The 494,696-nt window shown below is 36.7% G+C and overlaps 4 protein-coding genes, 1 long non-coding RNA gene and 1 pseudogene across 7 annotated transcripts; 3 read left to right on the top strand and 3 right to left on the bottom strand.

Annotated features, from left to right (window-relative positions):
* Positions 1 to 2,988: 2,988 nt before the first annotated feature.
* LOC105248935 lies at positions 2,989 to 6,566 on the bottom strand (annotated as a pseudogene).
* Positions 6,567 to 63,736: 57,170 nt separating this feature from the next.
* LOC105248927 (Krueppel-like factor 6) lies at positions 63,737 to 396,086 on the top strand. 3 transcript variants are annotated; one of them, XM_011254010.3, is made up of 7 exons: positions 175,432 to 175,671; positions 189,346 to 189,515; positions 374,512 to 374,682; positions 374,988 to 375,230; positions 375,778 to 375,989; positions 376,703 to 376,929; positions 392,291 to 396,086. In XM_011254010.3, the coding sequence occupies exons 3-7, from the start codon at positions 374,524 to 374,526 to the stop codon at positions 392,464 to 392,466; spliced, it is 1,017 nt and encodes a 338-aa protein (XP_011252312.1). In that variant the 5' UTR covers positions 175,432 to 175,671; positions 189,346 to 189,515; positions 374,512 to 374,523; the 3' UTR covers positions 392,467 to 396,086. The 3 variants fall into 3 exon arrangements, with proteins under 3 accessions (XP_011252310.1, XP_011252312.1, XP_011252311.1); XM_011254008.3 differs by lacking the exons at positions 175,432 to 175,671; positions 189,346 to 189,515 and adding an exon at positions 63,737 to 64,873; XM_011254009.3 differs by lacking the exons at positions 175,432 to 175,671; positions 189,346 to 189,515 and adding an exon at positions 347,406 to 347,463.
* Positions 396,087 to 441,242: 45,156 nt separating this feature from the next.
* LOC112639182 lies at positions 441,243 to 443,751 on the top strand. The gene is made up of 4 exons (XR_003123351.1): positions 441,243 to 441,477; positions 441,535 to 441,823; positions 441,911 to 441,964; positions 443,383 to 443,751. It is a non-coding gene; the product is annotated as an uncharacterized LOC112639182 (long non-coding RNA).
* A 6,696-nt stretch (positions 443,752 to 450,447) lies between these two features.
* LOC105248926 (protein G12) lies at positions 450,448 to 453,049 on the bottom strand. Its single transcript, XM_011254007.2, has 3 exons — positions 453,013 to 453,049; positions 452,258 to 452,391; positions 450,448 to 451,275 (listed from the first exon to the last, which is right to left on the bottom strand). The coding sequence occupies exons 1-3, from the start codon at positions 453,032 to 453,034 to the stop codon at positions 450,607 to 450,609; spliced, it is 825 nt and encodes a 274-aa protein (XP_011252309.2). The 5' UTR covers positions 453,035 to 453,049; the 3' UTR covers positions 450,448 to 450,606.
* Positions 453,050 to 453,720: 671 nt separating this feature from the next.
* LOC105248934 (rhoGEF domain-containing protein gxcI) lies at positions 453,721 to 456,560 on the top strand. Its single transcript, XM_020026789.2, has 2 exons — positions 453,721 to 453,774; positions 454,613 to 456,560. Exon 2 carries the CDS (start codon positions 454,613 to 454,615, stop codon positions 456,401 to 456,403), a length of 1,791 nt encoding a protein of 596 aa, XP_019882348.2. The 5' UTR covers positions 453,721 to 453,774; the 3' UTR covers positions 456,404 to 456,560.
* A 27,492-nt stretch (positions 456,561 to 484,052) lies between these two features.
* LOC105248925 lies at positions 484,053 to 489,826 on the bottom strand. The gene is made up of 3 exons (XM_011254006.3): positions 489,612 to 489,826; positions 485,329 to 485,880; positions 484,053 to 484,759 (listed from the first exon to the last, which is right to left on the bottom strand). Exons 1-3 carry the CDS (start codon positions 489,631 to 489,633, stop codon positions 484,659 to 484,661), a joined length of 675 nt encoding a protein of 224 aa, XP_011252308.1. The 5' UTR covers positions 489,634 to 489,826; the 3' UTR covers positions 484,053 to 484,658.
* Between the last annotated feature and the right edge of the window lie 4,870 nt (positions 489,827 to 494,696).

The raw sequence follows: 494,696 nt of genomic DNA, 5'->3' as shown, positions 1-494,696 counted from the left end.
GCGCGAATCGTTTAGAAACGCAACGATAGCACCGTGCAATGTAATTTCGGTGCATCATTCGCCTGTAGATACGCACCTATGGACGCTCGAAGATGCTAATAATCCGTTGCGTTTAAAGGACCTTTCGCGAAAGAAACGCAAGACGATGAAGATCCGAGAGTGCACGTTACCTGTCGTTAGTATACTAATCTATCGCTCGCGAAACAAGTCGCCAGGTTCTCGAACTAATTATTTGTGGTGCCTTCTTATATACGATGTGTGATATAAGAATAAGGAGAGTTCACGTTCTGTTTAAGCAATTTCTGCGCGGCATTTAAATAACTCAGCGATGCAGACAACTGGAGCAGCATTATATGTGTATATAATAATAAGTAGAGATTAAGTGCAAACCTATTCATACACATACACATTCTTGTGCTAACACATGTACATGTACAACGAAATACTACTTTTACGTATTGTTCTAACTCCCGGGGTTCTTATCGGCCCCTATGACGCTTGTGATCTTATTTACTCTTACTATACGATATTCCACCAAGGACTCTCGAAAGTATCGCGGAATAAATCGCGTGTCGTATTCGAGCCTCCATGGTGGTTCAGCGAGAAATTTTATGCCACGGTCACTTCGATAAAGAAAAAAAAACTCATATTTCGACCTTTTTCCTATCTTACATTTCCGTTTGTAACTCACGCCTTTCTTCCATTATCAATTGCCCCCTCCCCGCTCGTCGCTATTCTATCGAGGGCGGAGAAGAGACTATGAACGAAATTACACGGAAGGATGGACCTCCGAATCTTTAAGCTCGGTAATGGAACATTTACCGAGGACCCAAGGATCTCGAGACGAAATCCATCCCGACCATGCCTCGTGACTCAAAGAAAGAAATGTCCGATTTTATTTGTCCCCGCGCATTATAAATCCTCTTGACGTTGCGCCCATTCATAAAGCAAATCGCGGTTGATCTCAAACGCTTGATACAACTCAGTATAATCGCAGACAGCACGGATACAAAGGTAGCGTGTCGCAAACCGAAATCAGATGATAATAATTGCGATGACGATAACGACGAGAAAGACTGAGTACAGGGCATAAAATTTTGCGGCATAATAGTCAGTTTCTGTTCCTCGTTTATTTCTCGATATTTGCGAATCGGCTGCGGTGAATATTGTAATCTTGCCGTTAATCGGATGTAACAGCCACCGTTATAATGTGTTTGCGAGCAGCATTGCGCTATTGTGGCGGCAGTATCGAATTGTCATCTTCTTCATTTTCCCCCCTTCCCCGCAAGACGCAGCTGTTGTACATAAAAAATTAATTGAAACATGGTGCTCTGGATATGTATTTTTTACGAGAAGAAACGTTCCATTAATTCGTAAGCTATCACACATTGTAGCTCTAAAGACTATTAATATTTAACGTTCTCGCTGTATAAATATTACCATATATAATTTTACGTTTTTATGCGAAAGCAACATAATAATTACACACATTCGCGCGTCACCTGTAAGCGACGACGCTAGGTCGTTGTTAGTCTGACAATATTATCCTATACAAATGTGTACGAAATCATTACGATAATTACGGTAATTACATTTCTCAAGCTCGCTTACAATAAATAACATGTTGGAATTCATAATCGAAATGTCTCTATTTCTTTGTAAATTACCTTGTTTACCAACAAGATGTTACTACAATAAAACTATCAATTTTCCAGAAGCTTACATAGTTCAAAAAATAATTTAACTTTGTCTTTGGTAAAACTTGTGTGTTGCTAGAGTAACAAATAATAAGCTATTGCATAAAATCTTATTGTAAAATTTTTAAAAGGTATATTTAGAATTTAATTTATATATAAAGTTTCTTGTGTGTGTCTGAATGAATGCAGAAATTTTGTGATTTAGCTCTGTAATTAATATATAGTAAATTAATTTTTGTTAGTAAATTATTTTATTACAAATCATAGTCACAATCTTAGTATCATTATTAAAATAGTTCATTGAAAGAATTCTGAAATTATTGAATAATTGAATAATGTTTAATGATATATTAACTCTTTTTCATTATTTATTTTGCATCATTAATTTACAATTTACTTCCTCGATAGTCGGATTATTATTACCAGCAGCAGTTTGTCTACCATATCTTGAAAAGCTTGGTACAATATGGCTTTCACAGAATTTTTTTATAATCGGATATCTGAAAATTGTTATACGTTTATAATGATGCAGTCATTATTGTAATGTATTCATCAATTGTTATAATGGCTTTTCATTATCAATAGTAGCAAATATAGGAATTCCAAGATATTTCTCAATAATAGTAGATAATAAAATGAATACCATCAAATGGAAAATATTCAATCATATGTAGAAGTAATATTTCCAAGGAAATATCATAAAAGATTTAAAAAAATTTTATTATTCTTTAATATTGCAATTAATATTGCAATAAATTCACACACTTTTTCATTTATTTTTTTATTTTATAACAACATATTATATATCTTAAGTATATCAAAAAGAAATATAAATTTATTTAATGAATTTGCAATATAATTTTGTAATATAGTTTCGCTTTCTTTGTTTCTCTTCCCTTTTTTGATCTTTTTTCTGAACAACTATACATATATAATTAATGCCATAGTATATTTCCATAATTAATCAATTATATCTCTTATCCGTCTATTTATAAGATATTAAATAGACGGATAACATATATATATACATATAAATGATTTAAAGATAGTATACAAGACTTTATTTAATATCTTATAAATAGACGGATATCAATTTCGAAATTTTTTTTCTACCATCTAAGTTTTAGTCCAATAGAAGCTAAAAAAACAACGCTAAACGTGATGTATGTCTCTCTCCGTTATTTGTCATATTCAGTTATATCATTATCATAGATACGTGGAATCGAATAAAAAGTGCAAGAATATCTTTTCAGTTTCTTTCAGTTTTGTGCCGAACGACTTCTTTGGTGCTAACGTGTTGGTGTCCATCTATTTGATAATTTTGTTACACTTTTCGCTGATGCGTTTTCGATGAGCCTCCAGTATCTTTTCCTTGACCTTCTCTTCCTCGATCGTGCTCTTCATATTAAAGCAATATGATTCTAGGTTGTTCTTAGCTGCTATTCTTTCCCTTTATTTCTCGCTCTCGGCATGATATCTTTCCGCTTCGCTCACCATTCGTTCAATATCTCCTCTGCTGAGGCGTCCCTTGTCATTGATAATCGTTATTTGGTTCTTCTTATTCATTGATTTTTTCGTTGCGGAGACAATCAGTTGGCATCGATGTCAAATGTAACATAAGAACGAAAAAAATTTCATGGTAAAACTCACGACACCTCTCCTCCTCGCTCAGTCTCCCTCTTTCAACTATGCCGGCCGTTTGCCCTTTCGATTTCTTTCATTCTCCCCTTCGACTTCGTTCCGTTTGCCGACCGCCAGCATCCGGATGCTTATCCGAACAGTCTGACAATTCCAATAGAGCCCCTTCCGATTCGTACGCCGATGGCAACGGGCAGAAAGGAATCTCGAGACATGGGAGAATCGTCCTCTGCCTCCGCTTTTATCCTTTGAGCCGAGCTATACATTCTCTCTCTCGAGGATCCTTTTTTTCTCTCTTTTTCTTTTTTTTTATTACAAGACTCGCATCTTGGTACAGTTCATTCCGGAGCCTATTGCCCCGTAGGATTGTTTTCTTATCTCCGACGTCGATCGTCGGAAACGTTTATTAGCGGTTTGAGCCCTGAAGGCTCTCTCTTTTAATTACTGATCGGTGATCATTAAAGCAGTCAACTGCGGTAAAGAAGGCGCTGCAGCGAGTCTTGACAAGAAAGCAACTGTTCCTTTGAGGACAACAAAAAAAGTTGCGCCAATAGGAATAATTAAATTCGAGTCTTAAGCGCAATTAAATACCTAGTCATATATTATGTGTCTTGCTTATACTTGGTCATTAAAATTACAACAACTCTATACATATATAAGAAAATTGGAGGATTTATTGCAATATAACAATAAATATTCTTTAAATATCAAACTTTTTAAATTGATCGCCGCCACCGCCAGATGATGAACTTTAATAATCATTAAAAATAAAATATAAGAAGCATTGTAGTTTACTTTTAAATATTAAATATTATGAGTAATAATAGTTATATATGTTTTGTAAAATTTATTTAAAGAAATCCTGAGAGAATATATTCCAAAACAAACGAAGAATGTCGAACTTCGTCAACATAGCGGACGGAAATTAATTATTAAACAAATTTATTTAATTTTTTTGTAATTATTAAATTGTCAAGTTATACGCAATCTCCACTATGATAGATACCCATGAAGTAAGCACGGTGAAAATAATCTTTTTCATTTTTTTTCCTTTAATTTTCTTTAACTTTATTTTTTTCATAAACTGTCAAACTGTTCTCATGATTTGATAGTTGCAAATTACACGAATGGAGCGAGAACAAGCGCAATAGCTAATCAGCATCACGAAATGAAGAAGAGACTTTCGAATATCGATATAACATGCTTTTTTTTTAAAGAGCAATTGGAAAACAAATGAAAAAAATACTTTTATAAAAATTAAATCACAGAATACCTTCTTGCTTTTTATATTTTCCAGTATTTATATATTTTCAATTATTTCTAAATTACGATATTGTTTGATTTTACCATATTCGAAATTTATTTTGATCTCAGCCTTCGATCAGATATCCCTCGTGAGAGCCCGAACTTTCCTAAAAGATTATTATTTTTGGTCATTCCTTTTCTCTTTTCCCTTTTTCGCATAATCTTGTATCGGCACGTCCGACTGATTGTCAGAGTATGTGGTAAATATCTGCGTTTGTTTCGTCAGGATAGTCGTATTGCGTCTGATGAGAGTCGTCATTACATCACTGGCCGTTTCTAGACAAGCGATAGAGAAACTACGTCGAACAATAACAAATCTTGTATGGCCTCGGACTGATCATTATGTAAAATAGCAGCCTGTCACATCATAGACTACAGCTTCGTTCGGCCTTATGGATTTATTTAATTCCTTGTCGTTAAAGAAATCCTAAAGAAACGATCAAAAATTAAGTGTCATCGATTCTCGGAATTTTATCGAATAAAAATATATTTTGTTTCTCTACAGTTACGATGGAAATAACAGGAGTGTCTGTTGATTTTGTCATCTAGCTCATTAATGCTGTAACGAACACCTGGGGACTAGCCTCGTGTTTTCTTTGCGTGCCACCCCTACAACTTTTCTGCGTGTAACAGGAAAAGAGAATGGCAGTAGCGCATGGAAATTGAATCGAATTTTAATGTGTTTTGTCACCGAATATAAGCACTTGATATTATCTTGGCTTTCATCGCAGGACATTGAGTCAACAAATGTGTTAATTTGCCTGATTAAATGGGAAACTATTTTCAATACGTTATATCTATGAAATATCCGTGTCGATATGTCAAAATAAAGACAAGATAATGACATGAAAATTAACTTGTAGGAACTTTTGAACGTGGCATCTTTGTTGATTTATCGACAAAAACTATATCCCATATGGATCTTTGTCTTATTCATTTTAGCATCCCATAACACCTTTCCCACTGGGCTCCAGAGTGCTTTTAAAGAGATGTTGGTTTAATTCCTCGAAATGCGTGAGCGAGGTGTAAAAGTTGATGGCATCCAACAAAGCATCGATTTCGAGACTGGCCTGAGTAAAAAAAGGATAGTGTCCTCTTGGCAAGCTTGCAAGCAATTCTCGATTTGAACAGCTCGTTTATTCTTCATCAGATCTTTCTCGTATTTTCTCGCAAACTCTTGCGCAAAATGTGCGACAGACGGTTATCGAAATCTTCTCCGCCGAGATGAGTATCACCGGCTGTTGCTTTAACCTTTCAAAATATTATTGATAATAATAAAAAATAAATATTAAAGAGAGCAGAAAAAAAAAATCATAAAATGTTGTGTTAACTCAAAAACTTATATACTTGATGTAAATTATTTTTTAGATGAAGAAATGATAGTTATTACACATATATTGTTAATGTTAAATTATTGTAACATAAGCATTTTATATTAATAAGCAATTAATTGGAATTAAACAAAATATATAATTTTAATATTTCATTATTTAATATTTCATTGTTTTTTTTAATGTTTCATTGTTATTATTGTAAATATTTTATACAATATGCATTTATGACAATTATAAATCATAAAAAAATCATTTTGAAATATGTGGATTATTTTCTTATCCACATATCTGAACTGGGCACGCAAACTTCAAATATATCATTATCGATAGTCAGTATTGATACGTATTGACTGAAAGAACCGCTGCCGAGATCGAAGATCAGAACATTCTGTTTATCGTGACTCTTCTTTTTGTCAAGTCCATAAGGGATGGCGGCTGCGGTCAGCTCGTTAATGATCCTCGGGACATTCAGGGCGGCGATAGAGCCCGCGTCCTGACATTGAGAGTCATTGAAGTACGCCGGGACCACGACGTCCCTGATGGCCGTGCCCAAGTAAGCTTCCGTAGTTTCCTTCATCTTTGCCGAAATCATTGAGGAGATCTTTTCGGGGAAAAAAGATTTCACTTCGCCCTTGTAATAATACGCAACGAGTAATTAATGGAGCGGCGCGAAGATGAAAAACATTTACCCGGATGAAACTTATGAAGGAAGGAACGTGCTTAATCAGTTTAACCGACTCGATTTTCCACGCGTGGCAGGTATTTTTTTTTCTTTTTCATTAAACGTATATCAGATGGAGGGTTCCTTTTCTCTGCCATTTATTTACGTAATTAATTGTGCGCTCATTTTATGTTGTAGTCGGATTTTCGGTTTGATAATTTCAAATGGCTTCGTGTCCGATTGCTCGGATGGATCTTTAAATCATTTCTTTTTTCTTCCTTTAAATTATTTTATTAAATGTAAATTAAAACGTATTTATTGTTATTTTTATAAAATAAGAATTTTTTAATATAAATTAATTTAAAAAGATTGTCAGCCTTTTTATTGCGCTTTTTAAGATTAAACATTTTCTATTACAATATTGATCGAATAAATTGTGACAAGATATAGTCATCTAATCGGAGGCGAACGAATTCAACTAAGACAACCACTTTAAAAGGAAACGGTTGGCTATTATCAACATCATAAACAGGATCTGTTACGGCGTACTAGCCATATTCCAGGTCCGTATACGAGCAATAGTAGATTTCGAAACGGCTAGTCGATTTGGCGGCGCCGAAACGAGTGCGTTACCGACTTCAACGACAATTCCAGTGATTTCTTCTTCTTTCACTCTAACAATGGCGAAATATCGGAAATGCGAGGAGAAATAAAAGCAAAAATCGGATATATCGCTTTCGCCAGTAACATTGCCAAATCGCTTGATTTCGACACTGCCGTTAAAATTCCAACCGGAGTCTGTTGTCACGGTTACGCGCGATTAGTTTATCGAAATGTTCGTGCAATTTATGCAAAAGTCAGGAGGATTCCAATCGACGTGAATCTACAGTGGAACGACTGCGCGAACTCATCGAAAATTGTATTGATAGGCTATTTGATTTTTTGCTGCGTCACCAAGCATTCGATGTCTGCGAACACGACGTACGATTCCTCTGATCATTGGCGACGATCATCTCCATCTTGTCATGACGAAAGACCAGATCGATACTGATCGCCGATGCTGTCATTGCTGAACCGAACCTGAAATTTTGGGAGGCAGCGATATGGATTTGATCGTTGAATCGCAGTTCCGTTGTTTCGTAACATCCCCGGCGTTGTCTATTGTCCTGTCAATTTCGGGCCTTCGCCATTCCAAGCGTCATAATTACAGCAGTGAATTATGTAGAAACTGAAGGCCGATTACGCCAACATTAGCACTTATTATGATGTTACATTCATTTATATTGCACATAAGATATGCAGATTATTAAAAAAAATATTAATTACAGGAATACTAGTAAAATAATAAATAATTAAAAAATAAAATATATTCAATTACTTTATATACATATTATATGCATATTATACATATACATATAATATATATATATATATATATATATATATATATATATATATAGTTTTATATCATGTGTATATATATATATATATATATATATATATATATGCAGATACATATTTTTATATATACAAAATAGAATATACAGTAAAAAATCTCAATTATTAATTAAAAATAATATAAAAATTTTTAATCACTGTCTTTATGGTATAAATTCAGTTTTCTGATTCGATATTCGAGATATCGAATATTTAATACTTGAGACCATACATTAATTTTGTAACGCTACTATTATTATTATATTCAATTCCACACGTTAATTACCGACAATATTTTAATTATTAAACATTCAATTAACGATTAATATAGACACAGAGGATTGATTAAAATGTCGATTGCCGTATGGGCGATCAATTATAAGATATTTTATGTAGCAGGAAGTGGGGCGAAGTGATATAAAAATGCGAGCGGTTAATTGTATAACAATTTACATAATTTAAAATCCTGCTTCAAATGATAATTTTGAAAACGAACAGTAAATTGATGTGAATCATACATAAATTCGACACGTGACACGTTGACTCCCTCGCTATCATATAATCTGAAGAGGGTTGAGTGCGTTCGTGAATCGAATGACGAATGAAGGGCGGCAATCATACAGTCTATCCCTTTTATGATGTCATAATAAAGTTTCGATATCATTCAACTATTTTCTCCTACTCTTAGTAATGACAAGATCTTAGGACTTCTCTCTCATCTTCGTTATTGCTATAATTTCTACAACTTAATACGAGAGCAAAATAAAATCACGCTAAAATTGATATATATTAATTTCTCTGATATAAATATATTATACTATATAAATAATAGATTGCATTTTGCAAGATGCACTGTCTATTAAAAAAAGTCTATTAAAAAAAATTATCATAAATATAAAATTGAGTGAAATCTGTATGATAGTTTATATAGAATAAATCTTTGTGATATTTACTTATTAACAAATGTTACTTTTTGTTCATTTCAATTTTTTAAAAATTCTCTTATATCACAAGATTACAAATTCCAGTCCTGAATATTTCAGATAAGGAACTAATCATGACAAATTCAAAGATTAAAATTTAGCAAATTTTGGTAAAAGTGTTCCTTGTGAATATTAAAAACTATTTGAACACAAATGATAATATATTCTGCGCTCAGAAAAATTGGCATGACTTTGTTACTTCTTACCTTGAATGCTAAGACGAAGGACGATCGATTATCGCTTAACCGAGTTAATTCGGGGACGTGTATCGTGCTTACGTTCAGGATGCAAGTACATAGACACGTACGCCAAGGGGTCCGCCCTAAACTAGTATCGTTGCACGGTACAGAGGAGGTTTTAACGAGATACCGCCAAGACGATAAATTCAGCTACGTGGAAAACAATGAATGGTTTTATGGAGTGCGCTCTTAATAATTCGCTTACTCCGATGCAACGTCAGCATGTGAGACGCGAATGAAACGACACGAGAGATAAAAAGATCAAAAGAGAGAAGATGGATGTGTGGCATAAAAACAGCAAGCGAAAGTGTCTGATAAGTCTCGTCCCGGGAAGAATGCGAGGTACAGAGCGTCAGGAGCGACAGAGAGAGTCAAACCAAATATCGAGATTGAATCGAGGGGGTCCAGCTCTCGTAAATATGTCGTCAGGCCGGTAAACAAGGGGGCACGAAGCTTGTACAAACCGCATTTCCGTGTGGTACATAGTCACTGTGGAAGCGGAAGCGGTCGATGGCGGTCGTGGTCGGGATTTAAGTCCGGGAAATTTATCGTTCTGCGAGAAAACGGACAGAAACGACGAAAGAGATGATGTGGTGTATTGAACACTGCGTGTGTTGGTGAGAATAGAAGAAAATGCGGTGGAAGAATAGAGAAAAAGGGAAAAAAGCGATAGATTAAAAAGTGAGAAACCCTGGCGAATAATCCAAAACTAGTCGCCTCGAAACCTGTTCCTTTTTCCGATTTTTGGCCACGATTCAACGGCCGATTTCGCGAGTCTCTGCTTGCTTGTTGATTTCGTGATCTACTATGCCCATTTTCGAGTAAGTTTTCGCAAATAAAGGCTTTTGAACTAGCAATCATTAAATAATTTTTCAATACAATAGAACATAATATATTAGATATGTATATGCATGTGTGTAATTTGAGATTATTCTGCTCATTAATTATGTTCAAGCAAATCAGACATTTTATTATAGTTTGTTGGAGACTATTTAAAACTTTACAGCTAAAACAGTATACTTTTTTATAGAACAATTGTAAAGATAAAACATTCTAAAGTTTTCTTGTGTTGAATAATTCTTCCTGACAAATCAAAATATTATGGAAACCATAAAAGTCGCTTGTTCCGTAAGAAAATATTACATATAAATTGTATTTGAATAATATACATTTATGATTAATTAAGCAAATCACCAAAAGATTAAATATTAATAATATAAAAATAAAGAATATAACTATTTACTTTATAAATGTATGTCAAAGATATTAATCGAATTAGTAATTTTCGATTAAAAACTGGCACTATTAGAAGCAAAAAAATAACATGCATTTTCAAAAATAAATTGATCAAATATTGTTCAGCACGATAAGGAGCTTAGCAAATCGCGCGTTGTGTTCAATATGATGGTCGCGCGGGATCGAAGCGCGATATAAATTCTGAAACGCTTACAGTTATTGCAGATCCAATGTAATATCCACTCGAACATTGCAGGCGGTTTACGCGGTAATTCGCCGATGACAACGTCGCGATAAAATGAAATCGGTCTACGGCCTTTATAATGGACTTTTTCTTCTTTTCTTTTAGGCTTGCCGGGTCCGATAGTCGCAACCGTTACTGTCTCCTGCCGCGTTCTTCCTGAAGAAAATCGACCGGAAACTACGAATAAGATAAAGTGAATGCGACATGATTTTCCCAACACAAAACCGCAGATCCATTTCCAGTGCTCTATCCCATTTTCGGCGCCGTATTCTCCGAGGAAATGTAACTCGGTTCGCAAAATAAGCCGAGTTGACGTTACGTCTCACTTTATCGTGCATTCGAATCAAGTGTCGGCCTTTAAAACGACATATATGTGATAACATATCTAATACGATATTCATGAAATCCGATGTGGTCCTCAATGAGATGGCTCATGTTTTGAAACATGAACGAAAGCAACGAGCGTCTGCGCGAATTGAGCCCTTTTTTCTATCTCTCTAGATTTCTTTACGTTTTTCTTTTTTTCTGATTTTTTTAAATTAAAACATTACAAAGCGCGCGTTATTTAATTCCTTTTACAGATAATACAATCTGAGAAAAAAAAATATATATATATATATGTGTGTGTGTGTGTGTAATTAATTATAATATAATTATATTATATATATAAATATATTTAAATATATAATTATATATTTAAATATATATTACATATAATAGTGCAAGTCTATTGGCTTCTTTGATATATGTTATTAAGTAGAATATAATGTTCTCTCTCTATGCATGATTTTATATATAATTATATATATATGGGCAATTTTTCTTTTTCCTTCAAATTAAATTTAAAAAAACTAATGCAAAAGATATTCTTTATCCTTATATTTCTTTATCTTTAAATATTTGAACATCATAACTGTTGAAAAATAAAAAGATAACTAATTTTATTTAAATACTACTTGACATTTGTGTTAAAAAGGTTCCACATCCATATCTACAATATGACTTTATAATCTGTTATTAAAAGAATAACCGATAGTTTTAAAATAATCTGCATGTAAAAAAGAAAAGCACGATTGTTAAATATGTCCCGAATCATAACACAAAATCATACAAATACGCAATGTAAAATAATCTTGCTTTTAAATACAATATTTTAGCCGTTTTTAAAGTCGATAAAATATAATTATATAATTCTTAATGAATAATTATGCAACAATTATAAATTAATTATATACATATATAATATATTAAATAACATATTAAAAGTTAATAATATATTAAAGGTTATACGTTTTGTAAAATTTATTTAAAGGAATCTTGAATATATTCCAAAAGAAAGAAAACTTTCATTAACGTAACAAAAAGGTAGTTAAACAAATTTATTTAATTTTTTTACTATTATTGATTTGTCAAATTATATGCGATTTCCTCAATGACAGCTTTAAAGTAAGCATGGTGAGAATAATATTTTTCACTTTTCTTTCTTTAATTTTATTTTTTTCATAAACTGTCAAAAATCATGATTTGGCAGTTGCAAATAACACGAGTGAAGCAATCGCAACAAGTGTATAAAGCACAAACGCAATTAATCGGCATCACGGAAAAAAGAAATTCGCAAAGGATTCTAATTTAGCTATATTACAATGATTTAAATTACATCTTTAAGATAAAATTGTACTTGTGTATACTATTTAAAAAGGAATTTATCACTTGATAATCATGATTGATAACTATTTATTTATTTTGAGAAATACAGGATGCTGATGACTAAAATGTTTTAATGAGACGATCGATAAATTATTTATACGCATCTATGTGCGTGTGTGCCTTTTTATATGTCTACTTATTATATCATTGCGATATAATAAACATTTTAAATTAAACTATTTTAAAAAGCGAATACAGGTTTGACTTGTGTATGTATACATCACACACAGCGTATATCATGTCAGTTATTTCACGAGTATGACAATTGATCGATAAGTATCGCATTGCATTCAGGGAGTCTCTCTGACACCATTGTCTCTCTTTTTCTCCCTTTCTCTCTTAGTTCTTTACGAGTATATACACTTTGCACATATATCGTACTGAAAACGCATAATGCATTCATGTGTACCGATCGAAGCACGTATAAATTTCACCAGATATTGGTTACATTGTCAATAACATTATGCGAGAACGTAGAAAGGAAAACGACGAATAAAAATTAAAGCGAGCTCTTCAACAAAGTCGTAATGTATCATAAGAAAAAAAGGAGAGTCCTTGCTTTTGATCAAAGCTCCAGAAATCAAGAAAGCGATTAAGCTGCTGATAGTAATCCCGACTGTAAAACAAATTGCTTCATACACGCGCATAATTGTACATTCAACGAATCTGTTTCATTAAGTTCGTTCGCGAAATGAAAGTATAATGGCTGTCGTTTACAGACGCGCAGCTATCTGCCTGCACGCAATCCGGCCGCTATAGTTAATCGCTCTTGTGCAGGAGAGAGGCATTTATTATATTCCGTAAGCTTTGCGAATAAATTGAAGCTCATCAAGAGTCCGGGGACAGCAAAGTCCGCGCCGACTCCCTTATTAACTCGCTTCAGCAGTCATCTCGCGATAAATGAAAACACTGTCGGATATATCTGCCTGCACCGAGATTATGCGATGAACCGACGCTTTCGCTCTTCCCGCTCTCAAAGAAACTTTAATTTCTCGAGCGTAACGTGTGTGTTTCGAAGAAACATGTTCAGCGGTTCGGGACGGAAACGAGGTACCGTTAACGAGAGATGCGCCCGAATAAGTTCCAACTCCTTCTGGTGGTCGGGTTCTTGCGATCCGCGAGCGTATCGACGCGATGGCGTGGCACGGCACCCGAATCCTTGAGACGTGAGGAAGCATGCCGCGCCATTAATTTATGCATAGGGTGCCGATACTCGCGCGAGCACGTTCTTCGCGGCGGTGGCTTAATGGAGCATCGGTTATCGGCGAAATTTCCAATAAAGAGATTCGAGGCACTCCGCGTCCGCCTCGGGTGGATTCCTAAGGTGCTGAGCGCGACGTGCGCGCACGTATGTATCTTTCGGAGACAGTCTTTTACTCCGCGTACCGCCATCGGCCAGCGAGGATAATGTAATGCGCCAATAAAAATGCAAAGTGCGATGCTACTTTTGGAATTGCCGGGAGAGACTGTGCGGTCGCACATGCAGTTGAACAAGTCCGTGCACACGTATAAAACGGTATTTCCTACGAGCAGTCAGGAGAGAAGCTCAAAGCTGCGCATTTGGATTGAATCTTCGAGAGACGTTCGCGAGAGTGGCTCGGAAATAAGCATCGCACAAGTGTCACGAAAGTCTGCCCTATCACCTCGTCGCATTCATGGAAAATCAACGTAGACGAAAAAGACAGGTTAAGAATTTAAAAGATCGCAATAATGTATCAATTTCAACGACGAATAATAATAAATGAAATAAATTGTATCTTGTTAAATAATTAGAAAAAGAATTGTTCGAATGTGTCGGTCATATGTGCTCCAGTCGAAAAATTTGTTATAAATATTTATTCCACGTATTTTTATAATTTAAAGAGATATATATTTATTAAATGTTACTATATAAAAATTAAAAAGCGTATAAATCTTTAAATTTATAAGACAATGACACATAATTGTGATCAATCGATTTAACAATTTGCAAAAATTAAAGAGAATTTATTCATCGACTATGAGATTTGAATCGTCTACGCATTTTTATTTCCGCGGTAAAGACGAGGAATGAGAAAAGCAAGAGTCTAGACTGAAAGGGAGAAATTAAGGGATCGTAGTTGCATTCTCATCGAGTCGTCTGCGGCAGCCAGACTCATTAAATATGGTGAACAAGTGAACGCTGGCAATAGAATGTCCAACTGTCGGCTTTATATTCGCGATGCAAAAATGTCTCGGAGAGACATTATAAGCACAAAAGAATGCGATTAATATTACCTGTATACGCGTTTGCGGAGAGGCTGTCATACTTGTCAACTAACTATGCACGCACGATTGCGTCCTATCAACTCGCGCGGATCAGAAGCCGTGGCATAGCTGCATGAATTAAAGCAATTATCGGTCCTGGCGTTTCCTCGCCGCTCAGGAATTCGCGCGCGTTCCACTCTTACATTATTATTCCGCTATCATTCCGATATAACGAAGCACGCGCGAAGAAAAGCAAAAACGCCGCGATTAAGAGAACGACGCCGACGAGCGAGATTCTCGACAAGAAGATTCCCGAAGCGCGTCACCTACTCACGGCTGTTTGAGATGAATGCAAAATGGCGAGTTTTTTCATATTAACCGCGTTACTCATCTTACAATTAGTCTTTAATTAATGTCGATTGAAAGCGAAGATTCTGATTTAAAAATCACAAAACCGTACAAAAATATCGTGCCACGCTGAGAATTTCTTTTTTTGAAATAATCGTTTTCACTTTCAATCCTTCAGTGCACTAATTTTATTTATTTTATTTATAATGACGCATTAATAAAAATTATTAATTACTAAGAAAAGAAATAGCTTTTTATTTTTAAAGTAAAATCAAATGGCGCAAAGGAAATATATAAAAAATATAATAACAATATATATAATATTTAGGAACTTTTTCCCAAGTAAGGAAAGAGAAATTGAAATTTCTTTTCAAATACGCAAAATTACGCTTTAAAAATGCACTAACGATTCGCCGCAGAAACAAAAAAGTGGGATGCTGGTTATTCACCATTTGTTCAATACTGTTGCGAGAAATCATCGGGAACATTATTGCTGGCTTGCTTAGAAGGACCTCTTTAAGTTCATTCGCATCGCCTGATTACAGGATTATCCCGTCCTACCGTCTGCGCGGGACATGGGATTTATAACTTTAATGTCGGCAATAGAATAGCATTACCTCTCCTTTTTCTCTCTTTCCCTCCCGCCAGCGGGGTTAAACCGCACGCGTTTCTATCCGCGAAAATAATCGAGATTTATAAACCGTCGCGATTGCGGCGAGTTCCGACGAATGATGGAAAGTCAATCGTACCCAGAAGCCGCGAACGGTTTCTTCATACGCCGCAGAAAGCACGTACGTTTTATTTTTGCTCGATGCGATCGTCATACCAGGACCATAACGGAAAATGTAATCGCCCACTTATCATCAACCAATCGAGTTTTATATGCAGACGACAGGTTGCGATAGTCGACGCAATTGTACGATTAGAATGCGGTTCTACCTAATCGATCACCTAACAAAGTTGTCTATTTGCGTCGCTCATTAGATCGTTAAATCGCACCAAACAGGTCGTCTGATAATTTATTTCTATTTCAACTCGTTTCTCTTTAATAAACCGAAATAAAAATTGGAGCAAACCTATTCTTATTCGCGACAGATACAACCGTTAAATATTTATCGCAGTGTAAATTAGAATAAAATGAAACCACGGTGGATAAACCGAGAATAAACTTATCTCTCTCGCGATATAAAGTCGTCTCGTACACCTTTTCAAGCGACAATTGACAAACGACGATTAACGTACCGCATTGTGTCGCGTAATTAAAGGCCGCGGTACCATGCAAAGTAGCACAGTGCCCTTTACTACGTCGTAGCACCAATCTTCGCGTATCGCGGAATGGCTAAAGCGCAGCTGCGCTCGTCTTGAGCGATTCGAATTACGTTAATTAACGAGACGAAGTTACAAAGCGAAAGGAGAGTTTCCGCATCGAGACTCGCGGTAACAATTCGCGCCGCAGAAGCTGCCGCCGCCGCCAACTCGCGCGATTCTGTCCAGTTTCCGGGTATTGCCAACTTACATACGTACGCACCTATACGTACCTACGTAGAAATACGCGTAGAATTCGCATGATTCATCTCATTACAGAGAAACCAGATCCCCCGGCACAATGCGCCGCTGCTGCACGCGACAACTCGGCGAATGTAGCGTGTCTCCGCTTGTGCATATTCGTTCCTAATTAATTACATGCACCGTCTCTGCGACAAAGTACAGAGTACCTACCCACCCACCGAATCCGATAGAAGGATGCGTGCAAATCGACGGGAAATAATCAAGCCGCGCATACTTGATTCGCGTCGATCGAGTGTCATTAACGAGCGCTGATGAGGGACGGTTACCTTCGGTGGCCATCGTTCAATGGGAGAAGCGAAGATTACCCACATTACGCAGCTTCCGTTGCGCGACGCGATTCTTAACGAATGGTATTAATCGGATTATGAAATCTGTAATTATAAAAATTGCCGGAATGTGCGCGAGGAATGCAGACTGCGTGGAAGAGGATGCGGACAATTACAGACAAACTTGGCGTGAATAATGAGGAGGTGGAATGGCATTTTTGATATTATCTGCACAGAACGTTGTTTTAAAAAAATACCGCAATCTCCGTTGATCATAAAATATTACAATAGCTGTCACAGCCATTGTTTTTTTCTACCGTATATCGCGTGACTTGACTGACGTATGCTGCTTGTTTTCTCATTAGACAATATTAAGCGAATATACTGTAATTCGCTGTAACATAATTGTGCAAACATGCTAATTTATTATGTCAAATGAGTAGAAACGGATTCAAGGGATTCAAACAGGATTAGTGTAGATTTTGGAGATATGTGTACGATAACGCATGTGATGCATCTACCCGATCGGTTCAACAATTCGCCCATAAAGGGACTTCCATAATAGGCGAGTTGGCCGACGCTATTCTTGCACAGATACATTGATATGTCACGTCAAGCTATGTCCAATGTTATATGATTGCACGATAGAATATTATTATTACTTTCTCTCTGACATCGTTTTTAACCTCGTTATAAATATTTGCGATGATTTAAAATGTATACACAATAAAAAAGCTACGTTAAATATTAATTTTAAGTGTGTTTTTTTTACGGGTGCAAGTATTTTACTCTCTTTCGTTATACACTGTCGCATGTACACCGTGTCGCACAAGTATTTATCTTTTGAAATTAAATAGCGTGCACGTTGAAAGACAAAGCGGTCGCGGGAAAGAAGTTGCAAGCGTGCGTACGCGGAATGTATAATATGCAGAAATTGTATTTAAAGTTTCATATTTTCAGCGACGGGGGTCAACGGTGCAAATATCCCGCAAAGAAAGTGACCGCCGGTGAGGGCTCGTCACACAATTAAATATGCCCGGAAGAGACGGAGCATATTTTTGTCAATATTTATGCCGCGCTACGCGCGACGAAAAATGAGTCCGGCTCTTGAGGGAATATGGGAAAGAGCAGGGCGCAATGAGAGCAGTAAAAAGACGGATAAAGTTACTGTACAGCCACTGAAATAAATGTCACGAGTTAGTTACTGCCCCGTCAAGTGTACCGCACGTATTCGCACGTACACTTGCACAGTGATACGTATACAATGTTGTTCGGCACACGGGGAGCGAACTTAACATATCGCATTAATTCATCTTTTTCTTTACTTTCGCGTCTCTCTACCGCGTAATTTATATATCCATTCTTTATGCCGGCCTTTATACCTCGTGATTGCAAGACTTGTTTAATTGCATTTACATACATTTGCAATCAGCCGCATATATCAAGTATACTCTAACGGTACAACGCGATTAATAAATGACTTGAACAAAGAAAAAGTTCTAAAAAGTTATTGTTCAAAGAATTTGCAGCATAATGAGCTTCCATTGAATAGGAAGAAGATCATTATGGAATCCAATTTGCGTGATTATAATGCGATTCGATTATTATTTATCATCAATGCATCAATTATAAGCACAGCGACGACAAAATTGCAAAAATCTTTGCAACGCAATCCGAGACTCGCGATGTCTGTCGTATTGTTTCTCACTGCTTATTTTTATGCTCCTTCTATGTTCGCTGTCTGCGAACTTTCCGATGCATGTAATAATAAATATTGGTTTAATGTTGATAAAGCAACATTAAGCTCGAGCTCGCAGTCCCGGGTTTCTCGTTTTCCCTTCTTGTCCCGTCCCTTTTCCCACCCCTGCACATCTCGCTCTTCCTCATTTTGCGACAGCAGTTACAAGACTGTAAGCGGGATCGATACGAGTAGCGTAGTAGCGCGTTAACCGACTGCGTGGTCCTGTTAATGTCCTCCGGGCAATTAGCATAGTGCTCCTAATTAAAAACACTCCATGGCTTAACTCAGTGGTCGGACGGTGCACGTGCACTTTTATCCCCGACGAGAATAACGCTCTTTCCAAGTGCGAACACGGATTCGCAATTTTTTCTTTCTCGCGCAAAAGCTACGCACGTCGATGCATCGAATTATAAATATCAAATTTTTAAATAATATCTAAAGGAAGAAAATCATATAAAAATAGATTTAACACTGGCACATTATATATGTATTTTTTTGTCTTAAAGAAAAAGAGAAAAATTACTGGTCATTTTTATATAATAGAAAGATATCACAGTCTTGCCTGTTTTTCTCTTTTTCGTAATTCAACATGCAAGAAAATGCATACGTATAGATCTTTATATAGCTATGAGACGAATTTTCTCATTATACCGTATCATTGCGAATAATAGTAACGGGAGAGCGCGAAAAAAAGCCAAAGATTTCGCGCAACGAAATGAATTTATTCAGGCTGGAGCTAAAAATGAGTACATGAAAGCTGGGAAAAGTGACAGAGAGAAAAATCTCTCCGTAATTGCTAATCGCGCCGTTTCAATGCCGCGCGTGCGCGATTAAAGAACTTTCCGAGGGAAACGTTATTAAATTCTGAGAGGACCGACGTTCGCGCGGAGATATTCTCAAGATGAATCCCGACGAGCGACTTGGCAGTGACAGAAAGTTTTGCGCTCTCCTACTCCTTAAGAGGAGCAGATTATTATATCGTAGATTACTCCTGTTTAATGAAGCAATTTCAACGTGTTTAATTAACTCCACTTAAATATTCAGATCTGCAATTCCGTTAAAAATCTCTCTTTTTCTTCGCTTGATTATTATCACGATTCCTCTATTATTCCATCACACACATGCTGCGTTACTTATCTATAAATATGTATTATTTTCAAATATATATCCCGCGTATATATTATAGATTTGTTTACGTCGCTATTATACGATGTTGGCAATTAAAATATGTCGCCGTTAGTTTATACGATCGTAAATTAAACGTGTTTAGAGGTAGCGCAAGGAAAACATCATATCATTGCAATAAATATTTAAACGCGAGACGTTAAATAATCCATTCGTCGCGCGTTGACAGATTTCTTCCATCTAACGTTCGATCTAATCGATCATTTTAATTTTTTTTCGATTCGATTCCAAGGATAATTCCAAGTGATATGGCTTTTAGATTACATAATTCATGCAATAGCACACAAGAATCAATACGAGAGCATGCAAGAACCAATATTAACGATCTCCGAAATATGCTGGTAAATATTTGGCGACTATACCCGAGCCCCAGGTTGGCTCAAGGATATCATACGCATGCATATCGCATATATGCGCGTGTGTGTATGCAATATGCGCACGTGTGTTTATATCAGTTTGTTTGTGTACGCATCATGCGATCGGCTTTTGGCGCCTCTACGTCAGAACGGCGAACTGTCCACAGTCGATTTGAACCATATTACGCCAGAAGCGATTCACCAAGCTTCCAGCGTAATTGATTCGCATGGTTATGTCATTCTCGAGAAAATCGGAGCAATTCGAGCAAACATTCGTCGTTGTTTAGAAGCATTGGCATGAGTACAAATCTATTTGCTATTTCTTACATGTAATATTGCGGGATACAAACAGAGATATTAATTTGCAATTAATGTACCCATAATACAATGTTAGAAAAGAAATTGTCTGCGGTGGAAAATAGACCTGTCTTTTGAAAATTCCATAAAATTTACAGATATATAAGTGCGAAAGAAGGAAATAAAAATACGATTAGTATTTAATTAGAGAGATGCAAAAAATACTTCATTTAAAACCAAATAAATAATTGGCGAAAATTAAAAATAAAATTAAAATCTCATATATATAAACTCAGTTTTTTCGAAATGCATTAATTACTATGTAAGCTTTTCAACAAATAGTCAACTGATTTTTTAATCTATTAATATTTAATATATCGCAGAAAGATTTTATCCGATCCAAATTTAGTTTTGGTTCGTGTTTACGTCATTCAACGTATTTAAATGCGGTGGAAGAGCGGATGCAGATGTCAACGCATATCTGCGATATCGCTTTGACCAAAAGAGGAAACCGCGTTTCCGCGCCTGTGTGGAAATTCATGCTACACAAGAGAGACAAGTGATTTTGCTCGCATTGCAGAGATAAAAGAGTCAAAAGTAGTAGGCAAAGTCACTCGAAAAAAATAAAATCTATAAAATATGTAAATTTGGACCCATATTATCCGAACAAATCAACGATTGAAAGAAATTTTGCTAACACGTGCACGAAATTGAATCCCTTCGGCCACAAATCGTCGTACATGTGCCTGAATCGAGGGATACATGAATGAAACTACAGTTACGTAAATGCGAACCGCGATCGTGACGCTATGCATGTTGCGCAATCAAATTCTAAGAAGTGTGTCAGATCGTATGTACAATCAAGGGACGATTGTACAATCAGTTAACGATAGAAGAGAGAAAAAGAAGACGGAAGACGAAAAAGAAATCGTCTACGGATAAACCAGTGAGTAAGCGAAGAGCCGTGGGATAAAACGCGTCAATTTCTTTCTGACAGATGCCAGTCTTCTTCGCATATTCATTAATATTCCGCGTGTCTAATTTATCGCATGCATTGTAGATATCGCTTTATCGCACGAATATCTTATCGCCAACTACAAAGTTACGATAAGAAACTTTGCTTTCGGCATTTCAATTGTGTAAAATAATAATGCGTCTGTAAATTTTCGGAATGTTGAATCCGACTAAATATGTTTAGATAAGACAGAGAGAATTTAGAAAAAATTATCAGAATAACTTCCCTCAGTGGCTAGATAAACGTAGATATCTACTTACCTAATATCATGGTTGAGTCGAGCAATTAGCAATTATCTTCAGGGTGATCGCCTAATAGACCAGAATGTTATTGTTGGTAAACTGGCGAAGGATACTGCCGTTACTCCGTCTTTCCCCGATTACCATAAATGGTAATGGCGCACTTATTGGTGCGTAAGTGCCTAGTTATCTAGCTTTACTTGACGCATGCATTTGCGTACTAAAGAGATCTATACTCTCTTTACTTCTATGCGAATAATTTCTGCGAATATGAAAGTTTGTAATACGCATATTGTCTAATAAATATGTATATCTCCTTTTAAGTAGAAGGCTCTGTATAAACCTAATTAGAAACCAATATAAAATATATATTTCTAATTTTATGTATTATATAATAATTTTATAGATATAATACTATAAAATGAGCATGTCAGAATTATAACGATCTTTGTTTTTGAGGATCAGTGATATCGATCATTCACACGCCCCAATATTTCATTAAAGAATCGCGATCGATTGACAACCCATACGTCATCGCAGTCGTAAACGCGAGAAGGGTGCGAAGTACGAGCGGCTAATTAGTATTTCGACGTAAACGACGGGTGGATTCTCATTCGGATACCGTGTATCGTACGATCAGCGTGTCACAACGAATGCGAATTCGATCCGACGCCGGTTAACCCTACGCACATCCTAACGGACCTATTTGCAAATTGGTTTTCCGTCGACGTGGCCGAGTTGTGTCCTGGCGATAAACGCGGATACTCCGCTCTCGATGGATGAATGACGTGCGTTTGCTTGATTGGTACTGCGAGTATCGTATCGCGCTCCCGCGCGAAATGGAATTGATGAGGAAGACGACGACGTCCCGCGAATTTATTTTCCCGCGGTGGCGTCGACGGCGGCGTCGATGTCGCCATCATTCGACACGTAGTCAATGTTGTAATGTCGACGCCATCGAAAACGCACCAAAGTCACGTCTCCGAATGGTTGCCTCGTCTTGATTGCATTTGTTCCGCCAGCCGACTACCGATGTCGGGTCCTGAAGACTCGTAAAAGAGTTCCACCTGAAGAAAACGGTGTAATAAGCAGTAGAGCGTGACGGAGAGACGCGTCAACGAGCGGCGAGTCTAATGAGACTAGATGAAAATATATCGTAATTTGACAGCCGTTTATTATTTATGTCAGGTACATGAAATTATTTATAAAATTGGCATTTTCGACACGGATATGAAACCAAGAATGATGGAGAGAACTCTTACGTATCTGACGATTGCTTAATTTCTTTATTTTTATCCTCTGTTTTCACCTCATTTTTACAAATTCTTGCAATCCATTCGAAGAACTTACGACTGAACTTACTATTATATTGTATAGATTGTTATATAATTTTACAAGCTTGTCTTTCGTCTTGTCTTTATGGTCTATCGCGTAAGATTACTCGATATCCATCACTGCGTAGTGAATATAAATGTATGCGATTCAGCCTTGATTGTAGAAAAACGTACGAAAAGGAAATCAAACTTTATATAATCGCTAGGTATGTTTTATTTTGAATCATGATTAATGTATCATGGAATAATTCATTTTATATAACGATGTAAGGGCGATTATATGAAACCATGATCACGTAATTGAGAATTAAATTGACATATCCTTTTCTTCATAATAGCAAAAAAAATATGTATAATGTATTGCAAAAATATATTTTATATAACACATAAAAAATTCATTTGCACTATTAATAAAAAGTAATTTAATGAATAATTTATTTATGTGTGTGTGTGTGTCTGCTTATTGTTAGATTATTCACTAACATTTACATGATTTTATAACATGCCTCAGATATAAATGATAATAGTGTCCAAATCTTGTTAATTACATACATGATATTTAATGACATGTTTACGTAAATAATGACATGTTGTGCATTTACCATAAAGAGGACATACTAATTATAACTGAACATTCATAGCTCTCATTATTTTGCAATATGTAATTATATGCATAGACTGAATCATGGGAATCAAATAGTAATCGAGCCGTATCGTAAATGACGTTTAATCGTTGAAAAGTGTTAATACTTGATTGATTTCTTCTCGTGAAACAAAAAGAGGGAGAAGAGTGACTCGTCTTACTCATACCGGAAACATCAATGTCGATCGTATGATATTATGCGAGTTATGAATCATCACTGCAATAGCTATTACGAGAGTATTCTTTATGAACGGAATAACTCTAGGGCAATATAAAGATATAAAGATATTCATATCACGTTGAATTGATATTCATTCATCCAGTTTTTCGAAAACGTGCAAGATATCTTATCATGAAAAATTATACACGAAACACGTTTATAATCAATAAAAGAGATTATTGAAAATTATGTATTTCACTTATGTAATTGCTATGTTATTAAAATAGTTAAACACTCCAATATGTATGAAATTATTAAATTTACAACTCATGTTAAAAATCAAGTAAAATAATTAAAACTTTGAAATAAATAAATATACAGCAATGTGTAATAATTTACTAATGACAAAATTTATAAAATCGTTTCTTTCTTTCTTAAAGTTAGTAATTATTTTCAATTTTCTTTGCTGAGACCTAAAAAATAAACATTTATTTTTTATATTATAATTTTGGATATACATAATAATCATTATATTTAATAGCAAAAAAATTCTTTCGTTATATCATTTATTTCGTAACAATAAATATTATTTTATTTGCTTTTACAAAAGCGATAACAAATATATATCGAATTAGCTATTTAAATTGCTAATTAAATTATATAGATTAAATTTATTAATGGCATTTAAAGGAAATATTTAGACGGCAAATTTATTACAAAATTATTTAGGCGATTAAGATGAATTAATCATGAACGATGATGTCATTCATATTACCTAAAAAAAGCAAATAAACTCATCATCGTGCGCTATACTTCGTGAGATCCAAGATGTTACAACGAGTTATTCTTAGACACACTATACAGGTTTCTGTAGGTCATTCAGAAAATGCGTACCTAGTATGAATCAGCTTTACTACGGTCGCACGTGTTTTGTTATATAACAGTCTTCTCACCATTCAATGCGATATTATTCATTTTTTTCACGCTTATGAAATTATCACTTTACATATGTGCACGCAAGAAAACGAATCGACGAAGGCTTTTAAAGAGTGTTACATCTTAATACATTTTTTTATACGTTTTCATATAATTATCCTTGAATTTTGTAATAATTTGCGAATGAATTGTAACATCGGCAATAAAAACGAAAATTTTAACTAATAATTAAGTTATATAATGTTGTAATACCCGTCAAAGATTTAACTCGAGTGTATCCCATGATCAAACATTCCTCAGCGACAGTATAATCAACGTCTGTCCCTGGATCCCACACGTGATAATTCGCATAATGTACGGCCCCGATCTTTTTTTTTTCGTCGACGATTACGTAAGCGTGAATCGTTTTCGACCCCGACGAAACACGGTCGTAATTGCGAACAGCTCGCACGGCAAGAAAACATTTTCTCTCCGTATACCGGTGGTCTTAATGATAATGACCTGCGTATCGCGCCATGAGAGCGCTGTTATCATCACGGCGATTGTGTACATGTACACAATCGTTCTGTAACAGCTTCAACCTCTTTTTCCACCCTTGCCTCCTGTGTACCGCTTCTCCCAACAAGATACCTATTGCGTCACAATTGCATAGTAACGTTGCTAAATTGAAAGGTATTTGCTAAAAATATATCGTACTCCTTTCATACTCGAATTGAAACTAAAATTAGTATTGGCCTAATATAATCAAATTTTTCGATATAAAAATTGTAATAGACGCAAATATAAAATGGACATATTATTTAAATTAATAGACATATATTCTTTCAATTAATGTATAAAATGCATCTATGAAAATATATCTGATATAAAATATATCTATGAAACGTGAATGATTTTTTCGAAATACGCGTAGCATTCTGTTCGTTCACTCTAACGAGAATACGCAAGGTGGTGAAACATAGTGTTGTTGGAAAAATGTATGTCAATTTGCACATATCTCTTGGTACACGCAGCGTTACATGCATACCGCACACAGCTACATGCTCGTGCGCACATGGCAATGCAAACAATCATACGGTTAACTATCGCAAACTTTCGTGTCTTATCGTGCGACGGTTGACACGTACAAGCTAAGATTAAGTTGGCCGCTAGATGTTTCTTACAGCTCTCATAGAGAAGCACACCTGTGACCTACTGTTATTTCGCTGCGCAATTCTCTCTCGAGTGACCATTGTGTACTAATAATGTTTCGCAGATAATAGATCTGCAAATACAAACGCGCAATAATAATATACGCGTGGATATCAATTAAGAGAATCCCATTAAATTATCTATCGAATTAATGAACAATTCGATATACATAATTCATGGACAACGAGTGTTTAAAAAAATGCGACGTGTTTAAATATCATCGCGATTCGCAGTGTTTCGATTCGAATATGTTACGCACTCTACATGTTACGAATGCGTGAAATATTTCCCGCGTTCTCGCGCGCAATTTCGTTTTATTCTGTACTATGATTGCCATTTGTCGATGATAGGTATGTCGCGTACGCGTGTCAACTATGCGTATTAAGAATTTCAATATTATACATTGCAGTTATTTGCGAAGCGGATACAATAAACAAGATATATATATAAACGTATTTACTGCTCCGTCATAGTATGACTTCACTTGAGAGTAAATAATAAATGTTGATAGTTTAGAAAATTTATATGATGGATGGATGCGTATCCTCGTCGTGGAAAAAAATATTTCCTGCAAATTATTGAGAAAAGTATTTTTTTAATTTTCCTTTTAGCGAGCATTTGGTCCGTAAATATCTTACAATGTATATACGTGTGTGTGTAACGTGCAGCAATTACGAGTTATAATTCATCCCGATGTGTAGCCTCCGGCGAAATATTAACAGGCGAGTAAGAGTAACGCGAAATACATTAAATCGCGCTCACACATAACGGGATGGTATCATTTCTCGCTGTAAAAATGCGAAGCAGTTAGCTCGCGCTTATAAACGCAATCTGAGTCTATGTGCACGCGCGTGAATATTATACCTGTCTATATACATGATTTCCTATAATCGAAGTACGTGACTGTTGGCATAACCAGTCACTTGGATCTATTACATACACATTCGCGCGCGATGCGCAAAGCAATTTCTTTTCACGTCGCAGCGTTGCATGAACGAGAAAGAACTCGGGAAGAATAAAATCCCGATTAAAAATCGCGTCGAATTAAATCCGAATAGTCCCCTCGTCGTTTATGGCGCGGACGAGAACCGGACAAGAATACCGGCGTGGGTCGTCGTTAATAATCATACGCGAGATTGTGTGCGCCTGCCAGTCGACGACTCCTTATTTTTGGCTTCACCAATGCACTTTTTTCTGTCCCGACCGGACGAAGGCAGATAACGAGCTCCACGAGAGAAACGCATTCGCGCACAGTACCATCTTTGAAGGAGCTCGGGGAAGCCATGGTACATAAGCCTTGCTGCAGGCGAACCACAAATTATCGGCTACACGTGCGTGCACCGCGACCTCGCGCGCCACGAATTTTTGCGTCGTGCAAGCATCTCACGCGATACTGCGCTGCGATCCCTACGTCAATAACAACATTAGCATTCACGCCGAAATATGTAATAATTTATCCGGCGAAATTGCCGGTATAGATGTCGATAATAATTACGTATATTGTTCCCGATGTAACGTCCTTACGTTCATTGCGCCCCAAATACGCGCTCATCGAACGGAACGCGAAGGGTCAAAGGACTCCGGAACAGAGGGTCGCAAGAAATAGCGCAAGAGGCAGAAAATTGTGCGTCGTTTCTTAGCGAAACGAGCTCGATGCGCGCACAACGAGGAAACGCGAAGCAAATTATGAAATGTGTCGGTTGGGTCGCGAGAAAAATATTATAACTCTTTTCCCCGTCGTCTCTTCCTCCTCGACCCTATTGCGGTTGCACCGCGTGACTATGCGTACGTATGTTACCGTCTAAGATTACTCACCGGATGCTACGTGCGCCATGCTCGACACCGCCGATTGCGCAATTGCATCGTTCAGCGCATACATGCACGTGGTACGTGCGATGAAGTATATTCGCTCGAATATTCATTGTCGTCGTCGTCAACCGTCATCATCATCGTCGTCGTCGTCGTCGTTGTTGTTGTCGCGAGTTCTCGCGAGCGATCGTGACTCAATCACGAAGGCATGTATGGCTAATTGGTCGTTTGCATGAGAAAAAGCGGTTTCCGGTGGTGCCACACGGCCGTGCGAATCGAATCCAGCACTCGGTGAATGGAGACTAGCAAGGCCTTTCCCGATGGTATTAATATGCAATCATTTGTCAGACATCTTGAGAAATTAAGAGAGATAACGCGCGGCATGAGCGCTCGCTGCGAGAGGCGCAACGCGTAATTGCAGTGCTTTTCGTGCGCAATTTATGAGCGATGACACTCTGCGAATCGAAACGATGCCGCAGAAATTTCTCTCTCTTACTGCTTTAGAGAAGTTACTTTTTGATCTAGAGTTTCTATTGCACGGATTAGAGATTACGATATAAACATGTAACGCATATTTAATCATGAAACAACTAGTATGAAATTAATATTCTGTTGAGACTTGGAAGTAGAAAGAAGAAAATGTCATATATTCACATGTTAAACATTTGTTCCTTTATCTACGATACAACGGATATTGGATGTTCAAAGATTGATATTGACTTCAAAATATTAGTATGACTTGATTAAAGTTTAAAAAGTACAGTACATAAAAGTATAATATTATTTATATGATTAAGAGAATTTTACGAAAATTAATTTTTATTTAATAATATTTAATAATTTAATTTTTATTAAATATAATTGGCCGAAAAGGCTTAAAAATAGTATAGTCCAAATTTTATACTATTTTTAAAAGAAGATATAAGTAGAACAATAAATATTACCTAAAAAAGAGACCAATAATATTTTAATTACCGCATTTTTGTCGGCGAAACCAATTAGCATAATCTTCATAATATTTCGAGAAATTGTAAGCTAATAAAATAGTAATACAGCAGTAACTTAATCAAATAAAAGTGTCATACATTTTGCGAAAATTAAATTAGACGAAAATAATCTTGGCAATTTTAACAATCTTTTAGTTTTACGTGCACACATTGAATACATAATCAAAATAGCGCTAAATAGCGCATTGAAAATGTTTCACGAGCGCTCATGCGTGGACGACCTCGTACGAGATTTCGTGTTTCGAGATACACGACGTGAGATGGAAGCAGAGAAACGTAGGAAGTGAATAAAAGTGAATCCGAGTATATAAAGTTTCGATATATACGATGCGGGCTTCGTAAAGGTCACGGACGTAAATTTCGAAACACGTTATTCGCTTCCGCGATTATTCCATTATAGTTGAAGCGTAGGCGAGAGAGCTTAAGCGTATCGGAAATTGCAACAGGCATCGATTAATGTGCCTGTCTTGCTTATTGTTTGCATTCTTTCTTCAAGTTTATTGAGGATTATTGCCTCTCATCGATATTCATACACTAGTAACAAGTAATTTTAGTGCACTTTTATTTGCATTCGTGGGTGGATATGTTTTATTTTTGGATATGCAGATTAAAAAATGAAAATATCTGTATAAACAGAGATTTAAAGAAAAATATTATTCTTATAAAAATTAAGTATAGACAATTAATCATAATAAGTATGAATAATTTTCCGGAGAAACATCTCTAGTTTTATTACTATTGTTCACTCGAGTCAGTAATTGGAATTCTTGTAATATTTCAAGAGTCCAATTTTGCATATTGTAAATATGTTATATTGTAAACACCAATTATCATACTCTCATGAATATACATAGCAACTATCTTTACAAGTGTGTAACCACCAAGTATGAGCTCATCAAAATTAAATCGATTGCAACACCTGACCTAAGATTGCTTACTCCAAGGTTTCCAACTGACTTCCAACCGTATGCATGTTTTACCTCGCCATTCAGCCGAAGCTGCTTTCACGAATCACTTAGGCTGCATAAAGAGAGTTTCCTCGTCCCCGTCAGGTTTATTGTGCCCGTTTCATATTCACAACGTTATTATGTGACTAACATGTACTACCGCGACTTTCACGCATGAAATAATCACGAAGTCAAGCGACGCCTTGGTTGCGTAAACAGATACAATCTAGCACGTGACGTTCCGAATTTACCGGGCCAGGAGTAACGTGAGGGGACTGAGGGAGCGAAGGAGGTCGAGTGACCCGTGCGAGAAGAACGATGAATTCGGAGCAGTCGAAATCGTGAGGTGCAAATACCACTTGGTATATTCGTCGTGCAGAGGTTGCGAACGATTGCAAAACAGGAAAACACGTTACGCGTATGACGCTAATGTGATTTGCGGGACGCGATAGATGTGTGAGAAGAAGTGAAAGGGGGCCAGAGAGACGTATTGAGGGGATCGCAGGTAGCACGACAGAGAAACGAGACGGCGAATTCGCGCCATTGTGTCGTCCCGCTTACGGCTGACAATGAGAGAAACGTCGCAACGCAAAAAAGACGCGTGCGTAGGTGGCCTCTTAACGCAATGCCCAAATTTTCCAGTCGACTACTCCGTCAAAGACGTTGTATTGTCTCCAGGAGACGCAGCGACGCAGAAATGGCGAAAGCGAAGGAGACAGATGGCGGATTGCCGTGACTTTTGTATTTATAGTCAAGATATAATTAAAAATCGCCTCTTTTTACATTTATTTACTATAGCAAACAAAAAATAAATATATACAAAGTTGTCAAAATTTAATGAACATTAAATTATATTTATTACTTGCTATTTATAACAATATTCTGACCTGTTTTAGTTTTATAAATCGAGAATATTAATACTATTCGATTCGGAATAAACGAGTAAACGAACGGGATATTTAAATATGCAATACAATAACAAATAATTAAACTGCTAAATACGTTGAAGGATAAAAGTATCTGAAAAAATGATGCTTTTAACGAGAGATTTATTCGTCCATTATTCAACGTTTCAAGCGAGCTAACTCTTTCTATTCGCTATTACCTTTCAAATGTCGATATCCAGCCAATATTGTAAATAAATCATCGTGTCGATATGAATAGTAATTTATTGATACTTTATCCTCAGTATCTTGGTGGTATCAAAATAGGTATCTCTAATATAAGGCTTCCTTACGTGGAGATGCGGGCCGGTACAGTGCAAACCGTGCGCGCACGTGCGAGCGCTACGTTTTCGTCGTGTATATGTGTGTGTATATTATATGTATACGCACGTGTGTGTGTTCAGTTCGCGTATGCACGAGAGTCGACGTTAACCGACGACCGTTTCGATATACACGGCACGTACCGGCGATGTATCGCCTGATCGTGTTCCCAGCGCGACGAGGAAACTTTTCACAGCCCCGGAGCCCGGTGTACAACCGTCCTCTACCGAAAACGCTAGACGAAACGTTAGCGTGTAAGTACGTAACGGAATCTCGTGTTTTTCGTCGGGACACCCCGAGATTCCCTGGCTCCCTTCCCCGCAGATATCTCGTGGGATTAGGAAAGTTTTCGCCCGTTCATGCGGTTACTGTCAAAAAGGCCTCGAGGAGAAGCACGAAAAGGCATGAATAAAAGGACACGTCGAAATCAACTCGCGCTTCCGTTAAAATATCACCTATGACGTCTCCAACTTTTACTTGCTTTCCGTATTTACGCTGCGATGTTTGCAAATTAGTTTGTAACAATTTCTTTCGAGTTTCTTCTTTCCTCAACGATACTTGGAATAGTCGAATCTTACAGCTGTAATAATATTTCAGAAAAATTCGCGCAATTTATGTTCTGCTAAAAAAGCTAGGAGACTAATATTTTTATTATTTATTGCAGAATATATTACATCGTCATTCCTCGCTAAATATGTAATTAAACTTTAATATTTCTGCAAGATTCAATTTCCTAATCTATTTTGAAGGATCACTTTAAAGCTGAAAAGTCTACCATTCTCTTTTACGAATTAAAAATCAGCTCTCATGGAATTGACTTTATAAAAAATCGCAAGAGTGCCGGACAATTCAGAGTGCACTCAACGTGCCGTGTGAAGCACCTATCCGCACCAATGCTTAATTAACGCCGTTAACATGGACATCGCATACATCCGAGATGATTTTTAAATCTATATCGCTGTCGTGTCCAACTAGCGATGAATTTCATGCGAAATTTAAAACACGGTTTATACGAATGTAAACAGTTGCGATTAGATTTGACTCGCAAGTGCAGCGCTCTTTACACAAACTCGCGCAGTTTCAATTATATCTGTATGTTTTTTTTCTCTTTTTACATCGTCAAAAAATACATCGCATAAGATTCGGCGTGTGTGCGATATTTCGTCGGTCAGCCGGTGGTAGCGGCGGAGAGCCGAAACGCGTCCATTAATAAAACCGTTGGAAGTACACTTCTCTCCTCCTTACGGAGGCGATAACGATCGCCCGTATATTCCGGTCGCGATGAAAAATGGACGAGAGTGCAGACTGGTGCGTCTCGAAGCGGCCTCGGGAGGATTTGCGGGGGTGGAATCCAGCCGGCTCTCTCCTCGCGCGACGATATACGAGACGGGAGTGCGGAATCTGCCGGAACCGGAAAGCGTGTCATCGTCTGCATATCAACGAACGGCGCACCGCGAGGCGCGGGAAACGCGCGAGGGATGCGCTTTAATAGTGGCGCATTTCCAAGCAGCCGCGTCGGGGCCACGTGTGGGTGTCCGTGTGCACGTATATACGCGCGCGCGCACACGAAAACACCTGGAGACTCCTTCCTGAGATGCAGGAAGACGAAGAAGCCCGGCCGACAATCGCTCCGCTTCACGCTCGACTGGAGAGAGAGAGCGTCTTTTTTCACTTAACATGCAAGGTGTTCTTTGACGCGCGAAAGGTTGTCGATTCTTTCCGATGTTCCCGTTGCGACGTGGCGACTTAGCAATTCGAGCGTCTATTCGAACGAACGTCGTCGAGCCTTTATCGTCCATCGTGCTCCGATATTACAGGTGACGCTCGACGTGATGGCGCCGATCGATGCTCTTCGCGCCGCGCGACATATTCCCGTTTCTATTATTCCGTGAGTCACGATCGCGTGACTCAAAGACGCGGGATATCGCATGGTTCAAAGTAGCGTATTACGTATCGATGGCACGACTCGTCGCTAATATCGCGACGATATGTAGTGACACGTGAGGTGGTGGCTCTCCGGTAAGTGACGGAGGGAACGGAGGTACGCTCGCGTGTTATCGCTGTGTCTTTACGGGCCACTTCAAAGTGATTGCACCACGACGAAAGCCACGTACGTCACGACCTATTCTATCGCGCCCCCGACGGTTGGGTACATATATACGTACAATATATATCTACCGTATGTACGCAAAGTATGGCGAATGGGTCTCCTTCGTGCATGAATGACGGCATGTTGATTTTTATTGGAGTTCTCTCGCTCGCGCATTTGCTCCGCGGTCCTGTTCGCGCGGAGAGTGCACTCTGTCCATTGTTAAGTAGATTTATACGATGTACCGATGACTATCGGAAACCGCATCAGCGAAGCCCTACACTTATTGCCTCTCCATCTTCCTCTCTACCCCCCTTCAGCCCCGTTTCTTTCACCTCGCTCTTTTCGCGTCTCGCTCTCGTCCTTACGATTCGAGTTACGCTCTTGCATAAGCGTTTCTCGAGTACTACTTCTTCTTCTTTTGCTACTTTATAGCTCACATTGAGCGCGAATACTTTTAGCAAATTGTTCGATTCGATTCGACACCTTTGTCCCGAGTTATTCCGTCGTCACGAAAATTTCGCATGGATCGTGCGGAAAAATTCGCGTGAAAAATGGAGTAACATATGTCATTGTGATTGTCATAGTTAAGCAAAGCGCAATCTCTCAAAAAATTCCATTAAAAACAATTACATTCGCTTTTCTCTATATTTGCGCTTTTAGATAAATTAGTGCTAAATAATTCTTAAGAATAATAATAAATTGTACCGTTGAAAAATACGACGTGGATAAATTACTCACGCGAAGGGACCTTAAAAATTAATTTATCAATTTTACGAGAATTCCTCAAATCACCATTACCGCAGATTAGATGGACGATTTATGGCTGCGAAGAGCATAGAGCCGCGAGTGTATTATGACGCAGTAATTTCGGCCATTTACGATTTCTCCTGCGTACATTCGATTGTAACAAGAACTCTCCGCAGCTCTTTCCCTGCCTCTTTCTCCTTCGCTTATTCGTTGTGATGCTGCGTTCATCGCTCGCCGATATTTCGAAAGTAAACTTTTACGAAACTTCAACCGTAGAATCTAATAAGACTTTTCGAGCTGGCGTGAGAACTTTTCTCCTCGTTTCGTCGTAATAAAGACTGATCAATAGTGAATCTTATTTTTCAGTTCACTGTAGCTTTTCTAAACTTTCTTTAACGATCGGAAGCCACGAAATTATGATGCTGCGAATCTTTCTTTAAAAGTATATTATTTTTAAAAATCTAAGTAATTTGGGAGAATAACTGTTAATAATATTTGCTCCAATATGTTTCGTTATAATATAAGCGTACGTATCAACACAAGATATTATTCGCTGTCATCGTTAATGCATTTGAGAATTGCCAGACAATGTATAACCCTCGCTAATTCCGTCGTCGTTTATAACGATGCGAGGAAACACAAAAACATGAACGGGCGCCGTCAAGAAATGAGGCGTTTAATTCGTTCTCGCGTTCGCACGTGCCATGTACGAGCCATTAGCTTCAATCGCGCCTACCATTTTCTGAAGGATTCCATCTTCCCATAAAGAAGACGATCTTTTAATCCAAATTAATGCTTTCAGCGAAATTACGTGAAAACTCGTAATGCGCTTATCCTTTTTATGAGTTCGCAAACACTTTTTCGTCGTCTCTTTTGATTTATTTCGTCGATCAATAATTTTTTCGTCACGTTGTTTCTATATTTTCAAAAAATAAAAAAAGTCAAATAAATTATTTTCCTATTCAAATAAATTAATCAATTAATTCAATCAAATAAATTATTTTCTCATCTCTCTAGTAAGCATTGTTTAAACACTGCCATGCCGCTTCTTCGTCATCAGCTTTGAAAATTTAATATTTATTATATGTATAATTAAAAATTATTTTGTACTAAAAAGTTAGTTATTTTTGTTTGCGAAAGTGTCTAACATATACAGTTAAACATATTTAACAGAATTCGTGAAAAGTTTAATGCATGTATAATGTAGACGCGACTGGAATATTACGTGTACGAGGCATATATAAAATAATACGTGTGCGCACATGGATTCTAAATTCTGAACAAACCACAGAATCGATTTCAATAAAATTTAAACAACATATCACGTAACTGACATGGCCAGATCGTACGCGAGTTTGCAACTCACAAATAACATATTGTAACTCACAAATATACAGCAAAAGCTAAATTATAAACAACACGAATAAAGTTATATTAAATTTTTTACAATCTGATGTTATCACGTAGGAACTACTTTATGTTTTAATTATAACATCGAATTTTTTGTGTGTATATAAAAATCTGAGCGTTATACAGTCATCGATAAAACACTGCATTGATATCAATTTAATATATAAATATGTATATAGTTCTTTATCTAAAGTAATCCCGCAAATTTATAAATTATAAAAATTCATATTTTACATTAGAAAGAGATTATTTCGTGAAAAATAAAAATATGTTTAAAATGAATCACTAGAAAATTTCATGTAGTACGAATGCAATATGATCTGACGAAGCAAGAAAACAAGAATGACGCGTATCCTAACGCGTTACATTTTATCGTATCATTTTCAATTTTCGCACGTGCGGCACTAATAACTGCGCGCCTCAATTTCGTATCGACAATCATTCGACGGTGGTGAGAACGAGTTTCATTGTACGTCGTCGAATGACGAGATTTATCGCTCCCCAGGACGATGCGTGCACTCGTGTTAGGAATGCGAGTACGCACGATGCCATTTCCTTCGATCAAGGGACCATGCTTTCATCCAGCTCGTTCCGGAGATCGTTCGTTTGGTCTCGTCTCTAATGCCGGGGCAATGACCTTGCCGCATTTCGCCGTGCAAACTGCAATTCATTCGGCTCTCCCGTCCGATACGCGGTGTACGTACGACCGGAGAGATGCACCGTGGAGGTCTCTTGTGCAATCTGCAGTCGTTGCAGCGACCGTTCGAGAGCGAGCTCGACGCGGATCGGATTTAATCGCTTTAAAGATCGAGACCGTGCTTAAAGAGGATATGTCAGATTTGCTACGGTTATTCGTGAGCATGGTCGATTTGATCCTTTTGTATCCCCCAGATTTCGTGTCGCGCATTAACATTACGAGTAACGCGGAATTACGATAAATATAAAGAAGATTAAACTTGAAAACTTTGCTTCATCACACAATGTACATTACACGCGTCAATTATTTTCATCTACAAAGATGAAAATTTGTATTTATTAAAATTTTAATTGATTGTGAATTAAAATAAGAGCAGAATAAAATACATTTTCAATTCAACATCCCTCTCTTGCACACAAAAATGGTGCATTTAATCGATGAACAAAATTTCTTTTCTTATCAGTTAAATTGTTACAATTTATCGCTAACACAATGTATCATTGTAAGTAGTAAAAGGCGCAAGAATTATTCAACGTGGAGGAAAATTGAATTACGCCTTTTTTCGAGCGTTTGTAAAGTTTTACGGAGTGATCGACAATGCCGTTGTAAAGAACAGGCAATGCGCGATAAACTCGCTCCACAGAGCGCAAATCTAATTACTTTCGAAGCATTCGATTCGTCGAGGCTAAAGAACGCAGCCAATCTATTTCTGGTAATTGTAGATATATATACGTGTGCGCGCGCGCGTGCTCGCAGCAATGCCGTTGCTTGTAGAAATCGCAGTTTGATGAATGCGAATTCCACGCGATCGCGAGCAATTTCCGCATAGTAGCAAAACAGAGATTGTGATTCTGGCGTGAGTCATCTCGAGCATGCTACGCTATCGTAACTGCGACCGTAGCTCATTGAGCACGTTACTGTGGTGCTCGATGATTACATTCCAACGACTTAGGAAGTTTTTGTTATTGCGAATCTGGCGAGTATGATGGAGCGTGTGTACGTACGTGTACTGTGCACTCCCAGCGCGAACCGACGATGTTATGCTCTGAGAATGCGTTCATTCGAGTGAATATTAGAGCCGGATTAAGAGACAGAAGCGAAGAGAGAGGAAAAAGAGAAAAGAGAATAACATCCAGTAACGTTGATTTTTTTTGTCTCAGTAAACTAACGGACTTGATAATTTGGATGAAAGAATTTTTATTTAAAAGTGTCATTTCCGTTTCGAATATAAATCATAAAGCGGAAAGCATCATCGTTCTTTTTCAATTACAAGCATGATTTTTCCTCAAGGAACCTATAAATCATATTTTTTCTGAAAATTATTTATAAAGAGACTAAGAGATATAAATTATATAATATAATATCAGTCAGCATCATATTTTTTTTCATTATAGAGAAATAATAGAAAGATAAAATTAGTTGCAAAGAAACTTGGATTTGAGTTGCAAAATTCGGAATAAAAATCGTTCCAAACAAGTCGGAATAAATCGACTATGTGTATCCAATGAGACGGGAATAGAACATGAAGAGAATGAAGGGAATTGTCGGGAATCAGTCTCTCATAGGGGTCTGCGGGCGCGATTGCGACGGTTTCCTACTCTCCCTTAACGAACCTTTAATGCTCGCCGTAGTACGATGACAAAGGGTCCCACAATTTCGTGGCGCGGCGATCGAAAGTGACACCGAATTCCCCGGCATTTAACCCGCTGCGTTAACCTTTCTGAAACCGAAGCAATTGCAATCATTGTCGGGAACGGGAGCTTCAAGAGAGTAAGAGCACGGCGGTCGAGTGGCGAGGAGAGAGAAAAGAGAGAGAGCGGGGGAGGGATGAGTGATTCAGCGTTTAATTGGACATGTGCTTTTTTACCAGACCTTCCATTCTGACTGCGCCGAGTGTGGGTGCATCTGATCTGGGTGCTGGCGCGAAGAGACAAGAGAATGAGAGAAAAAGAGAGAGAGAGACAGAGAGAGAGAAGAGGCATTAAAGGCCTTGGATGAGAGAAGGGCTGAGAAAGGGACGGACACGTCACGTGCGACATTTGCCCTCGTATTCGCTCAGTGTTTCGTTCTACCTCCTTCGTAAAGCGTGCACACGCCGTCGGTATGCTTGTCACGTGGTACCCACGGAAGGTTAACAAATACGGTCAACGCTAATTGACTTTTTAACCGCTAATTAAGCCCTGCGGCATGCCGGATTGCGATAACGTTACATCCGAAAAAAAAATAACGAAAACTCGACGGTGGGCGTGTATTTTTAGGGCATGAAAATGTCTTTGCTAACCGGTCGAAGCTGGCCTCCTAATCCTCGGACACTTGTTGTCCGAGGTGATTCAAGACAAACAGATTGAACGGTGGCATTGTCTATAGAGTTTAACGGCTGACCGCTATAAGTTTGATCGCCAATGAAACTTCGATGTTTACTGCGGTTGTTATTTCAGAGTTCAATGATCTTGCAGCTTTGGTCTTAATCGCATAAGTCCTTGAAAAACGCGCGATTACTATCATATAGAATATATAGACTTTGCGCTGTGACTTTTCACGACATTCAATTAACCAAGAAATAAAAATTCTATAAAACGGAATATAAAATGGGGTGAAAATTTGTGACATGCTACATTTGTCTGTAAGCGTCTAAATTTGATAAATTTTATCTATTTTAAATTCTATTAATATCAAAAACATAAAAAATATTTATATCTTCTTATAAACATTTTAGAAAATTAATGGTAATATTTTCCCGTCATGAATAATAATTAATATTATAAATATTTTATACGAGAGAACTTTAGAAATATATATAATATATACCAATTATAAAAACGCGCGCGGACATTACCTTATCATTCGCGAATATCATTCGCGTTACCGAATCAGGATGATAAACGCGTTGGCTTCGCGCCATGCGACGTCGAGAGCTGAATTTCGGAAGTGCCACGTTATGAGAACTGCGCCGGTCAAGACTCGTTATCGTCGATATTATTGACATGTCACCAGCCGGGTACGTCCGTTTACATAAAAGCCAATGATAAATCGGTACTTTGGCGTGACGTACTTGAAAATGTGGGTTAACAATCGTGTCCATCTCGCTGAGAACACGCAATCCAAAGGCCCGTTATTTTCCCCCCCCCCCCCCCTTCAGACGGAAAAGGTTCACACGGTTTTTACTCGACCTCAAGGTCCCGGTATACGTCGAGCGGCACGAGCGTAGCAGGTGCGTCGCAATAATCCAGACTGACCTCGTTAACGAGTATCCGGACCTCTATGTACACTCTCACGTGTGCAGTCGGACAAGGCGAAGGAATTAGCGGTGCACGACAAAGCGGCATCGAGCGGAACAATTCCGTGCCCTCGCATTCGCGCTATTCGAGATATTTCCAAAAAGACAATGACGCGCATACCTGATGCGCGATTGTACGTGACGCTGAAATTACCGCGAAAGAGTTATTCATAATTCACAGTTGATCCCTTTAAAGCGCGGCACTTTGGTCTTCTCGTCGAGCTCTTTCTTGGGCATTTCCCGCGAGACATTATATGAATGCCGTTCAATTATAGAAAAGCTAATTTCGCGTAATTAAATATATAAACAATTATTCATTAATTTATAAAATTATTCCTAAAAAAAAAACAATCATAATCATATGTAACAAAATCACATACAGATTTAAAAAAATTTAAATTATCTTGTTAAGTAATTAAAATCATAATACAGTAAGCCTACTTTTCGATTTATATAATTGCATTAAAATACTGCAATCAAATATTCAAGTAATAGTTTCATAACATCATTACATGCACTTTTCCTCTAAAACTTGCAAAAAATTGATTAATTATCTATCTGAAAATAAGTAACATAACGTTAAAAAATATAGAGAGATTTATATAGTACTATAAAAAACCCCATTTGTCTTTAAAAATAATAAAAACTTGAATCACAGCTATTAATAATTAAGTTGTGCAAATCTGCAGATTGATGGCCCAAAAGCGATTACATCAGATTCTGCCTGTGTGGTTTCTTTATATGAATATCACGAATTTAAAACATTACACAAGCATCTATATTTTAAACTCGGCTATAATTCGTTCTTAATTGCCTTAATTCGGGTCATTGCATTCTACAGGCGGTCTGACTTCACTTAATTCCATCACTGCGCTTGGTACGTAACCGTATTTATATCTCTTGCTTACGCATCTAATTTTACGAATTATCGCTACACGGAAATCGCGATATTTTCTTATCATATATATATATATATATATATATATATATATATATATATATATATTATTATTATTATTAGAGAACATAAGAATTGAAAATACACACAAAGTCTAGCTACACTTATTTTCTTGGCGATTCAAGATATCACAACGGAATAGCAAATACTTATAAATTACCGTGGCTATCATGCGATAAATTTCAATTCGGATAAAAATATGTGTACTAATTTATCACGATCACATGCTTCTGCGCTGGTAGTCCATCACTGTTATCTCACCCGTAAAGAGAAAGTGTAAAAGAAGATTTTAAGGAAACTTTTCAGGAAAAGTAGCACGGTGAGATATCAGTTAAATAAAATAAATCCAACTCGAGAAAGCAATAGATATAGAAATTCGTTTCTCTTCTCTCGCATCTTGCTTGTCAGGATAACGGCTCTTGGAAACATCTAATTCAATGCAGAATAAGACAAAATAATCAGTAATACGATTCTATGTTATCTATGAATTCCGTGTACTCTTGAATTTGCTCCTAGAATCATAAGTTATAACTCGACAAATCTTCTTGTCGGCAAAAGGATGCCAGATTTGTATCTATCGCAATCTTCATCCTTGTCCTAATTCTATTTAATAAAACGAATTATCACATAATATCGAGACGACTTTATAAACACAAAAAGCAACGGGATAAAGATAAGTATCAAATGAATTTCGCATGCACATATGTATTTTGTTATCTATCTTGCGGAAGATACGCGCATGGTAGGAACTCAAGAAAGCGAGAAAGAGAGATGGAAAAGGAGAGAAGAAAGACATCCTAAAGCGCCGGAACACGAAACCGTAAAATACTTCGAATGGCCATGCCGTCGTGCGTCTCTTCTTCCGGTTCGTAAAGAAGGAAAAAAAATAAGCGGCTTGACCGGGGGTGCGCGGAGCGAGGGGACAAATCGCGAATGGCAAAGAGCGAGAAAAGAAGAAGATAACGTCGGGAGAATACAAAATTGACCGTAACATAAAGAAACGGAAGGTACGATGATGGCCTTTCGAGGAGGGGAACTCGCGATAACGTGCTTTGGATATAAGTACCGCACGCCCAACGCGCGTTCATCTTGCCGATGCAGGTGCACGTGAGCGTAAACGGAAGCAAAGACAACGAGAAACTCAGCATAAGTATAATAAATTTCCGACAACTCGGCATGAAAACATTACATTCTTCAAATTAAATATTTAATCGTAATTATATCCGAGTTCCCTCTCATCAACTAAAAGCCACGTAGATCCTGTAACTTTCATTTTACATCCGTGAAAGTGGAAAGCTCTCAAAGGAATATTAACCATGAAAAGCGTCGCGGAATGTCACGTCAGGCAAATGTTTTCGCACACTTCCATTAATACGCGGCTCGACATTCCATGCAGAAATCTCGAGTTTTCGTCGGGATGGGCCATTGCGCGTAGCCAACGACCGCGATTACGTCCGCGATCAATCCGACAGCGGCGGTTCGTTTCCCTTCTTCCAGGACCGAATTTAACGATGAGTTTCACGAGACGCTTCAAATGACGGTATCGCGGCGCTCGAGAAAAACTGTTCCTTCACCGGAATCATGCCGCGGAAGGCCGGCAATCTCAAGGCGTATAACCCCTGTTTTATAAAATTAGAACTCCGAGTGTCTCACGGGTATCATTCCCGATTCCCTTCCCCCTTCTCCTGCCGTAATCATCATTGTACGGCGGAGATAGGATCTTCCGTTAGAATTAGCGCGACGTAATCGCGGTCAGGACGTACGGCGATGGTCCCACGAGATCGCTCGAATAAAAAAAAGGATGTAATCTTGACCGCCTAAAGCGATGAGAGTCACTGTCGTGTCGTCCGGTAAAATCGCCGCTCGATCCAATGGGACCTTATTCCGGCATACGAAAAGAGAGGCGTGCACTCAGCCCGAATTTACGCGCGAGTGTTTACGGGGTAAGACGGCGCCAGGTTGCCACCCTTATGCGCATTAACGACGGTCTGAGAGATAGCGAGCGCGCCCCCTCGTCTTTGTAGACAATGGAAACGATACTACTGTCTCGACAACAATACTCGGGAGCCGTGCCGACGATGTCTCGGGCCTTGAAAAAGAAGGACGACGATAGTAGGAGCTAAACTATCGTCCAAGGGCGATCCTGAGATTTAGTGGAGGCATCTGCGCGATCCGCGAACGATTGTTCCGCAAAAATTCTGCGGCTTCGCGTTAATAGCCTATCGGAACCATCTCGAATCGTTGACTTTACTTGCGAATGTGAGAAACTAATTTATAAATTAAGGTTGTAATTGTATAAAAAAAACTCGCTTCAGAGAATGAAAGATGAAGAAAAAGATTTTCGAAGCCAAAAAGATTAATTTTTAACAATTTTGTCAATTAAATGTAATTAAAATATAAACTGCGAGAATGAGAAGACATTAAATCGAATGGATATTGTATTTAATTTATATATGCAAATGTTAAAAAAAAAACATAATTCAAGATTTATTAGAAAGAATAGAAAATTTATTGGAAAGTATGTGTGTTTCGGAATAAAATTACGAGTATTGCACGAGTACTTCTACATTGTTGTATGTACATAGCAACGATCCATGCTTAATTTCATATGCATGCCAGCTCGATATGCTCTACGACCAATAAGTAAGTCGGTACCAGTCGCGCGTCATCATACATCCTCCGTTCACCATAATCCATCGGATGGACTGCATAATTCATTCCGTCATTGGCAGGCCTCGGAGTCCGATGACTCGTTATATCGCGGCAAACGAACTACGGCGATCGAATGGTAATGGCCGTTTGTGCGCATACTTGGTGTTTGGCACATAATTCGCGTCATAGTCATCCGGGAATCGCTCAGATGCCTATAAATGCAGCCGATGAAATTCAATGAAATGTGAGCTTTCACCATGGATGAAAAATCCACGCATAGTTTACCAGAATTTAATTTTTATATGGGATTTAAAAAACTCTTTCATGTAAAGCAGCGTCTCTCTATATTTTTATTTTAGTGTTTTGACAAAAGAGATACGATATATTAATTACATAAAATTTATATAGACACACATATGCGAATTTTTAAAATGTAGAAATTTATACGAATTATATATACAATTTTTTTTAATGTTATTCAAGTTTAATTTTAATATTTTACTTGTCCACGGCAAGTTCGTAAAATTACACGATCAAAGTGTCAGCTGTACCAGGACCGAAAGCTACAATGTAAAAGATAACGGGCTTCGTGTGAATCAAAATTACGAGAGCATATTCGTCCTTTGACTGACGTTAATTCTATTTTCCGAGAAAATTGAAGCGAAGCGATAAAATCGCCCGCTATATATTTTAGGCCTTTCTTTCGTTCGAAGTCTTTGCTAATAGAAAACGTAAATTTTCATCTTGGAATTGCATTGAATTTACTTATAATATTACGTATTTCACAAAGAGAGATTTATCTCTCTTCTATATCTTTCTCTTTTATTTATTAATATAAATTTCAATTTATATATATCTGAGATATATCTTTTTTCATTATAATTCTATAAAATTTTTTTCTACGATCTAAATAAATTTAATCTATAAGTATCATCCTTCCATCTTTACTAGAACGTAATTTAAAATTTTTTTAATCGGTATAGTAATATATAATATATATTAAAAAGTGACGTAATTATGTGTAATATATAATAAATTATCAAAAAATGCAAAGGAAATGCCAAGTCTGCAAAATCTCTCACAAAAGACGTTTGTCTCGGTGTTTCTTTTTGCATTAGTTCACCAACTCTTCGCAAGTCCTGCGAATTTCCGTGAGTTCGCTCCGCGAATCATTCTTAGTAGGCACTTTGGACCTGCCGAAAGAAGCAGCACTAACGTTGAGCACCATTAGCCGCGTTCTAGGACCGGGTTGTGCAACCGTGGTCCTCCTCTTACCTAATGGTCGCTAATATATCATACTTTTTTCAGCTGTCACCTGTACGACATCCATTTTGCGAGAGCGTGGTTCGCGTCACTACCGCACGGTAGACTGGCATTTCATCTATCCACCGTCACTTTGCCGCCACGCAGTTACAGCTTCTTACAAGCGCTATCGTACCTGTTCCCTTCCCCATCTCTTCGTTCCCCTCATCTTCATTCCCGTCTCGTTCGTTTTTGTTTAGCGCGAAGGATTCTCAACTTTACAAACGTCGTAATTATATCGTCGTTTCTTTTTGTTTCAGGTTTATTGTCAGCAAATTAATCGCACGACAGATACAATTTTCTACGATGATAATTTTCTATGGCAGAATCGCAGACGCTTGTTTTACAAAGAATTAATTTTGTTGAAATAATTCATGAAGTTTAAAGGAATAAACTTGATCAATTATTAAATTTGAGTTTGAAAAAGTCTATTCAATATTTCAGAATTATATATTTAATATGCATGATGTGTATACACATTTTAATGGAGATTCTTTCTTTTTTAAAAAGTTATTATAATTTAATTTAGCATTGTACATTGTACAATATGATAATAAATAATATTCAAATCACCTTTGAATGGACACGATGCATTAAATAATCTAAACACATTTTTTATTTACTTAGGGTAACGTTTTAAGATACGAAGAGTTGCGTCGTAAACCTCTTGTATATTTGATATATATATATATATATATATATATATATATATATATATGCTGCAAATAAATGTACATGTGTGCATGTGTACGTGTTGCACTCGCGTTTGCATGAGGAAGAATTTGTGAATACATAAGAGATTACATGTGTGTACGCCCTTTATATATATATATACATATACATATATATATTATATGCATGTATGTACGTATGTATTGTGGGATTTAGCAACCACATATAAGTGGACGACGCGGCATCCTCGAGGGAGGCGCACTCAAGGATCGGAATGCTTTGCCACCCTCTTCGTGACCGCCCTCCATCTTCTCCACCCCAGTAGCAACATCTACCCAGAAAATCCAAACATTCTTTCGGGTTTATCAACTTTGTGTTTAATTCACGAGATTCCGCAGCGAGGACGATCGTAAAATCTAAGAGTTTGCGAAAGCGTGAAACCAGAAGTCGCATAAATTCCATTTTGTAAAGAATGAAACGCGACCAAAGAAATGCTTTTATGACACGACGTATATAGTTCAAGTAAGTGTTTATAATTTATATTTGATTCACATATCATGACGTCCCAATGAAAAATATTTCAACAAAAATACTTCACCAGTCTTTCACTCAAATCCAAACATATTTCATCCTAAAAGAATATAAAGAATATAAAGTAAAATTATAAACGCAACATTTTCTTTACTATTCTACTTATTGCAATAAGTGCATTATCACATTCCGATAGATTTGCCATGTTTTTATACAAGTTTTTTGAAAATGCGGGTATACGGGTTTGATGAAAACAAATTTTATTTATCTTGTGTGTTGAGCTGGATGGATAGCGCCAATTTGGTTCAACAACGACCTGCAATCCGGCTATACTCTGTCCAGCCTGCTCTACCCCGCTATTATCGGTTGAAAGTCAAACGAATTTCACGAACTTGGCAATTCGAGTTCCCTCTCTCCCTTTCTCTCTCGTCAAAGTCGACTCGGCGCGCGCCTTTGTGCGGCCACGTTCCGCTTTATCTGCGCCAACCAAACGGCCGTCTAGTCCGCAACTTACCGATTCCGACATTCTAATCTCGCCGGGATACCGGCGGCTAACATACTTTCCCGACCCGATAAAGACCGCATCCTCCGTCGAGATAAAGAGCCTCTGCCATCCGTCAGTTCGCGTTTCTCCGACGTTCCGGTGACGTCCGGGCTGAAAAACGTTTCACGCCCCAGATGTAAATCCCCGAGCAGATTTCAACGCGAGTTAGACTACCGCTCGCGGCAAACTTCACTCATGTCGGGACCCTTCGAACGTGGGATTCGCCCTTCATCGATCTTCGGCAGGCTTTATGAGCTTACACAGAGCAGCGGGGACGGGTGCGGGCCTGAAGTGGAGCGAAGTATACTTTTAAAAGCTCGCTGGGATACGGGGTAGGATGATTCGCTTACAGCACTTGGCATACTTTCAACATTGTCCCGACAAACTTCGTCGGAGTTGCAAGCGTTTTCTTTTCCACGAGCAAAATGCACTTGATTATCGGTGCATGCTATACACGAAAGTAAGAAGAGACCGGAAGAGTAGTGGATTTTACGGAGCTCCATATGAATAGAGATTGAGCGTAATTTCCTCGGTACGCGCAATTACTCGAATTTTATGCTTGATTCTCCGTGAATAGTATGCAACCAAGCTTATATTCTTATTTTATGTGAAGTCGAGGGATGGCAAGAAAGAGGGTACTTTAGAACCCGCACTAGATGAATCTTTATATTTGACGAAAAATCTTATACATCATTTAACATGAAATCGATGTAGAAATTTATAACAATAATCATAATAGTAAAATGTTGGATTATTAATCGTTTTTATAATAGGAGATATTTTTTAATGAAAAAGAAGAGGAAATGAAAGAGACCTTTTGTAGAAAGGCTGCCAGCTTGCAAATTCGTAAAAGATATTTTTACATCATTCTCCTGTCTTTCTTTAGCTTTACTTTCATCGATGCTGAAACTGCGAAAGTGAGTCAATAATTTAGCAAATATTGATCAAGTGTCCAAATACGCGCACGTTTCTCTTGTAAAACGCGGATAATGCGTTCTTAATTTGAATCACGTCGACCCTATTGACATGAAGTTAACGAGCAGTTTTCGTAATAACACGTGAGTCAGCGTTCTTAAAGACGTCGCGAGACAGGAGGGTACGACGAGTCATAGGTGACAACGGCCTCTCGAAAGCGGAGAGTCGCGTGTTTGTGACACGGTCGTTGTACGTGTACCGGGACGGGATTAATTGAGTACTCGGGGAGGCGGAGGAATGAACACGCGCACGGTTCATCGATTCTCGTCGGCTCTATGAGCTTATACGCGCGAGCGAGGGGCACGGTGGGTTAGATGAATGGACGGATAAAATGGATTTACACGAAACGGCGGAACATTTTTCAGGAGCTCATAAGAGCGAGCGGGAATCTCAAAGGTAGTGATAGGAAGGGTGCCGCGCGGAGTGCGGGGGAGGAGGGCGGAGATATCGACCGCGGCAAGTGACAGCCTCTCGAAAGTGGAAACCCTCGGCGCGCTTTTCCAACGACAAATGTGTGCTACCAGGATCAATTGAATGCTTCGGAGAACGCGGTCCTCCGAGGGCATAACGGGAAATCGATATTACCCTGCTCGATGCTCCCCCTTCTCCTTCCTCCCCCTCCCCTCCCAAAGCGCGACCCTTCGACGGCTTTGAGCGACCGCCGCAATTTTGTATCCGCGAACCTCGTCCGAGCATCTCGTCTCCCCTTTATCTCGTTCCCTGGCGATCGTGTTTCATCGTCGACAATTGTTGCAGAATCGGACAATCGGCAAATGATCAATTTAGCGAGACCGCGGATACATATCGCGATTCAATTGTGAAACAACATTTACGACGTAGCATCCCGCGTACTTATATTTCGCAAACTTTACGAGGAGTGAAAGAGACATCTCTCTCTTGGCGCGCCACCAAGAAAAATATTTCCGGAAAAAGCGTACATGTACAGCTTTTACGACGGCACGGAATATGGATGAATACTTTTTCACCGAAGTAAAGCCGTTTCTCTTCGACGGTGCAGTTAGAGATCGCGTCGCGATTTACGCGGGCGAAACAATCGCTCGCGGAAAATTACAATTCCTTCTTCTGTGCTTTCCCGGGTGGAAGTCGCGATTGGATAAATATGCGATCTTGCGGGGATATCGTATCCCGGGAGGGTTCTTGCACAGACTCGAGCGACGTTCGGCGCCACTTCTATTTTTAGGCTCTCCGATAGGGCCAATCGTGTCTTTCCTTGAAACACGTGTAGTCATTCCAGCCGATGTGACGCATTGCCAGGAAAAGGGCTATCATGAGGGCCGACTATTACAGAACACTCCTCCGCATGGTATCGATTCGTCTTTGTGTGTTTTTTTTCCCGTGAGGCACACTTCGCTCTCCCATATCACAGATCAGCAAGAAGTAGAAAAACAAACACATTCTGATCCTCTCATAAACCGAGTGGTTGATTGTGCATTTCTATTTTCTACCGTGATATTTTTGCAACGTTTGTTTTTCCATAAAGCAATTATTGTTGTTATAACTGTGTTTAATCCAAATTTTATATAAGATAAAAATATATACACACGCATACGCCCGTATACATACACACATATATGTACTTATACTATCTCATGATAAGACATTTTACTTTGAAACTCAGCAAAGTATACGATACGGAAAATAACATTTTGCGCTTTATTCTCCCGTATTCAGTTAGTTTCCATAAACCTGTTTAGCTCTTCCCATCGCTGCTTTGCCCGGAGTCAAATTCCTTGCACCAGGGGTCCAACAGGATTATCGTAATGGTTCGCCACGACCTTCGATCTCTAGTAGCTTTCCGCACCTGTGATGGTTTGCTCTCGGAATACACTCTAGAGGACTGCACGGATCTTATCGAACCGAGGACATTGTCAATTTGATCATAGCGGTTCAGCTGATAGGCAACCTGATTCCCTCTTTCTAGATCTCGAAATTGAATGAAGCTACAACAACCTATTTCTTTTTTTCTCAGATTAAATTATCATGTTTAAATTTTTTTCACAAAAAACACAGTGTCTTTTTATTTTCAATCTGTTATCCATTTAATTTGTTGTTTATACGTTATAGGGCAGATAGTCCGCGACAATATACAAGATGAAATCATCTAACTGCTTGAAAACTTTGGAAATTCTTTTCTAAATAGCCTCAAGTCATACACACAATATATCTGGAAAATTTTCCTTTTAGGAAATATTAAATTCTTGAAAATACAAAATAATTTTCCTACTTTGTCTAATCAAGAACAAAATATATATATATATATATATATATATATATATATATATATCAGTCTTATTATATATGTTATTTATATTTATGCTATTATATGCTACTTATATATATGCTCTATTATATATGTTCTATTTATATATCTATTACATACGTTCTACGTTCAAATAGATAAACATTAAGCGATAGCTTAAACCACTTATCGGCGAATACGCCGCCAGGCGAAATCGAGTGCCACTGTCATAAATTCCACGGCGGCAAACGCGAGGTAACTATTTATCTAGTTATCCGCTGGGTAAGTCACGTATAGTTCCGCCCTCGCCAGCTTCATTATCTTCGCGGGACACGTTTTCCCCTGATGCAACGAGATTGCCGGATGTGCAGGACGGTAGAGCAGAATGTGGTGGATGAGCGAGCGGAGGTCGGCTTCTTCCTCCAGTCGCGGATCGAGGGGACGAAGAAGCCAGGATGGATCCAAACTCGAGACCCCTCTTCCCGTCTCCCTCGTCGCCTACCTCGCCCTCCTCCCCCCCCCGTGGTCCGTTTGGTTTTCTTTCCTCTCCCTGCTTTCTTCCTCCATTTCTTCCTCGTTGCCGTCCAGTGTCTCCGGTTAACATCGCGAGTCACGTCGTGTCAGAAGGGTTTTGCGAGTCGGCGGATGACTGCCGGCGGGTGATATGTCGCTTTCTCGCGTGACGTCAGCCCCATCGCGAAAGAAAAAGGGCTGGTAGCGACGGTTATGGCACGAACGAAGAGGAAGAGAGAGAGAGAGAGAGAGAGAGAGAGAGAGAGAGAGATGTGGAGTAGATTCACCGTCGCGAGAAGCCCGCTTAGATGCTGCGCCAGAAGGGCTCAGCGTTACAAATGACTGCGATGCTATGCATACCCAAACAGATCAAGGACACGGCGGTGTGTGCAGGAAAGAGAGAAAAAAGAAAAAATATTTATTAAGTATGCATGTGAATTAGATTTCGCAGCGCAGACGTATATGAAACAAGAATGATATACGATAAAAATGATTTTGATACATCAAATGTGTGTGATTATTGTGTATATTATAGACATGTGATGTACTTAAAAAAGAATGAAAAAGAAAGAAGTATAAATAACAATATATTATTTGCTTATTAAAAAATACTGATATAAGTGAGAATAATATAACTATTTAGATTAGATATTATATTTGATATCGCGTATTTAGAATGTAAGGAAAGGATTTTTGATTTCACACGAGAGAGATATTTTCAAATTCCGTGCAGTTCCATGCTTTGACATTCAATGAAGAAGAGAATCGTGACTTTCTCTCTTTTTCCCGCGACAAATATCTATTGTTGACTAGATTTGTTCACTTCGTTCATAGTGTCACCCATTTGTATGCCATGATCGGAGAAAATCCCAAGTTGTGAATAAATACAAGCATCTATAAAACCATCATTGTGGAGATGTAGCGGTTCGAGAAATTTTCGTTTCCGCAATGGTAATGGCGCGTGCTTCCATTATTCTTAGCATTTTCTCTCATCTCGCTGGCGAGGAAAAGGGGAGATGATGCATGAACATTCCGCGGGTATTTACGACGCGAGAATCATTTGAATCAATATTTTCTTAAAAAGAATTTGGGTCGAGAATGTATTGTGCGTGTATGTATTCTCTTATTGCTAATCCTGTCAATGCTAAGGCTTGACGTATCGACTTGATTCTATAGATATTTTATATAGATATTTGTAGAATTTTTCAAATTATTAAATCAGTTATTTGTATGTATAACCAATTATAAGATATAAATTGCTCCTGAAAAATAGAATAATTAAAAAAATAAATTTAAATAAATATTTAAAAAAAATATCCTTTATTTCTACTCTTTTCTCTTTTCTTATTTTGTATTTGTTTTATTTAAAAAATAGTAAAATAGTACTAAATAATATTTCATAACTTACATTCCATTCATTATTTGTTGAAGAGATTTTTTATGTGCCATTTATATGATGTACCATCAAAATTCAAAATTATTCAATATCATTAACGCTTACTTATTATCTCACCCAATCGTAGATAGTGTCAAAAAGGTAATTCATAAGATGTATACATATAAAAAAGGAATTCTTAGTTCAAACATAAGACATAATTTTTCCATAATTGAATATGCTGAGAATAATAAAAGATTTTAATAAAAGATCATCATCGAGACACATTGCTACGTTTTTCCTGCTTAATCACGATATCGGTATCAAAGAAAGAAAGTGAGATTTCGCAAACGCGAGGAGCACTAGACAAGAAGACAAGGTAACCGAGCAGTCTAAGAACAGTGTCAGGGAAGAGACGTGGCACGAGAATGGCGGTAACCTTCGTGTCGCGGGGAGAACGCGGGTGGCGGAAAGGATGGGACACGATCGCGCGTTTGCATGCAAATGCCGAGCGGCGCGCGGTAAATGTTTCTGCGCGATAAAAGTCTTGTAGCGGCGCAGCAGCCATAGCGCGAATTTACGTGCTTTTTTGAGCGGCCGCCATCCCTTGCTCCCGACCTTTCACAGTCGACCCCCTCGCGTCCACCATCAGGATGAAGCTCGATGCGGCCGCGCACAAATGGCCGGGTATGTGTGAGCACGTGTACGTGTGTGCATGCAAGTATACGCGTAAGCGTATGTTGGAAGGGCCTATTACGCGAGGCACTTCGGTACGCCCGAATTATTAAGAGCCGCGCTAAGCCACACTTACCGCCCTCCATATCCCAACCGCCTTCCGAGAGCTGTCTGTTACATTATCAAGAACGAGCGCTGCTCCGAGACGCGCTCGCGAATCTTCGCTGCTCGTACGTTGTCGACCGTCACTCCACGTCATTGTCTCGATAACAATGCACCGCGGATATCCAACCGCAGTCTTGAATGTCTGGTTATGCCGGGTGACTTCGCGGCGCAGTTATACGTCGTCGCAATAACGTTTGAGACACAAACCGCGAGCAGCATTCCCTTAGCAGCTCTTCCGAAAATATCGAGGGAGAATATCAAATGATTCTCTCTGTTGATTCGGATTAGAAATAACGCGCGGGATGAGAGACGAGAGATTTTTCCTTCTCCTCGCACATTAAATATATTTCCGTCAATAATAAGAAAATTTCGTCTAAATTCGACTTGTTCCCCGCGAGCGACGATGGCGAGTTACGAAACAAATCACTGTCCTGCGCACCAACGTAGGTTTTAGCCGCTTCTGGCTAATTTCTCTCGCCGCGAAAATCCTAATTAATGAGGGCGAATTACGCTGCGCTGAGTTTGTTCCAGGCGCTTCGACGAGCTCCGAGGTATGAGGGGGTTGAAAAGCCGGTCGGAACGAGCGAGGAGGGAAAAGCGGTGATGGGTCGCTGCACCTTGGCAAGGGAAGGGAACAAGGGTGCGGTGCGATGGATGCCAACTAATCGGGTAATTTTTCCGGCATCAGTCGGTGAATATCAACGCCGCCGTTGAGCCCTCCCGCGGCGTTAAGAACGACAAACGATCGCCGATCCATCTGGCTCAATGTAACTCCGTTGAACGTCAGCCTTTCGTTCGTCGTCCTCTACCTCCCACTTGCCATCGTCGAATCCACTGCCTATTCGCCGGCGGTTCGAACCACCCTTTTCAGACCGGCTCAACGCTTGCCCGGAACCGACCCCACGAAGGATGTTTTTTAAGTGCCCAACATGCTCCAAGTAAACCGATTCGAATATACGTCGGACTGCTCGCTTTCAAACCACCCTTCAGCAATCCTCCGTATCGGAGTAATTTCTCGGTTATAAACGTGATACTTCAACTTCAAGGAAAATGCATTATTGCAACCTTAATTCCCAAATAAATTGCAGATAAATACTATTATTTATTAAAACTTATTTATTAAAACTTTTTTAAGTAAAATTATAAAGAAAGCATTAAAATTGTGCGTATATTATATGAGCCAGAGAATTTTCCTAATCTTTCAAATTTTTATAAACGAAATATTTATTTCACACAAGAATTTTATGATGTAAAGAGTTAATAAAAAACGAATAAAAAAGCGTGATGTTACTTGAATTTTTCGTCCATTTAAAAAGCTCGGTTATATTTTATCTTGTGCGTAAAGTTGCTAATTAATTAAGAGCTTTTTATTATGATCAGGCTAGTGTGAACGCGTTAGTGAACAAAGGAATGCGGTGAGATGTTGTAAAAAGCAATTATGTCGAGAATTCTTACACACTGCAAATGTACGTTAACATTTTATGAAACCGCGGATGGAAGCAACGGCTCCTGAGCAACCAGTAAAAATCGTGTCGCTAGAGAGAAGAATAACCGGCTATAGCGTGCGGTTAACCGGAAGCGGAAAAGGTCAAATCGCGTCGGTGAGCAAGCTCGTCTAGTCTGGGATGAGGCTGCGATAATTGGAACAAAGAGAGTTGGAAGGAATCCTCGTCCTCGGGGCGCTTTCTCCTCTCTGTCTTTCATTCCCTCACTTCCTCTCCGGTAGCGATAAAGTTTAACTCTTTCGAACTCTGTTAGCGGTGTACTCCTTCCGGTGTACGAAGAAAAATTCCCTTTATCTATTTCGCCATTTTTTTCGTCCCCTTTTCGTCCGTTCATCACACCACGTTGCAACGCTTTGTAATGCATTTGCGAAACTATAATACGTTTGACGAGTTACAAAAAGTTTACATCCAATGACGAATTAAGAAATTGTAACATCTTTACATGTTTGTAAAATTGTATGATAAATTTTTGACATTTGATTAGTCATTCACAATGATAAATTTTATATGATAAAATTATATGACAAATTTTTGATATTTAATTAGTCACTCATAATGATATGATAAATTTTATGTGACAAAATTGTATGACAAATTTTTCGTTGATTAGTCACTCGTAATGTTTTCAAAAATATTTATAGGAGAAATATTTTAAAATTCTATATAATATAAAATATTAGAGAGAGAATTATATTTTATATTATATAGAATTTTAAAATATTTCTCCTTTAACCTTTAGTTATCTTAAAAGTAATTTTTCCCCCCCACATTTATTAAAATTAACAAATTTCAATTTATTATGTTCCTTTTTTGATGATTTTTTCATAATGTTCATGATCATGTTCACGTAAAAAAGGAATTAATTCAAATTTCAAGTCGTTATATCTTTTTTTGATGAAAAGATTTAACATGATTATAAATATGATTCTTACAAAGAAAAAATATTAAGTAAATACATTTATATATATTTATGATGAAGGCATTGACAGAAATTATTAGAAATATTAATAGAATAATTGATATTATAATTTATATTTATATTAACTTCCGAACAAATTTTAAAAAATATATTACAATATTCGATCATTGTTGCAATAATCGTAAATATTTAAAGTTTAATGTCACTAAGAAAAAATTGCGTCCTTTTAATTTTAATTATCTAGAGCGTGTTCGGTTTTTTCTCCGAGCGATGAGTGATTCATCGTATGTCCAGTCACTCGATCATTAAACTGATCCTTCTTTCGCGATGCGTTGATAAGTGACAGTCATGCTACATGAATATCATTCAAATGTGCTCGTTGTCCGCATTACTAACTACATGTCAATCAGTACGTTTCGAAACATAAATATACATTGCGTGTCTAAGAGATGCTTGATTAATATAGTACTAATTAATGACGGGCAAAACAGTAGCGAGAAGTATGCCAAAAACTTCGCTCGATTAAGATTCGAGAGATATTAATGCATGTTAATCAGGTTGCACAGTCGCCTTTACAAAACCAAATGTGGAAAGAGTAACCTTGCAGCGTTTATTGCGAGAAAAGTATAAAAAACAAACTGAAAATTTCTGCACAAGTTCTTTATGCAAATTCCACACGGAAAGCGCGTTTTATACCATGAGACCACATCCTCATTAACGAACTGATTCTTGTTTTAACGTCACGCAAGAAGCGACGATTCCGTTTAAAAAGAATATTTGAGATGCGCGAAAAATCCTAACGCGCGAGTGTGACTCCCCATAAAACACAGCCCGCAGAGGAATCATCAAAAACTATTCGCGGCCGCTTGCGTTTTACAACCTTTTGCATAAAATATGAAGTCGCCGCGTGTAAAATATTATCGCGCACGTCCCTCTTCGAATAATATATTACAGTCGATATCAGCGTATCAATATTCACGCGGGTGCATATGATCCTCCCGTCCGATGTGTTTTCGATCGGCAGAGCAGTGCGGTTCCTCTCTCGATTCCCGCCGAGTACCATTATCCAGCGGCTTCCCATCGCACTCTCGACATGGTTCGATCACTGTTCGCGGAATATCCATTTTACATCAAATCAAATTAGTCTTTCATTTCTCTGCGTTTTTTCCTGATTTGACTTCTCTCTCTCCTTTTCTCCTTTTCGTACAAACAGCGACAGTGCAAACGCGAGTGAACTTGAAAAATCCAATGGCTGGATGTAACTCGAAATGAATAGCTCGACGTGATCACTGTTGTTTCAGCCGTAAATCGACGAACGTGAGGGTGTATATACGACGTAATGCCGGGATGTTGACGAAAGGGGCGGAAAATAAGGCGGAAGCGATAGCGCTCCATGTGGCTGGAAACTCGTTTCGTCCATTAAAGCGCGCTTTCTTGCCGGCTTGTTTTTCGCCTTCCTCGACGCGGCTCGATGCCGCTCGTGGCATTGAGATATACACGAAGAAAACACGCCGTGCGATACGTACGCCCTGGCGCGATGTCGACCCCGAAATACACTCGCAGCGACTCATCCTCGCAATTCACCCCCGACAAGAGCCTAAGTGAAATTTCGTGCCGCTGGGCGCGCTCCCTCTTCTCCTTCTACCGAGGCCTTTCAGTCTATACTCACCGGTCGTCTTTGCGGCGAGTCGAGATAAAAGACCCGGCGCCCGCTTCCTCCCATGCTTTGCACGCTATCCCGTGAGATATCTTATACCGGCGAGAAATTTCCGTGACCTTCTCTCTCCCTCTCTCGCGGGCGAAAAAAAGACTTGGCACGGGTTCTAACCGGTCGTGTTGGGGTTAAAGTAACGACGATCCTCCGCCACGGCCTAATATAAAGTTAATTCACTTTCGTGGCAGTAGCGCGTATCGTTGTATATGTCGTAAGGGGACGACGGGATTTGCTTATTCCCCAGGGTAACCGTAGCGTGGTGAACGCTATATTGAAGCTCGATGGAAAATAGCGAGAGAAAACATAAGAATAGTTTCGGAGCTCGCAGAGCAAAAACGCCGGACTGGGTCAGCGAGACAGGACGTCGAAATGCCAGAGAGCGCGGAAATAACTGATAAAACATCCGAATATTTCATTTGCCAGCGAACTAATGCGACGTTAGAAAAAAGATTCAGAACAAGTTTCGACTCTCCTAAATTAGATATGTTAACGATAGGGACTAAAAATAGTAAAATGCAATCCATTAGAATGCCAAGCACGATTTTCTTTTCATTATTACTTACGAATTATATCATCTTTTGTCTTTGCTAATAGATAGAAATGATTAGGAGGAACAAAAACACAGCGTATCGAACGAAGAACGAACGACAATTTCTTTCACAACAGCTCCAACATGGAATTAATCTTTCAACATCAATTTTATTTTTCAAATTGCATTAACTTTGCCGTAAATCTATTTTCTAAAATTTACAAAAATTAAGAATCTAATTAAAGTGCAATACTTTTCAAAGTTATATCATTTTTAAAATAAACAATTTATAATGATTAAATATTTTTGTTGTCGTGTAATCATGATATATCATCTATGATATTTATTATTTAATAGGTTTTTTTATTTTTGTTTATATTATGGACAAACGTGGATATATTTTTTTTCAGAAAGCAAATGGCCGAGTACAAGAATCGTGCATCGATCAAACCATAGGCGACTCCTTTCAAGGGTTGTTTGCTTTACCCTTAAACTTAACCCTCGCTTACAAAGATGAAGGATCGTAGAGAGTAGACGTGGGCGTAGTGTTGTTGGTCGAGAAACCGGGCACGTTTCGTGTGACGAAGGTTTTGATGGTATATATATAACGCGTGCCGCGACTCGAATAAGTGGGATAAAGATTCGACTTCAGAAATATCACTAATATATTACCTCGGCACCATATTTCAGTATTAAAGCGAATAGAAAAGATACGAGTATGTTTCTTTAAATATAACAACATATTGTACAACATGTTTGCCCGTTTTTGTAATTAGAATACACAGTAAACAGTCACATGTATTTTGATTTTAATGTAAAAATTACTGATTTTTGAAATTAAAATAATAAAGATATATTTTTGTGGTTTTTAAAAATTAATATCAGTATTCATTTAGAAAGAACATAACAAAGTGTTTTTACAAAGTGTACGTAATTTTATATTTTATTTTATGATTCTCTCTATTTCAACTTTAAACTAAGTTTGGATATCAATTAACTACTTAAAATTGTTATTTTTAATTCAACAAAACATACGTAAAATTGTAGAGAAATAATCATATTTAAACATAAGACAAACGTAATTCGAAATGAATATGAGAAATTTAATAAACAATCACTTTTAAATAATAATAATTGCATAGAAAAATAATAAAATATACCTCTAACATAAGTTTCTTGCACATAAAGATTCTATACAAAATTTCTTTTTAATATCGATAGAGAAAATATCATATATTTAAAGAAACAAAATTCAAATCTTTTAAAAGATACATCAAGAAATTTTGCATCTGTATTTTCAGATTTTTTATAAATCTGTAGAGTACGCTTCCTTTTTCATAAATACATATACAATATTATGTGGAAACTTACCTCAGCCAAGTGGTACTTTCCGGATTTGTTTCTTGACTTATTGCTCAAGCAGTCTGCCTTAGTCCGAGAAAAGGGATTCTCTCTCTCTTTCTTCTTCTTTTATAATTATTTCTCCAGATATGTTCCTGCAAACATATGATGCAAGAGAAGTTAGTTAATATGCTATAATAAATAGCACGTTTTGCATTCCGCCAATTCATTTTCTTGAATTTTATGGACTGTTAGTGTGGATCAAGAAACCTGAAGAAGTGCATTTTCATTTCAAAATGACATATAAAGACTTTTTCTTAAGATTTTATACATATGATTATTTATGATTGCTTAGAATACAATTTAATTTTTACTTTATTTTTCTAGAGCTTATTTTTCTGTCTTTCTAATATTTTAATTTACTTAATAAAATATCTAGAATAACATTTTACGGAATGATACACAAACTATTTATATTTCGCGATTTTATAATAATAATTATTAATAATAATTTTTCCCAAAATATTTTGTACATATCGACATTTAAATATTTGATAGATAATTAAATTGCCACAAAGTTTTTATTCATGAGAAAAATATTCCAAAAGAAAATGGATATAATAGATATAATGAATATATTATAATAGTCCGATGTAACTAAACATAATTAGATGTGAACAAATCTCTGATGACATATATAATTTTATAAATTAAAAGGAATATATAATTTTATACAACTATATATAGTAATATCTGAAATTTGGGGCAATATGATTTTATTTTTATATAATCATATTTGAATAGATCTGTTTTCAAATGTAGGTCTAGTCGAATATGATTATAAAAATAAGCTGGTGATATCGCACCAAATGTAGAATATTAAATATGATTATATACTTATATATGATTTTATAATAATTATATATGATCGTATATATAATTATAGAAGCCAATTTTTTTAAGAGAGATATATCACATATATAAAATAATATTATATTAATTATATATTCATACATTTAGAATATATCTAATGCAATTTCTCTCTTTCAAAAGCACTCAACACTTCATAAAAATAGCAATATTAACAAAATAAGTACAATCAAAATAAAGAAATATATATAATAGAATATCAATAACAATTTCAATAACTGATTTTATAATGAGAATCTTTTCGATATCCATACAAATTGTCATTTTAGAATTTATCGTTAATACATATCATGCATCATCTTATGGAATGTGTATCGTGGTCTCCCTTAATTTCGTCGAGATCCTCGCTTGTGGGAATATTTACACGTACGTTCGGAAAAGCTCTCAGTCAATCGCCCCATTCTGATATCGGCTAAGGAAAGAGGGTCCCTTAAATCGATGGCTTTGTCAAACTTACAGCGTCCAAATTCGTGGACATAAGGGGGCGCCACGATAATAGTGGTTTCCTTATGCGTGTCGGCATTTTTCATCACGCTTTACGCGCAGAAAGGTCTCTCTCAAGAATTAAGTTCCTAAGAACATTCTCTTCGATCTCCTTCATAAGAGGTAATAATATGTGCACACCGGTTTCACGAACCATTAAAGTGTATAAGATCGGCGCAAACATTAATCGGAAATATTTGAAGCGTTTCAAGCATCGAAGCGTGAATGAGGGTTATCAAATTGCAATCATTTTTATGATTCTATACAACATAACATTATTAAATAATACATTAAAAATGATATATGAATGACTTTTAAATTTGCAATCTTGTATTTTTTTAATATCGTATCTTCAATATTTTCTTCGTAATCATGATACTTTCTCTTGATCGTAAGAAATATCAAGAATCATTCTCGAAGGCTTAGATACGTCGTAGTCGTCGTCGTCTTTGCTGTGCGTCTTGTCGGTTTAATCTGTAGCGCAAATTTTCAGCACGACTTACCGGAATCATCTGGCGTGCACGATAGGATTACGAGATTAAGGATCTCTCCGTTAATAATAATAATCGCCGTCACTTCCGGCAATGACGGAGATGCGAGCGCAATGCAAGCGCTTTCGATATACTCCGCTCAGTTAATATCGCTTACTATTTCGCGAAATCGTCGACGTGACATTATCGAAAGAAACCCTAGACACCTAGACCACATAAGCGCCTATATACGGCCTCGTGCCATAAATTCCAGCTTCAAGGATGCGCGAATGCGCAGCGTGGCCAATGACGCCGCGTCGATGGTCGTTTGAAGAATAATAGTTGACACGAATAGTGGTACTACGAGCGCACATGTGCTGCGAACGTTTGTCGTAGCATTATGCAACCAAGATTACGTCATTCTTAGCGTTTCCTTTCTTGCGCTCTAGGCACGGATCGTCGAAACTGTTGGCGCAACTTGAAAAAGAAACGCGCACTAAATATCGACGATGTGGCCGTCTATTATTAGTAACCTTCATTTATAATATGCAGATAATGATAAAAGTATGAGGAGACTTATGCGTTACAGAAAAAACACAACAACGACACAAAAGTCTTGTTGAGCGAAATAGTTTCAACAAGGTATTTTGTATGTATCTGTACGAATATTATTGAACATCGTGACCAGTAATATGAATTTTCCAAAATTTAATCATCATTTGGAAATATCATTTTCGAAATATGCATTTTTTATAATTGCAAATATTATGAAATGACATTTATTATAGGCTGTAAATAATAATATCTCACAGCGATATTATTATTTAATTATTCAGAACAATATAAATACGATCGGGACTTATAAAGAATACATTATGCTAATTTTGCAATTAATATAACGCCACGTAAAGTATTATGTGATATTAAATAAAAATTGCTGCAGTGGCGGAATTTATAACGGAATTGAATGATATTAAGAGAAGCAACTTTTTGCGCCAATTTGCCGCACGCTCACGGTATTTTGTATTGGATTATCATATCGCTTTATTCCCGACTAAACTCGGATCAGTAAAGGGTTGAAACTCGTTTCATTCTGCTCAATTATTTACGTATGCTCGTAGCATTTCATGCTAGAAATGCAATACGGTTTACAAACATCGATCAACGTAATATAACGTTCTAAACTGAATAATTGAATTAATATGTTAATGGCCCCGATGACCAGTCGAGTCATTTTATTGGGACATGCGCAGCGTATTCGCACGTGTGGAAGAGAGAAAGAGAGAAAAAGAGAGGGAGAGGGAGAGCAAGATTTTGTGTCTAACAAACATCCCTGGTTTCGCAGCAAGAATCGACGTACTACTGTATCCCGTTACAAGAAAGCTTTTCGAACGTTGGGCTTGAGTCCAACTGCGGCCAGCATGTTTATGGTGCCAAGCGTCTTAACCTACTGAACGGCAAATGTATCCGAGAACGCAGCCGAAGTTGAGGGGTTACATGAGGTCAGGTTCCAACGCAGTGCTATATATTCTGCTCGCAATTTAACAGATAATATCTGCAGTACTCCCCCCCCCCAGACATGGAACAATTTCGAGATAAATGTTTGAGAAAGGATCTTCGTCTCCTTAAAATAATTTAGAATGTATATATGTTCGATATGTACGTGTGTATGCATTGCAATCTGTTAATTACAAATTTAAAAAAAATGATAAAAGTATCGCGTGTAATTTATTTCGATATTTCCATCTCACACGATTAAGATTCGCGAGATTAAAAAGCTTATTTGAAATTTTATAAAAAATTTGCTACTTTCAAAAATATCGTTAATAATATCATTGATCGAGACGACGCTATTGATCCCAAGTCATTGTTACGATCGAGACTCTTTCGATTGTACTTCATAGAACGATTGTGTAGTGCGACAGAAACGTCAAGCACGCAAACAAAGCAATTCGAGTACAATAACCGATTAAAAAAATATTTTTCGACTTGCGCGTTCAGCCTCCAACAAGCGATAGCTCGCTTGCGATAGCTCGAACGGAAACAAGGTACGGCGCCTGATAAGCGCGGTCAGTCTTCTAATTCCATTTGCCATAAACGTTGCTTACGTATCTAATCTGGCATTCCTCTGCGCTGTACTAGCGTCTACAGAAAGGCTTTAACGAACGCGCAAAATTCATGAATCATGTACGGCGACACAAGTCGTTCGTCTCTCTCTCTCTCTCTTTCTCTCTCTTGGTTCTCTTAGTTGACTCACGAGCGATTATTCATTTGCAAATAATTCTCTGCGTGTTCGTGTTCTCCGTGCTTGCGCATTTCTCGTAGTCGATTCATAGAACGAACACTGTTTCTCTCGTTTCTCAATGTTATGCAAACCTTTTCGGCCAGGATCAGCTTAGAAGAGAGATTTACAAAGTTGTTGTACGTGAAAAATAATAATTTATGTTTCATTCTCTTATGTATATCATCAAAAACCTATAAACGGTAATAAAAATCATATTAAAAAAGTGTGTTGCAAATAATAAATAAAATAAACGATAACCACACAGAATAAATGTTACACGCACTCGTATTAATAATAAGATTTGGTTATCTTTTACAAAATTTAAATTTAAAATTATGGAAATTTTATTGTTTCCACTTATTATGTAATAATAACTTTAATATATTACACGTTTGTGTAATATTAAACTATCCAGATTAATTAAAGAAAGATTTAATCAATAACAAAGTGATAGGTATAAATTTTAGTTTTGCAAAGTTATATTTTTCTGTGTGTGTTTTCGCATGTTATGTATTTATATTATAAAATTATAATATAAATTTTATAAAATATTTCTGAAATTGTTTTTATGTGCGTGATGTATAATATATTAATTGTAAATTATCTGCACATAAAGGTGAAACTAGAATCCTGAATGGTTGTGATTATGGTCGCGGTGTAAAAATAAGACAGACGCATAAATTAAAGACGACCTTTTCTTTATTATTGTTTGAATGGGAATCCGAAGCGCATTGTCTACATGCGTAATTCAAACGGAACGTAATATCAGTTGGCGAAGATAACGATAATGCCGTAATTGAAATAATGTCCGACTAATGCAATTGTTACGAAATCGTGCAATTAAAGAACAAATATAAAATATATTGCTGAATTTCTTGATTTTTTTCGCTAAAGAATCGTATCATAAAGAAAAAAATGTATAGAGTATATTTTTTTAGCGTATTATATATATTTTAATATTTTTAATTTATCTTATATAAGCCAACTTAACCTAATCTTCGCAATAAAATTATTTCAAGATCATCACATTGTTATCGTACGTTGCTTAAAATATCGAAATTAAATTAATCTATAACAAGTATCGAGAATTGTGCTTGTGTATGTGTGTATATTTTTCCCATGCAAAAACGATGCATATTTTCAAAACAAGAATAATTGGAATATTGGATCGCGAAAGACGCATCCAAATATATGATACAATATATGATACAAATCTCATTCGGTTCAATTAGTATTGAAAAAACACGAATTATCCGCAAATATCAATGTTATTGGAAATTTGCGTATTTTGAGATCTTACCGACAACATTGTACCGCTTGAAGCACGCACATTATACTAACAGATCATATTCATACATAGGTTATATCGAGTCAATTCTTTCTCTCGCTCACCATTAAACATTCAAGAATCAGTCGGTGTGCGATCTTTCCTACGAGGATCTACGGGATAGGTACGCGGGACGCGAGTCTTGTATAAATAAACTTTGTTTTTTTTTACTTCGCAGCGGAGCGTCCTCCTTCCTGCGCAAAACACACGAGCGGCGCAGCGTCGCGACGTCATCGAACGGTGCTGCCACGGCGTCGCGCGGCCGCCGACGGCGGTAGCGCGTCGCGCCGAATCGGGCGCGCTCGGCCGTCTTCGGCCGCGCTCGGATTATCTCGCGCTCGGCTACGGCGAGAGGATCGTCAGTTACTCTTCGGCGCTCGTGCAGAGGAGTCCGTACGCATACGATCAGGGGTTTCGCCGGTCCCTTACGGAATATAATCTCGTAAGTGTTATCCCGTGGTTCTTCTGATTCGGTGACGTGCAGTCCGGAGCGATCGTGCGTGCTATCGCGATCTCGTAGTGACCCGAGAGAGAGAGAGAGAGAGGGGGAGAAAGAGGAGAAGAGGGAGGCCGGCGTCCATCTCTCGGAGAGAGACAAGCCGGTACGTGTCGAAGCGACAGATAGAGGGAGAGAGAAGGAGAGACGGTCTCGCGTGTGTGTTTCCCGTTAGTGAATGCACGGGGTTGTTTCGGCGAAATATCGTACGGAGCCAGGACGCGACAACAAGGACGACGATCCTCGCCGGCATTTTGACGTTGCTTTTCCCGCGTTTCTCCACCTACCTTCGTGTGTGATGGATACTGTCGTAAGCGTAGCGTGCACGCGACGTCAGCAGACAGATCGTCGAGCCGCGCGAGTCATGTCGCCGTCGCAGTGAATTTTCATCTGGGTAGCGTGCTTCTCCCGGCGATGGTACAGCCTCGACAATAACGACGACAATCGACGACAGCGCAACTTTTTTCCTCGACTCTGTGCGCGCGCGAGAGAGGAGGAGAAAGAGGGAGCCATCTTTCAAACGCGTTGTGCGCGCGACTTCACGCCGGTGCGGAAATCGGCTCGCTCTCCTCGCGCGATCGGGACAGCCGTCGAAGCGAAGACGTTATCGTCCAGGGAGGGGGAAGACCTCTCACTCATGATACGCACGTGCGCTCGCCGCTACCTGCTGTATTTACGCGCGTACATGCGTGCCGAGTCGTCGTCGTGAGTAGCCGCGGAGTTCGCGGAGTGAATCGAGTTGATTTATCATCGTGTTGCGAGCGTTCGCGCCGGGGCTCGCCGTGTCAGTTTGTCACTTGTTGGTTGGTTGCTTGATTGGATTTGCTCTTTGCTGCTCGGCGCCCGGCCGCCGCTTGTCCACCTGCGAGAGGAGGCCGAAGCGGAGGGACCTTCGTAGTCGCGCGTAGCCATGGATACGCTCCTACCGAGCGGCAATATATTTCGAGAGCTGCAGGACATACACGACACCGGATATTTCTCGGCCCAGCCGTCGCTCGAGGATCACTGGCAACAGGTAAGAGTGCACGTATTTATCCTACTTATATCGAGGAATGTCGGTGGCTTTGTTGGTCCGTCATTTTTAAGAAATGTCCCATTGGAAATAATGCTGATGACGGATCGTATGTATTCTTAGATAAAAGTATATTTACGGCTATTGTTATTTGTGTTTTCAAATTATAAATTTGAAAATAAATATTAATTACGTTAATTAAAAAATTAATTTTCAAATGTACACTACTTGTGTCAATCGTATTCGGTCTGTTTCTAGAGATGTCAAGTGTACGAAGTAATTTGTAGTTGATCTTTTTTTACGCGCGCGTTGAAGGAAATTGATCTGACGTAATTTAAGCGTGTCGAATTAAGATGTTGCATGCAATAATACAGTGCCACGTGCCAACAATGTCACTAATGTGTCATAGAATACTGACATCCAGCCCTCGCTATTTGACCGTTGTCGAATGTTTCTGTTTATTACCCTCTTTAAGGGACAAAAGGACCGAGGGTTCGCAGGTATATTCACACTGTTCGCTCGTCATTCATTCACTAGCACCGGCCTTTAAACAGCCGGTCACTGGCGCCGGTTAGATTCGTTTGGGAGTAGTACGGTTGTGGTTAGTGATCTTTGACCTTCTCATTGCGGTCGGGGTCAAACGCTCGCGCGTGAAAGAACATTTACGTACGTGAAATGGAAATTGTCGCATCGATGCTCTAGCTCGTGAGATTTGCTAGTTGCAAAATTGTAGATGACGATGGATGACGGACGCGATGACCTGCGACCTTTGCGTTCTCTGTCAGGTGTTACATTTGTCAAAATGCGAAAATTTGCGAGCAAGAAATTGCAATAACGCAAGAATGATGAGATTCCTCGATGAAAATCCGTCCTTGCGACGCGATAAATTTCACATCGTCACGTATATGTTTATAATTAATATCTAAATTAAATTAAATTCCATGGGATATTAAATCGGTGGAAAATTAATCGAGGGATACAAAAGTTTGTCGTATTTTTATGCTGTCGCTTATGAAATAGTGTTTCCGATATTTTTTTTTCCTAAAAAGGAAATATACATTCTTTGGAATGTGTCGAGAATTTTAACGATGCGATAAATTGCTTCGTCATATATGTATATCTAATATCTACATTAAAATACAATCAAGAGATAAAATCAATGGAAAATCCATACAAAGTTTTTGTATCTTTCTATTGTTGTTTTTAAAATAGTCTCTCTGATATATTTTCTTGAAAGAAAAATACATATATTTTTACATATATTTTTAATTGTGAAATAATGTGTCGAGAATCTTATGCGACAAATTTGCATCGTCATATTAATTATACTAATTATAAACATATACATTTACTTTTTATAATTAATATCTAAATTGAAATTCAAAAGTAAAATAAAATAACACGGAAAATTAATCGAGGAATACAAAGTTTTTCGCATTTTTATATTTTGCTTATAAAGTATAATATTTCTGATATTTTTCTAAATAGAAAATATACATATACATTTTGGAAAAATATGTCAAAAATTTTGATGTGACAAATTTCGTATCGTCATCTATATAATGTATAATTAATATCTACATTAAAATTCAATTAAGGAAAATAAAATAAATGAGAAATTAATCGAGGAGCACAAAGTTTTCAAGTATCTTTCTATTGTCGCTTACAAAATAGCGTCTGATATTTTTGTCTGGAGTAGAAAATACACATACTTTTAATCGCGGAATAAAGTTGGAGAGCGTCTGAGCGTCCACTTGTTTCGTACATCGTCGGGAGTTCGCGGAACTCGCCTGATATCGATCGCGCTCGGCGTGCAGCGTATTTCCATCATTGAAAAAGCAGCTGGTTCGTCAAAATCGCTCGTCGACGACGTTCGTGATTTTCACGCACGCCCGAGTATTCGTCCCGATGCTTAATTGTCGCGTGCCGAGGATCATCTGACGGCCAATCGACCGTTAGAAAAATAAGAGGGACGTTACGTTTATACACATTGTCGGGGAGATTCACCGAGATATCGATTGCGCATCGTGCACGGCGTATTTCCGGAATTGAAAAAGCATCCGGTCCGTCGAAATCTAGTTGCCCACTCGGAGGCCGAGAGTAGAGTGCATTTTTTTTTTTTACCGCGCCACGCCAATGTGGTAATAGTATATCGCAAACGCTTTTTCAGATTCCGTTTCTCCGCGAAAAAATACGACCGACGTTCGTGATCCGTTTAACCCTTTTATTTGGCAGCGTTACCCTCGAACGGCATCGATTTGTATCGCTTATACAGAGCGAGCAAACGAGTTTCCTTTGTTCGTAATCCGATGAAATTATTTTCTAGATTCCGAGATTTTGGATAAAAATTCCAAGAATTATCTATCCATCGCAAAATTGAAATTAAGGAATTGCATTTTAATTTTAATTCAATTTCCTTATCCTGAAATTTACACTTCTCTTTAGAACGACAATTTATATGGGATCAAAGGCAATTTTAATTAAACATTTTTTTTAACTATTATATTTAATTCGATATACGCCGATACGAATATTTGCTGATATATACATTTTTTTACAGCTGTATAAATCGAACGTTGCAAAGCCTGTGTGGAAAATAATACAATTTTAATATAACCGACCGCGCACACGGTGGTCTTGAACGATTAATTTTGTTTGTAGCATGATGGAAATGCCAGAAAAAGTAAAATGTTGATAAATATCTTCTTTGCGTGTACCCCCTTTGTATAATTTGCATACTGCAGCGAGTCACAGCTCTCTCCCGGTTGCGAGCGAACAAGAGTGTATGCGCGTCGCAAAAAAATTTTGATCGATCGCTTGGCACGATCGTACATTCGACTCGCTCTCGCTCGATTACGATTGGCGAGTTGCCTAATTGAATGTCTCGAAGCTTTTCCAGCGGAAAACCGCTGGCGGATGAGGCGTTTCCCCTTGTTTGTCATTAATTACTTGATCGCTTGACCGAGTGCCGCTTATCACTGTCGGTCGCGAGCTCGTGTGAAAAAGCACGTATGGAAGATGCGGGACAGAGGGAGCGGGAGGGGGAGGAGGGCTAAAACAATACACACGACGCCCTCGATATTTCGCGTAACCGCGCGATCATGCGAGGCATATGGCATCGACGCGCGGGTGTCGAGCGTGCCCGATAATGCGATTTGACAGGTGCTTCGTCGCGCGTTTTTTTTCTTTTTTTTTTTTTTTGTATTTTCAACTTTACACGATCTCGTCCGTCAAACTGTTTCGACGTCGGTTTATATCTCTACAAACGCGACAAATCGGCCCGCAATCTCCCCCTCCGCCCCGTAACTAACTACGTTCCATGGGGAATGTAATTTGCAATTATTTCTCTTTTAGAGAATGCTCGCTAAACAAATATCGCTACAGGGAGATTACTGTATTTGTAGGTATATATTTGAAAATTAGGATAAACGATTATTTTGAATGACTTTTTGAATGGCTTTGTTTTTTATTATATTTTATATCGAGCAGTGATTTTCTCTTTCGTCAAAAATTTGGAGATCGTTATAAGTGTGTGAAAAATTTAAATATTTCAACCATCATTTTAAAAAATTTTTAACATTTATATCTAGAAATATGTAAAATGGTGAAATTCTATTTGCGTGACGAATATGTGCTCCTATTTCGCTAGTAAAATCGCCATAAATTTAATCACACAATTATTTATATTATTTATTTTTTCATTTCACGTTATTATTTAATTATTTAATTATTTTACATATAAATCCTTAATTGAGTTTTATCGGTTTATACTTGACAGCGATATGAGACTGTGTCTCTGGTGGCTTTTTTCACTTCTCAATATCGATTTGTCACCACAAAAAGGCTTGTAATTGCATACGATTGTTTTAAATGCATGCAGCAGTGCAGTTCGTATCGAATTTAACATTGCGGAAATTATTACTCAGCCTGAGAGACAGTTCTGTAGCTGCGGAAGATACGCCAACGCGCGTTTCCCCTGTCGTTACTGATATCATGGATTCCCCACGCGACGAGAACATTTATTCGCAGTAATCGTCGGAACCTACGCTTTTTTTACATGAATTTTTTATTTCTTTTTTCTTTGGAAAAAATACACATGCGGGAAAAATTTTCAGAAAATCTAATATTATCGCTGTTATCATTCGTGTTTCTCGTATTTTGTATTCGTATCAAAATGACAATTTTAAATATTTAGAAAAGATATATATAAAAAAAATGATATTTTATCAAATATTTTAAAATAAAAATATTTAAAAAGACAAGATTATAAAAATAAAAAATTGCGAGATTTATCTCGGAGTATTGGTTTTAATTATTAGAAAAAAAAGTGCAAAATTTGCGACGTTACGATCTTGTAATAAAACATTCAGTACAGATGACGGTACTGCGAGGATCACGTTGAAGCGGAGATTGTCGATATACATCGAAATTCAATATTTATATCATAATAGCGTTCGTGCCCGGCTCAGTACTCGATACGACTCTCTGTCATAGACAGATATGCCGTGAATTAAAATTTCCTCCTTTTTGAGAGAGGCACTATTTGCAATATCCCAGATTGGATTCCGGCGCCACTCGGCAAGTCGCGCCGATTGTTTTCCACGATTTGCGATTTACCGAGCCAAAAAGCGTATCCACTGCACGTCGATGAAAACCACGCGCTTCACCTTCGCCCCAAATAAATACGTTTACTGTTTATCGGAAGGCGCGCGTACGCGATATAATCGTCTTCGTAACGATCCGGTCGTGCAACTTTTGCATTTTACGACTAAAATACGTGCGAAAGCTTTAGTGTTCCTAGACAGAAACCGGTACCAACGTACATCGGCGCAATTTATATGCCACTGACGCTCGCGGCATTAGCGATATTTTTTTCCCCCCTTTTTATCTCCCTCCTCGTTCCTCCTTCCCCATTTCCCTCCATCCCGCGCCTTCTTTCGCACTCGACGAGTTAGCATCTTCACTTCTCGTATCGCATTACGACACACTTTACTCATGTGATACTTTACGGTCTTCGCACAGTATATATGTACACGTGTTTCACAATTCTTCCTGCGTATATTCTTTTCTAGTATCACGACGATCGATTATCAATCAATCGCAATTTATCTACAACTAATTATTTAACGTTTAAATGCTCCGATATCATTCAGTCAAGTCGTACATGTTATTTCACGTTTTCAATTTTTCCACATTTATGGAAATCAAACTAAATAATCGATTTATTTTTTCGACATTGACATTGGAAGCAATGACTTTTAACCGATTTTCACGAGTTAAAAATACATGACATTGATGTTTACTAATTTTACAAACATTAAACTTGCGCAACAATTAATAAATTCGACGCAGGTTTATTTCATTCAAAAAGATATATAAAGTTTCGAAATAATTTTCCCGATATTTCCGGTACAACGCTTGCCAGCGGAGCACACAATTTTATTTGAGCACCGAAAAATTAAAATAACGTGCCGGATTTGTTTTTATTCGTCGTTAGATTACCGAGTATTAATATTTTCCACGCCAAAGTGTGATATCGATTGATTTTTATTTAAAATTAAATACAAAGACTTCCGATCTCTTTAGCGATCTCGGGAGAGTAAATTAATAAAAATTAATTAAGTTTGATTTTGACGATAATAATAATTCTGAATGACATTTCATGTACGACTTGCCGACATTTAATCTTTATGGCATGGCAAGTTCTTGCATATTCCTTCGACAAGATGCACTTCAGGAAGTCGAGTGCATCGATTAGCACTAGTGCTTCGATCGGTGTTCGAGAAGAATGCAAAAGACTACGGCTGCCTTGAAACGAGCGAGCGAGTCGATCAAGTTTCAAAGTTTTTTGCTCTCTCTTCTTTCCTTCTCTTTGTATATAATTTATCTCTAATATAGGGTGTGAAATAATCATATTATTTTACATTGAAATATCTCGAATTGGTAGGAAGGAGAATTTACCCCTCAGCTGTATAAGTTTACTTAGTTTTAAAGACTTTAAAACTCTTATCATTGTAAGGATTTCGAAATTTAATACTGAGCAAAATCCATATTTGGGACATAAGTTGCCGTTTTTTTATAAATTTATAAATTATTCTCTTCAATTTTATTCGAATTTTCTCTTTTTTATCTTTATATTTTAAGGATGTTTTGTATGTACAATCTCAGTAAAAAGTAGCTGAAAATCAATATTGACGAATATCCACTTTTGGTGTATTTTGAGTATGAGAATTTGAATATGAGAAATTGTGTATTACAATTTGATCTTAGCTACAGTGCAGAGATGTCTTTTTTAATATTTATTGCGTTTTTATTGAAATATTCCAAATTTTGTTAATCGAAATGATTAACTTTTGGCAGAGAATTTCGCCTTGTGACAGATACATGGCTAACTTCATTGAATTATATTTAATATCTTTTTATCCACTTAGTACTTGGATAATATTATTTGACCAAATATTTCCTCTGTCTATCTAAACTTTTGCAAATTTTAAACAAATTCTGAATATTATTTCCATGTGTTTTTGTCATTTGAATCGACGTGGTTATACGTTTCCCATAAGAACACATGTTAATTCGGTGCAAATTAAAATCCTTATAATTTGTGAACACTTTAGTAAATCAATTTAAAAATTGTACTGAAGATTCTAAACATTTGTAAAGACATTCTGTACAATTTTTATTAAATTCTCAATATTTTGAAAATAGATACAAAACATCCTTAATGTATTTCCTATCTATTCGAATATGCGAATGTTCAAAGATATTTTCGAAGAGACTGACGTAACTCTTTTGTCTCCAATTGATACACGTATGGTTTCGCTTCTGGCTCTCGTCTTCCTTTCTCGCCTTTCTGTGTCTTGCGTTGCTCCCGCGTTTGCGCCGCGAATACAGGCGATGATGCAAAAAACAATAGTCCGCGTGTACAATAGGCCGCGATGTGAGTGATGCGAAAGAATGCCACATTCTGGTTCGCGTGGCATTGTTAACCTTGGAAACGATGCAATCTTCTCCTCGAACTTGTATATCTTCTCCATCGACGACACTTGCGTCAAATCTGCAGACTTGACACCTAGCGTCGATTGTCGATTCTGCAGTGTTGCTTCCGTCACGAGGCCAAGCATTGTAATAAATGTGTCATCGACCTGTGAAACAAATAGCTTCCATTTGAAATATTCCGTCATATTCTTTTCTCGATATATCATTTTTCAAATGCGATATCTTTGAGTGGTATTGAATAATCTGAATTCAATTGGGTCGACGTATCGATGTGGCTAATAAAAGTGATGCTTTATATACGCACTGAGAAAAAAATCTGGTTGTATTAATTAGAATTCTGGTAGATTCAATCAGTATGTCTGTTGGATAAAATAAATTATTTTAAGTTCAGTTTGTTAGAAATTAAACTGATAAGCAATGATGCAAGATGAGGATGCAGCTCAAACACACACAATCAGAGAGCTAGCGTCCTCTTTCTCGCACTGCTCGTAAGAGAAAAAAAATATACTTTGGATTTAATGTTAATACTAGTTCTTTATATACATTTCATGGCAAATATTGAATACGAGTAAAGTTAAGAGTGGCTCGCCGCCAGTGGCAAGCAAAGAAATTAATGTAACAAAAAATTTTATACATCCAACCAGAAAATATTAACTAAATTCTTATAGTAAAATCTATTAAATCTATTCTAGTTATAAAAAATCGAATTTTATCATGATAACTAGAAATTCTTGTTTGATTTAATCAAAATGCCTTCAATTATATACGTCTTGTTAATACGATCAAACGATTTTTCTCAGTGCGGACACAAAATCCTGCATAAAATTTTTTTAAAATTCTTGCTTTATTTCAAGGATGTTACGAAATTATACATATTGTCGATCAATATAATAATACACGCGCATAAACTATCAAATTTAATCTAAATAATTATTTTTGCTGCGCGAAATTAAAATTTAAAGAGCAATATTGGAAGGAAGGAAATGATTATTCTCATCGAAACGCGTGCGTGGAATGTTGTTGCGTCGTGGACACCAGTGGTAGTTGATAACTTTGCTCGTCCAATGCTCCCTTTCCCCTTTCGCGAATGTCGACAGCGGCAGGTCCGGTTGGAACGCGGCGACGACGGTTATTTCTGAGTTTCTGCTAGTGCGCTCACTGCCGAGGCATTCGCATTTTATGTATCACGTGTGTGCCAGAACAAGATCATCGTCGTCGTCGGCTTGGCCGTTTGCGCGATTCATCCGGGGAGCTGTACGCGCGACGCGTTCCCTCGTTCATCATAAGCGGTGAGAGGTCAGCTGGCGAGATGGATCTATTAACCCCACCATCATTTTACGAGCGGAGGTTGATGAGGAGATAATTTCGAATTCGCACGCGCGCAACCGGACGCGTCTTCCTCGGCTAGATTGCCGAGTATTTATCATTATCGGATACCGTAAAGCTTATCGTATAGCGTTATACCGCGCGGATAATCGAACCTCCATCTCGGGAATTTATTACCGTACATGTGTGCGGCTAATAAAAGTATCAGCGTAAAGCAGATATGTCGAACGATAGCCCGGGCTATCGTTGGACGGACAGATGGACCAGAACTAGACGAGAACGGCAGATAAGGCTCCCAGGAGGTGGGAGGGAGGATGCACGTACGTTTAATCTTGCGATCCGGGTCGCCGAGGTCGACGATAAAGTGCTAGAACCGGAAATGCGGGAAGGCGACCACGAGACAAGTACGCGTTTTCGTCGAGAAAGGCAGACAGAGGAAGATAGAGACAGAAAGAGAGAGAGAGAGAGAGAGAGAAAGGGATGGAAGAAACATCGGGAAAGCTGGGCGAAAAAGACGATACGAGGTGATCAAACCGGTCGTTCGGTTCCAAAGCCGCGCGATAGAGATTACGTGTTCTAAAGAGACGCAACCTGGTATGCCTCGAGAGAGGGAATCCATACCTTTCATTTCCAATTAAGATTTACTATCTCGTACGCACGCTATCACCATCGCGCGGTTCGAGGCGTCTTTCAATATTTTTGGATTGCGCGAGCACGAATTTGAACGCTTCTGTGAACGCTCTCGGAAAATTATCGCCGAGATATTTACAAACAAAACAATATATTTGAGACAACAAAGCATGACTTATCTAATGTATAATAATGTATTATACGCGAGTTTTGTGAGAGTTCATTTTAAACTTTCGAGATCCAACTCTTAACCTTCAACTTTTAATTCGATGTTCTGGAATTTTCACAATGTGTATTATTATACAAAAAGTAGCATAATACGTAGTTATAAAAATTATAACATTTCGTATGGAAGATAAAATTTTTAGAAATAATGAGAAAAGTTTTTACAGATAATTTCCTATAGAAATGACAAATTTCTCGCGCATAAAGATATTTCAAAGCTATTAAAGACTAAATATATTAGTTGGGTTAATTTGAGTATGCAAAACTTTGCGCTAATTCATCAAGACGATTAAATGTGACGTATGTTGCTCGATTCAAATATAATCCTATCGGACAACTATCGGATTTTCGATGTGTACCCTTCATCTTGGAGCGTGTCCCATTGATTTTGTCATCGGCGAAATTTAAATAGAAGCGGTGTTCGATGATGAAGAACTCGAGTGCAAACAGACGGTAGTTCTCCGTTAATAGTTGACCATTTCGATGGCGAAGGATTCGTCCAGCGGATAGTCACGCTCGAATTAACGAGCTTTGCGCGAAACGGCTTCGCAGGCCGCGAAAGGACGAGTGCCGGAGGGAGGGGGGAGGGGGAGGGGGAGAAAGAGGAACGAGGAGGGAAGGGACTGACGCAAAAGCGAAAAGAGAAACAAAGGACCGATAAAAACAAATTGGTCCTCCTCCCGGCGTTTGTCCATTGTGCCCCATCGCGTCGGTTCGACAAATTTTGCGGTTCTTCCGCAAAATGTTCCGCAAATACACACACTCACGTATATACATTGAAATGCACATATTTGCGCATTACACGTAAGGAATCTTGTTGAAATTTATCGAGGATCATGCGCATGGCGCGTCATTATCGGTCATTTGCTGAATGCGCGTGCAAACGCGATGATACGTCTCGTTGATAAATGCTGATGAGTATGAATTAAATCGATCGTACGGCTTTAGGAGGATGTGTATTTCACAGATATCGTTCTGAAAGAGATATGAAACCGTCTCATTTTGGCTTATCTTATCGCGATGCCACTATTTTATGGGATTTTTTGTCGAAATTGTTTCATTTCTTTGATTTTATCAGACATACAGACGATTTGCATAACTGCAATTATCTATTTTTAGTTTATCGTTTTGATTACGTAATATTGCGAATCTTTTTAGAATGATGGCTTTTTTCAAACAGACATTCTATTTACAATTTAATTTATTGCTCGTAAGAGTTTCGTTCGTTTAAGACTCTATTTTTAAGATTTATTGATTATTCACGCAATGTTGTAAAAATAGCAAATTGCTTTATCAAAGCATAACTATGTTATATCTGAGGGAATTACAATTCGTGTGTTGGCGGCGTCGAGTACAGAAACGTTTCCTTCGTTTCTGGCTTGAAAATCGCATACAGCGGTTATGATGATCGCTTCGGTGAGCCCGATCCTTGCATTGTTCCGCATTCGCGTACTTTGCATTGAATAGCAACGAGTGAGAAAACTATAGGGACTACAAATGGGATCGCATTATTGTTGTCTCGTGATCTTTCTTGCTGTTCCACTTTTATTAATGAATTATAACGTTTCGCTAACAAATCGCGGCTAAATATCTCGTAACCGCTCTTAAACGGCTTAATCAGTTTATCACACGTATATTTATCGTCTGGATGTTGCGTGCATCGTGCTCGCATGGTGTAATGAATATGCGCGTGTTACTGGCAAAATTTCAGATATCCATACATATATGCGCGCGAATTTCATTAATTACAAGTTCAATCTCGCGTATATACTAGTGTATATAAAGTCGACCCATGTGATTTTTTCGTCCAAATCTCCATACCCTCGCCGAATATATTTGCATGTCCTTTCGGCTCTCGGCGCGCGGATATATCGCGCTTTGCATTTTTGCATTCTCCGTGACATGTATTTTACATTCCGCGCTTTGTCCGTCGTATAAAAGAATATTAAGGATATTCGCAGTAAACAAAAAGGGGATTTAGATTTTCCAGTGCGAGGCGGCCACTGTTAGAACGGCGTTGTCAGTTAGTTAGCTGTTGGCTGTAAATTGAAGTTGAAATACGGTAAAGTTTATTCATTAACGCTCCGCATGCACATGTCCGTACGATGCGCCCTCCGATTTCATACGCATCCGTAATATCGTGGGTTAATATCGTATTGTTTTTTCAACAAATCTTTGTTTAAAAAATTCGGCTTGCGATCGCCCGCATCGCATGGTTGCACAATTCGCGATATCCGTTCCGTATGCGACGCTCGATGCAAGTTGATTCGATACACATATTCGATCGCACGGATCCGCAATGTTATGTCATGTTTACTTGCGAAATGTATTTTTTTTTATCGATCGCTTTTTAGATGTAAACGATAACGTAGCGACTATTGCATTTGACTAGTCGGAAAATGTCACATATGAATATCTTGTAAACTGTTTGGGATTAATAGATTTTTTTCATATTTCGCGTAAAAAAAATATATATATATATATATATATATATATATATAGATGCACGTTATATTTTCGTGAAAACGAATATATGTATCTATTTGTACTATCGTACAACGACAAACTTTGTTAGATGCTTTAGATGAGTGTGTGCAGAGGATTTCTATGATGTTCTATTATACGGCATGTGAAAGCTCGACCACGCAATTTGAGCGCAGCTTTGTAATTTCTTATTTGCCAATCCATCTCGCTTGTTAACTTAAGGAAAAGTGGCTTACGTCGTTTTCCAGAGGGTTGCTGCTACAGAATCTCTTCTTGTTCACAGACCTCTGGGAATGAAATGTAATGCTGCAACTGCAGACATGTTTGCTTTGTCTTTAAATATTTGTTACTTACATAAGGGTCAGCTATACCCGCTCGGTCGTCTTTAGCAAGAGCGAATTTATGACGGATATATTGTGTCAGTTGCAACTTTCTCGTAAAGTACGAGATAAGATGATCTCTGACATAAATATGTATTTCGACGATATTTTCGGACGCACTGAGACAAATCGTTTGATTGCACCAATAAGATGTATATGATTGAAGGTATTTTGGTTAAATCAAACAAGAATTTCTAGTTATCATGATAAGACTCGATTTTTTATAATTACATTTTAGATTTTACTATAAGGATTTGGTTAGTATTTTCTGGTTGAATCTATAACATTTCTTGTTATATTAATTTCTTTGCTTGCCACTCTTAATTTAACTCGTATTCAATATTTGCCATAAAATGTATATAAAGAACTAATATTAACATTAAATCCAAAGTATATTTTTTTCTCTTACGAGCAGTAGTGCCAGAAAGAGGACGCTAGCTTTCTGATTGTATCTGTTTGAGCTGCATTCTTTTCTTGCATCACTGTTTATCAGCTTAATTTCTAACAAACTGAACTTAAAATAATTTACTCAATAATCTGAATTGAATTTATCCAATAATCTTGTTGTTCAGAATATTAAACAGACTTTCGAGATTAGATGAACAAAATTTTAGACGGCTTGATGCTGGTGAGTTTAGTATTAACCAGAAAATTTAGTAAATTTAACAGGAAGAAATTAATCGGATTCATCTGGTAATTCCTACAAGAATTCTGGTTCGTCCATTTTCCAACATACTGATTGAATCTATTAGAATTCTAATTAATGCAACCAGATTTTTTTCTCAGTGCGATATTCGAAGAAGGAAACTCATAAAATAGGTACAATTGTGATACACGGATACACAATCATGGTTTAACGCGAGAGTGCCTTGGAATTCTCAAAGTTTATCAGACCCCCACGCTGTTTGTTTACACGACGACACGCTAAAGTTATTCTTAGCGCTCAGAGTGCAGAACGTCGTCCAAGTTTAGAACGCCTTTAACTTACGTCCAAATGTCATCGTTCCAGAGACGGAAACGAAATTCAGGTAAAATGTAATCGTGACCACATACTTGGATTCGCTCGCTCGTCGCCAAAAGTCGCACGCAAAATACAAACTGCGCAAAGTATACGCAAGCTACATGTCCAAGTGATATGATTCGATAACGTAATCGGTTACTCGCTTTACGGATTCAAGGACAGAGTTTTGAATTGCAACTTTGCACACGCGATAATTAAAATTATTTGCGAACTGCTTTAATCGGACATCTGAGGTTCGCGATAAACATCAGTCTGGGCATGTTTCAATTTTGATTCCGCGCACGACACGCACCTATTTATGCACGTATTTTCCATCCTGGACCGCTCTTACGACGCTGAAAACCGGCTTTTAATGCGGTCGGGATTCGACGTTAATTTTAGTTTCGTATACGATGATCCATCTTGAATGAAGTCGCAATCCTGACGGTGGACTTTTCAAAGGAAGAGCACGACTGACGTGCTCGCGAGATACAGATTGAAGTTTCCTATGTACCTATTCATTTGCAAGTTACATTTTCATTTGCCAGATTTATCGTAAATTCGCGAAACAACCCGGTCGAAGTATGATTAAAAATGTCCCTGGAATATAATTAAAAATCTTATTTTTACATCGAGATTTTGTTTCATTTTCAACGTTATATTTTTAACCTAATATGAAAAATTGATTTGATTCTTAACAATCGATAATTTAATTCAATCATATTATTCGATATGCGCTACTAATCATATATTGCTTCGCAATGGAAGGTCAATCCTCGGATCAATCAGATGTGATCCGTTTTAAAATGTGAGGATTATGTGATATAATTATGATAAGTGGATGTAAGCTATTTTACGATAATTAATAACTCATCTGATTTATTGATGAATCAATATTCCAACACAATTATTGCCCGAAGTATTGACCGAATGATCAAAATCCTTAATAACGAAATGTGAGATGGACGTAAATATTTTCAATCTAAAGGTTGGAAAAGTTATATTTGTGATGCTATCAAATTAAATCTTTTTGCAAACAAGTGAAAAGCATAAACCATCAATTATATAATAACATTATATAATAACACAATAAATAATACATCACATAATAAATAAAAAGTAACACTTTATTCAAGAAAAGTTTATATATATTTAAATAATTTTTCAAAATTAATTAATTTTATATTTATATTATAATAAATAAAAAGTAAACATTTATTCAAGAAAAGTTTATATATATTTAAATAATTATCCAAAATTATTTAGTTTATATATATTTAAATAATTTTCCATAATTAAATAATTTTTCAAATTTGATGATTCAAGATGCAAAGTATACGTAACTTTGTTATTTCGTTCTCACGATTTCTGATTAATATAAAGGTCGCCGGCGATTGATATAAGCGAATCGACTGCGGATTTTTCCCGACGATCCGAGCAAGAGATAGGCCGGCTTCGATCGGGCATTCAGCGTCTTCGGGATGCAACAACGGCGCTTCGTTCTCACGGCCGGAAGCGAAGCGATAAGTCGCTCCTCGTTGAGGCTGCGCCAGCCACGCCGTTAACAACTGGCAGACACGCGCGTTAATGGGTTTCAGCTCTGTAAATACATTAGAGGCGCTCGTCGCGCCGTTAATCGCTGGTACAACGCGCATTCCGCGCGACTTAGACGCTCGTATTAATCATCGGCGAGCCGCGCGCGATTATATCCGAGGAACGATTAATTTCGGTGCACGGGAGCGCCGTGTTTAGTACTTGGGAAACAAGTTTCCTCGATACATTTTAAATTGAATCGCGGCGTAAGGAGATCCGTATATCGTTGCATGCCGTTAGCTTCTGACGTAATGTTTTTATCTGTCACAATCTGCACTGGAGGTTGCGCGACTAATATATGTCTCGCACGAGATCAATTAAATGCTTGATTATAATCGGTATGCCTTGAAATGTAACATCTTAATCAGTTTTTATAATCTTTATAATCTAAAGGTATGCATGTTTATATTTTTAAAATTTTTATTAAAATGTTAATACAATTTTATACAGATTGAAACACAGATGTATAAACATATTTTTTTTTGTTCAACGAGGATTAAAGCTTTTCGAAATTTTGTTAATCCGATGATGCGGTTAATAAATCACGTCGTAGACGTTGAAAGGAGATTTAGCAAGATGGAATTTTGAGAGCATCTGGAAGCGATGCAACTGTCGGGATCTACTTTTTTAGATTAGATTAACTCTCTGGAAGAAAAAGTGCGCCAGGCAATGCATATTTTTACTTCCTCTTTTAAATATCAAGCGATATATTTTGTTCTTCATTTTCGCATATTTAAGAATAATAAGACGTTATACCTAAAGCGAGTTTAATAGCGCGTTTCGTTGCTTTAAAAATTATAATTAAATTGTAAAACACAGAATTTGATTATACTATATGACATATCGCGCATAGTGAACGTCAATCACGATATTATATTTATTCTTATCCGGTTTTATAATACGGATAGCTACTCTCTGAAGGCAAGATAGCTTTTCCGTGTCTTTAAGTTTATCGTTTTATCGTTTCAGAAGATTTGACGTAAATCACATTGATATTGTTTTATTTCTCTGGCATAAATATATCAATTATAAAAGTATGTTTGTCAAAAATGACAATATTGATTTTCGCGACATATTCTCAGGAAATTTTATTTTTCGAGAAAAGTAGTTGTTAAAACCGATCGCGTTTTTAATATATAATTGTGGGAAAAGTTTCTTCGTGGTTGAAAATTTATAGAAAGTAAATTGTGATCAAAATAAACAGATAAATTATTTAAGACGTATTTAATATGATTTTCTAAAACTCTAAACATTTAATATCAAAATTGAAGTAAAAAATTAGAGTAAAAATTTTCAAAAGCAATACTATTAAAACACCGTAAGCCACCGTGCTCTGACGCGAAGAAATGAGCGCCGCTGGGATCTCTCGAGTACCGTACTCGTGTCGCAACGGAGCATCATTGATGTTAATGAGCTAGATTGGAAAGCTGTCCCGCGTTTGAAAGTTATCCAGCTACGAGCGCAATCGGTGTCTCTCTCGAACCGGGGGGAACGTTTAAGACGATGAAGACGATGCCAACAATCGTGCGTACGTGTGTGTATTCGCCGCCAATCACAACCGGCGCGCTTAATTTCATGAATGAAATCTAAATAAATCAGCGCTCTGAGTTACTACGAAACGTAGGCTAATAAGCCTCGCTGGTAAACAATGCGTCAGAGTTTAGAGCGAGAGGAGACTGATGCCTCCTTCGAAAACTACGACGATGACGATGCGTACAATTTGCTTTTCCAAGGTCGTGTGCCATTTCCTCATCCTGTCGGTTCGTCGTAACGGTATTCTTTATCGCGGGAAAATCAGTTTATTAACGATCGGTGCACTTTTGTCGGTGAACTTGTTTTGTATCCAGAGGAATATAGAGTCATGTAGTTTTTCACGATAATATTAATGACCTGAGATTTATGGAGATTCTCGTACATCGTTGGGAATGTAAGATTAGCGGTATGTATTACCTGCTTGCCTCCGTTAATTACGCGGTGAATACCCGTTAGATAGTTTATAATCTCTCCTACTTTTTACTCACCCAACTTTTTGTCGTCCGACTCGCTCTATGGAATAGGTTAAGCACAGTTTTATTAATATTTCATTAGTGCTGACCGAATTAGGTAAACTTGGACGAGTAATCGACTTTCCATCTGTCGTGAAACGAGTTTTAGCGCCTACTTTGATGACTAGGGACTCGTATTTAAATATCTTTAAATCTTTCTCTCTCTCTTTCTGATGTTATCTATGCGATATAATTATTATATTTCACTTGTTGTCTCGTGTTCTTCGCCTGCTGATAATATTTAAACATTACTTTGCTACCACGCGTGTATTTGGTATATTTTAAAAATATTATACACTTGATCAAGATCCAAAAAATAGACGAGTTATATTTCTACTTTCCCATTATATCTATAGTGTAAAATATTAATTATGTGCTCCACTTTGCTTTATAATAAAATTAATATTGATCCAATATACATTATTAATATTTATATTCTTCGCTAAATTTTCTGTTAAACATTTTTAGCATAAAATTGATTTACCTCTTCGGTTGTCGAATAGGTAATGCAATTTATATTTGCCAATTATACTACCGCATTTTCCTGGCATATTAACAAATAGATCGATCAACGGAACTTGCGTGCATTTCCGTGCATTGAATTATGCGAGCGCTACTCGGCATTTTTATTTCTCCCACACGTCGCTATCCGTTGTTCGCTAATTGCTCGAATTGAATCGAAGTGGAAGTAACTGCCGTGGGACACCTCTCGTCATCGGAAGCTTCGTCTGTTCCAGGAGGGGAAGCCTTGCATACGTGGTGGCCGCAAACGTGGCGGCGACGCGGACGGATAGAGTGGTTGGAATCGCGAGACGAGAAGTTGGAAAACAGATATATTGATCGTTTGCCGGCGCGTACGCGCCTCGCGAGTACTATGCCAATGCACGTGAGCGCTCGCAACATGCGTATGTGTGCGTGCGTAGCCAGGTATATCGCGTAACGCATCGATGATATCGCCGCTCTCGAATGTTGATTGATCTAATCTGCTGATATCTGGAGTAACATTTGAGAAATGTTATCCCGAGGAAGGCTCGCGCGAGCTGGAACCTTCCTTTTACGCTAAATAAGATTGAGCTTTCTTCGGCAATTAATCTTGAAATGACTATATGATAGCAATTTAAATCATGAGAAATGCAAACTTTGCAAAATTGGAATCTTTCTTAAACAGAACGGTAGGATTTTTAGTAAATGAAAAGCGCAATTACTTGCTTAGTAAAATAATTTAAGGTTTATCTAATTTTTTTAAATGAAAATTTCAAACGAATATATTTCTTATTTTATTTGAATAATGTATCGGATCTTGATTTTATTTAATTTTTTTTATATTTATTAGACTTTTCTAATCCTTCGTTTGTCGCAAAAACTAGTTGTTATTGAGATTTAATTGACATAATAAAACGTCCTTCACGTACTTGGCGTGTTTTACGCGTTATTCGAAAGAAAAGACCTCGCATATAATTGGATTCATTTCCATGTTACTACGTGAAAGATCAAAATCTGAATAACTCTTTATGACTATATCTTTAAACAAGATGCAATTATAACCGAATTTGAGGGGGATATAAAGAGAGAGAATTCCTTCCTTTCTTTTGATTAAAATTTATTACTCTAGAATGAGAATGTTATTCCTTCACTGAGAAAAATCGTTTGATTGTATCAACAAGACGTGTGTGAGTGAAGGTATTTTGGTTAAATCAAACAAGAATTTCTAGTTATCATGATAAGACTCGATTTTTTATAATTACATTTTAGATTTTACTATAAGGATTTGGTTAGTATTTTCTGGTTGAATCTATAACATTTCTTGTTACATTAATTTCTTTGCTTGCCACTCTTAATTAACTCGTATTCAATATTTGCCATAAAATGTATATAAAGAACTAGTATTAACATTAAATCCAAAGTATATTTTTTTTCTTTTACGAGCAGTAGTGCCAGAAAGAGGACGCTAGCTCTCTGATTGTATCTCTTTGAGCTGCATTCTTTTCTTGCATCACTGTTTATCAGCTTAATTTCTAACAAACTGAACTTAAAATAATTTATTCAATAATCTGAATTGAATTTATCCAATAATCTTGTTGTTCAGAATATTAAACAGACTTTCGAGATTAGGACAAAATTTTAGACGACTTGGTGCTGGTGAGTTTAGTATTAACCAGAAAATTTAGTAAATTTAACAGGAAGAAATTAATCAGATTCATCTGATAATTCCTACAAGAATTCTGGTTCGTCCATTTTCTCACAGAAATACTGCTTGAATCTACCAGAATTCTAATTAATACAACCAGATTTTTTTCTCAGGACACTGTTTATCAGTTTAATTTCTAACAATCTGATCTTAAAATAATTTATTCAATAATCTGGATTGAATTTATCCAATAATCTTGTTGGAATTCAGAATATTAAACAGACTTTTGAAACTAGATGGAAAGAATTTTAGACGACTTGGTGCTGGGAAGTTTCGTATTATTAACCAGAAAATTTGGTAAATTGAACAGGAAGAAATTAATCAGATTCATCTGATAATTCCTAACAAGAATTCTGGTTCGTCCATTTTCCAACAGACATACTGCTTGAATCTACTAGAATTCTAATTAATGCAACCAGATTTTTTCTCAATGTTGGATCGAAGGAATCAGCGGTTGGTTTAAAAATATACACGCGCTATCATTTTGATTCCGCGGCACGTATCGATATCAATCGCGCGCTCATTCGCATCGAGCGCACGAATTTGCTGCATCGGCCGTTGGAAACGAGCAGGCGGCCGGCCAAAGACACAACAGTTGTAACGCGATAGGAACCTGCGGGGGTTTAATTTGGCGCAGAGCCGATACGCACGCGAGTGCGCGGCATTCGCACGCGTGTGTGGATCATCGTCCCCCCGGGAAACACGATACACGCATGATATCGATACGGTAGTAGCCGATGCACAATGTTTTCGTTACGGTGCGTTGAGCTCGTTACGTTTCTACACTTCTGTCGCGTGTTCCGCACGCATACCATACGCGCGCACGCACGCACGCACGTACGCACGCACGTACGCATGCACGCACGCGTCGAATGCGACGAATGCACGAACAGGAAGCGCGCCGCTCCAACGTGCAGATATTTTCGGTTCCATCGATTTAACAAGTAGCGATAGCGGTGGATATTTTTATACGCACGCGCATACGCGTCAGCGTTAATTAATACCGAAGCGCGCGCGCTGCGCTCTTAATGCTCGTTAAAGCTATTATCGGTTGTGGTTTGCAGTCGCGTCGGATGAGCACATGACGCACTGGCTTCCGGTGCTCTTCGAAATTCCCATGTCGCGATATTAACATGACATCTCGATGCGGTTGCATCTACGCGAAGCAAATGTATTTGCTAAAATGTGTGTATTGAACTATGTCATCAAGATCTCTGTTCATTACGGAGTATATGGCATACCTAACGAGAACACGGTATTTGTCGGAGTCTAATTGCTAGAAAGTGACATCTTATCGGCTTTGATAGCATCATTGCTGCATAATTAATAATCACGATATAGTTGGAGTAATTTAAATAAGCAGCGATGCAGCTTAATATCATGAATAATATTTAATTACTCGAACGAAAAATATCGTCAATGTTATTAATAAAGTAACACTTGCAATCGAATTATTTTAACAGTCTAGTAATTTAATATTAAATCGATTATTTAAATTGAGAAGGAAATAAAAAAAGAGTATTAGTGACAAGTATCGCGCTGGCAAGAATATTATAGCGACTTTGACAGAGCAGTGTCAGCTTTTATTACCGCTGGCACCGAGCGAGGTTGATGCGTGGTAATAATTCTACATGACTGTAAATCATAAAAAACATTCAGTAGGAGGCAACGTCGGATACCTTTCCGCGCACATGCTCCCCTCATAGATACCGTAAAAATGCAAGACCGTGATTGGTGTTGGCGCGCTTTTAACAGCGCGTCGCTAATAATCTACCGCATCTCGCCAAGCTACGCGGAAACGTCCTTACAAATCGTCCGAGGAATCATAAAATCGCCAGGCGTAATTAAACACGCGGCACGGAACGCGATATTTTTCTCCGTCTGGCTCTCTCCGCCGTCGCGTTTTTCGCAAGGTTCGAAAAATACCGGCCATTTATCTTCCAAGGTAAAAATGTCCGCCTTTTTTTCGGTAAATTATAGTTTTTCCTAGTTTTAAAACATAACGCGCTCTTTTGGGATACGAGCATCTTCCAAATCAAGTATAAAAAGAAAATTTTGCGAGAAACGTAAGATTTGGATGAGATACAACATCGTTATCTTGGAGAAATTTTATTTTCCAATCAAATATATTTCACATTTTTCATAATGAAAATATATATTTTTTTATCTATTTTTATTTTGACGATACGGTCAAATATAGAAATGATAAATTCAATAATAAAACAATGTTTTTAAGCAGAAAATGTAGCTTTCTGATTGAAATTTGTCGAAAATTACATATAAATATATAAATACATATCTTAAATATTAATTGAAAAATTATTTGGGAGAATATCGATGATTTTGGACAAATCAGCTTTGGTTTTTCACGGCTCCCGTAGTTTTCTCTCGTGAGATCAATAAATCGTGGAACCGCCGGGTGCTGCACAGTCATCCTTCCGCGTGTACCCCCTTTCCCCGCCGGCACTTCCCCCTCGTCTCCTTCACGCAGGCCCTCTCCGAGAGTATTCGAGTCCGGCCGACCGAGCGATAATAAAATAATTCTCCGCCACAATAGACAATGCTCGGCGGGATGATAGTAATTCAAACCGGATGGAGGAAAAAGAGGCCGGTCGTCGTTTTCCGTACTTCCGCCCGGCTGGCATGTACGCTCCGGCGCTTTGCTCGCCCTCCTCCTCCTCCTCCTCCTCCCTTTATGCTTTTCATAACTGGTGCTCGTCCATGCGACCCGGTCTTTCTTCCTTCCACGGGAAATTTGTCATCGAAGAAAAATAATGCGGCTCGCGCGCGCGGATGATATTGTCGTAATTCATTCCTGGGCATGATCGGTACCTCTGAATGCCATACATGTTCGAGGACACGTCAGCTGTAGCATTATAATGGAATGAACGGTAAAAAGTTCTTTAAAAATTATGGCGGGAAAGAGGAGGAGGGCAATTAATTACCGCTGGAGGAATTTGATCTAATAAATAATATTACATAAGTAAATATGCGACGTAGTTTTGATAAATTTAGAGTGCCTGCTGAAAATGATTATATTCAATTCTATTATAAATCAACCATTTATATTTGCGTGTAAATTTATGTAAATATATAAGTATGAAAAAGAAATGGAAACGAGATGACAAACCGAAAATATATCTCCCGGGAATCATATAAATTAGCAAACGATGAGAAACGTCAAAATACAATTTATTTTAATTTTTCTTCGTTTCGATGTCCCATAAAAGCGACGAGCTGGTCGCTCTGCAAGCCATGGGGCTACCAACGTTAGCCAACGATAAATTATGAGCGCTGTATCGGGTGTCTGAGTGGGCTCCCGCGAGCGGTAAAAATGCCCATCGCAAGACGACGAGCGATAGTAAAATCGGCCGTTTCAGCCGCGGAAAGTACCGCGATAGCGGTTATTGTTATTGCGACGCATTTGTCATGGTAACGAAGTCGTCGCGCGACGAATCCCGCTTTAACGCGGCGAATGAATACGACTCGACCTTAATGACATCGCGAATGCGAAGGCGTTGAATTAAATACGCCGCGACATCCTGTGGCGATTATGACAGCTCTCGCGGTCATTATTCCCCGCGTTCCTTTGCAGCGCTCCTAATTATGCGAATATTAATGCTACTAGCAATTGTGTGTTTTTTAAATTAATTATTCATATCATATAAATAGAATGCCACATTTTCTTATACGAGATGTACTCAAATGAATTTCTTATTATTTGAACAATAATTCCTGGAAGAAAGAATTTATTATTTTATTATAGCTTTCTAGCAATAAAATGATGCGAAAGCGTCGGTTGTCCATATATTGGCAACAGTCTGAAAGTAAAGTTTCGCGAGAGCGATCTGGCGACATTAGCGAGCGGTAACGCGCTCGCAAGGTGTTGGCGAAAGTACAAACGAGCATTAAACTAGCGCGCTGCACTATTATTCCCCCCTGCAAATTGTTGTCCATCGCGCGTGACTCGGGGCCTCCGAACTGTCCGGCCGGCGCACCAGATTACGATGGCCGGTGATAAAGTGCTCTCAGGTGACTGTCGCTTCGCCCGTCGTAATTACTTCCCCGACGCGAGAAAGGAGATCGCCGCTCGCGTCACCATGGCGAGGAGCCTCCGTCGACGGTACTTTGCCATGGAGACGCGCAACGAGTTTCTCCACGGCACTTTTCTCCCGCCTTCTTTTTCACCTCCTCGTCTCCTCCCGCCGTCCGGTTTTGCCGGCGTGCTCCTCTCTCGCCGCTTTTTCTCCCCTTCCCCCCTTCCCCCCCCCCTCGTTCCTTCCCCATTGCGTTCCGGACTCCTCTTCCGTGCCGTTTTCGAGACGAGGCAGTCTTTGGTCTCTTCCTCTCGGTGAATCTTGGAGCGAGTTTTAACGAGAAATTAATATCTCGAGTAAGTCGTCTCTCCACTCGTGGAGCAGGATCCTCTTTCTCCTCGTATTGCTCGCCGGTCTCGGACTTTGCCGTGTCTTTATTCAGTCTCCTCCTTTCGTTTTTCGCCTTTTTCTCATCTAACGCGCCCGTTTCTTCTTCTGTAAAAAATGCGTGATTCGCGTCTTGTCCTTTTTCTACCTCCTTTTTTTCCGGCTCGCCTTTATTCACCGCCGTTTCTCGACGGTTTCTTCTTGCGTTTTTTTACCGCCGATGCTTCCTATGCGCGGCTGCACCCTCCATTATTCTGGTAGACGTAGTCGCTCAATGCCTAATTAAGCGCGCGACTTGGTCAATTAGCTAATTAATGCCGGTAGGAAGTGTAAGCGTTGCAACAAGAATACATATATTTCAGTAATTGGATTAACAGTCTGTACATATGGAGAAATTAAAAAATTTTAACAAACAAAACACACAGTTGTGCAGCGTCATATCGAACTGTCAAGTAATATCAATTCATTACTTCTTCGATTGATAACTAATTTTAATAACATTTTTTCCTATGAAATTATGTTATAAGTATTCAAAAGTAATGCTACGATAACGAAAGCGAGTGAAAATAATCATTATATGTTTGTCATTTTGTTCTCATGAGAAATCGTGTGTTGAAAGAGAGAAAGTTTTCGTGCTGTATATCTGTTTCTAGAAATATTTTAAATTCATAGGTGCAAAATTTTATCAGAAATAGAATAGAGTTTACCGATCCTCTTTTATCAATTTTTGTTTATGAATATATATGGATATTTAATTATGTATTACAACATTTAACAAGAAACTTAATTTTCTTTTATTGGAGAAAAATATAAATACATCTCAATAAAAGTTTTTAACAAAGATAAGACACATCAATCAATATATTGCACAAGGCTAATAAAAATGTTCAAAGGATCTTGTAATTTTATTCAGACATATATATTAATATTTCTTTCTAGTAAAAAAAAAGATTAACAAAGATTAATAAAATTTTCAGAAGCAAAGAGGGTGATTGCTATTCTACTGACTACCTATTTTCATTCTATTTATATCACATACGTTTACAGGAAGGGACGCTCCGAAATTTTGTAAGTTTCTTCGGCGACGTCGAGACGCGTCGCCTTGTCTCAAGAATTTCCAGCTCTCATGTCACGTGGCTGGCTGGTGACATCACGATCCCCTTTATCCTCCCTTTAATGTCTACGGTGACGCATACCTTTCCACAACCGCGGCATTTTCCAGAAAATCGTGGCCGAAGATTTACGAAACTTTTTCTTCGGGCATCCGCACACGCACACAAATACAAACACGCTCGGGTTTCTCGATAGCCGTCGCGCGTTGGTTAATACCAACTGTCGCTCAATCATCGGCTTCTTCGGAGGAGTTGTTGGGTCTCGCCGGCTACCGCGACATCCAACATATCCCAGAGTTGCGGCTTTGGCAGACATCTGGCACGCATCCACGACGGATACTCGAAAACCCTTGTGCATGCCTACTACACGCCACCTATATACAAGCCGGCATTACAGACGATCGTTGTCGGCACAACGCGGATCTGGGTCTAGGTATTTCGAGATACAATTCTCGCGCGCCGCCTCCGCGTGACGTGAGAGCCTTTTTTTACGTCGATTTATATCGACGGGTCTATCAGGGTATCCTCCTTGAAAGATATATCTCGCCGGCGATTTTGCGTAACCGATGAGGAAATAAAATTCTAACCATGCGAGAAGCGGTCGATTTTATACAAGGTGGAGTTTCAACTGTCACTTGGTCTTAACTATGAAAGAGAAAGTATCTTCCAATATTTGACAAGTCGCAAGAATGCCGTTTTAGTAAACACACACGTTTTATGTTAAAACATATGAATATTTATTAACAGGAATCAGATTTTTTTTTTTTTTTTGATTTTTTCAGATTTTATGCTATTAAGACAAAAATAAAAAAGAGTAAAAGAAATTTATGCACTACTAGTGTGTGATATTATTATTCGTTAATAATAAATAAATTATTTTTGTAATATACATATTTATATAATAGCATATATTATTTTAAACGTTAATATTAATAATTCTGTGATATATTATTGCATATATATGCATGATGACAATATGCTTATAAAGCACACCTTTTTAATCAAGAAACTTCAAGATTTGACAGATATTCGCTAAAATACTCCAATGATTAATAAATTAACAATTTTATTTTATTATTATCGAAATATCAATTATACAGGGTGTATCTTAAAAAGCTCCCACTAAGCAAATAGCGTTATTCCTGATTAAAAATCGAGTCGAAAGTCCTGAACCATTTTTTTTTCCAAAATTCATTAAATAATTAATCAGGTTTAAGTATTAAAAAGATTTCTGAAAAGATGAATTGTTTAAAAATTAACACAAAATAGTTTATTTGTTTGCTTATCCAAATCTTCATATGTTGATAACGAGGAAGTTTGTTTTTTTTATTGGCGCGACTTTACTCATTAATTACTGCTTTATTAAGCATTATGGAAAAAAAATGGTTCAGGACTTTTTGACTCGATTTTTAATCAGGAATAACGCTATTTGCTTAGTGCTTAGGAGCTTTTTAAGATACACCCTGTATATTACAAACATTTCGGTTTGTGTGATGTCTAATAACTCTTATGAAAACTTTGATTTCCATAAAATTGCGCAGCTATTTACATATCATAAAATCATCGTGCATATTTGATATAACATCTTTAATCTTTGGCATCATTAATCTTGCAAAAATCAGTCGCCGGAAATTGCTCTTGGTCGAAAAAAGGCGCGCGCGCTATCGATAAAAAATCCAACCGTAGGTCGCATCCTTGTACGTTCGCGACTCGATGGCCATAAAATTTGTCTGGCGCGCACATTATTCGCTTTGTTTGACGCGAATCAAATCACACGTGTACACGTCCGCCTCGAGACACACGGACACTCGTAATTGCTCCTATGTCGCGTCGTAGCCTCGCGCGATTCTTCGTCTACCGGTAGTTTCTCGTCGCGATCTTTACGACGACAAATAAATCCTAACGGAAATGCGTCATTCACTAAGTACCGCGTTCTCTTACGTTGTCGGGCATCTCGTGCAATTGGCAAAACTAGAACTCGTTTTTGATGGATCTCGATCCCGGCTACGATGCAATAAAATATCGTTGCGCCGTTCGCGAATTTATTGCGTATGCACTTATAAAGTCTCGCTTTTGTAAAACGACGATGCGATCGAGCATCTCGCTAGGAGATGATGAACGTATCGTATACCATTTGAATAGCTGAGTAACGGTATCGGAGAAGATGGAATCGTTTTGTCGCGTATTGATAAAAAACGATATAATTTTGTAGCTCGGATGTTGCCTTTTCCTTTCAACATAATTTTCTGAGGATAATAAGAAAATGTATACTTTCTCTTTGAAATGTTTTTCTGAAAATTAATCAAATATGTTTATCATTCCGCGATCAATGGAAACAAAAGAAGGACAAAGATACTCCCGAGATTGTCTCAGGATTGACTTTGTAAGCGAAGGGACGTGAAATTCCTGAAAGCTGCGATTTCGAATTTCACTTCCGTTTTTGTGAAGAGGATTCTGCTCGTTCATAATCCTCTTCGTCTTTCTTTCTTCGAAGAAGAGCACGTGGCGACCGTGGAGCGTTTTCGGCCAGAAGCCACGTTGTGTGCCGAGGGAGCGAATTCGCTTTAATTTTAGCCATGCTCCTCCGCCCATGCCTTGGGCAGGCCATGGTATGCATGGTGGTGCTCTCGGCAGCAGCCTTGGCATCGCAGACGCATTATTCATACCTTAATGAATTCTCTCTTGCCCCCTACCCCCTCTCCCGCCCCGACTTCTCTCTCTCTCTGTCTCTCTCTCTCTCGCTCATGCTGCGACAACTGTGAGTCCTCTCACCACGAGCATTCTTATCGATAACTGTCTATTTTTGCAAATATGTATTTCTTTCGTCGATCTTTCATTTTGTCTTTGATACATGTATATATGGAAAAAATTACATTTTGTATTTTGAAAGAATAAATACAATTCTCTTTCTCTTTTCTCTTGTTGATAAAGAAAAGAATGGAGAACTTTTTTCAGATGCGCAGGCTTAGATTAGTTTTTGAAAAGTTTGTTTTTAGTGATAATTGATGCGATATATCAGCAACTGTTCCTGAGACAAAGAAATACTTGGCGTAGTTTCTATTATTCATATATATATTCTTAAATCTTTCACGTAAAATGTTTTTGTTGGAAATTTAATTATGCTTTAACAAAATATAAAAAAATAGATTTTCACGTGTTTGTATAAAACAACACAAATAAATGGACACATTGCGAGCGTTCTAATTCCGCAATCTCCATGTTTTTTTATAAAACGGAGAGACTTGAAGAATTTTATCCCTTTAGCATACACATTGTTTTTTATACTGGATTTGTTTCGTATTGCACAAAACATGTAATATGCAATCTTGTTATGAAAACTTTAGCGAGATAGTCTAAACTGCAACAAGTAGGCAGACATAAACTTTCTAGGAGAATATATATTATTTTTTTTATATAGTATAAATTGCGAGAGAATAAAGATATTATTTTACCCGTAAGAAGTACATATAATTCGCACCATATATTTGCGTATAGAAAAAAAAATGTAACAAAATAGCAAAATATACGAAGCATACACTCGCGTGCATCATTTTATTTTTTATTTATACCACTAAATAGGACTTTGGACGCTTGTTATTTCAAAATGAGACTAGCTTATCACATAAAATGTAATAGTCATGAAGTATATCGCGGTTAAAATAATGTCCTTTTTTCTACGTAAATTGTCATTTTTCTCTCAGCTTGGGATTAGCCTCTCATAATTGCATAAAAATAATACATACGCATATGCTAGTTAGCGTGTCGAGATACTGTAGTATTTTCGCACGAAATGTCGAATACTTGATAGCGTCGATCTTCCAAAAGCCTGTGTGATCTGTAGCAATTAACGAATGATATGAAATAATCGTCAAGATATTTTAGTGCGACATTGCAATAATATATTACATTCTAAAAGAATCGATTCTTTCAAAGCTTCTTTTCTTCCGAAAGAGGAGTTTCAAGGAGAATAATCTTGCGTACCATCTGCCGCAGTAGTCACGCATCCTTGCGCCTCCTGTCCTCTCTTCCTTCGTGCAATTTCGACACACCGTCGTGGCGCAGGTGTAATGTCGCGGTAATTCTCCGGTGCCACACTTGTAAAATTCCGGTGACTGGTCCGAAACGAGGAAGCATTAAGAGAGGGAAAAAGTAAGAGGGACGCAGGAGAGAGCAAGAGAGATTCGTTGGTCGCGGTCGGTGCATCGCGCGATGCAGGCGCGCGCAATTCACGGCACCGCATTTGGGATTCTACCACTTCCGGTTGGCCGACGTGTCGTAAGAAGGAAGCGCGGGAGCCGACGTGGCGAGGGAAACGGCCAGAATCCAGGCTCGCGAAAGAAGCGCGAGAGACAACCGGGGGAAGAGGAAGAGAGAGAGGGGGGGGGAAGAGACCGCATAGAGACTCCCGAAAGGGATGCGGCAGGATAGTATATGAGGTTAGTTAGCCGACCTCGTGCGCTGCATATTAAAAATATTCAAATGCCGACGCCGCCAGGAGGTCGAGGGTGAGTACCGCGACTTGCGCGCCAGAATTTACGGCCTGCATGGCGCGATAGTGCAAATTATGTTCATGAAACAATGTAGCAAGCGCCGTCCTCTCTGTTTTCCTCCGCTCGTCGCTCGTGCACATCCTTCCCTCGTGTATTATGGGTGCACACGCGCGCTGTATGTGTGTCGGACATTGTCGAGGGGCCCCGGTACTTGTGCATCCCGTAGGGTAGGATAGGTAGGTAGCACTCGCGTGCCGATGCGACGTGTGACAGGCCCTCGTGGACGCGCCCGGATTTCGAACGCATCCGTTAGGATGCATTTATGCGCTCGTGGCTGCAGATAAGGAACGACACCGCGCGCTCTCCCCGGGGCCCCGGGGCCAATCTTCTTGCCATCTTCGCCCTATCCTATCACGTACAGCTCGTACCGGCGATAAGATTTGCATGAAGCCTGCTACCTGCCACCCTTCTACGTTGCTTCGATCGTGACGACGATTTACGTCCGCGTGCTGCTGCCATCTCATCCTCCGACTCTTCTCCGCCTAACCCACGTCGGGCTTTCGGTAACATTCGGTAACATGACGCGATATATAATCGTGTAATCTGCAACGTTGTTCTACTCGGGTATATATAGGGAGATCGTATGGTATTGTCATTTAAACGTGCGCAAAACCACATGGAATAGATGCATTAATATAAATTGGTTTTCGAGAATATTATTAAATTATTCGATATATCCGAGGTATGTGATAATTTTTTATTTTTCAATCGCTATTTTAAGGATGTTTTGCACCTATTTTCAAAATATTGAGAATTTAATGAAAATTGTACAGAATGTCCTTACATAGTTCAGAATCTTCAGTACAATTTTTAAATCGATTCATTAAAGTTCACAAGTTATAAGGATTTTAATTTGCACCGAATTAACGTGTGTTCTTATGGGAAACGTATAACCACGTCGATTCAAATGACAAAAACACATGGAAATAATATTCTGAATTTGTTTAAAATTTGCAAACGTTTAGATACAGAGGAAATATTTGGTCAAATAATATTATACAACTGGTTAAAAAGATATTAAATATAATTCAATGAAGTTAGCCATGTATCTGTCACAAGGCGAAATTCTCTGCCAAAAATTAATCATTTCGATTAACAAAATTCGGAATATTTCAATAAAAACGCAATAAATATTAAAAAATACATCTCTGCACTGTAGTTAAGAAAAAACAAATTATAATATTCCACACAATTTCTCATACTCAAAATACACCAAAAATGGATATTCAATATTGATTTTTAGCTACTTTTTGGTGGGATTGTACATACAAAACATCCTTAAATAAGCGATTTTTTTATATGTTTAACGATTTAAATTATTTGATAATACTTTATTAATTGAAATTATTTGTAATATTTTAAAGCGATATGTCTTATGGCAAATTTTGCATAATTGCGTCTGTTATTAGCCGGCGAAAAGAAAAATTTGCAGTTAATCTATCGCGTATTTATTTACGCGAAGAATGGAACAAGTTAGAGGCTACCTTTACCTGGACAATCGTTATTTTGTGCAAAGTACCATTCCGGCATCATTGTACCTGCAGAGTAAATGGCGAAAGTAGCGTAATTGAGACATTTTAATTTCGCGAGACGCAACAGCGGAGAAGAAAAGGGTGTAGTAGTCTGCGCTTTTGTTCCGTCTGAAAATAAAGTTAGGATTCATGCCTCATTTGCCATGGTATTGTCGGACAATGGCGGGAAATGTGCGCGGAACAGGTTTTCCTTGGACGCGCGCGCCTTGTATAAAACAGTCAGTTACTTAATCGTCGTTTGTATGTAACGCTTTAAATGTCACACTCGCGACTCAACATATTTTCATCATCTCCCACCGGCTGCTCGCCGATGAGATCATCGATGACGCGAGTGAGAAAGATTTTACGTGTTGCTTCGAAACACAAGTAAAGCCATTCTCTCCAAAATTCAAATGTATAAACAACTTTTTGCTCTCGAGTTTATCTTTAAAGAAATGATAAGAATTAATTTTTCACAAATTTTTTTAAATATAAGATGTAATACATGTGATTCTTCTCCCTCTTTCTCTCTTCTTTTCTCTCTGATAAAAAATATTTATTAATGATCCAAATGAATAATTATTTTATGAACAAACTTATTAAAGAACTTTTATTAATTTATCGATAGACTAGAAATAGTTGTGACGGTCGTTTTAAAGTGACACGTCGTTTATAAAATGTTCGCTTTAATACGAACGCAATATTTGTGCAATGTCCGTTCGCACATGTAATATTTCACGAGATGTGCACGTATAATAGTATCGAAAGGTGTCTCGTTATTCTGTTCTTCCCCCTGCTGACGCAGCGCGAAAGGAGGAGATCGAAGTACTCTGCTATCAGAAATTTCGCGAGACATTCGTATTGCGCGGCGCGCAAGGAAAACGTGTCTGCCGAGATGTAACTGCAATTTTATGCAAATGGAAAAGAGGGATACGCATGCCTGCTTCGAAGAACGATATTGCAAATATTGCAGACGTATCATTTTACTTCCTTCACGTTTTAGTTAGATCGTAGACTTCGAACTTGTTCCAAGACAAGTGAAAATATCTCAAGTCACGGCAGAGATGTTTCTTCACATCATAGTTATTAATTATCTACCAATTCTAATTTTCTCCGATGACCTCCTGTTTTTAAATGCATTAATATCGCATTACGCATTCATTATTTGGAGCCTCATTAATGATATTTTATATATGAAACTTCAATTATTTATTACGACATGGATCAGTGATCTGATTGTTTAGTTCTCTTGGCATTTTCCTGGTTTATTCTTTTCCCCGATATTGAATTTTTTCATGATAAACTGGATTTTAATTTTTTTTTTATAATCAGGTTAAGCAATAATACTGTTCTTTTCTAACAGATCTTTGATTAAGATTTTTTAAGTCATGAAACATTATGCGGAATAAAATTGCATATTGATATGAATATAAATCATGAATGATGTGAATATAAATCAAATATTATACACTGTTTATATACGATAGTTTATAACAGTAATATATTACTCTGCTATTAATCGCGCGATGATTGAAGTGTTTCCTACAAATATAAATCTCATTGTGTCTGATGCTTTATATAGCTGATTACGTCGTAAAATTTAAATTGTTTGCTGGCTTCCTCGGATGTTTGTTACATCGATGCCATTCCTACCGCTAAGAAACGGACAAGCAATGCGATTATTAAATTCATGAAAGCTCGCACACTTGAAACCGTGTCGAATGGCTCGCTATGGTATTTCATTAAAAAGTCTCGAACAAAAATTTTTATCGCGTCTCCTTTTGCGCTGTACTCGAGGCAACTTTACTTATTCTCGAGTCAGCCGGCGGAAGAGTCAATTTGCAGAGGCCGCGGCCGGTTAAATGAAACATAGCCGGTCTAAAGTCGCGTATGTTGTTCCTTTTTCGCGAAAGGTCGTCGGCGCGTCGAGAATTCGCTCGATTTTTGCCGAAATGTTGGCACGTAGAGAGGACACGTAAAGAGAGAAAGAACGAGAAAGGTATCCTTCTTATTTTCCCTCGTCGTTCCGGCAAAGAATGGCGCGAAAAGGGAACGGCAAAGCGCGAAGATACTCGTAGCAGCGAGCGAAATATCGCGAGGAAATCTTGGAATTTCCTTGTCATCGTGAAGTTCCAAAAATCCGGATAATTTCACGGCGAGAACGATTTATGGACGCGTTTCCGTCACTGCTCCCCTCCCTCCTCCTCCTCCTCCTCCTTCCCCGCTCGTGCAGCTTACATTTTCTCGCGCGATGGAGAACGTTTCTGAAAGAAGTTGGTTACTGGCTGTTGTTAGAGTCGCTATCGAACACGCCCATGAACCGCGCCGTCATGTCGCATTTTGCAGCGAAATCGACTGCACACGCGTATACACGTCCCTGCAGTTCACTCTTCACGAGGCTCCTCTCGTCGCGTGCTCCGCTCCGTTGCCAACGATATAAATTTCCGCGCGCGTGAAAATTCACGCTTCGTTCCACTTTTGTCTCGTTCGCTCGTTGGTTTTCGCGAGGAAGCGGAGGAAGATTGCACCTCCTATCGCAAGATTAATTTTAGCGGGATTAATTCTTATTTAATCTTTTTTTTAATAATATATATAAATAAATAAATATATATATATATATATATATATATATATATATATATATTTATTTATTTTTTATTTTCAAAGTACTTGAAGATTTTTACATTATTAGTTTACGTCGATTTTTGAATTTTATTTTAAATAATACTCGATTTACACACGTGTGCTTGAACTGTCAGATGCGTGCATCAAAGAATAAGGAATATCTAATTATTTATATGTACTAGAGAGTTAATAATTTTTTACACTTTGCGATGAGTAATTATTTATTTATTCTATATCGAATAATTTTTATCACGGATTTTTTTATTCATTTCCTGATACTCTCATCGCAATTATCGCTTATGATTCACTGTAGTTTTGATTCATCGTCGACTGCTAAGCATGGCTATAGTCATTTCCGGCAATCTCGCGATAGCCAGAAGTGCACGAGTGGTAATTCTTGTTGAGTTAGCTGCGTTGATTTTGACTCATTCTATTCTTAGACTCGTTCTTCTTTAACCAACGCACAGCGCTGACAAATAATATTCGTACTATCTGTAACGTTCGAGTGCAATCTTTTTCTGACTCGGTTAATTAAATAATAATTAATGTAATGCCTCGCCAAAATTTTCGACTAGCTTGGAATAAAAATTAAGTTACTCGTGCACATCAAGTTATAAATTTAATAAGAATCAATAATTGGGATATTTTTATCTTATTATATTCCTTCATGCCTTAATAGAAAAGTACTCCAATGCTACGATAATATCTCTCACAATTAAATTATAATTGTAATGTCAATATCTATTATCTTTTCTCACTCGTCAACGTTTCATATAAGTCAAAGTTTTTGAAAGCGTCATAATTTCGTCAAATTTCAGTTTTTGACTTTTAATCAATTCTCGCGTTTCTATTATCCCGAGTAAGCGGGGCTTATTTTCGTATGGCTGCGTCACGCGATATTTACATGCGCCGATTCTATCCTTACCGTGTTTCTCTGGTATAACAATTTTAACAAACTCTGCTGCCGGGATCGAGCTGCTCTTGATTCACGCCTGTAATAATACCGCGCATAGTCGAGTAACGCTGCTCGCAACATCCTTAGCCTTCGACCACTTAACTTCTCGTCGCGGCGGAGCCACTTATCGCGATTTCTCGGCGCGTCGCTGGAACGCAGACGGAAGGGCAGACCCCCTCGAAGAGAAGCGACATCCCCGCGTCGTCGTCGCCCTTAGGCAACCGAGGCGGGGAGAGGGAGAGAAGGGTGCTTCGCCCTGAGTTATGCGGGAACGTAATCGAGTTAGGTTTGCCTAGTTCCCTTCCGCGGCCGGCGAGCGCGCTATACTTTCTGAATAATAATCAGTCCCGTATTCAAAGCGACGGTGGCGTGTCCCGGTGCATCGTTTTGTTGGAAGGGAACGGATAGGGCACGCACACACGTGCCTGCATCCGCGTTGCAGCGAAATAGCAGCGCCAGAGATGGGGGCGAACGGAAGGTGCGAGATGCGCGGGGGAGAGAAAGAGAGAGATAGATAGATAGATAGATAGAGTGAGAGAGAGAGGAAGAGGGCGAGGGTTTGTGCCTGGACCAGAGCGAAGCTGGTGCTGCAGCGGAAAACGAAGTAGAGGGGGAGCGGATCGTATGGCATTATCATCGCTAATGAATATTCAGTTCTGCTTGGTTCGATCATGGGGCAGGCCCCGGCCGATGTCGTGACTCCGGCTGCAGGTCCCGTGACGATTATCACGATTACTCGCCGTAATCGTCGTCCCCCGCGTTTCGAAATTTCTCCCTCCTCTTCCCTCCCGCCCTCGTGTCGCTCTATATTATACGGAACATGATAAAGCAAGTAGAGTCGGTCGGGGAAATCGTGACAACGAAACGCGGCATCTGGTCTTTCATCTTTTTACTCCTCCGGCAAGTGCTCCATCTTTCGTTTCATCTCTTACATCTAACTTTTTATTCTAATTTTCCCCCGTTATATTTTTTTCTGGTACATTTAATTTTTTAATAAATGCGGCTCGATTGAGGAATGAAATTTCTGATTAATCTAATTGGATATCGCTCTGTATTTTACGGGGAATTCTTGGGTTTTGAAAATTTTAGCGCGTTATAAAACTCATTCTTAATATTCGATATCAATTTGCGCGCGTCACATATCCATGGACATCTGTGGCTTTCCTGCTGCGAGGAGATAACGAGCAGGTAGCATCCGATGCATTTGCATTTTGCATAATAAAATGACGCTATAAAAATTCCATGAGCGAAGCAATTACTTTTTTAGGAAAGGTTATTTTCGAGCATCGAAGTGCGGGGTCTCGTAATTAAGCGTAATTACCGGGTAGCCCGATCAATCGTCACCGGCCGTAAAACTCTGAAAATTGGGACGGTCTTGTTTTGCATAATAAAATCTTGCTTTCGTTAATTATAAAATTCACGTCGCCCAATTGCGATGCGCTAGTTATGATCGCCGGCGCAGTGATTGCGCGTCTGATACGATCGAAACCTGATTAATTATTCGTGTGTGGGCAGATTGTCGAGGGCACAGTCGAAGCTGCTTAATTGATCTCTCCGTGATTGACGCGCGGTATATTACCGATTACTACGATCGCAACGTTGCCGTTATACGATCAGTTTTTTCCACTTATTGCGATCGTAGTGTTTATCTTATCAGGCGCGATACGAAGTGCTTATCGCGGGGATCGAAAAATTTCAGCACGATTGAATTTGTTTGTCGCACGACGACAAGTCGATAAGTGCCGGCCGTTTTCCAGGACGAGCGGTGAGTCTCGTACGCGAATGCGACGAGCGCCCGGGGCAACTTTATTGCGAGTCTCCCGAGTCGTTATTTCTGATTTGCATTTGTTATTATAATTGGGAATAATCGATGCTGCTGTTGCATAACGAGCGAGAGCGGGCCCCGCATCGCCGCCGGAAATGGATCGGGACAATTACTGCCGGAGGAGCGAACCGACTCGCCTCGGCAAAGTTTTCCCCGACTTTGCAACTATTCTCCCGCTCTCGCTCCCCCAACTTTTACTCCCTAACACATCGTCGTGGCTCTCCCTCGCGAGGGATGCACAATGATATTTCGGCAATTAAACAGCTCCGTTTACACGCACTTGGCTTGCAAACGCTGTTTATTCATAGTACCGTCAATCTTTGTTTGAGACAAAAATTTAATTTCGACTCTGGCCGCCCGTCAATTTTATTTCAATTAAGTCCTGTCAGTCAACGACTTCTTTCGCTTAATTGAAACGTTGAAAAATTATTTTCTCCGCGGCTCCGAAAAGATTTAAAGACCCTCCACCGGGTTTGCTCCGACAGCCTATACTTTGTAATGTTCTTGAATAGTCCACGCGAAAAGCGTATAAAAACGTAATTGCACAGCTTTACAACGATTAATTAGAGAACATAATAACTCTATTATGTACGTCGACAAGGAAATGGAAAACATGACTGCGGGTTCGTGAGTCATATAAAATTGTACAGTTTCCATTTAAAGATTAGAAAATCACAAATTGTTTAAATTTGCATTCAATTTTTTTTTTACATGATAGACATATCGCGCAAACGGCGCTGGATTATACACGTCGATTTCAACAATTTTTTGAAGGGATTTCCTGAGATTAACGAGAAAGAAAAACAGATGCAGTTAAACCGGTCTTATTCAAAGTACTTGGGGCGAGTTAACAAATCAGATCGTGATGCATCGAGAGAGAACGTAAAACACGGTGACAGCTTGACGAAACTCGAGGAACAAAATTACATCGTGCCTAAAAAAAGAAAAGACCAGAGCAAATTATCGCCAGTAATTACCTGGATTTGCATTCCGACTTCGCCGAGATTTCAAACGATCGCCGGCGAGTTTGACAAATCGAGCGGTGCCAAGATCCCGGGAATTCTTCCGAACGGACGAGAGTGGCCGAGAGAAGAGAGTAATGTGTCGCGTATGTGCACTTTGTTGCTGCGCACTTTGTTGCTTTGGAGCGGAGCGAGCGGTTTCGCGATGGCGGGCGCACAGCTGACAAAGTGGCTCGCGGGGAAACGCCATCAGTCACAAGTTCCGCGGCGCATTCATCCCCGTCTTTCTTGCCACGCTCCGCGTTACTTACCGTTATTAACGCTGCGAACACGCGCGTCCGTTATCCGCCGGCGAACGCGGCTTTGCCGATTATTTATAAACCTATGCGTGTCCGCGCGTGCGCGTCCACCTCTTCCGTCGTTGCTCTTCCGATCGGCCGTGAAATCGATTAATCTGCAGGACATCGACTTTTTACATACGATTTCCAATTGTTTTATTTCGATCACACGGTCCAATTGTTTTGTATTTTTATATGCGCTTTCATTATTTCTGCTATTTCTTTCAATAGAAAAATTGTTTTATGAGAAATGTATTATTTAACGAATTTTTTTTTCTTCGAAAATTTTCACGAGAAATAATAATCATGATGTAGTATTAATAAATTCTTTTTTTTGTTATAGGTAAGAGCAAACACGTTAACTAATTCAATCTGGGTATATACGTCTCGACCTGGATGGATTCTATTAAATTTGGTGAGTTTTACAAAAATAAAAATAGATGATACAAAATTGTATATAATCTATATATATTTTATAGAGAATATATATATATTATAATTTTCAGTAATGCATTTAGACATGTAATGTATGACAGTCGTTTTATAAAGGAGGAGTCATTACTAATTTAAATTTTATATCGTACTCATAATTTATACGTTATTAGATATCGAGTTAGACGATATTCTTGTAACGTAGATATCGTTGATGTTGATGGTAGGCACAACAAGGTGGTTGCTCTAGTTAACGCGGTCGAGCACTTATCGGAAATTATCAGTGAGACGTAACCTCCATTACGTAGGCAAATGCAGCTCGTTAAGGCCTATCTTTGATGCAAGTTAACTGCGATGTTATGCACCCTGTCGTCAATGTGCGGTGTGCAGAGTCTGTAAATAGAGTCGGCAAGACCTCTCTTATTTTTCCACTACAGGTTTCCTTACGAGATCGTAAAAAAGTAAAGCGCGCAAAATTGATATTCTTTTTGAACGGTAAACATATTCTACTTGTCTGTTTTCGTTACTCAAGGAGAATTGAAATTCTGAAAATACGAATAGATTAAATTAATTTCGAAAAACGTTGTGTTAAAAATACGAAAACGTTATCAAATTAATATAAAATAAAAATAAAGATGCACGATTAATCGACAATTTTAGAATAAAACTGACATTATATAAATCTTGTATGCAATCGTTTCAACATTTTATTCGAAAAGAATCTCTCTCTAATATTTCACACTCTTTGTTTAAATTTTCTCCGGATAAAACGAGTTCGATCTGTTGATATTTTTAGTATTCATTTATAGATAAATAAAGATAAACAAAACTAATTCTCACTCGTATCGCAAAATGATGGAAACTATCCTCAGCTGTTGACTTAATCCAATAAAATCTTAATTGAAGTATTTGGCGTACATTGAATTATTTGATTTCTTTATTTCTCGCACTGAATACTCGCCTTGCGGTGTGTTTTCAGTATTCACACGATTTAAATGTAAATGTAAACGAATTATTCTCTCTCGTATTTTCTCTCGAGATGCAAATTAAAAATCAACAAAATAGAACAAGAGACACGCGATAGAAATAACAAATTTAATTATTTCTAATTCAGACAATTTATACTGCACAATTTCAATAATCAGTTTATATTAACTTGGAATTATATTTCTCCGCGGCTTCTTTTCTGTCTCTTTCGATGATGAAGAGAAATTCAATTAAACGCGTAGACACTAAAAACAACACGTCACGCTTCTCCGACGACGTTACAACGGGCTAAATCGATCCTCGACGAATAAGGAGAAGGTACTCGCGGTGTATTACCCCCTACTCTTGGCGCGGAGTGTGCAATTCACTCTCCACGAGAATTCTCTCGTTCTCTGATATTTAACGGCACCGTCGACGGGGCGTCCCGCGTCGGTTTCATTATCGCCGTTGGCCTCTCGCAACAGACTCGCGCTTTCTCCGCGCCGGGTCCTTGAAAAATAATTACGGCGATCATTTCCCAGGCGGTATCGGCGCTGGAAAGGACGATGCTCCCCCGACAAATTGAGTAATAAATCGCCGGTCTTGTACGGCGCACGAGTACGCGTGCACTCGCGACGCAAAATCGCGAAATCTCTTGTGAAACGCTCGACGAACCGAGTAACTCGAACAGACGCGTTAATTGGAAAGTCAAATATGGGGAAGTGCGAGCGTGGGAACGCGAGCCCTTTGCCTTACCCTTCGACTTGAACCTTCGCGGTTGAAAATTCGGCTAACGCTTCCTGTTTTGCGAATGCGAAGGGGCTTGTTGGAATAATCGAGGCGCGCTTAGGCGCACGAGGAAGTCGGCTTGCTCTTCCGTCATGATTCCTGAGCTCACCTGTTCGGTTTGTGTCATGTATTTCGTTTCCTTTTTCCAGTAGATTTTATACGACGATAGACAGTATTTAAGCTACACCATATCTTTAATTTAATTGAAATATTATAAATAAGAAAAATAATTTATCAATATTATAGATATAATCTCAATATAATATTGATGAATTATTTTTTTTATTTATATACATAATATTAATAATATGATTAATATTATAATCAATTAAGTCAGAGGTACCGTGTAGTTTAAATAATGTAAAATCCTACAGATATATTTTTTTGTGATATTTTATTTTAATTTCTGTTTATTTATTTACCGAGAGAGACCAACGAAAAAAAAGAAAGCATGCAAAGCGAATGAAATTTCGTTATCTTCAATTTACATCGTTCAAACATATGATATTTTTCATTTAAATTCCATCTCAATATAATTTTGTCCAGCTGATATTTCTCTATATCTTTCTATTTTGTTAGCAAAATTAATAATGAAAGAAGAAAAATTGTTTGTACGAAATAAAAATAGTATATTCATATAAAGTAAATTTATCTAAAATGATTACAAATGAGTCGTCGAGGAGAAGTACAGTTATCAACGATATTGGCATGTCAAGACGAAAGTGTGCCGTAACTCGAAAGTACCGTAACGTATCGACGTAGTCGTCAATCGTTACCGATCGTTGCGTGAGACGTGTACAAATAGACGTTTACTATGCATGTCTGCCATACGCGGTGAATGCAACATCATTCCCCGATGAAGGTGCCGGTACGTCAAGTAACTTCGATAACGTTTCGTTGTAATAAGTGTTCGATGCGCGATGCTTCGAATTCCCTCTTTCTCATTGTTATTCCGTCGTATTGTCGCCTTGTTCCCAGATCACGTGGAGGCTTCTATCGCCGAAACTCGGGACCGGCAGCCATTCCCATTGATCCTTATCATTTAATTACGCGCCAGCGAGCGCCGATCTTGGCGCGTGACCCGTGTTCGTCGACGATACACCGCGGTCGGGGAGAATCGGAGACGACGGTCTCATTTCCGTCGGGGAATTGCCGATCGCGCTAAAGAGGAACGTAACTCGCGGCTCCATCTCACCGGATCTCTCCTCCCTGGATCCGCGTTGCTCGAGATTTTTCTCGCTGCCCGAAGAGCAACGAGCGGAAAACGATAGAGCGTAAGAGATAAAACGCTCCCTTCCTCCCTCATTCGCCTCTTTCTCTTTCGCGAAGCTGTCTTGCCATCGCTCTTCTAAAAACAGCTAAAACCTCGTAAATCGACGGTGAACCAGTTATCGGGCGGTAACGGAAGCGTTAGTTACGTCGGCGAGGTTGGGTAACGTTCGATAGAGCGGTTCATCTCCAACGCGGCCAAAGGTGCTAGATACTTGCCATTTTCGTTCTATTTTCGGTACATCGACGGACCTCGATTTCTGATGTGTTGAGATGTATCGTCGACCAGATATACGCATTCGGTTCATTAAGAGAAAGGACGAGGCAACTCTCGATGTTGCGGATTATCAATGATGGAGCAACGTGTGGTCAATTAACGAGAGAGGAGCGAGACGAAACAATCATCGATGTCTATCCCGTTCAACCTTGGAGCATCGCGTCGACGATGATTGCGTCACGTGGCGGTTATTCGCGAGATCCTGGAGAGAGAAGAGTTAGGCTGAGACCTTCATCGCGTCGAGTTCGCGAGGGCTAAGCGGAGGTCGGCGAATCTTACGAGCGAGGTCGACGAGAACCGCGTTACTTTGATGGATGACCCGAGGCTTTCCAACTATTTTGCCTCGACGGAGCCCTCGGGCAAAAACCGTTATGGATCGAGTCGGAAGACGCGGCGCGGGGGAGTAAGTTGAGAGCCGTCGATGGCGGATGGTGATGGGAGGACGAGGGGGACGGTGGGAGCGGGAGCGGCAGCGGTGGTCGGAGGTGAGAGTTCGACGAGCGATCGCAAGAAATTCTCGAGGAGAAGCTGAGACGCGCTATCGATTTTCCTCTCCATCGCGGCGCGGCTCGTTCATCGGGGGCGGCGCACTCGTCGTGCTTCAATTCATGAAATTTTCCTTCCCTTGTCGGTCCCAGTCACGAACTGTGAGCGACGGCGCATCGGGCGGAAGATACCAAACGAAATTGTAGTGCATTACCCATCTCAACCACTTCCGCCGTTCTTTCGGTCAAGGAAAACGGCGCCGGCGCGTAGAAAGATTAGAATGGCCATTTCCCAATTTACTCTCTCGCTAGTATATCATTTTATTGTCCCATTTCCTGGTACAAAGAACATCTCTTTCGGCAATCAATCCCGCGAATTATTATTTACGAATCGTAAGTAAAGTACATGCAATTAACGTAAAATCGAGTCAAATTAGACGGCATTTTCTGTTAATTAAATTTATTAAATTTTATAGAGGTTTGATAGAGACGGGAGATATTTCTGAATGCAAATTAATGTCGTTTAAAAACGTTAAATAAATCGAATGAAATTACTAATATTTGCGATGCGGGATTTTTTCTTGTCCCTCGACTGTACATTCGATACCGTAAACATGCCGATAAGATTTACTATAAAAGTCCGGAGCCGGATGAAAGAGTTGGCTTTTATCTAAGCGTTTCCAGACGCCGGTGCTACGGAGTTTCGTCGATACATTCAAACACGACGGATAAAAAAAGAGAGAAAAAATATTGAAAAGTTACGACACCATCAGGGGTCTCGCGGAACGGCGCAAAGATATATCCGCGGTGCGGTTCTTGCGGGACTCTTCGAAGTATATAATAGGAGCTTAAAATACTCTCGCACGCGTTTCATTCTTTATCTCCGGTTCCACGACGTGCGGTAAAAAGGTATCGTCGATTTAATGTGACCGGAGTCACATTTTCCGAGCAGCGATACTACACGTGGCATTAAGAAATGTCATATCGCGCTGCGTTCGATAACGCTCATTATCGATGCTCAATGTATGACATACCACGAGTATGACTTTAACCGCGAGATACGAGCGGATATCTCGGCGAGATATCCATTATCTCGATGAGACTTCCAGCTTATTGTTGGAGGAAGTAGCTTTGTAACTGTATTCTTGGAATATGCATTACCGTAGAATTCTTGCAAATTTGACATGGTATATCCTTCCGAGATAATCCGCGGGAACCTTACCGCTCGTGAAATATAAACATGAAGCTAATGCATGACGGCAAAATTGTTAAGTAACAAAAACAATCGCGAAAAAAAGCAGCAGCTAGAGAATGAGGTATCCCAGACTAGCTGAGAATTCTCTGCGGATATGGGGAGGGATGCTTTAAATATCTGATGCGATATCTTTCTTGGCGCGTAATGCACTGGTATCCTGCATATCCGGCGCGATCTGCAAAAAAGATCGTATATATTTATAATTCCTCGCTTAAGCGAGGTCGTCACGGGAGGGAAAACCTTCGTTTCCAAGCACTCCCTCTTCTTGCATATCCCATTCTTCTCCGTCTTTGTTACTTGCCCGCCGCGCACCTTCGTTCTCCTCGTCCTTCTCGCGTGGCCTGCTCATTCTGCGTTTCTTCCTTGAGCCCTCCGGTGTCATAATACGGTATTCCCCGTGAGTTCCAGGACCCCTAATGGAGTTTGCGTGTAAGAGTGAGACAGGCTCGCGAGGGGCTGGAAGAGGGAGGGGATAGGAACGTGGCGATGAGTAGCGTGGGTGGGATTCGGGGGTGAAACGGCGGCGGAAAGCAACCCACCCTCTTCTTTCCGTTTGCGTCCTTTTCTCGCTCACCGGTGCTCCCGGTAGACGGTAGGGTATATAAAACGTTACGAGCGCTAATTTTATTTTGTGTTAGCGGGACAGCGTCGATAATAGGAGGCTTGCCATAACCCTCCTCCTTCCTCGGTTTTATCCCGTTCTCTTTTCGTTCCCTGTAGTTTGCTACATGCGGCTCGACGGTCGAATCGATGAAGGAAGGCTGACAAACAGCCCTTTCCCTCGAATGGCGCGTCTCCAGGGAACGCAAGCAAGCGAGTGTAGTAGTCGGATGGGGTTAGAGAGGGAAGAGTATCGGGAGAGGTTACGGAGGTGATGCGGTGGCGTCGATATTAACACCTTCGAGGGAACAAAACGCATTATTCGCGAATGAGCTGCTTGGCATGTCGCTGATGGCGTCGGCTTCGGGGTTATACAGAGAGGATTAAGGATGGCATTGGGAGAAACGGAGGAGGGAAAGTAAAAAGCATCATCGCGCCGAGAACGCGACACCTTCGCCTCACCTTCTCATCACGCCTTTCATCCTCCGTCTATTCCCTTTTACTCGTTCGGAGGCTGAAACGTGCGCAAAGTAAATGTATCGGGCAGTGTCTGCGAAAGGTACGACAGTTTTCTTCTTGAACGTTGCGTACGTGACTCCTTTTGACAAGGGCGACAACTTCGCTTTCTCGAGGGAAATAGGAACTCTCGATTTGCTGAGTCTTTAATCTGACAGCTACTGTATATTTTATTTCTTTTCGATTTAATTAGTTATTATGAGAAAATTATCTCATCTGTTTTTTTTTTTTTTTACTTGAAAAATCTTCCTCCGAGAGACGCTTTTAATTTCTTTCCTAAATATAAACTGCGTCTCGTTTATTAATCAGTAGCTTGTTTTAATTTAATTATATTAATTTATTAATCAGTAGCTTGTTTTAATTTATTTAAATTTAATATTTAAATAAATTTATTTAAATTTAACATTTAAATAAATTTAATATTCCATTAAGATTTTTCTTGGAAACACAATATTAAGGTTTGCAAAATTCAGCGGGATGATTGTCAAGACGAGAAAGAACCGAGCTTTACGGAATGAAAATGAGACAGCCTCCAATCGGGGTCGGCTTGTTCGATCCCCTTTCTCGCGAGGGAAGATCCAGAGTCGATTTTTTTCCGTTTGCTGCTAATGCCGCGGTCGTTTTCTCCGCGAATTTTCCTCGCTCTACATCGCCCGCAAGAAAGATCTCTCGAGTGTTATTTTCGCCGGCCTCGGTTGGCGGGATCCCTCTACCGTACCGTCGGTATTTTTATGAGTAGAGTGCCTGCTCTTCCGAACCTCTTTGCTTCGCGCGAGTCTGCTCGCTCGCTTGTACCTCGCCCGTAATAGCGGGGCTGGGTATACGCGAGAGTTTCACAGTGGTACGTACGAGGCTCCCTTTAGCACTCGTTCTGAATTATGGTGGTCCATCTTCCGCCTCCCCCCCACCCTCCCCCTCCGTGCCCGGTACCCTTCAACGTTTATATGTGCCCACGCTGTCGTCAGCGAGCCGCGGAAAAGCACGACGAAAGTGGCTGTTCCACCAGAGTTATACCGGCTTAAGCATGGAAGTACGGCCCGTGGGTGCATTACGACAGAAATTCAAGGCTCGCTATATGCGCCGCGATGGCGGAAAGAATCGAGTCCGCGTTGCCGTTCCTCGGGGATATATATCTAGTCGGGGCTATCCGATTCGGTCCCCCAGACATGGAACGATCGAATAAATCGATTCCTGATGTAAATTTGAGTCTTGCTCTTGCACTTTGCCGAAAAGAATGAGGTATGTTTCATTTTCATTAGATCACACGTTGGATGATACGGTGCGCTTTCCTTCTCAATTATTTATTTCTCATTATTTCTCTTAATATTTTTCGATAAATTGTGTAAACTTGACGTCATGGAATCGATATGCGCTTTATCGACACACTTGTCGCTTGTCGCGATAAGTAAATAAAATGAATTATCAAGATAGAGTTAGTTGTAAAAGAGCAGCAAAATATTTGCTAGAAGTAAAATAGTACGTTTGGATTTAAGGATGTTTTGTACCTATTTTCAAAATATTGAGAATTTAATGAAAATTGTACAGAATGTCCTTACATATGTTTAGAATCTTCAATACAATTTTTAAATCGATTCACTAAAGCGTTCACAAGTTATAAGGATTTTAATTTGCATCGAATTAACGTGTGTTCTTATGGGAAACGTATAATCACGTCGATTCAAATGATAAAAATACATGGAAATAATATTCAGAGTTTGTTTAAAATTTGCAAAAGTTTAGATACAGAAGAAATATTTGGTCAAATAATATTATACAAGTACTAACGGTTAAAAAGATATTAAATATAATTCAATGAAGTTAGCCATGTATCTGTCATAAGGTGAAATTCTCTGCCAAAAGTTAATCATTTCGATTAACAAAATTCGGAATATTTCAGTAAAAATGCAATGAATACATCTCTGCACTGTAGCTAAGATCAAATTGTAATACACAATTTCTCATATTCAAAATACACTAAAAGTGGACATTCGTTAATATTGATTTTCAGCTATTTTTCGCTGGGATTGTACATACAAAACATCCTTAATATCTTTCGCACGAAGGACGAGAAGCCGAGGGTTTTGAAAAAAAATAGTTTCTCGAGCATAGTAGTAATCATGATAGATACTGGTCGATTAGATTATTCGAGTTTCTTTGCTTTTATCGTAAGGCTGAATGCACTCCCGTTTCTAGAATCGACGTTTTCGATTGCTTCACGATTTATACGAGATTACTTCCTTGTCTTTATCCGCTCCACTTTACGTTAGTCGATAATTCTTCGGAGCAAGAGTAGATTGATATAAATGACATTCGGGATATAATACTTAATGTCTTAAATCTCGATTTCAAAAACTTGTAAATATATATATATATATATATATTTTTTAAATATTTTGCACATTTTTATTTTCCATTATGCATTTTCATAATTATGTTATAATTATATTTCCAAAATGATTGCCAGCCTCCTGTTTTCATGCGCTCAAGTAAATACCATCTAATCCGGCGTCCGGGTATCGCTTATAATTAAAACCCCCGGGTGATGACGTGTTAGGCTGGAATACGAGCCGCGCATTCGGACCCTCGCGATTTAAACTAATCCACTCGTAACTCGGCGTTGGATATTCCGAGCACGGGCTTGTTGCCGAATTAGTTCCAGGTAAAACCGGGATGGTGGTGATTGGTCATTTACCGGGACCAGCTTGTCCGAAGGGTTGGTTCGCCGAGTGAGTGAGTCAGGGAATTCCGCTATATGTTTATAACTTAACATGCACGAATGTTACTTATCAATTACATTTCGCTAGTAATTTACACGCGGCCGTTGTTCTCTTTGCTTCGTGTATGTGGCAAATACGAGATATGTGCACGATGCCTCTATAAATATACTAATGAAGGAAGTGAGACTGTTCCGATGCGATTTATAAGTGAATACCATGTGATTTATATATTTGACCTTTCATCTCCGAGATTTCATTGTCTACAGAAAAGAAAGAAAATTTTCTCTCGCATATGAAATTCCTGAAAATATATCGTTTGTATAATAATAGCTTATTTGCTTTAATTAAAGGCTTGATTGAGAAAAAAGAAACAGAAACACTGTATATATCGAGTGAAATGTTTTCTCAAGTTATTTTTTTTCTCATCAATTTTTATTAATGCAAGATGTCTGTGGAAGAATAATTATGATAAAATATTCCGCCGGGAAAAGGAGAGATAAACAATATTAATTTAAAAGTTCGATAACAGAGTTATATTAAATCATATCTCATAAAAATTTATTTAAACGCGAGTTTACTTTAAGCAATGTAAAAATTATGGCAAAACGGAACAAAGATGATTACTTTCGTACAAGACTGCGATAAATTCGCTTGTTGTATTTGTGCCAAATGCAGGAACATCCGCTTTAAGTCTGGAATATAGGGATACTGATAATGCACGACAGTTCTAAGCAAACGATTTATAATAAGGAAGATTTATAATAAAGAAAGATTTATAATAAAATAATCTGCATATTTACTGCACGTTCTACGCGTATATCAAAATAGATTGAACGTTTTTGAATTCATTTATCAATATTGCTCGGACAGTCTAAACAAGCTTACAATAATTGAAATTAATGGATTGTTTGCGATCAGAATTTCTTTTTCATAAATCAAACTATAAAAAATGATAGCTGCAATAAATACAAGGACAAGGAAAGATTTTTATGTACAATGTTATTTCACTTTTATTTTATAGAATTGCATTTATGGAGAATTTTGCATTTGCATGGGAATGTTTTTATTGTACGTGATGTGATTGGTAAGAGATGAAAAGACAGAAAGAAAGAAAGTTATACGATGGTATATTTACGACGTTGTAAACATCGGTACCTTTTTTGGATTGCGGCGATAATCGAATCTTTTTATCGCTGATAAGAGTTAGTTGCATAGCTTGCGCAAGAAAATATTTACGATTTATGTTGATTACACTCTGATAATAAATCATATGTCCGCAATATTATTGTAGGATAGTCATTACTGGCAATAACATATCTTAACATGAAACTTTGATAAAATTTATATCAGAAAATATTATTAAGATATGAAAAATTTTTCCGAACAAATATTTTGAACAAATATTTCCGCGTCAGCGGATCGATTCTAGGAATATACTATCTACGTCTTGTGTTCAAGGCTAGATAGATCGTGAGAACGTTTTGCGTAATTGTACGTAAAACTTTCTTCTTTATTCGCGAAAGAGATGCGATCGCATGAGCCGCAATTACGTTGCATTGCTCGCATAGTCCCGGTCATTCTTTAATCCTGTTGTCAAGAGAGAGTCGTAAAGATAATATCGTTTCATTAAAGAGCCGCAGCACAAATATAGATACCACGAGTGGTGGAGAACGGCCAGTCACGTACCCGTTACGGGTCTGACAACTTCGATTCCTGAGAAGCCGAGCGAGAGATAGCTTGTCCAGTGATAATTGCATTATCGATGCGATATGTTCGCACTGTAATGATACGCGATGATATCATTATTGATATTTATGTGCAGCGTTTAGAGAAATTAAATGTTTTTTATTCTCATTTACAAGATCGCAAGAACAAGATCAAGAACTGTGTTTCGAATCGTCACGAAACGTATATTTAGATAATCTAAAAAAATTGTATATCAAATCATAAAAATTATATATTAAATCATAAAAAATTATATATTAATCTAATAAAATTATATGATTTTATCTGTTTGTGGACTGAGATATGAAAAATATAAATAATTGAAGTGATTTTTCTCTTTATAAAGAATTTCTGCTTAAAAAACAAATTTATTCAAATTATTTATTTGAAGTTTATGGTTATTTATATATTGTTAATTTTTTTTTTAGAATTTACTTATCCAACGCTATATATATGTCGTGTTTGACTGTTGCGTCAGTATTACGTCTTTATTTTATTTTGACTTTTGATGTATCACAAAGATAATCCGAATATGATGTAATAAGGTAGAGTGGCTTCGGATCTTTCTTGCTGGAAATTTCATGTTATATCACGATGATCTAAAGTATAAGATGTAAAGAATTCGATCCTCTCTATCATTGACTATTCCTCGTTTCTCCGCTTTCGGAGCCTCGGTGACGTCGTCATCGAAATGAAAAGAGAGCTTATGTAAATTACAATCGTTACGATTCCGTGGGGACCACGGGCAGGACGTATTTTCTCATCCTAGTTCTCGTTCATGTTCGAATCGTAAACGTGGCGCACGGGTGACGAGTGTCGGACGAAAAAATACAAAGAGGAAGAGAGAGAGAGAGAGAGAGAGAGAGAGAAATAGAACGAGATCGGAGGATGAGAGGCGATGGGATGAGAGGACAGGAAAAAGGAAACCGAGAGTGGAATTGCTTCTCCTCCTCTGCACCAAGTGTCATTTTCTTTTCGTCATCTATTTACTTTTTCTATCCTTTTCTCGTGCTTCGGTTTAGTTATCTCTATGCCGTATGTTATGGATATACATGGCGATGAAAATATCGTTACACTCGTTACAAAGTTGTAAACATAGTGGTGTAGTATAAATTTTATTTGTGAAACAATATACATATCACATCAACATATTGCTTATTTATTTATACAAATTTATTTATTTATACAAATTTCATATGTATAAAAATTCTTATTCAATTTGCTTAATCAAATTAGATATTTATTTAATAAAAATAAATAACTATTATATAATCTTAAATCAATAAACATTATACTTTTTTTATTATTATTGATATATTTTTATAGTATTTTACTCATTTTATTTCTTTCTCGTTTTCTCTTAAAATATTTTTATAAAAAAGATATTAATTGTCTGTATTTATTTTTATCATTGTTTTTAATTAATTTCACCTGGTATTATTTTCTATTATTTATTTGTCTTAAAATCTCGTCTCTTAAAATCCCATTAGCTTTAGCTTAGTTTAGTTTACATACAAAGAATATCGAACGAATCCCTCGAGTGTTTCGTTTTCTATTCGCGCGATCGATCAATTCATTTCACCGTCGACGGCTTCTTCTTTTTCGTTCTTCCGCGGCATTCTCCCTCGCAGCAATGACAAAAGGAGAAAGTAAAACCGACAATACGTTCGCAGAGTGATTAGCGGCACGGTGGTTGGCGGTGGCGGTGGCGGATGGAGAGAAATGGAGGGAAATGGAAGGGGTGAGTTTGGAACTGAAGAGGTTGCCCCTGAACGTTATTCAACCATCCAAGAGGCACTGTATAAACAAAAAGGAGAGAAGGAGACCCCGGAAAGGCGGAAAAAGTGGTAGTCGGGTTTCCACCTGCAAGCCCTGTGGATGTGTGTTTGTGGAGGTGTATTGTGCCTGCGTTTATACATCCACGTACAGGCGAGTCCACACGCAACTCCAGCTAGTCACATCAAAGGCGTCGTGGAAAAGCTGCAAATGCATGAAAGAATGAGTTAAAAACCCGGCCACCGTCGCATCGCTGCAGTGAATAGAAGAGGAGCTTCCCGCGGAAAAGCTCTGGAGGACGCTGAAGGACCTCAAAACGAAAACATTTCACTCTCAAAGCGTCTCCGCCACTCCGGATGCACGTAGAATCCCTCTTGAGTTTCACCCTTATTTCTCGCATCAACCCTTTTTCAACGCATATTTCTGTTCACCAGGCCACGAAAGTAAAGCCCGATTGATAAGCAAATCGCTTTAGCGAGATTACGTATACTTGAAACAAGATCTGCAGCTTTTGGCTTCGAATCGCTAATCTAATTTCTGCAGGAAACGAAGAAAAAATGTATCTTCATACATTTTTGAGTCATAATTTATTTTTTCGTAAATGTATATAATTTATTTATCACAAATCTAGTAAACGAAAATGAAGTTTCTTTTTTCTTTCACAGTATCAAATATTTCCTTTACAAGAGATTCTATCATAGTATTTATCATTAAATAATAATCGAAGATTGAGAATATTGAGCAATTTTATATCGAAAATGTAGAGAGTATATTAACATCATAATACTTTTGATGCTTTTTCTCGTAAATGCAATATTGTTAAGCGTTATAATTTATGAAAGTGCGTACAATCTTTGCGATGTGCCTTTCTCGCTCGCTTTCCATTGAAAATTAACGAGTCGCTTATGCTTGCAAATTTAATTATTAATCATCAATTGATAAGACTTTGTTTCAAGCTCGATCAGCGAAGCTCGTCGCAGCGAATCTTTTTTGTTTCGCTCTGGCAAGCAATGCGGCGGGCGATATTGCCGGCTTGATTCGACGAGACGCGGGCGTTTGTTTTATTCTCATTACCAGAAGTGGCGTTGAAGAGATGAAAAGCGAGCGGAAGAGAAAAAGAGGAGTGACTCGAAATTGGCGCAATTACGACTTTAAACGACTCTCGCCGTGTCCGCCTTTCGTCCTTCCCCGCGTCCTTCTCGTGGCCCCTTTCTTAGGGAAAGGGAGAAGAGAGCACGCGCGAAAAGCCTCCTTGTCTCTCTATTCGCGTCGCCCAAGTTACCGAGGTTTACTACTGAGACGTAGCTTTAAACTTTTATCCGATCTGGATACGGCTGTCGCACACGATACGCAAGCTACGAATCGCGTACATGTGCAGCCCGCACACATTTAAATACGTATATCAGGCTAAAAGCAACAATGTCAAATTGAATCGGTCCGAAAGTTTATCCTTAAACGAAGCGGAAACTTTTGTCAAGACTCAAAGTAACTTCCGTCTCGCGTTCCACGACCGTGTATTTCACACATCCGTGATTATTCGCTAATGCACGGTACGTATGTGAACGTCTGTGTTTATACAGAGAAGGAACTGACGTTACATTCCAAGGAACACCATGCGATTGCTCTTTTCCTCTCACGGTTTTCTTCATTTTTTTTTTACTCTCCTCCGGGGACTGTGTCAGGGACTCTCCGCGATTCATTGCTCACCGACCGTGACACGAGTCACGATATGTCGTTAATCTTTGACGCTGCGGTTCCCAGGCGGAACCGGAAGTCGATGGCCTGGCGATGTCACTGCCGGTCGTCATCGTATGCCACGGCGCAATCTTCGAAATTGCAAGACGAACGAGGGGGCCGGTTTCCACGACGGATAAAACTGATTGGTCCGTGGGACATCGTGTCAGCTGTTCTCCGATCGTAGTTGATTCGACACGTAACTCTCATATATATGTACGTACATATATCGGTTATGTACGTAGCACGGCTACGTATCTGTCTGCTGGAAATGCAATACGCGAGTGCATCGGCCTGCGTGTGCGCGGAAAGATATTCGGGGATCTGGAAATGCTTTCTCGCCGCGCGAAATGGGAAAGGATGCCGTACGGATCGCCAAGTTATTTTCGCCACGCATTTCTGCTCTCGTAAAGCCGCATTGTAACGTTCATTGTACCAACTTTATAACCATAGAGGAACTTAAATTAAAATATTAAATTAAAATATTTGACAGCATATTTTAACCAAATAAAACAGATAATAATTATCACAAATTTGGTACTTTTCTGTCGTATCGTTTAAAGTTTAAGCGCGAGCAATTCATCGATTACATACGTATACACTGAGGAAAAAATTTGGTTGCATTAATTAGAATTCTGATTCAATCAGTATGTCTGTTGGAAAATAAACGAACCAGAATTTTTGTAGGAATTACCAGATGAATCTGATTAATTTTTTCCTGTTCAATTTACCAAATTTTCTGATTAATTTCTTCCTGTTCAATTTACCAAATTTTCTGGTTAATAATCGTCTAAAATTTTTTCCATCTAATCTCAAAAGTATGTTTAATATTCTGAATTCCAACACGATTATTGCATAAAATTCAATCCAGATTATTGAATAAATTATTTTAAGTTCAGTTTGTTAGAAATTAAACTGATAAACAGTGATGCAAGAAGAGGATGCAGCTCAAACATACACAATCAGAGAGCTAGCGTCCTCTTTCTGACACTACTGCTCGTAAGAGAAAAAAAATATACTTTGGATTTAATGTTAATACTAGTTCTTTATATACATTTCTCATGGCAAATATTGAATACGAGTTAAGTTAAGAGTGGCAAGCAAAGAAATTAATGTAACAAGAAATTTTATAGATCCAACCAGAAAATGCTAACCAAATCCTTACAGTAAAATCTATTAAACGTTCTAGTTATAAAAAATCGAGTTTTATCATGATAACTAGAAATTCTTGTTTGATTTAACCAAAATGCCTTCAATCATATACGTCTTGTTGGTACGATCAAACGATTTTTCTCAGTGTACGGATTAGATAAATGCGGAAGGATTTTGATAATCGGAGATTGCGAGGGACGAGGGACGAACGCGATTCCTAGAGTGAAAATTGCAAACGGGTGAGATACCGTGGATACGCGAGACGGGCGGCAAAACTTTCGCGGCTCGCACGAGGGCGATGCACCCTCCTGACGCATCCGCGGGAAAGCGTATACGCCGTGGCACATATGTACTCGCGTAGGTAACGTCACGTATCTATCCCGCGTATTTACCTATCGCATCGATGCGAGACGCGGAAGAACTTTTATCCCCCTTCCCCCTCGCCCTCCCTCGCCCGCTCTCCTCCCCCGGTCGGCCCTCTCGGAGCTCGAGTTTCGGAGCGGACCGACGTGGTGTGGTTCGATTCGACTCGACTCGACTCGGAATGGTTGGCGGTGGTCGATCTCTCTCCTCGTTTTTCATCGGTTCCAGTCAATAAAGCTCGTGGCTCTTGTTTTGCCTTCGGCTGACCACGCTGGCGCGGTTCCGTTCTTCTATTCCGCAACTATCCGCCGTCGTTTTTCGCGTTTCCCCCCGCTCGCGCTTCCCTCCCTTTATTCTCGCTCCGGCTGATCCGCCGTCAGAGGATGCAATCCTCCGGCATGCCCCGGCGAAAATAATGCAAGAAAAGCCTTTGTGGCTTTCAGAAAGGGGAAGGATTTCCTCGGCTTCCGAAACTTTGCTGGGGCGCCTGCCACGCGCAAGAACTAGACTGCTGGAACAATCGAATTGATTTTGCGCATTTCTACTTTTCGACAACGGACGTCGCGGCTCCGCCGCGCGTTTCTGCACGTAATAAATGTGATTGAAATGACATATGCGGAAGATATTTCATAAATATTGAAAGGATGCTTTTTTTTTTAGTCAAATACGGATAATGCGTTGTCGATATTCTCTCATTTTAAACACGCGTTTTTCCAGGTGTATGTTACATATATTGAGGATTAAAAATATGACGTCACAGTTTACGCTTTCATGTCTCGTTCCTTTCCATCAAAACTTTGTGTAAGATACTCTCTACGCGTCTCTTCTAGATATATATTATTTTGACATTAGAGTCGAAATAATACAATGTCGCAATTTATGCTTTTATATCTAGTTTCCTTCCGTCAAAATTTCGTATACGAGATATAATTCTCTATTTTTGTTTGAAGACAGATTCATCACGAAGTGTCGTGTGGCGTCCACGTGAAATTCCAGAGAGATCGTGTTTTCGCGTCGTGAGCAGGAAGAGCGGCATGTACAGATACTCGTACCGGATTCACGGTCGGTGCTTCCGATACAAAGGGCTCTTCCCCCACCCCTCTCCCTTTTGCCCTCCACCTCCTCCACCTCCCTCACTTGTCGCACGAAGAACCACAGTGTCCAAACCCGGCTATCCCCGTTCTTTCCGCACTCCTTCGTCCTCCGTGGCTCCGGTTATCCTGAAAGAGGCGAAAGTCCGCACCAAAAAGTCCTGCGCCGATCCCGCGACGCGGATATCGGACGCCGTTTCTGTGCGCGCGTTTATAACAAAATTCGCAGGAAACTGCTGAAAGGGAATAAAGGGAGAAAAGGCGGGAAAAAGAAAGAGTTGATTCGCTGGCAAGAAACGTATTGGCGAGGAGAAGGATAAAGAGAAATAACCGATCTCCCTCGGACGTGGGTTCGATCTATAATATTTTTCTTTGTTTCGCGTGTATTATTTACAGATTGAATTATTTTCTCGTGGGGCGCTTTATTCACGTTCGAGATAGATTTAATTCGCTGTAATTCCGATTTTAATAGAAGGGCCGATATTATTGAAGAGTTTACATTTAATTGAAATAAGAGATTTAATTGAGGAGGAAAAATTTATAAAGATATATATATATATTTTTTTTATCTTCTCGATAAGCAATTTGGAAGTCTCGTTGCAACTCTCATAATCAACTTTGATTTCCTCCCTCGATGTCGTCTTTCCGAAATAGAAATCAGCGAATTCGCTTGGGAATTCTGATTATCGCAGACATGCTAATTAGACCATGTTAATCCATGTCGGATAACCAGTGTCGAATAACTATGAAAATGATTACCAGTGAAACGAATGACCGTCCGGGAAGTTGGTCCTAGTTAATTCCTTTAACGGTCATGTCATAATTTATGTGGAGCGACCTTAACTGAATTAAACGGAAGTTGCTCAAGCAACATTGTTATTTCATTCTCTGATGATATAACATTATTTTAAATTTAATTTACTTTCCCCGAAATTTTCTTCTTGACTAAATCATAATAATATTTTAAAGATAAAAAATCCATTCATCATTAATAAATTTACTATGTTTAATAATGTTATTGACTAATGAGATTTTTTTATCACTGTAGAATAATTATTTTATTTATTCGACAACTTTATTTATCGTTTGCGTGAATTTTTATTAAAAAAAGAAATAGCTATGTAGATAATGGGTCCCAAGGAAATAGCTCGATAACATGATCTACCTCCTTACTATCTACATAAGTACACAAGTTGTAACAGTGAGGAACGAGTCGTTCTCTCCTCTTTTCGATTTGTCTCGTGTCATTGCGGGAGTGCTGTCGCAATGACTGATCGGGGGGGCTGACTTCTATCTTTTCCCGAATAGAGGAATGGAACACGACGGTGCGTCGTGTCACCCTCGTCACGGGTTTTAGATTTATTCGTACAAGCGTCAGAGTAGAGCCGTAAGAAGTTGTGTAAGATCGTGCGAGTGATCGACTGCTTTCGGATCCTAGACAGGCGATAATAAAATTGCTGTAGAAAACGAAATGCGTATTATCGCAGATTATACTAGCGTATAAAAATATATTTAATTTATTCTCCCTCGTTCTTTTTTTTCTTTCTATATCCATCTCTCTTCTCTTTCCATCGTGTTTATTCATTTGCTTCAAGTCATTAATATGATTTATCTTGTCAATCATTATTTGCTTTAAATAATATTACACATATCGGAGTTTTTTTGGGGGTAGATAAAGCAAGTGAAGGATTACGTTATTTTTATATATTGATTAAAATTTTTCATACACAAAAATTTTTTTGACAGAAATCGATTTGTCGCTGTCGCATTAATTTTATAAGCAATAAATATTAGTATGGAAAGCTCAAATTTTTTATGCAGAGAAATTTATTCATTTAGGATACGATACACTAAGCGGCAGTGCACGTCACATCTTATAAAATCTCGCGACGCACTTTTACGCATATACATAGAATATGAATCTGTCTCGATCCATTCCATCTCCTTTTTAAGTTCCCCTTCATCAATATTAATCCGGTACAGTACGAGACCCGCTGGCCGACGGGAAGAGGGATCGTTCTAGATGTGTCACCGAGGCGACACGATCGTCGCCTCCCCCACCCGTTCTCAGCGGCGAAAAAAGGAAGGCGGAGAGATCTCCTACGATCCTACGGGTACCTGCCACGCTAAGGGATAAGGGAAGATTAAGCGAAACCTTAAGCGACCAAGTCGTTTTTAGCTTATACGGATTGGGAAGGGTGGGTGACCCTCCCCAAGGTTTCAGGGAGGACACCGTAGGTCCGTCCGAGGCGCAGCGTAACCTGAAAGGGAGAAAGGGAACCCTGGAGCGCAAGGACACGCTTCTACGAGCGAGAAGAGAGGGAATGAGCCTGCAGCGTGCAACCATATACACGTATATATGTGTGTACGTGTGTGCGTGTGCGTCTGTGCCCCGTAAAATACGAGCATGCCGGAGTTAAGCCGGCTATAGATCGTGGAAAGCGGAGGGAGAAAGAGGCGGCGGGCACGGGAGTGAAAAGACACGGAGGACTTGCGCAACCTCACCTTTTGAGGAGGAGAGCTACAGGAGTCTGCTCTTTCAACTCCGGAATCTTCTTACGTTTCGCCGATTCCGACTGTCTCTCTAGACACCCCTGTCTCTATCTATCTGTCTCGCACTCTTTTCTACCGTCTCGCGTCTACAAGGGAATCCGCGACTTCTTTGTGCAATTGCCTCTCTGTTGAAAATGCTCGCGTGGTACTTGAGATCGCAATATCGTTGGGCTGAAATGATTCTTATGTTCTCATCAGTAATCGCTCTTTAATCTTTACCGATACAATTTTTCGTTAATCTGCCGTCATAAAATTCAAATGTATGGTGTAATTAAGTGTTAATTTCTTGCTAATTTGTTGCTCTAATTCGATAAGAAATTTGCAATAAATTCATACATAATTATACTATTCATTCGTGATGTTTTGTGATGGACTTGAGTTAACAAATATCGGGCATAAATCTCTGGTTGAAAGAAAAATTGTTTCAGATATAGATTAATTATTATCTAATAATTTTATTGAATCTATAGTAAATAAATAAGATATAGTTATATATAAATTAAATACATAAAAGAAATTTATGAAAAAGATTTATTAAGATAAGTAGTTTGATAAGATAAATGCCATAGTAGACGTAATTTTGTTGCTCTTTATTGCCAAGAAATAGACTCGCGTATTAATTGTTGTTTTCGATTGAAATACATTAAGGATGTTTTGTATGTACAATCCCAGCAAAAAGTAGCTGAAAATCAATATTGATGAATATATCCACTTTTGGTGTATTTTGAGTATGAGAAATTGTGTGGAATATTATAATTTGTTTTTTCTTAACTACAGTGCAGAGATGTATTTTTTAATATTTATTGCGTTTTTACTGAAATATTCCGAATTTTGTCAATCGAAATGATTAATTTTTGGCAGAGAATTTCGCCTTGTGACAGATACATGGCTAACTTCATTGAATTATATTTAATATCTTTTTAACCAGTTGTATAATATTATTTGACCAAATATTTCCTCTGTATCTAAACGTTTGCAAATTTTAAACAAATTCAGAATATTATTTCCATGTGTTTTTGTCATTTGAATCGACGTGGTTATACGTTTCCCATAAGAACACACGTTAATTCGGTGCAAATTAAAATCCTTATAACTTGTGAACGCTTTAGTGAATCGATTTAAAAATTGTACTGAAGATTCTAAACATATGTAAGGACATTCTGTACAATTTTCATAAATTCTCAATATTTTGAAAATAGGTACAAAACATCCTTAATGTTGATTTTGTCAAAAATACTTTGACAAATCTCTCAAAAGATGCTGATTTGTGATAAACACAAAGCTTCTTATTCATAATGCTATAATATCATAATTTACAAGGACGTTAGCATTTTGCTTAGCTTACGAAAAGTAATTTCCAAGTGTGGCATTCTCGTTCGTTTTTTTTATCGCGCGCTTTTCTCCTTAGGAAATTTGAGTTGAGCACAAAAGTTCAGACGTTTGTGCGCCCAGAGATACAGATTAATGTATCTCGCAGTAATATGGGTATGACTCCGAAATCCGAAACCGTCCATTAGCGAAAGCGCGGTAGGAAGAAAATGTCGCGCGGTTCTGTTTTCACAGGCGTCTCGGTCGTTATTCATTCGTCGCTTTTTCTCGTCCTCTTAGAAGCGTTTCTCCCATAGCGCTCGTTAAGCCAATCATTTTCGCGACCGGACAGTTGGCCGTTATGAAAAATCTCTTCTCGTTATCTACTCACCGTAAAAATATCCCCGTAAATAATACCTGTACCCACGCGCACTTGAGCGACAAAGAAGAACGATTCCCTCGTTATATTAAGGGCTAACGTTGCGTGCAATTATAATAGGAGTATAAATTCTTGAGGCTCTTGTTATATCGTCGAATCTTTTGGAAAATCAATTTTTTTTGGTTAATCAATTATGTTTTTCATAAATCCCGAATTTAATGCATTCAAATAATAAAGATTGCGGCCGTATTTTTTATTTCAAGCTAAAAGTTAAAAATTTTAATGTACCTTTCCTCTTGTCGATTTTCATAAACATTTACCACATAACAATATTTAATATTTATATTCCATTATAATATATAATATTTTACACATCGGGAAATATACATACAAGTCGATGACAAACGACGTCGTAAAACTCGAATGCAAAATCGAATGCAATGTTGCGTGCTTGCTTTTTATGTAATTGAAGTCCCATCGCTAAACGGAGGGGGAACGTTTTTGCAGTTATAAATACCCCATAAATACGAGACGTACGAGAGAAATGTGCACGGGGTTCGTCGCGGTTATTATAAAATATCACGCAGTTTCGGTGGCGGTTGAAGCGGCAGCTACATAAATTCTGATTTCGTCTGAAAGGGCATCACTTTTACCGGCGCGCGCACGTCCGTTGCATTCACTTCGCGTTCCGTCTCTCGGCGATGCACGCGAATGCACGCGGACGTTGTGTCACGAACCCTCGCGCGCAGCCAGCCCTCGCACCCCCTGTTGAAATGGATATTAATGCGCTTAGTGCGGGGAGCGAATGAGAGAGAGAGAGAGAGAGAGAGGGATAGAGGAGAAGAGGGAAAGGACGCATCGTCTAATTTTAAATCCCGTCTTATGCACGCGCGACGACTATGATTCCGCGAATGTTGCAAACGCCTGCCGGTCCTGCCAGTCGTGCTGTTGCATTTCACGGGTCGGCAAACAGCTGCGGCGGGATTAAAATCGCGCGACCCATGCGCGTTGGTTGCTACACCCGGGGAGCAGCAGCAGCCGCCGTCGTTTATTTATTTATTTTTTTTTCCCCTCTGACAGCCGTTTATCGTACTCGCGTCGACGGTAGCCCCGATAACTTCATTTACGATCGCTCGTGACCGTCGACGTTTCAGCATTCCCTTTGCGCTGGCGGCGCGCCGGCGTTTACAGCGATTTCGTTATCAATATAGAGACATTAATGACCGTCGAGAGTGTGGTGCACTCGCGAGCGCGCCGATCGAACGCATTTATTAAACGGGGTCGTGATTGCCGGATCATCCGTGGATTACCATGCGTAACTACGGTGCTGACGTAACGTCGGCTTATCACGAATTTAATATCGCCCGATGAAAGAGAGAAAAAAATGGCGGAGGAGCGTGTAACCGGGCCGATAATGCCAACGAGACGTCGCGAGAGGAAAGATGGGTATTTGAATTTTAAGCGATCGACAATAATAAATCACTTTTCCGTTGGGCTCGTACAACGAGTCGCGTGATTACTATTTGTGATAAAATGAGGGTACTTTGATGTTTGAAACGCTTATTGCGTGAGGATAAAGAAGGAGCGTTTTCGTCGAGCGACGATCAAATTTACAGCTTTATATCTGCACGGTTCAAAAAAAAGAGGAGAGAGGAAAGACTCGTATGAGCCACGCGCGCGTCTAGTTTCGGATATCATTTTACGAGGAAATTACGTTTCGTGCGTGTGTTTTGGCCGCTTTACATATTTGGCCGGGTACCGGCGGCGATACTACGCGCGAATTATGATAAACGCCTGCTCGGCGAAACCTCATACCTTCGCTCGCGTTACATTCAAGTTATATTATTCCTGACCGGATAAATTCTTTCGGCCACGTGTGTGCGAAACCAAAAGCGACGTCAAAAATTGTAATATTGCTCATTATTTGAAGCGGATTCACATAATTTATTGCCTCCTAAATAAAACATATAATATCGGATAAGTAAATTTTCATTTAATTATATCGGAAGAAAATTGGACAAATTTTCACTCAATTGTGTCAGAGAAAACTCGGTGCAACTTAATATAAATTCAAAATAAAAGATACTATTTTATTTATTTAAAATTAAAACGCATCTATTATAATAATGTAATGTGCGAATCATTTAAAATGAATGCGTACGCACATATTAGGTATTAGATGATTCATCGCCGGATGATTAATCATAGCAAGCGAAAACAGATGACATTTGTATTTGTTTCATCAGTATGGGTCATTTCTGTGTAAATATATTGCTTATAATTCACTCTATGATTCATTTGAAATCAATCATATTATATTAAAGCTAATCATTTGGCAGCTATAGAATACTTGTGATTTTCTATAAAATGAAAAATTACAAGAGACTAAATATTGTATATTCCACAAATAGATTTTTTAAAATTTATATTATTATATTTCGACTAATTGTTTTTGTTTGCTGGTATATTACTTTAATTTTTTGATACAGCACACACGAAAAGTCCAATAAGCTATATAATAAGCTTAACCAGATAAAACGTTCAAAATTTTAACAATTAATATCAATATCATTTTTTACTTAAAAAAATTTTAGTATTTGAATTGTTTCTTAGAATTTCTCGTTTTGTAATTTGTATAGAAAATATTTCCCCCATTCTTTATTCTGCGCAGATTTTTGGACAGTTAAAAAACAGAAAATTAAATAATTGTAAAATTACAAAAATTAAAAGAAAACGCTTATTTTTCAAATGTACAAATAACTATGTTGTTTTATCCAATTTGCTTCGATTCTATCGTATTATATGAATAATTATATTGCTAGCGTGACGTTTTAATCGGCTTTTTCAGGAAATGCAAAACAATTTTTAATGCTTACACGCATACATATTTTCAAGGAAGTGTTTGCCGACAAGAGAGCTTGCTCGACAGGTTCTTCATCGAGTCGGACTGGAAAGTCGATGATTTCGCAAATTTCTTTTCAGACCTTTCACATAACTACTGAATGTACATGTATAACGAATGCGTCTCTTTACGATGCTAGATGACTCGGTTGTTAAAAAAGAGAAAAAGAAAAAAGAATTCGAAGCGATGCTTTAGTAGTCGCGGCAAAAGCTTTCACGCCCGACCCGCTTTTCTCGCTTGCAGAGGCAAAAGTACTGTCGCGCCGTTGACTTTTGCACGGGACAGAATTTTTATGCGACTCACTCGCGGAACGATATAGCATAGATGTTTCTTATTACGGTTGTGATGAGCCAGCGCGATAACGTTGGCGATCGTGGAAAAACACGTTTGACTTAAACGCACGCATCCTTTTTTTATTTGCGCTACGCGATTCGCGCGACGCATTTTATCGTTGCTCTCATATGCTTATACACGGTCTATCTTGGTGAGCTTGGCATTTTATTAATCATGCATGTATATGTATTAGCAACAGAATTAATAGTATTGATATAATTTTTTTATTTTTCTCTATTTATTTATTTTTTCTATTTAAATAGCCTTTACTAAGAATTTGTAACATACAAAATACTTATGTAATTTTATTCAATAATTAACATTTTAAAGAGGAATGGATTTAATAAATAGAACATTTAAGTCTCTTTGAAATTCTTAACTAATTCAGATTCCATAAGCTCTACGCAAGATTTTCGATTATCCTCGAATTGATCCGCCTCTTCGAAAAGAATAATTCGCCTTTGAAATTTTAAAATGTCACGGTATTGCATTATGTGTGCCGCATAAAGCTGATTTTAATGCACCATAATCGAAAATTCCCCGCGCTTGGCTCTTTCTCTCTTTCGTAGCACATTTTATTAAACGCGTATTTCCGGAACACAAAATAATCTTGGGACGCACATAGTAAATTTTCAGCGCGCGTTAGGTGAAATATGGGAGAAGACAAGGCAAGAAATGGGAGGAGAGAGAACTGACGCTTACAAGTCCTTCCCTCGTGTTCCTTCAAGATTCCGGACACGTAACCGTCTTGCAGCCCATGCACCGAGTGCCGATAGAGAGCCTCGTGAATGGCGGCAGAAACATCGGGCCATTGTTCTTATCGCCGCTATCGCGGCCGTGTCTTTGTACCTCGCCATTAGCACGATTTATGCAACAGATTCCTGAAATGCTCTTGACGTGATGGCTTTTGATGCGAAACAATCTGAACTTGAGCAGGAAATCGCCTTCAGCATCATTGCGTAAATCTATGATACATCGCCGAATTGATGCGTGAGGATCGATCTGGATTGGTCCCACATGTTGCCGCGAAAGTTTTGACAGAAATTTGCCGCAGTCACTTTGCCGCTGTCAGTTTACTGATTCACCAACGGAAACTGTGCACGAAAGTTTTAAATACTTTGTTAATCGATCGCGAATAATCTATTCTGAGAAAGTTTGATCAAGTCATATATTTAATATCGTGATTCATAATTAATATCGAACGAAAATATCGTACAAGAAACACTGCATTAATATCTACTGTACATATATATTAATACTCTTACATATTCTTTTTCGGTTATATAAATTTTTCTACTTAAAAATTGATGAATGTCGTTTCATTATTCAAACTTTATAATTTTTAACTACATTCAATGTGTTTGTGTGCTGGTCTAAGATTCTTAATTAAGATTCATAAGCTTCATAAATTAATTAAAGATTAAATTTCCGCTCTTTATATATATTTGCTAGAATTAATTCTCTCAAACACTTTAATTTTTGAAATCTCCTTTAATAAAAATTATTTCGCGTCAATATAATTTTTTTAGTTTAAATTTTAAATAGTATTTTAATAAAAATGTTTAATTAGTTAGATTAATTTCCGATATACAATAAAATTCATGAAGCGATAACTTTATGAAAAAAAAAAAACATTCATGACATACACTCATTTATAAACGATAGAGAAGTGCAATAGGAGCATAGAGACACTGTTTGATAATATAATTTTACGAAGGTTTCGTCTTTAGTGTCGTCCCTTTACCGAAGGTATGTGCTCCTAACCGAGCTAGAAGCTATGCGAGGGGTGGTAACTGCCTCAAACGAATAACACGAATCGAGTAATCAGATCCATTCTCCTCCTCGAATAGCAACTCATTTGCTCGCCAGTTCACTCATCCGATCACTCGTAAACCCATCTTTTTGGTCTTATCGATCGCAACTTCCTGTTTGATTATTGCTGATATAATATTCCGTTCAAATAAATTATAATATTCCGTTCTCTCATGTGAATTTACTATAGTTTATTAAAAATAGTATTATGATCACATATTCGTATTGCATATTCTGTAATGTATGATAGAGAACTTAATGAGAATTTAATTAAAATAGTTTAAAAACTATAAAATTAAATTGCTTGTAAATATATAGCACACTGTACTAAATTTATTAATTCTATTAAATAATGTTTTACGAGATAATTAAATATTGCTCTAAATAAATGATCTTTATTTTTTTTTAAATAGAAGGTCGAGGATGGCTTAATAAATGTTTGATTCTTTGCAGAGATTAACTCGAAATTTATAGCTTGATTAAGATTACAGTATAATTTGAGATAAAGGAAATTATCTATGTCGAAAAATGTAAAGGTCAAAATAACAGGTCGAATGAGGACGCCGTGACATCATTCTAATGTTATCACTGAGATTGTAAAACAGTTATCAAAGTGGTGTATTGTCAAAAGCGATGATCAATGTTGTCTTTATGAGGAAGGATTTATTCTTCCGAGTATCTGCACCACTCCTTGGAAAAGATAACTGCAGATATGTGCATATATACTTTCGATATAGATATTCGTCGCAAGAGACGATAATAAAAAAAATATTGCGCGTCAATATTTGATTGTAATTTTTGGAATGGAAATTGTAATACGAAAATGATAACAAAATCAAAAAATGATAAAATAGTGAATCGCTTTTGCATTCGCCAAAACGCTGATTGATAAAGTTGTAAATGATTACAGAGATGCAATATTGAAAATGGAAATAGGAATAACCAGGTTTATGTAAATATTTATAAAAATTTCAATGGCAATTGATTGGTATGAATATTATAATACATTATAATTATATCAGCAAAATTTATGAATTATTAAATAATATGATGAAAAAAAAATTTTTAATTTATGATAAAAGTTGCAAGATAGCAAATATTATTAGTTATATTAATTATTAGTTATTTATTATTGATAAAGTTTTGCTTCATTACACATTGTAAATATTTTCAGGCTTATTGAAATGTCTGCCAGCATAAATTTAGAAGGTTGTGAATAACGTAAGAAATTTTATAAACGATATGAATGATTTACAAAAGGCAAAATCTTTATTGGCACTCGTCGCATATACTTAGTATCTCATCTTTTCGTCTACCGCATCCTTAAGAGCATCTTTGACTTTTCCAACTTCCATAGGGAATCAGTAAAGTATCAGGAGTATACGAGACTATACGGGTTCAGTGACCGAGTGAGGAGAATCCTCAGGCTCTGAAGGACTATCGATTCGACGGCTCGCCAGCCAATCCATTCGGTTCAAAGGATCGGGAATCGGGATCGAAAAGGAAATCCCCCGATGAAGACGCGCCGCAGGATTCGGTTGGTCCGCGGCGCCTTCGTCGTGCCATGGCCCCACTAAAATCCCTTTTACGGCGTGTCCTTCGACCCCTTTATGCCTGTAAACCTCACAAATTACATCTCGAAGGGAGAGACCGAAAACTTGGTGGGGAGCAGGTGCGCGAATTCCACCGCATACACGTGTAACGTGTATGCACATGCGCGTTACTCCGCATCCGGTCTTCTTCGATGCTCCTCATCTTCTCAGAAAACCGGTATGCCGGGGTGAGAAGAGGGCCGCGACACATTGGGTATTATATTAGCATAATGTCTACGCACCCGATGCTCCTGAATACATTGTCGCCATAGAGCTCGAAAAAGAGAGACAGAGAGAGAGAGAGAGGAAGAGGATGAGAGTGCTTTGGTTCTATTTTTGAAATTGCTATCGCACGTGCCGGCCATATTTTTGCTATGTATAATATGCGCAATTTGGTTAATGTAACAAAATTCGAAGCTTGTTATGTATCTCATCTATTTTGGAACTCCTTTTCACGAGACAAAAATAAAACGTACGTCATAGTTTCAAGCGTCACTTTTACTTGGTACAATTTTTAAGAAATCTCAGAGAGATAATAGTATCTTATTACAATTTAAAATTCTTTTTATATTAAGAAACAATAATTTTTCGGAGCTGTGAATTCTTTGTAATATGATCGAGTGGAAAGAGATGCAATGATTGAAATAAAACTGGAAAAATATATATATTGCATATTTTATGGCATTAATCATACATTATCCGGCGTCTTATTATACTTCGTATCAGTTTTATAGTTACGTAGTTTGCCACAGGATATATATAAGTATATATATGCGGCGATGATTATCTGCGTGTTCACCAGCGATTTCGTGGAGGATCGTTTGAACGCGATCCTATGCCCCCCAGTCGGCGAATTTATAGTAAGTAGACTGCAAACAGCGAAAATTGCACCCGTCCGTGCCCTAAGAAATATCGTCTTCTACGCAACCTTTGATTTATGCGCGCATTGTCGCACTGTGTTTATGCGGTTCCCTTTACCGCGCCGAATATCTATCCCGCTTTAAGCGTAAACGCGGAGATGATAAATGATTTGCGCCGTGATTCTCCGCGAAATTAGACGCGGGAATAGCTCCGAAATTATCCCAAGTAAATCTACTTATATTCTTCGTCTAAATATAAAATATTCAGATAATAAAAAATTTATCTAGATTAATATAAATGTTATTTATTTTATATAATAATAAAAATGAGATATTAGATTTAGATGATAAATTATTTTTAAAATGTTTATGTACTATATTAAATAATATATTATTTATTAATTAATGCATCAATAATTTAAATGACGTAATTTTTTTTAAATTTAATATATTATCAAAAAACACACATTTAATATTAAATTGTTAGAAGGTAAAAATAGCGGAAATCTTGCGTCTAAAGCTCCGTCGAAGAATCATACCTTTCTTAAAATGCTTGTGAAAAATGTTCAAAATAACATGCAAGTTTCCTAGAGCACTTTTGTTATGCACTCAGACATTCAACATTCTTCGAAAAAGAGATATATGTTTTCCTATTCTTCTTCCGCTTGAAAGGATTATTCTTTCTTTTGAGGGTAGCTTGATGGAATGCTGTGTCGCGTAGATAATCCGAATAAAACACGTAATAGTGCACGTCATGAATCTTCTTGGATACACGTACAGCGTCAATTTTAACGCCTTCATTTAGTCGCGGATCGTGGCTTGTAGCTGCCGTAATTTCGCATAAGGCGATTACTCGCCGTCGTCGGAAAATGAAACGTTAAGGAAGTTAGCAGCTGTGGAATGCCATTTCCTATTTCACTCTCTCCCCTTCTCTCTTTTTCCTCATATCCCGGCTACGGCTCTCCTCGATTCCGCACGCTCGTAAACTACCGGCGTGCACTTTTTGCCGTCGGTCTAAATATTTTATACTTTGGACGCAGGCGGTGCCTACGCGCGGCCTCTCCGCGGCCACCTCAATAATTGAGCAATGCTAACTTATCGGCGCACTTCCCCCTCGGCCAATCGACCCCGAGTCTTACTGCTCCCTTACGATACAAGCCTCTGATATCCGGCGAGTATAAACGCAATCGAAACATCGCTCCGAGTAACGTTACAAACGTCGCCCGCGCTCTTGTGCAAGGAAGATTGTTTTCCGGATGTCAAACGAAGAAAAACAGTGACAAGCGTTATCTAGAGAGCTCGTACATTTATCATGCTATAGAGGAAGCAGATAGTGAGGTTTCGAAGATTGACATTTTATATCAAAATATAGAAATATTTCAGAAGAAGCGTTTTTTCCATGGTTCAATATGTGTAATCAATTTTTTTTCTGTGCAAAATTATTATTAAAGCAGAAATTATTCGGGTTTTAATGAACGAGAGGTTTCAAAAAAGTAGGATATTCTACGCAAAATTTCGGGATATAAATAATGTCAAAATAATGTGATTTTTCAGAATGTAAATAATGTCAAAATAATGTGATTTTTCCAGGTGATTGAGGCACATGAATAAATAATTATTTTTATAATTAATTCTAATATTAAAATCGAAAACTTGATTTGGTTGTATTTATATATTCATATTATATTTATGTAAAACGCACAGAATTACATATGTAAAATTTATAAGTACAATTTATGATCTATCATAGATCGATGACTCTTGGTACACCGATGTCAAGTTCGATGCATTCTCTTCGAGTCTGTCACGTTACAACCTGCTCTCTGTAGGCATTATATGTTTGTAGTTTACGACTGCACTTCCGTTTTGCCCCATATCCGGGCCTGAGTATTTGGTGGCTGCTGCACGAATACCGGTGCTCATCCATGATATTTCACGATATTTATTATCGCGTCAAGCGCACCCTCTCGTGCATCCTGTTGTCTGTTGGCATCTCGCAACCGTTGTCGGATATTTGGAATCTGCATACTTGTTATTTTGATTATCAGATAATTCTAATCGTAATATCTCATCTGAAATTTGAAATTGCGACAAACATTTATATAAAAAATAGTGGTGAGAATGTAAAATATATTTTTTAAACAAAGTTCAAATAAATATAAAATTCTTTAAAATTCTTGTAGATAAATATTTGATATTTACCTACATATAAAGAATTTTGCATTTATTTCAATTTAATTAATTCTAACTGCATGCTTTGCTTCGTGTTCTCTTACATTGTATTACATTGCATGATATTTTTATTAGTATATATGAATTGATAGATAAACTGTAAACTGCTATTACGTGGATTATTTTTAAGAAAAAAAATGTACATGTGCATTCTGTCAAAAATATGTTAAAAATATTATTCGGGATAATTTCACGCAGTTTAAATCAAACGAAATCATCCAATCAAACGAGAAGAAATACGGTTAATAAATAAAGTTGACGGATTATATGTATACATATGCAAAGTTAACGCTCTATGAAAAGATGGCTTGAAACATGTTTCGCGATATAATTCGTTTCGGCTCACGGGTGATAATTTTTGATAAACGTTTCGGCTTTTGGACGCTTATCGACGCACTGTTTGCGAGAGCGGGGGCAATTACGACCCGCGTCATTGCGTTTTAAATCGCGGGCACTTTATAGCCAATAGATGTAATTTTCCCTATTCGATGTAGCCTATGTCGTCGGAATTACATGTTTATCAATTACAGCTTGATTACCTTCGCTCAACGAAGTACGATATTACAGCTAGTTTGCGTGCATGCGTGCGTGCGTGCGTGCGTGCGTGCGCGAGTCGAGGCTAACTGCGTCACTGGGTACGTTTCATTAGCGAAATTGGATTGCCTCAAATCGAGTAAACGCGAATCTACCCCCTGTCGATTGTACGTTAGCGCTTTCGATCCCGCGTCGAACAATTTTTTCTCCCCTTTCCGCCCACCCTCTCTCTTCTACCTTCTCTTCCTTCTCCCTCTTCCCGTTGCTTCTTCCTCGTGCACGTATCGCGCGAAAATTGCATCGAAAGTTTTGCTTGCGAGCGGCTTGTTTGCTCGCGAGAGACTCATCTAACCGATGGATTTTCTCCGAGAAGTATTCTCGTGCCGTTTCCCATAAAAGGATTCCCCACTGGTGTAACCAACGGTTTCCGCTCTTCTCCGTTGTATTTCCTGGGCAGAGCGTGCATGCGATCGCGCGCACAAACATGACTTTTATTCACGGCGCGTTGTCCGTTTGCGCAAGTAATTTTTAATTTTGGCGGCGGCACCACGAGAGAAAACCAGGGCATTTCTTTCTCTCCGAAAATATGCGGGGAAATTTGGAGCAAGCGGAATAATGGAGATCTTTGGGTATATATATGTGGGATAATTTATTAATTTTCAAATAAAAAATAGAAAACAATACACATGATCTTTAGAAAATATTACTAAATATTGATTACATTATTTAATATTTAAAATTTGCACACAATTTTATATCTATAAATTTTTAAGAAATAATCGCGATTTATTTTCTTCGATATTTTATGCTCTTCTTTCATAGTTTTGAATATTTCCTTCATTTTTTCTCACGTTTGCAAAAATATTTGAATATTTAACGTACTACAATAATTCAAGGATATTATTCGAGAATATATATTCATGCATAATTCAAGAGTAGACACGTTTGAACATTGATGGCTCTTGCATTTTATATTTCTCACTGAAATTTTTTGTCTTACTGTGGAGGTAATTGTGAATGGCAGATTCAGTCCACTATATAAATAGCAAAAAAAGCATTGTCTTCGTTAAAATATGTTGATATCGGAATGGAAAATGTCCGCGGCTGCTTGTGATATCGGAATTACGTCGAACATGGTGCGGAAACCGCAAGAGCGAAACTGCTAGATTATGTACACGATCACTTCTCGTGATATAGGATCGACAGGAGAATAACCGAAGCTTGTTGGACGTAGAGCGAGGAGGATAAACACGACATACGTGCACTAGAAGCAGCTGTTAACAGCAAATATTAGAGATTAAAAAACAAGAGTGGTAATTTTCATTAGTACTTGCATGATTATTAAACATGTAAAATACATTTAATTTAGTTTACCTTTTTTAATTAATATATCCATCACAATATAATCTTGCATTAACCCATTCAGACCTGAATTTTTTCTGTAATGTAAAACATTATTGAATTAATTTTTATTGATGCTAAGGGTTTAAAACGACAAGATATATATATATATTTTTTTTCGAGACATATATATATTTTTTTTTCCACCGAAAGATCGCAGGGAAACTAATTCTAAAAAATAACTATTTCAAATGATTTTAAAGTTTTTGTGCATAATTGTGTAGGATCTGAATGGGTTAATAGAGGGTTGACTTAAAAATTAATAATCAAATTTAATAATGAAAACATAGCATCAAAAGGAAAATGACGTGGATATTGTTTGAAATTATCGAACGACAGTCGATAATTTCAAGACTCGCCGGCAAATCTAGAAGCGAGGCTATTTAAAAGGAAGAAGAAAGAAGCGAGTAATCAGAGAGCGGAGAGAGAGAGAGAGAGCGAGAGAGAAGAGCTCTCGCGGTCGCGCAGTGACGGCGATTTCCCGCGCGAGCGAGGGAATGACGGACGGCGGCGTAGCGAGAGTAAACAGTGCGGCTGCTGAATGATAAAATTCGGGCGTTAATCAGAATCTTGTTTCCACGGCGGGGCTCTCTAACGAGGGACCGTCGGCCATTGTGCCATTTACACAATTACACGTTCCCGTTCCCTGCGGACGCATTTCCGCGTTTGTACGCCCGCCGGACTCGCGCTGCATCTGTGTGCGTAGCTCGCTCGCTCGCGGCGCGTGTGCGCGCGTACACACGCGTGTGTAAAGTGTAATGCACGGGGTGGCCTTCGCGTCTGGTGGCGGCACGCCAGAAGGGCCGGGAGGGAGGGAGCGGGGGGGTTGAAGCCACCGCGTCGGTGGTGGTACCGTTAGCGGTGGTGAGTCGTGTGGATCGTTCGGGGTTTAGCGGGGGGGAGGAGCGGAAGAGGGAGACCGAAGGGGACTGGAACGTAGAGAGGCGCGGGCTGCCGCCGGCGTGAATGTAAAAGTGCGTGCGGGGGTGTGTGTCGTTGCGTACACACGTGTTATTGATCGCGCGCCGCTCGACTCGTTCCACGTTGCCGACTTGCCCGTAGCAGGGCCGCCAACTGTATTCTCGCTAACTCTATTCTCTTAGGAGCCCCGTTGTACGTATAGGCGCGTGCACGAGTGTGTGCGGATCCTGTTACGCGAGGAATTTGCGAGCGCGCGAGCGTGATCAGTCACGTGAAACGCGAGATATAACTTGAATTTTAATTTCCTCAATTATCCTACGAGGATTCGAATTTCTACGAGGGAAGATGTATTTTGAAATAGAAAGAAAAGAGATAGGACGTGTGTTATTTAATATTTGAAAAATGTTTTCAACAAAAATATGCACATTTTGAATATCTGAATAAATCTTATATTATTACTAATAAATTTATTGAAAGTGTAGTAAATTAATATACTCGGAAAAGTTTATATTTTTCTTAATTAAATTTTTTTTGCTTAATATGTATCATACATGAGGACGTGAAATATCGGCATCGTAAAAGAAATGCGAAAAAAAATCTGCGTGATTAAATCTGTGTGAAGAGTATATAATGAATTATGCGCGTTAAGTCATTCTTCGCGAATAAACACGCTGAATCAAAACTAAATGAATCTAATGAAGTCACAAGTACGTAAGACGCAAAAGATTATTAGAGTTTGATGATTTCGTAACGATAAGTTATCATAAAAAAATAAGTTATTTTTATTATACAAACATATTTTCAAAATTTTGAAGTAGCAAAAATTTATTACGCATCATTGCAGAGGCTTTCCTTCCGCTTCGTGTAGCAAATGAGGGCCTCCAATTATCACAAATATTGTAATTGCGCTTTTCGTTACAGTCGTAACTCCGTCGCGCTGTATCGAGAAAATGAAGAAGCGTAGGAAAACGCGTCCGCGAGGGAGGAAGCTCTCTTAACCGCACCGTTCGGGCGTGAAAATTCCTCGGTTTCCGGCTGGTCGGTTTTTCACGACGGAGGATTATTAATTTTTCGATCGACAAGTAGAACCCGCGCGTAGCTGCGGTAATCGGGACTCCAGACACCCCGGCTGCTGTGTCATCGTCGTCGTCGCGAGTGGACGAACCAAAAAATTGCCTTATCGAAGATACCATCCGACTGGCGTTGATCCGACTGTAAACCCCCCTGGAAATTCATGCATCGTGCCTGCGCAGGGATTTGCGTGACGCCGGATCGCGTTTCCGCGTCCGCGCCACGCGAACGCAAAAATTTCTCATTCCGCCGGCCGTTGTTGTATTGAACGGCTCGTGAAACGAATAAATCTTTCGATGCGGCGCGTATCCGCCGCGCCAGCATCGCCGCGCGCAAAGATCTTTGTTCCGGAATCGATCGTGAATTATTTCGCGCGAGTTATTACCATCCGTTCCACCCGCTATTTCCGCTACCCTCGCCGAAACGGCAACGTACGACCGAAAGTACGAGGGCAATCGGGGATTCTTCCGCAAATACACACGTTACGCGATCTGATTATCCCCTAAGCTGATTAAAGATTTTGCGCATAATGGACGTGGGTATCGTTTCGCGAGGATTACCTCGCTGGCGTTCTCGCCGGATAATTTTGATTCCACGAGGAATTACTGTCATTATTTACACACGGGTGCACTTTGATCGCGAAAACTTGGACGTGACGCGACGCAATTAATCATTGCGCTCGCTGCTTCTTGCCCGCGTCCCGGCGACCGACGTGCGCTTCCGATCGGCAATCGCGATTCGCCCACGCTTTCGCTCAGTGTCACGCGGTTAACTCCGATGATACATTTGCACGACGAATAAGGCGTGACGTATACATGGAGAAGCAAACGGCTGACATTGACGGGCAGACAAAGAGAGAGAGAGAGAGACTTCGGTGGCTGTCGATGTCGTGATGCAGTACATATGTCGCGAGACGGAAAAAATTTTGATTCTTATCTTCTCCGTCTTATTTTTAGCAAAAAGATTTAATGGTACTAATCAATCGGACAGACAAAAAAAGGACATTTGTTTCGAAAATATATTTAGTTTTAATATGGAAATCTTGAAGTGAGATTATATTGCGTTAATTAAAGAAAAATATAATTGCTTGAATAATTGCTTACTTGAATGGCCATTTTATATAGTTCAATCAAGAGAAATATATTCTTATGACTTAAGATTTAATTTTCTTGAATGGAAAAGAAACAATGTTAGATAGACAATAACATTTTTAAATCAAAGATTATAATTTTCTTAAAGTAGAATTAAATATTATATATTCTTGAGATAACAATTGATGAGATAATAATATTAAAATAAGACTATAATATTGTTGAAATTTAAAATTATTAAATTCCTCTAAGAAGATTATAAATTGTTGCGTATATATGCAACAATGAACGCGTTAATTTAAGTATATAAGTTTTGATTTGGCACTTATTTTTTTCTGTGCAGAAATGGAACATTTCGTGGGATGTATGATTTTTTAGAAATTGGCAAAGAAACTAGGAAGAATGCAATTATCATGTTTGTGATTCGAGCGCGCAAAAATATCGCAGGCATAATATTTTGGTAATTATTGCTGATTGGGCATTTGAACGAGAAGAAAATTACTTTTAGCGCGTATCCCGTACATACTCGACGATACGGATCCTCAAAAGTTACTCGAGGGATATCTTACGCCCGTAGGCGAGGGTCCACGAGGGTTCGTTCCCCCTTTGTTAGCAAAGGGGAAGAAAGGGGCGGCAATTTTGTGGCCGCGGCAATTGCACGATTCATTCTCGGGGCTCACGCACGGCACCAATGCATGCGCAAAACGTAGCAATCATTAAGTATCTCTCTCCTTCTCTCTCCCTCTCTCCTCTGGAATTGCCGCCCCTTCTCTCTTTATCTATATCACGTCCCCTCTCTGCGCCGGGATTCGCCAGGAAGTCGGTAATTACAGGGGCTTCAAAGGGTCTGCTTCTGGCCTCGGCGGACAGTTTCGTGGGAATCCAAGATGGTCCGAGCATTTGCTAAAGGGTGTCTTTCGATGGATCGACACGCGAAACTTGGCGAGAGAAATTGAGATTTGAAAAAGGAGTCTCTCCGACAAGGTGTCGGACCGATGAATAACTAATTGTAAGTGACAAAATGCGCGGGCCTCGCACGATTTAGTTCGTCAGGAACTCTTAAAATCAAATTAGGCGAGAACCATTTGCTGATCCGAGCTACCGCCTTCTTTTTCTTTCTCTCTCTTTTTTTTCTCTTTTGATTATAAGAATACACCTGTATATGTGTACAACTTAGCCTCATAAAAATTTTTTAAAATATTATATACAGGGTATTTTAAAAAGCTCCCACTAAGCAAATAGCATTATTCTTGATTAAAAACCGAGTCGAAAAGAACCATTTTTTTTCCAAGATTCATTAAATAATTAAATCTGATTCATTAATCAGATTTATTAAAAAGATGAATTGTTTAAAAATTAACCCAAAACAGTTTATTTTTTTGCTTATCCAAATCTTCATATGTTGATAACGAGGAAGTTTGTCTTTTTATTGGCGCGACTTTACTCATTAATTACTGCTACCTTATTAAGCATTATGGAAAAAAATGGTTCGGGACTTTTCGACTCGGTTTTTAATCAGGAATAACGCTATTTGCTTAGTGGGAGCTTTTTAAGATACATCCTGTATAACGTTGAATATGAAACATTCAATTAAAATTTTTGCGACTAGACTGTATTACCTGGATTATGCGAAATATTTAAGATCATGCAAATATTAAATCTCAGGATTCAACATTTTACTTTGTTATCTCGCGGAAAATGACGTTCCCTTCGATGAAATTTTCATCTATCCCGATATCTTAATGTTCTCCAGCGCCGTGCGCTGCAGGAAGAAAGCAGCCGGCTCGATAACGACGCGGATGTACGAAACTTTTCTTGCTATTCGGGAACCTCGGCAGAACGGCTGTCGTGGGATAGAGGGGAAAAAAAAACGCGAATATCAAGTCGGAAAGATCGAGTCAGCAGCGAGCCAGCGCGTTGAACGTGTACCTCCTTACTTCTCCGACCTTCTCTTGTGAGTTTTTCACGATCAAGGGAGCACGCACCGGTATAAAGGCCTTTCGTCGACCCGTTTCCATGCAAATACACGCGTAATATCTACGGAATGTTTGCTGCTCGCTTTTCGTCATTTCATTTCCCGAGTAAATATCTCGCTTGTCGGATCGGCAAAGTTTACTCTCTCTTCATCTCTCTATCATCGATGTCCACAAATGTCAGGGCACAAATTAATATGACAATTTAAAATAGATGTAGTTTATACGAATATTTTTATATCACATTTTAGGTTTGATTTGAAGAAATATTTTGTGGACGATAAATGTGTTATCTGATAGTCGTTGAATATTCTTAAATATTAAAAAAATTTAAGAAAAATTATAATTATAAAAATTATAAAAATAAAAATTAAAAATTAAAATTATAAAAAGTTTAAGAAAAATTATAAAACATTATATGATTATCAAATTATTCACAATATAAAAATTCGAGTTTTGAATTAAATTTCAAAATTTAAACAAAAAATAAATTTTAATTTCTTGATTGCCATTAATTGCACTTTGTGGAAATGAAACTTTTAATAGCTTTATTATGATACTGTGTAATAATTAAAAATTAGAGAGAGAAAAGGGGAGAGTTTGAAACGTTCTGCATGAAATATATATTATTTGTAATTTAAAAATTGATATTTTCTTTAGTTTTCTGTTTTTTTTGTATTGATTTGTACAGCTTGTTTTACTCTTTCGTTAACGATAACAAGGGAGGCTATCAGTGCACTCGTTATGTTTAAAACAACAAACGGCTAGGAAGACCCGAGAGAAACGGTTAGCGAATTCTGTTTGATTAGCTCGCAGTCATCCTCGTCGCGTCTTTCGCGCCCTGAGCTAACATCCAACAGGATATAAAGGCCCTTCCTCGTTCCGTTTCTATGCAAATATACACGCGCAATACGTGCCGTACATACGCGACTTGCGTCTCATCTAAGCTTGTTTGTCGAGGAAACACGGCGGACGCCATTATGGGGCCCAATAACATCGCTCACGATAAAGTGCGCGATGGCGGTAATACCTGCCTTGTACAAGTATGTATCGACACGCATAATATCTGTACAGCGCGAACGCAACGCGTTTCCCGATACATGCAGTGTATATCGTGCACGTTGCATCTGAAGATACAGATATATCAGGATATTAATTTATATTTTTATACGATACGAATTTATTTCGTATTTTTGTACGGCAGTGAAAGGATTGAATTTCGTTAAATTCAACAACACTCGTATATCGTTAGATTCGCTCCAGCTATGTTTGATTTATTTTTACGATCTGTTTATTCGCATACGTAATATCGTTACGGCCGATAGAAATCGTCGAGAGAAAGTAAATCGGATTTTAAATGAAAAAGTTGCTCATCGATATTCGGCTGTACTTTTAGACATTTTACATTACTCTACGAACTGTAGAAAAACAGTTATTCATATGCGCCGATTGTTATACTTTCTCTAGCGCGGACTTTTCCAATTTATCTTCACTTCTCATCCGGTATTATATCTTTTTTTACGATAATATCATTTTAACGTTCGGTATTTTATTAGCATATTTATCAGAGAGTTACGTAAAAATTTCGTGCCTCCAAAGTATTCGCTGTAACGTCATTCTTCTACGTGTCCGCCATTACATCGCGTTTTCACGTATACGTTGTTCATCCACGCGTGCGTAGTTGCAATCGATTGCAACACGAGGGCTGCAGCTTCTCGCTTCTTTCTCCTCAAGAAACATTTCGGGTTCTTTTCTCGGGGAAAATCAACAGTCGGCGGTATCGGTGAAAAATACGCGCGCTTGCTGTCAAAATGTTTCGATACATCGATCATTTTTTATAGAAATCGCCGATGACTGGCGTACGTTTTGGTCTTTAACCCGGAAGAGTGATGTGAGTTTCGGCAGCGAATGTGGAAATCTCGGATGCGGATATCCTTGATACGAAGATGACTTTGAGGAGAAACACGTTGTGCATCGTCTCGCAAAGAAAATGCAGGCGCTTTTAGTTCCTACCTTAATGAGCACCATGCCAAAAGTATATACGAATACGCGTTGCACTGCAATCTGAATCTTCCCGAGGTGTCTTTTACATTTCGCTCTTATTTAAAGTCTACCGTCCGAGAACCTTTGAACCCGCATCTATTTTTCTGAAAGCATGTTTGTATAATTACATAAATGAGTAGTCTCTCCCATGACGTTTTAATCTTTTGATATTTCACAGAGAAAACGTTTACGCAACATGAGAAATATCGTAAAATTACAAGAACACGTTACGGGTTTTTACGTAAAAGAGGAAACTTAAAACGCGCGTGTTTAATGGAAACCGCAGTAGCTATTGAAAACACGAATTACTCGTAAATAATTATTTCCATTTGAATTCATACAAGCTTATAAATTCTAAATTAAAATCGATAAACGGAATAAAGACGTCGCTTAACAAAAGTAAAAAAAAGTCATCTTTGTTTCCTCATTTATCATACCATCTCTTTCAAATACTCGGCAACTTGACAGGTTGTAAGACCCGTCAAGACTACTCTCGTTTGCATATGTAAGAAAGAAACGCCCGGATGCGACGCAGTCGCGCTCGCACGCGCACACACGCACGTGCGTGCGTGTGTTTATACGCGATGAGCGTATAAAGCAGCTCGCTTGAGCAACCTCGCAGTCCGTTCTCGCGCGTTAAATTAATTACGGGCGGCGCTATCATTTATTTTCATTTCCCCCGCGGTGAATCGCCCCCAACATCGTCGCGTCGGGGTCCTCGCACGGTCCTGCTCTTTTTTCCTCCCCCGCCTCTCTCGCCCTCTCGGCGTCTAAACTATTCCCCCGTTTCTCCCGCCTCCGCTCACCCCTCGTCCACAACGGATCTGTTAACGGAGCGTAGATTGCCGACTGCTCGCAGGGCTGCGTGACTATTGCCGGCCAAATTATCGCCATCTGACCCCAGATTTCTGCCTTTAATGAAACTAGACATCTCACTAATACCCTCGAATGTGTTTACGCTTTTAACCGACGTACGGCCCAATGGGCATCTTTCGATTGGGATTGGGAAAGTCGGGGTCATAAGAGTTGGTATTATTTAAGGTTCTGCATCAATTAATGAAGATATCCTCGTGAAATTGAATCGCTAGGTAAATGAAGGATTCGGAATGATGATGCCAAATTGTTAGCGTCGCTCGATATTAAATTGTTGAGTGCATAAACATTTCACGTATGTATCTCGGGTAACTTTCTCGGCGAGCTCGGAGCTTCGCCCCGCGAAAGTTATTTCCCGGAGATCGCGTTACGTCGCTCAGCCTGTTTCCCTTCGCAGAGACGTGGCAGAAGAGTAGCCACTTCGGATTAACGCTGATCGAATTTCCGCCATCTGATCCCAGCCGTAATTCTGGCCGCATATGAAAATGTACGGCTTGCTAATGGCTCCGGCGAGCCGCTTCCCTGAATTTGCCATATGTGCATCGGATTTTCGGCTCCGTTGATTAGAGCAGGGAGGAAACTCGAATAGCCTTGTTTCGATGCAACAGGATTATCAGGGTTGTAAGGAAAAAAAATCTTTGCTCGTTATCGTCATTTTTGGTGAATTATTAAACGTGCGTTTTGTCGCTCGATTTTGCTCGCGCGAACATTTGCGCCTTTTTGTTCGCAAAATATTTTTCGATTTGTTATTAAACTTTTCATAACTTTCTCTTTATTTAATAACATTTTCTCTTTTTTCATTTTCTCTCATTTTTTTAACGGATTTCTTTATTTTGAAATCACTTTAGTCAATATTATTTGAAAAACAAAGTTTGAAATAAAAATTTTTTTTGAAAATGTGTCTTCCCGATTAATGTAGGGAAATGTGAAAAATTGTAGAAAAATTTCAAATATTTTAAATATAAATACTTTTAATATAGGTAATTTAATACATTTTTATACATTTGTTGATGAAAATATAAATGCAACCTTAATCGATGTTGAATCGAGTCATCTTTCACGCGCATTAACAGTATTAATACACGCATAAAACATGACAGAGCGAATTACATAAATATTATATTAACTCATACTATTTAGTATCGCGTTACATATTAATGCGCGCTAATAATATACGCGCATAAAATGTATACCGTAAATACTGAGCCATTTATGACGACAGTATCTAATTATCAGTTTTACGTATTTAATCTGCAATTAGCAAATATTTTAACAATCATTATCAAATATTCTATCTGATATTTCTTTCTTAAATTTATAATTATATATAAATTAAAACAATAATTACTTTTTTATAATAATATATAAGTATTCCTATTTTTTCTTTCAATTTAACAATTTAATGCATCGTACATTAATAATATTTGCGTCATAAAATTAATAATAAAAATTTCCTAATCAGAGATTTTTATTTCTTAGCTGTCGATTGTCACTATTTTGTCGAGCTTAATACACGCGTATGGATTTTGTGATGGCTGAAACACGCGCGTCTACGAATCTTTTGACTTTGCGGTTATTCCGAGAATAATGGGCCAGGATGGCGAAGCGGGTGTGGTTTTTGCGGAAACTTCGAGACGAGATGAAGCCGTCGCGTAATTACTGGCCTCGTTAGGCGAGCCGGCTCGTCCCGGTGTCACTGCGACTCGTATTTAATTAGTGTTATCGTCGGTCGCGTGGCTTGCACGTACGGCGCTTTATTAGAGACGACTCTTATTTTTATGCACACACGCGCCGAAGACACGGTCGACGCCGCTCGTAGAGATACTTCCGCGTCATCTTTGAAGAGGATAACAGCCGGGCGTACTTGAATTTTCTATCCTAGAATTATACGTGAGTGATAAGTAACATTGGAGTATAATATTAAACTCGCGCAGGAGCGAATATTTTTGAAAATTTATTTATTCTCCTTGATTCACAATGTTAAAGGAAAAAGGCAGAAGGAGAAATCAAGAAGAAGAATATTTACAAGAGAAAAAAGTTTATAAATTCCTATAATTTAATTAAAGTAACTTAATTTCGACGTTAAAATAATTTTTACTGAAAAATATTTAACCTGGGTTTATATTTTTAAGAAAGGTAACATATTTTATTAATCTTGCAAAAGGAGAGAAATATTGCAGTTGACATTTAATGCTGCTTTCCATATCGGAGAAAATCGTGTTTATTTCTGTAAAGTAGATTAGTTTGATGGTACGTCAAGCGAGTTTGTGGAATTAATTAAATTTCTAGAATCTTTACACGGTATGGCATACATAAGCTGCAGTGAAGCGCGACTGAATCGAAGAAACCGAACAACTGTGGTGAACAACTGTGTAAAGTTCATTGTTATGCGTGTTTATAGCGATTGCTGGAATGTTGCTGATACTTCAGTTTCGCATCCGCATACCTTCTCTCGCTTTTAATTGTTATGTTGCGACTAATTCGCTAACTTCTCGATCTATTCATCGACATGTTGCCGTCTTGCTAGTGTTGCAGCGATTAGAAACACCGGTAATATTAAATTTCTATCTTTTATATCTTGAAAACATTATGAATATAATTATGTTATAATATCTAAACATTAAATTATATTTTATAAAATCAATCTACCGATATAAAAAATGCTCTCAATGATATAAAGGACTTTTTATAATCTTTGTGTTTTAATTAAAATAATAATTTTAAAATGTATGTATATTATATTGTGTTATAGATTGAAATAGATGTAATTTTTAATAAAACATCAATTTTTGACGCGCTATTTAATTTATTCATGTTATATTATCTCACATATTTTTTCATTAATACAGTTTGAGATAATGAAAAATAAATCGATTTTTTATTCAATATAAGATTGATAAAATTGCACAATTTGCAGTCGATACCTCGAGCTAGAATTATTTTCTTCCGCGTGTCGGTTATCACAAAGGTGAACGATCATGGCACCTGTTTCGAAACGTCGTTGAACATCAAACAAAATCAAGCAGCATCAAGAGCGATGGCGAAACGAGCAGATCGTAACGCAAGTATCATACTCGTTTTCCCAGTCTCTTCCTATATACAGCGCGAAAGTAGATACCTCTACCTATCTACCTACATATTCACATGCCCGTATATATTCTCATGATGCCGGCAGAGGTTCTCACCCACTTTCAAACCCTTTTGCTCCCCCTCTCTCTTCCCGTTATCCCTTTTCATCTCCCTTCCGTCGAGCGCGTAATTAATCGTGCAACAAAATGGTGTTGTAATACGTTCTGAAAGCACTACCGTAGCGCCTGCACTTTGCGCAGTAATGCAAGAAAGCCGTCGAGGGTCTTTGATATCGACCATGCCGGCCACGTGACTTGAAGCGCGGAACTCGCAATTTCTTCATTATCGAGATCGCGGTTGGCGGAATTATGGAGCAGAAGGTTACACGTGCCACCGCTTGGATTTATCAAGGGTAGCAATATTCTCTGTAATCACGAAGGAGCAATTACAAAAATAAACCGTCAAGCTTTTGTAGGGAAAAAGCTTTTGTGAGCTCAATTACCTCTCTCTCTCTCTCTCTCTCTCCCTCGCGATCGCATTCATTTATAACCCACTCACGTGTACGTGTGTGTATTAGTTCTAGAAAAAACTTTCCGAAACTCAGTGCAGTTATTACACCGCGTTACCTTGTGTTGTCGTTGGCGATCCGCTGCACCAATACAGTTGATCATTTTTGCATGATCGAGTAATTAGTATGCGAAGAATGCGTTAGAAATCGCTAGAAATAGGTTGGTAGGTTACGATTGTTATTCGAAGGACTATGCATGAACGCAGTGGGCGATTCTATCGGCATTTCACAGCGAAAGCTTTTCATCCATGCGACCACATGATCGATGTTTGCAACGTTACGCGGCGGCAGCTCGCTTATCATCGATCGTACTCCCAGTTTCATTGTGCGATGCCAAGCGTCCCATTTCGCTCGCATCAATTATTATTTTTTTTTTTTATTGGTACAAGTGTCGGGCTCGATCTTGGAGTCTACGATCGAGCGTATGACCGACATTCGTTTCACAGTAGCTTCCACGTGTCGACGACCCCCGTCACGCGGAAGGCATAGAGCCAATAGAGTACACAGCGCTACGTGAGAGTCTCGGAAATAAGGACACACCGGTTGCTGGTACGCTCGATGTCGCGTCTCCAACTATACGCTACTTCACCGTCCCCGTTGCACGCTTGCACTTTGTGCAATAATGCGGGAAAGGCACGAGACCCTTTGATATCGACTATCTGATCGCGAGTCGTCGCTCCAGTGAAACTTCGCGAAGGGATCTTTTCGCCCTCGTGTAAATACACATACACGTGCGCCGGGCTCGTATGCCGCGAGTCTACCTCTAGCCTCGATAATCATTCTTCCCGTTCGTTAAGATGAGCTGATTCGATCATCGATTGAATTGCCGATGAGTTTCGTAAGAATGCGGAATGTGGTGGATGATGAGTTCATGCTAGTAATATATTAATAACTGTGATCTATCAATTTTTTTTTCCTTTAGAAAAAATTTTAAACATCATTAGCCTTACAGCCTTTGATATTTATTATCACATATCTCGATTTAAAGAACGAGTAAAAAAATGTTTTCCATTTAACATAATCTTGTAATATTTTTTCAAGATGGATATAAGGATGTTTTGTATATATTGAGATATATATTTGAGAGATATACCTATTTTCAAAATATTGAGAATTTAATTAAAATTGTACAGAATGTCCTTACATATGTTTAGAACCTTCAGTACAATTTTTCAATCGATTCACAAGTTATAAGAATTTTAATTTGCACCGAATTAACATGTGTTCTTATGGGAAACGTATAACCACGTTGATTCAAATGACAAAAACACATGAAAATAATATTCAGAATTTGTTGAAAATTTGCAAAAGTTTAGATACAGAGGAAATATTTGGTCAAATAATATTATACAAGTACTAACTGGTTAAAAAGATATTAAATGTAATTCAATGGAGTTAGCCATGTATCTGTCACAAGGCAAAATTCTCTGCCAAAAGTTAATCATTTCGATTAACAAAATTCGGAATATTTCAGTAAAAACGCAATAAATATTAAAAAATACATCTCTGCACTGTAGTTAAGAAAAAACAAATTATAATATTCCACACAATTTCTCATACTCAAAATACACCAAAAGTGGATATATTCGTCAATATTGATTTTCAGCTACTTTTTGCTGGGATTGTACATACAAACATCCTTAAATGATTAAAACTTGAAGTATATCGGTCTTCCTAAAGATTTCTAATATATTGATCTCTGTTCTCTTGTTTTTAATTTTACGCTACTCGATTATTTTATTTAGCCGGACTGCATTATTCAGGATTGCGATGCATTTGGGGAGAAACTGCATCGTTCGCAAGGGTCGACCCATAATTAATCGCGCGGCCGTGTCGTAATGTCGCGAAAGAGCCATGCGGTTGCATCGCCGTCATCGCATAGCTGTACGCATCGAAAGAGGTGGTCCTTTTGATGTCGCGCCTGCAATGCCATTAACAGCATTATACGAGAATGGGCCTCTGCTGTCGCATCTCCTCCCCCTTCGCGGCTCATTTTTTTACCTCGCTCGTCCCGAAAATCGCGCGACATTCGCGGCAATAAGTTCGATTCTTAGCGTAAGAGTCCGAAGAGGCCAATATCATATTCTCGAAAAGAAAGGAAGATGTTACACGAACGGATAACTCGGCGCAAACTCGTCCTTTTATCTCCGAGTCACGTAATGACATCGTTCGCTCTCGTTACCATAGGCAAGATATCAAGTTCATCTCCTTTATTGTCTTGGCTCCCAACGTTTTACAGCTCGATAGAACTGGCTGGTCGACTGCGTTAAGCGCGACGTTTAATACCGGAACCTGGTCGACCTGTACATCACAGAGCCGACCGTGCCTTTTCGTTTGTCCGCTCCTCGATTTAATTTTCGTATCATCTCGCAGGCTCTTTGCGCGGCTCTTTCGCTAAAAGGGCGGAAGTAAAAAGGAAGGATGGCACAGTCGTTTTCCGAGAGGCGAATAAATAATTATTTGCGTCTCTTGCGCGCCTCGTTTATTCGTCGGCGTAACGTTCCGTAGCGCAATCCTGCGGCTCCAAGATATTCCTCGTTCGCTTTTATATCGATCATACCCCGCGTTCCACTTACAGAAGGGGAACCGGTTTTTACTCCCGTCTCTCATTTCGCTCCCCCTCGTCGTCCTACCGTTCTTTCCCCGGTTTCTCTCAGCCGCCTATATCGCTCCGTTTGTTGTTGTTCTTCGTTTCTGCTCCTCCACGCGCATCGTCCGCGACGAATTGAGACGCGCGAGAGGAAGCTTCCCTCGGCTGCCTCCCCTCGCGCTCCTTTCGTTTCTTTTAGAGTCTCCGTCTTTGCTATTTTACGGTAATCCAAAACATTTAGGTCTGAAACTCCGGCGCAGGCGGGAAATGTCTCTCGAATGCGCGCGTGACTCGCTTTCTCTCCGTTTTGCAGTTATGCTCGCGAAATGATGGCGCGGAATTTTCAACGTTCGCGAACTTTGACGATTCGCCGGACGGTTAAAGTGCTATTAATGCTATTAAACGTTCGACAATTTGCGAAAATGGCGACCGCTTCAACAAGAATCGTGTATGCTTTGTGAAGCGTATTTAAATATCCATATATTATTATTATATAAACCTTATTATTCAGAATAATAGATTTTGCATTAATCTCTTACATCAATTCATTTTTTATTACTCCTTCGTATTTTGCAGGGATTAAGGGAATTTTTTTGACGACGCGGTAGAATTTCAGTTTTACGAAAAAAGGTGCCGTTCGCGAAAATCGAAAGTAATTGCTATCTAAGGGAACGTTCCAATGGAGGTTGCTCCGCTGTATTAGCGATAAATTCTTCGCCCTTCGTGCGAGGAGGCGAATCGACTTTTATTCCGCCATATTTCTTCGTTTGCTGTCGCTTCTCGTTTTTTTTCCGCTCTTCCATGGTTCGTCATACCTCGACCTTTCTCCCCCTCCTTTCGCACCATTTCTCACCCTCGCCCGTTTAACTTCTCGGTTAATCCCTGGAGTTTAAACCTTGCGCGAAATCGGCGAACACGTCGTGTGTAGGGTCTCTCGGAAGCTTTTGTCGACGGTCGCCTCGAAGAAGCTTCCCCAATGTGCGAAGAATGGTGGGGAATTGGACGTCGTATTTATCGGTTACGGAGTACTGAATGTCCTTGGCGATCGTGAAATAGGATGGTTATACCCCAACATTTCTCAGGAACGATGGGCAGAAGGGGGATTTACGCCAAGTTGGAAAGGACAGAAGACGAAACGACTCTTCGGCGCAGTTAAAATTGGGAACGGCCCGACGGTGGAGAATGAAAAGTTAAGGCCGCCTTATCGTCCATTTTCATGTTGTCTTGCAATTCTTCAGTTTAGTCTTCGCTCTCGATTTTATCGGGGAAGTGTACTCGAATGTGTGTGTGTGTGTGTCTCGCATAAAGATTCCTAGAAAGTCGATTTCATGGCAAACGTCTATTTATACAACGCGTCATTTAGCAACGCATTATCGGAAGACGGTGAAACGAGAACTCGATATTAAAAGCTTCCAGCTCGTTTTGGATTATCTTTCACGGTATATCGGTACGTGAATCACTCGTACGTTCTCTCTCTTGCCATCCAGGCGTTCAAAGACGCGAGTGTGTCACAGTTATGTATCGACCGCCAAGATCGATCGGCGTACGTGGCACGTATTCATTATCTTCATTGCGAAACGTACTCGCTACATCGATCACTTTTGAGGTAAAGACAGTTTCAGTAACGTAACTTTTCAAGGGAAAATCTATTACCAATTTTTTGCAAAGTCGTTTTGTTTAATGTTTTATAAATGTTCGTATTATAATCCTAAATAGATACTTTCTCCTCGTAATTCTTTTTATAATTAGTAATCGTAGGAAATATTCTTATATAAATATAATTTTATGTAACTTGCAATTATTTTCTTTTCAACAAAAATATCATTTTTCAAGAAAATAAAATAAAATAAAATAAATTAAAAAATACAATAAGATAAAAATAAAAAAAAAAAAACAAAATAAATTATTGAAAAATAAATTAAATTTTTATTCGATATTTTTTTTTAACAGTTATATTGAAAATAAATTTCGAAAAATCATTTAAATAAAATGGAAGAGCGTGTTCCTGAAATGCAAAACATTTACGATACATAACAATACAATATAAACAGCATTTTTCAAAATATTTTAATGTATTTTTCTGCGCTTCATTCTTTTCACCTTTGGTTCACATCCAAGAATAATCGCCATTTTAAGATCATATGTTACTCGCGAGTGAATTGATACCAAGTTGGTTGAAAGAATAAATCGGAGAGATTCTTCCGTGCACATTTCCCCTGGTCACCAAAATTTATTCTCCCAAAATTCGTCCCTACCTCCGAATAATTCGCCTTCTCGCGCCGGCCTGTATCTCGCATCTCTCCGTGTGCGCGAATAGAAACGGAAAGTTTTAATTGCAATTTGGACGCGCGCGCTTCATCTCCGATAAGCCGAGCTTCCGCGCGGGGGCGAGCGCGCGACGTGACGCGGACGTAAATAAATCTCGGCGCAATCGGCGCCTCATCGCCAAAGTTTCGCAAAGATAAGAGCGACGATGAAAAGCGAGCGGGGGGTTGCGGTTCTTCTGCTCGACGATACTCCAGTACGCTTTTCTCTTTCCACGGAGAATCGTTACGTCGATTACGAAATCGACCGGCACCGGAAGAAGAGAGGGGGAGGGGGGGGAAAGATAACCGTGTGTACGGCGAACAAACTTTACCCTCTTGTATCTCGAATTGAGGCGCGACGCAGATAAGCGAGTCCACGTACGACGTACGCGATTGTATCTGGTGTCGCAGAACTTTAGGCACAAACCTGTTATGCTTCTTTGGCATTTATATACGTGCATTCCGTTATTTGTGCATGCATAGCTATGGTTATTGGAGTAATTTAATATTTGCATTTTTTATTATTATTTTTTTAAATCAACTGTTACGTTTATTTAATTTGAATTCTGCAATATAAATATTATTATTGTTGCATAAACAAAAAATTATTCTATTCTATAAGAAAGAATTTTAGAAAAAAATTCTTTAAGAAAAGCTTAAAATGCGATAATAAATGCATATGTTTGTTAAATAAAAAATAAAATTTTTTTTTACTATCTTCAAAAAGCCTAAAGAACTCGACAGAATTTTTTCGCGACATTATATATTTCTTGGCATCTTCGAGCCACGTGTTTCTTCATTATCTTCGCGACGTAACTCGCTAGCGATCTTATCGATTCGTTTATCTGCAAATATTTCTCGCTGCAATCAAGTAACGTTACGCCGATATACATTATCAGTTTGTGAAGCTCGAGTTATTGAGCTGAACCTATACATATACGTACACGCGTTCCAGCGAGGAGAGAGAAAAAAATACACAGACACGTTTGAAATGACAAAAAATGTCATGCGTTTTCGCGGAGTTTTGACATCTATGCAAAACCCACGCGAGAGAAATAAATGGAAGAGACTTTGGAAGGATCCCTAATTTGCGCGAGAGCAATCGGTACGCGATACACGACGTTTCATTTTCAGCTACTCTCTCTCTCTCTTTCTCCACGTGTGTTATTCGCAATAGCGGCGATCTCCGACAAATTCAAATAACTCCTTGCGTAAACGAGAAAAGCCACAAACGGCGGTCCACGCTTCGGGCAAAGCGAATTGCACTCGACGAGCGTAAAGTGGCCGACGGCTATTAATCCGGCGCGACAAGAAACTCTCCTCCCTCGTGGAAAGTGCGCTCATTAAAAAAGCACGGCTTAATAGTCGTCACTCGCGTGCCTGGGAATCGCGCGAGCGTCGCTCGCTCCGTAAGAGAGCTCGTTAATGGGAATTATTTGATATTCAGAACCGACACGCCTCGCTCTCCCGTGAGCGCCTCCCCCCACCCCCCGCCGCCCCCTCGTCGCGATGATCGCGCGGCGATTTTAATTAATAGTATTAATTGCGACAAAGCCGCGCTTTTCCGTCAGCCGTTTAATTGCGAGTTATTCACTTTCAGCGCGATACGCGCGAAATTTCGGACGCGCGTTCGCGAGGGAGATTGTCATCCCCTTCGCGTTGAATGGCGGACGCGTCGCGTCGACAGCGAAGCGGCAAACCGGAGCGATGCGAGAGCGATAGCGGTTAGCTATTTTCGCTATTAAACGCGCAATTCTCGACACCAGTAATTACATCTAATTTCCTTCGTCTTTTTTGATTGCAGGTAAGCCCGACTAATTGACAGCGTGCTCGACGGAGGGGAAAGGGAGGGGGGGATTGATCGATCGAGCGTCTGGTTTGCCGGAGAAGGAACGAGGAAGAAGCTCGGAACTTGAGCGCGTTATGGGAAAGGTAAAGCGAAGGAACGTGAAAATTATTATATCTCGATCTTCACGTGACGTCACTTCCTTCTCGGATCTGTCGACTTTCTTCTTCGGCGGAAAATGCGTTTCTCAGGTAATTGACGCGCGAATTAAGCGATTAATAAGAAATGTACGGAGCTGTAATCGAATTAATATTATATACTTCAATGATCAAGTACGTTTTAACACTAAGAAATTGATTGGATGCCAACGTTTTCGTTTTCCTGAAAAATTATTTTGCAATGCTCATTCTTAAATGATTGAAATAGAAATATAAATAGGAATATTGAAAATAAATATTGATCTTACCGGCCTCAACAAGATTATTGGTCGGTCGTATTGGAATTGACTCGATATTCGCGTTTCTTCGATTGCCAAATATTATTATTACGTGGATCAGAATACAGATCGCGGATACTATTTTATGCGATGCATGAATATTTGAGTATCACTGCCGATATTTCGAAAAGATGTCAATGAATAAAGTACAAATATGCTATTAAGTGCCGCAAACAATTGGGCATTATTAACTGTACGCAGCTTCGTGAATCCGCTAATCCGATTTCTTCCGGGAAGCGCGTTTAGCTTTCAACCGCTTATTATCGCTCTCGTTACGAGAGGCATTACATGAAATATACAAAATCGACGAGAATACAAATTCTCGAGTCGGTATCGATTAAGAGCGATATGTGCGATTACACGCGCATTATTCCAATAATAATAACGATAAAAATTCCAAAGCCGGAACGCAAACGTTTGAGTCGTAATCATCAAAACTGCGCATGCTTAATGTAAACCTTAATTGTAAACAGAAAACACGGTGATGGAAATTTGAAATAAAATTTCCTTTAATGACACGTACGACATTTATAGATATTTTCAGATGATTAATCGTGTTTTATAAAAGCGCATCCTATAATTCCTACAGCTATATTTATAATATATTGCATATATGGTGGACAAAAAATTTATCTTCACTTTGATTATATATTGATTATACATAACTTGTTTTGCAACCGCGTGTTGGTCGAGCTGACAGACTAAAAATGATGAGAGAAAAGGCCAATGATCGATGCTTCAAACTATTGATAATTCAATACCTAAGTGTAACGGAAAGAAATAAAACTAGTCAACGAACTTTTTCTCGGATGCTAAATATCCGGCAAACTCGCGTTACATTGATACGTGCATACAGTAGTGAAGAAAGGAGGAATTTAGAAGCCAATTAAGCGATGAATCGCTTATATAAGTTGATCGATTCCTACTAGCTAGCTTGATACGTCCCGTGCAATTTAAAGTTTGCGATCTTAATTGAAAGGATTTATTAGCGAAATTTCCACCATGTGTACACTCGATGCATTTATAAGTATTTATTGGATAGAAACAATTATTTTCTTCCGTCAACGCTTACATAATTGTGTCCATTCATGCTCGAACAAAATCGAGGCAACAAAGCTCTCGAGTTGCATGCTACCGATCTGATTTTTCAAGTAATTTTCGTCGAGCTTTTCTGCATGTTATACTCCTGCATTTTTAACAAGAGCAATTTTATTTCGCCTCGCACTGTATTTCGGTAAGAGAAAATCTAAAATTCGTCATAGTTGTCGAGTGTAGGAAGAATAGCAGTTTGTTCCTCGCTTTCCGCGTCGAAAAACCGGACGACTGTGTGTAAGGCAGTTTCGCGGACCTTACTGATTTATTATTGATCGAGTATCCTCGTTCGATGCATCGTCCGTGCCTTCGCATCGGGCTTGTATCGCGCGCTGTCGGATATTCCGAAAGTGCGCCAGGCGGAACAAAGCTCCCTGCCTGATTTATTATTGAGCGTAAGCAGGTTTTCCTTTCGGGTTTCGCCGCTGGCGCGAGCTCTAGAGGGAAAGGGATCCGGACTGACGTTAATAGTCGACCCAACGCCGACGCCCAGCGTCCGCTCGCGTCGGGAAAATGTGTCGAGAGTCGTCTCGAGAATTTTCAAGCGTCGGAGAAAATCTCATAAAGGTTCGGGACGCCCTCACCGTTAACTTCTTCTTCTTCGGTCGTGCCTTGGTTCGATGTACTCCGGTCTATATACTCGTTGTCAGTATATCATCGAGCGATTACTGCATTTTTTTTTAATATCTGCAATATTCAAAGCAACGTAATCGCATTGTTTTTTTTGAATAAGGAGATATTATACATATATTTATAGATTGTGATTTAATGTAGCTCATGGTTTGTTTCATGTTTATTTTAATATTTATTTTCTATTTATTTGTTGTGCAATGTATTTTTATAAGAGTTTGTAAAATTTAAATTTTAGTTGAATAGTTTATTATCATAAATTGTTTGAGAAACAAAATTGACTTGTTATTTCTCAAAATGATCAGAGTATATGTATGTGTGCATTTTATATGTACATAATGTGCCAGTATATATACAATGAAATTTATCAAACTTATTTATAATTGATTAATAAAAATTTATATTTTGTTTTTATGAGACATAAAATAAAAATAACAAAATTTAAATAAAAACAATTTTACCCACATACATGAGGAAACTTATAATGATATAAAATTGAAATGCATATAAACATTATTAACATCTTTTTTCTAATTGCTAACCTTTTATATAGGCTCTTTATAATAAAAATTCATTAAAATTTATATCTATAATAGAATATTATGAATCGAATATATTGTATGTATTTTTTCCAATCTTTCCTCAACTTCAATTTAGTAAGTTTGCTAGAGTATTGAATATCACATTCTTAATACAAGTCATTTATTACACATGTAATATAGATTTGAAACCAGTTTGAAACGAGTTTGATAAAACGTTACATGCGCGTGTTGGGCCATCTGATTGATCGTATTGCCAGCTTGAGGTCATATGCAATTGATCGCTACCGTTGTTAGTACTAGCGCAAAGCACTCTCGATGTATCGCCAAACTATTAATAATCCGATTTCTCGTTCCCCGTTTCCGCTCTCGCTCTTTCGCCTCACTCTTGTCTCTTTCTCTGGCGGATAGTTCAACAACCTCGTTCAACGAAAAAAAAAAAATTATTTCCTTCCAACGGACCGACGCATTTTTAACTCCCGTCATTGTTGGTCGTTCGTTCGATACCGTAATTCTCCGGTCGCCGCGTAATCGTGATTACCGGCTGGTCGACCGCATTATTTCACCGACCCGCGAGAGATTTCTACGTAAATCATGGATAATATAATATTAGTTATTGATTGCGACCTGTAATTTCCATCGGTTTACCGAAATTGCACAGTAGTTGCCAACGCTTTTTACCGAGTCATCAAACTTTTTATCTCCCTACGAGTCATACTTTATGCGAATAATTTTTTATTTTACATTCGCTTTAATCCGCTTTAATAACGTTCGCGAAGCAGTAATATTTTGCATAAGGTAAACGCTAAAATTACATAACGCTGTGAACGGTGATATTATTTCAGGATATTAATTGTCGTATATGTGGTTTCTTATAAAGCATGGTAAATATAAAATTCTTATATAACGTAAAATTAAAATAATAATGTTACATAAACAAACACGCGAATGTCGTAATAATATTAACTATTTTCTTATTCTTTTATATAATATGTAAAAAGGGAGGCAGCTTCTCTCCGATGCGAGACCTTCGATATGCGATCAACCACCCACGCCGCCTCCTCGATGGCGACTTATCGCGCATTATCCGCAGGATTACTGTGTCGCGATTCCACGGCTCTCGAAACTTTTAGTTGGCTTCCTCTGCCACTCGTACTGCAGTAAAACTCGGTAAACGCTGTCTGGCGGAAACTTAAGTGGCCTGGCAAGCCGCGACGAAAGGCGCTGTCCTCCGTGACGAAGGATCAAATATCCGGTGATCGTACGTGCAGTCGTCGGGTGGTTTTGCTTGCAAACGCTTCTCATGGCTATCACATACGCCGTGTCCCAGAAGAGATAATAATGTGTATTGACAGTGAGAGGCGACCGAATTGATACGATATATATGTACGCGATTCAATCATTTTTTTGTCGTTTTGTTATTAATAAAAAAAATCGATGCATAATTTTTATATAACGGCAATAATTGTCTACTAATATAGATATTTCTTAAATTTGATTTTTGAGGTAATAAGAAAGATAGAAATAAGTGTACATGTCTCAAAAATGAATCGAAAGTATATATTTCGGAATGAGATGTTTGCAAGTGTGTACTGCATACATAATATTAATCATTTTCTTGTCGTTTTGTTATTAATAAAAAAAAGCGATGTTATGCACAATTTTTATATAACAGCAATAATTGACTACTAATATAGATATTTCTTAAATTTGATTTTTGAGGTAATAAGAAAGATAGAAATAAGTGTACATGTCTCAAAAATGAATCGAAAGTATATATTTCGGAATGAGTTATGTTTGCAAGTGTGCACTGCATACATAATATTAATTGTGCGAATATTAGATAGCACTTGATCGCGATTGCACGGGGTCTCACGATTTATCGGCAGATTATAAACTAACGTCAACGTATCATGAAGTCTCAGCTGTCGCAAGTTCGTCGGTCAGACGAAGGTGAAGGGGCTCATCGGTGTAACAGTATCGATAAATCGCCCAAGAAAAATGAGCTCTCGAGAAAGTGTCAAGGACCACGTGAAAAATCGGTCTTTGATATGACTTTATCTCGTGAGATGTAACGACGAGAGTGCGCGACAATAATTCGCACGTTTGTTGTAGATCGTCGAGAGGCAATCTCGTCGGATGAACCCTGGGGTTCATATTTCTCTCGATGAACATTTCTTTAATCTTATCGTTTTAGCGACGAGATCGGGTAAACTACATCTCGAGTATTTTCGTAAATAACGAAACGAGCGTGTGTCAACCTAATCGATTAAAGAATCAATACCTAATCCCGATGAAAGGAGCGATTTAAAGCGAGTTAAGATTTCATTCGAGAAGCGATTTAATTCGAATTCGTTTATCGAGGAGAGCTTGCGAATACGATGAGTAAGATAGACCGAATTAAATGGCTACACGTCGGATCTTTTTTACCTTCTTCTAATCCCCCATGATTTAGCGGTTTTCTTGCGGTACAAGAAAGGCGAACGATAGCAACTAATTCACCTAGACGTTTATTTGAGAACTGAATTATTGATTATACGGTGGTATACATTGCAATCGCAATAAATCGGCAGCGTTCGGCCGCGCTCTCCGAAGGGTATGATGGTTTCATGTAATATTAATAAGGTAATAAAGTTCGTACTTGTTATGCGAATATTTACTAGCTAATCGAACCTGTTTTACACTGGAGCGCTTTTCTTTATCCCCCTTTATATAATATATACATGCCTTCGATCTATCGTTACTCGCAAACTATATTAACGCACAGGGTGTTCCGCATTTTCTCAACTTCCTTTTTGCTCGAGTTTTTCGATCAACTTGGAATTGATCTTCCCCGAACAAAAACATCAAAGCGCTAACAGTTTATCAATTATGGATAATTTAAAGTCCAACATTTTTCGCGAATTGAAAGATGCAAGGATGTTGAAAACTTATCGTTCCTTTTACTTTTAATCGAGTTTGCTCGAATAAATTTTCAAGTTACATGTTACTTCTAGATACTTGATACTAAATAAAAATGCGGGAAAACATCTTGAGACATTTTAAATACCTCTTTGTGGAAACAAGAAGCAAAAGTTTTTCATCAAGAGAAATCTTTAAAAAATTTGCAATTAGAATACGAGATAGCGACAGATTGAAAATTTTGACGGTCAATTGGCTCAAGAAGTCTACTTTCCCGCTCGTTAATAAATAAATATCGAAGGTACTTGCTTAGCAGAAACCGTAATCGTCATTATGCGACCCTGGCACGCGTAATCGTCTTAAAAGTACCATGGCGACAATTGAGCTAATTAACTCGATGATCATCGGACCCTATTACAGGCGAAATCGATTTAGATGCGGATCTGCGCAGCCACCATCCCAGCCTGATATCGGCCGTGGGGATGAACGAGTTCCACGACCTCGTTAATTACCTGAGTTACCGCGAAACTTTTCTACGATTCGATGGTAGAGAGCTTCGGGGATCTCTAATGGATCCCGTAATGGGTTCGCGGAGAGCGAATCATGGTTAGGGGATACGTAGAATCGTTCGCGGTCATGACCGAGACGATTTTTGTGTGCACGTGGATTAACACTTAAACAATCGTGCGCGAGATCTAACCGATCCCGCTGTTTTATAAGGGAAATAATTCTCCCTTGGCGGGATCAGATTAGATTTAATCTGCCGTTATTTAATTCAGTTGGTTCAAAAGAGTATCTCTAAATACATGTAATTTTATTTTATAACAAGTTGGATCAAATTTTTATATCAAATAATCTAATTTTATTCCAATTTCTTATATTAAATTATATTTAAATTTAATTATATGTAAATTATATTTCTTGTTCTTAAGGATGTTTTGTATGTACAATTCCAGCAAAAGTAGCTGAAAATCAATATTGATGAATATATCCACTTTTTTAGTGTATTTGGAATATGAGAAATTGTGTGCAAATTAAAATCCTTATAACTTGTGAACGCTTTAGTGAATCGATTTAAAAATTGTACTGAAGATTCCAAACATATGTAAGGACATTCTGTACAATTTTCATTAAATTTTCAATATTTTGAAAATAAGTACAAAACATCCTTAATTAATAATTTCTTAATGTTAAATAAATTCTTAAATGTCGCCAGTAGATAAAATAAAAGACGTAATTTAAATTGCCAGGGTGGTCGATTTAAATTACGTCTTTTAATAATTTCTTATATTAAATATTACTTTAAAACGTATGCGAAAGATTTAACCAATGACATTTTTTTTCTACGGATGCATTAAAAATCATTGTCGTATAAATAAGTAGATTGCAACAATCTTACGAGAATAATTAATTGCTCATAAGAGACGTGTATAAAGCCGACGAAGTTGTCCCGTTATATTTGAGCGCTTCATTGACGCACGTCTCTACGGTAATTCTAAGTTCGCTAAACTATGCTAACCATACTAAGGGATTCTTCGCGTTTCTAACCGGCTTATCGGGAGCGGCTCGCTGCGCGTTCCATGTCGAACTTCCTCGATCGTGTATTCCATTAAATTGCTTCCCACTGGGCGAACGAAAGCCACGCCTGGTACTGCCGGCAGCCAAGAATATTTATCTTTAATACGTACGCTCATCCATGGCGCCGCCACGGAAGGTACACGGTATAACGTTTGCCTCGTCGCGCGGAAAAACATTTTCCGTTTTATTCGAAAAACCACGGAACCACACCGGGGATGGCAGCTCGATGCGGGCGACCACTGGCTGCCGCTACACGCTTGCCCATAAAGCCTCGCGATACCATCGATACCCTCGGATCCGCAAAGGACGGTAATCGAACGGAGCACGAACGGAATAAAGGGAATCTTGCTGAGGGAGCTGCGCGATCGATATTTCCGTATTTTTCGATTCACGTGAGATACTCGGTTTCTCCCGCGCGTTCATTCTACGGTGCTTCCAAGGTCATGGTCGTTTTATCTCTCTTTCTCTCTCTATCTCTACGCTAACTCTATTCCGCTGAACGTACGTCGGATTTAGCGACGGTGAACCACCAGCCTCCAAGAGACTCGTCTGCCGGAATCCGAATTAGTTTTCTCCTACCGAGATGCCGCGGGATCGTAAAGTCTCTTAATCGGATGAGTGTTTTAGTTCCGAGAGAGAGAGAGAGAGAGAAAGAGGGAAGGAACGAGAAATAGAAATGCTCCTAAAATTGTAATTCTCGCAAAGCGCGTACACGCTTCCTCCCCGTTGTTCGTGTAATCTGAGCGAGATAAGGGCGAAAATTTGAAATCGTAGAACGGAAGACCGTGATGCGAGCCACTGGCGGCGACAGAGAGGCTTCCAAATGTATACTTGATGAGGTATACACGCTTCGCGGAATCGCGATCGGGGGGGAAAGTTTTCTATTTCAATCGCGTGGGATGATCGATGCACTTTCCGAGTCGAAGTTCTGCTGGATTATGTCGTGGCCTCCAACGATGATAGTTCGCTTTTTCATTTTTCTATCCGTGGATTTCGGAAGAAGAGGGGGAAGGATGGCCTATTAGTATATATTAAAAATTTTTATTTTAATTAAGCAAGTACACCTTGCTGATATGAACTTTACAAAATGATATACTAGATAAACAACTTTGATTTTTATTCTGTTTTCTATATCATTTTTTTTACGGAATCAAATGCAGAGATTGTATCCAAATCGGTGTATTGATATTTATATATATTATTCAGATTGATAGCTTATGATTTGTGCATTTTGTACAAGTATATTTTAATATTCTATTTTTAATATATTTAATATAGATCATCCTATATTTCTAAAAATTATTAATTTCATTTATGGTTAACGATATAAAAATATTAATTTACATCGTTATTATACATACATACGTCAGTATCATTTGTTTCGATGCGAAATGGCTTTTAATGGCTTTTAATTAAATTTATGTTATTATGCCTCAAGGAAGAATTAATTCTCTAAATTGGTCGAATCTGTGAATGAAAAAAATAGGAAACTTGAAATATATAGTCTATATGAATATCGGTATATTTCTTTGCATCAAGCGATCCACTTACCTTTAAACATGCGGTGGATGCTTGGATCGATGTCGTACCGTTCGTCAAATTTTCATCGCCGTCATCGCGAATCTTGCCAAGAGCTATACCAATAAGCTTTCGATTCAACAATCGATTTCGATAACGGAACAACTTTACAAGAGCTTTTACCGTCTTCTCGTTGTTCCAAGAGAGGCTAAACCCTCGATGAAATAAGGGAGTGTAAAAATCCCCCGATAAACAATGTCAAACATGCCGCGATACGACGACGACGCCGAGCATTTTCATCGCGTTCGTTAAGGAAAAATTTTTTTTCCCCTTTTCTTTTTAACTGACGAGGGCCTCGCTTTTTCTGCAGCTCACGTTTTTTGTCGCGTTCACCTATCAAAAGTTTTCTCTCTTGATGTCGCGCACTTCTCTCAGTCTTTTGACAACCTTATCCGCTCGTTTGCCAGATCTTTGTAAATCTTTGTAACGCCGCGATCGAAACCGTCCTTGTGTCTGCAAAGATGCGAGGCAAAAAAGGGAAAATTTATTATAAAATGTAACAAGCACCGAGCGCGTCTTTTCTTTCTGCCTCGGATTAATAAAATAAATACTAATGATACCGATAATAAAGATGTAAATTAATTTCCTTACATTATAACATTAATTATAAATAAAATTAATAATTTTTATAAATACAAAAATATCTATTATAAATATATAAAAAATACAAGATTGAAATATAATTTTATAAAATGTATAAATCAAACTATTCAATCTAAATATTTCGTTAATGATATAAATCTTAACTCATTGATGCGATCTTTATATTTGATTTCATAGAAAATGACATGAAAGACAAAAATAAAAATTTATTTTTGTTTGTTTAGTATATCTCGAGTATAAAATGTATAAAACTTTAATCACATCTATATATTCAAAGTTATCTCTCATCATTATCATACATCACAAGTATTTATATTCGCGTTGGATAATAATAACTTTTGTTACGCACTATGATCTAATTACTACGAAATGCGTGATATACGCGCGCATCAGATCATCGACGACGTGCGAAATTTAATTCGACGTTAAACGGCGCGATTAATGCGAGGCCGTCTTTGCAAATCGCGTCGCATCACCGATACAAACGCGCGGCATCCCTTCTCCGGAATTAAACGGCGATGGGCACGCGCTCTCGGGAGGGTTCGGCGCCGTTCTGGCAGGTGCGCCTCGGCTGCGTTTGACAGGTGCGTCATTGTTAGCGGAGCATAAAGAAAGGAAGTGGCAGGAGTCAATCCCGACCGGTAGTAAGAGCGAAAAATCGAACACTCGAGGGGGACTGATGGCGAGAGCGCATTGGCGTAAACGCGAGTGTATCCACGTTGACTTTTCGTATCCGAGAGGACTGATATTCTCATTTACATCTACTTTTTATTTTGCGCCTTGCGTATGATACGTTATTACGTATTTAATTATAAACAAATATTCTCCTCAAAGTCTTTTTTTTATTAAAAAGATTCTTTATTTTTGAAAACTGTAATTTTTTTTAAGCTATGTAGTTTTTTAACTTTTTTGAATTTGAATTATATATATAATTATTCTTTCGAAGATCGAATGGAATATTATGGATTTATGTTTTCTTTGTGACTCAATGAAACTTTGATATCATAGAATTACATCTCGCAGTATGTTTATACGGCTTGTCAACTTGTGATTAGATAAAGCTTCTTGAATTTTTTCTATGATATCTTAAATAATATTCACATTTAATTTGCCACAACTCGCAAACCTAACGATCAGTTAATTTTTAGGTTTAATTTGTGACTTTAATACTATGGTAACATTTTAATTTCTAATCTTCGTGCGAGATTTGTTTAAAAAATATATTAATCCGAGATACGTGGATTTCATGCGCCGAGTAACTTTAATATTCATGCTCCATATTCAACACGTGCTCAAATTTCTCGACCGTCGCCATTATCCGTTTCGTTTTAACGCTCGCATTCACGAACGGCTTCCACGGATTTCACAGGAATATCTGTCGACGCGCCACTGGACGAGCGGTGGAGAGGCGCACGGGGGTCTTCCGTTGGAGAGAAAACAGGGTGAGAAAAGCAACAGGGGGAGGGAAGGGCACGAGGGGTGGGCAATCCAGTCAGTCACTCGGACATTCACAATATGGATCCCTTTGGTGTAATCGCGACGCGGAAGCCCCTTGTTTCTGTGCCTTCGGTGAGCGTTCCCGACCCTCCGACAAACCCGCTTCGATCCCTCCCTCCCTTGCCCTTCCCGGCCACCTCTCTCTCGCAGGCAGTTGGACAATCTCTCGCCCCATATTCTCTGTCTAATTTGCCAACCTAAGCCGTCGGGACCAGTCGGACAGAGCGGCGGCGATGGTAGCCCAACTTCATTATTCTCCCATTGTATCAGCACCCCCGCGGACATAAATCATGGAGAGTCCACCCTCGCGTATCCCGCTGCCGTCGCTACCGGCCGGGAAATTTCGTTTGATTCCCGTCCGTATGAAAACGCAGGCCGCGAGAAACGGTTACACCGACTTTCTGCTCCAATTTCCGCTTTTCGGCTGTCCACTTTGGCCGATCGACTGGCGTTCACCGGTAATTTCTACACCGGCTACTTCCGAGTGATTTGTGGCCCATCGATTTTCGCGCTTTTCATACAATATGAAAAAAGAAAGGGCAAGGCGTACAATACAGGGTTTTTTTACGGCGCGGTTTAGGGGAGAAATTCTCAATATTATAAAATATGTTTTTCAATTTTTCTTCGTCATCATGTCCAGAGTTATTGCTTGACGCGTTATCTGGCGACGATGTGCGTATTTTATCGATGTGAGTAATATTGATTTAGCCCTCGGATGATTGCACGATTATAGATAAGTACATTGTTTTTGTGCTTTCATGTATGATGGCAGATTAGCCAGCATTATTGTCGCCTTTTCTTTCTGATAATATCCTACATTTTTCTCTATTTTTTAAATACATCATGAATATTAAAATTACATGTTTATGTTAATTTAAAATTTTAAATGCAACAGAGCGCGACTGCTTATCAATATTTGAAGAGCCACGTATCTTAATATTGTAATAATTTTAGAAAATAAAAGCAATGATTGCAAGAATTTTGTTCGAAATTTAATAATTATTAAGTAGAAATTTTTATACGCATAGTACTTTAACTCATTGTCTTGTATGATATTATATTCAATTCTTACTGCTTAATTAAATTACTACAGTACACTGCATGATCAATCATGTGGTACTTTAGGACGCAATCAGCCAACGGGGTTAATGGCGGATATTAACCTTTCCCGACGAAGGGACATACGCGCGATCGATATATTTGTTTATTTATTCACAAGCGCAGCATCTATTCACGCGATCACCATCGAGAGCTCGCTGTAAACTAATTCTCAAAGTATAATATGGGTAGCATTCGTCCTGATTCGACATAATTTTATAATTATTGTTCGAGGCAGTGTACACATTTTCTGAATGCTTAATGATGCAATTGCAACAATTGCAAACAAATATTCTGCGATAAGTGGATACTCTGGATGTGAGTAAGAAGCTTTATGAATAAATGGAAATCGATAGCGAATTTATTCAGCTTATTCGCGCAACATTGGGTTATTGTATATTTCGCATTCCTGAGAGAGAGAGAGCGAGAGAGAGACAGAAGCTCAGGCTACATGAAACTTATAACAGGCGATCAAATTTAACACGTGTAATAATATTGTACTGTTAATGCCAGAGGATTATATTACGCACTTAAGCGTAACTTACGCTAGTACGTGTAATTATGCTCAGGTTCTATAAAGCGGGGAATATTCGGTATACATCTATATCGGTGACCGAGGTCTACACGTTTACAGGTGTTTGCGTATTAATTTCACGATCCTTAGTTTCCGACGCTTACGATCGCGTACCATAGCCGTCATGACGCCCAAGTTCCCTTACGCGAATCGGAAGTAGTGTAAACTATCGAATTTCAAAGCGACCGAATTAAATTTGAGAAACGTTATCTTCAATCAGATGATAATATCTCTATTTTGTTTTGTTTGAGAATAAGGGCTAAATATTAAATAATAATGCGATTGCATATCTATTTTAAAGAGTTCTTATTATTTATTGTGTGTTTTATAGAATACGTTTTAAATTATTTATTTCGTTCGTACTTTGAGAGAAGCGTATCATGTTGATTAATTTTCAATAATGATATTTATTCTTATATATGATGATAATAATATTTATTGCATTTCATAAAGAGTCATATCATTAGTATCAGAATGTAATTTAAATAATTTATTTTGTGTGTGAAGAGGGCATATTTTTATATATGCTATAGTAATATCGTATTTTTGTATGTCATTTCGAGCGAAAAAATTATTTAAAAAATATTTTAATCGTTCTAATGGTTTTTACTTTTTATTAAAATACATAAATATGCTTAGAATTATATGAAAACTGTTCTAGAAAATATAACACTCGAAAATTGTCCAGCATCTTATTCGACGCTCGTATATGTGAATTTGCTCGTGCATTTTATTTTAATTAATGTTTTTTTTAAGGTAGAAATTTGTTCTCTTAGGATTTTTGTAAAATTTAAATTTTTGAAAATTTGATGGTGAATGATAAGGAAAATTTGACAGAACAAAATGAAACGCTGCATGAATTTGGCGTTTTAATTCTGAATTTTTCATTTTTATTTTCCTCAAGGAAAATTTATTTAATGACCATGACCATGATTTAAATTGTCAGAAATTATTAATGAAAATAAAGATATAAAAATTTTAATTATATATTAATTTCTACGAAATAATATGCCAACTTTTTGCACGCTTGTTAATAATAAAAAAAAGGGTATTGATTTTTATATATTTACGTACGAATTATTATTAAAAATGTTTGTTGTTTCAAAATCTAAATCTCGCAATATCTGAAGAACGATTATTCTTCTTCCCTTCGGGCAATTTTCGGATCTGGTGAGAGATTGTCTCGTAATCGAAGCTTCGTGATCGGGGAATCCCGTTCGACAGTCGGAAATTTATTTTCAACAAATTGGCCGATCGTTCAGATTTCGCACCGGACAGCCATTGCCAGAGTGGCATGGTGAAACGCGAGCGGGAGCACTGATAGGGGATAGACGGGATCGCATTAGGGTCTGCGATGGCGTCACGGGATCGTCCGGCGAAGGTAAAAAGGGTAGCCGATCCGCTCCAATGGCGATACGAAGCGCACATGGGCGCCGAAAAGAGAATGCAAGAGAATGTATTACAGTTTCCCAGATTCTCAAAAAAGTATAGAAAACAAATTCTCCAACACTTTCAACGCAATCTTTATTTATAGAAATATTATAAAAAGTATTAAATATATACATAAATATATACATAAATATATACATAAAAAAGTAGATTCTACAAATTACATGCATAAAATATAAAAAAATCGAAGTTTAAATACAAGTTACATATAAGCCAATTTGAAAGAGTTGTTAAAATGTACTTAAAAGTTTCGTGAAAATTTTAATTTGCTTTGTCGAGCATAACAAAACATGATATTTTATATACCAGATGCGCGTCAATCGCAAATAAATACTAAATATCATATGTCAAATTTTGATATGAAGCGATTTATTTATTGATATTAAATCTCTCTCGTCATACAAAGTTAGATTTAATCTTTGTGCATAATTAAAAGGACAATGCTGAGAACATTATATGCTCGTCGCGAAAAATATTTAAAGCAATAATACTCATCACAAGAGAAAACAATGGGAGTAATATATGGATCGGAGGATATATATAATAAAAGTAATAAGTCGATTTATTAGCATATATATTTCAGTTTTATTTAATATATATATTTTTCAAATAAGAAAAGTAAGATATTTATTGGCTTTTAATAAAAACTATATCGATCCCTCTTCAAAATTTGAGCTATTTATTTTAAAAAACGCGTAAAAATTCATGAAGCGATGTAACTGTCACCGAAATGTGAAGCTTTGAAATAATTCGATCAAGTTTCCACCGAATGGGAAAAGTCATTTGATGATGGCACGTATAATTTCCGCACAAACGTCATTTTGAAATTTTCGTGCCAGGTTAATTCGCTATAAATTATGAATCGCAATAAAAGATTCATTTTTACGAGTCTCGGCCCGCACATCTCGGCGTCCGCGCATCTGTATTTTCTCATTAACCGCGTATAATTATCGGGATATAATGTGGACGATGATACGTCAACGTCGAGGATTAAATGGCGACGCAACAGGCAACGCGTCGCCCGTTTCCTGTCGCAGACAGGTTGAGGTAAAAATAAAAGGATCTCGTTATGTTGCGCCGCGATTTTTTTTTTTTAATGGCGTCACATCGAAAATTCAACATCGACAAACCGACCGACGATAGCAAGTTACATGCGATTTCCGCGCTAAACATCGTGGATTTCCTCGCGATTAAATTTCGTGTTTAAAATACATTTTACACGGCATGACAAGCATTTCCGTCGCAGGATCTAGATTGTGAACATAAATGAGTTATGCAATAACGGAGCCTCGCTAGTTCATCAACGTTTACATAGATGAGCGCTCACAAAGTTACACATTTCATCGTATCGTTATCAATAAAATCGAGCGCCGATAAAGCAAAGTCATCCCTTAAATACATATACACTCAAGATCGATAAAGCCGATTACGTTGATCCACTAGTAAGGACAGACTAATCCCGGTGTATCTCTCACGTACAATATCGAGGCGCAATAATTGCGAAACGCATTTTTAAAAATGACCCGTCGTAAACGCGCGCGGTGAGATTTCGATGATTTATGGGCGAGACGATCTTCGACGCTCGCCGATCTCGATGATTTAGGAGCGATTCTGGGAAAGCGCGGGAATTTGTCGTCGACGAGACGAACGGGCTCGCCGCAGCCCACGCAACAGACAATTTATCGGGAATCGATAGATCGACTAGCGATACTACAGTTTCACTCGTATAAAGTTGCTAGCGCGATGAATATCGAGAATAACTTGGAACGAGTCTTCATATCGGCGCATCGAGCTTTTTTTCCCCCCATGGAAATAGTTCGAGAACACCGCCATCATCGCGCTGGACGACATAAATGCGGTGAGATAGAAATGACGGATCCTTAAAATAGATTTTATCTCTCGTTCCGATGATTCAAAAATGATATTCGCGGCCCGGCAGTTTGCGCAATATTCTCCTAAACGCTCGCCCTCTCACGACGGATATGTAAATACGTGTATGATGCATCCGAAAGCTTGTGTGCTTAGCTCCGAAAGTGATAAATTTAACGTTGTCGAGATATATATAATGAATTTACATAAATCTGTAATTTAACTTGCGTAGTGCATGTTACATTTGACATTTGCTCCGAATTTTCCTGAAGGTACAAATATAAATTTGCTTCTTTTTTGTGAAAGAGAGAGACAATAAATTTTCAGAATATACTTAAGCGTATTTTTATCGGGAACATATCACGTTATAATAGATTATGGATTGACATTTATAGAAATGGATTTAATAAAAAAAAAAACAAACTTTGATATAATTTATCTCACAGATATCAAATATATTGTAAAAAATTCAAGCACGTGTTTCATTAACAATCGTTGCGTGAATATTGCGCATTCATCTAGCGAATCCATTAGACGTCCATTAATGTATTATATATATTTATCGTAGATCGCGACAAAATAACAAATTTATATAAATATCCAATCTCATTATTGTAACGTAATATTGCAACCATGATCGTCGTCGTTACCATTTCGCATCGCGATCGATTATAGGTGGAAGATCCATTAAATCTCGATATCCTGATACACGAGTGTTGACCAGTCGGATCGTATGAGAGCATCGTATCAACAATGGTCCATGTCGCCCCGACAACTCGAATATGTACTTTAAATCGTGTCCTCCGTACCCGAGAGTTTATTACCGTAAATCCATCCGGATCTACGCGAGCAAATATCATCGAATCCGCGGCGCATACACGCGTGTCTACACATGTTCAGTTTCTCTATCATGAAGAGATATCTAGATTAGAGACAACAAGAGAAACGTCGACATTCCCGAAATATCGCCATCCATTTCAAGAATATCCGCTGTCTAATTTTCGCAATTTCCCCTTCGGTTATTCACATTCTTTATCGACATCTACTCACGGTTAATTTCTTTCGCGGTGAAAGAAGGATGTAATTTTGACGTAACATTTTTGTTTCGCTTTTTACAAACACATTTCATAAAAATTTTATTTTATTTATTTCAACTATAAAGCGATAAATTTAAAACAGTGCTACACAAGCTATAATCTTCGTTTACCCTACAGTAAATAATAACACATTCGTGATAGTAATAAAAAATGTTACGTCCGTAAAGTCGCTCAAAATTCTAGATACGCGGCAGGCGCATCTAAAATGCACTCGCCCGGATTGAAACATCCCAGGCCGTCCGCGCAGTAGATTTACACGGTGTTTACATTACTTAGCAGCCTTCGTGGAGCACGTACATCGTAGCGCGTGTTCATTGCCATTTCCGGTAACTTTGGAGAACGTTTCTCTGTCCGGCGGAGGAGGCGGCGCGCTCGCTTTCTCGGTTCGATGGCCTGCGAGACTGCGCCAGCATCGCCGGCAGGAAATGTCGCGTCTACAAAGTTTCCCTTAGCCGAGGCCTCTAACGGTACTCTACCCGCTCGTCCTCGCTCGTCCTCGCTGTCCTTCCTGGTGGCGTTTCCCTCACTCTCGTCGGTTTTCATACCGCGGTCGCATCGTCGCCTCTCCTTCTAATCTATCCATCCGCCACATTTGCCCTTGGACTACCGCGTTCTCCTTGTTCATCCTTTCGTCCTTCTTCCAGCTGTCCCTCTCGCTTCTTCCCACATCTGCGAGCAACTTTGTTTCTCCTGATATACCGGAGCTTTTGGTCCTCGCGCCGTTTCCATAGAAACGCCACGGCGAGAGAAAAGCGGACGATGGAGAAGGATAGGGATTCCCGCGACTGGAAGGGCGCGATCCGTGATAGAGTGAGATGAAGAGCCCGACGAGCGGAGCGCAAGTTTCTCCTTGGCGGAGAAAGGAGAGAGGTCCTGGTTTAAATTCTATTGCGCGGACAATACGGTCGCGGTAATGCTCATTCGGCTTTGATTCATTGCCCGCTCGGGGGATGGGAGGCGAGGTAAAAGGTGCAGCGGGCGACGTGACGGAGAAAGGGAGAATTGGTCGCGAGGGTTTGCCTCTTCACATATGTTGCAACTTGCGACCTCGGGAAGAGAATATTAGCCCTACTTTCTACGGCGTCGTTATTTCCTCGTTACTCGCTGCATCAATTTTCGCTCGTTCGTGATCCTAATTCGGTTAAACGCTATAAAACGTACGCGGCCGTGAATAGACGACGTATTAATATAGGTCGCTTTTATCAAGTTCACTAGGATAATAGGTATTGCATCGTAAAATTGATTATCGCGCGCTGTCATATATAAGTTATTAAATTTTTTCACCGACAGAGAGGTATCGTAATTAACTTGCATAAAATGTACTCGCTCTGCACGAAATTCTTGGCGCGTTTCTTGATTCGCGTTTTCTTTTATCCTTTTATTTGCCTCCGTAGATTACGTTTGCAGAAATGAAACGAACGGGGGTTTCGTTAAAACTGCGTCGGCGAATTTCCGCGGAAAGTTAAAGGTATAGATTATGCGCGCGCGTGCGTACGCATATTTTACAGCTCTCTGCGAAAATGACAGCACCGGATGAGCGAATCAGGTGAGATGAATTAAATACATGTAGCGATCAATAATTTATAATAGATTCTGCCAGAGTAGGTGTTGCAAAAATACTTCGGACAAACATATATTATTTTCTTTATTACACAGAAAAGAAGGACATTCTTGTTTTGAAAATATATTTAGCTTTAACATGGAAATCTTGAAATGAGATTATATCGCGTTAATTAAAGAAAAATATAATTGCACTGAGAAAAATCGTTTGATTGCACCAACAAGACGTATATGAATGAAGACATTTTGGTTAAATCAAACAAGAATTTCTAGTTATCATGATAAAATTTGATTTTTTATAACTAGAACGTTTAATAGATTTTACTGTAAGGATTTGATTAGTTTTCTGGTTGGATCTATAAAATTTCTTGTTACATTAATTTCTTTGCTTGTCACTAGACGACGAGTCACTCTTAACTCGTATTCAATATTTGCTATGAAATGTATAAAGAAGTAGTATTAACATTAAATCCAAAGTATATTTTTTTCTCTTACGAGCAGTAGTACCAGAAAGAGGACGCTAGCTTTCTGATTGTGTGTGTTGAGCTGCATCCTCTTCTTGCATCACTGTTTATCAGTTTAATTTCTAACAAACTGAATTTAAAATAATTTATTCAATAATCTGGATTGAATTTATTCAATAATGTTGTTGAAATTCAGAATATTAAACAGACTTTTGAGATTAGATGGAAAAAATTTTAGACGACTTGGTGCTAGTGAGTTTAGTATTATTAATCAGAAAATGTGGTAAATTTAACAGGAAGAAATTAATCAGATTCATCTGGTAATTTCTACAAGAATTCTGGTTCGTCCATTTTCCAACAGACATACTGGTTGAATCTACCAGAATTCTAATTAATACAACCAGATTTTTTTCTCAGTGTGCTTACTCGAGTGAAACCATTTTATATAGTTCAATCAAGAAAAATATATTCTTACGATTTAAGATTTAATTTTCTTGAATGAAGAAGAAACAATGTTAGATAGAAAATAACATTTTTAAATCAAAGATTATAATTTTCTTAAAGTAGAATTAAATAATTATATATTCTTGAGGTGACAATTACAATATTAAAATAAGACTATAATATTGTCAAAATTTAAAATTATTAAACTCTTCTAAGAAGATTATAAATTGTTGCGTATATACGAAACAATAAACGCGTTAGTTTAAGTATATATAAGTTTTGATTTGACACTTGTTTTTTTTTTCTGTGTATGTTGAAATTTTCTCTCCTCCTTCCCTGAGATTCATTCCGCATCTTTTCGCTTCTTTCGTCGATCCGGCAGTCCGGTCAATTTGAAGGCGATCGCAGAGACGAGAGTGGACCGTGACGGAGTCGAGAGAGAGTCCGGGGACGAACGGACGGGGAGAGTGTGGAACTATTTCCTAATGACTACTCGCGCCGAGAGTGGTAGCGCGGGGTGGCCGCGGCGGGGTCAGGCGGGCTGCGCGGAAACGACGGTCGATATGCCGACGTACTAATGACCCGTACGGAGTTGCACCGACAGACTGCCGGCTAGACGCAATGGCACCAGCGCCGGTGGTTTTCGCTCAATTATAAATTGAATTACTCGCCGGGCCGGCTCAAAATGGCTACGGTTATGCGCCATAAAAGGGGAAACCGACTCGGCGAATGATATTGGGAAAGAGGAAGGGGGAGCGCGGGTGAGGGGGAGAGAAGGATGCAGGGACGAGGAGCGGGACTTTCGTCCCTCGGGGGTGGCATCGATACGCATCGACCGCGCGGAGGGAGGCGGGGGAGGCCGGGGCGGCTTGAGGTCGGCCTACCCTAATTCCATGCATTCGCAATTAGCTCATTAATGAACGATCGGGCGACGAGTAAGTGTTTAAGGGAACCGCTGCGTCGAACGCGTAATGACACAATGCAACGTCGATTGTATTCCGGGGCCCGTTTTGTAAGCCGGTCGTCGTGTTTCGGCCGCGAGAGAGCTAATCGCGCGAGCAATTAAGATAAATTGAAATCGATAGCGGAGTGACAAATGGCCGAGGGATTCTTCTAACGGCGGCTGTCGCTTAGAACGAATAATTAATATCACTTTCGCATACATCGAACATGTCAATTTCTGAAAATTGAAATAAGATAATCGTACGGTTTTAAAACAGGCCACATATCTAAGAAAGGAATTAAGAATATCATTCTTATCATTTAATGTGTAGATCTCTTGTTCAGTAAAAGAAGATAAATCTCGCGTCTCTTAGGAAAAAAAAATTTCAGAAGTTTTCGTATAATTATCTTGTTCCAATTTTCACAAAAATTGCAGTATTTGATGCAATTTTTTACGTTGTTGCATCTCTGAACGGAAAAATAAGCAGTCTATCGTAAAGCAAGCACCAGAATTCGCTTTTGACCTTTCAATCTTTCCCCTTAGGAAGCGTACGCGATATTTTCGCATTTTTAATTTCTAATTTAGGGATTTAGGGCTTAGGGTTTGAATTTTACACCCTTTTCGCTCGTACCATACACGGTCAGATATTTATTCTATTATTTACGCAATATTATGAAGAGTGATAATACTCATTGCAATCTAATGAATATTGCAACGCAATTGTTGTTAATAATTAATGATGAAAATTAAAATTATATTCCGATTTTCATTGATGTTACATCCGGACATGTGCAAGCTCGGAATTTCGAAATCGGATTACAGTGTCCTAATTACGGAATTGGAAGTCGAGATGTTTAATCGTCTGCGTTGCTCGTCTACAACGTGTTGCGCGCAGTCATTTGTGGCGTCGGGACGCTTGCGGTGCGCGGATATAATAGCGATGAAACATGTGAGTGGAATGGAATGAGTTGATCACTGTGATTAATACATACTATGATTATCTAACTATATTATAACATTAACATGAGTTACGATTTTAAGTTAATGAAAATAATTATTTGCAAATAAAGTACATATTGGAAATGCTGAGCAAAGTATTGGTCCAACTATCGTATTGTGCCAGTGTGTCTACTCTCTGGAAAAACATGGGAAAGCTGGATTTCTCGGGGATTTATTTTGTACCGAGAAAAAATCGGAAAATTATCATGGAATTTTATGAAGACTCTGAAATTTTTTTTAAATCCTCTCTCTTTAATAATTTTACTTTTACAAACAGTCAACAAGTTAATTATATATTTAAAATATATTACATATAATATTTATATTTGTTTATATATTTAATGCCTTAAAGAGTATCAAATATGCAGTATATATTTTTTATTTCAATTTTTAGTAATGAAGAAATGAAAATTATATGCAAGTCTAAAATATTTATCTTAAGATATTAAAATATTACATAATAAAACGACACACACATACATACATACAGAACTAGTTTCGATATATTAAATTTGAAAATACGACAACGTTTATGTTTTGATGCTCGAAGGCCGCCGGCGACTTGTTTATTTTTCCTTTGATCTCCTCGCGTGTAGTCATTGTACGATGTGGTAGTACCGCTGTGCTTTCTCAACAGTTCGGACGTGTGTTAGATCGCTCCGCGTTTTTTTTTATCAAAATCCAATTCGAAGACGATTGCGCGGTAGCGTTGAACGATTGTCGTATTTCGCGTTTTTCGCTCGTTCAAAGTGCATCGAATGTGTGTCGAACGAGAGTGTCGGACTGTTAAGATTAAAGATTAGAAGGTACCATTGAAAGCTTTGCCAAGGATTCTTCTGCAACGCCAGCACATTATTTGGAATCGAACTGTCAAGTGAGTAAATTTTCACCGATTACTTTCTTTTTTAATTAATATGTTTGCCTCACTTGATACGCGTTTTAAATTGGATACTTGTATTGTTACATGTTATTATATTAATACGACACACATGTAGAGATAAACAATACAAGTATATATCCGATGTGTTTTTTCTTTTGAATCGAGATCGAATTTTGTACATAATTAAATATTAGTAACATTCGCGTATTATTAACTTATTCAAAGTATATCGAATGCCGACGCAAATAATGGTCATGTAAACAGAGGATATATATCGAACAAAAGTTGAATACGGGGAGAAAAATACGCGAGTTTATTACGTTACTTTTATTGTCACAAATTAATTATAGAACATTTCTGCAATCGTATCTCTGAGACATGTATATATTTTTATTATTATTTCTCGTTTCTCTAATGCAGGTTTGAAAAAGTAATTTCAAATTTTCTCTATTTTTCTTTTCCAATAATCAGATTTTCTATTTTGAGTTATGTAGATAATTTATATAGATATCTGTTCGTGGATTAACGCGATGAATCAATCATGCACACGTTCGAGCCGATAATACTAAATGCGATTGCCGATCCTTTTAACACGAATGATACGCACACGCGTAAATATAATCCTTTTTTATCTAGATTTACAATTGCGTAATGCATGTAATATACTAAATGTGGGATGAATATGATATGAAAATACCATTTGATAGATTCAAATGCTAGCTTTGCTCGTACTAACGATAAATATGATGAATAGCACACCGTATTTTTCACTCAAAATATTTTACTAAACACATAAATTTTTATTCATATAATTTTAATATTAAAGTTTCAAAATTACATATATGAATACTATTTAAAATTTCTATTTTAAATAATTTATAGTAAAATTGTAAAGCATTATTAATAATATATTATTAATAATACATTATATTATAATAATATACATTGATGGTGCTATTAAATATTATAAATAATATTTTTTTCTGAATTAATTTTAAAAATGTTATCTTTATTAATAATATATTGTAATATATTGCAATTATTAAACGCGCGGAATAAAACACTAATTCATATCATGTCAAACCCGATATATATCACTGACAATTCAATGAAGTTTAACATAATATTATATAACATAACAAACTAAATTATACAACACAATATCATATAAACATCATATTATATTCGTCCGCGTTTAAATTCATCTTGTAATGAGGCAGCGCTGACGATTACCGTAAACACCAGAAACGTGTTATTAACCGGAAGTCCCGGCGTCAATAAGAACATGCCGGATCGTCTCGCGCCAGCTGGGCATCTCCGTTGTAATCGTGACACGGGGTGAATCCGTAATTAGCGATGGATCGGTGGCCTACAGCGTTCCTCGTTAACTGCTTTACGACGTGCTTATCGGACCGTTCCGCGAACGTTCCGTGTACGTTCAGGGCGGTCAATATCTCCGGCTATTTACTAACCGCCGTTGCCGTTAAGACGATTAGCTTCTTTGAAACCCGCGGGCGTGGGACTTGTATTCGCAATTAAGGAGGAGGAAGTATTTATATCGTATACGTGGTCGTCTTTCTTACGGTATTGCACGATATTGCGCGTGCAAGCTGCAGGTTAGATAAGCGGGTTGGGCTTGGATATTCCCGTTTTGAGATGTCATTGCAAACTTGAAAGTTTTATCATCACGCGAAAATACGATGTTCCCTGGCAACCGGCTATAATCGATTTAAGGCAAGGGTTAATGTACCGATGCGGGATGACGCTAATCTAGATGAATTGAATTTTTTTCTTCCTCGCGTTACGATATGATTATAGAAAGGGGCAACACGAAAACTATTAACTCGATCGGAATCCGTTTAACCTAGGTCGTCTCAGGGTGCAGGAGGTTAAGAGCTTTAATCATTATAGTTTGACTTTACGATGCAGAGTAATGCATGGCAAGCTTTTAATAGTCACTCGTAAATCATTATTTCTTTGTTAAGAAAAAAGCTTTGCATTGTCACGCTTTTTAATGTCTCGCTTTATGCTTCGTAATGAAGGGAAAATCAAACTTTGAAGCTCGCGTGCAGGGGGGGAAAAGGGTGAAGAGCAAAGGGTCAAAATCCAGTACATCGTTTTCTCCAAACGATGCTATCAGCAGAAAGAACGGCAATCGCGATCGTATCTTCATGATGGCACTTGATGGAAGACACGAAATGAAATATGCGCGTTATTTGAATTTATTGCTGTCATGTCGGAAAGTATATCGTGCATGCGATCGTGGCATTTTTATTATTGTCCAGTATCTGGCCTCTTCTGGAGTCAAGAGGAAAATAAACGAGATAAGGAGGAAAAAGATCGAAAGTAACATTGAATGTTTATTGGAATATTATTCTACGGATCGAGGCAATTGCGAGCCGGTAAAAGTCTCTTGATATTCCTTCTCGAGCAATAAATCGATTTACCGGCGCAAGGTTGCGCATTTTTATGAAAACTTGAGTAAAATCTCTCGTGTTCCGGATCGCCGGGAAGGAATTACGTGGCGAAACGTGCGCGGTAGAATTTTACATTCTATATTGGTTTCAGGATCCGCCACTGAATACTAAAATAAATTTCGAATGCCCGCGATATCCAATATGGTGACATTCGTGCGCGAAAATTTGTTATCCTGCGAATAAAGAGGCGATTCGTAAATACTCCCGAGTGTTATCTGGAGCTCGAGTAATTATTTTTTTAGGTCCGTAACGACGGAAAAAAATCACTTTACACGTGCGCGCGGATAGATATTATACTTATCCCGAGAGAGACAAATATTCGCTCGTAGACTTTGCTTCCGAAAAATCTTTCGCGCGATTTCGAAAATGCTGTCGATCATTTATGACGTGCCAAGCAATTTGGATTGGGCGGAAAAGTTCCGACGATTTCTCATATCCCGCCGGAAATTTTTGCCCGGCAGTGAAATCGTTAAAACTTCTTGCCAAAGTTTGGATTACCTGCGCTACGGGGATTATCGATATAACTTTGCGGTTATAAATACACCACATTTTTTATAAAGTCAAGTTTTTTTCGAGTTTAATATACGTTATGAAAGAGAGAGAGAGACACACATGCACATATATATGTGATGAATTTAATTATTAATTTACTTAAACAGAGGGAAAACCGAACAATAAACTGTTGACTCAACATTGTACGCCAAAATTTCCCTGTTTACCGTTAACTTGTTTACTTTCCGGTAAAATGGAGTAATAATATGTATTGTGAAAATATATACGTTAGATATGTAAGTGGAAAAAAAATGTGGTATGTGGAATAAAGTATAATGGACGGATAGAGGAGAGAGGGATGGGGAACATTTATTACAGAATTTTTAAATACTTGAACATTCTTTTATTCGGCTGCGATAAAATTATACATGGATATCGCTCCGGCTTGTTCCTGCCGCTTCCATTTGATTCCGTAATTCCTCCGATGGTAGGGGATAATTCCCGCCGCGTTCCAATCGATGCTTACTTTAATCCTTAGCGCCAGGAGTTTCGATCCGTTCCACGGTCGCGCGGAGTGCCGTTTAGTTAAGCGGACGGATATCCCCTTTCGATTCTCGAATCCCTCGCCATGCACGACCGTTTCCTAATCCACGGAAATGGGCACAGTGTCGACAAGATTCGTATTTGCATTACGTCGGCGGAAACGCGGAAAGTAACGTCGTTTCGTAATTTCCGGTGAGCAAAGGACACCGGGACCGTTTGCGACTTACTAAGCGTGCGGTCTTTCGGATATGGTTAAATTAAATGCATTCCCTGCGAGAGGAACTGAATAAATTTTTGGACGATGTGAAGCTTAGGATTTTCTCGAGACAAGACTTGATGTATATTTATATAATTGATTCTAGATTTAATATTATACACATATATTTATCATTAATCATCTCGGATAAATCAGATGTAAAATTATTATCTCTAATAGATATAAAAATTATATTCCTTTGTAATATTTGTGCTACAAAAGTCTTTCGGATATAATTAAATTAAATGTATTCCCTGTAAGAAACTGAAAAAATTTTTGGACAATGTGAAACTTAGGATTTCCTCAAGACTTGATGTACATTTATAGTCGATTATAGATTTAATATTATACACATATATTTATAATTAATCATCTCGGATAAATCAGATCTAAAATTATTATCTCTAACAGATATAAAAATTATATTTGTATCACAAAAGTCTTTCGGATATAGTTAAATTAAATGCATTTCCTATAAGAAATTGAAAAAATTTTTGGACGATGTAAAGCTTATTTCCTTGAGACAAGACTTGACGTATATTTATAATCGATTATAAATTAAATAATATGTGTATATTTATAATTGATATTATCTCGGATAAATCAGATATAAACTAAAATTATCTCTCATGAAAACTATATCCTTTTATAATTTGTATTATTATCTATTGCACATTTTTGTCTTTCAGACAGGAGTTCAGATATAAATATTTTTATGTTGGGAATGAAGAAAAAAGCTTTTTTGTCCATGAAAGTTATCGTCGTAAGATTGTCCATTGATATGTTTCATAAACAGATTTTTCCAATGATGTATTTCCTGTAACCTTGCGATATGTATACGATATGTTTCTCGATGTCGTACTTTCACTATAGCTGCTTATGCACGAGTTGCGTACCTCTTATCCAATACCGAAGAGAACCTTGCGGAATCGTAAATACCCCACGTACAACGCAGCCGTTATGTAATAAAACGTACCATAACATACCGTTAACGACAGCGACATTGGGAATAGAAACGAATACCATGCAGTAGTCCTTTTCTTTATCACATGTTGCATACGCTATTCCAGAACTACCGGATGTTTCCTCTCTCTCTCTATTAGAAAGGATAGATATCGGATGACAAATGAGAAAGTATCGCAATTATTTCAACGATGAAACGTTAATGATATCAAGTTATTATCAGTTAATATCTTCGATCAATCGAAATTTAATAGCTGTAAATAGTTGACAAAAGAATCTCGTTTATTTAGATTAAATTACATTTTAATAACAAGCCGAGATTTTAATCAAGATACTTCAAGTAAAAAATTAATTAAAATCGCGCGATAAAAAGAGATATCTGTCATAAATGTTATCAAAAGAAATTAATTTTAAATTCGAATGGAAGAACATTCGCGACACCCTGTATGCGAGCGGCCGATCCATCTCGCCACCTACCAACCTACCGACCTAGCTTCCTCCTCACGGTCCGTGCCGGATATTCCGGAAGTGACGTCACGCTCATTGTAACATCCCGTATAGCGCGAACGGAGCGAGGCGAAACGTTCTCTTTCGTGTCCCACGGAACCGGCGACCGAGTGCATGTGCGGAAAACGTAGGGAGACGGAGCGGTGGAGAAGGGGGAGGGGGAGGATACGGCGCGTTGCACATACGCGCGTGGGTGTGTGAACGCCGGCGGAATGCGTTAAGTCCGTACGCGGCGTACCGTGTAAATACCTGACTGGCATTGGCGGTTGTGTACGCGTGCTTGTTACGTAAGTGTATAATGGGAAAGGTGGCTTACGTCGAGATGGTGTGTTTGTGTATCGCCGCGAGAGAGACGGGGCGAATAAGAATCGCGAGTCAGAAGCCGCGAGATCGTTCCGCGTTGCACTTTGTCGTCGCCATATTATGCGCCAAGGACGCCATCTTCGATTTCAACGAGGCTGTAACTTGCATACAACTAGAAATATTTAGCGTGTAATTGTCGTGGATTGTTGGAGAAAATTGCTTCAAGCAAGAAATATGTTTCTCGGAAAAAATAGAAATATATTTGAAAGAAGAAGATTAGAAGAAAAGAAGGTATTTTTGGAATTTAAAACATAGCTTATTTTTTTTAAATATAACTAAATTTACATGCATATCGCGTTGGCTAGTTTATATTACTTCAAACAAAATTAGTCGACAATGAGAGATTAACAATCTATTTTTTGTATTATTAATATTAACTATTTTACAAGAAATGAGTATTTCTCATAATTAATTATTTTGTGTAAAATAGTTAACTTTATTTTTACATACATTTGGAAAATTTGTATTTCTTCTGATTAATTTATTGTGAAAAAATTTAAATTATTTATAGATAATTTTAAAAAATAAAAATAATATACATATTCATTTTTAATTTTCGTAGACATTAATAATGATAGATATTAATGATGCTCAGAAAATATTGATAACATAAAATAAGAATTGATCATATCGAAGCATAAAAATATCGATACATCTGACTTTGAAATTTAAATACATAAAAAATTTATAATAATAATGCAATTTATAACAATTTATATAACTTTTAACAATTCATAAAAGATTTAGAGCGTATTAATTAAATTGAAGGGAACAAAAATGAATAAATAAAATGAATTAATAAAATGATTGCGATAATTCGTAACGTCGACAATGAGAGATTAACAATCTATTTTTTGTATTATTATTTTTATATATATTTGGAAAATTTGTATTTCTTCTGATTAATTTATTGTAAGAAATTTAAATTATTTATAGATAATTTTAAAAAACAAAAATAATATACATATTCATTTTTAATTTTCGTAGACATTAATGATGATATTAATGATGCTCAGAAAATATTGATAACATAAAATAAGAATTGATCATATCGAAGCATAAAAATATCGATACCTCTAATTTTGAAATTTAAATACATAAAAAATTTATAATAATAATAATGCAATTTATAACAATTCATATAACTTTTAACAATCATAACAATTTATAAAAGATTTAGAGCGTATGAATTAAATTGAAGAGAACAAAAACGAACAATTAATAAAATGATTGCGATAACTCGTAACATAAGCGTAATTCTTAACGCGAAAAAGCGTTGGAAAATTCCTCCAGGGGATTAATAGAATTTCAGCATGGGAGAACGACGTGCCGTTGATCGACGCATCGCATCGTTCATCCTATTTGCACGCCTCGATACGAGACGAACGCGCGTAGGCGTGCATGCACCATATGTTTTGCCGTTACGCATCACCCGATGTAAACACCTAACCTAACCGGTGCATTCAATGGCGCGCGCACACGTGGATTACGTAAAACTCGCATAAAAGCGATCTCTTCTACGCGATCGCGCTCCCGAGGCTCTTCTTATTGTACATACGCGACGTCGACAGATGTTTTTGCGCGGCGCAACACATGGAACACGAGACCAACGTGTTTATTAGAGATAATCGTTTTAAAGAAGGTAGGGAGACTCTTTTGTTCTATTCCAATATATTCGTAACGCGATTGATGTTGAATCGAAATTATCGACATATAACACTAACATATATGTGACAGGTTATTTAAAAAAATTATTATCAACTTAATTAACTTTCGATTATTAAGGATTATTTTTTTAATCATGCTATATAATTATAAATTGATTATGTTATATGCGATGTTATATGCATCTATATCTTACTCTGTTTATAATAAAGGAATTTCTTTTCCATTTATTTCTAATCAGTAAATAATAAATAAAAAATAAATTATTCCTAACATAAATAAAATTGATATATAAATAAAATTTATACAATAAATTATACATAAATAAAATTTATTTCTTAATAAATAAATAAATGAAATTTAGAAATAACTTTAGAAAACTAAAATAGTACATACATGTATACTATATGTATGCACTTTTTTTATACCGTCGGGATATTATTGATACTCATGAAATATTGATACAACATAAAATAAAAGAATTGATGATATCGAAAAATACGCACAAAAATACCGATATCTCTTGAGATCGAAATTTAACGAGTCCTATGTTTTATGTTCTTGTCATTGATACTCTGTTATCGTAGATATATTGTGCGCGACGCATACGTGCAAAACAAAACTACTTTGTTTATGTTCTCGCCGCCTGATTGTGTCATCCCGCAAGAATGTGCTTCCTTTGTCGATAGGGCTAATTATACGCATTTGTATGATCGTCTCGTTCATACATAGCAACTTGTTTCGAGGCGATAATTTAATCGACCTTTGGTTTGCATATCGTAATGACCACGCGCGCGTGTACATGAGTCTCTCTCTGTCTCTCTTCCTATTTTTGTTGCGGCTGTTTATTATGCTCGTGAAAGGAAAGCAATTATCAGTATAATTATGTGCTCAGCTAAATATATTAAAAAAAGTTCTCTTGCGATAGAAGCTCATTTTTTTTAAATTGAGCACATATTCGTGCCAAAGAGAGAAAAAAGAATGTTAAACATTTTTTTTTCTTCTATTGTATCTCGTTACATTAATGCAATAATTGATTTTTTATCGCAGTTTTCTTTATAGTACATAAAAAATTAAAATTCCTGTATAAATTTTTTTGAAACTAATGTTGATAATTAATTATGAAGTTAATAAATATTGGTTTTATAGTAATTTACCTTTACATTTACCTCGTTGGTTTTTGATTGTGAAGCATGAGATATTGGTTTGTATAAATTCCACGTGTGTTATTCATGCTTGGCATGAATCATTTTTCGAAAGCGCGCATGTTTATGAGCGGGATAACGATCGAAGGTTTACAAACTTTCGAGACCCATTCAAACGATCCGAGGCTCGTGTTAATTCCTTGTAAATAGAATGATTCATTGAAGAGGCGCGGCATGACGCTTCATGTAAAGGAAAACAAGAGTGCAGATTATCCAGTATCTGCGACTTGGGCGGACTTTGTATCAAGTTATTAATATTTTTCACATTGTGATTTACGCCGCATTATGAGTATTCATCAGTCGACAATCCTATTGTCCCGATTGTGTAATTTTAACGACCTTAATATAAAAATGAATCTAAGAATTTGTAAACAATGTGTAAATCATGATACCTGATATTACATCGTCTTTAAAAATACATGATAGTTAATGAGTATATAAATTTTTCTACATTTTTTCCGAATGACAGATCGATGATAAATAATGGAAAATGATGGAAAATTATAAAATCTGTCATCATTGTTTATAATATTTTTCGAAATCTTTACTTTTCTATTTATTTTAGATTAACTTTAAATTAACTAGAAATTAAAGAAAGATGATTCATTTACTAGAAAGTGGAAACTGATAATGGCAAATTAATATTTTTTTAATGTAAAGTTATAATATTTTTTTGATATAAATTTATATAAAATTATAATTTTGTAAAGTCGAGTTTTGCGATTGAAATGTCATCGTTGAACTGTGAAAATGATGAGAAAAGTCAGTTGCATGAACTTTAATGCTCAAATGGACTAAAATAAAATGTAAATTTTAGAATTATTTGTTCCTGTAATTTACAATTTTTAGAATAAAATTTCTGCAGCACAAGATTAAGGTATATTGCAATCAATTTTTATTTTATTCTTATAAATTTTGTAATATTCAATTAAAGAGGCAACAAGAAAATCGCCTAAAAATTCTTTTAATGACTCAATTCTATTATTTGCAAAATTGAAGAATGAAAATGCATAATGTAATATGTATATCTAGAATAGATTATCAAACTTCGGGTTAAGTGGCATATTTTCTACAACTGGCGATCGTCAAATACAAATCACGATTGCATTTACATACATAAAAACAGTGCAGAGAGACGATTGTCACGTGATTACGTACATACATAACTACATGATCGATCTCGCAAACGAGAGTCATTTTCATGGTGACGTGAGTGGCAACCACCCTTCGGTAGAGAGCCACCCTCTCTCCCCAGGTTGCCATCTCGAAGAGGAAGTCGTCGAAAGAACTCGTATCGATTTCATTGCGGTAAGCACGAACGCGTGCATGCCATACACATGCGAAAGAAGCGCACATGGAGGTCGGTATTTATGCGCACGCAAACTGAACTCTGGATTAGAATCGGCGGATGAAGTGGCAGAAAGGAAACGAGCTTCTGAGATAGCCAATCGCGAAAACGATGATTAATTACCGCTAAGCCACAATTGAATTGATTCGTCGAAATATTTAATATACGTCGGAATAAATTATTATTTTTACTCTATTCTATATTTTAGTCTACATTTTTATTTTTATTTTATCTCTCGAATCTTTATTTACCGAGCAATACATTGCATCACTTCTGATGTAATTGACGTTCATACAATAATTAATTCATCGATTGTTAAAATATACGATTGATTAAAAAAGATATCTCATGTAGAAATGCTAAAATAATGCAAAAGAATTGCCACTCAATGATGAGTGACAATTTACATTATTGATGTGCAACGATTTTGTTAAATTTTATTATAAGAATCAGAGAAAAGAATTTTTATTTTTAGGATGATAACACGAAATTAAAATTCAGTTTTATATAAATTATTGAGGTGACATTCCAGTCTGCATCATTACAATGCAAAGCGTTATAAGAGAATCAATATTTTTAATCGGCTAACTTTAGATTTTATATAATCAGTTATAATTTATATGTTTGTACATTTTTTATATATATTTTAATTTTAAATTTAATTGTACATTTAATTTTAATTTTCATTTTAAACATCTATAATTATTGCTTTTTGAAATAAATTATCTATTTTTTGCCAAGAATTAATTTAGATAATTTATGAAAAATTTGTGCTTGTGAAAAGAGTTGAGTGACAATCATTATTATGGCTGAGAAAGAGAGAGAGGGAGAGAAAGAGAGACAATTTTTTGCATTGCGTTATAAAATTTTTCTAACGGCCAATATCTTTCGTTTTCGTTGAAACTCGATATGTCGTTAAATATATAAAACTTGGATGTATATGTATACTTTGACTAAGCCAAGGTTCCTCTTGTTTCCCTGTAATTTTCTTGGATCATTGGTATTCCTCGAGAAACCCCGACCGGTGCAAACGATCGACGTTTCGTCTACGTTGCGACGAAGGGATACGGAACGATTTCTAGGAAGGATCGTTATTACGCTGCCGAAGGTCTCGAAAAGTTCCTTCGTTTAAGGGTGGAGTCCGTATCGAGTTACCTCGATTACTTTGGGGCAACATCTGCATGAAATATATCGGCTGCGGCGAGGAGCACTTTGCGCGGGAGTGGGAGCAGTCGTAAAATACAGCGTGCACGGTAAACGAGACCGATACGTCTCTTAAAATTGCGGAATCGGCGAGGGACATTTTACAAATGGCCCCGAAGCCGCGCGCGCTCTAGTACGTTATGGCGCGCCACCTTTTATAGACGGAAGCCGTCGTCGATCGTCGGCTAAATATTTGTACAAGCTTTTCGCCTGCCGATCGACGGCTCTAGGCGCGTCACGATCCCAACGGGCTGAATAATGAAGTCGGCTTATAAAGTTTCGGCCGTTCGCGGTGATCGATGTCGAGATATTTTCGCTCTCGGGCCCTGCCTTAATGAGGCCGTTTAATATGCAAGAGCGGTAGACTTCGCTAAGAATACTTTTGGAAAAACACGCCGCTATCGATCGAACATGAATAATCGATATATTACGCCCCTTTACATTCGATAGTCTACATATTCAATTGGGTATAACGATCCTACACAATGCGATGTGTACGCGAATACAGAATGAGCTATAACGTGTCATAGTGGTGGCAAATTCGGAGTAGTTTGACCTACTCCAATAAAGTGCGCTCTAGCGTACTTTGGCAGCCTTAATCTCGTTTACTTTGCCTGCCATGGGAGTGCCACAGCTACTACGGGGCACTGTATCGTAATTTGGCGGACTTTAGCGCATTTTGCCGCACTTCGGCGTACCTGGCTTAAAAGCATATTCGGCCGCAATTCGTACGTACCTAATGGTCATGTGACAATGGTAATAAATTGATATATGCTCCGTCTGATCTACTTTCCCGCGCATGTTAATCTCTCGCAAATTATCTTATCTCGAATTCATTCGTTTTACATTGAATTTGACAAGAATGAAATTATATCGATGATTTTGCATTTAAAATACTTTGCGTGTGTATTGATTATACAATATTGCAGATGTTTCTTATTAAAAATAAAAGATAAAAATTTTTTTTGCAGAATATGAGTCCCCTCATGTGTTTCATTGAAGCTATTATTACGATTGATTCCTCATTTCGTTTCTGCAAGCGCAATCTTGCGCTTCCAGAAAGATGATTTTTCGGGAAGGCGCTTGAGTGAGGGTGAATCATGTATGCGGATATTGCGTGCCTACGATATAGTGCATCCTGCGATATAAATAACGCTGGGTACTTTTATGAGCCGCATAAATCACTTTGCAGGCCAATTATAGGATTAATATTTATAGCTCAAACTCTACGTGCGTTTTCCATCTCATCCGTTACATTTCGAGCAAATTTTGTAATTGTATAATTATCATTTTCTTCTTTCAAAAAATCGTAGCTCTAAAAAAAAATTGCCGTAGAAACTTAAATTAAATTTATCATCATCTAAGAGAGAGACCAACAATCAAGTATATATCGATTATTCGTTTATAAGATGCTTATTTAGGAAAATTTCCTTATTAAAAATTTAATTGCGATTTATTGCTTAATTACTTATTAATACAAACGAAGAAGAAGAAGAAGAGTGTAATTAATGCATTCTTCTTCGGCAAGATTTTTGCTTATTTGATAAGCGCGATAAGATATCGAGGAAATATGCCAAGGTTGCGTAATAGTATTTTGCGATCTCTGTTACTTATCGTTTATTGGAACATGGCTTTGGTTATCTTGTCACTCCATAATTTAATATTCGTACATCGAAAGGACTTTAAGAACGTTACGAACATCGTCTGTTATTAAATTTTAAGGTTGTGTTTTCAAAAGATGTTGGCGGAGTACACTCGACGTAAAGAGAGAGAGAGAGAGAGAGGGATGGTAAAATACAGGAGAGGAGAGAAAGAGAAAAGCTTTATTAGGTCCTGAGAATCCCATTATCTGGAGAAGCTTTTCAGAAATTACGATCGCTCGTTTCCCGTTTCCTTTTTTTTCCCCGGCACAAACAACGTCGCTGGGTGCTCGAGAGGAGAGCGTCTATCCTCGCTGACCTAGGCTAACGTGGAGCGACATGTCCCGTCGTGGCGCAATCGTTTAGATCATTAGAACGCGCCGGATAATTGGGGCGACCAAGCGGAAGTTAACCCAAGAGCCCTCACTCTCGAAGTCCGTCTCGTTGGAGATTTACTAAGGAATTCGGGTCATTTACCTAAACCGGTCATTAGAGAACGTAATACCTTATAAATCGTCGTGGACTGTCACTAGGCCAGAATTTGTCCGTCTCTCTCTCTTGTCGCGCTTTCATTATATCCCCGCGATATTACTATAAATTATTCTCTACGACCGACGTCTGTTACAGCGAGATAGAAGATAAACTCACGCGTTTAATGTGCACTTGCTGTACAAGATATTATTCATGCAATAATCTCGTCAATTATATAATTAAATCCCTCGCGATATTATTTTCTTGTTTATTATAATTACCATGACGTATTATTTCACCATCTTTATTTAAGATAGAATTGCTCAATTTATATATCTGATTCTACATTTTTTTTACTGTTTTTCATCCAGAGAGATATATAATTTTACTACGTAAATTATTCTAAGCTGCAAAAGTCATTTTTTTTAAATTATTTTTATTTGACAAAATTAATGCGTATTAATTGCGTATTTTAATTAGCATAAAAATATGTTTGCAGCTTTTTTGCTAACCTTTTATATTTTTAATGTTTCAGGTAATGGAATCGCCGAAACATTATGCTCTTCGCAAGTGGTGGTAGGAGAAAACTGCTGCCGAAACATTTCCCGGACATCCCACCGATGTTAAGTCAGATTCCCATATTCTTGCGTCCCTTTGCACTACCTTGCACCACCATTAGAAAAGGATTGCACGAGCGTAATTGAGGTAGGCTAGGCAAATTTCCCTTGCAATTTCGCACCCGCGCAACTGCGAGCGAAGTCTTAAATCAATTGCAACGGTGAGAGGAACGGAGGGGGAGGAAGGCAAGTCCCGGGAGGGTGGCTGGGTCCGCGCTGGGGACGACACGAGGGGGGGGAGAGGGGGCAAGGGGAGAGGTAAAGGTTGCACTCAACTCCATAATTAGTTGAGAACCCGAAAGCCCGAGACGTAGCTCTCGGATTTAATATCTTAACGTCCTCCTTAACGCGCCTTGAAATTTTGCCTCGCGTTAGTGCTTATATATCGGTAAATACGGTAGCGAGCACTCGAGAAATGCGCGAACAAACTTTGTCCGATCCCCCTCCCCCTCCCCCTCCCATCCCCTCCCGTCTCTACGAAGCCTCTTCGGGATGCTGGAACTCCGTCGTTTTCGATGGCGAAATCATTTCGATGGCGATTCGAGGGAAGAAACCGCCGGAGTCTCACCCAAGTTTCTTGTCCCCGGTGGACTTTGTCGTAGGGTAGTTTCCGCGTCGCGGAAAAGCGTCGGGTTTTTACGGTCGTCGGTGATATTACGCGGGATCGGCAGTAAATTGTCGGTCGTCTCTCGCCGCGAGAGAGACTGAAAACGTCCCGCGATGAAGAGAAGGCGAATGCGAAATTTATTCCGACGAACAACGGATCGCGGAAAAATCGCGGCGGTTGTCGTAAAAAAAAATGTGAATACGTTTTCTTACCATTTTTTTCCCTCCAATCAAAATACGAGGTTATAAATATTTATCGCACTTGTTTTATTGTTTACGAAGGAGTTTATTATTTTAAATGGATATTTTAGCTTGATATTTTAACAAATAATTGTTTAAAATAGGTGTGTTTATATACATATGATGAGAGATCGCGTGTTATTTCAATTTTTGAAAATTGATGAGAGGGGGTTAGACAGATACGGAGATGTTGCGAGGAAAATCGTATATATGTTACTTATCATCTTATTGTATAATACATCATTAACGCGTATTTCGTTTGATCGAAAATGAATTTTTAAGCATCGTACGTCTGGCCGGAAATGCCTGAGCCTGTGAGCGATACAAATTACGCAGTGCGCAAAATAATTACGACGGTCGAACGCCGAATCATATTAAAGCGATCCTGGACCCCGACGATCGTTGCAATTCCAATTACAATATGCAGCTTTGTTTACCGCGCGCAGTAGCCCCCGAGCATAAGCTTCAACGTTTACAACATTTTCAATAACGTAGTCAGCAACCCGCTGTTGAAATATCTCGATGCATTTAATACTCGCGCTCGCAGCAAAATACATCGTTACAATTAACGCATTAACTTACGCATCGTGGAAAATTATGTTCTTCTTATGCAGCAGTTGCAACGAGATACCGATTATAAATATCTGCGTTTTATCTGTTTATAGATTAAATAATTTACTAAATTCCACAAATTCCTTTTTTACATAATTAATCTTGTACAATAATTATCTCTTCATAAATATGTGCATTGGATGTTGGAAACATAATTTCTGTTTGAATTTGCTTATTAAATACACATATATTTTTGCTATTTGTGGGATGTTCTAGATATGCCAGAAAAAATTTTGAAAAGAAATTTTTGGAGGATGATGGAATTTTTTTGCATTCAAATGTAACTACATTCATACACACGTATGAATACTAGGATAATAGATTAAAGAGTTAAAACGTCGCTTGCTTTCTCTCGAAGTAGATATTTATAGGCTAATATCGATCAGAGTACATCGACATCGGCATAGATAAAAACGCGCGTTGAAGTACACATTTATCTGAGGTTAAGAAATATAACCGGGTTAAGAGGAAGGAATCGACTCTCTCGTCTCATGAAAATAATTTTATCAGCCGACAAGGCGCGTGTCGTTCTTTCGAAATGTCACGTCATTTCGCTCGGTTACATGAACGGTTAGCGACATTATCTTGTCGACAGAAACGTTCTGGTTCTTATTGTTAGGAGTCGAGGATTAATTCCACGGTCCAATTCTTAAATTTAGAGCCGCGGCATAGCATCGTGTGTTGACCGAGATGGAACCGGTGATCGGCAAAAGGTTAATCCATCGTTTTCGCACCGCGCGACCCGGTTTTCCTTTATTTCTCGTCCTCCCTTGGCTCGTCCCTCTGACGAATGTATTTTTTAGGGCACCTGTGTCTAGGTGCAAAAGTCTCGCCTATGAATATTTCACGCAAGGACGGAACCTCTCTTAAACGGAAGGTCAAAAGTCACCGCGGAGACAAGGACAAGGAGAAGTCGAACCGGACGGCTTTAAATAAGAGAAGAGCGAAGTAAGGGTGGATAAATGAAACAAGATAGCGGGGAACGTTAAAGGGGCCAAAGCTGGATGCTGGCCCAGGGATTTACATCGCACGAAAATGCAATCGGATTCGCGCGAGCGTTGATTTATTCAAATATTCATTTATTATCTCGCGTTGATGGCGAGATCATTCTCATGTTTTGCGATAGGATTTTGTAAAACGCCTAGAAATATTTGCTCGACGGCAGGATAGGGAAATTTCATACGAACGGAACATCTGCAAAAGCAGATGGCGGATGCGTTGTTTCCGCGGACTAGATGGGCGAGTATCACGGCAGATGGTACATATCTGGTTTTGTTATCTCGTTTTCCGTGTACGTAGTTTTAACTTGGCCCTGAAATCACCTAAATCAGCCGATGATTTTATCTCGCTCTGTCGGATTGATTTAAATTACTTTCATCTCTCTCTCTCTCTCTCTCTCTCTCGTGCCTGGGAATAATTTATGACCTGAATATCATTCGCTCGCGCGCATTAAAATCTGTTTCGGTAAACATTTTCGCGTCGCGCGTAAAAGCAATAATTTAATTTATGAAATGTTTCGCGACGTCTTACGATCGATTTATCATTTGATTTCGCTCAAATAAAACAATGCGCTGCGAATAATTTGATTTATTCTCGTATTACGCGGCGCTTGACGTAAAACCGATGGAATTACGGGCGGAGCGTTTAACCCGGCATGTGCGTTATCCGAAATTTTTCAATTATGTGCTACTTTAATTAGCACGGGAAAATGCGACCGTTCGGTCCACGTAGTTGTAATATGCGAAATTCGACCCGGATAAATCGTTATATTCCCTCCCGTTGCGAAACGGATTTTTACGCACATCGAGCATTTTAGCGCGGAGGCGTTTTGCGTGTGCACGCCAAATTTCCGACTTTCGTCCTTTCCCTCCCCTTCTTCCCTGCCTATATTTTTCGCTCGTATCCGTTGTTTCGCCCGATACACAGATATACTGTTACAGTTTGCGGCTGTCACGCAATACGTACATATAACAATGCTGTTCCAGGAGAGTTTCGTAAACACAATTATTCGCCATTACCAAAAAGCCGGCTGCGCTACCATATAGCATCTCTTATTTCCTCGCAACAGGACAGTCACGCACGTTACGCTCCGCGAGTCAACAACATGAGCAGCGAGAGCGAGCGAGCGGCGGTTTTTCAGCGAGCGGTTGTTTTTCGATCCGACGCGTGATTCTACGGCTACGGTAATCTCGTTATACCCGGCTGCTGCTATCGGCCGGCTAAATTATCCATTCCGACCGTAGATAGTAAAGCCGCGCTCGGCAGCGTGGGAGTCGCACCTGGCCGCGATAAATTTCGTTTATCGTCGCGGCCGTCGTTCGCCGATGTCGAATTATTCGATCGCCGATTCCGATCCCCCGTGAGATAATACCTCCCCCCCGTGTCCGTTCTTACGACACCGGGGGGTGCAAGTCGCTCCGATTTTACGGTCGCGCGATTGCGACCCGACAATCGATATTCTCTCGCTCGTTCCGCGAAAGCCACGGCCTCGTTCGAGATGCCGTTTGAGATGCAAACGAGTCGCCGTGACGCGATACCCCGATTATATTGCGTTGCCTGAGAGTTCACAGGACTTTGCGTGAGACTGGCACGAAGAAACGAGTCGAGTTCGTAATATGGAGGAATCGTAAAGTCCTGCTCGCGGCGCGTATCTCGCTGCCTGCGCTTTGAAACGACTCTGCTTCTTACTCGTCACGGGTTTAATTTAATATACGCGCGATCCGGGGAACGTAAAGCGACGTGAAGCACGTTCTACCGCGAGACCTCGTTATAAGCGTGCATGATGGTATGAATATTTATTATAGATCGATATTGGTTAATAGGGATATTGTGTCGGAAACTAGGTGTACTGTCGAGATTTTCATCAGAAAATGAATAAAAGTATTCATATTTTAGACGAACAGATTTATTCGCCGTCTCAATATGAGTCAGCAATTCCAATTCGAGCTTATAAATTCGCGAAATTGCAGATAGATTGTAATTTAGATCAATTTGTTAATCATTTCTTTCTGGGACACTTCGACATTACTCGTCATGTACTCTCTAAAAGTGAATCGGCGTATTATCAATGAAAAATAGTAAACACTGATTACAGCAGTTATAAGTACAGCACTGTAAATTAGTGATATTTTATTGAAAGAATCAGTTAACAATTTTGACTGTTTCAATCCAAGGTTTCAATCAGTAATATTTCTCAATATCAGTAATATTTCTTTCGTTATTATCAGTAATATTAGACTACAATTCATCTTTCTATCTATTTCATATAAAATTAAAAATTTTATTTATATTTACTAAATATTTATTATATTAAAAATTTTATTTTATTTATATTATACGCATATTGAACTTGTTATTTTAAATAGATAACGAACGAATAATTTTCATTAAGTCGCCAGACATTTATTTGTCCGACTTATAAGATCGATTTAATATCTGAAGCCTCTCTATTGAGATTGTATCAGAAATTAAATCGAAGTAATATTTTTAATTTTATCTGTCGCTCTTTGCAAACTTTATATAATTCTTGACTAAAACTAAATACGAGAGAGATAGCGATCGTAGCGGTAAATGAACAAATTAGCAATTACTGATTTTACAGTGAATTTTATTTTAACTGACCATAATCAGTGAGATATAAGATAAAATAACAAAAAAATAAGCGTTTCCACTGAAAATCAGTAAAATATTCTCAGTGAAATCTTATTTTACTGTTTAAATTAGTGATATTTTTACTGATTCACTTTTAGAGAGTAAAGATTTCATTTTACGATTTATCGACAATGTATACATTGTCAATTAAAATATTGTCTCTCTCTAAAGAGACTGTTTTGTATATAATATATAAATTTAATAATTTTACATACTGTTGAGATTTATCTGTAATATCGCGTTCTTAGCATGCTTCCCGTTATAAAGTCAACTGTTGAACGCAGCTGTGTAATCTTGCACGTGCAGCAGTTGCGTCCTAACATCCCTTCTTATTGATTTTAATTAATTAATTCAACGATGTTAAAAACTGACGGTGAATTTTTTTGCGCCTGCCAGAATTTCGGCTTTAAAATTATTTGCAAGCAAAATACTCGAATATTAAATATTAAGAAATCTTGTTGCTTTTTTGAATTGATATTTAATTTTAAAATGTTACTTTTAATTTGATCGATCGCGAACGCGAGCTTCCGCGAGATCTTGAGGTGCGGATTAGTCGATGACATGATTATGCAGCCTGTGACCCGCGTGCTCCCTACGACAATGCGGCCAATTGTACTCAATGACGTGCACGCTCGCGGCCGTTATGCTCCTCTCGCAAAAATAGCTCGGCAATAAGGAGCCGAGGCGAAGAGAAAGCGTTCATTGATCGGCTCTCCAGTCTGGGTTCGAGGGTGTTGCTATTTCCGTCGCTAATTCCGCTAAAGGCTGAATTGATTACAGACGACCGTGCATGCTTGAGGAAAAAAAAATGGAACGGCCATGAAACCTCATTGATTTTCCTCCGACGATCCTTCGGATATTCCTCGGATGACTTGTCGCTGCTCCTCAATGATACTAATGAGGCTACCGTCTGTCATTAGTCATTGCCCGCTACGCATGCAAATGGAATGTTGATAGCCGTTATTTAATGCCGCAAGACGGTGATGGCCAATAGGACTGTCGCGTCTCTCGATAACGATTATTCGGTTACAATCGAGTCGACGCGATTGATCGATGACACAGGTGTCGCGTTGAAAACGCTATCGTAGCTGCGACACGATTGTGAGCTATCTTTCATATGTCGTTTGTTTGGACGTAACATTGCACGCGAAACACGCAGCACCACCTCTCTCCGCGATATTGATACGAGTACGATGATGATAGGTATCAAAAAATTGCTTTTGATTTATAGCTTTGGATATTCCTTTATTTTTTTCTTGGAATTGTTTGGCATGCACGATTGCAATCTGTATAAACGAATAACATGGAGAAGAAGAGGGACGATAAAAATCATGCATGATTTCACATGCTTTATTTCCCGATGCAGCGTATCACGGCAAAAATATCAGCAGTTTTTAATAATAAAATATATTTTTAATAATAATATAGAAACGCGCGGGGTATCCATGTAATATTTAAATGGCGAATGTATAGAATGAAATTGCCCCATCAGCTTTTTCAATAATTTCTTTGGTAATGGTTATTCTCTAATTTGCTGAATGGATCGCGCGTTTTCGGAATATCAATATTTTCTGTACATTGCACGTAGAAATTAAATATAAGAAATTATTATTAGCCATCATCGCTATTATTATCGCGATTATCATAGTAATAGCGAAAATGGATTTATAAACGCCTTGCATATTTTGATTAGCATAAATCTACTTGCACATGTGCAAGCATTGAATATTTAACGCATATATGCACCGCATTTTAAAGCACTATTGACTTATTAATCATATCGCTGCGCGTAATCGACATTAAATTAGAGATTGCTTTGCTTTAAGACTAAAAACATGCTTTTATACATAAATGCATTTACGTAACATATATAATTCTTCTATTAAATAAATAATCAAATGTAGACTCGTATTTTTCATTGAGAGCAACTTTTTAATGAAGCAACTCGAAAATAAATCGACCATATAAAAATAAAATATTACACCTAAAATCCTTAAAATTCATAAAATACATCGGATTTAAGCGATGTGATAGATACACACATGCAAGAAAATATTCTTCTTTAAACGTACATAGAATCCTATTTAATTAAATAATGACTTAACATTCAATTAACGCACACGCATCATTGAGTACAATAATTATCTTTCGATAGTCTTATTTAACATTATCGAGGGATTTTTTTCTTACGTATATATAACGATTAACATTCTATAAACTATCACGAGACTGCAAAACGTTCTTCTCTCTCTCTCTCTCTTTCTCTTCCTCTTAGTCGATAATTAATCTCGCTCGTATACCGATCGCAGTCGGCCCATTAACTCTCCCGAGGCACCAAACACGATCGGCGAGCTTAGGTCGACGCTCTCTGAGCGCGAAAGCGCGTCGATATATCGGTCGATCCACGAGAGGACGGGCCGCCGAGACGCGTATCCTTCTCCCGTAGTATCGACTTTCTGTCCTCCACGTCTCGGCTTGTCGTGCTCTCCCGCGTAATCGTATATAACGCGACTCCGACGCCTCTGCGTGTGCACGCTCCCTGCAGATGCAACGCTCAAGTAATATCGGAGCACCCAGTAAAGCAGCAGATAGTGGGTGAGTGGGTGGTGCAAAATACGGTGTGATAGACGCGCTATACCGGAAATACAATCGTAGTAGCATCGAGTGACAAAGACAACGTATTCACAAACCGCTCGATCCCTCTCTCTCTCTCGATGCGGATGCTTGCACGCGTCCTTCTAAAATAATTAGCAGAGAGAGAAAAGGGGAACGAGCAAGAGAGAATTTAGCTGAATTGAAATAGTACGTAAAAATGTAATGAAAGATATAAGGATATAATTATTGCAATGCCGAGTATTACAATAATTTAATACAATATTATAAATAATGCAAAAAACTTGAGTTTTGTGTCGAAAAAATATATTGATCTTCTTTATTGGAGAAAAGTATGTATACATTTTTTTTCAGCATAAATTTAATTATATATTATATAATTGAATTATGTTACATGGTTTTTAGTAATTATATATTTTCTTTCAATAAAGAATTTCATTACGCAATGATTATTAATAAAGTACGATTTCCTTAGTATTCGGAGCAATGTTAAGTATTCGGGGAAGCTTTGCGTCGATGCCAATTAAATTGGTACATAGAAATTCGACACAATAACGATATCATAATTGAACGATCGTATAACTTTATAGCCGTTGAATCGTGCGACATTCGATCGTGCGCTATAAAAAGATAACCTGAGCGATAAGGCGGTCAGTAACTTTCAATCTGTCATCGACGAAAGATAATTACAAACTGCCCACACACATACATACACACGAGGGTAGACAAAGAACAGAATATTGATATGTGCGAGATATCTAGGTCGCGCTCTGTGCCAAAGTGCGCACATCTGTCGGACACCCGGAAACGGTCGCATCTGCATAAACGAGTATCGATTATGCGGACCGACCGATAGGCGATCCCGATCACCGTGCTCCTCTCTCTCTCTCTCTCTCTTCCCTTTTCCATCTTTTTATATCCCTCTTTTTTATTAATCTCCACTGTCCCTTTGACGATTCCCGTGCCGGTACAAAGGAACGCAGTTCCGGCGCGCGGAATTGTTTCAGTCTCTTTCGGAGCGACACTCTGTCCCGTTTATCGTGCATATTCATACGCGGTGCATCGTTGCATTCACCGCCCGCCGCGTTCCACCCTCTTCCCTCCCCCTCTATCCCCTCGCCCTCCTCCTCCTTCGTCCCCCCCTCCCCCCGCTCCCCTCGCTCCTTCCGTCATAGTCAACGAAGCGCATTGAACTTCCCTCTACAATGCCGGCTATCGCGCGCGGGTTGTCGACGCAACCCTCGACTGTCGCCGCGGCACAACGCGCGGCCTTTGCAGCGTACCTGCCTGCCTGCGTGCGTGCGTTGCGTGCGCTTTCGGAGAACGCAATCGGTGGCCGCTTATTTGTTGACGCATTCGATGCAGAGAGCCCGCGCCGTCTCTCCTCCACTCGCGTAAGCGAGTGCGTATCGATCGCGGCGATTCCCTTCCCCTTTCCCTCCCCCCCCTCCCCCCGATATCGATTCGAGATCCGGGATAAATCGAGCGGATTGGAATGTTGATACCTTCGTCAAATTTGTATAGGTGTAACAAATGTTCTCTTTTATCAAAGACGGCGAGAGATGCATACATTATGCGTTGGTTACCTCATATCTAGCGCGTTAAATGCTGGTTTGATGCTTTCACGTCCCGTGTGAAATTTGTGATTTCGAGGGGGATTGAAAATTGAATCGATTTCTGAATAGCAGAATTTGAATACCCGGTATATTATATAATATATAATATAATATTATATTAAAAAATAAATATACATATATATTATTCGGGTTTCATGTTACCTTGTAAAATATCGGTTATGGTTCCATCTGAAAATTAAACAATTTTTCGAATACCGATGAGCTTTTTTTAGCATTCCCACTCTTTTGTCATTCGAAATAATTCCGTGCTGAGAAACTGCGTCGCTCGGCGGTTTCGCGCGGTTTACCGGTTCGCCGAGCGTGATCGACGAGCGGCCACGGATAACGGATAAGGCCCTCGGTGTTTGCGAAACACAGTAGATCGTCCATGGGATAATCCGGTTCTCCTCTCTCTCTTTCTCTCTCTCTCTCTCTATCTTTCTCTATCCTCGCTTTTCGTTGAATTTGACCGCTGCCGGATGCGGGGATTGTCATGCGCGGGATCATTGTTGCGGCATGACGGATTGTCAGCGGCCGTTTTGTTTTCGGGCGCGTGTATATATTCGTCGCTAGCTGTTCCCTTTTTATATTCCGACCGAACCATTTTGGATTTCGGAAGTTGGCTCGGCGATGTGCACGATTGATCGGACCGTTCGCGCGAAACTGTGCGCGAGATATATTGAGTTAGATTCAATATGGTTTTCGTCAATTGAAAGCGTCAGACACGCCGACTCCGGTTCGCATATTTTATTGATATTATCTAAAAATATATATATGTATATATATATATATATATATATATATATATATATATATACATAAAAGAACAAGCAAGGTATATTTAAATGTGTGTAGTTTTGTACCTATTTTCAAAATATTGAGAATTTAATGAAAATTGTACAGAATGTCCTTACATATGTTTAGAATCTTCAATACAATTTTTAAATCGATTCACTAAAGCGTTCACAAGTTATAAGGATTTTAATTTGCATCGAATTAACGTGTGTTCTTATGGGAAACGTATAATCACGTCGATTCAAATGATAAAAATACATGGAAATAATATTCAGAGTTTGTTTAAAATTTGCAAAAGTTTAGATACAGAAGAAATATTTGGTCAAATAATATTATACAAGTACTAACGGTTAAAAAGATATTAAATATAATTCAATGAAGTTAGCCATGTATCTGTCATAAGGCGAAATTCTCTGCCAAAAGTTAATCATTTCGATTAATAAAATTCGGAATATTTCAGTAAAAATGCAATAAATACATCTCTGCACTGTAGCTAAGATCAAATTGTAATACACAATTTCTCATATTCAAAATACACTAAAAGTGGACATTCGTCAATATTGATTTTCAGCTATTTTTTGCTGGGATTGTACATACAAAATATGTTCCTTAAGGAACATAACACTAACGAGAAATTCGATATTTATTAAATCAGAAAATTTTGCAATAAAATAATTTTTGCAATAAAAAAATGATTATATTTATTTATATCTGTTTTTCGACAATTTTTAATTATCAAATATTAAACTTGACATAACTAAATTTTAATATATAATTTTCGATCACATAAAAGTGATCTTTTTATTCTTGACAAGAAAAACTCGAAAATTCGTATAATATATTTTTACATCTATACAATCGACAGCTCGCTGGAATAATTATATCGAAATTTAATTTTCTTTAATCGACATATTATTAAATCTCTCAATTAAATATTACTAATGTTTCGTATCTAAAAAACTATTCAAAGGATGAATTAGTCAAGCTGTGCGAGATTTGATAATTAACTGTTGTTGATCGATTAAAGCAATGTAACAAAGAAACTTTGAGTCTAGACACCTTCGCTAAAAATGTCTCTAATGTGAAAAGATAATTGAGATAAGTATTTCTCTGAAGGAAGGCGAAAATCACCATGAAACGTCAAACGCATCACGCATGTCCCATGAAATGTCAAACGCGTCACGTATAGGCACAATTTTCTCTCTCTCTCTCTCTCTTTATATATATATATATATATATATATATATATATATATATATATATATAACGGCGTAACCGAATCATTTACTTAAATTTCATAAGTCCACGCGCGGCGGTAGTTGACTTTACTCGTGTGCGCCGACGTAATGAAAGAGGCGAGAGAAAAAGAAGAAGAAGGAGAGAGAGACGAAGGCGCGTGTTCTATGGAACAAGCGATATGCCAACCCTCGCTTTCGCACCGTTGTTGTGCGCTCGCTCGTTGCAGTCTCCGTCCTGGAAGAAGCATAATACACTTAGCAGCACGGTGCGCGTACCGTTTCGCATTACGCCATTGTAGAGGGCCCTTGTTTCCCCTGCTGCCCCCTTCCCCCCTCGGCACACTTCGCATTGTGGGGAAGAAAGTCTCTCGTGGGCAAAATGCATCGCGCAACCTGTACGACTCGCTCACGGCAGGCACACTTGCGTGCGTGCGTACGTTTGTACAAATGTATTATTGCTCTTTTAAAGCGCCGCTCTTGGTTACCGTGAGATAAATTTCGACCGTCATACGCGACACGGGGAATTGTCGCAAGGTGAAAAGAGATTGCGCGTGTGATGGCTATGAAAACCGCGACGCTTAAATAGCGCACGTTAAATTGACATTACGTCATGTAGATATTGATACGTGAAATCGTACAGTTGTGTACGTATCGGCACGTAAAATTGCTTTTCGTAATCTGATGTCTGCGCGAGATTGATATTTTATCAGTTCAGGCTTGTACTCTCTCCTCGATATCAGAGCTTGTGTTGTATTTGATGATAATAATTCGTAAAGATACGTTCACACGTATAAATTTTTCCATTTCGCGCCTATATTTCTTTTAGATTTAGGCGAGACATTTTGCTCGTGTGTATATTTCATTTAACGTGCACGTAATGTCTCCGTAATCTAGAGCACATGTGCCATTTGTCATTGAAAGCCTTCGAGCCACTTGTGTTCATCATTTTTTTATTCGAAATAGCTTCTTATCGAATTGTATTGTGCGATGTTAATTGGCTTCTAGTAATGGACGATTATATACACTCGTAATTATACACGTAAATGACTACAGTTGTACACTAATTAAATATTTGCATTCTCTTTAGCGCACTGCGATGTCTCTTATCTAATAATACACAAAATGAGACAACAGTTGATATGCCTAAAATTAATATGAGTTTCTCCACAGACAATATTTTATATTCTTCATTTATATCGTGAAGCTTACGCTTATTAAATCATGCTATACGTCATTAATTACTCTTGCTCTAAAGACTAACGTTCAACAAATTGTGAAATTCAAATTGTATATACAAGCTGTTGGGTAGATAACATAAATCTTCAAATGTAAATCTCTTGTAGGACAAAACTACACATTTATCAAAATTTATACGACATCGCATAAATCGTTAGAGATTAAACTTGCAGTCGCAACACAGTGTTAAGTGTATTGATACAAACGTGTAATCGTGTCAAAAATCTGCGCTATATTTATCAGATCTGACGGTATTTCCTAAAATTTTTTAAACATTAATAAAAGGATATAAAAAGATAGCGAATTGATGTTACAATAATCGCGAGATAGTCTTTAAATTGACATGATATTTTTACTCAAAATTAACTCTTTAGAGGTATAATTAACTGTCGTTGATAAGAGAAGCGTTATATAATCTTTTCTTGTTGAAAAACTAGGTCATCACGTTCTCCAACATTAAACTTTACTTTATGTATGTTTTAAAATGATGTTATCAGTTGCTTCATGTTTATACCGTGAAAAGGATAAAGCACAGGTGTTTTAACTTATTATCATGCAATATGAAGAGAGAATTTCATAATCTGTTGCGTGTAAATAACAAGGAGCTAAAAAAAAACATGCGCTGCAAAACGTTTCTAGGATAAATGCATATTGTTTTACATAATATTTACTAAATCACATGTCGTGAACAGAATTTATATTTATCTTGTTAATTTATTGTCTATATTTATTCTGCGTTTTTTTAAAATCATTTTTCAAGAAAATCATTTATTTTCTTCAAATTCATTAGATTTTTTATTGTCTATATTTATTCTGCGTTTTCTCTAAATCATTTTTCAAGAAAATTGTTTATTTTCTCCAAATACATTAGATTCTTGTATTTCTAAATTCATTTTAGAGTAGAAAGGTGGAAAGATCATTATTCAGTCGTTATCTTGAAATCCCTGGCGAATGCTCACATGCCTTGTTTCGTTGAGCAACCTTTTTGATGACCCATTGCGTCATCCAAATACGTCGACTACGTAATACTTAAGGTTACTATACGTCCTACTTTCGATGAGACAGTCCTATTATTGCATGTACCTGTCTCCTGCGTCTCACATTTTATATTTCAATGTATTACTTTAGGAATGTAAAGTCGCGTATTGTTAAAACTCAACATGATACAAATTTTAGCCATTAATTTTTTTTTTATACAATTGTTTTTAGACAATTTAATAGTTAAATATCGTGTGCGCAACTGTTAGTAAACAATGTATGCTTGCATCGAATATAATCTCTAATTGGCCACGGTTGTCTCTTAGCAAACAAGGTAGCATACAATGAATCTTTGTCTCCTATTTGTACTAGTAACTAGTTGGATTCAGGTTACAGCATTGTCAATGGTTTACATCTAGCTACTGGTGTATCCCAAGACTGTTAATATTGTTTTAATAATGGCTTTAAAAGTTTTTTAGAGAGAGGCTATTTTGTGTAACGATAATTTTCAAGCGGGTCCTTTTATAAAAATACTTGATCCTATCTGGACAAATAAATACGTAATCCAACACTTGCTCTTTCGTGAACTACAAGTAAATTTTATTTCAACAAGAAAACACGCTAATCGACAAGTTATAAAACTTGAAAATTAGAGTTTACAAAAAATGGAATTTATTCAGGAATCTTGCCCTCTGAAAAATAATGCGATGGTTTACGTAAAGCGATCTTTACGTCAACACTTGCCACAATTTTTCATCATTTTGCGTGCATATTGGCGACATTTTTTTTGCCAGCGGACGGTCGTTTCTCAATTCGTCGAGCGCGTATGCGCTCAGGCGAGATAAGGGATTCGCGTCTGCAGCACCGGCATTGGTAATACATGCGCTCGCCAAGGGGAGGGGGTTGTTGCGTTATAAGATTAATGAACAAATAGCCCTCCCTGCGGAGAGAGAGAGCTTCGGATGAGACGGAGCCAAATATGGCGTTCTCTCGCCCTCGGGCCGCATGAATGATGCAACGCGCGGGCATGGATTTACAATCGAGTCATTATGCGGCGTGCACAACGGGACCGTCGATCCACGTCTGGTTTTTTCCGCGCTCGTAACTTTCTCTCGAACACGCCCGCTCGTATGTTACACGCAGATGGGGGCGCGCGAAAGAGCTGTCATATTTTTTCTCTTTTTTTTTTTTCGAGCGATTAATGCAGAAATTCAATTCCGTAATAAACTCTTTAATTCTGTATTTTTGCGTTTCTCTTATCATTTGCATTATGCAATGTTAATTGTTTTAGCAAACGCAATTACGTCCAATAAACGCAGTTTTTGAAGAGCATGCGTATTTAAAAACGCATTGTTATTATTTCGGAATTTCGCGAATTTTTCAATCTCTTCCAACAAAAGCAACTTGTGAATAACGCGCCGCGATTGTTTGTGCGTAATATATTTTTTACGGATTAATAATATCTCATTAATGTTAATTTATAACAAATGAAAGTATGTCAAATAAAATAACAAAGGGAAATACTTTCTATTTCGATTTACATCACTCGATTCGCTCGAGTTTAAACATCAGTGCTTTGATGAAATTTTCTTTAAAAATCCGTGGCATAAATATTAAAAGGGCGAGTGGCCTTTTTCGTACTAATGAATCGAGAAACGATTTCCGAGCGTTTGGAGGCTGAAGGACCGCCATGCGTTAAAGCAGCTCTCATATCGTGAAGAGAAGCAATCTCGCTACGAAGGCGGGCCGGTGCGATTAAGCGAAAAATAGCGGTACCAGCTATGGCCTGGTCGCTTGCTTTTGCCGGGCAGTACCATTAATTTTGCATAAACGAGCTTTTAAGCGATCTACGCTGCGATTCGCCCGATTTCCCTTATCATCTCCCATTCCTACGATAATTGTGGCTATTTCTTTGTCTCTTGCAAAAACTCTGCGCCTTGCAATTATAATGCTTGACGATTACTATATGTATATTCTCATGACGTCATCTCTCGGCGGGTCTTATCCTCATCGTGATATCTGTCAAAATCTCTTATTGTTAAACGATCGTTAATTATTGAAAAAGTCTTCGCAAGATCATCAAATAGATGGATTTTTATGCAAATGTACTTGATAGAAAATCAAATAATAGATACGTATATTTTTGTTTATGTGAGAGACAACATCACATATTTGAACAATTTAAAAAAAAAAGATTACAAATGCAAATTCAAAAGATAAAATCGTTGATATTAAACTAAAATATCAGCTTAACTAGGAAAGGATGTATCACATTTATTAATCTAAACTGACTTTCTCATTGCACATAACTCTATAGTTATAACATAATGCATCATAACATACATGGTAATGTTGTACAAGTACTTACAACTTGTTATGCATCAATATTCCCTTAAGGGCTAGGTGATTTAAGGTCGCTTAGCACTAACTTTGGCTAAGTAAATTATCTTCCTCTGTTTCTATATAGGAAGAATCATTATATAGAATTATAGAGGGTATTAATTGCACGCACATAATACAATTATATTGCCATACTCATTTTGAAATATGCTACGTGATCGGTATTTTAGCGAATGCAAGGAATGCTCGCAGAAAGAGAGGCTTTTTGTCAGCGCGTGGGGTGTCATTATAATACTTCATTATCACTATCGGTCGGTTAACAAGCCGCGATTGTTCTCGCGATTCGCTGCAACACGCGCAAAAGTGCAGCACCGACGCTGCGCGATTAATAATCGAGCCCTCGTGCGCCAGGCTTACAAATGGCGATCAAACGATCGCGCGTTTATACAATATGCATGCGCTTTTGCAGACGGTGGTCGTCGCGAATTTAACGCGCTGTTCGTAATACTAAGTATTCCCATTGGGTATTTCCTTCGCATCACCGAGCATTTGTTCGTTTCGACGGGCTTAACGTCGAACTGCAACGGACCGAGGGAGAGAGCTGCATTTCGGAATTAGTTATCGTTTCTGTGCTGAATTATTGCGCTTATTATACGCTTTTAATCGTCGCTTCCGCGATGTAACATGCCGTGCCTTTTTAACGCGATTCTTTTCTTCGAAATACAGTTTATCGAGACTCTTCCCTCCCCCGATACCCAGCGTATTCTTCGTCTGCCACGGTCAGAATGACTTCATTCATTTCCCGTATGTATGGCCGCGTGTATGGGTCTCGCATGCACGCGTCGCGAGAGCTCCGCGAGTTTCTGTTCTTCGTTAGCTCGGAAGTCGCTTGAGTGAAAGAGGATTCAGTGAAGGGCCGGGACGCCGAAGCAGAAGCAGGAATCATGGAACTTTTGCATCGAACACACTACCGGTATTGTTTCGTTTATTCTCGAGAGAGACGGGAACAAAGCGACGTTGTGAAGTCTTATTCCCGGGTCTTTTCTCGCTCAGCGATAACCCGGACGGGATCGCCTCTAGGAAAATATCGACTGATTTTATGCCGGACAGCTCTAGAGCCTCTGCGAATCTCCGATAAAATAAGAGGATTCAGAATTTGTAAAGAATTTTTCCAATTTCAGAATCTACTATAAAGCTCGACGAGAAATAATTTTTTACACAAGACAGATGCTTCGTTCCTGAATAAATTTAAGAAATTAATTTATTTTAATTATCTTCTTACATATTTTATTTTTTACATTGGTTTTCTATAGTATTTGCTATTTATGTCAACGAAAAGTTGTTGATGGAGACATTTTGTATATTTTATAATAGCGAGCCCTTGTATTGTAGTTACTATTAGTGAAATTAAATTTTGAATTGCTTGCTATTGTTACACACTGGGCGATTCAAATATTGACTTCTCATTAAACCCGTCGTTTTCAAACGGCGGCATCGAATACATTAAACGGCACGTCTATGTTAATGACTGTTAATTGCTGTTATAATCGGAGCAATATGGCTTTTGTGTTGTTTTATTGCGAATAATCGGAAATTATACTCGTGGTGGTAAACCCGGTTCATCGAATCAAGAATACGATTGTTTTATGCTTTATCGATTGCATTATTATGTGGAACTTATATCGCGATGATGTAAATTATACAACGTGTAATTCGCAAAAAAATATGACGCAACACATGTAACATAACAAATTTATGCATGATTCACGACCATGATGCATAATACACGATCGACGACTGACAGTTAATAAACGATCGATAATAAAACGCATTAATTAAAATCCGATACAATAATATTACCGCGTTTATGACGACATTTATGGCGGACTCGTGAAACAAGTGTAACTACGCATATTCTGCCGAGAGATGGTATAATAAGGTTGCATATCGAGCAACGGGAATTACGCTTTACCATCCATCGTTGAAGATTGAGATCGTTTCTCGATGCGCAGATTCCGAAGTATATGTAGTGGTAGCATTTTTAACGTATTCGACCTTAAGATGATGCCTTGAAAGCACGTTCAGACTTTTATAAATCGGACAAGTGTTTATGATGATGATCTTCAACAGAGCTAACCAGAGATGAAGCGAAATAAAGTCCATGCTTCTCATGCGAATGTGCTTATATATATTATATATAAGCGAAGGAAATTTCATATCTCTCATAAGATCAAAATTTATGCTGCTTCGTGAAATTGGACTCAAATTGAAAGATACATAAATTATAAATTATTTAACACTCTATCATGGTTATAAATTATTTAAATTATTTAACATTCTATCATGGTTATTAAAATATAAAATATAAAATTCAAGTAATAGCGACTGTTTCAATGACATTTAATTGCAAAATTTTTTAGAATTCTAGAAATGTCCTATTTTTTGCAAAAATTTCTATTTATTGCTTATATGAATATCTTTTAGGAAAAATATTTTGTCATGTGTATAATAATGTAAAAATTATTAAAATAGTACTTTGCGCAAAGCAAAAAGATTATTGCTCGATATAGATAAATTTAATTAATCCTTATTCGATCGAAAATAGAGACATATGAGACAAAATACAAGATGCGAGTTTAAAAAATTAAACATAATATATTAAATAGTATATGTCGATTAATTAATATTAGGCAAGTATGTTACAAATGACGAATATTAACTTAATATAAAACAAATATTTTTTATAAATATATTTTTTTAATATATTTTTTTATATTGAATGAGGAATAGGAAAAAAAATAGTGACATTAATTACGATAAGCAAATAACATTTCTAGGGGCAAAACATCCCTTTAGTTGATTGGCGATAAAGCAAAGATCGAAGAGAGCAGTGGTCATATCGTTCCTTGGCTTATGTATATATGTATATATCGAGATATACATACATATACACATACATATATACATACATATACACGAGATGACCAGACTGGCCGATTATCTGCTCGAGTGGGCAACCGACGCGACGTCGTTTGCCCTTACCAGACAATATCGCATTTTGTCCGTCGGTCCTGTCGTGTGCGCGTGTGTCCGAAAATGGTATAAACGGAATTTGGGAGAAAGACGGAGGTCTGTGTCGGCGCGGATGCATTCCTCCGAAGCCTGTTGCATCCATCCTCGAGGCGCGCGCACAGGTCAGGTCCTGCGTTACGTTTCGTTAGATTTACAATTTAAATCTAAATCCGATCGCACACCCTAAAAAGATGCCTACACGTTTGTGGAAGAATCTGTGCATGGGCGGAATTTTATTCGCCGGAATAAAAACGATACGAAATTATGCAAGGTTTTGTGTTTAGGGATTCGAGTATATTTTTTTCCTCATCATATATACATACTTTTCATAAGAATCGCCCGTGAAATAATTTGGCATGTTTGGAAATATATAATCAAGGGATTTTTAATAATCTGAAATATTTGGAGTATAATTTAAAAGTAATATTTTCGCATTTTAATTTAATTTTCCTAGTGATCGATGTAATATTTTTGTTTGTTATAATTATTTTAAAAGTATAAAGCAGTCATTTCTCGACTTGGAGATTTCGGAATGAAAATTGTAGCATATTGGTGCTCGTGTTACGGTAAAAATGGTAAACAAAGTTCTCGAATAAGGTTTTAACGACGATCGCGTTTCATTGATCGATCCACTTGCTAGAGCCTCGTTGCAAAAGATTTTATCATGCAAATTTGCATGATAAACCAGAGCATTTGTATAAATTTTAACTACGTCTACGCGAACTTTGAGGAAAGGAATGGGCTGCGATGAGAGAATCGATCGAGTGGGTCGAGAGAGTTGGAGAAACCGGTGGATTGAAAGGGAGAGGAATGATAAAAATTTAAATCGGAATCGGGATGAAATTACCAGTACCAAAGATTTCACTGTTTTTCACTTATCCTAACTGGGCCTTTGAATTTTAATTTGTGATTTTCGTGAATTATTTTTTAAGATACATTAAGAATAGCAATAAATAAATTATTTTATTTGCAATGATTTAAAGACAATAATATATAAAACAACAAGTTGCGCATAAAAGACTGCAATTTATCATTTGTTATAAAAATAGAAAAATAGACAAATTTTTAACTGGAAATTCGATTAATTTTCTAATCATTTATTCGTTTCAATTAATGAAATGCACAATACAAATTACTTACTTTTAATAAAGATTTTAATAAAAATTAAATTTATAATAAAATCGGCAATTAAATTATCCTAACAAATTAATGTTTTCATTGAATTTTCATTAATAATTTTCTTTGACAGTAATTTAATCAAGAATTTATAGCAATAATTCTCTTAGCGGGAAGAAAATTCCCCGTGTCGCAAAACGAGAGGATAAATCGAGAAAGGCTCGCCTTCATTTTGAAACGAGCTAAAAGCGAAACACCTTAATGGCACAAACAACGAGATCGACTGGTCGCACCAAGTCGCGACTTATTGGTCGAGACCACGTTAAACCGTGGGTAATTAATGCCGACCGCGTTGCCATGGTTTGTCGTGTTTACTCTGGCTCGTTATCGGCCGAGGAACGCGCTAATGAACGTAATTACGGATAAAAGGTCGCGATACGCCGGCAGGCGATACCTGACCGCCGTCGGAATCGCTTTGTCGTCGCGCGTCGAGTCCTACATACGATCGATCTCACCTCGAATAGGCAAATCACAATTTGCCGAGCGCGTCGTCCGTCGAGGCTCCCATCGTGGAAACGTAAGCCTCGTTTAACGAGCGTCCGGATACAAAGGCAGAGAGAAAAATTGCTTTTTCGGTGCGGGCGGGCGCAACGATACTTCTTTTTTTTTTCTTTTCTTTTTTTTTTCTTCACCGTGCGAGGAAGGAAGGGAGAAGGAAAGGGTGAGAGACAAAGCGGGTTTAAGGTTCTCCTGAAAATATGGATCGAGCGCTCGACAAAGGCCAAAGTGCTCTTACTTCCGGCTCGGTTGCTGGCGAGAGCGTCTTTTAATTTTCTTTGCTAAGTAGTCGAGCAAACAAGTCGCAGTTTACGAGTGCGCTTATCCCGTTGCTAGCTGCGACCGCATTGCCTACTTTGTATAAATGGGATCGTTGATTTGCGCATATTAACCCATTAAAATCTCACAACATTTGCAAACATTTGAAATAATTAAATTAAATTTTGCTACTATTATTTTTATTTTCCAATGTTTCATTCTTGTTTATTTTGCTTAATTAATTTTATTTATTTACGTCTTATTTATGTTTAATTATTTCTTTTCAAGAAAAAAGCACTATAAAAATAAAATTAAATAATATGCGTTTCTAGAATACAACAATGCTTTTCTTTATAAGAAAAAATATTATGAAAGAGAAATTAAATACAGATAAATAAAAATAATAATAATAAAATTCTTTTAAATTATTTTCTAAATTTTCTTTTTTGTTAATATTTTATAAAATTTTCCTTGGCAACAAATATATTTGTTTATCATTTTTAAAAATTATTGAGAATTATATAATTATTATGAGATGAATCATCGATAATACATACACATATACTTGATATATTTATATATAAAATTGAGAGCACGTGTGGTGCCATTTTATATGTTAATGTCAATATGACTTTAAAAATACATGGCATATGTACACGTGTGGGAATCTCGATATCTAGGTTAATAGGATACAATAATGCGTTGCCCATGTCGAGCACGATTTCGTAAGACGGAATATATTTTCATGACGTTACGTAACCAACATGTACGGCCCAACACGCCCCGGGGGATGGGTAGTCTGATCTTTCGCGTCGCAAAACGAACGGTTCTCATTCCACAGGTGCCGCCTATCCCCTAGTCGTGCTAGGTGACTACTCTCTTTATCGAGGATGAATAATTTCTCTCCAGTGAAGTGCGCCGAATCGATTGAGCCACTGATTTTCCCAATCCCCGGGAATTTCCTCGGGGAAATTAGCCTCATCGGAAGATTCCCATGGTTCGCGTCAAGCGAGATCGGCGGATTATGGGGATAGCTTTACGAAGTTACACTTCCCTCGAATTCCTCGAAAGCTCGCTCCCATTACGATGGGTCTCGCCTTACGCGGATTTTCGCGACGTTATTACTTTATAATTCGCGCACGCGAACGTGCCTCTCCTTCTTCCAAATCTCTCGTATTATTCAATCTCCGTAATAACACGATGATCCGCCGCCAGGCGCGATCCGAACGTTTATACGACGCGATCGAGAATTTTTCGTCGAGTTTCCAAAGTTGCGGCAAACTTGCTCGCACGAATTGCTTCTTTTTGACGTCACGGCAGTTTCCGCGGGCTTTCAATTAAACGGCCTTTTAGCGAAGCGTGGCTAACTCGTCTGAAACTTTCCCAGGGAACACATTCGATTCTCATTTAACTTGGTCCCTTTGATTTGGAAATGAATGAGCAATAGTGGCCTAAACTATTTCCCCCTCATCGCGAGTATGGTGACAAACGACACCGCCGTCGCCGCCGCCGCACGCGGAGGCAGGTGCCACTTTTAGGAATTAATCGGGGGAAAATCGATAGCGCCGCCGCGGTGTCGTCGTCCCGTCGAGCGATATTTTGTGCGACTGCCGGCATTCAATTAAAATCAAACCGTCACGGGATGGAAAGAGTTACTGACCGTAGCGCGCGCCGGCCGGCGCTTCATCCGAGAGAGAGAGAGAGAGAGAGAGAGAGAGAGAGAGAGAGAGAGAGAGAGAGAGGAAGAGCGAGCGGTTTCAAATTTGAATGTCTGATTGGACAAGCGAAATTCAATTAAGCGCGCCGCATTGAAAGGAGATCAACATAGGTATTCGGTGGAGCGCTAGGAGAGAAAGTCCATTTCGGGGAATCCTTTTCTCGACTTGGGAATTCTTCGCCGGGTGCGTCGCCGGCAATTATCTCTCTTTTAATTGAACGCTTAATGACACTTCGATCGCGCCTTAACAGACTGCAATGTCATATTCCCTCCGTAATTCGCCGACGATAGATCATTATTAATTTCGATCCCTACCAATTATAAGTTGGCGATGAATCCCGTTTTAGATTCCTCGCCAACTTGGAGACTGTCGCATACATATGCATGCGCGAGTTGGAAAATGGCGCGGGGGAGATGCATTTTTCCGAAGTCAGTCATCCGGATTCGATGAGAGACACACGTGTCCGCGGATGCAAATTAGCGTGTCCATGCATATCCATTTTAACAAGATCCTCGAAACTTTACTTGCGCCGCTTTCACAATAAACGTCTCATATCTGTTGGTCGTCGCGTTCCACGCCACGTCCAACGGGGGATCGCGACAGCGTTAATAATTTATCATCCGAAAACCGTTTTACATCATGTTTGCCGAGTACGGAGCATGAATAATTTTCAGGACTGCTGGATACACTACGCCGACGGATTAGTCCGCGAATGTTTTCCACGCTCGAAAAGTCGGCGCGCTTCTGTTGCTGACGCGGCGAGCTCTTGTCGCGGCGCAAAATGACCGCGAAAGTTGGTCAACTGTTGCCAGTTGACCGTGGGGCGCAACCAACGGAAACGCGTATATTTTTCGACGGGGGTGCGCGCTCGCTGTCCGGGGAAAAAAAAAATTTTTCACCGTCGCCATTCATCGGTCGTACACGTTGGCGCGCATATTAATGCGCGCGACGCGACATTTGGAAATTTTGCGGACGCGTAGAATATTTTTTCGGCTCTCGTACGCGGATCGACAAAGTTATCAATCGCGTAATACAATTTATGCGGATAATACCTTCCCGTGCACATCGTTTAAAATCGCCGCTCGCCGACTGCCTACCTGATCGCGACAATTATATATGTGTTTGATTTGTTTGATAATATGAGACGCCTGATCGTAATGAACGATATTCTGTCGAATGCGCGCGAGCTAAATTTGTCCGGCGATTATTCCTGCACGATTGTTAATATTGCCGAATAATGATGTATGTTTATTTACGCGGATGGAAATTTCAAAATATTTGACGTTTCACAAAATTCGAAAATTGGCAGATATTTCTTTTACATGGATAGTGATGATAATCGATGTGATAAATAAATTATATTTTAGGGGATATATATTTTAATTGCATGGAATTTTATGATTATTAAAGTAGATTTTTAAATTTATGTTTTTTAATCATCATAATTATATTTTAATCTGATTTATAATTATACGGCATAAATTTATGTTGACAGGAACAAATATTTTTTGAATTTATTTGATTTGCATTGAATTTATCAAGCTTAAGAATTAAACGTAATTTTGAAAGATCGATGAAAATAAACTGGCGTGTCGAGACAATAACATTAATTGGACTAACGCGATGAGCATGCACGCATAAGTCATTATCACGAGGACTTTCAAGACCGAGCGCAAATCGGAGACACGGTGAAGTCCAGGTCTAAATAATCTATAGCGTGTACATATATCAGCGCCTTCACGTGCGCTGGTCAGAGCGGAAATTCGTAACGCTGTAAATCAAACATGTGCCGTCGAACAGCACTGTAAACGGTAAATCGATGTACCGCGCGGGGACATTAATTGCCAAGTTTTATGGGCGAGACGAATGGCGAGGAGAGGATTTCGCGCTCTATCTAATTTGCGACCGAAATTATTTTTTCACATAAATTTGCACGAAATTCGAAGAATGGCATGTTAATGGCTCGCGCTAAAATAATCGCGAATAAAAATCGTAATGAGTCGAAATTTAATATTTTTTATTCATATCATCCATTTTTTATGGCTTGAACGTAAAACTTTGCAAATGACGGATCCGTTTCGATGCAAGATGTAGAATATTATTCTTATTTTTTTCTGAAGCTTCAGGAGTTTTGGATGCCGAGTTAATATCGGGGAGAGCAGTCTCGCGCAAATCGTCGCCATTTTTACGGCCAGGTGCGACGACGTACACGCGGCGCGAGAGTGGATTTTGATAGAGCCTGTCACGAGCAACGAGCAATATCTCCGCGTCTTTCCCGCAGGATGTAAGGTCCCAATAAAAATGCAAATTCTTCGACATCACCTCCGGCCGAGCTAGGTGGCACGACAGTCTAACCGACGTATTTACGTCGTCTCGGTGTGCAGAGTCGAAAAGAGGAAGAACGATGCGACGTGTGTAGCAGGGCGAGGACAGGAAATAGATTTATGCGGTTATGCATACAAGTCGTTGTATTACATTACCCCGCGACTTTTCGCATAATGTATCATATCCTTACGTCCCGCTTTGGCCATCGAGAAGCGAGAGATGATCGATGCGAACCCCGACGCGATTCTCTCTCTCTCTCTCTCTCTCTCTCTCTCTCTCTCTCTCTCTCTCTCTCTCTCTCTCATCCGCGCACGCACGCACGAAGGCGAATAAAACGTCACCCACGCATGCTAGAAAATAACTTTAAATCCGCGGTGAGCTCGCGGAAAACGGATGCCGGTTCCCTGCGACTTTGTCTGGACCACGTACCATAACGTCGCGTGACGTTAACTCTTTGGTAACAAACTATTCCCGGCGTTAAATATTTGTATTGAGCGAATACAAAATCGGAACGCAAAATCTTGTATAAAATTAGCGGGATTATTTGGCGATACAACGCGAGAGAGGGAAACTTCTCGGATAAACTTTGCGAAGAATTCCCTTCGCTTCTTTTGTAACACTGCGAGAGTTAAATCGCTATTTGCACGCGTCGTTGTGCACGCGATTATCCTCGAAACAGAGAATACCTATTTCATGTGTTAATTATAACTTCCCATATGAGCGCGCGCGCCACGCGATGAAAATGGACTTTCAACAACGGAGTGGAAAACACTTTACAATAAGAAGTTGCGACACGCATTTCTGCGCGATGCATTAAACAACGGGGAAAGTTCCCGGGAATAGGGGATTCTCGGCATTATCGCATTTCGCGCCTAACAGACAAAAGCAAATTCTCACCGTACGTTTAGCGCTCTAATAAACGTAACTCCCTAACTTTAAACCTTTATTTATACCGAATGCCATAGGACACTAGTTGGGAAACTTGGAATAAGCAAGATGCGGCCCGTTTTGCAAATTCAACATTTTTATTTATCTCGAATATAAAATATTATAATTGAACATTTTTATCATCTTAAATAATTATCAAATATCGATCGATCGATACTCGTCGTCTTCTTTCTATTTCAGAAAATAGGAAGTCTCGGCTTCTCTTTTATTTTCTTCCGTAGCTTCTTCTCGTAGGCCGTTATCGTGTTTCGAGGCCGTCGAGTTCTCATTCGCGTAAAGCAAAATCCTCAACAACCGTAAACACGACGTGCCATAAATTAAGACTCGCTCGGCTGAATCTCGTCGTACGTCCGATATTCACTCTGGCTCTTGAAGGGTTCTCGCGATCGATTTTACTACTATTCTACACGGACAGACACGCACGCATGCACACGATAAGGCGCGGCTCGCCTCACGACTGCTTTTACCAAAAATATATACATGCATGTAACGTTTAATCAATATCAGATTTTTTATTTAGATATATTTTTTAAAATGTTAGAAAATTATATAATAGGATTTTTCTATTTTCTTTATTTTAAAAAAATGTTTATTTAAGATGTTTAGATAAAATGTTTTTTTTTAAATAAATAATTTATGGAACTAGACATTTATAGATAATAAATTTTGTTAGCTAAGACATAAACACACATTATGCAGATCAAATTGCATACTTAAATTTGCTTATTTCCACAAAATTGCTTGGTGTTTTAAATATAGCTTGTATCTCACATATTCCACTTTTATATCTACTTCTAAATTTTTGTACACATTCTTTTACGTTTTTTTCTTAAATAATTTTATTCTACGAATTCTTTTTTTGAGTAGATTTAATCGGTGATCATTGAATGCCGATCCGGTCAATTAGATACCGCGCTTAGTGGGTATGCGAACCAGCCGCGAATGAAGCAAGAGCATATCGCTAACTCAAGCGTTCCTAATCCGCGCAGAATTTTACGGCTGTTACGTAACTCGTATTTTTGCGCGAAGACCTTGGTACCAATCTCTTCGGCTATTTTAGGATCAAAAAGCCGCGCGAGCGAGAGGTCTTTCCAGTAGATAGATAAGCTCGTTAGCTTCGCATATGAGCGAACGGGATAAAGGCCGATAAATGCCGTTTCCAGAGAATACACATCTTCGATGTTTTTTCCCTGTGCTGATTTTAGAATGCACAGTTTGAAGCATTTTTTATTTTTCACAATTTTTTCTTTTTCTTTTTTTTTCTTTTTTTTATTTACATAGATTATGATATTAATAATTACGACATTTTAAAAGAATAATAATTACGACATTTTAAAAGAACTATGTGGGAGTAAACAAGAGGAAAATAAAAAATTAGTTTGCATGTGAAGTTCTTCTATTTTTTCTTTTGTTACTTTTTTATCTTTTATTATTTACATGAACTATGATATTAATAATTACGAGAAAAAGGAAAGAATAATAATGAAATGTGAATAAACAAGGAGAAAATAGGAGATTCGTGTGCATGTAAATAAAAATTGAAATTTTTTACTATTATATTTCTTTATTAAACCTAATAATTGCTCTTGCATAATATTGAAACCGATAAACATTGGCACTTGAATAATTTTTTATTTTTATTTATTTCGACATTCCCTTCGAGAAGATTCACGCAATTATTGTAATTATTTTTATCCTAAATAAAACTGTACTTTTCAACAGGCTTCTAATTAAAATCTTTTATATCTTTTTTATAAACGTAACATTTAACGATTACTTACATAATACTGAAATATCCAAAATACTGATAAATATTCCAACTAATGAATCTTTATTTCACTTTTATTCATTTCGATGTAGAATGTAAGAAGTTTTATGCAATTACTTAAATTGCTTCTCTTATATTATTTAATCGCAATGTTTATTTGATTTATTTTAAATTTCACGTTTTTTCAATCCTGAACTTTAGCGTCAGGATGTAAATGAAAGAAGCCCATCCTTTTTCTGCCTAGTATATAACGAATCCGGACATTTCTTTCGCCGTTTTATATAGGTACAGTATAATGTTGATTCTCCTCCTTTACCATATTTTCTATCATTTAACGGGCGTAGGCTGCATTAATTTAACATTCGCAGACCTCGATAGGCATTCCTAAAGACGGCGTCTAACGCGCGCCGAGATGCAGACGTTCATAAATTTTACAGTCGAGAGAGGCCAGACTTCCGCGACCCATTAGACCGTTTGGACCATGGTGGAACGATTGGATTATGATCAAACGGCAGAAAGCAATTTCGCGGTAGAGACCATTTCTCCTTAGGTGGTATAACCACGAGAATGTGAGGTGCATGAGGGAGGGATGCGGAATAATAATAATAATAATAACAATAATAATAATAATAATAATAATAATAATAATAATAATAATAATAATAATAATGGATATTTGGATCGCGTAATAATTCCGAATATTATCTATTTAATTTAGCGCGAAATTATCGTCTTTCCGCATCTTATTGTATTGCATGATCTTGAATATTAAATATTAAGAATCTATCGAAATTTAAAATAGATGAAGATTACACAAAAGTAGCGATTTGAACTCTCAAATATTTTCATATGATAAAATTTCATTTCGTGAATGTATATTTAACACTTGTTGATGCGAAATTATAGCGTTTTTTTTTTTTTGGTTGAATAAAGTTTCTACGATTATTAACATTTGATCGTTATTGATGTGAAACATAATGCAATTTGTAAACGTTGCATATTAATCTCAATTTACTTAATTCGATATCTTTAGTAATGCGATGATGTTTTAAATATCAATTATGATGCGCAATAATACGTTATCTAATATTCATGATTATTGATACATGATACAGAGAATTCGAGCATAGGAAATGGAAGGAGCGCCATTTTTAGATCGCGCTGATTTTCAAAGCGTTAATTACCGCCATTAAGAATGATGTACGATAAAAAATTACAATTGAAGCTGGTGTAATTACTTGCATTATACGTGCACGCTTCGAGGCGACTCGTTATCGCATTTAGAAGTACGTTCTATTACGCGAGCCATTACGATCAATAAATGATATCCTCTTTCGCGTTATTGCCTTTCCGCTCGCGCGCGATACACCATTTTCGGAGCCAGCTCTCGTTTCCGGCGAATTTCATGATTACGATGCGATATTATTCTTATTCGGCGATATATCTACGTGAGTGACGATTAAACGTGCATGATAAAGTGGCGCGAACGAAAAAAAAAAGGGCGGATGGATTATCCATCCATTAGCATCGACAAGTATCGCCATGAAAAATTGAGCAGCGAGCATGCACGATGGGATAGAGTTTCGATATCGGTATCGACAGAATCGATGCGGTATCGGATACGGATGCACACGTATAAACACACATATATATATATATATATGCATCAACCGATGGATTTCCTTCGTGAGATTACCTTTGTCGCGAAATCGATTTGCTAGATCGGGCAATCTCTTTTAACGACCGATTTCTTTACCTGTGGATAACTTTGTTTGCCGACAGCGAATCGCTGTTGTTGCAACAATAGCCGCGCGATCGCGTCAACAAGATCGCCGAACAAAGAGCGACCGATTCGCCAGTTGCAGCTGGTAATTGGCGAATAAGGACCTGGGGATATCGTGCTGATTGCCCGAGGCCACTCGCTTGATTTTCTCACGAGTGAAACAGCGGATGAAGCTGCGGAAATGATCGCCAGAGCGATGCAGTAGACTGTGCGTCGTTTTTTTTTCGTTCTCCCACGATGAAATTCCCACAACGATGATTTTATCGACGCTTTAATTATATATCGCCCAAGTGCCGATAGTTGATTTCAACGCATTTAGATAAACGTGAAATCACGCTCATATTGTTTGACACATTTAGATCGCACAATATTTTTGAATAAGGATTTTATTGAGGCGATGAAATGTCAAATTCATTTCTCTCTGAAGTATCAGGAGAAGATAGAAATTTGCAATATACACTATGATCTTCAATTTGTATATTTTACTTCACATTTTTAATTGCTACAAACAGAAGATATTCAATGATTAAGAATTGAATTGTGCGTCATTTATGCAAAAGCAATATTTGTGTGAATTTTACATGTACTTGGCAATTCCCACATTTACATGCGGCGTGTAATCTGCAATTGGATTTAATCAAAACTGAATTTCATCACGCAGCGAACTTTGCATTCTCGTGATTCTACGTGAAGGTCATTTGGCGCGTTCCTGAATCTCTATCTTTCGCGAGATACTTGCCACGAAATTTCGAGAGAATATTCACAGACAACACAATTCTGTGACTTTTCTCAATCAATGTTTTAGAATTTATGACTTCGGTTAACCCGACTGTAAGCCAAAGTTTATGCTTTCAATATTCGTGAACTACAAATGAATCGTGACAGATTTGCGTTGTACGAATATATGAGTTTTAAAAGTAGATAATTTAAAAGTAGAAATGATCTATGTCATAATGACGGAGATATATTCTCTTGGGAATATATTTATATAACCGCTCTGTTAGGAAATTTATATTTATAATAGTTTGCTTAGAGTCTGTAAAATTCTGTTGCAAAAACTGTATTTCTACACTGAATCTCTTAAATGCTACATCTTGAAAAATTATAGTAATTATATAATAATATAATGAATGTATAATATATAATATATTAATTATTTAATATAATTTTGAATTACGAGGGTCGTTTGATAAGTTTGGTAAAAAATAAAACACGTTATTTTTGAAAAAATTTATGTAATTTCTTAATATAGTCTTCATCGAGGTCTATACACTTAGTCCATCAAATTTCCAATTTTTTAATATCTTCGGAAAAGTAGGCTGATGACGCGTCACTAAATGGATTGTGATGCAATTTCACGAAAATTTACCAAACTTATCAAACGATCCACGTATATAATGATATAATTAAATATAATTTGTCACGCAAAAATACAACTATAAATTTGCAAGCTATAAAATTGCAATCTCTCAATTTTAATTATTTATCGGCGAGTCGTCCAACGCGAATAAATTCACCGCGAATCGATAACACGTGGTAGCTTCGTGGTTTTTGAAGAGACTCTACGATTCACCTTGATGAAGCGGTTAAGTAATTTACGAGGACATTTACACGAGGTCACAATCGACTCCACACGGATGGAACGGTCTGATTAAATCCAGGGCGGATGCGAATCACTCGCGAATCCTGAACGGATCCTCGTTAGTGGATCGTCCTTTCGTATTAGATGTAATTAGTCATCGTATTCATCGTACAACTCATCGACGCTCTTTAGCGCATGTTTCAAAGAAGGTTAAGCAATAAATGTTCAAACAATCTTATCGATAAGATTTTTATTTATTTTATACTCGGGCATCATGTGAATTATAGTAAAACTGCATATGTAAAGTAAATATTGTCTAAATCATTACAAAATTATCAGAAAGAAAATTTTAATGTAATGCATTTATAAAAATATAATATTAATTGACAGTTTTGAAAAAAAAAAAATATTAAATTCCAAATTCGGTAGAAAATAATAAAATATCTTTATAGGAAATTTTATACTCTTGATTTTCGAATATAACAGTCTTAAAAATTTTATGTAATAATGAAGATATAAATATATAGAAAAAATATTTACATTGAAATGTTATATATATATATATATATATATATATATATATGTAAGTAAAAAATGTCTGTTTTTAGATTATAACACAACATACTTTACATATAAATATTATTATGAAATATTCATCATTCGATCTAGCAAAGTTTTCCAGAGAGCTGTACTATTTCATATATAAAAAATTTTTATTAAAAAATTATGATACATAAAACGTGGAAACCTATCGTATTTCGAATAACATTCATTGTAATCCTACAGCTGATGTCAAAGCTGACGTACCACAAAGACAGACGTCGGCTATTAGATATTTCGGTACAATATTCAATTTCAACTCTCGTGCACATTTTTCGTTTAATAAGCAACAAACAAGCATCACTGGACAAGCGTAACTTAACTACGATCAATTATCCACTTTCGAAGAATTTCGTACGCGAGTTTTTTAAACTTATCCAATATTACTTTTGTGTATCATATAAAAAACATATCTAAATCATTTTTTATACTTTATCATAATCGATTAATCCAACAATAGCATTGTAAAAGTAGACGAAAACAAACTGCAGGGAAATAGCTAATAAAATAGAGACTCGATAAGTAATAAAAGTAATATCAAAAACATATTACAAAACAAAGATAGCGTCATAAACATAAACAAGACAACGCATGATAACGCATATAAATATCACGGTATTTTGATGGAAAATTTTTTTTTAATATTAATATCTTACATTCCATATCAATTTCGAGGCGTGCAAAACGGCGACTATTTTCGTACACAACGTCCGGAAACCTCCTGCAACCTTTGGCGAGTCGCGCGATGTTTCCATAGTTGCGGCATGCGCTCGCGAATCCGGGAATAGCGGGAGACGCATGACGAGCATGACGATGACGAGAGGAGCCGAGCGGAAATGCGGCGCGGAATGCCGCATCGGCGAAAAGCCGCGCGGTTGGAAGCCCGGCCCCGACTTTCATCCCGATGGAACTTTCATGAACTCTGCGAGCGATGTAACGAGAACTTGAGTCAGTGGCGTAGAGTCGTCTTTCTCTCCTCTCTCTCTCTCTTTTTAGCGACCTACTTGACACGCGAATGAAAGTTAAATAAACATTATTACATACATACAAAAAATGTAATAATTATTATCTAATCTGATAATTATATCTAGTAATTATATTAATTAAATCTATTAATTATTATTATTATATACGTATAGAAAATTAATTTTGTATTATTTCTTCTAAAGTAAATTCATAATTTTCTCGATTATAGATAGAGAGAGATTGATCGAGTCTTTAAAATATCATTTATTTTGAATTAAAAGTGTGTTGTGATAAGAGTCGGTTTCAAAATTTCGATTACACAAGGCGCTGGTTTTAATAGATTTTTTGTTTCTTAATAACAGCAACAAATTTGTAAAATTGATAAATATTAAAAATATATAAAAATTATTATAGGTACTTTGCATACATACGATTACAGTCATAGTTGTATTACGTTCAAAATACTGATGGAAATATCTTGAAATTATTATAAACACGATATCAAATCGATTTGATAATTTGTTATATCTTGTGAAATTTGCATGAATAAATTATATTCCCAAACTGAATAATATAGCTTGACGATTATTGTCGATTGCGCAATAATTTTTTTGAAATTTCCTCTCTTATATTACAATTTCAAAATATCTCACATCTAATTTAGACGCTGAAATTATTATAAAATGTAATATTGCTAAGCAATTATTAAATTTATAAAAATTTTACATGATAAATAGAAGGAATGTTTTCCAGAGAGGAAAGACACATCTGGATGATACTATTCCAAGTTTGATTTAAAGTAACAAAACGTAGTCGAATGCAGCATCTCTCTCAAGAATAGGGAAACCGTAGAGGACACGACATCGCCGTATTTATATTTATGTCCCTTAACGTCGACGCCTGTGAGCTTTGCATGAGTGCAAGCGGGCATATGCGCGACGCGTTCTCGTCAGTTTTCCAGACTCCTTTCCGGGCTTCTCTATGGAACTTTAAAACTTTAATCTCGGCGTGGTCAGCGCCCGAAGATAATGTAACAATGGAACCGTCGAGTTGAAGGCGGATGCATCCGGAAAAGCCTGGGAAATCATGATTTCGCAACGTGCGCCGCACGTTGACGTACTGTAACGAGATTCGCCGGCCTGTGTTACGAAGTAAACAATCCCTCGTGTGTACCGTGCTACGCTTAAAATTGAATTTTTTATTTCGAAGAACAAGAGAAAGAGAGAGAAGGAGAGAGAGACGCGAGTGCTGTTTCAGCAAAAACATCACAAGCGTTCACAAACAGTACACGGCCGCCTACCTCCCTGGCTTCAAGAGACTCCAGCCGAGCGTTTTCGAAGGGTCGGAAAATCTGGATAGACCGAATTATATCGTGCATCGGATATTTGAGCGAAAATTGCGACGTTAATGAGAAATTCGTTTCGCACGTGTTTTAATATATCCGCTCGCGGAGATAACGTGTGATACATTATCGCACGTTTATGACGCTTAACACGTGTCAGGTCACGAATTTTAATTTAACACCTATACGTTAAACGTGTCGCTAAAATAACGAGCAAGATGCATGATTAACTGGAAATAAAATGACACGTCTAAAGTTTTCAATATCGCAAAGTTGTTTCGATCGCAATTATCACGGAATCAGATTCAAATATAATCTATCGACTAATTTTATGGTCATAGTATCTATTCTTGGCAATATTTTTTTTTCTATGATTTCATGAAATTTTTTTCTATGAAATTTATTACATATGATTAAGAGTTGTGCTCGTTACATCGCTCCTTAATTATTTCCTTGAAATAAAGAGCACTTCACAAGAGATATATTTATGCATTACTCGAATAAGAAATGGGATATTATTTTTGACTTTTTGTCACGTTGAAGGATAGATGCGGCAATAAATTTCAGGGAGCTTTACATCTCAGACGCATCTCGCTTACGACAGAATCTCTCGGCAATAATATGTCGGTAAAGCACGAGCAATGTTACACGCGAGCCGCACCTGTCACAGTTTTCGCAATGATATATTTAAATAGAGATAAAAAGGATACGCGCGCGCGAGTCGTCATTTCCGTTTAATGCAACTCAAATAAAAGAATGATGTTATATTTGACGAAGGTGCGCGCATATTTGTGCGAGAACGTTATTTCGTAAATGGGCAAGCGATTTCTTCGCAAGTAGCCTCTGGGCGCAACGGGAGAAATTGTGTAGTCTTTGAAACTTTTCGCGAATGCTTTTTCGAACAAGTGCCAGGAGCGTTTTAACTGTAAATTTGAAAGCCTTGTCAATAAGCATTGTTACTCGGAGTCGAGAACATTTTCAGAGTTTATGTAAATTTATCATTCGCGCTTACTCTCTCAGAAATTTATCTTAATTAAAGCTATCCAATGATAATCTGTATTGAATGTGAATTTTGAGATGAATGAAATTGTACATATTGTGTAAATATATAATTAAAAAAAATATTCCAAATTAAATGCAGCTCTTCTTTTTTTTAATTTCGACGATTCTCTCTCTCTCCTTCTCTTTTTTATTATATCAGCAAATTAACGAAATGACATTTATTTCACTTTTTGATGCGATGATTATCTTTTGGGCTCTTTTGGCTTCGTAACCCACTTAATTTTCTTTCATTTAAACGATCCGAGTCTGATTGTGAGATGATAAGCGAAAAGTCGAGCAGTGTAAATTTGCTCTGTCGCACGCATGTGTGCATTTATCGATACGCGTTATTGTACCAAGTATTACGCAAGGAATCACATATTCAGACGAGCGTTCGAAAGCCGTCTGCTCCTTCGATGAGAATCTTAAACGCAACGCGACGCGTACACACTTGAGCGCACACCGAGGCCTTAATGAAGTTCCCGACGAGGAGTTATGACGAAGGTGGTCGCGAGATCTATTCATAGAACGATGAGAGAGCAACACGGCGTCAATGAGACAACAGTGGCAGCAGCTGTGATGCCTAGAGCTTTGTTAGATATACCTTGTTCCTCGTCGGCGGAGACTGTCAAGTCCACGTTGACAGATAGGAGTGTGTAACGGGTGGCGCGATAAACATGTGTACGATGTCATCGATATTCACTTCGGAAAGCTTCGTGTCAGACTGTGCCATCGTTAGCCTGTATATGTGTATATCCACGTAATCTACACAGAGTTCATGTTTTATTTATATAGTTTATATTTTCGCAAAGATACGAGCTTTGGAAGAATTAGCAACTTGCTAAATATCGACTTTGAAATATGTTTAATGCACCATGACAATGAATTCATTTATACACTGAGAAAAATCGTTTGATTGTACCAAGACATATATGATTGAAGGCATTTTGGTTAAATCAAACAAGAATTTCTAGTTATCATAATAAGATTCGATTTTTTATAACTAGAACGTTTAATAGATTTTACTATTAGATATTAATAGATATTAATAGATATTAATAGATATTAATAGATATTAATAGATCTTACTAATAGATCTTACTATATTTTCTGGTTGGATCTATAAAATTTCTTGTTACATTAATTTCTTTGCTTGCTACTAGCTACTCTTAATTTAACTCATATTTAATATTTGTCATAAATTGTATATAAAGAACTAGTATTAACATTAAATCCAAAGTATATTCTTTTTCTCTTACGAGCAGTAGTGCCAGAAAGAGGACGCTAGCTCTCTGATTGTGTGTGTTTGAGCTGCATCCTCTTCTTGCATCACTGTTTATCAGTTTAATTTCTAACAAACTGAATTTAAAATAATTTATTCAATAATCTGGATTGAATTTATCCAATAATCTTGTTGGAATTCAAAATATTAAACAGACTTTTGAGATTAGATCGAAAAAATTTTAGACGACTTGGTGCTGGCGAATTTAATATTATTAACCAGAAAATTTGGTAAATTTAACAGGAAGAAATTAATCAGATTCATCTGGTAATTCCTACAAGAATTCTGGTTCGTCTATTTTCCAACAGACATACCGGGTGAATCTATCAGAATTCTAATTAATGTAACCAGATTTTTTTCTCAGTGTAGTATATTGATTATGATATCAAAAATTCCTAGAATAGAAATATTGCACGCGTTCCTGGATCAATTATTGTGTGATTGAGAGATTGAGAGATTAATTTCCGTTATGCGAATATTGCGCAATCGAGAGACCTCCAATGTTATACGTATCGATCCTGCGACAGTACCTTCCTATTCGCAATTTTCCGTCCTTCCTTCTTTTTCCTACTCTCTCCCTTTCTTTTTCTTTCCCTTTTGAGTTTTCGTTACGCACCACGGACATGAAATCGTGTCGAGACCCACCGTGAAAGTGGACCAATGGAGTGGGTCGCGAAGTCCCTGGGTCACGTGAGCTTTGACTAGCGAGCGTTACGAAGATGGATTTGTGTACGCTCGTAATTATTTTCTCCCTTTTGATTTTTTTAACGAGCCGACCGCCGCGAACGGGAATCCAAAGGAGAAAGAATTGGCGAAGGAGGAATGAGCACAGAATGGGAATAAAATCGAATGGTGCATTCACTGAAACAAGTTAATTCAATTTATTGAAGTACTGAAAAAAGTTTGACTTCTTTAATATAAAATATACTCTTTTAATATAAGAAAAAATATACTTTTAATAGAAAAAATAAATGATTATATAGTGACATGTAGAGTAGACATAATTGATCACTATGAGCTACTATGATGCTACATTATAAAGAAAAGTAAGGAAGACAGAGCTTAGGGGAAGGTGAGAAAATATGAAAAGGTAGAGGGAAAGGAAGACTGATGTACAAATAAGAATGATGAAAGAGAAAGCTTAACCTGAACGCATTCCCTTATGACAAGCTTCATTTCTGCCCATTCATTTCATCTGCATTTCTCGCTCATTCATTTTCATCTTCCGCGAATGCGCGATGACTGACGGATTTTTTTCCCCAATAAGCCTGAAAACCGAATTATGAGAAACTTTCGATCCTGAAATTTTTTAAATGACGAAGCAACGATGAAAGGAAGGGAGGACGAAACGAGAACTGCAGGATCGATCGGACTAAAATTCTCGACTACGCGGGATTGCGTGAGTGTGTGCAACAGTTGCGTAGGTCAGTTCCGTTGCGTTTCGATATGTTTAATTGGTACAATCCATCGCGGGTCATCGCACTGTTCGTAACTAAAACTAGCGATATTTTAACCGCGTAAAATAAAATAAAAATCACTCCGTGACAGGAATATTTCCCCTTACTTATTTTTTATTCTCTAACTAAGAATCCGATTGCGCGCTTCATATCCGCACAAATAATAATTACTCTTTTCGAGAATGAATAAGAATTTATCTGCGATCGTTTTTAAACTTTTACAACTACCTTGTTGAGATAATCCTGCAGCGAAAAGCGGCTCGATTACATCTATTTCGTGCTTGGTGCGTTTTTATTTTATTAGCGGGGCTTCGTACGAAGTGGTTTCAGGTAGCCAATCATCTTTACGGCGCGAACAACGATATTAATTCCCGGAATTGTCGGGAAAATATAAAAGTAACGCGATATCTCTCTCTCTCTCTCCCTTTCTTTCTCTCGCACATATAGCTACTGCACAACGGCGTAATTACTCTCACGGTAATTGCAACTGCAGATAACGCAGCGTATTCTCGGATGCGCGTAATTTCGCGCGAGTAAACGACTCGAATTGCTACCAAGCATAAAGTCTTGTTCTCGCTTCTCTCGGACGTTTTATGCCGTGTAAAATTCAATTGCGCGTATCGATGCAATTTTGCCCGTTCGTTAGAATCTTATTGTAGAGTACGATACCGAGAGTATACCGGGTGACGAGAAATCCAATAGCATTATCTCGCGCGACGAGAACGTAATTACCGGTCTTTTTTCGCGGCCACCTTTGTTCGCGAGACCGCGCGCGTAAAAAAAGGAGAAAGAGGAAGAATACAAGAGTACACCTCAGGGGCCGGACGTTTCTCTCTGCGAGGCTGCGGTTTTTAAACATATCGCGCATATCGACGCTAATGGCTCGTTCGTTTCGACGCCGAACGTGTGCTTCGCGTCCTCTTTCGCGATCTGCGTGGAAGAAAAAAAGAATAGGGAGATATACGCGTGGAAAGAAGTACGATTTTATCATTTTTCACCCTCATGCATATTTATCGCGCGGCAACGAATGTACACCCCTTGTCATAGAACCACGTGTGTGATTGCGCGCGCGCGCGCGCAAACGTCATCCCGCGCGTCACTCGATGGTGTTAATCATCTTTCGCGTCCTGATAGAAGATATCGCCAAGAGATCTCTTTTTGAAAAAAAGGAAATTTCATTAAAAGCAGTTTTTTGCGAAGCGAGTCATATTTGTTTCTTTATGTAGATAACCGCGTAATTTATGCACATTTCTGGTCGAATAAATACGCTTTTTTACGCGTCCAACTCGCATTAGATTTCACGGTATCTCGTAACTTGGCTTTTTCAGTTCAACGCGCTTTATACTGTAATACGCGACGACTCGTTCTTACATACGATCGCACTTATAGCGAAGCGTATCGAGACGAAGGGAGCAACATCCGCGCAGAGTCGGAGAGCACGATGCTGATGTTGCTCTCTCCTCCGCTATTACTTGCTACACGTGCTCTCTGCTCGCGGGATTAAGTTACGGAGCTCGTAAACACGCAGATACGGACGCAATTACCGCCGGGCAATGGAAAGTCATACCGAGCGTTCATTTTACGAGCGTCGCACTCGGCTTCCACCTCTCTCCCGAACCCCTCGAATATCGAGTGAAATCGCTTCTACGTCAATTACGAATTCGCGTCTCGCCCGTTCCGCCAAGCGGAGGATTCACAGCACGTTGCCCGCCAGGCTGTTATTTCGGCAGTTCCGAAACTGACTTCCACTTCAATGGGTTTCTGCGCATTTCAATGGGAACTTGCTGTACCTGGCGAAAGTTGGCGGTCCAAGGAAATCCCGGAAGCGGGTATTTAGGACAGAAAGATCCGAAATGTACCAGTGCGATTTATTATGTTCCGTCCATCTCGTACAGGAGCTTCCTAGCTTTATATCGTAATGAGAGTGATTAAGAAATAAAATAAATTGCTTATAAAGTGTACAAAATTGTTGATTTTAGTGATAAAGACTTTTTATATTTTTTTTTCAAACTATAAATAGTTTTTAATCATTGAGTGACAATTAATACACATTTCGAAATATTCGAGACAATAAATTATTAGATAATACAAGCGTTGTATAGTTATTTTAATATATTTATTTTATTTACTTTATTATATTATTTTATTTATTATTTCTTTATTATTTTATTATATTATTATATTTATTATTTCTTTATTATTCTATTCTATTATTTTATTTATTATTTATTAATTATTTTATTATATAATTAAATCTATGCGGAAAAAAGCAAAGAGATTTTTTTAGCCACGTCAGTTGAAGTCATATCTTGGTGTATGCACTTTCTGCGTATTATCTCGTTAAGTGTGCTGCCGTGGATTGCTGCACAATAGAATTTTCAATGGCGCAATGTGCAGCGGCCAGTACACTATTCTGAAAGGTCGGGGTCTCAGGTTTCTCGCGGAAAAAAGTAATCAACCTACGGGTAATTAACATGGCTCGTGCTTGGTCATTCCTAAATGCAAATGAGGATAGAAAGTGTGCGAAAGTGTGCGAAAACATTATTTGTCCGGCTATATATTGATTCTCGTGAAAGCGCTCATATTTCTGCATACATTCGAAAATTGATTTATAGATAGTGTGATATACGTGTATATATGTATGCAATGTTTGAATTTGTATCATTTATAATAGATAATTTTCCGGAAAATAAAATCTCAAGATGTGATATAAACACACGCGCAGAAAAATCGACATCTGTCACTTGGGGAATAAATTTTGACAACTAAGCAAAATATACATGTATATCGAAAAATCGAAAAATTGTCATCGAATCATTATTGCGTTGCATTCACAATTTTGCAGTAATATTAATTGAAAACCGCGTAATACAAGATCTTCTGAAAAATAAAAATTCTTAAAATGCGATAAATAAATAACACGCGCAGAAAAATTGGCATCTGTCACGTGGGGAATAAATTTTGACAACCAAGCAAAATATACATACATATCGAAAAACCGACAAATTGTCTCGGGGTCATTATTGCGTTGCATCCACAATTTTGGAGTAATATTAATCGAAAATCGCGTAATACAAGATCTTCTGATAAATAAAAAATCTTAAAATGCGATAAATAAATAACACGCGCAGAAAAATTGGCATCTGTCACGTGGGGAATAAATTTTGACAACCAAGCAAAATATACATACATATCGAAAAACCGACAAATTGTCTCGGGGTCATTATTGCGTTGCATCCACAATTTTGGAGTAATATTAATCGAAAATCGCGTAATACAAGATCTTCTGATAAATAAAAAATCTTAAAATGCGATAAATAAATAACACGCGCAGAAAAATTGGCATCTGTCACGTGGGGAATAAATTTTGACAATCAAGCAAAATATACATACATATCGAAAAACCGACAAATTGTCTCGGGGTCATTATTGCGTTGCATCCACAATTTTGGAGTAATATTAATCGAAAATCGCGTAATACAAGATCTTCTGATAAATAAAAAATCTTAAAATGCGATAAATAAATAACACGCGCAGAAAAATTGGCATCTGTCACGTGGGGAATAAATTTTGACAACCAAGCAAAATATACATACATATCGAAAAACCGACAAATTGTCTCGGGGTCATTATTGCGTTGCATCCACAATTTTGCAGCGATGTTAATTGAAAACCGCGTAACAAGATACACACGTTGCAATCGTTCTCACATTTGCAAATGGAACGTTGCGTTAATGGTTATATATTACGAAGCTTCCCCCCCGGGTTATATCGAATCGAATTGAATCGAATCGAATGTCGCGCGAGTCTCTCCTAAAGAATAAAACGCTTCTCATTCCGGACTCGACCGCCCGGCTCATTTACATATCGTGTTTTGATCGGGCGCGTATCGATTTTCGGGCATAAACAGAATGCGGGGAACGTCATAATCCATTCCCTGCCCATTCACCGTGACCGTAGACGCACGGACGTGTACGTACGTATGCTCCTCGACATCTAACCTTGGACGGGGGAAGCTTTCCATTGCGCACTAGGGCACGCATTCCTTCGTATGCCCGGCTGGTATGCCGAGGTGAGCAGCGGCATGCAACGGCATCCAATATTCGCCGATAGGTCGCGGTTACGACCCCGCGAATTCCGGCTGCTGCATACCGCGTCGCAGGCTGCACCGGCCAGTTTTAAGAGTGCACCCGCGGGCTGCCGCCTCGAAATCGGATACGTGATTCTATCGTCCTTCTATCCCTTCCCCTCTCCCCTCTCTCTGCTCGTCGTTCCTCTCTGTCGCATTGCCGAAAGCATCCGGGAAGAATCCAGATTCATCCCCGCGACTCCCCTGCGTCTCGTAGAAGTTCTCGTATATCGTGAAATTGCAAACATACATTTGGTGACATTGCAATATTTAAGAGGGAATTTTTTATATTGTACGGAGTACGTGTATGTCGGTTAGCACACAAGGATATTTCATTGTCATTAATAATTATCACGGGAAGTTGGTGAGATTAATCAGTTGTTATTTTTGAATACATACATATAATAGTTGCTGAAATTAATCAGCTTATTTTTAAACGCATATAAGAGAACAGAGAAAAGAATATCTTCTAATAGAAGACATTTAGCAGTTTTATTATTTATATGATATAGATAATCGATGATATTTTTATCATTTAATAAAGTTCATAAAAGAATGTCGATAATCTTAATTTAGTATATTTTCGAATCGAGTGTTTCTCTTTCGAAAAGAATTTTCAGAAATATTTTTCGAGATCTTGCACACCATCAGAGAATTGACACAGATATCGAGTCTCTCTTGTGATGAATGGCATATAAAAAAATATTAATAAAATTTTTTAATTATTAACATTCTTTCATAAACATTTATTAAATGATAAAAATATCCCTGATTGTCTTTATCCATATAGGAACCTACTAAACATTCTCAAAGATATTTTACTTTTTCTGCTCTTTATAAAATGACAGCTGATTAATTTCAGTCATTTTCCATGAAACACCCTATATTTTTATGTCTTAGAATAATTTTGACAAATCGATTATTTCTTTCATTCCTTTCAAAAAAGGATGTAAAAATGACTTTACATTTTTCCGACATTGTTTCCGTCGCCTTATCCGTCTATCGACTTCCTCTTGGTTTGTTTACGATAGCGCGCCTAGATATCGCAATAAAACATTTATTGCCGGCAATATGCGTTTTACGCATCCCTAAACGCTCCGCGGAGGAACGAAGAAAGTGTCTGTACTCCCGTATACATACATATTCATATGCCGGGGGCATTTTAGCATTCTTAGTGCCTTAAAGGCTCGTCCTAAAGCACGTGTATGCGGACAGTTATTACCCGCGCTAAAAACGCGCAGCATGCAGTATGCAAACGGGTCTAAGTTCGAACGACGATACGGCTCCATTAGACCTCCGCACGGGAGATAAAACTTATTCCCATAAAGCCCTGAAACGTACTCGTAAATATCCGCTTTCTGACTGAAAGCTTACGCGCTCCGAGCAATCAATTAGAGACTTTAGCGTGCTTTATCTGTTCTACGATGCGTAAGCCATTCAATTTTGAGTGTCATAATTTCAGTGTCATAATTTCGTTTTAATTATGATCTTTCGCACGTGCGTGAAATAAGATTTTTGAACGCACGTGATAAAACATTCGAGATGAAATACGTTCATCTTTCCATGAAGCTGAATTATTTTCGCATTACTCGCTCATATTTTATAACATTGTAATACAGACTAATTTTTCTCTCGGGAGAGATTATTTTTCAATTAAAAAAATTTATTTTTCTAAGATTTTATTTAATGGAATAATTATCTTTAATTATTTATACGATAAAAGCAATATTAGAAATTTCTCTTAACTTTCGCTGCAATTGTGTATGTAATTTTAGAAATTATGATTCTGATATTTAATTCTATTTAAAAATTCAATATTCTATATATTTAACAAATATATTTAACAAATATATTTAACAAATATATTTATTCTATATATTTAACAAATATATTTAACAAATTTCTTATATTTCTTATATTTTATATATTTAATCACATTTAAATATATAAAATATATATTAAATTATCCAATATATGAAATATATTTAATTTATTTTGCGGAAATTCAAACTTCAAAACACAGATAATTTATTTTACACAATTGTTTTCAATTATGTGATCCTTGTAACGTTTGTAATTTATTCACTGATATATATCATTGACTTGATTCATATCCATCGTAAATAAGAATTATTTCCGCAATCAAATCTATCAATTACAAAACGATAACTGCTTATTTCGACAAGGACTATCAATCGTTTCATCGCATAATAATAAATTCATACTATCTGGACCAGTTGCATTTCCATCTCCTTTCTTCCTGTATCTTTTTTCATTTCATGTGCAACATTCTCTGTTTATACTGTTTGCCTTATCTGTATCTTAATCTTAATCAGCATCCAAGATGTATGCATTCTTCATATTGTTAATCAGAAAATCCTACGTTTTCACTTTTTTTATACAATATATTTGTGAAATTTCGCATAATTATTAATCGCATTTCCTCTTCGTGAGCAACGTGCTTCTCTTTGTCTCCCCTAATTTTACACCATGTGCATATTGTGTTTCATTTTAGTCGGAATATTAAACTTAAATCCTCATCAATATTCAATTCCATGTATCTCTTATTCCGTGTATCTTTTGCTCTTCCTCTTTCCCTCTCTCTCCAATCCGACAATTCCGTCATTCATCACGTATGTATTTCGATCGTATTGTTCTTACGGGTTTCTATGTGCCTGAAACATAATAAAGCACCTACCTATCTCCATCTCTCCCCCGCGAATTTCACGATTCTCTCGCTCCCTCCCTCTTTTTCTCTCTGTCTCTGTCTTTCTCTTTCTCTTTGTACGCTGGATGGTCACAAAAGCGAGAGCCCGGTCGTGTCTGATAATGAAACGGTTTCGCATTTCGTCGCGCTGCGCGAGACGAGGAAGGAACGCGAATTGCGCCTTGGCACGGGAGTAAACTCCGCAGCATTCTCGGCGACGTAAAACGGCCGCCGAGACCGCGAGAGTCCACGGACAATTAAACCGTTCTGTCGTAAAAACTCCCGTTTTATATAACGCCCTCGTTCGCGTCTCCTTCCTCCCCCTTTTCCCTCAACGGTCGCTTATACCGAGGCCGCTTTTCTCTTTTCGCGCGTGATTCCTCCTATTGGCGCGCTTCCATCCGCGTTTCTCTCGTTGTCTATTTGTCAGGCGATATACGTACTTGAATACTTTCTTCATGTGAACAATGAATAAACAACGACGTTGTGTCGCGCGATGATCGAGGATGTACTAATATTTAAATCTCTTGTGTTTATGCGGATAGATATATCCGGCCAACGCGAGTTTATCAGATTCTTCGTAAAGTGTCTGAATTTTATTGTTAAAATAAATTGCTTGGTGTTAAGTATAAATGTAAGTTTAAAATAAAGTATAAAATTCCACTTTTAATTATGCAACAACAATTGCATAAGTACATTTGGTATTTTGGACTTGTATTTATTTAAATTTGACGTTTCTCAAGTCGATCGCAAAGATACATTGTCGAAAATGCAATCATCGTCGATTTGCGATGCAATCTAGTGAGACTCTGAAAATAACAGTTTACCGAGATTACTTGCAAAAAAAATTATGCCACGTGCATAATTTTCATAAACGATGGAAATTGAATAGTACATCAGAGGGTTAGATTAATCGGCATGGGAAGGGGAGGCATGCGAGAAGAAAATAACAGACTGACCTTATCTCTGGGAACTTGCAGACAGACTGTAATTACGCGGTAACATACGCCGTATGTAGTATGTAATAAATAAACATTTATCGGTTTATCGTTGTATGGTGTAGCCTTTGTTCTGTCTTATCTTGGCGATAAATTTGTAAAAATTTTTTTTTCTTAGGAAAGAGAGTCTATCGACACACTCTTTATATAAATTAAATATCGTACTTAGATATGTTATTGAAAATTATGAATCTCAATTTAAGATAATTCTTTTAAAAAATGCGAGAAAATTGAGAGATACAGAATACAATAAAAAATCTCTCAAAAAAAATTTAAATCGAAATCCTAGAATTTGTAATTAAAAAATATACTCTCTAATGTACCTTGTATTAGAGAATGTTTAATTCTCCGAGGAGATGAGATCAGACAAAAGAAACAACTTCTATATCGCAAGATCCTTATTTGGAGACTCTCGCTAAAGTTTCGAGAAAAAAGACGCACGGATCCCTCATGGATTCTCGTGACGATCAGGCTGTATGTATTTAATCATGGTCTATAAATAGCCACGTCGAGTTTAACCATGGTCGGGTCGATGGTAATGCGAGCCCGTGGGATGTCGATTGTCTCTCTCGCTCTTCTCTCTTTCTACATTTCTCTCCTTTCACATTCTCTTTCCCTTTCCCCCTTGTTTCGATCTTATGTAATACATTGAATAATATTTAACAATCTTAATAATAATATTCGATTTATTTGCTTCTATGTGATGTATCTTAATCTTACTTTGCATTTGTATTTTCATTTCAATTGCTAATTTAATTATAAGAGGATTATATTTTCCGATTACTTTTTCCCTCTGTTTCATTCTATTTCGCGATACTATAGAGGAGCTATTAATAGACTCGCTTCTATCTAGAGTGGAAACTATATGCAATATTAGAACTAGAGATATAATGAAAAAAGCGGTAGAAAATAGAAGTAAAAGTTTATACACAGTATATAAGAGTAAGAAATATATATTAATAACTCTTGTGCAAATGTTAAAAATAGATGATAGTTTGTATTTATGTTATTTAATTTCGAAGCATTTTTATAATGTAATATCTTTATAATATTTTACAGTTACTACTAATTGCTTTTCAATTATTTAATTATACATACGTTATATTAAGCATGCAGTATTTATATTTATAATTTTATATCTTTTATCCCTTATTTTTTACATTTTAATATTGTACGTGCACTTTTTATTGCTTTATTAAATTATAGTATAATGTTCTAGTATTAAATCTACCGTTACTCCTATTATACTTTCTTATCTTATTCTTGTACTTTATCATATCTCGGCCCTCTCTCCGTTCATACCTCATCCCAAAGTACTGTTCGTACATCGGTGTAGCATACAAGGAGTGTCGTGCGTGGGTGAATTTTACCGAGTCTCGTTTCCGCGAGGCACTTAAGACGGTCGTTAACTTCATTAACGGACGAACCGCGTAATTGTCTGGCTCGTTACGAATGGCTTTTCCGGCCAATGCCGTTTGGTAAGGGCTCGAGAGATTTTTAATCATTCGAATTGGCTGCCTATCATTTTATCCACCAAATTAGAGAAGAGAAAGAAAATATGTTAGCCGATAATTAAAAATTAAGCTACCAATAAAGTAGTCAAGGTAAAAGAATACTTGTCGCTTTAGAGAATTGTTAAGTGAGTTTTAACGATCGAAGCATTACTGGATGAATAATTATTGGCTTTTAGTTAAATTATCGAATATAGCATTGTATAATTTTATTTTCAGTTTGGTAGATTGAATTATTTAAAAAATCCATCTGAATTATTCGTTTTACTTGTTATAACATTGCAGTTTAATTATAGAATTGAATACGTAAACAAATTGTTATACGAAAAAAAAGAATAAGAAAATATCCTCGAAAAAATCGAAGAAATCATGGTGTGTGTATATGTGCATTACAAAATTATTAATTATTATTTATTAATTTTTTTTTATTTTACAAGCTTTAAATTTTTATTATCTTACAAGTATAATCCTTTCGCGATATTTTAAAACTTGTATGCACTCAAATCGGTCAATTTCATTTTGAAAATGGTTATAAGTTTTCTCACTCAATTAATTCAAGAATTTTATCGATCCAAATTTTAAACATTTGACACTCGGATTACTATAAAATGAAATAAAATAAATATTAATAAAATAAATATTAAATAAACGTTATAGGAAAAATATATTATTTTTGAAATTAACTTGTATTAGAATAATTTACGTTTATAATTTATTATATACATATATTGATTTATTTTATTTATTTATTTATTTATTTATTTATTTATTTATTTATTTATTTATTTATTTATATTGTTTCTCATTAATCCAAATAGCAGAGGATTAACGATAAATTAAATTCACGAATGAATTCTATGCATTTCGACCAATAAACGATTTATTCAATTTATTGACGGTAAAACCAGTATTGTAGATGGTCTGTGGGCTTTACATTTCGTTCTGACTGGTTTTTCTCCTCTTTTCTCTTCCTCTCCCTCTCCTCTCCGTTCTCTCACTGTCGACCTGCAGCACGTTTCGAAATGTCGTGGCGTTTGAAGTAACACGCCACGATATTTCACGAACACGTGCTTCCGGCTGCGCTGCCCGAAACGCGGGGTGTTTCGTCCGTTTTGCCAACCCGCTCTCGGGCGCGAGACAAATCGACCTCGAAATGAAACGCCTGTCGTCGATTTGATTTACACCCCCGCCGGCATACCGGCATTCATTATTTATGCGTCGACGGATCGAGAATTATTGAACCGCAGTGTAAAAAATATCCGGCGACTTTTTTCGGAACGATGAGAACGCACCAAAGCTTTCGCCCCCCCCCATGTACTTTTTACCAAGAATATACGCAGCGATTGCGAATCGTTAACATTTTTTTCGTTATTTGATTATAACCCAGCTATTATATCACACTTATCTTCCAAGTGACGGAAATTATATATTACGGTGCCTTTAATGCAAGGATATATTCGGCACAAATAAATTTCGAATAACGATGATTTAATAGAAACGCATCAAGGTTCATTAAAATATGCTATCCTGTCATTAAGTTATTTCCAGTTGAATGATGCGAAATTCTATCCGACTGAAGAGTCCAAATTGAATTTTGAATATAAATTCGATTGATATAGCGCATATATTCTTCTCTTTTATTATTTATAAATAGTGGTGATATAATTCTTGTGATGAGTCCAATATAAAATAATTACATAATATTACATAACTATAAATTGAAACCATTTTAAAAATTAGCGATTATGTGTTTATTAATTTCTCTCTCTCATGAATATAATAATCTTCACAAAAAATCTCAAATAATCGCTTTATTTTAAAATTAACAATATTAGAAAATTTGAACTTTACTTTTTACTTAAAAAGAGATATGCAAAAATGATATGCACGAAATTAATGTGTTTAAAAAAAAAAGTCGAATGACATTTTTTAAAGAACCGATCGTTGATAGGGCGTCTATTTTCCTTTATCGCAAACTTTCGCGTAGTAACACGATCGCGCCGAATGGCACCTCGTTACATCCAAATGTACATACCCCTCGGGACAAGGAAAGAATCTAAAAAAAAGAACATACACACACACACACACATACGGAACGTCTCTTAGATCCGGAGTCGTAGCTGTAGTAAAGTGTAGGAGATGCGTTCCCATCGGGAATCGATATCGCTTATCAAAGGCGAAACCGGAACCGGCGCGCCCGTCGCGAGAGCAGATACGCGCGCACGCATTCAAAGGCGGAGGAAATTCATGCCTGTTCCCTACAGACGGAGGAGGCAGGCTTACGACGTTCCATCTACGGTATCGCCACGCCGTACATATACATACACTCGCCGATCTCCCTCCGTCTCCCTTTCTCTTTGCCCACCTTGCCTCCTTGTCTCGCCGCTCGATCGCCCGAACGCCGATCATTCCTCCCTATCTGCGGACGGAGAGCCGCTTTCTAAGAGTTACGCAACCCGGCACCGCTCGTCCGTTGATTATTTTTCCAAGAGCAGCGGTTCCAGAATTTTTAAATGGCGGTTGAATGAAACCGGTTCTCCCCTCCTCCGTTCCCGATCCGTCCCATGCGAGAGGCTGTCTGCATCCGTAGACCTGGATCGACTCCTCGGTGCTCAAACTCCTTTCGTTCCTCTCTTTTTACAGGTATCTTTTTCTTCCTATCGACTACTTGTCACTGTTCGCAATTTAGCGACTTTATTCAGCGATACTTTTTTAACTGCGCGTGAAGAAACCATCCGTCATTTCTTCTCCAAGTATAACTTTCAGTGAAATATATATATATATATATCGATTTGGTTATTAAACTCTATTTCTACATATACTTAGCCTCCACTGTATCGATCTTTTCATATCGTACTTTTTACGTCCATTTTCTCAAACTATCTTTTATTATTCTTATATGCTTACATTATTCCTTAGAAGGCTGTCTTGGGATATTAATAGAGCTTCTCTCCCTCTCACTTTCTTTTTCATCGAATATGTCGAATATTTCTTGTTCTATATATGATATTTCCTTTCTTATTCTGTGGCTACGCTTCCTGGGTATTCGCTTCGTCTTTGATTCCTTCGGTAAACTCGTTCGAACGACGAATACCGATGCCGTGGAATAGCAGAGGGAGAAGGACGGAACTCGTAATTGCGAAATTTCGGAGGAAAAATCCGGGTAGCTGAGCTGAATTAAAACTCTTTTCCGCTCGTGCATTCATGTCTCCTCCTCATCTCGCTTGTTCCCTCATCACGAAGCTATACCGTACGTCGGGCCCTTTTTTTGCGACGAGGAACCGAGCCGCATCCGCCTCGACGATGATCCCTATATCGAGAGGGACTGATTCCGAAGGAGCGGCTAACGAGATATAAATAGCAACAGCAGGGAGAGTCGAGAAATATATCGCGTCCTTCGCATCGTCGCAGTTGTTACATTTATTTCATCCGACCATTTACTCTGCTCTTATCGCGACGATTTCCTGCCGCAACGGATATTAATTGCTACGGGAGAAATGGCGATAATTATTCGATATTAAGGACGGTATTCACAGTCGACACAGTTCCTCGATGAATAATCTCTTTAACACTTTTATCAATCTATAATCGCTATTTATTATATTTATTATATGCATGTTTGCTGATTCTTAGAAGGATTTAAAATCTCCAGAGAGTTGATATAAATTAAATTTATGTCGTGCGTGCTTTTCTTCTGTTCAATACGCATTTTAACGATATTTGATAATATTTTGCGTTGCCAAGAAGATATACTGATTTCTGAATTCCATTTTCGCAGACGGCAAGGAGAATGTAATTTTTACATCAAAGAAGCAAGGCAAGGAAAAGTGCGCACAAAGAATAGCTGTGACGTACAAGATTTTCTATTTGTCTTTGTCCATAGCTTTCCGCGAGTAGTTTTCATCTTTTCGAAAGAAAACGAGAACACATTCGCGTTTTCACCATCTAGGCCGCGTCGAGCTTTAGCTGTTTGTAGCAGAGAGAACAAGTAGAAGAGGTGCTAAAATATCAAATGTGGTGGAGAAAGCAGTCGGTGGAGCAAACAGCTATCCCCTTTTTCTCACATTTCCGAAAATTTTACTTCACGAATTGAATGTACGCGAACCTTATGGCTATGATGACACTAATTCATGTTTATAAGCAATTATAAAATACATATATATTGGTGTTTAATCTTCTAAATCTCTCTTTTGATATTTTTAATCAAATATAATTTGATCGCAAAGTTTATAAAACATTTCCGTTTAAATTTCTCGTTTCGTTGATAATGGAAAAAAAAAACAAAATTGATGATGGTTTATTCATTTAGAAGATACGAAAATAATTGATAAGTTTTCTGCACTTTATTTTAGATTGTAAGAATGTTTTATCATTTAAAAAAAAAATGATAAGATATCATATATCGGTCTGTTCCCATTTTAATAATATTTTAATATATTTTATTTTAATATTTTAGCACATTAACGAAATATATCTGTCTGCCATGGATTCTAAGACATCCTATAAATATATATACATGCGTGCAAGGAATGCTACTTTATATTCGACATGCAAAAAGCCTGGCGAGGAATCGTTTGACTGCACTGGTAGTCGACGAGAGAGTACTGTCTTCTCGCACAGTCAGGTAATAGACCCGTATCTCTATGTACCTGATGCTCAAGTAAAGTTAGTCGTGATATTGCCCGTGGGCTATAAATAAAACGACCTACATACATCTTTATCATCCTGCTATGTAATACTTGGACAACTACTTTTATTATAATCCTGTATTAATGTCTGCGATATTATATTTGCTGCAAGTCGGATGCTCCATATTTTTGTTGCATCAATATATGCATAGCGTATCTTTAAAAAGTTTTTCCATGAAAATTATATTTTTCATCCACGAAAGGCGAGCAATAAGAAAAATTATGTAAAGAATAGTGTTTGTATAGAGATAATCAGAGAAGTAAAATACAAGTTTGTGCTAAGAATTCGGCAGCCATGGGCAAGTTTAATGCTGTTTGAGAGACGATAGCAGCAAGCAAACTTTGTTTTTACACAGCATATAGAAGCATCTTATAATACCACGACTGAAATAATAAAAGTTCGACATTCAGGCAATAATACTAATTCCTTTATGTAGCATGGCCTTTACGTAGGTTCTTGTGTAACACGAGAATAACTTTTCGCTTTGATGCATAAAGATTCTTGACGTTCGTTGCAAACTTTTTTCATGCCGTTTTATTATCTCGAGAAATGTCTTAAGCATTCCCGGGCGTACTCTTTTTCGTTTCGCGGACTCTGCGAATGAAAAGTACGCGTGCAACTTTCCGATTGTCGGTGTAAGGTAATTTCTGATATCTCTCTAAGAACTTGTCTTCCCGCGTAATCGAATTATTACGGAAATATCTCGGTATCTCGATGAATATTTTTCTTTAACGTGTGTGACTAACGATCGTCTCGAAAAAATATAAAAACTGTCAAAGAGTCGCGATTTTTCCAACTCTCGCGAATAATGAGACAAAATACAGAGAATATAAAAGTTTATCCTGAACGGAGTTGTATTTATATTTCTATTTATACAAAAGGATAGCAGTCTCTCTATTTTTATTTCAAAAGTAGTTTGAATTTTTTCCTTTATTCGGAGCACTTTTATAATGATCATATCAGTCATCACATTGAAAGCAAGATAATTTTAATAAATTTCAATGGACTAATATTTATCGCACTCTAAGCACTTGTAAAATTTGTTTATAATTCTATAAAAAGCGAGTATGTTTAAAAAAAATGATACAAGATGTGAAATTATTGATTATTGAAATTAAAAAAACAGTTAAAATATTACTATTATCCAAGTCAACTATTCGCAATAATAAAAATGTGAAGGAAAAGGAAGTGAGAAACAATAAAACATGTAAAATAATTACATCATATGGCAGATAAACGATAAGGTATAGTTATGCTGGCGAAAGAATTGTTCGAGGGCGAGAGAATACAAAGAAGACAAAGAGATTCCTTGATGGAACGGATGGGTGGAATGGTGTGCGCTTAGCTCGAGAGGCAAAAACGTGCCAGAATAGTTGCAGGTAGAGTAGTCCTGGCGCGAAGAGTGCGAATTTTCCCGCCACATTGTCGAGTATTGTCAACTGCGGTTAACCTACCTGTTAGAGCACGAAAGAGAACTCGGTTGGTATAGTCTTTGCAATCCTGGCACTTGTTCTACGGGAGATTTTCTTGAGAGGTTTTGTTCAGTCCACGTTGAATTTACTTCAGCACCGCGGTTCGAATTTTACCGACTTTGTTCTTTAGAAGCCAGCTATTACGATGATAGAAGACTTCCCTTGAATAACACGAAGCAAGTTTTTCAAGTTTCTCTTCAAAGAGGAAATAATGTGCGTTTTTATAGGTGTCACGAAGAATACATTTTATACTAAAGAGAGAATTTTTCTATATTTCTTTTTCTATTATTATTTTATTTTCCATTATTTTTTCTATTATTACTTTATTATCGTCTGGCATAACAATAAAAACACTGTATTTGATTGAGATATTTTCATGACAATATATAATGTGAGATTTTTGAGAGAAATATTTTGTTACAAGAAGGTAAAAATTTTGCAAATTTTACTTGATAATTAATATCAATCACGCCAACAAATTTCGGATGGCAGCCTAACTCTTGTATATATTCCCCTCTCTTTCTTCCCCTCCCTTTCCCTTTCCCAAAGTTTATTTAATCTGGAAAATGTCCAGAGAGCGGATAATTAGCACGACAATTGCCAAAGTTTAATTGGAAATCCAGGCGAACCTTACCCTTCCGCGAGCTTCTATCTAGTACGCGCGTGTAGGTGAGCCGGGGTTGTAAGTGGACAATTCGATGGGCATGATGATAGTCGATGCGGGGTAAAACTGACGAAAGCCGTGGAATGATAAAAATCTGCTGGTCACGATTGCTTCGGCGGCACAATTTCGAGTTTCATCGATACGGTCAATAACTAGGGACTACGTATTTCTGTTTCAATCCCGGATCACTAAAACTCGGGCACTTTCTCTTGACGAGGATTATATCTATTTCAGTGTATGTGAAATTTTATTATTTTGGTCGAACTTTATTCGGGATTCGTTTCCAAATCAATCTCGGATAATCATGGAATTTCAAGCAGAACTTAATCTTATTTATATAATCGTACATCGTACATTTTTTTTATACATCACTTTATCCGTAAAATATTTTAATAAAAGATATCTTTTTAATCGTTTGCAAATATTATCCTGCACTAGTGATTTGATTAAACATCAAAATGTTCTAGATATGGTCATATCTTTATTTTTATAACATTTATGGATTTTTTATATATATATTAATTTTTTATCGGAAAATATATTGAATAGTAAGTATAAAAAAAGTTTCTGGAAAATTACTCTTCCAAATGAAAGAAATAAATTTATTTTTTAAATAAATATGAATATAACATAGGAATTGTTATCTTATTTGTATAATAAAAATGTATTTTATTAATTCACGAAATAATACAAATTGCAGCGAAATCTTTGAATACGTTTAAATCTCTAAAAAAATTCTGCATTCTCTTGTTTTCAATAAAAATACCTCTGCAAAAATATTATGCGATCGCATTTCTCGGTGCACAATTGTTATTTACAGCTAAAAGGGTTTATTAATGTTTCAATAAATAATGATACGGAAAAAGGAGATACAATTTTTTCCTTCTGAAAAAATACACGACCGAAAAATACAGTGGATGATTCAAGATCGATCCATTTAATCGCTGCTCGTCGAAAAAATTCCAAGTGCGTCCATGAGATTTTATGCGGCCGAATCGAGTGCGACCGAAGGGGCGAGAAAGCCCCCGCGCTGAAATAAAGTTATTAAAGGTCGGTCGGGGGTGTAGCGCACCCCTTATGTGTACGAATGAGTTATTCCTTTGCCTTAATTCCACTCCATTAAGCCGGGTATTTAAGTGCCCGTGAGCGTATAAGGGGTGGGCGCATCATTAAAGGCGATACATAAACATGCATATACGGCCGATGTGCGCCAGAGAGTAGTGAGATTGTAAATCGTTACGATGCAATAATTCCGTCGAAAGGACGACGCAACCCTGGACTGTCAGCATTGTGCGAACCGAATTGTCACGAATAGGGGAAAAATATTGCGCTGCGTAATCCCTATTTTGCATTGCATGACAGTGCAACTGCATTTCATTGTGCCATAAATAGAATTACTTAAATTACATTGCTTAAATCAACATTCAAATTTTTTCCTGACATTTAACATGTATTATATCGAAGGCACTGATTACGAAAAAAATACTAGTTTAGTTGTATCAGCTCTACTTTTTTTATTTATAAGATATTACAATTTTTTCAAAAAAATCGAAAGTTAAAAAAATAATAATTTTGAGTCGAGTAAAACTCAAAAAAACTGCACGTGATGTCTAAAAGGGGTAGTCTAACAAACAAGAGCTGTTAGAAAAAACTATTGTCGTACTCGAAATCAGCACACTTAAATAAGCCCAAAACTGCAAAATTATAAGAGGAAAAAGTTAAAATTATTTTTCTTGTTGACCAGTGTTATATAGTTATCGGGATGATTGAATATATCACTTGCTCAACTGTTTTACTAGATTCAATTATTTATACGTTTATTTTGATCATCTAATTTTTTTCAAGTTGCAAGCGTAAGTTTTTGAATATTTATAGCAAGTATGCCATTATATACACATACACGAAAATAATCGATTCTGTGTACATATATATAGTTGGTTATTTTCGTAGGACAAGAAAACTACTTTCGACAAAGTAGATGGAGCCGAGTTAAAGACATTTAAAGTTTGCGTGACAGTCAGTTTTATAAAAGTAATTAAAACTTGATCTGACTATAGAGTGACTTTAATCATTAATTAGCACATCGTTAACAGTGGCATAAGCTTGGGCAACTTTTTAATTCCGATGGAGTGTCTAAATAGTTGTTCGCAGGAATTATTTACTGCTAGTTAAAGTGTTTTGTGCGAAAATAAAGTAACGTTGCAATTGCAATTGTTACATATTTTATGGTAATCCGATTGAAAAGATTTGATTGATAAAACAAGATTATTTATTTAACACGATCTGAGAATATTTATATAGAATATTTATATGGAAATTGCTGGAAGAGAGATTGTTCAACGGCTTCACGGGCTGAAATTATACAGCGTACATTGAGAGAGTTGTTTGTTGCGGGTCAGAAAGGAATTAATTCGTGGAATTACCATGACCATAATCGCTTTAGCGCCCAGATCGTGCAAAAAGGCCGAAGGTATAAGAGCCTCCCAAATTAGTGGTGCTTTTTAATGCAGGACCGGTATTTAATCTCATTGACCATAACCATTTCTCTTTTCTCGGAATTACTCTCTGTCTGGATAACATCGGTTTTATTGAGCGACAATGTAATTTTTTTTTATTACAATAATAATTAAAGCGCAAGCGATACCAAAATAAATGAATAGAATTAATAAAATATTAATACATAATATATAAATAATATTAATTATAATATTGATCCTTTTATGAAATTTTTTTTTAATCTTAAGTATAATATTTTATTTTAGTTAAAATATTTTACAATAAAAAAAAATATATATATATATTATATATATTATATATTATATATATAATATTTTAAAATATAAAAATATTTTAAAATATTATATAATATTTGAAAATTTTTTCCAACTGCGGATTTATTCCGATCTCACAATAACATCTCCAATGGATTGATAAAACTGTGAGAAATTAAATTACGAGAAGAATATAAAGTTATTACAATAATTTTTTAAACTCGTACAGGGGCTGTATTTAAGTTACTAGAGGATATAAATCTGCCAGTACATTATCTACCGTGCGATAAATCGAATGACCAACAAATGAATGGACCTGTATATCAGGAGGTACAAACAGATTGCACCTCCACCTAATTTCGCTCGCTATTCGAAAATAACGTTTTGCTTATCGGCAGTCATGGTAATTTGTGCAACACGCTTCGGTAGACTGATATTAATGGTGCCACGATACCAATGTTAAGCGATCACGATATTAGGTTATCGAGTGAATAAGTTCACCGGTAATAGGCACGAGCAAGACGGTTAAAGAGGTCGTGTATTATCTACTGAAAGGAACGACCTCCCGAAATGGAAGAGATGAAGCCTAAAAATCGACGCGCAAAACGAGCGTTCCTCGCTGAAAAGTGGACCGCGCTATTTTGGGATTCTCACAGGAATTGGAGCGAAAAAAAATATCGAAGGCCATCTCGCGTTTATTAACAATGTGACCACTATATAGCCTGCAATATTTCAATAGATCTGTATATTCTTTCAATAGATTTTACTTGAAATCAAACGACGCTGAGATTCGACGAGAGATTAGTCAGAAAGTTTAAATTATGTGATAATGATTTATCATTTCTCTCTCAAATTTTCAAATAAAATATATTTATTATTTATTTTATTGGTAGATATATTTATTATTTATTTTATTATATATAAAATCGTTTAAATATCATTTTATACATTTTATTTTCAAATTGAGAGAGTGTCTTTGCATGATGAAAAAAGTATATTTCAATTATTTCGAATTGTTTATTTATTTGGTTGCAAATCAAATTTAAAAAATAAAAATTTTATTTATACTGAAATCTTTTGAAAAATGAAAATTTAATATTATCGAAAAAAAAACATTTTATATATCACCATGTAGAGCTATTGCAGAATACATATGTCGATGAATATGAAGGAAGAGTGAGAAATGGGAAAGCATATTTCAAGAGAATCGGAGAATTTCTGCTCTTTTCTGAGCCGCTGATTCGAGAAAGTAATAGAGAAAAGATTGTACAATTTGATAAAACTTGAGGACTGTCATTCTTATAAGTATTTTGCGAGATTCTTTTTATCTTTTGATACAGAAAATCGTGATTATTTAAATTTTAAACGCGTGAGATGTTATTTCCTCCGACAATTAAATTCATCATAGTAGAATCGAACAACGTATTTGCTCGAATAATGTATGGCTTTGGTTTTCATTAAATTTCATTCAAATCCTTGAATAAATCCGGTCGTCCCGCGAGGGAATTCGTCGTCGTTTCGACAGTTCTGTCGCATCCGTCCGACGCGATGACCGCGCAAATTCGACCTCCGGCAAATCTCCGAGTCGCAGACGGGAAGCGTCGTCGCCTTTTTCGGAAACAGGCGGAAAATCAGGGATTCCGCGACGCCACGAAGGCTCGGGAGAGCTCGTAGGAAGGATTTGCTTGTAGTCCGAGAGGAGAATGAGATTCGGTCGGTACTTTTGGTAACGGACTCGGTAATCGATATACGCGTCTAGCACGTCTTCCCTCGCTCTCCCGTCCTTTTTCCTCGGGTCCTGACTTCGGGTCCTCGCTTTTCTCTTCCTTCATTTTACCGTCTCGTCTCGCCCCCTTCCCTTTGTTTTCCCGACTGCTCTCGCGGACGGAATCCTCTCTCGAAAAAATACCCGTGAATCTTACGAATTTGTTGTCGTCCGGCCTTTCCTCCTGGATTTTCCCCTCTTCATTGTCCCGAATCGAGTCGCGATTGCGATCTTTGCGTCTGCGACTAAAAGGACCACTTCTCCGCGCGGCCATTCGTTATCTCTTGTGTATGTTATTTCTTCCCTGGAGTCATCCCGCTGTTTCTTTGTTTGAGCTTATGGACGCCCGGGGATTGGCTTATGTGGTTATCATTCTATAAGATAAGATCTGGAAGGCTGCGGCAACATCTTTATTTGTTCAATCGCTCTTTTGCTTCATTTTTCAGATGGTCGCGCATAACCGATAGCTTAGACTTTGTTATCGTATAAGCTAAACAATTCGTGCTTATGTCAATTATTCTATCTCGCGCAACAACTTTGTCCTAATTTTCCTCCGCTTGGATTCGACGGTCGTAATCTATGAATCACGGAAATATATTATCTTCCCCCGATCGATTTTACTCTTCCATTAACTGCGCCGTAAAACTATATTTTCCAATCGGAATCGTTTCTGAATATGTACTCGGTGTGAAAATATGACGCGAATGAATTAACGAGATATTATCGGTTTACGTGTAATGACGCATTTACGATTTCGCATGACGGCAACTGCTCACGTAGAAACTACCCACTTGTTTATATGGTTTTATGGGGCTATTACAGTATAATATAGTAGCTTGTAAACGGGCAGGTATACTATGTTTACGAACGGATAACAATGTGTTAATCGAAGCGTTCGCGCACTCCAAATTACCCTCAATGTCTGCGAATTCGCTGGCACGTATAATTGTTATCAAGTACGACAACCGAAATTATTATTATTTTTGTCAGCGCCGCATATCGACAATTCTCCCTTTCTCGCGATACGATTATATCTCGTGTACACATATGCACATGTAAATTGCAATTTACTCCTGCAATCGGAATATTATCAAACGAAACAGGCGCTTTAAGTTTCATTCCGGCTGTCATCGGCCTGGACGGTCATCTGGGGCTCGCCGTTAAATTGGAAATACGTATTATGATAAAACATTGCACTTCCGAAACAGATGCGCGCTTATAAATTATGTTGGGAAGTAACCTCACTCTCGCATACACTCTCTCATCAGTCATTCGCTTTACACCTTAAGCAAGTTCTCGGGCACATTCCAGGCAACTTGACGGATTGGCCTTACGATACGATATTCTTGAAATTGAGCGCACGACGTAGCTTTTGCAGCAGTTGACAAGCGAGGCGGAGCAAAATTCAACTCCTTTTTCATCATTGATATAATAATTCAGTTGAGCACTAATGCACTTTCACAAGAAGAACGAGAAAAAAAGAAAGATAAAGGACACAATATTTTCTTATATATTTATAAAATTTCCAACTATTTCTTTGATAATATATTTGAAATTAATTGGAAAGATTTCTAGAGAAAATACTAGCATTTGTTCATTATCATTGAGATAAGTCAATCATATAATATTTCATATATTTTTAAAATCAATATATCTATTTTATTCCTTTCTCATTCTTAAAAATTTCTAAAATATGTGATTTAAAAAATTTTAATAAGCTTTTATCGATTCACGCTGCATATTTAAATGAGTAATACACATGTAGTACTAAGTAGTGATCTTCATTCCAACTTTCAACTTTTGTTGATAACAAAAGAGGGCGATTCAAAGATATTCAAAGAAGAAAGTTTTTCTTTAAAGTAATTCACGAGTGCATTGGCTCGTGCCAAGTCGTTACACGTGCGCTTGTGATCCCGTCTAAAGACGTCGGGGATGCAGGTCCATGGTCGTCGTGAACGAGCCTTGCGGGTAGAATTCGAGGTCGGGGATTGGTAAGAAAGTTTCGTTGCCGAAGTTTCAACTATAGGCACAAGAGGAGGGTAGAGAGTGCCTTAGAAGGACTTACATAGCTAGACGAAGACGAGGATGAGGGAAACAAAGCGTAGATCTTGGATTCAAACCGACCATTCTAGTCTCCTTCGCGTTGAATCTTATTCTCGCTCTCCATCTCTGATTCGGGATAAGGAAAACTTAGAGCGCACCTCTCGTGGCACACAATAATCACTCTCACTCTACCTTTTATACTTTACAATCGTTTGAAACCTTAAATGTATTTTTTTCTTTCTGTTCAAACGGCACGCTTATTCTCTCTTCCAGGCATTTAACACACGTATACTTTTTCCTTGATGTTTCTTTTCTTTTCGTTATATGAAATTTTCTCTCGTTTTCTTTGCATTTACTTTGTTGTTCCCCTCGCTACAATAACGTACATTCTCAGTAGAATACTTTGACAGATATGTTTTGTTATATTTTCCAAGTTCTTTTATTGCATACAATATGATTCGTTTTAATATAAGTTTATAAAATTGAAATAAAATAATTAATTTCTTGTATTATTTTTGCAGGTGAGTGTTCGCTGAAAGATTTCTTCAATCCTTTCTTTGGTTCATCCTTGATGTATATGATGTAAGATTTTATAAAACATTATTCAAAATCTTTGCATGGCTTGATATCTTTGACTTCATCATCTGATTAATATATTGCTGACGGATGATGATTGTTATATACTTATATTTCAAACAGAGTAAAACAAAGAACGTTTTACAGTAATGAAAATGACTGCATAAATTTACCGAATTTTTTTCGATAATAATGTATTATAAACTTTTGAACATTATTTAATCGATTGTTCAAATCTTATTATTCCGAAATTTTTTCATCAACATTAACAGACATAAAAATTCTATTAAAATTATGTGAAATTATTTATTAACCATTTTTTGCAGAGTGCTTATAAGATATAAAATTGTATTAAATAAAATTTTATTTTAATTTATTTGAAAATTAATTTAAATATTTTATACTGACATGTACACACGTAAGCACGAATTTACTGGAATATTATACTAATGAACATAATGGTATCTCCAAAATAACGATATATAACGGAATGTAATGATATAGCTTTGGTAAAATAGTTCGTGACACATCGACGCTTTGTGAATATGAAGCGACTACCGGCGCAAAACTATCACCACATTTAACCCCTCATGTTCGGTCATATGATTCGATTAGCAGAGAAATAGGGGAGAAACGCACTCGCGGAAACGGATACGCGATGGCGATTTTGCAGCCACCCGGTTGTTCTATTCACGTTCTAATCTGGACCAATAAAGCGTCCGATGCCAGCGTGAATTAGTAGAGTGTCTACTCTATTGGGGTACGTGTTCGCACACGTAATGTCTGCTGCCGGCGGTGAAGGGCGACGCCAGCAATGATGACTATGACGATGACACATTTACTCGAAATAGAAGCTCGCGTAAGTCTCGTAACGGTATCCGATGCACGTCCGCTCGCGGTTGAACTTCGTGCAAGTCGCATAATGATTCGCTGTGCTCATTTGAAGGGGCCACTCGGTACGGATGATTTTATCTCCATTTATTAATGGAAAATGGAATCGTGGCTCTCTCGAATAAATATGTTTACGTATGCGTGATCAGCCACTAGTTATCGCGAGAGAAGGAGAAAGATTGCGAATGTCGTGAAAAAGCGAACGGAAAATTGGGTCATCTTTTTCGAGTGAGAGTAATTTTAAGTAGGAAATTAAATCCAGCAACGCGAGAATACGTCGCTCAATTTAAATTTGGTATATTTGTAGAGGATACATACATCAAAAATTACTTGTAATTCTCGTAATTATTGTATATGTACGTTGTAAATATAAAATCACGACCATATATAGAATCCTTATTAAAGTTAAACAATTGAAAAAGGTCACACGAATCCGGGGTAGAAATATTCGCGCTTAATCCGTCCTGAGATACATGTTTTGTAATCAAGGGAACATGAAGCAGACGATAAATTTCCTTGGGAATGAAAGACCGCTCGAGTTATCGCGATCATATGTACATAATTCTGAATATATTTATCGCGCGGACCATCTTGAGGCGAGGAAGCGCGGGTACAAGTACACGTAATATACCCAGACAATATCCGTATAATCTTGCTAAAGTTCGGACTAGCGATGAGGAACTCTGCTGAATTGATTTCGAATATGCTCGACATCCTTCGTCGGAACTTGTACATTTCCTTATTAAATCATCTGTGCTTTAGAAAATTATTGAGAGATCACGCTCCCTTTTTAAAAATATATTTATCGTACAAGTAAAAATATTACTCATTTAAAAACTTTGAACTTATATTAAATCTTTGATGCAATATTTAACGATTTGTGTTAAATTGATCAATAAACTTTCTTTTCAAGACACTTAATATTATTTTTGCTGAATTGCAATAAGATTACTAGCCTTTTTTGTATAATATTATGACTGAAGCTTTTTCTTAATTTTTGCTTTTTAAATTACTTTACTGCTGCGTCGATCAAACAAAATACAACGCAATCATCAAAGTCAGGTGGAGGTACAGAAAATCAATAAGATTAGATTTAATTAAACACACATGGAGGCATTTTCTAGGAAAGACCAATCGCCTTCAATTATTCGTCATTAATTATTTATTCCGGCAAATGATTAGGTAAGAGTATCGGGGACGATCACGTATAATTGGATACCACAATTGACCTTCCCTCTGTTTCGCAGACACCCTCGAAATCTCCCTGCTTATAACAATTACGGCGGCGTGAGCCATATTATCTGCGGAAACGTGTCTTGCAAAAAGCGTTCTCTCGCGTCGAGCTGTGTGTCTTTGTCTGCCTTTTTTTTCCCCGACCGCGGTAGCCGTGCTTTTCCCGAGGCAAATTATTGTCGCGAATTCTTTTCTTTTAGTAGGATTAAAAAAGTCCACATGGCATTATTTGTCCCAGTTGCTGACTTCAATCTGTAAACGCCGCGCTCTTTTTGCGCGTCTCTTTTTCACGCTATTCGTGAAAGTCTCGTTGGACGCACGCCAACGAGATTCGGGAACGACGCGATAGCGACGTCGATCAAAACCGAGAACGATCGATTATCCAGACGTAAATGTAAATTCGCTCGAATTAGACGATCGAGGATCGATCGAAGACGCCGATGTGGACAGCCGCTCGCGTTAAGATCGGACGCACAATAGCGAGATAAATGAAAGCGAATCGATTTCGGACGACACTGCATTGCGTCGCCGGCAACATCTGCAATGCTGATCATTGATGTATCAATTTCCGTCGCGGGCGATGGGCTGCCTCGTAAGAAATCGCCGTAACTCATACGCGCGCTGAAAGACGCTCGGGATCGGCGCAACGCGATGCGCGATGCTCGTAAATCAATGAATCATGCAAATCTCGCGCAAGTACCGCGTCCCCGATGTATCTCCCATCGAGAGCTTGGAAACGTTGGCGAAGCACGCGCAAACAACCGCGAGTCCTCCGAGGGAGAGACGCACATGAGGAGTAGCTTCGCGTTAGCGGATCCTCGCGATTGCGGAAAACTGGGTCGATTTTAAATGCGACTCCGCAATGCGACGATCGTAAATATGCGCCCTGCGTCTCTGCATATTCCCTCTTTTTCGTCTCGCCTCCTTCTCGTCCGCGTGTCCTTCCTCGCGCTAATTTTCCTCCCCTTTTTAACCGTTTAATTTTCCCTTTGGACGTCTCCGCTTTCCATTCGTTGCGCCGAGAGAAGAATCGATGGGAGAGCAGGTAGCGCTTCGCTCTGTCATGCACAGAAATCCGATCATCGTTTGCTCTCTTCGCATACCATCGACCACTCCGTAACCGCGATCTACATCCAGGATATATACCGGATGTGCTGATGGTCGACGCGCCATCCTCCGCATCGTTTCTCCAACGACGAAGAACGCGCGGAATGCGATCCGCGGTTTGTCTGATTGCGAGGCGGAACGAATTTACGATGGAGCGCCATTTTTCATTCTGATCGCGGGTATTTTTTTGACGAGTATGTAAAATTTTATGTCAGATATGCATATACATGGCCAATCTGAATTTTAATCATCATATATATGTATGTGCAATTATAAATTCCCACTTAAAAATCGAGATTGAATTTAAAACTGATTATTATTATCATACTATTTCTATTTGCTTTTTTATCTAATTTTTTAAATTTTCTCAAATGCCATGCATAAGTACTTACATTATACATCGGAATGTTGGAAAAGATTTATATAAATGTATCTTAGCAAAATAAATTTAAAAAATCACACTTTAATATTCTCATTTGCAACCGTAAAGAGAGAAAATAGGAAAATTGTTTTTGTCGAAGGTGCAAAGAAACGATGCCGGAATTTTTAACGCGAGACAAAGTTCAAAAGGCGTGGACGGCGCCGACTCTTTGATCACGTTAACCAGTCGCCTTTTCGCGAGCGGATTGTCTTTTCTCTCCCTTAATTAGCGGCGGCTGGCTCCGCGCCAGGAACGCCGCCTGATTCGGTCGCGAGGATGGTAGGATGTACACGCGACGTAGCCGCGAAACGACATCCGGACCGCAAACGCTTCGCATTCCGGCCGGCCGCACAAATCTTGCCAACACGCGTGTGACGTCCCGAGAACAGTCGGCACGGACAACGACGTGGTCGCCCTCTCGACGAGGGATGCTCCGAGAAGCACAACCCCGCGGTTTGAACGGGGAGCGCGGGGGAGGAGGAGGACGCAGTCTGGGATCCGTCGTGTCGCTTCACGGCTTGGTTAATACGTCAGGGGCACTCTCGATTGCAGTTTCGTAGTCCAGATTCGCAGCCAGATAGACGCGCGGCTAATTATAGACGTTAATTGAAAGGATAAGTGGATAGAAGCGTACGAAGCGGAGAAGCCTGAGAAATTTTCATTATCCTTATTGGTATTAATGTATTATATTTTATGCCATAAAAAATTTTTTCAATGCGCCACATGTAAATTACTGCGAGGGAGAAAGAGAGCACGATGAAATAAAATGCATTGAATTTTTTTGATATTACGCATTATGAAACTGGTGGATTAAATTAAATATCAAATATCTTCAGTTCATAATTATTATGCTTTACATGAAAATACATTTATCGATTTTAATCAGTACGTGCTTGTGCATAATTAAAGCACTTAAATAAAAACGTTAATCTGTACCTAAAATATGTTTGCAAGTGAGAGCATCATTAATGAAATACCATCTTTTCTATCAATATCGAATTCGTTCGTTGCAATATATAATTATGAGAGAAAGTTTGCGTATATGTAAAATATTTATATAAAACTGATACATCTCGAGTCTCTGTGGATATAAATGCAGAATCGTGTTTGTCTCTGATTTATTCATGCAATTGCCATGATATCTTCTTGTCCGACGATAGAGAGAACAGTTACGAAATTAACGGTACAATTTTGGGAGACAAAGCGTAAAGTACGGTGATAGGGGGAATAGACAATCTGGATGGTTCCCGGATACGAGCTCGGAATAATTTCGTTTTCTGGAGAGCTGGAAGCAAAACTCTGGCACCCTTTCTTCTTCCATTTCGCTCTTAGCGTGTCCCCTCTTGAAAATGAAGGGGATGGCCGGGTCGCCAAAGGGCCGCCTGCGGGGTTTACGACCCCCTCGAAAGGCCCTTGGCTAACGACGTTACGCGTCCACCGACGCGCCCGGTATACTTTAGGAGCTCTCCAATTAATTATTCCGCGGGATTTCGCTCCGATTTAATTACGGTTCTTACCGTTTCGGCCTTCCTCTACGGTCTTTTTCTCTTCCTTCCGTAAGGCTCCTACCTTATCGTGCTTGGGCCGCGCCGCTCGATCTTGAAAGGCGAAGATGTGGATGGATTTCTTAATTAGGAGAGGCGACGCGGCGTAGTTTAATTTTCTAGAGAACCGCTCGTTCGTTGGGCTGCGTTTCATCCGTTTCACCGATTGTAATTAGTTTCGAAATTATAACCTTTAATGCACCAGGTGCTGTAAATACGAGCGCGATTCTCGGCGCCGTGAGTGCAGTTCGAGTATTAAATTGGACACGTTGCTACGGAAAGTCGAGGAATCCGATGCGCGAGTTATTGGCCGGTAATCGAATCGCGACGACGTAGTCGCGCTATTCCTTTTTTATCGATTGGCAATTCCCGCTCGACATCAGACTCCGATCATCGGAATCCGAGCGGAAGTCGTATAAATAATTCGCGAGGGAGCGTTTTCCTGTTCGTTTGGACGAGTCTCGATTGTCGTCGAGCCCTCGGTAGCTAATCCGGCGTAAAGTCGACGTATGCCGACTGATTGAAAAGCAATTTGCGATGCGCTACCTTCCGCCTTCGAGATCGAAAGAGATAATCACCGTAGGAAACACGAGCGGGCGAAAGACGGGAACATCCGCTCCCGTGAATGCGTATCACGGCTACAACGATTTTTCGTTACTCTTTGACGTGGGGGCCATTAGCTGCACCGGAGCTGTTTGCGGATATCGATAAATAGTGACAGGGCGCGCGAACCGAGCTTCTCCAAAGACCGAATATACGTGGACGATTTATCTCCTTCTATATCCTATGACAGGACATTGATCGAGTCGACGAAAATCGCGTTTCGGATATAACTATATCTCGCGTGAAAAATGAAGATTACAATAGAAGGTTGAAAGGATCATCAGGATGTATCGTAGAAAAATGTAAACCTCTTTTTCCGTCTTACGATTCTACTAGAAAGATAATAATCGGTGATATTATTTTGATTACGCACTGAAAAAAATCTGGTTGCATTAATTAAAATTCTGGTGGATTCAACCAGTATGTCTGTTGGAAAATGGACGAACCAGAATTCTTGTAGGAATTACTAGATGAATCTGATTAATTTCTTCTTGTTAAATTTACCAAATTTTCTGGTTAATAATACTAAACTCCCCAGCACCAAGTCGTCTAAAATTTGTTCCATCTAATCTCAAAAGTCTGTTTAATATTCTAAATTTTCTCCAACACGATTATTGCATAAATTCAATCCAGATTATTGAATAAATTATTTTAAGTTTAGTTTGTTAGAAATTAAACTGATAAACAGTGATGCAAGAAGAGGATGCAGCTCAAACACACACAATCAGAGAGCTAGCGTCTTCTTTCTGGCACTATTGCTCATAAGAAAAAAAAATATATTTTGGATTTAATATTAATACCAGTTCTTTATATAGATTTCATGGCAAATATTGAATAGGAGTTAAGTTAAGAGTGGCTCACCGCCTAGTGGCAAGCAAAGAAATTAATGTAACAAGAAATTGTATAGATCCAATCAGAAAATACTAATAGTGAGATCTATTAAAACGTTCTAGTTATAAAAAATCGAGTCTTATCTCGATAGAAATTCTTGTTTGATTTAACCAAAATGCCTTCAATAATATACGTCATGTTGGTACAATGAAACGATTTTTTTCAGTGCGCTCTCCAATCTACAATTTTCCGAATAAGCAACATCGTATGCGATTAATTTTTCGTCGCACTTTTTTATCGCAATTATATCTTGATTTATATCTTGATTTCGTAACAAATAAATATAGTATCGCGATTCTTCTTACCGATAATCTTGATTGCGCGATAGGCCAGTGATGGATGAGCTGTACTTCAGAAAATTACGCACAAGCCGAATGACCTGCATCGTTTCGGACGATCGCAGGGATGTAACAGGGCGCTCGGTTACGAGGGGTCGAACGTCCCGTACTGACACGGCATAAAATTCCAACGATACCCGCCCTCCCCGGGGTAATCTCCACAGTAATGTCTTCTTCCGTAGCGCGTGTACATATACATATGTGTATGTGTGTGGTAGACACCACACACTCGCTTCCCGAAATGAATTCAGGGGCCTCCGAGTTTGCTTTGCCGCCGTCCATCCTGTTTAGAAATTTCTGTCCGAACCCCACCCGCGACACCACGCCAGTCTAACATGCGAAATTTAATCTCTTGGATGCACTCCGTAGAATTAAAATATACGTGGAAGGGAAACGCGCATACTACTACGCAATGAAATCGGAGGATTGTTTCGTTCGCGAGCTTCAAACGCAGCTACGTCGTAATCATGGCGTAGCGTAACAACTCTGCCAGGCGATTAAATTAAAAAGGGATCTTACTCGTTTCCCTCGGAGAGTACTACACTGCGGTACGCACTGCGGAACACTCTAATGCGGAATCGCGACAGTAAAGGGACGGTAAAGTCTACTGGCGAGATTTGATCATAGTGCATATTATACAATATATTAAACAACAGGACATATGAAGGAAAGATATGTTCAATAAAAAAATACAAATGTATAAATGTGTAAAAAGCATTGCATAACATTTACATGTGTTGATTTATCATGTATTCTCTTACAACTCTTTCCCTTTAACTCGTCAATTAAAGCTAAATTGATTGATGTTAAAAATCTGAAACTAAAAATTAATCAATGGAATATGAAAAATGTCAATGTAAATATATTAAATAACAATTGGCATTTTTTATTTCCTGCTCTTTTCGAAAATATTTATCGCGTCGAATATTTATTACGCTTTAGCGCAATCACGTATCTTCTTCCTGAGAGATGAAGATAAACGGAAGTAGAAGAGGCGGGATATAAAGGTGGGAATCTTTATTCTGGCATGAATGGAAAAACCGTCTGATAATCGCGACAAAAAGGCACAGAGAGTTAATGGCGCGCGTGATACTGGTGATTCGGAAAATTGTGGATCGGAGAGCATATAATCGGGCTAATATCGTCGGCCTGATTCCCGCTCTCACGTACCGAACAAATCACCCCTCCTCCCCAGCCTCCTAACTTTGCCGTCCCGTTCTTCCGCTTGTCCTTACTCTTACCTTATCCTATCCGGCTATGTCTTCTTTCTCAATACGACGGGATGAAGATCTGAAGGAAATCTCACTAGGAAGCTTCATTTTCCATGGCGATGCCTCCGCTTAAAGCCCGCATCTCTCCCTCTCGTCATCGTGCTCCTTCTTTACGCGGCCCCTCGGGACCCGCAAAGGATTCTTGTCACGAGCCGACCCTGAAATCCGCGCTTTGCAATTTTCGTATCCTTCAAAGGTAGGCAAGACCGCCTCTTTGACGGGATACGGGCCAAGTAAGGATTATGGAATATTATTTTATCGATCTTACTGTCGATTTCGTCTTATTGGCGCTTGTGCTAATGAGATAGATATTGCTGATAAATAATAATCATCCTATCGCGACTAATTTGAGGATTTAACAAATAATTATTAATTATATTCTTATCAGTTATGTTCATTGTGAAAATTATAATTTTGTGATTTACATAAATTTGTAGAGAATGCAGTCGAATGAAACAATATATTTTTATCTACATAAATTTCTAATTATATCTAACACTTTCGCAAGATATCATAAGATCTTAGATAAGAGAATCGAGCATCGAGAATATCTCGAGAATGTAAGTGTTATTTACGTCTTGTATGAAATCATGTGACAAATCTGCACATTTAATCCTTATTTATTGCGTAGAAAAAACTTACAAATTATAGAAATTAATTTTCATTATGTGTATTAGTTACTTTTAAATCATTTAATTGCTCTCAAATTTAGAAATATTTTCTTCTGGTTTAGATAGATTTTACTTCTTTATTGATGGTTCTTATTTGTGTGACGTGGCTTCTAGATTTGATTGATTCGCACTGAAAAAAATCGTTTGATTGTACCAACAAGACATATATGGTTAAAGGCATTTGGTTACTGCTGGGGAGTATTATTAACGAGAAAATGTGGTTAATTTAACAGGAAGAAATTAATCAGATTTATGTGGTAATTCTTACAAGAATTCTGGTTCGTCCATTTTCCAACAAACATACTGGTTGAATCTACCAGAATTCTAATTAATGCAATCAGATTTTTTTCTCAGTGCGGCACTCCCTTCGTTATAAAATTTAAAATTTAGAATCATAACAAGCGTCATGGATTGATATTCGTTTTGCTCGAGCGCTGCGAATAATCATCTTCTTTCGCTCGGGGAAATTTCCCGCAAACAAGTAGACACTCTGCGCGTGTTACTCACCTTCTCGTCTTCCCTTACTCACTCGCTTTACCCTTCCGTTCGATCTTCCCGCCTTCTGCGTCTCTTCGATCCAACATTCATCTGGACGATGCCGTCCAAGTCAGCGTTTCTTGTGCCCCGCTGATTCCTCGTACGTCGTCGTCGGTCCCTCGGTGCCAAACGACAACGATGATGACGACGACGCTATCATCGCCGACACATCCACCGCCGCGAAAGATTCCTCGTCCTGAGCTTGACGCTCAGTGTTTTCCGGATTGAACGGGGTATACCTATTCCCTCTTTTTTGATCGTGCTCCGAAGTGCGACGAGTTCAATCATGTCTACGAAGCTGTATTCCGTCCTCCCGTTCTTGTCCAAGAGTCCTTCCCTCTTCGTCTTCTCGCTTCTGCGTTCGCCGGTCCTCGTCTCGTTTAGCGGCGTTTCGTTCAGGACGCGTCCCCGGTCGATATTCTCAGCTCCGACTCGACTTCCGGTCGCTAGGCCGAACGACTGGAACGAGGTAATTCGGTGAAACGAGAGCGGATAGCGAGGAACGAAGAGTGCAGGCGGAAAGCGCCGCTCGTGCAATAGTATAGCTGCATCTGGACGATGTTCGTAACCATTTGGTAGCCGAGCCTTACCACCCTCCTGGGCATCATCCGTCTACTCTTGCTCGCTCTTCCGCCACATATCCCGTAGGAGTAATAATACCCTCGACTCGTCCACTCGATCTCGCTCGCTCGCTCGGTCACGTTGCCTCTCTCCTCGACTCCATCTCTTTCTTGCGTTCTCCCTCTTTTTCCTTTCTTCCAACGTCGTCCTTTCATCCTTCTCATTTCGTGTTCTTCTTATTCCCGACGACACGACCGTGTATTTCCCTGCGCATTCCTAGCATACTCACGTAGCGGAAGTTTTTCGCGTGTACGACAGCCCCCGCGACGATCTCAAGATACTGCCATCGTAGGGAACGTTGAATATTCCGCGGTATCTTAACCGTGATACCATGTCGTTTCGCTTTTGTTTTAACAACGAGCTCTGCTTATTATCCCATGATAACGAACATTTTGGCCGTAATGCCGTTAAACCCGCGACCGCTGTACCCTGTTTACTTTGCGTCGCTAATTGGATGATGTCCCCTCGCTAAGACAGATAACCTCGGCGCGCTTTCAAGAAAATTGGGACGATAATTTATGCAATCGAATGTCGCGTATACCCTCCGCATTTCCCGAAGGAATTTTACAATACAAGGAATATCATTAAAGAGAGTATCGCTTCGCCTCCGCGCACTTAAATGCATGTTTTACTGTCGCAAGATGTTTTCCCGAGAAAAAAGAGAGTCTTATACGTATGTTTGATACATTACACGGCGCGTGCAATTCATATATACGTCGTGTGTATCGTAGAAATAAATGCACGGACAGACATACGTTTATGCCCTACATCCGGCGTTTCTGCGGCACAAAAGCGAGATAGTTAATAAGTAAGTATAGGGGATTCTTATAGCTTTGATCCCTCAAGATCAAGATAATCAGGGCTTACACCTAAAGTCCAGTTAATTAAAGACCATTCTACTAAAATCTACGGAATGACAACTGTCAAATTGTCAACTGTCAAATCTTATCATTTCGATCGAAGCCTTGTAAAAAATCAATTTGCATCGAACGCGTTAGAGAAAAGAGAAAATTAAAAGATATTGTCATTAAGTTTTTGATTTTTTATACGTGCATAAATTAAGTTTAATATCGATCAGCGAAAAATTGATACTTTGACGAAAATAAATATAATTCTCGTAGAATCGCGTTTATTTAATGGATAGAGAGACGCATCGCGTTAAGCATTATTTGTCGAAAAATTGGGCTAATCGAGCGATATATTTCCTCTTTCGCGATCATCCTGTTCATTCTTTGTCCTCGATTTCTCATTTCGTGTAAGCTCTTTCGTCGAGGCAAACGTTGAATTATCTCACGTTCAATTATTCTCTCAACCGGGCACGTTCGCCAACGTGATTCGTGAATACGCGCACAAATACGTTATTTGAACGAGGGTGACCGCGCTACGTACATGGTGCAGTTGTGTTTGGAGACCATTGTCGAAGAACTCGGTTCTCAATTTAATTGCGGAAACACATGACTGCCTCGTTAAAAAAAAGCGACAGACTATCGCTTCTCATCTTGCTTTCGCTTTCCGTCTGATACCGCTTCTGTATCACTGATCACTATATCGTCGCACTTGATCACCTTTTTTGAACTTTAATTGATTTATAAAATATGAAATTTCATAATTATTTATAAATGAAAAGATGTAAAATACACAAGCATAATTTTAATAATTTTATCGAAAACTGTCAAAAAATCAATATAATGTAATACAATCACTCAGCCATTTAAATTTGTTTAAATGAGTCAGAAAAATAGAGAGTAGATTACTTCAAATTCCAAAATTTTTATAAGGATATCATACATATATGCAAGTTACAAAACTCGCTTAATTATTCGATATTCAATATTTCATATAATTATTTTTAAAATGCTTCTCTTTACATATACGTATCCTTTCAAACCTCTCTGTAACATAATTCCAGATTGATTATTGTAATCTGACCATTATTCATCGGTTTATTGTGAATCATTTGGTTAATTTAAATTCCGCCGACATATATGTATGTATTTTTGTTTTACAATACACTCCACGTTTCTCGTATGCATGTCACTCCCCCTTATCCCTCGCTTCCGGCGTATTGTCCTTTTACTCTTTCGCACATATGTAATATACCCGCTCGTGAAAATAAAGCAGTCGGGGAAAAATGAGGGAGTAATAAACGGACCGAAAGCCGGCGAGCAACACACACAAAGGGAAAACGTTCGCCGATAGTCTGGGTGGGAAAAAAAAATTTCATTATCGTCCCGTCCAATCGAGATCGTGAGCACACGTTGGGACGTCGCGGGTGCTCCGGAAAAATCTGTCTTCTCCGTCGTCGGCGTCGACTTTCGACTCACATAGAAGTTCTGCGAAAGACTCATTTAACTTTCTTCGTTTCGAAAGAAATTATCCAACTTGTAATGCAGCATTGAGACCGCAAATCGCAGAATAATGGAAAATCTTTCTCGCCGCAACGCCATCCATGGATCCGAACGGATCACTCAGAGACGTGACGTTTTTAATGAGTAGTGAAACGCGCGTTTTAATATCCGAGAGTTTTGTCGGAAATAACAAAAAGATATCATATAATAATCACGCTCTTTTTTTTATAATTTATTAATATCGTTTAATTTATAATCCTTAGATTAGAAATTAGTAAACGTTAGATGCCTTTAACATTTCATTTCAAGCAGAAAAATAATTCTAAAAATTATAAATAGAAATTGAAGAGGAAATATTGTAACGAAATATTGTAATGTATTTGGACGAATTTATTGGTGGTCCAATTAATCCTATTTAAATTGGAAACGTGGTTTTGTGTTGTGTTTTACAGCGTATATTAATTGCAGTTTTTTATATTTCCTAAAATATGCGCTTAAACTGTTTCACGCGAAAAAACAGCTGCAAGGTTTGAATCAAAAATTAATTTACATGGATAACCGGAGGGCGATTTAATGAACATGTAAATGTAAAACGCAACGAACACATCTCGCTTATCAGAGAGACGCTTTAAAAGCGCCGGGAAATGGAGGAACTTAAAAATGCATTTGGCGGAAATTCATTACAATCGGTTACATCGCGATGAAAGTCCCGTTAAACAGACTGAATTAGAAGGTACGTGGTAGAAAGAATGGCGAGAGGATAGATAGCGGAGACACAGGAACGGTGGGAAGCGAAGAGGAAAAGTCCGTAATTACGGCCGACAATTATTTTCTCTGGACCGAGTGGAGAAGCTGGAGACCGGAGTCAGAGGAAAAGGCGAGAACGAAATCGTAGTTACCAGAAGTTAATTAAACGCGGACGACTACGTGATCCATAGAATATGGACAATTTCACCGCGTTTCCGCTATCGAAGCCTTCTCCGATATTCTTTCGCGAGCCCCTTTACGAGATGCACGCCTAGTTTCTCGAAGAGCGCATTTTCAAGCACGATAACATTATCTCAACTTTAACTTAATATTGTAAACGAGCTAAATCAGTGAAGAACGTGACAAGTGAAGAAAGTTACAACGACAATAATTAGTCAAAGTAAATCCGACGAGGAATATCGGCATTCTCGATTTAATAATATACTTGGATCTTTAATAACATACATTCCCGGATGATCACATGATTATACGTGTGCGCTGGCAAAAGAGATGAAGTTTACAATATACATACTATCGCTTCATTTATATAATCTTCCTACCGCGTTATTACGCTTTAAGCACCCTATCTCCAATTATTCTCATGATAAACTAGTTAATCCTGTCGAGGATACAAAGAAGAAATGACGCGAATATGTACTATGATGAAATTGCATAAGGTATAGTAAGCACGTGCACATTCGGTTCTTTATTTTTTTTATTTTCGAAATGTAAAACGCGTTCGCTCGGAATATCTTTAGAAATCTTATACCATGTATGCCAATTCCGTACATTTCACTTTTAACTTTGACAATTTAAGTTTATACGAGAATTTAAATTCAAAAAAATATAGGTATAAGAAAAGCAAATAAAAAATTGGACTAATAATTGAATAACTATTTGTAAAAATAATCATACATGGTACATAAATCTTCTCCGAATTCTCGATTAAATAAGTCGTTTAATATCATATGTGACAAAATTAATAAACTTTCAAGATATTAAAACATTTAATTTGAATAAATGTTTTATTTAATTTTTTTTAAATCATCTGATTTCTTAAGTTAAAATTGGAACGTTTTTTTTTATGTTATTGTACATTTATAATAGTAAATTAATTTTTATAATTATAATAATTTATTTTGTTTAGAAAAATGATGTATATAATTATGCACAAATTTATGCGATAAAATATTACCGCGCATTGACTTATACGAGGATAATATAATACCATGGAGTTTCTGAATAAATTTTTAGCAATGTAAATCTTATTGCCCAAAGGAGGAAGACACGGAGTTCTCCTTTATGCGTCTACTTTGGTTTCTATCCCATGCTCCTCTGTCACATTTGTCATCTGGACTTTCTTTCCGTCTCCTTTTCGCGAATTCGCATACGATTAAAGTTCCAGTAACACGTCGCGGCGACCTCGCGGCTCGGTGTCGTTGTCGCCACCTCCGCCGCGATGCCGGATGCGGTTACGAGCCGACAATAAGTTCTCGTCAGATGCAGCGGTCCAACTTTCCGAGACGCGGACGACTCCAAGTTCTGTCGGAAGTTTCGGCGTCGCGACTCGCAAGCACAAGGACGCTTTTCCGAGGCTCGGCTCGGTGCGGCGTGTCGCTCGTGTTGAACTTTGTAGGACATAGCTACATTTAATTGCCGCCGCTGTCGTCGCGAGATTCCGAGCGCGGTTTCTTCGGTATTAAATACCGCGGAACTTGAAAAACCATTCTCGGTTTGCCGAAACAATGGTCGACTGTAGTTTCTTTCACTCTGATTTCTATTAATTTATAATGAGTTTCATTACCTTCTATTATGTCGAATTAGAATAATAGAATTAATAGTTAGATTTGTCAACTTTTGATAATTATTAGACTTGTCAAGTTTCTTTTTATATAAATAGTGACGAATCTTATATCTTTAAGGATAATTGTAAAATTATTCGCACAATAGATTTACGAAAATATTTAACAATTTTATAGTTGCATATTTTTATAATAGAAAATTTAATATCGATTTCAACAAGCTTTCATTATATATCATAAATATATGAAATTTATGGGAAAGAAATAATTAGTAGTTCTTGTAAACAAAGTCTCAATTTGAACGAAATAATTTTGAATGATTATTATCGCTTCGAAATTAAATTTCTTTTCTAATATAAAAATAGATTACACTTGCACCTTTTTGATTATTGAATTTTTTGATCGATATATTTTTCCAAATTTCTATGATACATTTTACTTCTCGCGAATCGTAGTTTCAATAATATTTTTTATTCTTGATTTCGCTTTTAGAATTTTTTTGACGATAAATGTAATTATAAATAAATCAGAAAAGCAATCGCATCTTTAAGGAAATTGATATGTATGTAAACATTGCCTTCATCTTTTAAAAATTTTTCATTTCAATTTTCACTTTTCACTATATATACCTTTTCAATAAAATGCATTCTTAACGAAGACAATTGGGGTAACAATCGAGAGAAAGAATCTCAAGGATTACAACGCAGGTTATTTCCTCTGAGAGATCAATTCGCGAATTTGACCAATATCGACGATAAGCAGCGAAACGAGGGAAGGAACTAGTCCTTCTGTTGGATGAATCGAGGACACAAGAATATCCGACGCTTTAAGGAAGAGGTAGAGGGGGAGAAAGTCCGCTTTGAAAGAGTCGCGAGTTTCACGGGGAGACCAGAGGGACAGCGCCAAGAGGATCCTTGTATTTCAAATTAAAGGGAAATTCGAAATACCAACCACTTGCTCAAAGCGACGAGCTTTTCATCACCTCTTTTCCTTGCCTTCCCTCTCCATCTTTGTTCTTAATCGAGTTTAGCCGTCCTTCGTTCGTACCCGTTTTCTTTCCCCTTTCATCTCTTTGTAGTCTCCTTCTCAAGACATCTCTCTCTCTTTCTCTCTCCTTTCTTTTTCACTCTAGAAATATTTAAACTTTTCAAATTGCAAGTGTTTGTTTTATCGATATCCAGGTAAGAGCTCTCGAAGAAGAGGGTCGGGTCAACGCTCGCGTATTATACTATTCATCGTTCCTTCGCGTAATATCCAACTTTCAGAGTGAGAGTGAAATCAAATGCCCTTTTTTTTTGGTTTAACACACGACTTAACGTTACAGTCTGTGGTGTACCGCGATGCATTGCGGCTTTCTGTGAGTACTGCTTTCAACATGTTCCTTCAGGCTTACATTTGTTTTTAGTTACCTTCCGCTTTATTCTGTGATGTCAATATTTTTTATACTTTTTATTTCGCTCACCCTAGCATCTCTCTGGCAAGCAACTGAAGGAAACAAAATAACTAATCACACTGCAATATGTGATGTGCAAGGTGAATATAGAAATATAGAAAATAAATTTTATTAACAATTTTCAAATTTTATTGTTCGATGTAATAGACTTGGAGAGAAATTCTCGCGAGGATTAAAATATTTTTCTTTTTTAGTTTTTTTGATTTTATTTCTCTTATTTTTTCTCTTCATTTTTGAAACATTAATCAATGTCAATATTTCTTATCAAGAACAATGATTAGATAAAATTCTGAATATCTATTAGATATATATGTATAATATTTTTTTGTACATTTGTATAATTTTTATATCATTTATATTTTTATATCATTTATATTAAAACTGTAAATTTGTTTGATCCCAGATACAATGGAAATTTGCACACTTTTGTTCATGTAACTATGGTAAAAAAAATTCAATTTTTTGCTGTTTCAACATTTTACCGATTTGAATTTTTAATCACAAAAATTATGTTACAATTTTAATCCGAATATCCGTAGAATTAATTTCTGCGAAGCGTAATAGCAACTTGTTCGCAAATTCATATCCCACCATTATCAAACAACTTGACAAGTTTGTGTTAGGTAAGCGTAATATTTTGCGAAATGCTTTCATTTAACTAAATTACACTTGTGCTTTGACTTTTTAATTTCTCTCATCCTCAGCAAAAATAAATACTTATTTGCTACGAGTGGTCGCAACAAATTTTTTTCACACAAACTTTTTTGTAAAGTAATGCAACACGTAAATAACGACGTTTATTTTCGAGCGGTTTAATGACAATTTTTATCTGAAAGTTTTAATATGCATTTTTTCTCGCAAAAACACATATTTCAAACATTGTCGCACGTAAAAAGTAGTGGCGAAAAGTTGCGTTTCTTTTGCGTCTTACTTTTTTTGGCACGCAGGTTCTCGTCCTCGCACACAAAAAAAATTGTTAACGGCTATTGTCCATATTTTTCAATAGTATATGTAAATATTAGTCGGCGTCATTGTGCCTGATATAGGTTGCCAATATGGCGGCTTTATTCTTTTTCACGGTGGCAAACAGAGACCGTACAACAAGGTAGCGCAAAACAATCTGACTCCCGTATGTTTCTCTCTCACCCTTCGCTATAGCCATCGTCTTTCTCATGTAGCTACGATATTTTCAGTTTTCCCTTTTATTTTGCTGTTGGAGCGAGTGAAAATGACAAGTGACAACAATATCGGAGCTCTAGCGCTTGCACGATGTCTTTTTCTCATAATAACGTATTATTCAGACTGAAAACTACTGAAATTTTTAGCGAGTTCCATAATAAATGATAATTATTTATGAATTTCCGAAACATAATAATGGTGCTCTTTGAATTTAAATGGAATTCAATTTTATTAAAAAGATACATGCCAATCGCAGATATATGCAGAATTTCATATTTATAGAATTTAATAATTGATTTCAAAATAAGATTGTGCCTGCATAATAGAAAAAATATGTATTTAAATAGCTGCTTAAAAAATATTAGACGGACAGAAATACAATAAATAAAAATATTCTTATTTAAAAAAATTAAGTTTCTGTCCTCTTCCCTTTTCATTCATTCTATATATGTATGAAAAACTTAATTTTCTTTTCTTTTTTTCCTTTTCCTTTTTTTTAATAAGGATGTTTCTTTGTACATATTGTTTTAATACTGCGACTTACATCTGATCCAACGCATATATCCCACTCTATATTCAATCATTTATTTTAAACTCGCAGCTTCAATTCCGCATTTCGCTTCTGTTTACGCCTCGACGATTCGGGAAGAGAGGACATGTTTTACATCAAAAGTCGGAGGCGGTCTAGTTGGTTTTCGTCATTCCTCTTTTCTTCGTTGCGTCGTATAAATAACTAATTCCGAATCCCGGCATATCGAGAAAACTTTGATCAGTTCCCGGTTGCACTGTGCGCGTCCCTCGAATGCAAACGCGCCGCTTCAATCGCACGAGGCATGCATACTTCATTACCCGTCTCTCCTAAGTTCCGTTCTTCACGAACAAAGTACGAACTCTCGGAATCAAATACACTGGTACTTCGATCCGTTCCTTCTCATCGGAGCCACCACAACTACTCAATTTATTACGTTATTTGTTGATGACGTGTCCTCTGTGTCTCGAGTCTCGAGTACAATTGCGACTTCATCTCGCAAATTCTATTCATAAATGAAATGCAGATTTATATTTTGACAGTGATAAATACAACAAGGATCAGTGTTAAATAATGTTATTTTTCTTAAAAATATTCTTTATAAGGTGTAAAATTATTTACAAAATTTCAGTCATATTAAATTATTACGTGCCTGTCGATCATGTTGTTCTACAAAACGCTTCTGCTATTTTCTTTTTGGAAAGCTAATTATTGTAAAGAAACTCGTAATTTTTTTTTAACACAGTACTTGACATTTATTCTTAAAACGTCATGCTCCGCATGAGGTGTATTAAAAATTTAAAGTAGAACCAAGTCTTGCAACTAAGCGCGATGGAGGTGTAATTTAAACGTAAACTTAAATTTTCAGAAACTTAAGTAGAGGACTTCCGTTTGTGCTGTCCGTTCCCATTTATGGCATGCGTTTATATGAGTGCGCCCGCTGCGCAGGTTCTGGTACGCTCAAGAAGTTACTTAACTCGTGATACGCGACGTTTGGGGGACTTCCTTAATTTCCGGGAATACGGGCTCTTCCGGCTGACGTTCTACTCGACAGCAGACAAGCCCTCATTAAGATTTTAGGATGTGGCATGCATTCTCGTTCGGAGAAATGCCCATAGGTAGCTCGCAGTCGGAAGACGGAATTTTTTTATAATAAAACAGCTCATCACTGCGAATAAAAAATAATATATATTTTTTTAAATTATTTTATCTTGAATTAAAAATCTCGCATTTTCCCCAAATACAAAGAGCAATATTATCCTTCTTCGAAATAATGCGAATGTAATTATTGTTATATAATTAAATAGTTGTGAAAGTATATAAATAAGTTACATAATTCAGTTATACGAGTTAATATAATAAATTATAAGTTATATAAGTTTGAATCGTGAAAAATATTTTACAAAATAATTCTAATTTATAATTTAATCAGGAATTTAATTTATCCAAACAAGAATCAGAAATTTAGATAATATATGTAAATAAGAATATATAATCTTTTTTACATAATTCACTATACATTTGCTTTTCCACTTTATTCTTTTAAGAAAATATAAAAATTGACGTTTATTTAAATTGGCGGGTTGGCCGATTTACTGTGAAATCTTTCGTGAAACTATAATTCCCTCCAATGTCCGTCATAAGAAGACGTTCACGGCGTTTTATCATCGTAAAGTATTTTATGGAAAATTATAATGTGTCCTTTTTCCATGAAAGAATGATCTTCAATGTACATTCAAATACAAAAAGCTATTTAGGACATATATATAAAAGGACATTCACTGCACTGGATTTTTATTTGATCGATCCATAAACGACGCTTTATCGTTCTTACACTTCCTTATTCTTTATCTTCCTTTTTCTTATCATTTCCGATTTTGTATCTGAATGTACGCAGATACGAGGCATTTGATCGGCCATTTACTTTTCGTAGTTTATCATCGTTCTTTGAGTCAGTATTAGATTTTTCGTCACTCTTGGTTACATTTTGATTACATTCAACCATTTCGATCTTTATTAGAAATCGAAGAAGGAAACAAATTTTCCTTTGATTGATGGTTTAATTATCATCGTTGATAGATCGCATCAACATTTTACGAGCATATGATCTTAACGTAACTTTGCTTTAACTGATAAGTCAAGTTGTCAATCAAAACTGATTAATTAAAATTCTTATAATAAAAAATATATATTATATTATATATTTTTTAACATAAAATGTAATTTTAAAATAATAAAATAATCTTTTATTATTAACTATCAGTTATTTATTTCATAGAATTTTAATTAATTGATTATATATTGTTAATTTTATTTTCAATTAATTAATTATTTATGTCAGTTAAACAAAGTTTACAAAATTTTTTAATATGTGTATATAGACTACAAAAAATTAAGAAATCGACGCGTATTATAAAAATAAGTTATCTTTATGTTTAATTAATAAAATCACTAGCATGTTGTTTAAAATAACTTACATAAATTTCATAAAGTAACAAGATGCTTTTTTATTTTCTGTATAATTTATACTTTAATTATCTTTTGCGAAACATGTACCTATATTAAAAAAATTTACTCAATTCATTCCGTTTTAACCCATTCATTTTAAGGCAAACGGAATATTATAAAAAGTATTATAAAATTATTATTATTTAATAATTTTCTATTCGACACGTATAATTGTAAACAGATATATAATGAAATAATTTTATAAATTCTGAGAAAATTATTTTTTTAACAAGAAGATTAATTAAAAAATTATTTTAATAACTTTTTTAAGAGAAAATTTTACAGGATTTGTATAAAAATTGTCCTCTCTAATTTTCTCTTGTTTGAATTCTCTTGTTTCAAATAAACGAATTGAATTAATACGCGTTGGAAGAGAAATTCCCGGAATTTCTTCTCGTCAGCGTCGGTCGTGCAATATTTACGAGGGACTAGTGATTTTCGGTCGCCACAGTTTTCGATTTCTGAGAAAGATCGAATCATCGAAGAGGGAAAGGAAAATAGATAAAGTATCGAAATGGCCGTGCGGCTCGAAAAACTGTGGTCCACGAAACTCGACGCTGAGGTAATTCGAGAATCGTGAGAGGGTTGTGAGACCAAAGGTAAAGGGTGCAGGCATGCACAGGACTGACTGCGGCGACGGATGGCTCGGGGATGAAATTTTGGACGGGCTAGATAGGTCGGCCGCTCGGATTTCTAAGTTTATTAAGTCCGACCGCGGTTCTCCAACCTTATCTGGCCCGGGGCTCGACCGCCATCCACCGTATCCTCTCGCTCTCGTTCCCCTCTCATCTCCCTCTTCTTTCGCCCTGTGACCCCGCGCCGACCGTAAATTCATATCTCGAATAATTTTCACCCAGCGCGGACCCGAGCGACTTGGCTAACTGCCAGACTTCCTCGTAAGCTCCTTTCGCTCTCTTCTCTCGTCCACATCCTCATTCTTTCCACAGGCAACTCTTGAGCTCTTTCGATTCCGCGTTTCTGATACTTTTTCGCCTGCTTCGGTCTCTTATTTCTCGCGCCAGAACGAAGTGCCCTCATTCTTCTTCTCGCCCCTTTTACTGATTTTATCACGGTATCGCCGCGCTCGTGTTGCCGCGTATTCTCACAGTTCGGTATTTTACCCGCAAACGGTACTGGAACATCAGGATTCGTCAAAGAAGATACTACATTCGCGAAACTTTACGTTCATCGCTAAACGTGTACTTTTTCGAGAAAATTGTAATTAATAAAATTATTTCACGGGAATTATTTGCACTTATTGTTGTCTAATTTAATTAATTTTATGAATTTTAATTTTAACTGAGAAATTTTTATTCCTCTTTGATTTCTAAATTATTTTTGAAATATTAAAAAATTATAGAAAATATATAAAAATATTTAAAAATTATATAAAGATTATATAAGAAAAATATAAAATATACAAAAAATATTAAACTATTATACTTAAAATATATAAGAATAATGTTATAGAATATAATTATATCGACTTTTCAAGTATTTAATTTATAATTACATTTGTAATATATAATTGCAAGATATATATATATATATATATATATATATATATATATATATCTGTATGTATGTATAATTTAATTTCTATATAATTAATTGCAATCGCGGCATTACTTTTAAATTTTTAAACCGCCAATCTTAAACCTTTTTCTTTTCCTTAAAACTTTATATTATCTAAATGCACTTCCGCGATTGGATGCATGTATAAATATAATTCAAATTTTATTTTATGCCGCTTCTACGAAGTATAAAGCTGCCGCTGTTTATCACGTGCAACTCAAGACACACATCTTGAAATTGTGTTTGCTTCCGGGTGCAGTTCTCGAAGGCGCCAGCGTAGAAGCAACATGTGCGTAGCATACGTTTAACGCACATTTGCCACGCGACTGAGGTGCAGAATTTAGCAATGCAAATAAATGTCCGATATCTTTTACAGTGGTGCATTTCAACTGCAAATCTGTCCAGCATTCTCGTTGAAATATATTTGTTGCACGTGTTAAATACCGTAAAATAACCGTTAAGTCACCGTAAAGTAATTTCAATAACAATATCTGAGGTTTTTATTATTAATTAAAACCATATAGCCAATTAAGCCCTTCATTAGACGTAGTTTCAGATGTGTACATCCTAAGATTAATCTAAATGAATTTTAATTGAGAAACGCAGCATGCGTTTCTTCAAACAAAATTGTCGAAATTTCAGCTTATGTTATTGGATCTTAACACTTGTGCATCTATATATTGCATCGCATTCAAATATTTACATTATATATATTTCATGCATTGTATTGATTTTTCATGAACCGTCTAAAAATACTATTCCGAAACCCTTAATAATTTTATATCTTGTGTTTATTACAATGCACTCTACGAATGCAAGTTTTTGAATTTTTATGAAGCAAGTGACTTTTGTTTTTAAATTAAAAACAAATTCTCTGTATAATAAATTATATCAAATTATTGGAAATATGTTTAAGAGATATGCATGAAGTTGTACAAGTCTCGATTTTTTAATAAAAGAAATAATGCATGAAATAAATAAATCATTCGAAAATGCATAAAATGATTTGCACGGTTTATGGAAAATATTTGTATTAATTTTTTTCGGATTCTAACGATTTATGCAGTCGTGTAGATAAATGCGATGCACTTGCAATTCTGGTGAGACGTAAGTAATTTGTACGAACAACCTTTGTCAAAATGGGCTAAGTGCTACTGAATTACCATGCGAGACGGCGGTATTAACTTACACTGCAGTGTAATGCACGTCTTGCGATATTAAGCCATTTAAATGTCCTTATATACAATCACATTTCGAGTTTAATTGATACGACATTTGTGTTGTGTAAATTTACACTTTACGCAAGCCGATTTAAACGAGCAGTATCACGCTATCGTATCATATCATCGATTCCATGTTGCAACGCATGTTTGTCATCTGATTTAATCCATTCAGAATGCGAACGATAATTGCCACGCGGTAGCCTCGGAAATAAATTAACAGACAGCTCTATATAATTGATAATGCTTTTCCAAATGCGGAGAATCATAGTCGAATTTCGGAAAACTATAACGTATAATAAATAATTAATCACCTAACGTAATTATTAATGAGTAAATAATTATCCAGGCTCTATTCTGGAATGATTTAATATCCTTATAATCGTCGCGAGGTGTCTTTCCTCTCTTTCTCTCTCCCCTAATTTATCGCAAACAATTTAATTCGATCAGATCGATAAACTCGTCGTGAGTCGCGTTTATTCCTCTCGTAATGAATTCCGACTTTAGTCCGTAGCCATCAGGATCCCAAAGACGCCATCTCCGTGGCATCTTTGAGATCCTCAGCACCCACGTGATTTTTTCGTATCGCTCGTTTCTCGCATACCAAGCCATGGCGATGGCGCGCGAAGGAACGTAATATCTTCCTCGCGAACACGTCTACGTTATGTGAATCGTAATGTCGGGCTCGTTATCATTCGCGTATCCAGAATGACGGTGTTCCTTGTCGGGGGGTGGGGGAGAGAGAGGCTCCACACTTCGTAGATTCCTCACGATCGGCAATATGCTACGGGAACAGCACCCACGGGATCGACGCACGGGCATTAGTATTCCGAGAACACTATGGTCGGCCGTACCTCCTGGTGTTTTCTGCCTGCTCGTCCCTATCAGGTCGTCCCCTCCCTCCAACTCTTTGTCTCTTGTCCCTTCTACGTGTGCGGGTGCGCGTATGTGTGCGATTGCGCAGACCAAGCGGAGCCTCTAGCCTCTAGGGCGCCGACCAAATATAAAACATTTTACCTCCGGCTCTCTCGCGGTCTGACGTGGTCTCCCAACGGTAAACACAGACACAAAGATAAATTGTATAACTGTTCTTTAAAAAGAGAAAAGAGACAAATCGGAAAATATACTCATACAGACGCCCTGACGATGCACACACGTCTCGATCCCTATCATTGAAACTTAACATAATTTCTTTAAGCGGATTACATTGTTTAGATTACGTAAATTTACAGTTGAATGATAAAGCAAGATTATTACTGTATACTGTATATATTGATGAAATACAATTATATGAAAATATAGAATTATTATTAATCATATTATAAATTAATAAAAGTAACATTTTCATGAATAATGATTTTACAGTTTATAAATAGAAAAAAATCTATATAAATGATATCGAATTTTTAGAGGTTCACTGAGCATCTCTTCCTTTCTTCCTATTGACATAATTTATATATATTACTAAAAGTAATTAAAAAATACACAGACATTTATAAAACACATATAATATATATCTAATAAAAAATATTTAATTAAAAATCTATATTTATTTTTGAAAAATAAAATTAGGACTTTGTAAAATAAATTATATATTTTTTTTCGTACTTTTGTATCGTATCTTTACCGATTAATTTCAAGAAAAAAAAATATCTCTCCGCAAAATCACATCCGAGATGCTTCGCGTGCGTCTTGCAATCTGGAGCAGGGACTACATATCGGGACCGTATACGTCCCCCAATTCTATTCTGCATATTAAGCGATCCTCGATGCCACCCCGTGGACCCGATATATCGAGTATGCCCCGGATCGACAGCGCTGGCACGTCACTTATGAACTCTATGCCGTGGCATATGCCGATGATTGGCCGCCGACTCATCCCTCGCATTTCGATCTCCGTGCGTATCCGCACCCTTCCGTACTCTCTCATATTGACCTCTCGTGTATATACGCGCATACACGTACATTTTTCGCTAATACGACTGGCACTCGACGAACATTTTGATTTCGTGCGATTAGTCACGGGATTTGGCATCTCGTCTCGTCTGCACGATTTTGCAGTTGATCTTTATTCGTTGGAAATTAAAAAAGATATAAAGCCATTTCTTTCGCGACAAATGAAAATATAACACGAAGAATATAATCATATGCATTGTTATAATATCTGTGAAATTTAATAATTTAGAATATCAATAATTGAACGATTTAAAGATAAGACACTTATAATATTTCATAATATTCATTTGGTGATAATTTATTTCTGGCTCTACTGAATTTGTGTACGAATGATGAAATGGAGCGAATTTCGAGATTGCCTACGGTAATCCAACTCGTATTATTAATATTCAGACAATCCAGAAAGGCATTTCGAGTCTACGTTTCCAGTTACATTCGTAAAATCGATTATCTGCGACTTGAGTCTGACGACGGCTCGTCTGGCACTCCGATGCCATGTTTCGAATCAATTATTTATTTATCTCATCCAACCGTCGTTTCGTCCAACCTTGTATTTTCTGCTCTCTTGCGCGCTTTCTCTCTCTCTTTCTCGATTCTCCCTCGCTCTTGAAACGCACTTTGCACGGCATAGTACGCGGACCGTGTTCACAATTTGATGGCACATGGTCACCCACGCGGTCGTGACACGTCCAACCTAATGAACCTCGCATGATAGAGTGCGACCACGGCCAGCTAGCTAACCAACCCGGCCAAAAAGGAAAGAAAAAGCACACGTGCGAGAGAAAAGAGATAGCAAGTTGGTGGAAGCGAATCAGATAAGTGTAGGGATAAACGAAAGAGGGAAGAAGGGCAAATAGAGGAAGCAGACAAAGGGAAGAAGGGGGAGAGAGAGAGAGAGAAAGAGAAACAAATGTACACGCGGACAGGGGAAAAATGAAAGCCCATCGACACGGTGATTAATTGCGCCGTGTTGCGCGACGTAACGAGCAATTAATTATTATCGAGTAATCAAATGGGTTGCTCTACTGGCCTTCCCCTCTTTCACCTCGATTCTCCACGAGATCTCGTGCGAGCTGATAACTGCGATTTTTAATTAGTTGACGTCAAGCTCGCTCGAACTTCATTGTGTGATGAACTAATGTTTCATGTCGCGAGCACGTGCCTTCTGTTCTTGCCATATCGCATTGGATAATAAAAGCACTCGTCTGTGATTTACAGGAATGATACACATGAAGTGTATAAGTGCAGATACGGTCGGTCGTTTTATTATCCCTTCGTATCGTCCCCTATATAAATATGTAAATGCGTTTTCTTAATTATAACTTGCTTTCTCAGAGATTCGCCTTTTTGTGTAGAATTTGCTTAATTTTAATATTTATTCATATTTTCTTTATTTATGGAAAATTAATTATTTATACACTAATGTAAATAATATATGCAATTTTAATTAATTAATAAAAAATTAATTAATGTAATTATATATGCGAGAGATAAATATCTTATTATGTCGCATTAATGAAAATAATATTCGTTATTAGTTTATTTAAAGATGTAGAGTAAAGAAAAATGAAGAGATAAAAGCGCGTAAATTGTTACTCAATCGACGCAATCTCGGACTATATCTTGAATGAAAAATATTCGTTTTTCGAGAGGACATCCCCATCATTCGGTGCGATTTTCCTCATTTCCATAATCAGCACGAAATTTCCATGCGCGAATGAATCCTCGAGAGGGAAAATTTGCTGCGGGTATTCAGCGTGCACAAAACTTTTCCTCTTCTCTTCATTTATCGCCCATCTCGATTCGTATCCCCGTTGCATCTTCTTTTCCCCCTTCAACTTCAAACCATGGTGTAACGAACTTTATCAGTCGCAATCATCGATAAATATTATGCAAACGAGTGATCGAACAAGTTCCACTGATAACCTCCCCCGCTTTTATCCTAATCGAATCCCATTGCGTATATATAGGATTTTTTCAAGATACGACCAACATAAAATAGTGGAGAGCTAACAAGAGCCATATTTCTTTAGACGCATATTATCATAACATGTATGATGACAATCTTGTTTGGAAAAAATACATTTTATTTTGACGTTTATATTGAACATGAGATTTTAAATCGAGGATATAGAATTTGACATTAATCACATGTCTGTCATATTTAGCGAATATTAAAATTCATGTATAAAAATGACATTGCATGTTAAAAATTAATCTCATTTTGATTATAAAACTTGGTGAGAATTGACAATTGGCTTTTCTCGATTATTTTAAGAAATGAGAATAAACCTTACGTAGCCACTTGCGCGACAGAAAAGTTTAATAACAATTTCAGGCAATCTTTTTTCTCCATTACAGAATTTCCGATTGAGTTCCCGAGCAAATCGTTCTCCAACTTTCGCACTTTGTTACGCCCGTGATCGAGTCTTGAAATTATATTCCGTCTGTTGATTTATCTACTCTCGCGCTCGGGAAAAATACGAATGCGTCACCTAGGGACACCACTTTCGCACGACTGCGCGGAACAATCTCCAAGATCCTCCGATACGATAAGGTCACCGTTGTCGCTTTCGTGGACTTAGTCAGCTGCAACTGCACGCACACGCGCGCCCTTTTTTCTTCCACGTTTCTGCACGGCGCGTGTCCCTGAGGGTGGATACGCAACACGCGAGCATGCAAACGAACTCACATGATTCATCGAGTCCACCGAATCGCGAGGGTGCGCAGAACGAAGAGGGTAGAAATTACGGAAAGGAAAGGCAAGAGGAACAAAAAGAGAGAGGTGGAGAATGAAAAAAAATTGCCGTACTTGATGCAAATTATCCACGAATGTGAATGCGAGAAAAGCTCGGAGCTAGAAATGATCCATCGCGTGCTCTAATCGTGGAAATAAATGCGAAAGGGCGACTACCGAAATTTACCCCGTCGGGAAGATTTTCGTATTGCATGAATGCTTCGCGATTTTGGCACTAATAATTCAGGCATAATTGCTCTGGTATGCCACGAATATTCGTTACAATCGTTGACTTTCCCTTGGAGCTCGTATGAATTATCCGATGAAATTCGCGCGAATTAATTCTCGAGTTAATGTCGAGCGTGAATTCGCTGTTATTCTACGTGAGAGCGCTGTCAGGTACAATTGCATAATGCTAAAATAACCGATACCTAAACGCACATGAACAATTTGTTCACTGCGACAATTTCGATCATCTGCAGTAGTTATAGCTTATAACTGGGGCGACGCTCTCGCCATTTCATCGTTTCCATGGAAATATTATCGAAAGGTGCAATAATTGTGCAAGCAGGCAAACGCAATGAGCAAAAGTGTGTAATAATCTGCCTTAATCATCTGTAACACATGAAATAATGTAAAAGCAAATGAATTATTTTCAATTATTGCTGTCATTTTTTTTTATTTAATCGAAATTAGAGAAGTAAGTCTTTTGCTTTAGCTTTCTCTTATTAAAAAAAAAAGACTGAAGGTTTAATCTCACAAAAATCTGAAACTATTTTTCCATAACTAGATATAACCGTGCTTTTTTCTCGCATAAATTCATTGTGCTTATTCCTCTCGTTCTTTATCCAATTAATCAAACACACGAATGATTAATTCGAATGGTTAATTCGCTTGTCTACGACGCGGCCATGTTTCGAGGCTTGAGCTTAACACAAAGTATAGAAAATAAAAAAGGAACAAAGGAAAAGATAGGAAGAGATAGATCGAGACCGAAACAAGAAATGGCATAAAATATATGTACAGACTCTCGCACGCGTGCGAACTATCGGCGTCTCTCGATCCCGTTGGAGGCAAATCCAATTATTCGAAACGAGACCGCAAGCTTTCACAGTCTCGTTCAAACCCATCTATTTGTATTGCGCAGCCGGGCGCGAGCGCGAGAGAGAGAGAGAAACAGAGAATGAAAGGGGATGGAAACCGAGGGATGACGAGAGTTGAGGTAGGTCCACGCGGGGCTTACAAGGGCCTGCAGACCCCTCTCTCTCCCCTTCCTGACGTGGCAAAACGCATGCTGGAAACACTCGTTGACTATTTTCTATCCGTTCTTTTTTCTCGTCGAAATTTCCCTCATTCCCTTTACGCTCTTCTCAACTCTTTCCCCCTCCCCTCTTTTCTATCTTTCTATTCGACTGCGTTTCCCTCGGTGCGCTAAACGCTGTAATCGCACTCACGTATACGTTCGCACGAACGATTTTCTCGATGTGGATGCAACGACGGCAACATTCGGACGTCAACGTGACGACGGGGCACGTCGCGACGTTTAACAATGCGGCGAGGCTGAGGGGGAAGGCAGGGGAAAGCGATCGAACGATGATAGCGGGGGAGCGAATGCAACACTTAGGCGTAATCGCGGCTGCGAGCGAACTACAGACGGGCTGGCCGGCCGGCTAGTAAGCCGACGACGACCTCAATAGCTCGCTTCCGTGCTGGTCGACCCGGCGTTATTGCCAGCCTAATGGCAGGTACGTACATACGTGTGGCAAAGAAACAGCGGCGATCGTTGTATTGTCTGTAAATTGAGCGCTTTAACTAATCAGCCGAAAACGATCCTCCTGGCTTGCGATCGCGTGATCATCGCGTTATGCAATTTCTGATTAATTATCACAGGCCTATCGTTCGGATAATTGCTTGTACTTTTGCGAGTTTCTCTGCTCGAATAGATACTTCCAATATTACGTTAATTAATTAATTTTGTGCGGATATTATTATTCGGGTATTATTATTAATGTTGTATATAAATAATATAATTTAATATAATTTATGAATATGTCGTATTACATTTCTCATTAAATATTTATGGGAAACTTATTACTCATTCATTTTTTAGATACTAGATAAATCCAGAAATATTTTATAATAAAAGAAACTCATTCTTTAAAAAGTGATAAAATATATGCCAAGCTTTTAAAGAAAAGTATCATGTGAATAAAAGTATGCGAATAAAAAATTAGGACCTTTCTAGCAATATCAAAGGGGAAAAAAGTTATATTATATAATTTTATAATTATTTTTTATAATTAATTTATATTAATTTATTTTTTATAATTAATTTTATATTTATTTTATAATTATTAATTATGCAAAATGTAAAAAGAAATTATGTACTAATTGATTTGTTGTCGCCCCGAAACATTATTTTATATCAAATATACATCTAACGTTTCATAAAATAATTTTATACCGAATATTGTGTTTCTCGCATTTCGGATTGATTATTAATAAACGGATCGATACATAATAGTTTTTCATTACCTGAATTATTCAATTCGGCAATTCGTGCATTATTCCACGCTTTGCATACATACATCAATTGTTTTCCGTTACTTGAATTATTTGATACTGCAATTCGTGTGTGTTACTTCGTTCTCTTAATCAGGAAATAATAATAATAATAAATTACACATCGACGAGAAAAATTTAAAGCGCAACTGGGAGATACATATATTCGAGTCAACAAGCATCGTTATAGAAATAATTGTTTCGTGCCTATACATGTATATCACAATACAATAAATTAAAATTCCAATTTCTCTTCAAATGAATAGCTGTCGTTTTGATATGCTTATCGATAATAGCGAGAGTTAAGTAATTTGCGCATTGATTAATAGTTAAAATTGTTCGCAGGAAATTGCTTTTTATTTATTCGCTACCGCATCGCTTGATATGGCATAAAAATTCATCGCGAGAGTAAAATGACCTTATTTGACTACGTAATAAATTTTATTTTCGCGAATTTTTCTCTTAGTTTTAGTTGAATAATGGCATAAATGCAATATAGAGAAAAAGTTCAATACTGCCGTGATATATTTACCAATGAAACAATAAAGTAGAAAAAGATTGAAACAGAAGCAAATAAGACGAGAGAACGAAAGGAGGGAGGCGCACCGTAATATACAAATATTACACGCTTCTCTCGCAATTCTCTGAGCCTGTTTCAGCAACTTGGAGCTTCATTGCACGCAAGCTGGCAGGAGTCGAAAGAAGGACTTAACGAAATATTCAAATCCGAGCTGTGCGGCAAGAGCAGCCTCTTAAATAATAACGCCCGCTTTCGGTATGCTAAGGATCCTCTATCTTCACGGGAAGAACAGGATCTCGAGGATTCTTGCCTCTCCCAAAGTTTCGGGTCAAAGGAGCCCCGAGCTCGCAAACTTGGGCGCGACGCGCTGTGAAAGAGAATGAAATAGTCATCGGAGGAAAGAGCACGGCGGTATATAATTTCACAATTTTCATTCCGGGTAACGTATTCGTAGTAGATGGATCTTTTAACCGCTTTAAATCTTATGTTACATAAGGAGAATCTGTATTATTCGTAGTTATTGTAGATTACTTGGTAATATATCGAGAGCTTCATCGCATAAAGATGTAAATGTGAAATTGCAATTTTATAGGAACGAGAAAAAAATGTTTTAAAATTCACATCTTTTATATAGAGAATGCAATTTTTATATGTACGTTTTGGATAAGAAAATGTTAGGAATACAGGTATTTTTGCAAAATATTAATTCCTGATTTTGATATTGTAATTTGGGATTAAAATGGGAAATACGTCCCTCGATATAATTGAACTAGTATTTTAAGATATATTAATTTTTTAATAAAAACTAGGGAATACAGAAACAATATAAAATTTGACAAATTTTTTCGAAAAATGCAGAATAATTTTAAAATATCGAAAAAATATTGATATTTAAAGCAGATGTTTTACAACAAAAAATTAGACTTTTACAACTTTTTAAAATTTACATTTTGGATTTTCGCGATGTTTAAATACCATTTATACATTAAATTTTGATATTCTTTTGAACTTCTTATAATAAATGTCTTCTCTCTGTTTACGGAAAAAACTAGAATTTTCGGGACATCGCTGATCGGAAAATATCCGCAATTTTTACGTAGAAAATACAGAATTTCCGCGAGCGTAAAGCTAGTTGGCTCTCGTGACGGAAGATGAAGCAGTCATCAGGGAAGAAAGCAGCGGGTATATAACTCTCGCGTTTTTATTTTATCCGAGCGTGGCGAGCACGTTTGCGAATCCAATCTCGCCGATCGCCAGGCGCGTTTTTCGCGAATTTCCATCCAGGTTTCGCTTCATCTTTGCCAGTTGCGTTCGGTTCAATTTATCGCGCAACCTACACGATTTCTCCGCATTTCTCTTTCTCGCGCCATCCCCGATCGTGTCGCAGCTCGCTTCCAGAATCAATGACGGAACTGGCCGTCGTTCCCTCGTCGCCATCGACAATTCACGATTCACGATATCATTCGTACATATTTTAGCGCTATGTTTGCGATCGCCAAACAATCAGAGCCGGACTCGACAAGCATTCGGCATTTTGGCGCGAATTCGAGTCTGGACGATGCATTCGAGTGCCGCTTGTTTGTCGTGCCGTGCTCGTTTAATGAGTCAGGAATTTCGAGCATTTTATCGCCGACAACGTGGCGCACTGTCCGCAACCGGATTTGAACACGCTATCGCATTTTAATGGCAACACCGATCACCGATAGCAGGCCGTATGTCGGCGAGTCGTTCGATTGCACGAAAGTATAGCGGCAATAATCTCCCCCTCTCGTCATCTCGCTCTACAGATGCGCGTGACTTCTATTTCTGATGGATGATATATTTCCTCGAATATTTTCCGATCGTCGTGATTTTTCATCGTGACTCAAGCAGAGTGTCTTTCGGATATCGCCCGATGTAATAAGCTGGGACGTAAATTGAGTTGTAATAAAAATTGAAGTAATACTGATTGAAAGCTCGAGCGACACGAAAGCTAATTGGTTTAACCATTTTATATCGAACCAAGGTGCTCTTGATATAAAATATCGCCAAGTGGATATTGACAGAAAGGTCGGTGTATCGGAAAATCCGACAGATGACTAGGGGAACTATCTAGAAAGTTGATTGAAGGTTGAAGTAATTTCTCAAGTCAGATAATTTATCTCTGTTATTAGTGTTACCTTGACCCATATTTATTATTATTATTAATCGTTAATCCGTTCATTGAAATTACAAGCGCTTTTATTAACAAAATTATCTTAAGTAAGTTTGTAAAATTTAATAACCAATATATATACATCGCATATATATAATTCGCGGTAAAAGATTACGCCATCTTCTCCTCCATGGTGTCTCTTAAAATTTCAAAAAAAGATTTCGCTCCCGAGAAGAGCGAAAAAATGGCCGGGTGCGTTCAATGGACACTATAATATCCTCAGCCGCTTGTTATGAAGCGTCGTGATCCTTCATATAAAATGGCGCATTGGTAGGGAAGGCAAATCCATGGGAGGCACGAATCCAGATACATTATCCGGCGCAACCATAACGGTCGAGAGGAGAGCCGGCCAAATGGAAGCACGCGCCCTTGGTGGTCCCTCGTACCTTTCGTATACGCGCGGCTTCGTATATAACGTGCTCGCATTACGAGACTCTCCCCGGTCGTTCCTTCGTGGATTCTCCCGGCTTCCCCTCTCTCCCCCCGCGGGGGTGCAGCGTATCGGGACACGAACCCTATGACGGGGCTGACGGGCTAGCAACCCCCCGCGGCGTACCTCGGCCGACCACACCGTGTTCATTCTGTTAAAACAGCAGGACAGCGCGCGTCGCGATTACCGCAAGCGAGTTCCTATGATATCACTGTCGATAGAAACTGCAATGCACGTGTGTGGGTCCTATTATTGTCGGATCGTAGGCGGAAAATCTTTCCAAAGTTGGATGCTGGGTATTCAAATTTTATTAATGCACGCGCCTCTCTTTAAAAATCGAGAATTTAAACTGCATAGGAGCTGTTTACACGACCGGATTTTTTGATTGTCAAGAGAAGTACATTTTAGTTGTACGAATAAACTATTATATTATAAGATATATTTTAAGATATATCGTACGACACGCTTCATGAATTTGTACGACTCGCATGCATTCTTCTTCCAGCAAGAAATAGCCTTCTTTCTGCGGAACTGAAATTTATTAAAATTAATTATTAAAAATTATTATTATATGAAAGAGATAAAGAAAAACGTAATGATAAAAAAAATATAATGATAAGATCGATGGTGACTTTTGATAAGCTCGTCGTAAACTCATTTTATTTCCCTTCAATTAAATTAATATTCTACTCGTTTGTTATTTTTCCCAAAGAAATGTTTGCCAGAAAGTTACGACATGATCTTGTCGAATGACAAATTTCACCGGGGACATTGGCGGTCAATTTTAGACAGGTTTCTTTACCGAGATTTGCGGTTCGCGCTGTTAAAAAATACGATCGTTGCGTTAAACGCGCCCGACGTTTCTCCAATAAAATGCGGAAATGCTTCCTACGTGTTCGACAACGTCGCTCAACGAGCCTCGGGGAAACATCACGAAATAACAACCGTGACAATACATAACTGCAAAGTGGATTAATGCATTCCAACAGTTCTGTCAAATTTTTTTCTTTTTTGAAAAAATGAAAAGAAATTGCGAAACTATTATTTCACTTATTTTATAGGACATCTCAAATGTGATGTGATAACTTTAAAGCTTTATCGGAAAATGCGCATTATGCATGAAGCTCACGATTGTAATATTTCGAAAAAGTTTTATCATGTTAATTAAACTATTGTGATTGTTCAGCTAATTTTTATAATTTAGTTTTTTAAATAATTAGATTAATTAACATAAACCATTATTTCAATACTTTCTCTCTTTCTTTTTCTATCAAAGAAATATTTTAAATATTTTAAATTTTATTATACACGCATGTCTATCTCTATTATTTTATTCATTAAATTAAGTGATATAAATATTAGTTGAAAAATCACTCATTTGAAATTAAACAATTTATATATCTCGTGATAATTATTACACATTCTAAATTAACAGCAATTTTCTGTAACTGACAGAGGAAAGCTCAGTTGTATTTATAGACAGTTGCACATCCATATCTTCGGCCTGCATAGGAATCTAGCGAAAATAGCGATCTACTATAATCGTACTGTTGATGCAAATACCGATGCATTTGCAACGGCATGATTAATAAACATCGACGGTTAGAGTATGTGTAGGTGTTGGGTTAATTAAAACAACGCTTAAAGCCATGTATGAGTCATCATTTTCCAAGCATTGATTAATTGCGTTTTATCTGTGTAGTTTAATTATTGCACAACTTGTGAGAAGATTCATTGTTACTGTCTGCAATATTTACTTGATAATAAAATCGATATCGTGTAATATTAATTGACACACTTCGATTACATTCTTATTAATTTTACATCTAAATGTATCGCGTAATCTATCTACGAAAGATTTTACCGTATAATTTTCTTTGTTGCATCGCGCATCGCAAGCCGTGCAAGCCAGCTGTGTCCAGCAGTTGTTTTGTTTAATCAGAGAAGAAGAGATTCTTTCTGTAGTGCACCTTTTACTGTCTGTTGGCTTATCTCTCCAGCTTTCACCCTTCAGTGTCTCTTTTTAATTTTTTTTTCTTTTAGTCATCGTTTTTCTTTTGCCTCGCTGGAGGAAAGACGCCGGGAAAATCCGGGATAGGATATACACAGACTTATAAAAGAATCCATTGCAGTTAGCTAAACACAGCAATAGGTTTTTCTGACTTTATCGTCCTTTCTCGTTATTTAGAGTTTCTAAAAATGATTAAATAAAATTATTTTTAAAACAACGATATAAATTCAGGAAAAAATCAATTTCTTCTATATTAATTTGTTTGAATTAAATATATCATTTTTATAAAATGTAAAATAGAATATCTTCTCTCTTTCTTTTCTCTTTTTTCAAAAAATATAAAAGTTTGAAGAAAATGTAATATAATTCAATATAATCGATATATATATATATATATATATATATATATAAAGATAATTAATTGATATAATTATGAATAATATCGATTTATTTTTGAATATTTGAAAATTTTCCAAAATTTTCGCGACTTTCAAATTTTGACATGTCAAATATGCCAGTTATATCCTATTTTTCTCATTAATATTTATAAAAAAAACATCGCTTTATTAGCAAGCCAGTTTGCGTCAGAGGAAGAGGAAGGAAATACAATGCAAGAATCATGCTCTGCGTGGAATTTGCAATCGCGGCGACACATCCACCGACGGAAATCCTGCTCCATTGAAACCTACCTATGTGCGACAACCAGAGTTATCGCCCATGTGGTGAATCAGACTCATAAATTTTTCTCCACGCTTGTCCACGACGTGCACGTTCTCCTCGGCCCGAACTTTCCTCTCGCGCGCGCGAGAAAGCCTTATATGATAGAGAGAAAGAGAAAGAAAGAGAGGGAGAATCGGTACATCGGTCTCTCATTTTCTTCAGCTTCCGGCAAGGAATCGCGTTCGCGAGGCCCCTTCGGGATTCAGAATATGTGCGGGAGAACAGCCCGGTGATCCCTTCCCCTCCCTCATCGCTTACCCTTCGCGTACCGCCTGCCGTTGTCCCCGAACCACCCCCTCGCGTCGCCTCGTGTGCCCCGAAATGACCAACGTGACATGCCACGGGCACAAAGGAAAACTTTCATCTACCACCCGCCACGGAAACAGGGTCGCCTCGCCGGCCATGCTGTCGCGACGCGAGAAGAAAAGAGCGGAAGGTTTATTTCTCAGAAGGGAGCACGCCCCAAGATTTATGTCGGCTCTCGCCTACTGACGCACTCGCGGTTCCTTCCACGGCGTGTGCAAGAGCAACGCCGACTTGCGACAACAAACAATACTGATTTATGTTTTTCTGCTAATTGTTTTTTAGCTCGATATCCGCGAGATTACGAGAACCCTGTACCGGTGCGTCTGCTCGATTTATCGGTTTCACGTCGCTAAACAGAAAATTAATTTGTACAAAAAAGCGAGGCGAAACTTTTCATTCCGCGACCGATATTATTGAATTTAAAATTACGACAAAAAATTTGATTTTCTGTAATTTTTTAAAAAAATTTCATATTTAAAAAAATGCAATAATGTAATATAAAATTTTATCATATATTTTTTATATTACATATTTTACGCGCATATTTAAAATATGTATACCACAAAAGGACCTACTATATGATATGGGCGTTTAATGGACTCGTAAAGAGATCTGGGATTTTCGACAGGGTGAAATTCGTTCTCGCGTCAATCGTCGAATCCAAATGTTTTTCCGGCAGTTTAAAGCGACAGGTACCGTGCATTGTGTACCGCATTGCAGCTTTGCAACTACATGCGCTCTCCCGGCGCTTTTATGCATGTATGTGCCGCGTATATGGACGTCGTTGCGGGCATCGTAAGATCCTTACCCACTCGCGGATCCTTGGTGCTCGCTCAATGCCAGCCAGCCAGCGGGCGAGCGAGCCATAAAACGGTTCTACGACGACTTTTCTCGATATCGATCTCGCTGCGAATGGAATCCCCGGCCTGAGAAGTTTCCTTTAATGCTGTTTGAGAGCTGGCACGCTTTCGGATACGACTCGGTAATTTAATCTCTCGCTACGAGCACCTGACATACGACGCTTCTGTTTTAATTAACGCGCGCGTACCTCGAACGAGAAAAGTATTTATGTATCTGTGTGAAGAATATTTGCCCGCGTATCGAGATATGTCAGATATGTTAGAGATAATCGCTATAAATTACCGACATTTTTATTAAAATAAATGGCCCCCAGCAATGTTTATTTTGAAAACAGCACGGAAATTTACATCTTGAATAAGCTTATTATCATAAGCGGATATTTTTACATTTATGCGGCATTTATTATAAGAGAGGACTGAGCAACGCATACACGCACGGAAGTAATTCTTCTTCGTGATGATATTTAACATAATTTCGCGGCATTTATTTACATCCGCGAGAATTGATGTCCCTGTTATTGAAATTTATCTTGACTGCAGATGCGCATGGCAAAGTTACGTGTACATTCGCAAGGTAACTCGTCGGCGGTGCCCCTGGGCCTAGTGTGTCGAGCAATAGGTCGAAGCTCCTAATGAAAGATAAATAATCGCACACGCGCATGTACGAGGCTACGGGGACCCCGCTTCGCTCTGATTCGACCAACTTCCCAGGGCAAATGGTCTACGACCATAGAGGCAAATTGCACTTATGGTCGGAAATTTCGAGAAATATTCGGTTCTGACATGTGATGGTATCTTTTTTGCAATTATCTCTACTATTAAATATTACACAATTATGTATCAATTTATTATTTTGTAGCATTTGATCTCTTAATTTCGAACGCTATATTTTAATATTATTTGTAATTGATAGAGTTTGATTATTTATCGATATAAGTATATTGTTTTGTGTACTTATTGTTCTATTAAAAAAGCAATCTTGAAACACATTTCTTTCATTTGCTATAAATTTGGTTAAAATAACGAGTCTACTGATATTTTTCGTAGGTTTTTTTTAGATTTATTGCATAATATATACTTATATATGTACACATGTATCTCTATAATATCGTTATTTTTACGTTATCATTGTTTTTATCGTTATTGTAATAATTTTATAACGATGACTTCAAAAATATGACAGGTCTGTTATGCTCCTTTATGAAGAATTATAAATATTACAAAAATGTGAGAGACTAAAATACTTCTGTTTAAAATCTCGCCATCTAAAAATGTAAAACATCGTCAAGATGTAACCAATCGCATCCCGAAATAATAGTCGGTTTATAAAAGCAACAGAAGAGAAAAAACCTCGATGTAGATGGTATTCGCTTGCAGTTTTTTTTTGTGCCACTGTTCTCGTTATCGTGACCACGGAAAGTCATCAGAGTATTGTCGTCCAATGAAACTTGAAATCGACCTTTAATTCGCGCGATTCCGCGGGAAGGTGTGCGCGTGCAAGCTTTTTGCATCGACGCAAGCGCGTTTCCGTGTTGTTGGAAAAAAAAAAAAAAAACGGTTTGTATTCTCGACCGGGTACCGTGTCGGAAAAGCGGGTTTTCCCTCGTCCGTTCTCATCTCCCCTATTCGCGCCATCGAGCTATTTTTCCAGGTGAATTTTCGCCAGTTTCGTCAGCTGGCGCGCGACTGGTTATCTGGTGGTCGGTGCCGCTCAAACAGCCGGCGACCGGTTTCAATTTGCAGGTCGGATTATTTCGTGCTTCCCAAACGCGGCGGCTGCCTGCTCTCGCCGGCAATTCGCAATTTCCTGCCAATTCTGCTATCTCGTGCTGCGTGCGCCCGCCGCGCAACGTCGGTCGTATGGTAGCAACGTCATATTTTGTCCGCCCTTCGTTTAAGAGCGAAGTGTAGGGCGTCAATTCTACGGGGAGAATGACAGAGGGGCACTCGCATCGCTACCCGATGCGACCTAATCGCGGCAACAAGTTCACTGAATACAGTTTGCGGTGACGCTTTTGAGCAAGGAACTTAAGCAAGGAAGTCTAAAGTATACATAAGTAATAAATCTATAGGTGAAGAGTAATGATTTATGTATTTTTTTATTGAGCAATTTGCAAAGATTTAAAATTATGAATATTTTGTGGTAAATAAGCATTAATTTACTATATAAATGAATTGAATAATATAAATTTAATTATTCTAACAATTAAAATTTGTGCACAGTTTCAATAATTTGTTATTAATACGTGCTGTAATTTTATATAATTATTATTGACTTATTTTCTTCCGCTTCTCAGGTATAAAAATATCAATGAAATATTTCTTTTGATAACTCTAGCATGACATAGGTACGTCTCGCTTATTGACGTAGCCTACTACAACTCGAGGCGCATGAATGAACCGGAGAATGCTCAGAGGACGATTATAGGTCTCTCGTGATGCTCACACGCATACACATACGAATGTGCATATGAATGCCCCGAGAGGCACAGATATATCCTCCACCAATATATTCGTCGAGCTATGTCTATCTCAGTGGAGAGATAAATCTCGTAATCTTCCATGATGGACTTTAATCTCGTGAAGCGAGTCTTATTTTCTGATGTAAGATCGAAGCCCTTCATGTTCGAAAAGCGATTCGAGATGTTTTATTTTTAACAGTGGTTACATAATTTTGTACATTTATTTCTATAAAAAAACAATCTTGATGAGACACGCATCTCTTCCATTTTCGCTATAAATTTTGTTATAAAATAACGAATTTGCTGATATTTTTTCTGTGAATTTATTGCATAATATAAATGTGTACATATGTATTTCTACGTTTGCAATATCGTTATTTTTTTACGAATTTTTCGTAATAATTTTATAACGATGGCTTCAAAAATATGACACTCCTGTTATGCTCCTTTCTAAGGAATTATAAATATTGCAAAAATTTGAGATTAAAATGCTTCTGTTTAAAATATCACCATGTAAAAATGTAAAATATCGTCAAGATGTAACCAATTGCATCTCGCATCGACACGTCAAGGGACACATAGAACGAAGAATCGATACCAATTAAAATAGATACATAGCACCGGCTTCACGCATTGATTACGGAAATGCTCGATGCAAAAATATTTGCCTCCCGGGAGCGACATGGCGCATCATCCAGAAAATGCATGAGGATAAAAGTTCAGCGGGCTTTTAACCCTCGCTTTATCGGAAAAGTTTTCCGGCCTTTATTTACCACGAGCTGCGCGCTTTGACCCCGTTTTTCCCTACGTTCTATAATATAGTTAGAAATGAAGTTACGCTTAACCCTAGCAATATCATGAGAGCCAAGGGAGCTCAGCGACCCATAATTAAATATTCTCTTCATTTAATGTAATTTGAAAGAATGTGAAAAACATAATTGTGTTGTCAGTAACATCCTTTTGAGAAAAGCGGCAAAAATGCTTGGCTGTAAATACAATATCCGATGCAAAAGTTACATTAACTGCATTTCAAAGACTTTCATCGTTAATATACGAGAGAAAAAATACTGCAGCATTTTTTTTACATTAAAACTATTTTTACATCGTACTAGAAAATTGTTGTGTAAATAATGCGAGAGGACAAATATGTAGATAATAATAATAATAATAATGCGACAGAAATGAAAATTAACGTGAATGTATAATATATCCTCTTCCCTTTTTTTAAACGATAAGTCTGTGCGTGAAATTGGAACCTATATTAAACGGTATCAAACACTGTATAATACTATTAATAGAACATTTATTGGATATGAAATTTTCCATTTCCTCTTTCTTTAATTCTTTGCTAGCATCGTCACGGATCATCGATCAAAATAATAATTATTTCACGTGTCATTGCTTTCGATTCACCAGACGAGAATCTACATTTTGCTCGATTACCAATCAATTGACGAACGATACAACAATCTAACGCTGACGCTGCGTGATTATCGTCTCTTTTCATTTGGTCGACGTTAATTAACACGCTTTGCAACGAGCCATTGCTAATTTCGCATTTTATCGCTCTTTAGAGCGATAAGCGATAGTTTATTTGTAATCACAAAGATTGATCGATCTACGCATGAATTATAATCTGCTTACAAATGTGTGGGAGCTTATTAAATAGTGAAAATATGTCGGACAAAAATGGAATTGAGCTTTAAAATTAAGTTATGAAATTATGTTTTTATAATTTGTTGCTCTCTACATTTTTTTCGAGTAATATATCGGTTTTGGATGCATATAAATAAATATACATAAATTTAGGTAAATCTATAATTAAAATATATAAATCTATTTTATCTCATGATACATATAAAATATTCTTAAGAATATCTTCAACTAGCTAACTTTTTTTCATTGCGTGTTGATTATCATAAAATACGGCAGTCCTTGTTTAGGTATGAAATAAATCTCATTATTTCTTAGCACCCTCAGGTAATCCGGCATTCGTTGTCGAAGGTATTGAAGCAGCCGCTGGATCTATATACATTCCCGTTATCTCGTCCCGTTATTACCGCCTCATATTCCCGACGATCCAGAAACGCGAAAGAATTCCCATTGTATCTGGATTCCCGTCTTCCTCAATTTCCGCTCGTAAAGCACGGACGTAGCGCGAGAGACTTAATGGAATTCCCTCTTATGTGTTACAGGTAAGAGCGGACGATTTGCACCGAGAGCTGAATATTTCCTCGCGACTATTTCCCACAACGTCGTTCGTCGGGTTGAAACATTTCAGGTAGGATGGTTACTCGTTTGCGGGCTCTCTAGTGGTGATGACAAGGGGAGGAGGGGAAGGGGAGCCGGCGTTACCGAGACAATCCGGAACGTGGAGCGCGTTCTAGCAGATATCCCGGCAGCCACCTTTATTTCTAATTGCGTCTCGACTTAATGGAACGTGTTTGGCCAGCCGGCGCGCAATCTTGGACGCGATTCCGCAACGAAATTAAGCACGCGAGCCGCCCCCTCTTTTCACGTCCGCGACGAAAGCTCTGTCCCGCGGCTGCTCGCAGGTATTCGCGTCGCGTGCGTATCACGAGGGTGATCGTAAACACGCGAGCGAAATTGCATGGCCCCCCCTTCAGTGTGTGCGCACTCCCTCTCTCTCTTTCTCTCTCGAGGTCGGCAGCCCTTTTCTCAAAGGGAAAATTCATCCCGCCGCTGTGATTCACTTCGCAGCCTCCTCCTTATTCCTCGGAGCGGTTCCCTCTTTACGCGCGAAAACGCGCGTTCCTCGTGCATTTTGCGTCGATGCCATAGCAATGCGATGTAATGTTGCTCGCGAGATATCGCGAGTTTCATCTAGGCACTTTTTGCGTAGACAAGTATACGCGAAACCTTTTCCGAGGGATTATTATATGGCGAACTTTAATGTGAGCGCTTGTATCCCCAAATTCAGCATTATGAATAAAAAAACGCGAGTAAAATAAAATATTCGTTTGAAGTAAAGGGACTGATGCGACGAAATATGAAATTATACTATCTTGCATATTTCGCGTACGTCGTGTTTTTAATGGGAAAAATTTAACTTGTCGAGTTCAAGAATTAATTTTTGTTTATCTTTTTATTTTTAAAGTGCTGTTTATATAAAGTTTTAACAAAAATAATCTTTCCTTTTTCATTAAAAATCGATTAAAATATTTTATATATTTTATATATTTTTGTTTTTGGTTTTCATATTTTTGTCTTTGTGTATGTAAATAAATTACTAAGTAAGAAAATTATGTATATAAATATAAATATTGTATTAATTAATAAAATTAATGTTATATTAATTTTTTATTTTTTCCGCTGCGGAATGCGACTTTTTCCGCAATCATACTGTTGTTTTCGCGATTATTCTTGCAAAAACAACAGTAATGTCAATGTTGACGTATATTATTATCTTGCACACGATGAGCGAAAATGACACGTAATACTTTAATTGACTACTTTAATAATAGCCACGCTTTAATTGTTCCGACTCTTAGAGAGAGAGCACGAAAGACGAGAAATTTGTAGGATTTCTGCTTCGTAATTAACAAACATGCTATAATGATCTTTGATTTAGTGATTGAGGGGCACGCTGGTTCCGAGTGTCTGTAATTACCGTCTGTTCTAGGTGCGCTATCATTTATTTTGTAGCATCTACTCTTTTCTCTACGTCTCTTCTTGGTTTCTATTGTGTTTCATGTACATGTATATCGATGATTTCAAAGGTGTTCGTCTCTCCGAAGTATACAGACACCGTCGATGTAGCGTATAACGTGTAAAAGTGTGGAAACATTCACGTAATGGCATATTACAAAAATAAAAAAAGAAGGGAAACTAACATCGTTCGCCCTTTTTGATACCGGGACCTTTCCGTACCTTCGTGACGTGGCGGGTTCATAAATCATTGCACCTACAGAATTTTTTTTCGCAAGAAAACATCGCGGCACCGCCGCCGATAGCTAAAGTATCGATCGATCTTACGAGATTCTCCGGTGGAAACCGTGTCCCGCGCACAAAAGCTACCGTCTATAAAAGGAGTAGCACGACGAGAAGCGTAATTTCCACTCTCAGTACGCAAAGCCAAAGTTCGCGGCGTTTGTTGTTACTTTTTGGCGGTCCTGCAATTTGTTTCCCTGACTCCCGTTAACCCTGTCACCCCGGCAAAAGAGGCGAGCAAAAACTCCTTATCTCGGCGTAATGGCGAGAAACTTTGTGCCTCGTTAAACCGCCACGGATGCACGCCTGCACGCTGCGCGCGGATGAATGCACACGTTCGTGCGAGAGTTGGTTGCGTGGCCCTTTGATGCCGCCCACAGCGTCGGAAAATAAACCGCGGGTGCCTCTTGCGATGATGCTCCGTTCATGCCGATCACCCTCCGGCGCTCTTAGGGCTCTACGGGTTATTTAGATTAAAAACGTGGAACTGACCTCGTTAGATCGCAACCATCTCTGCATCTCGGGCATTGAACGCCCTACATAGTTGCATTATTGCAGGAACGACCTGCGTGTTTACAGTCTCGTGATAAATAGGAGAAAATTATATAAAAGGTTTTTTTTTTATATCGTTATATAAGTGTGTGTCTAGTACTTTTAATACACGTGTCGGATTAATTTTTTTTTATTCCTCGCTTCATTATACGGGGATAATTTAAACTCGTCGGTATATTTTTTAAACCATGTATCCTATGTGAATTATTAAACCGTGAATTCATTTGAAATATATTTCGAAAATGTTCTACAAAATATCAAATTTAATTTATTTATACACCGTTATACTTATTAGTTTTTGATATTATTTTTTGTCAAAAAGAATTATAGATGAGAGGAAGCATTTCTCTATTATCTCAGCGCGAATGAATATAAATATATATCTATAGATTTGTATAAATACTTGTTACATCATTTTCCTTGCCTTCGGTTTAATTAAAAGCGACGAGTTTTAATTGTTTTAAAGATTGCAAATACATGACATGGTTGGCATCAAACGAATTTTATTGTGTCGTTTTCTATTTGCAGATGCATCTATGTTTAACGATAAAAATAATTTTGGACAAAGTCCAGCAAATTTAATATATATATATATATTTTTTTTCCATTCAACATTTATTAACAAGAAAATTTTAAATTTTTCAAATGAAAAAATGATATTTATTTCGCTAATTATAGTAGTATTAATTTCAATGTATCTCTGCGCTGTTTATATATACAGGAAAAGAGAAAAAAACGCGCTGCAAAATCGGTCGAAATCCCGAACGAGAGAATGCTCAAAATTCACGTGAAATCACCGAAACGCCACGGTGCGCTGCAATAATACCGAATGACCCGGGGAATCGATTTTCGATTTGTTTATCTTGCAGTCACAGTGTTGTATGCACGTATGCGCGACACGGGCGAGAGGCCGGGGAAGGGCTAAGGGATCCCTTTCCAGGAGACTGCGCCCCGGGAAAAACACTCGTCGGGTTTACGCCGTGAAAAAGCACGACGACGGGGCTCGCTCGGCAGTGGAAGCTTTACGAAGCTAATCGATGCTAACGACGCTTTAATCGTACTGCCGCCGTCGCTTGCCGATTCACGTTTTACCCCGTTCTCGAGAGCTCGCGCGAGCCCTCGAGAATTTTGGCACGAGCAATGAGATCCGGCTCGAATTATCGGATACATCGATCCGGCTTGCCGCTCCAAATAACCGGGGCAAAAGTATAGTGTTTTTTTTCCTCTTCTCTCTCTCTCTCTGCTCTCTCCCTTCCATTGTTCCGCCAGCTACGATTAATTAAAGCGCACGCGGGGGTTGAAATCCAGCGGGATCGGCCGAGCGACTGTCGTCGCTTATTTTTTTCCGGAGAAATATTCATCGCGCGCGATATTTCCAATAATTCGACCGACTCGCGACTCTTCGCATTTGTATTTATCGTATAAATATGTATAAAACTCGCGGATGCTTCGGCATATATATATATATATATATATATATATATATATATATATATATATATGTCTATCGCGGACGCGAAAGCATTACGAAAGTCGCCCGAGATCACTCGCGCATTTGTTTGAGCTCATCTTATTTTTATTGACATTTAATTGACGTTAATACCGGGGATTCATTATTGGGAACGAAAGCGAATCAGCGCCATATTTGTGTCACGGGGTGCGTTTATACGCCACCCTCTTTCCCAAGAAAAATTCAACGGGTATTTCATCGAGGTCTTTTAAAAGCATCGAGTGTTTGCATCTCGCTCTCAACTTCCGTCTTTCCCCCTTTCTCTCCCCCTGTTATCCTCGTCGAGTTCGCATAATTATGCGACTTTATTCGCGCGTATGAACGATATCGCGAGTACCATGTGCCGAGCGACGCTAATGACAATAATAACGGATGCAACGAATTTAAACAATTCCGCATCACCAAGTGGCGTCGACCTGCTCTCTCGTCTCTGTTATTTTTTTTTCGCAGGAACAAAACCTGTTACAGTTCGCGCAGCTAGCGTTATCGGTTATACTAATAATTGTATAGACGTACAGTACTGCTGTTTATTCGATTGAGTTTCACAGAATAAAACAATTGTTTTGCAAAATATTTTATAAATTTTGTGAAGGTATAAAATCGTAAATTTAAATGGAATATGTAACAATTTTTCCTTTTTTGTCAATATATTATAGTCTTCTACGTTTCGCGTTTCATTCATTCATCATTTTAATGGTGGAATTGGAAATTATTTGAAAGTTTATTTTTAGAGAGAATGAAAGAGAAAGAAAGAGGGAGAAATGTTTGTAATTCAGAGTTAAATATATAGATAAATTGATACAATTTTCTCATATTATTTAACTTTGTAAACAATTATAAGTATACAAGATACACATTAAAAATTATCAAATTTAGTTAATTTTAACTTATCCTGAATTCTAAAAAGTGTTTGTTTTGGAAAATACATTAATTAGATCTTTTCGATATTTTAGAATGATCTAAGAATTGTATTTGATAGGCAAAATAGTATTTAAAAAGTAATTGAAAATAAAAATATTTACCTGAGTTATTTTTTCTTAATGGAGCATAAGAGGTTAATACAAAGTATAAAGTAGAAAAATCATTTTTATGTTAATTAAATTAAGTGAATTCTAAAAAATATATCATTCTGCAAAAATATATCATTATTAGAAATAAATATAAAAATAAATATACACTTTTTTGAGATATTAAATAATTGATTAAAATAATTATTTTAAATTATTTATAATTTTTAAATATTTATTTTCGTTATAAAAATAGTAAAACATTTAGAAAAATATTGTTTTCACGAATATTGTTTTTGTTTTTATATTTTAATTATTTTTTTATGATGTATCTCTTGCACTATTTTTATTTATGTTTTTATTAAATTATTTTAATTGTTTTTGTCAATTAATTTTGAAACCATTAAAGAAATATATTTTTATTTCTTTTGTGTTTCTAATTGTATTTTTTTTTATTACATAATATTTGAAAAAAATACTTAAAATCAATATAAATATATTGTATTTTTACATTCTCTCATAATTTTTAACTATAATCCGAATAAATCTTCATTATGTGTTTTCACAGAAAATAGATTTTTGTGATATACAGTAACGAGAGTCTGCGGAAATGTGAAGATTATTGTTACAATGTATCTTATTTAAATTCCTATTTATTCTGTGCGTGTATGTGCAACTGAAATGTGCCTGAATTTCAAGCATATCGTTTACTTGCGAAATCTGACCGACGAAGGCGATAAAAAAAAAAGAGACCTTTTCGCGTTTGTACGCGGTCGGGATTATCCGTCGGGGACAGTGAGTGAAGTACGTAACCCGGTTGAAAAACTCATAAACATCGTCCACCCTCTGGCTCGCGAAACTGCGCGGTGTCCAGGTCCGTGGCATAAAGCAGCGTTGTCTCCGCGAAACCGGTGCAAATTTTTCTCACTTTGCGAGTTGGCCCGTAAATAATACCAGAGCGCGGTCTTTCGCGCCCGCACACTCGAGCAATCTCCGTCCTCTCCATCCACCACGTATACTCCTCCACGCAACCTCGAGTTGCAACTTCTCTTTCTCCTTCCGCCCCGTCTCCCCCTGTCCTCCGGTAGTCCAGGAGTCTGGCGACATACTCGTGGAACCGCATCGTAATCCCCGACACTCGTAAGTTCCAGACGACCGCGGACTCCCGTCCTACGTTACAATTTGCCGCGAGCCGCAGCGAGAGCGCGTGAATCCCGTCGATATTTACGGTAATGCGATAGCCGGTGTATCAATAGTGATATTACTACGGCCAGACTGAATGATCGCGTCTTGTTGAGATAAATCGAGAGATCGAGATCGACGAAAGGAGTCGCTGACTAGGGGAAAGTTTTTGCGCAATCGATCTTCGAGTACAAATGTGCGCACGAAAAATGATGCAATTTGAAAAATGGCTATCGATTCATACGAAGAAAAAGAGAGCAGATATTTATTTGCATCATTTGTGGTAAAAATTTATATATTTATTACTTGACGGATTTAAAGAATAATCATATCTGAAAATTATGTTTGTGCTTTAAACAGGTATTTTGATGTTTAAAAGAGTGATATCATAATCTCTATTAAGATTAAGATCTTAAGTCGATATAATTATGTCTTTGCATAAGACAACATATCTAAATGATGGAAAATAATTATGTAATCACAAGAACGTGACGAGGTGTGTATAATTTAAAGTGACAGGCTTGCTGACAGACTATCAGCTGATATGATATTGCGCTATTCGATACGTGCAAGATTTTGTTACAATTGTTATGATCATGTAACAAGTGAAAATTTTAATTAAGTTGCGCAAAATAATTATCTGAGGCTAAATGCATATTAAAATTGTACTTTCAACGACTTAAAAATACATTGTTTTATATAATGGTTCTTATATAAAATTCAAGTTGGTAAAGTATCAAGCTGATTTTCTACCATCTCTCGAAAATATCTCAGGTAGCGTCAGAAGATCTTAAGAGTTTCGCTGATTCACTGCAATTTCGCTTCGTGAGCGATCGAAATAAATCATCTCGCACTCATTTTCCAAAAATTTCCAACGCCCATCTCGCCTCTCGTTGGAACAAGAGCGAACATTGGAGATGATGGCCATTTGCAGCCTCGCGCGCGCACGCGAAACTGCACTTTTCCCTCGCTCGATTCGCGTCCTTTTCCCCGCCGGAATTATTTCTTAAGTGATTCTCGTCGCTTCTTCTTGCCTTGCCATTTTGCCGCGAAAACTCGTAATTTTAGCTCCCGCTGACAAACGAGAGGGGGAAACGCGAGCGAGCCACCCGGACCCGCCCAAACGTAATATCAATCAGCTGTTTGCGTACATCCACGTGTCGGATCGCATATTTCCGACACGGTCGGTGGACCAAACCGGCCGGTGCACGTCGCGTCGTGTGCACTCGCTTCGCGATGCATTTTTCATGGCAGCGACGACGTGGGGTAGCACCGGGAACGATGGGAGCCTGCGGCCTCTGGATTATCCATCGCTGACGGATGGACGTCGGCGTCCAACTGGCTTGATTGGTGTCGGTCGTGTCCGCGCGTCGAGATTCCGCGGACGAGCAAATATTTTATAAGCGCGCGGGTAATTGACACGGCCCTTCCTGGATTCCCATTTTCGCGGATCCGCCGGAATTTCGCGTTGGCTTGTCGCATGCGTCGCGGATCTCGTTGCGGTAAATATTTTTCTCTCGACTTTGACCTCGAATTCCAAATACATTAGTGTAAAATAACATCGTGATGTATTAGAAATCGCGGTTTAGGACTTCTACAGGTTGTTTGTACACAGAAAAAAAGTGTCAAATCAAAACTTATATACTTAAACTAACGTTCATTGTTTCGTATATACGTAACAATTTATAATCTTCTTAGAAGAATTTAATAATTTTAACTTTTAACAATATTATAGTCTTATTTTAATATTGTAATTGTCACGTCAAGAATATATAATTATTTAATTCTACTTTAAGAAAATTATAATTTTGATTTAAAAATGTTATTTTCTATCCAACATTGTTTCTTTTCCATTCAAGAAAATTAAATCTTAAATCAGAAGAATATATTTTTCTTGATTGAACTCTATAAAATGGCTTCATTCAAGTAAGCAATTATTCAAGCAATTATATTTTTCTTTAATTAACGCAATATAATCTCATTTCAAGATTTCCATGTTAAAACTAAATATATTTTCCAAAGAAGAATGTCCTTTTTTTCTGTGTATGTAAGAATGTTCCATGAAAAGTTGCTGAAATTATCAGCTGTTATTTTTAAATACATAAGGAAAATATCTTCTAATAGATATTTAACAATTTTATTTGCATATGAATAAAAGCGAAGATATTTTTATCATTTGACATTTAAACATTTATAAAAAAATGGTCATATTAATATATTTTCCAACCAAGTGAACACTATAAAAAACTTTATACTTTATAAAAAACTTTTTAACATTTTTTTCGATATGTCAATCATCACGAAAAGGTGATGATATCTATTTCAATTTTTTGAGAGTGTGCAAGATATCAAAAATATTTTCCAACATTTATTATTAATTTAGCTTCTAGAAAAAGATACTTAATTCGAAAATATGCCATTAAGAGGATCGATATTTTTTTATAAATGTTCCATATTAATAAATGTTCGATATTTTTTTATAAATGTTCCATATACTTTTACTAAATGACAAAAATATCTCCGATTGTCTTTATGTAAATAAAACTACTAAATTTCCTCTATTCAAAGATATTTTATTTCCTCTATTCTGTATGTGCGTTTAAAAATGACTGCTGATTAATTTCAGCAACTTTCCATGAGATACCCTATATATTTCATTTAATGATGCGTAATAAAAAAGATTTCTTCTTAGTTTTTCTCTTCTCTTTCTTCTATTTTATTCTAAAAAATTCTTTCTTCTTTTTTTAACTTAAATTATGTTTCTCCTATTCTTTTTCTTTCTTTACGTACTTCTTCATACTTATTGTCTTGTCGTATTGAAAATATAATTACAGTTAACATTTTCACACAAATGAACTACTGGCAGATGCATTTTTAATGCGAGCCAACCGCGTTGCAATTAGCTATCGTCTCTGCTAATGACATTCTAATTAAAATTATACCGCAACAAGGTACCTTGTTCGGCGCGCAATTCATCGTTCGCGTAACCATCTTTGGCCAGCAACAGGAGTCCTAATGCTTGCCTAGACGCGCCGCCGTTCACGAGCTATGCACTGCACCATTTCCGCAGAAATGCTGCCATTACGTACATCTGGCTACATTCGAGCAGTAGCTACATCCAGTACCACGTCTGGAAATTGACATCGGGTTAAACATAGCCACGATATGCTGTGGAGTCTCCCTCTCCGCGTCGAAAAGCTACACCATCTGTATTATAGTTCCCGATATTATTTCGCGATATAAAACATTTTTCATACATATTTTTAATTTCACGTCATCCTCACGAGAAGAAATCAAATGATAATATCCTGGGAAAAGTATTAAAAAATGGAACAAACTACGCGAAATGAGAATCTAAATGAAACGCGAATAATAATTCTAAATTTATTTGGCTCTTTTTTATATTTTTCTGTAAAACTTTATTAGCCAAATGTATTATTTGTATATCCAATAATTTATAAATAATTATTTTATGATTAAATTTTTATTTCCATTTTTAAGTACTGATATATATTTGAGAGAATTTCTAAATAATATAAAATCTTATATTTCTCTCGTCGAATGTAAAGACACATTGCAACGTTTTCTCATCGACGTGACAGTTCTAAGAGACTTTATATTAATCTGATAATTTAAGTGAACACGTATTCGTCCAGAAAAGCCTTTGAAGATAATTTGATGCAAACTGGCACGATACATCGAACGTTTCTGTTTCTTACTTTTGAGCAGCGGATGCTCAGAATGGCCGAAAGTACATTTTCCAGTCCTGTTTTTTCGATTTTATTCCCCTCGATTCCACTTTTCTTCGAGAGAGAAGACGAAGTATCAAGCGCCACGCGAATTCTTAACTTTCGTCCCCCGATTTTACTTCAGTCCATATCTCAGTGATCCAGGAGGTTGCGCCGATGGCTGGAAGGCTCCGGAAGTCCCTTTGCGCGAGGGAGGCGAGGATGAATTTCCAGGTCAGGAGATCCGAAATCGCTATCGTCTTAGGAACAGAGGGCTAAGGATTACAGATTCAACGGACCCCACTGAATCCGTATCTTCCGCTTTAGCTTAAACTTTGAAGGCAAAGAGCTTCCGGCGTACAGCGTAATTCGGGATGTATTTGAGTTATTAGTTGTAAATTGTGCGTAAAATCACTCCCGTGTCTAATCTTTGCTTAGGATGATGAATTATCATAATCAGAATCCACGTGAATATATGTCCGAAAAGCACTCATTAACATATACATATAAATAAATTCTCATCGAAATTTTATATTTATGTTTTCCTTAACTAAAAAAAAATGTTCTGTTTATTATAAATCATAATATCTTTAAAATAAAGCATGTAATTTTTCTTGTCAAAAGCAATTCTCAATGAGATGTTTAAAATCCTATATCCAGTTCTGCGCCACTTATTACATTTCCAGGATGAAAGCCAAGAGACTCTTAGAGCTCTAAAGGATTTTGGATTAGATTTAATAGATCTATGTGAATTGTACGGTAGCCTCTAATTTAAGATACCTCTAAGGATATATCTTGTTGTAAGCATCTCGTGTTTGGATAAAATCCATAATAGAGCTGAATTAACGAAGATTTCCGTATCTTCTGAGAGATTGAGATTAATAATGTAATGGAGATTAAATAATCTTGCTTTACCTTATACGTAAATTCGTTTGAAATTCGTTCAAATTCGAAATTGTTTTAATTATTTAAAGAGTACATCTATGACAGATATTTATTCCCTGAGATGTAAAGTCCTCGTAGAATAAATAAATATACACGGAAAAAGTTGTTTACTCTCGGATCAATATAATGAATTAATTAAAACATGACAATTAAAATTGTTGGTACATTTTTTACAAATCAACAGAATTTTAATAAATATTTCAATTTAATGGTCTTTATTTTGACCAATTATCTCAAAAAATTACATCTGTATTGTGATAATCTGAGATTATGCGAGATTTTCTCTCAAATGAACATGGATCTAAATTTCTGATTCCATTAATTTGCATGCGTGTGCAAGACTTGTGTATGTAATTTTGTTGGTGATAACGTTAACTAAGTCTCGCTGACATATTAGTATTAGAGAGATATCATTCACCATTTCTGTGTTGAGTCTTATGTCTATTGTTCCTTATACTGAAACTAGGTGTAGAAAGCATCTACTTGTCTCATCAAGCTTCAAAATCCCATTACAAAGTTACTAGCTTGATTGCTTCAATTAATAATGTTTAATTATTAATTTTTGGCATTTAAATTTCCAAGACTTTATTTTTCTCATATCTGTCTACTGATTAACGTTGGCTAATTTGTTTTCTATGCGATAAAATTTTTCATAAGGGTTTCTCAAATTCAATATACATTTTTGCATAAATTATTATTTCAAAATAAATTAAACAATCATAATAAAATTATTTCAAATTATTTCAAATATAGTAGAAAAACTTTCACATATTGTTTGCAATATTTTCCAAAATGTTTAATAAAAATTGATAAAATAATATATGTATTATAAATATTAGATATTTTTAAACAAAGGAAAAATTACATTCTATAGAAAATTCGATTAATTAAGTTGATTTATCGTTTACACACATGTCATGTATACAATTGCAAATTTCAATTTTATCATAATCATTTTCTTTTTCGAATATTGTTAAGATGTATTCCATCCCTTTCCGCGTTTATCGATACAGGGACGATTTCGACGTCTTCGAGAAACACCCGCGATAATTCACAAGTCAAGATTTATAACGCATAATTCCGGGTCTCTTGCACCTTTTCCCGGCGTTATCTCGAAACGTACAGATGCGGGATTAAAAAACCAGAGCGGCGATGAAAGGAATCCTTTCCATCGAGTTCTCCTCCAGACACTCACTCCTCCCACACACACACACACACACACACACACACACACACACACACACACACACACACACACACACACACACACACACACACACACACACACATATATACTCATCGCACCCTTTCTTTCAATTCTTCAACGTCACCAGCGGCCGATAAACATTCGTGCTCGGTTCTCCAATCGCATCGGGCGTAAGAAATGGAAAGTCATAAGTCTGCGGAACGATCGATCGTCGCGTTTCCGCCACGGCGCGGCCGTTAAGTCGTTGTCACGACTCGGGCTCGTTTCAGGGAACGATCGCGCTTAACCCGCCGGACAAATCGGCGACATTTTTCAAGATTTACCGCTCGCGTCCGCGCCAACCGAGCTGCGCTTGCACGCATCCAACGGGAAAAGGTTTCAACGGGAACTATGTTCATACGAGGCTATCGCGGGCTCTCATTAACGAGATCCGCTCCTATAGATTGTAGGTTACGGGATATGACCGTTAGGGCGGGAGTTACATCACAATGTTGCGGTAGGTCGTGCAACGAGAACCGTTGCATCGATTACGATACATCGTTTTACTACGTGATTTAATTCTTCACGAGGGATTAAAGGCACAAAACCAGTGTATAGAATCAGTTTTTCTTCGTAATATTGACGAGAGAGATATATATATTTTCATTTATCGAGCTATCTATACCATTATTTACTTATTTTTTGTCTACCTTTTCGATCTAAAGCGTAGATTTATCTTTGGCTGCAATTTACGCGCAACGATTAGCACTTGTTAGAATGATTGAAATGAGTAAACAATTGATTATTAGTTTGCACTATTAGCATGATATATAAATAATTTTTTAAACAACAAATTAATATTAAATAATTTTATTTAATATTTACGTATGTATCTCTTGATTGCAAATGAAATTTATTATTATTGCTGTACTATTATTTGCAGTCGCTTATTTTGTGTTTATCTTTTCGATCTCAATTATTTGCTATTAGAATGATAATATTATTTGCAATCGCTTATTTTGTGTTTATATTTCCGATCTAAATTATTTGCTATTAAAATGATATATAAATATATTTGTTTATAATTAATTACTATTAAATAATTTTATTTAATATAATTTTACATGTGTGTATTTCTCTTGATTACACGTGAAATTAACAGCGACCATTCGTAAAATAAAAATAAATCGAGAACTGCAGAATATAGGCTGGAAGAGAGGGGTAATAAAAAAATAGCTTTTCACAAAACTACGTCCAATAAATTATTGTTTTTCTAAATGTACCGATACTGTTGTGTCGCGCTAGCGAGAAACCATTTTATACCTTTTGTTTTATGTCTTCATACCTTCGAAACGATATCGGAGGCTACTACTTCGGAATCGATCGTCGCGTGTATGCTTACATTGTTATAAATTGCATCCCGTTCCATTCATTTTTGTCCGATAGGAAACCCGTATATCTTTTCGTAAAATTTCTCTGTCCAGCGAGGGCGAGGCGATCCTTCATAGAAACGACACTGAAGATAGATAGATCTTTGGACAGATACAAATGTTTTTTATGTTTATATTTTAAACCTTTTTATATATAACCTAAACGTATAATATTGCGTTGTTATTGACATTAATAACAGCGATAGAATTTTAATATTTTTGTATTCTAATTAAATGTATAAAATCTCTCTTGAAAATTAGTGTAATATTCAAATTTGGAAATGTATATATATATATGATAAATTTTAATGAAAAATTACAGATGTAAATATAATGTATGAATTATAGCAACAATTTCGACACTTGATTTATATCTCACCTTAAATAAGCAATTATTCCCATTTACTTGCTTTTTAATACGATGCATATTGTCCTGATTTTTTGTCATAAATCTAGAGTTGTAAGTGAAATATATTTATTTTACTTTATTCTTCAAAACTATTGATATTATCGTCTAAATGGATATATTGTAGATAATAATACTCGTGACAGCACGATTTCCCGGCGAAGTGATTATTCGGGAATTAAAACGCTGAAAATCGTTCACTTTGGAGTGCCATCCATTGTGGCGAAACCGCAGACTTTTACTTTCCAGCTCTTTCGTGGCTGCTTATTATCATCAGCAAACGTGAATGGCTCGTCCCCTTTTTCCCTCGTCGCTACTGCGGTCGCCGGCCTCCGCTATTGTGCGAATGTAGAATCGATGGAATCGCGTGTGTACCCAGCATTATCTACCTGCCGATCGCAGGAGATCTGGCGCCGAGCAGACCGGCCATCCTTATACTCTCGTAATTCAGGTGATCGATCGCTCCCATGAAATCCGCGCGTCTTATCGCCGTATTCTTACGAAGAAATATTACTATCGCAATTGCTTCGCGTAAACCACCCAAAGCGATTTCCAGAGATTGAATTTTAACGGCTTAACAATCGTGAAACCTTCAGTTATTCCCATCGTAACTAGAAATATGTTGGATGATGAATTACGATGCTACGACGGTAGCAATGTATTATTCCAGGTCTCTCGAAAAATTTGTATCATTTTTACTTAATCGTTGTAACTTTTATAAGCGATACATATCGTTCTCGATGCTAAATATTTTAAAAGACCTTGTGTCGCAAGGGTTTTTTTATTTTTACTTCAGAGAGACGGCGTTAATTGGATAATGATTAAGTAGATATTAGCCATCCAGCGAATTATGCTTTCTAGGAGCAAGAGCGGCATTTCCATGGAGAATATTCGAGGGGTTCGTGCCCTGCCGGATACGTGTTTTTCTTTGAGGAAAGTTAAACAATAGCAGGCTCCTTTTACAAGCTGGCTTCCAACGCGGGTTAGATTGAAGAGGCGAATGTATTTGGAACGTAATGGTGGATGAGGCCGATCTTTTTCTCAGTCGGTTTAAACCGATTGTTAGCACGAACAAACACTTTAGAAGTTCTTCGCTCGTTTCACTTCGTCACTCGCTTCCGTGGATTCTGGCGGTGCGAAAGGAACGCGATCGCCGACGTGTCGAAAATTTCTGCATTCGTGGAATAGGACAAATAAAACTTCCGGCGAAGTTTAGAAGAAGACTCTTCCCAGATCTTCATCTACAAACGTGAGAGATTCCCAAGTGGAAAATGCATTCGTTTAGAAACATAGTCGGCGGAAATTCAGAAACTAATGGCACCGATAGCCATATAATCTATAATAATCGAGAATATTGCGGTAATTAGCACGGATATGTATATTGGCTGATTGCCGGATGTAATATTGATATAGAATATTGGTCAGTAGAATCGCGATGAAATTTTTCAATGTAATTTTGATTATTAAAGTTTTATCACGTCATCACCGTATATTCCCAGAGTGCAAATGGGATGCGGATAACGAGTAGCATATAAAATCGCTCGTATCGTGAAATTAGCGAGTTTCAATGAAAAACGCTTTATTATAATTCCCTTGTCGAATACCGGTCGCAAACCCCGACAAATCGCGTTTTCATCGCATCGGCGTCCGCGGCATTGATAGTTTTAACGTATTTCACGCACGTCCGATTTTTTTGCGGACTAATAAAATCGAATTGAATTCGCGCCTCGATATCAACCGCTGCTATTTATTCGCACATGGATATTTATGTGCCTTTCTCAGTCGACGAGATATTCCATTAGTCGCGTTGCTCTGCGCACATTTCGATACACCTATGGATGCAACCCATCTATTAAATGACTACCTCGCTCTTTGTCTCTCTCCTTTTTTCTCTTTTTCCTCAACATTGTTGCTTGTGAATTTCATTGACCGTTTCAGAAGGAGTGGCGGCGAGCTTGCTTACATTCGCTCGCAGGGGTGGATCATCAGTTTCTTTACCGCGTCGTCGGAATATCCATTAGTTACAGCACCGCTGTTGACGAAGCATGTTATTTCCCTTGTGTACGACGTCTGGTTCCTCTTCTACTTCTAACTCCTCGATATATACACCACATTCTCCTCGCTTTTGTCTCCATACTCGCGTGGTCTTCGTTGACTTACCAGACATGATATTCTCCTGACTATCGCGTTTGTGACCCTAAAGATATACCTTGATAGAGTATGAAATACCACTTCCAGTTTCAAGTCTAAAGAAAAATTTCAGTCAGAGACATGTGTGAGACTGATGAGGAAGTGATACATCTCCTGTATTCCATTATATTTTCGCATAATATTTCGAAATATTGATATATATATATATATATATATATATATATATATATGTTGGCCATATTTGACATTCGAGCAATATTAAACTAATTTATAGATAGCTGCATCTCTAAAAATAGTATAAAATTAAAAGATTATGTCTTTATATTGGAAATTATTTTTTGTTGACCACTGACATTCTTCTTTTTAAATTTTATCTCAAAAAAGTATGAATAATATCATCTATATTAGTAATAATTAAAATGTTAATTAATTAAAAACATTACAAAGATAAATTTTGATTTTTTATATATATAAAACTAAATTAATTTTTAATTCATATGTAAGATTTTAAATAATTAAAAATACTAACAAATGTTAATGCAAGACAGAGTGCCATTACAGGCATGTCTATATTTTGCGATCAGAACGGAAGCCACGTGATGATTGGATTCGTTCTTAATTAGGTTTCGTAACGAACTACCGCGAACGAGGTACCTTATGTTGACTTTCCGAGCGAACTAATTTCGAAACATCGTCCGACGAAATCTCGTTTTCGCGCAAAGCCTTCGAAATTCTAGTTCACCTGACGACTTTTGCGCAAGAGACAGCAGCTCTCTCTTCACCATCGGTTTCTCTCATTGACCCCATGGCTAATTCTCTCTGTGTTTTCAAACTTTCTTTCGTCGAATTTTTGTATCTCAGTGGCACAATAAACCTAGCAACCTAGAAAGAAAAAAGTAACATTCACGTGATTTTATTTCTTTTAATATAAAATGTAGTTCTAAAAATTAAAATTTAATTTAATTAAAAAAAATTAAAATTAAATTAAATTAAAAAATAAATTAATATTATCTCAGTATATTTTCATAGAAATCTTTAAACTTTTCTTGCCAGTTCAGCGTTTTTGAGTATTTCTGTCAACTCTATTATCGTTCTATAAGCTTTATAAAATAAATTAAATAAAAGATTATATACATATATCATAATCTCACATCGTTCCTCAATTTTTTATAAACATATGCCAGTTAAAAATCGCAAGAAATATAATTATATCTCGCAATTGTCACGTGGCTTCGTGATTTTCTCGTCTTATCGTCGCGTTACGCGTGCAATGCAATGAGTTTATACACAAGTTTCCTTGCCACGTGGCAATCTTATCGAAGCGCGCGAAATTATTTAGCACGTCTAACCAGTTTAGAGTTCATCGAATTCGTTCTTGTGGAAGTTCGTGTTGTTTCGAGACTTTGCGGAAATATCGTGTCGCAAAGTAGTTGCCGCTCTTTCTGATTAATGTACTGCCAGGAGATCGGACTTACTTTTAGGCGCTTGTACGTGAAAACCAACGCTACTTTACATCGTCTACAAACTTTCGTGCTAAATTTATATCCGCTCGAGTAAAATGTTGTCTAAACGGAGTAAGTCATATCTGTCGTGGAATATTTACAATCTCGAGACGAATGTTACGACAAATGGCCGATAAACACCTTACATTGCGTTACCGAACGCAATAAAAGACAGACTGAAAAGTTTCGAGAAAAATTGTTAATCATTGAGACATCAAAAACATTTCTAAAATAAGTTTATTATTAATGTAATTGATTTATATTATTATTTTATTTATTTATTTAATATATTTAATATATTTAATATATTTATATAATTATTATTATTTTATTTATTTAATAATAATTCACAGATCTCTCGGTCGTATAAATATTTTTAGCTGATTTTATCGAATCACAAATATAGTATTATAGTTGTCTGATTACTATTATTATAGTATTTCACGCGCGTGTGTATCATTAATACGGCATGAAAAATTGATAGGACATTTTTTGATATATACTTTGAATATCAATAGATTTAGCATAAAAAAGAAATTAATAATGCTTTTAAATATGCTTTCCATCAAATGCCTTTGCCGTTAATTAAATGGCGTGTAAATGCGATAAATCGGATGAACAAAAGCGGGAAGAGAAACAAGAATATTTCGGAAGAGAGCTGTCGAGAATATTGTTTTATTTCTGTCGAAATAACTATTTCTGTCCTTCAGTAAGCAATAGCCAGTGAGACATTACATTTATCGGTCTTTGTCGTAATTCGCCATGTACCATTCGATGCTCGTCAGCCTCTTCCGGAGACTGAATAAACAATGCGAGTCCACCAAGGGGAGATGCGAGAAGTAAGAGTAAACAGGAATGAAATGAGTGGGTCGACAGCTGTGGGAATTGAACATTGACCTGCGGCAATAATAGTGAGATTTCATTTCCAATCGATTCTCGAGAAATGACAAAAACAACGTATCATATTTTTGGAATAACTCAAACTCACTGTTTTGTGAATAATTAATCGAGACACAAATTTTCAATAACATGTAGCAACTAAAAATGTATGAAAATAGCAATTTTTTTTAGCTTATTTGATGATATATTAAATAATTAAAATACTAGATGATTTATTTGGAACGAACGTCATGCATTATTTAGATTTGCTTTATCTTTCTAATTTATTAATTTAAAAGAGGAGAATATTGACGAATATATCCACTTTTGGTGTATTTTGAGTATTGTGTGAAATATTACAATTTGATCTTAGCTGAGTGCAGAGATGTATTTTTTAATATTTATTGCGTTTTTATTGAAATATTCGAATTTTGTTAATCGAAATGATTAACTTTTGGCAGAGAATTTCGCCTTGTGACAGATACATGGCTAACTTCATTGAATTATATTTAATATCTTTTTAACCAGTTAGTACTTGTATAATATTTGATCAAATATTTCCTCTGTATCTAAACTTTTGCAAATTTTAAACAAATTCTGAATATTATTTCCATGTGTTTTTGTCATTTGAATCGACGTGGTTATACATTTCCCATAAGAACACATGTTAATTCGGTGCAAATTAAAATTCTTATAACTTGTGAATCGATTTAAAAATTGTACTGAAGATTCTAAACATATGTAAGGACGTTCTGTATAATTTTCATTAAATTCTCAATATTTTGAAAATAGGTACAAAACATCCTTAAGTTGAATGCAAATACATTCTTTGCGTTTCAAAGTTTCGTGTTCTTGAAATCAATGATTTATCGAACTCATGAAAATGATTTTTGCAATTTATGTGTGATGATTATTTCTGTTTTCGTTTTACGATACTCACACAAGTTCGATCGCTTCGCATTGTGACGGTACAGAATCAATCAAGAGTTTATCGTATCATCAAGAAAATGAAAGATTATTTCATCGAACAACACGTCAGCCACGATGCGATTTCGCGCGGAGAATGAACGCCACGAATGTATCAGAGGCGACGTATCCGACGAAAACCTCGACAGTGTTAATTTTCCAGTGGACGGTTTTCCACGATGGAGAGCCCCCGATGCAGGTCCACAGAGAGGCAGGGAACAGAGAGAAAACGCAACGCGAGATTCGCTCTTTCGGTCAGTCCCCTGTTCCACAAACCCCTTCGTGTCGAAACCTCCCCATCGCGATGTGTACAGAATTATTGTTGATTAAAGGCATTGTCGAACAGCTCGTTGAAAAGCCGCGCCGCGAACCGACGACGCAGTCGATGAAATTGCATTTGGCGGTTTGGACTGCAACGCGAAAAGGGCCGAGGGTGGCGCCGAGAGTGCGTCGCGCTGGCTTTTCTGCGGATCGTGACACGGCCATCTCGACCTAACTCAGTCACGATTCGGTGGACCCGTTGATAGGAGAAAGACACTGATCTTACGTCGGAAAGCTGAATTTCAATTTCACGGATGGGGACCTGCCACTTCGCAGGGCGAGCGTACGCCTTCGAGGTGCCTGTTCTATGTAAAGATCGTATAATATAGCTGTGCTGATGTTAGAAAATTATTTATATCTAGCCTAATGTATTAACCCAGATTATGTAGTTGGAAGTTTAAATTGAATATAGCCATGTGCGCAATTTGACTGTCATGCTAATGGTTTTCTTTGTTGCGGATCTTTTTATTGTATCATTATTTCGTCACAATGTCTTTGATCTAAGGCTGGTTTTAATTAAAACGACTTGCTTGCATCTTGGAATAGAAAAGAAATGAGGAGAGAGAAAAATATGCCATGTAGTTTTTCTTGTATATTGAACATTTTTTATAAATTTTTGCTCAGTCATAAAAAATATTCTCAATCATTTAAAATATTTTTTACAAAACTCATCAAAATAACTCGTCATCGATCTATGATATAATAATGAATACGCAATTTATATTCAGAATTTATGAATTTTTTTATATTAAACAGAAATTGAATGAGAATTACAAAAATTAAGTACTTTAAAAAAAGTTTTAGGTATAAAATACTGAAAATATAGTACGGTATTTGCTTAGTAAGGAATTTCTTATAGTTTGCTCGTATATAGGGGATGCTGATATAAACAGCGCGTGTGCATTACGTGAAAAGTGGACATAAAGTCGGATGTGAATACTATAGTCCGATGGAAGTGAGAAAGTTCACGTACACACACAACTCGTAAAGCGCTCCCCTTACGAGAAAGAATCCCCATGGTTACCTGAGCAAAGCTATGACTCACTGGTTTGAAGGTCATTCTATTCTCCCCTAGTTTGAGTAAGTCTGTTATCACCAATAACAACTACTACGGGACTAGAACGATTCCTAACTCAACGGCAAAAAAAGGCAAGTTATTTGCCGAACTTTCGGAAACTCTTATTAAGATATTATAAGAAGTGCGTTTTGCGAATAGTATATATGTACACTTTTCCCCTCTCTTGACATTTATCGCAGCAACTTTCATTTATATCAAGAGGAAAATTACTTCCTGCTCGTACGAGCTTGAATATTCAATCTTCAATATTTTCCACATTACACAAATATACTATAATAAGTCTTCAATTTTATATTCGAGGTTCTTGAACTCAAGAATACGTATTTCGGAAGCGATGCCATTAATCATAAACGAGTCTGCATATATAATTTAATTGGCAGAATTAAGTATTCAGTTAAGAAATCCAAATATATATATCCTTCATCCTTTCGGTTAGAGTTCAGGTGACCCGTGACACGTTGCTCCAGCTCCTATGACGAACAAAGTCATTGACACACTCGCGCACGCGAGGACTATGGCGCTGAGAACAGATAGATATTTTATTTCGGACTTGAAGCAGCCATAAATCGCGTTAATGGAGCGATTCTTTAGGGTCGGTTCGCGATATAGAAAGACCTAGACGACCGCGCCCACAAGTGCTGGATGAGTCCGAACGAAGGAGAATAGGTTGGAGGGTTAGGTATGCAGGAAGTCGACTTATGAAGCCGCAACCCCCGTTATACCCTCATAGCGTTACGGTATAGCCGCGTTCCCGAGTTCGGGGGAGAGGGGGAGAGAGAGAGGGGGAGGAGGGAAGGTGAACTCGAGCCCCGGGGCCAAGACGTCTGTATATATATCTCCATAACGACGTCGTTACGACGTCGTTCGTTACCGACAGGCACCAGGCAACGTCGCGACGCAGAAGGCTATCCTCGTCTTCAGCGACCTCGACCTCGGCCGACGTGCATTCCCGACGGACACGTGGAGAATCTCTGACGAGATTTTTTTTCCCCTCTTTGTGCAAGTGCGCGCTTTAAAGTTTGCTGCAACGTCGTTGCAGCGATACCTGCTCCAGCTGTGATGCTGAGAAAAATTTAACGGAGTCATCTTTATCAATGTGATCGGACCCGATACCGAATTATCATTGAATGAACATCCCGTCGCCGTCTTTTTAAATCTGACGGATGCGAGATTAAACAATCGACGCTATTGATTGTAACAATTTATTTTAGACTCACATATATATATGTTTCCTGTATATTTTACGGATAGAATTTTGAATTTTTAAGCATACATGCAGTAACAGAATTATGAAAACCGTGTTATATATATATATATATATGCAAAGATATAAAATATTGTATCGCCTGGAATAAATTACACTTGAAAGTTAAATAACTTTGTTCCTCTCTCAATAATATTTCAGTTGCAATACGCGTTTATAATATGTACTAATTTTTCTTTTTTAATTCCAGATTTAAATAAATGATAGCTTATATTGAAATGGAAAAAATTCATGAAAATTTCACCGTGTTTTCGTTAGCGAATGTATAACTCTCTTACATCTTTTTATGAGCGACTTTTTGCATCAGGCGCCGTATATTCGCAGAAATATATATAGAAGATTCTATTTAAAGATACCATCCGCAAGACATTACCTTGAACATCCCCGAGAGACGCTGCGCTGATAGCGTGAAAGCTAGGAAACTTCATTAGCCAGACACCAAGAACAACGACCTAACCGCGAGCGCACAACGACCGAAGAAATTAGGGAGTCGTTGTCTGATATCGACCGATTAAACTGCCTTCCTCGATTTCCGTCTGCGAGCTTCGTTATACAACCATCGCCTTGTTCGCCATATATTACTCTATAGAATCATATTTTCAAAAATATATGCAAAAACTTCGCGTGACACTCTAGTCAATATTGCAAAAGAGAGTAGTTCGTTTGAGTGCGACAGAATAATTATATTTGTTTTATAAATTGTTCACATTTAATAGATGAAATATATTCTTGTCGTGTGATATATTTCTATACCTTAAATTAAAATAAGAAAAATTGCAAAATTAATATATACATTAATTTTGCAATTTTTATTATTTTAATATGAAATATATTACACGACAAAAAATATATATATTATATTATATTTATAAAAAAAATTTATGTGCGGAAATATTAATTTACACTTTCTACGTGTCGGCGTTCTTTAAATGCTCAACATTGTTCGCAATAGCGACTGAACGACTTTGGAAATATGCATTTTTTTTTTTAAATGCCTATTCGAGTGTCAGAATACTTGAAAAACGCATTGCGTTGGTACACCATTATTCGGATTGCAGTGAACTCATACACGTGCGTACCCTGCAATTTCTCTAATTGCAGGCCTTTATACCCCCGCGCACTTTCCACGATCATATGGCGCTGGATATTGAAGGGTACTTGATTTCTGTCAATCGCTTTTATCGCCGCTCGAAATATTGAAAACATTTTCGTTTACTGCGGGACCTCGGGCGCGTCGTTTTTCAAGTGGATATTAAATTGCAACGTTCCCGTGTTATTTTTCAAAACGCGCTGACTGACCGATACACACTGACCGCGCCGCTGCTATCATCGTGTTTTCCAGTTTTACAGAAATTAATTCATCGTTTATTTTTTTATCGTTTTTCTTATATATTAAATTATATATCAAATATTATTTCCGCTACATATATATATTCTTTTCTTAAATGCATCACAGATTTATGAATTCCAATGTTACATGCATGTAATAAATCAATGTATAGATTCCTCCTTCCTAAATTAAAGAATTGATTATTAACTGCGAAAAATTTAAAAATGTTTTTAGCAATTTTTTTGAAAAATTTCTTTGATATAAATTATTTATAATTTTTCGGAAATTTCTCTCGTGAAATGTCATCTCGTAAAAAAATTACGATTTTCAGATTATACCAACTATTTCCTGATTTCTATCTGAAAGAACGATAGAGCAAGCTTGTCTCCGGTTCTCGACATCCGGGTTCTCCGGTTCAGGAAAATTGTCGAGTCCGCGTATCGACCGGATGACCGAGCGCCGTTTTTTTTGGACTTACGGACTTTCCGATGCGCAGATAATAGGAAACGGGATACGAAGTCGATCATCCTGTAATGTTTTCGTAATGCTGCTTGATGCGTATCTATATTGTATATACTGTTTCATCATCATGACGAAACGCGACTTCGAAATAAAACTCCCGCCGAGAACGAATCAGAGAGGAAGAAAGCGAGAAGAAAAGCGTGGGAGGAAAAAGGACAATAAAAATGGGCAGATGTGCAATGGGAGATGTGCAGGAAGGAGGGGAGGAATAAGACGAGAGAGGAAGAATGAAGCCGACACTCTTAATCTCTCGAAGGTTTATCGAAGCCGACGCTCGCGCGCGCAAATATATATATATATATATATATATATATATATATATATATATATATACACAGGGTGTATCTTAAAAAGCTCCCACTAAGCAAATAGCGTTATTCCTGATTAAAAACCGAGTCGAAAAGTCCTGAACCATTTTTTTCCATAATGTTTAATAAAGCAGTAATTAATGAGTAAAGTCGCGCCAATAAAAAGACAAATTTCCTCGTTATCAATATATGAAGATTTGGATAAGTAAAAAAAAACTGTTTTGTGTTAATTTTTAAACAATTCATCTTTTCAGAAATCTTTTTAATACTTAAATCTGATTAATTATTTAATGAATCTTGAAAAAAATGATTCAGGACTTTCCGACTCGGTTTTTAATCAGGAATAACGCTATTTGTTTAGTGGGAGCTTTTTAAGATATACACCCTGTATATATATAAATCTGTCGAAGCATCAGGTATGCTTCTGTGCCTTATCGACCAAAGCACGATAATCGACTTATTCCCTTCCCTTACTGTCGCCTAGCTCCAACAGCTTCCTTCTTCGACTACTAGCGGAATCAATTACAATAATACAGCCAAAGCTGCTTCCGGTGGAGCGACTGTCACTTGACTAAATACGATCGTTCGTATCAGCTCATTGGAGGCGACATTCAGTAACAGTAAATTTTCTTTGGGGCGATTTTTGTATCCCCAAAGCTGACTCGACCATTTACAGCTTATACTATAGTCATAGAAAGTATTATTACTCGGAGAAAATTATTCAGTTATGTGCAAGGACAAGCAGATATTGATAAGGTACTGTAATGCGATGTAATCTGATGATTGAGTGAGTTTTTTTTATTAATTTTTTTGAATTTTGTGTTACTTTACATGATATAGCTATTAACGAAATTTTTCAGACTAATCAATTTTTTATATCATATTGTATATATTAGCATAATGAGTTTTTTACTCAGTATTAAAAAAAATAATGAAATAGTTAATTGATCGATTTCATTATAATTAATATGCAAATATCCAATTGCATAATATCTTTATTATCTCACGAGACTAATTACAATGTGTTATTTATGAAATTTTTATCTGTGTTAATCTTAATTAGATTTTAAAATAACTTATCTATTGTTAATTGATAATAAATTGTTCGATAAATGCGGATGTAAATATTAATAATTATCTTCTAAAGTTCTTGAATCTCTTTATTCATAATTTTACGAGATGTATACCATTAAGGAACGGCTAGAAGCGAGTTTCGTTATCTTCGATCTTGATTCAGATCAACTGAACTTTTTCCCTCGAGCTGCGACACCGTCTTTTCGCAGACGATGTCCGTAAATAATTCAGGAGGAAAGACGTAGAGCGACTTTGCCCGGTCGCTATGGCGACAGATTACAGGCTTTTCGAGAATGTGTACGATCTCATCAACATCGTCGTCTCTCCCTTATCTCTTTCGTAGAATCCTCGTTTAGGGATACCGATTTCTACTTCCATTTCTCTACCATCGATAACCCAATTGAAAAAAAGCGAAAGCAAAAGGTAACATCGAAGATCTCTCGCGTGGAATATACTTATTTCTACCCAATTTGTATATTCATTTTCCATTTATAAAGTAATTTTTTCCATCAGAAAAAGCGACAGAGTTTTTCACTTTTATACAAGCAATAAGTTTACAAATAATCGAGATGTGCTTTTCGCGAATTATAATTATAATTCAAAATATTCTTTAATTAACTTTGCGTTAAATTAATTAAAGTCAAAAAAATATATTCGAAAATTTTGCATATATGAGAACTATTTTTTCAATAAAATTTAATTAAATAATTAAAACTAAAATTATCCGGAAAATTTTGAATGGCATGCGTGCAAAATTAATAGAATTAAATTTTCTATAAAATTTATTGAAAAATATTCATTGAAACGGCAAAAATCTCTTGTTTAACAATTCGGTTATTTCATTCATCGGATCGTTCATACGACCCAATATCGTATTCAACAAGCGTCTACGAGGCCAAGGATAGTAGACGGACGCAACAAGCTGCTCTTTCTTCGACCACTTCCTAATCAAAGTAAGCTGCCGAGCATTCACGGCCTAATTCAAGAAAACACGCGGTCTCTTTCAACCCTTTCATCGTCAGTTACTATCACGGTGGGTGCGTACACACGGTCATGTACGGAGCTTTCCTTGGTCGACCTTTTCACAGGGCACTCGTTATTTCTTATGAAAAGAATCATCAAGGAAAGAATATATCTCTAGTAGAGCTCTAAAATTTTATTTTTAAGCGCGCGATGATCGTTTGCACAACGAGAAGTTCTTAATAAGCAGCAAATAGAGAACATTATGCAAAGTAAAAATTAATAATTACATGGATTAAGAAAACAATAATTACGAATATTTTTTTTTATTCTTACGATGTGTTAGGTTCCAAGGTTCTTTTTCCTTTATTTTTTCCGGAACAAATGAAAATTATCGATAGAAATAATCGAAGTTGTAAGAGAAGAGAAGTAAGATACTAAAAAATCTGATACTGTAGCGAGATTGTAAAGTTTTGCATATGAAAAGCGTGTATCTTTTTATGGCGAGAGCGATCATAAAAGAGAATGTTGTAATTCATTCGTGAGGAAAATTTTTTTTTCAGCCAATCTGCGAAACACAGTTTCAAGGGAACAATGATGGGAGACGGTTGGAAGTTTACGCCGCATATTTTTCAAACGTCTTTATGTCGTTATTCCCTCAGAAAATTCTCCGGCACGTTGAACGAGTGTTCTATTTTTACCGAAAGACGCCAGCAGGAGTTTAATCATTCTTAATGAAAGTGAAGGACTAACCGAGCGATGAATTTCTATCACGAGGACGAGGCGAAAGGTTGACTTTTAAATTTACATTAGCCGCAAATGTATTACTGACGTGAAAGACCACGGGAAAGAATGGTAGAGAAAAGTTATTCAGTCAGAGCGGCAAGAAATGTAAAGCAGACGAAAAAAAAATAATAAAATAATATAGCAGAAAGTTTACTTTAATTTATATACTATATTTGATGAATATTTTATGCCATTCAAAATTGAACATCTCATTAAGTTCACGAGTGATTTATGATGTTTCTTCTATAAACGGTTTTATATAATATATTAAACTGTGCAAAATTAATTTCTATTTTTTCATGATAAAAAAATTGAAAATTATTAATTGGCAGAATATGTTATTACAAATTTTTCTTTTCAAGTCTTGTTTATTAAGTATAACATAAAATTCCTTATATGAGAAGATTTCTTAATACAAAAAGTTGCTGAATGCAAAGTAGTTGAACAAAAAAAATACTTTTAATTGAGAAACGTTATAAACAATTTCTAAAATATAATGACGAAAAAGTATTATATATATAATCTTGATATTTTTAACTATAAAAAGAATGTTTGTCAGAATTTACATTATTTTTAACGATGTAACAATGTCTATGATAACGATCGTCGTTGTAAAAGTAAGATCCACATCTTCATAATCGTAACGACGACGCATCATCACCTGCGTGCAAAACTTTTCTGCAAAAGTTACGCGTCTGTGAGAGTGCGTTATTATTTCGCCTCGGGCATATTTCACTTATCGTTGTCATAAACGGTAGAAAAACAATCTCTCGCAGCAACGATAACATCGATCTACCGAGCAAAGCGATGCTGTGATTTCAATTCATAGACAATCGTCTAGGAACGTATAGCAACCTACATTTGTCTAAACAAATGCATATCTCAAATAACAAAAATTAATTATATCATTAAATACATTCAATTTTATATTTATAATTAAATGAATAAATACAATAAATAAATAAATTTAATTTTGTATATACTTAATTTTGTATATACTTTTTGAAATATATAAAATATTAAAATATAATTACATTTATACCATTTTGTTTATAATTTTTTTAAATATATTTAGTATAATATATAAATTTTTTTACATAAAATGATTTTTACATTAATTGCTTTTTATTTTACTAAAATTAAAAAGCAAAAAAGATAGTACTTAAATAACCTGTTCATTTTTACGTTAGTGATAAAATTAACAATGAAAAATAATAATCTTACAAATTTATTTTTAACGATACCAAAAATTATTTATCGTATTATTTTCTATTTTTATTTCCAATTCACCGGTTCATTCTGCACAGAGATGTGGTACTTGTGGGACAAATCGGAAGACCGGCACTAATATACATGGTACGTGCGAGGGCGAGGCGCGGCATGTAGCATAATTGAAAACGGGTTTCGTGGCATTAGAACGGAGAACTTTTACACGGTACGATGAACGTTATGCGCGAATACTCGCGTCACCGTGTCCGATTCCCTTCTCGCGAAGAGCGAATTAAAATAAGCTCGCGCGTGGAACATACGCACGTCGCGGGCCATTCAACGTGCCCACGAGCCGGTGATGCTTTTCATGCTTCTTATTCTTTTTCACTTCTCCCAGGCAGGCAAAAGAGAAGGATTGAAAAAAGCCTGGAAACTCGTTGAGCGTGGATATTTTACCCGTGTCACGTTGGACGCTTTTGCGAGACGCTATTCGTTCGCCCTCGGTCCTCCTGAAAATTCAAGACGCGATGCTGGCTCGTAGAGATATTCCTCGTGGAATAAGATGACGGAATACCCGTGATTGTTCCTCGATCGTGACTTTTTACAATCGATCACGGACAATCTTCCTGTAGGGAAACTTCCCTATCCCTAGGGATAGTTCAGATATCGATGTTTAATTTTAGTTTCATGCTCATCTATCCATCCCTCCTTCCAGCCGCTCAACACTGGCTCCGCGACTCGACGATCCCCCTCGCGATACGTCAAAATTTGAGCGTTTGTTGTTTTCCAAGTTTACGTAACGCCAAAAACAAAGTCGGTGGAGTAACGCTGACAAGAAGAAAGGGCAGAATCTATTACCGGATCAACAAAGTTGCCAAAATCTCGCAATCGATATAAACTGCAAAACGCTTGTCTGGCTCAATCTTGGTCGTTCTTCTTGAATGTCCCCATATAAAAGAGACGGGAAACAAGATATCAGATAGCTGGCTGCGATTACGGGGAATCACAAGTAGGTCGCGCAAAACGGTCCAGCTATTCTGTATTCATCTCGACCTTGTGCTCTCTCTCTCTACAGAGAAGTACATTTCCTCCATTTGCAATCTTTCCTTTGTAAATGCTAGTAAAAGACTCGAGTGCTAGTAAAAGACTGCTGCTTTTTTTAAAGCTAGATTAATATTATCTTCCAGAATTAATATTATCTTCCGATCATCATACGTGGTATCAACCAATGAATCAATTACGATTATGATAATATTGATATAAATATCGATAATGTGATTTAATTCCAGTATTTGTAGGTAGATCCCTATATTGAAATTGCTGTTTATCTTTGTATTTTCCGACTAATATAAATGAATCCGCGGTAACTTATCGTCTCTCTTTGATGTAAACGTCACGGATTTAATTAATTATCCGCGTTGGTTGCGCGGCGCGCTGCGAAACAAGAACGAGAAGTACTTTCCATGCATTACCATCGTAATTAACTAATTTGCTTTAAAAACTGCTCCCATCGAGCATTCGCTCGCGGAAGTAAATGCGCGGGCCGTACTATCAAGCAGCGCTAGCGCGCTGTAATTTCGCGTATTTCCTGCCGCTGGCAACGACATGAAAATGCAAACATGCCCTCTCACCTCGCTCACCGTTTGTTCTCGTTTATCCTCATTGTGCGCGATGACAACGCGCCGCGCCGGCATCACATCCAACTTCCGGCCTGCGCAGTCACTGAATTAGATGTGTCACCTGCGAATATCATTAACGGCCCTTAGGATGCAGCTGCGTCTCTCTCGCCCCCGCGCCCCCGCCGCATCGGCTTCCTGCTTTAATCCCGAATAGGCAAACACGTCGCGCTACGTTTGCACGCGCGTTCAACCCGCCCGATTTCATGTCGTCGAAGATCCTATGAATTATACGCCAGCTAACGATTTTCTAAATAATTTCGCGTTGCTTCACGGACTCGCGCTCTCGCCGTTTTCACCGTAAAAACGCGAATGAATATTAAATCTGTAGACTTTCAAAGTTGATGTATACTAGAAAGAATTATTCTTTCGTACATTTGGATGATTAAATATTTAAAAAACTATATTTAGTCATTTCCTGTTATACAGGGTGTTTCTTAATAAGTACGAAAAAGTTTTAAGTGATGATATGGGGATAAAAATTAGGTTTTTATTTTTTTCTCAAATTTGGAACAAATTAAAGAAATGAAATTAGGATATTTTCTACTAGTAAGAAGGTTATGTATTAATATTTTTTTCAGCCTCCCGTATTGTTATAAGGGGATGAAACTAGCAATCCCTATTCAATTTTTTATTAGAACTTTAATGGGCCGGAATATGATCGTTTAAAAATATGCATTAAGTTTGATTTGTTTAGAAACTTTTTTATTTCTTTTATTTTTTTTATTTTTTTTATAAAATTAAAATTTTTTATAAAATCTTTTATTTTTTTTATAAAATCAGTAGTTTTCAAGAAAAAAAATACGTTATCGGTGCACAGCATGATGCTTGATAGCATAGATTTCGAATTGAAAAGTTAAATTTTAAAATAAAAATAAAATTGGAGTAAATGTTGGGAAAATTGGAACAAAAGCAAAATTATAATAAAAACCTAAAAACCTAAGAAATAAAATTAAATTTTCCTTTTAATTTTCGACAAAGAATCATCTCCTAAAATTTTTCGTACTTATTAAGAAACACGCTATATATTCTTGTGCTTTTAATTTTATAAAATAATTAAAATCTATAAACAATCAGGAGGTACGATATTTTTAGCTGACGTTTGCGCAAAGTCGCCGTTTTAAGTGCTGCAGCACCCATTTGCGATCTTCGATGTCGGAGACGTGACAAAAAGGAAAGATAGGAGTTGGCAGTTCTGTTATACGGCAATCGTTAAAGTGCTCTATCGCGCGATTAATCTCCTCGCTGCATTTGCCCTCGCGGTTCTCGCGACAGGCATCGGCTAGCATTACTCGGAGACGTCATAAATGCAAGGTCAGAATAACGCATTATGCCACCAACACGATATCGCCAGTGTTCCTTAAACGTATGACAGACTGTGCGCTTCTGATAAGCATTCTTATACGACACGTCTCTGCCGAGACAAATTGCACAAAGTACCGTGTAACTCACGCTCCCTCCTCTAAACGATGTCGAGCCTTCCTTCTACAATAAGTTGTACATGCTAAGCTTAATTTTTATTTGTAACTTATTGCCAGCTTTGATCATGAAGCTATTTATATTTTAAAGTATCTTATTATATTTTGCAAAAAAGATTATTTGCATAATTGCATTAGATGAAAATCGTAAGCTGATAATCGGATTGCAAAGGTCTTTTCGCGTGTGCCGATCATAATTTTACGCCACCACGTCGATTAAATCATAGTCACCGTAATGGTGGCCGGCGAAGCGAGGCGATCACCGTGTAAGCCGCGCGCGCCGGAGGGTGAGGGCAGATTCGCGTGCAATTACGTTTGTTTGCCTGGAGAGAAGCGGGGGTCTCCCTCCGTCCCTCTCTCTTTCTTCCCTCTCACGATCGCGAGGCCGGTAATCCCGGGTTCCATTAAGATTCCTGGGGGCCACGATCGATCTCCCTCGGAGATACGGCCACGACTTCGACCCTCTTCAACGTCTCGCCGTGGCTCTGCCTATCGGCGCCGCGGGTTCTTCCTCCTCTTCCGTAAGGTTCCGCTGACCACGCGCCTCGTTCGATTCCGCAAACAGCGCCGTAGCCTTGTTGCGTTGTTTCAAGGTCAATCGCTTGATCCGGGAAATATCCTCGCGCGGTGGCTATACCTCATTTACGGCGGACAGGCTCGATGCAAGGAGGAGGAAGATGAGGAGAAGGAAGAAGTTGGACGTAACGTTTAACAGCATTCCGCCGAATCGCTGCCGTGGTCGCTGCTCCGGGATAAATAGGTTGACCCAGCGAATATTCCTGTCGGGAAACTTTCTTGCGTTGCAGATAATGATAACTTGCGTGTACACAGAGTGGAATAGCCGTTCTTCCCATCGCGGCACGATGCAAAGCGCTTCAAAAAATACGTCTTAATTCCTGAGCGATTTTAATTGAGTTCGTGTACGTTGAATTTTTCACAGCTGATATACAGCATCCGAGTAGCTCATCTTTTAATGATTAATTTTTTTCGACTTGCAAGAAAGAAGTTGACGCGAATAGTTGGACGTTAAATAGAAATTTTGCGGCGAGTTTACATAATAAATTGTCCACGAGATAGCGAGAGTGCAAACATGCACCTACGCGAGCGATACCTTGCACTAAATTCGCTCGTTCGCCAGAGCACAGCTGGGAAATGACAAATTACAACGGACAGATGCTGCTGGAGAGATAAGTAAGGGATGCGGTGTCGTGGTAGTAGACACAGCTGAAGTGTCAGTTGTTTTTGCGCGCGAGCGCGACAAATCATTGGTATACATCTGCGCAAATACATCTGTCTCTCGCGTGAAGAACGTGGTCGTGTGATTTATAATTTTTTTCGTTTCGCGGCGCAATATTTCTGTACCTAGATTGCATCGTAATTGCTTGTCGATTTTAACTTATGAACGCGAGTTTCGAACAAAAGAAGTTTGCAATTCAAGATTTTTTTTTCACAATAAATGTCGAGCTTTGCATTCCGTTTCTTGTATATACAATTGAATTTCCGACTCGAGATCGTTGCAGATAATGGTATTATTATTTCCCCCAACATCGAGTCGAAGATGATTTGCTCGACAATGCACATAATGCACCCTAAATTAATAAAAAAAAAGATAAAAAATATACTAATTTATTTTATACGATGATAATATTGTTTAATTTCGACACACAGTTTTATTCTTTTCCATTTTTCTAAATTGCATGTAATTATATATTAAATTTCTTTCTTTTTTTTTAATAAATTTATAACTTTATAAAAAAATGATTTTCGTAATAATATAAAAAAGATCGAAATACATGATTTGTATCATCATCCAACGTGTGCACGGGACAGCTTAAAACTATTTTTGATATAGACATAAAACTTCCCAACGTAGACATTTCGGCGCCAGTATTTTATTCTCCGCAGAAAGACTTCGTTCAGAGCCAAAACGTTGGAGTAGAAAATATCTGCGTTTTTCCTAAAAACATGTTGATCGCGTGCCAACGTCGTGAGCGTCCGCGAAATAGATAAGAATAGTCTTGTTCCACCTGATTTAGCTGATATCTAATGATGTAGGAAGTCGAAGACTATACAATTTATATTCAGCTTCACTATATACAGTTTTTTAAATATGTACTACTTGTATTATACGTCGTATAAGCGAGAATTTTTTCAAATCTATTTTATTGTTTATTATATTTAATATCGATGGAAATAAAATAAAATTAAATAATTTTAATTCGTAAAATTATTTTTGTTTAAAAAAAATTTCCATATTTTTTAGGCTTCATTTTCCATTTCTTTTTTTACATCATATTTTCAAATCTGTATCTGTTACAGATTATTATATTTAAATATCGGTGAAAAAATATAAAGTAAAATTAAATAATTTTAATTTGCAAAATTATTTTCTTTCTGTATTTTTTTAAGTTTCATTTTTCCTCTCTGTTTTTACATATCAAATACTTTTAAATTTGTATCTATTACAGATTATTTTGACGCTTCATAAACGACGCCCTCGAACATTCAATTTCGAGTTTGTTCGGATCACACGTCGGTCTTATTTCTATTGTCTCATCAGTGACATCCAATTATCGCCTACCAGAAGGCATCGAGCGTCAGATGAAGTTTGACGTTCGCCTCTACACAATCCCATCCAGTTACGCTTCGAAGATTCCTCTGATAGCGCCCTGGTCGGCAAAGAACAATCCGATTATCGGAGACCACGAGAGGCTCGCGGATAGCGGTAGAAAGAGCAATCCCTTTCTCGATCTACGTCTAATATAGCCGATAATCTAATACCTCGCTGGTTGTGATGGACCTTTGCACCTTCGTCTTCATTATCCATCCACCACGCCTCGCTCGTTCCGCAAGATCGTTGATCCCTGGCGTGGCAGTGGTTGATCGTTACCGCAAAGTCTCGATACCTATACTTTATATAGTTCCAGGAAACCGCCTGCGAATACTACCTCGTACTACGATTAAAATTCTGAAACGCTACATGTCTGTCGGTTTGCCTATTTTTCTAAGAAATAATTATCGCCGGATGTTCGCGGAATTTATATGCTTTTCAAACAGCCTCGCAATCGAGAATCTCGCTCGTATTCCTCGTTGAATCGTTCGAGGCGATCTGATTATTCCATCGCCGATAACGAAGCTCGTAACAAATCAATAAACGTGAACAAAATACTACGTATTTTTCCTCGGCATCTTTAAACAGTTCGGGGAATGAGCTTCCGATCTCAGCTTTATGCAAATTCCCAAGAGTTAGTTATGATCGCTACGATAAATTCGTATCGAGGGCTGGTAAATTTCCAAATTCCAAACGGTGCAAATAATCATCGTAGCAGCTTCGGCAGCCGTCATCGCGAAAAGTTTTGACGTTCCTTATTGCGTTCGCCGATTTAATGGGATTTCTTCCCTCTCGATAGGAAAGTATTCCTAACGACATTTCCGCGATATACTTATATATATACCATCGTCGGATCCGGTTGTGTCGTTTCTGTCTGTCTCCCGGAAAAGTTTAAGGCGGCTTGTCGACGACAAGCGGGGGAGGAGAAGTTTCAAGGGTCGACCGCGGCGGAGATTACGCGACGATTTTAAACTCATTTCGATGTGGGATTTTTGTTTGCCGAGAAAACAACGGACTTTTCTTTCCCTTCTTTCCCTTCGCCCTCCTCCCCTCTTCCTCCCCTTTTGCTCTTCCACGGCACGTTCTGTTGGCGACATCCTCGAGGCCGAGCTTCGCCAAACTCTTCGACGTCCTTCGGCTCGACTCCGTATTTTCTTTCCCCTCGCCTCTTTCGTCGGGGCTAGAGAAACTTCTTACATATTTTATATTCCGCACCGATGTCTCGAGGCCGTGTTTTCGCCACTGCAGAATTAACCAGGCATTAGTGCCGCTCGCGGACAAGGCTTTTTTGATTTATCGCCGCGTTCCTTCCTCTCTCGTCGTGTCTATTTCGAGCGGCTATTCTTTATTCTCGCGTAGAAGCAAGATGCTCGCGTTTCTTGCTTAACTCTCTCGGGAGTCGGGAAATGCTCCTTTATGTTCTTGTCGGCAACAGTTAAACTAATACAACGACTGATGAGCGCGAGGAATGCGCCGACGTGTTCCTTGTCCTTTTTGCCGTAAATGATACGGATTGCAAAGGGAGCCTTTATCCACATCTTCAAACTGTCTTAAACTTTCAGAAATGTAACATATTTTCTGCATTTTCATTTGATTTTCGCATCCATCTTTTATCAAAAAAAAAAGACTATATTTTTGTAAGCATATAAGTTATATTAATTTGTGGAATATATGATTTTATTCACTTGCAATTTCTCTTTCTTTCTCTCCCTTTCTCTCCTTAGTTCTAAATTTAAGTAGCTGCACACATTACTCTCTCTTTTATTTTCTATGTAAAACTATATTTCTTATTCTCAATAAGTATTCCTTATCAGGGGGGGAGTAAAATATGTAAAATTTATAAAATTAAACAATAAAAAATGTAGCTCTGCACATAAAAATTTAACTAGTAATTGTAGCCGAGATCTTTTGGGGAATGAAGATGAATTTCATCTGTTGAGTGCGCGAACCAATTATAAAGTCTTATCCGATCCAGGACTAATCGAATATCGATCCGCGCGTCTCTCCCTGAAACAGGATTTAATTTTACATCCCCGCGAGATATCTGGCCGGAGAGATCATCGACGGTAGAAATAACTTTCGCGAACCAAGTGTACGCGAGTTTTATCAGTTTAAGCGCACGGCCAATTGTCGCGTTCGTCTCTGCTCGACCATTTCTCCGTCGGGTAGAAATATCGACTAGCAATCCCGCGGGTTAAATCGCGAAATCTGCTATAATCTCGCCCCAAGGAGGAAATACTGCGCGGTCCAAACGCCATCCCGACGTCTCTCCCGTTCCGCGCGGTGATCTCATTAATTGGTCGAAAAAGTTCCGTCGAGCTTCCGAGCAGCCTGTCGGGAAGCTTTCATCCTCCCGAAGCTCTTTCGCCCCGGAGCAACCTGTCATGGAGCGGAATGCGCCAATAATGCGGCCACGATGTAACGGCCAATCGCAGACTTCTTCGATCTGCCCCTCGATCCAGCCGTGCACAAGCTTATTCATTCGCTCGCTCGTTCGCGCGATTACACACGTACACGCAAATACAGAATGAACAATGCACACATTTGAAGAGAAGGGTGGAACGCACGCACACGCGGGGCAAAATTAGTCGGCGGTCGATGAAGAACTATTTTTGGTATTTCTAATTCCGGGTGCCTGAAGAGAAGTCCGGGAGACCGAGAAAGGAGCGGTGGTAGCGCGTAGAGGGAGGAAGAGAGAACGAGAGTCTGGCAGGAACTTTTAAATTGGAGTTTTGACTGGACGCATCGAGACGGACTTAATGTGATCTCGGATTGGCTGGAGGCACGATCTGCCGAGGAGGGTGGTTCGAAGGGTGCGAAGGGTGAATTCGGTATCCGCTGACATCGGACCTGCGCACGTCTTTTGATACCCCCCTGCCCTCCCCGTCCACCCCCTCCTCTTCATCTTTTTCTGTCCGCATCATCCCCGCCTCGCTTTCCCGCGTACCGCTCCCTCAGGCAAAAAAGGGGGATCCGTTGAACGAGACCGATTGACTCCATCGCCCCGATAAAAGGAACGTCGAATCGCGCCAGGAAATTCCATCCGGCGCGTTTTTCCTGCCTTTGAATTTACCGAAGGGGCACAAGCGAAGAAAGAGAGAGAGAGAGAGAAAGAGAATAGTCACAAGGACTACGGATATGTGGGAAGGATTCGCGGAATGGGTAGCCAAAGGCTCAACCGGACGAGGCTCGAAAAGGACGACTCGTTTACGTTGCGCCCTTCTATAATGAGGTTTTTGTTTGTCTCAGATTTGAGGCAAAGTGGATTTGGTAAAACAGAAGTTGCCGATGGAATAACAATGTAAAATAACAGTATAAAGAATAACAATGTAAAATACCTTACGCGACAGTCGGTGCTTTCCAGCGAAAATAAAAGTAAATTTTTCAAGAAAGAAAATGAAAATTTTGCACATCGTTTATTTGCTATCATTTAAAGATATTTCCATCGATCGGAATAATATAAAGTACATATATATAATTATTTTATTTATTTTAAATGTATATATAATGTATAGCTTTTATTACGAAATAATTACGAATACTTATAACGAAATAATTTTTAATATATTTTGCTTCAATTTTCATTTTAATTTTTATTCCATTTTGCCGCTTCAATAATTTATAAGGGTACTTTATAGCTGAAAAATTATCGATATGTATATTACGATGGACAATAGTAATCATAAAGATATGATTTTTATCGCACTGTCACATTTTAACGATCCGCCAATAAAATGGTGTTGCCAATTTCTTGAATATCTTCGGCGAAAGAATTCTCGATTCATCGAAAGATTTCTCCAGTCCTCTAGCGGACATTTACATTTTTATCGCCGAGATTTATTGAACGATAGCGCAACAACCCTGTAATTTCTCAAGTAATAAAAAGTGTAGTAAATACCTCACGTTCGCGGAACATGTCAAAACGGGAATTCAGTTATCTTCGTCTTTAAAAATAGTCGAAAAGAACGTACTGTAAAATTACAATAGCGCCGTCATGCCTATAAATATATTACACACTTGCCTTATAGATTCAAACGCTCGAACTCATATTATTTTGATACGATTTATCACAATATATACTTCAGATCCGTTGATTATCGCTGTTCAATGAACAATGGGACGTGGCGGATTGTTAAACAGAATATATTTAGAAACATCGTTTTGTCTAAACCACGCTTAAGGTCGATAAATCCTGTCCGATGCTCATGCTAGCGAATCGATAATAGTGGTGTAGACTCGCAGAATAATCGCATCTGTCGTTTAAATGAATTTTCATCGCGATAAAGGGAGATTGCGGACCAGCACTTCAGATCGCGCGATAAAGACTAACGACAGTTCGTTAAAAGCCGCCGGCCATATCGCGGGCGTCGATCTCTCTAGCGAAGGCACATAATCGATCGGTCGTGCATATGCCCTGCCCGCGAATGTATATCGTTAACGTTAACTGATAACGAGATTGACGCACATTTTTTTAACGATTTCCTGATATAATTAAAAAAGCTGCTTGAATCGCGAACGTAGCGCAATTACGTAAAATCGATCGCTTAATAAAGGACTTGACTCAATTCAGAAGAAAATCTGTAAGACATTTTAGCTGATTATATTTAGCATATTTTTCCGAATTTTATCGATCTTATAAATTGAGCTTTATTTAAGTAAAAATGCTATCACGTCATTTTTTATTAATTTATCTTCTGCTAACATTTACAGATTTTATTTTAAATAATTACATGTAATTTTCAATGCTATATTCTATAATCGTTGCTATGAAAATATTGAGATAAAATCGCCATTTTCGCAATTTTCTAATATCCGATTATAAATACCTTAGCTCTTCGCTCTTTTAAATATTTTAAACCGAAAGAAAATATACATGATATTTCGGTCGATTGTATATTTTTTCGAGTGCGAATTTTATCGATCTTTAAGAAGAAATGCAACGACTATACCAGAGATGATTATTTTTCGCAACATTATAAGTTTGTATTCTTCTTATTCTTATATAAAAAATTACGTAATGTTGTACTCTGTACGTAATTGTTGCTCCCCCAAACGTTGAGATAAAAGCGCCATTTTCACAATTTTCTAATATCCTACTGTAAATACCTTAGCCAGAGTTAGCTCACGACGTGCAATTCGCGGATATCACGTATTAACCTTCGCAAACGGTCGCTTCCTCCGCGAATTACGCGAGCGTTGCGTTACGCATTAGACCAAGATAATGGCGAATATCTTGTAACGAGATATTACAAAACTGTTTCCACGCGTGATACCCTTTAGAATCGCGCTGTTTCGAAGACAGCGCAATTACCATTAATCGCGACAACGATAACCGGCGCGAATATCTCTCGTGGTCGGTGCACATTGGGTCTCTTTCGACGCCGATGGACGCCGATATCTTTTCCGCGATCGTGAGACAATGGACTCATATATCAGCCTGACCTAATCTACACGCGGCCCCACCCGGTGCGTGTGCACGCTTTACACGCTTTTGCTCGCCCCGATAGATAACGCACTTTCTCCGTGTTAATCATGGTTACACGCGTGGCGTCAACTTGCTCGCACACAATAGGGCCAGGCTGACTCAAAATGCACCCCGAATTATTATTATCACGGTGTATTAAATCCTTGCACACTCGATAATAATTTTCGAATTTATATATATTCAAAAAGTAAAACATTCTTGAAAAAAAAACTTGATATAATATAATAAAACTTTTTCAATTTTATTAATTAATTATCCATTAATTATTTTTTTTAATTTTTATTCGTGAAAAATTTTTAATCTTTTAATTTTTTAAGATGACTGCGCTCTCACGATAGTATAATATAAAGGATTAATAAATTACATTGATTATTTTACGTGCAGAATTGCACTTATAGCATAATCAAGCATAGAAACATCATTAAAACTTTTGATGAAATATGAGAAATCATGATTTTTTTTAGTTGACATATTTGTGTCTCTATATATTGCGATGTCACATTATTTTATTGTTGTAAGATACATATTTTATTTATAATCACATTTCTATTTACTTTACCAGCATTATTCTTTATATTTTTGTCCGGATTATTTTATAATAATATAGAAATCCTTAAAAGTATAATCCTTAGAAGTATATGTAATTTTTAATTATAATAATAATAAAAAAAAGTTCATATTTTCTTTATACGTTTTATAAAACAAATCTTTTTTACCCAACAGCATTGCACATATACACAGCTGCTCTTAAATAAGCTGTATTATAAATAATTATATTATTCTTTGATCGTGCAAATCCTAGACTTCTCATCGCCTTATGCTCTTAACGATGGGAAATGAGCCCGTAAACAATATCCCGCGACGAAAGAGGCAAGAGGCAAGATGAGAACCGTGACGATTAATCATCGTTAATCATAATCATGTCAAAGTAGCTTGATAAACGTTCCTGCTAATGTGAAAATCTAGTATGGAATAGGCGAGGCGATTTATTGTGATGGGATGTTATTACCAAACTTGGGAGTTAAATCCAAGCCAGTCAAATGCATATTGGAGGAGAACTGAAAGGACAGGCGACATAGCGCTTATACGTAGCATAGTACTATCGCACACTATTAGCAAGGATATCACTCTACCTGCGTCTTCTGATAGCGATTTCATTCATTCTCCGTTTCTGCTCATTCCGCGCTTACTCTAACCCTCCATACTCCTCCCCGGTTTAGCAATTAACTCAAGTGCAGGATTCGCAAAAACGGATTTCGCGGAAGCGTGGCGTTAAATTAACGTTCGCCGGTTCCGATTGTTGGGCCGACCATCCCGATTGGAAATCTAACTCGAAAAGTCGATTAAACGATCGTCCAGCAATGACATAAGCTCCTACTATGCGCGATTCTCCCAATCGATATATTACCCCAAAAAAAGTAAGTAATTAATAAAGGATTGTTATGGTGCAACTTGCGCTGAAATAATGCAATTTTCCACGTACGTGGAATTTGCAAAAGCGTACGTAAATAATTTATGCACAAAAATATTATTAAAATATTATGACGAGGTAAGAAAGAATGAATTATTATATACATTTTTAAAATTATAAAATCCGCGCTACCAGTATATTTGAGCAAATTTTGTCGTGTGAAATTCAATAACGTGTTGTGTGCTGTAAATGTATTTTTTTCCCGAGTTATTTATTTTCTTCGTGTTCAATATGGAAAATAATATAAAAATATTACCCATTTGTGTTGAAGTATTTAATTTAGAAAATGTCACGAATATATAAAAGAGAATGTCGCACACAATTGCGAGGGTTGTTTTTGTGTATCCGTGAAAGATAACATCACTTTCACGAATCCGCGTAATCCATATTCCAGCGAGACAACTCAAAGACTCTACTTTCGTTCCTCTCCTACATGAAGGATATATTACATCGGACCGGATTTTGGACACGATCATTTACTCACAGAGAGAATTCGAAGATTCCGCGGGAATGGAAACGATAGCGAAGAGGAGGGGGAGGAGAGGAGCACGTGCGGTCAGATAAGAGCCTTCGATCGAATCTCATTTCGTCGATCGAAGATCGATGCAGGTTCAGGGGGGGGTGGACGCTGCCAAACGAATCTCATCCATGATTCACACGCGTGCAACATATCGATGTATGCACATATATGTGCGTGCGGCTCTATTGGAGGAAAAGTGTATGGAAGGAAGAATCCCCTACTATAATAGCTGATTCGATAACGAGTTCTTTCTTCGAATGCGAGGCGGTTGCACCCGAATTGGTCGGATTTGTTTCCGAACGGACCATGCATTAGAGGGGGATGAAAGAAAAAAAAAATATATATATATATGTATGTATATATGTATGTATGTATGTATATATATATATATATATATATATATATATATATATGAGGTTTGTGAAAAAGAAGGATATGAAAGTGGAGAGGAGATTTGGTGCTCGTTCCCGTCGCGTGGGTGTAAAGGAAGAGAAACGCGGCCGCTGCTCGGATACGGCGGGCGGTGCAAAAATAAATCCTTTTTATTCAAACCCTCCGCGGAGCTGAATATATCCGACGCTCGATGCCACCCCTCGAGGATTAATCTGCCGCCCGTGAAGCGATAAAGCAGATTTGTGCGATCCACGGTCTCCGACTATTTCTACAGCGGGCGAGTCTTTAATGAGATTTGTTGTCGCTTTAAATCGCACGTACGACCAGCCGAGTGCTCGCTTTTTCAATTTTGGTTATTTCTGTAGTCACAGCTTGGTGTTATTGTCTGGTTATTTCCGCATGGATTATTTTACGCGCTTTCAAAAATCGTGCACGATGTTTTCGCGATTTCTTTTTAATTTCGTATATTCTATGTTTCGGATAAGTTTGCCGCAGCGTAAATATCGATCGTCGACAATTTATTTAATGTTTTTCGTGCAGACATGACATTTATTTCGCCCGCTCTTCTTGAATATTATATCATTGGGATTAATAATGATTTATCCATTATTGGTAAAAGCATTTAGTTTCACGGCCACGATGTATAAAATATAACTCTTCGTTGAGTCTAGATAATTTAAATTTAATTCCACATATATATGTAGTTTCGTTTGTGCTCATTTTCGCTTTGCATTACGATATTTTTACATTCCATCGACGATCGCTTTCTTGGCATTAATTCCCTTGCACGATTGTGGGTGCATTAGGCTCGCGTAAACTAGTACTTGACTCGCGCATATCAAGCAGCGTATACACGTTCCGGTTTCATTGATCAGAGTTCATTGAGATGCTTCGTATGCGATCCCCTCGTGAGAACTTACATCAGGTATCCTACATATTTTCGTGCAAACCTGCCAAACTTTTTACTTGCATTCTTTCGAGTGCGATTTAATACTGATGTAGTGTTCTGAATTAAAATTCGTCTTAAATTTAAATTAAGCACACATTACATGTAACGATTTGCAACTAAATATGTTCTGGAAAATAATTTTCATTATTTATCTCATGCGTGATAATTATTATTTGAGAAAAAAATGATAAAAATTATTTACTCTGTAATTTTTTTAAAATATAATGGAAAGATTATTTTAAAGTAATTTAGATGGCGTTATTTTGTGATAATAGCAACGTTAATGAAATTATTTTATACGTATTTATTAGTTTTACTTTTTTCATTCTTGGATTGCGATTAATATTGGTATTCTTTATTAAAATCCTCTAAATTTAAATTACGCAAATGTTACACATAATGATTTTAATTAAAAATGATTTGAAAAAATGAGGAAATTTTCATTCTTTCCTCATGTATAATTATCACGTATTTAACGCATTATTTGAGAAAAATTATTTGACAGATGATAGTAAAAATTATTTACTCTGCAATTTTTCTGATAATACGCTGGAAAGATTATTTTAAAATAATTTAGTTATCGGTACTCTGTGATAATAGAAAATTGTTTTACACGTATTTGTTATTATCGAAAGAATACGTAACACCGAAAGAATACGTAACACACGTGAAAAAATTACTGAAATAGATAGCGCGCGTTCCTACGTGACGCGGCGTGAAACGAAGCCGCGAATGCAAAAAAAAAAACGCTGAATCGGCGTCGGGTCTCCAATCGTCCCGATACATTCGAACATTCATTCAGCGGCGTCTCGCTATCCCGTCATGGATCATAAATCGTCGCGAAATCGACGCTCCTCCGCTTTCGCGGGACACGCTGCTACTGTCAACGCGCGTCTCCGTGGAATTCCGGAGTCCGTTCTGTTTCGCCCAAGGACGCTGCGGATGATCAATGTGGGTCAGTCGTGAGCATCAGGATTACCCTGACCCGGCTGCATTGCGAGCATTCGTCTTCTTACGACGAGTCCTCGATTGCAACCGCGTTGCAAATTGCGAGCCGCTCGCCTGGCGCGTTGTAGCTGGCATGTTTCGCCGAAATAGGTATGCAGGAGTGCATAACGATCCAATCGCCTCGCAACGTTCCGGCGATTATTTAACAATGACTCGCGATAAAGCGCCGTACATTAAAGCCAACGAGGGCGATGCAAACAGGCCGCAGACGGTACACATTGAGGAAGAACATTCAACTTGTAGCTCGTTTATTCCTCGATCGAATTTAGTGAATTAAAGTGTAGGCATATAATTTATTTATTTAATATTTATTCATTTAATATATATTTAATATTTATTTATTTAATATTTATTTATTTAATATTTATTTATTTAATATTTATTTATTTCTATTTATATAGAAATTGAAGATATTGAAACACGTATGTATTCGTTGACGGAATAATTAATTGAATCAATTATCCTTTCCTCTAAATTATTTTTTCCATGTCTTAAATGCAGAGATATATTATTCGATTCATATGAGATTAGATGTCAAGGCACACATCTTCGCATTAGTTTCGAGATAAGGTAAGCCTCGGAAACTTTTCGCGAGCTTTCGTACCATCTTTCCTCGTGGCAGCTCGATATCCAGTTGCATGTCGAGTGCGCGCATATTAAAGCGTGCACAACTCTCTTGGCTCTCATGTCGCGGCTTTCGTCGGCTTCATTAAAGTTACTTACGACAAATTTGCCGTGTCGCGAGTGAGAGAACGAGTACTCGTAATAGAACTCGGCAAATCACGGGGGCCGACGCGCATTTTCCGCCGTCGCAATCGCATTTCCTTCCACATATAAGTGTAGGCGCGCGGAATTATATATATATTATATCGTCCTCGAAACACGAGCCCAGATCGCCTCGCGTTAGGGTGCTTTAATGAAGTTGTACGCGCTCGCGCCCCCCCGGTAACGGGCCACGTAACACACGAGTGACATTGGTCGGCACTGTATTCCAATTCCATTCGAACTTTATGGACCACCGCGATAGCAAACTCCGCCAACCTACGTACATACATATGTACGTACATACATAGGTGTGTAACCGAGTACATGCACAAACGCCGATTACTTATGGCACGTCCGCGATGCTCGTTACGGGGTCTCTGTGCTCCACGTATTTCCTCTCTACGAAGCCTTACACGTGCTCGAAGAAACACATGTATGTACATCGAGTCGATCGACAGGAATCTTGTTTAAGTAATTAATTTATGTATTGACATGAAATGACATTAAATTGAACTCACGAGGTAAAATACACCACATGTGTGTGGTCTTGCTATAAAATTATCTAGATGATTTTGTCAAATTATAGAAATTAGATGGTCGAGTACCAGTAGAAAATATACATGTTCATATTGAAATATGTAAAGTCTTGAATAAATAATCTTAAATAAAAAAATAAATGTATCTTTGCAATTTTAGTAGATTAAGGACGTTTTGTATGTACAATTCCAGCAAAAAGTAGCTGAAAATATTGACGAATATATCCACTTTTGATGTATTTTGAGTATGAGAAATTATGTGGAATATTACAATTTGATCTTAACTACAGTGCAGAGATGTATATTTTAATATTTATTGCGTTTTTACTGAAATATTCCGAATTTTGTTAATCGAAATGATTAACTTTTGGCAGAGAATTTCGCCTTGTGATACATGACTAACTCCATTGAATTATATTTAATATTTTTTTAACCAGTTTGTATTTGTATAATATTATTTGACCAAATATTTCCTCTGTGTCTAAACTTTTGCAAATTTTAAACATTCTGAATATTATTTCCATGTGTTTTTATATTTGAATCGACGTGGTTATACATTTCCCATAAGAACACATGTTAATTTGGTGCAAATTAAAATCCTTATAACTTGTGAATCGATTGAAAAATTGTACTGAAGATTCTAAACATATGTAAGGACATTCTGTACAATTTTCATTAAATTCTCAATATTTTGAAAATAGATACAAAACATCCTTAAATCCGTTTTCGTTTCAATTTAATTAATGCATTTCAATTTAATTAATTAATGCAATTTGACATAAATTACTTTGGTGCTTCGGTATCGGAAGACGTCGAATTTCCGGCGTACGTGTGTCAATACCATTCGCGAATCCCGAGATTGCTAACGACTCGCCAAATCTATGTCTTAATGCGTGCACGCACGTCCGTTACCGCTAATAAGGCTCTCATGAATAGCGAACGTTATCGGATCATCGCTGCCAGACGTGCATTGGCAGCTGCGCGTGTGATAGCATACGTGTGGTTGACAGAATATGGTATCGATACAGCGTATAGTTTGCATACGTCGACCTGCCAGATGTGTACGTTTGTGCGTCATGCATACTTGCGTATATCCTGGCGACGTGGATATCACCGGCCAAATGAGGTATAAAGACACAGATCTGCTGTAACTTCGCCGAGACAATGTTGGTGCCATTCTAAGTTAACTTGGCAGATACTTATCGATCAATATGTACATTGATATGCAACATGCATGTATAATTGTCGTCAGGAAAAATGAATTTTTAAAAATAATTTATTCCAGTGATATTGTCAGATTATAGGGATTATGGAATCTGCGTTTGATACAAAAATTTATATACGAATGGAATTAAAAAAATGTCATTTATCTCTATTATCTCTCGAGTTATCGCTCGACTTTGCGAGTTTTCGAACAAGAGAATTGCGGGATTATATACGCTCTTCATTGGATACATCTGCGTCATAAATGTTTAAAGCCCGTTTCCGCAGACTTGGTTCCAGAGCGAGTCGCAGTGATAAAATTCCAAGGAACGATTAGCCGAGTCTGTAAATATATCCGGCACGCAACTTCTAAACTAAGTCAGAGTAAAGTAGTCTCCCCCTCGTCATAAGTTATATAAATAGATCTATCGCTCCTGAGAAAGTGCACACGCGGACAGCATTTTGCACCTGCACACACTAGGCCCTATGGGCTCGAGTGTATCAGCTGTTCAATTTGCAAACGCGGAGGCCTGTATTTTCCGATCACGCCAGGGGTCTTTGCGCGAGTGTTGCAATAATGCACGTGCATGTGCGTGCATAAGTCAGTACGTCGAAATAACTTTATATACGAATGCCTTATGATCAGTGTCGATGAAGAGAGAAACGTAATAATCTGTCTGGACTTAGCTAAAGTTGGTACTCACGGCACGAACAGTAAATAACTATTACAGAACTTTCAGAAAGGTATCATAATAAATATTTTTACGTATTTTCTTTGTAAATCAGAATTAATCGGAAAAGATCAGTGAGTGAAAAAAATTCTGATTTTTACTGTCTCGAATTTCATTCAATTCAAGAATAAACTGACAAAAATAAAATGTAACATTATTTTTAAATATATTTATATAATTTTATGCAAGAACATATTTTACTTTAATAATAAATTATATTATTTATAATTATATTAATTATTAATAAATATTAATCATTATAAATTAAGAAAATGAAATCAATATACTACTGGTCTTTTTTAATTCAAATTGATATTTAAAATTTTTTAAACAAAAATTTTGGAGATATAAATGTTACTAAATTTTATATTAATTTTTACTTTAATAAGAAAAATGCAATAGTAACAGAATAAAAAAATGTTTACCGATATAAATAAAGTTTTAGTATTTTCAATTTCTTTTAATAAAAACTAATTTATTTGTTTTCGAGATTCGAAAGATCGATTCCTAATCTATTGTGGATTTTATTTTAAATAAATCATAAATTAGAAAATATCTCAATAGATGAATATCAATAAAAAGATTTTCTATTTACAATATTTTAACATTTTTAATAGAAAAGACCAGTTTTTACCGGAAAATACTAGTTTCTATCATTTTTATCAGTGCGTAAATATAATTTACTATAATTTACTACAATATTTAAATTCTGTTTCAATCAGAGAATTCTATAAATAATCTCAACAGGAGCATAATAGGCAGTTATAAACAATGATAAGTTGATTGGAAATTGATCATATCTCGAAACTCTCTCTGATCTTTGCCGTAGCCTTACTTGTATACTCATCGACACGTTATTACATAATAGTATGCACGTGCGGTAATAAAAATCGGTCACGCAGAACGGATGCGTAACTGCAACGGTAACGACCGCGGATTACGAGCATCGGTGGAATGTTGGTCTTTTATTTTTGCAATTTGGATCCTCGCCCCGATGGCACGCGTTGTAGGCACGATTTACTAACCGACTCGGAATTATACTAATAAAACTTAAATCATTCGAGCGATAAATGATACTTTTGCGAGAAGTAAACTTCCAGGAAGAATTTCCTGAAATTTTCCATTTTGCAGAATTGAGCTTGTGAAGTTTGATTGAAAGAGAAAATTTACTTTGATCCTAATCAGGGTTGGCAAAATTCCACATTTTTCGAGTAAAATCCATATCAATGGTAAAAATTCGTATTTCTCGAGCAAACCGACAAAAACTGGTCTTTTCTACTAAAAATTTCTATTAAATAAATAGAAATTTTTTCATTGATATCCCCATTAATTCAGAGAATGTTTTATAATTTAAGCTTTATCCAAAAATTAAATACATAGATTAGAAATCAATGTAAAAATAAATTTGTTTTTTATTAAATATTGAAATATAAGACTAGATTTATATTCTTAAAAGTTTTTAATTCTGTTATTATTGTATATTTTTCTTATTAAATTAAAAATTAATATAAAATTTGGTAACATTTATATTTTTGAAATTTTTCTTTAAAAAATTTTATATATTAATTTGAATTAAAAACAGACTTTATATTGATTTTATTTTCTCAATCGATAATTAGTATAGATTAATATAATTTAAAGTAAAAATATGTTTTTTATTTAAAGTTATATAAGTATATTTTAAGATTACATATTAATTATTTTTACAATTTTTGCCAGTCTATTCCATTAAATAAAATCCAGAATAAAATACGGAATAATAAAAAACGGAATTTATCATGGTTTTTTCCATTCATTAGATTTTCCTAGCCTGATTCGAATGAGAATAGATTTTGTAATATTATTATCACAATAAATTATTTTTGTATAAGTAATAGAAAACAAAATAAAATCGAACACATGGATTTTGTATAAAAAATTCTTCCTCGTGTATGAGAACAAATTTTTCTCTTATCTAAAACCGACATGCTAAGTCATGAAATTCCGAAGCGATGAGCATTAATTTAAGATTGCATTTTTCATAAAACGTTCGAGTATGTAGGGCTAATGTAAATAAATTGCTTAACCGAGCTATCTATGTAAGATGCAGTTGGTTTAAGAATCCTCTCCAAGTTTTACCTCCCCGTGGCGCTTTCGGCAAGAATAGCCATAAAATTCTTTTGAACCCATGAAATGTAATTCGCGGGGGCGATTAACTACCGAGGGACGTTCTTTGACTATACTTTCTCCGAATAGTTACCTCGCGTACGGCGATGTCTGCCAAACGTGCATTAAGGATGATGAGTAACCGTAATGATATTACGAGCAAAGATAAGTCACGTCGAGAATAGGGAATGGTTGGTTTCCGAGAAAGACGGACTCTCTTCTGCAGGAAAGTAATTGTATACTCGCTTTCCTCGTTTATAGGAAATTATTTTCAACGAATTTAAGACACGAAGATAATCTTTTATCGATAGGTATTTATGCTCTACTTGAACGCCTAATAGCAATTTTTAATTATTTTATAATTAAATTAAAAATAATAAATAATTTAATAAATTATTTTATAATAAATATAAATTAAATTTTAATTAATTATTTTATTGTATTTAAATAATAATTTTTAAAATACTTATTTTATATTGAAATATTTTATATGGCTATAAATAAATATGTAGGAAATAAATCACTATCGTGGAAATAAATAATTAATTTTACAACTAACATACAAACATGTGAAATAAGTTATATAAATATTAGTTATATAAATTACTCACTTCAAGATCGCTCGTCATTCCAGGTCTCTCTTTCCCTCTTTGGGCCTTTTATCCTTTGTTGCTTCTGCGTCGCACTCACACAATATTCACTCGCGAAAATAAAATTAATCATGATCGTCCGCGCACTAATTATCGGGAAACAATGATTACACGGTATTTTGATACAAAAAACAATACAAGCAAAAATTACGATTCATTCGGTGAACGAAAAACGAGGTTAATTTCACGCATTATTTTCGGGCAATCCTTTACAATTAGCGATTATCAGCTTGTGCAATTGATTAATTCTCTCGATGAATAATCCATAAGAGTATCGCGATAATGGTTATTTGACTCGTGTAATAGAGATATGATATATCCAGATTATTTATCAATAATACATGTATTTCGCGAGAGATTTATGCTTTGGAAATCTATTACGTTTGCACATCATATTTTGATTATATACACATTTTCTGCCGGTTTATATATTTTACTAATTAATTCGACTAACATACTATTACAATATTAAATTTCCCAGTGTGTTTTTCAATCACTAACTAAACATCGCGAATACAATACAAATCGGTTTTAAGTCAAATCGCGGCGCATTTAATTAGAAAGAATAATCGTTGTTATTAATCCTTTTTTTAATATTTATCAATCATGACGTAAACTCACTTGCACATTGTTATAATTTGTCAAAACGCGTATTTTGCGATATCTGTTCGATCAAAATCGCGCGAACAGATCAACTTTAGTAATCTAACCTACTCTCTTTGATGTATTCGCGAATGCGCGGATATTTACCTTTAATTTGAATTTATTATTACTCTCTGCTTACGCATTATGATACGAAATAGTAAAGTTGTAAGACACAAGTCGATCATGTTACAAGGAACGATCGCATTTCGAAAGATAATACGACGACACAGGGAGCAGCTCGGGCCGCTGCCTACACGTTCGACTCTCGCGACGCGTATGTCAAGGCCGCCGGTCACGGTGATGTAAACAATGACGTGTTCTACGTCGCATACCTGAGCATGTACCCCGTAACAATTAATTACGCGTCGCCACGTAATATTTATGAAAACACTTGTGTAATGAAATATTAAAACTCATGAATGCGTATCATCTTGAATATTCCCTGAATTTCAAATTGATTATTAATTAATATTAATAGTAGAGTAAATGGAATAATGGAGTTAATAAATATGTATCGATATTAATGAAGTGAAACAGGATATTTGAATTCAACGTATTTAAAGTAATTATTGTCTTAAAATAATTATTCTGATGAAACAATTTATGATTCTTTCTTGTCACTTTGATCTCTACTTTATATTGAAAGTGAAATATCTACTTCTGCAAATAATGTAGCGTTTCGCGACCCTTATGAATTGTTAATCGCAAATATGAATTAATCATACATTCATCATTTTTCTTGATTCGTTTAGTATCTCTCAGTTTTTTCGCACTTTAAAATGTAATATGACGATACACACATACATGACAAGATGATTGCGTGCAAATAAATACGAATGATTATGAATAAAAGCGAACGAGCGTGAAATGTTAATATTATTAATATTTTTATCATTTTTTAAAGATAATTTTTTAAAATATTATTAATTTTAAAAATAATGCTTATGTTCAGTGATATTCACTGCACTATCATATCTCTTGATTATTATATTTGCTTAAAAAAATCACAGTTCGGCAACAATATATTCGATCGTAAAAATTCTTTAAAAATTGAAAAAAATAATTTAAAAAATAACCTCTCTCCTTCCGTCTCTCTCCCTCTCTTTCTCTCTCTCTCTTTTATATATGTATATCTTTCTTTAAATAAAAATATAAATAATTTTTATCAGTCATATTATAAAAACAAGAGACCATTTCATTCATCATTTATTATATACGTTTTATATATGTTTTATAGAAAAATTTGTATCTCTTTTTTTGGATATTTTTTTAATAAACAATATAGTAATACGATATAAATTAATTTAATTTTAGGTGTACTCTTCTGTATCAAATATCAGATTATAGAGACAATTAGAAAATTCCACAGGAATTTTCATCTATTATTCTACGCTTCATTAGAAAACTGTTGCTTTTTTTGTAGCGATTTAAGGAAGAAAAGTTGTGCTTTCGCACACTGTTATCCTAAATGTGCCATCTTGAGTTAGTGTAGGTATGCATATACGTGCGCTAACGATGGAAAACGAAACAAAAGTAACGAAGTCTTGTAATATATTGCTAGTAGTTGCGCTTAGGTGTACTTGCAGGTCGTTTTTTGGTCGCGTGTATGCAACGCTCAACGACCATCATCAACCTTTTTCTCCCTTTTCCCCCTTTTTCCTCTTGTTGTTTGTGTATAAAATACTATTCTAATTTTTATTAAACTTATAAAATATCCAGCTAAGACACTTCAACACATCGAATGTTGCGTCGGTGAAATAAATTTTCTATGCATAATAATTTTAAATAGAATTAATTAATTTAAGTAGAATTCAATGTGATATTATGTAATATTTCGTCGAGATCTAATAGTGAATACTTTACTCGTAAACGAAGAGACAAGTAAATTATTTGATTTGAAAATGATATAAAGAAATGTGTACGATTAAAAAAAAACAATGTCACAGCCTTATTTTATAAATAAGACTTGAGAGAAAATTAATTTAAAAATTGATCATAGTACTTGTCAATCGTTAATGAAACTTATACAATTTGTAGTAAAATATATTTTACAATTTATACTTAAATTTTCTGTTTCGTTGAATTAATTAGAATTTTCGCAATTCGCATTGTCTTCTTTTCTTATCGATCTTGTTTCTTCTTCAAGCTTTCCCCGGAATTACTTAAATTGTTTCTACGATGAATAATCTGCTTCATGTTTGAATGATACATCAACCCAACCCCGGCACAAGGAGTTAGTCGAAGTGTAACAAGAAAGAGATCTAACGTCGTTTACAAAGTCGTCGTTTGATCGTCGCCAGTCCATTGGCGGAGGATGCCCGGAATAAAATGATATAAACGCGGGCAGGTGCCGTACATCCGCGCCCCCGAGTCTCTTTACTTTCCCCCTTCCCCCCTTTGTCGGTTTCTTTCTCCTCTTCGAGAGATAGAAACCGACAGAACGAAAGAAGAAAGACGCAATCGGAGGGAAGAAAGACGAAAGGAACGACTGTGCCGTTCGTTTTGATTGCGAGGGTGTTTGGAGGACTCGATTCGGGTGGATAGAGGGTCGCGGTGGGGTTGGTTCGTCGTTTCCCTCAGTCGCCGCTTCTACCCCTTCCTATTCATCCCCAAAGAATAAACGAATAAATCGCCGTTTCTTTATGCAAACTTGCATTTAATTCGGACCGAAATAGAAAGGCATTAATTTCGCATGCAAATACTACCAGACTACCAGGCGGCTTTCAGTGTTCGTATGCTCTCCATCGTTACGAAGGTTGAGGGAGACAGAGGCGAACGAAAAGGAAGGACGACCGCGGAGTGAAAAAGGGAGTGAAGCTCGAGAGCGAAGTTAGGAGAAGCACGCGAGGGAAGGGAAGGAAGGAAGAAAGGAAAGAGCGGAACCTCTCGGCGGCACCGATGGGCGAGACTTCCAGCTTCTAGTCAGGACTCGTTCGAGGCGGCTTTCACGGTATAATCAAGATGTTTGTTGATGTCGACGGCGAGGGTTGCTGCGAGAGGGGTGGTGGAAGCGCGGAATGAGATAAACGTAAGAGCCGAAGCGAGAAACCAAAAGTGCTAGGGAAAGAGGAAGACAGATGGAAGATGGGAAGCAGATGATGCTGGCGTAAAAGGTATAAAGCATCGTGCTGAGGGTGCGAGGGAGGAAGTGCAACTTGAGGAAAATAGAAGGGTTTAATAAACAACGAGACATCGAGAAATAGCCTCGACGAGCATAATTGAAGTTGCATAAATCCGTGCATATTGAATGCATCAAAATCGACGATTGCAAAGTGAAACAATCCCCTCCGCAACTACTTTCCACCCGCTTTCGCGATACTTGTTTCAACTTTGAATGAAAAGTCGTAAAATGAATTATTATGTAGCCCCTGTACATCGACAACCTACAGATATGCTGTCGTGTAGGCAGTGTTAACAGATAAAACAAATAATTGCACAAGAATTACAATCGCGATTGCGACGAAACGGCTGCTAGTTTGCTCGAAATAATGAAAGATGCTCTGTCCTACGCATATCGTTCCACTAAAATTAAGCTTGCGTTTAAACAACGTGATGGGACTGAAATAGATTGGGCGATCAGGTGAAATGCAGCGCGTTTCCGTTACCTATTATGTACATTAATGCCAGGATTGAGTTGCACTAACAACCTGATTTAATTAACTCGGGATAACGATTTGCCATCCCTTTCCAGATTATGACACTAAGGTTTGTATAGGCATCGACAGAATATTGAAGTATTTAACACTGACTGATATTGATGCATTCGATATTTTTTCATTGTATTTATCGTGAAGTCAAGTTTATCTCTTTGATCGTTTTAACATTAAAATTCGTTACGAAAAGTTTAACAATTATAAGAAATTATTATCCATGTAAAAATAAAAATTTTGAAATACAAGTTATTTATTAATTTATGTATTTAAGAAAAAATATAAGTAAAACCACCATCAACACTTATTTTCTATATAAATAATATTAAAATAATATCTGCAATCTTTTCCGATGATTGAAAACCTTCCTAGCGTAAAACATAACGATATAGCAATGGCAACTCGTTTTATGTCAACTCTCCATTTTATTCCATATTATCTGCCATTGAATATTTTACATTAACCAAGAATTCTCTTTCTGTTGCAGGTAATGGAAAAAACTCGTTGAAACTCCTTTTCTTACGTAACAAATCATGAAGGGGGATTTTGAGAGGCTAGTGGTAAGTGAAAAAAAAAAGAAAGGAAGTCGGGAACACGTAACGAAACTTTCATTTCTTGGACAGAGCGAAACGCAAGCTTGCTGCGACGGGTTTGCTCGGCGATGTATTAAAAATATACTAATTTTTCGTGCGGAAGTAAAATCGGCAGTAGCCCCGGTACGAATCGCAATCAACGGCGACCGGTGCGGCATGCATAATGCATATCGCCTGCAGCTACGTGCGTACCTACGGAAGAAACTTATCTGTGTCCTTGCATATCCAGCAATCGATTTCGGAACATGAATTCGGGGACCGCGACAATGCTCGTAATAAGAATAAATTGGATGGACTAACATATGTCGGTCGTTGATAATCATTCATGACATCAGCTCGCTATTTTAGATATGAAAAAAAATAGAAACTAAAATAAAATTTTTAGTTATTAATTATTGTGCAAAGATGGAAGGAATTAAAATATATCTTGAGAAAAAAAATAATTTAAAAATGATTTTGATATTTTTGTGGTCTCTAAAATAATTAAATGTCAAATTAATTATTTTTTACTTTATTATTTATTCTTTGCGAACAAATGTCTATTGGAACGACTTCGTCACACGTGAAGCTTTAAACTGCGACCTCGAGATTCGATATCACATCTTTTTGCGCTCATAGTGAGAGCAAAGGCACTCATCGGCCAAATGGTTTACGGCATTCGAGTAAGCACTGGGAGATATCCCGGTGGGTAGCGTGGTTCGTGTCCCGGTGGTTCGTGTCTCTGGAAGACGGTTTACGAGCTCTTGCCAGCTGGGGAAGCTCTTTACGTACAGGTGCTAGATCATTCGTGGGTGGAGCTTAAAACGCGTATGATTTATGATCGAGTTTTGCGGCTTTGATTAATTTCATTCGAAAGGAAAGAGAAATGACAAGAGTTCAAGGTCAAGTTCGGATGGGCACGTCGTCATTTTGGTCGTGTCACGTTCTCGTACTCTTCTTGACAGTTGTTGTCTAGTCATTGACGTTCGCCTTTATTTCTCGAAATCGACATGGGATTTCATCGCCTCGATATCAAATTGTTTATACTGCGTCTATAAACGACTCTCGACCATTCCACAGTTTATATCCCCCGGAGAATCGAGAATTTATCCATTCTTCGCGAGGAAGAATGTCGAGTATCATCTTCCATTGTCATTTTGCGTCTGTGGAAATCGAAGACGTTGACGTTACGAGCGACGTAAAAATCTGTTGTCTTTTACCATCATGGACGTTCCCGTGTCCTTTGCATGTGCATTACGTTCGTGAAGGATAAAATCTCACGATTACATCCTTCGTGTAAATTAGAAAACGCTGAGATGCGATAAAACGTACGCTTAATTTTTCGCCGAGGGAGGAAAGTTTCTCCAGCCATTTTTATATAAATTTCCCCAGTCTCTTTTATATCAATTTCTCCGTCGATGCGTTAGCTTTTCGAGGAATATAATTCCTGCGGCCGATGGCGGACCGTTGACGGTGACCTTCTCGAAATTTCACAGCTCATTATGTACCATAGGAATGCGGCAATATCTTCTTGCTCTCCTCTCGCGGCATCCTCAGTCCTCCCTTGGCTGCTCGCAGGTTCTTAAAAGAATTTGATATCGAATTCTTCGCTCTCTGGGCCCTAGGTAGGTAAGGAACACGGCGACGAAGGAGACGGGCAAATCGCCGAGGCCGATCGAGAGGCGGGGAGGAAAAAGGGGGATGGGAGAGTGCATTATCTCCGAGTTCGGTACGGAATTCACCCTCTCTCACTCGGAGTTTCCATGCCGGCGACTGCGATTCCGCGGCTCCCGCCGGGACTTACCACCCGGGGTACCGCGGAATTACGCCGGCGGATAATAACGTTTTATGCCGATTTTAATACGCGACTTCGCCCCGTTCCCTCCGTCCCACCCTGCCTCCGTCTTGTCGTCTCTCCTCTTTCCCCCCGTTGCAGGATCTCGAATCGTCGATTCCGCGATATAGTACGCTCCAACAGCGCCGAGAATTCTCCTCTCTCTCCCGTGCTTTACATCATGCGTCTCTTCTCTCCTCCGCCATTCATCGGAGACGCGATTTCTTCGACGATCGAATCGAATGTCTCTGTAGGTCGAGATAGGAGCTAACGCGATAATCCCCTTCGATCTCTCGCGATTTCGCTCACGGTAGGAGAACGCGGTTGCCTTCGAAACTCGTCGCCTTTCCCTCCCTCCCTCGCGTTTTCCACGTCATCGGCTTTAAAATGTGTAATAAATTGCCATCATAAATCTGCATTCCGCTCGCGGACGTTAAGACGAGTATTAAATTCGTCGCGATTTACGTGCGCGAAGTTAAAAAAAAAAAGATCGCGAACGACTGAAGGAACGCGAAAGCGATCGCGTCCCGAGCAAGAACTCGACACGCTTCTTTTTCTGTTTAATAAGACACATCATGTTTGTAAATTTTTAATGACACGAGTCGATGCTTAATACGGATTATATTCACATTAATAGCAGTCATGCGAATTATGTTACGTTAATTATTGTAATATATGGACGCGAAATGCATTCTGTCCGTCACATGTTGTCTTTCGGTTATAATTATTGTAGTATGATATATACTCATGTTGTTATTAATCGTTTAGTATATATATTTAGTATATTAATTCCATGTTAATTTCGAAATTAGCTTTACATATATGTTGAGGAAAATGAAATTAGATGTTTTCTTAATTATATTCAAATTAAAATTTAATCAAGTGGACTTTTCATATTTAAATTTATTTTATTAATTTTTACTTTATTGCAAATATTTAATTTATTATGCCTTGAAGAAATGTATAACATTCATATTCGATATTACAAGACATTAAATTCACTTAAACTTACATAATTCTTTAATTTATATAGTGGAAACTCCAAAAAATTGCGCGTTTCCAAACTACATTTCCAAATTCTAATTACATAATGCTTACGTATATAATAATTGTAATCGTAATAATTTGATTAGAATTTTGTATTCTATCATCATGCCGCTTATTTGCGCAATTTTGTATTTCTTTCTTATCAGAAGATTGTATCCTTCAATTGATGAATAGACAACTTTCTGTTTTTTAATAAAAATTCAATTAAATTAAAATTAAAAAATCAATAATCTTTTTTTTATTCAATTTAATTTCTGGATAATTAAGATTCTACGGAATTTAAAATAAATATAAAATTTATTGGAAATCTTAAAATAAATATTAAAAAATTTATTTTAAATTTGTCGAAAAACACTCAAACTTTTAATTTTACGCAACTTTTATCAAAGCACCTCGTAAAATTTGTACACGACGAGACAGAATTCCGTAGACAGTTTTAGCGAAATACTAAGTTTCATCATGAAAGTAATAATTATAGTTACAATTGATTGCGGAAGAAACATTTCCAAGTGTTACGTATCCATAGCCAATCATAAAGACTCAAGTGTTTAATTGCGGCAGTTAATTAAATTGAATAATTGGAAACATAAATATCAAAGTATATCGTCTTCATTTTATCTCGAGTCAATTTATTTCAGCTTCCTCTTTTTAAAACTCTTCCTGTTTAAGCTCCGATGATGCACGTCGAGCTTTACGATGGCTTGCGATTTGCGATCGTGTTACCACGAGACACACTGTCGCGTGAACAAATGGGCGTAAAATGGAGGACTGTCATAAGAATAATCCGTGAAAATTTTTTCCCAATCGCGCAGATTTCTATCACGGAATTAATTTCTGTCCGGAAAACTCGCGTCGCATCGTCTCGCGTAAGCGCGTGAATAATTGCCGGTAAGCGGGATAAATCGCGAGCTTGACGTCCTTCGCCGATTTATGTGCAAATTCGACGATTACGCGCGAAAGTTTCCGCATCTCGCATTGTTACTCTACGTGCAGCAACTCACACCAGCTTATAGCATCAATGGAAAATATTCGCACCTACGCGATATGGAGTGATTATAAAGTTATAAACCTAGGGATTGTTTTATGGCAGACTTAACGAGCAAGATAAAGTTTCAAAAAAAAGCGAAGATTTTAATTAAGATTTTGTTAAAAATTAAAAACGTAATAGATTACAATTACACATTTTTTCGCAAATATACGTATGATTATGCACACATGTTACGTATCTATATATTTAAATAAGTACTTGAGTAAAATATCAATTTTTTAAATTGAAAGCTTAAATGCAAAATATTAAGAGATTATTTAAATATATCTTTTAATATATTATTTAAATATTTAAAATTATTTTAAAATTTGCCATCTTTAATCGCCATTTTTTTGAAATAATGTTTGCGCTAAATATATGTATATTGCAACGTTTCGTGCTTATTAAGAGATTTAAAGCGTCTTATAGTCAAATATGTTACCTTAATGAAGTCGCAAACAAACGATATCGCATAAATTATCGCGGGATCCGTGTATTCAGCCCCGTTATTTTGCCCTGACCGTGTTGTTTCTCTTCCGCCCTTGTTTGACGGTCTACGGTGTTCATCGAGGTTTACGAGCTTTTGCGATGTTTGATCCTATTACCGCGCAAGTTGCGGTCAGGGTCGACGGGCGAACGAGCATCAGAGTACCCGAGTGAGACACGTAAGATGCACCCGTAAAAATCTTTACGGCGCGCGAAGATTTTCCCGCGTAACTAACTCGCACGACTCGCGGCGGGTTTCCATAATGTATTTGCCTTGCGAAACTTCGTGAACGACTACGCGTTATTAAAAAACTTTACCTTCGAGCAATCAAACTAATTGCACGATTATGCATGAATAGGCTCACTTACTAGACAACTTTCGGTGTAATTCATTACTCGCTCATTCCTCTCTCTCTCTTTCCCGATGTCAGAAGATTTTCTTCGTAAGATTTTCTTTCTCCAATATAACTTGCCGTAATGCTTTACATACAATATTAGAGAATAAGATTAATTTGAAGCTGTGCTATTTAATTGATATATACAATTAACAATAATTAAGATTTATATTACATACAAAAAATTTGAAAAATCATAATTAAGCAGAAAGCAAAATAATAGCAGGAAAAACACATTTATCAGTGATAAAAAAAATTAAAATTTAGATTTTTAAAAATGCAGAAAACCGATAAAGAATTGTATGTATATAAATATAAATATGTATATATAAATATAAATGTGTATATAAATATAAATCTTAATCATTGCTAAGAATTAAGATTTATGTTACGTGCAATTCTATCAGTTTTTAAAGAATCACATTTTTAAAATCTAAAATTTTATTTTTTTAAATCACTGTTCATATTAAGTGTGTTTTTCCCACTATTATTTTTCTTTCTGCTTCATCACGAGACTTTTCAAGTTACTTTAACTTGAATTTTGTTTCTATTATACATCTTCTTAATGATGTTTCAATCCATCCAATGATAATCGATTTCTCCCCGTGATTGCATCTCCAACATGCGTTATCATCGGAAATCTGGCAGACGCAAATGAGCTACGTATATGTATTCACCGCATCGGGTTTCTCACGATCGCTCTGTCCGGCGTAATAATCCCGCGTACCGTTAAATGATCGAGCTGTATAATCGCGCGCAAACGAAGCAGATATCGGATAGATAATGTTAGCGTTCTCTCGCAAAACGTTGCCCGGTGTTCATCGGCTTTTACGAGTGTCGACGATCTTCGGCGATATTACCGCGCCGAACGAGGAGTTGCGGTCAGGGACGACGGGCGAGTCGAGAAAAAGAGAGAAAGAGAGAAAGATCGCAGGACGTCGCCATAAAAATCTTTATGGAGATCCCCGTTCACGAGACGCACGGCAAGCGTATTACGTATATGGACGCATCACGCCGAGGCTCGCACGGTAATGAAAGTAACGAGATCGTGCCTCGGAATGGATATCGTTAGCTGAGATTCCTTGGATATAGCGGGAATTTCATAGAAAATTATAGATAGTTGCGCTGAATCGCGGATAAAATTCTGATCTTCTTTCTTAGGGATACCGACGTCTTGGAAAAATTACCGGAGAGAAAGGAATTGCGACGGTTATTAATTAATTATTAATCATTTTCGGTAAAGTTTCAAGTTAATACATCGTAGACACAATTGAAATTCCACATGCACACGTTAGGATAATGATATTATTCAATTACAAAATGCATTTCTAAATATATATAATATTGCTATTACAATATTGATAAATTTATATAAAGCGTTTATATTAATAATAATAATTAATAATTATATATAATTATAATTGTATAATTATAATTATTATTATAATAAATATTCAAAGCATCGCTCTACATGTACTGTAGGGAAGTGTGCTGATAAATATATATGTCAACTTTTGTGATTGTAAATGTCATATTACAATTTCAAAGTACTTTAGATAAATATCGCTCAAGGAAATAGCTATCCCTAATGAGCATTGAAGTTAATTGCAAACTATCTAATCTCCGATATAGGAAATTAGAGCAACATTTTATGAGTCGTTGTAATGGAATGTCTCGGACTTTTGCGATAGGAGCAAATTAAGAACGATACAATGTAACGTTGGCAATTAATTGCGAGACGTCGTGTCGCGGCGAACGATATGACTTCCTTGTGTTTGCGCGTAAAGCGCAACAAGTGAAAAGGAGACTGTACCGATCTCGGTGTATATAATATATATGTCCATGTGTCATGTGCATGTACGTGTGCAATTCTCCTCCTAGTCTCGTTTTTAGCTCTGGTCAGGCTTTAGTCTCTTAGAAATTACATCATACGTCACATCGCTTCTTAACATAATCCTCTTCTATTCAAAGTACGCTCGAGCTGAATTTAAATCGCTGCTTGAAACAATGAATCTTGTATCAAATTATATTTAACTTTATACTCAAATCATTTTGGATTAATCTGATGTAAAATTAATGAGATAAAAAATTAATCTCACTGTTCTTATTTAAGTAACCATGAAAGTAGATAATGTATTAATATAAGGTATTTTCTCTGTAGAATATATGTCTTTGCGTCGTGCAAAATGTCAATTCTTCTTTGATCCAAAAGATGTTCAGACTAGATTTAAATCGCAATTTGAAAATAAAATGAATTTTATATCAAAATTTAACTTTGTACCCAAATTGATTATTTCGGATTAATCTGATATGTCATAGTTAAAAAAATTCTCACGCGCGCTTATTTTTGTAGCCTGAAAATTACAAATCATACGTACTGATATAAAATATTTCTCCGCATAATGTAAAAAAAAATATATATTTTTGCATCGTGCAAAAAATCAATTTTTTTTATCGAAAACAAAGATGCATGTCAACGCGACAAATTAAAAAAGGAGCCGTTGAAATCTGTTAAATGAATACGGTCGCGTAAATTTCAAAAATATCTCGAGGGTCGTACCTGCATGCGACGTTGATATCGTTGACCGTATTGCATAAAATCCCGAATTAACGTAGAATTGCGGATAAATCCGCGTGCGGAAACGCACGAAATTACGCTCGTTTCGCAATATACCGTTTGTAAGATCACGACGAGGCACATTGCGGTTTTCCGGTCACGCGCGCGTATTTTATTGCCGCACCGATGTATCGGTACGATACATAAATGCGGCGAGTGGTCGCTATTTTGCAAGACGCCATCAGATCGCATAAAATCCCGATTAAAGCCGATAAGTATCGACGATGATGGACGCGAGCGTAAACGCTCTAATTCCTTACGGTCTGATAATATGTTGCATACGAGCATGCATAACTTTGTAATCGCAAGGTGGTGTATAATTTACGCAACTCTTGTGAAAAAAAATTCAATTTTGCGCTATATTTAAAAATTTTTTTTTAGAATTTAACTTCCGATATATTAAATATATCGCAACTTAAATTGTTCTTAAAAAAGAAAATAAATCAAATTATTAAAATTAGAATTAATAAATATAAATGAAATTTAAAAAATTAAACAAAATAAAAATAAAATTAATAATTAAACAACAACCCGAGAAGAGAGCGAAAAAAAATTAATAATTTTTAACTGGTTCGTTTTCGAAATTTACTTAAATATTAATTTCCAATAATAACTTAGATAGAGAATCTCAAAGTAATAGAATTTTTTCAAATATCTCGATATATTATTGGTCGGGATCATTATTTAAAATATCGATCGATTAAACTACTCGATCCTTCGCAACACGAAGCATATATTATTCGATATGACACTCTTGCGAAGAGATGAGATAACTGGCCGATGGTTGTCGCGCACTCAGCAGAATCCAGAGAGCGACTTGGAGCGAGATGGAGCGAGTTGCAAGCGGTCGGTTTTATATCGGGACACCGTGCAAGCAAGATTGGCCGATACGAGGTCGCAGGTGTTCGAGGCACGCAAACTAAAGAACCGTCCGGAGAAATTACCTTCATTTCCAGCGTCTTGAATCCTTGAGAGTTCCTCTCGATTGCGTGCCACGAACAGCGTCGTGGATCGACTGAATTTATGAACTGAGTTCGCCATTGCGATCCGGACGACCGATTTGGTGGTACACGATATCTGAAAGACGAGAGACGATGTTAAAATTAAAAATAATAAGTATCTCGAGCTGGACAGAGTATATAAGCCGCCAGATTTCAGCGCAGAGTCGCTCTCAATTAATTGAGAATTTTATCGCCGGCCGCGACTCGTTTTCGAGCTAACATTGAACAAATAAAGGAAAAGAACGTAGTAATTAAACTGCATGTGTTAATTAGAATTAAACATGCGTTTGTATCTGTCTTTCTAGAAAAATATTCTAAAATGATAATATACTCAATCTTTATTGTTTAATTAGCTTTTTATAATTAGTATAGCTCATAATTGATGTAAAATAAAGTATACGCATTAAAAAATTCCAGTTCTTATTTTCAAAAAATCATTAATTTTTCGTTACTCAAAATATAAAGTTTTGTGTTCAAAATTTTTTAAGTGATTGATTTTATGGACGGAGATTTTTTTTCTGAGATTCGATATACAAGGAATTTTTATTCACCATATTTGCTTGCAAATAACCATCATGATGTAAAGATATTACTAACATTATTACATGCATGCCCTTATTAAATTTCCATCTGAAGAATAAATCAAGAACAATCTCTCGCACGCATGATATTCACACATACACAGATGTAGAAGCGTGTACATGTTATGTACGTATTTGTACATGACACACATTGCGCATCCAGTGCGTATCCCTTATAAGGGGGTTGCGTCGTTGTTCGGAAGATCGAAAGGGACCAGGAGACTAAAGGGGGGGAAGGGACATCAAAGCGAGATTGGCCGTGTAAACCTGCAAACAACAAAGTCAGTCCTTCCTCCCTCTCCTCCTCCTCTCGTCCTTGTGCTCTTCCTCATTGTGCCTCATCCTCGGATCTCTCGTCGCCTCTCTCCAACCTGCTTAGATCGAGGACTAGGGGACATCAGATCCGCCCAGGACGAGCCCTGCTCGAAGGACCCTCGAAAGCGAGTCGAGTGTGCACTGTAAAAAAATTTATCGAGGACATTTGGTTTGGGTGAAGATTGAAATTTTTTTGCGAGGATAAAAACGTTAGTCCGACGAGCGGGCTGAGAGAAGCTACCGCCGTAATAGAGCACTGTGATTAGATAAGCTGTTTGATACATTTTGGTAACCATCTTGCCCGGAAATTGCCACATTCTCGCAAAATTTTCGCATAATTGAATGTTTCAGTATCGAAATTTGCTGACAAAAACATAACACGTCAACTCACATCATATTCTGTAATATTTAGGAAATAATAGTTTCGAAGTTCAGTTGATGTTATGACGCAACTGCTTCACGCACGTTTATGAAGAAATATTTGCGTGACATTTCTGCTTACATCTGGAGCTGAAAGCGAGAAGCGGACCGGACGTGAGGCAGGACGTATCGAATTGAAAGCCATAATTATGTTATGCATGGGATTTTAACTTCACGGAGCTAAACTTTCTTGCGGAATTGTGGAAGCGTAAAAAAGTATCGGTCGGTGTGATTCGCGCACCGGTTCGGTCGACAAATCATCATTAACGGGTACCGCTGTGCGTTAGAAGTGACGTAGCAGACACGGTCGAGGGATCGATCGGTATACGCGTTTTGCCTTTACAGGCAAACCGTAGAGCTTGAATTATGCATCGGCCTGAAAAGAGGATAGACGAGAAGAGAAGGAGGCGAATGGGTTAACCGAGTCGTTAACGAGCCGACGAGAGAAAAAGAGAGATAAAAGAAAGCAACGCCGAAACGTTGAAACTTTAAGTTATCGTGCGCCCAACTTTTTAATGAAATAAATTATCTGCGGAAAAATGGCTCGACCATGTCGCTTAACCAATGCTGACCGCGCCAACGCGTCGCGTTGCGTTGTTCGACCGGCAAGATTTATTTATTCGGTTTATCTTCGACAGCTTTAGTCGACTTATCGGGAACAATTTTTTCCTTTACTGCGAGATCGTTTCCCGAACGCGATAAATTGTGCAACGAGTCCATAGTTATATCTCGTTCCGTGTGTAAAGTGATAAGACGGAAAGGTATGTATGAGGGTCCAATAAAGTGTAAAAGAATGCGTGATTAATCATCTTCTGCCCAGAATTTAACATCACTTCATTAAAATATCTCACGAAAACTTTTTAAAAGAGTGTCTTGCTAGAGAAATGAGATAATTGCTCGTAATTTTTGCGCTTTTATAGGTTAAAAATATTGTAGAAATGTGAATTTCGAAAGTCAATTTTCCGCTCGTGTGTTGTTGGAATATCAATGAGATGTAAATTATTAATGTAATATTAATGTTTCTGATATTTATTTTGCACTGTTTGTATTAATATTGCAATTTTTCTGCACAGTAACTTTTTTATTTATAGATTTCTTTCTAATCTGATTATTTTAGGCAGGAAGATTAGATGAAGAAAATTTATTTTGTCACTTTGTGTCTTGTCTAATCGCGTTTTATTTTCTCCTAAGTTAGTCGGAGTCCAGATAGTCGAGAGACGAGCACCATATTACACTTTAATTAAAATTATATCCTTGAATATGAACGTGCACCATCGTTAAAGCACTCTTTAAACTTTCTATAAACTTTCGTTAATTGCACTGCTTTTCGTATCACCTGTTCCTCCGGTTTTCATTTCACACTGACACATAACTGCGATGTCATCCATATGATGAGATTCTCGAAATGTTTTCGGGAAAGATCAATTTCTTTTCAAAGGGTTAGCCAAGATTATCCCGATCCCATGCTTTTGAATGATACCGATCGATTGTATAATTTCTCGTTATCCGAAATCAGAAAAATATTGATTTATTTGCACAGAATTTTATAGATAAAAAAAAAGATTTTGAAAATCTGTAAAAATGTTTGTCGCTAAAAAAAATTGCATGTATCGGAAATTTTGTTTGTAGAGAAATTTATGTCATCACGAATATATATATAATATTCATGTTATCAATAAAATCAGTTACACAACTTGCTCTTGCAGAAAAAGAAAATTTCAAGTTTAAAATCAAATCAATAAAATTTAATTTTCTTTACAGAAAATAATATATTTTATAGACTTTATGAAAAATTGTAAAACGTTTTATGCGATAAATTTTACAAAACCAAACCATATTCGATGCAGTTTTTTATTAACAAGATTAATAGGGATAATGAGTGTGATGCTCGCGAGATGCATGCTTTCATAAAAGCTCCACGCGTGATAATAAAAGGTTGCCTCGAGAATGAAAGTTCACGTTGATGTCATGAAATAATCATTTGTTGGACGATGGCATTTAGTAAGACATACTTTCACGCGCACGTCCCATAAACGGCGTGTGAAACGCAGAAAGTGAATCACACATGTACCGCAATATGCCTTTTTAAGATTCCATAAGAATATTTTTATTCTTCACATCACGTAATATCTATTTTTCCACTCCAACAAAGAAAATTATATTTGAACAAACGCATTAAATACGAGTGATAAATTTACCAATAATTAAATAAATACAGATATTTATGAATAATTAAATAAATAGAGAAATACATTTTAAACGCGACAAAATATTTTTAATGCGACCGGTAAGTAAATGATAATTTCATTTTTTACAAGGGATAAATTTCCTAATTTTATTTTATAGGATTTGTGGGATTTTTTTTTTTGTTTAACTAACTTTCATGGAGCGCGCCCGGGTCGTATGTCATCCTCGCAGTATGCGAGGGATGTGCGCGAATAAATTTATTACACCAAGAGATTACATATATTGCATTCATGCACAGGTACAACGTAGAATTGTGACAACGCGCTCGCGACAAATTGCGCGACCGCGGCAATTTTCCTTCTTGCCCAGCGTCGTCGAGGAAAAACATTTTCCCTCCCTTTCTCTCTCTTTCTCGCTCCTGAAGCGCGCGTCCCGTATTCAGTTAAAGCGAGTCGTAACGTATTCCCTAGTTTTGGCCCGTATAAAACAATCGTTTCTGGCACGGGCGAGGGTGCCGTATCGCGCACGTTCCTCCTCGTATAAATGGAACAGCGGAATCCCGGAAAGTCGGCCGCGCGCGACTCGATGCGCGGCTTCTCCGTCGCTGTCGGGGTTCTCGCCATCGTCGTCGTCGTCGTCGTCGTCGACGATGTCGTCGACGTCGTCGAGCAAGTCAAGCGGCTTAAAGTTATGGCCTCCGGCTTCGTCGCCCGCCCCCCTTACACAAGCGGACCCGAAGTTTTCCTCCTCTCTCCCTTCATGCACCGGTGATTTACGCGCTCGTACATCCGCGGCTTCGCTCTATATACGTTGGCCCCGGGCCCATCGCGGCTTCTCTTTCCTTCCGCTCGACCGAGCCCGCTTAGCCCCGTTTTCGTCGCAGATCGAATTCGATTCCTTCTTCCTGAACGTTCATGATGGTTGTCGATAAAATACGCGGGACCGATGTAAGAGCGAAGTAAAAATTACAAACGGGATTACATGTACGAAGAATAAAAGGTAGCGTGGGAAGGTGAGTAAAATTTCACTACACCTCGTGTCGGTTAAAAGAAAAAATGGCAATCATAAAACAGTATTGTTTTTTTATTATAAATTTAATTATCAATTTATATAACTTTAATATAAATTTATAATACTGTAAATTTTTAAATAGCTTATTATAATAATATTTTATAATCGATGCTGAAATAAAGCAGCTTTTTTGCGAAAGTGAGAGTTTATTGATATTTTTAATATGGTCATATATGTGACCTTGTAACAATATTCTGTAATGAGTTAATAATAGTTATCTATAATTATTGGAGACCATCGTACGCGCGGATTCTTGCGATAATCACGCAGTGAATATGATGTAACTTTTTTTTTATTCTTCACTAAGCGCAACGTAAAATTATATCATTTATGATTATTCTCTCTGTACATGTTTTACAATATATAATATAAAATAATTAAAATACTAAAAAAAACATCGAAATAAGATATACAGAATAGCATGAATAATGTGTTTTGAAGTGCAACTTTGTTCTACGGTTTTTTATCATTAGTAATAAATAAATTATTATTCATGCGTCTTTAAATGATAAATCTCGAAAATATTTTTCGATTATTTTAAATATTTATGAAAAAAATAATATTATTAATGTTTTATTTCTTTCCTCTTTTCTTTATGCAATATAAATATCTAGAAAACATATTTAATATCATTTTACGATACCATTTCTCTATCTTTCCATGGAGAGTCTCTAGCTGAACCAGATTTTCCACATTTTGGTTTCACAAATTGCTTCTTCTCAAAAATAAAAATTTTAACAAAATAATCTTCTGTAGTTCTAAAAAATAGCATTTTTTCTATCATCCATATCAACTTCAAATATTACGCAAAAAAAAAGTTGGATTGCAGCTCTATCCGTATTATGGCAATTGCTAACGATCGTTTGCTTTACACAGTTCTGTAACATTATCCTTCTACCACAGCCATAATGAGATTTGCATTACGATCGATCGGCGAACGCATCGAAAGTAGAACGTCATTGAATTACAAAATGGCAACATGCATTAGCGGTATAATTGAAATAAATTAGAATCCACTTAGATGTACCACCACGCCGTTATATATGATAGGTGAATTCCAACGGTTAAATGACTCGCATAGAATCTGTTATGCTAATGCAACGTTTATTAATATCCCGTTGATTATCTAATTTCATATCTAATTGCAAATCTCTTGATTCAATCGCATTTCATTACATAAATCATTATAAATCATTGATATTTTTTATGAAAAAATCTTAGGATAATCGATGGAATCTTTTTATAAATTTATTATAAGATTCATTTCTTATTATAAGATTTATTTCTTTTGATATAATTATTATAATAATTAACTTCACATTTCTTACATTCTCTTATTTTCTTTTGCCCAACTCATTAGAAGTTATCTTAGCAGCAACTTGAGAACAAAACTACGGCTGGCCTGACCAACGAGTTGCATTACTACTGATAACACATTTATAGGTGTATTAATTCTATAAATTTTAATTTCTCAGATTTGATAAAATTTAATAAACAATCCTTTCAGACAATTTTAAATTAATTTTTACTTTTCTTTTATCTCTTGAAACTTTAGATAAATTATATAAATGCATACCCCCATATATCCCTCATATAGTAAAAAGCTTATGTATTTTCGGTTACATAAAATTCTATAAAATTCATAATTTCTCAGATTTAATAGAATTTAATAAACAATTCTTTTAGACAATTTTAAATTAATTTTTACCTTTCCTTTACCTCTTGAAACTTTAGATAGATTATATAAATGCATACCCCCATATATCCGTCATCATATAGACATTCTCCCTGGCCACTGACCGTCTCCGATGGGTTTGTCGCGACCAATCTTTAACGATTGACTGAATCTCGCGGACAAACGGATAGTCGAGTGTACGTGTATGGCACGGAATCTCTCGAAATCGAACGACTCTTCTCGAATGGACGGTGGATGAGAAGTTTCGGAATCGCTCGTTACATGCAGCCCGTGTTCCCGAATAGGATGTCACGTCCCCATGGAACGTGCGACGTGGGCCTTCCCCTTTCCAATCTCGCCGTTCATTCTATCAGGCCTCTTCCCCTCTCTGTTTTATATATATATATATATATATACATTTATGTGTGTGGTACATGTGTGTATATTCTCTCTCTCTCTCTCTCTCTCTCTCTCTCCCCCTCTCCCCTCTTGCCTTCACCTGGCGGTGTCGCACACTCGGCTCCCTGCGGGCGCAAAGCGTATGTGAAACCGGTGGATCTCGTCCTCCCCTCCTCCTCTACCTCCTCCCTCACAAGCTACCGGTACTCTCCTGCTTCCGTACGACATCCATAATGTCTGTCTATTCACTCTCGACTGAGCCGCGCTGCCTCTGACAGCGTATGAATTCCAACTTGAATATGTATTGTCGGCGCCAAATTAATATATACAGCCGCGATCGCGCACTCCCCTCCGCGGAGCCCCCGCGGTGCTCCATATCGCAGCTTCTTCGCTTACCATCTCTTCGTCACTTTTCCTCCGCGTCTTCCTTCCTCCCTTCGCTCTGCCCCCTTACGAGCGCAATGCTTTTCTGCCGTGCCGCTTCTAAATGTAATTTAATAATGTCTGCTGCCGCCGACGCTACCGGGGCCTCCTCAGGATCCTCGCGATTCAACGACGCGGAATAACGATTTTTACAAGGAACCGTCAGGATGTTAACTCTCTCTCTCTCTCTCTCTTTCTCGCGGCGAGCCTTACGGCGGATTAATATTCTCCGCTATCTAAAAAGCGAAGACGAAATACGTCGCGGACTTTGTGAGACAGGGAATTAAATTTCACAGCAACGCGCGCGCGCGCGGCCCTATTGCGCTCCCGACGCGCAATTATTGTTTCTAATTGTGTGAAAGATACGAGAGAAAAGAGCCTAAGAAAGTGTCAAAATTGAACGGCTGCAAGAAACGAAGAAAATTGATAATTATGCGCTCAAATATCGAAATTACAACATATGTATCAATGTTTTAAATTTAAACAATTTTTAATCTTTGATATAAATATATAGGAATAATGAATTTAAATTTAAGCGATATATAATTATTATAATAAATTTAAATATATATTTTAAATACAATTTTTTTCAAGAATATTAATATAAAGTATATATAATATTTTATAATATTTTATAAGACTTGTGAAAGACTTAAAAAAAATAATTGTGTTTGTATGTGTGTAAATATGTGTGTATGCTAATATTAAATGTGTAATTATATATGTACGTTTAATTTTCTTCATAACATTTAATATGATAAAGTTTATTTCGCGAAAAAATCTATATGAAATATTATTCTCTACATTTTTCAAAATTTTTAAAAAATGTTTAATATCTTTAATATTTTTTCACCTGTGAATATTCATAAAGATACAGATGTAGGAAATTAGATATTTTATTATAGACAGGTGAATATAACGGCGAATAACGCGGATTAAACGAATGAATTTGCCGTGAATACGAGACGAGATCAGAACCAATCGTCAGTCCCCAGCATCACAGTTCGTCAGGTAACGTTCTGCATTTTGTCATGCCTCATTACCTAGATTTACGAAGACCCCGAGATAGACAGAACCGCACGCGAATACTGTGACTGCCGACTAGGAAACGGCAGTTAATCGGACGAAACGGAGAATATCGGAGAGGAAAAAGCAGAAGAGAGTAACGAAGAAATCGTGCCTTCAATAGTAATATTCGCCGAGGTGGAGAATTATTGGAGGAATTATCGATGTAGAAAAAAATAACGAACACAATTACATGGATCACGCCTTATTTTACAAGTTAATCAGTCGATTCTTATTCCTTAATAATATAAAAAAGCCGTCATATTTATTATTGATAAATTTGAAAATCTTAAGCTTAATTCAGACTGTTATTCCATGTAATTTAATTTATAAAGATTGTTATATTTTTAGCATTAAAAAAATTTCGGACAAAATTAAACAAATAGATCCGTAATGATTAATTAAATTATCTCTCAAAGAGAAACTTATATATTATATAGAAATTTATATATGTATATTAGCATCTCTTATATATTCTTTGTCTCTTATATTTGCCTATATTAGTAAAAAATTACTTTGCTTATGCATTTAATTTACAGTTACCTTTATTATATTTTATAATATTATCCTCGGCAGTCTTAAAATTCACTGCTTTCCTCTTCTTCCTTCGAATCTCTTACTTTATTATAGTTTCTTTTCACCATCACCTTCGCTTGTATCTCTTCGCTAGCTCGTCCTCGTCAGCTTCTATGATGCGGTAGATGCACGAAATGACGTATTGACACCTCCGTCCACTCATCCTCGCCATTTATCGCGAATAGAAGGCTCGAACTACTCCGCCACTCTGCCGAACGGACACGGCGGATACATATTTCACGGCGGCCAAAGCACGTCGATGCGTTTCACCCCGCTATAACATCCGCCATATCGTTTTTTCTTCGTTGTTCATTAATGCGTTTGCCACACATACATGACAGGTATTTTTTAAAAATATACGGACGGGAAAAAGGCTGTGTATATAAAACAAATTTTTTTTTCTCGTTTCTCGAACTTCTTAATCGATATTTCATCGTAAAACATTATTTGTATTATCGTGAAATTTGATAGAATTATTTGCAAAGATATGTTAATATAGTAATGTAATATAACTAAAATACGAAATTTTGAACTACGTTGTGCAAACTTGCCCAATGTTACAGGAAATTGCCCCATGTTACAGGAAATTCATGGCTTTGGAGTCAAACAAGTTATCATGTACGTTTATTAATGACTATATATGCATGAGAGAAATAGAGATGTATTTATATATTATCATAATGTGTGCGGTTAATAATATACTGTAGAAATGTCGTATTATGACATCACTTTAAAACAAATTTAAAAAGAAAAGAATTTATTGTTCTTTTCCTTAGCTTCTCGTACGTAGCAATTTTCAAAATACCGTTTCCATCAGCACGCTTGAACAACTTGATTGATATGCGTGGAAGATCAAATTCGTCACACCTGGATGATTTCCAATCTGTTTGCTTTTTTAAGACGCTTTTTTTTATATTTGTAACGCAAGATGTACGGGTCTTTGAGGGTCATTGAACGTCCATTACACTGTACGAGCGTGCGATCAATTAACCCCCTCTTTAACTTGATGGAAGACCAGTGAGATTTGTATCGCGACGGCTTGGTTCAGCAGTGATTAAATCCAGCACGAAGGAAACGTCGAGAATACACGTGTTATCGACACGTCCGTTTTTTGATTCCGTTTTTTTCCCAATCAAAGATTTTATTTCTCTCGCGAATAATTGCTTCGTGTAAATTTCGAGCGGCCATTCGATCGCTCATCAATGTCATCTGTCATTACCTGTGTATCATCGGCATTTACCGGCTTTGACGTTTTAGTCGATAACGTTCGATGAATTAAAATTGCCGAGATTTATATGAAGTTTACTGAAATGCTTCTTCAAATAACTTGATGTATTTATCGCTATTATTTTTTTTACATGAAAAAATATATTATCTTTTATATTGCCACTTACTTCAACGAAGATATCAGCTTGAGACAAGCGGTAAAATTGCATAATTATTAGTTGTATTATTTTTTTTTTAAATAGCGTGGTCTATGTTTTACAATTTTTTTATATGAAATACTAAAAATCGAGGATTAAAGACCAACAGATTGGAACGTAAAATAATAATAATCTTCTTCCATGTATGTTCGGCAAAATCGCCATTCGTATAATTATACGAGAGTCTCTAAAATTAACGGTAGTTACAGACACGTGCGCGTTCACAAAAGGAGATGGAAAAGTCCTAACGATTAAATAGCAGCAGGGAAACGTCGGAGCTCGTGATGGAGAAAAAAGCGTGGAAAATGGTTCGGCGGGCATCACTAAGGGAATGAACGGTGGATGAGAGGGTGGGGGAGGGGGAGGAAGGTCCACCGCGAAAGAATGTCGAGGAATGCGAGCGATCCCGGGGAACGACGGCGTCGACGTCGAGGATGAGTTTTTGCTCGATTTGCTCGAAAGCGGAGAAGATTGCGACCTACGGCGGTAACGACGTCTTCGAGAGAATCATCCCGGCGATGGATACGAGACCCGGAATGGTTACGCAACATGCGTCTCGGATCGATAGCGCGCATGTATGCGTGGCCACGTATGATTCCTCGCTCTACCTCGAGCCCGAATATCTTTTTGGTATCGACTGTACGGCAGTTAGTTTGCGGTTCTTCCAGGAATTTGAACCCTATGATCCTTGGCACTGATCCCTCTCGTGTTCCGAATCTTCGTCGAGGGCTGCCGCTAGCTTTGAAGGCCGCTGCCGAGAAACGGGAAAGGACCAAGGGCCAATGAGGAGGCAAGAGAATTCCTCCTCTCGACGATAAGCCCTTCTCCTCTCACAAAGGAACCGCGGAGGCTAATAAAAATCAGTCTGTTTGCTTAGCTGCTATTACGCTCGATGTCGCAATCAAACTATATAGAGCACTGTAAGCAAATTTGATACCGCTGAGACGAGTGCTCCTTGTTACGAACTTCCGTTTCTCTTGTCTATCACAAGCCAATAATTTTCTTTCACATCTGATGATGTCTTTGTTTGAACATTATCTCCAGTACCAGCATGAATTATATATGTGTTACTTTAAGTATATCATATTGTTAAACGTCTAAAAATAAAATAGCATTATTCTAAATTTTGTACTATTGTTTTTAATTGAATTCGCTTTCGTTTCATCTTTAATTGCACCGGAAATCGTTCGTTAGTATTGTACACACGCGCTTCCGCTCCCTTTCCCTCATTTTCTCATTGGGGTCCGGGGCTGTAACAAATTACCGATCAACAAGCGCAGAAGTACGAGGGCGTTTAAAGAGGTGACGTCACAATAATAACAAACAATTGTAGCGTCTCGCCGTTTGTACGACTGCACCCTAACGAGCCTAAGCTAGCTCTCATTGCGTTCTATTGGTCGGACAAGAGAGTCGTTCGCTCTTTGTGTTTCTCTATTTCTCTTCTCTTCTTCTTAGGCATCTGCCTGAGAATTATCACGTGACACGAGGGAGCGGAAGGGAGAAAGGAGGGGCGCTGAATTAGTCGTAAGTCACTCAGCCGCGGCTTGTTAGCGTCGTTAACCCTGACCCCGGGATATCGTCTTCGCTACGACGGCGTTCCATTGCGTTTTCGAGTGGACGACCGGTATGGCGGAGGAAAACCATAAGCCCCGAAACACGATCAGATTGGATGGTATCTCTCCGCGATCTCGCGTTCTAGATGCCATTCCCCTGAATGTCGTCTCATCGGCATTTCCTCGACGAATCCGAGCCGGATAACGCGCGATCGATATCGCTTGCCAGGAAGATTTCGCCAATAAATTTATTAGAAATTTGTTTAAATATATTTACTTTTAAGAGATTTGGAATTTTGAGGAATCTCTATGATCGCGTAGGAAATAATTTTTTTTAAATTATCATATTTATTGTGTGATGTAAATTGGGAAAAAGCTATTTGTTGAATTCATGCCTTGCGTATACATTTTTTTTTTAATTTTATATTCTGTAAACATTTATAGATGCCTAACTGTTATTTTAATATTTAATAGATTTGAGAAATATATTCTTACGAATATATTTGAAACAAAATATTGAAATATTGAGCATTGCAAGATTTATTTGCATTGTATTGTAATTATTTATTTATTAATTAAGAAAATAATAAATAAATAAAATTAATAATAATATTTACTCTTTTAGAATAATTTTCATTTTAAATTTATACGATGGTTTACTTGATTTATTTGATTCTTTTAGAAAGAAACACAAAATTCTTTTCGGAGCAAAAAGTAACTAAATTTTAAAAAACTTAATTTTGCATAAATATTTCAATCACGTAGTTTTACTGCGAGCTCAATTTACTTCTAGGATAAGTATACGCCATAAGAAATTATTATTATTATTTCTCGTCGGATATTTTCACTAAGATATCTTGCAAATGTTACGTGAACAATACGCATTTAGCGTCTCCGAGGACAGAGTGCCAATAGAACAAGGGATAGATCGCGATATAAAATCTGCGTCCCGTTATTCGATACTTTCTCCGATTCCGCAAAATCGAGATAACGATTCAAACGCCCGAAGGGCTCGGGGTCGTAAATTGTTGCGCTGGCCTCGAGGCTCTTTCGAGGTTTCGTATCTCTCTGTCGTAGGACGAGAGACGTGCGTATAGTATGAGATTAAGATACGGATACACTCCATTTAATCAGTTCGCGGGACCGAGAGAGAAGCCCCGATATCCATGGAAAGCACCTGATCGCCGCCCCTTTCCACCATTGCAACGAAAAGAGAATCGACGGAGGAATCCGAGAGAGGGGGAGAAGAGGGAGACAGGGACGATTAAAAGGGGAGGACATATAGGGATGGAAAAGAATGACCTCGTCCGCGCTTCTTTCCAAATTTCGTCGCGCCGAGAAGGAGAGGCGCGGGGGAGCAAAAGTAGGAGGAAAGGACGAGATAAATTCGCGGCTTTACTGCGCCCTTAAAGTCGCGGGGAATCTCTTTAACGACTTGGCAGACCGCCACCGTGGTGGCCTTCCTGGCGAAGAGCTGCAACGCGAACATCGAAACGTCGCTCGCTCTCGCAAATGTGCGCGCGGACTCGAGAATGGCAGACGAATGTGAGCTGAAACGTGCGCGAACAAGAGGGAGAAGGAGAGAGAACGGAGCTTGGGTTATCATTCATTCGCTCTCGAGCGAGCCGCGAGAGTTCTGTTAATGACAGTCCTGTAGAATTACTGCGGAACTTCAGGGAGGTGCGCGACGTGAAGGTTGAAAAACGCACGGGAGAGAAAAAATGAATCCATCGAGAGAAATTCCGCCAACGGGCGAGGATTATCTTCCTCTTCAGAGAGATGACTCCGCTCTCCTCTTCGCCCTTTCTCTCTTTCTTAATATTTCCTGCCGAAAACTCTTTCGCCAGCTGCGTTCTCGAGCCTGCCTTTGGAAGCATCGCTCCTCGAGAATGCTTTATTTTACTGTTACCGCCAGATCCAGGAGGTCCCGTTATTGCCTCATTACTATCGAAACGTCCCCGTGCAAGATGAATAACGCGAGATTTGAGTTTGCGTAAACTAGAATCGAGGAGGAGAGAGCGAGAGAGAGGGACGGTCGAGGGGGATGGCCTCTAGAGAGAAGATACTTCGGTTTTCGGAGATTTACGAGCCAACTACACGATAAGAGATTTTGAGAATCTAGGATGAAGCTCTCCGATGCCCTCTTTGTCCGTTCAGATTTGGCCCTTCGATCCGATCAATTTTCTCTCTCTTTCTCTCCCTTTTTTGTCCTTTTCCCCTGTTTGTTCGACGTGATAGCTGACCGACGAATCAAGTTTCTATCCTACCTACGTGAACTCCGAAATGACGCCGTTATCATTAAGAATGGTCTTATCGGTCGTAGGGAGTGACTATTATCTCTGAGCTGTTTCTGCCACCCGTCCAACGAAGACGTTCTCCTTTCTAGATATAACCTCGTTGGTCGAATCTGGAAAGTCCCGGTGGTTTCGCGGGAAGTAAAGATCCACAAATGTTCTTTGATATCACAACATTACGTGATATCGAATAAAACGTAATTGCAGCTAGAAGTCGCTAGGAAAATCAAATTGTGTTTCTACCGAAAAGAGAAATAAAAATTTCGCGCGCGATTTTCTCTCGAGCTTTTACTGTTCACCCTTTACTTTTGCTATCAAATATCCATATGAAGGATTGAAAATGAAATTTTTGTCTTTATAGACGCAATTTATTTGCATTTAAACCCTAATAATAAATAATATATTGGTAATATATTTATCTTTTAATTTTTTTAATGACATCTTTGGTGAAAAATCTAATATTATAAATTCTTTTCTTTAATTTTTGATTCTATTAAATACATATCGATATTATCATTGAGAGTTGTAGAAGTTTTGAAACTGACATTTCTAAAACATGTTTGAAATATTATAAGCTTCAATATTCGAAATAATCACTTTAATATTTGTCACGATGTTTGATGAGCGAAAATATTTTATGTTGATCGCGTGTGTAACGCAATAAAAAAATCTTATAAATTCATTACAAAAGATGTAGATTAATTTAAAAACATAATATATAGAGAGACGGTCTTTCTTTCGCCGTCTTTTTCCATCGAGCCCTAGTATTCAGCCTATCGATCTGTGGAATTTTTTGTATTGCCGTTACTTTCGCGACGATCCCTTCGTCAGCTAAGAGAAGGTAAACATCGTAAAAAAAATTCGCACTCACCCCCGAGTGTTTGCTTAGGTCCCGCAAGAGGAATATCATCTCATTATGTTGTTCGAAGAAATTGGTGACATAACTTCGGGATCATCCATACTCTGAAAATAGCACATCATAATTCTCACAAATGTTGATTAATTAAATGCGTATAAAACTGTATTAAATTTTATATAAAAAATATAATAAATTATATATAAAAAGATGTATAAATAAAATATTTAATAGAATGAATTAGTGAAACGATAGTGATCTTATATCTTGTACAACAGTTTAAAGCCGTATAAGATGAGCGAACGAGTTTTGAAATCGTATAATTTCTCCAAACGAAATTTCATAGCACGACGAAAAAGCAGCCGAAGGTCTATAAATCCAAAGACAGATGGCCTTTGGACTTATCGTGAAAAACGTAATCCGACAGAAAACGTTAGCGCGGCTATTGTTATCGACTACGGACAAACATACCGTGGTCTTGGAAATTATTACAGGATATATTGCTAAATTATAGTAGCTTTGGATTTAACACAAGCCAACGGACGGGCAAAAGGACGTGCTCGTCTCCGCGAAATCGTAAAACGGCTAGTTGTGCGCTTAACCGGAAAGCTAGCGGCAATTTTATTTTTCCCGGCAATTCTCTCTCTCTCGGGCACGTTATTTTTAAGCGGTAGCAGAGGAAGCCCGGTTTACCATTATATAGAATGCGGCGAAACAAAGGAAATCACAAATATCTTCCGCGAAATCCCTTTCCCCATCTGCCTTCCCGGAATAATCTAAAAAGGGTAAAAGGTCAACTTCCGTTTTCCTGAATGAAACTAGCCTTATAAATGCATTCACTTCCTGTTTTGTGATAATACACAACATTTTATAATCAATATTAATATAATGTGCAATTTTACATTGTGTGGACTGGTACAAGAAAAACTAATCGAAATAAAATCGAGATTTGCAATCAGCTTTATAAAAAAAATATCGGCTTTATTATTAAAAATATTTTTAATTTGTCAACCTTTTTGCGAATTATTCAAATATAAATTTTTGAGGGCCTTTATTTTTTAGCCAAGTGCTTAGAAAATATATTCATTATTATTGAATTTGATTGATTAATCTACATTTCCCTTGAAACTAAATATAAGTAATTATATAGCATTGTAATTATATGGTTTTTATTGTACATCTATAATATACTATAATACATCTTCACATTTATTGTCAATAGTCGCGGTTCAATATTTACTTTGCTTTTATTTACGTCCGACAGAGATTCTCTATATCTTTCTTTTCCTATATATTTTTTTCTTATTTTATCTTCTCTTTTTTGATTTGTTTTATTTACACACTTGTATAACAAATATATATTCCTGCAATATTTTATTTAGTCAAACATTAGACATGTATAGACTTCAATTGAGCTTTTGTAAAATTAATCTCAATCCACGCAGCTTTAAGCGCGTTAATATTGCTCAATTTGCAATGATGATTAATATTGTTTTCCTCGAGAATTTTCTGACAGATTAAGTTGACGGGATAGATCAGCCGTGTCTACGTAGAGCTATGCTTCGGAGGTCAGGATTAGTAAAGTTCAGTTGATGCCGGAGCAAGCCCCGGGGAAGGAGAAACGATCCCTAAGCGAGTGATAAAATTCCTTTCCAAGTTATATTAACGCCGTTAGTCGTACCCACGGTGCCCCTGAACGAACTTTAATCGTGAATAATGAAGGAGCCCAGCGGCGATTATTTTTCTCACAGAAGGGACTGGCGGCATTAGACGCAGCTCTCGAACTTTGGCGCGGGACCATTTTTTTGCAGTTCCCGAAGAATCTTTGTCAGACGGGGAAATAGATTTGACTTCTTGCTCGTTGTTTGATTCTGGATATACTTATCGTAAATTATGGTATTTAAAGATGGTCGAGAGAAAGAGGGAGAGAGAGAGAGAGAGAAAACCTTACACACTTTCCATTTAAATTGTAAAATTACGGCTCTGAAAGTCTCTTCATTTATTAGGACAAATGATCAATTTCCTAAATTTATTTAGTTTTACACATTATTTTAAATTGAAAGCAAGCTTGACATGAAAAACGCACTTATTCTTGAGGCTTTTAAATGTAAACATTCTATTTTTTTAAGTATAATTCTTTAAACAAATAGTAATTATATTATAATTATTATTTACACACACACAGAGGCTGTTTATTAAGACATGCACAGTTGTAATAATACAAAAACAGATTTCTCAACCGTATTACGCCGCTATCAGCGTCGGCATGTAACAAAAGTTCTTTAAGTAGCTTTATAAAAGGCGAATAGCTTCATTTGTAATAGCGGCAGACAAAACCGTCGCTTGTGATGGTAACTGTTAAAGCAAATAATAAATTGGCAGATAATGCCTGAAGGAAGATACCTGAAGAAAATGCACAAAGAATGCTTGCGTCAGCTATCATCTGTATAACTTGCGGACGGAAAGAAAAATAATATGGCTGTGTTTTCGACATCGGTATAATTCACTCTCGCAGAATATCGTACTATTTCCAATAATTAATACTGCCGATTATTGCTATTGAAACTTACTAAAAGATCGCGACAATATGACAACGTTGAAGGGAAACAACAATAACAAGGGAACAATAGAAAATTTTGAAAATAATTAAAATTGCATAAATATAATAGATATTAAAAAATTGAAACGACTAAAATTATTTACGATAAAATTGTTTATTAAAAACAATGAAAGGATAAAAAAAGATGTAAAATATTTAGCATTTAAATATTTTACTTTTATATTTTTTACCGACTGTTATATTTGTATTAACTATATATGTTTTCTTGTTATTATGTTCTTTTATCATTACAATTTAATTTCACTAAAATAATAGCGTTAAGCCAAGAACAATGTTAATTAATTTCTACACAGAACTCAATAATCGAATTCTTGTACAATCGGACAGATTATTGTTTTACGCATTGCTATGTATTTAAAATTTAAATACATGGTATCAAAATCGAAATTTAATGCTATTATTCGTCGATTATTTGCTACGCCAAGTGCGTTCAAAGAGAAGTTGACAGGACGGAGGACCCGAAGGAGACTTAGCCAGAATGGGGTGCTATAATCTCATTTGCGAAGTATAGTTGGTGCATAATTCCTTGCAGTGAGTAGCATAACTTTGTACTCTCTCCAAGGAACTGTACCAAACTGGCACAGCCTACGGGAGAATATCAACTTTGCAAACTCGCGACTAGCTGGGTTGACGGCGATGTACTTTCCCATATGAGATGCTTGATTCCTGCAAATAATTTCTACAACATCTGCGGACTTGTCGCCTTTATGAGCAAATTAAACACGTTGTAAAAATGCTCCGTATTTGGATTCTACATCATGCAATTTAACTTGTGACTGGAATATCTTCTCTCTAGCAATATTTAATTAACTATAATGTTGGAATTTTAATATTTCGATAATTTATATAATTTTATATTGTATTATTCTCTCTCTGATAAAATATTTTCTTTTGTATATGACTCTTCCAAAAATCTCTCAACAAATTTGCGAAATATTTGATGTAAAAATGTAAACAATCAATCTAACAAACTATTGAATATTAGCATATGATGTCATATATATACGTAACTTTATATATATTGTCTGAGTAATCTCATTTTCCTCCTTTATGGTCATTAAACTTAAGTCATAGTAGCGTCCATTGCCATCACTTTAGCGTGACTGGCTCGGCGGGATACTTAAGATGCTGCAAACCCCTAACAAGCCCTCTTGTCTTCTTTTTCTTTAGACATGCTACGAGATGGAGAGGTACCTGAAGGACGAGCCGAAGCTGCAATCGTATAAAAAAATCCCCACGGAACTGGACACGGCGCCCTGGAACCTCTTCAGGGCGCCATCGATCTCGTGGACGACATCCACCGGAACGAACGCACAATTCGACCCCCCAATTAAAATGGAGGTACGTAACTAGATAATGTTTGCTATTAACTTTGTTACTATTAAATCGTTTCAAATCATATTTTTATTTCGTATTTAGATTTTAAAATATTTAATATAATAATAAAAATTTTCTAACGTCATATTTTATTTTATTTTTTTTTATTAAATCATATTTTTTGTCATTTTATATATTTATTTATTTATTTATTGTGATATATATCTTATAAAATATTGATAATTTTATTAGCCTCCCAGAAGAATTAATCTTTATTAGTCTCTCGTGAGCATTTTAGAAAATTATTTCAGTTTCTTGTTTTTAATCAGGTGACGACGTCAGACGAGAGGGATCCCCTCTGTTTGGACGACATCAAATTCAGTCCCGGCGATCATAATGATAATGGCCGTGATAGGGATCTTCTCGACCGTCACCTCGATTCCTTGTCGATGTCTTCGGCAAGTTCGGCGTGTTCAGCACTGTCCTGGGACAGCTCACCTTCCCTTTCTTGCACGGCAGTCATTCTCAAGAAGGAGCCCAGCGAAGACCTCGAGGAGGATGAAGAACATGAGGTACATTGTAAATTCTTAATTTTAATTAACAATATTCTCTATTTTGAATTTATATATATTTTATTTTTAATTTAATGATAGCTGGTGCGTGTCAAAAATTAGATATCGTATAAAAAATAATTCATCGCATCGTGATTAATTTTTAATTCGTCTATTGTAAAGTAGAAATATTATTTTTGTTTTGTAATGCATAAATAATAATGTAATAGAATACTCGACAAATCTTGATGTATGAAATTCTCGAATCTAGAAAAATTATTATTGATAATATATTGTTATTATATTGGTATATTTTTTGTATATAAATATTATTTATTGTTAGAATCATATTATTTTTTTAAATTTGTTCGCGTGGAAAATATTAAAAATTCGATAGTGCATTCTTATGCAATTTATGCTTCAATGCAATGGATATAACGAGGTTGCTCGATTCTTGACGATTTATTTGTCTGGCATTAAAGTTCAATGCGACTTTTAGCGACTCGCGGAGCGTGCATCGATTCCGTTATCATAATCTTGCATAATGCACGCGATTTTACCGCTGCAGGAGATCGAGGAGGAGGAAGACAGCGGGTGCGAAAGCGAAGGTCAGATCCTGACGCCACCGTCGAGTCCTGGGTCGGGTCAAGGTCATTCCAACTCCAGTCACTCGTCGAGTGGGAGTTCGATGCCCGACGTGCACAACCTCAACCTTCATGGCACGGGTGGCAGGAGTGCTATCGTCAGGGTTACTGCCGGCAACGCGCAAGGTGTCGCAAGGTAGGCGTCATAAATTCGCGAATCGCACGCCATGTTAGGCGATCTACGAAACAAGCATCCGGTCGCTTTGACATCTCTTTTCACTGCTGTTATTTTCGTCGAATAAAAATTTAATTGGCCCTAAAATTGAAAGAAGCGACGGTGAAACCACGAAAGACGGATGTGCCGTAGTTATGTCTCGCTCGGAAATTATCTTGATTAACCGTAACCGGAGTTATCTGATACAAAGTGGCCACGTACGCTTTCCGGGTCGGTTTAAGCCATCTAGTTCTCGTTCCCGGCAATTTTCTACGGAGGAATTCACAAATAAAAAAAAGCTACGAGGGTTCGTTAAAAAAGTCCCGACATTGTAAAGTCGGGAAGTAGTTTCTGAAACATCGTAAGCTCTCGCTGCGCCGATCAAGAAGCGTAAAACAATTCGCTCCCGTAGTCCATCATTAGTCCATCGCCGGAATTGCGCTCCTCCGTGATTCACTCGCGTTTCTTTCCGAGCACGAGACGAGACTTTACGCCGATTACTCGTCATTCCACCGATCACGCTATTCCCTGGTTCGCGCGCGTTAAACTCGCCGAGGAAACGAACCGCGACACGCACAGCCCGTTGGAAACGGTTCGAAACGGGACCCGGCACGTCCGTCGTAGCGCGCAACGGACTACCAATTATTATCAGGCTAGTGCAGCCAATGAGAGGGAACAAATCGCGTTTTTTGCAGACTGATCTCCGTCACGGCGAACGGCTTCCCCGCGGTCGCCGGCACGCAACACGCACACGCGGGTGCGACCGCGGCCACAACCACCGTGGCCAACAGGCACCACGCGAGGAGCAACGAGCACAGTCCGCCCGACACGAAGCGCAGGATACACAAATGCCAGTTTCCCGGATGCAAGAAGGTGTACACCAAGAGCTCGCACCTCAAGGCCCATCAAAGGACGCACACGGGTGAGTGAATCGATGCAAACTGCATTGTATCAGCTGATTCGAAGCCGACTCGTGTATCGAGTCCGTCCGATGAATTAGCCACCGGTCGGGATCGCCACCGGTCCGAAATAATCCGATATAGTCGGTCGTGACACATCACGCGAACCGAAATAATCGCCGGAGTAGTCGAGTTGAGCTATTATTACGACGAGTTACACGCGTACAGTAATGAATATTGCTCGCCGAGAAGCGTTTACAAGCACGTCAGCGCGAGTTGCGACAAATTTTTCAAACCGCCACGTGACACTTGTGCTACAGGAACAACGGGCGCATAATTAATTATAGGTATCCCGAATTAGAGATGCTTCGTTATTCGATGCGTTCGCGGGATCATCTCGATAATGAAACCAAATGTAACGCTCATACATTCGCGCGTTTATTTCTGATGGGCTCAAAACATCCGCTCGACATCACATGCTCTTTTAATTGAGTACGAGCATTTTTTTCCCGCTTCATTGTATTCATAAATTCCCTCAAAAATAAAATGTGACACTGTATATAATGTATGACGTGAATATTAGAATTTTATTTTAAATTCTTATTTTAAATTCGATCTTTCTATTTTTTTCGAGCTTTTTTGTTTATTAAATATGAAATGAACGATACATATATGAATTTAATAGCTTTAGTAACTTATAACTTAATAAATATGTATCCAATTTCGAAAAAAACCTACGAAAATGAAATAATTGCAAAATGATTTTGTTGAGAAATTAGTTACGTCGATCTATATCCAACTTTTATATTATGAATTCTATTTTTACTTATCATATTACATTATACTCATTGTCAAATATAATACTATATAATAATTTGCTACCTTTACTGTTTGTGAAACGAGATGAATTTTTTTATCAATCGTTACAATTCTTTCCGAGAAAATGGGGCGAAGTTCTGCTCCATTATAAAGAGAGATAATGTCCTTGCTACTTCCGTGATTCACTGTTGACGGTGCACGTTACTGTCCTCGAACGCGATATTAGCATGGTTCTCTCCTCCTTCCTCGCACGATCCTCTTCGTGGTCGCTTGCGGTGAGTGATGGCAGGCAGAGAGATTGTAATTAACGAACTCTCCTGTTTTCCTCGTCTCTTTCGCCTTCCCTCTTCTTTGCACGGTCCTCATCCACCACCTCCTTTTCTTCCTCCTCCCCCGGTCGCTCTTTATCCACGCTTTTTGTCGCGTCACTCTCAAGCTCTACGGTTTCGCCAGTACGTACGGTATATACTCTGCGGTACGTGTCCTCGCGCTTCTATGGGTTCCCTTGTACGTGTAGTTTAGGCTACGGTTTCCAGCCCCGTTTGCGGAGACGGCGAGGGTGAGAGCGAGGGAGGTAATAAGGGATGGGTTAGCCGGGGACGCCTCCATCCTGCAGCGTAGCAGGTACGTCGGGATTGCTTCTCGCGGATCGTTAAGCAGAACTGCTAACTACGGGATTATGCATACTACGGGACTCGTCCCGCAATTATGACTCTGTTATGAATTCGTCCTGACACAAGGATCTCTCTGTCGGCGAAACGGCTGCGCCAGACGACGGACGGCGGTTCTCGCCCTAGGACCTTCATCCCGACACATTTACGCGAAAAAGGTGCAAAAGCATCCTCGGATATCGGTTGCATCGCGTTCCTTCTTTTTTCTTTTTTTCTTTTTTTCATCGCTTCAACGTGGTATTTCATACTGTCACGATGTAAGCATCGAATATATTTGCTTCTCGATTAAAATGTCCTCTTCTGTATCGTGAATTTTCTTTCGAGATTCTTGTCTTTTTTTCTTATCATATATGTTCATTGTAATTATAGAACGATCGAAATGCAGTATTTATGAATAAAATATGGCGAATATTTTTTTTTCGTGTGGAAAAATTTTATTAAAATACTTTCTTTAAGGATATTTTCTTTGATTTTACATCATCTACTAATAATTAGTTTTTGTTGGAGGGCAATTTTCTAAACGCATATTTTTAAAATATATCTATATTATTTTTTAGATTATAAAAATATTTCAGCGGACTAGATTTTTTTCATATAGCGCAATTAATTATTCTTTTATATATTTGTTTATATATTTATATATTTATTTTATATATTTATTTATATAAAAGAAATAAGTAAATCGAATTAAAGCAGGATAAAAACATTGGAAAATACATTTGTGTCTCGCAAAGTCAAAGAAATAATTGCTACAATTGCTTCTGTACTTATTGATTATATCCATTCGCCGCATGAGGGGATTTCCACCGTGATTTCGACGTTGAAAAAGTTGGACGAAATCCCCTTTCCGAGTTCGCCGCCGGGAGAAAAACACGACCGCGCCGAGGAACTTCGAGAAGCGAGGCTTTTCGCGGGGATGGAAATGACGGTAGACTTTGATCTCACTCGATGGAATCTAATTACCCTGCGGACAGGAACTTGCAGTAGCGGGACACGAAACGAAGCGTGTCGTCGATCGCGAGTCGACGACGGCGACGTGAAGGTTCGTTACGAAATCCATCGGCGAAGTTTCTCTTCGGAAGGAGAGATATCCCTATTTCTGCTTGATCACGTCTCTTACGTTTGACGACAGACACGACACGTCTACATCTGCCGGATCACGTTAACCAAGACAATGGGCTTAGCACCGATTTCGCGATGCGATCCGATTAGACGACTCAACAGTCAGAATCATCGTCTACGTTTGCTAATTCTCCCTTAACGAACTGATCAAACGTCATCGTCAAAAGGAAGCTCGTTTCTCTTGCGATCAATCTGTCGCGATCGATTTTTCATTCCTTGAATGCGCAGAATTCGTTTATAACGAGTGTCGAAGAGAATCTTTGAATTATTCCTTGGATCTTGCTGATTTAGCACCTCGTAATAATTTTGCATTCTTGTGCAGGTTATATTTATTGCGAAACGTAATTTTCCATTGGTCATTTAAAATATATCATTCAAATCCGCGAGTTAAAGCTTATGAATCAGTTTGATATTTTAACAATGGAATATCCAAAGGTTTTGATCAACAACAAAAAATGTTTAAAATTTATTGTTTAACTTTTCTACATGATCATTTTTTATACAGATGTCAAGGAACGTATTATATATAAATTTTTGTGGATTTTTTTCAAAGAAAAGATTAAAATAGCTAAGAGACAATTGTTACTTATATGCGATCAGGAACAGAGCAAAAAAAAATGTGTGATTTACAAGGGTTAATTAAAACGTTTAACGGATTTTAGTCAAAGAGGCTAATTTGAGCGAAGCGCGGAAGTTCGCTTGCGAAACGGCCGCGATTTTTCACCGTCACTCACAGCGCAGCCAGATTCGCGTAGAATTTGTGTAACGCGCAATGAGAAGAGAGTTCCGTAATCACGTTAATTATAAATCGTAAAGGGAAATGAAAGGAAGCAGGGAGGCTGGTTATAGAAATGATAATACCGGGGGGGAAAAATCCGCGGATAAACTCTTTATCGTGTCCCCGTGGTATCTTTACAAGAATAAAAATGGACTAATTCCTCCTTTTTTCTTCTCGTGCTTATCCTTCTCGCGTATTAGATTCGCGAACGGATCCTTTCTAGCGCTGGGAATCTCGCAGGGCTCCCATATCCGATTTTCCCACGGGGTGTCAAGGAATTATCGATCGCCGGCCCGCAGCCTCACATTGGCTGTGTATAACGGCAAGAGAAAAGAGGGATGGAAAGGTAGGAGAAGAGAGAGATTTCCAATTACAGGGACTTTCCGTTCTGGAATTCCATTCCGAACGTCATTGTTCTCGTGTCGCGCGCCGCGGACAGGATTTTGATCCTTCGACGATCGCGAGAGTCCGATCGCTTCCACCGAGACACTTAACAGTCCTTCACTTCGTTTCAGAAAGTGGATCGTCAACATATATACGGTGAAACTTAACAAAGAGAGCGATTTTATTCTTCTCTGGATTTAATCGACGATCGCGATTGCGTGTCATTACAGGAAATGAAATATTAGCATTCCTCGACTTACAAAAGCGCGAAAACGCTCATTCTAGAAAATCAAAATGTGCAGCGTCATTTTTATAATTTTTATAATTTTATAATTTTTATTATTTTTAAATCATTTTTATAATTTTTGCAACGAAAAAAAAGATAGTTTTCAATAGGAACTACATCTCTAACGCGTATCCTGGAGAAACTGCACCTTTGATTTTATCGCGTTATTAAAGCTAGTTGTACGATATTCGAAAATCGAAAGGGGAATATAAATAATTCGAGGATGACGATGCACATCCTACGCATATATCGGCGTATATTTTTACGCGATTGAAAGCTTCACGTGTGTGTACGAAGAGTACACGCGGGGGGGGGGGGGGAGGCGGTTACGATCGCGGAAAGAGAGCCGGTCGAGATTACGTACGGAGATCAAAGTAGGTCAGCCAAAGTATAATAATTTAGCGTGAGAGCGCTTTGGAGAAACGTACAGCTTTCTGCGATCTTAAATCAAATGAAGAATGGAACGAGCGTCGGCTCGGCTCCCGGGGAAGCTTATTTATCAACGTAAGCTCGCGACGATGAATCCGCGCTGTCGAAAACAGTCTGCTTATATACATTACTTCTGCATTTCCTTAGACGCGTCGGTGTATCCGCGAACAATAGGATTCGGGAGTATCTCGCGCCGGGGGTGAGATAGGTAGGGTGGGGGGGAGGAGCGAGGAGGGAGGGGGGACGCGGTATAATCGAATTAACCATAAATCCAGCACATTTCCGCGCAAATGGATATCCGTGATTTATATTCGGTGAATGGTCTGCAGCGTGAAAGAAACGAGCGACGCGATCGCCCGGTTAAAACATGACGATGAAATAAGAAATAAATTTGCAAAACAGAGCAACGGTCTTCTTAAGTCTCCGGTGTGTTTCCGGCACACGGGAAATATATCAGTTCCTTCCGCGATCGATTGTTTCACTCGCTCTCCATTATTCCTCCCTCTCTCTCGTCCTCGTCTCTTTCCTTTTTTTTTATTTTAGCGGTATTTAAATTAAATTTAATAAAGTATATTTATGCAGGATACGTTTCTTAATGATAAATGTATTTACACTTTATTTATGAAAGCAATGGAAAATGCTCGGTTATTAAAATCTGAACCGACCCGGTGATAAAATTATGATTATGACGTAAAATTTATCGTCCGAGTACACAGCAAATGAACATGATAACCGCGTCGTTATCGAGAATACTAATGACACGTTAATGTATATATTGCCATTTGATATATTTATATCATCGAACGCGGTTCCCTCGGTTACGCAACTCGCGTAGTATTTTCGCTTATATATAAACGAGCCCTTCTGTTATTTTTCGCGCCGTGGGAACCAACCGCGTCGCGACGGCTAATCCGAAATTTGTCGGTACATTGATTCGGGGAGACGAGCGTTCGCGGGGCCGGCACACATCGTTGGGTCCCCCTGTCCCCTGCCCACCCCCCCACCTCTGGTACTCCATTACTAAAAGTTTCTGGTCGCGGTGCATCGCGGATAATGCGATTCGTAAATAATGGCTCGGGAAACTGAACCCGGCGACCGCCCCCGCTCACTTCCTCCCCCTCCCATCTCTCCCTCTCACCCCTTCGTCGTCGTTGTCCTCGGCTGTCGCCATCGGTCGTCGACGTCGCGCTACCGCGAGCCAAGTGCATCTGCGCGATTGAACACGTCTTCTCTTACGTTGAAACCGCAAGCTCAAAGTCTCAGCTGCATCTCCCGACTTCCCTCCCCCCGCCTCCCCCGCGTCCTCCTTCCGTCCCTTGCGAGAGACCGCAGGCGCCTGTGGCTGCGGAGAGCGATCTCCCTTTCCCCGTTCCTCCCTCCCGTCCCGCGTCTCGTCGATGTTAAATCTTAGATGTTGCCAGCATGCCGTGTGGTAACTCCGATGCGATACACGGCGGCTATTGATTTTCGCAGCTAGAGAATCGCGACCGGATCCTCGCGATTGCACCCTCGGATAAACTCGAGTTGAACCTAATTAATTCGTAGTTAATTATCCGACTAGAAAGTCGCTCGTTTTATATACTTGGAGCATACTCGATCGTCGAATCGAAGCAATCAATTACTTATCGCGAGTAATTCGCTATATAATGGCGCAATTTTTCGAAGAGCCCCGATACCGGGGATGGAAGAATGGACGTTTGTTTTTTTTTCGAATTTATCTCTGGAAATTTGCTTATAATAGAAACTCTTTCACGAATCTCGATCGCCCATGCGCGTTATATTCGGATCGACAGAAAGAACATCAGTGTGTGCGGGGAAATTCTATTAAACGAAAATCAGATTATCGCAAACACGTGTAGCGCGTTTGTGATTTATTTTCGCGTTATATTCGGATTACTGAACATTTCAATGGAATTGGCAAGCTGCTTTCAACGATATTCCAGATAGGGCGTTCAATTAGACCCCGCCACAGTGGTAAACTGCAAGTTTGCATCGGCGCATCGCGCAGATTTTACATTTATTTCCCCAATAATCTCGATCACTTACACATTTACTTATTACACATTTACAGAAGTTTGCATGGAGCATATTGTAATGCGTTTATCCCGAAACAGCCATGTATTGTACGCACATACATACACGTTATACGGCACACATCGATTTGCACCTCGGGCATTGCTCGAAGCACATGATCGCGCCAAAGTTAGATCCGTCTGCCGCGACGCAGGGTGGGAAGAGGACGAGGGGGTTGCAGGGGGAGAGGTTGTATACCGCAAACAATTGGGAACGTCGTCAAAGTTCTCACTTCGGTTGACAGCGTAACCGCACTTCACAACACGCGAAATGCGAATCGCATCCGGCAGTTTCGCGGCACGCGATGGAAATCTTCTATACATGCATCATACACACAGAGAGATGCAGTTTTGAAAGAGGGAGGACTTCTAAAGAGCTCGAGCAACTTTCATGTAAAGCAGGCATCTCTCGATACTTTCGATATCTGTTATTCATGCGTCTCGTTTCTTTTTTTGCGTCGGCATCTGTGACATCTCTTGAGCGCGACGCGATATTAATAATAAATCTACAAGTTTTTGTTGAATAATTCAGAGAGAATAAGACAAAAACAAGAAACGATGGTGTTAATTATGATTGTTTTATCTTTGCAAATAATTCACACAATTTAAAAAATAAAAAATAATCAATTTAAAAAAGCGTATGATAGATATTAATAATAAATTAAAAAAATTTTTGTTGAATAATTCGAGAATAGAATAGGATGAAAAAAATCATTATAAATGACGATATTAATTACGATTATTTCGATGTTTGCACGTAATTTATGCGTGATTTCAAATATCATGGAAAACAATAAATTTATTTAAAACATATGACAGAGTTCCTCGAATTTCCATTCTTTCTATTCTTTTATGTCAGTTACGTTTTGTTTCATGAACAATTGTATGCCCATTTTCACGATGCGACATTTCCGGAAGAAATCTCTCATTTATCATTTCTATGGCGTGCTATCTCATGTAAAAGAACGTCGTCCGCAACATCCATCTGCTCGAAACTGAATAAAGCCATATCGCGTTTTATAACATTTCCTTCGAACCCCGTATCCTCGATCCTCGAGAGGGTTCTCGAACCATTCCCTCTTCAAAGTGGAATGTCGAAAAAAATAAAATGCCATTCGTTCTTTCTGAATATGATAACTACATAGTTTTTCGCGAATTGTTTCTCGATCAGTAGGATAGTCTCTGACGTTTTAAATACGCTCGCGACAAGAAACTTTTCTCTATCAAGTATTTTTGAACGTGAACCAGAAAATTTGAGAGGAATCTACCGCGCATTCTTCCCCGCGAAAAAATTGAGGGTGCGCATTCTTTTATATTCATTCGCAAAACGACAGCTTTGTCTCGCTATTTTAAAAAATGTTACAAGTTACAGAATTTGCCCTGCTTGCCACTCGAGCGGATACTTTGACAACTACACTCGATGAAATTTCGCAAATTGCGCAAAACGACGATCCGCGCCATTAGAGACCGAGAGATTCACACGAGAGAAAGTCTTTGAATATGCAAGACAACGCCAAGCTATCAGAAAATCTCATCTCCTTCGCCGGCGGGGGCAATGAAAATCTTTTTGTGAATAAGGTACAAGCGTATCTTCGTCTTTATAGCGCGCGATATTTCTTGAAAGGAAATCCCTCTCTTTCTTGCTCCCACCGTTTTTCATTCCGGCAACCAGGGGGCTTCCGCCCTTGCCTTGTCTCGAGCGAGAAAAAAAGAAATCCGCCGCGCCGCCGAAATTCGGTATGCAAAAAAAGCAATGGGCGCAATACGTCTCGTAATTTGATACGCGTCACTAGGAGGAATTCTTCAGATTGCATGCGAAACGCGAGGTGCATAAAAGCGACTAATGTAAAGTACGAGTACTATGCTGGCGATGCCAGAAAATCGTATCTCTCTTCCCAGGGGGCATGAAGCAAAATCTTTTTGTAAAAGAGATACCTTGCATTTCCTCTTTTATAGCGCACGATATTTCTCCGAAGAAAGCGTTCCTCTTTCTTTCTTGCTTTCGCGATGACGATCGCGTCTCGTTCTAAAAAGATAAGTTTTCAACATATATTTTTCTCTAAAACTAAAATTCCGAGAAAAGAAAATGCGGAATTTATTCGCTCAAAAGCCATTGTCTGTTCGCAAGATCGATGAAACGCACATATCGACATGTTAATAATTTTGAATACGTAAGAATAGACTTGTAATCTCTGGCAGTTCCTGCAACGAGACTGTACTAGACTGAATCGCGTTTATTTTCAAAACAAAATTCATCGTGTAATTTATTTTTATTCCTTTTGACTCCTGTAACGCAAAAAATCAACTTTCCACAATCATCGATTTTGCGTAATTCCATAATCATTCAAAGCAACCCCGTTACTTCTCGCGAATGCGAAAATCTCAGGGGTGGAATTCCGCGTTCTCTACGACATCGATTCGAGCCGGAAGTAGATCGATCGCCGATCGTCGATCGTTTGCGAGTGTAACGGCACGTTTTGCATGTGCATACATATTCCCGAACCAAGTCACCGACGATGAGCACTGCGGCAAAGTAACGCTTGCCGCGACTCGGTGAGTTTTCCAGGATCCTTGAGGAAAAATTTCGAGTCGGCCGTCCCTCGAGCGATCCGTCACGCGGGTGCTCGCGATGGCCTCTGGTATTAGACGCGCGCTATTCGCCGAAACGTTTTCGCGCAAAATGTCCTCGGATGTAAAAGGCGGACTCTGGGCGGAATCCTCGCCCATAAATTCCGGTTGTCCTATCCCTCGGCGACATGACGGAAGGTACCCTATACATCCTCGCCGACGGCGGACTTAATAAAATGCAAAGACGTCGAGCACACGTTGCCAGGACGGACTGACATATCGACGCAATACCGACCCGCCGCCCGGACCCCCGTCGCTGTAACGTCGTCGTCCTTGGCAGAGGGAGGACATAGAAAAATCGCCCTTCCGCCGGAAAGAACGCTCTGGCATACCGTATAAGGCGCGACAATGCTAACTTCGTTATTCACGAGGGCGCGAGCGTGCCGCGTTTTTAGCCTTAGGACGATTCGGTATTCCAGCTCGTTTACATGCAAAGGTAAAGCCTGATATTTTTACATGTTTTCTGACAGCCGTTTCCTTGCGAAATAACAGCTTATTGAGAAGAGAGCGGTAACGTGCTCGGGCTATTCAAGTGTTGGACGTGAAATTAATATTGCATATAAAGTTTCAAATTTTTATACACACGAAGCTTATTTGCAAAAAAATTTTTCAATCGTTACTAGTAATGGACGAGTAACTGATTTCCAATCTAAATAGATTGATATTGTATACTGTGAATTAATCGCAATTAATAAAATATTAATTTAGAATTATTTTGATATCTCAATGATTATTGATTTTTAATCATCAACCATTAAAAAAGATATCAATCAAAGCTGTCATTTATATCTTATTTAGCGGATGAGGAGAAAGCTTAAAATAATAAATAGTTTTCGATTTAATTAAATTAATATTTTATATTATAAATTAATTGCGATTATAATGAAATTTATATTGATACGCATAATAATTTTGCTTTGATATCTCAATGATTCAATCATCGAGGTTATTAAGAATGCCAAGCAGAGGTGCATTGTCATTTATATCTTGTCTAGCGGATGAGAAAGGGATGAAAAGAATGCGTCAGGGGTATTTTAACGGAGTTAAGTCGTCTTGTTTAATACCGCTCTATTACGCAAAAGCACCGTCGACAACGGCCGGGTCATTATGTGATAATAAAACGCGGATTACCGGAGCGTGCATTGTTCTCTATGCAATAACAATTTCGCTTAAATCGCATGCGAAATACACTCATCAAAACGAGGCGAAACGACCTCTTCGAGGGTCGGTCGTAATTGCATTATGCCCCGTTTCAGTGGATTTCTGATATGTATGCTTCGTTGATCGAAGCTGGTTATTTTAACACGATATTCACATAATAAACAATGTCTAATATATTATGCGTTTGCCGCAAAGTATAAAGTAATCGCATTAGTTTCGCAGGGCTCATGTATAACGCGTCATGCAAACGGCTGAAATCACAACGCGTCTAAATCTATTATTATTATGCCAGCGTAAATTAATGACTTAATATTTGACGCATGAGAATGTTTACCGACAAGCTTTAACGTTGCAGAGAATAGCCTTTGTAATAATAATATAAAAGATTATTTTATAAAACAATTTCTGTAATTTTTTTCTTCGTGTCGTAATTCGAATATTCAAAAATTCATTCCTCCACTCGTACATAATAATTTAAACTACATGTATAAAAAAGTTTCTTATATTTTCTACACATAATCATTAAAAAAATCAATTATTTAATATTTTAATTACCGAATATATTTATTATTTAACATATCTATTTTTAGGAGCTTTCTTTATTTATATCTATTTTTAGGAGCTATCTTTATTTATTTTTCTCAAATTGAACAGGACACACCAGCAATATTCAAAGGACTGAAACATGAAATTCGTATTCGCAAAATGAGGCCCGAATCAATATATTCGCAACGCGCAATTTTCTTCCTCTGTAGGAACGAATTTCCGCAAATTTATCTCCGCACTATCGACGCAAAGAGGGAGGAAAGAAAGATAATTCTCGGAGGGTAAATGCGTCCTGATGCGCGTTTAAAAATATTTAGAACCGTGCTGGAACTAGAGGGTGCGAGGGTGGTTTTCCGTACCACGTCGTTTAGCAACGTTCGTTGTCGGCGAAAGGGATGAGAAGGAGAATCGACGGTGGGACGGAAAAGGCAAACGGTGGGAGAGGAAGGGATGGGGAGAGAGAGGGCGAGGAAGGGGGTTAACGCGTTAAGCCGTCTTGTTTAATATGGCTTTATTACGTAGGTGGTAACGAACCGCCGGGAGGCCATTATGCGGCGATAAAATGCGCAATGCCCGCTGCACGTACATGTCGTTTCGCGTGCACCTCCGACACGGACAACCCCGTGCCGTGATGTGCTCATGCGCGTCGAATGGACCGGAGCCGGATGAGGCACGCGTTCGCGATAACGCCCGCGGTCATGTAAAGCGTTACGCCATGGTCGCCATGGCTACGCAAAATTCAATTCCGCCCGTGGAATCGAACATTAGGCGCGCACGTAGCCGCACGAGATTTTTAAAAAATTGCATTATCTCCGCGAGAGAGTACGAGCGTACGTAGCTTGCGTTCGTGTTTGTTCTCTCCCCCGACTCTCGCTGACCTCTCGATTGAAATCGTTAACCCTTCGTGCTATCGTACGCTAACGATTGTGACTTTCGAGAATGCATTTTCAATGCTAATGAAAATTCACAAAAATCTCGATGGCTCGTTGGAATAAAATTAATATAAAATTGCTAATTACACGACTAACAGCTAAGAAGAATAATAATGACTAATAATAATTGTATCTCTTTGCTTGCTTACTGAAATGTGTGTAAAAATAATTATAATAAATACTTACATAGAGAATACACGGGAATTCAGTATAAACACGCTGCACATGCACCGGGCATCGACGTCTCCTAAAACTTAGTAGAAGCGAGTATTCTCTTCTCGTCGCGGCGATTCAATAATCGGTGACAATTTTTCTCTTGGCCAACCAGGCCGCTTGTAATACATGCGCCACCCGGCACCCTTCCACTCCGTCGCGTTTATCCTTATCGCTGGAATTTTCTTCCAACGCGAGTCCGCAATTCTCGCCCTCGCGAGGGGATCCGGGCACATTCGTGTCGCCATTTCTCTAACCGTCTGCGGAGGACAGAGTGGGCAGAGGAAGTGGTTGAGTATTCGGGGATGGTTCTCTCGAGATGCAAGGGTTGAGGGACGGATGAACGATGTGAAGTACGTCAAATACGTGTGCCGTATTTTCCGGAGAGTCGTGGCCGAAATGTTGGGTGTCGTTGGCGTGGGCGCCGGTAACAGCCAGTCGGGAGTGGATGCAGGTGGTGGAGAAGAAGGAGACTGGATTTGGTTATGCGTCACCACGTCTCGACTGGATTTGTCGTCGTCACCTCTCACCGGGGATGAGAAACTCGGTAGAAAAGAGAGGATCTCTCCTCTCCTCCCCTCGAAACAACTTTGAAAGAGACCGAAATGATGTAAATTTTTTCTCCCCCTCGCTTCCTCCTCCTGAAACAGTTTAGCAAGAAAATGTCAGTTGCATTGCGACTATGCTAGGCATTGTGATTGTCGAAGAAAGGTATACATTCTGGGGAATTTGATAGCTCTTTTTATGAATATGGTTTTATAGATAGATAAGACTTATAATTATGTATTGATACTTGGAATAATTTTGCATTTATTGCTGATTGAGAGTTACGCAAATAAAAATCTAGAAAGGTTTTTGAATTATTTATACATTTTTTATATTATTTTATAAAACGTAACATCTATCATCAGTAATATATCAACGATTGAGAAATAATATTATGTATATATTAATAACGAATGTGTAATTTCAATATTGTTTTTGTGAAATTTGATATATATTTTAATTCTTTCTTAATTAGCATATTGATCAAAAAAGGTACCCTCATCAAAACTGAAATTAACGCAATTTCGCGCGATGTAATCTGTTACATTTACTTCTCAGACGCGGCGCGTTATACGGATGAGAAAACACTACATTTAAATTACAACTGTGCCTTTTGCGCAAACTCGCAAACAGACATGGCAATGGTAAAAACAGCACTTTGTAGAAACGAGGATTCCGCCTCTTTTTCGGATTTATGAAAGCAGCGGGAGGGCGACGTGTTAAACGTTTCTCTCCGGGGTTTTATACACACATTTGTATTACTTTTATCTCGACGGCGGTGTTGTGAAATATACTCGCGCATCAGTTCCTAGATGCAGTCGGATATGCCCGACAAATTTCGTACCTTGACAAAAATAATAGAAGATCGTATTTCAGCGTGAACTCAAAGTACTTTAGAACCGACGTATCTAGATCGCGACAAGAGACACGTCTGCGCGGACACTCTAAAAATCTAAATCAACGATACAAAGTCCTCTACGCGAGCCATAATTTTTCTCATTATTCCTTAAGATTTATTAAACAAAGATAATCTACTTTTTTGGTTATTAGAATAAGCCTACAAACCTTTTGTTACGCAAATGCGAAACTTATCTTTCTATTTCGAGACACGACATGAACGGGGTAAAGTTGATTTAAATTGCTTTTCAATTGTAATTGGCAAGAATCTGATTGATGGACAAAAAATCGAGAGGAAATGCTACGTTGTATGGGCAATCATTCGTCACTGCGAGTCGCGTTATGTCATGCTAGTCACCCTCTGTCTGAGGGAGTGCGATTTAGCGAGTACGAGGTTCGCAGTCGTTCGTTCCAGCGGTCTCCGATTCCATCCCCACCGCAAGCCGCCGCTTCTCTTTCCGCGCCGCAGACTCCCTCAGCTTGTTAATCTCGCTAACGTCGCGCCACAGGTGGTGACCTCGCATTGTCTCTTCTCCGCCGTAGCCTCATCAACGTCAGCCACCTTCCATATTACGGAATGGATTATTTACGGACTTAATAACGCGCGGTCTCTCAGCCCGACGTGCAGCAACGTCTGCCGTCTTAACGTGCGACTTTCTATAAAAGATTCTCATGTGTCAATTGATCGAATATATATTTCAGGGTCTCACGGTTTTTCTTTGAATCTCATTTAATCGCCGCACGATAATCCCAGGAGATTATCTCGGATTCGCGAATGCGGGAATGGATTTGTTCGCGCAACATGTCACTGCTATTGTTGAACATGAATTCCTATCGTCCTGGCGCGCTTCGCAGCTAACGATGTTAGATACTACTCGTCTCCTTTGATGGTCTGTTTAGGAGGATAATAACGTCCAATTCTCGTATCATCCCGCGGAAATCTATTGAATCACATTTGCTTTGCAAGCTTGCGCCTATCGCGTTACACGGTTACTATCCTACGATCAAGGAAGGCACTCGGATCATAATATTGAACGAACGAGCTTTCTCAAGTAGAGAACCGATACTCCGCGGTTCCGCTTATCTCTGTGCAAATGGGCATTATCCAGCATTATGCTCTGCGCAAACTGCCGATTGACAATGGCTGTTTGTCGCAACTAAATAGATGTGATTTATGGCAGATATGGTAACGTTTCACAGAATGATATACGGTAATTGTTTTGGAATCAAAAATAATGTAATCCAAAGAGGATTTTACGTATTTGCTATAAATTATACATTTATAAAACATAAATTTGAATATAGAATATTTTTTTCTTAAAATTCAAAACAAGTATCTTAATTTTTCCAATATCAGTTTTTTTTATCATTTTAATTTTAATAGCTCTAATTAAACGATGTTTTCGCACTTGTAACGTAAATATCAAGCTTAATACGCGCACACGTATCGTTATTAAATTTTTGAGTCTTATTAAAAATATAATAATAGTCATTCTATTTTTTATGATCGTTTTATTTGTTATTTTTTTACGCAAAATTATTTTATTAAAGATTCTGTAAAGATATTAAAAATTTTCTGTTATACTTATGATCGAAATTGCATCTTACTTCTGCCTCAGAATATGAAAGCATTTTCTACAAGAATTAGAAAATTAATTAAAAATTGAAAAATAAGAGCCAGTGAGGTACGGTAATTGGAGCGCAAGGTAGAATATTCTTTCTTTGAGGAAGAATATTCTTTCTTTTTAATTATTATTATTGCCAATTTTTATTTTAATTTTGCAAAAATTACAATTTTATAGCGGACGCATACTCCAATTTCGTTATTTCCGCGCGACTGCCCGGAGGATTAAGCGTTCTACCAGATTCGTTGACGTGGTTTTTCTTCCCTCTGTTTCAGGAGAGAAGCCATACAAGTGCAGCTGGGTGGGCTGCGAGTGGCGATTTGCGCGTTCGGACGAATTGACGCGCCATTACCGCAAGCACACCGGAGCGAAACCGTTCAAATGTCGGCACTGCGACCGATGCTTCTCCCGCAGCGATCATCTAGCTCTCCACATGAAGAGACACGTGTAATCAATCGTTTCCGCGAACGGTTCCAACCGCGCGTCACCCGCAGTCGAGACTATCGGAACTTGTTTCTCGTGAAAATCGCGGAAATCTTTGACATCTACGCGAGGATTTATGCAATCTAGCATCTTCCGGGATCACCTAATAGCACGCTGCAAATAGAAAGAAAGAGATTGACCGTCGAATGTCTAAACTTGACGAACAAACATCAAGAAAGTCTGCAAAGCTAACTGCAGTTGGGTGATCGCAAAAAGACGTCAAACTCTCATCATTGATGAAAATTGGTCCTCGAAGATTACTATTGAGGAAATCGATGATTCGCGAGACACCGTTTAGAGGTAATCGAAGTTCAAGATCGTGTCTAAAACGAGCCATGGAAACAACTCGGAAGAAAATCTGACCAGCAATCGGCGTGCTTGAAAAACGTCACTTTATCGAAGTCCAAAGAATTGCGTGTATAACGATGTTTTCAAAGTGCTAACGTACGAAAACGAAAGGTAAAAGAAACGAGCGATCAATGATGTTCATCTCTAAGGGCCAAAGGAATGGCACGAAGCTTCGGCCCCTCGAATTCCCGCGAATTTGAGGAGACCGAAGCATCGGGACGGTCAGCAACGATCCAATAAAGAGATTGCAATACAAGGGGAGGCCCTCGATGAGGGGAGTAGCTGAACAAAGAGTTGCCCGGGAAGTCTCGCGCGAGAGACGTCAATCACTGCCAATTCGTTACATTCTAAGATCAGCGCTACCGAGGATTTCAAGCTGCGTCTTCGCAAAATCGGGGGTCTTGGAAAACGAGAAAACGGGAAGCTGACCGGAGGGAGCCTAACAAACTTTCGCCGAGCCTCAAATCGTTGGCCATAGCGCGCACTAGCGGACGGATACTCATTCGTGAAAATTGTAATGTTAAATAAAAGATACGCTCCTACACCACAAATCGTTTGCCTTTTCCAAAACGATCGAGTCGACGATCGTCGCAGGATTGCGAGTGTCGCGTCGCGCGTACGCTAAAAACTATAGAGAGAAAAAAAAACGTAGATTTCGCGAGGACAATAATGCAGAGACTGTCGGTGCCAAATGTTATTTCCTTTCTCTTGCTTTTCTCTTTCAGAAGCCCCGCGCGTAGCTACCCGCGGCTAAAATCAAGCGCGCACGCGACACTCGCGGGACTCGTCGGCGATCTCTCGAAATCGCACGCAGCGGAGAGTCGTGGCGGACGCGACGCGTGGTAATTGAATACGTGATTTCGACCAGTTTCGACGGCAACGGGATTTGCCGCGCCAGGTGCTAATCCTGAATTTACAGTGCGAATTACAACGTGGCTCGCCGCCGATTCTATCGCGCTACCATACAGTCCGCTTGCAACGAAGCTTACGAACGCGAGATCCAATTGTTTCGCTTAGAGCTATAGCTTACAGCTGATTTGCATTAAATGCCGACTTCAGCTTTCAGGTAATTATAGTTATTTTTAGGCAATCATTGTTGACGCTTTTTATTTTTATAAAAAACGTAAGATATTTTTTCTCTCGAAATTTTTGCATGCTTTTAGAAAGACCTTTTCGTTTATTTCGTAAATTTTCCTGGCTGCAACATTACGTGGAACATGCTCGAGTAGGGGAATCATTTGTCGAAACAATCATCATGAAGAACTTAGCGGAAAAAATACAAATATATATAAATATATATATATATATTTTTTAATATTCTTGTCATATACTCATTAAAATCATGTAGATAAGAAAATATATACAGGCAGTATAATCCACATGAGATTTTCGTGCATTTTTCACGCAGCCGAACGTTTCACGAGTGATTTCCTGTCTCGTGTATAATTGACAGTAGATTTTATCATTTTATCAATTAAGAAATTAGTAGACTCTCAAGGAAATATTAAATTTTTAAGATTAAGAACCAATCGTGAATGGTAATGACGGTTCAAGGAAAATTAATTTTTTATTGAAACTGATTAATTGTTTATAGGATAAATTTTTTCAACTTCCCCTTTCAATATTTTTCTCGCCTGTGCTTTAGAAGAAAATCAGGAAGATCTATTAAAATAGAATCTCGATTTGAGATTTATCAGATTACTTGGTAAAAAATGTGTACAATTAATCAGTTTCAATGGAAAAATTAATTTTCCTTGAAATTACGCATTATCATTCTCGTTGGCTCTTACTAGAGAAATTTACATTTATCCTTGTATTTATCATTTTATCGTTGTATCCGCGAGCGCGTTGTTCTACAAGATACGATCGTCAGCAGGAGATTGCTCGTCTCGCTCGTCATCGATTTGAAAGGTCCCGATATTACGATATTTACGATATATCTCGCGCAATCTAATATTTCGGCGACGATGTTGAAAGAGAAAAAACACGAAAAATATTCAGATCATTGCGACGTGCACTCATCAAAAAGAAAAAAAAAGTAAAGAGAAGGAGGTAACTTCAAGAAGACTAATTTTACCTGATGTAAGAGGCAAAATAGGAAAGATGAGAAATGAAAATAACTAAATTTTAAATGTTCAGTGGCCAAATAAATTAATTAATACGCACGTAGAACCTAAAGATACCGTACCTACTGAGTAAGCCCGACTGACGGAGTGTCGGCACGGTTCGTGCGAATGTATGTGCATGCGAGTGTGGCTGTGTCATGTATGCGTGAGTCGTCGATGCGTGCGTGCATACGTATATTTGCGTGTAAAGATTGTGTGTACGTGCGTGTGTATTTTTTTTCACGGATATTCCAAACCTGAAAGGCAAGGAATCCAAAGGAGGAGACGAGCAGGACACTAAGTTTGTATATCGTGCAATTTTTTCAATGTTTTATTATTTGTTACCATTGTTCACGATTAATTATAAATAAATAAATAAATATATATATATATATATGTAGCACATTTACAATTTTAGGATATAACGGTCATGAAGCCAGACGTCTTTTTGATAGATATATTCGGATACCGTGGTCGTCGTCGCGTTCGCGACATCCCCCCTACCCCAGCCCCCCACCCCCGATCTTTTTTTCTGACGGGCAAGATGTAATTAAAAGTACACATAGTACAAGAAGAAAAGAAATTACCGCGCGTAAAAGATGCAAAGTCTCGTCTTTGACCTCGACGGCCTCTCGTTAAATTCCATACCGGCCGCTGGAGCAAAAATAACGGAAGATAATTGCCGTTACGGCGACTTGTTAGAGTCAGAGTCCACGCATGTATAATTTGCTCTCAGACTCGTGCACTTAGGTTCGTATTTAGGCGTAGTGGAAAAAGTACGGACGAGAATTGATACCGTGAAAGACAAGACTCTAACCGGAAAGATTTTTATTGTCGGAACGAGTGTTTCCAATCGAGGCGATCAACGAGCTCTGTAAATCATGTATATCGCTAAGCGAACGGTGCGAAATGTCGTTTTAAAACGGGATTGGAAATAAAACCGCGTGCAATTGCGTGAGTAATCGACGAGAAACGAGAAGGTAGAAGCGCGAATACTTTGAATAAAAAAAGTAGTTAGACGTTTAGCTAGGTAGATGGATAGATAAATCGTTAGATAGGCACTTAGATAGACAGATAAATAGATTGACGAACGGAAATAGAGCGTGTGCGCCCAAGAGTGCTTGAAACAGATAGAGAGAGTATTATATATATATATATATATATATATATATATATATATATATATATATATATGTAGGTAGATGGTTATATACATAGGTAGTATAAGTATCTAAGAAAACTCTAAGAAACCTTAGGAGAAGCAGTATCGTTGTACGCGGTACGATAACTGAACATAAGTGTTTTATGATACTTGCGTACAAGAAAAACAAGATGAATACTAAAGAATAAAAAAATAAAAGCATACATATATATAAAATTAAGTGGTAATTAAAAAAAATTAAAAAACAGTACGATTATAATTGTATTATCGTGGTCTAAGATATTTTCAGTCATGTTGTATAATAATTGTAAATTATACGATTTTAAAAAGGAAGAAAGAATGCGAGAAAGTAATAATTTGAAAGACAGAGAGAGAGAATGGAAGAGAAAATGATGGAGCAAACGTTGTTGCGCGATTCGTGCTAGATTAGCTTTTATGTGAAAAAAAAATGAATCGAAAAAGAGATTATTGATGAAACGAATGAGCGACATCGGTCTCGAGTCTCGCAAAAATTTGTATAATAAACGTCCCCGGAGAATTGAACGCGGAGAATGAACTGAATGGGAATGCGTACTGAGAAAGGTATGTAAGGAGCTCCCTTTTAATAATAATGTTAATAATAAATAACAAATACTCGCGGTAACAGGGCACTGCGACGAGCGCGACGGTAGATGTAACCACGTAAATTTCGAAGCACTTATCCCCATAGGAGCGAAGGAGGAAAGAAAAGGAATTTGATGTTATTACTATATAAAGTTACAAGAAAGAAGAAGATTTGTCGCAATTCAAGACGTCTGCTATAGTTTGACTTATTGCGACAATTTCATGCATTTTCTTCCTTATTAAACATTTTTCTTTTTTTTTTTTTACCCTTCCTATGGCTTTTCTACATGAGAAATATTTTTGTTCCCATTTTATTTAAGAATTATATCTTCTTTTCTTTTATCGTTTATTATATCGAAAATTATATTGAATTATATTAAATTTCTAAGATATTTTTTTTCATTTACACGTACATCGCAGACGTCATGTATTGCCAAATACGTATTCAAAATGCTACACTGATAACTGATAGAACTAATATTATTTTTGGGGAATTTCCTCGTTAGAAAAGAGTTAAATAGGTAATGAAAATGATTACTATTAATACTGATATAAGGATTTTATGAAAAAAAAGACTTAACAAGAGAACAGCGAGAAAGGGAGATAAAAGAAAGGAAGGTAGAGAAAAAAAAACTTGAGAAAGAAAGAAAAAGAGAGAAAGAGAAATAATGATGCAAGTGAGTAAATAGAAGCACAAGTGGCAATATATGAATGAACTAGAATGAAAGTGTATGAGAAATAAAAGTGGATAAGAGTAAAAATACGAGAGAAAGAGAGACAAGACACGCGAGAGCGAAAGATTAACGGGAAAAGATAAAGATGATATAACTTATATTTTTAAAAAGTGACCTTTGGCATTTAAAGACTTGTAAAAATCGTGCAACGAGTTAAATAAACAAACAAAATCAAGGGCGCAGTATATTAAGAGGCGTCCGTCCTTTTCCGTGTCTCTATTTCATATACATGATGCACACATACACATACATAATACAAACGCATACAACACAGTGCTCGCTCGTTACGAAATACTCAGATACAGATACAACTTACAGTTAATTAATTCTGAGATACATTTTTTCTAAACTGCGATATATATACTGACATACCTATATTTCTAAAAAGTTGTCTAACGCATGTACAGATACACAAGATAACACGAGGCCCGAAATAATGAACGAATCCATAGACGGTCGAATAAACCCGTTCTAATCTAAATACGAAATTGATGGAAAGCAGAGAGGAGCGGGGGATGGAAGGGGGGAGGGGGCAAGATAAATAGGAGATAATGAGAAAAGTGAGAAAAGTAAAAGAGATACGTAAATGTGGATTCCTTTAAAAAAAAACATACATCTTACATAAGACACAGCCAATCAGTAGACACGCATACCAATAGGCAGACGATTATCTCGGGGCCTACAAGAAGGAAAATTATTTCGGTCAGCATACGATTCTCGTGCCTCGCTCGTGCGATCCTTTTCGATCATCGCGAAAATTGGATTTCCTCCTTTACGAATCGAGAATTCTGATATTTATAAAGACGATGAGAAAAAAATAGCGCGATTGATAACTGACGTCTTGTCGGGGGTGAAGCTTTTTTCGCGATGGGGTATCGAGCATCAAAGTGAAAACGGAAAAAAAAATGAGTCAACAGACAGTCATCGTACAGTCACTAATGTCATTCAACAACATTATTCATGGTAGGATAGCATTTTTAGGGATTTTATACAGGCATGCGACGGCGTTCTATGTTTTAGCCGAAATTTACTACTGATGATTATTAACGGTTCTTCGTGTATGTATGTAAATCGAGTGCGTGCACACGTAACACACGTGTAATAAAAAGTCAAGCGAACGATAAGGGTGCGAACAGGCACGATAGGGATGATTTTTGAGAGAGTGACAGAGCGGAGAAAAAGGGAAATGGAGGGAGAAAAATTGCAGGAAAAGTGAGGAGCAACTGCAAGTCGGCAAAAATCATTTTTCCAGAATTCTGTACCTCGTTACGTATATACATTTCTATTTATATAACTGTGCATATTAACGTATTATGATAATGTGATTTCTTACATGTAATCCCGAACGCGGAGAAACGTGGACAAGAATGATTAAGGGAGTATTTTATATTACGAAACAAAACACACGAACAAAAAAAAAAGATGCGAGTGAAAGAAAGAGAAAGGGAGTACGAAAGAAAAATGAGTGTGAGATGTGAAGCGGTAACAATTCTTATAATCGCAGCTTTTTTGCCATTCAAGTATAAAATTAAAATTAAGGAACGCGCTTGCACGGTTGTCGCTCTTTTCTCTCGGCGTCATTTCTTCTTCTTCTTCTTCCTGTTCTTCTTCTCGTTATTTTTTCGATGCTTCAAAATGGATAACCATCTATATTGTTTAGTATCGTTTACTTATCTATCAGTATAAGGGATACAACAACGAAAGAAACATCATCAATAATTACTCTAACGAAAACCCGTGTACATTCAAGTATGTAATCATTATCAGTAAATGATCAGCTTTCTACGCGATGTCGCGCTCTTTGCTCTATGCGAACATTTCATTGTCATCCTCGAAAAGCCGAATGATCATCGATCATCTTGTTGAAAACGAGCATCGTTTTGCATTTCTTGGGGCTGTCCAAAATCGATGCAGGGACTTTCTTAATCGCTTCCCACCGCTCTTGAAAAATATTCGCTCTCATATCCCATATGGCACTGCGTAAACACGCTTCCCGTCACGAGTCGTTCGTATCGATTGCAACGTGGGAGATGCGTCTACGTGGCTGTGCATAATATCGTGCACGCGCCAGGAGCTTAAATCTGTCTACCAAATACTCTACCCATCGAAAGAGAGAGATATATATACACATGATTATATATGTTTTCTTAAAATTTAGTAACTTATTCCGTGCGCTACAAAGTATATAGATCTATCAGCGAAAGAAAGTCGATGGTCGCGCGCAAACATCGAGCAAAACGAGAATGAACGCGACACGTGTATTGTATACGATTCTAGAAACCTGGCTGTTTTCGGCGACAAACTACGCAGAAACTACGTAAAAAAAAGATTGAAAAAATACGTATAAGAGAAAGAGAGAGAAAGAAAGAGAAAAGAGACATCTTTCCAAAGTTGAGACTAACCACTTGCCGCGACTACCAAAAGTCGAGACGCGCTGGTTTACTTCGAAGACTCGACGTTTTGTACAAGGTGTAGCGAGCTCGTATAACGAGCGTAGTAGGTGATCACATGTGATATTTGTGTATCGGCTATTATATAAAAATAAATAAATAAATATATATATATATGTAAATGTATATTATATTAGAGTACTTTGTTAGGATATTATGGCTGGTAGTTAGAAAAAAAAAAAGATATAAAGGGTTGAGATGAGGAGAAAAAGGGAGAGAGAAGAAAGACGAAAGCGTCGAGCCCTGTCGAACGTTCCGCCGTAAATAAGCGAACGCCTCGTGGACGGAAGAGTGAAGGAAACATGGGGAATGATCAACTTTCCGCTCCCGCCTAATTACGCTATACGTAGGCCTATTTGCCGGTTTCGAAGAGCGGTTCATCAATTCGGATGAGGAAAAGTATAATTGACAAGACTGCAAAATGAAAGGAAAGTGCAACAAACGACAAGGATATAGACACGAGCTTAAAAGGGAATCGGCACGCGATCGTCCGAATTTCCGAATTTTTCACGGGTTGCGTAGTCATAAATATTCGTTAAAGTTAATTCAAGTTCAATCGATTCTATGGCGAGGGTTAAATGGGAAATTAAACTGATTCTTTATTTCTTTCTAGAGAGACACGCGACTAAAAAAGGATGGAGAGTCTGCGTCGAATCCCAGTTGACTTTAACTAGTATTTATGGGAACCGTCCTATCAAATTCTCACAGGCAAAGCGCGCGAGACGCGCGATTTACTCCGACAAATTCTTCGCAAAGTCAGGATAATTGATCCTTGATCACGTGAAAGGGAGAAACGCGAACACGTAGATACCGCGCGTAGGATGCGACCATGTGCGAGGATCCCGAGAATAACGTCACCCAAGTCTAAAAAGACGAGTAGATTCGCGATGCATAGTGACTTGACTCTTTTACTCCTTTCTCTGCCTGCTTGCAGGATGAGTCGCTCTGCGACATTTTCACATCCGATACGCATGCATATTGCGAGAATAAAAATCGTGTCATTCGAGGCGACGCCTCATGTTCTGGCCATCTTTGGAATTTTCGCTTCCCTTCAGCCCCAGGATTGTCTATTGCTAAATTGACGAGTTTCATCCTTATCCACTGTGCTCGATGCTGAATGACATCCCGTATTTAAAGTCGAAGATCTTTGAAATGCGTACGAGCTTGTCCTGCGCGTACGTCAAGCGTCACTTTTTTTTTCTTTTTCTCTTTTTCGATTCCTTAGATTGCTTTCGCACTCGACGGAGAACAGGGAAGCGACGCGAAGGAGAGATTAGCAAGTGTTAGCGAAGCTTTGGTGCGATGGTTCGCGAAACTGTCTGGCGAGAGAGTTACACGCGACAAGAAAGAGGAATGCGCGAATGCGAAAACGAGTGTGCGAATGAGAGTGCGAGCGTAAAAGATGTACAAAACGAAAGAGAACAACCAATTGTATGTAATTGCTTGCGTATATGTGTATATGTGTATGTATGCGCGCCAAATGTGTAGAAATCTGCGTGACGCGAGAATCAAACTTTGTGCGATTTCTTAGTATATTCGCCAGAATTTTTATATAAATTATTTACTATATATATACACAGAGTCTTTATTACATATTATCTTTATATTAATGACGCTGCGGTTAATATTATTATTAATGTTAATTATATATATTATAATTATAATTATTAAGGTACGCATCTTGTTCTTTCTTTTTTTTATCATCGATTGTACAAAAAGCAGAGGATGCCGTCTAAGTTTAAATGTTTAGCACGTAGATTATTTGTAGTGTTATCATGTATACATATTACGATTGATTGGTTAACTAATTATATTTTGTATAATTAAGCGTAGAGCGGAGACCGCTACGCGCCACATCGGCGAGCGTTCCTCTCTGCCTACAATTTGCGATTGAGTCTTTAATTCGATGTGTGCACGAATCGCTGAATAGTCGATGAAGCGCGCGCGCGGAGTGAGCGACGATCTTTTGACGCAAGAGATGGGATGGCGGTGATTTCGAGCGAAAAATAAATAAATAAATAAATGAAAATAAAAACGCGCGCGCGAGGATGGAAATTTTATTTTTATTATTTTCTCCAGAGGCCATCTTTCTTGGCGCGCGCGAAAATTTCCCACGTCTCGCGACTCGCAAGAGGATCGATTATAATAAAACGAATGTTACCCAAGACATCCCTCACTCGCGCGAGCGCGCTACGTTTCGTCGATTTATAATTGTTGTCCGCCTATAGAGATTTTTGCGTTATCGAAAAAACGCATGCTTCTTCTTCGGCTATCGGAGCGACCAGGCCGGCCGTGCGCTTTGTAAATAATTTATTAATAAACAAATTTCTCATCGTGCTTGAGTGAGCTTGCTTTCAAGAGTCCTCCTTAAGAGCGCTTGTGTTTGCGCTAAAGATGCCGGCGCATCATCCGGGATACAGCATCATTCGCGATCCGGATGAACGTTGTCGAATTGCACTCGATTCAGCAAAAGAAAAAAAAAAAGAAAAAAACTATGAATCCTCCGAACTATTTACAGCAGATCGAGCTGCTTAAATTCGCGTTGCGTCGCGCAACCTCGTCCGAGGTTGCTTCAAACGAGGATAAATTCGTTGCTGGACGCGAAATTGCTCGAATCAAACCCGAGCTTTCCTATTATTAGACACGAATTAGCGTCAGGGCCGGCCCATTCGCTAATAAACGCATTCTAGAGCGATCAATCTGGTTTTCATTTCACAAGCGCGATTAAAACGTGCAGAAAATATGCGTGCGTGACATGAAATATTTGATGTTTTGCACTGAACGTTGAGAAGGATGTTGCAGAGGAAATAAGCAGTGGAAATAAAATCGCTAAATTTCAATAAAAGCATTTGTTACTTTTCTGTGCTGTCGCCTCAGTTAGGAAAGTCATCGCCCTCACACTGATCCACGACGACCGTAGTCGTATACCGAGTCTGCTAATTAATGTATACTAATTAACGCTATTACGCATTAGCTATCCTTTCACTCAAAGATATCGCTACCTTTCGATCCGTTTGCCTTGTAAATCGCGACGCGCAAAAATTGTCAGATGACTGCCCGCCTCGGAAATCGCGCGAAAATACCTGTATCCAAGCGGAGGAGGGGAAGAGATAACGGAAGTCAGGCCGCGAGTGAGTGTTTTAGGTGAAAGAAAGAGAGGATGGAAGGAGAACGTTAACGACAGAGAGAGAGAGAGAGAGAGAAAAAAAATGTACGCGAGGGTGAAAACGGACGAGCGAAATGGCGCGAGTGAATGAGAAATTGGATGAATTAAAAAGGCGGGAAAGTATATGCGCGCGAGAGGCTGCATGACACGAGGCGCGTGTACGAGAGAGAAGAAAATGAGCGGCTCGGGCCCGCCTCGCAGCACTTTATTCCTCTTCATTCTTTTCTTTCCTCTCTTGGTGGCTCTTCTATTACACACCGTAGCGTACTCTAAATATCGTTATTTTTTAAGGAGAATTACACGAGGATGGAATATAAACGCGCGATATTGAAATATATATAAATATATATATTTATTTTCTAAGATATAATATATATATCATCTATATGTATATTATTAAATTATGATAATGCACAAATGTAATTATATGTACATGTATAATTATTATCTTGCTCTACATTCGGGCGGTGGTAAGGGACGGAGTGCGGGATCGGGGGATGATTTGTGATGCTGTGGTCGTGGGAAGTTGAGGGAGGGTGAGAATCGAAGGTGTTGCGCGGTGCGATGGCAAGCGAAAGGGACTCTGTGAATGCGCGCGAAGGGCGGAAGGGCGGGGGTGGAGAGGAAAGGATACGGGGGGAGGCTTGCGGCCGCTGTAACCTCATCTTTCATGAATAGCTTGTATTTCTGCTCAGTGCAAAATAAAACGTACGTTCCTGTTGAAAAAAATGAAAAAAAAAACAAACAAAGAACGACTATTTCGTCTCGTCTTCTTCATTCGTCCCTTCGTATTCAGCAGCGCTCGGACCTTCTCGAAACCGCGCCGGCCATTCGTATAAATTGCTACTGCGGTTTATCCTAAAGACGTCGGCGCGAGTGCTCGACGCCAGAAAAACGCAGGTAAGTATTCAATAACGTAATAGTTTCACGAAACCATTCGAGGCAAAAGAAATTTAATTTAAACAAAAAATTGAAGCATATTTACTATCGAATCAATTTTCAATGATGTACAATTTATTTTGAAATGCGTTAAATCATTATCTCGATGCTTTAAATAATTCTCGCATTATGACGCGCGAGGAAAGATGATTATTTTGTGTCTTATGTACACCTGGCACGAGTTGACTGGTTTTACTGCGAGATTATCTCTAAAGTTATAATTCCCTTCAATGTTTGTCGCGGAAAGATGTTCACAGCATTTTGTCATCGTAAAGTGTTTTATGAGAAATTATAATATAATGTGTCCTTTCTTCCATAGAAGTTTTGACATATATTCAGATACGAAGCTATTTCGGGTGATATATAAGAGAATATTCATTTTTCAGTTGATCCATAAACGACGTTTTATCGTTTTTACACTTCATTATTCTTTATTTTTTTTTCTTACACTTTTATGGTTTTCATTGACTATGTATCTGAACGTATTAGAGATAGTAGATAAGAATAAGTAGATAGGCATTTGATTGATCAGTTACATGGTATAGCTTATATCTTCGAGCAAGACCTACTTTTGGTCTGTTTTGATCACTGATTCATTCACTACATTTAACCTTCGAAAAAGAAATTTTTATCGTCTTTAATTAACGTCGCCGATAGATAAGCGTTTTATTCTCGTTTACGATCGTTCGTCGGATATCGTTTTAATGTAACTTTGTTTGAACTGATATAAAGTTGTCAATTAAAACTGATTGATTAAATTTCTTATAGTAATATATATAATTAATTTATTATAAAATACATATAGTAATAAATATAATTAATTTATTATAAAATATAATAAATTAAATCTTTATGTTATTTATTATCACATTACATATAATGTAATTAATTGATAACTTATCTTTATACCAGTCGAATCAAAATTTTTAATATATGATTGAATAGATAAATGGACTATCAAAAATTAATAAGATCGCACACACCATACATTATAAGAATAAATTATCCTTACATATAATTAATAAACTCACTAAATAATAAAATGTTTTTTATCCTTCCTTTCAATTTACGTTTTAACTTATTTTCGCACAATACGTGCATATAAAAAATGTTGCATTTTAAAATTTATTCAATTTAATAGCCCATTTATTTTAGGATCTATTTACAATTTATATTCTACAATTTTTATAAATCCATTACCTTAAAATGAAATAAAAGTTTGTCACCGACCGATGCGTAGCAGCGCGTGCATTATGACATTAATAGGCTACGTTAATCCGTAACAAATTTAAAATCCAAATTATAATAACAACAATTTACAACAGCGAAAATTATTAATATTAAAAAAAATATTGTGATATGTCAAATTTTCTACTCGATGCATACAATAATATATAAGCAAATGTATGATAAAATAATTTTAACAATATAAAAAAACTATTGTATTTTTAATAGAAAATTTGACAGAATTTATATAAATTTTTCTTTTTCTAATTCTTTCTTGTTTAAATCACTCAATTAAGTGAATCGAATTAATGCCTAATTTACATAATTAATATATAAATAATAGATACATACCTTAGGGTTGCTCCGCCTCCTAGGGCTGTACTTCCTCTCCTAGATTAAGTTCAATTAGGTCATCAAGATTGATCGTTGATTCATATGTTGCACTTGCGAAAAATTCATACAGTTTATTATGCACGACACTTTGCACAGCACTCCCGTTTTTGAATGCGCGACATTTTGAACGGCACTCCCAAATTCCGCGATTGCAAAGTAATAAGCCGATATTATTATATTTCATTTTATTACGCGTTCTCAATTCAAATAGTAAATCATATTTAAGTCAACAAAAACAAAATATCGAAATATATTTGACTAACAAAAGTATTGTTGAAGAAATATAATTATTGTAACGGTATATATAAAATATAAATGTATCGCGCAACAAAACAATAATTTATAATTTTCATCTTCTGGTTTCGATAGAGATTCTTATTTGAAATAATAAACGATTCTGCGATACACAAGCTTCAGAAAAGACTATCATCGCGGTACAGTTATATATTGTTTATCGATAATTGATTAATTATTAATTATAATAATCATAGCAAATTATTTTCCGATATTTGCGATCGTGTTTTGAATAGAAATTCGATATACGGGAGTATTTCGCATTACATCTTTACTGTCCGCGTGTCTCCGAACGAATGATAGCAAGGCCGTGCCATGTAAACAGTAGCGCGTCATACATCAAGGCCAAACGCGGTGTCGTTATTATTCTCGTTGCCGAAATATTCTACGTGCTATAAAATATGTATACTCGAAATAAGTTTTTAAATTATATTTAAGATGAATTATCTTTATCAAAGAACTAATTTTTACGAAACAATTTATATTGAAGTTAATTTGTTGTTATATGAAATAAATATTGTTTTTTGAATTATAGATTAATTGTTAATTAAATGATTGATATATCGCATGGCTTTTTGTTACGTTAATAACTTGATCTATGATTCGTGTTTCAATGCGAATAACAAATTATATTTAGATATTGATTTAGAAAGATTAAAAAAAAATTAAAATTATTTTGATCTCAAATATAGTTACAGAAAATTTTGTTTGCAGAAAATGATTGCAACGAAAAGATAATTTACAACCTTTATCACGCACGCATTTTAATTTCTATAATTGAAATTATAAATAAATAAATTAAAAGAAATACACACTTCAAAATAGAATTATCGTCGCGACATAATTACAATTGCGCTCCAGTTACAGTCACTTATCGAAAATTAATTAATCGTCACTTGTAATGATTATAGCGAATTATTTCGTAATACTTATTTCGATCGCGTTTCGAATAGGAATTTGACAATATACGGAGCGTCTCATACCATGACTTTATTGCTCGAATGTCGCCGCGCAAATGACAACATGCTGAGCGTCTGTGATGACAATAACATACTAAGGCCGTAAAGGCCAAATACCACGTATCATAATTAATTTACTACCGCCCTGAAATTTAATATTGTATTATTTTATAATATAAATTAATGCTAAATATTCTGCATTTCATATTTGAATTTAATATTAATACACTAACCTTGCAAATAAAATATAATACTTATTTTTGAAGAAAATTTATTTTATTTTGATCAAAAAACAATTTGTGCGTGTACATTAATTTACTATTAGTCTTATCATTTTAAATCTTACCAAATTTTTATTTTGAAATTTATTTAAAATACTATATGTATGTAAAAGTTATTCAATAAAGGATTAAGATTTTTTTTCTTGATTTTAATAAATCAATATGATAAAACTTAAAATTAGTTTTATTAATAATATGCAACTTATTTTTTTCTTTTACTCAATGTTGTGCATTATACATTATACTTCCCCATCTTCGTTGCATTTATTTTTTACTTTATAATTTTAATAAATTTACGAGAATTATATATAAATATACATACAAGTAATTTTTAATTATATATTAATATTTTTAGAGATAAATGTAGAGCTCAAAACAGAAAAATGTATGAAAATAAATTGTTTGAATTTTATATCTTCTGAATTATAATAAATTTTTAAAAAATTTTGAAAAGTGAGCGACTTTTGCTAACGCATGTTGCAACATGTCATAAAAAAATGATTCTTGCACTTGCTGCAAAATAATAAATGTCATTCAAACTTACATTTTATTTCAAAATCATTTAGAATTTTACATGAACTTTGTCATTTTTTTTAAATGGCAAAATTCCGCTTTTTTAAAGAAGGAAAAATCTCATGCGTATAGTAAAAGTAATTACTGTGTCTGCACATTTTTTTCAAAGATTATTTTAATGTAAATAATTTCTAGAATTAAATGTGTGTTTATATTTTATTATGTAGCACTATATTATAAATGATATATGTTTATTTCTCTAAAAATTTCAAATAAAAAGCAATGTAATTAAATGTGTCATGTTTTATAAATTGTCAAAAATGCGTTCGCGATTAATTTCTCAAACATTATTTGTGACACATAACTACATAGAGGGTGGAGCTGAAAAGAAGAAGATTTATTTGGAGAAATGTTTCGCAGCCAGGGGGTTAGGCATTATAAAAAACACTAAGGTGGTGTCGCTTCGCTCTTTTCGAAGATACAATCCCTTTTTCACTTCGTTTCTCTTCGAGGATTAGAGTCGGCATTTCCTCCCCTCGCAAGCGAAAGATACGTGACGTAGTTCATGGGGGAGGATGAATACTTCACCTGGCGTTACAAGCGAACTGTAACGAAACAGCGGACCGCACTCACTGTGGAAGCGATGCATTCCACGCTATAGCGAAGTACGCCAGCTACGTTCTTGGCGTTGCAAGCCAATTCTGTCCGGATGTACACGCGGCACTGTAATATGGTCTTGTATACCGCTCAGAATATTCTGCATGAATCGCCGAGGCCCTTTTGTTCCGCAAACGGCGTATATATGAAAACAACTTGTTTGTGCGGTATAAACGCGGTTAACATACATGCCAACACCACATTGTTTCATATGATCGATGTTTCATATGTTTTCGTACAGGCAATGTTGTACTTTATAGGATACATTATTAATCCAATAAAGCATCATATTAAGTTATTATTAGATCCAGATTATTAAATTTTTTTCCGGCTTGCTTAGATAGGAAGTTAATACATATGAATACGTTTATTATAACATAACGTAATTTTGCAATATTACATTTCATCTTGGTTTGAATATTTAGTCTTATTATTGCGTATCTATAAATTAAAGCTACGTGATGGAATTAATAAAGCATGAGATAATATCGCATCGTATAATTTCGCATTAAGAAGAGAAAGGGAAGAAATTAAGCGAAGAATGAGCAAGGAAATAACAAAAATTACAATCAGCTACTCTTTGTGCGAACGTGCAACGGTTACATTTGTCTCTGTCTCGGCGAAATCGTGAACGTATCTAACGGCAGTCAGCGGAATTGCTGGAAAATTTTCAGAGTGTATCCTCGCCAAGAACGTAGGAACATCGGACGGGCTAGCGGACTGTAAGAAAATTATTGCGAGTGCCTGGCAAAGAGGTAAAACCCTTAAACGTCTTCCTTCCTGAGAGGAAGGGGGAAGAGAGTACCTTTCGCATGGTGAGCCGGATCCGCTTAATCCGAGGCACTTCAGCCGATCCGGATACCCTGAAACTAAAGAACCGCCGCTCGTACAGGATACAGGGAATGGTCGAGGAAGGACTTAAAAGGGTCACAATGGTATCTACTGGCACTAGATTGAAGAAACCGCAAATTGATCGTTCGTTTGTGACATAGCTTTACGAAGCTGTACAATATAAATGTAAGATATTTATAACTTTATATTTTATATGTGATTAATTGTGATAATCCTAACAATAATAAAATAATATAATTAAATGAAATAGAACCAATCAATATAAAAAATAAATAAATATACGTTTAAAGATGAATTTTAATTGTCAAATCAAATATTAATCAAATTAGAATTAAAAATAATAGCTCGTAATTTTTTAAATATCGTAAAGAATACGATACATTTTTTAATCGTTCTGTTTAATCGTTTATCGTATCAATCACAGAGCGAATAGGTAGGGAGATGCGATTTCGAACATCATGAGGATGGGTATCGAATACCACAAGCTCGCAGAAGGAACAGCTGCTTGCCTCGTCGGAGTGAAATCGCAGATCCTATCTCTACTTGTGACGTCCTCTGCTGAGGAAGTCGGCGCGTTCTCAAATGTCTCATCGGAATTTAATTCTGCCGGGCACGCGAGCGCACGTAGTATGCAGTTATTTGATATCCGATATTTTCTCTTCTCGCTCGCGCGGATCCATGTCGAATGAAGTCGGTCTGCGAATCCGCCGGATTCGCGTTGTTGTCAGACGAGTGAATTCGCTCGAGGATATTTGACGTAGACAGGGATTGGGATACGTTCTCCTAGGTTTTCACGTCGTCCCTTTAAATCCCACGACGACTATTCGTATCTGCATACGGAATACGCCGCCGTTAATATATTTTCGCTTTGTACCCCATAAGGAGAATATGTATCTATTCTGTGCATTTCCATAAACAACATTGATATTCAGATACCTCGATGTACAGTCGAAAGACAAACAACCGACTGGTCGTGTAGCCGACAGCAACGCCGCAAGCTGGATCGTTATCCTTCATTTTGCATCATACATCAATTGTTTGCGAATGAAAATCGAATTGCATCTTATAGTACAAATATAAATGCAATTTTCTTCATGACTTTATCTTTTAAATTATAATCACGATCGATCTTTTCACATTAGATTTTAATAAAGTATAAAGAAATTCAATATTATTTCCACGCGATGAACAATACCAATTATTATTTCAATTCATATTAAATTTCATGCGTTCGTATAAACATACATAGTATATGCGATAATTTAATATATATATACTTTTAATTCATATTTATGATTAATTTAAAGACAATTTTAAAAAATGGATAGACTTTTTTTAATGTTTAAAAGAGCTATAAATTATTTTTAATTCTGAATTGATTAATTAATCAACTATCTTAAAAAATTCAATTCTGTATTTTTCAATTGTTATAATAATATGTCGCAATAAATAATGACTCCAGATATTATATGAATTCTTAATCTTTAATAAGTCTTGAGATCAGATTTAAAACAGATTTAAAAACTGCATTTTATGAGAACATTCGCACTATGCAAAGATATTATATCAATAAAGAAATGTAGAAAATAATTATAGAATTGATTAAATAAAATAGAACGTTTATATTAATCAAAAATAAGATATCACTGTAATTTTAAAAGAAAAAATGAAACATTATTCTTTTCGGAAAAAGGGAAAAGGCAAATATTTTTATTTCAGAAAGTTGCCTTTTTTTTGGAGGGATAATGGAAAAGATTCTGCATAATTTGTCAAACTCTGATCATAAATATCTGCAGTGTCGATTCCCTGGTCCAACGTTTTCGAGGAAGACGGCAATGAACGGGAGTGCCAAATTGTTAACCTAGTTACATGACGCAAGATACAGTTGGCGAAACTAATGGGCCTCTTTCCTTTCGTCTGCAATCTTGTTGTTCGACCACCCATAATCTAATAGCTTGCTCTCGCGACTTCAACCCTCAAACCTTGCGAAGCTTGTATTTTCTCTTGAATGTCATGTCCATTTATGTCTAACAACCGACTATATCTGATTTCATCTTTCTTTCTCTATTTTACAGATTTCTCAAAAGAGACACATTTACATTTGCTTCTTCAATATTCCACATACATGCATAAATAAGTTAATTACTTTATTTCTCTCTTCTCTGTACGTTTGTTTATTTTATTTGGCTACAGTGGAGAGAGAAGACTGACATGAAATATGACTTATTTTTTAAAAACATGTTGAGTCAAGTGAATTTTGCACAATGACTATGTATATTTCTGTATACATTGTAAATAATTTCAAAAAATCATATATCATACATGTCACATTCATACATGTATTTATGAACAATTTTATTTCTTGTAGTATTCCAAATGCACCTAAATGTTATAACATCAAATTTATTTTTTAAATTGTGCATTGAAGAATTTTTGTCGAAAAATAGTTTTATTATTGAATATTAATATAGTGCATATGTAATCTAAAACATTACATGTATTCATATACCCTGACATATAAATATTTATTTATGTATTCTACAATTTTTTATATAAATTTTAAAATATTTGTCAAAATAGAAAACATACAAATATATCTTTCTTTCTATATAAATAAGTATTCAACAACTCTTATGTTTTCTGATTGTTTGACACGTGTAATTTGAGCGTCAAGTAGAACAAGATCGACTATGGTCGGACATCAAAACGCCTGTTGATGATCTACATGTTTTACAAGCGAGTTTTATGTAATAATGTTTCTAGGTGTTTCAGATCATGATTTATTTCATTTCATACATTCTCTTTAGTCTTTAAATATTTTATATATAATGAATATCATAATACATCATATTATATTTAATATCTAAATTTAATATTCAAAAACTATCATGTGAGAATAAAAAATAAAGCGCATGACATATAAACACAGCGTATAACCAAGGTGTCAGCTTTCTTACTGTCATAATTTGATATAAAAATGTTTATATAAAAATCTATATTTGTCATTATATAAAAATAAACTTATTAACTGAAATTATCAATTAAATAACAGATTTGATCACGAGATATGATATCCAAGAAGTATAATACACGTGAAACCTTTTAAGCTTTTTTTAAAACTTTTAATCATTCTTGTGCAGAAATATTTCTAAACGTGTTTACTAGAGTCTGTGGGAAGTATTTTTCGAATTTTTTATTTGATTGCAAACTAATGTCGTTTGCTTTGGTTACATCTACTCACTCAGTATATACATAACTATCAAATGTCACGTGTCACAACATAGCGCTGCGTTCCATCGCTTCCTGCGCAAAATTTTCTCAAAGTATCGAAATCCATGTCGATCAATCTCCCAGATGAACCTTTCATCTCTACCGACAGGCACGTCCATGTCCCATCGATGTGTTATCTCGACGCAACGACTCGCGTTCTTTCGTCGACGTTCAATAAACGGCCGCCAATAAAACCACGCGGAAAACTCCCTCGTCCGTAAATTCCTTGATCATTTCGAGGGATGAGATACGAGGAGTTAGGCGAGGTCGGCCTTGGCCCTTCGGCCGTATCTATCCTGCCGTATTAACGTCCGCTGCAAATGGAATCAGTAACGGAGAAATCCGACAGCGCTCTCGTGCTGGCTGCGAATTACAATGGCGTCTGATCAGTCTTATCCGGAGGAGAAAAAAAAAAGCGGAAGCTGGAGGAGAAGCGCGAGGGGCGAGTCTCAGAAAGGTGGAGGATCGGACACACGAGGGAGGGGTGCGTGCAACGCGGGGGAGCGAAGTTGCCGCTAGACCTCTCGATGTATCAAGCCGAAAGTTTGATAGCCCCGAAGGCTTTGCTGGCCAAGTTACTTCCATGGAACGTGATCCTGCCTCGCTATCCTCGGTCCTCCCCTTCCCCTCGCCGCGAAAACCGCGCTTTCCCCAAATCCCCCTTCGCACTTTCCCGAGAATGCCCGCGCCTCCGGTACACGCCTCGCTTGCTCTCTCGCTCCGACACATCTCTCTCGTTGCACTCCGTACGTGATATGCTTCTTCTCTCGCGCCTTCCCTCCCTCCTCTTCTTGGCAACATCTCCGGTCTCCGGATGTGTGTATACACCGTTACGTATATGTAGCATCTCTCGCTCCTGGCACTTCGTCGCTCTGGAAAATATCGTCGCCATCCGTTCCGGGATACGAAATCAGACGTTCATAAACCGGCATATTGCTCTCTCTCTCTCTCTCTCTCTCTCTGTGTATAAAAGATATCGTCGTGAATTTCGCACGCTTGTATTTATCTATGAATTCATTGATCAAATTGAAATTTATTTTACGTGCTACAATTTTTTAATCTTGAATATTCTCGATATTTCGTTCACACACACACACTTTTTAAACATTTATTATACTTGCGTGAATAAAAAATTTGAAAGGAGAAGAATTATCTCTAAAAAAAAAATGACAAATGGAAAGAGAAAACTTTTTTGGGAAAAAAGAACGTATATATGATATTTAATATTAAAAGGAAATTGAATAACATAGTACGCTTTCGTTAGAGGGGAATGTAGATCGTAGGAGGACTAATATCTTACTCGGCACATGTACGAGCATAATTTTCGCGAACAAGTTCGATGGATCCATGATGGGAACACTTCGAGAAAACTTCGCGTTCCAGGAAGTCTCGCCTCGCTACGAAGCTTCCCTTGGGGTAGCACATCTCTGCTTGTCTTTTCCTTAATATAATTCTCAGCGAGAGGCGCCCGCAGGGCCTTTATAATGCAGGACTTAGCGGTCGGACCGTATAAAAAATCCAACAAAGTGCTCCCACGGCACCCTGAATACTCGCCGGTTACGCGAGCAGGACAAAACGTATGGCGATCATATCGTAGCGACGTTATATCGCACCTTATGTCGATACAACGTCGCCGGTACGGAAAATCCTGTCCCGATATACAACGCTCGCTTGTCGATATTACATCGTCGTTTGGGACCGGGTGAGCTAGGATCGCGCTCGCGAGCATAAAATTTATCGGCAGACAGATCGAGCTCGCAGCTCCGTGTCTTTGAGAGCTCATCTTACGCGCAATTTCCTCTTTGACGGACAGTTAATTAATTATTCTTAAGGGAACAAGCGGACACGCGCGTGACGCGAGTCAAAATTACCTGCGGGTTTAATTTGTCGCGTTTACAAGAAAGACGTAAGATAAGATATTCCTTTAAATTAAAGGGAGACGTTCTCTTTAGTTTCTCAAAAAAGACACTTTTGGAGAAGAACAGGTATTAATGCTTCTCTTAAAATAATAAGGGATGATTTATGCCGTCATTGTCTTCGACTTGTATTTCCCGTCCGTGCACTATTCTCTTGCGTAGACTGATTGTCGTAGGGGCGCATAAAGAGAGCTGGGCCAGCAGAACGCAAAAGTTAGTTTCTTTAAAAAAATGTATAAATCGTTCGTGATTTAGAGGACTCGCTTAGCGATTTAACGCGCGGCGGGATAAATCACAAGCTAATTAATTTCTGTCACACTAAACGCGTCATAATTCAATTTCTTGCCGACGTGCTACAATGTGGTTCAGATGTGCGCGCGAAGCAACGCGAAATTTAATACCGCACGCGCACACGAGAAAGAATTTTTGAATTTTTAAAATCTCTCTTAAGGGAACGCTGCAGGGAACCTCTATAAATTTTAGCTCCGAATGAAAGGGCAATCCGCATTACCCCTCTCTAACCGACGAGGGAGGATGAATGCTGGAAAGATGGTACGTAACATCGTCGCCCTTGAATAAAACATCCACAACGTCCACGCAAATATATTATAAAATCGTCCGATGCATGAGAGGCGGAATTAAGTTTCATCAAGCCTTGCTTCTCGACATCACCGGTGGCTTTATTGCGGCCGCATTTGTAACATCAAACCGCTCTACAGATCGTGCGGTTCGATCTGTTCGACAATTTGTAGAGGTAATGCGCTTGCAGGAGTTATATTTCACTCCATGTAGAATTACAGTCAGTCTCTTGTTATTCGATGGTTGCATATGAAGTAGCCGCATTATCGGCTGGAGAAAATATTTCATTTAAATAATGTACATTTGTGTAAAAAATTAGCTATTCTTTTATATAATAACATTGCTTTCGAATAAAGAGATTACAAAATTTAGAAAATTTAGTTTGGAAAATTGCACCCTGTTATATATATTATTATAAATCCTAAAGACAAATATTCTGATAATAGTAATAATTTTTTAACAGACGTTTGGCTCTATTGAAATAGCTTTATAACTCTTCTCTCTCTTTTATCATTTCTCCTTCAATTATTATTTCAAGTGTACATGCCGAGTGTATTTATATATTTCCAACGTAAACTGCAAATTCAATATTTATCTTGTCCTGCATCCTCTCCTCACTTTAGCGTCTTCAAAGGTATGTTATTTCTATAAACACACACCGACATTTTCCCGAAATTATTCGCAAGAAGCATTAATATGATCGCTCCGCAAGCTACATGTCATTCACGTGAGTTCCCCTCGGTGAGATATCTGCGACATGATAAGTGTCCCGATTCGACCAGGACGCTTGTGCAACTTGCAGTGCTCCGGGAAAATGCGAAATAATGGCGAGGCATACAGCCTTCGCGCGACGAGAAATCGATCGGCAAGGGAGGCAAGGACGCGCGTAATCTCTTTCTCTTCACGATGTTCCCGCGGTAAATTTATGTACCCCGGAATGCGCCCGCGAGCCGTAAAATGCAATTTTGCTAATCCGAATTCCGCGCCAGAGTCACAAATCCGCGGCTTAATGTATCGGAAGTATCAGACAAACGAACTTTCGCGCCGCTTTAAGAGGGTCGTTACCGTCGTTGCTTGCTGGAGCGCACGTCCCCGAACGTTAACGCCGGTGTCGCGGCGCGATTTGTAGCCCTCCGTTCTTCTTTTCCTCGGAAAATTGCACGCGCGATCTTCGCACGATTCCTCTTCGCGATCCCGGAGAGAGAGATAATACTTGCGTTAATGATTTGTTACGTGTGAATACCGAATGGTCCTTGTATCGTGACGCCATTTGTAATCATTTACTTTTATTGGAATAAATTTATATATGCGAAAATATTCTCAATTTATGTACGTCAATTTTTCAATTATGTATACCAAATTAATTATAAAAATATATACATACAATATCAATTTCTCTACAATCAATATTCTTATAATTAATTTTTATAATCAATTTTTATACAATTATATGCATTTGTAATAATAATAAATTGATATTCTTATAATTAATTTTTATAATCAATTTTTATACAATTATATGCATTTGTAATAATAATAAATAAGATGCATTTTAATAGTAGTAAATTAAAAATCATGTAAAATTCTGTAAAATTATTGTCAACGTATATTTGAAAAATATAAAAAAATATAAATATATGATATTGATATACGTCGATTATGGATAAGAAAATTCTGAATATATGTAAAACGAGAGAATGCAATTTTGCTCTAAATTAAACATTGAATTTTTCACGATCTAGGATTTTGTTGGCGGTGATGTTTGTTGCCTGTTCTTTTCGTTAAGAGTTAAAGTTTATCGTCGTCCATCAATCCGCACGGCGTCTCACGGACAAGACGATATCCATCACTTCTGCTTCTAAATCTCGGTGTAATGAAACCGTAGACTGACGAAAAATACGCGTGTCATGTCGCGGACTCGATGGAACACGAGCTGGTTCTCCGTCTACATGCCCGGTCGGAGCAGGACACAATTTAATGGGAAGGTGGCGCCAATCCATCACATGACACCGATCTTCGTTATCTAAGACGTCGGTTTACGACGGTAGGGAAGCTTACGGAAAGACTAAGGGATGGCATTGTAGGGGTGGAAGAAGGGAGGAGGGGGGAGGGAGGGGGGGACGAGCCAGTAGGGCGAACGAGAGGAGGGAGGAGTGCAGGACGTGGATCGGTACAGGGCTTAGATTGGCTTTGCATAGTTTCGCGTGTCGGGAGTTGAGTTATAATTACCTTAGTGCCTGTAACGGGAGCACCGGCATAGCCACGGCTAACGCGACTACGGGATAATAAATTAATGCGGCACGTCGCGTAAATGTAATACGAGCCTAACTACCCACTACGTCTAAGAGCGCGTCGTCGTGAACGATGATCCTGCGAAGGTATAATCGTACCGGCACGTTCTCCGCCGGCGAAATTTTCGTCTTCCTCGTCCGAAATTAGCTTCGTGTCATCTCAATGTAATCCCCCGCATCTACGTTATTCGCTCGTGGTCGAGGAACCGCGGCCATATCTTAATATTCGCTTAATATCTTAAAATCACTTATAGTCTACACATTATTTATTTTTTTGTATTCTTTACATATATAATTAGATTAGACTCTTTAATGTTGAATAGAAGGGAGACTTTTGTTATTTTTGCAGTTTTCAAAAAATACTTAGAAATTTATTCCTTAATATATTGCATGTCATTATATACAATTTAATATCATTATTATTGCTCTTATTTTACATGTATTAATTTTGTTAGTATTAAATATATTGTGGATTAACGTTTAACGATACAATTTTTATTTTTTTATTTTTTTTTTAACTCTTGAGGAAGCTTCACACATCCTTAAGCAGCAAATAATAAATGTACTTGTAGAATATCATGATAGGAACGTCACCATGCACGTCACGCGTCGGTCTCTTCCGGCATTATTATATTTATGAGCGACCACACTGATGTAAATGCAAATCCGCAGGAGGGTCTGGAGTCGTTAGCGAAAGATTTCCGGCCTCCTTAATCCACCACGATATCTAATTTGTTATTCGCGAGCGTTATCGTCGTGCGCGTGTCCTTCGCCCCTTTTCGTGCGTAGGCAGAAGTTAATGTCCTCGAACATCAGTGTCATCTGTCTCGCATTTGTGTACGTCCTCGGCAGATTCGCCCCTCGTAAATTATAACTCTTCTACGTTAGCTTACCAGCGAGGGGAAAAGAGAGAAAGCGACGATATTTTTGGCGTATCACGCGTCGAGAATTTGCGTGATCAACGAAAGAAAATATTTTTATTATATCTATTTTTATACAGAACGTACATCTCTCAATTGAACTGTTATTTAATTAAACCTTTTAATTATTTTATTTAGTTGAAAAAAGATTTACTTTATTAATAAATTTTCCGTAAATTATAATTAAGAGTTTTCTTATGGAATGATGCAAATATTTTATGCAACATAAAATGTAAAAGAAATATTATGTGTATAGTTAATAAAAGTCGATGTTTATAATATATTAACATGACGTGCGACAAAGAAACTATACCTGTTTATTTCCGGTTTTGCTTCTTTTGATATATCATTCTCAGAGAGAGCGAGCGATGATTTATGAAAAGTCTTGTGGAGTCTTTTTGGTGAATCTTCCTGCTTCTTAAGTTGTCGACCTTTTTGCTTTGTAGGCTCGGAAGCGTCGCAAAAAGGGCTGTTTCTATTTACCGTTAAAAAGTCTAACAAGAGAAATATCAATGTAGGACACGAGTACTTCCGCAATAAACAAACGAAAGGACTTTAGTCCATTTCTTTAATCAAAGAAGCTAAATTTTATATATATATATGCATGTAAAATTCGATATGCGGCCTTTCATATATGTTGCGTCAACTTTTTAAATTGGTCAACTAACTTTGCTTTTAAAAGTTGTCGTTTTCATTAGTCTTCAAAGGACAGCCGTTAGCAAAAATATTCCTGATTTTTAGCAATTACGTCTACTATTTAATCAAATTCTGATGGAAGCTCTTCCGCTAATGGCTCAGCTTAAAAACTGCAGAAAACGCGATAAAAAAACTAGCGCTTTAAGATGGTAGAAGAAAAATTCACACTCTTGCGCACTTTGGGGAGGAGATATTACTTAAAGCTTCGTCGAGTTAATTAAGTACACAACTAATGTGCCCAAATAATGCAACGTTCTGATGCATCATATATTAAAATTGATTCATCGATGGCAATATAACTTCAGTTACTTAATAATAATTATTATTAGCGTTGTATAACCGCATCTTAACAGAGATAATTATTATACAGTGTCCCGCTTATTCTGGGCAACTTTTAATCGCATTAAGGTTCATAATCTACCGAATACATGCACGGTGCTGTAATTAAAATTTTATCAGCTACAGGATACAAAGCGCTACTGTTTATCATCGAGTATTATTACCGGCGGCGCGACTTCCTTATGAAGCGAATATCGATAAAATTTTTCTCCAACTACGCGCGATTAAATTCCTGCAAAGCGTATCAATATTGAGCGATAATAAACTTAACATCTATTATTAATACTCTCGCGATGATGGGATATATTCAATTTTACGAATCGCAAAATTTTTTAACATATAAATGCAAAAGTAGAGAGTTTTACATATCCCAAAACTTGTCAATAAATAAAAATGCAAATAGTTTACCTAAATTTTTTTATTTTATCCAGTTTTAAAAAATTAATTTGCATAATTTTTCCTGCTCCTCTGCTTTTCGCCAGCATTCTTAAACTGGTGGGAAAATTCTCACGGAAAAATAATCTAGAAAATAAATTCGAATTCATCTACTCGCGGGAGAATAATCTGCTTGTGAGCGGTGATTCAACATACAATCACAACGTATTCTCAACGTCTCGGAACACACGAATTCGATTCGTATTTCCTTATCCTCGAGCAGAAAGCTTCGCGAGGTTCTTTTCGGCACGTATGCATTTGCAGAATGCAAACGGACCAATCCGTCGATGAAAACGACGATTCTGAAGATATATCCGGCAATGTCGTGCGAATACTAACTCGTGACGAGAAATTCAGTAGTCGAATACTCCAAGACAAAGGCGCTGGTGTGCGGAGACGGTGGTGAAGAGGGTGGAAAGGTAGTGGAAGAGTAGACGCATGTATTGATTACCTCTTCTCTCTCCTGTTGGCAAGAACGAAAGGACGAAGAAACGGGAAAGGGTGCGAAAGGGAGAGAGCGAGCTCGCCTACCTTCGAGGTACATCTCCCGTGTCTCGAAGAAATTCGCTTCTTGCACACCGCTCTTCTCTCTTTGCCGACCTACTCTTATTCCCTGCCTACCGCCTCGTGAGAAAAAGTCGTCCTCGCTCATATTTTCATCGTGGCAAAATTATCAATCATTTCATCCTAGAATAGTGCTGACAACGTCTCGAATCTTCATTAAGAATATACTCTTTATTATTTACTTATTGTATTTTTATTATAAATTATTGTTTCTGATGCTAGAAAATACTTTTTGAAAATTGTAAGCTCGTAATTTTTTCTTACAATTACATTGATCATTATAAAATTAATTTATGATATTAAACTGTCTGAAGGAAAAAAATGAAATTAATACCTTTGTCAATTATATTCTATTTATTTATCTTAATATTTTTAACGCGCTCTTCCGATATTTTTTATCTTTCTTTTTTCTGACGTGACGGTAATACGTTGCGTTAGAAGGCGTCGAGATGAAGGAGAAGAGGCCGTTAGTGTCATGTGCGTCATCGTCTTTATGGATATAAGTTTCCAGGCTTTGAGTCGGTACAAAAAAAAAACTATAATCTGGAAAATAAAAAAATTCTTCCTTTTTCTTGCTATCCCTATCTTATCCACTTACAAAGAAAAGAGAACGAGGAGGTTTACCGCAATGGTAATGAGCAGAATCCTTAATTAAGGAAAACCACGAGGAAGCCACGCGAGGAGCCAAGATCTTGCCAACAATCTTGCTTATTTAGCGATCGACTTAAGTTTTGCAAATTTTTCTTACCGCCGCGCCGGTTAAGGAGTTCACGGAACAAAGCACGTCAAAGTAAGGAGTCTTTTTTGTCGACGCCGCACTTACGATTAATTATCTTCACCCCGGAATATAAATTACTCCTTTCGCCATTGAGGTTTCAACAAAGAGTTAATAAAGCACCATCAACGTTACGCGCTCAGACGCTCGCCTGTAATTATATCCTGCGACTACATTAATTAGGAGATAAAGGATTTGACAAGATATTGTGCTATAAGTGGATAATTTTCACTTGCACCAACAAAACAAACTTACAACATAATTGTTTATCAAATAAATCTAGTTTACGAAAATATAAATAATTCAACAAATATTTTTTTTTCTAAATCATAAACAAGAATTAAGATACGGATTAATTTCGCACTGAAATATATAGCTAATTTGAAATCTTTGCTTTGCGTTGAACAGTTAACTGTTAGAAAATTTCTCTGTAATCCTTAGAAACCGCATTTTATTAAACTAACTTCACTCTGCGAAGCTAAACATTTAAGTAGTTTAACTTTGCGGCATCTTGGAATTTGCAAGTAGTGAATGCCGCCGGTTTAGGCGATTCTCCTCTTGGTTCCTGATCCTTGCCGAAAATCCATTTTCGCGATTTGACTTGCAAAGCCTGGATTACTGTCCGCAAGACGGCGGTTTCTTGTCGTCAATGTAAGCCTCCTCGAATCAAGATTATTTAGAGAAGAGGACTTTCTCTTACTCTCTCATATCATATGGTCAAAAATATTATGTTATTGTAATTCTAACTTTATATCTAAAAATGTTGTAAAAATAATGCACATTAATTATTAAGTAGACATATAGTTCAACGATTAAAGATAATTTAATACAGATAATAATTAAGAGAATTATTGTTAAATTCGACTGATGTAAGAGTTTAGAAGAAAGATTATTGTATAGTTTGAATTGAAATTTTATAATATTTACTCATAATTTCTTGTTATTATGAAAAATAAATAGTGAATTTTTAAAATAAATAGAATTTTAAAATTAATAAAAAGAAATAGAAAAATTACTTATACATGTATACAAATTAAGTTTATTAAGTTATAATAATTGTAAATTGAGCATTAATAATATTCTGATGCATATAATATTAAATGAATTAAAAAAATAATAAATTAAGCGATAGATATTTTGCTGTATCTGTTGATTGCAAGATTTTCTGAAATAATAATGGCATTAATAAACATGTCTACCAGAAAATGCAAATAAAAGAAATATTATTTCACGTGTTGAATACGCGGGAAAATTGTATAATAGCTCTTGAAAAGCGTACGCGCATCTTTAGAGATTGCAAATTTATTTATATACATGCACATATATAACGAACATTTTGCTAATCTCGAATCAACATACAAAGGCTTTATTAGCCTTAAGAATAAGCGGTATAGTTGAAATTGCAAAATTTTTCCAAGTTATTTCTTTTTTTTAGTAATAAATATAAAACTTTAATAATAAATATAAAATTAATAGCCTTTCAAATTACTTTTGGATTTTTTTTTCAATAATATTATTTTATTACAGTTCATCTGTAATTTATAAAATTGACTGTAGTATTTTTATATAGAGGTTTTAAATCTCTCTTTTATTTGATTATTGAACCACTATTACAATATGATAAGATAGTTGTTATATCGTATGTATTTCGTCGCACACGTGATTATATCTGCAAGTAACAATGGAACAATCAAACTATCATACATCGCTGATTTCAATGTACTTCCTGGTCGTATGGAAATCATCGTTAGTCGATATCCCTTGACGTGGAGTCCTCCGCCGGCACTTCTGGCACGCGGAAGTTACGAATTCCATTAACGCGATCGATCGGTGGCAACTCGCTCGATCTTAATTCGGCAATTAATTCTCCACAGTTTCCCGTATATATCCAACGCGATCTCTCTCGTCCATGGAAACCGATAAGCGTGAAATCCCGATCATTCCATTTCGTTTGCGGATCATCGATGATATCCGTATCCAACGTAGCCGTCTTGCCAAAATATTTCCACATGGAAACGAAAAAAAATCGTGCGTTTTACGCTCGTTTTAAATGCATCGTGTATTGTATAAATAATAAATCATGATAAGTCCGAAATATAGCAAACAATGACTTTAGCGTGTTGTCGGTTTTGCAGATTGTAATAAATTGCATATTATTGTCTTCCATTATATCGTGTGTGTTGGGATTTTTAAATTAAAAAATTTATTTTAATTTCTCTCGCAACGAATCGATATTACTGGATTAAACGAAATTCTTACATTTATATATTTATTGAGATTTTATTATGGAAATTTTATTATACATGTTTACAGCTTATTGTACAAAATATTTTAACAAGATATGCCAGTGTAACAAAATAGCAAGATATAAACAACAATAACATGATTAAAAAAATAATTGTTAGAAAAATATCATTTTAATCAAAATATCATTTTATATAATTCCCTTTTTATTAAAATAATAATTTCTGGTGTTATAGAGAAAGAAACAGAGGGAAAGAATAACAAAATATATATCTGTAAAGGATGTTACATTTTTATTGTCACGAATAAAAATATATATGAATAAACATTGTTTCTAATTCAAACTATTGCAACTTCAAGCTTTGATTTTAATAATGATGAAGCGTACGAAAATCGAATAGGGAACTCCATAATAGACTAAAATGTGTTTGGTACGTGGGCGGTGTTCATGTCGCACGTACGCAATATGCAACTTCTACTTGAGAGCGTATAAATCATGACTAACTAAGTAGTAATTTATATCTAGCACTTACCGAAGTTAGAGCTTATGAGCTACAGTCTCGGCGGTTGTAACTAGCGTATGCCAGCCAGGGAGAGGTCTTCTAGTCTTTCAAACAGATTGCCACAAAAGTTCGTAGTTATCGGTATCTTTCAAGGCTTAACTACCCCGAGCAATTCCCGAGCGGATTAATTCAGATTTATGACTACTGGGTAGAGCGCGTTTACGCCAAAAACACATGACTCCAAGGACTTCGTGAGCCATGGCAACTTGTCACCGCCGAAAGATACATGTATTTACCTTTCATTACGACGCGTAACATTTGTGCAAGCATCTTACGCGCGATACAAAATCCCTCTCGTCTAGCCATGCTCCCGAAGCAGGATCAAATTTATGACTAGGTGCGCGCGCTCGCGCGCACACATCATGCTCGCGAATACGCGTGTAATACTGTTAAGGTACACACCCGCTCAATCAGCACGAAACGTGCAAATCGGCTATTTCGCACTCACGGATTATCGGGATCCAGCGGGCTCCAGGATATTGCGGCGGAAACACGGAAGCGCGTAAACGCGTCGACGTTATCCCTCACTTCGATTCGCCTCGTTCGCCACCGAATAAACGGCATACCACAATTCCCATCAACTCCCTCCCGATCGTGCGCGACACCCGTTCATCCGTGTCATTTCGTCTGGCAAGACTCGAACGACCGCCGATCGATCATCCGTGAAAGCAGTAGGGCTTATATGACCATAACTCTTACATATCTCGGAAGAAAAAGAGGATCGCTCGTGAATAACTGCTTGTTCTTCCATTCGCTATTTCGATGGCCTGTAAAGCATTTTTTCTCTTTACTTGGATCTATATTTTTTAATTTATTAATTTATATTTAACATTTATTATAATTTATTATTATTTTTATTATTATATTTATTATTATTTTTATTATTATATTTATTATTATTTTTGTTCTCAAAACAGCTCTCTTTCTTGTTTATACATAATATCTCGATTAATGCTTTCGATTTGTCATCAATATTTTTATTTTTGCTGTTATTAATTTATATAAAAAAGTAGATTAAAAATTTCTACGATAATTATTATATATTTTTTCGCAATAACATTCATCATTGGACTTAATCTTCAGGAGATAACGTATATGATAACGTGACACATCAATGAATATAGAATCAATACTTGATTTGCATGCTTTTCAATTTGTTAGCATTCACATTTGTTCGTTAATGTACGTTTGCCCTCGTTCAGATTCCTTCATGGGCATATACACCTTTACGATAACGTTTGCCGCGTTTTTCTGAAGAATGTCTAGGGCTTTCTTGAAAATGGAAGGGCAGCCTCACAAAGCTTCGGTCTTTCATGCAATCGGCATTTTCCGCAGGCGGAGCCGCCGTGAAACAGTCCGGTAAATAGCCTCAGACCTTTCGTTTCGTTCACCATCGCATTGGCTGACAGTTGTTTTCCCAAAAGCATCGACGTCCGGCATAGACGGGAAATTGAATTTCTACCACTACACGACGCGTGCCTCCTGCTTTCATTCGGCGCCATAGCGTAGCGACGCTCGCATTGCTCCCTGAACGGAAACCGCGAGACGGGAAAAAGTGGACGAAGAAGTTAGAAAATACGCGGGAGATCGCTGTCTCCTCGAGGTCGGGAACCGTCGCGCACGCAATTTCCTCGCTATGTTCTTATTAGCGACAGTCTGTATCGATTGACAGAACGTGTGCAAGGATTTCATTTTACGATCTGAAACTTGAAAAATTTGCTGTAGTTATATCCCAAATATTTATTCAATTTTCATCTTAATTAGATTATTCTTTTTTTATTGAGTATAAAGAAGGCCTACATTTTTATTATATTAGAGTGTTATTTTATTTACAGAAAAATGTGGGATTTTCCGTTGTAATAAATAAAAAAAAAATAAAAATTAATAGTTAGAAATTTGGCTCAAATAAATAAATAAAAATTAAATAAAAAATGGCATACAGTCACAGCGCAGTTGGAGCGCAGAGAAGAAACAACACTTCCTTCTTATTAATTGTTGTTTATTTCAAACTACAAAAACTAAAAAAATTACAAAAATAACGAATAAAAAAAATAATCTTGAAGAGAAATATTATTTTTATATTGAATAATAAAAATTCATTGAGTGCTTTTTCACACGTGTATGTATATTTCTTCAACAAGATGCAAAATCATTTGTTGCATGACAGATTAAGAAAATGATTCAATATTCATACTTCATACTTCATACTTCATACTTTAATCATCGTACACAATTTTCTCTTTTTCTATTCAAAAAAATAATTTTAATAATAAATATTGTGAGAAAGATGAGAAAAAAGAGCCTTCTTTGAGAGGAACATAAAATAATATATTTTATAAATCTCTATAATAATTCTCGACAAGTTTCAACAATTAATTAAAATGATTAAACTAATAAATATGAATTTTCATAATAGGTCTTGCGACTTCTTTTGTAAGTGTTTCGTATATTGATTATTGATACGGTAAATCTGACAATCGATTTATATCTTAATAAGTTTGAGCTGAACCTGCATCTTTAGGAATTTTGGTCGCTTGTATATTAAGTTCCGATGTACGAAAGCAACTGGTGGTGAAGAGCAGCGAGTAGAGAAACGAGAAAAAGGAAGACCGCAAAAGATGAAGAGCGGAAGAAAGAGATGGCGTATTTATTACATCCCGGCAGAATTGCCTGCAAGACAGCGATACATAAGTAACCGGAATTACAAAATTAGAAATGAATATTAAGCAAAAGCACGTCGGCAAACAAAACGCGACGAAATAGCAGGTACATAAATAATCTCACAGAACAGAACTTCTGGAAATTAAACCGCGGTAAAAGTTGTCATACGTAAATGTTGTACACAAAATGATAAAATTGCGAAATCGAATCGGCGCTACTTACACGAAAGCTATCTTTGATTTTGTGCACGAGTGTTCGACACATCGAATCAAACACTTCACATCACGTTTACAAGAGTTCGTATCGCGTCGTCGACGAAACTTTAGGAGAGAAGTGGTTGTTGTGGAATCCGGACATCAGATGTTACTCAGGCGTGGTGGCCGTCCTCGGGGGCTTGAGATTTAAAACCACAACAATGAGGGTTGATCGGTGGACGTTCAGTAGATAAAAGCATAGATGTACCCTTTTTCTGTGGCTGCCACGTGTTGCAAGCCTTGATTTTTATCCAATAATTTTCCGCATACATGTGTCAAAAAACATATCTTTTTATATTTATTTTTCTAATTATCTGTATGCATTTCTTAATATTTATGACTTCATATTTATATTTCTTGAAGGGAAATATATATGCACAATTATTATATATAAAATAAATATATATCTTACATTCTTTCTCTTTTTTAATATATAATTTTATTCCATATGCAAAACATGTGTGTGATGCATGAAAATTTTTACAAATTGCTATCTCGCTAACATACTTCATATTTATTACTTGCATATTGAATTATATAACAAACATATCAGATGAATATATTTTTATGATGTATAAAAATTATGTACATGTTTTTTGTTTCCTGCTTCAATTTATTACAAAATTATTAATTACAGAATCATACATTGTTTCAATACTTGTGTTTACATTAAATATTATTATATTGTACATTTAAAATTAATTACTGTTTAAATTAACTACTGCTTAAATTAACTAATTTTGCATATATACAATTCCATATATTAATAATGGAAAATAATAGTGAAACTTTATGCTAACATACTATGCGTTTAAATCATATTACATCATGATGATGTAATATGTGAATTTATACGTTTCTACTACCCTACGTTCCAAGTATTCGAGATAGTATTTCGAGATTTTGAAGGATGATTCTCTCTCTTCACGTGACCAGTAAATAAATTTAAATTTAGTCTACAATTCGCTAGAGAATCCTGTAAAGCGTTCTCTGCATTCCTTCTATGATGACAGCGTTTGTAAATCTACTTAATGGTACATTAACAATTACATGACTATATTCATGTTAACAAATGTCGCAAATGTTTCAAATTGTTGAATTCGAGTAAAAGACGTAAATAACATTGTACAAATAAGATAAAACATATGTTTATTTGTTAACATATTAGTAGTGAATAATTCTCTAAGACATTTTTAATGTAATAAATCAAATGTAATAAAATCCACGCATAGACATAATTTTTATTTCATTATATAAATATATTATCAAAAACATATTTATTATGTATGGAATCGAATAAATCTATGTAAGATACTAAATACAAGCTAATTCATCTTCGAGAACTGTTCTGCTCTGTAGATTATGTGTGTGAAAAAGAAATAATGAATTGCACTTTGGCAAGTCCGAAGACAGATAAAAGTATACAAAGTAACATACATTACCCTACAAATTACAAATATTTTAATATAAAGAGCCGTTCGCTCAATTTAAATGCAATTTATATCTTGAAATTTTAAGCATTTGAAACAAAGTTATTATCATTTTAATTGCATTTAAATTAAGACTTTCATATGATAGAAGCACTTATATTAGGGGCTAATATAATTTCAATGATATTTTATTTAACTTTAACAATTTCTCGAAATTTTATAACTGTAAAAGATTAAAGAGATCCCTGAGTGCGATTTCGTTGAGCTTGCACGCAAGAAGAAGAAGCCTAGAACTTTAGTAGTTTACATCGAGTTTCTTGGCGCAAGATGCAACTAGTGGTTACAAACAGGAGATATTCGAAAATGCACGCGCAAGATAGACGTATATATACACACGGAATACAAAATTACGAGTCTTGTCTCGGTATTTCCGCGAGTGCGCAGCGATGTTGGATATTAGCGGCAGGTGCAAATAGCGGTGACGAACGGCGGTCGTAGAGGGAGAAACCAAGAAGAAGGAAGCTTGAGAGAGCAAAGAGGGATGTAGAACGAGAGAGAGAGAGAGAGAGAGAGAGGGGGGGGGAAGGGAGGTTGAGAAAATGCATGCCTAGGGAAGGCACGCACATACGAGAGCACGGCGAATTATGCGGTGAATCTTCGAGTTTGTACTCGTACACGTAACAATGCCGGGAACTTGGAGCGTTTACACGGATCCCGCGGCAACGTGCAACGTGCATCGGGCCCGCGGGCGGCTGCAGGCGCACGCGGGGGAAGAAGGAAGGGGGTTGCTGGGCGAATTATGTGGCGTTCCACATGGTTTATGCGGGCGGTACGCGCGAAAAACGCCGGAACTTCAGTTGTTTACATCGGCAGACGGAGAAAACGAAGTTGAAACCGATAGTATAGAGGAAAGGAGAGAGGGGGCGCGAGGACGCGGCGCAGAGGGGAGGGGGAAGGGGAGGAACATTTGCGTGTTTGCGCGCCGGTTCCGCGCAGTTAGCGGTAACAAACGGCGGGCGCAGACGACGGAAAAAGTTTCGGTCGCGCGTTTTGCGAGAGTGCACTTAACGAAAAAGTCGGATATTTATTTTCCCGCTAGAACGACGAAACATTTCTGGAATTTACTTTTTGCGACTTCGCGAAAAGAGCGAGGCTAACGGGGCGAGCGTCGAAAAAAAATGCCGCGTCGCGGAATCGAGGAGCTCGCACATAACGGACATGTCTCGCGCGGCTGAAAGTTTCAACTACGGGGAAGAGGAAAAGCTAACGAAAGGCTCCGTGTGTCATCGATCGATCGATTGTTTGAGGCGAGTCCCCGCATTGCATTTAATTTGCATCGAAAACGGTTTCGGCGGATGCGCGAAATCCAGCGCGGTGCATCAGCGAGGCGCATTCCAGTTTTCGATAATATAAATTATCAGGTCGAGCATAATTCAGAGAATGACGTCGGACGGACGAAGGGTGCCACCCTCATGCGCGACGCTCGAGGGTTGGTTTATGCTTCCGTTTCCTCTTTCCATCCCTCGTTTCGCCGTGAGTTGAACTTTCTCCACCCTTCTCCCATTTCCCCTCATCTATTCCTCTCGCTCTTGCACTCGCGCTGTCTTTCCCGCTCTCGTACCTCGACGAGAGATCTGCCACTCCTCGAGGACGACATAGTTTTAATTGGTTTAGCAATGTTCTCTGTCGGGTGTCAGGGCGCCGCGACGCTGACGATGACAAATGGCCGCAGTAACCCCTTGTTCCCCCTTCTTCCTCTTCTTTACCAAATTCCGCGTGGAACTGGGGAAGCGAAGGGATTGTTGAGCAAGAAGCCGATATCTCTAGGGAAGCAGCACCGAAAATTGTCTTCATATCTTAAAAGTTTGGCAAAACAACTTTTTTTCTTGTAGGACATTCTGCGGTATATTCTCTCGAGATGGGTCTCTTTAACGTGTAGCTTCAACAACATTTTACAGTACTTATGATAATATGCAGTTAAGAAGTTTTAAATTGAAGAAACTGACTTACGTGCACATTACGCAGTTATTTTTGATAAATTATAATCGAAGAATATATTCTCAGGCAGAAAAATCAGATATCTCTTCCCTTGTTTCCTTCGTTATTATCTTCTTTTATCCTTGATTGTGTTAATAATTTTGATGAAATTTGAATGATGATACGCAGTTTATCTCGACAATCTACCAGATGAAACGAAGCGTTCTGATCAAACGATCTTAAATTTTTCGATATCATACTTGTAAAAAAAGTAATCGCCACTTTAGTTTTCTCTAAGATAAATTTTTAAAAATTATAAAAAGATATTCAAATGTAACTCAAAATATATAAAGAACTATAAAATATAAATTAATATTTTGTAAATTAATATTTTGTACATATAAATTTAAATAAATAAATTTTATGGAATATATATTATACTATCATTATTATATGTTATTCTTTATAGTATAAATATTAAATCGAAAATGACATAAATAATTCTTTATTTAAATTTGCGTCATAACATTTTCAGTTTTAGATCGTTTTGAGTTCGAAAACTACGTCTTTAAGATATCAATATGCTTTGTAATCTGATTAATTTCATGTGATGGATAGAGATCGGATTATTTGATACAATCTGTGTGCGATTCTCAGCTGTCGTAGATTCTATCCTATCAAATACAGAAGATAGCATATCTTGCGATATCTCTTTTTTCTTCTTTCTACGGTTCCTACCGCGAAATCGTACGTATTTGCGTAATCCGCTCCAAAATGGAGAAGAATCGAGGGAAACCCGGAGACTACCTATATTCGCAGTCTTATTCATATTTGTGTCGTGCTGATATTCTGGAATCATTCTCGAATCAGAATAAATCGCACCGTCAGAATATAAAGCTTATTCTGTAAGTAAATTTTATAGAATAAAATTGAAAGCACAAGATATTGAAATCGCGAATAAATCATAATTGTGAATTTATTTCGGAATTTTAAGCACAATTGACAATAATGATATGTATAATGGTTTTCGGTAAAATTTATAGAAAAAAATAACGATATGATATTCTTAAAAATTGTAAATAAAATAATGCTTGTCGTACAATATTGCTGATCGTACATTGGAATTTTTTTTTAGTTCATAAATAATTGATTCTCGCGTTCACTCATATAAATCGCATCTTCTACACATAATTTCGGTTTAAATTCGATTAAAAAAAAAATGATGAACCAAGATTCCTTTTGTTACGAAAATCAGTACTTATCAGCGAGAAGTACGTGAACCATTGATGAAAATTACGGAGCGAAGGAAGAGACAGACACGGAAACAAGGTAAGCTCTCAGGGCCCGAGATATAATACTTCCATAGTCGACGAGGTAACCGTCCGAATACAATGTATTTTGCTCGACGTTCGACTAAATTGAATTACCGTCAGATCGAAAGAGAGAGAGAGAGAGAGAGAGAGAGAGGAGAGAGAGAACTCGGGTACTTTCTCCCATCGCCATCATCCTGCTTTCAAGTCCTACGCGACTGCAGCCAGACGATTGGACGAGCGTTGAGAAATTAAATAAGCACGCGCAAACAGAGAGGACGTAAGAAAGTTCGTTAAAGAGAGACCGGAGGAGACGGGCCGGGGAAGAGAAGGGCAAGAGACCAAACAAGACGCGCTTTTTATTTTGCCCCCGGATACAATCGAATCTTGTCTTGCCCCTCTAGAGGATGACGAGATATATCCATTTACGTCTAACAAGCGAGATAAGTCTTCGATGCAACGATCGACAACGCTGCGTTCTAATCGTTTATCGTGGAATTCTATTGAAACACGCTGAGACGCGATTTCGAAGATTCTTCGTTGTCTGAGACGTCGACGAAGATTCCAAGTAGTATAGCGAATTTCCTGCTAAACTTGGAGAATCTAGATTAACATTGTTATAACTTTAATGTAATTTGCTCATTTAATAGATTTATTCTGTCAGCTAGTATTTAGAGAAGAATTTATCACTGAGATGAATCGGCAAAGCGATTTTTTAATATAAGAATATTACTTTAACTATTTTTATTTCGTCGGCTATTTCACCAGCGTATAACTTTAACTGATTTTTTTACCCTTTTTGTGTTTGAATGCACAAACATAAAAAAAATTAATTTTTACTTGGATTAAAATTGATGAAATTAGTTTTGAGTTAGATTTTTGGAGAAGAATCCTTGAAGATAAAATTACAAAATTTTATTCTTTTCTTAATAAAGTAAAATATGATTGTTTTAAATTATTGTTGACAAATGTTAGTGACGAAAATTAGAAAATAAAACTAATAAAAACATTATATATGGATATTTCAATGTTCTCAGAGCAAGATGAGTAGTAACAGTCTCACTTGCAAATGTGGTCAGCCAATCGTAAAACTGGATTGCAAAATCAACGTTGGATACCATATCATTTTGTTCATTTTGTGTAATTTTCAATTCCGTTTATGACAAAAAGGCATATGTTTGCGGAAAAGTCGGCACATAATGGTTCTCTTTAAACGAGTTCCAGCATCATACGAATAAAAGTACGTCGTAGCGGATTTCTCGCTTTTTGTAAAACGGACGTCGAATGGAAATCGATACGGTCGACCGGGCGACATTTTCCCCTATTGTGAAAAACTTTGGTAAGCCGGCTTTACTGAAGTTCACACAGTCTCTACAGTAAATGTCCCGGTAATATTTGATCGTTGATCTAGCTGTCAAAAAGCCATCAAATTGTCGATGTTTACCCAACCAACGAGATGCGCAAGAAAAAAAAACTCATCAATGAATAGTTCTGTCTTTCATTGTGATCTTAAAGAAGAGAAAAGCTAATCAAAATTTGAGAATTTTATATTATTGCAGTAAGAGAGAATATTTACGAATAATGTTGTTTAATATATATGCACGAGAGATGTCCTAGTTAGCTCAAATACTGATTTGTTTGAAAAATTTGTAATGATTTTATAGAAAAATTAAAAAAGTAATTATATATGTATTTAATGCTTTTTTCTTTTTTTTCTTTTTAATATGGGAATCTGTTTTTTAAAATCTTGATATAAAATATTATATACAAAAGAAATTGTCTTTATTCTACAGTTTTTGTCAGTTAAAGATTGAACGGATTGATGTTTTAATCAATAGTTTAAATTTGTTTTATATAACAGTATTTTAGTTTTCATTCTCATTCCACATATTTAAGTTTTAAATAAGCATTTGTATATTTTAGCTAAGATATTTTCCGCTCAACTTTTTTCAGATGCATTTATGATGGGATAAAAATTTCTTTTGACAATCGAGCATCTATATCAGGGTAGATATAACGTACTCGCAAGCAGAAAATCGCATAACGCCTTTGATGGCCTAGTGGTTCTATAAATTTCTTATCTCTCGTTACTATCGCCAGCAAGAGCTTCTTTGCCGACGATACTCGCGCTTACTACAACTTGTTCAGCAAGCAATTAGCGTGATATTAGCAACTCTTTAATCCTTGGCGTATCTCGCGACTCGTTTTCCGGTGGCTCGTTCTTGTTGAGACACGCCGATTAATAATGCAACCGAGAGTCGCTCCTTCCAGTTACCCTCATTGCTTTCGAAAGTTCGCTTCCTGATCCTTGGCCGACGGACGGGATATTAATTATGCTCAGTCGAGTCCCGTTTATTGCTTCGTTGCCTTGAAAAACGGGAAATCGCGTTGCAAAAAAAGTTAATACGTAACAAGCGTCAAAACTTGCAATATTCCCTTCGCGATAGAATTACTTTTCCTTCTCTTAGGCAACATGGCGCGCGCGATATTTCTCCGGAGCAGGAGCGTGTAATGCAACGCGCACGAGCAATTTTGTAATTCCGTAATTAAACAAATGGCAGTCGAGGTGAAATTTCCGTCATGCTCTCTCGCGATCGTTCGCAAGAAACAACGTCGCCTTTTCTTTAATTGCGCGGGAAAAAAATCAACGAAGGACGTCGGAGAGTAACAATAACGCGTGCAAACAGTCCAGATTTCTTCCGACTTGCTTTCTCCACGGGGTTACTCTTAGTCCATTACACATCGCGAGGGATGCGCTGCGAGTGTATGTGTGTCGGGAGCAAACACGGGACGCGCGCGCCGGACAGGTTTCATTGAAAAACAGAGTGGCAATTCCGGTGAGTACGTGGCGCAAAATGAAAAGAGCATTTCATGCACCGACGCTCTTTTCACGGTTTCTCGTGATAAATTCTTCAGCGTCTCATTACGGCGCATTTCCGCGTGAAAGAACACAACATAAATTGCAAATCCCGACAGCAGGGTTTAGATACGGCCGTTTACAATCCGTTTTCATCAAAAGTATTCCGCGCTAAAAAATTTCCGCGGTATATCGAATTTAGTTTTATATGTGTACATAACTTCATTTTAAATTTACCTTAAATATTTTGTATTTTTTCACGTGATTCAATATATTCATATATGTATCAAAATATTTTATAAAATTTTTTTTATAAATTATTCTAAAGTAATTGCATGAATTGTTTTTTACGCTGAAACTGGAGCACGTCAGATTATTGCAAGAAAATTTCGTTTATAACTCGCAGAGAATTCTACGACAACTTGGGTTGTTTTGCGAAAGGAAGGTTATCGGAAAGATGACTTTTGAACTAAAAGACGATTCAAGACTCTTGCATCTTAATTGAATAATCTAGAGAGTTTAAAAGCCTTTTTTTAGCTATAAAATTGAAATATAGGAAATCTTTTGTGCATTTTTTGTAAAATTCTTCGGAATGGTATTCGATGAATCTCTTAATCGCTTTAATAAAATAAAACAGATCCCCTAAATAATTCCTCGCGCAAATCGCGAAACGATTAATCAACATTTAATATTAATATCATTCCCTTTGACCATTCACTTTAAGTACTCGCACTTGGCGATGCAATGGAGAAACACAGGAAAATGATAATCAAGGAAAAGATAATCTCCGTACAGCCACAACGCTCAAGGCTGAAAACTGAAAGAGAAAAAAAGAAGAAAAAAAGCGAGCCTTCTTTAAGAAACGAAAGAAAACTGGAGGTCGTCGAAGGAATATTTCTTTCAAATTACGTGTCTCGCGAATGCTTACGGAAGCCAATTACTTGAAAAGACTTCGGTCACGTTCCGTTTACTTTTTCTTGCGATGGCTCTAGAAGAATAAGAAAATATTACGATCGGTGAGCAAACGCTTCGACTCATACACCTCAAAGTTTCTCAATCTGTATTTTAGTCATAATTTTTCCGCGTTTCCCGTCCGTAAAAAAAAACCCTGTATTTTATTAAAATAATAATTTCACATGAAAAAAATAAATCTGAAATAAAATTTTTCCAGACACCTCGTTTGAAGATGTACCTTATACCTGAAGAATATATTTTCGCCTCGAATCTCTATCAGTGCTGCGAATTATCATGTAATCCACTTGCTATCTTTAATTTCATTTTTTCGCTTTGACCGACCGCGAGAATGAAAAGGGCAGAGAGGTGAAGAGAGATAGAAAAAATGGAGCATACTAGAGCATAGATCATATTTTAGTCCATCAACGAGCACATCACGTTTCCATGTATCTCATGTTCCGCCATCCACTCGGAACATTCGAGCGTGTCACCGGGACGAGACGAACGTGTCACCTGTTCGCAGCATCTACTTTACATGCTTATTCCAGTCTCGGCTTATAACGTCTACCGCTACATCGTGTGTGAAATGTATGCGTGTATGTGTGCGTCAAGGTATGTGTATTTTCGTATCTACGTAGAAGTCCAGTGCACGCGCAGCTACCTCGCGATTTGCATAACACGCGGGTATTTACAGATTCGTCTATGTACACGAGTGTCTTCGCTATCGAGTCTGACTGCAAATCCGCGCAATGAAAACGTTGCCGACTAAACCGATTAACCAGTTTGCAATTTGTTAGTCGGGTTATATCGTTACGGTGTCACACGCTGACTAGTATTAATGTCTAATGTCAAAATTCATATTGCCCGTACATTACCTGTGCCCATGAGACATTTCCTATCTTGTGCGATCTCTCTTTTATTCTCTCTTGGAATATATTTGATATTTCTCTAAAAAAGTTTTAGTTAAAAGCTCCTCGAATAAAAGCAGGCATTATTTCATCCATAAATTTTTTCACAATATCTTTTCGATGCGAAAAAATTAATATGCTTTTTGCGAGGTGATAAAATTGCATAGATCGCTGAAAAAATTAATTCATTTAAATGTTAAGCATACTTGGAAAATAACAATCAAAACAATACAGTGCGAGGATATTAGCTATCTAAATCTTGTGATATGTCACAGAACAGACATTTCCACTGTGACAACAGGAACTAGATAATATGATGTATAATTCTGTCAGTCCTCGCAACGCATGACCAAATGTCGCATTTAGACGTCGAGGATAAGCGATAAAGCAGTATAGACGATGCATAGTGCATAGTTTGAGAATTACTCTCGCGCAAATCCGGGCGTCGGGTACATCCCCAGAGGCCATCGATACGTAAAAGCTTGTAAAAGTTTCACCCGCGAGGAATAAGTAGCAATGTTGTTACTCTAAACTGAAAGTGCGTTTAGATCTGACGTTTATAGTACGACATTTCTCTCCGACACTCGATGTTGCCGATATAAACGGTTAATATGTCCGTTTACAACCGACTTTACCGCCGATAAAGCCTCGTTGCAAAGGTACCGAGCGTTATTATATTTCCGCTCAAATGGTAGAAAGGAAACGGAAAGGCAAGGAATGAAAAATACGGTGAGTAGAGAAAATGAGCGAGACGATAAATTTCTCGGAGCCGCCAGATCGATGGGGCACCGTGGGATCCAGAAGGAGGACTGGGATTCACAGGATTCATCCCCGCGTCCTACGAAACTGCGTCGAACTATTTACAGATTTATCGCCAGCCCCACTGTTATTGTATTTCCGTGAAATGAAATCGGATGGAAAATACCGCGAAGAAGTGAGAGGAGAAAAAAAATACACCGGGAAGAAGAAGCCAAGCTTCGCAGGGACATTGGGCCAAGAGAGACTACTTTTGCAACGTGATGTTATTTACTTCATTTTAGTAGTTTGAAGAAACGACACCTTATTCACACACGCCGATGGAAAAGTGTTCGTTCTTTCTTGATTCCTGTTCCTTGAATCTTATTGGATATCTGGAATGATGCACGAGTTCACGACGATCTCATTGATTCGATGCATGAGATACCACTTGAAAATTTTATTACATCCTCGGGCTTTGATCTAATATATCTTTCTCGCTTCTCAAAATTTTCTTATCAAAATTTTCGCGATATGTGTTTTAGGATGATTTGTTGACGAAACCTATTTAAAGAATTAATATTGCTAATATATTATTATCAATGTCTTATATAATGAAGGGACATTTAAAAAAACGATTTTGACAAGTTGATAAATAAATCTTATCTAACTTTATTTTATATTATTTTCTTGATTTTGTTTGCTTGCCAAATTTCAATATTGATAATTTGTATATCAATGTTTTTTTTTTATTCCGATTGCCTTTGAAGAGGAGAAGATAGAAAAGTTTTATTGCTAAGATGTATCCAGTGCGTTTCGAGAAAACAGCAATAGTTTTAAATCTCTTCAAGTGTCTGAAAACTATTAGATTAGATGATCCTGAGGGATTTCAATCCGAGGCAAATGTCTTGTTTGCACAACCTTCGCAAAAGAGTTTTACGATCGGCTTCAAGTTTTCCAAGTTCAGACATCTACTTGGGGGAGTTTTATCCAAAGAAATTTTGATGCCCGTTTTACATGTCAGCGTACCACAATATCTACTCAAAGCACGACATGCGCATGTGTGCGTCTACAATTATTTTGCAGACGGTACAGCCGCATAAATTCTAAATAAACGAAAATAATAACGCGTGAGTAAATTAGTTTACGGTTATAGGCTCGACAATTTGCCGTTATTAAATCCGACGCATCGTAAACCTGTTATAAAATTTGCAACACGCGAAATAGGTTCCGCGTGATTGTCAGCTCCGATGATTTTAATTTGGCGCGCGCGCGTAGGACGTGCTACCGCCAATTCTCAACAACTTCCAACTGCGTTTCACGAAATTATCGTGTTGTACACGACAAATTCGCGATGCAGCCACGCGCAAAGCTGACGCACGGAGCGACGTAATTATTTCGCTAAGTTCCCCTAAACGAGCCGGAACGGCATGGCACATCGCGACGCGCTCCACAAACTTGCCTGTCGCGACATTACCATACTTATTTGCCCGTCATTATGTCATTCGCATGTCGAATCGCGTTACGTCACGAGATATAGTAGATATGTGCTGATTTCGAAACTTTGCGAAATATCGATGTATCGGCGGTGAAATGACTCCTCGACTTTCGCCAAAGACACGCATACACAGGTAGACGTATTTATACTCTCGAAGATGCGGGATTATCGTCATCGTTATCCTTATCACGTGCTGGCGCGGAGTTACCGCGATTGCTGGCATGGAATTTAAAAAGCAACTCGCGCACGCCGCGTAAATTTCTTTCCGAGATTAATCCTCCTATCACTTCTTTCCCGCGATCTCTGCACGTAAAACGAGAGATTAAAATCTTACTGTCTTCCTGCGCACGTATGTGCCTTCTTACTTGTGAAATGGTGACCAAAGTTGCCCCTAGGGAAGTTTCGTAAAGCATTTACAGGCCTCAAGATTGATAAATGACGTCTCTCACGAACATTCTCAAGTAATTGATTAATTGAAGACGATTCATTGTCGAAATATTCTAACGCGATAAAGAATAAATGAATATTCAGTTTCTTAAATTTCAAATTAATCATCAAGGAATCGAGATTGCAGCGGACAAATTCAATGTCAAGTCACTCACAATCAGTTGCATCGTGTGATTCCACGTGTTTGCAAAACTCACGTGATCGACCTTATCATTCGTCGTCGCGTGACTCGCTCGTCTTCGTTCGTAGAATCACATGAATGAATCAGCTGTGCGTATTCGCTACCACATGTGTAGTAGCCGCGACCTATCTACTTCCCTATTCCCCGTGCGCTCAATTTTTAATTTTACGAGCAGCCATAACTCCGCGGAAAATCGATGTAACGGCGCGCGACAAAGACGGATTTCCAATGTTCATCTCATCTCGTCTCTCTGTTGTTCCTTTATATCAAATGAATCTCGATATGCGCGGTACGTTATTTTGCATCGATCAGAAATTGGTTTATAAATAAATAAATAAAACCGATTTATACATATTCTGCACTTTATAAAAGACTAAATATTTTTGCAGCAATATTCATTTGAATAATAATAATATAAATACATAATATAAATCTACAAATTGCAGATTCTAATATGTAACACTTCGCAATGCTTATATTTAAATGCAATGCCTTTTATATTTAAAGAGAGAGAAGTGGGGTTTTTGTTAATTTAAATCCAGACTGACATATTAGAGGGAGAGCTGCTCCTCTATGCGGTAGATGTAGCCGTCGTTGTTGGAAGAAGGCTTCCTCCTTTGAGGATTTCCACGTTGATTTTTGCGAAAAGTGAAAAATATGAAGCACGCCCGCGCTGTCCATCGGGGATCGTAAATACTTGACCAGTCAAAAGTCATGCTCAAGGTAGGAATAAATAAAATTAAAGGCAGGAAGGTAGGAAAGATAAGAACTAAGAGATTTGTCACATTACAGCAGGTAGACACGTACTAGTTTCGTATTCGCGACATAAGTTTATCGTAGCAAGCATTTGCGGTTTGTATTCAGTAGATCAAGGGGATTATTCAGTTTGTATGCAGCGATTAAGTGGATTGTCTTCCTAGTTGTTGTAATAAGAAGCGTCAGACGCATTCGCGATGCGTTCGCATGCGAATTCAGACTTCAAAGTTTCGAGTTTGATAAATTTCGTATTCAGGCATTAAGTTCTAAAACAGGCTAGCAAAGGCTACCATTTCTCGACGAAACTCTGTATTTGATTAGCGAAACAGAAGGCTTGTTAACTTTAATTAATCTTGAAAATAGTTTTCGACATCTTGCCGCTACTCTTTTATCGAGGCAATTACGCGCATGAGACGAATTAAGAAGGCAATTTCCTTTAATCGATTTAATATTGAATTAATAATACAAAATTATACGCATTTTCTCTACTGGAATGTATAAAAATACAATCTTATAATATCGTGAATGCTTGAAATTATATTCAACCGTTACAACACGTAACGAAGGACAAAAGAATTTGTCTTTAAAGAATTTAAAATAACAGCATATTCGGAATAAAACGTATGAAATGGAAAGCAAATATTTATATTTGTGAATGTTTCCATGTCGCGTATTGTTTCAAGCCGGCGTTGTACGTTCAGCCAGAGTGTAGGATTTTAAAATGCGTGTACATTTACCTTCACATAGTTTATTTACGAAATGACATTTTTTTTCTTCGTGCGCGTAAAACAGCAGAGTATTCGCTTCCATTTGTAACACACTTGCCCGCGTTTGTAATTTTAAAATTATAATATTTTTTACATACGAAAATTATTAATAATGGTTTCATTTTTTTAATACAAAAATTCACAGACAATATGTATAGATGTATGGATTATATAAAATATAAGAAAGTAATAAAATAACTTGACAAAGAGAGGATTTAATTAATTTTCAATTTTTATTTTATTTAAATTAATTTTTAATAAATTCCCGATTTATTATTTAATGATGAATATTAAAAAGTCCCAACAAAAGAGATAACGTGAAAAATGTCGTTTGAGTTCAAATTAATCAAAAAGCCTGCGGATGAAAAGAAGCATGAGTAGCTGAAACATTCTATAATATTGAGTTGTGCAGTTTTATCTGCTAAAGAGCGTAAAAAGATGCGCTTTAGGTTACATTTACGTTCCATGACTGTCGGAAGATTCTATTACTTGCGTTTAATTGATGCGTATTAGAAGGATCTCGTCGCGGCTCTCTATTGAAGGACTAACGTAATCTTTCCACGTCGCGTGTACTTCGTTAGAGATGCAGGCAGCGTGCTGAGCGTCTGGCGATGAATCCGCAGAAAAGCATCGGGCGTCGACGACGACGCTTGGATGGCATGAAAGTGTTCCCGGTCGTCTTTATAAATTACTTTATTCCCGCTCTACCAGGCGTAACCGACAGGTATAATGCTTTGATATATTGTCGTTGCCAACCATCCCGCGCGAGCCCTGGGAAACTGCAAGAGAGGATTGGAGCGAGACGAAGGGCGGTTAGTGTCCGTCTGTATGCGTGGGTTCAGAGATGCTGCCGAAGGAAGGAAGAGGCGAAAGCAAGAACGGAGATAAACAGAGGAACAAAGAAGCCGAGACGTAGAGAGGAAGATAGAGGAATGGGATTGGAACAAGAACGAAGAAAGGGGGTGAAGGGTTAGTTTCAAGAGGTGAGAAGACGAGAGCGGCTTCCTAATCAGCTTACTTCCGTAGCTCACACCCTTTGTACCCCACGCTGGCTCCCCGGATTAAAGCATTGCCGTTACTGGTTATTATATCACGAGATACGAACGAGCGGTGCACGTCTGCGGGACAAAGTACACAACAATAACATGTGGTTCTATGCAGATAAACTGCGCCAGCAGAAACAATGCCGGTCTGACCCTCGTGGGGCCGACAGTAAAGGTATACGCCACTGGACCGAACAAGAATTATGGTCTCGCCCCGGTAATTTCAGAACCAGGATTAAACCGCCTAGAAGTTCACAGATATGTGTACAATAGTGAGAATCATAATGTGTTTGAATAATTTTTGTGTGTTAGTCTCGCATATCGTTTAGCATAATTATAATGGCTATTTATATTTTAAGGTACATGAACTCGTTGAAAAGGAGAAGATTCTCACTCATGCTTCAAAAGCGCAAGTAAATAATGGAGCACTATCTTACTATTTATTTAATTTGAAATAGACTTTAACAAAATTTTAATTTAAGGCTTATAGCTGCGTTTGACATTTTACAAATTATTACAATTTATAAGCATATCTCTTCATTGACTCCTCTTTTTCATATAAAGCTTGTCTCAAGATGGAATAGCATTTTATATTTTTAAGAATCAAAGATAGCTGATTTTTTTTCTGCTTAGCTGGAAGCAAAGGGAAACTTTAGGAAACCGTATACAGATATTGAAAGCATTTCATGAAAGAGTGAATTTCGAAAAATATTGTAGAATATTTGAGTTGTGACTCGATTAAAATTATATTTCGTTTGCCAAACTTGTCGAAGGATCTCAAGTCTTATATGCAGGTCTTATATGCATCTATATAGCCATATATGCATCTATGTTGCCTTCTTGTGCGACTGTTCAAAGTTTAATGCATGCGAGGTTGGCTTGTTTGCTCCCGAGAAAATTGCTCCTGTAGAATATATACAGGTGAAATGTGATTTCATAGATGACCTAAGGGACGTTGCAACGTTGATCGTTTTGCGGAAAAGAATGGCATTAGATCAATATACAGCGAACTAGATCTCATTAGACCGCAAAGATGCTTATAATACATACAAAAAAATTAAACATTCACTTTAAGTGTATTACTCGTATCTATTTATTTGCACGTATTTAAAATTTACAAAAAAGATGATGATTTTAGATTACGTTATATAGGACATGTGTGTATCATAATATGTATATATCATAATATCTCTATCAGATAAATTAGAATATATTATGTAACAAACGACCTAAAATATTATTTTTGAAATTTGTTATGTAGGTGAAATATTATCAGTAACTTTTTATCAATTATCTCTAGAGTTTGACAAATACTGTGATAGCAGAGAATATGATAAGATGATATACAATTCATTTAGATAAAATGTAGTGGCAATTAAATAAGAATTGATTATGTAGAAACAAAATCAGTAAATATAAAATATAGCTATCAAATAATCCTTTCTCTATTATCGATTTAAATTAATAATCTTCTCTATCATCTACAGTAATTTTCCCTATTATTATAAGATAAATCTATCAAATAACCTTCTCTATTATCGATTTAAATTATATATTAAATTAAATTAATATTATTTGATACATGTACGTATTAAAATAATATTTAATATTCTGCAATAACTTTATTTTTTAATTTTCCGCAAGTTATTACGTTAAAATAGAAAGAAATGATATATAAAATAAGTAAAATTAATTTGATAATCGAGAAATATAGCATATCTATTACAATATTTTTATAGATATTATTAATTGCAAAAGATTCGCTATAGCGTATTATCTCGAATTAGCGTTCAATCTTATTGATAGTAACACATGTGTTTACTTTGCAAAGGTTCTTCTCAAGAATGCTCTTACCTTGCAAGTCACAGTCTCACCCTGCAGCCGACATTAATTAATGTAACTCGACGAGGAATACGAGCATAATTACTTTGCTCGAGTGGCCGGGGCCGAAAGTTTGCTCGTTATCGGGACTCCACGTAGCTACATGTAGATGATGCAAAGGCACATTCGATAATCTAGTCTTAACACCGGGTGGTATGACATTATCACTTTATCACCTGTATCTTATTGATAAATCTGATCGAATTATTAACGTCGCAAAGAGGAATATTAATCTTCGTTTACATTTGTAATTTTCTTCTTTTTTTTAGATTAATAGATTTAATTCTTAGATTATTATACGATCCATCAGATAAAACAGTGGCGGTTGTTCTTATTTTAAAAGATGTAAAAGAGATGTAATCATTAAAAATATAAAATTAGTAATATTCATAATTATATGTAATATATATTTGTAATATATTTGTACGATAAGAAATATTAACAAATATTTCAATGTGCCGAGTATCCAATTAATATGAACGAACAATTTACCTGCATAATCGTATGGACTATCAAGCAATTTTCAATAATATCATATATTATTAATTCTCACGTAAAATTATTATTAGACTGAATTTCCTGAAATAATATTTGAGGTTTAGCACCATTGCATATAATTTGTACGAAATTAGGACGAAGATCGAATTGGCACAAATGTCATATGTCTAAAGATATATGATTCTATTAAGATTTTATATATATATATATATATATTTTATATATATATATATATATATATATATATATATATATATATAATGTATTTGTAAATCTAACAATAGAAAAAGAAGAAATGATATATAATTATTAGATAGAATTTATAAAATTGTGTAAAAACATTATGAATAGGTTAGTCATATAAAATTTATTATTTATCTTATATAGCTATATGTGTGTGTTAGTGTACACACACACACACATACACACATATATATATACAATTTTAAGTGTTTAGTTTGTTTGTTTATCTAATAAAGATTAAAATGATATCTTTTCTTATATCAAGCTTAAATTATTATGCGTAATATTTTATTATTTACGTCTAATTGATTGAATTAAATATAAAATCTAGAAAATATAATATTATTTATATTTCTAGTTGTATGATGTATACGAAAAATATATAACAATAATTCTGCTGACAAACTATTTCTACTACATGTTTTATGCTAAAGTTTTAAGTCTATTTGTTAAAGAGCTAAATCATAAAGCTACATATGTAGCAAAGACATTGTCAACAAACTTTGTTTAGCAGCTTTGCGTTTTCGAGCTTTCTGCTGCCTCGCAACAGCATTTTTCGTGGCACATGTAGCTGTATTACTATGTAACCCGCAATGACGCGGTTTTCGCGTCAGAGGCTGAAGGGTCGTGCGTTAGGCGGTCACCTCGTGACAGTCAGGCCCATGGCGCCGAGGAAAGTTGAACCCAGGCAAACATACGGAAGGGCGAACGCACACGACAGTGTTTGGCGACGGCCGGATGTACGGGGATAGCAGACCACATCACTCGTCGGAGTGGCCGGATGTCCCGACATTGAAATACAAGCGAACTTGTGCACGTCCACCGAGGTTGCTAACCCCTACGGTTCTTTATCGCTCTTCTCCTCGACGATCCCGCAATTCTGCGGCGCGAAAGTCACATTTTCTACACTGACCGTTAAGAATCCAGTGTTGTTATTTCGAAATAAATGTAATAACTTTTTGTTAAAATTCTAATAAATTTTTAAACATTTTATATCATTTGTCTCATTTATACAGTAAATGAAATAACCGTACAATGATTTTTTAATGACAGAATTAATATAAAATCACCTAATTTTCTTTCTCTTTCTCTTTCAAAAATTATTAATTATTAAATTTGTAAAGATATTCTGATAATTATTATGTAAAAATGTATTTATATATATCATTAATAATTTTTACATAATTATTTATTATATGATTAAAAAATAATTGTATTATATTATTTATATTTAACAGTTTTAACGATTTTATCTTATTTATATCATTATAATTCAAAGACTTTTATAGTAATTCAATTTCTGAATTACATGTTATTTCTATAATCTATCTCTATAAAAAAATAATAAAAATACATGTATATATGTACAACTATACATGTATATAATACATGTATAGTTCTTTTTACAAGAATTCAAGAGAGAGAGAGAGAGTAAAAGATATTAATTTTTTAAAAAGCTTTGTCTATGAGATACAGTTATTTGTACTTTTTATAATGAATGTGTGCGTGTATGTAAAAAAACTATTATTTTTTTACTGCTTTTTTTTTAAATGCGTAAAAAAAAATATATATATATATTTTTTTTTACGCATTTCTAAATATATTTTTGTATGTACACTCTTTAAAAGTTCTCATTACTACAGAGTTGTCCTTGTATCGTTCTTTCTCACTGCACCCTGTCAGTGTTCATAGTGGTGCTGGTACTCGAGCAACGGTCTCCTTCGTCTCTCTGGGGTATTTTATCGTGTCGCCTGTAATAAGGTTTCCACGTGTAAGAAACCACCGAGGTGTTCCACGATATAGGTGGTCGAGGAGCAGTACAGAAAGAGACAAAGGGGTGAATGGGCGCGCGAAACGGGGCGAGGGCGGCAAAGTAGCGAGAAAACGAAACGGGCGATAGTGAGCGTACTACAGGCAGCTGGAGAATCCAATCGCAATAGAGTTAAGTGTTCGAGAGTAAAACCTTGCCGAGGCACGACCTCGATTACTTGTGGAGGATTTGTTACGGCCACCTTTTCTGCCACTTTCTAGCGGGCAACCTCTCCGCTTCTTCGGCAACACAAAATCGTCCCGGAGTCCTCCTTTGTCCAGGAACCTTCCTTAAAGCAAGTAACATAACACGAACGTAACACTAAAAGGACTGAAAGAAGCGCTTTGCTCCCCGCACCGTCGTTGACCTTTGGGCCACTCGGGGGCTTTTTTCCACCATCAAACATGAGAAACTTCCGATTGGCCGAGTTTAGTCGGTCACCAATTCCCGATGTCGCTCTCGAATAATGCACCGTAAAGCACAACTTTTTTTCGCTCGCTTTTTTTGTACTGTCGTTCCACGCTTTTATAAGGTATTCCTTCTCGTCCGCTTTGGAAATTGATCATTTCTCTTTTGATATTAGAAAGATCTTTAGCGCCGAAAAACTTAGAGAGATCTGTGTGTTTAATTTATATGTATATGTTCCTAAATAAATTTAAATCGTTAGCACAATAAATTTTATAACTGAGATATAAGCCATGATTAATAATTGTAAGATGATCGATGAATATGATTAAAAATCTTTGATATTTGGTTCTTAAGTAAATATCTTTATTATTAATTTTATTAACTCTTTAATAGCTAATGATAATAATGATAATGATTTTACACCTACTCAATATTGTACAGTATACATAATTTTAAAATATAATTTTAATAGAAATAAAGGAATAATATATGTAAAGAATAATTTAAAAATAAAAGGATCGATTAATTATTAATTAAAAAAAATTATTTGTGATTGGCAAAGACTTACGTATATTATATTATTTTGTGTTTTATAGAAATATATTTAAAAATATATTTAAAACTATATTTAAATTATTATATAATTTTTTTCTCCCATAAATTAACCGGTAAAATATCAAAATATAATTACTTTTTTTGTAGCATCTTGTAATTTTGTTGAAATTCCAAAATACGTTTTTACGTACGCATCCGTTATTGCGTATCGATATGGAATGTAGTATCTAAATTACCTACGGAATTCTGCCCGGCGGCAAGCCGCTTTAATGCAATACCGAACACATTTTCTTAGTTGGTTCTTCTTGTTTTACTGTGAAAATCCTCGAGGCCGTTATGTCGGTAACGATAGGACCGGCACGGCAGGCTGTTACCGCCACATGCCGCCATAATATCGAGCAAAAGTTTTCTGGCCAGCAAGAGAAAATAATTTGATATGACTTGCCGTTGCAACCCCGCGCACAGGTGGAACTTCAGAGGAAACGGGGATCTCCTTCGAAGTACAATTATGAAGCCGATGCTACCGCCGTTGCCAATTAAACGTAGTGCAGTGCAAGATATAGAAGATCACAAAGTTTCATCTTTTCTTGAGAAATTAGAGACGAATAAATCTGGCACCTATCTTTACACACAGTATAAAAAATTAACTTTTTCTTATTATAATTTGATTTATTACAATAAAATTATAAAATCTGATTGCTCATGTTAATTCTTTACAATTAAAAATAAATGTGATAATAATTTATATATTCTTGTCATAAAAATATTTGAAAATTTGAAAACAAAAATATAGAGAAATTAATATGTTATTTTTTATTTATTTAATGAAAATGTTTTGCATGATTTTTTTTCCAACAAAGATTAAAGAAAAGTATAAATTCAAATTGGTACAATTTATTATGAACATAAAAGTTTACTTATTTGCCAAAAAATTAATATGATTGATATCATATATTTTATTCGTTATTTTAATAACTTAATAATAAATTTAGATGCTGAAAAGTATTTACTATTTTATATTATTGCATTGAATTAAATTAATTTTATGTAATAATAAATGATATATAGTAAATATAAGTTATATTTCATATCGAGTGGAGAAGTTAAAGAATCGAAAAGTCGATTTCTTCTCCATGTCTTTTTCTCTTTCTTTCTTTCTTTAATGCATCTCTTTTTCTTGCTTTCTATTTTTTTTCTTTACTTATTATCATGTAATCTCTTTCTCCGCAAACGTTAAGACGCTCGTTTATCAGTTCGATTTCTCTTCATTTCTCTTTTAGAAATCTTTCTCGTTTTGCTCAATCTTACTATTCTTCTTATGACTTCTCATTACGCCAATGATAAATTTCGAGGCTTATTAAATCGTAACAATTTTAATTAAAGAAACGCCGTTAGCATCTACACTTTTCTTAGACTCTCTCCGTACTATTTTTATCTCATAGTTTTGCTTTCTTCATGCTGTAATCATCCTACGACTAACGGTATTCATTTTTGCTTTAGTACGAGAAATCGGATGCCAACTCTTTAGCTTTCTTTTAAAAGTTAGCGTCACACCTGCACTGACTTGTCTTTTCTTATTTATCGAATAGGTGCGAGCGCACAAAGTCATTCGTAACACACGGTGCATGAGTCGCCTTCTCTCATGATTGGTAAAACTTTCGGTGTGCTAAGGAAGACATAATGATGATGTTTCTTTACTAGAAAAGCTCGGAATCAATTTGTTTTGGAAAATATAATATTAATGAAAAAATTTCAAAAATGATACATTTAATATTTTATCATTACATCAATGTGATTTAAAATTATCAATTGTGAATCAATTTGTGATAGAAACAATAGAAACGATCGAAATAAAATATCGACATTTATATATTTGCAGCATTTATCATCTTCTCCAAGAGTAAACAAAATTTATAAGAAAAATATTTCAATATAAAGAAAAATATGTATTTAAAATAAAATATATTGAAAAAAATATTTTAAAACAAGATTTCAGATATGTATTTTATTACAGGTTTTTTAACATAATTTAATGGAAGAGATTATATATTTTAGTGCAATAGTGTAATTTTAGTGCAACTCTATATTTGGTGATGTAAAACTTAAAAAGGAAGATTATTTTTTCCTACGAAGAAACTGTAATTGGAAATGAAAGATGTGAGCATTGAATTAATTTGTAAGTTCATCAATTTAGAAAATCAGGAAATTTATACATAAAGTCACTTGTTACCCACAACTTATTACCCACTGTTAAAATCACTCAATTAAATCATTTAATTGGGATTCTTGTAAGATTCATTAATTTCGCAACATTTTTTATATATAATTTTTAAATAAAAAGCATCTTTATATATGTATATATATATATATATATATATATATATATATATAAATTACATATATATATATATATATATATATATATATATATATATATGTAATTTTTCTAAACAATTATTAATTGCTTATATATTTAGATTGTTTACATTAAAATTGTTAATTTTGGCAATTGAGACCTAAAAATTTTTATATATTATAAAAATCTACATTTAGCGACGATATAATTTGCTCAGAAAATAACGTGTGCTATCATTGATAAACCACTCTGTTGACGGAAAAGAAACAAAGCTAATTTTAACAAAAAAAAAAAGAAAGTTGAAGAAGAAAGTTACATCGAAGGAAACGTAAAGTTTATTGTTCTCAAGTTCATAGTTTATAGGCAGGTAAAATTTATTTTGTTTAGCAAATTTAACTTTTTATTTTTATAATAGAAAATAAGTAATATTCAATAATTATAGATGCTTATAAAGATATAAATATACATATATATAAAGCGATATAAAATTATCATTAATTGTAAAAAAACTATTTATTATTTTATTATTTATTTCAACAAATTTTATTTAGTTCAAAAGTTTATATTTACCAATAATGTTAAAACATATTACTATACATGATATAACTGCAAATTGGGAATGTTTAAAAAAATATATACACATATATATATATATATATATATATATATATATATATATATACACTTATATATTGATTTTAATAATTAAGATCTTTAAAGGAATTAATTAAATATTCTGGCAATTAATTTCATCTAAAATTCCAATTTTTAAAAAAATATTTTTTTATTAAATTTTAGCGTATAAATTATCGATAATCTTCCGCATATCCGGTATTTATTTTTATCCGAATAATTTCAACTTAGTAATACAATCAGCAAACACTTTAGAAATCTGCAGCTTCTTTTAAGATTTTTTCAAAAGTAATAATATAAAAATTATTGAATATTCTTATTATTTTATTGCTGTTTTTCTACAATTAAAATGTAGGTATTGTTTATTTTAGCTCAAGTTCCTCCATACCGATAATTATAAATCTTATAAAATATCTGAACATAATAGACATAAAGAGTTAATCCAGTCTTCTACAGATTTTGAACGCTTGTTTCTTAAGAGATTTAGTAACACATAACTAATGATGGAGAAGTTGGTTGTAAACAAGTATATAAGAGGGTTTTATTCTTTTTTATTCTCATTTATATAAATAAACATTTTTATAAATGAATATTTTATTATATTCTTCTACTGATATAAGTTCTAAAAGATCATAAAAATGATCATATGCGCAGGATATGTATAATATGCTTTAATTTGATGGTACATTGAGACCAAAAACGATATACATGATATCTTCAGAAATTTCTGTATTTACTCCTTTGCTCTTGAGGCCATTGTTCATAATCTTAAAGGATTTAATTTCGTAAACTTTGTTGACAATCTGCTGATAGTTATTAGACTTAATTTCATTGATATATCTGACAAAAGCTAGAGAAGTTTTTAATTTCTGCGCGTAGAGGTGAATAATCTTGTCAAGAGGAAGCGTTGCGAAGAGGTCTTTGTAATATCCGGCGATTCCACCGGTTCTCTTTTGGATCGTAGAATTCGTATAAGACATGCGTGGTGGTACGAGCTCTTTGATATCAAGAATTTTGTTTATTTCGTTTATTGCGGAGTAAATATCAATTCCTTCTTTTTGCAGGTAATTAAAATACTCGATCACTTGGGGAATAGCTTCGTATTCTGTGTAGAAGTCTTTCAGTAGACCTGAGGTGAAGACATATTCAATAGCAGCTTTCAATTCAGGATCATTGTTCCAGTAGTCTTCCACAATATTAGAAATTTTTTCAAGAGGTAATAAATCTAGAAAATCCTGGAAATCTTCATGAAGAGGACCTTTACCGAAATTCGCAAATTGATGAGCTTGGCCCAGGCCGATAATAACCAAGATGGCAGATAACGTTAACGTGAATTTCATCTATAAATATATAACATACCTATGTCATAAATTAATACTTATGATTAATTAATACTTAATTAATATTAATAATTTTTTATTATAATACTTTATTTTGATGGATATATCATATTTTATTTATGTACGTGTATAAACATGCAATAAGTCCACTAAAATAATATTTTAAAAATAATCTTTTTGAAAATTGCATGATTACATTTGATGTAAGAAAAATAACAAAAAAATAATTACTATAATATTATTAATTATATGTATATATATATATATGTATACACACACACACACACACACACACACACACACACACACACAAAGTACTTTGTCATAATTATATACAGCTATATAAAAGTTGCATGTAATGTATATATAATATATTTTTAAAAAAGAAGTATAATTTTTTTTATTTTATGTCTTTCATGTCATCAAAGTTAAAAAATATTACTATGTATTATTAAAATGTATAAAAGATTATTTTTTATAATATTTGCTTAAACTGCTCGTGAAAATATATCCCATAAAAGAAAGAAAAGAGAGGAAGAAAGAAAGAATTATTTTTATTTATCTACTGCCAAAGAATCAAATGTTACAGAACTAAAAAGAATATTATTTATTTTATTATTAACTATAATTTTTGAGTTATATTCTCCCAAATACACAGATTATTACTGTAGAAATTATAATTAATATAGAAATATATACAAAAAATCTTTATAATAATTAAATTAATTTTAAATAAAATTTTATTGAATTTTAATTTTCGAAATAATTGTAAATTTGTATAAAATTTAGTTGTAAAGTTATTAAAAAATTATACTATAATCAAATTTATGTCAAAAAGTAAGATTAACTATATATTAGTCATATAATTTATAATGAAAATAAAAAACTATAATTATTAAATAATTCTAGTTAAAATAATTCTAGCAATAGAAATTGAATAAGTATAATTCTCGAAAAATATTTATAAAGATTATTTATTTACCGTAACAGTTGTGGATACACTGATCTTCGTGTTTAGGATCTTTCGTGTAAGTCTCGTATATACTGAAGACATCGCTGTGCACTTCTTAATATATTGCTTCAAAAACAAGAACTGGATAAGATTATTTCCGATTTCTAAAAATGTAAACGTTACTTGATAAATCATTAAATATGACAAATTCCATGAAATGTTATATTGTTTATCTTTTCCGTATCAGTATTTCTTATCTACAATCCATTTTTCATTTGAAACAATATATTTCATGAAATACTGTTTGTAAAAAAATGTTTGCTATTTTTACACAGTTTAATTAATATAATTTTATACATAAAATGTTGTATCCTTGTTGTTAAAATTTTCTTGCCGATTGCTCGATGTCAACGGATTAATCGAGAATATCCGACAAGAATATTGTATGTTTTATACACACACACACACACACACACACACACACACACACACACACACACACACACATATATATATATATTATCTTTTAATAATATAAAGAATTGTTATATTGTAAGCAAATCAGACTATATTTTTAATTACTTATCAAAGTAATACTTGCAATAAAATTTATATTTTGGATTATATTTAGATTTATATTTTATTATTTTTAATAATTGTAGTTTATAAACAAATATATTTCTAGAAATAACTTGTTTTGTAGTATGTTATGTGTTCTTAGATAATTTGTTGTGAGAGATATAATAACGACATATAATAACGAGAAATAAAGAAGTCGATATTACCGATAAATTGTGTTAAGTACATGTTCCAGGATATGACACGAAATCACACACAACGATATAATCAATATCAAATTATCGATATGTTTTAATTCCATAAAATTCACGATATGAAGTTCAATATAAGAAAGAGAAATAAGAATATTATTCTACGAAAAATATGCGTAATCTGATTTTAAGATATCGAGTAAGATAAATATCATTAATAACAAGATATCAACCAAATCAAAATGATAAACCATTTATTAAAAATGATTATATTGTAGAAAAGTTAAGATATTAACAATATCAAAGTTTCGATCATAACTTACGCCAAAAAATAAATGATTAGTCATTATAATATCAAAATAAGAATTGTAAGACAAAATGTGTAAAATATATTGTAATTAAACTAATTTTTAAACTAACATTTAAACAGGTTATTTTATTAAAATATTTAACTTAAGAGTATATATAGCTGTTAAATGAGCAAGTTTATATATAAATTCTTAATTTATCGCATAATATAAATAATAAAATGCATCTACATTTCTTAATAATTTTTTTCATTATTTGATACATTACGTATACAGAAAAAAATAATCTAAACTTTCATGTTTTTTGTCAAAAACTATATCAAATAATTCTAGTTTTTTTTATGTATCAGTATCCCAATCTGGTCACAATCTTATCTAGTCTTTTATATAACTTGATATTAGCAGTATATAAATATAGAATAATTATTCAGAGAGGGAGACTTCAAAGCGCATTCACAGCTGTCATAAGGTAAGTAAGAAGTCTTTTTTATACACTTTCTTGAAAATTTTCCTTAAAAAAAGTGTTTTTACGAAACTATCGTTCCTATTTCAGTTATTTTATAAATAATTTCAGAATCAAATTTTTTCCTTTTTAATAAAAGTTTAAAAGTTTAATGAAATGTCAATTTTTTCCTAACTTATTAATAATGAATTATATTTGTAAAAAATTTTTCTGTTTAATCTTCTATATCTAATTAATCTATATTTATAATTGATTTTTTAAAATTAATTTTTTTCTACGTACGAAGTAAAATCTACTAAGAACTAATCAATCAATTAATCACTAATATACGTAAGAAAAATTTTATATACTCACATATATTATATAATACATACATATATATATATATAAATGTAATACATATGTGTGTATGTGTGTGTGTGTGTGTGTATTACATTATATACATATATATATATATATTTTTTTTTTTTTTGCATAAATCAGATTAATTGATTAATTAATTCTTAATAGATTTTACTTGAGAAAAAAAAAGAACCCATTAATATATTATACATACTTCTATTCTAAAGCTCCTACTTTAATTTAGAAGTTGTTATATTTTTGTTTACGTAAAAATATCAATGATATAAGAAACACATATAAGAACCAATTTAACTTTAACCAACTTAATAATTATTATCTCTTTTTCTCTTATATGTCTCTTATAATTTATCAATGTGCTTGTAAATTTTATAAATTTTACATATATATATTATATTTGCATACATTAAAATATGTTGTAATATATTTCTAAGTATTTACACAATATACATTTATCAAATACGCGATTATGATATATTTGCAGATGAAAATCACATTAGCGTTATTTGCTATCTTGGCCTTTATCGGCCTGGGCCAATCTCATCAGTTCCCAGATTTCGGGTATGGTCCTCTTCATGAAGATTTCCAGGATTTTCTAGATTTAGTCCCTGTGAAAAAAATTGTTCAAGTGGCTGCGTATTACGCGAAGCATGATTCTGAAGTACAAGCTGCTATTAATTTCCTTACAACCACACCTACACTCAAAAATCTAGTTATAGATTTCGAGTCTATTCCCGAAGTGACTGAATTTATTAATGGTCTATACGGGCAAAACATCGATATCTACAATATATTAAATCAGATTAATAGAGCTCTCGAGATCAACGAACTAATACCACCTTGGGTTCCATCTCCTATACCTGGTGAACCTACACCTACACCTAATGAACCTACATCTACATCTAGTAAACCTACACCTACACCTACACCTAATGAACCTACACCTACATCTAATGAACCTACACCTACACCTAGTAAACCTACACCTACACCTAGTGAACCTACAGATACACCTAGTAAACCTACAGCTACACCTAGTGAATCTACAGCTACATCTATTGAACCTACATTTACACCTAGTAAACCTACAGCTACACCTAGTGAATCTACACCTACATCTAGTAAACCTACAGCTACACCTAGTGAATCTACAGCTACACCTAGTAAACCTACAGCTACACCTAGTGAATCTACACCTACATCTAGTAAACCTACACCTACACCTACACCTACGGAAACTTCTTCACCTACATCTACACCAACAACTTCACCCGTACCTACATCTCCATCGACGGCTAGACCCACATCTTCACCCGCACCTACATCTGGATCGACGGCTGGACCCACATCTTCACTTGTACCTACGCCTACATCTGAATATAAACATTTCTTCTATAAACATAATGGAATCAAGCAAAAAACCGGTGGACTCGCAGGATTGTTTAGAGATGTTAAGAGGCTCTTCAATTATGATGCTTTTATTAGCGTATATGTGGACAAGTTGAAAAACTCTACACCTTTCGTTGACCTTGTTAACGAAATCAAGTCTGAGAACTTCCAAGTACTCGTTAACAAGATTTTTGAAAGTCAATCCGTGCAAATTATTCAAAATGGCCTCAAGGACAAGGTGAATCTGAAAATTGTAGGAGATATCTTCTATCTTTTATTCGGCATTACTTTCCCGGACCATGTTAAATCATTAGAGGAACATTTTGTTGATTTTTTCTACCTCCTTCCAGCGCAAGAAATGGTTGACATAGTGGTCAAGTATTTAAACGAAGATAAAGAAGTACAGAACGCTGTCCAATTCGTGACAACATCCGAATTTCATGATCTGCTACGTGCTACCGAAGCTCTTAAGGAGCATCAGGAATTTGTGCTATATCTTCAAAACCATGGACTCAATATTATTGAACAAATCAAGGAATTGCACAAAGCCATCGGTATGGAAGATTATGTACCCCCTAAAATAGAAAACTTCCTTAAAGCTCAAATTAAAACACAAGAAGTCGGCGGTGGAGTGAAAGCATTGCTCGACGATCTTTATTCTTTGCTACCTTTCGAAAAGATCGATGCTCTTTATGAAGAAAAAATATCAAAATCCAAAATCTTTAAAGATTTTTATGACGCCATTACATCCGAAGAGTTCGTAAACCTTGCCAATAATCTAGCTGCTCAAGAGCCTGTTAAACAACTTGTTGCAAAAAGCAATGAAAAAGGATTAGATTTAGCGGGATTCCAGCGATTTGGTAGCAGAATTATTGGCTTTAAATAAAAAATTATGTAACATTTTGAATATCAAATATATTTATCATTCGCAATTTATGCAATTATACACTCTAATGTAATAAGATAAGTAATGTAATAAGATAGAAACTCTTAGATTCAATTATATATTGCCTGTGTGTAATAAAAAATAAATTTATTTTGCGCCTTGTTAAAGTGCTTATTTTATTTATTTATCCTTATTTTCTATTATAATTATAAGTAATAATAAAAATAAATAGTAATAAGTAATAATAAAAAAAGAAGCAAATATTTAATTAATTCTTGTCTATCAATTTTGCTTATAATTAATATTTATATAATGCATGTACATATATATATATATATATATATATATATATATATATATATACGTTCAAAGCAATGTTCAGTTAATATATTCAGTATTATAAACAAATGTATACGAAAATAATGCTCAAATTATAAAAAATAAACGAATATTTAACAATTTTAATTTTTGATTTAATTGTCATGCATATTTCAGTGTAATTAAAATATATATAAAAATTATATAACATAGAATAATTAAAATACATATGATAATTATATAACTTAACAATTAGAGATATATACACATTGGAGATTATAATAAACAATTGAAATATATTTATAGAAAGCAAAGTCTGTGAGAAAGAAGAATTATCAAGATTTCTTTGAATTTTTTTATAATTATCTTCCATAAAGGTTTTATCAGTAAAATCAATAAATGAATGAGACATATCGTAAATCTAATTCTTTGTTGATATAAATTTTTACATGAAATTTTAATGAAAGGATCATAATAATAAATATGATAATCGCTATAATTATTGTTTTTGGTAAAATAACTTATTGTCTTAATTCTCTAATTAGAAAAAGATTTGAAGTATATTCTAGAATTTATTCTGATCAAGTTGCGCGATGAATCATTAATAATTATCTGAAATAAAATCAAATAAATACAATGAAATAAATCAATGATAAAATGAGCTTATCGATAACCAGAAAAAGTTTATCACGAAGAAAATTTCAGCGAACACTTCAACTAATCTTGATACGTTTCGATTGTGCAAAAAAAGCATCTATAGATGATAATTAGAAATAGAGAAAAATATAAGATATTTATAAAATTATTTTTTATAATATTACTATTACATATAGACATTTACAAATATCGCTCCAAATATTAAAATTATACGATAATCTAAAAGATTTTAAATGTTATCTAAAAAATTTTAAGTGCCAGAGAAGAACGCACTTGATAAATTATTAATCATTTCTGCATAAGAAATATTTCGATAGCACTTGATAAATTATTAATAAATTCTGTATAAAAAATATTTTGATTGAGCTGATATTTTTATTGAGCTTTTCTATAAATATTGTAGAGAAATATTTAAACGTTTCAATTTTTGCAAAATTATTAAAAGAAACTAAAGACTATGTAATGATATCTTCTGAATGAGACAAGAAGATATCAAAATCGCATCGAAGATATTGAATTATTTGTTTTTTGACAAATTTTTCAAACGTTTCCCCCCAATATTTATATAATGGAAATAAGAGAGAGTCTAATAATTTATAATAATTATGAAAATTATGTGCTAAAGTGTAGTATTTTTGAGAATTATGTATTATTATTGTCTTAAACAAAAATATATGTTTTTTTAACATGATATTCTTGATAAAAGAATGGAATAAATCGATAAAATAATCGATTTTGTCTAACATTTTACATTAATTTTATATTTATTAAAATACGTGATTTAGCAAAACAAATTATAAAATTGAAAGTACAAAAATTCCCATATATGTAAAATTCATTACTTTCCTCTTTCGAACATTCAGAATTCACTTAAACGATTCGATTTGCCTAATACGAACGAATAATTCATCGCCAGGTTTCAACGAAAAAGTGCGATATTTATTCTGAAGAAGTTGAGAATCATAAATTTAATATAATTTTAATATAATTGTGTAAATTATATTCTAATAAAAAAATAATCCAATATTGAAATAAGCATAAGAATGAAATAAGAATGTCTCTTTAAATAATTCTCTGATTAAAAAATCTTATAAGTATAATATTTTACAAGTCATGCAAATTGTATATGATAATATTTTTAATTGTTGTGCTTATTAGCAAAATTGTATAATACAGTTAGTTACCTATATAATTAATGTATTTGTATATGCTTATTTTAACAACTCAACTCTACATAGAAATAATATTAAACTTCGTGCTCAATATTGCAATTAATTAAACAGATGTATATGTATCGTGAAGACGATAAATATGTTATTCATTCTTTTAATAGTAAGATTATTTGGGCAATTCAAAAGAACACGAGCAAGCATTCTAACGCAAAGCATCGGATGGATGGTAGAAATTAATAGCTCTTAGGATGTCAGGAACTGCATGAACGCGACCAGACTGCCAGGCTAGTGTGAGTTTCATGTTGAAGTCACGATAACGGTAGCCAGGGGAAGACCAACGACAAAGAGAAGGCGCTGCTCGAGGTATAGGATTCAGAAGGGCGCGAGGGCAAACGGCTCGCGGTGTCTGCAGCAAACAATTCCAATTAACTTGCTGGAATTGGAATAGGACTCGTATTCGCATTTGCCCAGCCGACTCCCGGCTCATGGATGCCACGTCGAGGACATGAGCATTCCTTCGTCCATCCGTCGTGCTTCCTCATTTTTCCTCGTCAAATTTTGCCGTTACGCTATTTGCGTCCGTAAATTGCGTCCGCGTCCGGCGAAAACTGAAAAACTGTGATGCACGACATGAAAATCGATTGAAAAATTGTGCTATTTTCTTTTACGCACTGTTTAATTTATTAAAATTAAACTTTTAAGTGCTGTTTACGCAACGATCATATTTAATTAAAGTTTACAAAGACGTTTAAGGAAGTCTTATACACTTTGAAGAAATTTTTTAGACATTATAAAAGTTTTAATAATCTTTGAGAATTGAATGTTTTGCTCGATTTTAATTAATGGATATTAATGTCAGTTTTTATTCGCTGGATTTATAGATGGAATAAATGAAGTAGATAAATACTTGATCTATAATGTAAACTTTATGTTTATAATCTTGATTTATTAAACTATAATTTTAATTACTACTGTTCTCTATATAGGGAAAAAGTATTACTATACGTTATGTATTTTAATATAATTTTTTTTTAAATTATTACAAATATTGAATGTATTTATCTCCATATGTGATTAATATGTAATATTAATAAATACAAAGAGTATGTAATATTAATAGAAAGAAAGAAAAAGAGAAAATAGAAGATAGATTATAATATTGTATATTTAATATTAAAAATATATGATAAATTATATTATTTAATATATTATTTATAATTATTGTATATAATTATTTTTTAAGAATTATGGTGTTTTATTGATTAGAAACGGCTAAATTTAAGTATTTAAAACTTAATATTTTATATATATTTGCATATATTTTATCAGGCATTTTATCATATTTAACGCTCGTGTTTCATATGCAGAATATCTTAAAATTATTGTTCTTTTAATAGTAGATTTAGTAAAGTCATATTGTGGATATGATTTCTTTTTTCAACAAAATTGTCAAGTAGTATTGAAATAAGATAATTTATTTTTTTATTTTTCAATAGTTATGATCCGTAAATATTTAGGATAAATAAATATAAGAAATAAAAAGTATTGTTTGCATTCTTTAAAATTAAATTTCAAGAAAAAAGAAAAATACATTAGATATAACATATATATCTAAGATCTATATATATATATTTAAGCATATATACATAATTATATCAGTTAATATTATATATATATTTTTTCAGATTATATTACATAAAAAAAGGAATTAAATGACGCGTGCTTTGTAATGTTCCAGTTATATCTAAAAAGCAAACTTTTGAGATCGAGTTCCGAGCGAATGATAGTCTATGTTATTACATGGTTTTCTGTACATGCGTATCAAACGGATGACAGTGGGACGATTATCCGTTGTATAATGCTCGTCATCACTGTCATCGGTTGAGACAGCCATAAAGCACAACGAGCAACGCCGCGTCGTTGCCCTTAGACAATGCCGTGCTTCTGAGCTGCTCAGATATTGAAGATGCCCGAAAGCTGTGTGTACTGATCTTGATATGTACACAACGTCTAGCCCGCTTCTCAACATTATTAAATCCTACCTTGCCCATGGACCAACCGTGCGGGACAATAACGTTCTTTAAGCGTCCGTTACGTCACGATAACGTGTCGCGAATTGATAATCGGTCCGTTGGATAAAATTGCATATACTCTGTTTTGCATATACTCTGTCCCATGAGAATCTTATTGTTAGATTAACTCTTATAGATTTATTTTTTTCGCACGAGAATAAGCTAGATATGTTTTGGATTCTGCCTTTATTTTATAATAAATATATTTTTTATTTGCCTTCTTTATTTTTATGGATTTTTAATTCCTTTAAATTCCTTGCTGTATATTTTTATAGCAAGAAAACTGATAACATATAGATAATAAATAAATTATGGAAGCGTAATTTAAAAGAGAATTACATCTATCATATATGACTAATTACAAGATAATGATCTATTCGTAAATATATTTTTAGAAGGATATATATCAAAAGTCTATAAACTTTTATTTATCTATTTACTCTTTTTTATTATTTTATTGCTTTATCATTGCTTATCGCATCAGTATAAGTAATTATCTTTCCTCCTTCAGGTCCGTACCTGATCCCTGATTCTCGTTCTACGAGAGAACATTACGTACCGTATGACCGCGGCAAATCGACGAGTTTATAGGCCAACGACGTTTACGGTGGCGTAATTGCCCATCCGATGATCGCGCGGGCGTCATATAATCACCAGCTCGTAAGCCTCGAACAGCTTAATCCATGAGGAGTCGCGTCATTACCCGCGTCGTCAGCGCGGCGTCGCCGACGATAGTCGTCATTGTCGTTGCCGTCGCCGCCGTCGTCGTCGTCGACGTTGCTGAAATTCCAGTCAAGAGAGAAGACATTTAAAAGTAAGTATAGCCGAGCGGATCTTTGCCTAGTGGGCTTAAAAGTCAAGTGCCAAGAGCGCAATTTATCTCATCCATTTGCCAGATGAGAAGGCAGGGGAAACGGGGTGAGGTGAACCGCCGAGTAGAGGACGGTCGCTACATGAAACAAGGGATGTCGGGGGAGGAAGGCTCGATCTCTCACCACTGCTTTTACCTCGGCTCGTTATGCCGACACCACGACCACTTTATTGAATGACTCATTTTATTTCCCGGCATGAAAAGTATCATTTTTCTCGCTCTCAAAATTCTTTTTATTTCACAGACCTTCATATTCCATCTGCGTCTTCTATTTGCAGTCCAATGGCAAGGTCAATCTCTTGCTAATCTCATTACTTAAAAGCTTTCTTCACAAACAAATATGTAAGAATATGTAAGTTGTTGTTTGAAGAATAATAGTATAGAAAAAAGTAACATTTATAATAGTTTAAAAATATAAAATAATACAAAAGAAATTATAAAAGTGGAAAAATGGAAAAAAACTGCGCATAATATAAATATAATAATTAATAATTGGTTTTTTAAAAATACAACAAATATAAAAAGAGAGAAAGAAAGCAAATGCAATATTATAAAAAAATATAATTAAATATATAATTATGTTATGTAAGCTATTTTATTTTTTATTTTTTAAGGATGATGGAAAAAGAATAAATTATAGGATTAAATTATAATTATAGGAAAAAAATTATAAACTGCTTCTATTGATAATTATAATTTAATTAAAATGCACTACACATAAAATATAGGCTCAAAGAGTTTGTATAGAGTTTTTGAAGATGTGGTAATTATTATATCATAGATCGCAAGGCAAAGATATTATGATAGCTATCATCCGCCTTTATACAGCGTGAGTGCATCCAATATTGGAAATTCTATAGCACGTGCATGTGGTCGTAGCCGTTTACACGTACGCGCACCATCTCGATACAGATATGTTTATTACTGGGAACGACATAGACACCCCCGCTCGGGCTATGACTTATCGGACGCGACTTGTTGCGCGTACACGTTGAACCGCGAAACAATTGTTTCCGGCCTTTCCTAGATTACGACGCTACGTTGTAGCGATTAATAACGCGATCGATGATAAAGTATCGTTTTTTTTGTGCGGACCGCGTCACGGAATCGCAATTAAAGGATCTAGAACTCCGATAACGGACGATTAATTTTTTTACAGCAGCTTCCTTTGCGACGGTGCATCTGAGAAGAAAAAAAAATATATATAAGACGACTGCGAAACTCGTTAAACTCGAAAGATGCACGCTCAAACAGCAGAAAGCGCTTCTTCAAAGTTCTGAAAAAAGCAACCTCCTTCGCAAAGTCAGCAATTACGCGACGACTGATGAGAACAAAGCTTAAAGCTTTAGATGAATATTTTTCTCTCTCTTTTATATATCTATTTTTTATAAAATCTCAATTATACGGTAGACTTTTATAGTATGATTAACGCGTTAGTCTACTAAATGTTGGCATTAAAGCTTCAGAAATTTTAAATTTAGGACGAACATTTAGTTTTAGTCTTTGCTAGATATGTGCAGAAGTCTGAAATAAAATTTTGAAACTATAAATATAATAAAAATAATAAATATATAATAATTAGAATAAAATTAATACTCTATTTATTTATAAATCACTACCTGTCACATAAACTGTTTGTAAATAGTTAGAAACTCTTAAAAAATTTGATTTTTGTAAATTCTTTGATTATATATATACGAATAAATCAGATACAAAAAAGTTATCTCATAATTCTGGAAAACAAGTAACTTAAGGGACTAAACGTGACGGAAAAAGTCTATCGTGAGGCAGACTTAACCATCCAACACGTGTATCGACTGACGAGCGCAGGGTCATGTGAGGGAAGAGACAAGAAAGAGCAGAAACGACGAGATGAAAGAGAGAAGGAGATGAGATACCGAGCGAGCGTCGCAGAAAGTACGAGTGCTGTTAGAATGCGAGAAGTACGTTCGCAATCAGCAGAGTTGCTGTCTGCAGGCATATCACGTCGTTACATAACAAGATTATATCATTAACTAGCGAGATGCAGACAACGACTATAGTCGATAACGATATGAAGCTGAATTCTATTTTCACTGATTAATGAGCAAAAATATACAGCATACATCCAACATTTATCAATAAATGAAATTATCAATTAAAATGCTTGTTACTTGTCTCGCAAAAATATAGTAAACAGTATCACAGAAGATGTAAAAGCAATCTTTTTTAAAATATTATCAAAAAAGTTAATGTTTTAAATATATTGAATGAAATTGATATATTGAATGAAATTGAAGCAATGAGAGTATCTTAATGTTATATAATTTGTACGGAGAGATTAATCTCTTTCATATTTTATAAGATTATAAAAACCTTTTTATCTTTTTTTGATATTTTTTTAACATAAATACAACCCTTGCATCATAAGTAAAATATATTAATTCGCTTTGATTATGAGTAAAATAAAAAAAGATTTAGATTTAAAAAAGACAAAAAATAGAATAAATTGCACTAGTTAGAAATAATTGCAAAAATAAATATAACATTGCAAATTGAAATTTTTCACTTAATGTATTTTAATATTAAATGAAATTCTCAATATATTTAAAATATATATCTATGGTATAATTATGTGCTAATTTTGACATTGTAATATGTTTATTAAATTAATTTGAATTTTTTTATGTTACAGAGAATATTTATTTTAAAGACATCTAGATTGTAAGAGAGAAAATGGAGCATTTTCAATATTTCAATGGCCTTCTCCGATCGCCTTTCATGCGGCAAAAACTGGTGATTCTAATAAACGATTCGATCACATCTACAAGTGACCCATTCCGACAACTCCGACTGAATAAATGAATTTCATGCGTACTTATTAGAACAAGCACTTGAATGCAACGACAGAAATATCATGTAATTGTTCACACATATATACACACACATATTTTTATTCTTTATGATTAATAAATTAAATTAAATTAAAATCAATATTAAATTTATTCCAATAAAGAATTTACGAAAGAAAGCCGAGAATTAACACATGAAACAATAAAAAAATAATAAAGCAGGGAAGTTAAATGAAGATTAAATAGAGAAACAAGCAATTAAAATAAAAGATATATTTGACTAGAAGCATAAGAACGTTAGAGAAAACATTTAGGTATGTGAAACAATATTTATTGACTGACAATATTAGAATTCTGTTTGAAGCTGCCACATATCGAACTTTTTTTAAATATTTATATTTGTGATTTTAATATAATTTATATTTCACTTAAATTTTATGAAAGAACAAAATCGTATATTCTTATGTCAAACACGCACAGAAAGATTGATAGATTGATATAATGGAATAATTATAACGGAAAGAATAAAATAGATGAAAGAAGAAAAAGAGGGAGATAACATCTGGCTATAAAAACCGATAAAATACAATAAAAAGAAAAGATTTTCTATATCTCCGTTGCGACGTGAAGCCACTGATAGGGATAACTGGGTGGTAGATAGAGGCCTTTGAGTATTGTGTACAGAATTTCTATGGGGAAGAGAGAGATGAGGCGAATTCATGGGGTAATTCCGTGTTCGATACATCGTGCACGCTTAAGGCTGCGATGTTACCGGCGTCACATAAGCGTAATACCGGATAAGCCGCAATAATGCAGACTCGCTATGCGTGCATGCGAAAGCGGAATAGATCCTGCTGTTCGGAGAGCTTCAAGAGCCAAATGTCCGTGGTATAATCATTGTACTGAAACATAGCAAAAGAATAATGTAACACTTCGGCGATAATCCGACGAATCGAGAAGTTTTAAGAAATCTGGGAGTTCTCTCTGTGATGTGAAGGTATATAAAGCCAAACAGATTAAAGCAGATTACATGTAAAAATTTCTCTATTACTAGATGTAATTTCTTTATACAATATGTTCTCAGTTTTCAGCTTTTTTCTTCCAAATGCAAATGCGAGTGAAAAATCATTATTGTATTTAGGAAGAACAAAAGATGTGTATTTAATCGATGCTTTGCGAGTGGAACAATGAATAATGAATGAGAGATTAACCACTGAGGTACTGTTAAAGACCGCCAGCTTTACGGATAATCGCATAGTTTGAAAAATTAAATATAATTAGAGTTGAAAGAACGCAATAAAACAATTGAATCGTAAGTTTAAGTAATTAATATAACGAAAATAATTAGCATCACTACATCAATCGCTTAATGAATAATTAATCTATAATATAATTAAAAATATTTTTATAATATTCCTAATTCCTAAATTATTATATAATATAACACAAATATAAAATATGATATTTTTTATTTCAATATATTTATAATAAAATATCTTTAATATAAAACGTTTGTAATAAAATATTTTTTTATTAATTAATATTCTTATACAGATTTTAATATTTACATTTAATTTGCTAATATAGTCTTTGTAATAATTATACTGTAACATATTTCATATTCGGCACCCCGAATTTTCTCATCTGAATAATCAGCACGGACTGCTGAATTAAATAATCCAAGCGAATTTGATCGATAGCTAATAATCATAGTTCCTCGATTTTTAAATCTATTGAAAAACTTAGATTTTGTCAACTCATGAAACATCTCGCATTTTATTAACTTTTTTCGCATCCTTCTCATATTATTTCATCTCTAATTTCTCCTAAAAAAGACATGCTCGAGCGAACATCGCTTCATTAAACGCTTCATTAAGCGCAGATACTTTGAGCAAAATATGTATCGATATTTTTCAATTATCAACCCTTTAAATATCGCATTTCACATTGAAAGTGTGAAATAACACATTTATTTGCACGTTTAACTGTCATTGATTCGCAAACAAATAATTTACGTCTCAATTTAGTTTCTCAAACACATTTATTTCATATAAAAAATTATAAAATAATAAATTAATAAATTATTAAATAATAAATTATTGTTTTATTGTAATCTTTATAATAATAATAATATTATATTATATTAATAATAATTATTTTCTATTATTAAAAATATATTAATTAAAATATATTATTTAATGTTTTATGATTGGATCTTTCGAAAATCTATAATTCAAATTGAAGACACAGTAAAACGATGAAATCGAGTAATCAAGAATTAATAGAATTATTAATATAATTAGCTTTGCTATATTAATCGTTTAGTTAACTAATTAATTTATAATAACCTAAAATACTTCTGTAATATTTCGCGTATATATATAGTATATGTTAAAGTACGTGAAATATTTCGGCAACGAGTTGAATAACAACACGACGTTCGACCGGTGATGTAAATAATTGCGCGATATTGTTAGGTCACGGCTTTCGTATCATTCGCACGGCGACATTCGAGCGAAGTAGTACTGCGAAACATTTCGTACATTATCAAATTCTTTTTCTAAACGCGCTTGAAAATATCGGAATATAATTCGCTATAATTATTAATTAACATTTACTAAACTTTTGATTAACAACACGAAACTATATTGTTATAACGATTAATCTTTCTTCAAAACTCAATCATTTATTATGAATAAAAATCAAAATGACAAAGATAATAATTTTGTTCTTTCGATCTTTACAGATAATAATTATTTATCTAACATGTTTAGAGTTAAATATACATTTCATTCGATTTGTAAACTTTTCTAAAATAACAAGCATAAATTAATTAAACGATTGCTACATCACGACTTTTCATTAATTTAATTTTTCGATCTTATAATTCATGTTGCTATACATATTATATAGTATTATATATCAATAATGAGTAGCATATTTAATGAGTAACGTTACAATTTTAGTCTCGTGTTGAGTGCGAATTAACTTCGTGCGAATTGTACTTTTCGTTGATTTCTTATAAAATAAAGTGCCACGAGTGTCTCACAATCGGAAGTGACGTGCAAAATGTCCCGCATCGTTATGTATACGACTAATTATAATTAATCATATTTTTTGCGAGTGAGTGTGAGTGTTATAAGAAAACAGCAAAGAGAAAGAAGAAGGAGGTTTGGATGGCGGACAGAGCAACGATATGCAGTAAGTAATTTATATAAACTATTTTTATTTATATTATTTTCAAAATAGACATATTGCTTGTTCTTTTTTCATTTCCCTGATAGTTTGATTTATTCCAAATTATTTTATATAGTATAATGTATATATCTAATACATTTCAGATTTTATTTTAAAACTTAAATTTAATTACTTAAAATATCTGTAATAAAATATTTTTGTATTAATTAATATTTTCACACAGATATTTTAATATTTTAAAAAACGTTTCACAATAGTATAATTATATGCGATCCCGATCAGTATCGGAAAACTATTTACTATAATAATGATTAATTAACTTTTATAAATAACACATATATAGCTAATATTTTTATAATAAATATTTTTATAATAATATTTTTATAATAAATATTTTTATAATAAATAACTTATATATATCGCGGCAAAAGCGCGAAGCTCATATTTCGCGTTTTTTAATTATTTAAATATAATTCGGATTGAGAACACGCAGTAAAACAATCGAAAAGTAAGTCGAAATAATTAATATAATCATTTAATTAGTCATAACATAATCATTCACATAATCATTTAATTAATCTATATAATCTAAAATATTTCTATATTTTAATATTCCGCGTATATATATATATATATATATATATATATATATATATATAAAGTTAAAATATGTAAAATATTTCGGTAGTGAATGGGGATAATAACATGAAAATCGGCCTTGGCGGCGTATGACGCGCTGTGTTTATATGTCATGGCCCTGATATTCTTTGCACAATATCATTCGAAGAGAAAGATAGTGATGTGAAATATTTTGTATATTATCGAATTATCTTTCTAAAACGCTCGTAATTAGTATCGAGAGATAATTTGCTTTGAAAATTATAATTAACACTTATAATTAACACTAACGTTAAACTTTCAAGCCTAATCTGAACTTTTAATAAACGACATGAAACTTATTGTGACGATAAGTCTTTATCAAAATGCGATAATTCCTAATTGTAAATAAAAATCGAAGCGACAGTAATTGTGAATTTCATTACGATCTTTCGATTATCGATCTTTATGGAGATTATTATTATTTGTTTAACAATGGCCACATACACAAATACAGAATCAAATATATTTTCGATATTTTAAACATTTTTAATATATATATATAGTTCAAATAATAAAAATTTAGTAATTTCTTAATATGTTAAGACGATCGATACACTGATAACATTCAATTATTAAATTGTATCTATAAATTGTAATTATATAATTTTTTTATAAAAATTTTTTATAGTTTCTATGTAATTGTATATATAAATTGTAATAGTCAAAAACTTTATTTCTTTGAACGTTGCTAGATTCTTATATTCGCTCTTTTTCCTTAATTGCTGACGAAACAATACGTGGCAATCGGGACATTTCTCCTCAAGAAAAGGTGTATCGGTCGAAATTAAATCACATGAAAAGAATTGTGGATTCTTCTGCCGACGCAAAAACAGCGAGAACAATGAAAGAGCAGGATCCAACTCCGAGGTAATTAGCGTGAGAAGCATTAAGAAGACACGAAGCAATTTTGGTCGGCCATTTTTCACGGTAATCTGCGGAATTCGCGTGGCGTTGGTCGCTCGAATTGGCGTCTTCATTTTGCCACAGTGCAACCATGAAAACGGAGACAGATGGGAGTCTTGAGCGAAGGGTTAGAAACCGCTACGATAAGGCGAGCGGCTAGGAAAGGAGCAGCAATAAAACGGGGGCCTTTATGAAGACGAACGAATTTAAGAAACCCGACGATAGATTCAGGCTTATGGATTGTAAAAAGTTTTGTCGCAGAGATCTTGTCTGAGTAAGACAAATGCTGTCTATAGTGACTTCTTCTTTCAATTCGCAATCTTAGAGAAAGAGAGAGAGAGAGAGAGAGAAAGAGAGAGAGAGAGATTGTTCATTATATAATACATAAACTTATTATTAAAAGTTACGAGTAATCATTTTATTATTATTCTTTTTTAAATACAAATTTTGCTATTGTAACTATTAATTACCGATATTGAAAATTGTTTTACTTTTATTTCTCTCTCTCTCTCTCTCTCTCTCTCTCTCTCTCTCTTTATCTCTCTATTCTAATAATATTAAAACGATTATTCTATAAGCTAAAGTAGTCACACCGATATGCGATGCCTCATTAAATCCTGCAAACATACGAATTGTTCCGAACTCGCGCTGAAGTCATATAACGCGATTATTCAGTTTCATTCGTTCCTCCGTTTTCCTATCGGGCAGATTCATTGAAGAAGACAACGCGACTATATAGACATAGACAGAAGAAGGGGCGCATCTGCGATTCACTTAAGGAGTTAACTTCATTTGAGTTGGAAAGACGACTGAATACCGTTTTGCTCGATTATCTCCCAGGTTTTCTCAGGTTCGAAATTCGTTCATCCTATTTTATACGATAATCGTTTTCTTAATTAACGTAAGAATATCTGATAGACGATACAAAAATTGTTTCTAAAACTTAAACTTAAAACTTGATCTTAAGAACAAGAATTCTTTAAAAAAAAAAGGTTAAAAACAATAATTCAATTTCCAGTAAAAAATAAGATCTATTATATACTTTTTCATTTAAAAATAATTAAATATATGTGTGTAAATTTCTATATATGATCTCCGTTATAAATATTTCTATTTTTTAAACAATTCAGAATATTAAACGCTACATTTTTATACTCCTTTTAATATTAAAATGCAATCCGGGAGTTAACTCAAGCTTCGACGATTATTTTCAAAACTGGCTGTGAGAGATTCGTCACGGTCTATATAAATTTTATCCGAACGTCAACACAGAATACTATCCTCAGAGCGATCCACCCAGACGGTGGATAATCCGGCTTTGCGCGATCGGTCCGCAGCTGAAACGATTTGGATACTGGACGTGAAAACCGCATTCCGGATAATAACTAGCTGCTTATCAAGCATCTAAGACGATTTCGGAAACCTATATCTGTGAAATGTTGGAAATCTGGAGATCAGAATCGCGATTAAGATTCGAGAATGCAAATTTAACTTGGCTTAATGTTATTTATATTAAAGATCTTTGTCTATTGATTTCTATCTCAAAATTGCAGTCAAAAAACGAAGATTGTCTGTAAAATTATAAATGCTGATTTATTAGCCAGATTTTACATTAATATTAGAAGAAATATAAGGTAATCAGATGTATAAATGCAACCTAGTTTTCTAAAAAAGCTAAGAAGAGAGTTGACAATCGAACCAATGGCAAGCGAATATATGTATCAATAAGAATTTTTCATGTGTGATTATTGATTATTCTTATTATAATAAAAATCAATATTACTGCTAACATTGAATCACCAAAAGTTGGTTTAGTTATCAACTATCATTTTTAGCACTTTTAACGAAAAATAGCTCTTGGAGTTCCTTTATCTCGAAATTTTCTCTTCTTTTCACTCAAATTGCCTTCGATACCTTCTTTGATTCTTGTGCGATGAGCAAAAAATATCGATACAAGTGAAACACTTTGCCAACTTTGGACGAAAAATGTAAAAAAATAAAAAGCGAAGCAGGAAGTCGGTTCGATATAAAAGTAAGATAAGAATTCCTGTATTCCAGAAAATGTTAAAAGTACAGCTTTGTTCAGAAAAGAACGCATTTCTAGTCATCCATAGACATTCTTATCTTTTTAATTATTATTGAAGAGTTTAAGATGCATGTCTTTCATTATTAAAACTTTTCGGAAAGAAAGTTATTCCTTTCTATTTGACAACATAAAACAATAAAATTAAATGTAATGGCTTTGTCATTGCTTTCCTTTTTTATTAAAAATTATTAATACTTGAAAGTATACTTTTAAGACATAACATATATTTCGAGAGATTGTGAAATAAGAGAAATAACGCAAATTTTCAATAAATATTAATTGTCTTAGTAACAAAAATTTGCTTATAAATTAATAATTTTAACTTTTAGAATAATTTGCTTACAAATTAATGTTTTTAATTTTTAGAATATATATATATTTTTTAAAAGTTAAAAACATTAATTTTTAAACAAATTTTTGTCACTAAGACAACTAATATTTATTGAAAATATGCATTATTTCTCTTATTTCACAATCTTGAAATCATTTATACAAATATTTGGGCGCACTTTTTCGCAACCATGAAAATCTATAAATTGAAAAGAATAAAAATTGAATTATTGAAGTGAATAAAATAAATCGTGAGTAATCAATATAGGGGAATTCGAAGCAATTAATCACAAGTGAAAAAAAGAATATAGGAAATGATATATAGAAAAGGTTACAAAGAAACAATATTATTATCTCCATAATTATTATTCGTATTTTATGGCGCCCTATTTTTTCCTCATTGATCAATCGGACCGAAAATAATCGAATGACAGTCATCCTTATATTTGTCTTTTATTGATTAATTAATATCCCTACGGACATCGATCCGGGGACTCATTTGATAACGTGTTGCGAATGCTTGAAGCAACATCAAAGGCGGGGTTATCGATTTACTCTATTACACTCGATTTCATTAACCGTAAGCATCTCGTCTCTCGCACGGTCTGTATGATATACTTCGACAGTTGAATAACTGTAATTTCAAAAATATCAGCGAGGAGTTATTTGATGTATCAAACGATAATTAAATCTTTCATCTATTTTTAATTCTATATGGCGATGCATACAATAGAAATTTTAGGTTAAAAGTGTGTAAGTAAACAATTTCAAAGATACAGTTGATAGAAATCTATGTATATTCTTTGATGAATTAATGTATACAAAATGTAATGAGTATAGAGAAATGTTATAAATTATACATATACAAATATTAATATAATCAAACGTGTGATTCCAGTAATTTTAGATCCGCGAATTATGTTAATGTTATATATCTGAATATTTTATATAATTATATATTAAATATTAAATTTTATGAATTGTATATTTTTTTATTTATATTGATATTAATAAAAAACATTTTTATTCAAAAGACTATATATAATTAAATTACATATAATGAAACTATATATAATTAAAGACTATATAATAATTATAATGTATTGTTGAGTGTCAAATATAATAAAATGTGTAAAATGCCATTGCTTTCGGTCATGATGGCGATTTACCAAAATTCATTGAACAACATCGTCATTGCAGGAAGGGACTTTCAAAAGAGTATAATACGCTCGTATATAAAACTCGCGTAAAGATAAAGCGGCAGGCCGTATCCCGTATTCACCCCCGGCACGATAAATTTCCATCGTTATATGAGAAAAAGAAAAGAAATTTCACGGTGACCCGTTTATCTGTCAAAAATGATGACAAAAAACTGCATCTCTAGCATATATGTGTTTGCACATATCAACATATACGTATGCATCGTTGCGTTTTAGAACATTCGAAGCAAGGACGTACTCGGCAGGCTGTATAAAGGAGAAAAGATTTGAGAGACTGCATACACTCTGCAATATTTACGCACGGCCGTCGTGTATATTCGCGCCATACTTTGGCACGAAATATAAAAAGAGATTGCATGGCTGATTTATGTAAATACCTTAGGCCCGCGAATAAACGAGTTCTTGCTGAACCGAAGAGTGGAAGGCGAAAAGATAGGAACCTTTTCGGGAGAGAGAGCTAGGGCGAGACGGTCGAGGGGAATCGGGGGATGGGTGGGTACGGTAAAGGCTTACGGAAGTAGGTGCGGGTATGCTCCCGATGGGCGCGTTCGGGAAGTAAATATTTTTCGACGCCGTCACTCGCGGGGATTCGCGAAGAGAGTTTATCGTATTTCGCGCCCAGCTGCCTCGACTGCCTGAGAAGAAGCCTCGTCGAGGCAAAGGCACGACGGATAGATGGTGGTATGACGAAGAGACGAGAGAGGGATGGGGGTTCGCTCAGCCGGGATGCACGCTCATCCGGACAAGCGTATTTCGCCCCGTCGGAAGTCACGACCTACTCAATTTGCGAGTCGACTGCTTATATGCATACCGCTGCACGCTGGCGAAGTTTAAATAATCTCGACGTTTCTGTCGAGTAATACGAGCATGTATGTAACGCGAATTTAGAGCGAAGTAAGCGTGCGTCCGTTATAAGCATAATTTTGAATTTTGAGAAGTGAACGATAATAGCATCACGTCGCTTTAAAATGCTTGCTTTCAAGAGAATTTGGATTGTGACAAACCTGACAAATATATTCGCAATCTATACAAATATTTCATCTCGACTTGATTGAAAAATTATTTTGAATTGAATCATTTTAAATGAATTAATTTTTGAAGACCAAATATATCTCACAATCAATAAAATGATATTTTATATCGTTTCTCCTTTTAATCTAAAAAATTATTATAATTTTACAATAATCAAATAAATTTTTCGTACAAGGAAATTATCAAATTCTTGAAAATCAATCGTTTCGTTACATTTTGCACGGACATGTAGTCTACAATTATATTAAGTAATTAATGAAAACTTGCTTCTTCTCTATTGCAATTGAAGAAGCAGTATTATAACAGCACTTAAAGCTTTTACATTCGTACTAACATTCGTGTCTCGTAAATGTAACAAAAACATCCGTTGGGCAAAGCTAATATTCCCAACGTCGCGACATCGCGCGATCAGAGCGCAGTTGATTAAGCAGTTTGCAAACGCATCGAAGCAGGAGGGAGATAGATTGATAGAGAGTAAGAGAGCTCGACGCGCACGTGGGTGTCTCGAATAATTACATAGACATACCTGGGGCGCATACGGTGAGACGAAAACGTCGGTCGGTCGGTCCGTGCCGATTGCTCGCGTTTATGTAAACGCACCATATTGTATCCGTTTGTTAACATAACGCATCGCGAGAGAGACGTCTCTTTGATGCGTGGAATATGTTCCTAAGTGACGAATCGCTCCGGATGCGAGCAAATATCATCCGTAAGCGACGCCGACGATCCTCGCGGCCCCGTACGCGATGCTGCGCACCCTTTGCACAAACGAAGCGTCCTTCCTTGCGACCCCTGATACGCTCAGCGCGACGATAAAGTCCTTAGTATGCGCGTTACACGTTGCCTTAGGCCAGCATTTCGCTTAGCGCAAGGTAAATTCCACGATGTAAATGCGGCTACAAGAATACGGGACGGATGCTCGCGTTAGTCCGTACAATTCGCTCGAGAATGCCGGAACCGCGAATAATATCGCTTGCCCGTTTGATGCTCGAAAATCGTTTGATGTCTCGCACGGCCGTGCTCAAATATCCAGAATCGCGTATAATTCAATTGCAATGAACTCGCATCACCTTGGCACGAGTGCTCACGAAGGGGGATTCGCCTTCGATCTAAACGCACGAGATCATTCCGCATCTTGTAATTTGTACGTTAAAGATGAATTATACACCGACGACATTTTAATTCGTCTTGGTGCGCGAAGATATAATTGCGTCGTGTGTTAGTACGAGACGTACGCAATTTAATTATGGCGCACACTCGCGGTATTGCGAGCAGCTGTCTGTGCAAAGACGACACGCATTTGACGTTTCTGACGAACACGATGCCGAATATATATACCGCGTCGCTCTATTACAGCGCTGAAATTACATTATCACCAGTACTTCCTGCATATATGCTTACATTCGATGCTCCTCGACTGTTTGCTAATCGATTTTCGCCGTGAATTCGTGGAACGAAATCAATCAAGAGCTATGTATATCGGATACACGTTCGTAACGTTGCTTTGCGACGGATGTTTGCGACAGATACATACGACGCTTTCTACTTTTCCAGATAGCACATAGAATTTTCCATTACGTAAACTTTCGATTTAAATACTTTTTGCATTAAAAAAAGAATATTCAGTTGAAGGAGTATATCAAGGAGATAAACGCACAAAAATGTATTTATTGATACAATTTTCGTAAAAAAAAAAAAAATAAGTTCTATTTTGTATAAAATATATATAAAAATTGTGATATAAATGTTGTATTTAATATGTACAATTTAAATGAAGCAATGTAATTTAAGGGATATATATTTTATAAGTTACTCAATATTTCTCAGAAGAATTTCGTTTGAACATCTCAACGAGCCTAAATTACCTATATCTTCCCTCTTTGTCATTTTCGAAATTGATGTTACCTAGTTCATTGTTAGTCTTTTGGTCAGCCATTATTGTGCTTTAAACGTTTACTCTTTCACGCTATATTCTCTTTCAATATCCTAGCGATCCCAACCGCGGAATAATTAGATCAGTCTTGTGCCTGGAGCAGATGGAAAAGGTCAATATTGCGACCCAAGTGAAATGAGAAGGGGCCAAGAGGAAGAGGAAGAATTATCTCTCTCGTGCCGCGTGAAAAAGACTTAATCACATTTCAGAGCGCAGCAGAATCCTCCTTTTTCCGCGTCCACCTTTTCCATTAACTAATAACGGCCTGGCGGAATGGATCGAAGAGGAGGGGGAAAGGTCCCGGAAAATAATTTGCGAAGTATTATAAAAATATCACGGCTCCTTGGACGACGGTGACGCAAAGTTTCGATGAAAGACACGCACAAAGTTATGATTGGAAATTAACGTTGTTCTAATTATAGAGAATTTCTTGAATGTCGCTTCAGGCGACGTCGTTTAATTGATCAAAGTTCGACACTGATGCACTGAAGCTTTTATGATTGTCGGATAACCACGTTGGAAAAAATATAATGCTTATTTTTACGTGAAAAATGTAAACGCTGTAAAATAGAACGGCAAACCACACACAATATACGTTTATCAATTCAGCATTGCAATCATAAATATTATATACATGTATGTATGTGTGTGTGTGTATTCATATACAAATAATATATAAAACAACTTTTTAAAAACCAAAAGCACGATGGAAATTTGAATATGTTATTTCCAAGCGAGTACTGTCGCTTTCACAAATGGAACGTTGGTTGCGTTATTTCGCCAGGGATTGCGGATGCCTTGAAAAATCGGAGAATCCTCAGCGGGAAAATTGCCCCGCCGAACTGCCGCGGCAAACCACAAATCGTGGAAGAAACCTAGCCAGAAACCCTTCCCGCCTGCCGACACACACCCGCCAAGGAGGATACGAAAGTTTGTTTCGCGAGGAAAGTTTTGAATATTCAATACTCGCCGGCGAGAGGCAAGCGAGATTCGCGGAGCGAGACGGACGGTTGCGGGTGCATGGAACAATTTCATTTCTCCTATTTCCTTCTTTTCCGCGTGTTATTCGTAGGCGCAAGACGGCGAGAAGGTGAAAGGGAGAAGGGGTGGCCCCGCGCCGATATTTTCTATTGGCGATGCGTCTGGCATTCCGCACGACTCCATCATATCCCGCCGGCTCTCGTCGCGATTTCGCGGAGACAGTTCTCGGGACCCTACAAATCTTCCCGTGAAAGATTTCGAGGAGATACCCAAGAGGGTTAGATGTTTTTCGATGAATCGATTGGAGGGTACTTTCGCTATGCAAACTCCCCTTTCGCTTTTTTTTCTTCCGGACTATCTCTCCGGAAACCAAACCCCTGCAGGTTCGGTCTTTTCCCACTTCCCCTCGATCTACCATCGAATCAACGGAGTTAAGGCTGCACTCTTGCGAATCCTTCGTCCTGCAGTCACTGGCCCGTCGCATCGTCCGTCAGACGAGGAAGTTTCGGTAACGAGGTTGACTCCGGACGACGATGGTATTCCCTGGGCGTATGATCTCGCGGAATCTTGTTTAGAAAGTGTGCGATCGAATGGAAACTCTTTCACTGGGATTACTAGCATACGCCATCGAAAGAAATATCGCGCGATGAAAACATAGTCGAATGGATTTGAATTCTACGAGTCGCGCGCGTAGTCAAAATTTAATACTATATGTCGGCTGCGTATATCTCGAGAGAACAACTTTTATACATACTGTGTTTTATAGATACGTTTTAGAATCGATCGTTCCTTTTGCATCGCGTTGGAAAGCTCTTTTTAATCATTTCGTTCGAACGTATCTTTTTATTGTAGTGTTGATAAAATAATTAAGAATATCTATGAAATTCTGTAAATGCATTCATTAAATAAATTGTTATTTTGTCAACAATATAATAAAAAGATACATTCGAACAAAATAAGTAATTGAAAAGAATATTAATATCTTGATAGTTATTACATTAAATATAGTTTCCACGAGATCATCGAATTTTCGCGAATGTATCATACGAAACATGACAGTTTTATATATAATTTTATAAACATACACATACAAATAAAAGTTGTCAAATTTACAAGCAAATAATCAGAAAGTGACAACTCTTTAATATTGAAATATAATAAAAGAAAAAATTATTTGAAAATATAATACTATGATTTTTATAAATACAATAATGCAAACATAAATTTTATTATTCACCTATAATTAGCGACTACGTATGAATTTCTTCTCAAAGAGTATAATTAAATTTGATTAAATTCATAAATGATAAAAAATATCCATTCTATTGACATCAACAAATATTTAATTTAAAAAAATTTAATTTTTAAAATATTTTAATTAACCGCAAAATTTTTTCGGTTAAAATCCTACATTACTTTTTTAATTTTGTTATTTTTTTATTTTTAATTTTATTAATTTTTGTTTATTTCTCATGTAAAAATACGATAATTACTTAAGATCTTTAGAGAGTTATGTACATGTTATCGATATTGATGATAGCATCGTGTTTGCAAGGATTAACTTCGGTGTAACCATGTAGTAGCCCTTCCCAGTAACGTCGCACACCAGCGCTTTTCCTCGAGTTCGCGAGGAGAAACACAGGCGGTTAACTTCGGTTTGAATTAATAAACGAGGCTTGGCTTCTAATACTGAGCTTAACTCAGTTTAGTTTGCCGATCGAGGTCTCCTGCACCGAATTCTAATCCGATTGTGCAGATCACGTGCAATATGGAACGGCGATATAAGCATGGTGGTATAACGTGTTTGTGAGTAAAGTTATATCCGATAAACGTGAATTTTTAAGGAAAATATGCACTAAACTTAAAAAAAAGAGAAAGAAAAGTAATTATACATCATACCCTTAATAAAGATATTTAAAATAATAATTTCAAAGAGGATTGTATATTTATATCGTAATTCCTTATATTATCTCAGTCGCAAGAGGAAGAAAATTTAATTGTCCCTTGCAAATATTGACGCTTTCTTTTGTGTACTCTGTGAATAGTATTCCATCATAACAGACGTAAATTGAGTTAGTCTAGACAACTTTTACAATCGCTCTTAAACGGATTAGATCGATCGATAGATGACTTGAGAAAATACAAAAGAAGGATTTTAATAAAAATCTGTACAATTTGAAACTTTATACAGATTAATAAGACATAAGATATACATTTTGACCGCTGTTATAACACATTTAGAAAACACTCGTAACGTGGTACAATCTAAAATCGCATCGCAGAAAGGATCATCGATGGTTCTTCGCCTCCTCGAGGTACTGCATGCGTGTTCCCATAAAAGTGGTGGCGCATCGACGATGAAACGAGAATCGGTGCAGCATAGACGACAGGCTTGAATCGAGGATATAGATACGGGCAATCGCGAAGGAAACCATTAAAGGCTGTTTCTGAGGCTTATCATAGTCGCGCAGCGACAGTGCCAAAGCAAGGAGGACTCGACCCATTCAATTGTCGCGATAACGTCGGGATTCGAGTCAAGACGCATCAGACTTGGCCGGAAACGACGTCGTCGAAGCGCTTCCTCCTCGTTTAACCGTCCCCGCGAGCGCCACTGATCTAACCCGCGTTTCCGACCTTACACCCTTCAGATCTACCCTTCGCGAGATTATGACCTTGAGATAGAATCTAGATAGTTGGACAATGGCAATTCTTCCGTTATTCCTGCCTTTCAAGTATCGCTGATCCGTCCTCGAAATATTTCTAATCACTTATCAAAGGGACAAAATTTTAAATTATATTTTTGATAATGAAAATCTTATCATTATTAATTTTAATAAAAATCTTTAATAAAAATAAATTGACGATACCTTATGGATATATATTGTTTAACTTTATATTTCTCTTTTGCTGGAAAGTCTGTTACAAAGGGCGAGTTTCATGGTACTAAAAACGCGAGTTACAAGTAAGAATGGGCGTTAAACACCCCGCTGAAACGTTTAGGCAACGAGCGTGTAATTAAAAACACGAGAGAAACGGTAATCTGGCTTTCAAGAGCCGCACACGGTAGGAAGGTCACACGCTCTCGGCAAGATAGAACCATGCCATCGATTTCCGCTCTCTCTCCCTCTCCCTCTCTCTCTCTCTCTTTCTCTCTTTCCCTCCCTCTCTCTTTGGCCCAATAAACCCCATCTCCATTCACGCCGCTACCGACTTCCGCTCAGAAAGCACGAAGCGTTCTCTCCCGCGCCCAATGTAGTCCGTCATGTGTTCGTGACAATAGAATCGCGAGGGTTCATGCATAAATGCGACGTAACAATAAACAGAGCGGCTGAGAGTACAGGGGTGAGATGCGAGAGGGGGAAGTGGCCCTTCAAAAGCCATCATAGCCGGAGGATCAGAAACCGATATGAGATTCGGGTATATATGAATGATGTATCGCGCCCACACACGCTATGCTACTATTTCTGTTTCCGCGTTGTTACGAGAGTGAGGAAGAAACATCGCGAAAACTCTTTGCTCGAAATATATACGCATGCATGCACACACATCGAGTGGAACTATATACATCTCAGACGTGTCGAATATCGCCACCATCCCCGCGAAGAATCTTTTGTAAACTGCGGAATATCTATAAACTTCGATTATGGTGCATACGATGTAAAAGTGTATTGCATAATGTTCAGTGACAATTTGATATTGATAACAGACGATAGCAAGTAACAGAAAATTGAAGATATTATATTATGAAAAATAAATAAAATATCATGATTGATTTATAATTAATAATTCATACGTTTTTAAATATGCACGTCTGCATTCTCGAGTCTATGCATGCAATCCAACAAAGTACATATAAAGAAGATGAAATCTTCAAGAGATAATATCCTGCAAATGGTTGCTAAAGCAAGTACAGTTTATGAAACGAGCTGCTTTTTCTTCTTGCATACAATTGCGGTAATGCATATAAAAGAACTCTTTCCTTCTTTTATTTTTTATTTTTAATGTTGCTTTTATATTTTCCTTCAGGATAAAAAATTCTTCGACTTGTTTGTTTCAAAAATATGAACATTAATTTTTCACATCTTGGTCTCTTTGTTAAATTAGTAAAACGTTAAGATTGATTCGGTATTTTTTTTAAATTATTCAAACCACAAAAAAGAATAAATATTTATTCGCATGAAAGAGAGAAAGAGAAATACTTTTTTATATATGTATTATATGTATTATATATGTTGTGTGTGGATATATTTTCTAATTTTTAATTATGTAATTTTAATTAACTTTGGTAGTTTTCCATTAGAAAAAATTTAATTAAAATAAATATTTGTTTTTTAATTCAATTATGCAATTAATTTTAATAATTCCATTGAAGAAAATTGAATTGCATAAAAATTGAGGTAAAGAATTTATTAATTAAAGTTTTAATATGATAAAAATAAGAAATTTTGTGTGTCCCGTATCTCTTTCTTAAAAATCGAAAAGTTAGAAATATGATGCATCTAAAAATGTGTCATTATCGTACATTATAAAAGCAAATTGATTAAAACAACTTTAAACTTCTATATCTCATAAAAAATTTTAAAGTTATCAAATTAAAATGTCAACGCATTGTTTTGGTTATTTAAATGTAAATTAAATGGAAACGTGCAATAAACATTATAGTTCTGAACACAGATATTCGTGTGCAATCATCCTCTTTAGCGAAGTCGCTACGAGAGTATAGAGGCCTCGTTTGCAGAGTGAGTATGACCCGTCTGGTGGATTAGATACTCGTAAACTCTTACAGGTGACAGAAGGACGAGGGACGTGAGGGGTGATGTTAAGTCCACGAAGGAAATGCAAGGGGGAGAAGAGGGAGGAATTGATGGCACGCGGGAACCGAGGTTGCCTCGAGTGGCGAAACGGCTGGAAGTTCCTTTCATGTAAAGTAATTAACTACCAGCAACCGTTGACAAACACCTTACCCTCGTTCGCGGGCCTGCTAGCCTCGAGTGTCCTGGCGTCGTGTCGTTTTCCTGGCACGAACCCGCCGCCATTCCCTTTATCCTTTCAAGGGAGAGGATTTTTGTATTTTTCATCAACCCTCCGACCCTTCGTTTTCCTCGCTACTCTGGCCGCTAACTTGTCTGGCTTTATAGCCAGCGTTCCTTTTCGTCCTTGAGGCTTCCCGTCCTGCATTAAACTTCTATCATCTTTGATCCTCTTCGGCTTTTGCACAAACCACTGGCCGAGGAAAATCGACCTCGCTCTTTTGTTTTATGAGGCCCTTTTATTATCATATATTTTCAACAAGAAACCCGGACTTCAAAGCGTTATAAAAATTATGTGTGCGTGCAATTTTGCGTCTTAACGTGTACGAAGATGCGTGTAGAATCATTTTGCATATTTAAGTGCTGGTCAAAAGAAAAATCTAAATTTGAATTGCAAATGTTCAGATTAATGAGGGTTTTGGCAAAATATACATTCAGCAATTTTATGGAAGCATTGCAATATTTCTTATTTTTTAAATATAAAATTTACTAAAAATACATGAATATATATGTACATGCACATGGTACTTAGAAAAATATCTATTGTTTAGAACTTAGTTACACTAAAAGTCTACTTATGCTCTTAGTAGCTTTATCCATCTTCATCTTGAGAATTTACCTTCAGTTACAAACTTTCACATCTCCCGGGATATCCAGACTTTTCTGATCACCTATTCTCAAGAGATACCAGTTTGTATTTTTAATCAGTATACGATGAGCGCCTCCATTTACCCTTCCCTTTCTTAACTTTATTGCTCAGCTACCTTCTCTTCCACCACGACGTTGTCTACTCCTTCTCGGTCTTTCACTACTTCGTCATCGGCGTCCCATCGGACCAATAAGCGTCGAAGTTCCTACGTTAAACAGATAACAGTCTTGACAAATAATTATGAACTTTGTATAACGTCATCAAAAAATGACATTTTAATTAGTTAGAGATTTATAAATTACATAAATAAAGACGGATAAATTGATAAATATACTTGATAATAATAACTGATAAATACATAATACAATGTATAATTTTTTGTGATACAAATAATTTTATTTGAAGAAAATGTGATTCTTTGTGTTCGATAACTACGACTGAATTAATTTATATATAAAGTTATGTTGATATAAAATTATTTTTTTGAAGAAAAAAATACTTATAAAGTCATATCAATTAATTGTTTGTGTGTATATAATTTATGATTTACATGCATTTATCTACAAACGAATAATATACATATGCTTATAGATATAATTTTCTTCATAAATAAAACTCTAGTCTCATTACACAGTGTGAATTACTTAACTACTTAATTTCCCTCGCGATGCATTATTTATTAATTGATCCGAGGGATACTGAAGGGAACATCGTTTCAGATATGGGGTTAAAACTGAGTTTATCAGAATAACCATGGTTTAACAAAACTGTTAAACATAATTAGAATTATAATAGCATTCTGACGCGAATGAGAGACCCATATTGTAATTAAAGCGTATGCCCTAATAAAGTCAAATATCATCATTAAAACTCTCATTATAACTTCTTGATGTTTGATGATATATTTAATAATGTAATATGCAGAGTGTCCACACATAAAGGCACAAGTCAAAATTTATATAATGTGTTGATGAGATTGCATATAAATGAAAAAGTTCATATAAATCTATATTCGAAAATACTTTACTAAAAAATTATAAGCGCTCAAAGATTCGCGATTAAAATTGTTCCTATAATTTGTTAGACAAAATCACAGACATATTATTATACGTATCGCATAATTCAGAAAAAACGTAGTTGTTTACTGTAATCACACAAATCCCAACTCAAACGTCAGAATTATGACATTGAAATTAAATGAAATCTAATAAACAAAACATGTGATAAAAGACTAGACTAAAGATCGTATAGGTTAAGATAAACAATAACTTAGAATTATCTATTTCTCAGTCAGCATCTAATACTATTTAAAGTTTTAATAAAGTTGTAAAAACAATTTTACTCATTGATCTTTGAAAAATTTATAACCCATTAATAAAACGTTTATGAATATTGGTTTATATGAATTTCTTTCCTCTTTCAGCTCATTAATACATTGCATAAATTTAGTTCTAATCTTTTTATAGATATTCTGCATACAATAAGTCGCTGAATAAATACATAAGCATTGATATTATTAATTGTAAAACGTATATACTATTTACATTTGATAGACTTCCCTCGCTTTAATATAAATTTTCTTATTCTTATTCTGAAAAAAATATATTTATTAGTTTCCTTATTTATTAATTATTAATATCCAAATGCATTTTTCATTATTTACAGTAAACGTCATGCAATCTAAATAAGAATAAATACAATCAGAATAAGAATCAAGAATCGACAGAAACGAATTTAATTACGCTCACATATTTTTTTAAATACATTGTATGATTGTTCATCTCTTGATGAAGAAAATCGAAAATTAATGTCTGCGTAATATTATGATAACCTTAGTTATATCCTTTTATACCAATATACGTATAAATATAATGAACAAGTTATGTAATGTATAATATAAAATCTAACATTTTCGATATTTAGAAAATGGCAATGCATAAATTGGTGATTATTTGTGAGATATAAAATAAAATTTAAATGACTATCGGATCTTATATATAATATATACATGTTTTACATTCTGTATATTGACACTGAAAACATGACATAATCAAAATATTAATATTGATAAATATTCTAAAATTTTGTCATTTATAATTTCAAAATCAATGTAAATGAAAATATGGAAAAAGATTAATTGGAAATATAATAACTAATATGAAAGTCTTATAAATGTCTTAATGTCTATATTTTAAAAATAAAATTACGTTATGCACTAAGATCTAATCACAGATTAATAAATGATCGTTTATAAATGATCTTTTGTGGATTTATTAATAAACATTTTAAAAATTGCTAATTTCATCGACAAGCTATCTTCGCCACCAACTCCTCTCCATGATGAAACGAACCATTAGGGACAGAACCATAAGAAAGATGATAACCGCCGCTGCCACAAGAATAGCGCCGTATCCTGTTAAAAGTTATTAATTTTAGATTTTTTCTTTTGTCCATCGCAATTATTTTTAACAGACGGTCGCTAATTTTGACCATTTTTAAATTCAATCTTGTTATTGAGAACTGAATGTTGCTACAATCATTAATTTATGATTGTGTTAAAATTAAAATATCGATCTCTTCACGAATGTTAAAAAGAGATAATAAAATGTGTATACTGATTTATTTAATTACTTCAAGACACGCATTGGAATGAAATAATAAATAATAAATAATTTCTTTGTACAATTTTTACAAATTACCTAATGGTATTTTTTTCTTGACGAAGAAAATTTTTTTTTTCATTTCTCTCTCTCTCTCTCTCTCTTCTTGACATATAAAAAACTCTTTTAAATTAAATTTTAATTTATTCAAAAATGTGAACAAAAATTTTTAAATAAATTTAAAAAGCATACGCTATATTAATCTCATATATAAATAAAATAGCAATTCCAGAATTAAATATATAGATAAATTTTTTAGTAAAAACTTCTAATTAAAAAATATACAATAAAGCAATTACAAGTTTTTATTACCGATACTCACTTCGTGATTTTTTATCATTAGTTTTTTCCGCGATCCCATTATCTATATACGGTGCAAAAGAATTTCTATTACACTGCAACTTGAAAAACTGCTCTGGCGTTATAGGCATCGGTAACAATGCATGTTGACCATTAATCCCTTGGAAATGGAAGTCTGTAGTTGGTATTAAAGATGCTTGGAAAGGTGTCAATGGTATTTGCACCCTACAGGTCGCCTCGTCTGTGGAATATCTGTTGCCGAATGAAAAAAGTCCATATGGCCAACCAGCGTGATTTGGTAGCGCGATTGCGCTGTAAGGTGGCGGATCGTCATTATCTTCACTGTCATTTATGGTAATTGAAGAGAGCGTTATCACAGTAGTCGGATTACTCGAGGTTTCCCCGATCTGTACGTTATGATTCAATGCGGATTTGTCCTGAGAAGTTGACTTTGATGACGACACGTCATCTTGAAGGTACGACTTATCCGTCGACCATCGCTGAAGTCTTTCTGATGCGGCACCGCATGTGTCAGTAGATAATAACTGCTCGGTCTCAGACCTTGCCAAAAAATCTACAATCAAGATTAAAATTGTACATATTTTTGAACAATATTTTTTAAATTCTTATTCGAATATTTTTGATTGAGGAGGCTATTTGCCGAAAAAGATTTATTATATTCACACAATGTATATAAAATTATGAATAAATTATGAATAATTTATGAAATACATTATATATAAAGTGCTACTATATAATTGTATTGTTGTAAAGACTTATATTTAAAAAATTATATTAATTACATTAAAATTCTTGTACTACAGAATTTAATAGATAGAGTTAAAGTTAAATTTTAAATTTACAAGAATTTCTAAATTAATTAAAAAGATTAAATTATAATAGATTATCTCCTAATCTATTTTTTAGCTCTAGTTAATATTTCATGTTTTTTAATAATTATTTATTCGCTAATATTTCTTTTAATGTTTTAATATTTATGATTAAAATACAACAATAGCATTTATATAATTTTCAATTTATTATCAATATTTAAATTTTGTACATAATTATCCTTTTCATATTTAATAATTGATAATTTAGTAATAAAATTTGATAAACAATAATTTCATAATTTCATAAAAATATATCAGATTATATAAACATAAATTAAACATAATATTATATTATTACGCTTACATTAAGTTTTAAAATTAACAAAAAATATTTATTATAATTTATATAACACATTAAATAAACATAAGAAAACTTTCAAACTTGTAAATGTGCATAATCGTCACATGATAGTATATGTTAATAACATACATGACAGCATATGTTAATAATTACGACATTTCGAGTTTTCGCGAATGCATTTTTATGATACTTAGCTAAGAACCTGGAATGTTGAATGTTGATTCATGCTAATCAACTTACGTGAACGCCATCAATATTATATGATATTTTTTCTTAGGTATTATTGATATAAGTCGTTTAAGAGTCGTTCAAGAGTATTTTTATAACAAACTTCTATATATTATACTAGATTGTTAATATGTACATATATAATTCATACATATATAATTCATGATGAAATATGAAAAGAGCAACCATCTATCTAATTAAACAGAATTCATATATGCCATGTTTTGATAAGACATGATAGCGAATATATGTTTTAAAGTAATAATGAAGAAATGTAAAACATAATATGTATAGTGCGCGTATAAAAATAAAAACTATACCAAAGATATGTAGCATATTTAGCTACTCAACTTTTATATATTCTGCCCAATTAGATGACTACTTTTGCATTACTTTTAGTATTTCTAATAGCAATCTAATGAGAGAAGTTTATAATTTTTGCACATTACAGATTATTATATGTTTTATTTGATTAGTATATATTGTTATAAATGTCACGCGACGAAATGTGAAGCACACAAAATAATCATGCACGCTATATATAAATTGCAAGATTAACTTTAATTTACAATATTAAATAAAAACAGCATTATATCAACGAATTTTAAATTATCGTTTGCTCAAAAGTATTTTTCGTCATTATTGCGTATTATATATACTGTAAATAAATTATTATTTCCACAAAATTTTATGAAAACAATGCTTTATCAATAGTCCATTTATGTTTCCGTTTTTTATTTTACAGTCGGTGTATAACTTCCTTTTCTCAAGCGCATATGATTAACTAAATTAAATTTATCATGCGAACACATTTAATATTATATCGATACACATGTACATATATATATATATATATATATATATATATATGTATATATATCAATTATACCATTACGTTGCATACATATAATTAGCAAAAGTTTTGAAATTTAAAGTTAATTTCCTTCATTAAAGATAATTATTTGTATACAAGATAAGTATTTTATGTGTCTGGAAGTGCAAAAAACGTTCGACATGTATAAAAAATATTTCCAAATATATATAAAATAAAAAATTTATTTTCATAGATTTTTGTTATATTAATATAAATTTAAATCAATATAAATTTAAATATTATATATATACGACAATGAGATGACAATTTTTTAAATTGAATTACACTAATTTATGAAACTCATTGTAGCGAAGAAAAAAGCAAATTTTTTAAATGGAAACCCCGACAAATATAACATCACTCGATGAGATTTAAAGAGATGAATTTAACGATTACAATGTTAAGAGGCCTCTAATGATTTTCGATATTACGACAGTAATAAATTTTTGAAAGTGGTTTTTCAAGGATATTGATTTCTGATCAATCATTTTATCCACGTTGATACCTTGAAAACAATCGGATCTTTTACATTATAGGTCATTGGGTTTGTCTCTTCGAAATCTACCGAGTGATGTCATTTATTCATGTAAAAAATTTAACCTCGATATCTCATTAAAATACGGTTGCTTCAACTTGAAAATCACATCAAAGTAATTTCATTAAAAGAACTTTTTTCGTTTTTTGTCCGAGTCCGATCGTTTTTAAGATATCGACATAAATGTATTGACCGAACAGAAATCGATATCTCAAAAAGCCTTTCAAAAATTCGTTACTATAGTAATATCGAAGATAGATTTTTAACATTATAGGTCTTGTTGAATTTATTTTTTCAAAACTTATCAAATGGTGTTATATTTGTCATGAAATTTTCATTTAATTTGCTCTCTTTCTCTCATTAAAATGAGTTTTATAGATTAACGTAATTCAAATCAAAATTGTTTACGAACCATTCCATTAATTGTCTCGTTTTCATTTTTCCGTTTAAGAAATTTTATTTTATAAATATAAACAATATAAGTAATATAAATATAAATATACGTATAAATTTTATTTTACATATAGAGTCACAGATTAAATAGAATACCCTGCTAATATTCAAATACCTGCTAATATTCAAATGCTAATATTGATTATTGATCGCTTGCATATGTAACATTTATCTCATTCAAGTCCTTGAGAACCTGTATTACCTCTACTATTGAAGCATGATAGCTCAAGAAACACTTTCTATAACGCTTATAAGAAGTAACGTGAACCGAATTCCCACATCTTATATTGCGTCAAATGTATATTTTAAAAGAACGTTTCACCTAAAACTCACTTTCCTTTTTCATAACGCAATCTATTTATGACTAATTAATGTTGATACTTATCATAAAATTTACATATATTTGCATGCTTGATATTTACACGAAATCTTTCTGACACGCATATTTTTCTAGAAATTAATTTTTTAGACTTATTAAAAAGACGTGAATAATATAATAAAAGTATATATATATATATATATATATATATATATATATATATATTTTAATTTTAAAAAGCAAAATTTACAAACAAAACAATATTAAAAATTAAAACAAAGAAGATGGAAAATCTTAGTGTCACAAGGAACAAAAGCATGAAATTATAATTATAATTTTAGCACTTGATAGTTTTTACACTAAACTATCAGATATTTATTATACAATGACATATGATATAATTTTTTCATTATTTTATATTTTGCTTAGTAACGTTGCTTAGTTTATGAGTCATATTTATGAGTGATAAACTTTAATGAACTGTACACGATTTCCAATCATCTTAGAAAAACCATTTCGCACAATATCGTCACTTAATGTTTAGCGAGAACCGATGGAAAGATTGTATTAATTATGAAGACTAAAGTGCGCGACCGAACCGAATCGAGGTGCGGAACTGGATATTCAAAGAACAATATGAAAATATTAAATGCATTCGAGCTACACAAAATTTCACACAATAAATCTACCGTACACGCATACCTTTTCCAACGTCCCTCGACATTTCTTTATGCTACGTGCACGTCTCGAGCGACGACTGAGCGACGAGAATGTCGCAAGTATCGTGCGCGTTCGTGATTCGACTGACAATCACCTGGCGATGCACCTGCCGCGTGAAGGCATACATATATGCACGCACGTATGTAACGGCGTTGCCGATCGAGGACCGACAATGAGAGATACGTCGCGATGATGATGTTTAGTACAACTGAATGCAGGCACGGTAAAAACCGCGATCGCTAACGTGACCAGTCGTCCGATACGAACACGATGAGGGGCGGACACGTGATCAGCTATAATGATGTCGCAAGAACGTAGATAACTCTTGATGAGTGCGGTCAAGATAAAAAAATTAGTTCTCAAGCGTTGTTGTTGCAGTCAAAATAGAAAAGTCTGTTTCCTGTTTGAGGGATTTAAATTTAATATTAAATTTAATATAAATGATGTATAAATGATGTATAAATGATGTATAAAATCGATTGTTTTTATCATCTTCTTCAACTAGCTAATAATTAGCCTTGTTTATGATCTCAGATATATTTAAGAATTATGATCGCAAAACCTTACATTGTAAGGATGAGGCAATTATGGATGTATCATAAACATCAATAATGTTGCTGAATTAGCATAATCGTATAAGAATTGGGTTAAGGTTAACGCTTGGTTTAACGAGCAGCGGCAGAATTCTAAAATTCCAATTATTTAAATAATGTTACGTATGTAGCTTCAATAAGCAACCTTAGAAACTCGTTCGTGCAGTAAATTATATATCAATTAAAGATGTATAATTATATGTCAATTCTGAAACATGTGAAACGGAAAAACACTAAACGTTTAAATATACTCGACGAGATTTTAAATCTTGATAAAAAACAGATTATACATATAACAGAATTATTATTATACTAGTGACGTCAAAATTTGCAAAAACTTCAAGAATAATAATTAAATAATTATAGAAATTATAAGCAATCATAGAAGTGTAATTTTACAATCATATATATGTCAATATGATGATTCCAAACACGTTCAATAAATTCCTTAGACCTTAGAACAATAAAATAATTTTAACATAAATTTGCCTTTAGTTTATAGCATTTATTATAATAGTACCGTATAATATATTTGCATTTACATTCCTACAGGAATCTTCCGCCGAATTTATATGACGGAATAAAACATGTAAGGTGAAACCTTATACACGCATACTGTTACTATATCTTGTCCATAATCGATTATGTTTACGACAATGAACAATGTATCTTGAATATTTAATCGATCATTCATGGTCGACTTTGACAAAAGACTGGTACGCAGTACGGATGTCTTTAAAATTTTCCGTGCATAACTCGTACATAATTCAATCTCGTGACGAGATACAGACTGACGGTATCCATAAAAACTTATTCCTTGCGTGTGGCATAGTTGGAGCATGGGTTATATTTGCGATTACGTATGTATTTCGCATGTCCTTCGCCGGTAAGAGAGACGATTCCTCTGGAATTTACACAACGCTCGTTGCTCGACCGGTCCTTTTACGGTCGTCGAAATAACTTCGTCGTGATTTCCCGTGGATTCGTGAAGACACGTCGACGTACGATGTGGCGATTTCTTGAAACCACGTGCTATTCTCGTACGTTTTATTTCTGGAGACAGCCGCGTCGTAAACCGGCTACGGGATGAGATGTCACACTCTCGCGATATACCATAAACGCAATAGTCAATGAAATGGTATCGATTTGATAGAAGTGAAGAATAGCTAAATCTAGCATGATTTTTCTGTCGCAGGTCGAATGAATTAATTAACTAGACATACAAAAGACTCTCTTCACCAGACAACTTTATAAGCAGCAGAAATATTCTGCTAAAAGTCAATTGGATGACAATATAATGGGAGAGACATTAATTATAATAGCAGACGCGTTTTTCTAAATAGACAAGATCATTAAGAGACATGACAACTTATCAAGCATGAGTCAAGTTAAATTGTCGAAGGTTATTAAAATGATAATTATAAAAGCTATTTTAATAGGATAGCTATCGAGATGATTTTTCTTGCGTTTACTACCACTGCAACAGGAAAAAGGGGAAAATGCACTTTTTAAGAGCGTTGATCATAAAGGTGGGTTACTACCGAGGCGCGTGCTACGACTACTTCGTCGACGAAAGCTGCTCTTATGGCACATTCGTGTCTTCTCTTCTTTCCTCCATACACACACACACACACACACACACACACACACACACACACACACACACACACACACACACACACACACACACACACACACACACACACACACACACACACACACACACACACACACACACACACACACACACACACACACACACACACACACACACACACACACACACACACACACACACACACACACACACACACACACACACACACACACACATATATATATATATATATATATATAACTTGATGTACGTATACGCATAGCCTATGTGCTTGTTAAAATTTGACGGTGCTCACGTTCTCACGAACACTATATTCGGGAGATATAAATGGGAAGCGATGACGACACTGTGCCAGTAAAAGCGGCCATATACTTGCAAATTAATCAATTAGTATTTCCGCAAGTATATATACGACGTAATTAAAGATATTCTATTATAGATTAGTCTCTCCTTAAAACATTCTATAGCATTTGAATATTTTATATATTATAAATAAAAATATAATTGGTAAACAGAAACAGGTTCACAATTTGAATAATATAAAATTGAATCTTCTCTGAAGATCATTTGATAAAGTCCTATGTAAAATTAAACGAGGAATAATATTTTATCACTTAGTATTTCATTCTGTATCATTTGACGCGTATTAAATAAAGAGATATAAATATTCTATTTCTGCAGAAACACTCCACTTTACGGGTGAATTACAATAGCAATTTTGCATGAGAATACCTCATAATCGATTTCTATTCTCTGGCTAAGAACTTTGTAGCAGTGAGTACGAGGAGAGACGGGCGTTAACGACCATCACAAGACAAATGAACGAACGAACGATTGTTTAGCGACAAAGAGCGAGAACGGAAGTCCGTCTTTGCTCGCACACTTTGTAGCAATTTTACGAAGTTGCGACCCGATACACAAGTTCGACGTTCCGGACTGTAAGGGTAGATTAGATTTGGCTTAAGAGTGGATGAACTGTTCTGCGATAAAAGCAGGTAATTCCGCGACGCGCTCACTAACTTCGACACGACTTGGGCGCCCGGAAAATAATCAGCCGCGGGGGTTGAGTCGAGGGGGTTGCAGTCGTGTCGACAGACCACGACGTAGACAAACCCCCTTGTTCCAAAGGGCCGTTATCCGTAGGTCCAGAGAGAGGAGAGGAAAGGGGATTGGTCTTTGTGCTTCTCGCGGAAATCGTAAGATTGGTATCGTCGGTTGGCTCGGTCTTGCGCTTCACGACGATGTCACCGCCGTAGTGGTCGTCGCCTTTTATTTCGAGGGAAATTAACGACGACCGCCGAGTAATTGTCGGGCGTTAAGCTCCCGCAGAACGTAATTACGCGAGGACAAAGCGGTGTGCGAGGTAAATACGAAAACGCGGCCGCGGGACGAATTTGTCGCGACGCTTTCGAGGCAGCGAAACTTCTTCAGAACTCCGTTCCCGGCTGTTGTTCTCGTTTGTGTGGATCTGGAGTTTTCTAACTGGCGAAAGAGTGTCTCTTTACAGCGACCAGACAATTAATAATTGAAGTGATAGTCGTGTCAACGCGGTTGCAGCGATCGTTTTAGATTAAATACATAGATATCGCGATATATTAAAAATCTATAAGAATATATTTTTAAAAAATTATGCATATTATAAAAAAATTTTTTTCTCGTCAGCAAATGTAGACGAATGTATATTTTTTCTCAAATTCATGTAAAATGGAATAATTTGTGGTACATCTATTTATATTTAACGATACGGCCTCAAATGTGAAGATGAAAGATGTCTTTGACTTAATGAATAGTAAATTATAGCGTAGCTACTTAATAACGAAATAAAAAAAAAAATACTTTTAGTTTTCTTCTTCTCCCGATATTCCGAAACTTTTTTTATTCCTGCAAACTTTTTATTTCACTTCTGTAATATTCTTTACTTTATCTCCGCCAAAAAATTTGATTAAATTTTTAAAATATTATTAATGGTTTTTTAAAAGTCGCAGAATAACATATATACATTTTACTAAATATACGACTAAAGCAAAGAAGTTTAATTAGCTTTTAAAAATATAATTTTTAAATATGTCAATATAAAAAATTATTAAGTAAAATATACATTATAGAAAAAATATTAATAACAACTACATAATAAAGTAAACTTATTGGAAAGTATTTAATCTCAAAAGATTGCTCTTTTCAATGTTTCTTAAGTCCGTCTCTCTGTATATACATAAAAAAGTGACCTGTATTGATTAATTCAAGAATTCGTAAATATCAGGAGATTAATTGCGATGATTAACTCGCTCGAACGTGTCCATTGTTGGTTTTTTTACTTAATTAGTTATCGCCAGTGCCGTAATTACAGCATAAATAAAGCGGGAGACATGCGTGTTGTACGCGTTGAAGTAAACGCGAAGATATAATGATACGAATTTGTCGCGGACGGCACGGTCGCACCCGTTATCGGCATCCACTGCGACGCCCATGCACCGACTACAGATGGGGCCCGTGGCTGCAATTTAAAAGTCCATTTGTTCCTGAATAACGTAGGAAACGCCGACAATCACCGGCACGCGCATTTTATCCAAAAAATATTGGGGCTGAAAATTGTATACGAGTCCGACAAAGAGAGGCGGAAAGTGGTAGCGAGTGAAATAGTAAGAAGCGCTACATGAGTGCGGAACGCACACAATTGTGCAAAATTGTAGAAGGAAAAAGGAGTTAAATCGGCAGAAAGTAAAGAAATATATCTCCTGATTACAATCTTGATTCTTATTGACGTCATTTACAATATATATCTGTCGAAAAATAAAAATTGTGGCTATAAGTAGAATAATACGACAATAAGTTCTTAGAGCCATTTTTATCAGTTTC

The sequence above is a fragment of the Camponotus floridanus genome, unplaced genomic scaffold (genome assembly GCF_003227725.1).
Source record: "Camponotus floridanus strain SB8 unplaced genomic scaffold, Cflo_v7.5 scaffold50, whole genome shotgun sequence".
Classification (NCBI taxonomy): domain Eukaryota; kingdom Metazoa; phylum Arthropoda; class Insecta; order Hymenoptera; family Formicidae; genus Camponotus; species Camponotus floridanus.
Note: the sequence above shows the minus strand (reverse complement) of the source record. Positions and strands in the feature narration are given on the sequence as shown.

What these genes read in the sequence shown, in the direction of transcription:
- LOC105248927 (XM_011254008.3), top strand. Translation starts at nt 64,769, where the DNA reads ATGGATACGCTCCTACCGAGCGGCAATATATTTCGAGAGCTGCAGGAC. An exon ending in ACCCCCCAATTAAAATGGAG is followed by an intron (nt 374,683 to 374,987) that starts GTACGTAACTAG and finishes GTTTTTAATCAG; the next exon opens with GTGACGACGTCAGACGAGAG. An exon ending in AGGAGGATGAAGAACATGAG is followed by an intron (nt 375,231 to 375,777) that starts GTACATTGTAAA and finishes TTACCGCTGCAG; the next exon opens with GAGATCGAGGAGGAGGAAGA.
- LOC105248926 (XM_011254007.2), bottom strand. Translation starts at nt 453,034, where the DNA reads ATGTACTTAACACAATTTATCG. An exon ending in GTACTTAACACAATTTATCG is followed by an intron (nt 452,392 to 453,012) that starts GTAATATCGACT and finishes TTACATTTTTAG; the next exon opens with AAATCGGAAATAATCTTATC. An exon ending in GTGTATCCACAACTGTTACG is followed by an intron (nt 451,276 to 452,257) that starts GTAAATAAATAA and finishes ATATATTTATAG; the next exon opens with ATGAAATTCACGTTAACGTT.
- LOC105248934 (XM_020026789.2), top strand. Translation starts at nt 454,613, where the DNA reads ATGAAAATCACATTAGCGTTATTTGCTATCTTGGCCTTTATCGGCCTG.
- LOC105248925 (XM_011254006.3), bottom strand. Translation starts at nt 489,633, where the DNA reads ATGTCGAGGGACGTTGGAAAAG. An exon ending in GTCGAGGGACGTTGGAAAAG is followed by an intron (nt 485,881 to 489,611) that starts GTATGCGTGTAC and finishes TCTTGATTGTAG; the next exon opens with ATTTTTTGGCAAGGTCTGAG. An exon ending in TAATGATAAAAAATCACGAA is followed by an intron (nt 484,760 to 485,328) that starts GTGAGTATCGGT and finishes AACTTTTAACAG; the next exon opens with GATACGGCGCTATTCTTGTG.